At 40.6% G+C, this 563,659-nt stretch overlaps 2 protein-coding genes, 3 long non-coding RNA genes and 1 other non-coding gene across 11 annotated transcripts; 1 reads left to right on the forward strand and 5 right to left on the reverse strand.

Annotated features, from left to right (window-relative positions):
- Positions 1–16,487: 16,487 nt before the first annotated feature.
- On the reverse strand, positions 16,488–45,494 carry Otulinl (OTU deubiquitinase with linear linkage specificity like). 2 transcript variants are annotated; one of them, XM_046468304.2, is made up of 8 exons: positions 45,353–45,494; positions 27,312–27,471; positions 27,193–27,224; positions 26,467–26,660; positions 25,260–25,409; positions 20,744–20,872; positions 19,035–19,304; positions 16,488–18,273 (listed from the first exon to the last, which is right to left on the reverse strand). In XM_046468304.2, the coding sequence occupies exons 1-8, from the start codon at positions 45,414–45,416 to the stop codon at positions 18,100–18,102; spliced, it is 1,173 nt and encodes a 390-aa protein (XP_046324260.1). In that variant the 5' UTR covers positions 45,417–45,494; the 3' UTR covers positions 16,488–18,099. The 2 variants fall into 2 exon arrangements, with proteins under 2 accessions (XP_046324260.1, XP_046324261.1); XM_046468305.2 differs by having other exon boundaries at positions 26,569–26,660; positions 45,353–45,492.
- An 8,427-nt stretch (positions 45,495–53,921) lies between these two features.
- Trnaa-ugc (transfer RNA alanine (anticodon UGC)) lies at positions 53,922–53,995 on the reverse strand. The gene has a single exon. It is a non-coding gene; the product is annotated as a tRNA-Ala (tRNA).
- Positions 53,996–99,408: 45,413 nt separating this feature from the next.
- Trio (trio Rho guanine nucleotide exchange factor) lies at positions 99,409–439,394 on the reverse strand. Of its 2 annotated transcripts, XM_058570740.1 has the most exons (57): positions 439,238–439,394; positions 313,495–313,569; positions 308,046–308,160; positions 301,785–301,977; positions 298,951–299,463; positions 296,946–297,068; positions 292,590–292,781; positions 285,370–285,501; positions 275,130–275,360; positions 264,007–264,129; positions 255,505–255,696; positions 237,645–237,814; positions 236,429–236,603; positions 232,344–232,539; positions 231,433–231,599; positions 229,123–229,242; positions 227,290–227,481; positions 226,896–227,045; positions 224,741–224,855; positions 222,414–222,529; positions 218,432–218,554; positions 209,327–209,521; positions 209,115–209,230; positions 208,347–208,413; positions 207,676–207,785; positions 205,926–205,995; positions 205,245–205,334; positions 203,362–203,454; positions 200,920–201,031; positions 199,170–199,360; positions 197,152–197,253; positions 193,118–193,260; positions 192,248–192,347; positions 180,813–181,056; positions 142,644–142,936; positions 140,910–141,080; positions 138,237–138,332; positions 132,118–132,266; positions 130,914–130,980; positions 129,328–129,431; positions 127,173–127,242; positions 124,675–124,764; positions 124,022–124,114; positions 123,294–123,344; positions 123,016–123,093; positions 121,970–122,161; positions 119,548–119,725; positions 116,232–117,037; positions 111,855–112,102; positions 110,383–110,521; positions 109,505–109,532; positions 109,136–109,298; positions 108,647–108,768; positions 106,403–106,481; positions 103,985–104,185; positions 102,353–102,491; positions 99,409–101,766 (listed from the first exon to the last, which is right to left on the reverse strand). In XM_058570740.1, exons 1-57 carry the CDS (start codon positions 439,392–439,394, stop codon positions 101,218–101,220), a joined length of 9,309 nt encoding a protein of 3,102 aa, XP_058426723.1. In that variant the 3' UTR covers positions 99,409–101,217. The 2 variants fall into 2 exon arrangements, with proteins under 2 accessions (XP_058426723.1, XP_058426724.1); XM_058570741.1 differs by lacking the exons at positions 99,409–101,766; positions 102,353–102,491; positions 103,985–104,185; ... (3 more) ...; positions 109,505–109,532; positions 110,383–110,521 and having other exon boundaries at positions 111,966–112,102; positions 116,771–117,037; positions 439,238–439,356.
- Positions 270,469–275,123, reverse strand: LOC124109592 (uncharacterized). Its single transcript, XR_006857033.2, has 2 exons — positions 272,029–275,123; positions 270,469–270,920 (listed from the first exon to the last, which is right to left on the reverse strand). It is a non-coding gene; the product is annotated as an uncharacterized LOC124109592 (long non-coding RNA).
- Positions 438,445–457,388, forward strand: LOC124109591 (uncharacterized). Of its 4 annotated transcripts, XR_009224257.1 has the most exons (5): positions 438,445–438,773; positions 440,865–441,028; positions 448,066–448,166; positions 449,235–449,380; positions 457,149–457,388. It is a non-coding gene; the product is annotated as an uncharacterized LOC124109591 (long non-coding RNA). The 4 variants fall into 4 exon arrangements; XR_006857032.2 differs by lacking the exon at positions 457,149–457,388 and having other exon boundaries at positions 438,447–438,773; positions 449,235–451,330; XR_006857031.2 differs by lacking the exon at positions 449,235–449,380 and having other exon boundaries at positions 438,448–438,773.
- Positions 457,389–511,327: 53,939 nt separating this feature from the next.
- LOC131423179 (uncharacterized) lies at positions 511,328–517,102 on the reverse strand. The gene is made up of 2 exons (XR_009224259.1): positions 516,959–517,102; positions 511,328–513,402 (listed from the first exon to the last, which is right to left on the reverse strand). It is a non-coding gene; the product is annotated as an uncharacterized LOC131423179 (long non-coding RNA).
- Positions 517,103–563,659: the final 46,557 nt, after the last annotated feature.

The raw sequence follows: 563,659 nt of genomic DNA on the forward strand, positions 1-563,659 counted from the left end.
GAGAACTCTGACCAATTGATTGCTTACTTCAATGAGTCTCTTGCCATGTTTAATGGCCACTTAACAACAATAGCTGGTGTTTTGTGCCAATACCACCAACTAAAGGGCTTACACACTGTTAACAATTCTGGACACCATCTTGGGAGAATTGTTACAAAGAGTCTTCTCTTTCCCTCCACAGAATTAGAGCTTGAAAGAACGACATAAAACACAACATAAAGAGACTATATTGTCATTATTTCCTGTATCTTCAGACCTCATACATTTAGTTTTAATATTGTTACAGAAACTACATTAAAGTTCTAAGATTTAAGAATAAAATTAACCCTAATCCCATCCTGAGTCAATTGCACATTTCCATTTGTTCATGCCAGCTTCTAGTCCTGCCCATGTTCAGAACTCATTTTATTACATTCAACACTTTTTGTGAACATTTTGTCATGCATATTTTTTTCAGTATTCTTTTATTTTTCCTCCCATCCCCTCCTACAACCCATAGATAAATGATGCTATCAGTCCTATATTTATTCTTCTATAATTTGTCCATTTTAAAACTATCATGTATGCATATGTGGATGTGTCTGGGCGTATGTACAGGCATAGGTATTCAATCCTCAGCATATACAGGTTTGGTTCTAGGACCCTCCCCCAGCAGATACTGAAGTCTGTGGATGATCAAGTCCCTTTATAAAATGGCATAGTATTGGCATGTGATCCATATACATCCTCTTGTATCTCACCTCTAGATTACTTATAATACCTAATACAATATAAATGCCATATAAAGTTATTATACTATATTTGTAGAAAATAATGACATGAATAAAAGTCTGTACATATGCAGTACAAATGCAATTTTTCTAAAAATGTTTTTAACTGAAGTTGGTTAAATCCACTGATGGACTGATTACATACAGAGAGAGAGAGAGAGACAGACAGACAGACAGACAGACACATAAGTATGAAGAGTATGTTTTGTGTTTGCAGTACTGAGCATACAGCCAGGGTCTCACACATGCTGGGCAGGTGATCTGCCACTGAGCTACGTCTGCATCTCTGTATGGTGAAGTTTGAGTCACTACTTCTTAGACATAGGAAAAAAAATGAACCATACTCTATATTTCAAATCAGCTTTTCCACTCCACAATACATCAAAATTTCTCTCTAGTCATATGGATTAAATTTATTCTTTTTAATTGAAGGATTTATATTATTCACATTTAATGAAATGTTGGGATTGGATTAAATCTACCATCTTGCTATTTGTTCTCTATTCATCACTTCTCTTCTCTGTTCATTTTTCCCTTATTCCTTTCTACTGGTTTGTTAGCTATGCCTCAGCATGTTAGTTTTTAGTGGTTGTGTGAATATTTATAATATTCTTATCAAGGCCACTTTATTTATTTATTTCTTGGGGTGCCGGGATTGAACTCAGGGGTACTTGACCATTGAGCCACACCCCAGTGCTGAGAGCCACAAACAAGTCAAGATGGCGCCTGGCAGTATGCTAGGAGGAGTGGTTTAAAAAGTAACGCCATCGAGTCATTAAGATGATGTTAATTGAGTTGAGCTGTGTATAATTGTTAAGATGATGAGGATTGCTGTATCTGGATGATGTTAATTGAAACAAGCTGTGTATAATCAGTTAAGTGTATATATACCTCTACTCTCCTACAATAAAGCGGTTCCCGCTGTATCAACCTTCACAAGTTGCTTGTCGCCCCCCACCCCACCCCGGTTACTTTGCCCAGCCAGCTGGGCTGCGGCACCCCAGCCCTGTTTTATATTTTATTTAGAGACAGGGTCTCACTGAGTTGCTTAGTGCCTCACTTTTTTTGCTGAGGCTGTCTTTGAACGCTGGATCCTCCTGTCCTCAGCCTCCCAAGCTGCTGGGATCACAGGCATGCACCACTGTGCCCAGCATCAAGGTCACTTTAAATAATAATATTTGAATGTTACGTTATAACAGCATACTTCCATTTTCCTATCTCATCCTTTGACTGTCACATACTTTCTTTTTTTTATTTATTTTTAAATTTTTTTATTGGTTGTTCAAAACATTACAAAGCTCTTGACATATCATATTTCATACATTAGATTCAAGTGGGTTATGAACTCCCATTTTTACACCAAATACAGATTGCAGAATCCCATCGGTTACACATCCACATTTTTACATGATGCCATATTAGTGACTATTGTATTCTGCTACCTTTCCTATCCTCTACTATCCCCCCTCCCCTCCCCTCCCATCTTCTCTCTCTACCCCATCTACTGTAATTCATTTCTCTCCTTGTTTTTTTTTTCCCATTCCCCTCACAACCTCTTATATGTAATTTTGTATAACAATGAGGGTCTCCTTCCATTTCCATGCACACACTTTATTTCTGTACACTTTCTTTGAACTTCAAATTCATTGATATTTTTACTTTCCCTAAGTACTTTTAAAATAAAATTTTAAATAACCATAAAATACTTTTACATAATTCACAGTGGTACACACCTATAGTCCCAGGTACTTGGAGGTTGAGACAGGAAGATCTCGAGTTCGAGGCTACTGTGGGCAACAAAGCAAGACCCTATCTCTTATAAAACAAACACTTTCATATTACCTGCAGCTTATGTTTGTCTTAGAAATCTTTATTTCATCCTAAGGTGAGATTTTTAAAGGGGATTTTTGCTGGTATAGAACCCTATGTTGATAATATATTTTTTCATTTTGAAATGTGAACATGTTGTACCACTGTCTTGGGACTTTCACTGTCACTGGAAACAGCTCTGCTCTCATTCTTATTTGGTTCTGCTGTACATCATATGCCCCTTTTCACTGGCTGATTTTTAAGATTATCTCTTTATCTCTGTTTTCAGAAATTTGGTTTTGATGTTCTTCAATGTATATGTTTCTCCTACTTGGGGTTCATTAAGGCTCTTGCATCTGTGGTTCATAGTTTTGATCATATTTGAAAAATTTCAGCCATTATTTCTTAAATATTTCTGTATCTCTTGTCCACTCACATTGCCCCGCACCCCAATATTTTTCTGGGGCTCCAATTATACATATAATAAACCACTGAATATTACCTACAAGTTACTGAGGCCCCATTTATTCTTTTTCAGTGTTTCAGTTTGAAACATTTCTGTTGCTACAAGTTCACTCATCTTTTATTTTTCCATTTTTAAGATGCAGTTAATTCTATCCAGTGTATTTTTCATTTCAGATACTGTTTTTTCCTTCACTTCTAAAAGTTCTGTTTCATTCTTTGTATCTCTTCAATATCTCTACTGATTATTATTGAAGGATATGAAATAACAACCCCCAGGGAGAAAGAATGGATCCTGGGTGGAGAAGGCAAACAATGGGCTCTGGGCTCTGGACTTTCCTCCCAGTAACAATGGTTTCAAGCTTTTTTTGGTTGTTGTTGTTCTAATTAGTTATACATAACAGCAGAATGCATTTTGACTCATTGTACATAAATGGAGCACAATATTTTATTTCTCTGGTTATAAAACCAAAGGTCATATGTTTTCTCTGATAAGTGGGTTTCAAGCTTTTTGCATCTGCTTTCCAGATTTAGACTTTGAACCCTGCATAACTAGTTACCTGACTGCCCAAGTCTCTAATGATTAACACACTAAATATTCTGCCATGTTTAACTCTCATTAAAATCTATGAAAAACAGACCCCTTATAACCAGTTGCCATTTTCTCCCCTAAAAATGTGCCATTCCACCCCTGCTTCATAAAGTCTACTTGGTGATCCATTAAGGTCTGCTCCCATTTTGGTTATTTTTGCTTACAATTATACTCATATTGTTTAAAGATCCTTGAACACATTGAGCATATTTGTAAGAGTACTGCTGAAAGCTCAGTCCTTGTACCTGATGCCAATCCAATAACAAGGATACGATTTTGAGAAAAAGGAAGAAAAAAATGTATTGCTTGGCTAGCAAAGGAGCACAGGGAACTCCTGTCCCAGATGCTGTGATTTTGCCCATCAGCAGGAACAGGGAACTGTTAAAGAGGTGGTTCAAAGGCTACATTCCTCTGTTCTATGTTGGAGTTATATTTCACTTGTTAATTTGGGAGACAGTCATTTCTGAGAACTTCTGATACCAACCCAAAGTCTGTTTTACTTCACTCCTATAGTGGGTATGTACGCTCAAAGACAGATAAATCTGCCTAAAATGGGAAAGAAAGGTAACCCTATTTCCCCTGGATTAGGGAGGGGGAGAGATTAGTAGGGAATAGGGAGAAAGGAAGAGAAAGAAAATGTCTGTTTAAAAAGTAAACTGCAGAGGCAGAGCAGCAAGGGCTATATTCAAAGAATAAAGTGGACCACTGTTATAAGAGCTATTTAAAAGTTTTGTATAATAATTCTATCATCTCTGCCATTGATAGATTATTTTCTATTGACTGTTTTCTTCTCCTCTTTATATGTTACATTTTCATATTTCTTGGAATGTCTAATAATTTTTTATTGGCTGCAAAACATTGAGTTTTTGTGAGTATCTAAACTTTGCTATCCTTCCTTGAAGTGCAGCTTTGTTCTGGGACATTTATTACTGGAAAATCAGATTGGTTTGACTCTTTGCATGGTTTTGTAAGAGGGGTCCACTTTATGCTTTGAATGTAACTCTTGCTGCTCTGCCACTTATTTTTTAAAATGGACGAGTTTCTTTCTTTTCCTCTTGCTGGGTTCCTTCCTAATCTCTCCCCCTCCCTAATCACAGGGTAAACAGGATTACCTTTCTCCCCCATCCTAGGCAGAGTTATCTGTCCCTGAGTACATCCTCACCTTGGGAAGGAAGTAATCCAGACTTTGGGGATAGTACCAGAAGACCTCAGACATGACTATCTCACAAATTAACAAGTGAACATGTGGAATGTAGGTATCATTTGAATCACCTCTTTAAAAGCCCCCTATTCCTGATGATGGGCAAAATCACAGTCTTTGGGACAGGAGTTCCCTGTGTTTTTCCTTTGCTAGCAAAGCAATAAATCTTTTACTTTTTTCTCAAAACCTTGTCTTCATTATTGGATTGGCATCAGGAACAGGGACTGAGCTTTCAGCAACAGTTTCTTTCTTTTTTTTTTTTTCATGATTTCTTTTTAAACGTTTTAAGGTCAGTTCTGTAAAAGCCTATACTCTGGAATAGTTCAGATACTACCAAAATGTGACCCTTCTGGGTCTCTTGGAAGGATAACATAGAAGTTCTTTGGACAGAGATTCATAAAATCCTGTCTCCAGGTAAAGCCTGAGACCAAAATCTCAGAAAAAGGAAGTAAATAAGTATGATGAGATAATTTCAAATGGTTCCAGAGCCATTTCCTTACCATTTACTTGCTTTTCCTGAATATGAGTAACTATGGGTATAGCACCAACAGTACCTGTTCTATAAAGTACTTGCTTCTTCCTGCATAGATGTTCAGCTTAACGATGGGAGTCATCAGAATGAAGCTGTAAGTCTGGCTGCTTTTGGTCATTTCGGTAGTGTTGTTCAACATTGGGCATTGCTGATTTTTAGTTCATAGGAAATATTTCCTCTTCTCTCTAGTCATTTAAAAAACAAGGCCAGACAGAAAAACAGAATTCTACACTTGGCTTAGCTTAGTTTCATAGTTAAACTTTGAAATGTATGTAAGTTTAATGCCTCCATCACAGGTTGATCTAGAAAGGGATCTACATTAGAATATCCATTTATAATACTAAACTACCTTTTCTTTTCTTTCTTTCTTTTTTTTTCCATTTTGCAGTTTTGAGGATTGAGCTCAGAGCCTTGCCCATGCTAGGCAAGCACTCTATCACTGAGACACAGCCCAGCTCTATTTATTTCAAGACAGTGTCTCATTAAGTTGCCTAGACTGGCTTTCAACCTGAGATCCTCCTGCCTCTACTTCCAGAGTAGCCAGGATTAAAGGCTGCACCACTGTGCCCAGCTCCAAAATATCTTTTCTGATATGTACAATCAAGTCTTCCAAAAATTTCCCACTGGTTTTCCTTCAGTGTCTATAAAATCACCAATGCAATTCTAACCAACTAGCATAGCCATCAGGTTTATTTTTTTAAGGGGCTGGAAATTACCGCTCTATTCCCTGGCTCCAAGATGTGCCTTAACAAATATAATATTTCTTAGAAATAATAATAGGTTTAGGGCAGTGGGGGAAGGGCTATCTCATTAGAGGAAACATAAAACTAGCCTATGATAGAGCTGTTGGGAATTCTGTGTGTGAAATTTCAGACCATCAGATTTGGCCTTCATGCTTATGCTTAAGAATGGAGCCAATATTTCACTGCCAGTATGAACTTACTACCCATGGTACAACAAATTAAGGAAGAGAACAACAAATTAAGGAAGTTGTCACGGAACCAGGAGGAAGCCAACAATGGCAGATCCAACACTTGTAACATGAAGTTCAAGTACTGGAGCCAGAATGCTTTGCAAACAGAGCTATCCAGCTGTGGGCTAAAAGTGTGACTGAAAACGTGCCTAGATGAGGTTAAGAGGACAAAAGAGAACTGTAATCTCTTTTCCATCAAAACACTTGCAGTGAAGCACATACAGCTATTGTCTGCATTATAAAACAGTGTTAGTGTCTTTTCAGCTACTTAGATCAACAACAACCTGCCCAGGAAGTGAATTACTCTGGGCAACTGTAACATTTTTTCTTTCCATCTTCTACCTTGACTATTGAAATTACTTCACAAAAGTAATGTTTGTGCATGACAAACTACCCTAAGACTTTAGTGTCACCAGACTTGTCTTTGTTCCTCTCAAAATAATGGATAAACATCAATATCAGTGAGAATACTAATTAGATGTTTACAAATTTTAATTACATCCTGATCTGAACATCCATACTGAACTGATTCTTTTGCCATCAGCAAAGGTTATTTATATGTATCCTTGTATGAACTGGACATTATTACCCTATGTGCATATTCGATTACATGACTTGTCTAACTCTACATCACATACAAATAGAAGAATGAGAAGTTATACTCAATTTATGTATTTTGTGTCAAAATGCATTCTATTGTCGTGTATAATTAATTAGAACAAATAATTTTTTTTTGAAAAAAGAAGCCTAGTGGGTATTGCATATAATTTGAGGTGTGATTACCTCACACCCACTTTCTAGAAACTTTGAATCTGCACTGCAGGGTCCTCCTTCCCATGCACTGGCCACAAATGATTGGACACAGATGTGCACAAGGGTCAAGGATCACAGGCAAGCTGAGCCATTCATGTTCTAATCTCAGGAATCTGAACTCAGGAACTCAGATGCAGTTCCTTTCAGTGGTAGCAGTGAGGAGTAGGGATGCACGCAGAAAAACACAAGAGGAGGGGAGAGAGAGAACATGTACAAAGTGAAGCAGACCAATCTTGGGGCAGCTCATGGACTATGTGAGAGGAAACAAAGCTGGTTACCTTAGTACTTGATTTTATTATAGATTTCAGGCAATTTACAGAGACTGGCTCTAATTCCTGCCCTGGCAGCCTGTGGGAGTCTCCCTGTCCAGCTCACTTACACACTTATCTGCCTTTACAATCTAAAGTGCTTGAGCAGAACCCAAACTATGTAAGAAGCTCATATTCCTTGCATTTCTGGTAGTACTAATGTAGGCTCAGGCAATATTTCCTACTAATCATAAAACAAAGATTTAAGCTCAGGAACATTTGTCATTCACAATAAAAATACAGAACTGGATTTCATCAATTTGCTCAAAGTTCTTAGTTCAGACATTTAGCCTGGGCCTCCTCTTTAGCCACCATCTTTGAGGACTGCAAAGCCAACTAAGCAGTTTATTTTTCACTGAGTGTCAGGGATGTCAGGAAACGAAGGACAGATGTATGTATGCAGGTTAATAGAGCCTGGTGGAGAAGAATGTTTGATGTCCCCTAATGTTCAAGAACTCCCTCCTATCACACTTGCCACCAAAAGGGATTTTCCTTAGTACTGGTGATAAGCTTCTAGGGCACTCACTTTTCCTGATCTCAGATGTGTACCTTGGCTGTGTGCCACTGTCCTCTGATTTTGATAATCATCTGTATGGACTTGTGTTCCTTCCGTGGATTCAGGCTGATTCAGGCTGTCCATGACCTTGCCTTTGCTGCTGGTTTGCTACGCCAGCCTGGCTGAATACCACATTTCCAAACTCAGACCTGCATAGTGCTATGTAAAGCCCAGGAAGGGCAGCAGGCAGGTAGGCAGAACCCTTCCAAAGGCAGTGGAACACAGCATGTGTATTCTTAGGACGACTTAAGATCCCACTCATTCTTAGGCACTTGTGACTCCACTAACACACACTCGTTCATGAGCCATATTTGTTGAAGAACCTATTTCTGGGTGCATTCAATAGTACTGGTTAATTTTAACCTCACTAGGGATTCAGTGTTAGCAAAACTTGGATCGACTTCTGGTGGACAATCTCTAAGCAACATTAATTTGATGAATATGTCCGAGTATCATTAGCTTTGGGAAACTCCTCCCAGGACTACATCTAAAAATTTGCTCTTCAAGTCCTAGACTGATAAAAAGAAATTTCAGGGAAAAATAATTATTAGATTCTTTGTCTCTTTAAAGAGTAACTGAGCTTGGCTATTATTATCAACTTTCAATTCAAAATTCCTTTGGTATTTCTATGAGCACTAATCACCATGTTCTAGTCATGACGATGTGAGGTCCTTGTCCCTTCCCACAGGAGCTTAAAATCTGGTAAAGAAATAAAATGTGATGATGATTTTCCTTAGGCAGAAAATTGTGAAACCAAACAGATTCTTGCTGATTTCTTCTGAGGGACTGGAGAAGGCTATCTTCTCAAAAAAGTATCACCTTTGTAATGAGACTATCCAGAAGCCTGACCCTAGGACTTTCTGCCAAATAGACCTTTATGCAAATTGGGAGAAGATGCCCTAACTGGCACAGGACTGAACAAAAAAGTAATAACCCCAGCAAAAACAGCACTGCCCTCACACAGGTAAAAATATCAGAATCTGTTGATTATTGTCTAAAATGTATATTTCAATGGTTCTAAGGGTGGTCTGTAGACCAGTGTTATCTCATGAAGTCTTTGTTACCAGTCTGCAAGATTAAGTATAGAAATTGAGAATGTAAAGAAACTTTAAAAGCAATTCAATCTCAGTGCAACATTTTTATTATATTTATAAAGTGCCTTTAGTTTAAAAAGCACTACCTTATCACAATTTTCAAAAGAAAAAAGCCACTTTACTTCCTGTTTTAGAAAGAGAATCCTGGAGTGTTTCCTCTTCTTGTACAGTTCCATGTACCAAGTACCTTTTCAAAGTGCTTACACTTATGAACGCACAGAGGAGGGGCAAGGCAACCAAAAAATACAACTACCAATGTAAATGGTCTCACAAGCTGGTAGAAGCATTCCCATGTGAAATATAAACCAAGTGGAAAATGAATTTTATTCATTTACCATTTGCTGATTAAATATACTCCAGTGATGAGCTTTTAACCTACCCAGTATGTTTAACTATAGCTAAAGGGAGTTTGTGATAAGAGAGATGTAAATATTTGTCTTTCCTATTTGTCCATGAAGATACCAATGTTTTATAACAACATCCCCTCATCTCTGATCCTTTTTTACATAAGGGAGTCATAAATGTATCTGCTTGGAACCATGTCATACTAAAACTTCCAGAACACACAAGTAGTTTTCTTCCCCCTCCTCACAAGTCAGTTTGTACTGGATGCTTCTCCTCATCTCTTGGGGTTCTTCTAAGAAGCTCTCAGTCCAACAGAAAAACTGGCACCTGAAAGAAGTACCTGTATGTGCCCACCAGCAGACATAGCTGAGATGCCACATGTTCCTGGAGTAGTTCCCAAGTTGTTTCCCAGATTTTGCTTACGGGGATACAGTGGCAATAAAACAAGGGAACCACCAGAATCTCAGGCTGTGTCTATCCTAATAACTGTTGATATATGGCAAGGTGCCTTGGAGTGAGTCATACACTGTCCATAAAGCATTCTAGGGTCACTTACTTGTACCTCATTCCACCATCTCAAAGTCGTGGTGAGCAACATATAAGACACTATCTGATACTTCACTTATATCCACCACCTGCAATTTGATATTCTCTTTGAAGTTTCATAAGTTAGGAAGAAGAAAATAGTCCTGGTGTACAAATAAGATGTTTCGATGGGAAAAATATTTCTATACTTCAGCAATACTTCTTAGAACATGTTCCTATTTTTTTTTAAAGAGAGAGAGGGATAGGGGAGAGAGAGAGAGAGAGAGAGAGAGAGAGAGAGAGAGAGAGAGAGAGAGAGAGAATTTTTTTAATATTTATTTTTCAGTTTTCGGTGAACACAATATCTTTATTTTATTTTTATGTGATGCTGAGGATCGAATCCCGCACCCTGCGCATGCCAGGCGAGCGCATTACCACTTGAGCCACACCCCCAGCCCCATGTTCCTATTAAAAAAAAAAAAAAAAACTACTTGTGCAGAAATGGACTTTAAAGCCATCTAGAGTAAGATGAAAGCATTTAGAGCAAGCACTTTTTTATTTAAGAAAATTCTCTTTACGGAAATTCCCAGGAATCATTACAAATGAGTCAGTGACACTCACTGGTGACAGCAAAATGACTTAAAAACCTCCTAAGACCTGATGATATTAATTATAAGGATTGACAGATTGATTAGACACAGAAATTTGATTTTTTAAACAGAGAGTGGTATTTTCCACAATACCAGTTAGGAAAATAACCTTACCACTCCACATGTTGCCCACCTGTCCTGTGCTCATCCATACTGGCTCCTGAGCCTCACCATTTCCACACAGCAGCAAGTGTCTGCCAACATATTTCATGAGCTTCAAGTGCAGAGACAGTAGGTACACTCCTGGCTGCTCTAAAGAACACTTTAGTCCAGGGGTAACTGAGTATGTGTATAAGTGGTTTTCCATTCACTTATAAACTATGTGCAATTAAGCATAAATATAATCCAGATGAGCTTTCATTTTCTTGGCCTAAAGAAGTAATGACAAGAGTGAAGCAAAAGTGAATTAACCAATTATTTTGGGAAAATAACATAGAATTTGCTATACTACTTAAATTCACTTAATTTTTAAATTTTTTGTGCATCTGGCGATTGAATCCAAGGCCTCACACATGCTAGGCAACCATCATACCACCAAGCTACATCTCCAGCCTCTGAACTCACTCAATTTTGTGTCTAGCTATTTTAAAAAATTGTGATTAAAAATAGGATTTGAAGGAAAGTGAATATTATTTGTCAATTAAAGTAAAAAATTTAAAAACCAAAGTGAATGGCTATGAAGTATATATAAATATTTAATTATGATAAACAATACTCAACTGTGATAAGAAACCTATAGACAATTTTAAATCCATGAAAATAGACATTATTATATATATATATACTTTTAAACAATAACTGATTGTGTTAAACAGCATGAAATATATCTTGAAAACAGAATAATACAGCGTTAGATACTTACTTTTTTAAGATAAAACTATTGCTGATTCTGGAATTAGTCACCTACTTATTCATACATATTCAGATTTTGAGGGGTTAGTTATCAATTAAAACATATTTACCTTCACTGGGCATGGTCACACATACCTGCAATCTCAGTGACTTGGGAGGCTGAGGTAGAAGGATTACAAGTTTGAGATCAGCCTTGGGAACTAAGCAAGACCCTCAGCAACTTAATGAGACCCTGTCTCAAAACAAAAAAAAAATACTAGAGCCATATAGCTTGGTGGTTCCTCCATACGAAAAAAGAAAAAAAAATTACCTTCTTTGATGTGATATTCTCAACATTTGCAGAGTATTCAGAAAAGTTTTAGATTTTTTTTCTTCCCCAAGACCATCTTGGACAGAACTGAAGTTATTTTTCTTTGATCTTACTAAAACAGTAAGTAAGAAAAATAGCAAACATTTCCATCTAAAATTTATCTGCAGTAAAATCCAAGGGAAATTAGCCCTGATCCAGCTGCTCCTCTCTCCTGCAGGCCAGCTTTTACCATCTCAGCTGGGTTTCCCATACCTTAGAAGGCCCTGGGCTTTCACTTGACTATCTGCAGTGGAAAAGACTTTTGGTTCAATATCATGAAGACCCTCATGGTCACCCTGATGGCCCTGAATTAATAATTTCATGGGTACCTTCCAAATGATAGTGTTCCTAAGTTGGACCTGGAAGTCACCTACAGTTAACTGTTTCACTTTAGAGACAAAATAACCGTGATATTCCAGAGACATTTGGTCATCTAAACCTCCCTCACATTGGACTTCTCCACTGAGGATCTTTTGGGCTCAGAGAAAATTCTCAGATGTGATAAAAAGTATGCAAAAGTAAAAGAAATCCCAGTGTCAAGTGTAGAATTAAACTTGCCTCCTAAAGTCATCTTAAAGATGAAAAAAATGCATTGGGGAGGGTTAAATGCACTGTGGTGACAGCTGCACAGTAATGTCACTGACTATATACTTGAAGATCGTTCAAATGGTAGATGTTATGCTATGCATATTTTAACAACAAAAAATTCATTCTTGAACTAATATCCATTCTACCCATCAGTATGGCCACACAGCCAAGATTTAAGAAACTTATTCTAAAATCAGAAAAAGACAAGGGCATTATGTTTTAATTTTTTCCATAGGTTTATCACCATTTAGGTTATGAAATGCATTTAAATGTTGGCACCGCACAGATAGTTTATTGTTGGCATTTAAAAGTGGTGCCAGTGGTTGCCCAGCTAGCCCAGTCAGTAGCACATGAGACCTTCCAAAGTGGTGCTACTTTATATGCAGCTCCTCCTGGCTACTCAGTTTGTTTTACTCATTAAATTTAAAAAAAGGAAGAACAAGAACAACAACAACAAAAAACAAAGCACTCAATACCTCCACCCTGAAAGCCTTCTGCTTGAGTACCTTCCTAAAACATTGCCACTATTTAAATGTCATCCTTATTTTCACTGTGTTGAAAAGTGCTTTTTCACAATTTGGTCTTGACCCTCCATTTAAAGAAGTCTTCCAATAACAAAGGAAGAAATAGAAGAAGCCATCAAAAGACTACCAACCAAAAAAAGCCCTGGACCGGATGGGTATACAACCTTCAAAGAAGAATTAATACCAATACTTTTCAAGCTATCTCAAGAAATAGAAAAAGAAGGAGCTCTTCCAAATTCATTCTATGAGGCCAACATCACCCTGATCCAGAAACCAGACAAAGACACTTCAAAGAAAGAAAACTGCAGACCAATATCTCTAATGAACTTGGATGCAAAAATTCTCAATAAAATCCTGGCGAATCGAATACAAAAGCATATCAAAAAAATTGTGCACCATGATCAAGTAGGATTCATCCCTGGGATGCAAGGCTGGTTCAATATACGGAAATCAATAAATGCTATTCACCACACCAATAGACTTAAAGACAAGAACCATATGATCATCTCGATAGATGCAGAAAAAGCATTCGATAAAGTACAGCATCACTTTATGTTCAAAACACTAGAAAAACTAGGGATAACAGGAACTTACCTCAACATTGTAAAAGCTATATATGCTAAACCTCAGGCTAGCATCATCCTAAATGGAGAAAAATTGAAGGCATTCCCTCTAAAATCTGGAACAAGACAGGGATGCCCTCTATCACCACTTCTATTCAATTTAGTTCTTGAAATACTAGCCAGAGCAATTAGACAGACAAAAGAAATTAAAGGCATAAAAATAGGAAAAGAAGAACTTAAATTATCGCTACATGATAATATATTTAACAGACCCAAAAGGGTCTACAAAGAAACTGCTAGAGTTAACAAATGAATTCAGCAAAGTGGCAGGATATAAAATCAACACGCATAAATCAAAGGCATTCCTGTATATCAGCAACAAAACTTCTGAAATAGAAATGAGGAAAACCACTCCATTCACAATATCCTCAAAGAAAATAAGATACTTGGGAATCAACCTAACAAAAGAGGTGAAATAATTATACAATGAAAACTACAGAACCCTAAAGAGAGAGATAGAAGAAGATCTTAGAAGATGGAAAAATGTACCCTGTTCATGGATAGGCAGAACTAACATCATCAAAATGGCGATATTACCCAAAGTTCTCTACAGGTTTAATGCGATGCCAATCAAAATCCCAACGGCATTTCTTGTAGAAATAGATAAAGCAATCATGAAATTCATATGGAAAAACAAAAGACCCAGAATAGCAAAAGCAATTCTAAGCAGGAAGTGTGAATCTGGAGGTATAGCGATACCAGAGTTCAAACTGTACTACAGAGCAATAGTAACAAAAACAGTGTGGTACTGGTACCAAAACAGGCAGGTGGACCAATGGTACAGATAGAGGACACAGAAACCAATCCACAAAATTACAACTTTCTTATATTTGATAAAGGGGCTAAAAGCATGCAATGGAGGAAGGATAGCATCTTCAACAAATGGTGCTGGGAAAATTGAAAATCCATATGCAACAAAATGAAACTGAATCCCTTTCTCTTGCCATGCACAAAAGTTAACTCAAAATGGATCAAGGAGCTAGGTATCAAATCAGAGACACTGCGTCTGATAGAAGAAAAAGTTGGCTACGATCTACATACTGTGGGGTCGGGCTCCAAATTCCTTAATAGGACGCCCATAGCCCAAGAGTTAATAACAAGAATAAACAAATGGGACTTACTTAAACTAAAAAGTTTTTTATCAGCAAGAGAAACAATAAGAGAGGTAAATAGAGAGCCTACCTCCTGGGAACAAATTTTTACCCCTCACACTTCAGATAGAGCCCTAATATCCAGAATATACAAAGAACTCAAAAAATTAAACAATAAGATAACAAATAACCCAATCAACAAATGGGCCAAGGACCTGAACAGACACTTCACAGAGGAGGACATACAATCAATCAACAAGTACATGAAAAAATGCTCACCATCTCTAGCTGTCAGAGAAATGCAAATCAAAACCACCCTAAGATACCATCTCACTCCAGTAAGATTGGCAGCCATTATGAAGTCAAACAACAATAAGTGTTGGCTAGGATGTGGGGAAAAGGGTACACTTGTACATTGCTGGTGGGACTGCAAATTGGTGAGGCCAATTTGGAAAGCAGTATGGAGATTCCTGGGAAAGATGGGAATGGATCCACCATTTGACCCAGCTATTGCCCTTCTCGGACTATTCCCTGAGGATCTTAAAAGAGCGTACTATAGGGATACTGCCACATCAATGATCATAGTGGCACAATTCACAATAGCTAGACTGTGGAACCAACCTAGTTGCCCTTCAATAGATGAATGGATAAAAAAAATGTGGCATCTATACACAATGGAGTATTACGCAGCACTAAAAAATGACAAAATCATAGAATTTGCAGGGAAATGGATGGCATTAGAGCAGATTATGCTAAGCGAAGCTAGCCAATCCTTAAAAAACAAATGCCAAATGTCTTCTTTGATATAAAGAGAGCAACTAAGAACAGAACAGGGAGCAAGAGCATGAGGAAAAGATTAACATTAAACAAAGACGAGTTGGGGGAGAGAAAGGGAGAGAGAAGGGAAAGCATATGGAAATGGTAGGAGACCCTCAATGTTACACAAAATTACATATAAGAGGTTGTGAGGGGAAAGGGGGCGGGAAACAAGGGAGAAAATTGAACAACAGCAGATGAGGTAGAGAGGGAAGATGGGAGGGGAGGGGAGGGGGGATAGTAGGGGATAGGAAAGGTAGCAGAATACAACAGTCACTAATATGCCATTATGTAAAAATGTGAGTGTGTAACCGATGTGATTCTGCAATTTGTATTTGGGGTAAAAATGGGAGTTCATAACCCAATTGAGTCAAATGTATGAAAGATGATATATCATGAGCTTTGTAATGTTTTGAACAACCAATAAAAAAAAAGAAACCAAAGTAGTCATGCATACACATTATAAAACAAAAACAAACAAACAAACAAAAAAGAATTCTTGCCCCATGCCACCCTGTCCCCACAACACACAATCAGGATAAGCATACTGGGTTGATTGATGTCATACAGTTATAGGCTGCCAATCCTAGGGAAAAAGATTTTCCTTTCATTCCTGGACTGATATGGAAATGATTACACTGGTTACGGAGATCCAAAGTGAATGGTAATATGCAAAAGCCAGATAGGCACCTAACAGTTCCATTGGAGCCAAAAATTCAGAGCAGCAATTCCATAAATATTAGTCACAGCCACCTACAGCAGGTTGTCACCATGTCTACTTGTGAATAGAATAGGTGAAGTTTGTGCTTTCTTGGTCACAGTAATACAGCAAGGGGGGCATTTCTGACACTGTCAATTATATGGTTGGGGTTATGCAAAACCATGGACATGTCCAAGCCAGAAGGGGCTGTGGAAGTCAGAACTCTTGTTTTGAGTTGCTAACAAGGTAACACAAAGCCCCTTGATCTGAGTTTATTAATTTTCAACCAGAAAACAAAATGACAGGGGACACTGTTGGACATCTTAGTTTTATAGTACATACAATTGATCATCTCCATTGCAAAAGAATGTGAATATTAATTTCATATGCTTCAGCATTTAACATACCTTTTTTATTTATTCAAAAAACAATACAATCATGGGATAATGTTAGTGCCAAGCATGTTGTTAAGTAAGTCACTTATTTGTCATAAAGGAAGTTGTAATTTTGAAGTGAAATGTCATTAGCAAGATTTTTTAAATAATTTTTAATTTATTGAAATTCAAAAGATGAGCAAGGCATCTCCAAAATAAAGATTTCCAAAATGACTAAAAAAGTATTTCCAAAATAAAATAAAAATTAGTCAATCTGAGAATACTAGGCTTCTGTTGCTCCTGTAACATATTACATCATACTCAAGTGGTTTAACCATTGAAGAAATTACCTTAGAGTTCTTCGGATTTCATCTGACCTGGGACTTGCTGGGTTGAAATCAAGGTGTTGGCAGGGCTGTGCTCCTTCTGGAAGCTCTAGGAAAGAGTCTGTCCCCTGGTCTTTCCCAGCTCCCAAAGGCCCTGCATTCCTTGGCTCATATCCCCTTCCTCTTCCCAAATCAGCAATGTGCATCTCTCTGACTCCTCTTCACATTCTCCTCTGACTGACACTCTTCAGATTCCCTCTTCCACTCTTAAGGACCCTTTCAATGACACCAGGCCCACCTGGAGAATCCAGAATAATTGCCCCCTTTCAAAGTCAATGGTTAGTATCTCAGTTCCAATTACAACCTTAATTCTCTTTTGCCATAACCCAACATAATCCCAGGTTCTGGAATTATGATGAATATATCTTTGTGTCTGGGCATATTATTCAGCCTATCACAATGAGTTTCTAGTCATCACATACAAATGTAAATATAAGCTAAATATACTACAGTTTAATATTTTTTTGTGACAGTTCAGTAATTATCATTCAGTTGCCTTAATCTATAGAATTTATCATTTTTATCTAAATAAAACCAATTAAACTGGACAGATATAACAGTAACAAAAAAAGTAATACATAAAACAAATTATACAATATTACAAAGTAGTGATTATTTGTGGGTGTGTGCCAAATGTGCATATATGTATATATAAATGTTTACATTTATATATACATATACACATAATTTTAATATTAATCAAATGGTTCTAGAAAATTAATATATAACAAAGATTCCCATGAAGGTGATGCTTACAACATATGGCCATGTTTATGATGATCTTGAACCAGCCCAAGATTAGGGTCTTAATAACACAAAGGTCAGAGATGAAGAACTTCTTTCCAGGTTAGCAGTTTTTCCATACACTTTTTCTTCTTGTTTTTTTCCTGTTGTCCATGCTAAATTTCCTTGTGGCTTAAAGGCCTGACATTATGTGAAGTTGCTGAACCTCTTAAAAACAAGGTCAACCCACCAACCCACCAAATAAATCAGTGCAGCTGTTCCAGGGGAAATCACTGAAAAATGCAGGAAAATCATCCTGCACCCAGTGTACCTGTAACTCCAGAGAAAAAGGTCCTGATTCCTTCCATAGCTGAAACACTAGCTTTGGTTTCCGAGAAATACTTTAATTGTAAGTGTGACCGAGTGCCCCGCCCACAGCAGACTTAAAAGACAGGAATGTGATAGTGACGGTCATTCTCAGTCAGCAGGGAGATCTCTGGCCACTCCCTGAGAGGCTCCTCTGGATACCAGACTGCAAAATCTCTGGAGTTAAACTTGAACAGTCGGAACACTTTTATCTTTACTTCAAGGGAGTATCCAAGTATAAACATATCAATCTGGGGATGAGATTTAAAAAAAAGAGGTCACAAACACAAATTTTCAAATTCCTGCCTCCCACCATGGTGGGGGGAGTGTTTTTCTGCAACTTATAAAATAACCTATTTGTCTACAGACCCACCCATAAGCCAGTGAGTGGGCAGACTTAGGAAAAAATGTCCATTGTGCACAAGGAAGGGGACAAGCGTAGGAACATCCCTCTAGACTAGTATGAAGAAATCATAGGAAAAAGCTGTTCAGAAAAAAAGTTGAAAAAAGAAAGGAATGCTCACAATTAGAAATTACACTGTTTTCCAACCAGCTTGATCTCATTCCAAATCAATTTGTGTAAAAATGTCAGATAACTTGATTCACCTTCTAGGAAAGCAAATCCAAAGAAAACAGAAACACTTTTCCACAAGGAAAAAAATTATGGATTTAAACATTTCAATAATTTCTATTCATCTGCAATAGGTAACCAAATGCTTTCCTGAAGCAATCTCATTTTCCAACTAGACCTCTTCTCCCGTGTGTGTGGGAGAACCTGTTGCCAGTGTGAGAAGTCAGCAAGACCAGAACTGGCACTCACCAGCCAAGGGTCTGGAGACACAGGGGCAACAAGCAAACTTACTACTCATCTTTTCCTCATTTGGCGACAATAATACCCACAAACCACCTCTGTGTAGCTGGTTTATCAAAAGTGAGACCCACAGGCCTACGTGTTTTGAGTACTGCCCTATCACCCTTAACCAAACACATGTGGTTCTACTTCCCCATTTACCTGTTCTAATCCACACGTGTCACCTACAGAATTCAGGTGATTCATCATAAAGCTCAAAGGATCTGATGATGTCTCCCTGGAAAATAGGAGTCTAAAAAGACTGGGAATGATCTTGTTAGTCTTCATTTGTTCATAAACTTCAGTGACTTGATATAGCATGATGAACTTTAAAGCTTCATAAAGTTTATGTTCCAGAATGACATCAGAAAAAAGGATGTTACACATACTTCCTCTCTTGTGATAATCTTTAATTCCACTAAATTCAGTCCACTAAAAATGTAGATGCAAAGCAAAATTTAGAAAGGCAAAAGTGAATGCATGCACCATTACATAATTTTCTAAGTATTGATAAAATAAGCCAAAGATTAAGAAATGAAAGTAGAACTTTAACTTGTCACTTTATATTTTTTTGGTGCTGATTTATTTTAACTGTAAGCATGCTACAATGGACTGAATGTGTCTACTCTCCCAAATCCATACACTGAAGCCTAACCTTGTGATAATATTAGGAGGTGAGACCTTGGGATGGCAGTTAGTTCACATGGCGGGAGCCCTCACGAATGGGGTTTGTGCCCTGATAAGAGGCCAGAAAGCTAGGTAGTTCTCCTGCCATGTGAGGACATGCAAGAAGATATTTATAAAAAAGGAAGAGGGCTGTGCCCCCTGTTAGCACCCTGATCTGACTTCTACCTCCAGAACTGCAAGAAATAAATGCTTGTTATTTAACCCACCCAGTTTATGGTATTTTGTTATAGCAGCTTGAGCATGCTCGCTCGCTCGCTCTCTCTCTCTCTCTCTCACACACACACACACACACACACACAAATCTTATAATAATAAACTAGTTTACATATTTTTCAAAAAACACCACTTACTAAACAAGTCAGTTTTCTAAAACTGCTCAAGATTGCTGGATTATCCAAAAAATATTTCAGCCAAGAACAGAGCTAGCATTCCTTCACACTTACTATGCACCAGGCACAGCTCAAAGCACTCTTCTAGTATCAATTAAATCCTCACAATAACCTATAGGGCATATACTATTCATATTTCTCTTTCATACAGATAAGAAAACTGGCTCAGAAAGTCTAAGGTATTTCCTAAAATAACCTTGCTAGTAAGTGGTAGGCTAAGGATTCATTCTAATCATCCAAAACTTGTGTCATTATTAAAAGGCAGAAAGAACTCTTAGTTATAATTACTGCATCTGTACCACCCCCAAGTTTTATTAGGGTGATTTTCAGAGGGGCACTCAGAGAACCTTGTCTGGAACTTGTACCACATTATTCTAGGTAAACAGAGGTACATGGTTGGTCAGGTTTCCAGACCACAGAACTGTAAAGGGCCTGATTATTATGCAGAACATTTCTCTTGTTTATTAATTGAAAGGAGAAAGAAGAGCTGGAAAGGAAATTAATCAGTTACTAAAAGGAACATTTCTATTTGCATGTATTACTTCCCTAACATAAAGTTAGGGTATGTTAGAAAAATATGGCTACATTAAAAAAATATGGCTACATTTGGGACATATTTTATTAATATTTATTTTTTAATTATAGGTGGGAACAATGTCTTTGTTTTACTTTATGTGGTGCTGAGGATTGAACTCAGTGCCTCATGCATGCTAGGCGAGTACTGTACCTATGAGCCACAACCCCAGCCAGGGACATATGTTTTTATTCCTAGTCTTTTTCTCCCTAAATGCTCACCTGCATTTTCAATAATTCCACACATTTACGTAATTTTCCAAACACATTTGAACCTGTATACTTCTCAGGACCAAAACTATACTGCTGGATCCAATTACAACCTTGTGAAAACAGCAGTTTTTCAGGAAGCTTGAAAAGGAAGAAGATACCAACAATCATTAGTACCCCAACATTTATTATACATAATTTGAACATGTCACAGCACATGATTTTATCTCATTTAGCATCTTCAGTTTAAAAGACTGAAACAATAGTAAAGTAAAAAGCATACAGTCATCTTTTAAAAAATTTTGTAGGTTAAATGATTTTTTTAGATTATATTTTCACTTCATCACTTCACAATGGATAAAAACCTAAATATAGGATTATGTCCATAGAAACAAATTTTTTAGATAAAATACCATACTTCCTAGATGTTGGAAACTACTTTAGAAACTATTTTTAGCTGGGTGCAGTGACTCTCATCCCAGTGACTCAGAGGGCTGAGGCAGAAGGATCACAAGTTCAAGACCCTGTGTCCAAATAAAAAATAAAAAGAGCTGGGGATGTAGCTTAGTGGCAGAGAATCCCTGGGTTAAGGTCCCCAGTACTACAAAAAAAAAAAAGAAGAAGAAGAAGAAGAAAGAAGAAAGAAGGAAGAAGGAAAAAGGAAGGAAGGAAGAAGAAGGAAGGAAGAAGAAGGAAGGAAGAAGGAAGAAGAAGAAGAAGAAGAATGAAAGAAACTATTTTTAACCAAATGAAGTTAGAGTCATACATCAGGAAACAGATGAATTATATAAGGACGCATTCTGCAAACCTGGCTATCATTTAGCAGTTAAGAGATGACTTAACCAGGATTATTTCACCTCTTAGCCTCATCCTCCACTATAAATTAAAGATAACATGTCCATTTTACAAGGCTCTTGATAGGATTAAATAAGACTACAATGTATGTAAGAATCTAGCCCATCATAGCCATCCTGATTCCGCTTGTTGAACCCAGCCAGGGTCCCTGTCATATTCCTTGTCCTCAGCAATTAGCAGCAAGGCCAGTACAATACATACCCGACAAATATTTGCTAGATAAAACAGAAATTAAAAAAGAAGTTCATATAAAAGATGTTAAATAAAGAATGCACGTGTGTGTGTGTGTTTGTGTGTGTGTAAAAGAGGGAGAAAGAGAAAGAGAAGGAGAGAGATACCTAGGTATCTAGATAGGTGCCTATATAGATACCTAGACAGCTAGATCTCTACATCACATGCTTCATGTTTCTTTGCTTCTCCATCCTAGATTAGGCATACCACATTCAAAATAAAAATTCATGTTGTTCATTAAGAATGTACTGCCATACATTTCTGGTAGAAATAGATAAAGCAATCATGAAATTCATATGGAAAAACAAAAGACCCAGAATAGCAAAAGCAATTCTAAGCAGGAAGTGTGAATCGGGAGGTATAGCGATACCAGACTTCAAACTGTACTACAGAGCAATAGTAACAAAAACAGCATGGTACTGGTACCAAAACAGGCAGGTGGACCAATGGTACAGAATAGAGGACACAGAGACCAATCCACAAAATTACAACTTTCTTATATTTGATAAAGGCGCTAAAAGCATGCAATGGAGAAAGGATAGCATCTTCAACAAATGGTGCTGGGAAAACTGGAAATCCATATGCAACAAAATGAAACTGAACCCCTTTCTCTCGCCATGCACAAAAGTTAATTCAAAATGGATCAAGGCGCTAGATATCAAATCAGAGACTCTGCACCTGATAGAAGAAAAAGTTGGTTCCGACCTACACATTGTGGGGTCGGGCTCCAAATTCCTTAATAGGACGCCCATAGCCCAAGAGTTAAATACAAGAATAAACACATGGGACTTACTTAAACTAAAAAGTTTTTGCTCAGCAAGAGAAACAATAAGAGAGATAAATAGGGAACCTACATCCTGGGAACAAATTTTTACTCTTCACGCTTCAGATAGAGCCCTAATATCCAGAATTTACAAAGAACTCAAAAAATTAAACAATAAGATAACAAACAACCCTATCAACAAATGGGCCAAGGACCTGAACAGACACTTCTCAGAGGAGGACATACAATCAATCAACAAGTACATGAAAAAATGCTCACCATCTCTAGCAGTCAGAGAAATGCAAATCAAAACCACCCTAAGATACCATCTCACTCCAGTAAGATTGGCAGCCATTATGAAGTCAAGCAACAATAAGTGCTAGCGAGGATGGGGGAAAAGGGTACACTTGTACATTGCCGGTGGGACTGCAAACTGGTGCGGCCAATATGGAAAGCAGTATGGAGATTCCTAGGAAAGCTGGGAATGGAACCACCATTTGACCCAGCTATCGCCCTTCTCGGTCTATTCCCTGAGGACCTTAAAAGAGCATACTATAGGGATACTGCCACATCAATGATCATAGCAGCACAATTCACAATAGCTAGACTTTGGAATCAACCTAGATGCCCTTCAATAGATGAATGGATTAAAAAAATGTGGCATTTATACACAATGGAGTATTACGCAGCACTAAAAATGACAAAATCATGGATTTTGCAGGGAAATGGATGGCATTAGAGCAGATTATGCTAAGTGAAGCTAGCCAATCCTTAAAAAACAAATGCCAAATGTCTTCTTTGATATAAAGAGAGCAACTAAGATCAGAACAGGGAAGAAGAGCATGAGGAAAAGATTAACATTAAACAGAGACGAGTGGGGGGAGAGAAAGGGAGAGAGAAGGGAAACTATGGAAATGGAAGGAGACCCTCATTGTTACACAAAATTACATATAAGAGTTTGTGAGGGGAAAGGGGAAAAAAAAAACAAGGGAGAGAATTAAACAACAGCAGATGGGGTAGAGAGGGAAGATGAGAGGGAAGGGGAGGGGGGATAGTAGGGGATAGGAAAGGTAGCAGAATACAACAGTCACTAATATGGTATTATGTAAAAATGTGGATGTGTAACCGATGTGATTCTGCAACTTGTATTTGGGGTAAAAAAATGGGAGTTCATAACCCACTTGAATCAAATGTATGGAAGATGATATGTCATGAGCTTTGTAATGTTTTGAACAACCAATAAAAAAAAAGAAACTTAAAAAAAAAACTGTAAACAATTCAAATACCAACAGATAAATAAACACTCTGTGGAATGTCAAAAAAAAAAAAAGAATGTACTGCCATAATCCATTAAGAAAACAATAAAACAAGCCACAGAATAGGAGAAAATATCTGCAAATCACACACCTCAAAAAGTGTGTCTTCTCATAAAATATAAAGAATTCTCAAAACTCAACAATAAGAAAATAAACAACCCAAATAAAAATGACCCAAAGATTTAAATAGACAAGATGATTTTCGGAGATGATAATATGAACAGCAATTAGGGACATTAAAAGATGCCCACTATCACTACTACTCACTAGGAAATGCAAACTAAAAGTACAATGATACCAGTACATATCTATTAGAATGACTAAACCAACCAAACAAACAAAAATCTCACAATACCAAATGCTGGTGAAAATGTGGAGCAACTGGAACTCATGCAGAGCTGGTGGGAGTGAAAAATAACCAAGTCGCTTTGGAAAATAGTTTCACAATTTCTTATAAACTTAAACATATACTTACCAAACCACCTTGCAATCTAATTCCTAGATGCTTGCCCAAGGAAATATAAACTAATATTCATAAAGATCTGTATAAGAAGATTTAAAATAGCTTTAATCATTGTTGTCAAGCACTGGAAACAACCCAGATGTCTTCCAATAGGTGAATGGATAAACTGTGTAACATTCACTAAGAAGGAGCACCACTCCACAATGACAAGAGAGGAACCACAAATTTACAGAACAACATGGATGAACTACAGATGCATTTTGCTAAGGGAAAGAAGTCAGATTCAAAACACGCATACTAATGGCTCCAATCACATGACATGCTGGAAAAGACAAAATTATAAGGACAGAAAACAGATTAAGGTTGCCAGGTGCTAGAGTGGGAAAGAAAAGTGACTTCAAAGGTATACAAGAGAATCTGTGGGGTGGTGACCACACACTACATGCATTTGTTAAAACTCATTTAACTGCAGAGTAAAAAAGTGAATTTTACTAGATCACCTTACTTATGAGGGACAAATTCTCTCAAGAAAAGAAGAGGGTATTGAAAACAAATGAACAGGAGTTGGGGTTGTATCTCAGTGGTAGAGCACTTGCCTAGCACATGTGAGGCACTGGGTTCAATCTTCAGCACCACATAAAAATAAATAAATAAATAAAATGAAGGTATTGTGACCATCTACCAAAAAAAAAAAAAAAAACAGATGAACAAAATTGAGTATGACTAGCTTTCTGAGACAGTTAATTTTCAAACTGACTTAGAGGATTAGATTAAATGGCCTTTCAAATTTCCTTCAATATCATGATGCTCTGAGTACAAAGCCACGCTGAGAAGACTAGGAGCTTCTGAGTTGTGGTTACTGTCCACATAACATTCCCAGGTCCCCAGTTAAAGACATACCTTAACAATATCTTTTTCTTTCATCCAGGATGGAAAAGAGAGGCCTTGGCTAAATATCTGAAATAACACTGATCTTAGAGCATCATAGTTATCTCTCTTTACTTGTCGAACACATTTAATATGGTGTCTCCAAAAGAGCTCCTCATAAGCCTATTAGCACAGAAAGAAAAATGTTTCATTAATTACACTGGATAACAGAATGAAGAAAGTGAATTTAGCTGGCTACAGTGGGCCACACCTATAATCTCTGAGACTCAGGAGGCTGAGATGGGATGATCACAAGTTTGAAGCCAGCCACCAAAACTTAGAAAGACCCTGTCTCAAAATAAAAAATAAAGCCAGGCATAGTGGCAACACCTATAATCCCAGTAGCTCAGGAGACTAAGACAGGAGGATTTTGAGTTCAAAGCCAGCCTCAGCAACAGCAAGGAACTAAGCAACTCAGTGAGACTCTGTCTCTAAATAAAATATAAAATAGGGCTGTGGATATGACTCAGTGGTTGAGTGCCCTTGAGTTCAATCCCTGGTACCAAAAAAATAAAAATAAACAATAAAAAAGGACTGAAGATGTAGCTCAATGGTAAAGTGCCCTCTGGTTCAATATCAAGTACCAAAAAGAAAAAAGAGAAAAACAGTGAATTCAGTGGACATACTGAGAAAGTATTATTTTCAGTGAGATATTCCTCCCAGTTAAAGTGGACAGCAGAAACAATGATAAAATTCTGATTACGACTGCATGTAATTTGATTTTAAAATGACACTCATGTGTTAGGGTCTGTTCTAGATGACAAATCCTGGAAGTCTATGGCAGGTCATTTTGGGCAAATCTAATCACAAAACTACTGCATGCTTTTAAGATCATGCTAAATGTACTTTAAATGTACCCCTCCTTTTGCTTTTGCTGGTGACAAGATTGGACAGCATTGTTGGGAATATTTGCCAAGATTAATTCAATGGAAAATTCTAAAACTCCTCAAAATATTGATGTCAGGATACTTGATTCCTTCAAGAAGACCCTCTGTTGCACATGAAAATGTTTAGTAGGTGGGAAAGGAGAGACCTGAGAATGGAACAATGCTCAAGGGTTTTCTGACATTACAACCTGGTTTACCTAACTCCTTAAAGGCACAGATTTTTAGGTTAAAGACCTAATGCCAACATCTAGTATCTGTGTGGCTTCTGAATTAGAGTCACAATTGTTACTTGCATTCCACTGGTATTGGTTGATCTCTGGATTCAGTAAAGCAGAATGGAATATTTCCTGATTTTGACAGTCTATGTCTTCCATAACCTCTGTAAACAGACAAACCTTCCTCATCAGTTTGGCACGGGGTGTTTCTCCTTTCCATTCTCTTGCACAATAACTGAGTAAATCAACTTCTGCCTCCACACTGAGGTTCCCTGGACCAAATCAAAATAAAAGGCAGTTAATTTTTTTTTTTTTTTAGGGAATCCAGCTACAGGGTGTAGAAAGAGGTGCACAACAGTGGTTTAAAGTGAATATCTTAAATTTGTCCCCTCAAAAAGTGACTTTTGCTTTAACAATTATTTAATGGAATATAATACACATGTAAGAAAGCAAACAGATCTAGACTTATATCTGAAATGTCACTAGAAGCATTAGACTTTAGGTTTTCTTTAGCAAATAACTATCCTCACATTCTTTTGTCCTGAGGAGCTGAGATTCCCACACATTCCTCCCACAATGGGATCCCTGTGTTACCAAGTCCTCAAAATCATCATTCCTAAGAGATGAGTTTTTAGCTACACTCTGAGGTCTATGCTAGCATGCCAACACACAGGTCCTTAAGTGGTGACAAATTTAAATAACACATAAATATACTTCATGAAAAGGCAGTTAATTTTCCCATTCCCCTCCCTTTATGAGCCTTCTCTGCACCTTAAAAAATAAAAATCTGCATAAAATATTTACTTTTGAATTTTCTCTGGAGATATCCAATCCACCTGAAAAATAAAAGGAAATAATAATGTCAAAATTATGCTTCAGATAGTGAAATATTTTTGAAATTTAAATATGACACAATGACCTACCATTTCAGCCAGTGCTCTAAATATAAATGCAGCCTTCTGAAATAGCAGAGGGTGGCCACCAACAGTGAAACTGCCAACATCACAGAGCCCTTTGCTATTCTCCAGGCAGTATCTAGGACCTGGCTTGTAACTAGTGTCCAGGAGTGAACTTGGTCACTTTCTACAATTAAAAAAAAAAAGTACATCACAATTAAACATCAGCTTTAAGGAAAACACACACATTTACACACACAGTAATTTTGCTGCAAAGTGTCTATCCTCAATTTAAATAACTATTTTTATTTAAAAATTCAATCCAAAAATTAAAGAAACATCTAGTTCTCTCATAATCAGTGTCATATATAAGAACATATTTGTTGGGCTGTGGATGTGGCTCAAGTGGTTGCGCGCTCGCCTGGCATGTGCCGGGTGCTGGGTTTGATCCTCGGTACCACATAAAAATAAAATAAAGATGTTGTGTCCACCGAAAACTAAAAATAAATATTAAAAAATTCTCTCTCTCTCTCTCTCTCTCTTTAAAAAAAAGAACATATTCGTTGCACAAAATTAAAGAAGGAAATTGAGCATTAAGAGCATGGATTTTACAATTTCTAACTCAAAACTTGCTTAGCCATGTTACAATTTTACTTAGCCATATGACTACAGCAACCTAACCCATCCTATCCTAATTTACTTGATTATAAATGAGGGTGAAAATACTGGCCCTGCTGGGGAACAGTGAAATGAAATATTTAAGCACCAGCACAATGCTTGACAAAGACTTGGCTCTTGTTGAGTAGCTGAATTCATAAACAATTTTAGGAATTCAGTTCAGCACCAGGTGCACTGCAGTCAATCAATCCAGTTGGCCTTTTGGGATCCATGTCTGCCTAATGCTATATTTTTTAATCATTATGGGTTATAATATATGGCATCACCTTAGTAACACAAAATAGCAGGAATACAGACATCATTTCCAGAAAGTGAACCTTGTACAATAAGAGCCATGAAATGGCTCCAAATATGCTGCTTGTGACATAACACTACAATTTCTGATTTGACAAGGGGCAAAACAGGCCTAGAGACTCAAATGGTACACATGCAACATTTTGCTGTGTTCAATATTGAAGATTCCTAGTTATATTTGTGTGAGCATGTAAAATTCTGAGTGTGGATGAGAAAGAAGTCATCTGAATAAGGGCCAAACCTCCTGGGGTTTGTTGCAAAATAATTTCCTCCACAGTACACAATTTAGTAAAATTCCAGTGATCAACTATAGTGAAACACTTGTCAATATGGAATCTACAATTCTGGCATTTTTGATCATCTGGACATTTGATATACATTTGTACTCTCAATAAATAATTTACCAGCAAATGAAAAACTATATATTTCTAGTTACTTAAAATGACTTTTTCAAATAAGTACCTATTTAGAAGAGTTAATTAGCTTTTCAAATCATTGTTATATTTACTACCAGCTAGAAATTTAGTCAAACATTTTGTTTAAAAACATAAGGCTGTACTGCCTTTACATCTATAATTTAGATTTTTATTAACTGAGACAGTCTTCTAAACTTTGAAAATTCTAACACATACAAACACTTTTAGTAAATCCTTAAATCTATGGAGAACTAGAATTGTGTCTATGTAATCATAATTCTTCAACTGCAGCTGTAAATATCTCTTAAGTGGAACATTCACATAACTTATTTTCTCACTATAAAGCCAGGCACTTTTCCTGTCAATGTCACTTTCCCAGTGAATGCACAGTACTCTAGCAGAGACTGTCCTATATGGAAGTTGCGGCCTTACTGACAAATGTCTGGATTGTTTCCCACTTCTCACTTTTACAAACAATGCTGTGGCAAACATTCTTTTCAACAGTCCTTGAGGAGTTGTGTTTGCTTTTTTTAATTTTTTAATATAATTTCAAGAAGAGGAAATGCCAGGTCAAAGGGTGTGCACATTGTTGGCTTTCACAGAAGCTGCCTTCAAAAACAACTCTGCCAATTACCAGCACTCCCACCACATGTATGAAAGCACCACTCCCCCTAGGCCTCATTAGAATTTCTTATTCAGGCTGTGTTTCTGTAAACTCATGAGATTGGGATTCTCCTGTGTGTTCTCACCATTCACATTTCTTCTTCCCTAAAGGGCCTTTTTAGAGCAACTGCCATTAGCCACAGAGTAGCGCTCCTGAGTGTGTGGACATGGAGGGCTTGCAGCCATGAAGGGATTGGCTGCTGTCTCGGATATGGGCATGTACTCTCATTTGTCACAGACCATGTGACCTGCTGCATTCATTCAAGTACCACCTAACTCCTCAGGGCACATCCCCTAAACATAGGTCTCTCCTGCAGCTACCCAGGCCTCCATGGGGACCTACCATAGATGATGGCTCTCCCTGCTTGCACCCAATGCTTGCTTTCAATGTCTCTCTCTCTCTCTCTCTCTCTCTCTCTCTCTCTCTCTCTCACACACACACACACACACACACACACACATTTCCCAACCCTTCACCCTTATCCTCAAAATAAACCCTACCTACATACCCAGGAAAGAAATATGTGAGATGATCAACTTACCAGAAAACAACCCTAGAATATAAGCCTGTACTTTGGGTATACACAAAATATGTGTGTATATTTCGTATATGCACATATATACAAAAATGTATATTCTCATATTTTTTTGGTCAAATAACTCAAGTCAAGAAAGGCCAGAGAAGGTAGCCATGGGAATACTGGTATGGGTATCAGGGAACTATCTGGAGGTCGCAGGAAGGGGACTTTGCAGTCATGGGTGAGTGGGCCATGGCCATTATAATCACGAATAGGATCTGAACAAGCTGTGTGCTAATGTTACCAGGAATGGAGCTTCTAAGGAGAGGAAGAGCCATGTTTTAGCAAGAAAAAGTGTAACTTCACTAATAATTAAAATGGTTACAATTTAAACTGCTATGTGTCAGCCCTGTGCTAAGCATTTTACAGAGATTATCCAATATTCCTATGAACCATGCTGTGCATCTTACAGTAAGGAGGACTTGGAGTCTGATACAATGGTTACCAAGTTGGTCCTGCTCACAGAAGCATGAGACAAACAACTTCCTCTCCCTCCATTTTAATCTCTAAACCCAGGAATTTAGATAGTACATAACAGAGCATGGTATATAGGGAGTGTTCAATGCAGGGTAACTCTCTTTTTCTTAATTTGTTCTAATTAGTTATATATGACAGTAGAATGCATTTTGACACATCATACATAAATGGAGTATAACTTCTCATTCTTCTGGTTGTACAAAATGTAGAATTACACTCATTGTGCAATCATATATGCACACAGAGTATGTCTGATTCATTCTACTATCATTCCTACCCCCATACCCCCTTCCCTCCCTTTACTCCCTTCTACCTAATCCAAAGTACCCCAATTCCTCCCTAGCCGCCACAGGTTGACTCTTGTAACCATCACTGCATCACAATGCAGGGGGCACAGAGTACCTGCCTTTCAGAACCGCATTAGGGCTCAAAGGAGACATCAGGCAAAGTGCTTAGCTCAACATCTCTCACATTATTAAGTACCTAATAAGCACTAATTATTATTTTTACTTATTACCTGAATCACCTTTATTTTACAGGAAAGAAAAGTGTTAGGGAAAAAAAGATTGAATAATTGCCTAGAAGACTCAGCCAGTAAGTGGTGGAACTAGACTCCAAAGACAGGACAGATGCAATGTGAGAAGCTACCTGCTTTAGACTTTGCTGTACTATGAATTATGGAGCTGAGTAAATCTTCAAGTCAAGTTTGCTACAGCAAAGAGAATTAAGACTCTTTAAAAGAAAATTTTAAAGTTTTTAAAAATTCATAAAAGAGAAAGAAACATCCTACAGACATCTTGCAAAACAGTATCTTGATAACAATTCAGGTGATCTCCTGAGTGGAATCTCATTTTTCCAAATACAGCTGAGAGAGAGAGTAACATTTTGGACATCAGAAGGTTCAGACAGTCCCCTTTTCTGCTAAGGAGAATTCTGCTGTCACTAGCCCAGCTACCTAAACCCTGACCCAGGAGAAGTGCACACCCATCTGAGAGGGTCCCTGTGCTTGATGAAGTACAAAGAGAGGGAAAGTCCCACCTCTGCATGTTCAGTCATCCTAGGTAATGGAAAGAACAAAAGGGAGTGTGGGTAGAGCAAGTCTGGGCAAAGAAGAATCTCTACAAAGTGTAGGTTGCAAGAGGAGGCAGAAAAGAGAGATGTTGCCAGGAATTATAGATTGATATTATTAGTGTCTATCAAGAGACACAGAAAAATGAAATTCCTTTTTAATCCTTTTGGGCTGAACCACTTGGGTGGTAGCTGAAACACATCTACATATAAATAAGTCTAAAATATAATGAATGTGTTTCTGTTTCAGTGAAAACAGCTTAACCACATCTTATGCATCCCCTAGCCACCAGCATCAAAGCATGCCAAGACCCCAAAGCAAATAATCAGAAGAATCAATGCTTTGGTAGTTAAGGTGTGCCTGAGGAATTATACCAGGACCTCCTAAAAGCAACAGTGTGACTATCTCAAACTAAAACCCAATCTCTGATCACTCCAACTATAAGATCATTGAGTAGAACTTTAAGAAGGCACTGCTTTTTGTGGTAAAATTCTACCTGACTTTTTTCAATTTGCCACAACATAACACAGTTGAAGTGATCCAAACATTACAACAGGAAACCAGTTAAAAGAAAAAAAGAACTAAACCCTGAAAACAAAACTAAAAGATGCTGAAGAGCCAAAAAAGAAGTGATCAGCAGTTCTACCCATGGCTGTGGGCTCCCAGTGGCGTGGATGTCACAGTCTTGCTCAGGGAAACTCAGCAGCACTGGATTTTCCTCAGAAACTCCCAAGGCTGCTCCAGCCCAGGACTGCTAATTCTTTACTCTCTACTTCCTCATAGGCTGCCACAGTCTTCAACCTCATCTACTTCCCCTTCCAATCCAATTCATGGCCCAACATGCAGTACAATGGAGCTTCCTCCCTACATATGTCAACACATCAACTGCTTCCAGCCCAGTGACTTCCTCCTAAGTGGGCCAGGAAGGAGGACACCAAACCTGAGCAAGAAGGGTGGAAAAGGCAACTTCATATAGATGTTAGAGGTAGCAGAGGAAATAAAGAGACAGACATACAGTAAAATCTCCTTGTTTAAAATTTTTCAGGTAAAAACACTATATTTAATAAAAGATATTGCTATCTGCTTCAATGCCATAATATAGTTAGGAGAGGGAAAAACCCTCCTAATGTTTGAAATGGTGAGGTCAAAAGACTTTCTGTAACTTTTATATTTCAGTAATCAATTCTGTTCAATTAAGAAGGGCAGTCCTTCCACTCATTAAAGTATTAAACCAACAACTACAAGATCAATATCTATGAGGAAGACAACCACCAAGCGGAAGGTTTTTATCTTCACTGTTGTGACCAGTAAGGCATTCAACTCTAGCCTGCCATGTGACCTACTCAAGCTGTGAGCACAATCTTCAGAGATGGTGCACATCTCACTCAGGGCTCTTACAGTACAGCAGGAAACTGCTCCCTGCCTGACACAGACAGGATCTTGTTTGTATGCTTTTAATAACATATAGGTCAGAGTTGTCTTCATTTTACCGGGCACACCTTGTAGGAGTGCTAAAGACCACCCATTATTTTAAAGGTAAGTTTAATTTTCTAATTGTGTGTGGGGTTTTTAAGGCCCACCCAATGATAAAAATTCAAAAGTTGCAGGTGAGGCACGTTACTATCAAAGTGTGAGTTGTCATTCCTTCTCGGTGAAATTCAAGACCACTTTATCCAACCATGCAGGCCTCCCTGGCTGTGGAGAGACAACTGATTTTATAGAATGTGCAAAAAATTCAGTTTTAGGGGCTGGGGTTGTGGCTCAGTGGTAGAGCGCTTGCCTAGCACAAGTGAGGCACTGGATTCAATCCTCAGCACCACATAAAAATAAATAAAGGTATGTGTTCATCTACAACACAAAATATTAAAAAAAAAAAAAAAAAAAAAAAAAACCTCTTTTTCATTCTGCCATTTTCAGGTTTCAGGGCCAGAGAAATCACTTAGCCTGTATGATAAGAAGTCACCCCAATGGCCAACAACATGGTATAAAACAGAATTGAAACAAAATTAAATGAAAAAAGCACTATTCAAATGTACCTATTTATTTGTCTAGGTTCCTGCTACAGTCTTCCCACCATCTGTCCTCCAACCAGTACTTTGGTACTGTCAGCGGGGAACTCCCTTTGGGGGAGGAGTCCATTTCCTTTTCCAGAATATTTCTCTTTATTGATCAAAATCTACCTTTATTCTAGGGACACAGATTAAGTTGATGCTACATTTATGAACAAAATAGACTGGACTCTGACATGGACCTTTCTCAAGGAAAAACAGCCTCACTAAAGTGACCTCCAGGGAAATGAATGCAGTTTGACAAGCGACATAGGGGGGGACCTGACCTAGGTCAGTTTAAAGAAGGATTCCCTAGAACACGAGGCTGGGCTGAGCTCTGAGGATGGACAGGAGCCTGCAAGGCAAGGAAAGCAAAGGCAGGCTACAGCTGCCAGGCCTTGATGAGCAGGCCTGTGGGTCCCAGTCAGGATGCTGACGCTTCACTGATGAGACGTAAATACCCGTTTTTCTGTGAAAGGACAGTGTGATCGAAACTGTAAGCACAACCTGAATCATTATTGCTTGGAGTTATGAAGAACAAGTCTGATTCCTTTTCCATAGGAAAACCTCTTAGATCTTTCACAGAATGACAGGCTGCTTTGGGATGATGAAGCTGGAATTCTGTTGGATTTCCAAGGTTTGATTCCAACCAGCCCCTTGGGCAGACCTGATCCTCCCCCAATGCACCCTCTGCTCTTCGTCCACACTACAGGTGTGTTCCTCTTATTCATGTCTGTTTCCCGATGAGCCCACAAACACCTTTAAGGCAAATGTTCAATCTTTAAACTTTTTTGAACTCTATAAAAGCAAGAGTTTTATCACAGTTTTGGAGATTTATGGTTAGGAAAAAAAAAAACCTAATGTTTAAAATGGTGAGGTCAAAAGACTTTCTATAACTTTTATATTTCAGATATTAATTCTGTTCAATTAAGAAGGGCAATCCTTCCACTCAATAAAGTATTAAAACAACTGCAAGATCAATGAGGAAGAGAACCAACAAGGAGAAGGTACCAGCACTGGTTCAACAACAGTGCCTCCCCTGGAGGAAGGCAGGAGCTTGTGCAAGAGGAAGAGCTCACATTCTAGACAAGAAACCAGAGAGAATCTTAAATCATGGTGGATCTGGGCATCTGATGAGCTGTCACATGCAAGCTTTATTTTTGAAGTGAACACACTGAAGTCCAGAGAAAACAAATAGAAGTTTGAACTTGAACCCATGTTCTGACTGAAGGGCAGTGCTCTCTAACTACCAACATTGCTACTTTCCCTTGATATTCCTTTTCCAAGAATTAAAACAATTGAGAACACAACCTTGAAGATCTATAATTTCCGCTCTGCAATTTTTTATTTTCTAGGTTAGATGCTGTTTATTCAACCAATTCCCTTACATTATATGATTTGGAGATCTCTTCATTGTCCTGGTCACTTTTGTCTGAACTCATTTTTTTTCTTCAAATTTTTTTGTTTTTTGTAGCTGTAGATGGACAGAATGCCTTTATTTTATTTGTTATGTGGTGCTAAGGATCAAACTCAGTGTCTTACATGTGCTAGGTAAGCACTGTGCCACTGAGCAACCCCCTAGCCCCTCATTTCATTCTTAAAGTAAGGCCCTGGGTGGAAACAAAGGTAACCATTATCACAGTAGTAGATCAGGGGTCGGCAGGTTTTCTGTAAAGAGTCAGTCATATAGTCTCTATCCAACCATTCAACTCTGCCCTTACAGCAGGGAAGCAGCCAAGACAATACAGTGTGGAGCTACATTACACACCCCCAAACACCTTCATTAATGGAGACTGAAATCTGAATTTCCTTTATTACTGTGTCAGAAAATGGTATTCCTCTTTGGATTTTCTTCTCATCCATTTAAAAATATAAGACACATTCTTAGGTCAGAGGCCATATAAAAACAAACATCAGGCCAGATTTGGCCTATTAACTTGCTAAATCCAGTTCTAGATGACACATTCAAATTGCTGTAGTCTGGGATTAGTATTACACAGCAGCAAACCAAAAAACAAGAGGCTATCCACTCACATTATGCTTGCTGTCAACCTAAATCCCTTTGGGGCTGGGCTGGAGTCCCATCTTCTGAAGGGGAAACAGGGATCAGAGCTTTTACCCCATCGTCCTCAAGCTTCCCAGTATAAGGACTTTCCTGGAGGTCAGGTAGTGGCCTCTGCATCCCCTCCCTTTCTCATTTCACTCCTTCCTAAGGGTCAGAGACCTATGTGACTGGCAGGTCTAGAACAATATCCTGGGACTGCTCAGCTCTGTCCCTTCTCTCCTCCCTGAACCTACCTGTGAAAACAGAATGCTGGGGCCTGTTCTCTCCTTGGGAGGGAGGCCTGGCATTCCAGGGGTGAGTTCAGCTTAAGTATGCCTAGCAAGCCTGTCTGGCCACAGGACCAAGATGTGTGGATTCTCTCTCATTGAGCTGACTCATCAAAATTTGTTTAATCGCCAACTCCTGTGCCAACCTTTCCTCAGCACACGGGAAGGGAAGCAAGTGTTATCCAGATCACATGTGTAAGATCTGTGAGTCTAAAGACTCAGGTAGGGCCTGGCATCTATCCCTAGACAGGCTCACTGCTTTGACTTGCAAGGGCTTTTGTGGCATCCTCTCACACAAATCTGATCTTTAACATTAGACTTCTACGTTCTAACACAAATAATTTATGAACATGTTGACAAAAGCTACATGTCACTTTTGTCCTGGTAGTAATTTGCACATTAATTAGAATCATTAGGATGCTGTTCCTAATAGTTACTAATCCTTCTAATTGGACTGTTTTCCCTAATTCTATTTTCTACTTTATTGTGGTTTGGTATTTTTATTTTTTTAACGAATTTTTTTAGTTGTAGATGGACACAATACCTTTATTTATTTATTTTTGTGGTGCTGAGGATCAAACTCAGTGCCTCCCATGTGCAAGGCAAACACTCTACTACTGAGCTACAAATCCAGCCCCTGGCATTTTTCTTAAACATTCAATGAATGTGTCACCTCCTATCTAAAAAATCTTTCCATTGCTTTTATTTATTTTTAATTAATTTATTTTTTAATTTAATTTTTTTTTTGTTTGTTTTTTTGTGTGTGTGTGTGGTGCTGGGGATTGTCCCAGGGCCTCGTGCATGAAAGGCAAGCACTCTATCAACTGAGCTATATCCCCAGCCCTCCACAGCTTTTCTTATTTGTAGGAAAGACCCACATCCTGGCAGCCAATCAAGTGAACTAAAGGGCCGCTAGACAAGATATGAGAAGGGTAAAGAATGGTACATCATCTATCATACCATTCGAGCCAGAAGTCTCGGGAGTTAGCTCTTCTGTGACCAATACCAATGCCACTTGGTGCTACAAACCAAGCTTTACCCTGAAACCCCTCACAAAATACTCTCTGGGACCAATGGAGCAGTTGAGATCTGCCCCCACAGGAGTTCAGTGTGATGTTTCTGTTGGTACTACACATAGAAGCCTCCCTGGCCACCTCCCACGTTTATACCTCTCTGTCCTCTCATGGACCCATCTACCTCTAGGCAGACCTACAGATCTGCTTACCTAAAAAGAAACCAGTGAACATTAAAAAATAAACTCACTGGGGCTGGGGTTGTGGCTCAGTGGTAGAGCTCTTGCCTAGCATGTGTGAGGCCCTGGGTTCGATTCTCAGCACCTCATATAAATAAATAAGTAAATAAAATAAAGATTCATCAACAACTAATAAAAATATTTTTTTAAAAAACTCACTGAACATTACAGAGCACTGTTACTCAAAGTTTGTGGAGCAGCTCATCAACATCACCTCAGGACGTTTTAGAAATACAGATTCTCAGGCCCCTCTGTAGGCAAATCTGCATTCTATCAGGATCCTAGGTGATCTGCATGCACACTGATGTCTGAGAGACACTGTGATGGGACAGAGAATCCCACTGGCTTCCCCCTGAGTTTTCTGATTTATTAAAGGGCTAGGCCCAGGCATCTGTCTCTTAAGTTCCCAGGTGATTTCAATGTATTACCAGTGATGAGAAACTGTTATAGGGAAAGCAAGGGCTTCCCCTATCCCTGACCTTTTCTGTTATCTTAAATATATCATCAGATGCCAATTAATTTCCAAAGGTATCCTTAGAAGAAATCAAACCAGGTAAAGAAAAATCTATCTCACTTGTCAAGTAACCCAACTACAATGAAGTGCTACTTCTGTTTTGTGCCCATTTCCCTTTGCCCATGCGAGGGGCTACTTTTACTCATCAACAGTTTCCTCTGGCAAGGAGCTATGCCTATCTAAGATGGAACTTTCCTGAAAGTAGTTATGAAGAAAGAAACCTGATCTCTTAAGTGGCCTCCAAGGAGTGTGGCCGATTCACCCTGGTTTGCCTAGGACCCTCCCAGTTTTAGCACTGAGAGTCCCACAGCCCAGGAACATCCTCAGTACCAGATAAGCCTGGAAAGTGTCACCCATCCCCACCCCCCTTCAGTCTGATGCCTCCCTCCCTCTTGCTCCACCTTCAGTGCCCCCCAGAGCTCACTCTCACCTCCCACAAGGCTTTGTCTGTGTTATTCCCTCGGTTGGGAACATTATTCCTTCCACTCATGGTCTAGTTCACTCCTCCTCCCGCTCTCAGTGCAAATATCACTTCTCTGAACCATCGCCAAACCCCCTGGCTTGAGCAAATCCCTATTTTCCTCTTTCCTAGCACACACTGTTCTTCTTCAGCACTTGTCTCAATTTACACAATTATGTGTGTGTTTGATTAGTGACTGTCTCCCTCCATAGACAGCAATGTCTTAAGGACTGGAATTGTGTCTGGTTTCTCTCTGCTTTCTCCATGCCTAGGCACAGAGAAGACAGTTAATAAATGTTACTTGAATGAGTGGAATGAATCCATGTAGTCAGGATCCAATCCTCGTGTCTCTGTGGCAGACACCGTCAGCTTGCACCAGGGTCTGTTCTCTCCTCCTTCTATACAGAAAAAAACTCTGAATTTCAGTCAGGCACAGGGCTACTGAGAATAAAGGGTCATTCCATCCTCCTTGGATGCTACATATGGCTATGGGAGTAAATTCTGGCCAAGAAGTAGGTATGTAATTTTCAGAAGTGCTCCTCAAGAGGGGCAAATCCCTCACCTTTGCTCCTCCCTGCTAGCTGGACTGTAAGCATGATGACTGATGCTCCAGCAGCCATCCTGGACCAAAAAGTGACTATGGGCATAGAGGCTGTAGAAGAAGCCTGGGCCCCTGACACCATGGAACCTGTCCCAGCCCTGGGGACCTCTGAGCTCTGATGTGAGAAAAATAAACTTATTCTCTCATTGGAGGTTATTCTGTCATTCCACCATACCTGAGCTTCTATGTTGGTGGTCCATTCCAGTTTTTAATGTGCACGTCAGAAATAGTGAACCACCAGAGTGTTTTCTCTTCCCTTAATTACACCACATAAACACAAAGCAGGAAGTGAGAATGTGAAGTGGCCACCTAGTAGGATGGTTTCAAGGTAGTGGAATGAGGAGGGAACTCAAGGTCTAGACCTAGGGAGCTGAGTGACTCTGGACGTTAGCTTCCTCCACTATGAGAAAACATAAGGAGGCCAGGCCATTAGCCACCACCTCCTTTACTTCTCTACAGGTCTCTTTATTTTAATATGCTTCAGAGTTATGTCGGAGAATAGTCACGTTGGAGCACATGGCACAGGACTTTGAATAACTGTGAGAAAAAACTGATGTTCAAACTAAACTCAAAACATTACTTGAAGCTAGCAACCAGGAAAGATGGCCTACACACAGACAAAAGATACATAAGAGCTTGACAAATACCTGCAAATATTCTGGCCCTTAGTGGTTGAAGATGGTTCTAAAGAGCTATTAAACGTATTGGCCTGAAAACATACAAAGTGACCAGTTTCTAAAAGGAAGCAAGAGGAAAAGAAGAAAAAGAAGGTTGGGAAGATGGGAGGGAGGGTGAGGGAGAGGGCAAACTGAACCTCCATGTTACAAGCTCCAAATTTTGAATGAATGAATCAGTGAGGTATATATGGAGAAAACATTGGAACAGGAAAACATGAAGACAAGCACAGCCTATGCGAGTCCTCTATTGTGACGATGAGCTAAGAACCCCAAATTTAGTTGAACAGATATTTTAAAAACAAAATGAATGAACAGACCATGGAAAACTAATCAAGTACATTCTCTCTTCAAGTGATTTTTATCTTCAGATTTCAGAGGAATTCATATGCCCAAGTCTTATTCGTCCAGGGTACAAATCAACATTTACATTAATAAGTCTACTATGTTTCCATTTCAAGCAGACAAGTGGAGGACCAATCTACTCCTCATCTACAAACTGAATTCTAAGTTCATTCTGCAAATGCCAAGTAAAATGCCAAACAGCTAATCTTGTCACTGACATCAGTGCTTCTAGCACTTCATATCTAGATGGGGGCTGCGTATCTAGTTCAGTCTGCACTGGAACTAGCTCGTCATCTCTTCCACTTCCCCTTTCCTGTCAGCCGTCCTGCTCACATAGCACCCCATCCAAGGGGTGATTTGGATGCATTTGGTTTTCCTTTAATTTTAGACAGTTAATACCAAGTTGATGCCTTGTGACATATCAAAAAACAGCCCAGCCCCAATGTACTAGACATTATTCTAACACCCAGGGGGGTCGAGTCTCTCATTACCAAGCCAGAAGGAAGTTAGTTCACTTTTCTTCAACTTGGGAGACTAAGTGCTGTAAGGTAGACCCTATACCCTGGCTTAGAAGAAAAACACAAACTATTCAAAGCCCTCCAAAGAACTGCCACCACCAGCTCCAAACCATGTCCATGCCTGTGCTATTTGAGAACTAGTTTGCAACCACTGAGACTGTCCCCAGCCTAGAGAGGACAGGAACTTATCTCCGTCATGATGGGAACAAGAGGGTGGGATGCTTCTTTCTTTTAACAGTCAACCCTCAACTTTGAATGAGATTCTACTTCTCCCTGAATTGGGGAGGCTCTCTTGAGAAACTGACTTCCAATTACAGATTACTCCCTCTGATAGACTAACACTAGCATCTGTTAAAAACCAGTAACTGAGCAAAAGGAGACAGAACTAATGAGGTATTTTAAATTACTATGTGTATTCATCCAACAATTCCACAGACTCAGTGTCACAGTTACAAGGTTGAAGCAACAACAAAAGATATGCTATAAAATTCTGAATTTGGAGATTTATCAAGCACAGCATTTTTATGTGCTACAGTTGCTGATATTTTTATTTCCTAGGAACCAGCAACAGCACTAACAGACAATAGTTCATGGTCTCCTAGAAATGAACATAAACATTTTATCATCATCATAATTTAAACATGACACCACCTGTCCATTCTGGCTCCAATAAATGGGAAAGGTAAAAAATGGAGTATGACTAGAACAAAAAAGGTTATTGGAAAAGTGAGAACACAAACAAAAACTTCTTTGTTGAATTCTTGTGAAGAAACATTTAAATGTTCTTCCATTAAATTAATTACAAATCAAATCAATGTGCATGAGACCTCAATTCTGAAAACGGACTGTCCTACTAAGTAACAACATTCATCAAACAACACAGGAGAGAAAGGAAGGATTTGCTGGTCAAACGTACTAACTAGCGCAATGACGCCTCTAAAAGTTAAGCAGAGACTTTAGTAGTTACGTACAGGAATCACAAGAATACAGTAAGCTTTACCTGGCAATGAGAACTTTTTCATAATCTCCCTTCTCCTATACTTCAAGCCTGTGAGAGTTACCTCAAACAACAATGGTATGAAAGTGATAACCCAACTTTTATTCAGAGCATCTTAAATGTGCAGAAGTAACTTTGGGAATTATGGAGTGCTCTCAGGTGGAAACCAGAACTGTTTCAGGAGACAGAAGCAGGCAGGTGGTTGGTTAAAGATCTGTCATCAGTGGAGGCCCAGACCAGGGGTCTGAACCCTGGCCACGACTTATAAGCTGGAAACCCTGAGTTCCTTCCACAACAGTTCTGAGTGTCATGGAGTGATGGTTACAAAGATTAGATAAGATTATCAATGATCAGTGTCTCTGTGCTCAGTACCATAAAGAAAACGCAAATGCCCACTGTTACTGCAACAGGGACAAGCACTGTGTGCAAAAGGCTGGTGTTTAGAGAGGTGCTCATGCCACCTCAGGGAGCCAGAGAAAGCTTCCCTGATGAACCTAAGTCTATCTTGGGTTCTAAACCAGGTAAAAGGTCTTTTCAAGTTAAGAAATGTACCAATCAAGAACTTCTACCTAGAAAGACACATGGTACTCAAAAGATACATTTTATTTGATATTTATTCAACTCACAGAAATGTAAGACTAGACATATAAAAGTAGGACAAATGGGTAGCAAAAAAAAAAAATCAACTAGAAACCCTTTGATTTAAGCAGTCCATGTATGAGTGTGCATGTGCACATGAGTATGTTTAATTAGCATTTTTCCCTTCAAAGCACTTTTTAAAGAAGGAAGATACTCCCCTTTGGGTCACAACTAGAACAGAGGAGAATCACAGCACGTCTGTTCACTCCTCTGTGGCACACATTGACCACTGGTAACATACTCCCCCCCTCCCCCTGCCCCACATACACACACTCATTGTGCAGCTCCTTGAGAGCAAAGGCCTTCCTGGCACTTGTTCGAGGACAAGCTCCCAATTCTCTGCACACCTTTGGCAGCCCAAGTTGAAGTAGAAGTGTGTGTGCCCCACACTCCCTCCTCATGCCCAGCTGACTGCTTGGTCAATAACTTCCCATTTGCCTACTCTTCCTATGAACACAGAAGTGCTCATCAGGTAAACTCACCTGCCTGCCTAGCGACTACCTGTGATTACCCATGGGAACAGGCCAGAGACTGCTTATGGTGGGCCAGAAACATCTGCTTCATAAAGTCAGTCATCCTTGAAGGACTCTGGAATAAGGGAACCCATGATAATGAGGAACAGACCTTTTAACTGGCAGAAAAGCTTAGAAAGGAGGTAAGTAACCTTGTACAAGTTTGTGCATAACTCAGGTTTTTTTTTTTTTTTTCTTTTTTTGGAACTGGGGATTTAACCCAGGGGCACTTTTCCACTGAGTTTTACCCCAGCTGGGTTTTGGTTTTGTTTGTTTGTTTTTTGAGATAGGGTCTTGTTAAACTGCTTAGGGCAGAAGTTGCTGAGGCTAGCCTTGATCTTGCAATCCTCCTGTCTCAGCCTTCCAAGTCACTGGGATTTCAGTCATGCTCCAGCATATCTCGGTTTCTTAAAATGGGGATAACAAAGTAGCAATCACATAATACAAGGAAATGACAATAATTATAACAGCAGCAGCTAACACTAGAATGCTTACTATGGGTCAAGAACAATCAGAACAATTTCACATGAAATAAGTGAACTAAAACATAAGCACTAAAAAAATTAGCCATTATTACCTTTATTTTAAAACAATTTATCATTAGGCCCTTGTACCCAACCAAAATCTCACCTAGAACAAAAATAAAACTAACAAAAAGCAGAGCTGTTCTGAATACAGGTGGAATGGGGGAACCGGGTAGATGAGTCCTGCATTCCATCCAAGGCATTCATGTCTCTAAACCCCAACCTCTAAGGACCATCAAGGAGTCTAGTAGTTCCTTATAAAGTGTTTGAAAACATGACCACTGCCACTAAGAGGAACAGTGGTGGAAAGAACAATAGCAAGGTCTGAACCACTCAGGACAGTTAATGACCCTGAAGCAAGAAGACTGAGGATGGAGTGTGGGGTGCTCACATTCCCTCCTCAAACACACAGGTCTGCCAAGGGTGCTGAGAACAATAAGTTTATTCCAGAATCTACCACCTTCCTGACAGCTGATGGTATCTTCTCTGAGCTTTGAGGCATTGCACTAACCGACCTCTTATTTGTCTAATATTATGACAGTGCCTTCCCAGTAATATGGTACACAAATGTTAGTCCATGGTTCTTAATATCAAAACACTTTTTAACAAGAATAAGAATGACAACCAATGAACCTCTTTCTATCTCTACTTGCTCTGTGGGTTTTCTTTTGTGTTTTTGTTTTCTGTTTTGTTTTTTTTATTGTCATGTGTTATTTGGTATCACTTGCTGTTATCTTAAAAGCTAATCTATACTTCTCTCACACAAAAATGTTTAGGGGTAGATTAAAAAAAAAAGCTATCTCCATCCTAGCTCGAGCAATAGATGTTAAAACTGTTGGGTTTTTGGTTTTTTTTTTTTTTTTTTTGCCAGTGTCCCAGCAAAGAAGATAAATTATACTTCCAAGTCCTCAGAGAGCACTTAGGGAGGAAAAAAATCCCATAATCTGATCCTTGAATCACACTGCTTTAGAGAAGTTTCCCATGATCTAATCCTTCAATCACATTCTTCCTCTGCTCCACACTAACTGCAGACCCCCTGTGCTGATGCAAAGGAAAGACTCTCTTCCTAAGCTTACCGCACTGGGACACCTTAAACTTGGTGCAAAGAAAAGAAAAATTCTTGGCAATTATGTTAAGCCCAGAGTAGGCATTTTTCCACCTCCCAAACAGCTTTTTCCAGCTGTGCCCCTACCCGCACTTCCAAAGTTTCTTTCTCTGCCAAACTAAGGCAGGAGAAGGGAAGAAAATAACATAATAAAAAGTTCAAATGAATACACCCACAGGAAATATTTGGCTAATTCTATAATAACCCAAGGTGCAGAAAGGTTAAAAAATGAGTTCATTCTCCAAACTTTGGAAAGTGGGAAGTAAATCAATCACAGAATTCTAGACTGGGAGGATTATGGATCAGCTAGCTCAACACTCTCATTTTATGGATGAGGACATGAAAGTCCTCAGTGGTCGTGTGACTTCTACCCAGACACTTTTGATCAAAATGATGTCTAGACTTCATGTCCTGATTCCCAGAAAGGTGCTGTTTCCACTACAACCAACAGCTGACTGTGTGAATTAAAAGCTCCTGCTGGGACTAAACAGCAATTAATAAGGATACCAGCACCTGCCAACTTGCCATAAACGCTGCAGTACCTGAAACCCAGACTGTGAACGAGCAGGCTCCCCAAATTCACTAGTGAGCTCATACTCCTGGCACGGCCTCCAGGAAAATAAAGAAACGGGGCCCATTCAAACCGAGAAGCAGCACTGACCATCTTCCCTGGAGTTGGCAATCAAATAGAGGTCACAGCTGAGGGACGGGATGGAAGGTGCTCTCCACCTCTGGTCTTGAGAGCCGGCAGGATCCAGCTACCAAACCAGAGGGGGAGTCGCAGTCACAGGGACCAGACCTGCAGGCGCGACCTGCTGCTATACTGCATTGCTGCTCTGGTTCTTGATGATTTTTTTTAACCCGAGTTTTCTCGGTTGTTTAGCAAGTCTTGACTGCTGCGAAGGTGTGGGCCACATCCTCTGCCAGAAAGGCGCGAAACCAGGCGACTTCCCTCCCACAACAACCGAGTGCTCAGAGAGGACCCGGGCCCGGGGTCCAGGCGCCCCGGGGCTGCTCCCGTGGGGCTCGGTCCCCGCCGCTACGGGCCCCCTCCCAGCAGTGACGCTGTCTGTCTCCTTCCAGGAGCCCGCCATCCCCTCCTGGGCAGGCGACCCCACCCCTCGGCCCGAGGGGTCCGCTCCTCACTCGCACGCGAGCCGGCTCCGACGGCCGCCGCCGCCCGCGGGTGGGGTGCCCGCGACCGCACCGTGGCGCCTGCCCTCCCCGCGGGGCCGGGGCTCGCGCAGGCTCCAGGGCTGCCGGGACCTCCACCTCTAGGGCGGCGCCAGGTCGGCGGAGGCTGCCCGGACCCCGCCCGGCCCGACGGCCCCGCCCGCGCCGCGCCCCCCCGCCCCGCCAGGCCCGGCGCCCACCTGCGGCGGGGGCGCGAACCCGCGCCCGCTCCCGCACCCGCGAGGGGTTTCTCGGCGCTGCCATGCCGGCCGCGCGCTGCCGACCGTCGCGCGGCGTCGGCCCGTGGGTCCGTCAGACACGGGGCCGCCCACGGGCGCCCGGGCTCGGTCCCCGCCGCCAGCGGCGCGAGAGGCGGGGGGCGGTGACGGCCGTCTGCGCTCCCGCCCTGGTCACTGACTGACGCGCCGGGGTACCAATCAGAGGCCGAGGAGCGGGCTGGGGGCGGGGCCTCCGCGCGCCGTCGGGGTCTCAGGCCTGGGCTGCGCAGGGGCGTCTAATGCTCTGCGATGGGTCGGGAGGCTCCTTGCGGCGTCCAGGCGAGGTTCTCGAGGCTGCTCTTGGGGTAGCACTCTGGCAGTTTCACAGGAATGCATCCTATGGTCTCCCTGGCACTTTATTTCAAAAGTCCATGGAGTGGGAAGCAAGTAAACCCCGGGGTGGGGGAGGGCGGCTGATGGGGTAGAGGGACCAGGGAAAATAGCGAGTGAGTCCCTTTCCTTCGCCCGTGTATTAAAGCTTGTCAGCCGCGGCCCTCCCGAGACTGGCATCCAGATGTAGCTGCCTGCACAGGGATGTTCCACTAGATAGGCAAATCTAAGCGGAAAGAAAATAGAAAATAGTTTTCTTTATTTTCTTTCCCCTTGGGTCAGCAGACCAGGCTTAAGCTTACTTAGGACTCACAGTTTACTTTAGGAGCAGAGTAAGTAAGTTGTTGACCAAACTGGTCCCTCTTATTAAATGGTTTATGGAAAGGAAAAAAATATGGGAGTAGCAAGCAGTAAAAATAAACCATGCAACAATAAAAAGACACAAGGCTTTTTGCTCCTGATTTCCTAATCCAATGGACCCTTTTTTCAAAAGAAAAAGGAAGAAAATGAAAATTCTGATAAGCCCAACCCTTTTCTCCAAAATATGCAATTCCCAGAGACAAACAGATTTGCATGTGAAATGTCCTGGCGGGTTTCCGAAAGAAAAATTCCATAACTAAAGAAAGATGTGGAAAACAGTCTGGAAGTTTATGTGGCTTCGGTATCCTTGAGGCAACATCTAAAAGTAACTGAATCTTTTTTCTCCTTGAGTCTCAGAACAAATTATTAGAGGATCATAAATCTTAGGTAATTCCCGTAAAATCCACATTGGAGCAAAATCAGTTGACATAATGCCAGACATTTAGGACAGAAGATATCAGACCGTGTGCATAGACATGCCCTTTACATGTACTATTTCATTAGTCCTCACACTCTCCCATGAGGTAGGTACTGTCACAGAAGAGGAAACTGAGTCCCATTAAGTAATAGTGCAGTTTGAATGAGGTGTCACTTCTCAACCATCCAACCATTCTGCCACCATGATTTACAGAAGATAATAAAAATGTTCCCAAACTCTGCAGTTTGTTTACCGGGGGAAAAAAAACAAAAACAAAGTACTTTTTAATCCAAATCAGATATTTAACTTTGAGGGGTAGTTCTCTACAGCCACAAGCCATCACTTGTGTGTACAGAGCAATGTTACTTGTACCAAATAAATGACTTAAAATTGTTGAGCCTAATTAAACCAAAACAAGGTTATGAGCAGTGGCAAGGACAAATTGTCCATTCTAGAAACTAAAAATACCAGAACTAATTTCTCTTGGTATAATAAAATAAAATTTACTTAAGTCCTTTAACCACAAAACAAATGAGCCAGTTTTCCTCCCTCCCACAAGATAATATTTATGAACACTGCTGTTTGGATTTGGCCTAAAATCCCTTCAATTAATACACATTAGGTTTTGTGGTTGACTATAATGTTCATTGTTACTCCAAAAGCTGAGTTCAAGGTCTTTTAGTGTGGTACCTAAGGACTTAAACCTTGGAACCAGACTGCCCAGCTTGCCAGCACATCAGCCACATGGTCTTCCATGAGTTACTTAGCGATTTCTGTGTCCCGGTGTCCTAGTCTATGAAACGGGTCTATAAGATCATCTAATTGATGGTTTTTGTAAATGGAGATTAAGGGTTTTACATATAAAACCTTTAGAATAGTGCTTGACCTATAAACATCATATAAATATTAATTGAATAAAAGACACAATATAGATCCTGGAAGTTTTCTCCCAGTATTATTGCTAAATGTTTTGTATCTTTTCCTATGATCTTCTATAAGATCTTGTGTGTATAGAGCAATGTTACTATAAAGCAATAAATGACTTAAAATTGTTGAGCCTAATTATATACAAATGAGGTCAATATACAAATTAATATACAAATTAAAATTGTTGAGCCTATACAAATGAGGTCAAATATACAAATATATAAATGAGGTCATTTATATGCATAAAAGATAATAATTTCTGCATCTCAATCTAATACTGAGCCAACTAACTAAGTTTTCTAAATATTGTCCTTAGTTGCTCAGTAAAGTTCATCTTTTTCTGTCCAGGTTAACAATTACAGCATCTATAAATAATAAAGCTAATTGTATCTTGTTAAAAAATTACTTTGAAGAAAAAGAAAACATGAAAACATGTAAAGATTTCCTGTGGGCTTTTGGGACTGCCCTTGTATGATTCACCACATGTCTGAACAATCACGAAGCTATTGATTTTTTTAAGAGATCGGGAGCAGTTTGTGGGGTAGAACCTAGTACCCTAGTATCTGACCTAGAATCCCTAGTACCTCACTCAGAGCTTGAGTTTTTATGGTATTTTAATCATCTTTTTTTTTGCTGCTGTGACCAAAAGACCTGACAAGCACAGTTTTAGAGGAGGAAAAATTTACTGCGGCTCTGACTGTCAGAGGTCTCAGTTCATAGATGGCCAATTTGCTCTAAGCCGGAGGTGGGTGTAGTGGAGGAAACCAGCTCAGGACAACAGAAAGCACTAAAGACAAAATATGTACCCTAGAGGCATGACCCCTCATTCAGTGACCAAGCTCCTCCACCCCCACCCTATCTGCCTACAGTTAATTAACACCCAGTTAATCCATTCAGTTAGATTAACCCACTGATTAGGTTAAAGCTTTAATAACCCAATCATTTCACCTCTAAATTTTCTTGTATTGTCTCACATGTGAGCTTTTGGGGGACACCTCATATCAAACCATAACAAATAGGTAGTTAAAGACTGAGTTCAGGAAAGTCAGTAGAATGAATAAGACCTAACTTTCCTATGTTATATATGAATGCATGACCAGTGTAACTTCACATTGTGTTCAACCACAAGAAGGGGTCCTAATTAGAATAAGTTATACTCCATGTATGTATAATATGTCAAAATACATTCTACTGTCATGTATATCTAAAAAGAACAAAAAATTTTAAAGAAGATTTAAAAAAAAAAAGATTGAGTTCAGCAAAAACCTCAGTAGAAAGAGACTTATCTGAAATGTTTACACAAATCACACCAAAATATCCACCTAAGAACAACCAAAACCCAGACTTCTTTTTCTACTTCCATTCTACATTGTATCTGATGTACGCCTAGCATGGTGCTCAGAAGCCACTGATAATGACCCCAGAGAGTTCAGAATGAATGGCCAGGGCAACAGCTAAGCCTCTAATTGGTTGCATGGAGGGTTGTGATCACATCAGAAGAAAGAAAAAATCTGGTCAATAGTTCCTAGCAAGTATTTAATTAGAATTTTTGTTTTCGTAAGGTTTTCTTGACCATTTGAACTTTGAAATGGAATGTGGAATATCCAGAACCATTACAGACTTAGCAAAATAAATTTTCCATTGCTTTGTCAAACCCTTCATTTCACTCAGGGGTCATTCATTCATATCCCGGCCAGCCTCAGGCTAGGACAAGTTGACAGTGGTTATGAAAACAGTAGCCTTTGTTTGGATAATTGAAATCTTCACTCCCTTGCAGAGCATGCTGGTAGACTGATGTCCAGTTAAATGTCCTCCTCCCCCAGGAAGATTGCCAAGGGAGAAGGTGGACCACTTGCTCTAATTTGCATACAAGAATGATGCCTGGCAAGTGGAATGCAGTTATCCAGAATTCACTGAATGACCCCATGGATGAATGCGTGGTGGCAACGAGCTGGTTCCTACAGAGAATCAGTGACATTTTCTAGCCTATACTCACTTCTCACTGTCTTTATCCAAATTCATTGTCTTTGTATGTGGGAGGGGGAATATACAAACAAAGTTTACCACTTTAGCTACTTTTAAGTGTATTATTTGGTAACTATTTGTACTGTTAAGTAGGTTCACATTGTTGTGCGACTATCACCGACCATCTGTTTCCAGAACTTTGTTCTTTCCCAAATGGAAACTCCACACCCAATACAAGCTAACTTCCTATCGCTCTCTCCTTCCAGCCTCTGGCAACCACTGTTCTGTTCTGTGAGTTTGACTGTTCTAGACACCTCAGGTGAGTGAAATCATATGGTATTTGTACTTCTGTGACTGGCTTATTTCTCTTAGCATAATGTTTTCAAAGTTCATCCATGTCGTAGCACATGTCAGAATTTTCTTCCTTGTAAGGCTGAATAATATTCCATCGCACATATGTGCCACATTTTATCCATTTATTCATCTATCAATGGACATTTAGGTTGCTTTCACTCTGTGGCTATTTTGAATAATGCTTCTATGAACATAGGTGTACAAATATCTGTTTGAATCTAGGCTTTTACTTCTTTCAAGTATACACCACAAATGGGGTTGTCAGATCACATGGTAATTCTGTTAACTTTCTGAGGAACAATTATACTGTTTTCCAGAGTGGAAAAGATTCCCTCCAGCAACATCTGAGAATTTCAACTATTCCACGTCCTCTCCTACATTTATTAGTATTTGCACTGCTGGGGATTGAACCCAGGACCTCACACATATATGGAAAAATGTCTACCAATGAGATATACCCCCAGTCTATACTTATTACTTTCTGGTATTTTTTTGTGGGGGGCACTGGAGATTTAACTTAGGGGCACCTGATCACTGAATCACATCCCCAGCCCTAATTTGTATTTGATTTAGAGACAGAGTCTCACTGAGTTGCTTAGCACTTCACTTTTGTTGAGGCTGGCTTTGAACTCACAATCCTCCTGCTTCACCCTCCGGAGCTGCTGGGATTACAGGTGTATGCCACCATACCTGGCTGGTGTTTTTTTTTAATAGTCAACCTAATGTGTATAAAGTGGAATCTCATTCTAGTTTGGACTTGCATTTCTCTGATGATTAGTAGTGTTGAGCATCTTTATATCTGCTTATTAACCATTTATATAATCTTTTGGAGAAATACATATGCAGGTCTTTTGACCAGTCATTGTCTTTAAAACACTATGCCATTACTGTTGATATCTCAAAAAATCAGAATTTGAGAAAGACTTCTTTTTCTACTTCCATGCTGCATTGTATCTGATTATATGTTGCTCATTATTTACATGAAGTCCCTAAATAACTACAAAAACTTTTATACCAAAATTGGTCAGGGTCAATTTTTGTAATAGAGGACAGTGTGAAGAGGTCAATAGGTTATGCTGATGATGACTGCAGAGCTTAACTGAGCACATATGAAGTGCTAGCTCTACCTGTATTAATTCATTTAATTGTACAACCCCCCACTTTAGGTAGCTACTACTAGTATTCCCAGTAATAGGTAAAGAAGCAGAAGCACAGACAACTTAAATATCTTGCTCCAGGTCATCCAGCTAGTAAACGCCATTCTAGGATTTGAACCCAGCCTCTGGTGCCATATGGAAAGCTTTCCCTAACAAAGAAATCACTTCCCAGGAACTCAACAGTTCTCCCAAAGCCACATATGATCTTTTTCCTGGATAAGCAGTGACTTGGAGAAGCCTGGCCCACCCTGCGACATACCAGTCCAGGCCACGGGTGACATGCCCTATTCCAATATCACGGCACGCAGGTGCACACATGCCACAAGTGGTGTGAGGCCACAATCCAAGTCAACAGTTCACAAGCAAGGCTGAGAAACCCTGCCGGACGAAAGAGGAATAGGCAGGCCATGTGTGAAGCCCGTGGAGGCTGGGAAACCCAGAGAGTACTTGAGAGAGGGGCCAACAGAGCAGGCACAGAAACTGCTCAGCAGGCACTGGCAGAAACTTCCATAGCAGGAGCATCAAGCTATCCTAATAGGGCCCTAAGAAAAAGTTATTAATAATAAAGTAATAATATGTTTTGAGTATTTTTAACAATGATCATAAAATATGTTTTAGATGTGTAAAATAATTAGTCAACTAAATCATAGCACTATCCTACTAGTCATTGACACCTTAGCATCAACAAGCCTTAGTTGAGCCAAAGCAGGAAAAGTTTAAGAGCTGGCTAGAGGGGAAAAAGAAGGTCAGCTTAGAGTCCTAAAGGGAACCCAAGGTTGCGGGGGTGGTGTGTGTACAGAACTGCATGGCTTTGTGGAGCTCCAGACAAGAATAGAGTAGTTCCTTATTTTTTTTTTCATTTTTAGCAAATTAGATGATTTTGCTGTTCCCTAAATTCCTGGCCCCCATCCTACCAGCAGTTTGCTTTGACTTTGGTGTTTGCACTACCTGGGTTCTGCCTTCTTCTCCCCTCATCTGGCTGACTCCCCTGGTCCTTCCAGTCTCTGCTGTGGACCACTGCCGACGGGTTCCCAGGTCATCCCACTCTTCCCACCACACTTAGTCCCCTGCCCGGTATTGTCCAAGTCCTGATCTCTCTCCGTGCTTGACTCTGAGCTCCCCGGGGGCCAGGACAAAGATCTGTCTCCCTGGGGTCTCTTGCACAGTGTTTGGTGGCCGTCCCAGGAGCAGCACTTGCTCAGTGTGAGAATTAGACCCACATCCTCCTCGTGGCCATGCTCTGGTCTGCAGATCTGTCCCTTCCCTTCCAGCAGGCTCATGCTCACATGTCCTTGTCAACAGATTCGCCTTCAGATGGACAACACTTCCTCTTTCGTGCCTGGTCAGCTTGTGAAGGCGCCAGGGACAGTGGACCGCTTGCCACATGAACTGAATAAATGAGCAGACAGTGTTGCCAAATAATCTGATGATGCAGGAGAAGCGTTTGAAGAGCAGCAATCTCTAGAATCTTTCAGAAACTTTACTGAGCTTGAGCCAAAAGTCATATTTTTTAATATTTTGTCAAAGAGGAACAAACAAATAGCAGCCGTTGTGGCTTGTCTATCCTGCCCCACCCCTTTTTTTTAACAGTAAATCCAGAAGTGGGAAAGAAAACCAGATTGTTGTTCTCTGGCTCATTTCGTTTTGAGGATCTCTGGGGCTGACACAGTCCACTGGTAGAGTGCTTTGCTGGCCTGACATTTTGCCTCAGGGATGATATTTAAGAGACAGGAGCGGGAACATCTTGGAATCTTCTAGCTCTGTCTCCCCACCATCAGCTACTTGAATGACATGGAGATCACTTTTCCTTTATGTACCTTCAGTTCCTTAGAGGTCAATCTGTGATGCTGATGATGACTGCAGAGCTTAACTGAGCACAATAAAAAGATAGAATAGACTGGATAATTTCTCAGACCCATCTCTCCAATGATTATAACTCTGAGATAAAATATTTCCTCAGATGGCTCCGTTTAAACACTTGTGGCACGGTAAAGTGAACCAGGCAGCATGAAAACTCACTGTTCAAAAATACTTTGAACCACACAGAACTGTGCCCTGAATGTTAACGAGTCCCCCAATGGCGAGATTGTATTGTAACCTCAGGTGCAATAGTATTATGAAGTAGGGCCTCTGGGAAGTGAGCAGGCCATAAGGGATATGCTCTTGTGGCTGAAATTTGACCTTTTAAAAGAGATAGAAGGGAGTGCTCACCTACGTGAGATCCCAGCAAGAAAGCACAAGCCATGAAACAGCGTGAGGCTCCACTAAACACCAAATTCTCTGGCACCTTGATCTTGGACTTCCCAGACTCCAGAATTGTGAGCAATAAATCTATATTATTTATAATTACCCTGCCTCAGGTATTTTACTATAGCAAGCCTGAACAGGCACACTACAAAGGCTCAGTTTATGTGTTTCCCTTGGGGAATAAATGCTTTCTTTTCTCCCATTAGGATTGTTGGGTGAAGAAAAGGGGCAATGGCAACTGTGCAATGGGAAGTTCTGCAGCCTTTGGTCTCTATGAAGAAAGGAGCTGCCAGATGATGTATTGGAGGAAGTAGATTCAAGAGACGGAGAAAGGGATCTGGTACGCTGAGCTCCTGGATCCAGACATGCCTGAGGCAGTAATACCTCTATGTCGTACAGTTATATTAAGTCCCCAAAACCCACTCCCCTCTAGTTTCTTTTATCATGAAATAGATTTCTGATAGGTTTTAATGGAAATTATATTAATATATTATATATCATCTATTTTCTCTACTGTAACAAATACCTGAGGCAGAGTACTCTATAAAGAAGAGAGATTGATCAGTTCACATTTTGGAGACTGAAAGTGCAAATAGCATTGTGCTGGCTCTGGTGAGGACATTATGGCAGTTGATATCATGGAAGAAGAACATGTGAGAGTAAGCGATCACATGGCAAGACAGGAAACCAGAGTGGGAGAAGTCGGGCTCCCTCTTCTATAACTGTTTGTGTGTGTGTGGTGCTGGGGATTGAACCCAGGGCCTTGTGCATGCAAGGCAAGCACTCTACCAACTGAGCTACATCCCCAGCCATAACTAACTCTTGAGGGCACTAACCTGAATCCCACAAGAACTACATGACTCTCTCCCGAGGGAGATGCCCCTAGTGACCTAATCACAAAGACCCTTGGAAACACACTCAAGCCCTATCCAAACACTGCATTTACTGTGTGCAGACAAATTACACACAAAAGAATTTACAATAAGAGAAAGTACTGGTAGAATAAACCCCCAATATTAATAATTCATACCTACAAGTGATGGAAATAAAGGCTATTTTATTCTCTTCTGCCTACTTTTCAGTATTTTCCAAACTACCTAAAATTACTTATAATTGGCCTATTTTTAACATTTTAATACACTATCCCCTAAGAAACGGTAGTGGCTTTGCTATGTCATAGAAAATCCTGACTCCTCTGAGTAAGAGTTGGGATTTGAATCTTCTGCTGATGGATCTTGTGAAGGGTTATTGTTCAGCTCTAAATTCTACAACAGGCAGTAAACGCTTTGTGAAGGGCTAATGGTCAATATTTGAGGCTTTGCAGGCTATATGCTCTCTGTGGTCATCTCTCAATTTCACTACTGTGGCACAAATAGCTGTAAATGAATGAGCATGGCTGTGTGCCAATCAAACTTCATTTAGGGATCCTGGAATTCAAATTTTCAGTCTGTCCGACCCCACCCCAGTGGGATGGGGCACTCACGGCAGCACAGACCTCATCTGTCTTGTCCCCGGAGCCATCCAGCCCCTGGTATACTGCAATCACTCGATTAACATTCGCAGAATAAATGAACGGATACATGAGTGAGCCAACGGCAAGCGCTCTCGGGGTCTCCCTGTTGGAAGTTGCCAGGTCAGAGCGCGAGCTACCTTCTTAGACCACATGCCAGCAAAGAACTCTTGGGTACACTCATCTCCCTGCCACTCAGTGACTCAGTGCTGTACCTTATGACAGAGTGGCCCGCCAGCTGACTGCCTGTGATTTACCCCACAGAAATTGAACCCACTCACTGATGTCTTTCTTGGCACAGGAGAGGAAATGCACTACTTGCACCAGCTGGCCCAGCTCAGAGGGAAGCCTCTGCAGTGGCTAACTAGAGCTGGGCATCTTGAGATGTGTTGAGATAAAGAAGATGGGAGTGGAGCACCACAAATGTTCATGCAGCCTTCCTAGGTCCCAGTCACCAAGCTGGAGATTTATGTGTGACTATTTACCTAATTTCATTTATTATTGCAAGTAGATAAAATAATAGTAAATGTTTATGCCCCAAACACTGGTGCACCTAATTACATAAAAGACACACTACATGAATTTAAGTCTCAGATAGACCCCAGTATAACAATACTAGGCGATTTCAACACACCTGTCTCACCGATAGGTCACCCAGACAGACCCTCAGTAAAGACTTTTTGGACATGAAAAATATTATAAATCAAAATGACTTAGAAGATACCTATCGTATATTTCATCCAATAACAGATGAATACATTTTCCTCTCAGTGGCTCATGGAACTTTCTCGAAGACAGGTCATATTTTGGGCCACAAAACATCTCTTAGAAAATACAAAAAAAAATACAATTCCCTGCATTTTATCAGATCATAATGGAATGGAATTAGAGATCAACATGAAAAAACCTGACACTACTATATAAACCCATGGAGATTATTATTCACACTTTACTGATAAGGAAGAGAAAACTTGCACGATTGGGATCCTTTCAGGAATTTCATGGGTTAGATAAAACCAGATAAAAATTAATAAAACTTAATTACTAAAAGTTTAAAGCTGATAGTGATTACCAGCGGCAGATTGAGTATATTCATCACCTTTCTACCCTAAAATGATCAGAGTCATTTAAAAAGGACGCAGAAGGAGTGCTAGTAGCAAAATATTGCAACACAGTTTTGTATGAGGAAAGGTAGACGGAGAAAGGGATACTGAGCAGAGGAGAATGTTCTCCCTAAAGTGCCCCTGATGGAGAAAACCATCAAGAAAAATAACTCATAACCTTGATGGTTCTTGTCTTCCGGCACTTCTCAGTGCTTCACATGAGTCATTTCACTTAATCCTCCAGCAGCAGATAAGGTTATGATCCCCCTTTTACAGATAAAACTGAGGCATGGGATGATTAAAACATGACACTCTGAAATGAATCAGCCCAAGAACTTCAAAGAGTTCATGGAAATTACAGATGTGATCATCCAAATAAGCATTCAACAATGCCTAGCCAACCCATAGTAAAAGCTTAGTCCATGCTGGTTATTGATTTAGACATTGATCGTCTGTTTCTATTTTATCTTCCATTATTGTTTTGTGGTTGAACCTAGGTCCATGCCAGTGCATCCCTTGTATCACAAGCTCTTATTGGACAGAAGGAAGATCTGGGAGTCATGGATAATACTAGAAGCTCAAATCTAGATCGGACATTGAGGTGTAGAAAGGTCAATTTTCATGCAACTACTTAGTAGGTGCAACCAAGAACAGAACCCCAATCATGTGGTTCCCCAGTTAATGCCATTCTGTCTGTCGCTTCTTTGTTCGCTCCAGCAGTAGACATGGGGAGTGAATCCAGCCAGACCCCTTCTTTCAGAGACTACCCACCCTTCCCTGGTTCCACGTCTTCAGAAAGGGAGGGCAGTCACAGGGGTTCTCCGAGCACTCCCATCTCTCCCTGGCAGGTGTGGCCAGGGGACCACACAGAGTCAACTGGAGCCCTCCCTGGGGTTCCTGTAGAAGAGAGAAGTCACTTTTTGCTAGAGTTTCCAGTTAGTTTGGACCTTTGGCCAGAATGGCCTCAGTCATCTCACTGTATCGTGATACCCAGCAAATCCAGGCATCGCAGGAGAGATAGAAAACCTTGGTAACGCCACAGACCATGGCACAGAGACAAATGTGCCACAAGCCCAGCAAGCAGTCAATGGATTGGGACAGGAGGGACCAGGGCTGTGGAAGGGAGAGTACACAGAGAAAAATGGAATTGAGTATTTATTAATCTATTTAAGCATTTGGGAAATAGTATTTTAGGTACCTGGTAGAATTGATGGTGCACTTGGAAAAAAATTAAATATGGTACATAGAAAACCCAGCCAGGGGACAAAATGAGACGGTGAACAAACAGTTGTACTAGAGGGAAACATGCATTACATTTCACTTTTAGGCTAAACAGGGAGCAATATTGATGTGGTCACAATAAGGTTAAAAATTGTGACACACTATATAGGTAGGATGGGCAGAGATAAAATGCAGGAGGGGAAGAATAGCAGAGAGACATAGACTCTAAGATAACAGGAAGTCAAAAGATAACATCTAAAATGATAAAGAGTAGAAAGAGCGTACTATCTAGAAATATGAAAAGAAATGCCATAAGGTCTCAGTTAAGAGAGTCAAGTTTGTACAGCAGGAGGCTCAGGGGTTTTGTGGTGACAAGCTTTTTAAAAACTATCCCATTTTAAAGATCACAGCTGCTATTATTTTATAAATAAATATTTATTATGTATTATTTTCTATGCGAGGATTGATATATAAAAAGTACACAGCATACAGATATATTTTTATGTATATGTGAATTTTTAAAAGTATGTATTTTCAAAAAATATAACAGATAATCCATATGGCTTCCCAGAGAAGCCATAGATGGAAGTTGTGTCCATGATTCTAAGATTATATCAATCTTATTCCATTAAAAATAAGTCAGCAAATAAGTACAAGAACAAAAATACATATACCTCCCTGAAACACAAATCTCTTCAAATACAGTGAAATTTAATGATACAGAAGAAAAGGAAAAAGAATTTAAAACTAAAACCAACCTTTTTACAGCAAAGGGGCCTAGAAATGCAAGGAGAAGTCTTGATCACAGTGGTAACTCTGGAATCTCCAGCTGATTGGGAAGCAGCCTGTGGGCTGGCAGGAGCCAGGTTCAAGGGCAGGGCTAAGACTTCAGTACATAAAATTATAAGAAATGATAGCTTGAATGTGGAAAAATGAATCTGCACTGGAGGAAAAAAGAAGTTTCTATTTTTTAAGAAAATATTTTTATTTTTGAGTTTTCTTTCCTTGCAACCAGTAAACTTTCCTCTATGATCCTTGCCTTCCAAAATCCTGTTAGGAATGTGAGGGACATTTGTTGCCACCAGTTTGTCCCTGAAGGCCAAGCACATATCTTTTAAGTTGCATGAATCACCAAAGAGGAATGTTGTTCACCTCTCTGCCCAGAGTGAACTCCAGAAGCTGAGGGGTTAAGATATGGGGAATCTCTGGTCAGGACCACCATCAATACTCGGAGCAGCCCTTCCACCCAGGTGACCATAATGAGGGCAAGAGACTTGAATGTGATGAGCAGGATCTGCTGTGGAGTGTTGCTCATACACTAAGACCTCATGGTCACAAGTGACCGAATCCCAGGTGGAACTGTCCTACCTTAAAAAGGGAATCCATTGATTAAATGGATTGGGGTATCCAGTGGGTAACCTGGCTCCACACGTAGCTGCCAACGGTTCAGATGATGCTGTGTCTCTCAGTCCCTGTCTCTCTGTCAGTATCTCTGTCTGTATCTCTGTCTCGGCCCCAGGCTCATGTGATCCTTAGCACACATCACCTCAAAACCAGAAGATTCTCTTTCCCAGAAGCTATGGCAATCCCCAAGAATGAGTTCTGGTCCCATGTTAAACACCACACACACACACACACACACACACGCATGCACGCTTACATGCATGCACACATGCACATTTTCAGAACCAATTATCACATACGTTGTTGCATGAAGCCAGTCTGAATCATGAGCCCCAAGGACCAGAGTCACAGACCCTGTGTTAACAGCCCCAGGAGGGGGATCAACAGTTCCAGTCTGTTACCAGAAGAGGGGGGTAGGAATCGTGGGCAGACACAAACTACAGAAATCAGCAGATTCCTAAAAAGCATAACCTAAGTGTAATTACGACTTGAGCACATCACACGTGCTATTCTCCAAGTAAGGAGTCCTGACCTTACCAGGGAATCAGTGCATCCAGAGCCGGGAGCCAGCCTCTATCCTGTGTCCTAATTGTGTAGCATTTGCTAATTCTCTAGGCCACGTTCCCAGGCCGCGGCTGAGCTCTTTGCTACTGGTACTGCCCCCTGAGACCTCTCGGTTTCTCTGTCTGCCGGGTCTTTCTTCAGGGCCTCACAAACTGAACTTCTGGAACTCTCACTCTGCCCCTTCCTATGAGCTCTCACAAAGAACCAGGCAAACAGCACCATGTCAGAAACTCAGCTTTCCCTCAGAGGTTGCAGTGACCGCCCTTCTCTTTGTCCTGTGGCACTGAGGCTGCTTTATAGGCAATGAGTCTGATTTCCCCTTGATCTTCCTGGACTCATTATGGCGGAGTTCCAGGTGGCCCCAACATGACTCCTGTGCTACTGCTGCTCATGATGCCACCTGGCCATCCTCTTCTATGCTTGGACAGGTCCCTGGGGGCCATGTGTTGGAAGCCTGGTCCTCAGTGTGGGGGTGCTGAGGTGGTGGGACATTTAAGAACTAAGGCTTCCTGGGAAGAAGTTAGGTCACTGGGGCATCATCCGCTGAAGGGATTAATGCGGTTCCTCTGGGACCTCAATGAGTTCCCACGGGACCCTGGTTAGCTCCCATAAGAGTGGATTGACTCCTGAATCCTTCTCTGGCTTTGCATCTCACTATATGATCACTTTCACATTTTCCTGCCAATGTAATGCCATCCACCTTGAGGTCCTTACCAGAGGCTGGAGAGATGAGACCTTCACTGTCCAAAACTAAGAGCTGAGAAACTCTCTTCTTTATAAAATACACAGCCTCAGGTATTTTGATATAGCAACATAAAATGGACTACGATATCCCCCATTAAGAAGTGGTAAGGTGGCTGGTTTGTGGCTCAGTGGTAGAGCACTTGCCAGCATGTGTGAGGCACTGGGTTCAATTTTCAGCACTGCATATAAATAAATGAATAAAATAAAGGCTCATCAACATCTAAAAAAAATTTTTTTTTTAAAAAGTGGTATGATGGGGCTGGGGCTGTAGCTCAGTGGCAGAGGGCTTGCCTAGCACATGTGAGACACTGGGTTCGATCCTCAGCACCTTATGAAAATAAACAAATAAAATAAAGACATTCTATCCATCGACAACTATAAAAACTTTTTAAAAATAGAATTAAAAAAAGAAGTGGTATGACTATGTTGACAATATACATAGTACTGAGGAAATGATGCCATCAGACTTCTGTGACTTCCATGAAAGATGACACAGCTTCCTTCTTGTTTCCCGAACACTCACACTTGGATTGCGGAGCCACCCTGCAAGAAGCCTGACTAGCCCACAGTCACCGTGCTGGAAGGAGGCCTTCCTTAGAGGGGTCCCATGTGAGATCTCTGGTCTGCAGGTCTTAACCTTTGCGTCCCTGCAGTCCTTGCCATGCACCAGATGGGACAGTGAAGGTACCTTGCTAGGATCCGAATTTCTGGGTCTCCCCCTAAATCACATGTTGGAACCTGATCCCTCCGGTGATGGTATTAAAAGGTGGAGCCATTCAGAGGTGACTAGTCGTGGAAGGCAGAGTCCCCATGAATGGGATTAGTGCCCTTACAAAAGAGGCCACTGGGAGCCTTTTTGCCTTTCTGCCATAGGAGGACACAGCAAGAAGGCTTTACCTTTGAGGTAGAAAGTGGGACCTCACCAGACTCTGAATCTACAGCTGCCTTAGTCTTGAATTTCCCAGCTTCCAGAACTGTAGCAATAAATTTATATTGTTAACAACTTACCCAACCTAAGGCATTTTGTTGTAGCAGCATGAAGAGGCTAAGATATATCACGAGATGATGTAAGTCTCCAGCTATCAAGTTACACCTTGCCCCCCCACCACCACCTTGGAGTCTTCTAGGCTGAGGCCTCAGACATTGTGGAACAATGAACAAACAGTGACACCTCTGTTGTGCTCTTTTCAAATTCCTGGCTTACAAAATGCATGGACATAATGAAATGTTGATCATTTGAAATTATCGAGTTTGAGGCAATACCTTAGGCAGCAAGAGTAATTGTCTACACTGCCTGAAGAAACTCTCTAGGAGGCAGACCAGAGGCTCATAGCACTAGGAGCCATTGTCCCATGGTTCTGTTACATCCAGAAGGAGTTTGGTTTGCAGAGACTCACTAGACACCTTGATTGTGAACAATCTAATCTCATTTTGCACACAAAGAAACTGAGGCTGTATTAACCAAAACTAAGGTAAACAAAAAGAGTCCTTTTCTTTAAGGAGCAAGGTACTGCTTAGTGATCTAAATAAAATGCCAATCCAAGGTAGCTGGGATAGAGGCAGATGTAATTCAGCTAATGCCTTCAGCAAGGAAGGACAACTAGAAAGTTCATGAACAATCTGTATATTCTTGATCCAGTTTCATATATTAAGACTCTCTCTAGTTAAAATAAGAAGCTTCCTCACAGCAAAGGAAATAATCAAGAACATGGAGAGCCTACAGAATGGGAGAAAACCTTTACCACCTGCACCTCAGAGCATTAATCTCCAGCATAACACCAAAATAACAAATAACCCAATCAATAAATGGGCAAAGGAACTAAACAGACTCTTCACGGAAGAAGAAGTATGAGTGGTCAACAAATATATGAAAAAAATGTTTAACACCTCTAGCAGTTAGAGAAATACAAATTAAAATTATACTGAGATTCCATCTCACTCCAGTCCGACTATCAATTATCAAGAATACAAGTAACAATAATTGTTGGCGAGGATGTGGGGGAAAAGGCACACTCATACATTGCTGGTGGGACTCCAAACTGGTGCAACCACTATGGAAAGCAGTATGGAGATTCCTTAGAAAACTTGGAATAGAACCACTATTTGACCCAGTTATCCCACTTCTCAGTATACACTCAAAGGACTTAAAATCAGCATACTATAGTAACACTACAACATCAATGTTTATAGCAGCTCAATTCCTAATAGCTAGGCTATGGAACCAAACCGGGTGTCCTTCAGCAGATGAATGGGTAAAGAAAATATGTTATATATACACAATGGTATATTACTGAGCCATAAAGAAAAATGAAATCATAGCATTTGCTGGTAAATGGATGGAACTGGAGAATAACATGCTAAGTAAAATAAGCCAGTCCCCAAAAAACCAAAGGCCAGATATTCTCTCTGATATGTGGATGCTAATGCACAACAAAGGAGTGTAGAGAGAAGAAGACTCATTGCATTAGACAAAGGGGAATGGAAGGAAAGGTGGGAGAGGAGAATATAATGGACAATAGAATTAATCAGACATAACTTTCCTAGCCTTATACCTGAATATACAACCAGGGTCACTCTGCATCATATACAACCAAACTAGGACCCTAATTAGAATAAGTTATACTCCATGTATGTGTAATATTTCAAAAAGAAGAAATAAAATTAAAAATAATACTTTTTTGTTCCCCCTGCCAAAGAAAAAGAGCCCCTATAGGTAAAAAGCTATGTATGGAGCTATCTGGGCCAAAGCAATGAATTCAACCTTCACACGGGCCATTTGGTTTCCTGGAACCCAGGACATGGAATTTAATTCATTCACTGCAAGTTGACTATCTTATAAATGCATATCAGTTCACACATGGGCTGAGCAGGAAGGTTGTGGTTGATATGAGATTAGTTTCATCACTAGACCCTGGGACTCCAGGGTGAGACTCTGGGTGTGCACGCCATTTCCAGCACTAACTTGCTCTGCCACCTTAGGCAAGTCCCTCAGCCTTCCTGAGTCCCCCTGGTCTCATCCAGAAACCAGGATCCCTGAAGCACCTTTCTTGTCGGTTATTAACAGGGTTGAATGAAGAGGTGCATGAGCAGGGTCAAGTGCTTGCCTGAGACCTAGCAAGCATTCAGTGATGTGGACTACCTGACCTATGGTCACACGGGGTAATTATTTTTTATATACTCACATTCTCATATAACTAGCAACACTATCATGAGTAAGAGAGGTTGGCTTTGGATCCTGAGCCACTGGGTTCAAAGATTGCTTTAACATTTAGTAAACAGATGACCTTGACAAGTCACTTAATGTCTTTATTGCCTCCATTTCTCACTCTGCAGAAAGGGGACAACAGCAATAGCTACCCATGGGATTATTGGGAGGTAACTTCTGTAAAGCTTGGAGCCCCCACCTTGCACATAGTGATCACTCAATGAATGTCAATTATTTTTACTGTAAATAAACCCTATGTTTTATATTTTAAAGTCACTCTGCTTTCAATAGCCTGGGTATTGCTGCACTAAATCCAAAGGAATTGGCTTAAATTTAAGGTCAAAGATTTAAGGTAGCAAGTGTGTGGCACTGACTTCCTTCCATCCTACAAGTTTGAAGTCCTGAAGCTACAGAAGTCTCTTTCCAGGTACTGTCCCCAGAGTTGTCTGTGGTTTCAATGGCTTGGTTCCTTTTGGGAGCATTACCATGGACATATGTCACATGGCTTTTCATTTAATAATCGCAAAAAAAAAAAAACAACCCACTAAAACAGTTACACACAACAACTTGATACTTAAATTAGTGCCACACAACATAAAGCAAGGCTCAAAGAAATCCAGACCCTTGACCTGTTAGGGAGATGAGATCCCAGGTTGACCCCATCCTTTTCCCAAATCCCTTCTGGGCTCACACCCATGTGCTTGACTTCTTTCCCACCTTCAACATTTCTTCTTTATCGCTGCAGAAGAACCAAAGAGAACATTTAAATTAAGTCATTCCTTCCCCGACGCATCTAGAAGCCCAGGTGTTTCTCATCAGACACCTCAGTCCCAGTCTCTCCTCTCTTGGGGAGACTGGGAAGGGCTGGCAGCAGCCTCCCATGATGAACATGGGCATTCCGGAATGACCCCAAATGAAAAGGGTGCCAAACCTAAGTTTCCTGTGGTTTCTAGTCTCAGGTTGGCAGCATGAACTTCTACCTTCTGGTAAGTCTGTCCCCGCCCATTCCGGGTTCCACCTTGCAGGGTTCCCACTCTTCATCTGCACCTCTCTGCCCCAGGACACTCTTGTTCTGGCCCTGACCATCTGTGTTTGCCGGGAGGGCAGCTTAGACAAACAAGAGGCAGGTGGGGCAGGAAAGAGACCTCATTACACTTGACCAGAGAACCCACAGGCAGAGGAGGCTTCAGGCTGGTCCCTAGCAGGGCAGGAGGGCCAGGGGGAGGGGGCAGAGTCGACAGGAGTCTCACCCTGCAGGGCCAACAGGAAACCAGAGAGGAACTGTTTTTACCACAGCAGGCTCCAACTAGTTTGCTTTAAAGCAAAGTCTTATAAAACATTTCAGCAGCGACTAAAAGAGAAGAAAAAAAAAGTAATACATGGAAAAGATATTAACAATATCTTAATATATGCTGTGCTGAAAATCCTTATGGTCAAGCATGAAGATTTTTTTAAAATTTTCTTTTCTTTCTTTTTTTTTTTTAGTTATAGATAGACACACTACCTTCATTTAATTTTATTTATTTTTATGTGGTGCTGAGGGTCGAACCCAGTGTGCTAGGCAAGTGTTCTACCACTGAACTACAACCCTGGCCCAAGCATGAAGATACTTTTTCTTTCTTTACTTCCTTAAAAAAAAAAACAAAAAAACAACCACAGGGTGCTGTGAATGACGACAGAAATCCAGAGCTGGGGTGCTTGGAGCCTTGGGTGGCAATGGGGCACACTCCCAGTTCCTCCCCGCTCCCCTCCCGGTCAGCCAAGCCTTCTGTGCACAAAGGGGGACTCCAGCCTCCACGGGGGCAGGAGGAAATGGGCTCCAAACTCACTTTCCTTTGTGAGAATCTTTCCTCTAAACCTTTACAAGTGAGAGGCTTCCAAGGGAGAATGTGCATGACTGAACTAAACTTGAAAAGCACAACTTTGGATTTGGAGGGTGGGAATCCGATGTGCAGCTTGAAAAGTCAGAGGCAGCCAGGAAACTTCTGCAAATTGTGACGTTCTCAGTGCTAACGAGGCTGGAGAATCGCAAAACTTTTCCTGTGGTTGGAGCTTCCTGGAGGAGCCAGGGACCTTCTGCTCAGCCGGGCGGGGCTTGGCATCCCTGGTACAGATTGAGAAAGGGAAGGAGAGACTCCGGGCACCTCACTGGGGGACACTGGGACCCTGGCACACACCCCCTTTCCCCAAGCCAGTTTTATAGGATGTGTGAGGTGATGGATGTGCTGATTTCTCAAATATGATCATTACACACTGAATACATGTGTAGATACAGTACAGACCCAACTCCCAGGCAACCCCAGGATCACAGGGAGAAATGACCAGTGTACCTTGCACCTCATAAAAATGAATACTTATTGTGTCTCAATTAAAAATTAAAAAATGAAAGTGCAGTTGGTCCAAATGTACTCAGCAGCTGAAGGGGGAAAGGAGTCTCCAAGAGGCAAACTGAGGCTGGTGTCAGGGAAAGGAGGGAGGGGTGACCCCACCTTGGATGGATGGGGGTTCTATGGGCCCCTTGCCATCTGCCTGGCTTTCTATTCCTCCAGCTGTTCCTTTTCAGTCACCCACAGTGGACAGGGACAGTGTGAGGAGGGTGGGGTCCTACTAGGACTCCCATGATGTGCCCTCTTCCCTGTGGCCTTGGGTGCCAGCTTCATGCTCAGCACGGCTCTGAAGCATCTATGGAACCTCAGGTGGGCAGTAACTACAGACACACCTTATCAATGATGGGGTCACCTCCTGACAAACTGTTTGCAAGTTGGAAATATCATGTTGAAATGCACTGAGTACACCCAAACTCTGAACATCCTAGCAGAGCAACGCTGTCCCCTGTGGAGAATCGGTCATTATCCTGTGATTGCAGGATTGCCTGGAGTTGTGGCTGGCTGTCCAGCCTCACCAGAAAGGACTGAACCATATCATTACCTCAGGGAAACATCCAAATTCAAAATTTGAAATATGGGTTCTACTGAATGCAAATAGCTTTCACATCATCTAAAAGCTGAAAATTCCTAAATCAAACCCTTGCAAGCTGGGGACCATCTGTAGTTCATATGAGGCAGAGAAAGCAGATTTAAATGGTATGCACTTTGAAGTTACCCTCAAAGGACTAGAACTCTGTTTTTAAAGGTCTTTTAGTGGCAGTGTTTCCCAAAATCAGAATCATGCAGGCGGGGAGGGGCTCTTTCAGAAACTAAAACCAGATACCAGGACACCCTGAGCCTCTAAGGCAGTGTTGGAGTGGGACCAAGGTTTTTGTGGTTAAAGTTTTCAGGTGATTCTGAGAGGCAGAGTCTACCTACACAAAGTGTGAGCTAAGGCTTAGTTGTGGTTCTTATGCTTTGGGGGTATTTTTCAGTCATCATTAGATTAGCAGTTAGTGTGGGGAGGTAAATGTCCACCAGGTGATTAGTTCTCTTGAGCCAGCCAAAATTTCTGAGATGGCCATATAAATACTAACAAAATTTTGCATACAAACGGGGCATGTAAAAGAAAAAGACAACCCACAGGGAGCCCAGGGCTGTTTCCCTTGCAACTGCCATCCTCCCAAGGATTATAACTTACTTTTCAGTGCAATGACATGCAGTGAATGGTCCTTATAATAGGCTCCTCCCCTCCCGTGGCTGGCCAGAAGTTACAGACAAAACATGCAATAAACAAAGAGTATTTTCAAAAAAGATTCGGTTCAGCTTGGAGATGCTATTTGGAAATAACTTTGTTCCCGTAAGTAGAAAATGTTTATGTGCAGGAGATTTTAAATTAAATTTTCAGGGACTGATATTCCTTCTAAAAAAGTTTAGAAAGATGTTTGCTGAGTTAGTCATGCCAGCCAGGATGATGAGCACCATTGTTTTTGAAAAGCAGAACCTTCACAATAAAAATGAAACCAGTTGGGTGTGGTGGTGCACGCCTGTAATCCCAGCTACTTGGGAGCCTGAGGCAGGAGGATCAGAAGTTTGAGGCCAGCCTGGACAATTCAGTGAGACCTTGTCTCAAAAAGTGGGACACTGGGGTGTGGCTCAGTAGTAAAACACTTGCCTAGAATGTATGAGATCCTGGGTTCAATGATTAGTGCTTCAAAAACTGGAAAACAAAAACAAACAAAACCCTCACATTGCCAACATTGAGCCAGATGTAACTTTTCAAAAAAGTCAATATAAGTTTTATTAATTATGATTGTGGAGGAAGGAAGGCTAACAAGCTAAGACCATCTCGCCTTCCTCCCATGCAGACAGGGGAGTGTGGACTGCCCTGCTCGGGTCCATATAAGATAAGGATGGATTAGGACAGGTGAATTTCTTTTTAGCAGCAGCTTATGTTTATCTAATAAAGGTCCCTTTAATTTTCACATTACCTAGATGAGTCCTTAAATACATTTAGTAGGTACCAATATTCTAGGATACTATATTCAGTAAGAAAGAAAACCAGGCAGGCATTGTTCAGCATAAATGCATTCCAGTAGCATCGTTTCACCTCTCCACGGGCTTGCTGAAGTGGCAGCATCCTGTGAGCACTGAATTTTCAAGATGAGGTTTGGGAGATTCAGTGTCTCTTCCTCCCATTTCTGTGGATTCAGCGAGTGCCTCCTGCCCAGCACAAGACGAGCTCTCTGGAGAGGGACTTGCTGGCTTAACCTGTGCCCTTGCTCCTCAAGCACACAGGCAGCTGCCCATGGTCTGTTGCACACCTGCACCTGGCCCATGGCCCTCCCCTCTAGAACACAGGGCACCTCTGCCCCTTCCAGCCCCGCTGAATTGCTCACTTCCCAAGAGTCAGCGGCTTGGATCCAGCCTGGTTAGTATACTGTTATAATTAAATATTACATAAACCATTAGAAGATGATTACGAAGAGGAAGTCACTTCTAGGAAAATCTTAAGTAAATGCTATTGCTACAAATCAGTCAATCAATTGATGGGGCTATTAATAAGGGATGAACAAGATGATGATGAAGAATAGAGGGCAGAATCCAGCAAAGCTACAAGGATGCTGTATTCATGCTACTTGATGTATTAGAAGAGAGAATCCCAAACTGGTAAACAATGAATTTCACATGGTTACTTGATAACAGTGACTTAGAAGTCTGGTCAGCAGACTCAGGTACAAAGAAAGGGCTTGGTGTCACATAAAAAAAAACAAGCCACAATGAATGGACATTTACCTGTTGTAAGACAGCCAGGGATGGTGTTTTCTCCCCCCAATTTCCTGCTTTAACTAGCTTTGCCTGTAACAGTGACTGACCTGTGGTTCTGTCTTGGTCTGTTTGGGCTGCTTTAACAGAATGCCACAGCCTTGGTGGATCATAAACAACAGTCACTTCTCACCATTCTGGAGGCTGAAAAGTCCAAGGTGCAGCAGATTTGGGTGGCGGGGAGGCCCTGTTTCATACACGACCATTTGCACTGCACCCTCACGTGGTAAAAGGGGGGAGTTCCCCAGGGCTCTTTCATAAGGGCACTGGTCCCTTCATGAGGTTCCATCTGTCCCCCACCCCTGTACCATCACACTGGAGTCAGATTTCAACATATGGATTTTGGGGACAGAAGCATTCAGTAAATAGCAGATTCCAAGGCTCTTTTCCACCTCTGTTCTCGTCTAATCTCCAGTTTAGCTTTTCCCAGCCCTAATACCTCCCTGAAGTTAACAAATCTGGAGGTTGAATGGGAGGAAGATGGTTATAGTCACCCTTTTACAATCAGACAGAGGGACCTCGTATCCAGGTTTCTCCTCCAGTTGCATGGCTGAGACAGTTCACGCTCCAAATCTTGATCCAGCTCCTATTTCATAGGGTTCTTGTGAAAATGAAATGATGTGTTTAGCAATATCCAGTATTCAGTAAGTGCCTAATACGTGTCAGCTATTACAACAAACTGCTAATTAGAATTAATAAAATGAAGCTCACTAATTACCAATAATAATTTACCAAGTATTAATAACTGTCCATTAATAATATTGATTATTCTTTATGTTATTATGCACATAACTACATAAGCACATCAGGAACTATGAAGGACCTGAGATTTTTTGGTACTCACAGTCCAACAAGACAGCTTGCCATCTTTTCACAGATGTTGGCAGAAGACATAATACTCCTAGGTCAGAGGCAAAGGACTTCACTGCTCAGAGCACTGCAGGAATGGTGAGCTTTGTGTTCACACCAGTTCCCCTTGCCCTCCCAGTCTCCTGGAGATGGTGTGGAGGTAGAGCCTAGTGGCCGTTCTTCAGCCCAGCTCAAGAATCGGAGCTTCGGAACCCCCATTTTTATGAGGGCACTTCTGGCAAATCCATCCACGTTTTGTCCCAGGAGTTGTTATCTTTATAATCCTTGCCATAAACCAAATCTACCTGATGACACCATAGGAGACAGACACTGTATTGTCCGAGGCTGTTTACTGAACAAACCCACTTGAAAAGATTATAGGAGACAGAAATGGTCCTAATGAGAGAGGGACCACCATAGGGAAAAGGACAAGTGTACTTTCGGGCCTTGGCTCATGGCCTGACAGCAGATCCCAGGAGCCCACCTCAGCTACATCAGAGGTATATCTTAAGGCCAGGCTCTCCTGTGTACGATCTCTTGAATAACTGCAGTAACTTACCTTTAGCACAGGGCCAGGTGTTTGAGTTGAATACACCGAAAGCCAACTCACATTCCTGCCCCTAAAGTGACCCCTAGGATGAGTTCCTTCCCTTCTTTCAGGGAGCCAGCTGACATCTTCCATAGGAAATGTCTCCCTTCCTAAATGGAAGCCCCAATAAAAGCTTGCCTGCATGTTTACTTGCCGACTTAATTTTGCTTCCATTATCATATGGTCAAAATATTCCAGTTTCCCGCATCAATAAGATGCAGAGAGGCACCACGAAGCAGAGCACACAACAAGGTACAGAATGCATTTGTCACCTTTGCCTCAAGGCACTGTCCTGAGCCCATGGCTGCCGTGAAGATTGCCTCAGGGCCTATTCTGAATACATGTTTAACTTTCTCATACCAGAGCAGGGCTCTGTCACCCTTGACACAATTTCCAGTCTCCACACCCACATGGTTCAAGCGGGTGGCCAGAGATAAGAACTCAGAGGCATCTCTCTGCCTTACCAGACTGGGCTCCTTCCTTTAACCCATTCAGGAACTTTGCTCAAGAACTTAAAGAGACCTACACCCTATTCCCTCATATAGGGCTGGGTGCTTCTCCTGGATGCTCTCTCTTTGACCGACTCTTCATTCTTGGCTTGTATGACCTTGGGATGGAGGTTTGCCCTCTGGAGTCATTACCCGCTCCTTGCCTGGGATCTATAAGTTAAAAATCTCTTCCTGTTGTGATTGTGTATTGAATTTGCACCTTTTGTCTGTAGAACCAGGGGACACCACAGGCTGGGGGTTCCTGGTGGGGGAGGGAGGCATCAGGAAAACACAAGTCTGGGCTCCCTGTGACAGACAGAAGGCCAGACAGACATAAATTGGACCCGGATCAAACAAGAGCCACAGGGGTGTCCACTAGTTTAAATACGATTCCCACAGGCAAGAGTCCCTCTTGGAATGTCGGACAACTTGTCATTGGGCTGTCTGCCAGCAGAAGAAATAGCCCAAGAAAGGTGCATTGTAAACACCCACATCTATTCCCCCTTCATTTCTAATTAGTCATTAGACACTAAGCCCTGACTTAGCTGGGGGCTCTCAAAACCAGGGTCAACACAGGAAGTCACGTAATGGACCGCACAGGCCAATAACAGAACCGGGGACCCCTCCTCCTGGCGTGCTACACTCTCCACTACATGCCTCCGGCCCCCCTCTCCAGCCCCTTCCCCAGGATGGCACTCTCCATGTCCCTATAGTCATACCTCCCATGGAACCTGGTGAAACCTTCAGCAGCCCTTTAAACTCTATGCCACCTCCTTCACCAACACTGGCCTGCCACCGCGCCCCCCCCCCCAGAAGTTCTGCCCTCCCTGCACCTCCAGGTCACATTGTGCCCCTGTTGTGACTTTTCTACTGCATCAAGATCAAGGTGTCTGCAGGGCTGGTGACTCCTGAAGCCTCCCTCCTTGGCCTCCCTGTGTCCTCACCTGGCTTCCTCTGTGTATGTGCATCTCTAACGCTTCCCCCTAAATCCCAGTCTCCTTTTATCAGGACACCAGTCAGATTAGATTGAGCCAACACTAGTGGATACATTTTTAAATTAATTACCTCTTAAAGGTGCCTATATATCTCCAAATACAGCTGCATTTGTAAGTACTGGGGGTAAAGGCTTCCACATATGAATCTGGGGGTGGGGGTGGGGGTGAGGGTGCTAGCAACTCAACTATAACCTCTTCTTTCATCTTGCCAAATGTATTTCCATCTCCGCAGCAACGATATGAGCCACACAGGGATGCAACTCGTTCTCTCTTACTGTCACAGAATCTTCAGTATCTAGAACAGGGTCTGTCTGGTGCACACACAGTAGACTCTCCATGTGCTGCATCTAAAGGATCCAAGTTGAGCCTGGAGCATCTTGTAGTACCAGGCTCTCTCAATGGACATGCACTCTGGGGTAGCCCACTGTCTGTGGGACAGACACCAAATTGACTTGAAGTTCCAGTTCCCCCAGGCCTGTCTCCCCTCCTTAGGGGCATTCTTCCCCTTCTCTCCTCTCGGAGGGTTCAAGAAGCTATAGTGACTAAGGGGTCTCAGGACTGTGCCACTTCCTGTGTATCTTCACCTGTCTCCTCTGCAGAGGGGCTGATCTAACTCCATTGCTGGAGCTGCCTCCACTGGTGCCCACGTCTGCCTGGTGTGTGTGGGATGCTGATGGTCTTGATTCCTGTCTCTTCTAGTTGGGTCACCCCTGCATTCTACAGCTCCCCATCCTGCCTGTCTAGTGACCTACGGGTCGGGTCAGCCCGGTGTCCTCCATGGTGGCATGCAGAATTGCCTGAGCTGACGTATGCCCACCTTGGGGTTGGAGACACTCTGTGAGCCCTTCTGCCTGGATGCTTACTTCCACCCTCCCTGCACTCACGACCTTCCTCACTGCCATGTTAACTACAATGGGAGGTGGAGTGCTGGCCTAAGGTCTTGGCTTCCTCAACCTATCTGCAGGAACTCGTAGCTCCCTCTGGCCTATCTAGGCACTGCACTCAGCCGTGTCTAACTTGGTGGGGTCCATGTAGGGTATGGATCTCAGGATTTTTTCCTAGGCAATACTTGGAGAAGTCAGAAACAAGACTGATGTTCAGGGATGGCCTGCCCCACATCTCTGATGGACATTGTTGTTCTTACCTAACCTTATCCTGTGGGGATTTTGACTCTCTCTCCTTCTCCTTTCAGTGTGTTGGAACTTTCCACCCACCAGGTCATTCTTCTTCCCTACTTATCCTCCTGGCCTGCTCTCCATGGAGGGAAGGCCTCCAGAAGTCAAGGAGGATGAGGAGGAGACTTTCCTAGTTGGGAGGGAAAAGTGAGTGGAGTGGCTGGAGCCCTGAATTGCTTCTGTATCCTCCTCTAGCCCCAGGAAGGCTTCGTGAGCTGCCTAGGCAGGAGATCAGGCACCACCAGCCATCTTGACCTGCCCCTGTATTGGGGTAACTATGGAGTCTCTATGCTCTACACCTGGAAGGATCAGATCAGACCTGGGTCACCTGAATCTGAGCTCAAGGAGTGAATTCCAACACATACCATGTGCGCTGAACTGAGGAGCACGGAGTCATTGAATCAGATCTTCCCTTTCCAGCCAGACAGAGTAGGCTTCCCACTTGAAGAAAAGGTTCTGTTGTAGGATAAGCAGAAATGGGGCAGTGGGCACCTGAAAATAAGAGATGTCCACTATAAATGTGTATATGAAAATGTACCTGCTTCTATTTTGGGGTTCTCGGTTCAGTTATTCTCAACCAACTCATTCCGTTAATTTGTTCATGTTCTTCGTAAAAAGCCATTGAGAAATTGGTATTTTAAAAAATACCAGACCAACAGAATCAAGATTCTGGCAATATACAAAACCGGATGTTGGAGAATATTAGATTGGAAGTTTCAGCTGAGAAGCTCAGATTAATGGATATCAGAGATGGTGAACACAAGGATATCAAGAGGCAGATCTTCTAAGGAAATAGCAGAGAACTGGCTTCGTGACTCTTGGATCCACACTCAGAGTAGAAGCATTGTAGGAGTGTTAGAAGCTGAGGGAGGAATTTGAGAGGAGGATTTTCTTGGAGCCTAATTCCCACCAGGAAGAGCAACCTAACAGGGCTGGGGGTTGTGGCTCAGTGGTAGAGCACGAGCTTAGCAGGTGTGAGGCACTGGGTTCGATTCTCGGCAACGTATATAAGTAAATAAAATAAAGGTCCATCAACAACTAAAAAAAAAATGTTTTAAAAAATGATCAGCCTAAGAGTTCTATCATGGGAGGGAGGGGGAGAGGATTGCTGCTCTGGAGTTAATCTGGACAAAATTCACATGAGTGTTTGCCATGGGCCAGATGTGAGCCACGTAGGAGAAGGAGCCAATCTCAAGCAACTTTTGAAAACTAAACTTATTCATTCAAAAATGCAACAGTCATGCCACATGCAGTGGCTTCTGCCTATAATCCAAGCTACTGGGGAGGCTGAGGCAGGAGGATTGCAAGTTTGGGGCCAGCCTCAGCAACTTAGCAAGACCCTGTCTTTAAAAAAAAAAAAAAGTGTGGGGGTGTTTCCAGAGGCATGTGGGTCAGCACATGGAGTGGGAAAGACCCACCCTGATTGTGGCAGCACCATCCAATAGGGTGGGTGCCTGAGCGAAACAGAAAGTGGGGGAAGGGGAAGCTCCCCCACAGTCAGACTCCTTTTTTTTTTTTCTTTTTTGAGCAGGTTTTTTTCTCTCTGATGCCATTGCCTGCAGACACCACCCTCCAGGTTCTTCAGCCCTTGAACGTGGACTCACACCAGCGAGTCTGCAAGCAGCTTCTGGGCCTTCAGTCTCCAGTTAGAGCTACATCACTGACCCCTCTTGTCCCGAGAGCTACTGGTTTCCCAGCTCTCCAAGATGGAGACCGTCACTGTGGGCCTGCCCAGCCCTGATCATGTCGGCAATCTAGCGAGTCTATTGCTTCTGTTCCTCCAGGGAACTCTGACTAGTACCACACATGAGGTGCCCCTGGATGCTCTTTTTCGTGTGTTTTGATGCCCACATGTTTGGGCAAATTCCTAGAAATGGAAGTTTTGAGTCCTTTGATATACAGATACACAATCTTAGAAGATACTAACAATCATCCAAAACCATTATACAGGATATAATGAAGAGCAGAAGAAAAAAAATTCTTAAAATAGAGAACAGGAAAAAAAAATCATTTAGAAAAAATTAACAGAACAAGCACCCAGATCTTGTTTCCGAATACCACTCTCCAATAATAGGAACTAGGATTTCCTGGAGAAATGGCTGACTCTAGGGGCTGGGGAGGGGGAAATCCAAGTTGAGCCTGGAGCATCTTGTAGTACCAGAAAGTAAGGAAGAGTTCCCAAAGACAGAAGAACAAAGAAATGTCAAAGGACACAGGAGTCAATTAGAAAGAGCTCCTAATGACCTGAGCTGGAAAAATTTGAGCAATAAATTACGGCAGGCTCAACAGGTAATACAATAAGCAGTCACTATAATTTTAAGTATTCACATGTTAAAGTACATAGGAACAGCTGAGTGGAAAAAACCTCAGGATGTCACACTGTAAATCCACCCATAAAATATGCATATAATAAATAAGGAGAGTGGGGGATGTAGCTCAGTGGTAGAGCACTTGCTTAGCATGGAAGGAAAAAAAATACCCTAATTGTCACATTGGTGGCACAATAGTTTCCTGATTTCCATGATGTTGTGGCATTACTTTAAAATAGCATTTATGAAGATTAACTTTAAAATGCAAATAATTAATTTTTTGAGAGTATGTTTTCTTGAAGACATGTGTATCTATGCTCTCTCCCAGGTGGCATACTTTAAGTATAAATTCATTTTGTTCTTTATGACACATCCAGAAATTCCAGAGGTCTTTAGTGTCACCTCTGAAGGCTGCCATCCTTTCAGGGGTTCAGGTGGACAACGCTCTGCTTTGTGGGTGTCGTTTCACCTTGTAAATATCTTTGGGAGTGAAGAGAAACTTGTGGCAGGGATCAGGTAAGCAGCTGCAGTGAACCAGGCTCCAGAACCTGGGAAAGGGAATGTAACCTAGGATGTCACCACACCTGCCCCAGGCACGTCAGGGTGGTGCCGGCAAGGTGTGTTAGTCAGCTTTCCATGACTGTGACAAATATCTAAGGTAAACAATTTGAAGGATAAAAAGTTTATTTTGGCTCACAGTTTCTGAGATTACAGTCCCTGGTTGCTTGGCCCCTTGCTTTGGGGTCTGTGGCAGCAACAGCACATCATGGTGCAAGCCACCATGTGGTAGAGGTAACATGTTTACCTCATGGTAGCCAGGAAGCAAAAGGGAGTCAGCGGAAGGTTCTGGAACCTGTGTCCCATAGGGAAAGACTTACGTGTTGTGTTGGTGAGGCTTCTCCAGAGGGACAGAGCCAGTGAGTTGAAGTAGAACCTCACGATGGCCATGAAGAAAGGGGTCCCTTCAAGGACCAAATGTCCCCTTCAAAGGCACCCCCCCAGGGACCTAACTTCCTCCCCCCTAGGCCCCACTTCTGAAGGTTCCACCATCTCCCAATAGTACACAACTCCCAGTAGTTGGGGATCAAGGCATTAGCAAATGGGCTGCTGGGGGACATTAAGGATCCAAACCATAGTACATTGGAAGGAAAAGTTTCTTCAACAATGAGCAGTATGACCCTGTGGTTTTCTTTCTGTGACAGACCCCAAGAAATGAGTATCTTGATCCACATTAAATATTCTGTTGATATTGGTATGCGAGAGGAGACCAAACCCTGCCTGGTTATGTGGACAGGAATGCATGGGATAACATAATCTATAGACACTGGGGTTTGTCTGGCCTGAACTTCCCCTCCTCCATCATCGCTGGGTGAGTCTGGCTTTGAAATCATCAGTGCACCACCAGGGAATTCAAGCAAACATTTTAAAATCCATTGGAACAAAGGAGATTCCTAACTTCAGAACTGAGCTAGATATTCTGGGGTTCCAGGCTGCCCACAGAACCCACTAGAGCTCAATATGGGCCAGGAGTGCCCTTGCCGTGGAGGAGATGAGTAAAACGGCAGGAGGCCTATGAACCAGGAAAATCTGTCTGCTTCTCCTTCTAGAATCATGTGTTTGAGGAAGAGTGGGTTGATTTGATGGAGAATGGGGAAGGAAATGGTGAAACATTTTCTTTGTTTCCTCTACTACTCTGAAGGGAACTTGTGGCCCTTGCAAGGACTTTCATAACCAAAGCACCAAATCTTTGCAACGTCCTCCCTCACTGGAAAGCATATACATACCTGTATGCGGGGGTTTGCTGGTTATCTATGTAGGTAGGTGTATGGAACATGTACTTGCCCCACTCCACCTGGCTGCAATAAATTCCACATTCTTCCTTTTCTAAGCCATGCAACTAATTTGGTCTCTCCCTGTAACAGAAATAAGAAAATCCATCTCCGTTGTGGGAGGGCAGGCCCTCCTCCCTTCCCAAGGTCTTCTATAGAGATTTCTTCATTCTGCAAATGCTAACACAGTAGCAAGGCCAGTACTGCATGCTGTGACACTGCTACAGACTGCATGTGATGACTCACTTTGTTCTCCCAATGGGTGCGGGGCCTCCACTAGCTGGTGGAACTTGCCTGTCATGCTGGGCTACCTCCTAGCTCATGGCCCCCGATGCATGGGATTCCTCTGTGCCCTCTGGGCCAGGCATAGCCAGGACAGGTGAGAAGGTCCCCTGCCATTCTCCTGAATCCGTCACCTGGGGGATGTGAGGAGGTGCACATAGTGAGGGATGGGAGTGAAGCTTCCTGTGCATGGTCACCTTCACAGAGAAGGAGAAGAAAGGGAATCCTCTGGGGTGGGATTGGGCCAGGCTCCACCCCATCCTTCTCTTTGCCGTGAGGCTCAGCTCTGTTTGGGAGATGGGTTGGGATAGGGATGGAGTGGGGAGATTGTGGGGACAAAGGGAGACCTGGCCACCAGCCTGTGAGTGACAGCTCCCTACCAGAATATAGTAATAAAATGACCATTGGCAACAGATGTTGTACCTGCTTTTGAGAACTGAGGATGCATACAGCCTTGATGTATGAGACCCATGGAAACTGAACTATGTGAAGGAGCAGAGGTCACTAAATCAAACTGGGACAAAAAAGTCAAAATTTACAAAGAACATTATTAATATTCTAGGTCACGTTCAAATGGAAGATGATGCATAAGCATTTTAGCTTCTTAACTGAGCAATTATATAAAAGAAATAAGCCCAACAGCCTCAGCAACTTAGCGAGGTCCTAAGCAACTTAGGCCCTGTCTTCAAATAAATTAAAAGGGCTGAGGATGTGACTCAGTGGTTAAGTGACCCTGGTGTCATCTCTGGTATGAAAGAAAGGAAGGAAGGAAGGAAGGAAGGAAGGAAGGAAGGAAGGAAAGTAAGATAGTTATTTTCTTTTTTTCATTAAAAAAGTTATCCACTGGGGTAGTTACTCAAAGAAAGAACAATTTTATTTGAAAGAATAATGGAGTGTTAAATGAATTTATATATAAAATTCAAAAAGTAAATAAAGGACATATATTGAAAAGCATCCCCCCAACACACACACATCCCCAGGCACTCAGTCGCCACCCCTCCTCCCCCATGGCGTGTACCTGAGGTCTTGAATAAGTACTGTTTGTGGTCTCCCTCTTCCCTCTTTCTACAAATAGATGCTGTCTGCATCCCAATCACATCTTATTATATAACATACACATCTAGATATTTGTCTTATCATTTGTGACACATTTTCCTAGGGAAGGAGATGGGGTAACAGTCATTCAGAGGGGAAACACCCATGAGCTTCTCTGTTTTCAAAGGGCACACAGGTGAACTTACTTCGTGCTTATGAATACCTCAGGTAGGCAGCCCAGCAACTTCTTCTAGCCCTGTTATGATCCAGCTGCCAGAACAACTTGTGTTGGGATAGCACAGGTTTTTTGTAGCCAGTGACTCCGTGAACCCTGAGGGTCTGCGAGAAAGCTGAGCTTTAAAATAAAAGATCTTAAAAAGCTTAGACATTTGCTGAGTGCTAGGTGACAGATCCACCCACAGCTCCTGGGAATGCAGTGGGTCCTACCCACCTCTGTCCACCCCTGGATGGATCAAGAGTCTCTGGACTCAAAGGCAGCCTGGGAGTTGTGGCAGGACAGGAAAAGCTGAGGGGCTTCCACGTCTCTCACTCTCTTGGGAACTTCAGTGGAGACAACAGCAGGTGCCTGAGGCAGTTAGGGAACTTCAAAGATGCCTGTAGCCAAGAGGGAGCTACATCCTGAGGAAGAGAAAAACTTCCCAGGGTAGGAGTAGGGGGCTTCCAGAATTGCACTAACAGTAGGGCCACAGGGAGAAGGTCATTTTAGGGTCTTGCTGCTGAGACCCTGGCTTACCGACTCAGACCCAACCTACATTTGTAGAGTGTCCCTGGGGGATCAGGAATCCAGTCAGGTGCTGTTCTGTGTACCTGTCAATCAAGATCACAGGTCAGGGAGATGAGACATTGTCTCAATTTGCACTGAACTGAGGGTTTTCTGGGAATGTTGAAACTAGGAAAGCCCCAGTTTTAACATTCCAGGATGAATTGATCATCTTAACACAAAACTGAGACATTAATGCCCCCCCCCCCTTGTGCAGCCCTTGAACCCACCAGTATGATTCTATCAGGAACATGGATGCCCTTTTGACATCCTGGCCCCTCAATTCCTTGGCTATCTTAATTCTAATGACGTTTCTCCAAAATTCATCCATGAAATTATACCTCATTGCTAGTAGAACTTCTGGCCAAATAAGAACATAAAGCTCAAATTCTAATTAAAAAAACACACATATATATGCTGTTTGTGGTCTCCCTCTTCCCTCCTTCTACAAATATATATATAAAATCTATTCAGTTAAAAATATTTTTGATTATGCATTTAACTTTATCAAACAAACACCGCTTTGCAATTTTATTACGAAGGAATACCAAAAAGAGAGGGGGCGGAGCCTTGTGCTGGGCTTTGTTTGGGATGTGAATTCAGACCTATTGCTTCTTTCTGCCCAGGTCCTGGCTGGCTGTGCATTCCCTTAACCTGTTTCTTGAGAGTCTTGTCTCAGGGCCAAAGGCCTCTGTTTTCTTCCAAGTGGTTGCTGTGATGTATGGATTAAAAGTGGTTTCCTGTTGTAGGACATTGTTTGATGTGCTGTGTACAAGTGTTCTGCTTTGTTTATCATTCAAGACTAACAAAGCAGGGCATGTTTACTTCACTTGAAGAAACATGACTTTACAGGGACACGACAAAGGGAGAGACGCTCTCAGCCCTTCTGAGTCATCGATGCTCCCACAAGCTCTGACTTTCTTCTGTTGCTAACCCGACTTCCAAGAACCCACTACTTTATTTCAGAACATAAGTTGTAGGTTCCGGTGAAGCTTTGTGTCACTCCAGCTAACTTTCCACCCTTGCTTTGTCATTTTAAGAACTCTACACTGACTGGTGAGGAGTTTCATCTTTGCGCTGTGCTTTCGATGATGGTGACCTGACCTTCAGAGTTTTACAAAATGGATGAAGAGGGCCATTAAATGCCATGTGAAGTCGTCCATGCAGCAGGCACACATATTCTACATGCATCCCAGGGGTTAGGACGGCGCAGTGATATTTATTCTGGCTGAAATAAAGAGTGGCTGGCAGTGATAATCCAGACAGGAAATGACCTGCCCCAGGAAGGTGACTGCAGCTGGCCCAGGATTACACTTGAGTAGTGAAGGAGTAGAGAAGGGCAGGTGTGTGGGACGGTGGGGTGAGCACCTTAAGGCAAAGATAGAATTTCACAATATTTCCCCACTACAGACAATTAAAGCTCCCCAAGGAATCAAAGTGCCTCAGAAATCTGGAAAAAACATGTTTTGGAAAGGGAAAGCTGGAGCCAGAGGTCTTTCTCTCTCACCAGGCCAAGGGACATGCATAATGCTTGACCCTCTCTACTTCTTAAATTCTTAGAAAGTGTTCTATATAAACAGCCTTAGATTTGTCTGATAGCCAAACTTGGGAGCACTTTAGGATTCAATTTTTGAATAAAATTGAGAGGATTTGAACTGACTTCTGCACTAGGTCTCAGCAGATCAAACCAAAATGGAGTCATTCATGCTAAAGTTTCACATAACCGAAACTAAGTCATTGAGCTGAATTACCAAGAAGTTGGGAGAGAGAGAGAGAACCAGATCCCCAAACAGGTCAGGTTAGTGGGCCTGATAAAGTCCTCTCTGCTTTAATCCTTACAAGAAGAGTAACCTGAGTAACCTGGTACTAACTAGTCTGCTTTTTGTTACCTGTTTCTCTTTACCCGCTTTCTGCCTATACAACCAACCCCTTCTGTTCAGCTTATCAGAGCACCTTTTCTAAGTTTTAGAGCAGATGCTGCCCCCATTCCTACATTGCAAATAAAAACCAGTTCAGGCTGGGTGCAGTGACACATGCCTATAATCCCAGTGGCTCAGGAGGTGAGGCAGGAGCTTCACAAGTTTGAAGCCAGCCTCAGCAACTTAGCAAGACCCTGTCTCTAAATCAAAAAATATAAAGGGCTGGGAATGTGGCTCAGTGGTTAAGTGCCCCTCAGTTCACTCCCCAGTACAAAAAATTTTTTTTATAATTTTAAATTAATTTTTAATAATTTTGTCTTTTGATAGACACATGGAGTGAATGGGTAATCACTAATGTGGGAATGGAAATTCTTGCTTTGAGCTAGGACTCCACTTTGCTACACGTCCAGCTCAGAATCTGCCCCTTGCTATCCAGTGGCAGAGCTGGTGGTGATTACTGCCTGGTGAAAGGAGCCAAGTTGCCCCCTGGTAATAGGACATGCTAAAAACAAACAGGTGCCACCAAACCACATCCTCGCACGTGATTTGAGTTACCTCCCTGGCTGGGTGAGAAGTGTTTAGACACAGCTGTGTCAGAGCTATTCCCCACCCTTTTCCAGGTCCGAGGGGCGTGTCTGGCCATTGCCCTGAAGACTCAGTCGTCGCCCCTGACCTTGGGATGCTGCCCCCCTTGACCTTCATTGGATAGGATTACCACCCAGCCAGGGAGGTAACTCAAATCACTTGCGAGGATGGCCTCCCACAGGAGGGAAAGGATTCCAGGTCTCCAACGTGCAGACTGAACTTACAGGCTCAAGTCCCTTTCCTGTAATTGCTTTGCTTACATTCCAGGCATTGTCTTAATTGCTGGCCTGGGTAAAGGAAGACCTCAATTGAAAAGAAATGACCACCAATTTCTTTTGTAAAATAAATCAAATGCTGTCTCACTAATCCTAGAACAGATTAGTTCCCTTGAACACCATTAAAATACATGTATGAAGATGTGAATTTGGTGTCAACATACCTTATATACAAACAGAGATATGATAAATTGTGGTTATAAAGGTGTATTAAGAATTGTAATGCAAAAAAAAATAAGAGAGCTCATGTATAATGGCATAATTTGGCATGAACATACTTTATATACAGAGTTTTGAAAAATTGTGCTGTGAATGGATAATTATGATTGTAATGCATTCCACTAATGTCATGTATGTAAGAAATAAAGAAAAAAAAGTGAGGGGAGAGTTAGGTATTAAACTACATATGCCACTCACTGCAAGGAGGTGGTCTTTTCCAGTTGGAATCATAAATCTAAATTTTTTTTGTTGTTGTTTGTTTTTGTTAATAAAGGCCTGTTTTTTTCTGGCACTTCTCAAATGATGATTAACTATGAAAAATCTTTTTCAAATAGCAATTTTTAACTTTTTTTTAGTTGTAGATGGACACCATACCTTTATTTTATTCATTTATTTTTTATGTGGTGCTGAGGATCAAGCCCAGTGCCTCACATGTGCTAGACAAGCGCTCTTCTGCTGAGCTACAACCCCAGCCCAAATGCAGCAATTTTTAAAGCAAACATTCAAGAATTTCAAATTAGGCGCAGAAGTAATAAAGACAATGCAAACACAAATGTAGAATTTCTAGTTGGCATCCTCGTTAAACACAACCCACAGAGCCACTGAGGTTGCACAATCAATATACGACCGTTGGTGGAACCCACCTTGACATTTGGCAGGTAGTTTAAGAGGTTTGTTGATAGGGTTATGTTCAGATAAACCCATGGCCCATGATTTTTCCACCTCAGTAGAGCACAGCAGGTCCCAACTTTTAAGGTGGGTGATGGTCCACAAGGAAATGGGTTTATGAGTAAGATTTCCTATGCAAGCAATGGCACAGGCAGCCTACGCTCCATGAGCCAATCACACACCTGGAACTGGCTCTCAGATGGCTCTCATCTGAGATGAGATGAGGATGCCTGTGTAACCATTGAGCATGCCTGTCCTGTCCTGGCTTTTGCTGGAGTTGGGCCTGGAACAGGCTCTGGGTGTGAAGTCCAAAGGGGTGATCAACAGTGGGCAGCAGCTGGAGGCTCTGAGACTACTGGTCTCCACGCTGTTGACCTTGTCTTGAACTTGCACTGGCCTGGCCAAGGGAAGAGGGAAGAGGCAGGAAGGAATTGGGGTGGGAGAATGGGCTGGAAAGGGTTTTGCAGCGAGCCCTCAGGGGCAAAGGAAAGGACTGCTCAGTACAGAATCCAAGAAGGAAGGGTATTCTTGGGTTCCGGTCCTGGCAGCTGTTCATCTATGGGATGTTGGTCAGAGGGAAGGCTGTGACCAAGTGGGCTGGGGAGACAGCGGCTCCAGAACCCAGATGGGATGGCCCAGAACTGGGCCCAGTGAAAACTACAGGCACAGAATGTCCTGAGTGTGCACGATGCAGAGGACCTCGGCTTGAATTGCAGCCCATTTCTACCTTTGCCTGCCATAACTGGGAGCCAAAGCCCTCACATTTGCATTTTTTAAGAAAATTTCAAAAATAGACTATTTTTTAAAACAAAAGCAGTTTCAAGATTAAAGCAAAATTAGGTAGAAAGTATAGTTTCCAAGTCCCTCCCCACCTGCACAGCCTCCCCTCCCCCACCATCAATATCCTAGAGGGTTGCATCGGTTACAATCAATGAACCCACATTGACACATCATTCCCACCTCAAGTCTATGGGTTATTTTAGAATTCACTTCTGGTGGTACACATTCTATGGATTTTAGAAATGTATAATGTAAAACGTATCCACCATTATAGTATCAAACAGAATAATGTCACATTCTCTATGCTCTGCCTGTTCATCCCTTCTCCCCTAACCCCTGGTGACCACTGCTTTTTTTAATTGGCTCCATAGCTTTGCCTTTTCCAGAGTTTCATATAACATGTAGCATTTTTCAGATTGACTTTTTAAAATTTGTTCCTTTTAGTTATACATAACAGTAGACTGTATTTTGACATACTATACATACATGGAGTACAACTTACGTTCTTCTGGTGATACATCATGTGGAATTACATTGGTTGTGTATTCATATATGAACACAGGAAAGTAATGTCTGATTCATTCTACTGTCTTTCCTATTCCCATTCCTCTCCCTTCCCTTCATTCTCCTTTGTCTAATCTGAAGTACTTCTGCTCTTCCCTACCCATTCCCCCTTATTATGAGTTATCATCTGCATTAACAGAGAGAACATTTGGCTTTGGGTTTGGGGGACTGTCTTATTTCACTTAGTCTCCAGTTCCATCCATTTACTGGAAAATGCCATAATTTAATTTCTCTTTATGGCTGAGTAATATTCCATTGTGTATATATATACACCACATTTTCTTTATTCATTCATCTGTTGAAAGGCACCTAGGCTGGTTTCATAGTCTAGCTATTCTGAATTGAGCTGCTATAAATATGCCAGTGTCACTATAGTATGCTGATTTTAAGTCCTTTGGGTATACATGGAGGAGTGGGATAATTGGGTCAAATGGTGGTTGCATTCCAAGTTTTCTGAGGACTCTCCATACTGCTCTCCAGAGTGGTTGCACTAATTTGTAGTCCCACCAGCAATGTATGAGTGAACCTCTTTCCCCATATCTTCACCAACCTTTATTGTTGCTCATATTCTTGATAATTGGCATTCTTACTGGAGTTAAATGGAATCTCAGTGTAGTTTTAATTTGTATTTCTCTAACTGCTAGAGAATTTCATATATTTGTTAACCAATCATATTTCTTCTTCTGTAAAGTACCTGTTCAGTTCCTTTTCCCATTTTGTGATTGGGTTATTTCATTTTTTGGTGTTAAGTTTTTTGAGTTCTTTATATATCCTGGAGATTAATGCTCTATCTGAGGTACAGTGGCAAAGATTTTTCTCCCATTCTGTAGGCTCTCTCTTTACATTCTAGATTGTTTTCTTTGCTGTGAAGAAGCTTTTTAGTTTGATACCATCCAATTTGTTCATCAATGATTTTACTTCTTGCTCTTTAAGAGTCTTGTTAAGGAAGTCAGTTCCTAAGCTTCCATGATGTAGAGTTGGGCCTACATTTTCTTCTATTAGGTGTTCAGATTGATTTGTTTCATTTAAATTTATAAAATGCATTTAAATTCCCTCCATCTATTTTTGTGGCTTGATAGTACATTTTTTTAAATTGCTGAGTAATATTGCGTTGCTTGGATATTCTCAGTTTATCTAATCAACGTCTTGGTTCCTTGTAAGTTTTGGCAATTATGAATAAAGCTGCTATAAACATTCATGTGCAGGAGTTTGTGTGGACATAAGTTTTTATCTTCTTTGGGCAAATACTGAGGAGTGAGATTGTCGGATTCTATGGTAAACGTGCTTAGTTTGGTAAGAACCTGCCAAACTGCATTCCAAATGACTGTATCATTTTGCACTCCCGCCAGCAATGGATGTGAGTTCCTGTTGCTCCATGTCTGCATCAGCATTTGGTGGTGTCAGCATTCTGGATTTTGGCTATTCTGACAGGGGTCACCTGTGGATGTTGTCTGCTCTTTCCACTCTCCCTGGTGTCCTGTGGATGTGCCCTCCACGCCTCTTCCTGCCAGAAGCTGAAACCTCAGGGCTTTCTCTCAGAGCACCCTTGCCTGGGCTTCTGGTTGAATGGACCAATGGGAGTGCAGCAGGAGGCCAGAGGGAGGGGACCATGAAGTACATTCTCCTGGCTCCCTGCCTCCTGTGCAGGTGCCTCACACTGCCTGCTCCATCCCACAGAAGGCTCCCTCCTGGGCAAGAGGCCCTCTCCATCTGAGAGACCAGCCCTGATATCCCTGCCCACACCTTTCCATAGCCCCTTGCTAAACTCTCCACTTGTCCACTGAGTGGGCCATATGTTTCCAACAGGACGCTGATCGATACTCTACACACACACATCCGTGCCCCAAGAAGGGATCTCATTTACTATTCCCTCACTGTTGGTGCTTGGCCAGTTGGTACATTCTTCCATAGGCTCATTTAAAAAATCTCATTTCCAATTTGGGGATTCAGTTACTCACTGCCAAAATATGGGATGAAAGGCCTTTTCCCTCCATCGCTCTGGGGATTCAGTGCATGCACCTGTGTGTCAGGGACTGGCCATGCTGGACAGGGCAGCTAGTGTTGCTTTGGGGGGTGAAGAAAGCTTTTTGCTGTCCCTGAGAGGGCTGAGTCCCTACAGGACCCCCTCATGCTGTCCCCTCCTGAGAAACCCAGACCCCCAGAAGGAGTCCCTTTGTGCTTTCCCCCTTTGACCTTCTCAAGACCTGGAGCCCGCCTTCCTCGTTGGATTTCCCAGAAAATCCCTTCCCAACCAGATGTTTCAGTCCTGTCCTTGCATCCCACCTGGACAGGACTCTTAGCTGTCATCTGGCTGCCTGCCATCAGGCTCTGCACCTTGGCTTGTGGAAAGTTTGATTCATAAGGCTCACAGAAAAGGCCATGCCCCGACACGTTGAGGCTTTTCTTCTCATATCAGAGATCCCTCCCTCCTGCTCTTAGATCCCTGCTGTCCCAACTGCACTGCCTGAAGAAGGGAGCCCCACAACTCACTCAAGGTGCTCCCTAGGGTCACCTGGGCCAGGTGACCAGGTGAGGCATCCTCAGCTCTACTAATGGAAGCTATTAACATAGAACATAATCCACATGAAGGCAACTTCTTCAGCCACATTTCAAGTAGTCAAGAGCCACATATGTGGCTAGCGGTCAACGTCATGGACAGCATGTACACAGAGCACTTTGGACAGCCCTGATTGAGGTAAAACTTGGTTGGGGACCCATAGAAGCTACCAGATTACTGGGAAAAAACAAGCGCCTGCCCCTGGACCTCCTCCAAGGCTTCCTGGGTCTATTCATCAAGCAGCTCTGAATGCATCAGGGCTGTCAACAGTGCCCATACCGTGGGATCAGAGGCGTGCAGTCCTTGGCTTCTGCTTTGTTAAAATGAACTGAGAAAATTCACAAAGCTTAAATAAATACCTGGACATCTGAATGTTATTCCTTCATTTTCCTCTATTCTTTGTGGCCAAGTGCAGTAGCCTCTGTGGGAAGCAGAGCACCCAGGAAGGATTTACATGTTTTGAAATCACATGGGAGTACTTATTGTACAGGAAATGCTGGGTTAGAGATGAATGAGACAGGCAAGATGCCTGCCCTCATGAAGTTTATAGTCTAGGGGGAAAGACAGTCATGAAATAAATAAACCATACATGCACCAGTTAATGTACAGGAATGAATGCAGGAAAATAACAGGGCCTGAGAGGGTTTGAAGGAGCTGCACCTGGAAGGTCAGGGGGCATTTTCTTCAAGGACATCTCACCTGAGGTCAGAGAATCAGAAGGCAGTTGGTGTCTGGGTAGAGAGGTGCCCATGTGTGAGTACCCCAGGAGGGAAGATGGTGTCTGTTGAGGCCCAAGGAAGGACGAGTGGTCAGAGAGGAGGGAGCCAGGAGAGAATGCTGGTGGTAGGGCAGAGACACAGGCATGGCCAAGTTCTGCAGGGGCCAGTTCAGGGGCTTGGCAGGAGCTCTTGTCTGCACAGCCAAAGGAGGACCCCTGAGGTTCAGGCAGAAAAGTCCATGATCTGGTTTCCATGTTTCTATGCGGACTCTGCAACCAAGTGGATAATGGACGGAAGACATGCAGTAGGAAGTAATGGAATAGGGAATCCAGTTAGAGGCCTCTGTGGGTACCCTAGTGAAGTGGGGGTGGTGGTGAAAGGGTTGTCTTGAAGGTGAACATGGAGCTGGATAAAATACAGGGGTAGAGGAGAGGCAGGACAAACAATGGCTCTGGAGTTTCTGTCTGAGCGTCTGGGTAAGTGGTCAACTGGGCGTTAGATGAGGGTTGCATTTTGGACATCCATGGAGAGCAGGGGATGCGCTGAAGACAAAGTTAACCATTGGCATGGAGATGTACAGAGACGAGCTGAAAGTGGTCTCCCAGAAGACAGCCACGTCCTAATCTCTGGACCTGTGAATGTTACCCTTTGTGGCAAAAGTCTTTGCAGGTGTGATTGAGGGTGGGGGTACAGAGAGATCATCCTAGATTACCCAGCTGGGCACTAAACACTAACACAAGTGTTCTTACCAGAGGAAGGAGGGGGAGATTTTGCACAGAAGAATAAGCAATGTGAAGATGTAGCAGAGGCAGATTTGAAGATGTTGGCTCTAAAGACTGAACCCATGTGGCTACAAGGTATGTCAGCAGCCACCAGTAACTGGAAGAAGAATGGGACAGAGTCTTCTGTCATGCTTCTGGAGGTGTGGTGGAGAGCATGGTCTGTAGACACCTTCATTTCTGCCTGGTCACACGGACTGTGGGCCTCCAGACTGTGAGAAAATTTCTGTTTTAAATCACCAAATTTATGACAATTTGTAACAATGCAACAAAGGAAAGAGATTTACTGTGGTTACCTAGTCAGATTTGCATTTCTCTAATTTCTAGCGATGATGAACATTTTTTTTCATATTTTTTTTGACTGATTGTATATCATCTTCTGAGAAGTATCTGTTCTGGTCCTTGGCCCATTTATTGATTGGGTTCAAATCAAAACCACTGTAAGATTTCATCTCCCTCCAGTCAGAATGGCAGCTATTATGAAGACAAAGAAGAATAAGTATTGGTGAGGATGTGGGGAAAAAGGTAAACTCATACACTGCTGGTGGGACTGCAAATTGGTGCAGCCACTATGGAAAGCAGTTTGGAAATTTCTTGGAATTGGGAATGGAACCACCATTTGACCCAGCTATACCTCTCCTCAGTCTATACCCAAAGGACTTTAAAACAGCATACTACAGGGACACAGCCACATCAATGTTTGTAGCAGCACAATTCACAATAGCTAAACTGTGGAGCCAACATGGATACCTTTCAGTGGATAAATGGATTTTAAAAAAGTGGCATACATACACAATGGAATATTACTTAGCAATAAAAGAGAATAAAATCATGGCATTTGCAGGTAAATGGATGGAGTTGGAGAATATAATACTAAGTGAAGTTAGTTAATCCCCAAAAAACAAATGCCGAATATTTTCTCTGTTATAAGGAGGCTGATTCATAGTGGAGTAGGGAGAGGGAACATGTGTGCATGGATAAGGAATGGACAAACTCTAGACAGGGTAGAGGGGTGGAAGGGGAAGGGAGGGGGCATGGGGTTAGAAATGATGGTGGAATGTGATGGACATTATTATCCAAAGTACATGTATGAAGACACGAGTTGGTGTGAATATACTTTGTATACAACCAGAGATATGAAAAATTGTGCTCTGTATGTGTAATAAGAATTGTAATGCATTCCTCTGTCATATATAAATTAAAAAATTAATTTAAAAAAAGATCATGTGTAGTCAGAGAAAGTGATCACTGACTTCCTGTTTCCCAAGAATAAGAGGGTTCTCAGAGGACAGGCTGGTCCAGAGAAGTAGTGGGAAGTGAACTCAACATCTGCACAGTTAGGATCCCACTCTCAGTTTTTTTTTCCCCTAAAATTGAAATAAATAGAAGGTCAAGTTGCACTGACCTCCTCCCACTCCTGATGAGCCCACCATGATAACTCCTTGCCTGGAATAGCTCAGCACCTGGAGGTAATTTTCATGTTTAAAAAAAAAAAATGATGCTTTGCATCTTTTCTCTCTCGATGTAAGCATTTTAAAATAAATATGTAAACCAGGTCACTATCCTATCTTAACAATTCAACAGTGTAGGCAGTTCTCAAATAATCAATACAGTATGTTTCAAAAGCCTGTTTTACGTCACTTGTCCTGCTGTAGTCATTCCCATACAAGGATATTAACTGAAGACAAATGTAGTCATAAAGAACCTGACGAACTGGGTAAAGCTGAGTAAAATATTTTTAACCTTCAATGATGGTTCAGAGAGTTGTGCTTTCTACAAGCAGTAACAACAACAACAAAAATGAAGCAATTAGTTTTAAAGTCTATATTTTTCTTGGACTTCCATAAGAGCCTTTGCCTTTATCGTTCATGTTCTACCAGGCAGAGGACTGTGTGGGGGGAGAAGGAGGACACTGTTCCAGGAAAGGCAGCCATCTTGGAAACAGACCCTGGACAGGGCTGTCAACAGGGTGAGTCACAAAGTGAAAGATAAACCTCCCTGACATTTTGAATTGTAAATAAGAAATGGCCCATGGAAGAAAGAGCTATCTGAAGAAACAAATGTTCCCTCACCTCAAATTACATGAGAATTGTATCCTCCTCATCCAACTGTTTGCTGTCACCAGAGCAGCTTGAGGTGTGGACCCAGCCTGAAGCCGTAGCCTGGAGACACACCTACCTTCACATTACTTTTTCTCTGGCCTCAGAACTTCTGTTTCGCAATTCATTGCATTCTCTAACCATTATTTAAGTTCTGTCCTGGTCCTTCCCACCAGGTGCTTCTCCAGAGCACAGCCAGCCTCTGCCTGCCCTCCCACGTGCTCTGTGACAGCTCGGCAGGAGCAGCTGGGGCCTGCCCTGACCATTGGTGCCCAGTAGCCTGCCAATCCCTCACTTCCTATCTCTCATTAGCTATCTCTTCCTGCGTACTTTGGCCTTGTCATTATGGAGTAGTAGTAGATTCAACAAGAAATGGGCAGAAAAAGTACAGGACAGTAAAATGTGCAGAGAGCTTAGATTCTGACAGTCACTGGTTTTTGTAGTTCCCCCTTTTGGAAACAAAACTGTCTCAGGAGATTAATGTCATGTAACCCTAGACTAGCAAATATAAAGAGAGGCGCTGATACTAGACTTCCGCTTCTAGGAAGATGATGTAGGCACACTTTTCTTTTTTTCTCCTGCACAATGAGAGACTGTGGAAATTATATACAAAATATAAGTTAAGAAGACCCTGCAAAGTGAAGAGAAGACAGCAGACCAGCTAGGGACCTCAGGGCTGGGGAACCAAAGGGTAGGGAGTTCTCTGGGATTTCTTTTTATTTCATGTATCTTTGACTTGGAGCTGAAGGAGTCAGCAACTTGGAAATGCCAACAGAAGTGTAATTAAGGAAAAAAGAAAAAAAAAAAGCCCGAAAAATCTGCTCTCTCAAGAAGAAGGATGAGGAAAGGGGCAGAAAGGTAAGACGGAATACATTTAGATAATAACTGCTGTTCTCTAAACACCACAGGAAAACTGTGGCCCTCTCCCCACCAGCAAGGACTAGTGTAGACCCTAGATTTCTACCCTTTCCCGGATAGAACGGAGACCCCAATCCCCTGCCAAGGTGGTGTTACGGAAGGCCCAACAGAGAGTCAGGACTTTCATCCCTGCTGGGCAGTGTCTCCACCCACTTTGGCATCAGTGGAGACATGTGAGGATCTTGCTCTTTTACTCTCTCCCATCAATAACAAGTCCCCCTTCTCCTCTCCACTAGGGTGGTATCAGAGGAGGCCTAGTGCAAAGCCAGGACTTTTATCATCACCCAGAGGTAATGAGGCCTCCTTCAACTCCCATGTAACAGGGGAGGGCTAGCAAAACTCAGTCTTGCCCATGATTAATAAGGCAGCAACTCCCTCTTTCCCTTATTGAAGTGGTGTCAGGTGAAGCCAGATAAATCATAAGACCCAGAGACTCACAGATGAATTTTCAAACAAAAATCATTCGTGTTATCAACCAGAAGAATATCAACTATAATGAAGATCAACAATAGACACCAACAGGAAATTTTAGAGAAGTTAGAATTATCTGATGAGAATGTAAAAGCAGCCATGATAAAAATCCTTTAAGAAACAATTGTGTACATTTTTGAAATGAATAAACAGAAAGTTTTGGCAAACTTTCTATTTCTTTAGGTATAAAGGAAAAATGAAGTGAAATTTTAGAACTTATAAATATAACAAATGAGATAAACTCCAGGGATGGGCTTAACAGAAGAGTGGAGTGGAATAGAGGAAAGAATCAGTGTACTTTTTACAGAATAATAGAAATTATTCAATATGTACAAGAAAGAAAATATCTCAAATAGGAGGCGATGCGGAAGGAGGAAGAACGCAGTGGCGGCAGCAGTGCCACAGAGACCCTGGAACCATAACACAAAACCAAACATTTATATCACTGGAGACTTAAATGGAGAGGGGAGAGAGAGTGGGGCCGTAAAAAAACTTGAAGAAGGCCTGGGGGTGTAGCCCAGTGGTAGAGGACATAAGCAAGAAGCTCTGTTCAGTCCAATGCAAAACAAAACAAAACACCAAAATAAACAAAAAACCTTGAAGAAATAATGGCTAACTTCTCAAATTGGACAAAAGACATAAAACTACAGATACAAGTAAATCCACAATAAGACATGAGAGTCAAACTTGTGTAAACAGACAAAAACCAAACAAACAAAAATCTTGAAAATGAGAGGAAAAACACCCTAATTATAAGGTAAAAAAGAATTGAATATAGTGGATTTTTAATCAGAAACCATATAGATGATATGAAGGAAGTGGTAGGACATTTTTTGTGCTGAAAAAAAAAAGAATCATCAGCCTAGAATTTTATATCCAGCAAAATTATCTTTCAAAAATGAAGAGGATGTTCTCAGAAGAAGAAAAACTAAGGGAATTTGTTGCCTGCTGAAGTACCCTAAAAGAAAAGCTAAATTAAGTTCTTTAAATAGAAAGAAAAGAATAAAGGAAGAAATCTTAGAATATCAAGAAGGAAAAAAGAAACTGCAAAAATATGGGTAAATATAGTTTCTTTTCCTTTTCCTTTTTAATTTTTTGAATGTGTTTGATTGTTGGAATGAAAAAGTAAAAATAATTCTGTATTTTGGTTTTAATTGTAAGTAAAAGAACTACCTAAAATTATAATCAGGTGAAGGTGATGATACATATAGGTTAAATTTTTTATATTTCACTTAAATTGCTAAAATGATTAAGTATATGTAATGTAATACCTACAGCAGCCACTAACATTACACAATAAAATATATTAAAAACAGTACAGAAAAATATAAATGGAATTCTAAAAATGTTCAAGCAATCCTCAGGAAGGGATGCAAAATAGAATAATAATAATCTAAAACCCAAAACCAAACAGAAACTACAGAAATATGAAGACCAGAAAGAACAGGAAGACAAAAAAAATAAAACATCAGGCTTAAGATTCTAACTTACCAATAATTACATTAAATGTAAATGATCTAAATGTGTCAATTAAAAATATTAGACTGAATTACAAAACATGACCCAATTATTTGCTTTCTATAAGAAACACATATAATAATAAAGGTATGCTGGTAGTAAAAGGATGAAAAAAGACATGAAAATTATTGGTTTTTAAAAAAGCAAGATTGTATACATTAATATTCAATTATTAGAGCAAAGAAAATTACTAAAGACAGAATGTAATATTACATAATGATGGGGGGTGTCAATTCATCAAGAAGACATAATAATCTTGAGTGTGTGCCTCAGGTGACGGAGCTGAAAGATATGTGCAACAAACACTAAACAGAGATGTGAAGGAGAAACAGACAAACCTATAATCATAGTTGGAAGCTTCAGCATTCCTCAATAACTGATTGAAAAAGTGGATATGATATGATTAATTCCTTTCTTGAAGAGCACAAATGATCATGATTCACTGAATAAGAAACTAATAATTTGGATAACCCTATAACAATAAAGGAAACTGTTAGTATAATTCAACACACCACATGAATAATTCTTCAGGCCCACATGGTTCTGCTGGAGAGGTCTACCAAATACCTAAAGAAGGATTAACACCAGTTCTATAAAATTTCTTACAGGAAAATATAAGAGAATGTAAAATTTCTCAATTTATATTATAAAGCTAGACATACCCTCATTCCATACCAGTGATAGTACCAAGAATTTCAGGTTACTATCCGTCATGAATATAGATACAAAAACTCTTAACAACATAAAGCAAATACAATTTAGAAAGACTTATGTAACATGACCACGTGGGGTTGGTTCTGAGGGTGCAGAGTTGGTTCAACATTTGAAAAGTAACCATTATTAATAGGAAAAAGAAGAAAAATTACATTTGATACAGAAAAGTACATTTGATTTAGTTGATACAGAAAAAGCATTTGGTAACATTCAACACCCATTTGTGATAAAAAAAAATTTCAGGAAAACAGGAATAGAGAACTTCCTCAATTTGTTTAAAAGTATTTAGAGACAGGATACAAAACTGACATGCAATAATCAATAACTTCCCTATACAACTATAAAGAATCTGATAAGAAAGAAATCAGGAAATGAATCCCATTTACAATAGCCTCAAAAAAAAAAAAAAAAACAAAGGGGAAAAACAACAAAGAAACAAACATAGGAATAAATCTAACAGAGGAGGTGAAAGACCTCTACAATGAAAATTATAAAGCACTATGAAACAAAATGGAAAAAACATTTGAAGATGGAAAGTCCTTTCTTGCTCATGAATGGTCAGAATTAATATAGTGAAAATGACCAAATTGCCAAAAACAATCTACAGATCAAATGAAATCCCTGTCAAAATACCAATGATATTCTTCACCTAACCAGAAAAAATAGTCCTAAACTCACTTGAAAGAATAAAAGACTCAGAATATACAAAGTGATTCTAAGAAAAAAAAATGTCAATGTTGGAAGTATCACAATATCTAGCTTCAAATTATACCACAGAGATATAGTAACAAAAAGTGCATGATACTGGCATAAAAACAGCCACACAGACCAAAGGAACAGAATAGAAAACACAGAGACAAACCCACTCAGATGGAGTCATCTAATCCTTGACAAAGGTGCCAGAAACATTCTGGAAAAGACAGGTTTTACAAATGGTGCTGGAACACTGGTTATATATGTAGAAGAAAGAGATTAGATCCTTCTCTTTCTCCCTGCATAAAAGTCAACTTGAAATGGATCAAAGACCTAGGAATTAGGGCTGGGGTTGTGGCTCAGTGGTAGAGTGCTTGCCTAGCATGTGTGAGGCACTGGGTTTGATTCTCATCACCACATGTAAATAAATAAAATAAAGGTCCATTGACAACAAAAAGAAATATTAAAAAAAAGACCTAGGAATCAGACCAGAAACTATGCAACTCCTAGAAGAAAATGTGGGGTCCAATATATTCAGAGAATGGCTTCCTTAATAGAATTCCTAAAGCTTGGGAAATAACACCAAGATTTTATAAATGGGATGGCATCAAATTAAAGAGCTTCTTCATAGCAAAGTAAATGATGAAATACGTGAAGACAGAACCTCTAAAGAATGAGAGAACATCTTTGGTAGTTACCGTCTGACAGAGGATTAATGTTCAGAATATATAAAGAACTCAAAAAGCTTAGCACCAAATAAATCAATAAATAGGGAAAGGAACTAAAAAGACACTTTTCAAAAGAAGAAATACAAATGCCCAACAAACACATGAGAAAAATATTCAACATCTTTCATAATTAAGAAAATGCAAATTAAAACTACACTATGATTTCATCACACTCCAATTAGAATGGCAGCCATCAAGAATACAAGCAATAGTTGGGTCTGTTGGTGCAGACCTGTAATTCCAGTGACTTGGGAGACTGAGGCAGGAGAATCACAATTTCCATGTCACCCAGCTTCAGCATCTGAGTGAGATCTTGTTTGAAAGACACAATTAACAATAATAAATGCTAGAGAGAAGGTGGGGCAAAAGGAACACTTTTATACCATTGGTAGAATCATGATTAGTACAACTACTGTGGAAATCAGTTTCCTTAAAAGTCTAGAAATTAAGCCAACACATGATCCAGTGATACCACTCCTTGGTTATTTTCCTGAAGAATTAAAGTCCGCATACTACAGTGATACATGCAAACTCATTTTATAGCAGCACAATTCACAATAGCTGAACTATAGAACCATCTTAGGTGTATATTAATGGATGAATGGATAAGGAAAATGTGATATATATACACAATGGTATTTTTTTCAGCCATAAAGAAGAATAAAATCATGTCATTTACAAGAAAATGGATGGAATTTGAGAACATTATATTATGGGAAATAAGCCAAACTCAGGAAGTCAATGGCCACATTTTTTCTCTCACATGTGGAAGTTAGAAAAGAGGGAGAAAAATGGTGTAAGTGTATCTGATGAAAATAGTAAGGGAGACCCGTGGAGTAGGGGAAAGGAACCTAGGACAGAGGAGGGGAAGGAAAGGGGGAAATACTGGGGAACAACATGGATCAAATCATGTTACATGGAACAATATCATGTATGTAACAACGAATCCCACTATGACTATCACCATAATGCATCAACAAAGACATGAAAAAAAAGAAGAAAAAATAAAGCACCTATGGAAATCTAGAGTTAACATTGTACCAAATGGTGCCAGATGGAATGCCTTTCCATCAAAGATCAGGAAAAAGATGAGGAAATGCACCTTCACTACTTATATTCAATTAAGTATTGAATAAGTTCTAGTCAGTGACGTAAGGCAAGAAAAAAAACCAAAAGGCATACTGATTGAAAAGGGAGGAATAAACCTGGTCCTATTTGCAGATGGCATGATTGTTTATATAGAAAATCCCAAAGAATCTACAAAAACTCTCTGGAACAAGGAAGTTAAGCAAATATATGATAAAAGATAAGAAGCATTAAGCAATTAGTTGCATTTTTATATAGTAGCAATGACTAAATGGATACTAAAATTAAAAATACAATGCTTATAACTGCTTTAGAAAGAAATACTTAGGTATAATTCTTCCTTCTTTTTTTTTTGGTACCAGGGATATAACCCAAAGGTGCTTAACCACTGAGCTACACCCATACCCCTCCCCCCCTTTTTTTGAGACAGGGTCTCACTAAGTTGCTTAGGACCTCACAAAGTTGCTGAGGCTAACCTTGAAATTGCAATCCTCCTGCCTCAGCCTCCTTAGTTGCTGGGATTGCAGGTGTGTGTGCCACTGGACCTGGCATATTCTAACAAACATATAAAAGAGCATGTGAATGTATAAAATTCCAATGAAAGAATCCAAAGAATATCCAATTAAGTGGAAACATACTATATTCATAGACTGGAAGACCCAACATAGCCAAATGTCAATTTTCCCTAAATTGATATTAAAAAAAATCCCAAAGGTATTTTGTAGATATAGATAACACTATATTAAAACTATGGAAAGGTGAAGGAATTCAAATAGCTAAGACAATTTTGAAAAAAGAAAAGTAAAGTGGGATGGTAAGTTTACCTGTGTTCAAGACTTAATGTATATATGTAGTTATCAAAACTGTGTGGCAATGGTCAAGGGATAAATAGGTAAATGGAATAGAGAACAGAAATTGACCCCAAAATGATCCTATATAAGTAGACTCAACTGATTTTTGACATCAAAAAGGATAGCCTTTTCTTAACCAATGGTGCTGATATGAGTGGACATGCAAAACAGAACCCCAACCTAAACTTCGTATCTTTTCAAAATTAACTCAGAATGGAGGACAACAGACTTAAATGTAATATGTGAGGCTTAGAACTTTTTAGGAAAAAAAGTATTTAGGAAAAAAAAAAACCTTTATTAGGGTGAGGTAAAGAATTCTTAGACTCAACACCAAAAGCTTGATCCATAATATAAAACACTCATAAACCAAGCCCATTGAAATTAAAACCTTTTTCTCTATGAAAGACCCTGATAAGAAGACTCTACAGAGTCCATGTCTCAACAAAGAACTACTATCTAGAATGAATAAAGAACTCTCAAAACTCAACAACTAAAACCAAGAAATATAATAAGGGCAAAAGATATGAACAAACATTTCACTGAAGAGGATATATAGATAAGCAAATAAGTACACAAAAATGTTCAACATAAGCCATTTAGGGAAATGCAAATTAGAATCACAATAAGATATGTTTATTATATTTATTATTATGTGTTTATTATTATATGTTTGTCTTTGTCTGATGGGACAAATTTAAAAAATAGTAATACCAGCAAATGCTGATGAAGATGTTAAGAAATGAGTACTCACACACTGCTGGTATGTGAAATGATAGGGTATGGAAAACAGTTTGGCAGTCTCTTAAAAAATTAAATTATGTGGGCTTGGGATGTAGCTTAGTGGCAGAGTGCTTGCATAGCATGCCCAAACCCTAGGTTCAATCCCCAGCATCCCCCAAACAAAACAAAACACAAAGCAGAAAAATAAATACACAATTACAGTATGATCTGCCAATTTTCTTATCCCAGAGGAATGAACACCTTCACATTCGCACAAAAATCTGTACACAAATATTCACAGAATCTCTGATGTCCTTCAGTAGGTGATTAACTATGGTCCATCTGTACCATGAAATATTACTGACAATAAAAGGGAAAAAACCACTGATCCATGCAACCACCTGGATGAATCGCCAGAGAATCACGTTCAATACAAAGCCTATCTCAAAAGGCTACTGCAGTATGATTCCTTTTATAGAATAGCCTCAAAATGACCACACAGCATAAGGGAGCACAGGCAAGTGGTTGGCAGGGTCGAAGGGGGGTGTGGTGCAGAAGGGAGGCTGGGTGTGGCCCTAAGAGGGCAACAGGAGATAGAAATGCTGCAAATCCTGACCATTTCTAGGCTAATGTCCTGGCTATGACGCTGCATTAGTCCTTAGGAGACATCACTGAGTAAAGGGCACATTTCTTACCATTGCATGTGTACACAGTCTGCGACTCTTCTTACGTAATGTTCTAAGGCAAACTCACCTACGGCTGACAGAGATCAGAACAGTGTCTGCCTCTGGTGGAGGGGGCTTCTTCTGGGGATGTACTGGGTAATGGCAGTGCTCCCTATGCCACTGTGGGTGATGATAGAAATATTCACATAAGTAGGTATTTATGGAGCTACTTACTTAGGATGTGTGTACTTTATTTGTGTAAGGTAAATCTCATATAAATATGTGTAAATCTGGGAAGCATCCTTGTTGTTCCTTTTGATATTTCAGTCTCTAGCATCAGGTTCAGAGATGTCCGGCTGAGTGGGACCTTCCTTCCTAGTGCTCTAGTCTCCTTCAGGTTAACAGTTGTAATCAGATGGCATTCATAACTTATTCTACTGAAATCCTGGTGATTCCCACCTCCACAACCATCCCTTAGGGACAGAGAGTCCAGGGGTTTAAAATATTTATACAGGTATATAAAAATATCTTAACGTTTGAGAAAAAACAAAACAAAACATCCAGTGACCGTGATAAACCAAACATCTGAGCACCTTTGAGTTGCGTGTGCTATTCTAATCTTACAAGCAAAACTGCTTCATTCAGGGTGTCCAGCTAAAAGGAAAATACCACAAGCCCTCCAAGGCCTGAGGCTGCACTGCATAATGGACTAAAACTGACTTTGAATTCTAATTCTCTCTTGACTTGGGAGGGGGGTGCACCACAGGAAGTCAGCTTCCTGGTTAGAAACCTTGTCTTAAATGTCCCTTTACTCTGGCGTTCCCCTTGGACTTCAGCAGATGGAAACCTGTTCTTTATGATGTGCCAAATAAAAGTCACCATCCCAGAAGGAAAGCCGGAGAGAATCCTCAAGAGAAACCATATCAGTCATCAGAAAAAATAACCTGCTGTCAGAGGAGCTGTGAAATCACACTGGAGAGGACCCTGCAGAGAAAGACCCAGGGAGGCAGTGGCTGCGAATCTCTGCAGACTAGGTAGACCCTGGGTCTTCTCCACAGGGGCAGAATCTTGAACATGCTTGAACCACTAAGTGCTTCATCCTCTTGAGTATATGGCAATGTTAACTTTACTTTTTCAAGCCCAGATCCTCTCTTTGCTCCAGTTCTGTTAATTGGGATGAGTGATAGCCCTGCTAGTTGGCTGACATGATGGTGACATACCAGTGTTTTGAATTATTTCTGTGAACCCATTTGCAGGAGCCTAACCAACCAACTCCTGTTTCTGGCCATGTATAGGGGATACCCAATCCAGAATATTCTACCCTCTCCCACCTGTAAGAAGACTCTGCCTCAGTCTCTCCCTTAGCACTTTCAGATTCAACAGTGACCAATTTAAATAAAAGGCCTAACGCAAAGATCAGGCAAATATGTTTAATTTTTTAAAATAACTGATGGCAAAATAAAATATTTACATCACATCATACTGTGTAAACATGTAAGGTCTCTGTACAAAGAAATATACATGCAAAATAATGTAAAAATTTAACTGAAATAATAAAAGAAACAATACACAAATAAAAGTTATGAGGTTACGAATACACATCCAGTTTTGAATCCAATTTCTTTTAAAAAGTTTCTGTACAATTTTACAAGAAGAAACAAACAAAAACCCAACAAAAGAATAAATAAAATACATTGGAAGCTGCAAAGCTTAATTATGCCAGTATATGGCTCAAGACCCAGATGTCTGGCTGGCTTGGGAAGCAGGCTGGTCTCTTTTATAGTGTATTTCAAACAATAAAGGTAAAAAGATATCCAGAAAAATTCAAGCGTGCCCAGAATCCCAGCCTCTTTTGTTGGAAGAACCCTCCCACCAGCACTCATTCTGCCACAGTGACACGGGCATTGGGGACCAGCCTCAGGGCGGCCAGTGCTAAATTGGCTTTAATTTCTTACCAAAAGCTCAAAATCCAGCCAATTTTTGTACAGAAAGTTGAATGTCAAAAAGTCTAAAAAGTAGTAAATGTCCAGACTGATTTTAGGAAAAAAAAATACTTTGGCATTCTGAATAATAGCATAATAAATTTTAAAACATTATCCTATTATCCAGTTTTATATTCAGAGTATGAAATCACTTTTTACAGTCCTCAAAACTGACAAATTTCACGAAGAGTTAAGTCTTCTTGAATTGATGGCACAGGGCTACGACCCCCCCCCCAACCCCAAACACACACACACACACATACACACACAAAACCATAAAGCTCACTGTACGAAGTATGTGCTTTTTCTATATATTTATTACAGGTACAACAGAGGTCTTCATAAATAGTTGCATAAAATGTTAAAGCCACAACATTGCACATGATATGAAATAAAACCAAAAAACCCCCAATGAGTGCATTTACAGTATTTTCATCTGACTGTACTGCTCAACAATCTGATTGACGGCTTGGGGTGAGGATGGGAAGGGGGCAGAGGGCTGGACCTAACTTGGTGTCTTCATTTGATGAGTAGACCCTTGAACTCTCAGAGGAAAGCCCAGAGGAAGGCCCGGGGAGAAGGGAAGGTGTGGAGAGGGCAGGGAATGACAGACTGAAGGCAGAAACAGTCTTATATACAAGTAAGGCCTACATTTCATCAGAGCAAAACGATTCATTCTATTTTATGCAAAAGTTTGAGGTTGAATGCACGTTTCAGAAGCCAAGTCTGGCGTCCCGTTAGACGCATCAGACGAGGTGGCTGGAAAATCTCAGCGCCAGGTGGACGCAGAGCGCTAGCCAAGGCCATGGGAGTGGCTATCACCTGGGCGAGTCTGCCCCGGAGATGCACAGTATCTTTGTTTTTGTTCGTTAACACCAGTGGTTGAACATAGGCATTTTTTCTTTGAATAAATCTTGAAAATGTTAAATTTGCAAAATTCTATCCATGTTTGCTTAAAAAAGTCTTATTATTGTTATTATTATTTTTTTGCAGAAACCTGAATAAAATACTGTGATACAGCAACGCGATCTCTGCCTTTGCAGAGTGTAAGTGAAGGTCCTCCACCCCAGCGCAGCTCGCAGCTCAGAGTCCAAGCGCTGCTGAGCACAGCTTACTTGGAATGCAATTTCACACGATGAACATACTGGCAGCTGGTCAGTTAGGTTTGTTTTTTTCCTCTTCAAAATTCAAATTAACAGCTGATTGGCAGGTGAAAGAGAATGAGAAAGAACTTCAAGATAGGTCAAACTCTAGGCAGAAGCCTGCTCTGTAGAAAGTTTTTAATGCTACGAATAGGTCGAACATCATTCTGGTGTTTGCGCCGCTCAATGAAGGAGGTCAGTCTGGACGTGTCGAGGACGCCCGCGCCTTTGCCGTTGCCGTTGCCCACCTGTAGCCACTGCTCCTGGAGGGCCAGTGCAGCCGAGGGACGCTTGGCAGGGTCCTCCTGCAGGAGGAAGCACACGAACTCCTTGGCCTTCTGGCTAACTCCTTTAAAGTAGTCATCTGGGAAACTAAAGTCTAATCGGCAAATATTCAGGCAGGTCTCTTCGACGCTGTCATCCAGGAAGGGGGACACACCGCTAAGAAGCACATACGTGAGCACTCCAACACTCCATGTGTCTGAGGTCAGGGAGACAGGGTTCCCAAGAATGATCTCAGGAGCTGCAAACTCAGGGTTCCCCAGTAACTGGTGGATGTAGTAGGTCGTGTTGAGCTGGACGGCATCTCCAAAGTCAGCCAGTTTAATTGTTGGCTTGGCTAAACTCTGATCCACCAGAATATTCTCAGGCTAGAATACAGAATAAGACAACCGTCATTTTCAAACATACCTGATTTCAAGATTACTCTGATTGTCAGCAGGCCATGGTGAGGTAAAAGGCACCTGTGACGTCGACTGGGACACACTGCCTGTGCAGAACAGGAAGAACATTTTGGCACAGGCCCAGGCAAAGAGCAGTTCCTAACAGAGGAACTGCTGCCCCAGCTCAGCACAGACCAGCTCTCTGAATTCTTAAACAACAAGCACCCTGGATGTTCACTTTTCCTCCCAGCACTAGAGCATTACTTTTCTCTTTGTAAATTAGCAGTGAACTTGGTCCCAAGCCACCTCAGTAAAATTCACAGGAACTTCTTCAAAGTGTCATGAAAAGTTAGAAGGTTCAAATGTTTACCTGGTATTTTACTGATTGTGTCCTTCACTGAGTGTAACTCTTAGAAACAGATCAGGGATCCATGATCCTATCCCCCTCCACTCCCTACCATTTCCCACAGGTCCCCAGAGCTCTTGGCCTGGCTCTGGAGGACAGGCTCTGGTGTTCATGTGGCCAAGCTGGTTGAGGTCAGACCCACCCTTGTCCAGCCCTGGGCTTGCTAACCTTTAGGTCCAGGTGTGCTATCCTGCAGTTGTGAAGGTATCGGACGGCTTCCAGAACCTCCCCCAGGTGTGCTCTGATCTTTCCTTCAGTGAGGCTTCCCCATCGTACCACGCAGTCCAGGAGGCGACCCTGGTCAGCCCTACAGAGGTAGGAATGGTCATTGTCATGAATTTACAGACTTCCTCAGGCCAGTAAGAAATGCACCATGGACCTGCCCCCCACTGTGAATGTTTTATAAGTACCTCAGGATTGTACCTTCACTGTACAGTGTGACTAGACAAGAAGAGTGACTTTTGTGTGTATGTGTGTGTGGTGCTGGGGATTGAACCCAGGGCCTTGTGCCTGCCAGGCAAGCACTCTACCAACTGAGCTACATCCCCAGCCCTGGAGAGACTTTTGACTCACTGTGAATATGCAAATATGGAAGGAGGTATCTGGGTCTTTACAGGAACTGGGTGGTGGAGAGGGATGGTCAGGGATTCAACCCTGCGCCTGTCAATGGAAGATGATGTGGCATGCACCAGGGCAGAGCCTGGCACGCAGCAACACTCTAGATATCTGTGTTTGAAGTCAGGGGATTACCCCACCTCCCTCAGACTTAGATTCCTATCTGTAAACTGGGCCACGTGAAGGCTAGAAGAGATGTGTGGTTAACAGCCAGATTACAGGGCAACACAGCACCTACTCTGAACTCACCTTTGCTTCCCTGCACGCTGTGGTTGGAACCCAGGGCCTACGCGTGCTAGGCAAGTACTCTACCACTGAGCTACACACCAGCCCTGAACTCACTCCTAATATTGAAAAAACACAGATGTTTCTTGGAGATCAGAATGTGGCAAGGACTGGGGTCTCAGCCTGGCCCTATGGCATGGGGTGGGGTGAGTCTTGGTTGGAGGCTGTCCTGTGCATTTGCAGGTACCCCACCTCTGCTCATTAAAGCCAACAGTACCTTCTCCTGAGCTGCAAAGAACAAAAACAAAGAAAATCTCCAGATGTTTCCAATTATCTCTGGAGGGGAAACTGCCCCAGTGGGAACAGCTTCTCCAGCGTCACAATTTTGAGCATTCTTTCTTTATAAATAGGCTGAATCATTCTCTGAAACGGTACAACAGCACCAGGGAGGCTGCTCTGGCAGGGGCAGGAGTTCTCCAGGGAAAGTGTACCTGGCCCTCCCTTTTTTTACCAGCCCCCACTTGACAGGAGTCCTCAGAGACAGGACTAGCCAGCCCTGAGCTGATGCCTGAAGGAGTGGCCACAAGCTGGTCTTGGCAAGCCCACTGCACCTCACTGAGCACACCTGCCACAGGCAGGTGTCAGGTATCAGGTCAACTTCAGGCCATCAGGAGTGGCCAGAGGCCTGGCCTCTCTGTGGAGCCCTGGTGGGGTGGAGAACAGCCTAGGCCCTGGTGGTGCTGGTGTCTGCACCAGGCTCGACTGTCCCTGGACAGCTCTCTCTTTCCAGTCCACCTGGACTGGAAAGCTCCAAAGCTGCCGTCTCTGTGGTCATATTTTATAAGTTCTGTGAATTCTAAAATCCTAGTTTCTATCCTTGGAGAACAAACAAATCAACAAACGTGCTCTGAGTTGAGGCTGAGGGACTAAAGCAGGGAGGAGAATCAGGAGTGCACGCACATCTCCAAGACCAGGACGTAGCTGGTGGGGGTCTCGAAGGTGTCGAGAAGGCCAATGAGGAGCGGGTGCTGGAGGTTCTGCAGGATGCCAAGCTCATGGGTGACCTGGTCACGCTTCATCAACTTCTTGTTCACAAACTTTGTGGCCACTGCTCGTTTGGTTCCTTTCTGATCACATTTCTTAACGACGGCGAATCTGCCCCTATGAACAGACAGAGAAGATCGTCTCCAGAGTACTGTGAGGTATGTAAAAGAACAGGCAGAGGCTGCCTCCATGGCACAGTGACCCAACCCTGTGCACAGGCCTAAGGATTACTCAGTGATGTCCACGAACAGCAAGACATTGGCGAACACCTGAGCCTTCTAGCTTTTCCCAGGCCATGCTGTGGGGAGTGTTGGTGTTGGGAAGCCCAAATCCCGAGTGCGTCCAGGCCCTCCATGGCACGGCTGCCACTCCTCCCTTTGAGTGGCAGCCTCCATTTCTCATGCCTGTTCTGGCAGGCTCTGTGACTTCCTGACCACTGAATGTGGCAGAAGTGACAGCACAAGAGAGCCTTAGTCTCACCAGGCAGCTTCTATCATTGTCCACAGGTACAGCTCTGGGCATGATGTGCAGAGGCTGAGGATGAACTTCTTGATGCCTCCTGAGCATTGTACCCCTCCCACACTTGCTGAAAGGAACATCTGCAGTCCCTCGATTGGCCATACCCTGGTAGGACAGGCAAGTCATGCCAGCTCATGGTCTCTGGAGTTTTACTCAGAGATACACCTGCCCAGGCCAGGATGCACCTTAACTCTCTTAACCTTAACTCTGCACCTCAGGCCTAAGCTTGCTGCCTCGTAGCATGCGACCTGGGGCTGAGGGAGGCTAAGCATACTCAGTTCATGAGGACTATAATAAAAGTGTGGTAGGGCCAGGGCAGGTTATGGGAGCTTAGGGGTACTACTCCCTGTTTGCTACTTCTCCCCATGGGAGGTGGAGTGTCTTCTCCCCTCCCAGTCACTGGGTGGTTGTCTGGTGACTTGTTCTGCCTGCACAATATGCAGGAAGTTCAGCTGTTGGTTTCTGACATAGAGCCTTAATAGACCTTGCAGCTTCTGCCCTTCAGAATGCTTCTGCCATCAAATGAGAAGCCAGGGTGAATGTCTGTGTGGGAAGAGGCCAGCAGCTCAGATGGGGCCTCCAATCTGTGAGTGAGGCATGGGCCTGCCAGCTGGCTGAGCCCAGGAGAAGCCAACAAAATGCCTTCCCAGTCAATCCAGAGTGGTATGAGGAGTAACTCACCATTACCGTTAGGACAGCAAGTGGGGGTGTGACTTATTACACAGCAATGCATAACTGGCAGACAAACAACCAGGACACAGGAATGTAGGACAACTTCATGATTGTGGTTTGAATATGAGATGTTCCCCCAAACTTCAGGAGACAATGTAGCAATAATCAGGGGTGAAATGACTGGATTAAGAGAGCTATAACCTGATCAGCCTAACCTAGTTTGAATGGAGAAAGTGGGTGCTAACTGTAGACAGATGGGACATGGTTGGAGGAGGTGGGTCACTGGGGGAGAGCCCTGGAAAGGTTGCTCTTCCCTGTGGATTCTTCCTCTGCTTCCTGGCTACCATGAACAGAGCAGCACTCTGCCATGCCCTTCTGCCACTATGTTCTGCCTCACCTTGCGCCCAGAGCAATGGACTTGGACCACCATGGAGTAAGCCTCTGAAACCACGAGTCAAAATAAACTTTTACTCCTCTAAGTTGTCCTTGCCAGGTTTTTTGGTCACAGTGATGAAAAGCTGACTAACACTGTAGTCATGCTTCCTGACCTTCCTCTCTTATCCATGGGACACATGCTCAGATGGGGTGAGTGGTGTGTACTACCACTGGCAGAGCCAGAGCTAGAAGGAACCTGGCTGGCTATGGCATTGCTGAGTCACCATAGCCTGACTGCCTCTGACTTGTGGTTTCTACGCTGAAACTTCTCTCTTGGTTTGGTCAAAAGGATCCTGATACTCTTGTCTAATTATATTATAATTCCTTTAAATCTCCAGACACAGTTGAAACCCAAAGGACACATTCAGCCCTTCTCAACTAGAATTCTATGAGAGAATCAAGTCCTACAAGAAGCCTGTGAGTGGTTCTGCTCTGAACTCCCCCAAGGGTGGTGCCTAGTAGCACTGTTCTAGATGCATGGGCAGGAACCAAGTTCATCCCATCAGTGACGGCTTATGACATTAGGCCTTCATTTCTGTGGGAACCCTAGCTGACAACAGCTTCTTTCCCTCCCCAGTGACTAACTAATCAAATGTAACAAGAGGTTACCCCTCAAATGCAAGACACTAACTTCCACAGATGGAAATACACCTCGTTTAACTATATAAATCTACTCTCTTGGAAGAGGCTTTGGGGTTTACATTGTACCTGCCAAGCTCAGCCACTTCGCTGTAGAAGGAGTCAAAGTTGTCTTTCCAGGTCACCATGATCCCATCACTCCCTGGACCTGCAAAAAGAGTAGCATCTTCTCTGAGTGAGTTTTCAGCGGAGCTCCTTGGTAAGGAGTCTCAGACCCACATCTCTGACATGGCAGCCACATGTAGCCTCTGAGCATTTGAGATGTGGCTCATCTGAGTGAAGACAAATTGTGAGTGATCTAAGTACTGGATTAATGAGACTTAGCATGAAGAAAGAAGGCAAAATATCTCAGGCAGGAATACTTTATAAAACATTGATTTCTTATTAAAATTAGGTCCCAACTTTCTTTGGCCCAAGAATTAAGATCAAGAATCAATAAATGGGATGTTCTCAAACTAAAAAGTTTATTCTCAGCAAAAGAAACAATCTGCGAGGTGAATAGAGAGCCTATATCTTGGGAGCAAATCTTTATCCCTCACACATCAGACAGAACACTAATCTCTAGGATATATAAAGAACTCAAAAGGCTAAACACCAAAAAAACAAAATACAACAACAACAACAAAAACCCAATCAACAAATAGGCCAAAGACCTGAACAGACACTTCTCAGAAGAGAATATAAATCAATCAACAAATATATGAAAAAATGTTCATCATCTCACTCCAGTCAGATTTCATCTCACTTCAGTCAGAATGGCAACTATTATGAAGACAGACAACAATAAGTGTTGGTGAGGATGTGGGGAAAAAGATACACTCATACATTGCTGATGGGACTGCAAATTGGTGCAGCTAATATGGAAAGCAGTTTGGAGATTCCTTGGAAAGCTGGGAATGAAACCACCATTTGACCCAGCTATCCTTCTCCTCGGTCTATACCCAAAGGACTTAAAAACAGCATACTACAGGGACACACCCATATCAATGTTTGTAGCAGCACAATTCACAATAGCTAAACTGTGGAACCAACCTAGATGCCCTTCAGCAGATGAATAGATTTAAAAAAAGTGGCATATATACACAATGAAATATTACTCAGCAAAAAAAGAGAATAAAATCATGGCATTTGCAGGTAAATGAATGGCACTGGAGAAGATAGTACTAAGTGAAGTTAGCCAATCCCCAAAAAACAAATGCTGAATGTTTTCTCTGATATAAAAGGAGGCTGATTCATAGTGGGAGGGGGAGCGTGGGAGGAATGGACAAACTCTAGATAGGGCAGAGGGGTAGGAGAGGAAGGGAGGGGGCATTGGGTTAGAAATGATAGTGGAATATGATGGACATCATTATCCAAAATACATGTATGAAGACATGAGTTGGTGTGAATATACTTTGTATACAACCAGAGATATGAAAAATTGTGCTCTATATGTGTAATAAGAATTGTAATGCATTCCTCTGTCATATATAAATAAAAAATTTAATAAATAATAAAAAACCTAGATATTCTGAATAAACTTACATACTTTAGTAAAATTAATTTTACTTTTGTTTTTCTAGGAAAAATATAAAACTTTAATATATAAAATATAAATATTTTTATAAAGATATTTTAAAAATCATATAAAAATATTTTACATAAAAATATTTAACATATAAATCTTTTAATCTTCTGTTTTGCTCTCAAGGGCAGTAATGCTTTAGATAGTCCGCTCTTGATCACAGGGCCACAAAGCCTCAAAGCTCTGTCTTCCTTTCACAACATGAGGAATCATGGCTTCAGTATCTTTACTGAATGTTCACAGTTTTTATAAAGTTCGTAAATATAAATATACTGAAAACATAGACATGATTTTATTACACAAGTGCCAACTGAATATCACTTGTTAGTAATGAACCTAACATCATATATACTCAAAGGAAAGTAAGATGTTCTGTACTTTTTCTGTAAAAAGAATCTTAAATCTGTGAGTTGCAATCAAGAGACCAGCTGCCAGTGGCACAAAGAACACAGCTTTCACCATGTTCCCAGGACTTCTGCAGCGACCTGGCATTTTGGATCCTTGTTACCTGGGGTTTTCCCTCCCCTTTGCTCCTCCTTTGCCCTTTCACCTGTGCAGGGTTTCCCCTGCACTCCTGTGAGGTGCCAAGAGGATGCTCCCCTGGCACATCCCCAACAATTATCTGCTATTTGCCCCTCTCTTTTGGAAGGCTCTGAAAGTGACTTAGTCTGAATTTCAGGCTTTGACAAGTGTGGGGCACACTTGGCTTTAGACTCCTGGCAGCTGTGTCCCACAGCTCAGGTACTTACCTAGAACCCTCAGACTGGCTGAAGATGAGGCTGAACCCATGTCGTTTACAGCAATACACGTGTAGATGCCGTCATCTTCCGTGGTCACACCAATGATCTTCAGAGCGGCCTCCCCCAAGTCACTGGCACACAAAAGGACACACTGAGCATCAGAAAGTTTAGCACTCTGGGCACCAGTTCTAAATTCCTCCAGGCCACAGACAGTTATGAGATCTAGCACTTATGAGGAATTTTAAGCAGATTGTATTGCACATGTGGAATACATATTAACCAAAAACATGAGCCATTTTCAGGAAGATTACTTTGATTCCAGGGCTACATTTCCTTTTGGAAGATGAAGAGAAAAAAATGAACTGTGCCTTCATAAACAGGCTGAATGTTACAGCGTCCATGGAAATGATGTCCTTCACAGGGAAGAGGCATTTCCACTCACCATGTAGCAAGTTGTGCTCCCAGCCAGTGACCCCCCCCCCCAGAGTGGGCCGTTACCTATAGGAGATGCTGAAGTGGCCGTCGTTGTTCAAGGTGTTGTGTTCAGGGCCCTTCCAGGTGATTGAGGCCTTGGGGCGGCCACAGACACGACATCTAAGAACAACGGTCTCCCCTGTCTCACACGTGACCTCACTCAATGGGATGACGAATTCTGGGGGAACTGGAGGAGAAACAAGCTGGTCAAAGCCAGTTATCGTTGGCTCCTCCCCTATACCCTCCAAGCATCCATAACGAACTAGTAAATCCTAAGATGCTGCCCAAGCCTAGAGCACCCAGGAAACCCTCTCCAGAGTCTGTACCTGAGTGTTCTGAAATGCCCCACAGACCTATGAACTCTAAGACTAGAGGAAAAATGGCAGAACTCACCATCATAAATGTAGTTGGGATTGAGAAGCTGAAATGGAAAAGGCATAAAAGGTATTAACCAAAAACTTGAGTCATTTTCAGGAAGATTACTTTGATTCCAGGGCTACATTTCCTTTTGGAAGATGAACAGAAACATGAATTGGCTGCTTGGGTGTCAATCCACATAGACCACTGTTCACTGCTGCTAAAAGCACCCAAAACTTCTTATCACTGTTCACTGCTGCTAAAAGCACCCCAAACTTCTTATCAGACCAATTTGGGTGAGTTTTTTCTTCCTACCCACAAACATAGTCCTTAAACTCAGAGATGTCCATATCTCTCACCCTAATGGGCGGATCCAGCTGGCCCTTGAGCCTTTCCTAATGCAGAAGGGCCAGAGTTCTTCCCCAGGGTTGCTTGGGTTGCTTTCAGGAGATTCTTTCTTTTTTTCCAGGCAGAACTCCCATCGGATTCAGGCAACCTGATTACAGAGGCTTCAGACTGACTGAGGCCACCTCTGAGGGAACTTGTTAAAGCCACAGAACCTGCACCTTCTCACTTCCCCTCTGAGAACAGGGAAGACTAAGCCACAGTTTCTTTGCACTTAGTCTCTGTGCTTCACCTGAGGACTTAACTATATCCTTTGAAGCCCTTTGTGCACCTGGGGAGATGTATAGGTGCAGACCTGGTTCCTGGTATGCTGGTATGTAGGCATCCCTGTGCATACTGCTCTCCCTCACATCACACCATGCCTCCCCCCGCCAATATACTGCTCGCAGGGCAAGAGGGAGGCATGGTGTGATGTGAGGGAGAGCATTCCCAAGCAAGTACAGGCTGTGGGTCTGCAGTGTCTCTCCCTCCCTGCTCAAGGAGGGACGACACAGGGGATTCTCGCTTACCTTCACAGATACCTTGTTGCTGAGCCCTTCCCGGGATTTCCGATAACCGTTCTCTAACTTGCCCTCCCTTTTGCCGTCTTTATCTTTTTTCTCAGATTTTTTCCTTAAACGGAGTGCTGTGTGCCAAGATGTTGACTTCCTAGGGAGAGAAAGAACAGTATTGCGCCTTCCCAATGTTCAGCAAATCATACCTGAGAGCATCAGGGAGAGTCAGGATGTTCACTTCAAGTTGGTTGGAGTGACTGAAGACCCTTCAGTAACAGAGATCTCCACTGATACCCAAGAAATGAGAGGTAAAACCAATAATTTCTTAAGTTTTAAGGATTAAAATACAAAAGTGCCTGTGATGGTTAATTCTGTGTCAACCTGACCTGGCCACAGGGTGCTCAGATGTTTGGTCAAACATTCCGGGTATTTCTCACTGAGATGATAATTTTAATCAGTAAAGTGATCACTCTCCCTTAATCCTGATACGACTCCCTCTTCCAGTCATTCAAAGGCATGACCAGAATGAAAGTCTGGCTTTTCCTGGCAAGAGGGAATTCTCTAGCAGACTGCCTCAGACTTCATCTACACTGTTGGAATTTAGATTTGCTAGTCTCCAGAACTGCATGAGCCAACTCCTTATAATCTCAATCTCTCTCTCTTTTTCTCTCACTCCCCTCTCCCTCCTATTGGTTCTGTTTCTCTAAAGAACCCTAATACAGGGTCCAAGACTATATTTTGAGGAAACAGAACACAAAATGTGACTTTTATCTTTCAAGTCCACTCACTGTAATTGACATATGAAAAACTCCAAGACAGGATTCTTTAACAATGTACTAGAGTCAACTTTCTGGGCATCAAGGAGAAACAGGACAAGGGACTGTCATGGGGAGGGAGGGATGGTTTTTGCAGTGTCTGGGTGGCGAGACCCTGTCTCAAAATAAAACATAAAAAAGGCTAGGGATATGGCTTAATGATTAAGTGCCCCTGGATTCAATCCCTGGTACAAACAAACAAACAAAACATCAACAAACCATTTAATGCACAAAAATCAGTTTTAAGTTTCTTTAAATGAATTATCTTCCAGTGTGTAAAGCGGGATGGTAAAAGAATCACACAGGACTTTCCCTGTAGCCTAGCAAACAAGTATCTTCATGATGTGCCCAGCAAACTTCCTGACTGTCAGGGGTCCTTAGAAAGCCCTCTCCTGCACCCAAAATCTCCAGGGACTTATTTGTGATCTGAAAAAGCCACATATTTCTAAATACAGATTATTAAAGGAAACTGTTAGGCTACATCTAAGGGACAGAAGGACTGTCTGTCTTTGCTTCTGGTCACATGTTTTCTGAAAGGTGAGCCTGCATGCACAGATATTGGTACAGCTTTCCCTTCCAAGTCTCATCCTTCCAGAGTCTTAATGTTCCATGTGCATGGGCTCCTCTTCCCCTTGGCTGCCACGTGGGGCTGGCCTCCCCAACTACACTCACTTGAGAGTCCCGTCGGGGTTCTCCATGATGACTGCACTGGTGTGGCCCAGGACGAAGCCCGGAATCCAGCCCTCAGCTGCGGGGCACTGGTCAGTGGCGGCACGGAACACCAGAAACATGTTCTGCTGGTTGCTGGCCAGAATTTGAACGACCTCTCCTTGATAGACGTTTATCTCATCCTCCTTCACTGCCGTGTAATCGTGTGTCACCAACATGGTGGAGATGTTGCTACTGCTGCTACTTTCACTCTGTAGAGGGACAGATGAAGAAAAAAAGGTAGATAGGAACTGAGCTGAGAGCTGGCAGCATGATGTCACTGGTCAGTGCACCACAACACCAGGCCCCAGAGCAGGGCTCACCAGACAGACACGGAGACACTCCCAACTTTTCCTTTATACTCTCTGTAGCTAACCTAGCACATCTTTTCAATAAGTGAAAATCAGGGTTTCTCTGGACAGCAATTTAGAAACAATCTTTAAAACACTACTGCCATGACAACACTTCTTGGAAGCTTCATGATATTATGGTCCATCTTCTTTTTGCCCTTCCAGAAGAGGCTGAGTCCTTAAGCTGAAGCCATGTTGGGTTATTCTTCACCAAATGCAGTGACGTAACTGTTCAGTATTCAATTTAAAAGCAGCAAAGAGTGGCACTTCAGCTCACTGCCCAATAGATTAGATAAGGAAGACATCCCTAAATCTTCCAGATAAAATGTTCATTGGGAACATGTATTTCAGGATCATAGGCTGCTGTCCTGCCTAACCATTTCTGTTCTTTCCTTTCAGAAAGAAGAATGTGGAACACCTGAAAGGGAAACCAACTGCTATTCCGCTTTTAGGGACAGTTGCTCTGTTTTCTTTGTATGTCCCTTGGTGGATGGTCCCCTTATTGCTTCCTGATTCCATTACCCCCAGGGCACTGTTGCCATGAGAACCCGTGCTAAAGCATCACGGGATTACTTGCCTCTGGCGTTGCAACTCAAACTTTGGGAAGAGACCTTCAGGGATGCCTACCCTGCCCTCATCCTGCAGCCTCAGTCAGTACCCAGTGACTGACATATAGTAGGCACTTCGTAACTGTTGGGTGACTCGTTAATAAGCCAAGACTGTAAAACAAAGATCATTTCTTCAGGCTACCTACCCAGGCCCAGAAGCCAAGGGGTGCAAGCTGCTGAATAGAAACAAACAGCAGTTATCTTTTCCCAGCTTTTATTTAAAAAGTGACCTATTGTTCCAGGGTAGGAGAAACAGAGTTGAGACCACTGCCAACTCATGAGCTGCTCTTGCCCACGTCCCCTCTATCAAGTTAGGATGTGGGAAATGGCATCTAGAATCCTATCTCCATGAGCTTGTTCTCAAATGCTCCCATGATGTCCAGGGCTCCAAAGGTACCAGCCTCTGCTGGACTTTCTGGATTACATTCACTTGAGAGTTCCATCCCTGGGCGGGAGACAACCCTGACACACCTGCTCTCTCAGCCCTGTCCATGAAGCCTGTGTCAGGACACGTTGAATAGATAGATCCCTGACTGCTGTCCTGAGATGGTGGAGGGGACACTTATGAAACACATATGAGGCTCAGCCTGGGAAAGCCAACAAGCCAGTCACTGGGAATTCCAAGGACCATTATTATGCACCGAGTGCTACAGAGGATATTTAAATAGAATGAGATGGAGCTGCTGCCCATCTCTGCCAAGGAGGAGTCTGCTTGTTCCTGTCCCTCATAAATATGCACAACTTGCCGGTGACCCTTCAGCTCAGTGGGTGCCAAGCATGTCAGGCTTTGGCCTCTGCCTATTCCTTTATACAAGTCCATACTTAAAGCATGTACTTCAATATTTTGACTGAAATGGCAACACCCAATAGTTCTTTGATTACAGGGCCAAATGTGCTAGAAAATGTAAACACAAAACTTCTGTGACCATAGCTGCTTTGGGTAATACATCATACCAGGCTATAATTTGAGTATTTTGCTATCATAATCATAGCTATTATTATTTTTTGAACACAACCTATGTGTTAGGCATTTCAAATCTATCTCCCTTAATTCTCACAATCACCTTGCCAGTGGGCATGACATCAGCCCCTTAAAGTGTGTGTGGGGGTGAGTCTGCACAGGTTACCAGCCAGTGAGAGAAAGGGAGGGCTAGGAGTGACTTCCAAGTGTGTGTATCTTTAATGCTACCCAGGTGGCCAAGGCAGAAAAGCCAGACCACAGAGCCACAGGAAAGGCCAATATGGTCATGTTTTGGGTTGATTCACATTCACCCCACCTGGTCTGGCCTCAACAAAACTTTGCAGAAGGTGCCCATCTAGAGGGGGAAGAAGGATTTGGGCCCTGGACTAGGCATGGCTGTTTGGCTGTAACCACTGACAGCTCCACAGAAGTGCTCAAGGGGGAAGGAGGCCTCTGCTGATCAGCCAGGGGGTCTAGGAGCTCAAATTGGTAGAAGCTAGGCAGTAGCTCCTTTTAACTAAAATTCTGAAGAGGACATTTTCAAATCCCTGCTTTGGGCCTCTCGAGTTTTTCCTAGGCTTCCCGGCCATTTCTGTAAGGCATTTTGACTATCTAAAACACTCTTTGCAATTTCTCTTTCCTGGTTACCTACCACCACCACCACCAAAAAAAAAAAAAAAAAAAGTATGAGGCAGAAAGCAAACCCCAAACTCTGCACCAGGTGCTACCCATTGACTGTGCCTTGTCTTAGGTGAATGTCTTGGGGCGGAGCTGATTGAGACCTCTTTATCCAGATCTACTCAGGAGTGTCCAGAGATGGCCAGCACTGGCTCCTGCACTGGGACAGTAGTCTGACAGAGACTCTGAAGTTTCCTCTTGTGCTTACTGCCAAGTGTTTGGGTTAGGATGAATTCAAAAGATGTCAAGTCGCTGATTCTGTAAGGGTCACAGCTGTAAGCCATGCCAGCACATCGAGTAGACACTGAGCTGCTAGTAGGCTGTCTGCACCTTCTTTCTGACTGAAGTCTGTTCAGATGCTCACTGCCACCTGGCATTTTCAATCTAGCTGGGAGGCTTCCTAGCTCTGGGGGACAGTGAGGCTGCTGGGGCGTCCACTAGATGACCCCTGCCCAACCATTTTTGAGAGTAAAATTTGAGTGTAAATAAGTGTATCAAGACCCATATCTTAAATTATTCCTCAAGTAAATACAGTTTAGCAAATAAGTAACAAAAAGTAGTACAAAAGAATAAGATCAAATCAACCCAACTATGAGATTAATAGAAGTCCAGAGGAAAGGGCGAGACATGCGGAAGCTAGATTTTATATATATATATATACATATACACATACATACACAAAGAGAGACACAGACCCTTTTAGGGAAATGTATTTAAAAATTTATAAAGCAATCAAACATACACTCATTAGAACAGTTCTATTCACTCACGCATGCCTTCAGGAAAGTGTTATGGGCCAGGCCGTCTGCTGTGTGGGAAACACTGGAGGACAGTGAGGAAGCCACAGAATGGGGGGAAAACCCAGCACAGCCACCCTATGCTTGAGAACACAACGTGAGTGACAGCAAAATGAGCCACAACACCCCTCCGCAGAACCTCCTGCCTGCCCGCTGCGCCCTCTGCTGGACAGACACCAGGCACTCTGGCAGCCTGTGCAGGAGCAGGTCTCCAGGGGCCCAGGGGCCAGTGTCTCTTCTCCAGAGTGATACTTGGGCTGGAGAAGTATTCCCACTGGGCAGATTCCTTCCCCCCATTTTGCCATCTTAATCTGCTTTCAGTTGCTGTTGGAATTTTTCTTGAGGGAATTTTTTTTTTCATTGGATGAGCCAAAAATGCTGCAAAGATAATTTAAGGCATAAAAGAGCAAAATCAAGCGATGAGCAAAAGCTTAAAGTGTACAGATTTCATTTAAGTAGGAGGTAGAAAGCAGGAAAAAGGACTCCTTAAAAAAGTGTGCACAGAAGGCAGGGGCTAAAAAGGAAGTTCCAAGATACTCTGCTGGCTGGAAAACTAAAGAGACTGATAGGTGCTGCATTCAGAAGGTTAATAATATGCTTTCTCTTACGAAGGAGACACGAACAAAGCAAGGAGCAAGTTAGTAGAGATGAAAGCGGGTGCTGTCCACGGTCCCAGGAAGGGTTAGAAGTGTCTGCGTTCACTTGGTGCCTGTGTGCCTCCGTCCAGGCCCCTGGGGCACGGACACACACTGCACACACAGAGAAGCCACAGAGGTGTCTACTTGGGCAGTGCACAGGAGTACTGGAGAAGGTGATCACTGCCACACAGCACTGGAGAGCTGGAGTTAGTACGGAGCAGAGTGGAGAGCCACGGCGACACAGGTTTAGAAGAGCTGGCGGGACAGAGGCGGCGGGGCAGGCGGGCGCAGGCTCCCTGGTGTTCTTACCCCGTTGCTCTGGGTGGACTGCACGGACTGCTCGCTGGCTGAGGAGCACGTGCTCATGCGGTCCGTGTCCTTGCTGGGGGCTGTGTGGCGATGTGTCTGCCGCTGGAGGGAGTCGCTGTCCCCCGGGAAAGTGAAGGAGCCCGGCCGGCTTGCCGGGGAGGAGGGGATGGAGCTCCAGAAGGAGCCCCCCTTCTGTAGGGGGCTGCTGGGGGGAAAGGGCTCCTTTCCAAAAGAAGAAGGGACTGTGGTAGAGAGAGGAGAGTTCAGAGGCGAGATGGCCCCAGGTCTGGGCTTGCCCAGGGGCAGAGGGCCCAGGTTCCCCCGAGCATCCTTGGCATTTCCATCTTGATTTGCACCAGAAGTGTTCCCGGAGGTTTTCCTGGGGCTGTCCATCACCTTCATCTTGGGGATGGGTTCTGTTTCTCGCTCAGGACCTTCTGAGTCTCCGCTCAAGGGGAGCCTGCTGTGTTGGCCGAGGCTGGCCTCAAAGGCCAGGCTGCTGCTGGGAGGAGGCAGTGAGGGGCTGGGAGCAGACATACCTGACATCTTGTCTGCCTCTGCCTGGCTCGAGGCTGCAGAGGAGACCAGCACAGGGGGGTGGTGTCTGACAGGCTGTGGGATCCGGGAGGGCCTGCTTCTGCTTGAGCTGGGGCCACTGCTGCAGCTGCTGGGACCACTGCCATGGCTGCTGCCACCACCACCGGAGGCCCCGCCGCTGCTGCCCCCTCCCCCGCTGCTGCTGCCCCCGCTGCCACTGCCGCCGCCCCCGCTGTGGTTCCTCTGGTACTCGATGGGTGATGTCAAGGCTGTAACCAAGCAAGACACAGCAGAAGAGACTCAGTCAGGGCACAAGAAAAAGCAAACCACAGGGCAGAGGAAAAAGAACGTCATCCAACCAGAAGGAAGTGCTGGGCAGCCTGTAGTCACCTAGTCACCATGGCCTGCAAACATCCACACTTCCTGCAACTGCAGGCCCACACCACCAGCAGTGAAGGTGGTGCACTCTGTTCCTTGAAGAGTTAAAATGACTCTATGGAGGGAACCATGGTGGGTGGCAAGAGAAGGCAGTAGGAGAGAGAACCAGATTGTGAGACTTCAGTTTTCCAGAGGAGGCAAGTAGAGCCTCTGGGCAGTGACTACTGGCAATGGGAAGCCCAGCATGTTGTTGAGATAGAGCCGACTAGAACTCCGCAGTGGGAAAGGTTAGTGCAACTTTTTATAAAGGTCCTCTTTAAGCCAGAGAGTAGGTAGACAAAAGAAGAAACTGGCAGAGGGTGAAATAACCTCTCAATTACCCCACGTGGTGGTGACTGTATGAACCACCTCTGTTTTGCAGGTTGGACAAACTAGACAAGGGGAGTAAAGAGCTCCACTAGGCCCTTGATGGTCAGGAAGCTCTCTCTCAGCTTCAGTGATTTTGTTGTATCACAGAGTCATCTGTAGGAGAACACAGGAATCATGCCAAATAAGATATACATGAAAACCCTAACCCAAATTCTTAAGGTGTTCAAACCTTTGTGGATTATTACAGTTAGATGCAGTGTCCCCGCCTGGGACTCAATGGCAAATGTTAAGAGGCATCCTGGCACCAGAGGCCCTTCACAACTGTGCAGGCCCCAGCCTCTCAGAGGAGTAGGCAAAGAGCGAGGAGGAGGCTAACGTTTCCACAGCCCCTGCCCCATTCAGGATCTTTATTATTATCATCATCATCACCTACATTGCACGGCATCAGTAACCTTCAACATCATAGCCTAATCATGCTTGCAGTATGGGGCAGTTTATTCTATTTTAAAGATAATTACAGAAACCCGGCAATTTCCCAATCCTCTGTGATGAACTGGTGTTTAATGCAACACTTAGGAACAATGTTTAGAAGACCTGTATTCACTCACAGCCAGAGGATCCAATTCTATGGCAAATGAAAACAATTATTAGCCAGAACTGGACAGAAGAAGACTGGAGTGGATACCCAGGCAGCAGTCCCACTGGGCTAAAAGGGCCACATGACTTTAGATTCCCTGAGTGCTTCTGTTCCTGGCTTTAAAATGTCATGCAAGGTGTAGAAGTGGTTTTCTTAGGACAGAGACATTACCATACCCTCCTGGATTGGGGCACAAGTATGGAGCATGGAAGCTAAGAAAAGGACACAGAAAAGAGAATTAACAAGCATACAGATGCTGACTAAATTCTCCAAGCTTTCCACTGATCACCAAATTCAAGCCAAGAGTCACAAGGAGATGACCATGTATGAAGGGGTAACTAGCGCGTCCTGTCCATTTTTGTTTTGCAGCTCCTCTATGATCACTTGAGTCATGGAAACTGGGAAGGGTAAAACTGTGCCTTGTTTTGAATGAGGAAGGGAGGTTTGGGTGTGCAATACACTTGCCAACATCTCCAACAACCTTGGCAAGCTCCATTTTACATCTTTGTGCATCCTGCTTCCAGGGACAGGGCAGTACATATTCTGTACTAAACAGAATGGAACAGCACAGCTGTGAGGGTGCTTGATGGCTGCTCCAATCCTGACTGCCACCAACAACCGTAGGGACTCTGGGCAGACTATTAATCCACTTTGTGTCTCAATTTCCTCATATGTAAATTGGACACAATAATAGTATTTGCCACAGAAAAATGTATGTTAAGTTCAGTCATTATTTTTAACATGAATGGGAGACAGATGAGAAACATAAACATGTACACTAGGGAAAGAACATATGTGGAAGACCAACCTTTCATGTGACTGAGTCACACTCTCTGGCTGGGTGTTTTGAGGTGTCCAAGTAGCAGAAATGCAGCAGGACTTCCCCACTCTTCTTAGGTTCGAGGGACGGTGTTGTGTCTCGTGCATGGGCGTGTCTTGCTACAGCCCATGGGTGGAGCTATGCTTACCTGTTCCTTTGTAATATAACCCCTTGCCCTGTTTGGGATAGAATGTTCCATGGAAATACCTTTTGTGTGTCCCCTCATTTTATTGTGCCCTTGGGTGTGACCTACCTAGATGTCAGTCAACCTGCTGACAGCAGACATCATGAAGCTAGACTCAGCCCCCTGAAACTTGACCCCTTGCCTCATTTGAATGGCTTCTCCTCAATAAAAGGGGTCAGCACGTGCTCTCTCTTTCTCTCTTCCTGTGGACCCTTAAGGTCAGAGGAGCCGTCACAGCGACCCCAAAGAAAAAGGTATTTTCTGTCTCTTGTGTGGTTATTTCGTGAAGCCCAGTCAGCCCAGTTCACCTGGAGTGACCCCTGAGTCTCTTAGTCATGAACAAAACTCGGCAAACATACACACACACACACAGTCACAGAACACATATTACCATTTAAAAAATTGCGCTGGTTTTCTAAAATTTGGTTGATTTCATGGATCCATGTTTGCCGGACACTTGGATTTGACGAATGCAAAATGAAGGTCTCTACCACGTCACCTGTCCTTGATGTCAGAGCAAATTTACATGGATCATTTTCCACATTTTCCTCCAGGCAAAGGCAACTCACCTTTAAAAAAAATCAAAGCATTGTTCACAATAGCTAAGATGTAAGAGCAATCCAAGTACCCATCCACCAATGAACAGATAAAATGTGGTGTATGTGTGCAGTGAAGTACTATTCAGCCTTGACAGAAACAAAGGCTCACGTGCATAGCCTTCCCATGCAATGAACACAGGTTAACTCTGGAAACTTTCTGCTGACAAACTAAAGTACAAGAAGCCAGACACAAAAAGACATTTATATGAGGTCCCAGAATAGTCGACTCCATGGAGACAGAGAGTAGAATGGGGCTGCCCAGGGCTGGGGTAAGGGGACAGTGGAGATTCAGTGTCTAATGGCTACAAAGTTTCAGTTCTGTAAGAAGAAAAGAGTCCTGCAGACTGAAAGTGGTGATGGTACAACAATGTAAATACACTTTTAATATCACTGTGCTATATGCTTAAGAATGGGTAAGAAGATAAATTATATTACATGAACTTTACCCCAATACAAAAATCAAAGCACATTTATCCCCAGTGGCCAAGTGCAAAATGAATTTCATCCTTTCAAAACATAAACAACTATTTTTTGGTTGAGCTGCCATTTTTACTGCCTCAGAAACTATTGTAGGTTGAGTTCCCTTAAAACGAAATTTGAAACTTTTTGAGCACTGACATTACATCACAAATGGAAAACTACACACCTGACCTCATTTGATGTGTTACGTCAAAATGCAGGCACACTCAATATATGGCATAGCACTACCTTCAGGCTGTGTTTAAAGTGTGTGTGAAAGTAAGTGAATTTTGTATTTAGACTCAGATCCCATCCCCAAGATATTTTATTGTAATATCAAAACCAGAATATGCAAATATCCTAAAAACCAAACAAACAAACAAACAAACAAAACTCCCTAAAATCTGAAACACTTCTGGTCCCAGGCATTTCAGATAAGGGATATTCAACCTATATCATGAAGCTTTTCAATGTCTCACTCAGTTACATGGAGATCATCAGGAGATGAATGTTTTGATTAATAGCTTAAACAATTTACTAGAAATGTGGACCTTGGACTGCTAAAAAAAAAAAAAATCCCTCTGCAATGACCAGTGTTTATTCCTTACTTGCTTTCCCAGGAATAAAAGAAGATACCACTTAAAAAAATTTAAATATCAATAAAACATAGGAAAGTATATGTGCTATCATGATTAAAATACAGAAAATAATTATAGAAGAAGCAGAATACATAAAATAACAATGAGAGAATTTCTAAAGTGCTGGAGCAATTTTCTGTCTAGTGACTTGTGAAAAGAACAGATGGGAGTTCTGATGGGGGGTGGTGGGTCATCATGCACAGGGGAGATCATGCTCCCAGAACCTCAGAGGTAGAGGTCTCCAAAGGCTGGGGCTGGGGTCTTAGAGGTGGCATGAGATACAGATACAGGACTGTAATTCATCTCCTGGTGAAGGCAACCACCTCCTTCAGCTTCTTGGCCCTGAAGCCTCTGCAAGGTATTATGGGTAGAAGTCCCTAAAGCCCAAAGGCTGAACCCTGGACAGATCTGCTCCAGGTTCAGGCACATGGAGGCTATAATGTTACTGGTGTGCTGAGAGGTCTGCAGGGACCCAAGTGACTTAGTGTAGGAGATACTAACAAAGGGAAACTTATCTCCCTTCTGACCCCAGGCTGCATTGCTAAATAGAAGGGAAGGAAACTGGGGGAGATACTTGCATCTCCTAGGGCCTATTTGCTGGGACTCAGCCCTCTTCTGCTCTTCTCTGTCTCACCCTCAATTTACAGATTTCGGGCTATTTGCAATAATTTTCTTTGTCCATTTATTTGTCCTTCTCTTCCATTAGAGAGCATGCTACATGAGAGCCTGGAGGGTAGCTGACTGGTCCATCTCTGGAATTCCATGCCTAATGCTGAGTGCTCGGTACTTCCTTGCTGAATGGAGGAAAAGAATAAGACACAGAGCAGCTATTTTCTCTGGTCAAAGAGTGATACTCCAAAGCTGTGCTTCTGAATTTAAATCAAGGTTTTACATGGTCATAGAGAGGTGGCACACAAATACTACCCAGTGAATGGTTATAGTCAGACACAGGTATGTGCAATACATGAGCAGTTCCTGAATACAGAGAGTGGAAAAGGGGGTCCTAGAAGATTCTCTAGATATTTAATAAGCCAGAATATGTTGTCATAAAAATGAAAGTAAGATGGGTACATGTTTTATGTTGGCACATGAAAAAACTTCCACAGACACACATTACCTTGATACTGTTCTTAAACAGGAATCCTGGCATGGAGAAGCCCTTTTTTTTGTCTAGTGGTTCACTGAATATGACGATCTGTTCAAAGAGGAAAACTCGCCTCTCTTTGCAGCGAGGCAGAAGTCCTGCATCTTGGTCTGTGACCAAAAATGTGTCCTGCAAGAGCAGTTTACCCTGGGCGACGATTTTACCCTGAAAGAATAAAAATGGGGCAAAGGAAGGGGAAAAGAAAACATTTCATTCAAAGTTATCTAATGTTCTGTTTTCTTTAGATTTCCTCTCACAGAATAATATACTTTTCTTTTTTTCTTTCTTTTATAGTGATGAACTCTTAGCCTCAAACAGAACGATTATATAAATAAAAGTCATGCCAGCTTCTGCATAACCACTGGCCTCACTTAAAACTGAAGAGTAGGAGTGGAGTCTGAAAGTCTTTTCCAGCCTAGAACCGTTGCTCTCTCTGAGCAATCCTGAACCAGCAGCAGGAACAATCATACACATACTCAGAGTCTGTGTCTTCAGAAGCCCTCCAGGGAAGCTTGTACATGCTAAATCTGAGAACCACAGTACCCAAACTTTAAACCTAATTCTCTGGCAAAACAGGGACAAGGCAAGTAAAAAAAATCCCATCTCCTTACTCAAGAGCCAGAAAATAAGGATTCTGCTCTGAGCTTATCTTCACGATATGTAATGAGTAATATGAGTCTGGTAAGCCATAGGAAGAAAGTCTGTTAGGTTGACGAGGAAAGCAGTGACCCAAAGTCAAGCTCTCAGGGATGCTGAAGGGTAGGGGCCACCTGGGTCCTACTGCATCCCTAGCTACCACAGCATTAAATGCAGGGAAAGGAAACTCAATTCTTATGATGGTAGAGGTAGAGGGCCTAAAAAGAGGTAGAAAGAAAATATCAATCAGGTTGAGTAAAGTAGGAGAAGACAGAAGACTAATCAAAAAGGATCCACTCTCTAAACGTGGAAAGAAATAATGCAGAACAAAAGAAAGGGACAGAAGGCAGAGGAGCCCTTTCAAAGAACAACAGCTGCATTACGTCGAATCCTTGCAGCCTCCCCACGTTCATCATGTCGTTGCACCGCTTTGGGACTATGCACATGACTTCCACGGCTTTCTGTGGGTGCAGAGAAAGCAGAACACAAGTTCAAGTTCCTTGGGAAAAATCTGAGGGCTGCCCCTCCACTGCACCAAGTTCAGTTCCTCTCCCTCCCCATCCTCTGATGAGTCCCCAGGGCAGGCCAGACTCCCATGCTGGGGATACTCGGGGAAGAGTTAAGGGGAGGTCTGCATGGATACAGCCAGGACGCAAAGTACCTCTAATTCTGATGTGTCCAGACTAGCTTTTTTGGAGTACTTAAGGAAGTCCTGCAAGGAAAGTGGAGAGAAGGACATGGTAAGAGAGGCGAGGACCACAGTGTGTCATACAAGGCACTGGGCTCAGGGCTGTAGTTCTATTTTCTCATTCAATTCTCAGAAGCACAACTAAAAGGCATCCTGATGGCAAAGCCACTCCAAATCTGATGGCTCCTGCTCTACTCTAAGATGGGAGCTTGTCCCTCTTGATGTCCAGGTCCTAAGTTTCATGTGGTGCCGCCTTTAGTTGTGTTTAGTAATTTAAATCAATTCAGGGTTATCACTAAGTGGGATACCCAGGGAATAAAATAAATAAAACAGAGTGGGATACATAGGGAATAAAAATGTAACTTCATCCAAGGCTCTAAGAAGACTAAGAAACATTCAAAGTCAACAGAGCTGAAGAAAAATCATTATCCTTCCAAGGAAACAAACTTGTGTTTACTGACATTTTGATTCACAAATTGAGGTACATGAAAAACTGAGATGGCAGTGTAACGTGTCTTATTAAAGTTTTAAAAATTAACTTTGAAATATTTAAAATTAGAGGAAATGAGGCAGCTTCATATTTCTTGCAGAAACAAACCACATTCCTCACTTTCCAATCCTGGCCTTCCCCGCCCCATGGAGACTTGTTCTTTCACCAATCTTACTCCCCAGCCCAGGGCTTATTCCCTGTAGCCCCTCACCTTCAGCAACAGCTGGTACTTCATAATTCTCTGCACAGGTTTGATTAACAAATCTGTGAGCTGCAGTCTGTGGCCAAGGCGCTGCTTTAAGTCCTGTAGATTTAAATGAGAATAAACTGTCTTAAGTGTTGTTCATTAAAAAGCAATTTTTCATTCCTTGTAATTGTCAAAAGGGCTGACAACAATACTGCTGATAAAAACAGTAAGAAAAATAGCCATTTCTAAGGATTTCTGAGTTTTACACTTTGACCTTTGTGAGCAGTTTTTCAAAGAAGTTTTTTACATTTGTTAAAAGACCGTTTTCAATGGCTTTCTTTTGTTCATACAAATGTATTTGTTGTTTTTAAATTTTTAGGCAAAAGTTTTGCTCATGAATTATTCTGAATTTGTAATGAGCTTTAAGTTTATGCCAATAAAAACACTTATTTTTAAAGATGATATCCCCTGAATGGCAGGGGACATGACCATAGACTTGAATTCATACTCATTCCTCTGACGTAGAGGATAGAAATGTAGCTTCAGAATTCTTATTGCTCAGGCCAGTTTTCTGAAGACTGCTTTGTTTCCTGTGAAACCAATGATACTTAAATTTTTAGAACTCAAAATGTAACAAAAAATTCAGAAATAGTTTCTGTTCCTATCTTGGGTCTTACCTCAAAAAAGGTATCAATGTATTCTGAGACAATGTGCTCAGACTTTGGTTTATTTTGACAATAAACTATGTACATGTGCAACCTTCTCTCCTAGGAATGAAAAAGGCAAACAGATGGGTTAGAACAATAACAACTGAAAACTCAATCAGAATATAAGAACACATGCATATTTCAGCACATTCATAAAGGAAACTTCTTAAAACAAAGCTGCATGGCCGAGGCTCTCAGGAGCACATTCCACGGACACAACATCTTTGTTGTATGTGGTGCTGAGGATTGAACCTGGGCCGCATGCATGCCAGGTGAGCGCGCTACCACTTGAGCTACATCCCCAGTCCGGCTCAGGAGCACATTCCAGACTCATGACACGGGCTAGTGTTCTGTTGGTGGCTCTGAAAACAGACCTTCATGATTGTTTCCCCACACAGACCACATCCTTTACAGTATCAGTAAACACCACTGCCAGCAAAAGAACACACTTCTTAATATTAAACTAAGAATTATTCCCATCCCTCCAAGTCCTGCCAATAGTCCTGTTAAGCCTAGCTATTCCTAGCAGACAAGAAAAAGCTCCTTATTTTGGGTAATACTGGGGGTTGAACCTAAGGCTTCACACACTCTAAAGTGCTCTACCACTGAACTACATCCCTACCCATTTTTAAGAATTCCATATGGAGACAAGGTCTTGAGAAAAGTTGCCCAGACTGTCCTCCAACTTGCCATCCTCCTGCCTCAGTCTGGAGTGGCTGGGATTACAATGTGCAATGCTGCACACAGCTAGAAAATTCTCTTTAATCTCAAGTCCAAAAGACAGGAAAAAATGTGGACAGTGAGCCTCCCTTACTGCAGCGACCCTCAGAGTGTGGTGTGCAGCCCTGGCGGTCCCTGAGGCTTTCAAGATTCTTTTCAAAACAGCATTAAGATGTCCTTTGCCTTTGTCACCATGTTGACATCTGCACTGATATACAGAACCAACAGTGGCACCGTGGCAAATGTTCCTCACTGCTACAAATTTACAGCAAAAAAAATAGATAGCTTATCTTCAGAATATCCTGGATGAATAAGAAGTTACTCATTTTATTAAAACTCCACCAGAAGTATACAAGTTTTTAACATTCTTGTGACAAGACAGAAGTCTGCACAGTGCTTCTGCTTATATAACTGCTTTGAGGGAAATCACCTGAGGGGGTCGACTTGCAGGCTGAACCAACTGCCTTTTTTTTTTTTAAAAAAAATCATTTATTTATTTTATGTTTTTTAAATACACGACAGCAGTGGAATGCATTACAATTCTTATTACACGTATAGAGCACAATTTTTCACATCTTATTACATGTATAGAGCAGTGGAATGCATTACAATTCTTATTACATGTATAGAGCACAATTTTTCACGTATAAAAGTATGTTCACGCCAATTCATGCCTTTATACGTGTACTTTGAACCAACTGCTTTTTTTTATAGGCCACCAATTTTACTTGAAAGAGTGTTGGACATAAGCTACAATTCTTTAAGCTTCGATATCTAGTAGACATTTTATTGAACATGGATAAAATAAGCCTGTCATTTCAAGGTGAAAAACTGGCAGTGTGTGTGAATAACGAAAATTCCAGCTTAAAGCAAAAAATTATAATTTTGGAAACACATCTGCCACAAAAAACTTGATAATACTTAAAAGACTTCTAAAACACAGGTAGCAATGTTAAAAATGTGATTTTGGGGATAAAATGATTAACACCTGAAAGGTTTGCCCAAGTCAGTCTCCTAATGCCCGAGGCAGGATGTCACAAGACCTAGCCTAGGACAAGACCCCTGAAGTGAAAGAAAGTCCAACAGATTTAATGTAACTTCCAGGGAAAAGTTCACCAGCAGGTTTTTATATTACATGCTGCAATTAACCATTAAGAAATGATTACTAGTCATATTTTGGTGTAGTACCTAAGAAAATTACCTGCAGAGGCTATTAAGATACTCACCTGTTTCTGATTAACACCTGTGTGAGTGCGGATTCTTTTCATATACTTTAACCATAAAACATACAGCAATAGGTTGAATGCAGAAGCAGACATGAAAATCTACTTCTATTAAGCCTGACAGTAAAGATATTTGCAAAAATGCATAAATGCTTGTCATTAACTTTTTAAAAAAATATAGTGATCTTTCCTCAAATAAAACCTCAATGCTAATTCTCCTATTTTCGATATATTAGCTACTCTGCTAAGTCCTCTATGCATCTTCCCCAAATACTTGTCTACCTGCAGACATGTCAAAAGTTTCCTTCTTTAGGCCTGGCTCTGTCCCATGTCCAACCAGTACTGTTATCAGCCAAACAGCCAGCTGGGGCAGGACCAGAAAAGCAGATAGCTCACTCATCGACACTGTATAGTTTAATTTTATTCTTAACATATGCATTCTTATAAACTATGAGTGATTTCTTCTTTAATCTGTTGGCTAAATACAACATCAGACTTGAATGTAAATAATGCCTTTGAACTTACGTGTTTCACAAAGAGTGATCCTAGTTTTTCTGGATCTTCGAGGCACTTCTCTAACTCTCCTAAAAAAAAGCTGAAAACAGGGGAATATATTAAAGCCGTTTCCTTGGCTTTCTAAGTTTGGATTAAGGTTTACATTTTCAAAACAGTCTTTTCAGACACAGGCAGTTGATAAGAGCAAAATTTATACTTAAACTAACATAAACCACACAGAAAATATTTGTAGGAACATAAAGCAAGAAGAGACGCAGCTGTAAAAGACAAGGCAGAATCAGGCGCTCCTCCACTGGCAAACTTCCTTTTCTTGTCTGAACATTTCTTGTCTCACTTTCTTCAAGGACATAAACACTTAAGATTTTTGACTAAATACTGAGTGAAAAATAAATGTTTCAAAGCAATGAATTCATTTCACTTCTGAAAAATTGGTCTTCACACCTGTGAATTTTACGTTAACTCTATATTAAGTTTTAGAGGCTCAGATCGGATAACAGATATAAAATACTGACTATGTTACCTGTGTCAGCTTGCTGAAGTTTTGTCAAACACCATCAAAATCAAGTAGTAGGTTATAAATACTAGCTCTCATTAAGATTAAATTAGATATAATCAGTACAAAATACTAGTAGGATTTCTTCTTTTAATATGTATATTCACCTAAACTACCACTTGCATGTTTATATTTATACTTGGTATTTGTTAGCTACAAACCAGCATGGCAATGTGAGTTCTGTAGCACTTGCAGTTTTAATATCCTCCCAGCTCTGTAAATGCTATGGCAGGCAGTATCTCTGGAAGAAAGTTCTTTGATCATTTCAGGAACAAATGGGTTGCCTCCCCATTCCCCATCACAGTCTTAGCCTTGGGAGTAGAAGACTAAATAACAAGATTGAATATTCCTTTTAAATTGGTTTCACTGGGCTTTTGGTAAGTCTATATAGTTTATACATTAGAGTTACATACATATTGGAGTGTTATTTTTAAAGTTGTTTATGAGTAACAATTTGTTTATGAGTAACAATGAATTAGGCATTTTTTAATTACTAATTTTTTTAATTACTAATTTTTATTACTAATTTTAGTATTAAATATTACTAATATTAAATATTGCTAATATTTAATATTACTGGTAATATTAAAAAAAAGGGAACACCCATACCTGGATTCAAAGGTTTTATATTCCATTAGGAGGGACAAGAAGAGAATTCATAAAATCGTTCTTGATGTACACCACTGCAATCCCTCTTTATAACTGTACAATATTTTAGTCTAAAGGGCACAACTGTGTCTGCTTTCTGTGTACAAGAGAACACACCTGGTTGGGATGTGCAGGCCTAATGAGAACAACACCCCAGCCTCAGCTCTGGAGAGAAAGGAAGGCTCTGTCTGTGAATGCAGCTGTGGCATGTAAAGATGGGACAGCAGGAGGCCTGACCAGGTGAGTGCAGCTTGAATGTCCCACAGAATTATCAGCGGCTAGCACTAAGCAATCCCCAGATGATTAAGGATTTTTAAAATTATAAGAAAAGTGACCTGAAGGGACAGGTGTGTGATGGAAAGCTCCAGCAGGCCAAGGGACACTACGGTAGCACCAGCTGCCATGTGGCTCTCCTTCTAGTTAGGACAGATGTGTACTAGAACCAAATTTGATTTTCTTGGGCAATCATTAAACTGAGTTGGATAAATGAATGTATTCAAAAGCCTCTAAAAATAATTTGTATGTAGATAAAAGATAGCTGTACTTCTACTTATAAGAAGATGCTGTTCTAAATGCTTTTCAAGTATCAACCCAGTATGTCTTCATAAATCCCATGGGGTGGTGTAGATGAAACAGAAACAGGATGTGAATCAAATGGTTTAAGGTTGTGACTTGGCCATGGCCCCGTTGCAGGTGGCCTCTGTGAGGTGCTTCTGGCTACTCCCTGACCTAAAATTAGAGTGTGGACCAGCATGAAAAACATAAGACTCCTGCCCACACATGAATGCGACTACAAAACACCTTGGTGCATCAATACGTCCTTTGTGCCAGCTTCCTCCGTGAGGCTGCCTGGGTAATAAAATGAGATGTATCTGTGATCTCCTTCACCACTGGGCTGACCCGACAAGGTGAGCAAGTGTGGATGCTTTGCATACTGTCAAGCATGATATGTGCTCTACATACTCTCTGTGCCAGTCATAAATCTGATGGATGTTGCCAAACACAATCTTGTCTTTTCCCTTCATGTCATCAGGAACACCATCTTCTTTCATAAGTGCCATATAGCCCTGTAATGGAAGATGGCAGCATGAGATTATTTATGGAATGTTTGAACCAAGTAATGGATTATCAATTAATAGTTCCAAAGAACAAGTCAGACAATATGCATTGTCTTAATTTAAAAACAAACAAAAAACTGTACATAAAAAGTGTCCTTAACTGTTATTTGAAATATACTCTAACAGTCATTGCTGTAAAATTCTCTTCTGGAACTATTTAGCATTCATAGATCAAAATTCTTCTAAGGAACTGAAATAGTTTAAATAAAGATAAAATTATTTCATAAAACAATCTGATTGGATATTAAATATTTGATTAGAAATACATTTTCTTATTTATCTCAAAGACAAATATTTGATAACAAAGATTTTCATTTTTTGGATGATTATATACTCTGTGAAGAATTAAACAATATTCTTTTCATAAATTGATTTTTTAACCACAGTGGATAAAACATGCTATTAAACTTGCTTTAAAACTTCCATTTAACTCAAGTGGGATTCAGTCTGTACAAGAACCTCTTCAGTATTCAAGTTACTTGCCTCACAGTTAAAAACGACTGCAGAGAATTCAAGCATGTTGAATCTTTTGTTACACCATTAACTGCAAAGTGTATTAACTATAAACTGTAACTTGTACTGCAATACTGAAAGAATAAATGATACTATTATTTACTGGAAAAGCAGCTTTTTGATGAATTAAGTTTATTAATATGATTATGCCCTTAACTTACTAGTATAAAAAGCTTGGTTGTGCTATGGTTAAGTCTTCAGCACCTTCTGGCCAATGAAACTGGCAACTCTGAACATATATGGATTCTGGGTAAAACTGAATCCGTATCTGGGCCATATGAAGTTCTTCAACTACTAAAGTCATTTCTGTGATGATATCCATAAATTCAAGATTTTCATACGTAATTACAAAAATGGTTGGATGTAATTTAAAAACTTACTTAAAAAAAGAAAAAATCATACCAGCTGGGCGTGGTGGCACATGCCCATAATCCCAGCAGCTCTGGAGACTGAGGCAAGTTCAAAGCCAGCCTCAGCAAAAGTGAGGCACTAAGCAACTCAGTGAGACCCTGTCTCTAAATCAATAAAAAATAGGGCTAGGAATGTGGCTTAGTAGTCCAGTGTCCTAGAGTTCAATCCCTAGTACCTCCCACTCCCCAAACCCAAAACACCAGAAAAACACACTAAGATGTACTAAGCAAAAAAAAAAAAAAGGGCTTTTCAATTGAATATAGATTCAGTTGTATGTGTACTGGGACCAAATTTGATTTTCTTGGGCAATCATTACACTGAATATAGATTTGCTTGTAAAGATAACTGGCTAAATTTTAACTCTTGGTAAAATCTGTTGGCTCCTGTTTGTGTGAAAAATGTTTTTAAAGCTTTTGAGAAGATAAAATTATTAAACTGTCTCAAGTGATACTTCTCTGAACAGCTCTTGGGATTGATACAGGTTGCTAAATATTTGAAAGTACATACTTCAACCACGTAGCCAAGGTCTCGTACATAGTCACGCTCTGTCTCCACTAATTCTTGCAAGACGTAGCTAGAAAAATAGTGAGAAAAATGGGATTTACAATCAAAACGTTTTGTTTTCTAAATGAATTTGTCTACACTTTTGCTTTTGTCAGAATTATATGGTAATATATCAGATTTACACAACTAGGTCTTAAATTCTTAAGTGTCCTAAATCACTTATACGTTCAGGTGAGTGACCCACAAGAGCTCTGAAGGTCAAAAGACACTCAGACACATGTGCATGGGGGCAATCAGGGTAAATGCACCCTACTGGATTCTGACTGCATATATAGAACAAAAAAGAGAAGTTTAGATACAACTTTGTTTTAAAGGTACGACATTAAGGGAATCTTTCTTTAAAAGGTGGTTTTAAGCTTCAATGGACATGAGGAAAAAAAATTTAACTCAAATGTTTAAAGTCTTGGGTCTGAACACATCATTTGGCAGTATTAGTATTTGAAAATTTCAGTAAGTAGGAGCACTCAGGTGATAGAGGCCAACCACTTGATAAGTATAGCAAACAATCTCAAGTGGCCTGAAAAGATTCATGTGTTTGCTCATTGTTTACTTGTCTGTTAAATTGCTCACTGATTCATTAATTCAACTAACACACACCTGCCACCTTCCATGTGCCCTATGCCATTCAAGGCTACCAAGTAAACCAAGTCTCTGCCCTCATGCAGCCTAGTTCATCTTTTCCAAGGGCAAGTTTAAACCTCTTGTAATATTTTTCAGGACTCTTTTCACCATAAGCAGCTTTGCTGGAACTGAGAAACAGTGCCACCACATTATTCGTGAAAAATATTCAAGCTTTTGGGACTAGTTCTAATTTTATGTTGCTTTCTTCTTTCACAACTACTATACAAGAGAAGGCAGAGGAGTTTCAGGCCACGAGTGACAGAAGATGTTCTTGTCTTGCATCATTTTTTACTTATAATGTTTAATAGACAAACAAGTAGAAAACAAAAATCTGGCTTACTGCACCCCTGAGGCTCTGAGTGCTTCTCTCTCTCACACATATAACTGTACAGTACTCAACAAGAGACCCCAAAACTCCTTTTTGTTAATTTAGAGACCGATTCCAGTCTCATTTTTGAAGGTGACACCAAGACAAAGTCAGGAGGGAACTTGGAAAATAATGAGAATGAAAACATTTCTGTCTTACTGCCTTCTCTTTAAAGAGCTGGATTTCCTTTCTTCCATCTCATCAATGGGCGAGGAGGAAGAGAGAAGGGAATTGTCTGATGGGTTGAAGGAGGGGCTGCTGCTGTCTCCCTGGTCAACGAGGAGGGAGCTAGGACGATCCTCCAGTGCCTGGAAGAAATGTAGATAACCAACAACCGTTAGTGCCTACAGTCCATGACAGGCTGAAATTAGGGTAAGAAAATCTTAAATACAGAAGATGTGTTTTTGTAAAACCATAAAAATGTATATTTTTATGAAATTACACATTATTTAATATCAAATAAAGCTATACTATTAATAAAAGAATTCAATCAAAGAAGCTGGACAAGAAAGGCAAGTTAGAGTGAAAAGAATAATGAAGTTATACATTTTATTCTGTTACCAAATAATGAGAAAGTACAGACTTTCATACACCGAAGTACTATGCTTCTTCCTGGATGTATTACTTATTTCAGATTTTGCCATTTTATTTTTGGCTATATTTCTGCCAATTGAAAGCAAGCACAGGCCTTTCAGATGGGTGTGAAGAGGTCAGTTTGGCCCCTAGACGCTGCGCCCATGCACACTGTTGGTAGGCTTGGAGCAACATCAGCAATCTCCGGCTTAAACAAACTTGGCTTGTTTCTTAGGTATTCATGCAGCCTTACTCGTATTTCAATGCATACAGGCAACTCAGACAAAGTCAATGAGTAATCCTTCCTATCCCTTCTCCAAGAAGCAGTACTCAAGTCACTTCTCCAAAACACTCTCCCTGCTGCGACCTCCCTCAAAGCCCTCCCCCCTCCCCCAGAGTCCATAGTGTTACTGAGAGGCAGTAGAGACTTTAAGAGGTGTGGTCTGGTGGCAGGTCACAGATCACTGGGGGCATGCCCTTTAAAGAACTGAAGGATCCTGTCTCTTCTTACCTCCTTCTCTTTTTTTCTCACAGCCATGAGATGAACAGCATTCCTCCACGTGTTCCTGCCATAATGTGCTACTTTGTTGGAGATGGAAAAGCAATGGGGCCAACTGACCATGGACTGAAACCTCCAGAACTATGAGCCAAAATAAACTTTTCATCTTTTTTAAACTTATCTCAGGTATTTTGTTACAGTAATGGAAAGCTGCTAACATATTCCCCTATTGGTTTATAGTCACTGCTGGTGATTGTTTTCATTGTTTTATACTCTTTGCAGAACCTCACACAGAGCTTTGCAGGTGTTCAATAAATCTATGAATTGAATTCTGAAGACATCTGTCCCTGGATTAATGTGACAATGCTTACTTAGCAATTGATGGTACATGTTAATTCCATTTCTTTACCTGATTCTCAAAGCTCATAGGGATTATAGTTCTCTTAAATTTTCCAAAAAACCCAGTCAGATAGATATATTGAAATGATTTAACTAGAAAAACGTGATTAACTTATCTCCGGACAAACAGCAAAAGTCAAAGAACACAAGACTTCATTTAATAGCTGATTTTGATATCAGTAAACTAAAATTGCTAATACTTGTCTGTTTTCTTCCCTTAACAGTAACAGACTGAATCTGACTTGGTTGGTGAGCAGAGTTTTTAGGACACAAAGTCTGTACATGCAATTTTGTTAAACACATCTATAGAGCTGTAAACAACAACAACAACAACAAACACACACAACTACTACTCTTATATATGAAAAATAGAGTACTAAGTTAGTTAATAATAAAAAACAAGAGTTTGATCCAAAAATTATGTTCTTTTAAATAAACAGCTGTTGACCTTTACTGGCAGCAAACCTTGTGCTGTAAGTACCAGAGCTTGCTTCATGCTCATCAGATCAACTTGGTCTTTGACAGAAGGCCTAAGTCTGGGGACCAAAGGGAGGACCTTCTGTTCTGTGTTCTGACTAGACAGCTGAAGCTCATTAGGTTGAATTCTGTTCACGTGAATAGTGAGAAAGAAAAAAGAAAGAGAAAGGCAGAAGTTCTGAGAGAGCACAGACGTAGTCGTGGACTTCACTGGTGTCCATGGGGACCTGTCTTTATAACCTGGAACAGCTGTCAGGACTGACACAACAGGTCTCAGGGACCTGAGGAGAAAGTAGGTTTAGTTATATGTTCTTGTCACATCTGTGATGGTCACTGCTTCCGTGCCGCCCGTGTGCCTCTTACACAAATGTGTGACAAGTTACTATCAGCACAACGCTGTCTCGTATCTGCAACATGGGACTTTTTTTTTTTTTTGGTTTTTGAATGAAGTGTTTGTGGAATCCTCTTGGTTTTGTGGGTGGGCCCTTGTCAACTTTCTCTGTTTCTTATATGGAGATATGTCTGCATAGACATTCAAGCTTTTCTGAAATTAGTTTTTTTTTTTTGGTTCTGGGGATTGAACCCAGGGGCACTTAACCACCGAGCCACATCCCCAGCTCTTTTTTAAATTTTAGAGACAGGGTCCCACTGAGTTACTCAGAGCCTTGCTAAATTGCTGAGGCTGGCTTTGAACTTGTGATCCTCCTACTTTAGCCTCCTGAGCTGCTGGGATTACAGTCATACACCACTGCAGTTTTGACAAAATATTTTCTTAGGAAACTGCCCATTTCATCTAAGGTTTCATTTCAAGTTTACTTTCAAAGACTTGAATAAAGTTACATCTTTCTGATTGTTTGAATTTCCTGAGTTTATTCTTCCCTTATAACTTCTTAATTTTGTACATTTGTGCTTTCTACTTAATTTTTTTTTAAATTGTAGATGGACACACTATCTTATTTTAATTAATTAATTTTTATGTGGTGCTGAGGATCGAATCCAGGGCCTCACATGTGCGAGGCAAGCGTTATACCACTGAGCTACAACCCCAGCCCTGCTTTCTATTTTTAAAAGAAGGTTATTATATGTCTGTTTACTTAAAAACATTTTGGTTTTATATATAATTCTACTGTTTTCTGATTCATTATTTTCTGCTTTTATCTCTATGAATTCATCTGATTTCCTTTGCTTTATTGTTCATCTAACATCCTGAGTTTTAGATGTTATTTGACTTATTTTCATTCTTCTGTCTCCCTTTATATTTTGACCAGTGTAGAGAAGAAAACCACATAGTTAATTAAAATAGTCACTCTGACAACAGGCTACAGATGAACAGTTAAAGTAATTTATTTTCCCAGAAGTGCTATGAGGCAATCCTTGGTCAGCTGGCTAGTTCTTATTCTGCAATTAATTAAGTTGCATTCCAGTTGTGTCCTGAGTAGGTCTCAGGACACAAGGAACATTTTTTTTTTAGAGTGGCTTTTTTATTTTTCATATAGACCTTTCAGGTTTTAGGTTTAGGAAGGTTCATTTCTTGGACATCATATAACAGTTGAATATCGTCTCTGCAATCCAATAAATTAATATATAGCTTTTGATGGACAAATAATTCAGTGTTCAAATATAATCATGAGGTGATACAGCCTTAAATATCACCCTCACAATGACAGACATGATGGCCAAGAATCTGCAGAGTCACAGGGTGCAGGACAAGTTTGAAGGATATTAAAATGATTGGCCAGAATTTTTATTGACAATAAGTAGCTCCCATTTGGCATCAGGGGATCAGTGACTGGCAATCCTTGAAGAATTGTTTCCTTTGAACCAGAAAAGAGGGAAGAATCTAGATTTCATGACATAATAAAGAAGGGAAGGCATCCATACACACCCTGTGGAACACTGTGAAAAGCTTAGCAAACAGCACCCCCCTGTTGATGACCCCTCCCCAATTTACAGGGGAAAGATACAGGCTCAGAGAGGCTGAGGCACTTGCCTGGTGGAACCCAACTCTTAGAAGGAAACTTTGAACCCAAGTCCATCTGCCTCCAAAACCTATGCCCTCTTCACTATGCCAATAGCTTTATGCCTGTTAAGAGGGAACATAAGTGAGAAGAAACAACTTGTTTCATCTGGGTAAACAGAAAATGTTGAGTTCCTCCGAAATGAAAAAAGAGAACACAAAAGGAAGTCAAAAGGACTAATCACGGACCATCTCTCCATTTGGAGGCCCACCCAAATGAATTACAATAAAACACAGCACTGCACATGGAATTACACTTGCAGAATAATGACTAGCAGGCAGGCAAGTGCTGCCTCACAGCATTCCCTGAGAAACCTTTTCTATTATTAGATAAGAATGATTCTAATGGTTATATAATTGATGGATATAAATGGCCTTTTAAAAAATGTTAAGGATGCCTGAAGACTCACTGGATATAATTTAAGCACCCTTCATTTAGACCATTAATCAACTTGTCTCTAAAGCAAGTAGGTGGTGGTAATTCAATTTATATTGGCATGATTGTAAATTCCTCACCACTGAAGTCCAAATTCTTGAGTTATCTCCCAAGTCCTACCAATTTCCTGTCTAATTTCAAAGCTCAGTGTGTCTTTCTCACTGTGATGGCAGGGGTTTAAAATGTGTCTTATATATAATTCTCATCTGACCATGTCAAGCCAGTTTCATTAGAGGCTGTTTAGGGGTGGGAGAAGAAATGGTAATGACATATCTGGTACATAGTTAACACCCAAATGCAGGAAGTTAACTTGCTAAATTGAAGAGGTACTCTCTTTGATCTAGCAATTCTGATAATGGAAATTTAGCCTACAGATATAATCATACATGACAAGGATGTTTGTAGTGTAGTGACGAATGTGGATGTTCATAGTAGTGAAAAAATGGAGACAAACACATATTAGGAATTTAAGTAAATTATAGCTATTATATCTCTGACCCTTATAGTTGATAAGAGTTTCAAGCATTCTGAATGCCCCAGTTTCCTCACCTGTAAAATGGGATAACAGTAGTGCATGCTTATCTCATAGGGTTGTTGTGAAGATTGTACAAATTAATATGTACTTGCACTTAGAATAGTAACTGGTTTACAGTAAGCCTTCAGTGGTATTACCACCATGGCATTCATGAAATGGAATAGTATACAGTTATCAAAGGGAAGAGGGTATTTGCATGTACTCACAAGAAAAATATCTAGAGGGAAACAAGTCAAACTGCATAGTGGTCACCTCTGGAGAATGAACTTGTGAGAGAGGTTGAAGATTTTCAACTTTGGGAGGGATGGCTTTCAGAAGATGTTAAAAATCTTGACAGGGATAGTAGAATACACTGATGTAAAAAAGTTGTTATCACTGGTAGCTTTCCCATTTCATCATTAAGAAATTAAAGAAAGAGAAACTAATGAATTTGAATCAGAAGCAACATGTGCCTGGTCTAATTTCAAAGAATCAATTTAATTTGGGGTTTTTAGCAAATGAATTTAGAGGGATCAACTGAAAACACAGAGGTCACTAATAAATCCCTTAAGGAATACTGTAAATACTTTTCTCTTAGGGATTGAAACTCCCCAAAAGAATATCGGCGCCTGCCCAAGAAGGCTGTGAACAAATCTAGGGTGCCACTGACTCTGGGCGCATCTTCAGACAGGACAGAGCTGTCCACTCTTGCTACCACTGCGGTGAAGGTGTGAGCAGTGAGGGATTAGCCTTGCCCCAAAGGAGGTGTGCTGAGCTGATAAGAAGGGCTCTGCTGGGGGGCAGGGCTTGGGTCAAGGCCGACAGTCTGTGCTAACAACATGACTTTTGGTGGGGATTCTGGATCACATGGTGTCTCAGACTCTGGAAAGGCAGGAAGCTAAGGCCAGGCATTTGAGCAGTTGACCATGTGTATGTGACTGAGCCCAGTGAGAAAGCGTGAACACTTGAGGCTCAGGGGAGAAGCTGCAGCTGGCAACACTGTGCATCACCTTGCATGGCTGCTGGAGAACTCAGTTCTGCCACAGAACCTCCCAGGATGCTTGGACCCAACACTCTCCTGGACTACATGGTCACCTGTGGGCTGATTCTATTCTGTGTTCTTTCACACGTTAAACTGCATCTGTGGAAATACTGGCTTTCTAGAGTTCTGTGAGTCCTTCAAAGATACTGGTGAACATGAGGGTGGCTGTGGGAACCTCTAAACTTGCTTTCGGTCAGAAGTGAGGGTGGTCTTGGGGCACAGACATATTCTGCAGACCAGAGCAATACCTGGGTGAAGGTAAACCCATCTGCACATAGGACTGAAAGCAGCTTCCAAATCTGACTTTCCTGGAAGCCTTACCATCTTGCTCTTCACGAGTTCCTCGATTGCACTGACAAGTTCGGCTGCGCTTGGAGTTTCGGAGCTGGTGGGGCGGACTAGTAACCGAGAAGAGGCCTATAAAAGTTAAGAAAAAGAAAAGGGGGAGGGGTAGTCTCACATTAGTAACTGGACAGACGGTGAATTCCCCTGCAAGCTCCATCTCTCTATTAAAAGTAATTCCAGACAAAAAGACCACAAGTTTGTCTTTGTTTGCATTTATTTAGAGTTATCCTTTAAAATTTACAATATTCTGACATGAGACATTAAATAAAACCTGTCTGGGATACATGTGGAAAGCAGACAATGTCTGTTTTTAATCTGCAGTCATGTAACATCATAATGCTTTTCAGAAAGGTGACTGGGCATGGGAGTACCCTAACTGTAATGTCCACACTGCTGGCTGAGCTTTGGGATAAGGAGAAGGAAGTAGAATCTGGCCAATGGAGAAGTGAGAGGCTTAAGGTCTACTCAGGAATACCAACAATGGCTTTACTATGTTTAGGGACTGAGAAAAATAAAACAAAAACAAGAAAAGAGGAGCCAGGGTGCGGTGACCAGACAGGGAAGAGAGGGGGACAAGCTCACCATTTTCTGTGCCATCCATATCCCCAATGATTAGTGCAGAGTACAGGAGAGCTGAGGCCTCACAAGCTATCAGATGCCACTTATGGCTAGAATCGAGGGTGTAACGGGGTTGACAGTAAGGAAATCTGAGGGAGGGGCTACTAAGTTCGAGTCTCAGTAATTGGCAAACACGCTGTGTTTGCAGATTACTTGCACCGTTGATTAGCTGGGAACTAGAAGAGGGGCATAAGTAATATGAACCTTGCTTCATATTAAGGACAGCAGAGATGCATGCGACACATGGCTAGCTGTCCTAGCGATGCATTTCTCACGGTAGACAGATACAGATTTATACGTTTACAAGAGGCTGTTACATATGTGGATCAAAATATGCACTTTACAAAACAAATGTTGGTTTGGTCTAATGAAATTTGGAATATGGGGTGAAGAAAACAAAGAAAAAATTCAAATGGAAAGGTAAGGAAACTGAGCCAAAACAGACACAGAACACAAATCAACATAATGCTGCCGTGAAAGTTCACAAAAAGAGAAAACAGAACAAAACAAAAAATTAGTCACAAGATAATAAACTGGGAACATCACTACAGATTTCTGTAAATGAAAACTGCTACTGATAATACCCAATGAGGTAACACAGGAGCCAATAAATGATTCTAGCCAACGAGAATATAGTGCAATTGGCTCTTTACACAGAAAAAAACCACTCCCATAGTTGGTGAATAAATCAACAAAGTCTGGTCCCTCATTGTTTGGATAACCACCCAAATTCAAGAAATTTTAGTTTTCTATTTTTTAAAAAAGGTATAGTTTAGAGTGTTAAAAAGCAGCTGAGGCACTGTGAGAAAACTGTCCCACAGCCCCATTTCCAGGCTAGCCACTGAACGTGCAGGGGCTGAGGCCTCTCTCACTTCAGGCCCTCCTCCCCTTCCTCTGCTGCACAGCTCGGGGCCTATATGTAAAACTCCAGGGACCCAGCCCAGGTTCAGATCTGCAGTTCACAACTACTGCTCCAGACCCGCGGCACTCTTATTGTGCCTGGCATGGACTGTGTGCTAAAAAAGGAGGAGGGTGTAAAGTCCTTCGAGAATGGGCTGTGGAAATGTCTGCCTTGGGTTAAGACTACGTGATTGGATGCAGCCTCACAAATGCCAATCATGGGCTGTGTTAGATCCTAGGTCATCAAATACAGGATGATCCAGCAAGCAACTGTGCCAATACTGACAACAAAGGTAAGGAAGAAGAGAGGGAAAGAATAGGAGGCATAAAATGTTGACAATACATTTTTTTACTCAGAAACTGTCAAAATTAAAACCCAGCAAATTGCTAAAATTAAAACAAGGGAATGGCTTTACAGCATGATTTTCAAAACCTGATAACTGCAAGGGGCACACTGGGGTTAGCAGTCTGGAGAGGATGAGCAAGCTAGACTTATCAGGTTTTCTTTTTGACATTTTATTTTTAGGGTTCTACAACTGGGAAGGACAAAACAAGATTAAGAAAGAACTCAGGGAAAAAACGATTCACATGCCTAGTCACTAAATGTGCAGGGGGCTCCAAAGAGGAGACTCACGGCTCTCAGCTGATTCCCACTCTTTGATAACCATGCCCACACTCAACTACAATGATCCTATGAACATGATTGGCATGTTGGAAAACTAAATGGACAACCACCCAATCTTATTTTAAATAGAAACCTCTGTGAAAAAATACCTCCCAGTAGCCTATTATTCCCTTGATGCTGTAAAAAGGCAGATTGCATGGAACTTTGGATTGTTCTCTCAGAGGCTCTTATCAATACATTAAGAAATTTAAAAATTAAAGGCAGCAATTACTAAAGCATCATTAAAATGCACTGAACATATTTATATATTCATATGGGCATTAGAAACTCATATTTTGGCCTAGTGCTTATTCTACATGGATTTGCTTATCATACTCTTGGGCACCAGCAGGCTGACTGTACCTGGGAAAGTTCCAGGCTGCCTCAGCTCCTGAAATGGAACTGTGTGGAGCGGCTACTGAAAGGGCCCCTGCCCCTGGCACAGATGTCCTGGGTTGGCCCTTTACCTTGTCATCCTGCGAGTCCGGCTGAAGGAGGCTGTGCTGCTGGATAGCCATGGGTGGGGGGAGTGGCACAGCATCGGCCCCCTCCTCCCCTTCTTCTTCTCCACAGCTCTGCATGCCTGACGAAGAGGATTTAGAGAGCGTGCCGCTGCTGAGGCCCTCATTCCGGCCTCTCTGAAATCAAACCAATATTTGCTTGTTACATTCTAAACTGTGACTTCCAGTGTTCAGATGCTGGGACCTGCGTGGTGAACTGGAAGAGCACAGTGAGGACAGAAAGTGGGGTGGCAGAAATCAGGAACAGGCTCTTTCTGACTTTAATTTGTATTTCTTTGCTGCAATCTACTATTTTGTTTGCTGATTAGGATGACAGAAGAGCCACACCCATGTTATCTGAAGGGATTGCCAGCATATCTTTTTAGGCTCAAAACTCACCCCAACTCCAAGAAGCCAAATAAATAAAAAAATGAAAGTCTAAACCACAACCCTCATGTTGATTGAATTTTTTTGGCCCAGGTTTTTTCATTTTTGGTAACTTGTTAGAATAAAATTCACAGAAATAATAAGGGCATAAGAAATATAATCCAAGGTGCTTTTTAAGAATATGAATCACATTTCCTTCTATTCTTGCTTATAAAAAACATTCCATTTTAGCTCTACTATGAGGACACAGATTTATAAAACAAGATATATAAGTACATAATGACCCACCTACTCCAGTAAAAACCAGTGGCAAAAATACACCCAGGAAAAAAACAGCAGTAATGGCAGAGAACACATGTTTGCCAATCAATGAAATATACAACTCTGAGTCTATTTCTTTCTGCCTTTTCTTTTTTTTTAAGCCTGTGTGAAATTTGGGGAAGGTCAAGTTAACAACTTTGTGGGAGCCTTACTGTCATATCCAGCACTGAAGACTATCTCAGGGATTGTGAAGAAATTGTTTCTTTTTTTAAATAAATAAATATATATATATGTTTATATTTTAGTTGTAGATGGACACAATACCTTTATTTCATTTACTTATTTTTAAGTGGTGTTGAGGATTGAACCCAGGGGCTCTCACATGCTAGGCAAGTGCTCTGTCACTGAGCTACAGCCCCAGCATGAAGGAATTGTTTCTTTCCATGTAATTTAAAGGTCCCTGGACAAAACAAAAACAGTCCTGTCTGACCTACACCCTCTTACATTTGGTGACATGGGAATAATGCAGTGTTTACTACTCAGTCAGCAAAGGAAACTGACTGGATATTTTCAACTCAGGACAAGATGTAAGGTACAAATAATAACTGGACGACGCTGACACTCCACAAGCCCTTACAGATCTAAAATTAGAGCTTTCCTTACAAAAAGCTGCAAGGGTGTTTAGTGCTTAACCTCAGGGACTGCTGACATCCTCTGTAGACACTGTGGGGGGACTGAGTGAGGAGAAGGCTGAGGTCCCACAGGACCCCTGCCTAAAGGCATGGACCTTGGCGGCTGACGGCCTTGAGGGTTTGTTTCTCAGAAGCTGTGTGTGGTCTGACTATGCTTACAGGCAGTAGCTGTTCAGTCATCTTTCAAGCTGTCCCCTAGAGTCTGATGGTCCACTAAACAGAGACACTAGTAGGGATATGTGATGCTGGTGATTTCTAATTAAACCAAACAGTCTATTCACAAGACAAGCAAATACAATTTAAGAGAGACTGTAAGAAGGTTTCTAGCCTCCCACAATTTGTGGCCACTACACACACCTACCTCTTCAGCAGTCTCGTCCTGAGGAGTGGCTGCACTGTCATCTGAGTCCTTCTGCGAGCCAGCGTCTGTGCTCTTGCGGACCTCCCTGCTCTTTTTGTGCTTGTGGGCGAGCTTCTTCACGTGCCCATCAGCCTTGCCACTGCTCAGCCGCCGCACTGGACTGGTAAGCCACTTGCGCAAGGTGTTGCCTGGCCGCTTGGGACCCGGAGAGCTCTGGGCCCCGATCATGTGGGGCTGAAGGGAAGCTACAGAGGCAGGTGGACTGGCATCGTTACTGGAGACAGAGAGGGAGTCTGATGGGATGAGAGAATGAGAAGGAGTTTTACTGAACATGGCACAAATCCCCTTGGGGCTGAAGTCTGTGCCATTCAGCTCACATGCTTTTGTCCCCCTAGCTGCACAGAGCTCAGGTGGACTGCTGGGAGCTAACTACTGGCTTTACCTCCAGGGTAAACTAAGACTAGAGGGCTGAATGTTCCCACTCACATTTATCAAACTTGAGTTTTGCTAGAAATGATTTTTTGCAGGTTGCTTTGCCCCCTCTAAAAATAATACAAATCACTAATCCTGAAGATGAGTGTCATTAGTGCACAGATTTAAATGTCATTAATTGCAGGGCCTGGTGACACATGCCTGTAATCCCAGGAACTCGGGAGGTAAAGGCGGGAGGATTTCAAGTTTGAGAACAGCCTTGGCAGCTTAGTGAGACTCTGTCTCAAAATAAAGAAAATTAAAAGGTCTGGGGATGTGGCTCAGCAGTAGAGTGCTGTTGGTCTCAACAACAAGAAGAAAAATCAATTGGGTAAAATATCACATACACTGCTGGGCAGACTTTAAGAAGGATTTTCATCTATTTTCTTGATTAACAAAATCCAAGAAAAAAGATACAAAAAATTTTTTTAAAAAGTTTTTAGCTACATAATTACTAACTTACTAACTGTAAACTCATTCTGTCAAAGAAATGTAATAGTTGGTCTTACTGCCAGTGAATAAAAGTATATACATATATGATTACAGTATATCATATGATTATAGAGTTTTGCTCTGGTCAGACTGACAAGCAGCACACATCTAAATAGGCCTGTGTTGAGGTTAAATTTGGTGACTATGGCAAAGAAACAGCAGGTCAGTTTCCTAAAGAGCCAGCCCAGGGCCTCTGGCTCAGAGACAGACCACACCGGTGGGTGTCTTCACCAGCTGCCTCCACAAAAGTTATCTCATGTGTTTGGGTGAATACTGGCAAATATCAACAAAACAGCAACACATCTGAAAGTTGAATGGAGGAAGGAGAAGCCCCCTCAGCTAACCAAAACTCTATAGAAAATATATCCAAGTTAAGCTTTTCACTGGAACTAAAAAATTAAACATAGCCAACTTTGGGTTGATGAGTTTTCAAATTGAAAAAAAAAGATTTGGGTAACAGCAGACATTCAGCGAGTCCATGAAGTTAGGCATTACTTTTCAACTTGAAAACCAGGGACAGTGAACACCTTGCAGCCTCTTCCTGAGCAACAGTGATGTGGAATAAAATGCTTCACTTCAGGAAATGGAATGGTAAGCATGGCCATAGCTCACTGTGTTTGTTATTTTCCTAAATCTTTTGAAGTCTTAAAAGCATATTAAAGCTAATCTTTGAAAATATTCTTTTATACATACACCTATATTAGCCGTCTTCACCTCTGAGGTAGAGACCATTACTTGCTGTAGTTAAAAGCAAGAGAACTAATCCCTGCCAACACTGCGATTACATGTAGAGTCAAGAGCGCTTCCCACTAAGAACCCCAGACACTTGCCTAGACAGCCAATGCCTGTCTAATTGCTGTCCTGTTCTACCCTGGCCCAAGACACAGGCTGGTATAGGTTATAATCTTCCATAAACAGGTGATGCATTTGAAGCAAAATCACTCATTCTTAAAAAGCTAGATTTTTCTTCAAGGCAGATTTTGTTTCAAAACTAATCAATATCTGTTAAGAAGTAATAATATTCTCCCCTGCCTATGCACATGCACGCACACACACACACACACACACACACGATGTGTGTATTTTTCATGCATATTTAACATTTTTAATGACAGTTATTAAAACATTTCCACATTAGACCATTTTCCTTTGGTAGGGTCTGGAAAGGCAGGAGGGATAATACCATGAAGCCAAACCTTCCTCAGCACCTGCTCAGGTATTTACTTAGAACAAAGGGCAAAGGAGGCCAACACAGCCCCCAGCTCAGGGCTCTAGGTGTAGTGACAACAGGAAGGACAAAGAAAGGGGGGTTTCTGGAAAAGCCACATGCCAGAAGATACATTATTCAACGAACATTTTTTAAAGCACTGACACTGTGCTGACCTGGGGTAGATAACAGATTTCAGAACCGAGGCCTTAGCTCGGCCTTGGTTGGAGTTTCTTTAGCTAAGGACCCTGCCACATAGTGTTTTCTGGATCGTGTAATTATTAAGTGCTCTAGGCCAGTTGCAAACCCCATCAATACCAGGAGGAGGAGTCAAGGAAGGCCCCGTGGGGGAGGGGCATCTGACAAAGCTGGGCCAGAGGTACTCAGTGAGGTCAGACAGTAAGTTCTACAAGGGCAGCGTCCTCGTCTGTCCTGTTACCTGGTGTCTACCCAGGGACTCACACAATGCCTGGCACATCGTGTAGTGACAACAGGAAGGACAAAGAAAGGGGGGTTTCTGGAAAACCCACATGCCAGAAGATACGTTGTGCAGGAGTCACCAGCCTGCACAAACAGTGAGCTGGTCCATGGCTCATATCTTCAGGACAGTAACTTCTTTGACAGGTACCCTCTAAGCTGAACAACTGCACAAGACAAACTATGAAGGTGACACACAGGCAGAGGCTGGGAGACATCCTAGATGGGCTGAAACAGATGAGGAGGAATCCCCACTGTGCCTGAGATGATCTGGGGGGAGGGACAAAAAAAGACCAAGGCCCACTTTAATAAAACTAAGTCAAAGGTGGGTCTTCATGTTCAGAAGAATTCTTGCTTATCAGAAATAATGAAGAATCCACCTAACCCAGAAAATCAAGTTCACAGATTCTTTTGAGTCTAAACATGAAAATTTGGCGGGCTTGGCATGGGAGTAATACTGCACGTATTACGAACCCCAAGTAAAAAGAAGATGCCTACCAGGAATTCTGACCAGACCGCTTTGTCCACCTGGGTTTGCAGGGTTACAAAGAAGTGAGAGAGAGGTTTTGGAAGAGAGTGTGTGTTTAGGCAGGGATGCAGACGTCTCTACTCCCCAGCGGGTCCTGTGGGCCTCTGCACCATGCCGGGATCAACTGCAATCAATTAATAATGCTGTGTGGAACCCAGATGGGTTTACAAGGATCATTCTCAGGGCATTTTTGCCTTGCCTGGGAAAGTGGCTGGTTCAAAACCAGAAAGAAATTAGATACATCATTTCCCAGTGTCTCTGTTGGGCTCAGCTGCACAGGCTTGATTCTTTGCTCCTTGGGCAGCAGGTTCCTGCTTTCCTGGCTGTGGCCTAAACAGTCCATCCTATAGCCAGTGGACCAACACTGTCCAACTCATCAGTGCCACAGATGGATGCAATGGGGCGAACACCACTGGGTGAGGGGAATAAACAGCCCTCTCTTTACCAAGTCTTGCCAAAATGACACCATTTCATTTCACTGGTATGCACTGGGTTTAGAAAAATGCTGGCAGTGCTAGCAGCCATTATGATCAAAGAAATTTTGTTACTTTTCAAATTTCACTTTGAAAACTATTTTGTTACAGAAGTCTGAAAATGTAGAGAGAAAATGTCTTCACTTCTCTCTAAGATTAGCAGATATTCTCTGTAACCCTGATATATTAGTCATCATTTTGGTGATCAGTAATGGAAAAAAAAAAACCCTCCAAAATAACTGTAAATAGACAAATGACAACTGCTCTCTCTATAACAATAATGTTCAATTCTTTGTCCTTCTGGATACTGGTAAACCAATAAATTGTTTTTCTTTTCATTATAGAAATTCCTTTTGCCTAAATCAGTGGACTATAACAGCCTAAGTATCTGCTCTTCACTGGCATAAATATTAAGTTTAAAGGCTTAACAATTATTTAAACAAAAGAATCATTAATAGAATGAAAAAAGTATCTGCTATTAATTTTAGTTACTTGAAGAACAGACTTTGCCCACCAGATCAACTTCACTATTGCAAATTTTGAATTAAATCACATGCCCTAATGATATCTCTAGTGGATATAAAAGTCTCCAATGTTACTGGACACAAGATAAGCATAAATCTCACAAAAACCCTAGAGTTTTAAGTTCTCAGTCTCCTTGAAAATGTCTTAAGTTACTGATTGCACACAGTTGTCTTTCTCAGAAGAGGTTCCAATGCTGTGTGTATGGGGGCCCAAGTGTCCGCTGCCTGGTAAACACTGAGGCGTGTACTCCCTTCCTCCTATCTGCTCAAGATCCAATTGTGGACAGGCAGGTCAAGAGTGATCCTCAGGAGAAGAATCCTATGATCAGAACCTTATATTACCAGCTTGTGACACTTTTTGTCTAGCTGAGTAACTGTCAGGATGGGAGGTGGACCAAGAACAGACTCCAGGCTTGTGTGGGTGGGTGCCATGTCTGGTCCGTTTAACAGCTACATGCTCAGCTGCCAGCAGACTGCCTTGCATACCCCTGATGACAAATGGGGGGAGGGACGGACAAATGAATCAGCTACAGGCTGTTTGACTGTTTCTCTTTATCCAGCCCAAGCATACCATCTTGACAATGTCAGTCGATCACTCTGAACAATGATGTCATGAGTTAGTGGTATATCCTGATCAGTTTTGTGATGAACTATAAAAGGCACCTAATTTTAATCCAGTTCCTGAGTTTGTGAGTTATTGACTTCTCAGATGACAATCAGAGCAGACCAAGGCTACCCTCCAGGGCCTGGCGCTCACCCTTGCATGCTTTGTAATGCTCTCTCACACGGCAGAGCCCAGGCTAGGCGCACATCAACAGTACCCATCAGGGAGGCGTTGTGCAGGGGCAGAGGAGTCACCATGGGAGACTCATCCATTTGTTCATCTCCCACTCTTATTTGCTTGACTTTGGCCTTCCCATCAAGGTCAACCTCTGCAGGAGAAAGTCAACGCTCAAATTCTGCTTTCCTACCCATCATGAGCTTTCTTGTCTGCAGAGAAGGCCTTCAGCCCATGCCACACATGGTTTGAGAGTGGGCTTTTGAACCCATGGACTCAGCATCCAAAGGAGAACGAGGGCTGTCACAAAGGACCCTGTGCTCTGCAGGGGGCCTGCGTCTGAGCCAGGCTCTTGTAATGGACAGCTGTGAACCCAGCTGATGCCGTGGCACTCCTGTTTTCCCACCTCATGAGGTTGTAACTGGACTAGAGGAAACAACGGGAATGGACTGGCTTTATTATAAGTGGTAATGTGTTATTTACAAATGAGGGATGGCTGAGGTGCCCAACCTTGCTGGTGATTGTGTAGAACCTGGGAACACTGCCTGTATATAAATCAGAGTTCCCTGTCTATAGGAATCAGGTTTGTAATCACAGGCCTGGCATGGTGTCTGGGAAATACTAAAAATGGATGAATGAAACAACTTAAATTACTTCATTTCATTTTAAAGATAATTCGTCCCATATTAAGAGAACAAAGCAGACTTCAGCATAAAGAGATACTATCTGCCTAAAAAATGGTCAGGTGTGCACTGAAAAAATCATGGAGCCCCAGGAGAGCTAATTAATTAAAGTTTTTCTCTTCTGATATTCAGAGGAAAAATCCTCACATGGACAGCTTCTTTACTGAAGTCAGAGTTCATGCAAAGTCCATGCCAGATTTTCTTCTTTAAAAAAAGGAAAAAAGCTAAAGAAATGGGGAGAAGCAGAGTGCTGACCCCAAGCCCCACACAGGAAAGGATTTCGCCATGTGAACACACACAGTGCCAGAACTATTGGGAGAAGAGAAATCTCTTTCTACTCCCAGTCTGTAAGTCTGGACATCTGTGATTAATAAAAGCACTTATTTTTTTTTTTTAAATTTAAGAAAAAAAAAGAAAAAAGGACCATATCCTGCTAGTTGCAGGCTAAGGAGGATCACGTTTCATTTAACCCTTTCATTTTCACAATGGTAGATAGTCCTAAAGATGCCCCAAAATGTTCTAGAGTAATCTGTGTGGCTAAGTGCACTGTTAAGCAGTTAAAGACTCCAGCCCTTGAATTTGAAAATGTTTCACCCAAATCTGCATTTCTTTGGTTTCACTGTCTTGATAGCACACGTGCTCTAGGAGGGTAGAGACTTGTGCAGCTTTGCTCATACAGTGTATCTGGGATTGAGGCCTGACTGGTATATGCAGGAATTCTACAAGTACTTGCTAAGGGCACTTCACAGATGAACAGCAGGCAAGCCCTGGGGTTCCAGTCCCACCCTGGACCTGCTGCATACAGGTATCTTGAAAGTCAATGGCCTTCTTTTGCTTTAGTTTCTTCATGTGTACAATGATAGTGATTCCCTGGCTTAATCAGGAGGCTGGGGAGCAGGGAAGGCATGAAATAGTCTTCGGTAAACCTATAGTCTAATGCAGATATGAAATAATACTTTTTTTTTTTTCATAAAAAAGTTTTAACCAGCAAGGAAGAGTGAGACAAGGAAGAATGGTAGGAAGATCCCTAAGGAATACTAGTACCCACCAGTCCAGAGTGGAAGGCAAGAACAGCTGGGACTCAAAGGCCTGAATCTTTGTATGGCTGGTGTTAGAAGCTTCACTGGGGTCCTGTGCATCTGCTATGACAGGCATCCCTCACTCACGGGATGTCAGGCAGGAGCACACACACAGGACTGGTGCTGACAGTCGCATGGTGTCTGATGAGGCAGTGCCAGCACACAGACATATGCCTTTTGACACTGGGAGACTTTCCAGTAAACACGTGTCTCACTTTTCAAGTTCTCCTCCACACAGTTCCCCCAAATTATGTTAGTGAGTCTTCAAGTTATTCCCATCTTTGTGTCCATTTTGAGTGTTCAAATATATGTGCCAAATGAACAATGCAAATGATGTCTTGATAAAAACTCCAGCCAAGATAAGCATGACTCAGAGGCAAATTCCCAAAGCAAAGGGCTAAATTTCCAATTCTAGATGCAAGACCAAAAGAAATGTTTAGCAGTTACTGCTCTATGTGCTCAAGAAAGATAATTCATGTACACTTTGGGTCAGCTGCTTCTGGAGCCTAAAAATGATTATATCAGAGTATCTGAGAACAGGCTGGGTATAGTTTCATCAGGTGTAGCTGTTCAGCAGCAGTTTCTCAAACCTCTGTCTTACCAAGAATTCAATTAAGCAAATCCAGTTTTCATTCAGGAAGTTGTTCTTCCATACCAGGGAGGTAGTAATGTATACAGGGAAACTAGGCTGGAAATTACTTAGGAAGAGAAGAACAAATAAGTTGTTAGCTTGTGACTGAATAGAGCAAAATTTCTGAGTAAAGGGCTGTCATCTCTCTACTTTTCAAACTGGATTTTAATTCCTGTTTTTGGAATCAAGAAACTTTTTTTTTCCCCAATAAAAAAAGAATGGGCAATATAGGAATTTTTGCAGATCATGTTAAAAAGTGATATAATCGGTAAGTCAGTCTTCCAGATGCATCTTTCAGGGAGGATGTCTTGTCTTCATTTTACATAATGATTATAGCTGTCTCAGACCATGAATATTAATTTATGATTATGAGGGAAACAGTAATGAAGAAGAAACTGACTTGGTCAGTAATGCCGTTATACTTCTGGTAGTTCAGAAAATAGAAGCAAGTATTTTTATGATATTTCTCCAAAGTAAAATCTATGCTCTATTTGTGAGTAAGGATCTGAAAACTTCGATTGTCCTCTATTTTCCTGAGCCCTTACATCTCACTCCTTCTCTGTGACCACTACGAAGTCTTAATTTGTCCCCCAGCAGTGAGGGTCCATCAGGCTAGAGATGGCAGACACAGACAGACCCTGAGTGCCCAATGAGTCCCTTGCCTCTTTGTACACTCCCAGGTTCCTGGGCTTTAGTCTGGGCTGCAAGTGTCATACTGTTTTTCTGTCAGCACAGGAAATAATCTCTCAAAATGCCCAAAGCTGTGCAGAGGCACTGAGCACAAGTCTGGGGAACAGTAATAACTAAAAGTGTGGCAAGAAAAGTTTTTAAAAGCAAATTTTACATATTTCAGTTTAGATGGGAGGGGGACCTTAATGCAAAAAAAAAAAAAAAAAGTATCCACTTTCCAATGTGAAGCAAAAACAGAAAACACAGAGGAAAAAGGCAAATTCCCAAAGTTTTTTTAAAAATAATCCTTAGATTCAACCAGAGGCCCAGCACAGCATCGCCAGACTTATGCTATAATGAAGAACACATGGTCTCTGTTGCCTGAGAAAATGCACATAAATGACCAACACATTCACTGTTCCCTGGGTAGCCCCCTCTCACACAGTCAAATGGGAGGGGTCACCAGCAGCCACCCCAGGGGTGGTCCTGAATGCCAGAACCCAACATAGTCAACGGCATCAATGAAAACTAACTCAGTGGAAAACAACTGCTCTGTCTAAAAGACTAAAAGCAAGAATGCATAAGAACACAGGCAGGCACACTCATCACAGTGTGCACTCTGGTCTTACTAAACCAAGTCACATCCACATTGAACACCAGGAGTGCTAGAGATCCAAGGTGCCTGGTGTCCACCGACCCAACAATGTGCAATGGAAGGCACATGCATATGTGCTCTGCGGACTCTTACGGACCTCCAAATGTGTCCTTTCTGAAAACACTTAAAACATATAAGCACTGGAATAGTCTGCTATGGCAACAAATGCAACGCTGTAAGGGGGATGTTAACTATCAGCATTTCTAGTCAGGAGACCATTTCATTTTTCAGGTCTTTATTTTTTACCACCAAAATTTCCAATAAAGAAACATGAGGAAATTAAATAAAAATTAAGCAGATGGCATAATCCTCTGTTTGGCAAGTCATATGAACAGGATCTCACATATTGCCAAAGCCAAAATTTAAAAACACCTCAGAATCTGATGAATGCATGGATCGGAAATCCCCAGGTACCAGAGGATCTGCAGTCAGTACACAGCTTAGGACCAGGCTGTTGGCTTCCAGGGAATGATGAGCTTGAGAAGGCAGCTGCAGTGACAAGAGGCCAAAACAAACATCAGAGTCTAAGGGAAGCATCTGTGCCTCCTCCAGACTCTTGGGCTCCTATGTCCACTGGCCCCTGGCAGAGATGGAAGGCTGAAATGATGCCTTCCTCATAGGGCTGGTAAAGCATCTGTCCTGCTGCCACTCTCAGAGCTCCTTCCAAAGGTGGGACAGGGTGACCCATGGGCTCATGGTTTGCCTGGCAGATATCCAAACATTGCTCAAAATCACACTGTTCTAAGAATAACCAACTTGTAAAAAGTTTTCTTCTTTTTAAGTCCTACTTTTATATCGGCCTCATTTTTTAATGCAATCCTTTCCTACTCTGGACAAATATATATATATATATGGTGGAGGATGAACAGCAGGCCTTTGTTGCAACCAAGAATCTGAGTTATCACAAAGGGAAAAAAATCCAAGGAACTATCTTGCCAGCAATCAATGGGAAGGGGTCTGGACTCTTTCCTAACTTTTATGCAAGGACAAAAAGCAGACAATTCAAGATAGCCTTGTTGGATGAGTGAAAGAAAGATGCTCCTTTTCACCATTTTCCCCCTATAAAAATGAGACCAGAAAGAGACAAATCCTGCACACTGAAGTAATTTCTAACAACTTCTGCCAGCCCGCTCAACCTGGTCCACACTCCTCTGTGCAATCTGCATGGTCATTAGCACTGGGGCGGTGAACTGGGAGGATGAAAAGTGTCTCTGAAACAGCAGGTGAGCCCCTTTGGCCACTCGGAAAACCCAGGGGCTCTACTTCTGACACTGCAATCAGGCTGGCTTCACTGAAAGCAGAGGCCTGTGATGGCACCATGCCTGGGCTGCTCTGCCAGGGTTGGGGCAAGAGCCTTTCTGGGGAGGCTCTGCAGGCGAGGTCACTATGTGGAATGAACCCCATGTCCACCCAGGCACTGCCACACAGGCAGTGAGTGACATCCTCCAGTGCAACATCCTGCAGCACCAAGTCTGTGCTCTGAAACCAGGAATGCTTCTGAATGCTCCTCTATTTATTTGGCTTTTTCTGATGTTGAGATCTTCTGTGTTCCCAAAAAGTCAAATGGCTGTTGTTTTCAGAAATTTACTTAAGATTAATATTACTTACATAATGAAGATTTTTTTTTTTAAACTCAGTGTGTTTAACAGATTATTTAGTATTCAGTATACTGCTGACTTAGGATAATGAGGTGCTGTTATAAAATAATGGGTCCTTGATTCCCAACCTCTCTGTTTGGGAAGTTATCCCCATTGCAATGCAGTATTTATCATGAACCTGAATAGACAACCATCATTTATAAGAACAAAAAGTTAATTTCGGGGCAGGGCTGGGGGGAAGACAGGCAATCACACGGCATTCACAAATCATTCTATTCATCTGATATGTCTTTCAGAGGTCCTAACAACACTGTCAAGACCATAAATATTTCACTCATTGGCATAATAGTTCCTGATATTCAACACAAAGTGTTAGAACTGAAAGATCTAATCTAAACTGAAGGTTTACACTAGCAACTGTATTCTTCACAATGGACATTTATGCTTTCAGGTCTTTCTTGATGAAAAATGAAATCACTCAGGCTGCCTTATTAAAGAGGAAAATAACAATGTTTTGTGGGGCTATCCGTAGAGTGAAGCCAGGGACATGCAAAGACCTTCTGGTACCAAATGGTTTAAAAGAATATTGTGCAGTTAGTGGTTTAAACTATGTGATTGATTTATTTCAGGTGGTAATGGACTTCATTCATATATAAATTTATTATCATTCTTTATGAATTATGTAAGGACACACATAACCAAAACATGCTATGAGCCTTGAAAACTCATAAATGTTGTCACAGAGCCACATAACAATATACTCATTTTTATATAGCTTTAAGAAAGGAACAAAATGGCCCTGGAATGTTCTGCAACAAGCCTGCCAAGCTCTATCACTCTCCACGTTCTCCACGGGGCAGGGCAGGTTAGCTACAGTTTCAGAGTCTCTAGGGATGGAATATTAATTTAGAAAGAGTTACAGCTGTGTAGAATGAGGAACCAGACGATTATCCCAAACCACAAAGCAAATATCTAGGTACATTATATTTTAGAGTCCCTGGTTGTTTATTTCAAAAACCAAGAAACAAAAAAGCCCAAACCAATTGGGAATTCCTTTTACCATCAGATTTTAGTAATGATTTAAGAAAAGCAAAATGTTGCTCCAACTAAAGCATAATGAGCTCATGAAAAAAAACAGCATTAAAATGTCAATCACAGATTCCAAGAGGTAAAATGCCCAATATCACAATCTACTCCCAACACACAAAGTATTAAGGGCTGCAATTCTATAACTTTATCTAGTTTGATTTTAAGACATCATGCCCCCACCTCTACCCTCTGAGTTCTGAATGGCACTGGATTTTATTTTTTAAATCACCATTTTGTAGTTTCTTGAGGACTGCCCCCACTTTTACAGATTTCATATACTAAAACAACAACAAAAGCCAGAGGACAAAAAGAAGAGGGTTTGAACCCTGCTTTTGGAGTTTGTATCCCCCCTGGGGGCTGAGAGCTCTATCTGCATACCATGCCCTGTCTCAGGAAGAGGCAGCTTTCTAAGAATCACCCACACCTCCCGTCAATAAGCCATCCTGTGGAGAAGTTATCCATGCTCCCTGATATTACTCAAGCCCCTCCATAGCCAGGGAGAAGGGAAGGAGGGAGGGAGGCCTGGAGTTGTTCCAGGCAGAAACAAAGCAGACTTGGGAACAAAGCGGATGAAGAGAAGGCCTCAGCGAGAACCCCAATTAATGCTCAACCCTGTCCTTGGCTTTAATTAGTGCTCCATGTGATAAAGAGGCACTGCCAGGGACTGGGAGGCAAGCGAGCAGGAAGTAACAACAGCCTCTGCTTGGGGAAAGGGGTGGGAATGACTGGGGCGGGCACTGTACCCTGTCTTTCCTTTTAGTTGGAGAGAGACAAAGGGAAAAACATTCAATTTTTGTTTCATCATAATAAGCACAGCACATATCCTTCTTGTTATTAGAGTCTCTTATTCAACTTCACGTGCCTCTGGGCCCTTGGGCCACTTCTTACAATAATCCATTAGCTTTAAGACTTACAAGAGGAAAGGGAATTAGCCTCAGGGCTAATATACTTTATCTCAGAAGTTTTTCAATGGCTGTATCCTTAGACATAAGAATAACTAGTGTTTTTATGCTGATTGGTATGGGTCCGTTTTCCCTACAGTATAAACAATTAATTTCAAGAAGATGTAATGATTGAAACATTTTCCAACTGCCTGTCTAAAAAATTGGACAATGGATATAATTGAGATTAGTTCTTACTGTTAAATATTAAAAATATCAATAGAAGAAGGTATCATTTTACATAAAAAGATTTAGAAGAAAATGTGTTCAAACATTATCAGTGGTTGCCTATGGATGCTATTTTCCCTTCTGCTGCTCCACATCTGTGACTTTTCTAGTTGTTACACATAGCGCATACAGTTTCAGAGAAATTAGATACCTTGAGCATGATATGCTTTGTTCATGTTTGTAATATTTTATGTGAGAACTGCAAAATGTTAACTGAAGCATCTGGGCTCTGGCTGCCAGGCCCCCACCACTATTCCTGCCAGACAGGAAGAGGAAATCAGGGCTGTCTCCCTGGATTGATTCCATGGCTCATTACTCCATACTCCCCACAGACTCGGCTGTGTTTATAGACTTGCTCACTCACCCCAGAGGCCAACTTTGAGCACCTGGAGGAAATTCTTCAAAATGAAAAGCCATAAATTTGTGTTTCCCCTGAAATACAGCTGAAGAGATATACTCAGAGAAAGTACATACCAAAGAGAGACTGTAGCTCAAGAGGAGGAAGTCTGCTCCTTGTCTAGAGAGAGGACAAAACTCCAGAACTAAGTAAGGTCATTTTGTTCAACAGCTCTCAACCTTGGAAACTTTGGGATTCTAGGAAACTTTGTGGGAAGCTTTCAGTTGATTTTTAGTATAGACTGAAGAAAGTTTTAGTATTGCAAATTTCTATATTCACTCTAAAATAAGATATAACACTAAATAAACTTTCTTAGCTTTTTGGCTAGAAACATATACACATTCAGTATGTAACTCTTTTCTATAAAAGTGAGTAAACAGATATATTTAAAAAATGCAGGGAGGGCAAATGAGGAAACTGCAGTTCTGAGTGACTAAAAAGGACTTATCCAAGGTCACATGGGAGGGGGTGAGTATTGACAAAAACACTGGTGTTCCAGTTTCCACAGTATATACTATTCCCACTATGTAATATTACACATCCTATCTTAAATAAAGGGTGGGGGGAGATTTGAGACAGAATATAGTTTGCATAGTAACTTGCCAGAAACAGTCTTCATAGCTGAAACAACGTAATACCATAAGAAGTTCTTCTATGGTTTTTGTTTGTTCACAAGAAAGTAAATATCCTATGCATAGACATCATTAATTTGAACAAGGCAGTGCTATTAAGGTACCTGGATACCTTCACAGAACAGGTTCATATTATATGTTTCAGCAAAGAAATTTCATGATCTCATAATTACTCTATGTAATGTTGTGCTTTAATTTATAAAAACAGAAAATGCATTGGTGAGAATCTGTACTACCAAATCATATTACAAAAAAAAAAAAAAAAAGAACTTTAAGAGAATTCAAGAATTGTAAAGCATACAGTACACTAGTATGTGACCTGTTCACTGCTAGGGAGGGAGGGTCAGTACATTAAGTATTTCTTTAGCTGCAGTCAGAGAACCTCTTCAGTACTGGAACAGAATCTACCTGACCTAGAAAAGGGTACAGTTATCTCAGAATGAGAACCAACTCAATTGTTCCATTATCTTATTATCTTATCATTCCCATGGCTCTCCCATGGGAAACCTCCTAAAAGAAAATTTACAGGTTTTCTTGACTTTACCTTCTCTTAGCTTCTTTTTGTAACAATTGCTTAAACTCTTCTGCCTTATGGCTGTGTTGTTATTGGCAATGGCAACATCAGCAAATAAAACAGGCTTCTGTGCAGTTTGCTCCAAGCAAAACTGGTTCACTTTTGGACAGGAGAATGTCTCATAGGAAGCAGAAAAAGGTCTTTCCCTGAATCTTCCAACAGCGAAGCCTGGAATCGTTTGCAGGTGTAGGAAGCTTTGCAATCACTCTGTATGATTTGATGGGCATTACAAAATTACTCTGGGATTTATTTTTGGATACTTTCCAGAATCATTTTTCCTTTTCAAATCTGATGCATATATATCTGTCCATACCAATTTAATAGGTAGAATCAGAATGTATTAAAATATCACTCTGATAACAGTATTTGAAAATTGCCTTGGAATTACTATAGGGTTTGGAAAAGGATAGGCAGTCCCTTTCCTCAGGGTGGGATATGGGGGCAAACTATAGTTTTGTTTTCTCTCATCTATCTTTTTACTATGAAGTGATATATTTTTTTTCCCTATAGGAAATTCCAAAGGTCATCCATTTCTTTTGAAACCTGTTAGCTTAAAAATTCTGTAGTGAGAACTTGGAGAATACCATATGGAGTTTCCTAATATCAGAATATAAATGTATCTAGGGAACCAAAAAACATAATAGCACAATTATCCTCCAGTATTTTAGAAAGCATATTTAATAATATCCCCCCATAGGACTTCTGAAGGAACTATAATACTGTTAGGATTCAAAATTCCCTCTATAGATAGCATGCCATATCTTAAGATCCACCACTTCTTCAATAAATTGCTCAACTTGCCAAAGTGGTCTAAACTTTGGGAATATTTATGATACCTCAAGGGAGAATGTGCTATTGTTATTTCCATTTTGCAAACAAATGTGATGAAGTTCATCAAGAGAAGGTAATTTAGAGGAGATCCAGAGCTCATCAGTGCCTGAGTCTTTCCATCAGACTTTTGACAAAACCGATTGTTCTTTTCACTGCATATTGGTTATAATTTTCAACTAAGGAAGCGTATTCATCATCTACTTTCATCTATCCATCACAGGAGTTCCTAGTGTCTCTGATGGACCTGCCCAGTTCATAGGCCTGCAGGTAGCAAGGTCACCATCTCTCAGTATAGACCATTCTGGAACAATGTAATTAATTAACATAACTAGATAAAATACTACCATCAGTTAATTTTTTAACAATATCTTGATAGTTTTGTGAACAGAAAAACAAGAATATAATTGAAACTATATATTCATAGCAACAAATTCAATACCCACAGAGCCAATTCTTACCTCCTGAAGAGTCCACAACTTAAAAGATAATTTTGTTATTTTTCTCTGGCATTCCATGAAACCTCACATGGAGGTAAGCAGTGTCACTTCCCCTTCAGTTGCTGAACACACAATTTCTGTGACCCCTTCCACTCTGATGTGCTCCCTTCTCTGGTGGGTCTCCCCTCTGCCCTGAATAATCCCCTTTTTCTCTACTGTGGTCACAATGAGTTGGAGGAGCCCAGAAAGTCTCATCAGCTTCCCTTAGCTCTCTGTATCCTGCTGCCCGTTTCTAAAATGTACCTGTGAATAGCTGCTGGCACGAAAGTGAATGCAAATATTAAAAATGAACTAGGCCATGAGTGAAATTCTGGCAGAGACCATCTCTACTGATATGGACGTGATGGTCTGTGAGAAGCTTATTTTGTTCGTTACAAGGTCTGGGTAGAATTCAGAGGTCATTGATGGAAAGCTGGCTGTCTCCAGGCATTGTAGGGCAGAATTTTGTGGGGATCCACACTTAATTCTTCTTCCAGGTAGGTTCTTTTGTATTCTCCTGACTTTTCTTCAAAGTGAAGCTTATCTACTTCTCAAGTAACCTGTGGAGGAATCATGTATTCCTTTCCTTTCTTTAGTTGTGTAGACAAAGCCAAAAACTAGCATACATTCTCCCCTGAAATATAATGTGGTATTGTGAGAATTCCTCTCCCCTAACTTTTTATTATCTTATCATATGGCTGCAGTTCTTATGAGAAAGAACCACATAATCTAAATACCAACACCAGGACACTGCTGTTTTCGTATATAGTCTCAAACAACCCACATAAAATACAACCTGAAACAGAGATGAAACCAACTAAAGTCATACGAAGGCAATTTGTAGCACAGATTAGAGTGTTTACATGCAATTTACAAGAATAAAAGATAATCAAAAGTAGTGCCCAGATATTAAAAATGCCTTGCAAGGTCTAATGGCTGAGCAGTGCACTGTTCTCAGTTTCTAATCACATTTCTAGGGGCCCTCACAAGCCATCCCCATTCAGCCCCTTCACAAGGTAGTCAGCAGGAACATAATTCAGTGTCAGAGGATGAAACATTTCTGTTTCAAAGCACATGTCAATCACTTGAATGGTCACCTGAAAAGAAACAGGCAGAGAAATAAGAGCAGGTTGATAGCTAGAAAGCTTGTGTACCTAGGTCGAGGATCCAGTACTTGCAGGTGCCCGGTTGTCCGCCACTGCAGTAGGCTGAGCTGACAGGAGAAAGCGAGTCCAGCGTGTCCACTGGCTTAATTCCGTTTGGCATGGCGAATGAAGAACGGATTTGAGGCTAACAGTCCAGAACCCCGGCCCTACCTCTCTTTACACGGCAGCTGAGCAATTCACTCAGCAGCAAAATCAAAGAACAGTTCAACAGATAACTCAGACGCAGCTGGGGGAAACAACAGGGACAGACACACAGACAGGGACTGTGTAGCTCTGATGGTGCCAACCCACGGCCCAGATGGAGTGTGGCTCCTCTCTTCTAGCTCTGCTGGCTTCTGAGTGCTGCCTTGCAGTTGAATCTCCCACGTGGGATATCCAGCTGTAGTGAAGCACATTCTACCACACTGACTCTAATTGGAGCTCAAGGAAATTCTTGCAGTACCCTGGAAACCAGATGTCTCGCCTCTCCTGTGTGAGGCAGGGCTGCAATTTCCTTACTCCGTGAAATGCGAAGTGACAGATGCCCTCCCCATGCCTGGATTTCTGGACAGCCTCACTAACTTGGGCTTTGTGTACATCTGGAGGGAGGTCTTCTCTGAGACATACAACAAACAGTGCCTCCTGATGTGACTTGATAGAGAAAAGAAATGTAATGTGGTCTGAGAGCCAACTGGTTACATCACTGTGCTACAATGCCACTCCCTACATATTAAAAACATGTCTTCATTTCTTCTTCCAGGAAGCAGCCATAAGTGAAAATAAACATTCTTACATGAGATTTGCAGAGGCATTTTTAGTAAAGCATATCTTAAAAGCTCATTCCTGTCTTTCTTCAGCAACTGGATAGTTTCCTTAGCCTACACAAACTCTAAATCTCTGTTTTAAAGCTTCCATATGTTCTCCCTCTTGTTTCACACTGCTTGATGGTTCTGAAGGAGAATATCCACTGTGAAGATTGGAGTGTGCCTCTTCTACTGCCATGGCACATGTCTGTGTCCTTCTGCTTCTCACAGATTCACACAGAAGTGTATGCTCTCCAAACTAGACTGAGGGACCATATCTTGCTTTGGAGTCACCTGAAATATTCTCTACATTCATGTATGTTATGACATTGTGTTGTTTTAATGCTTTACTAAGAAGACTGTTGATGTTTTTACTTTCTCAGTAATCCCTACCTCCCTGCATTAATTTTCTTTTTGTAGGGGCTGGGGCTGTAGCTCACTGGCAGAGTACTTGCCTAGCATGTGTGAGGCACTGGGTTCGATCCTTCATAAACAAATGAAATAAAGGCATGCTGTCCATTTACAACAACAATTTTTTTTAATAGTTGTAGATAGACAGCATGTCTTTATTTGTTTAGTTTTTTTATGCAGTGCTAAGGATAGAACCCAGTGCCTCACACGTGCTAGGCTCTGCCACAAAGTAAATTTTTTAAATTCTAAAGGAAAAAATACCGCAAAAACAACATAGACCTCTAGTTTCTTTATGAGTTTAAGACAACTATAAAAAAATGACTTGATATGCCCACGGCACTCAAAGGAAATGGCTTCAGAAACTGTAATGCCTCTCTAACACAAAACACCACAAAATGGAATTTGGTATTTACAGGCCCACATAGGCCTCATGTTCTTCTTAAAAGACCAAAAGCAAAGCACAAGGTTGCTTCCCTATAAAATGGCCTTATGAGAGATTCAGATGGGGCATTTAAACCAGGAACAACAAATCAAAAGGCAGAAATATGCACAGAGTGCTTTCTGTGTAGGAAAAGAAAACTTTATTACCAAATAGAGGACCTCCTCTTTTGCTGGCAAAAAAAGCACCAAAAATGACAACCCACAGAACATTAATTAATTGATATTCTAAAATTTTATTTACTATAACCTTTGTTAAATACTTTACATAGTCCCTTTCCAAAAATACTGACTGCAAGCAAGGGCAATTAATTAAAAAATAGAAAAAGAGCTGTCAGGGAAATGAATCGCCATATGTGTAATACAAGTTCACTATGAAAAGGGAAGAGACTTAGCTTAAAAATGAATATAGTAATTTTGGTTAAGATACGTGGGAAGTTTCCCCAGTGACTGTTCCCTCCAAACTGAAGCTCATATCTGTCAGAAAGATGCAGCACGGCAGAAGTAAGGGTCACGGAAGCAGGGAGCTTCTCTCACCCTGTCTTCCTTCTGTTAAAGGAAGCACGGGATTGCAGAATGTTGCCCATGTAACCGGCTGTTTATACAGAGAGTGAACATAAAATATAACATGGGGTGTAAATGATCCCACCTTGAAGGGTAGCCATCTAATCCACTGGATGGAGAAATGAGGGACCAGCAGAAACGTGAAGGTTGGCAAACAAGAGGGATGGGTAAGGAACTCAAGAAAAGGAGAGTCCAACCAACTGGCAAAAGCTACCCGGAAACAAGTCTTAGACACCCAGGCTTACACATTCAGATTCATGGTACAACCTGGAGCTGTTCTAAGCGTTTTCAGACATTCAGTACAGGACTGAGAAGTGAGTACCAGAAAAGCTATGTGGAGACTGTGGCTGTGGGGGTGGGAAGGGAAAAGGGAAGGGGTGAGAACAGAGGTGGGTGACTTCAGGTGACTGGGAGCAAGTTTCAGAAGTGACAACGTGAGATGATGAGAAAGGAAACTGGAAGCTCCTGAGAAGCTTGATCAAGGGCAGGAGGGTAAAGTATCTTGTTTTTCATTTTCGAGAGACACAGATTTATTTAGGAAAGCAAATATATATTTAAGGGAGAATGCAGGCCATCTCAAAAACGAGATGTCTTTGGGGTATAAAGTAAGGAGAATGTGGGCCATCTCCAGGGGGAGAGCTGATAGGAAAGCTTTGAGTCCAATTGCTTTCTATGCTTTTAATGAGTCTATCTGCAGCACGAGAGCACTATCAAGCCAGGAATGGGGGTCAGGAAATAATGGAACAGTCTGCATGTTAAATGACCAGGACCTAGAAAAGGAATAGAATGATACCAGTTTAGGAAGGATGAATTCTGCAAAGATAGTAGATAGATATAAAAACTGACTGATTGAGGTGGTTAATGATAAACATTTTAGGCACCTGACAGGAGATAGACAATGTAGAAATCAAAAAGTGAAGTTTGTGAAGAAAAACAAGAAATTGGTTTTTTTTGGAATTTTTGATACGTTCTGACATTTTAATTTGATGGCAGGGTGTATAATTAAAAATGTCACACACAAAAAATTAAGTGTTGTCTTCAGGAATCATGGCTATTTTTCATCTACCCCAAAATAAATAATTAAAATCAATCAGGAGTTGTAGGCTGATTTGTTTTTCCCCAAATTTGCATGCTAAAGTCCTAACCTATAGCACCTCAGAAGGTGACTGTATTTTTAGTCAGGGTCTTTAAAGAAGTAATTAAGTTAAAATTAAGTCATTAGGGTGAGTTCTAATCCTATATAACTGTGTCCTTATAGAAAGAGATCAGAACAGGAGAAGATAACCACATACAAAAGCCAAGGAAAGGTCTTAAAAGAAACAAACCTTGTCCATACCTTGGTCTTGAACTTTCAGTCTCCAGAAAATAATTTTTCTGTGAGAAAATAAATTTCTATTGTTTGAATCAGCCAGTGTGTGGTACTGAGTTATGGCAGTCCTAGCTAACAGGAGAGGGGAGGTGTGTGCACATGAGCTTTTCAAAATGAAATATACAGTATAAACAGGGCCCCAGCCAAAAGCCATGATCACACTGAAGTGAGTGGGAAAGAAAAGAACTCCCCAAAGGGACTTGGAAAGGGGCATTCTGATTGTATACCATGTATCAAAGACAAAGGGATTGTAAATTTGTTTTTCATAAGAGTATGGTTAGCAATTTGGAAAGTAGTACAGTGAGAATAGGTGGAACTGAGTCTTCTAAAATGAAGTCAGAATTAGCCAAGAAAACATTCAAATAGGGAAGGAAAAGAACTTTTAGAAGAGAATTTTTGAACAAATAAATTCAAAATATTTTGAACATTTTGGACAATGAGATCAAGGTATTGTACTGCCAAAGAAAGGGGTTGCACGGGGAAAAGAGGGAGATTAGAATGAACCCTTTGTTGGGGGACTAGTTTTAGAGGTTTCAGTGTGGTGTGAAAACACACACACACACACACGAGGGAATGAGAGAGAAAGAGACAGGGAGGGAAAGTGGCAGACAGAGAGAATATCAATCTAGATGTTTGTACACTCAGGCTGCACACACACAAGTCTTCTGAGGGGGCCTAAAATCACAGCATCACCTAGCACTTGGCACATCCAGCATCCATCTTAGTTTCCAAATCCTTTCTTCAGTAAAATGAATCATGAGGGCTTCTTGAAGAAATGGAAGATTCCAGAATTGTGGTAGTACAAGGACATGACAAGCCTGGTCTTGCAGTCCAGAAAGTAAGGCTATATTCATAAAATGATAGGAACATGTCAAAAGTTCACAGAAGGCGCTCCCAATGGCCAAAGCTGGAAATAATCTGGGGTAAGGGGAGATGGTGCTAGATTATCACCCACAGAAGAAAATAAATACCCATGATTCCAACTGATATAGATAGATAGATAGATAGATAGATAGATAGATAGGTAAGGTACAGGGACAGCTTTTCCTTATAGAAGAATTCTAACTGATGAATTTAGAAGAAATGAGGAAAACAGAAAGTACTATTAGGCCAACAGTACAGTAATAACTGATGTAGGCAAGAACTACTGATAGATGCCAAAATTAATGGGGAAAAGCAGGATGAGAAACAGAGTATGTAGTTTATAAAAAGTAATTCCTCACAAGTCATTTATTAATTACAAAGAGAAAAACAGTAACTTACAGTGTGGAAATACTGCAGTCATGACAACTGAGTGATGAAAGTCAGCACACCAATAGGGGTCATACCAGGACCCTTCTGTGCCCTTGACTAGATGCACCAAAAAGGCACAGTTGCATCAATGGTGTCCTTGCCAAAGATGCAGGTAATAAACTTAATTATGAAAAAATATCAGATAAGTTCACATTGGGGTCATCCTATAACATGAAGGATGAGATGGCTTGAAAGAATCAAGATTATGAAAGATAAAAAAGACCAAGAAAGGCAAAAGACTAAGGAACTACAACAGGCTGGAGAAAATGAAATCTTATGTGGATCCTGGACTGCAAACTAAGCTAGGAAGAGGACATGAGGCAAAGCTGTGGTAAGCATGGGGCTTAGCTAGCAATAGCATGTTGCAGTTTGTGCCCTATTTTGATCATCTTGCCAGGGTCACGTGAAATGCTACTACTGAAGAAGTGAGGGACAGAGTGTATAGGAGTTCTCTACTATTTCCACAACTTTTCTATAAGTCCAAAATTATTTCAAAATAAAAAGTTGTTAAAAAACAATGTTATTTAAATGCAAATTGCGGGCTGGGGATGTGGCTCAAGCGGTAGCGCGCTCGCCTGGCATGCGTGCAGCCCAGGTTCGATCCTCAGCACCACATTCAAACAAAGATGTTGTGTCTGACGAAAACTAAAAAATAAATATTGAAAAATTCTCTCTCTTAAAAAAAATAAATGCAAATTGCTCAAGAAATTGAGTTTTTAAAAAACCGAAACAGTAGGTAAAGTCAGAAAAGGTTTTATAGAAGTAGAAACTTTTTAGTCAAATTGAGGATCCATGAATAAAGGGATTTATAGCTCATTGAAAAAAATAGGCTGAAGGAACACACTATATTTATTTTTCTACACATTCATGAGGTGAAAGTGGGGGGTAAAATTACAATAGCCAATCTCATTCTCATGAACATAAAGGTATTTTCATTTAGATTGGTCAAAAAGAAGTTCTTATGGTCATGGTTAAAGTTAATACCAAGAAGAAAAAATCACTTTTCATAAAACCCTTTTTGTGATAAGTGTTCCTCAAATCCTTAAAAAAGTTAGGACTTCAATACCCAAGTATCTATAATTAATATGCCTGAAAATATAACATCATTCATTGCTGTTGAAAAAGGTCTTAAAAGAAAAGTAGGAAATAGATCAATTTAGAAATAGTGTTTTTGTGAGGAAGACTAGAAATATACTTAAAGAAAACTACAATTAAGATCAGCCAATGGATCTGAAGCCTTTCTATTAATATAAAACACATTCTTAATTAGAAGTTAATGTAGGATAAAATGATTTCCAAAATCAAAAATTAAAGATAAGACACATATACCAACTAAATTCTGAGATTAGAACATAAGTGGCATAAATATTAGGCATTTTATTTACAATTCCTCTAAGTTCATAGTACTTTCTTGAGAGTTGAAGACCTTATTAATAGCATTGCTTTATTTTCAAGTCAGTCCTCAAGCCCCACTTATGAAAAGGAGCAACACAGTCCTACAACTGAGGGGGCTGAGGTTTTGAAATGCCACACCACTTTATTCAAGTAGCAATTTTGGACTGTTCTCCTTGCACCACCTCCGTGGCCCTCATTTTCTCCCCTGTACATTTCCGCTCTGCACAATATGCCTACAGTGCTGGCCTTAAGCACAGCTGTGGCCAATGATGGAGTCTCTCAGGTTCCACATACAAAGATACTCCTGTCCCAAGGAAGTTTTCTCTGGTTTCTTTACCCCACAGATAATATGTCCTGCTCTGGAGGGACCCAGATGATGAACCCCTGCTTCTTAGGGCTCCATTCAGCACATGAGTTCCTGCTGCTTTCGTACAGTTATCAGTCCACAAAAGCACCTTTATCGAGGCATTCAAATGCTCCATTTGGGTGCCAAAAATCTGATAGGCTCCTTTTCATGGCTTTATTTACTATCTTTTCACAAACTCCGAGTTTTTCTTTCTTCAACAAAACAAACATTCAAATACTCTTTTTCCATTTTACTTTAACTCACTTTGACATTCTCTGTTTGCATCTGCATTGTGCAATATTTGCAGAATTGTAATATGAGAGGGTAATCTCACAGATTTTGTTGTCTAAAAAAGTAAAAAAAAAAACTAGGTTCAAAAAATTAGAGCAATGTAGTCAACCCTTGACAGTCAATCTGTGCATCTGAAGTCTCAATTCTATTAAAACTTCAGAGTGAGCAATGCAATCACATATTCATGGGGGATGGGACAGGGATTAACAGGATGTTTAATTCTCCAGCTCTTTCAAGAAAGAGCTAGGGAGATCAAGCAGCTGGTTTTGATTTCAGCAAAAAGGGCAGATAAGGGCTCTGAAGCAAAACCCTTTTATTCTTGCAAAAAAGTTACAAACTGAGAAATAAAAAATGGTTTTTACTTGTGATGGGTTCTTGCATTCACGTACTCAAAACAAGCCCATAGACAGTAAACTTCTGTGACTAATTGGAGGAAAGAAGCGGCCCAAAGAGAAGAAAAAGACAGATTTCCATAAGAAAACATCTCTGGGCAATAGAAGGCATTTGGAATTATCGTATCATAATTCGAATCAGAAAGCTAAAAACGGATCCTTTTCATGGAGATGGATAGCTGAGGGACTGTGGCTCTCAGGGATGTATAAAGCTATAGGGAGGCCAACAATCTTGGAGCAGAGGGCCTCAGATACCAGCTTCTGCAATCAGCTCTTCCACAAATGACATCTGGCCTCAGGCAACTAGGTTTGTTGCCTGAGGAGAGAGGTTTTAGCTGCCTTTTTAGACCAAAGGTTCTTTCCTACTGGTTCAGAGCAAGATGCACAAGGGTAGTACCTGCTCTTTGTAAAGTTTCATTTCATATCACTTAATAAGCTTGGCTAAGTTACTAAATTTCTCTGCGCTTCCATCTTCTTATAAAGACTGAGGCATACACACTTCCACAGGGGTGAGCCTGAAGATGAAATGTAGAGAAAGCAGCACAGTGCTTGGCACACTAAGACAGATCTCAGCACATTCTACCTGTTATTACTATTCCTTTTCTAAGGCTCAAACAATCCCTTGTATGGGCTTAAAAGGTCTTTTCAAATTCTATACTAAAGTTGTGACCTTAGGACCTCAAAAGGTTACTATATTTGGAGATAAAGTCTTCAAGAAGTGATTTAAAACAAGACTCTTAGGACGCATCCAATATGACAGGTGTCCCTACAAGAAGAGAAATTTGGACTCACAGACACCAGGAATGATTACATGAGGGGACAGGAAGAGGGTGATTATTTGAAATCCAAGGCCTGGGGTCTCATAAGTAATTGACCTTTCTGACCCCTTGATCTTACACTTCTGGAATCCAGAATTATGGGAGAATAAAATTCTGTGGTTTGAGCCATCCGCTTGTGGCATTTTAGGAAACTTATATACCCTCCTCCTATCCATCTGATACCAATTTGCTCCATAATCCAGGACTGAAATGGTCTAATTATTTTTAAGCCATCTAAGAAAATAGCTTTTTATATTTTTTCCTTCCAGTATAAAGTTCTACAAGCTCATTAAATAAAAAATAAAAAAAAAAAGAGTGGGGGAAAGGATGAAGGCAAATACAGAAGTCTACATTTCTTGACAACTTAAAGTAATAAAGTATTCCAGAACTATCTTGCAATGCAGGCAAGAAATGAACCTGTTTACCGTCCTTTTAAATGTTTTAAAGGGCCCTTCAAATAATAAAACACACTCCATCCCCTGTCCTATGCTCGTCTAGAAAAGTTTTGGAAAATGATGGCCACTTGAATAGTCAGCAATGTTGAAGGACCAAGCTGCTCATAGTTTTCTAGGCACTATTGGTCAGGTCACAGTTCAGACCCTGAAGGACCTCTGAAGACTCCAAGGCAGTTCTGCCTGAATCTGAACAAACAGCAGAAGTGGAGCAAGAGAACTCAGGGGTCAGCCTTCTTGCCACTTGTACTCACTGCCAGCCCATCCTCCACATCCGTTTTGGAGCCCACTTAAATCCTTCAATAGTGTCGGTACAGAAGGAATGAAAGAGCCACAGATGGCACTGTCTTATGAATGTATTTCCTGCAGGCAATGATGTAGCTGGATGTACAAGCAACTTTGTATGGATGGAAGGCCAAACAATGGTACCACAAAAGCTGCATGCATGTATCTACGTATGTATGTATTTGTGGTGCTAAGGACTGAAACCAGGGCCAGGTGTTGGCTAGACAAATGCCCTCCCAGTTGGCCAGATCCCCAGTCTCACAAGCTATTTTTACATACATGTGGAAGAAGAGGAGGATACTTCTCACCAGTTACTTTTTGTGGAGAGTTTCCATTTTGCACCTCCTTAGACTAAATCTACAATGAAAATACAAAAATTTTTGAGAAATATTATTAAAATAAATATTTTACTACATGCTCCTGTTCTGTAGGAAAATGTTCATCAAAAGCTTGCCTCACAGGAGTCACACTCATGATTTTATACATACATAATGAATGATTTTAAATAGTGATCCATTCAGAGGGGATAATATATTTTTTCTATGTGGGGAAAATAAAGTTAGAGAACACAGGGATTCAGTACAACTCAAATGCCATGGCTCTTTTTGAATTAAAAATATATATTAAAGTAAATGTTATGTTTTGTTGTGATTTTTACTGGTCCAATTAATTTATGATTCAGATGACTTTTTATCCCAAGAGTTTTTTTTTTTCCTTTTAATCCATCAATTCTTCTTCTATAATTCCATCTCATAGCTATATCTGCACCTTAACCAAATGATACAAGTACAAAGTAGCACTGTTTTTAACAGTTAACAGACTGGAAACAGTAAGTGTCCCTGTGCAGAGCAGTACTTAATGAACTACGATCTGTGCACACAAGGAGTTTGGTATATCCATAAAGAAGAATGAGGCAAGTCCCTGTACGAATGAGTCAAATGATAAAAGTCAGGGGCAAAGAAGGGGGAGAAATGAATACATATTCACTTGTTAGTATTTGCTTAATAAAAGACTGGAAAGATAAGTTAGAAATAAAAAGGCTTATCTACACATAGCAAATGGGACTGTGGAAAGTGAACTTCTCAGATTATACCTCTTCATGTTTTCTTTTGAACCATGTGAAATACCTCAAAATAAGTTATAAGACTTAAAATTTGGTTTTTCTCCTCTTTAAGAGAAAAAATTCTGAATGTGAGTGGGGTCTCTGAAACTAAACATAAAAATTTTGTATCTATGTACAATGCTGTGGTAATAGATCCCAGAGCTCACCTCAGATTTGTTCAAGGACATGTGACTCAAGCCTTGCAGAGCCCACTGCTTCAGAATTAGCCAGAATCTCTAAAGTCCTGTTATGGTTTAGCTATGAAGTCTCCCCTAAAAGCTCACGTTTAGAGATGAAACGATTGGGTTATAAGAGATTCAACCAAATTAGTGCATGAATCCTCTGATAGGGATTAACTTGGTGGTAAATGTAAGCAGGTGGGGTGTGAACTGGAGGAGTGGGTCCCTGGGGGTGTGCCTTTGGGGTTAACATTTTGTCTTGGTAAGGGGTACTCTCTCTGTTTCTTGATCAGGCTCTTCTGCCATGATGTCTTGTTGCACCTGGACCCCAGAGGAAAGAAGCCAGCTGTCTTTGGACTAAGACCTCTCAAACTGTGAGCCTTCAAGTAACTTTTCCTCCTCTATAAATAGTGTTCTTGTCAGGTCTTCTAGTCACAGTAGCAAAAAGCTGACTAAACAGTCCTTTCCCTACTTTGGCCATTTAAGTTCAACTATCTGGACCCACAGCCAAATCTATCAAAATTCTGATTATTGGAAAGAGTAAGCTCTAGGAACACAAAATCTAGAGGAACACAGAAGCCAAGCCAAGCTGGCGCATACTTCTCAATGGGTATGTGTGGCTGCTGTTTTATCAAAAGCCCTCAGAGCCATGTCTATTAAACTCCATCAAGAACCAAGTACAAACCTTCTTGGATAGAAAGTACAATTGTTTCTCTCCACAAATTTACATCAAATTCTTTATTTCTTTTTGCAGTACTGGGGATTGAGCCTAGGGCCCTGTGCATTCTAGACAAGTTCTCTATCACTGAGCCACATCCCCAACCCTCACTTCAAATTCTTAATGAAAAACAGCACAATGAACTTGTGAACCAAGTACATCATCTCTCTATAACTTTTTCACAGCTCTGTAAATGCTAATTAGAGAGAATAAATGTAAAGGGGATCCTTTAGTTTTGTCTAACACATAGCACAGTCTGATATCTACCAATGTCAGCAATGAGCTGTTTACAGAGTTCAGCTTCCAGAGAGAGAGAACAGGCCCCTGGTCCTGCACCTGCACTGGCAGGCTCCATGGTCCCCATCCAGCTCCTCTGCCAATCCCACTGCTTTCCCTAAGTCACTCCAGGCCATTTGAAGCAAGTGTGTGAAGACACTTTCTCATTGTTTATGACTTTGTCGTATATATAATTTTGTGATGATCTAATATGGATAGTCAATACCTGTTCATGTTTTTTTCCTGTTTTAATAAATAGTTTAAAGTAAGTTGGAATGTGAAAATACCTCAAACATGAAGTATTCAACAGAATAATGGAGCCACTTGTGTGGCTCCATAATTACATGCTCCACAGAAAACGCTCCTTAATCACAGGTGTGGGGCTGATTGCTGAGTCTTGGATACACAGTGCTCAGGAGAGGGACAATGCTTTTGTTTTTAATTCCTAGTGAGATTCCATGTTTCTCAGATTTTCTTCCCACAGGGATTTACATTAGCAGCTGTTCAAACAGAATAAAATTGCTCTTCTCCAAGCTAATTTAAAAAACTGTATGTGGACCTTCCATTTTATATATATATTTTAAGAATACGTGGGCAGATATGTTTGAAATGACTGTGCTTTATTGTGCCTGGGGTGTGTGGCAGTTTGGCTTGAATCAAATGTCTAAATACAATTGAATCACAATATATTCAACTAAACTTTTAAATGTCATTATAGCCCTTTTAATACCCTACATTTTCTGAAGAATTATTAGGTCAATTAAAAGCCATAAGCAGTTTCACATCTCATTTGAAATCAGAAACTTAAGATTCACTTTTTGGGCTGACCATTTCATGATCTAGGAAAGACCACATTTGAAGTGAACAAATAAAAAGCCACGTCATCTGAAATGTGCAATATGTTTGGTGATATGCTGGAGGCCTTGGGTTGGGGAACTCCAGGTTTGGCCAGACTTTTAAAGAGGTAGAGAAACACCGTGGTCTCTGCAAAGCTGGTGCTTTTTTTGGGTGGTAGGGGAATGAGTGCTGGTGGCCCATGTGCTATCCTTGTTTAAACGGTTTTCCCAGGATATGGAAGCCTGGGAATCTGGGTGTGTGGCATGGATCTGCCTCACGTAAAAAAAAGGCTCCAAAAGGGGACATGAGCCTATTGTCCATGGCTCAGTCTGGATCTACTGTGTGTCACTTCAGACTCAATAAACCTAACTCTGAGAAGTCACTGATGCTGGACATCTCTATCCTGACGTCTGACTAGGGAAGAGCAGAGGATGAGGCCACAGGCCTGCAAGAAGGGGCGAGCCTTCTACTCCAAGGATAGGTGCTTTGCTGTCAACTGCACTGTGCTGATGAAGGGCTGATGCTGTCTGGAGAACTGATAAAGGGGTGTGGATGAGAGCAGGGCAGTCTTGGTAACTACTTGTATTCTGAGGGGAAAACAGCCTTTTGTGTATCTTCCATGCTGGGATGTAGCTGTGAGTGCAGGAGGTAAGGCCTGGGTGCAGCCTCTTGAGGTGGGACTTATCTGGTGACCTTCTAAGTTCTGTCTATCATCTGCAAACCAAAAGTCCTATCACCTGCTCTCAACTGTACAACATGGGGATGAAGGAGTATAGGAGCTAAGGGATGATCTGACATCATCCTACATCAGGGAGGGGTGGAGGGGGGTACACAAGCAAGCAGGCAGAGCTCTTACAGGGCCAGACTTTAGTCAGGGAGTTATGGGGAGGGGTCAGATGAGGAAAATGTCCCTGGAGTGGGACAACGGGGCTCAGATTTGGGCCTTAATAGCACATACCCTTAGTTTATATTCACACAGTGGTCACACTAAGTAGTTTGCCTATTAGAATGAGATGCAGGTCTGATAGCCTCCAGGAATAGGGCCTGAGGTCATTCATTCCTTTAAGAAATTATGAGTGAGTCTAAGGAGTAGTCCCTGGCATAAATAGTGTTGCTATTTCTTAACTTTATAAGTAATGGCCACAGTAAATACATCAACAAAGAGTATAATAGTTTAAAGTAAAAGCAAAAAGAACAAACACACAGAGAACTTGATAGAGTACAGACTGCTCTGCTTTGCGCCATCAATACCTCTGCTGAGACAGTGCTCCCTCCAATGACAGGGGCCTCCAATGACTCACTAGGCCTAGGTCCATTTCTTCGGTGTACTGAGGTTTCAGTGCTGTATTTAATGGGTTCTATAATCTTAGTGCTTCTCTGTAGTTCCTCCATCATATTATAAGTTTAGCACTACATATATATCTGCAGCCACCATACCTTTTAAAATCTATTCAAGTACTTTCAATGAGTTTTCCTTGTAGGTCCTCAATCGTCACTGGAGCTCCCACTTAACCAAGACAGTCCTTTTTAGGTTACCCTGATGCTAGTGTTTATGTTGAAATACTTGTTAACTAGGCAAAAATTTATTCTGTTCTCTCCTCACCTCAACAGACTCACTGGATAAATTACTTTTTCTCCTTCATATTTTGTTTTTTGGTGAGATGGCATAAGGACTCTAAGGAGGGGGCAGTGAGTGGAAAACAACCCTCTTCAGCTACCTGCTGCACAGGACAAGGGGAGAGACTGTGTGCATATGGGTCATGCATGTACATGAGTGTGTGCACACACATGTGAGATGCAAGGCCTGGTAAGACATGCTAGGAAACTGGAAAGTTATTGAAGAAATCTCAGTAAGAGTCCTATGATGGGGTTTAATGTTTTAGGTGTGCTGAGAGAGGGCAAGTGAGTGCGGGAGGTCAGGCGAACAGGATGGGCAAGAAATTCCTGGGAGAGTGCTTGTGGAGAGTCAAGAAGGCGGCCCAGAGCACAGAGAACAATGCACATTTCAGATAGTTTCAAATGAAAATCTCTTTTTTTTTTTTAAACGTGGATTAAAGAACATGCCTCATTTAATTGAAAAAAAATCATGTATCACTGCATTTACAAGTGTAATCTCTGTGTCTGCTCTCCAGTGACTGAAGCCAACATGGCCATGCCTGAGACCTGATTTAGATGTGTAGGAATTACATACAGCAAGGCAAAAACCCTGAAACTGTTTTGGGGATACATTTTACCACAGTAAAATATAGGGTGCTGAGTTATAGTTCCTGGATTTCAAGGTTCAAGTCACCAGAAGGCGAGGCTTTATTTCTCATGCTTGTATTCCTTGTTTTTCCTGTTTGCTGTAAATAAATCATTCTTTTACCTCCTTCAAAATGATATGCAGGTACTGAAGCTCATACTATCCAAAGGGGAAAAAAACTTTATGATTATAAATAGCTTTTAGAGAGGTGAAGGCTGATTTTTTAAGTAGGCATCTCCTTCCAGATATATCAAAGCACTGGCAAAAACAGCATCTGCTACCTCATTGTGGGTTGGCAATAGGTAAAAGTGGAAGTTTTGAATGTGAATTTTTATTCAAAAAAACTTTCTAAGAAATGTAAATGTAGAATGTCAGAGTTGGCAAGGGCCTTAACTCTATCCCAGCCCAGGGATGTCACCAAAGTCAGAGGTAGGATCAAAACTCAGGCCAAGAGCAAGGTGACAAGCTCAGAAAGATCCTTCGAAAGGCTTCAATCATAAATGCCATCCTTACCATAGAAAGGTCTTTTCTTAAAGCTGCATTTTCGCAAAGTGTCGGGGCTGGAGAGTGACCCAACATACCACACCGTGAAGCAGGCAAGACACAAGCAGGCAGTGTATGTACACAGGCATCCAGCAGTTTTTCAGATGCAAAAAGCCAGTGAGTACAGCATATGGACCTCCTAGGACTGATGCACATTTCATTAAAAAAACTGCAACAGGGTAAAAAAGATTCATGCTCTGCTTTACCACTCACCCTGCAAAATGTTGCTGTCACTACTTGGCCAGGTCAATGATAGCAACAATTCTATATTGCTTTCAGTTCTGACCCACCACCTCTAGGAGTGCCTCTGCCCTGCTCCTGCAATGTTTCCCTAGAGCTGGACACTCAGGGACTATTGTGCATGACAATTCTTGGCTGTGAAGCCAAAGAATCAACAACTCAGACTTGGGTGGTATAAAGCAAAGGGGTGCTCTGAATTGGCCTCATCAGAAATAGAAACATTTCTGATATTCCTGTTTACTTTTTGTGACCAAGAATAGAAAATGGATAAAAATTCCACAAGTTGAGACAATGGAAGGGAAAAATCAGTAGGAATAACTGAGATTAGATGTTGAGAGCCACAGCTGAAGGGGCCCCAGCAAACTTCCAGCTGCCAGCAAACTTCCAGCTGCCGGCTGATGATTGGCTCACAGCGGCCCCAGCAACTTCTAGCTGCCAACTGATTGGCTCCTCTGCGGTGATGCTCATTGGGCTGTTTCCCTGCCCTTTCAGACCACGGAGCTGCTCATTGGGGGACTTTTTTGGCTCTGCCCACGTGACCCAGCCAATAGGCCTCAAGAGCAGGAGGAGTGGGGGAGGTGGAGAGGCTTGTGGGAAGCCGGTGGTGGCAGTTGGGCTCTGAAGGTTTTCCTGAGGAGCTTTTTTGTTTGGCGTGTGTGGTTCTAAAAATAAAGTTCGTTTCTTTTGACAAGTGGCAATGCCATTAATAAAACAACTGGCTTATGACCAAGCGAATCGTTGGTGCAGAGATATCATTAGACCATGGAAACATGAAGATTTAAACACATATATTAAATTATGTAGAGACATTAATGAACAAGAGCAAGTAGTGGCAGCTGCAGTAAAACAGGCTTTAGATGCCAGAGACATTAATGAACAAGGGCAAATTGTGGCAGCTGCAGTAAAACAGGCTTTAGATGCCAGGCCAAGAACATGCTACAATTGTGAACAAACAGGACATTTTAAAAGGAATTGCCCCATAGGAGGAGGGTTTCACAAAACTAGGTATCAAAGGAGTAGAATACCGGGTATTTGCCCACGATGCCGTAGAGGGAGACATTGGGCTAATGAATGCCATTCTCAAACCACCATAGAGGGTACTCCATTATCAAAAAACGAACAAGGACCAGGTGTTTATCCACGATATCGTGGAGAAAGGCATTGGGCTCCGTTGCCAAAAAATGGACAGGGGGGCCCAATGCTCTGGGGCCCCAAACCACAAATATACGGAGCACTGGAGGAACCCAGCAACCCCATCAGGGTAGTGCCCAGGACACATTGTCCATCAGATCCCTCATCAGACAAACCAGAGGGAGCGCAGGGTTGGACATCTGCGCCTCCCCCAGAGCAGTACTAACTCCAGAAATGGGAGTTCAAATCATTCCCTCAGGGGTAAAAGGACCTCTTCCCAAAGGAACAGTAGGCTTATTATTGGGACGCAGCTCTTCTACTCTAAAAGGACTTATGATAAGTCCTGGGGTAATTGATCCCGATTATGAAGGTGAAATAAAAATTATAGCCAGTTCTCCAAAGGGTATATCAGTAATTTCACCAGGAGATAGAATAGCACAGTTACTAATAATACCCAGCCTACATGATAAATTTTCCAGTCGTGCTGTAGAAAGAGGTTCCAAGGGATTAGGCTCCACAGGTGTAGATTGGGCTATGCTTTCTTTAAATTTAGATTCTCGCCTCATGCTAAAACTAAATATTCAAGGACATGAATTTAATGGGCTACTGGATACAGGCGCAGACCTTAGCATCATCTCTCGTCAAGAATGGCCAAAACATTGGCCATTACAACAAGCCACTCAAACGCTTTGAGGCCTAGGAGTGGCGACTAATCCCCATAGAAGTGCAATGGTATTAGATTGGAAGGATCCTGAAAGATGTGAAGGAACTATACAGCCATATGTACTGGATCATCTTCCTGTAAATTTATGGGGACGAGATGTCATAGATCAATTAGGTTTGACATTAACAAATAACATCAACCAAAATTCACCCACTATTATGACTAGACAAGGTTTTAGGAAAGGAAAAAGATTAGAAAAACAAGAACAAGGTATAGCAGCACCAATACAAATAGATCAAGGAACAGACAGACATGGGTTGGATTTTCAGAAAGGGCCACTGAGACAATAAAAATTACTTGGAAATCAGAAAGACCAGTATGGGTTCCTCAGTGGCCCCTGACTAAAGAAAAGATACAAGCAGCCCATGACCTGGTCAAACAACAATTAGCAGAAGGACATATACAACCTTCTGTATCTCCCCATAATACTCCCATTTTTGTCATCAAAAAGAAATCTGGTAAATGGAGATTACTGCAAGATTTAAGAGCCATTAATAATGAAATGGTTATTATGGGACCTGCTCAATCGGGGATTCCTCAATTGTCTGCTTTGCCAAAAACCTGGTATGTTTTAGTTATAGATATTAAAGATTGTTTTTTTTTCAATTCCAATTCATCCTGAGGATAGTCCACGTTTTGCATTTACTATCCCTGCACTGAATCATGAAGGTCCTGATCAGAGATATGAATGGAAAGTACTCCCTCAAGGGATGGCTAACAGACCAACTATGTGTCAAATTTATGTTAACAAAGCAATCCAGCCACTTAGAAATCAAAATCCTGAACTACAAATATTTCACTATATGGATGATGTATTATTAGCACACAAAGATAAAAACACATTGCTAGAATGTTATGCCACACTTACAAACTTATTAAAAAATTATAATCTAGAGATAGCAATAGATAAAGTACAATTAAAATTTCCAATTAATTATTTAGGAGTTCTATTATCCTCAACCATGGTCCATCCACCAAAAATTCAAATACGAGTAGATCAACTCAAATCACTTAATGACTTTCAAAAGTTATTAGGAGACATAAATTGGATAAGGCCTTATCTAGGTATACCAACAGGAGAGTTGGGACCTTTATTTGATATCCTAAAAGGTCCATCAGATCCAAATTCACCTGCTGAACTTGAGACTAAGATACTGTGAGAGAGAAGGGCAGTCAGAGCGAGGCCAGAGGGACTATCAAACGCCATGACTGTTTACACAGAATGCTTGAAGAGCAACCTGCCAAAATAATCTTTCCATTTCCACCAAATGGAAAGGCTTTCTTAACGGAATAATATTCAGGATGGAGTCTACTTTCAGACACAAATACATTTTCCTAAAAAACAAACTGTGTAATTAAATTTTTTAATTTTAAGTAACCTGTGTTTTTATTCTCCACCCAAATCACCTTAAGGGATCTAGGTATGACAAAATAAAAAACACCCGGTCATCATGAATCCTGAACATTCTCACTGCCTAACAGACTTCCAGGTCTAGCCAGGCTTCAGAATCACCAGGGGAACCTGGGTACCACTCACTGTGTCTACTGGGCCTTTCTTAGGTGATATGAAAATTTATAATTATTGTAATCCTTTAAATAGCTTATTATTCACAAGCAAAGAGATATTTGACCTTAACAGGTATGGTTTTTGCAATTAAAATTTATGGAACTAAGTTGTTTGACAAGAAAGTTATGAAAAACTGACTAAGGCATGAAAGCTGAGAAAATTTTGGAACTAGAGATTGGGAATGTGTTCCTTCTTCCTTATCACAAAGTCAGAGCAGTAAGAATTAGAGACATTAATGAAACTATTTTTAGAGATTAAGAGTGATGATAAACAGATATGTAATGACCATATCTTCATGTCAGAAATATTAAGGTATACGAAATGCAAGACCATTTGCTGATCTAACACTGCCAAGGGTCTGACTCAGTCCCAAGAATAATGCAGACTGAGTTTTATGAAAGAAGGGGAAGTATTTTCCTTGCTCACTGTCATATCCTGCAAGCCCATAACAGTTCTTTCAATGAAAGGGGAATCCAAATGAGGTATCAGGTGAGCAGATGCATAAGGGCAGCAGGTGTCAACAGCTCAGCACACACCAATACACTGCCAATCACAGTGGCAGGTACAGAACAGGAAGAAGCAGAGGGGATGGGCTATGGTGGAGTGGAAACAAATCAAGGCCTCCTGCTTCCCAAGGTGGCAGAGGCCTCAGGTGAATCTCTTTGTCCTTTTTGATTTCATTCCTATATCTTTATTCCTTGTTGCCCTGACTCTTTGATGAAGGACTCTAGAATCCTAGACAGCGACACTGGCCAAGGATGTCTGATTCCTGGGCTTGAAACTGGAGAGGATTCTCTGCCACAGTGTTCGTCAAAAAGGCTGAAGGTTGATTTTCCCTCCCTTGACTTACTGTCTTGTCACTGCCCAAGTCCTAACACTGAAGAGAATAGATTATTCCATGTTTCCTTACATTATAGGGGGAAAATAAAGAAGCAAAAGGAAATGAATACCTGAGCCCTTAAATGCAGACTGTTGTTCATAACAGTCTTAAGTCCTGAAGAAACCCCTTCTTGGTAAGGATCAGGTTTGTGAGGGAAAGAAGTAATTTTTTAGGTGTTTGTTAGAACATCACCGAATGTCAGAGAAAAAAGCGACATGGCACTGCAACTTAAGAACAAGCAATAACCAACCTCCATCAGTTTTCAGGACAAAGTCAAGTATGGTAAACACTTAGTTCCTTCTCCTCAGCTAGCTTGCAATTGAGAACACCAGGAAGCAAGGAACACGCTACGGGAAAGGCACATATAAAAAGGAATCTTCAGAACAAGTCTATTTGTAACATGCTCAAGTTCACCAGGCTCCTCGGGGAGATAGATTAACTTAAGGAAAAAAGCTGTGCTTTTTTTTCCAACTCAAACTCATGGACTTAATATGTTATGCAAGTTTAGACACCCTGGCAGTAGGCTGAGAGACACAGTGTAGCACAGACCTCCATCTGAACTCAAGCGCCCTGTTGTGAAGCCCAACATGCACTACACATAGCAATTTTGCCAGAAAGGAAATCGGAACCACGACTTTTAGCCAAAATCTGAAAATTCTCTGCCTTTTTCTCCACATCCCAGGAGAAATAATAGGCTTATTCTTGTATTTTACTAAGGTGACAATAAGTTCATATTCAGCTGCAGGGAGTCCAGATCACAGCTGGCCTATCATTCATGAGGTGAGTTAGTGGGTAGTGGCATCTTATGCAGCTTCATTTAGCTCAAGGGAATGAGATTACACTCGTGGCAGCTGGAGAGTGGCCCAGACCTTGTCCTGATGGATGTGAGAAGGGCACAGAGGAAGTGAAGGGAGCCACTGGAATGTCCTAAAATTAACAGAAAACAAATATGCAAGAGTATAGTGATGCTCTCTCAGGAAGGGAAAACAAACCACAGATACCCTGAATCTGGGAGAAACGTCCATTCACCAGTACTGCAGAAAAATGATGAGGACATAGTGTGGTTCAAGTGTATGACATTATCTACTCTGTACTTTTGTAGATGTTACAGTTTCTTCAAAGGGCTGAAGTACTGGTTGCTTTCACTATAATAAAAACAGTCAATGAGCACCATCCAACAGAAATATACTACAACCTGAATATGTGAACCGAAATGTTCTAGTAGCCATGCTTTAAAAGAGTAGAAGTAGTAGATAATTTTACTAATAAATCTTATTTAACCCACTCTGAAATACATTATTTTCATGTGTAATGACTGTAAAATGACATTTTTTTTGCACAAAAATCCAGCATACTTTATACCTGCAGTGTACTTTATAGCTCAATCCAGCCACATTTCAAGGGCTTAGCAACCATATCTGTCTCACACCTGCCACAGTGGGCATTTGGAATAAAAATTCTTATACTATCAATCAGAACCTGTCATAGATCCATATAGATACACACAGAGGAGCAGTCCTGTTCCAATTACAGTACTCTAAGGGAATACTATAACATGCCAAATGCTGCTTTTGTTCATATGCCCTCGTACTCCAGATTAAAAGCATGTCCTCCAAAAGTTGCCTCTCCTGTCAGTAGTAAAGCTCTGCACGAGAGATATCTAGTGAGGTCTTGCCTCACAGGACCCAGCTCCATTCCCTCTCCATGAAGGCAGCTGGGGAATCTGGGATGTCCTGAGATAATGGACTGGTTAAGCTCTCAGGGCTGCATGTTTGATCTCCTAGAATTTAATGCAAAAAATAAATAAATTTTAAAAAATTAAAAAAATATCCATGTCGTGAAATCCTAATTAAGGAGAGGTTGAGTATGGTCTCACCTTTCTTACCTATTATTTCCATACCAAAATGTCCCAGTAGCCATGCTTTAAAAAGTAAACAAATTAAGTAATTTTAATTAGGTAGAAGCAGGTGACTTTAGCACACCTAAAGGAGAGCACTGCCTTCTTCTCTTCTTTCTTCATTTATGAATGACACTGGCCCCCAAAGAGCAGTACCACTTTCTCCTCTAAGCTGATGCCTAATCTTATTACAACACCTTGGGAAATGAGATTACTTCTAATTCCTGAGTTAACAGGTAAAATCCTCACTTCTATTCTCACTCCTGATGGTTCAGAATTACCCAGGCAGACTGATAACTATTGACGGCATGACTGACAAGGAGTACACATACGAGCAGGCAGCAAGAATGGCAGACAAAGGCTCCAGCGTCCTTTCCCTTGGCCTCCTGATTCCTACCTTTGTGATTGAAGATGCCCTCCATCTCCATGCTACTTCTGGAGTGGGCAATGCACAGAGAGCCACAGGGCACCAGGCCTTCCGCTGCGGGGGACCGGTCCGTGGTGCGCACCAGGCACCAGTCAGGCTTGTCATGTGGCCGCTCCAAAACCTCCACTGTTTGGCCGCGCCGGATGGTGAGCTCGTTACTGTTGCAGGCCGTGAAGTCGTGAATCACCACCGTCAGCTCACAGCCACCTGAGAGCTGGGGAGGGACAGAGGAAGAGGGACAGGTCAGCAGCACAAGCCACTGATCCTTCACGGGCAGGGCTGTGAACTCAGCTAGGATTTTCACCTTCCATTCTGCAACAGGTCAAAGGCATGGCCAGTTTCCAGGGGGGAGCTCTGTGGCTGCACTACCTTATGCTTTGCTTTGGAACCATGAGATAGCAATGTAAATTTCATGTTCTCACCTCTGGTCATAATTTTCGAAGGGGTTCACAGAAATGGATGTGATTTTTCATGAGCATCCAAATCTCCTTGTACCTGAGACATCTCCCTTCTCAAAAAGTACTATATACTAATTTAAAAACTTGTAGCAAGCACAAACTACTTAAGAGGTACATAGGGAATTACAGTGAAATATGATGATAAAATGGGATAAAGTTCTATTCCAGATTTTACTCTGCAGGTGAGGGAGCATCGCTTACTTTGGAGCATGCAGGCTCTTTAGGCATCAAGTAGATAGGAAAGAAGCCTCCACAAAGACGGGGAGGCTGAAAAGACAACGGGCCTGTGATTCTGGAATGTCTTGCTCAGGGTGCTCTGAGAGCTCCCTTCCCATTCCTCCATTTCCCCCCATTTTGTCCTCATATTTCAAAATAATCCCCTAAGTAGTCTTGAAGCAGTTTTTATTAGTTTGCTTTAAGTATTAAAATTAGCATACAGCACTTTTTGAAGAGGGAGACAATGTTTCAGTACAAAGAAGCTCTGAAAACACATCTGACCCTCCAAGAGTGGCTCTCCTTGGTCTGCCACTCCTGGTCCTCACCCTCAGAACCCGGAGCCATCTTCTGGCCTCTCCATGTCTGCTTGTGCTAGTCCTTCAACCTATAAGCTCCTTGGAGACAGGGCTCATACGTTCACTAATGTTTCTCCTATGCACAAATCTTGTGACTAGTTCCTTGTGCCCAGGTTCCATCTCTCCTGTGTCTCCACTGTCCCTGTGTGTCCCTGTCAGTCCAAGGATGCACCAGCCGGCAGCCCCATGCTTCTCATTCTGCTGGACAACTTGGCATGCTCTTTCCCTCCCACAGTGAAGCTAGGACAAAACTCATTATGCCCCCACTTCCATCTGTTTCTCTTCTGGTGTTGCCTCTTTAGTGATGGAATCAGCAGCAAGTCACTTAAGCTCAATGAATCTCATTTTCTATGTGCACCCCCCATGCTGCCAACAGATTCCAGCGTGGCTTTTGATTACCTACTTTCTCTGAATACCCACACCAATCACTGCATTTGGGTTTTTGCAGTGACCTCCTGAGTGGCCATCTGAACAATGCTGTCAATGACCTTTTCAAAATGTGGATCCTCATATTCAAAAACCTTAGACACAAACTCCTTGACACAGGATTCAAGTGCCCACAAGCAGGTCCTAAGCCACATGGCCAGGCTCATGTGCTCCACAACCAGAAGTGCCCATCTGTTACTTCTAAGATGGCTCCTGCATATACTTGGTCTACATTGCTCAGAGCCCCATGACCCTACTTTGTCTATCAAAGCCTCCCACCAAAGCACCCTCGGAAGTTTCTCCCATATATGCCACCCTTAGCAGTTGGTTCTGCAACAGCTTATACTTCAATTCTAAAATGAGCCATGTCTGTGTGTGCCCTCATCACCAGAAAGCAGCAATGGGTCACTCTCCCATGAACCTTCCATACCTGTCTATAAGGGCAGAGACAAAGCTAGTCTTGGTCACCACTGAGTACCCAGTACCAGTGATGGCAGGCACAAGGCTTGCACAGACCCACTATTGAATAGCTAGCAACTCCTAAAGTTTGCCTGTTACTCTGTATGTGTTTGCACACCATAACCAAATGCTTATTAAATTTTGCTCTGATGATGAAGGTAGTGCCTTTGGAAAACAGACATGATACTGCTTTTCCTCTGTAACTTCATGAGCCAACAGTGCCATGTTTCAACTTTAGAATGCCTAGACCTTTGGTCACCCAAAGGGCATTAGCAGACAGATCACAAGGGCTATGGCAAGGAATAGGACGTGTCTCTGAGGAGTGAGTGAAAGGAGCGGCTCAGCCTCATGCTGGGAATCATCCGTGTTACTACCATCCTGAGAGTCCTCTGGACAAAGTGTACACCGGAGAATAGGGAATTTGTGAATTCTTCAATGGCTCATGTTCCTGAACTGTTTCCTGGGCCACCTGTCCATGCTGAGGACCATTGGCTTCCCTGTCGTGCTCTGTGCTGTTGACTACCCTTCTGTTCTAACAGACTATTTCTTAAGAGAAGGTTTAGAGATTTACAATAAGAAAAATATATCCTTTAGACAACCACAAAGAGCAAAACAAAACAAAACTCTCCCATGATGAAGAACCATTATAGACAAAAATGAGTCATCTTTGCTAGGCCACACAGAAAATGTTCACAAATGTTTAATTTCCTCTTAAATTTTACAAATATCTCTGGGAAAACTACGCTAATTTTCACAAGTTTCTAATCAGTCAAAGATGCTAATGTTAAAAAGTCAAGGGTAGAGGCCCAGTCTGGAAAAAAATTTTCTTAGAGCCTCATATTCTAGAAATAGTTAATCCTTATAAAAAGGAGCAGTGATGCTTCCCATCCCAGAGGGAATGAGTACCTAGTACCAGTGATGTACCCAGTACCAGTGATGAACCAGCCTCCACACAGTCCACCTTGCCACAGCCCCAGGACCTTCCTTCCTAGGACATGGTGGCCCTGCCAGGGCTCCCCTATGACCATTGGCCGACTGCTCCTTTACTGAACTGGTGCTGGCAGAAGCCCTCCTGGCTTCCCTGACATTCCTCCAGCAGCCCCACTGCTGCCCCTGGGAAGGACACTACCTCATCCAGCCCTTTGCCTGTTCCTTCTCCAGAGTCTTATTAACTTTTCAGACCACTCAGAGCTGAGGATGGGTTTTGTGGGGGAAGGGTGGGAAAGGGAGAGGGGGGGCTGCCCAGGAAGGAGAATCAAGTCAGACTTTATTTCTGACACGAATTTTTTTTAGTCCCTTACAGAGTTACCAAAATGATTAGAAACATCTGTGTACTTGACACAATATAAGAAATAAAAATTGAGCCTGTTCTGACAATGAATCACACAATAAGTTAAAAAATTTTTAAAGGCTTTCCAGAATTTGTTAAGAAAATCCAGTACCAGAATATTTCAGAGTACCAAAATTATCACTTAAAAATATCTTCATCTCTCTCAGTCAACTGGCTTTATCAGTAATAACAGATAAGAATGATTTAATTAAGGGAAGTTTTAAATGGATGTTTTCCCCAGGAAAGAGCTGTTCTATATATTCTTTTCTTAATGTTCACATTTAAATATTTTAAACCTCTTGCTACAAAAAGCATCTCTTTAAGAACAGGTTTGTTAATTAAAAATTAAGAACTTCTTCTTTTTTGCTTACATATGTTTTTGGTACTGGAAATTGAACCAGGGGTGCTTAACCACTAAGACACATCCCTGGCCCTTTTTAGTTTTTATTTGGAGACAGGGTCTCACTAAGTTGCTTAGGGCCTTGATAAGTTGCTGAGGTTGGCCTCAAACTTGTGATCCTCATGCCTCAGACCTCAGATACTGGGATTATGGGCATATACTACCACGCCTGGCAACAGTACTGATTTTCAAGAGTCACATTCGTAAGTAGAAGAAGTTTAGAAAATATATTGTACATCACTAAGTATGTCATCCTTGCTCCCAGGGACATTTCTACCCCCAGTGACTGAATTTCATTACAATGCTGACCAATACCAATACCATTTCATTGAACTATTTGAAATTTCACTTTTCTTTTTCAAACATATGAAAGCTTTCATAGTATCTTTTTCCCTTTTGTATTGTTATAGACTTTGATCATGGGCTCCTGACTATAAGCATTTGGTTCAGAAATGCATTTATTCCATAGCTCACATTAACACTTGTGAAGCTCACATCAGAAGATGAACTTTAAAAAACATTTAAGATTTTCACCTTTAAAATATTAATGTGGTTACCAATGAGCATGACAATAATGATCCTGAAATTTAACCATAGGCCACAGACACCACCAATGATGTGCCTCTTCCAAAGACCACACCACTGCCCTCTGAGAGGGGTGATAGGGGAGTGCCATCAACCCAAATACATGTGTAACTTGCAAAATCAAACCAGGGCTCCTTTGCCTGAATTCTCTCCAGAACGACTACAAATGCCGTTTATGTGTTTATGTGTTTCATATGAAAGAATGAAATATTCATCTCTGATTGCAGGCTTACAAACCCTCAATAATCACTACACAAAGAGTTATATTTTCTATGCTGTCCCAAGAAAGCATGTCATAGGTGGCCTTGCCTGAGTCTGTTAATAATGTGTGCCAACATAGCGCATGGCTGGGGATTTCCCCCATGGTCATGGCCTTCTCCACACCTCATAGCACCCCCACATAAGGAGGCAGTTTTAGGTTACAAGAACATAGATTTCTCAATAGACAACAGCAAACACCTGGTTTGAATCACTGAGCCAAGATGAGTTCTCCTTCCCAAGGAGGAGGCTCTTTAAGAATGGGATGGTGGGCAACACAGCCCTCCTGCAAATGATTGTGTTTCAAGAACCAAAGTCCTAATGTGGTAAAGATAGACTGCAGGAGGACACCTGGCCAGTTTTCTGAAAGCAATTCAAAAGGAAAGGGGGAATGTGGTCTAATGAAAACCATTCTCCCCAAAAGAACAAAGTGTATCAACTTTTGAGAACAGTCAGACCCTAAAGCCCAGCTATGTTTAGTCATTCAGAAAAGAAACCTCACAAAAGAGTCTTGCAGTTTTGTAAAGGTTTCACACACACAAAAAGCAATTGTTTGGTTAAAGGGGATTAAAGAGTAGAGCTCCATTACTGGCAATGGTTAAAGAATAGGCAACCCCAGGCAACCTGAACAATCCCCCTGATAAATGCTATCTTGCCCCAGGATCCCATCCGCTTCCATTCTGACAGCAGGGCTCCTGTGCTCACACCAACGCCCAGGCTAGTTTACAGAAGGCCAAATCCAAGGAGACTCGTTCAGTCAATTCTGCTGTTTAAGAGTCTGAAAGATGACTACTGTGATAACCTTTATACACCGGCAATACACGAAGAAATCTGCAAGAACTTAGAAATGGTGAAGATGACAAATTTTATACTATGGCTCTTTTTACCACAATGAAAAACCAAAAAAAAAAAAAAGAAAAAAGAAAAAAGAAATCTATATAATCTAGATATAAAATCTTTTTTGAAACCCACAGTTTAATATACTCAACATTTTATCCATAAAAGAATTAGTGAGTGCAGTATTTAGGGATGTCACTCCCTCTGCTCTTCACTAACAGGACCACCACCGCTTTTCATTCTTTTTTTTTTCCAGTACAGGAATGGTATATGCCAGGAAAGTGCACAACCACTGAGATACACCTCCAGCCTCCACACTGATTTTCTTATGTGAAAGAAGTCTTGGAAGGGTTCCTTGAGTGGGTTACAAACATGAGTTAGAATGAAATATTAGATGTAAAAAGGCTGAATTTAAAAGAAGCAGCCAAAAAGGCCAACTTTACCATCCAAAGGCAATCAGAGCAAGGGAGAACCACAGGCCACAGGTTGAGGGGCTTGCCCAGGCAGAGGATGACCAATGTGGCATCCACCTCACGGGTATAATAACACCAAGAGCGGCTGACACCTCCCACAGAGGATTTGGGAACATTCTAATTAAAAGTTCTGCTGCCTATGAAGCAGAAAAAGAGGAGCTGGGAAGAAGTGGGCAACTGGAAACCAACAGCACCTCTAGGCTCTAGAAAATAGGAAACTTCTCTTTGGACAATTTACCCAAAGAAATCTGTTTGTTGTATTTCCTTTTATCTTTAAGGAGGGACCACCAATTTGAAGAACTGACATTAACCAGCTAATATCACCGAGCTAACTGTGGCCCTCACCAGGAGGGAAGAGCCTCAAGTCTGAATCAAGAGTTTATCATCAACTTTAATAGGATGTTTGATCATGTCATATAAAAACACTTTTACATTTTACATTTAAAAACATTTTTAGTATTTCTAATCAAACTTTACTTAACAGAAAAAGCCCTTTCTCAGAACTGAGGCTTCCTACTTAAGCCGGGGGGGATTTGTTTGTCTGATTGGGTAAAGTAATCAAAGACTACATTAATTTTGTGGTTTTACCCTAGTATTTAAAGTCATCTAAGAAATACTAAGAAAAGCCACAGTCATTTAGAAAAATAGAGAACAAAGATTAGTAAAAGAAGGAAACAAACACTACATGGACCCTATCACTGTACCTACCATAAGTAAGGCTTACATGGTGATCATCACTAAGTATTTAAATGCATGAGCCTACTCTGTGAACTTTCTGAGATTACTGCACATGCGTGGGCCACAATGCTAGGCAAATGTGTTAAGAAAGAGTCTCCTCTGCAGTATCTGTGCCCATCCAGTACATAGTTGGTGTGCTACTAATAAACAACCAAAGAGCACAGCCCAGGCACAAGAGCTCAGCGACTTCTAGCTCCTAATGAGCACAAGTAGCTTCTAAAACTACTGTGATCATGAGTGTCCACATAGAGGAAAGTGAGGCCAATGCAGACGGTAATCTGCAACAGCAGCAGCAAAGTCAATGACCCAACAGTGATGGATCACGAAGACATTTTTATCATAAAGACACAAGATAGCATGTTTGAGGCCCTGCAGGGATATTAGCTAGGTACTGTTCTAAATGCCCACTGGAAATGTCCACATTCCCAATGCTCACAACCATGAGGGCAGTAGTATTATTTTCCCCATTTATAGATGGGGAAACTGAAGCACAGAGAAATTGGGTGGCGAGGAAGCCACCAAGGCTAAAGGCCTGCTGGTGAGTGTTTCTTTGTTCTTAACCATATGCTCTTGGCATGTCACATTCTCTGTGTTACTGCTGTGTATGGTCTGAGCAGAGAATGAGCATATGAGATCTAGAGTGCTGTGTTGGAGAAGATGAAAACCACACCCTGTTTTGTAGAAAGGCTACTGAATTTAACAACTCAATTTCATCCTTAAGACAGGGGCAAACTTATATGAGGTCCCGGAAACTCAAAGCTTTGGATAGACCAAGAGATCACGCACCTTCTCTCTGAGTAAGAGAGCAGGGCCAGGCCCAGAGCACATTCTCTCCCACCAGAGGGCATTCTGTGCCTTTCTGAGCCAGGAAGGGTGGACGGAGGCAGGATGTAAGAACACAGGATATGCTCAGCAGGCCGGATGCAAGCATTTTTTGACAGATCTATTTCCTTTCTCAGGACGTGAGTTAAGCCATATTTAAAATGTTCACACTGCCCCGACTGTGATTTATATAAGGTTAACTAAATTTCTGAGGTATAGAATGTCACTTGGTAGAAAAGGTTGACTATATGTCCCCAACACAGTACTACAGCTTCATTAAGAATAACTGCAACCACTTTCTTTTTCAAATATGTGGATTCATATAATCACGTTATAAGCTTAGGTGGAATTCATGCAAATATTAGTCTCAAATTAATTTTTCCTTATTAGAAGTAAGAACTGTATTACCTTATATCCCAAAGACAGCTCATGAGTGGCCTGCTGCTTGGGCTGGCTTTTCCATGGGGCTTCATCTTGCTTTGGTGATTTTGTTTGGTTCCCATGTTTTCTGATTTCCTCATAATATAAATTTTATTTAACTAATACAAATTACAGACTAATAAAAAACGGGGGAGAGGGTTTAAAAACTGCTTTTTAAATATAACTACAAAAATATTGAGTTCTGAATTCAGCTCTAGCATGAAATAATAAGATCTAGGAAATGACAGCTGATTGAATCCACATTCTGTTTCTGGCTCTGCAAGCCTCATCTGGGCCTGGCTCCTCAATGCCCCAGGGTTGGCTCAGAACTTTCCTCCCTACCTCAGGGACATGCGCTCAGCATGGGTGAGATAAAAATCTGGAAAGCATTTGATTTTTTGGAACCTGAATTACATTTTCATAAGATCACTTTATCAGTCTAAGTTCCATGAATGTCAGCAAGAATCGGTACTAAACTTACTTCTGGAACAAAGAGATTGTATATTTTAAAAACTGATATTCTCAAAAGAGGACACATGCTTATAGAGCATGTGGCTTGTGTCCTGACCAGCCCTGGAAGCTTTGCTGACACTGCTCCCTGGAAAGGGTGTGTCTCTGGGTCCTAAACCTTTTGTGCCTCAACTGAGAATTACTAACAGCCCTGACAGATAACGGATTCCTTCAGAATTCTCCAAGAAGCTGAGCCAAAAACATCCCCCACCCAGTTTCTGAAATGAAACCAAATTTCATGATAAGGACTAACTCATAACAGACATAATAAATTAGGCAAAACAGGCAAAAGAATGTCATTAAGTAACTTCCTTTGCCAGACCGATCTGCCCGAGTAATCAGGGGCTGCTTAAATTGAAAAGTGAAGGGTGGAGAGAACCTTGAGACACAGGAACAGTTTCTGCCACTGGAGATAAGAGGGCTGCTGGTTAAGAAAATGAGTATTTTACAAGTGACTCAAGACAGAATGTAGTTCCCTGATTTTCAAGGCAATATCCCCTTGAATCATCAACCGACCCTAAAATGTTCCAGCAGAGAAACATGAAAAGAGCAATGACTAAAAGAAAGCCTTTTTTGAGGAGAGCACCTGTGAAGGCAGGTACACGGGGGAGGGAGCAAACACACTCCTTCCTTTTCATAAAGTCCCCAACTCCAAGTCTCAAAGGTGCTTATGCTAATTCAAACACAGGGCCCAGGAACTGAACACAGCCTCCCAGTTCTATTGCTGTGGGAAGATATTTCATCCCTTTATCATACTTCAGGGCCTGGGAAGGACCTGTGGTCTCATTGAGGAGCATGAAGGAAGTGTAAGCCATGTTTATGGAAAGAACATAGAATATAGTCACTTGGAGAACTGGGGAATGTGAGGGCGAGTGCTGCTGAGCAAGCATGGATCCCTGGGAAGAAGCTCGGCAGGGTGGCCCTTCAGAGATTTCAGAGCTCAGGAATGAACTTCAGAGAAAACACATTCAAGGAAGCAAATGCATACTGTGGAACTATCTTCACAGATAAAATATTTAAATGTGGTTCTTTTAAACTTTAATATCCCAGGTGGACTCCCAGGGTAAAATGGTTCATTTCTACAAACCCTTTCTGTTAGTGATTTAGTCTTCCTCTTCCAAGTTCACACAAGCCCCACCATGCTATAGCAGACTTGAAGTAGTATTAGCTTTACCATTCCTAATTCCAGAAGAGTGCCTGTTTCTATGGAAGCTTCCTTCGAATCCCAAGCTGCCACATACCTCAGGTGACTAGGGCGGCCCTGGAGTGGAAGGGAGGTGGGTACTAGCAAGTGAGTCCTCCACCTGGAAGGAGCAAGGTGTGGCTCTGGACCACTGATAAGCTGGAGACTCAAGAGTACCTTTGGGATGGAGGGGGCATTTCTTGACTCCCACAGCCACTCATCCACGAACTACCCAAAGAAACATCACCTTATTTCCTGGGTCAAATTCCAGAAGTCTTACCTAACTTTCTAAGTACAATTTTTTACATGAATCTCTTTGGCAATTTCATTGTTATGATTGCTTGATTATAAGCTTTTAAACTCTATTCTGGGGTAAATCCTAAAATAGATCCATGAGAGTATAATTTGTAAGAATGTGAACTTGGGGATGGATGGTGATTCTGAAAAACAATCTGTGAAATACCCTGAGTCGAAGTGGCCATTCCCCTTACATTCAGTAACTACTATCTGACTTTCTTCCAGGTGGTGGTCTCATGCAAACTGACTAGGTAACTCAGTCACTTGATTATTTAAAAACAGGACAAAACAAAACTCACAAAACACCAAAGTAATCAGTATTACTCTAACAAAATATTTCCAAGTTCTAACTATATTTTTCTAAACTAAATGGTCATGGGATGAGACCTTCGCAAGAAATACTATTGGGCACCAAATGCCTAAACATGTCATTTATCTGATTTCTTATTATTACTATTGGGAAGAAATGATTATCTGCTGAATGTAACTAATAGGTTCTGATCAAAATAAAATGAGATATTCTTTTTATTCTCCAGTACTGTCCTGGAAACTACAATGTCCAAGACCGTGAATTCTGCAAAATTGAGAGAAATGACCAAGATCTGGGACTTGGAGACATGCCACCTGAAGTAATCCCCCAAATGCTGGACTGGTCTCTCCAGTTGTCATTTCCCAAGGCTTTGAGGCCAAGACAGTGCCCCTTGCTATAAATGAGTAGGCTTGGGAACCCTGGAGAAGGGCAGACACCTATAGCTCATTGATCATGACTTTGTCTTAAATAACAAAGAATACTTGTACTGGAGAATGAGAAACTCAGGAATTCTGAACTGATGATTTAAATAAACCCATATTTACTGTCAAATTAAAAAATAACAATTTGGTCTAGCATTCTAGAAATATAACAGAAGACTTCATCAAGATAAATGTCCCCACCAGCTCTGACACAGGTCTCCTCTGATATTTTGTCTGTCTCATAAACCTAGGATTCCAAATTGTACTGTCAATTTATTTTGCAGGTTTTTTGGATTCTGTCAAGACAAAATCATGGGATGCTCTGGACTACTTCTGAAGAAGGCATATCTACATATATGTTTTTTGATAAAAATCATATTTGTCCTTCCAGTGATTATTACTGCTGTAAACTCTAGGGCATATTTTCTGTGTTCTGTGCACCCCAAGCTCTGAGGGGGCACCTCAGGGGCACCACAGAAGATGCCACCACCTCTGCTTCAGCAAGAGCAGCTCCACTTTTAAATACTGATGTTTTGGGTTAGATTTTATTTCAATAGGTTCTTTTGCTTAAAATAAAAAAAGCTTGAACACACGTCTAGCATTCTAGAAATATAAGACTGTGTTTGCACACAGCCTTTTATTTACTTCGAATATCTTGACACAAATATGATTAACTAAGCAAGTCTGGATGGGAAGAGCTGAGCAATTCTGAATCCTCAGGACTAAGCCTTTTCACCATAAGCCCTCAGTCTCTGTCCCTTGCTGTGGTTACCTGGTACCACTCTTGGTACACTGCAAGTGTTTGAAAATGTTGATGACAAACTGTCATATACAGACAGGCAGCAGCAGCTTTGACAGACACTATCTACTCTGGCCTCCCTATAGAAATGCTGGAGTCAGCTCACCTTATCACTATCCAATGTGTTCTGAGACGTCCGAGAGGCGATGGAAATTGTATCAGGCTGGCTGCTGCCATCCCCTTGGCTGTCCAGGTCCTCTCCATCCCTGGTGGTACAAAGAAACTTTCAGTTCCTGACTGGACTGGTGAAGATCATCTGACAGTCACTGGAGAAATAACAGATTTGCTGAAAGAAGTGCCTGTAAGTTCAAGTATATATGAGAATGATCTGGGACCAGTGTTATATTAATAATGATAACTCACTGTCTTGGGCACAAGCCTTTTGCTACTGCTGTGCTATGTGTCTAACATGTATCATTCCATTGAATGCTCAACATACTAAAACAAAAAAGTCTGTTAGGATTATATCCATTTCAGGACTGAGAAAGCAAAAATGTTCAGATGTCTGTAACTTGTCAGAGGTCACATCATGATTTATATGTGTGTACTCAGCAGGGCTCTGGGTGGGAAAGGGAGTTGGAGTGTTTGCACACAGCCTTTTATTTACTTTAGAGTAATGCAGCAGTTTCAGCACTAAGAATGTTATATGAGAATGGTATTTTAAAACACATACCTTAAAATGTTTGAAAAAAATGATTTGGGGGGAGGTATTGTGGAATAAACCCAGGGCCCCCTAACCTCTAAGACACATCCCCAACCTTTTTATATTTTATTTTGAGACAGAGTCTCACTAAGTTGCTTAGGACCTCGTTAAGTTGATGAGGCAGGCTTTGAACTTGTGATCCTCCTGACTCAGCCTCCTGAGCCGCTGGGATTTATAAGTGGGTGCCAATGTGCCCAACAGAAAAATTAGTTTTGAAAAATGGAAAGTTAATGCTGCCTTGTTCTCTCCCTATCAAATGCCCTGGGCACTTACCTCCTTCCCTTCTGTCTCGTGGCTGGCGCTGTTTTGGGGATGTGAATGGGCTCCTTCAGGGCTCCTTTCAGGTGGATGGTCCTTTCCTGTATTACTTCACGGATGTGCTTTATCCAGTCCTGCTTGTTCTCGATACTGGAAGCCTGAGTAAGGTGTCAGAATTGCTCAGAATCAAGCAGGCTCTTGTCACAACCTGCACCAACCACACCATGACTTCCCTTGAGTTTCCCATTTTTCAAAAGAACTTCTCAGCAGAAAAGAATCACATCTTATGTTTAATTTGCCACCAAATAAACGACTTAAACTGTGTATATTTCATAGCACATATATTATTCAAGATCTCTCACTATTCTAATAATCCATCATCCTCCAGTCCCTGTACCTTTCAGGCAGCCATGGAGAAATATGAAAAAACAACCACCCCAAACCAAAATAATCACTGAGGCCATTTAAGAGACATTATGTGTTGGTTAGGGGCCAGCAAACAGTTAGCAGGGAAATGACCAAACCCCACAATCCTGATGCTTCATCTGCTGGGATCCTGGGATGCTGCTGCTGGCAGGTGCCAGGCAGGTGCCTCAGGTGGAGTATCCCACTGACTCCCACAGGGACTCCACAGAGAGCCTCTATCATCCTCCTTATCAGTGAGGAATTCAAACAAGGATACCTTCAGAAATGTGCTTCAGGCCACAGTCACCAACTGCAAATAACTTCAATCCCCAATCTTTTTATATTTTATTTTGAGACAGAGTCTCACTAAGTTGCTTAGGATCTCGTTAAGTTGATGAGGCAGGCTTTGAACTTGTGATCCTCCTGACTCAGCCTCCTGAGCCGCTGGGATTTATAAGTGGGTGCCAATGTGCCCAACAGAAAAATTAGTTTTGAAAAATGGAAAGTTAATGCTGCCTTGTTCTCTCCCTATCAAATGCCCTGGGCACTCTATAATCCTCCTTATCAGTGAGGAATTCAAACAAGGATACATTCAGAAATGTGCTTCAGGCCACAGTCACCAACTGCAAATAACTTCAATCCCATTACAACTCTGGGGAAATGTTCTCTGGAAATGGCACAGGTAGATGCTCAGTAAGCATCTGCTGAACAAATGCATGTGGCATCATTTTTTCCCCTTTTTGTTTATTTGCTCTGCCTTAAAAGAGGTTTTTGTTTCTTTCTTTTCTTTTCTTTTCTACATGTTCTAAACCTTAGTAACAGTTTTCTAATTTTCTTGTGGCAAACACCCACCTCCTAGGATTTAAGTATAATTCCTTGTAAATGATTAAATGATTGTCAGTGGGATCATAGATGAGATCATGAAGGGAGAGGCACCCAACATTTCTCCCTGAGAACCTTGTTTTTGAAAACAGAAAACCAAAGCTATGTTGAGAAAGAAATTAAAATTAATAACCCTCTTTGTAATATAAAATATGTAAAGTGGAGGATATGTTTTTAAAGTCACTGAGAGTAGAAACTGGGAAATAAATGAAGAAAACAACTTTGAAAAGTACAGCTCAGGAATTTAAATGCCTGATACTAACATTTGGAGATTACAAAAAGAGAAGTATATGAAAAAGAGCATTTGGCAGAGTTTGGAAACAACTGAAAAAAAAATATTAATATGGTTTAGTATGAAAAAAATTCTTATGCAAATCAATCATTATATTTATAGGAATTGGGCTGGGATGTAGCTCAGTGGCAAAGGATCTGCCTTGCATTAGCAAAGCCCTAGGTTTGACCCCCAGTTCCAAAAAAGATTAAAAAAAAAATTACAGCAATAAATACATTGTGCCACTCTTTCAGAAATAGTAAAAGTAACTCAACTAAAATACCAAGTAAAAGGCAGCACTTGGCTGAGAAGAGAATAATTTGTTTCATACTCAGAGTAATTTCAAACTGTTTTTAAGTTGATGATTTAGAAATAAAATTCTCCTTTGCAGACTAAACAACTAAAAAAAGACCAAAGTTTTGTTTTACAACTACTAGGCCATCACCATTGCAGTCATTACCACCATTATCCTCCCCATCACTACTCCCAGCACCATCACACCTATATCTATACATTTACACTCTCACCAGCTCCACCATCTACATTAGCACCACACTGTACACCAGCACCACACCACCATCTATGTTAGCGTCACTACATCAGAATCTACACCTTCACCATTACCACCCACAGCTGTCCTACCACAATATACAGCACCAGGTATACCACTGTCTATACCTTTACTGCCATTTACACTGTCATCAATTGCTAAATGTTGTCACTAGCACTACCAACTAGCATCATCACTGACACCTTCATCACCACCAATACCATTGTTTAAACCAACATTTCTACAATCTATACTATCAGTATCAAAATCTACACCAACACTTCTATCTACACCACCATCATACCACATCCTCCACCATCACTGCCAACACCACAAAGCAATCTCTGAAATTAAAGCACACGTTACTTTCTTCAGTCCCTCCTTGAAAGCTGGAAAAAGTTAAATACTCAAAATTCCCTGGAAACTTTTCATATAGTAGAGACTGCAGTAAGTCTTATTCTTCAATTGTATCATGAGCATTTAAAATAAGTTCTAAGTGAAAACAGTCCATATCTAGCACCATTTCTTAAAAACACACTTTGGGCACTTGCCACTTCAGCTCATGTGCCTAGTTCATGCAAATCAGAAATTTTAATATCTTGAGTATACTTTAAAAATTTTACACCTTAGAAAAATTCAGTTATCTAAAATTTAGCTATCAGTGTAAAGTGTACTCTATAGAAGAACACACTGGGCTGGTAATCATATATTCACTGAAAAATAATCCATTATTAACATCTGAATAAAGACCTGAACAACATAATGGCTTCCACAGTCAGTAGTTATTAAAGGGCAGACTCAAAAAAGATCAATGGACAGATGAACAACTCAGGGTTGCCGGAAATACCAGAGAGATTTAAAAGGTATGCAAGATACACAATAACTCACATGTAAGTTCATGCACCAGTTCCCATTACACTTTGGCTCATCTCCAATATTCTACAAATCATTAGCTATGTCTTCCTCAAAACATTCTGAAGTCACTTATGGTTTTTCCAGACAGTTAAGAAAGACCATTCCATCTGTATTTCCTCAAATACAGAAGGGTGGTGTGGTGGTGATGGTGGTTGTGGCGGCGGTGTACGTAAGAGATTCTCTGCTGTTCCTAGGTTAGTAAAACTAAAGGAGAGTTCAAATCAAATATGCAAAGATATTTTCCTCTCCCCAAAGCTATAAAGCCAAAAGTACCCTTTGTAGATTTGAATTTTAAATAGTATCAAACTCCATTATTTATAACTAATCTGCTTTTCATTCTGCCCCCAAACTAGAAAGCTAAAGAGGATCCTGTAAAGACTCTTGGCCCATTAGGTTTCAACTTCCTGTCACAGACTTTTTTCCCTCTGGAAACTCCAGAGTATGCAATGAGAGTTACTGGTGTGTATCTCATTCCTCCCACACGTCAAATTCTTGCATCTCTTAAAGAATTAATTAATTAATTAATAATACTATTAATTTTTTTTGGCGGGGGTGGTCCTGGCGATACTTGGATCTAATCCCGGGATCATTTACCACTCAGCTACATCCACAACCCTCTTTATTTTTTATTTTAAGCCAGGGTCTCACCAAGTTGTTTAAGGCCTAAGTTGCTGGGGCTGGCCTTGAACTTACAATCCTCCTGTTTCAGCTTCCCGAGTTGTTGGGGTTACAGGTGTGTGGCACCATGCCCAGCAGAAACAATTATTTCTTTATAAGACTATATTAATAGGTTTTAAAGAGATTTTCCTCCATTTATTCTTTCACGAGGCTAGCAAAATTTAGCTCAAGTTATTTCATCATCAGAATTCCAAATTGCATTTATTCTACTATTCTTTCTATGGTAGTCACCAATCCCAACAGATACAATGATATGGAAACCTATCTGCTTTAACAAGAAAAGCACACAGCCACACAAAGCCACAAGAAACTCCTCACATAGCATGCCCCAGCTTTAGATGAACATACCTTAAGGACAATTTTGTTATCTGAAGTTGGCGTCCTCCCTACCCACAGTGCAAATTTGCAAGGATCCCCTTCAACATGTTCTGTGACGCCCAACTCTGAGGTCTGCATTAAAAAAAATGATATAATTAGAGGACAGTAAAATTCTGGTAGGATGTAGAACAGGGACAAAACAGTTTGGTCACTTGTGGACATGCTAGATTACAACACATAATTTCTCTGCATTAGACTTCCTTTTAGTTAAAATGAGGAAATTTTGTTTTAGGCCACAGGTGATTGGTTTCTTTTTTCACCTTCTCTGAATATTTCCACTGGAGATACCAATGCAGGTCATTAAGCAGAACATCCAGAGGAAGGAAGCCAAAAGATGTGAAAATTTTTCTATCCAGAAAATCAAGAGATGACCATTTTCAATCTTATAAACAACAAATGCATTTTTCATTATCCTAAAAGGGCTGCCACCATGAATTTTCACTATTAGTAACATATCTTCACAGAAGGCAATGATGTTTGAACAATTATTTTCCAATTTATTTATACATGGAATTCACTTTTTAGTATTCTACCAGTAATTTAAACAGCAAAGAAACAAAATCTTTCTCTGTGATATATGCAGAACATGGAACATGCAGATGAAGGTCATTATCTTTAGTCCCTCTCCCACAATCAAGCTCATCCCTAATGCATTCTCCCAGCAAAAGGAAGTGATTCATAATGGAACTACAAAGGTGGCCTCTAAGGGAATCTTAAAACTTTTAAAAGATAAATTAAGTGAAGATGTGTAAGCTTCCAAAGCAGACTAGCTAGGTCTCTAGGGGCAAATTAATGTAAGCTAGTGAAATTACTAGCCAGCAACACTGCATTTTTTTGTTTCTAGTCAGAATGTGACCTAAAATGATGTAAGGCAAGCTCTGATCCAAAAGATAATCTCAAGCAGGATGTCAGCCAAGAAACTGGTTTGCAAACCATTAGTATGAACTTGCAAACTCTAGGTTATTATTAAGATGATTTTTATACTTGGGGGTATTTATTATTTTAGGAGTTTAATACACAAATATCATAAAATGTATAATATATAAGCTATCCAAATTCCAAATATCTACTAACATTATACACACACACACATATGTGTGTGTGTTCCTTTATGGCAGATATATATCTGCCATAAAGGAACTCAAGCAAAGGTGGTGATTTCTCCTTAGTCTTATCCAACCAGACCTGACCCTCCCCTGGACTCTGCCCAGCAATTCTACGTTGTCAGACCTCTGAGAGAAGGCCCACTAAGGAAACTGGATGTGTGGGGACCTGAGGACTTCCTTGGCTAAAAAGCTATTCTGTAGACATGTACTTTCATAGAGGCTGGCTGGGTTGGCTATTGTAATGAAATGGTACCAGGTAATTTTCTCTCCTCAGAAGGACACTGACAGGTTAGATAAGAGTTGAAATGCATCACTGAGTCTGCCAACTGCTTAAGAGGCTGTCTCTGTATAGGTGGGTTGTGGAGTTTTCAAACTTATCTTTGCTTATATAAATTTTTTCTAATGATGACACCTTGCTTTATAAAGGGTCATACATTTATTTGTACATTTACTTTTTATAAATTTATATTTAAAAAGAACTTCATCATTAACAATCTATACTGAACCATCAAGTAAGGCTGCTTGAATATATAACCATGTTTATGAACAAAAAGATAATTGTCATGATATGAGAGGTTAGTTAATGAATACAAGATAAAAACAGTTTAAATTCATTTGTAAAATATTTTCTTTTTCCTCAAGCTAGATGCTATAGGACTTAGGAAGAGCAGGTTTCCTGTGTATGAAATTCCAGTATGCCCCCTAGTGGACTCAGGGGTGTCGGAGAATTTCACTGAAGATGAAAACATTATCACAATTCAGACTCATTTTTGAATAGTTTGGGAAGTTAAGCTGAAGGAAACAAATCGTAATTTTTCTCCACCCACAAAAGGTTGCAATTATGTTACCTGTACAATTATAATTCTGAATGTCTATACTTACAAATAATTTGCTTTTGTAAAGGTACTTGCTTCTCCCACTGGAATCTTTTACTTCTTTACTAAATACTAAGGACATTTCAAAAAGAAAGAGATGCCGCTCTCGACCCTTTCGAATTAAGGTTTTTGGGTCCCACACTTGGAAGGACTCTTGCAAGATGAGCTCTCCCTGAGACTCAATGTTTTCATCAAACCCTACAACAAGAAAAATGTAGGCAAATCAATTTAAAAGAAAAAGGAAAAATGATGTACAAGAAAGTAATATTGCTATTTCAACACTTATAAGATACCCATCAATTAAATCTCAGATTAGAATTTCCCATCTGACTCTCTGACTCTAGTCTCTGCACCACTGCTCTATCCTACAAAGGGCATTTCTTTATAAATACCACTTTGCATATATTTTCCTTTGTTCCAAACTACAACAATAAACCTCAGTGATTCCTCATAGCTTTCTTCTTTCAGTTCTGTCCCCTCGGGTTGGCACTCACATCACCTGAACTCTGGTTTAACTTGCTCTGCTCCTCACCCCTCATTCACAACATTTCTTCTCTACCCAGAATGGCTTCTCCATTGCTCACATTGCTTCAGTCTGTGTTTCCTCAGGCTGAACATCCTTCCCAGATACTCTGCTCCAGACCTAGTCTTGCCTTTCCTCAAGGCACTAACTAGTCCTCCCTCTTGAAGACATCCCCAGTCACCATCCTGTGTGAGCCTGGAACACTCTGCATGTGAGCCAGCCTTGCCCTGGCCAGGCACTGATGTTTGTTACTGTTCTTCTCATTGTAGAAGTGGCCACCAGAGCTTAACCAAGCAGTATCTGGGACACAAATTGCTCATTACCATCCATTTCCACTGTCGTCTTCTCCCTAGCAGAAATTCCCTCTAGAGCCACTGCAAATAGGCACTTCATTTCCCAGCCTTGTCTGCAGTTAGGAGCAGCCAGGAGTCCCCATTCTGGGCAAGTGAGAAGAGTATGTACAACTTGTAGTCTCTGCCTATCTAGGTTCCCTACCCATCCTCCATCCCCACTTTCTCCTAGATGGAATGTTAATGTAGTCCTGAAAACTTACTGTACCTAATCAAGCAGGACAATATCAAGGATGGAAAAAAATGAGCTGGAACATAGCCTAAGTCCTTGATGACATCACAAACAGCTGCCCAACAAGACCCACATTTTATGCCAGAGAAAGAAAAATGACCCTACTTGGCCTCTGAGTTTTGGGACTTTATTACATACGGTAGCACCTATGACCTAACTAATTTATTGCTCAATGATACTAATGAAATGACGCAGGCTAGCAAAAGCATATGGGGTAGGACTGTATCTTACAAATAATTTCATGTAACTGGAGCCACGCACTGCAACACAGAAACAGCTTAATGAAACAGACGCATTCATGGAAATTATAAGTGCTGTAATGATTTTTAAATGTAATTACCTAGTTTCTCTTTACCATATTACATACCAAATTCAAATGCATCAGCAGGTGTCTGGTACCCACTATATTCAGGGCTGTAGCAATGGATATAGAGATGGGGAAGCAATAGCTCTTTTAAGGTTATACAATCTCGGGGCTCAAATCATTCACCCATTACCCACCCCTGCACTGGCAGAAAGCCTGAGGTAAATGACCCAACTGCTGCTGGAGTTCAAAGTGTGGAGCAGCTGTTTTCCAGGCTCAGGACAAGGAAATCCACTTACAACCTGTATTAGCAGGTCATAAGGATGCACATGTGTTGAGTCCCATTACCTTCCAGCATGCTGAGGTGCATGGCGTCGTTGGCTCGCTTTGGCACACTAAGCATCACCTCAAGGCCATCTTTAATTTCTCCCTTTCCTTCCTCACAACACGTGAGCAGCTCCTGTAGAAGACCAATACCATGAATTCAAGAAGGCAACCATAATGCTCTGTGAACAAGATCTTAGCAGAAATGAAGCAATTTATGAGAACTGATGGTTTTCAAGATAAAAACAGAGCTTGATCAATTTGGCACATAATTTCACCTAAAATGAATTACTGCCTCATTCAATGGACAGTAGGGTTTTTCCTGCCCAAATCAGGACATGAGAGTAAACTACATACTGTCATCATTCAAAATGAAACTAATATACTGTCAATAATCTCCAAAATGTAGAAATACATAATGCATCATTGACTACTGGTTACACTTGACAGACATACCAGATTCCACTGTTATGCTGACTACATCACCCTGACATGATTCTGAACTCCTGTGCCACTGAGACAATGCCCAACCAGTCAGCCAGAACGCTGCAGCAAGAACAGGAATGTGCATAAACACCTAATGACAAATGTCTTTCCTCTGTCTGCAGAATGTTTAAGAGAACTCTAATGAATGAACTACACCTCCCTGAGAGATCTTTGTGCGTAACTACATTTCAGGGATACTCAGAGGAACATCATCATTGAATGAGTGACAACAGAACATTAGATCACATACTGGTGGGTTATTTCTTACTGGGGTATTAGTGACTACAAACCAGTCAGTAACAATAGTCTTTCACGTCCTGGTAATCCACAGAAGAGGGATAGGATATTATAGTCAATTATGGCCTCACTCTTGGTGGTTAAGAGTAACTCAATTACCTGAAAAACACCTTTATTCATGACCAGATGGTATCTTTCTATGATTCTGAGCAACTTGGCAAAAGCTACTATACAAATGAAATATACCAAGACTACTGCTTTGGCAGAAAACCTTTTCTGGGAGATTGAGGAAGCTTTTAACAGTTCCTGGAAGAACTTCTGGGCACAATGAAGTAAAGTTTACAAACTGAAGCACTAGCTTAGTGGAACCAAAGATTAAAAACAAAATCCTTAAATCTTGAGGACGCCAAGGGGTAAAGAGAAAGTAAAGAGAAAATGTGACTATCAACAAATTAGCCTCCTAACTTCTTCATGTTCATACCAACATCATCTACAGTGATGGCCATAAAATCACTTAACACAACTTGAATATTATAGTACACTCAAAAAAGGAACTGGTGATGTAGTTCAGTAGTAAAGCATTTGCTTAGCAGAAACACAAAAACAAACCAAACACAGCTATAGAAAGTTTCCCATTAGAAAAGTCCCATAATAGTATCATTTGCATAAAAGAACACAATTAGTTTTTGTTGTTTCTAAATGTTTCTTACTTAAAAAAAAAAGGTAAGAGCTTTTAGGCATTCATAATTCCATCTTCTGGATTTCTTTCATATCTAGCAAAATTACACTGTAATGTAGGAGGATCATAAAATATTGTTATGGGGGGTTAATAGGTCTCATTCTAATGCTTAATAAGATTTAACAGACAAAGAAAGAATATGGTAAATGTCACCAAAAATTAGTTGTAAGTTAAGAAAATTTATTCTTGATGATACAATACACATTTTATTATAACTCTTATTATGAATTCTAACTTTTCCTTACTTTTGTATTGTTGAAACTAATTATTATTCAATTTTTCCAAATGTGATTTTAATTATAATCATTTATAACAACAACAACAACAAAAAGCAGGGGACAACTTAACTCAAACTCCTGAGATTTGCACAAATATGTTCCACAAGATGTGTGTGATAAATGACTAACAGTAACAGAGAGGGAGCTACATGAAGTAGGGGATTCAGTGGAAAAGCTGGGTTCAAAGCCAAGACAAATTGTATGTATCAGTGATGATTCTGGGCAACTTCCTGGTCCTGCCCAGCCAGTCTCCACACCTGAAAACCAGCATTGTTGTAGGTTAGTATGTGCAAAGTAGCACAGTGCCTGGCCCACAGCCAGCATGCTGAAACTGGGAACTGAGGGTCAAGAACTAACAGCTTCTCATTCACATCTCATTTTATGTTAGACACAAAGGCTATTCAGTACAGTTCAGGTGCACAATCAAAGAATACGCTCTTATGTAACTGTTACAATGAGCAATCAGATGTCAATGAATAAAATATATCAACTTGCAAAATGTTATTTTTAAAAATTCAGGGTAACATACAAAGAAAAGATGGCAAAACACTAAATCATAATTCATGAATTTTGCAGCCTAAATATTCTTCATGCATACTTTTAAAATGCTCTTTAATAACAATTAATTAATTAATTAAGTGGTGCTAAGGATTGAACCCAGTGCCTTACACTTGCGAGGCAAGTGCTCTACCCCTAAGCAACATCCCCAGCCCTCTTTATACATACTTTCAAAAGGAGCTGATATTTTGTTATTCGCTGAACTGGTTTAATAAGGTAAGAAGAGATGGAATTGGCTAATCCATGCCGCTGCTGTATCTCCTATATTTAAAGAAACAAAACAAAATCTTATCATAGGATTATACTATTAAAACATGGTTATAACACTACATTTGTTTTCTAGATGCCTGACAAGTATTTAATCCTATTGAAATAGGATTTTCTTAAAAGTATATTCAAATATTATCAAAAACTTCTTTGCTTCTAAAATTTTACTTTGGATAGGAGGACAGAGAATTGGGTAAAAGTGAAGATCTACATTATTAGTCTATGGCAAATCTAACACCAGGATTCCCACTTCACTTTGTAATTATGTCATTTCCACGCACAAAGCTGCTGGTTGTTTAGATTCCTCACCAAATGAGGAGTCTGTCCATTTTATTTAGCACTCTATGCTGAATACCAATGACAGAGCTCAGAGGTAGAGTAGCACCTGGTGGATGTTCAGTAATTCTTACTAATAGAAGAATACCTGAAGGTCAACAGATGTCCTAGAGAATGAAGGCAGTTATCCCAGAAAGCTTCTTTAAAAAATAAAACAACTCAATGTGGAATACTGAAGGCATGCAACTTGTGAAACCTGTCAGCTGGCCAAGTATGATTTCCTTTATAATTAAAGATGTATTTTAGGATACAAAGGCTCTTAAATGGCTTTGATTCCAGACATTAAATGTACCACATACTATCATTGCTTGGGCCTTTAAATATTTCTAAGTCTGCATGTTTCTGGTTGCTGGTCTTCATCTAATGGCAAGAGCATGGAGTTGTGTGAAATATTTAAAAAAAAAAAAAAAGGTGGCATTAGGCTGGGAGCTTCCTATTACAGAGGCACTGATGGGTATTTACTGCTCCATGGGAATGACAACCCAAACAGGGTCAGGTACAGGTAGGTTTCAGCTCAAAGACAGAGGCTTTAGTTTACTCTGTTTCCCAGACTTTCATATAAAAGCAGATAATTACACTTGCCCATGTACAAGTGTGATGCCAAAAAAATAAGTATGATATCCTCACAGCCTTGTGCACCAAAGCACACATAGTATCCAAAAGTACCTTCTTGTAGATTGAAACATATGTGGCACTCGTCTGACTAGGCTCTGAAAACCCAAGCACTTTCTGTATAGTATATCATAAGACTCCATCATCCCCTTTGTACAAACAACAGCTCTGCAATCTTTTTCAAAAAACAGATGATCTGTATATACCTTTACTCAATGAGAACATAATTAATGAAACTTATAATTGATTCTAGTTGTTATGCTAAAATTTTACTGCAGAGCACTTTTGGAAATTCATATCATGTTAAGATTAAAACAGAACAAATAAATGATTAAAAGCTTTGATAATTAAAAAATTCAAGATTAAAAACAGATTTTGGTAATATTTGAACAACAGACTTTTTTTTATTCAATATCTTTATTTGTTTTTTATATGGTGCTGAGGATCAAACCCAGTGCCTCACACGTGCAAGGTGAGTGCTCTACCACTGAGCTACAGCCCCAGCCCATGAACAACAGACTTTTAAGAATTATTTTTGTTTTACAGAGGGGGAAAAAACCCCCTTACTTTAGCAGTTCATACTCTCTATACATAATATTATATGTAAAAAATTCATGGTTGCATATAAAGAATAATGTATGAATTTCTGACATATAAAAGGCTTCAAGTACTTGAGTAGGATCTTTTAAAATCAGAATAAGAGTATCCTAACATAAACAGGATCAAAAGGAAATATTATACCAGCAGTTGGTTGAAATTATGAGTAATGTTGCATTTTATGTATACTAAATATAATCTAGAATTTTTCATAGCTTCTTTAGTAATCTTTTACTTACATCAAAGTAGGACCCTGCATGTTCCAATATAAGCTGAGTAGAATCAGGCTTATTTTTGCAATAGGTGACATACATCTGAAACTTGTCTGCCTATAGAATAAAATTAGAGTATGTCATTCAAACTTCAACAAATAACAGTATGATAACCTTTTATATAGGAAAGAAGTTTTGTGGATAAAAGAAATTTAAGCTTCAAATAAAATAAACTATTAAAATAAGAGCTACATCCTGTTGATCATACACCTTTCAGAAACTTTCCCAACTCTGGCAAGTTAGGGCCAGGCACCTTTTCTCTCTCAGTCCACATTGGTTTGAGAAAACCTCCGCTGCAGGCTTACAGCCAAGGACCTATAGGATCACTGTGTGTCTGCCTCTCCTCCAGAACAGGCACTCAACTATGAATCCACAGGGTCAAGCAGAGGCCTGGCACACTAACCGTTCTCTTTCATACCATCACTATAGCCAATAAAAAATCCATTCTATAGTAATAAGTAGTTGAAGAATGTAAATCTATGAGGTAAAATCCATATGTATAGATATGAGCAGAAGATGGTGATTTTCTCTGTATTTACAGATATGAGCAGAAGATGGAGAGACTAGAAAGAAATAAACAGTATCCCTTTCAACTTTCTTCAGTGTCATCATATAACCTGAGAGGACAAGCAGATGAGGCTACTTTACCCAGGTAACAAAGCAATGTCCAACATCCTCTGGCAGTTGTTCATATTTTTCCAGCTCCTTTAGGAAGATGCTGCAAAGAATTAAAATATTAAAGTATCATGAAGGTGGTATAAAACATTTTGCTAGCAAGAAATGGAAAAACTGATGCCACCTAAATTTTTAAAATTAGTAAAATTTATAGCTCATTAATTGATTTTATTTTTTTAAATACACGACAGTGGAATGTATTACAATTCTTATTACACATATAGAGCACAATTTTTCATAGCTTTGAAATTTATAGCTCTTAACCAGAGTAAGTTATTATGACTTTTAAACACCTAATAGTTTAGTTTTTGAATACCTTTTAAAAGAAATCTTAGCCTAGAATTTAGTAGCTAAGGTCATGATGCAGGGATACAAAATGTTCAATTAGAAGAATCCTTTTAACATGTGCATACTTTCTAGTGGGGTGTGGGGAGTAGAGGTGAGCAGGCCCATCAGTTTTGGCCTAGCATCATGTTACCATTGGCTAATGGTCTTGGAAAAAGTCCACCTAAAGGAGTGTTTCTTGCAGCTTTTTTTTTTTTTTTTTTTTGGTAAATATTGAAAATAACTTCTTATGAACTTTGAGATTTTTTCTTCTAAGTCTGTGTAAAATGTCCTTGGTATTTTGATGGGTGGAAACTGAATCTGTAAATTACTCTGGGCTGTATGGACATTTTAACAATATTAATTCTCCTACTCCATGAACATAGGATACGTTTTCATTTATCTGTATCATTTTTTTATTTCTTTAATTAATGGTTTGCAGTTTTCACTATGGAGAGCTTTCAGCTATTTAGTTAAATTGACTCCTATATATTTGTGTTTTGTAGCTACTGTAAATTAGAACTCAATCCTACAGAAGCAGTAAATCCTGTTATTTATGACAACATGCAAGGACTTAAGAGGACATCCTGTTAAATGAAATGAATTAAACACTGCATAAACTCATACTAAGTGGAATCTAAAAAAAACTCATCTTATAGAAGTTGAGAGTAGAATGATGGTTACCAGAGGCTAAGGAATGCAGGTGGGAAGGAGAGATTGGTCAATAGATACAATGTTATTATTTGATAGGAAGAAGTGGTTTGGTGTTCTATGGAATGGCATGATAAATAGAATTAACAATAATGCACTACATATCTCAAAATAGTTAGATGAAAGGAATTTGAATATATTCACTACAAAGAAAGAAAAAAATTTAAGATGATAGATACGTTAAATACTGAGTTGATCTCACAATGTACATCATAAATATGTACAAATGATGCATCAGTCAAAAAATTTAAAAAAACTTAAAAATAAACGAATAAAATCATGTGCCTTCTGTGACCAATGTAAGGTGTGATTTATTTTAGTTAGACCACACTGATCCTTCCTCAGTAATAAAATATGAAACATCATCAGCCTGAACCCCCCAGGGGAGTTTTTTTCCTTTACTTCCAAGAAGTGTCTTGAGAGAAGTTAGAGTTCCTACACAAACATTTTCAGTTGTCCTAATCACATTTCTGTAGGAAATAGGAAGAATTAGAAGCTGTATCTGTATTAAAAGAGTCTCTAAAACGTTAATCTTTTTGGAGAAAAACTAATAGACTTCATTCAAATCTCAACAAAACCACTGAAAACTGCTTAGTTCAATTAAAAACTTTAATTTCTTGAGATGAAACTTCAGTAGAGTATCTAGAGTTCAGGAGTGTACCCATTCCCCAAAGACAAAGCTACTCACTTATTATGAAACTCATAGATTTCCTGCATGTTTCCAAAGATAATGAGCTCTTTGTTTACAATGCCAGGCGGAATCTCCTCCACTCCACTAGTCATTTCCCATAGGTAGGTCTAGCAGGAAGGAAACAGAGGAATTAGACAAAAATCCACACAAACTTTCAGAAACAGCTATTCATGTTTCCTATAAATAAAACTCAGAGTTAATGTGTAAATGAAACTATATCTGAAGAATAAAACCTTTCATAAGGCTTTTATAAAGTCTTTTATGAAAGTTTTTCAATTGCTATTAACATTTTGAAAAGACTTCCTATACTGCTCAGCTCTAAAACTTATTCCCAGCTTCAAATTTTGGAATTATTCTATTCCCTAAGGTACATAAAATATTCAGGATACCACTGTGTATCAGTTGCCATCATAATTAGTAGGCACATTTCTCTGAAGCTGCTGTAAAATTCTGTGCAAAGAGAATGTCAGCTAGGCCATCATGTGATAAGTGAATGAGAGGATTAATGCTGTGTCATCTCTGTAATGAGTGAAAAGCACGCCTAGAACTTCATAGAAGAGCAGAAACATGAACCAAAAAGCTGCAACTGTTCTAAGAACCACCAACAGGTAGAAATAGAACAGCAAGGTTACACTCATCTAAATAAACAAGCAAAAAAACTTACTTACATCCATACACTCCCGAAGGTCTCTTACATAAGCCTTTTCGGTTTGAATTAGCTCAGCCATTATGAACCTTAAACAGAGTTAAGACAGCGAATATTTCAGTCCACATTCAGGATGCAGGCTTACTTTACCATTTACTTTTATAAAGATCTTGAAGGATCTAAAAGTATTAAGTCCAAAGTAATAGGTTTTGGAGAAGCAATTCAAGAACAGATAGAACAAGAGTATCCAGCCACTAATTCAAAGGGAAAATAAGGATTTTTGAAAACATTTTATTGAGGTACCTACACAGGCCAGGAATTCTCAACTTGGCACTACTGACATCTGGACTCTGTGTTATAGGCTGGAGGACCCACAGAGATGCCAGCTGCACTCCTCCCTCCGTCCTCTCTGTGCAATACTAGAATCTCTCCTCACTGGCTTAATGTCTGGGGTGGGAGGGGGCTCATCAGGAATAAGAACCACTGAGAAGAGCTCCTTTTGTCCTTATTCATATATAGTACAGTCTACTAACTGGCAACTTTCAAACATCTACCTTTGTGTTATTAGTGTCCACTCATTAATGACAGGCAACATGATACTGTGTCTGAACCAGGTGACAAGGGGACTGCGGGCACTCCACAGTCTGTGTTGCAATAACTAAGCACACTTGAGCAATGAGGAGTCTCAAGAGCTGCTTGACTACAAACCACACAGAGAATCCTGCTTGTGCAAAAGACATTTCCTTCACTTTTTCAGTGAATCATGGTAGATCCTTAAAGAATGGCTTACTCTTTCCTGCGGGCAGACTTCCGTTTTTCTTCATTGAGTTCATGAGCAGCATCTCGAAGCTTCACCTCTGACCCAGGGATACTGGCTGGGATGATATCAAGCTGAAGACTTTTACTCTGTGAATGAGAGTCAATGAAGCCAGTTAATTAAATCAGCAAAGAGGACACTGGGAAGAAGACTATGAGTTGTTCTATTTGTACAAAGCCATTCACCGATTTGTTGGAATCTGAAGAAATCCCCAGAGCTTTCTCCAAAGAGGTCCTGTATTTCTCCATCCGCAGAGAGAAATCTCTGTACCTCTTATCCACTGCAGTGACACATTTTTTTATTTCTGCCGCATGGGCATGCCCTTTTTCACAAAAGCCATCAGCCAGCTGTATCAATAGCTTCACTCTCTCTTTGGTTTGCTGCAAAAAACAACACGGAAGTATTGTGAAGCAAATGAATCCAACTGCCAGAAGCCCCAAACACAGTGACAGTCTGGACCTGCCTACACTTGAGGCTCACAAGAGAAAACAGCTGGTGGCAAAAGCTTAGAGGCAAGCCCAGAGCCATCCAACCTATCTCCTGAGTGAATGGCATTTTTATGACCTCAAAGAAAGAACCCTAGACCGACAACCGTCAACAATGTCTTCATGTAGTAGATACTCAGTAAAATCTGCAGAATCAATGAATGAATGAATGAATGTTCACTCAGGATGTTCTATTTACAATTATCCTACTCTTTTTTTTGAACACTGTTCATATTTGTTACAAAGCAGCTGTGCAAAGACAATTCCTTGCTTTACACAATTATTCTCCAAATGACTTTCTGGTTTTCCTAAAAGAAGTAAATTATTCTCCAAATGACTTTCTGGTAAATGTGCACATTTACTTCTTTTCCTAAAAGAAGCAAATGTGCACTGTGGAGGTCCCCAACCCCCAGTAGGTGCATAGCACCTCCACAGTGCACATTTACTTCTTTTCTAATGCTTAGGAGATAAGAAAGAAAATTCACTATTCAGGTAATTATCTTCAAAGAGGTTATTTTAAATTTCGTTCCTAGTTGAGAACTCTCACACAAAGAAAGTTGTTTCATTTTATATGTACACAGAAAAGAATTTTGACTAAGCTATGTACAACTTTATTACTCTGCATAAAGTTAAGGAAAACCATAAAACAATAGTTGTATTGTTATAAGCAGATTTATGAAGGACTTAAACTATCCCCATTTTACAGGTGAGGAAACTGAGGTTCAGCAGTTAAAGCAATCTGTCCAGCAGGCAGTGTGTCTCAATCCTGAACCTCTACCACTTCAGCCTCCCAGACACACTCCCCACCAAGCGGAGACTCAGGAAAAGGTTCAGTTATTTCACCAGGTCTCACTGGCAACCAGAGCCCAGAGCCTTCCAGCACTGGGAGTGCTTTACTATTGGGATCAGCCCTCTGTGATGAAAGTGCTTTTGCTCGGATCTTCCCTGTTTGCTCTTTGTCCTTAGACTTTGCTTATATTTGTGGATTGCCCTTTGAAAATTTTTAAATATATTTGTATAGATGAATTTATCAATCTTTTCTTATACGAGTTTTGCGTCACGTAGACAAATTTCCCCTATATGAGGATTTTTTTTTCCTTTAAAAATTCTGTTATTTCTTCTAGTACTTTTATGCTTTCATTGCTGATACTTCAAACTTCTGGTATTTATCTTGGTATCAAGGTGAGAGATGAATCAACTTAATTTCTTTCTGGAGGGCTACCCTACACCACTAAAAAATATTCCATGTCAAAGTAAACTATTACAAGGGTTTTCATCCTTCCTCTATTTGTCAAATCTAGAGATTTTTACAAAGGTAGATTTTTACTTACAAAGTATATAAATATTACAACCAAACAACTTCTTAAGTCCTCATACACAGACAGCTTTGTTCATCACATTCTTTGGTGGTCAGAGCCTAGAAAGGGTGCATAGTCAACTGTTGCAGACACTTTGTAACCAGGCAAAGCATTTGGCATTGGGACACTGCTGATCAGGACCAAGGGACGTTGTGTAGGAAGAAGACAGCAGAGCTCTGAATGACTTCGAAAGACAGGGGGTTTCAAAGCTCACTGTGCACACAGATGGCACCGTGAACTGTGCAACATGCTCCTCTCTGGGCCTAGAGTCGTCATCACTGTTTGCAGGGAGGACAGAGATCAGCTCTCAAGTAACCCATAGGATCTGGAAGCAGGTGGTGCATACATACTGGGAGAGATTACCACATTAAGAGTCAAGAAGGAATCTAGCCAAGTCTTAGTAGGACAGTGATGAGAAAATTTCGTTTGGTCTTATAGCTTTATGCCATTAGCACCAAAAATGTTTTAGTAGTAATTACTGTCACAACTGGCCTGGGAGCCTATCCTGCCAAAGTTAAGAGCTCTCTGCAGAACAAAAGGAAATGTGGCTTCCTAGAAGACACCAAGACCATAAGCAAGAAGAGAGAAGATGCATTTCATCAAGAAAAACCAAATGACGGGCTGGGGATGTGGCTCAAGCGGTAGCGCGCTCGCCTGGCATGCGTGCGGCCCGGGTTCGATCCTCAGCACCACATACAAACAAAGATGTTGTGTCCGCCGAAAACTAAAAAATAAATATTAAAAATTCTCTCTCTCTCTCTCTCCCTCCCTCCCTCTCTCACTCTATCTTAAAAAAAAAAAAAAAAAAAAAACCAAATGACACCTCCCAGCACCAAAGCAAGGGCACTGAGATTCAGAGAAAGGCAGCAAGGAACCAATGGAAAAGCTGCTATGGAAAGACAAGCAGGAGTGTTTTTCCAAAATCTCCCAGTTCCTCCCAGCTTAACTAATTCAATATGCCCAATAAAATAAACAGTTCTATGTATGTGAGAAACAGAAAAATCAGATGTCACCTACAGTTTTAGACCTTCCTTATAAGATACAATGTTGAGAGCCACAGCCAAAGGGGCCCCAGCAAACTTCCAGCTGCCAGCAAACTTCCAGCTGCTGGCTGATGATTGGCTCACAGCAGCCCCAGCAACATCTAGCTGATTGGCTCCTCGGCCCCAGCAACATCTAGCTGATTGGCTCCTCTGCGGTGATGCTCATTGGGCTGTTTCCCTGCCCTTTCAGACCACGGAGCTGCTCATTGGGGGACTTTTTTGGCTCCGCCCACGTGACCCAGCCAATCGGCCTCAAGAGCAGGAGGATTGTGGGAGGTGGGGAGAAGCTTGTGTGGGAGAGAGAGGCTTGTGGAAAGCCGGTGGTGGCAGTTGAGGCTCTGAGGGTTTTTCCTGAGAGACTATTTTGTTTGTCGTGTGTGGTTCTAAAAATAAAGTTAGTTTCTTTTGACAAGTGGCTCCTGATTGTGCCCAGCCAGACTGCGGCATTTGGTGGCTCGCACGGGGAGCGACTGAGGGTGTTTTGCATTTACTATCCCTGCACTGAATCATGAAGGTCCTGATCAGAGATATGAATGGAAAGTACTCCCTCAAGGGATGGCTAACAGCCCAACTATGTGTCAAATTTATGTTAACAAAGTAATCCAGCCACTTAGAAATCAAAATCCTGAACTACAAATATTTCACTATATGGATGATGTATTATTAGCACACAAAGATAAAAACACATTGCTAGAATGTTATGCCACACTTACAAACTTATTAAAAAATTATAATCTAGAGATAGCAATAGATAAAGTACAATTAAATTTTCCAATTAATTATTTAGGAGTTCTATTATCCTCAACCATGGTCCGTCCACCAAAAATTCAAATACGAGTAGATCAACTCAAATCACTTAATGACTTTCAAAAGTTATTAGGAGACATAAATTGGATAAGGCCTTATTTAGGTATACCAACAGGAGAGTTGGGACCTTTATTTGATATCCTACAAGGTCCATCAGATCCAAATTCACCCCGAATGTTAACGCCTGAAGCAAGAAAGGCATTAAAAATCATTGAAACATATATGGAAAATATGCATTTGGATAGAATTGATATAAGTTTGCCTTTATTATTTATTGTACTACCAACAAAAAATATTCCTACAGGAGTATTTTGGCAAGAAGGTCCATTATTATGGATACATTTATCTTATTCTCCTAACACTATTCTTACTAGGTATCCTGAGGCTGTAGGACAATTAATACTCAAAGGAATAAAAGCAGCAAAGGGAGTGTTTGGAATTTCTCCCAATAAAATTATTACTCCATATACTATGAATCAAATTGATGAGTTAGCTAATGAGTTAAATACTTGGGCAATAATCATGTGTAAATCTAATGTTTCATTTGATAACCACTTACCATCTAATCCTTTATTGTCTTTTTGGTCATTGCATCCTGTAATTTTTCCAAAAATGACAAGAAAAACACCTATCATGAATGCTCCAAATATATTCACTGATGGGTCAAATAATGGTACAGCAGCAGTAGTTACCCCTGATCAAACTTTTACATTTTTAGTACCCAAACAATCAGCTCAAAAGGTAGAGCTTAATGCAGTTTTACAAGCTTTTGTGATGTTTAAAGATTCTGTATTTAATTTATTTTCTGATAGTCAGTATGTAGTTAATGCTATAGTATCTCTTGAAGATGCTGGTAGGATTTCCCCTTCTTCTACTGTTTTCTCTTTGCTTTCCACTATACAAAGTCTAATCTGGGACAGAAAAGATCCATTCTTTATAGGACATATCAGGGCACATACAGGATTGCCTGGAGCCCTTAGTTTGGGCAATGATTTAGCAGATAAAACTACACATGACATACATATTTTCTCTACACTAGAAGAAGCTATAAATTTTCATAAAAAGTTCCATGTCAATGCTAATACTTTACAAAAGCGTTTTAAAATAACTAAGGAACAAGCTAGACAAATAATAAAACAATGTCAAAATTGTGTGACCTTTTTACCACAAGTTAATCTTGGAGTCAATCCTAGAGGATTGATACCTAACCATATTTGGCAGATGGACGTCACACACTTGCCAGAATTTGGAAAATTAAAATATTTGCATGTTACAGTTGATACTTCTTCTGGATTTTTGATGGGCTCCCTTCATGCCGGAGAAAAAACTAAAGATGTTATAGCTCATTGCTTACAAAATTTTGCCACTGTGGGTGTTCCAAAACAGTTAAAAACAGATAATGCCCCTGGTTATACTTCTACCTCTTTTAAACAATTTTGCTCAACATTTGGCATTACTCATATAACAGGAATCCCATACAATCCACAGGGACAAGGCATAGTTGAAAGAGCTCATCAAACTATTAAAATGTACTTATTAAAGCAAAAAGAAGGAATTGGGAAGGGGTATATATTCCCCAAAGATAAACTTAAAATAACCCTTTTTACTCTAAACTTTTTAAATTTGGATTCATCAGGACTTAGTGCTGCGGAAAGGCATATGTGTCCAAAAAATGTACATAAGCCCAAGGTACTTTGGAAGGATATTCTAACAGGACAATGGAAAGGTCCTGACCCAGTAATTGTCTGGAGTCGGGGGTCTGTTTGTGTGTTTCCACAAGGAGAACAGCAGCGGATTTGGATTCCAGAGAGATTAACCAAGGTCCTGACCCAGTGATTGTCTGGAGTCGGGGGTCTGTTTATGTGTTTCCACAGGGAGAACAGCAGCCGATTTGGATTCCAGAAAGATTAACTAAAGCGATTTCTACAGACCAAAAAGAAGATGATTTGGCTCAAATCCATAACAACTGATATCCAAAACTCCAGTTTGGCTATTCTTACATCTGCAACAGAACCAGGATGCTTTTTTCAATATCTATTTTATTATTGCCCTTTGCCATATCATGAAGTTCTATTTTGTTTTTTGAGCTCATACAGACCTAGGTTAATGTTTTGCTGATCAGTTCTATTTTTTGACTATAGAGTTTTTAAACATTGCAATGGAGATTTCACCTGTAAAAAGTTATAAGGCCTTTACTATAATGTTATGTGTTGTATGTATTATATTATGTGTGCACACTTGTGTTTTGTGTTATATGTTTGAATGTACATATGTCCATATATCATATATGATGAGCGCTCATGATAAAATGGATCCAAATATTTTTTTTCACGTGATTTATATGGTTTAATTTAAATTGGGTAAACAACTGTTGAGGATTGTTTTAATATGTAAACAAAAAAGAAGGTTAACAGATCTGTTTGTTTACTTTCACCTTTCCTTTTCATTATATTTAATAATTCTCTTAAAGATAATGTAAATTGTTAAGAAAATTGTTTTCTTTTAGTGCCTTCTGTAGTGTTACATAATTTTTTCTTTAGCCATTATTGCCAGAATTCCTATCTTCATCCCAGTGCCGGTGAAGACAATGTAAATTGTTAAGAAAATTGTTTTCTTTTAGTGCCTTCTGGAATGTTACATAATTTTTTCTTTAGCCATTATTGCCAGAATTCCTATCTTCATCCCAGTGCTGGTGAAGTCAAAGATAAAACCAATCTACAGCTTCTACAATAGCCATCACTGAACTGCTTGCAGAACTTGCCTGGACACATTGTGAGCTCACCTGTATGCATTGTGAACTATCTGTTGGTGCAGCGACTTGTGGTAGTGTTGGGGTATTTTTGCTGATGATGTCACCGGTGGTACAATTTTTCAAAGGAGCCCTCAATTGGCTTAATGTCATGGCATTTTGCATCCTCCTCTACTAGTGATGGTCTAAAATTTGGGGGCCAACAGAGGTGAGGCAAAGAACCTCACCCCCCCACAGGTGCAAAGGCCTATCCACAAGTATGGCTGTATGCTGGACCGGTAGTCAGTGACGGGTATGATCCATTTGCAGTGGTACCAACCTAAGACAGGAGGCTGACGCCTAGAAGTCAGTTCATCTGATGACGGGTAAGGACCATATGTTGAATTGGACTGCCTAACAGGCACGGTCCCTAAGCCACATGCTTGTTGTTTAAACAGAGAGGGGGAGATGTTGAGAGCCACAGCCAAAGGGGCCCCAGCAAACTTCCAGCTGCCAGCAAACTTCCAGCTGCTGGCTGATGATTGGCTCACAGCAGCCCCAGCAACATCTAGCTGATTGGCTCCTCGGCCCCAGCAACATCTAGCTGATTGGCTCCTCTGCGGTGATGCTCATTGGGCTGTTTCCCTGCCCTTTCAGACCACGGAGCTGCTCATTGGGGGACTTTTTTGGCTCCGCCCACGTGACCCAGCCAATCAGCCTCAAGAGCAGGAGGATTGTGGGAGGTGGGGAGAAGCTTCTGTGGGAGAGAGAGGCTTGTGGAAAGCCGGTGGTGGCAGTTGAGGCTCTGAGGGTTTTTCCTGAGAGACTATTTTGTTTGTCGTGTGTGGTTCTAAAAATAAAGTTAGTTTCTTTTGACAAGTGGCTCCTGATTGTGCCCAGCCAGACTGCGGCAATACAAGAATAAAAAAGATGCCTATTACTGCCTAAACTTCAATAACCACACCCTGAACTCAAGGAAAAGGGACATTTAGGAATAAAGAAAAAATTCCTTTACACAGGCTCCACTGGAGAAACACCGTTGCCAGAACACAGGACATCAGAATGCATGCTCCATTGTGTTCCATGTGTGTGGCCTCCAGAGTCCTCAGTGAGCAGGCCACCTCACTGTAATGGCCTCCAGAGTGCAGTAGAAGCGCAAAGAGCAAATCCCAAATCTACCTCTGTGTGCTCCATCAGGCATTTTATTAATAATTTTATAATCCAAGCATAGTCAAAGAAGCAAATATAGATCTTATAGTACACAGAGAAACTATGATTTTTATATCTAAATACTAACAAAACCAAACAGCATATAGCCCATGTGTGGTGTATCGAGAGGAAGGAAAAGCCACACTCCTCACCTGCAGACACTGTGGGTCAGCTCTCCTGAGCTCTACGCTCTGTGCATCTCTAGGAGCAGCCTCCCATGCTTCTGCGAGTCCCACCTGCCACAATGCCCACAGCGCCCCCACCCAGTGCCAGGTCTTCTCACCACGCAGGGAGGGTGGTCTCTCTGCAGCCCTACTAGACTGTGATCTTCCAGGACAGGAATCAGGGATTCCCAGAGCCCAGTACCCTCAGGATCTGAAGGGAAATAAACTTACAGTTTGGGGAACCAGGAGCAGAGCACAGCAAAGAATAGCAGGAGGAGCCAGAAATGGTTACAGAAAGCATAAAAATGTATAAATAAACATAATACAAAGTAGCAGTTGTCACTCTACATGATTTACAAATTCCTCTTGGGTAAATTTCCAAAGTCTGGTTAGGGTCACCCAAAATAGTGGTTCATGCTACTCATAGGAATACTTCTTTTTAATCAAAATATATTGTTTGGCTTGATTATTTATATTCCATTCACAAATCTGAAATTATTGTCAGCTTGTTCCAATAACTCAAAGTCTATCATCAAAATTAAAGACAGTTCTGAAAATATTTCAAAGAATATACATTTAATAACTATGAAAAACAAAAAGAGAAATGCTACAGGTTGAGGTGGCAACTCTGAAGAGTCTCAAAACTATTCTGAGGCAGGGCTGGGATTGGAGCTCAGTGGTAGAACACTTGCCTGGTACATGGGAGGCACTGGGTTTGAGCCTCAGCACCACATAAAAAAATAGGTATTATGTCCATCTGCAACTAAAACAACAACAACAAAACAAACAGACAAATAAAAGAGGGAATTAGCTTGTGCAGACATTTGCATTGGAGAAACAACTGATCAGTGGGTGGGTTCTTAGGTTATTTTCTTAAAGATATAATTTCACTGAACCCTTTAATTCTATTTTGACTTAAAGCGACAAGGCCTCCAGTCTTATAAACCTGAAAATAACTTGCAAAAGAGACACTGATATAAACTCTGCCAACCACAAAACATAGACAACTTCTGGACAGAGGGTAAGTGATACTACTGTAACTCTTTCCACCAACTGAAGACAGGGAAAAATATCCACAGAGTACATAAAAGTCAAACTGGTACCATCAAAGAGTATTTCATGAAAATAGCCAGCACCTGGAAAATAACTGGCAAAGAATTCAAGAGAGAAAAAAGAAGGCATAACAGAAAGAATGAAGACAAAAAGGAGGAGAGAGAAGGAGGCAATCGCAGAAATGAGTGGGGCAAAAGGACATGGATGAATAAAGAGGGTGATGAGGGGACCTCTGAGAGAGGAGCATGACAAGGAGCACAGGCATCTCCTGACTGTGTGTGACGACCCTGCTGGTACCTCTGCTCCCCCATTTCACAAGGCATTTCTAAATGATGCCGTTGAGAAACACCTCATTTCCCTGATGCATCTGTTCTTGTTTACTCTGGAAAGACCCAGGCAGACTTCCAGGATCCTGCACAAAAGTCCACTCCCACTGAATTTACCTTCGCAGTTATCTGAAACTCCTCGTGTTCTTTCAGAAGCTCCTGGGTGTGTTGTATGCTGGACCCTGTTGAGGTATGTGTGGAAAGGTAGAACTCCCCGTTGTCATGAATCCATTCTAAAGCCTAGAGAGGGAAGAAATAGAAAAATGTTCATGAGCTAAAAGTCCATTAGGAAAATGCAAGTTTTTGAGCACCTCAAATACACAAAACAATGCTGGCACACATCAAGAAACCTTCCTTGCAGAGACTCATTTCTGAAATGAGTGTCTTAATTCCAAAGTTAAAAAAAAAGGGGGGGGGCATTGGAGAAAGTGTAATTCACTTATGTAGCAAGATAGTAAAATATTCCAGAGTTTCTTATAACTATGACCCTAAAGGCATACAAACAGTACAATAAAATAAATCATAGCCAAGACTCTTTTTCAAGAATATAGAGAAGGTGTAGGTAAAGGGTGGTCTGAAAGCCTCACAGTGCCAAATGTCCAGATGTTTATACACCTATATCTGTAGAATCCTACAGGGAGCTTTGATTACAAGAAGGAAAGGAAAGCAGGTGCATATTTCCTGCCGTCCATATACACCTTTTGGCTTTTCTTCCTATTCCTATGTTTGCTGTACCCACTTAATTTGCTTTTTGCAGTTCTCCTGCAGAGGGTCCCTCTACATTGTGCATAAACATGGTGACCAGGGAGATACTGGTGGGATTAACCTTTCTGGCAGTAGGACAGACACGATGACACCAGACACAAGGGGCCAGTGAGGTTCAGAGTGCAGTGGAATGAGAATTCTGTCATATACTCTCTTGTGGTTTTTTTTCTTCTATTTTTTTGTATCCAAAATGAAATCAGTAACTTAAATGTACACATCAAAAAGCCAATATTAAGGAAAAGAAGCATTTTTAAAAAGTAGAAAAGTGGGCTGGGGATGTGGCTCAAGCAGTAACGCGCTTGCCTGTCATGCGAGGGGCACTGGGTTCGATCCTCAGCACCACATAAAAAAAAATAAATAAATAAAGATGTTGTGTCCACCGAAAACTAAAAAATAAATATTAAAAAATTCTCTCTCTCTTAAAAAAAAAAGTAGAAAAGTTTCCACCTGCCCTTGGCAATCTCTGAATCATTCTCTGTAATCTGCTTGTCTTGGAACAGAAACGCTGCTGTTTCCACCAGATACATCATTGCATTTGTGGCATTTTCACAGCACAAAATGAAAAGGAAACCTGGACCTATACAGCCCTTCAGTTTCCTGACTGGGAGCTGACTTTTGTCATGTTTAAGTATGGCTGTCCCATCTCTGAAACAAGGTTAACACTGATATGAACAAGGGCCACTTTCATCAGTTTCTCCATTTATATAACAAACTTTCCCCAAGTACACACTGTAAAGCCAGAAGCCATGAGGCCCCAGGAATAAGAGCAGCCTGAACTCTATCCTGTTGCTTGGGAAGGAAGGCACAGATGGAAAGAAATTCACAAAAGATGGCTGCAATGACAAAGAGTAAGATGACCTTGTCAGAGGGGATCAGAGGAGGTGGAACCTCATTTGGGACCTGGGAGCTTAGGACAGCAAAGGGATCAGCATGTCACAGCTGTGAGCAGGGCCAACTCAGCCTGCTGTAAGACAAGATGGCAGGACAGGCTGGAAAGGAAACTGGAGTAGGTGGGGTATTGAAGGTCATAAGTAGGTGGGATTTTCTTCTGAAAGTAAATGTGTCTACTTTGTGAACAAAGGTTTGGAGTGGAGAGCCAGAAGACATGACTGAGGTTCCACTAGGATGAAGGGGTGAAGAGGGAAAGGCAGGACAGAGACATCTGGAAGACTGGCAACCCCTGAACCCAAATGAGAGAAGGTGGGAAGACAAGGGAAAGACAGGAATCAAGAGTAACACTGCTTGTCATTCCTGGCAAGATGAGCAGGGACACAGACACAAGAAACACAAGTGCAGTCTTGTTTCTGGTGAGACCAAATGGACACACGCCACGGAGGTACCTGGGATGCATACATCTGGAGAGCAGAAATGGAGACCACAGTTGGGAGATACCCCAGATAAAAAGGTGAGAAGAGAGGAAAGAGAGGCAGTCACAGGGCAAACTGAGCCCTGAGAAAGCCTGCCTTCAGAGGTGGAGATAAGAGAGGAGGATCAGGAATAGGGTTCCAGGAAACCTGAGGGAAGGCATGCCAGAGGCAGCACCAGGGAAGCCCCAGGTTACTGCACCACATTCCTCCTAGGCCGCGTGCCTCCCTCAGTGTGCTACCCTGAAAACTGCAAATAAGTGAGGGTCCTCAAGGCATGGTCTGCTATGACCAGTTGACATTTGCCTGAGTGCTGTGATTCAAGTGCAGAGCAGAACTCTAGGAGAGCCACAGTGCTGCTGGGTCACCACCTGTTAACACTAGGAACTTATCTTTCTCTGCCAAGAGAATTATCTACAATTTTGCTTTTCTATAGCTAAATGATAACTTGTTTTGCAACAAAGAGAGAAAAAAGATATGTAAGAAAAAAATAAGAAAGCTTCTCTAGTTAGAAACCAAAGCAGGCCTCCCATAATTCTGAAATATGATCAAATGATCTTTAAATAAAATGAAGAAAATGAAATATGACATAAAATATCACAGCTTGCCTCCTCACTGTTGGGATATGACTCCAACACCTGGTGATATCAGCTGAGATGAGAGAAAGCCATCAGGGTGCCAGATCCATGACCCATGGACCCCAACATATCAATCTGAGGGAACTGGGCAGTTCTGGGTACAGGTCACCCCTGTGAGACCAACACACAGAATAGGATGAAATCAGTTCCCTAAGTGGAAAATCCATGCCAAGGAAAAATTAATTTCCCTTGGGCTATGAAGACTTCCTGGAATTCTTGCTTGTGGCAGGCACATGTTTCTGTGAATAGTTTCAGGGGCATCCCAGGTCTAAGTCACAGTTGAGAATTGGGTTGTCAATGACCAGCAGCATCAGGGCCTCTGTGACTCCAAACTCATTTACATGGAGGACATGAGATGCCACACAATGAGCACTCAGCCTGGGCCTGTTCACATGCAAGTATTGGAGGAATATGCCTTCTGTCCCGTGCCTACCTCCCAAAGCAATTCTGAATAAACAGTACAAGGATTCTTATGCTACATGAAGGCCAAAGAGAAGTGACTGGAATGTTAACATATAAGATAGGGGTAAAGAAATTTTATCCTAAAACGAGCTTCCATGACTGATGATCTCAGCAGAAGCACTTTAATCCCACAGTGACTGTGAAAGGGGAGTACTCTGAATGTTAGCCTTGATGTTTCTGCCTTAACCAAAAGCATGAATCTTTTTTGACTATACTGAATTGTTACAAATTATGTCCTATTTCCTATTTAGTTTCAGCTTGACTTGTCAAAAACATAAAACCTCGTCTTAAAAATGTAAATACAGCAATATAAAAAAGAATCCTACCCATTGCATTTACGTAAGTACACAATCAAGATACCACGATGCTTTTTTTTTTTTGAAGGGGTACTAAGGATTAAACTCAGGGATGCTCTTCCACTGAGCTATACACCCAGCTCCCCGTCCCCATCCTTTTAAAATTTGAGACAGGTTCTAAGTTGTCCACACCAGTCTTGAACTTGCAATTCTCCTGCCTCAGCCTCCCGAGCCTCTAGGGTTATAGACATACACCACTATACCCAGCTTCCACAATGCTTTTTAAATAATAAACATGATGATTTTTTTTTTGCGCTTGGCTATTATAAATGTGAGGTACAGCACTAAAGGAAAGCTGAACGGCTAGCCCACTTGTTGAGGGTCAAAAATACTGAGTGACTCACTTTTACCAGGCTATGGGGTTTGATTTTATAACAAATTTAATTAAAAGGCAAGACTGTCTGGGGCATTAAAAAGTGATTTTTCAGGATGCCTGCAATGACAAAAATCTGCCTGAGGATGGAAGCATGGAGGCGGGCAGGCGGCAGTGGTGGAGGGCCAGGTGTACACTGACCTGCTTGGCACTTCGCTCAAAGACCACGTACTGCTGGCACTGGTCCAGCCGTCTCTTCCTCATGGTCCAATAATGCAGTACCCTGTTCTCCCGTTGGAAGAGTTCATTCAAGATATCTAAGCGAAAAAAAGAAAAAAGATGCACGTTGGTGCTTGAGTTCTATTAAGACCCCTATCTAATCCTCTTTTTTTTTAAGACTACCATGCAATGCCACAGCAAATCAGAGTGTCAAGGAACCAGTTTTATTGTCCAAGGTTCTCAATAAACACACCAACCAGACTCTCTATTCACTCTTTCACTGTGATTTATTATCTTATAAAAGAGAGCAGTTAGAAACTTAAAAAAATCAGTTCACAATACTCCAGCTAACTGGATTAGCAGGATATTCAATTTTTATCCTCCACTGGGACAATTCTCTGATAGCTGGAAAAGTATCAGCATTAGGTATTTTGTTCAGAACTACTAGAGCCTTCTGCAGAAGGCATTTAGTACATGGTAGAGGTCGTATATCAAAATGGTGGAACACTAGAAGAAAACAAAAGTGCTTTTGTTTGTTTGCCATTATTATTATTATTAATTTTTTTTAATGTTTATTTTTTAGTTTTTGGCAGACACTACATCTTTGTTTGTATGTGGTGCTGAGGATCGAACCCGGGCTGCACACGTGCCAGGCGAGCGCGCTAATGCTTGAGCCACATCCCCAGCCCCATTATTATTATTTTTAAACATAAACTCTTAGAAGGAGGAAGGACATGAAGTAGGGAACTAGGGAAGCAGAGAAACATGAATCTATAAATGCAAAAAATTCTTGATGCATAAAAACTAAAAATGTCATAATCAAATATTAATCACCATTAAAATATTACAAAATAATAGTTTTCCCAGGAAAAACTACTGGGAATATATAAAACACAGACCTAATTTATTTAATCAATTCAATAGGAAAAAAAGATGAACAACCCATAAAAAATGAGCAAAGCATATAAATATTGGGTTCACAATTCTTCAGGGAGCTCTGGATGAAATCTAGGGCCTTGCACATGCTAAGTACATATCTACCACTGAGTTACACTGAGCTACACCCCTAGCCCTGAAGTTTACAATTTTAAATTAAATATGCAAATACCTGTTCAACTTTACTCAAAGAAAAAGATCATTTTCCACTGTTTTCCTGGCAAATCCTGAGATTATCCAGTGTAGGAAAGGACAGAAAAAGCAGGTACTCATTATTCTATATTACTAAGGGGAAAAAACTGAGTATGACCCTCACAGAGGACAATGTAGCAACAGGCAATGACACTGAAAATGTGTATACCTTCTCACCAGGAATTATCTTTCAGGTACATGGTGCTCATGTGAATGATCACAATTATCTGCACCAAGGTGTACAAACACCAAGGAGCTGATGGGACACTGAAGCAGGGCAACAAAGTGTGAACAGGGGGCAAGTTACATCAGTTACATCAATGTTGCACCCAACATCCAAAAACAGAGAGTAGATCTCTAAATTCTGATATGGAAAGGTGAATAAGTTGGAATATTAATGGGAATATCAGGTTACAGAGAAAAACAGTTTCATTTTTGCAAAAAAAAAATAGACAGGTGAGTGAATATACATAAGTTTGTATTTCTCTATAAACAAACCTATGCACAGACATAATATACAAAAAGGTTCTGATAGTGATTACCACTGGCAAAGAAATCATATCATTTATATATACCTTTGTACGCTTTTAAAATCTTTTGCTTTATTCTAGAAAATACTTTTAAGAAAAAAATTGCCCAAGACAGAAATTATAAATCAAATAAATAGTACCTAGAATACAGTTTCATTATATTGGACATCCTTAAAAAGAGTAAGTTTCCTCAAATAAGAATAAGTTCTTCTTGCTGTGTTGCTTTGGGCCTCGCTAAGCTGCTAATGCTGGCTTTGAACTTGCAATCCTCCTGCCTCAACTTCCCGATCCGCTGTGATTACAGGTGTGTGCCACCTGCACCTGGCATATATCAATCTTCACACTTCAGCTCACATTTTCCCAGATCTTTTCCAATGTGATTACACTTAAATGTACAAACGGTTTTGTAGATTTTTTTCTACTCAAATGGTATTAAATTACATAAATATTTCACAATTTGCTTTGATTAATTATGTCTTAGGAATATAAAATTGGTAACATTTTATAGAAATATAGTCAACAGCAATAAATATGCTCAATGATGCATTTGCTGATTATATTCGTCAACTTATTCAATATACTCTCAGCCTGCAGATTTCCTTAATGATTAGTGAAAGTCCTGGATGGAGAGGTTGCTTCCTGTGCACTCACTTTTCACTTGCTGCTCTGGAGCCTTGATGTGTGTCACCATTCCTGGCATGTTCACACTGTTCCTGTGTAGGTATTTCAGGAAGACGTCTGCATTCCTCCTAGCAAGCGTGCAAGCCTAATAATGAAGAGCAACGTGTGTTAATTTGACTTACATAAATGTGTACTTGAGAAGACAGGGATGATAATATCATATGGCTCGGCTCTAATGTATGTCTAACTTTTCATTTGACCAACTTGTCATTTAAAAATGAGTGGGTTAAATCCTATTTCAATTTTTAAAAAATCTCTTTCACAGCTCTTTTTCTGAAAACCTAAGATGCTATATTAAGAGCTGTCCAATGGAGAAGTACACAGGTTAGGGGACTGAGCACAGCCACTGAACTACAGCAGGAGAGGAAGTGAAGCCACTCTCTGCTGAGCCTTGATTTTACAGCATCATAAACTTGATTGCACACTTAGAAGAAACTCTGAATTACAGGGCCCAGTTGAAGTGTACCTGGGTTTCTGTAAATCCCTCTGGAGGGAGCATACAGGCACTCTTTTACAACTCCTCAATCCAATTGTAGATGAAAGCATCCACAAACATATGTAAATAGAAGAGTATGGCCAGATTAAGCACTTGGTTTTAGTTTGCCAATTACTTGAACCATTCAGTTTTGGGATTGTTTGTTATGTGCTGTTATTGTACAAATAAATAAATGATATTATACATTTGGGTAGCAGGACAGATCATGTAAGTAATTTCATTAATGTATAATAGATCTTTGGTATCCATGAGAGTCTAGCTCAGGGACACCAAAATTCACAAATGCTTAAGTCCTTTATAACAACTGACTTAAAATTATTTTCCTTTTGTAATTTTACTTGAATATCTTTCTTAATATTTTAGCTAAGTAGTCATTTTTCTTTTCTGTCAAATGGATTCTGGAGCAAGGAAGGCAAATTGACTATAATTCAAAATATATTCACACAGTGATTGACATGTTGTAAAATTTAAATAGCAGTGACAAGCTGGGGTCAGGGTCTTTAAGGTCTTATTTGACACAGTTACAATTAACAACTGGAGAAACTATAGTTTTCCCATTCTGGCTGGCTTAAAAGAAAAGCACTGGTAGAAGCCCAAAATGAATTGCCAAATATAATTTTCAAAGAGTCAAAATTTATTTTTCCAGACTAAACAATATCTGTCAGGTAATCCCCTTCAGTTATAAAACAAAAATTATCAAATGCAATAGGAGATGGCCTTTGAGGGTCAGAATGCTGAAGCAATGAGAAAAACCTAACTTAATGAGGTGACAAGGAAAAGTAAACACCCCACCTATTTCTAACAGGTCCAACTGGTGGTAGCAAACAGAATCCCAGAATTTGTTTTTTAAGTATCTTAAGAATGCAACACAGAAGAAGCATTAGTTCTAAATATTTAAAAACATTTGACCAGTTCTAAAAATTTAACTGTTTCAAGGTACATCTGTGATTTTTGTGTGATCAAATATGACATACATAAAAATGTGACATTTGTGAAAGTCCTCGTCTAAAGCTTCTCAGAGAGAGAACATCTAGTCTGTCTGGATGTGACCACTCCTCTTGCAGGGAGAGTTCCCCGAGTGGCTGGCCCTCTAAGCGTCACGGGTTCATGCTGTTCCACCTGTGCTTTCATGTGTCTAATGAGGCACAACCTGTAGTCCTAGAGAAGCTAAGTGTCCAACAGAAGATTGCTGTAAGTATTACATTTCACCCAATCAATCAATCAATCAACTGACCAACCAATCACTTTCTCTCTGTCTCCAGACTCATTTGGAGAAAGTTTCAATTGGCATCACTGCACCTCAGAAAAGCCTCATGGAACTTTGATACAGAGCTCCAGAATTATTTAGTATTGTGACTTCCAACCAATCCTCCAATCCTTGGCCAAACAGGTTTCTAGTTATTTCCCCATGAAAACCAATAAGACATATAATATCACTGATGTGTTACTCCATTCACTATCTGCACAATCAAGAGCTGTGAGGGTGTGGGGATTTCCCTCGGAAAATGCAGGCTGTGCCTACAGAAGTATCTACAGTATCACTCTGTCAGTCAGGACGTTCTCTCTTGTTTTCAGTGGGTCCTCTGGATCCGTGTACACTTTTGGCAACTAGCAAAGCCAGCTCCATACCTTTAGGAAAGCCTCCTTTTGTTCAAGGTGCTTGCTGATCATCGGGGTGACATGGTCTGTCTCAGAATTGGGGCCCAGCTTGTCAGCTCCACCACACCAGTCTTCCTCTCTCTTGTATTCCTGCTCTAGGCTCTCTAGGACACTGCAGACCTGTGAGGGAAGAAGATTCCTGGCTCAAAGAAACCTATCTTCTCAGCTACTTTCCAACCCATTGTTCTTTGATATCCAAGGTGCAAGAAAAATTTCAATTATACAATATGCCTTTTCTCTGCTTAACTTAGAACTGAGTGGTTCAATACTAACAGACATGTTAATGATGACTGATCTATCTCATAAAGTTAACCCAAAATAAAATGTCAGCTGGAAGCCCAGAGAATGAACCTTCTCTCCTGACCTGCTCTGAAGTTTTGTAGAAGGCAACAGAGGCATTGACAAGCTTGAGGCGATCTTCCATTTTGAGCATGAGCTGCTGCCAGTGTGAGGCCACCTTCTCAGCACAGTCCCGGATCATGTCCATGTCATAGTGATTGGCCTGCAGCATGGCCTCAGCCTTCTGCTGCACCTGCAGTGCACTCTGGTGCGTTTTCTTGAGAAAAGGAAGACAAAGAAAGGCTTGTTTAGCACAAGTATCACATACTGACTAGAAGGAACTGGGACGCTCTTCATGATGGTACATAATCTGCTCCAGGTAATACTCACTAGGACTCTTCTCAAAGCATGGCGCACAGTTAAGTAAAAAGGTTTATGCTTAGCTACAACTGCATTTTTATTTAATTCATCTAATGAAGGATGAAGTACATGGGTCTCAACTGTGGGGTTTCTCAGAGAAATACCAGGAAAGACCCTGATAGCCAATATTCTAAAAAAGCTGTTGAAATATTTCAAGTTTATTATTCCTATTGGTTCTTCTTATAATAGCTGCTGGAGGCAATGAACACGTGGAGGAAATGTGGCCAGGATGAATGCTTTTCATTCTCGTTTTCAGCTTAAGCTTTGGACTCCGGTGAAAAATTTGGAAAGGACAAGCAGTTTTAAAAAGAAAACAAAAAATTAAAGAAAAGCTAAGGGCACAACAACTATATTCTTTGGAGGTCTATTCCATGTAATAAATCTAATAACCACATAGTAAATCCAGTGACAGTCTTGTTCTATGTTCTCACCAGGTCTGTAAGGGCTGAGGTCAGGGTCGCTATGTGGGAGAATTAGAATGCTGGGTGGGGAGAACTGTCAGGGCAGCATAGGGTTCTCTATGGATGCAGATAAAAGAGAAAAGAAAGTAAAATGTTGTATTTCACCCCAAATAGTGGAAACGATTCCATAAAAATTTGTATATGACAATCTCATCCTTCACCCAGTAACTTAACACTGGTAAAATAATTACCAGAAATCACTTCACACAGTAGTTTTACAGTTTTCAAAAGCTGCTTGAAGTTGGAGACACAGGAAGAAGTGTTATGTCCACTGGCACTGTGTGGTTCAAAATAAATTAATCTATGGGAGTCATTAGTGGTGACTTTGGTGGCTTTCTTCTCTTGCTGGCAATATGTATATTACAGCAGGAAATAAGTTTTCTAGCATCAAATTCTTTTTTCCCTTGACTTTGAGACCACCAATCACAACTATTACCTATGAGTCCCCACAATATAGTCCTAAGGACAATCAGTGCACTTACTGAGAGTGAAGGGGAGTGCACCCAGACTGGCCGAGGCTTTTGCTACAGCCTAGCACAAACTGACCCTTTTGTCCTTTGCTGAGATGAATAATGCTGCTTTTAAGCAGAAGCTTGAGGAGTTTTATTGTTAGCATTATTTACTGATAAGTAAGTTCATGATTTATACCAGATCTTGGTGAAACCCAAAGCTCTCTGCTTTGCTGGTCACATCGCAAGATTGTACCAGCAAGACCAGCAAGGCATTAAAAAACTCAGCCAAGACTAATTTGGGTTCCCTGGTTCCAAGGCATTCCTGATCAGAGAAAGTGCATCCTGCAAAGGACACAGAAGCTGCTTGGTGTGTGGACCCTCACTGAAAGGTCACCTGGCTGGGATTTGTAACCTCACTTCTCTGCAGCTGGTGTTCCATCTGAGGTAACCAACAGTAGATTTATAAGCATTCTCATTTCTTTACCATTTGAGCCCTGGGCGGTTCCATAGTCAGTACCATGTTAGGAGTTAGAGGCTGGTCCCATGTTGAGAAAGACTCACCACACAGACAGGGCACCTCCTCACCTCGATAGCATGCTGGAACTGCTCATGCTCTCTCTGCAGCTGCTCTGCCTCCTGCAGTGAGCTGGCTGTGATCAGCCCGGCATTTAACATAGACTCTCCATTGCGTATCCACCCCAGCACCTGAAACATGACACAGGGTTACTACAAGTGGTGGACTTTCCAGTGCATCCTGCAGACCACAGGGAGCAGATCCAAGTCTACAAAGTGGTCAAGAGGTTCTTGGCAGGGATGAAGTTCTGGTTGTTTTTAATATCCTACTGGCATAGCCCAACAGCCTTCATTGGCACCTGATCCCAAGAGCTACAACTTTATTATTTTTAATACAGAATGGTGGAGAGACAGTGTGTTGCATGAGAACAAAAGTCAGCATAGTTTGAGGAGCTGGTGCAGTGGTGCAAGTGATTTGGGAGGTGAGGGCAGGAAAATCACAAGTTCAAGGCTAGCCTCAGCAGCTTAGTGAGACCCTGTCTCAAAACGAAAATTAAAAGGGATGGGGATGTGGCTCAGTGGTAAAGCATCCCTGGGTTCATTACCCAGCATCCCACCAAAATTTAAAAAAAAAAAAAAAACAGTTTGAGGACCACATATTAGAAATCTTACGGACACAAAGAATCCCGATGATCAAAAGAAGTATTTTCATTCCCTTTCAGGTTCTTTCATTCCTAATGAACACACAAAATTGGCAAACTGCTTGATAAGGGGAAATGATTTATTTCACTAATCTATTTTCCAACTTAATGTTAGTGCTAATAAGTGGCACAACAACCGAAGTGTGATCTAGGTTGTACTACCAGGCTCAGGCTCAAACCGTGAACTTCTCAAGTTCACATACAAACAAGATAGAAAGCTAGTTCTGACAGCAGAAGCCACAGAAACTGTGGAAAATCATTCTGGATAGTTATTTGGGGCAGAGACTCCTCGTTACCTACACAATAACAATTCTGCTCTTATTTAAACAAACAAAACAAAATCCCCACAGATTTTGGGAGAACATTAAAAATAAACAAATGAACAAAACCACTTCTCACCTCCTGTCCCAGATTACTTACAGCTATGACAAAACCAAATCAATGAGACCAAAGCAGCAGCATCTGGGAGAGTTCGTAAAAATATTTTCTAGTGCAGGTGCCACCTCCTGTTATACTTCCCCATTCCTGGTGCTTGGGGTGTTGAGGTGATGGCCATTTGGCAACCATAAGGGAAAGGCCACCTATCATCAAAATCTCAGCCTAATGTATCGTATGGTCACTGAATGAACATTAGAAATCTACTCTCTGCTGGGAAAAAATATGGTGAGGGGAGGGGAGAAATGCTTTGTGATTTGTTTTGTTTTCTACAGTGCTAGGGATGAAACCAAGGGCTTATTCAGGCTTGGCAAGCACTCTATTACTGAACTACATATCCAACCCCAGGAAAATACCTTTTTAAAGGCACTCTTAATTTCTCTTACAAACAAAGGTAATTGCTAAGGCATATACTAGTTTGTTTCTTAAATAAATGTGTGTGTGTATGTGTGTGTGTGTGTGTGTGTGTGTTTGGTAAAAACAAACACTTAATAAGCGGGTCACAATACTTTGCTTCAAATACCCACACTAATAGTGGCACACAGACCAATGAGCACTTTGGAGCAGTTCCAAGGAGACAGAACATGTGCCCCAGTGTGAGTGCCACCTGTTTCTTCCCCACATTCTGCTCATGGACAGAGGCATCAGGTGTCCTCCTCCAATCAAACCAGAACACCACAGCCTCATTTCCCCTTCACTGAGCTTTTTATCAGCAGACTCCCTTTGTCCATGGGATAAAATGCAAAATCCATGAATGGGGACACCCACTGGCATTTGGTTTGAAGCAATTCCATGTGTCCTGTTTTCATTTTGTGCCACGCCACCCAGGATGTGGAATTATAGCATCCTGATAATCCAAGAAATGTCCTATCCCTACACAGACTGTGATCCTGTCCAGACTGATAACTATATTTTGAGGGAGTGGCAAATACTGTTATTTAGCTTAGGAAGCAATGTGCTCAGAGTTCCAAGCAAGAGAGAACCAATAACAAAACAATCATGTGGATGTTACCCTCAAGTGCTATAGCTGCTGGGCAGAAAAGCCATTTCTACTACAGAATAGAGAGCTGTGTGGGACAATGGCTCCAGTTTCACAATTAGATATTATATTGGTGTATTATCTTATATGTTAAGGCAGTGTGTTCTAATGAGGAGCACATTAACAGGCCAGAATTCCCAGGTTGTCTGTCTGTGTTGTCAAGGGTCCCAGGCAGCCTCATCTTGGCACAACTCATCCTTTGCTCACCTGTTTCACTTCTGCCTGTAGATGGCGCAGTTGCACGCACTGCTCCAGGTGCTTCCGGTGCTGTTCTGCAGCTAAATCCAACTCCTGCTGCTTTTCATGAAGAAACTCCAACAGGTCCTGGACTCGAGTTGCCATATCTACATCTCTATCACAAAGCAGCTCCACGCCTGTGGACATTGAAGGGAGAGCCTAGAACTCAACTAGCATTTCAACTTTCTGTTCCCGTTAGATGGCACAATCTGCTCTGTAATGACCTGCCTGCTGGAGCCAGACCGCTGTGCTGGTGGGCAGGCTGAAGAAGGGTCCAACCCAGTAGAGGGAGTCTCCCAGCATGCTGGTTATCTGAGAACATAGAGGTGATCAAACTAAACCTATTTCCTACATCGTACACAGTGGCCATGCAGCATCCTTTGCGAATGTGTGAACTTCGATTTCTGTAGTTGTCCTCAATATACACAGTTTTAAGAATTTACTTTTTGTTTGTGCAAAACAAATAATATTGTATACAGGATTGTTGCCAAGTAAGTTCCTAATATAAGAGTTACATTTTTGAGCTTATAGTGACATCTGCTGGCAAAATATAAACTAAGAAAAAAATAAAAATGTGAAAATATTTTCTTATGGTTTGCATTTCATTCACAGATAAACACATCATTTTGTAACACTAAAGTACACGCTTCTTGAAATAACACATGAGAATACTATTCAGGTTAAGTTTCCTAACCATATGGTTGAATGTGACTATAATATGTGAAATAAAAAAGCAAAGCATTTCCTTTTAAAGATCAGACTATTGATAATAGCCATATAACAGGGATACAGAATTTGCAGACACTGCATTGAAATAAATTAAATTTCCATGGTGATAAAAAGAAACCACAATTGGTATAGGATGGAATAAGTCTTCTTACCAGAGGCCTGGACTTCATTGACATACTGCAGAAGATCCTGCCCTTGGTGAATGACATCAAAAGTCAAGTTATTCATGGTCAAGGCCTTGTCTGCATGGTGCTGGAGGCGCTGTTCTGCAATTGTGAGATCTTCTGTGTCAAAGTCATTCATTTGTTGAGAAAGCTCATCATTCCAAGACTCAAGGTCTGAGATGATCTAAAAGAGAAAAGCATTTATTTAAGACTGAGACTTAAAAATATAAATATGTGCTATCACATCTCACTATATCAAAAGTAAAAGCTGTTAAATAGATAAGTTCTGTGATATATAGATGATGCCTCAATGAAGCTGTTTTTTTTTTTAAGAAAATTAAAAATAAATAAATGATCGTAAAGTCAACTGAAGGGGCTCCCACACTGGCCAATGGTGGAACAATTAGTTGTTCAAAAAGAAAATTACCACAGTTGAATTAAAAAAAAATATTAAATACACAAAATTTCATTAATGCCTAGTATAGTTTAAAGAAAAAGAGCTACAAAGCATCCCCCTAAATAATAATAATAAATGAAACATTGTTGAGGGGGTCATTTAAAAATGGAGGATCAGGACCCACTGCCTGAATTGCAGACCAGTCCAGCATCCCTGAAGAAACAAGACAAATATGACATGCTTTCTCATGGGAGACCTGTGATGTGACACCTCCGCAGTGTACTTGCACAAAACAGAACCAGAGTTTAACCAGGCCTTTGTATCTGATGTCTAAGTTTAGAGGAAATACCAGGGAAAGGAAACAATTTAACTTAAAAGAAGTCAAGCAAGGAAAAAAAAAAAGAATGTGGGACCTTGGTTCCTTTTACAACTGACCCATGGCAATCAAAAAGTCATGGAATGAAAAAAATAATAAAAAATTTACAAAATCCAGGAGGAGCACAGGAGAGTTGACTGTAGATTAAGAAACTAAGCATCAAATGCAGGAAATGATCCCTATGCCCCCTCCCTAACTGAGGCCCCTATGTAAATCTGAATATGTGCTGGGTATTAGAAGATGGTAAGAAATGACTGCTCAGTGGGCAAGATGTTTAGTGCGTCGTGGGAGGGTGTAAGAATATAACCTTATTTTTAGAGATCCTTAAGAAAGTCTTGAGAGTAAACTGATAAGCAGGCAGACTTTCTCTGAAATACTTTAGAAAAAAGAAAAGAGGGACATTTAAAACAAGGGTGGTGAAATCTTGAATTTGGAGGACAGGCATTTAGTGTTTCACTATACTATCTTCTCTACTTTTGTACAGGTTTGAAAACCTTCATAATATGATTTTTTAAAAATTAAGACTAAAAATTATAAAATCCTCCAAAGAGGAAGAACATGTTGTGAAGGAGTATAATATTGGACATTTCAGTGGAGTAACAATGCCCATGGAATTAGGAAACTGTTATCAAATTGTTAACAATTTCTATTTATCCACATGAGTATTAACCAAATTAGTTTGAAACTTTGAGAAAGCAAAAGTTTACATAAAAATCTATGTAGGAGAGAACAGAGGCAATAAAAAGGGTTCTCAAAACTCTTACAGCACAACTCTTCCTAGTTTATTCTTTTATTACTGAAACATACACACAATACATTTACATTGTATTATTACATTGTACTCTTCTACAAAATTCATAATTCAAATAATGCCAAATTAGATATAAACTATGAAAAAAGTGAGAAAAAATATTCTTAAAAAGAAAAAACAAATCACCATAACTTTAATCTTTATGTCTACTCTAGGTGGGATTTTTCTTTCTTAATGTTTGTTTTCTGACCCTGGAAGGGGAAGAAGAGACTTAGGTATGGTGGGTGAGCCAGCCTCACAATAATGTCTCAGGGAGACCACATCAGGCTCCAAAAGCACTCAAGCAATGGATAATAAACAAAGATCAATGTGCTAAGCTAGCAGCATCTAAAAATCCTCACTGAGCACAAAGAAATTGCAAGGATGCTCATGATCAAAGGATCATCAGTAAAAGGTCCTGTCCCAGTGATGAACATTATAGCTTGTTAACCGCACAGCAAAGAAAAGAAACTGTGGCAACAACAAAACTCCAGAAAGAGGAAGTCAGGTTCTGAACACCGATTCTTTACAAAATAATTTTTAAAATGCTTCTCGGAATCTGTAGTTAGTCTACGTTTCTCTCCCTAAATTTACCCATAATTTTGACCGTCTTCATAACTGTCACAGGATGCTGTGTTTCTGATTTTGTTGTTCTTTTTAGATCAACAAAGCAGATCTTATTTGGAACATGTGCAGACTTAGAAACCAATATTCTAAAGAGGATTCCACAAATTTATTGAAAGCCTTAGTGCATTGTGAGATGCAGATGCTATCCTAGCCAAAGGACAGAAGCTAGGAAAGATTTTTTTAAATTAACCAAGTAAGAGAAGACTTTCTACCACAAAAGTAACTCTGTGCTTCTGAGAGCAGTTAGAAGAGAGGGATCTTTCCAGAAGATAGAAGAAGCACCAGCCATATCTCACTGATCACAGCTTCAAATTTCAGAATCATTAAAGAACATGGGGATTCTTAGGCCACGATCTCTGAAAAGCTTTTAAACCATTTCTGACAATGGCCTGAGACTTAACTGCAGGTTAATTTCCTCAGCTCAGGAATGCACTCACCCAGGGTGCTTTATCACTGGCTTTATCTAGGGAAAATGTCATTTTGTGGCTTCAGTGTGGGGAAAATATAGGTTTATATTTCCTAATTTGGTTCAGTGAAAGTGGAAATATAATAAAAAAGCCCCTTTTTTCCTTCTTTCAGGAAGCATTAATGCAAATGAAATCAAAATCTTTTTTTCAAATATCAAAATGTCTTAGAAGAAAAAAAATTAATACTTTTGATTGATTTGTGTTTGTTAACTGAAAAAATTCAATAAGCACGTAAGTTTCAAAGGAGCTAGAGAGGAAATGAAGCTTGCTCCATCTCTGCACACGGTGCCGCCACCTCTACCCAGGGCAGGCCAGGCTGTGTGTGGGCCTGTTGGGTGATGCCAGAGTGCCGCTTCTCTGCATGGTTTCCTGTCCACCTAGAGATTGAGACGTAGTAAGCTCTTGAGCAGGCTGAGCCAACACAGTAGTTAGAGTTTAACTCCTTGTTTTTAGCTGACAACAGCAACAAGAGGAGCTGAGAAGGTGCTTCTTTAATCAAAGTGCAGGAGGCTTGGACAAGCAGTCCACATAGGCACCTGTGAGACCACGCCCCACCACATACAGAACTGCCACGTGGGCAGCCCACAGATGGGCCAGAAGCAGTCCACAGCTGGAAATTAGCTTGAGCTGAAGGCACAGGGTATTCTGGTTCCTCCGCGTGCTTCTCAGGCAGTTCAGTCTCATCCACTTAAAACAGTTACTTCTGCTTGACTGGGTTAAGCTCAAAAGAAAAGATCTGTCTCACCAAGAATTCAGAACCACCCCTCTTTTTGTTGAAGAAAGATAAAAGGAGCCTGTATCTATTTCTCTTGTTCACATATAAGGTGCAAAAGTCCATTTTCAGGTATGAATCATAGAGAATCTGAGGGTACCTCTATGAGGAAATACAAACTGAGTTTCCTACCATCTAAAATGCACAGGCTTAGGAGTACTCCTACTCTAGGAGGAGAAGATTGTTGGTGGGGATGGGGGCGGTGGGAGAGAAAGGAAGAGAAGAGTCAGAGGAGAAGAAAGTGGGGCAGAAAAGGAAGACAGAGGGTATCAACCCTAAGCTGTCAAATCAGCGGCCACATACCCGGACAAGGAGGTCTCACTGTTTTTAAGAGTGCTACCTTCTATTCCCCTCCCAACACTAGCTTGCTCTGCTTCTGCCAACTGAGCTGTGTCCCTGGCTCTTCCTTATCTGCTCCCAATACACTCTCCAACCCCAGAAGCCAGAGCTGAGCCCCTAGCCTCCCAGGGTCAAATGAGGAAGTTGTCAATGTCTCCAGGAACTTCCTTCCAGCTCTGCCCTTCTGGAGTGGAAGCTGGGGGAGTAGGACAGGACACAGGGCAGGAACCGGGACAGGGAAGAGGAGGGAAACCAGGGCTCTGGGCTCTCACAGGACAGGAAGGCAGGGGGTGGAGGACACTCACATCGATGGCATCCCTCTCAAATATGCGCAGCTGCAGGAAGAGCTCAAGCTTGATCTTGCGCTCCTGGAAGAGTTCCTCCATCTGTGACTGGGCCTCGTCCAGCTGCTGCAGCACCGTCTCGATGTGGTTGATGGAGCTGTTATGGGGGGTCTTGTTACTGGAGATGGCAGAGTCCCTGTGAGGGGATGGGAGGGAATGGGATTTTAACAACACACACAGGAATTGAATGAGAAAGTCTCACATTGTTAGACACCAGATCCAGCAACTCAAATATTCAGGGGAAAGAAAGCTGGCAGGAAGCTGGACTTTGTCTCAGAAAATGGAAGACACTGCCTCTTCTGCAAAACAACATTAGGTTCCTTCCCTGAGGACATGCTGCAGAACTTCTCTGGCATGTTCTCCAAGTCACTTTCATTAGAAGTCTCATAATCACAGAAAATTACTTTGTTAGAGTTTTATTTTTAGCCACTTCTCTCCTTAAAAAGAGAGAACAATGAAACCTGTTTAGTACAGTGACAGAGTCACATCACTTGTGAGAGTTAACCTTTAAAGCAATCAGACTGTTAGTGAGTAACTTTTGACTAACTCTCAGCAAAGAGGACATCATGGATGGTTATCCATCAACAATTTCATCCATCCTCCTCCAGGTGATACATGGGGGGTATTAAACTTAGGTAAGTAGTCCTTACAACCTAATAAAAATTATTTGCAAATTTGCTTCACAAGGAAACATAACCAACGCTGCACTGCCTCTTGCCAAGGGGAGGACTGAAGGCTGAGTGTCCCACCATGCCCAGATCTGCTTGCCTGCAGTGTGAAAGACGGATATCAGCCAATGCGGAGGCAGGTCCCTGGGGGCCCTAGGACATTATTCTAGGAGGTTCAGATTATCTATTTAGAAAGAAACGTCAGTAATTTCTAGTTAGATATTAAGAGAAAATACTAATAAAAGATAAATTCTGAGGATTACTAGTCAAGGTTGCAATGAGAAAAATTATGGAATTAAAAAACTTTACAGGGAAGAAAAGAAAGGGAGAGAAAAATGAAGAGAGAAGAGAGCCGGTGCTCCCCTTTGAATTTATAGATGGCATCTGTTCTCTACTCAGCTGGGGAGAATTACAGAATTAGAGCTAATTATTCAAAAAAATACAGGAGGAGGGAAATCCTTGGCAGGACTTGGACATCTGTGTCTGACAGGCAAGGGGTGCGGGCCCACCTCAGCTGCTGAATGAGGTCCTCCCCTTCCTTGATCACGTTGACCGTCACCTGCAGCGTGGTCTGCTGCTGCTGGCCGAAGCGCTTGATGAGCTCCTGCACGGCTTCCACGGACTCAGCATACACGTCGTCCAGCAGCTCCTTCTGCAACTCCTCCAGCCACGTCCACAGCTGGGGGCACAAGGGACACGGTGAGCAGCAGCGCGCAGACACCAGGCCACGCGCAGACACGCGAGGGGAACTGTGACAGGCTGCTCCCAGAGAGACAGGGAGGAAAGGAAGGAAGGGAGGCAGCAAGGGAGGGAGGGAGGGAGATGCATCCCAAAAGGTCCAACGCCAGCGGAACACACACGCACAGAAAAAGCAGTACGCCACCGCTGAGGGGAGAAAAATAAACAGGCAGTGAGGCGGAAGGCACTGTCACAAAAGAGCAAAAGGAAAGGGAAGGGAAGCCACTCATTCCCATTCTTCCAAGGCTCCAGCTGGAGCATGCTGGAGATCCAAAAAGATTCCCTCTGACAACAGTAACGTCTGCTGGTCACAGAGGCATTCTTTGACAACATTCTGCTAGCAGACAGGCAGTTTTATTTTTAGCAAAGGCATTATACACCGTTATTAATTATTAAGCTATGCTCAGAGATAGGTGCTTCACGTTCCTTAGGAGGAAGCAATGTGGTAACATGAACTCACCACCAGGTCTGGTGGGACTGGGATGTGACACACCCAGTCCAAGCCCCCAGGCTTGGGGTCAGAGGTTACCCTTCCCTGGGAGCCCAGGGAGTGCACACTGAAGGCACGCCCTCATTGCTAGTGCCACTAAACACACCACCAGGGACCTGGATGAGTAAAGACACTTGAGAACAAGAGCAGCCAGAATGACTGCAGGCCTGGTGGGAGAAGGGGATGGGCATGGCTACTTCCTGGAGGCCATTAGACCCTTCAGATCTCTAGGGGACCATTCCAGGAAATAAAACAGGCAATTAATTAAACTGAACAGGCTCTGGTGGCTTGGCAGTGTTGTCTCCATGAGGATACTTCCAGCTTCCTCAGGGATGCTTCACACTGTCGGCCAGCCACCTCAGCTGCAGAAAGGTCAGGTCAAAGAGATCACCCTGCCAGTGGCTGCCACCTCTGGGCTCACAGGTCAAAACTGCTCCTGCAAAACTGCAGTCACAGAGTCTTTTGTTTCCAAGCTAATCTCTTTTATAAAACAGCTCTACTGAGACATGACTGACACAGGGAAACTTCATGAATTTAAAGTGCCCATGTAGAGAATTTTGACACGTCTACACCTCTTAAAGTTGTCTCATGCCCTTTGTTATTCTCCCTCTCTGGCAATCACTTATCTGCTTTAGCCACTACAGATTAGCTTGCATTCTGTTAAAAAAAAAAAGTATAGAAATGGAATTGCACAGTATGTATTCTTTTTTTTTTCTTTGTCTTGCTTCTTTCATTCAGTTCCTCTGAAACTCATCCATACTACTGTGTGTACCAAAAGCTCATGATTTTTTAATTGTTACATAGCATTTCCTTATATGTACCTACCACAATTTACCTATTCATCTCTTTATGGACATTTGGATTATTTCCATTACAAAAAAAGGTACTAAAAACATTTGTATACAGTTTTTGTTAGAACTTATGCTTTTTTTTTTTTTTAAGAGAGAGAGAGAGAGGAGGGGGGAGGGAGGAGAGAGAGAAAGAGAGAGAGAGAGAGAAATTTTTTTAATATTTATTTTTTAGTTTTCGGTGGATACAACATCTTTATTTTATTTTTATGTGGTGCTAAGGATTGAACCCAGCGTCCCAAGCATGCCAGGTGAGCACGTTACTACTTGAGCCACATCCCCAGCTCAAGAACTTATGCTTTGCTTTCCTTTACGTAAATATCTAGGTGTAGAATGGCTGGGTCAAATGGCAGGTATTTGTTTTATTTTAAAGAAACGGACAAACATTTCCAAAATGGTGCACCGTGCTTACATTCCCACCAGCAGCGCAGAGGAGTTCTCACTCCTCTTCCTCCTCACCTGGGGTTGCTGATCTTACTTTAGCTATTCTAGATGAGTGGTATTTCTCTGTGTTTTAGAGCTACAGTTCCCTAATGACTAGTGACAGCATGTTCAGGGAAAGCTTTAAAGAGGTCTTTTATTAGGAAACACATCAGCTGAAAACCATCTAGTGATACTTTCAATTTGCATACAGAATCTGACTTCCATTTTTAATAGAGAAAAGTTTAAAACATCAATTTTGTACTATAGATATCTTCCCATTTGCTCTAACATTTTCCACAGAAAACATTTCCAGTTGCTGTAAATCATGTTGTATGCCATTATACTGCAGTACCACAGTGGTCTTAGGCACTAGATACAATACTGTGAGATTTGGAGTAAGGCAATCTAGACTTAAGGAATGCTTTGACCAAGCATAGCTCTGACCTGAGAGAACCACTCAATTTCTCTGAGACTCAGTTTGCCGGTACAAATACCACCTGGATGCCACTTCAAAGAGTCAGTAAGAGAACCAAGTAGAAAAGGTTGCAGCAGAAGCATCCTGTGTAAACAGCAGTGCTCTGGACACATGTTAATTGTCCTCATTAGAAGGATGGAGTCGAATTAACTAAATAGACAAGATTCGATTAAAAAAAAAAAACAAAAAACCCAACTTTGGGCCAATTAGTTTACTCTGAGCAATAAGTAATTTATCAAAACAAATTTGCATTATTTTATTGAAAGAGTTAAAATATTTAACCCAAAACAACCATGACAGTTTGTCTAACTAGAGGACTTTTCTACTTAAGAAGGTCCTTCCACATGCAGGGGCAGGGTGGAACAGGTGACAGGCCATACACTGAAGTTGTCTATGGGCTCCCAATGAAGAGAACCCTGGAACACATGGCCACTCACCTTTCCAAGAGGGACATTTATGAAAAAGTGGCCTTCTGCAACTGTGTTTATTCCGCTGAAAAAGGAAATGAACCACTTACTTAACTCTCGTTTTTCAAAATCTCACCTGAATGCATTTGCCTCACTGAAGCTGCTCCCAACCCTGTTACTACATACATGAACCTAGGAAAGGAAATGTCCCTGGAGCTCCCAGCTATGAATCAAGGCCACTGATGTGTTGAGCCCTCTCCCTGACAGTGGCTAATGTCCTTCGTGCACTAATGTCCCAGGAGCTGTGTGAATCTCAGGGGTCTCAGACAAGATTTGATCAAAAAAAAAAAAAAAAACAAAAAAAACTTTGGGCCAATTAGGTTACTCTGGGATCTCAGCAGCCTCTCCTCAGAATCACTGTGACTTAACTCAAGGACCCGATGTGTGGGGCAGGTAGGCAGAGTGCCTGTCTGGGTTGGAGAGCCTGCAATATTCTCTTCTCCAACAAATGCTACCAAAAATACCCTTTAGTTTATGACACATTTTAACAAGTCTCTCTTTTATACATGGGTAAAGAGAATATAAAAAGTGGCTTAGAACTGGCCTGGTACATGACGTGTGGGTATGCTTCTACATAATGTCACTGCGATAGCATCGATTAATGTTTCTGCTGTAATGATAATTAGGATAAAACTCTTCCCCTAAGAAGAATGTAGGTTCTGAAGCCAAATATATGAATTCAAATCCTGACCTTAAATAGAGAGACCTGGTAGATTAAATAAGATGATACGTATAAAGAAATAAGTAAACGCTAGCTACTATTACTTTACAAGAAAAATCTTTTCATAAGAAAAATCACAAAATTTTAAAATCTTCTTTCTCTAGACAGTTTTCAGAACATATCCAGGTTCCTATTAAATGTTCAAGATATGTCACTTAACATGGTAAATTTAACACCATCACACATTTAAATCTTTTTACTCCTAAAAATAATATAGTATGAGACAAAGGTACTAGAATAGTCTGTCAGATTCCATAGAAATTGCTTCCTCTCAAATCCAGGGGAAGTGTCATGAGTAGGTGGGGGGTCAAACCATTGTCCTTCCACCTGATCAACAACAACCAGCATCCCCCCTATGTGAGCCTGGGTGCTTCAATGTGTGTCCCTGGTGCAATGGGCTCACTCTACCTGGCCCACCAGTGAAACCAGAAAGGGCTAATGCTACAGAGGAGAACTCATCCTGGGATTGCAAAGTTAAGGAAAATGAAATTAAATGAGATAGAGGGAGCAAGGCTGTGTTTAAAACCATAATGCTGAATTCCTAAAAGTCCTTTGCCCCTTTAGAATTTTTATGTCTAGTTCCACAGGAAATATTCTCACTCAACTTGGATTTAAAACGTCTTAGAGAAAGGTCCTTCCTAATGTCAATTGAGGATGCACTGATACACATCATTATGCGGCATGATTCAAGTAAAGTCTATTTTAAGTTTTTAAAATGATACAGGATGCCTAAAATACCCCAGAATAAAGAAATCAGGAAAAGTCTCCAGGATGCCTGCAACATTCTTAACACACATTTCCTAAGGGTGAAAAAAAAATGCACTTCTGTGCAAGTTGTTAATTATAATAAAATAGATATACCTTTATCCAGTAGCAAGAAGAGAGTCGCACCCTGAGTGCATAGCAACCTGGTTTTCTACTTTGAACCATGGGTTAAAGCTGGATGCTGTGGTGCATTCCTGTAACCCTGGTTCTGCTGAGGCAACCTGGGCAATTTAGTGAGACCATGTCTTGAAATTTTAAAAAAGATGGGAGGACAAATCACAGGCTTAAGTAATGCTGCCCCCTAGAGGCTAAAAATGTAAAGAGTGCTTGATTATCTCTCCAGTGCAGACTAATGTCCAAGGAATTCACAAGCCAGGGCAGAAGTTCTGTGGAAGTGAACTTGAACTCAGACTGGAATGCACACGTGTACAGACCTGGCTCATGGACCAGGATACAAGGGGAAGGATGGGCTGGGGACAGACATGAGGTTCTATGGAGAAAACCTCTGTGACGAAGATATGGGAAGACTCCTAGCATCACACTGAGTCTGATCCAGGTACATGCCCTTCCTCGGCCTCTTCTTCACTGGTGTCTGTGGGCCTTGCAACTCTGCTTGAAAGAAATCAGAAAAAGTCTCACCTCAAGAAGAAAAGGCCCTTTCTTCACTAATTGGAGGGGAGCCCACACCATGGAGGGCTCCTAGAGGAACCTGGGCAGGGCATCTTGAGAAAGGACAAGACTTTCAGGTGATTAAGTGGATGGTGGGATTGGAGCCCTGAGACCTGGAGGTTACTGTAACCCCAGGTGTTCCCAGGTGGGTCAACAGCTGGCACATGTGAATACAGGCTTCAAGTTGTTTAGGAGTTGGGGCACAGAAGGAGGGTACAACACACCAGCTGCAGTCCTTTATCCCAAGTGTGACCCAGAGAAAATCCTTAGAGCACTCTACCTCCTCTCATCTATAAAATAGGATCATTTTATCCATTCATCCATTGAAGGGCATCTAGGTTGGTTCCACAGTCTAGCTATTGTGAATTGTGCTGCTATGAACATCGATGTAGCAGTGTCCCTGTAGCATGCTCTTTTTAGGTCTTTAGGGAATAGACCGAGAAGGGGAATAGCTGGTTCAAATGGTGGCTCCATTCCCAGCTTTCCAAGAAATCTCCATACTGCTTTCCAAATTGGCTGCACCAATCTGCAGTCCCACCAGCAATGTACAAGTGTACCCTTTTCCCCACATCCTCTCCAGCACTTGTTGTTGTTTGACTTCATAATGGCTGCCAATCTAACTGGAGTGAGATGGTATCTTAGGGTGGTTTTGATTTGCATTTCTCTGACTTCTAGAGATGGTGAGCATTTTTTCATGTACTTGTTGATTGATTGTATGTCCTCCTCTGAGAAGTGTCTGTTCAGGTCCTTGGCCCATTTGTTGATTGGGTTGTTTGTTCTCTTATTGTCTAATTTTTTGAGTTCTTTGTATACTCTGGATATTAGGGCTCTATCTGAAGTGTGAGGAGTAAAGATTTGTTCCCAGGATGTAGGCTCTCTATTTACCTCTCTTATTGTTTCTTTTGCTGAGAAAAAACTTTTTAGTTTGAGTAAGTCCCATTTGTTGATTCTAGTTATTAACTTTTGTGCTATGGGTGTCCTATGTGGCATTTATACACAATGGAGTATTACTCTGCATTAAAAAATGACAAAATCATAGAATTTACAGGGAAATGGATGGCATTAGAGCAGATTATGCTAAGTGAAGCTAGCCAATCCCTAAAAAACAAATGCCAAATGTCTTCTTTGATATAAGGAGAGTAACTAAGAACAGAGTAGGGTCGAAGAGCATGAGAAGAAGATTAACATTAAACAGGGATGAGAGGTGGGAGGGAAAGGGAGATAGAAGGGAAAATGCATGGAAATGGAAGGAGACCCTCAGAGTTATACAAAAGTACATACAAGAGGAAGTGAGGGGAAGGGGAAAAATAATATAAGGGGGACAAACGAATGTCAGTAGAGGGAGCAGAGAGAGAAGAGGGGAGGGGAGGGGAGGGGAGGGAAATGGGGATAGTAGAGGATAGGAAAGGCAGCAGAATACAACAGACACTAGTATGGCAATATGTAAATCAATGGATGTGTAACTGATGTGATTCTGCAATCTGTATATGGGGTAAAAATGGGAGCTCATAACCCACTTGAATCAAATTGTGAAATATGATATATCAAGAACTATGTAATGTTTTGAACAGCCAACAATAAAAAATTAAAAAAAAAAAATAGGATCATTTTACTGTCTACATCTTCACTAACTCGCAAAGCCAGTTTGAGAACCCAATGAGATTACCAGAGAGGTCTGAAAGTGGTTTCTCACACAAGAATTTGGTACACAGAAGCTGCTACCACTGGTGTCTGTCCCTCCCCACCACCCCCCACCCCACTCTTGTTTTTGAAAAAGACAATCACATGGGTACCAAGTGCACTGGCAAGCTGTAAAGCAGCAAAGGACACATCATAGCCATGGCTTCCCAGAGCTGCTGAAAGTTAAAAGCAGAAGTGGGCAGTTTAAATGGCAACTTGCAGGTGCAATTTCAGAGGGCAACCATTATGCACATAAAATGTGATTCTGTTTCAGGTATAAGACACAGGGATAAAAAGAGAACTGTTCCTACCACGTACAGAACATTCTTCTGTCTGAAATAATGAACTGTGCTTTAGGAGCACACGCCTACTGCCTTGAATTGCAGGAGTTTGAGGAGTGCCTTTCTATTCTTGGGTGGGATAAAAGATCCCTTAATATGCTGAAAGAAAATGTATAAAGGATGTATGGGGTAGGGATGGGAATAGAGGGCAAATCAAAGTCAACATCATGAAGTAATATCAATTCAAATGTATGTAAGAGGAGGAAACAAGGAGAAAACCAGAAGCGTGTTCTGGGCATCTATACATGTGAGAGGAGAAAGTGCACGGACAGTCTCTTTCCTCAGTCCCGGAGGGCGGATGCCCCCAGAGACACATGAGAATAAGGTGAAGCACCTGTGATATGAAAACCTTGCCCAGCCAGGCACACAAAATGCCAAGTGACTGACACAGAGTTAACAATCAGTGTGGACCAGTGGGACTTCAACTACCCAGACATGACATCAAGCCCAGTTCTACTAATGTCAAATTTGACATTAGGGATTTTTATTTTAATTTTTTAGATTTCTTTCCGTCTCACCAACAGATTAGATACACTCTCTGCGTTGGCAACTGGGAGTGTCAAGTTTGGGAAAAGTTCCTCCTCACTCTAGGTCATCTAGAGACTGACCACTGTCCCCCTGAAATAGTCTGCAGCTAGGTGAAGTGCAATTCTTCCTTGCCATGACAAGTATGCAAGTCTCTGAACACGGTGCACACTCTCACTGCTTGACTTTTCCCTGGGCTAATATTTTATTCCTTGAGGTTTGCTGCAGCAGCATGACTTACACCTCTTCTGACACCAGCTCACTCTCCTCAGAACATGCTCTGCTCTCAAAGTGGGAACTGAAGAACTGAACAAAATACCCACAACCCAAACAGGAGCCAGAGTGCAAGCTGCTACCACTGGTGTCTGTCCCCCCCCCCCACCAACCCCCCCACTCTTGTGTGAGCTTACACAACAGTAAGATGTGTAACATGTGTAAGATCATTTTCTTGTTAAACACATACAGCTGCCACCTATGCAATACCCAATTCTGTTCTGATTCAAAACAGACTCGCATATTAAGATCCATGGGTGAAACTCCTATGACAGATTTTGACTTATTCCTTCTGAAATTGGTTGAGTCCTAATTCTGAAGTCCGACATCTAGCAGATCCTTATCAACTGTACACTCCTTCCACATCAGTCCAACCACTCACAGACTTTCTGTGTGGGTCCAGAGATCTGCCAATGACATTGGACATTTCCTCCAGCCCTGCTGACACCATCTGATAACAACTCCCGCACCGACAGTTCCACATGCAAGGGTTTTAATGCAGCAACAATTATTTCTGCTATGGCACCAATTCTGTTCTCAAAACAAAATAAATAGTTCTCAACACAACACAATGAAGTTTTCAGGATGCTCAAATTCAGATAAGCAATCTCTTTAGATGTTATGCACGCATGAAGAGGGTAGGTGGTATTAGTTCAAAGATCCCACTGAGAAGTCTTTTTCCTCAGATAGAAAGTGGCATGAGGAGATAAGCCAGTCTGTCTGCTGAACTTCAAGAAGACTGGTCCATCATCTTCCATTACCACCTTTGTTAATAAGTACAGTCCACTGTGGCTTTGGGCTAGAAACTGTTTCCTTTTTCACATGCTGGGTATGAGTCACATCTCACTATCGGAAACGTTTCTGGCATCTTCCACATGGAGAGCAGAATGGAAGAGAAGGAGTGTCTTGGTCTTGGGCTGACATACTCAGCTGATTCTTTTTACAGCCATTCAACAGACTCTTGAGTCATTGTCCTAACAAACCGCCCCAGTTAGCTGTCTTGTCTACAAATTTAAGTGTTGAAAGGCCTGGCTAAAAGCCTACCCACTAACTCTACCATGTGCCCTGCATCCAAACAGAAACGTAGTGAAGAACAAAACAAAGTTAGCAAGCTATCAGGGGTTCATTCACTCCTTCCTCTACTCTCTACAACTCTGTCCAGGGTTAACTTCAACCTGAGAAAATGTATAAAATCTCCCTTCTTAAAAAAATCACAACTATGTTTGCAGCCTCTTAAGTCTCTGTACACAGTTCCATAAAGATCAGCAGACCCAGTTTGGAGACCTAATTATCCGGTTCTTTCAATACCAGGGATCTAATCTGTCTGGAAACAGAGACCTAAATTCACTTAGACCTAAATTCACTAATTAGAGACACCTGCAATTCTCCATTCAAACTTTTTCTTACAAAACCTTTGCCCATTTTGGTCTTTTGCTTCCTCTACACCATATGTGAAGAAGTCTCCTGGAGGACAGCAAGAAGCAAAGGGGTCAAGAGAGTGGGTGTTTTGATGCAGCCACTAGCACCAGTGGTCTCAGGCAGAAAGACCAACTGTTTCTTGATCTTCTCTTCTGAGTTCTGAGCTTTTTAAAAAGGAAGAGAAGGCAAACAAATTATAACAAAACCAAAAAAGGCCTTGTCACTCTCTCTAAGCCTTGCTTGACTGGAGATGTGAAGCTGTCCTGGAACTCCTGGGAAGACCCTAGTTAGTAACTGCTTGTGCTCCACCTTTCTGCCTCTCCTCTGTCCATACAAACCAAGACCATGAGGACAGTGCAGACTGCATGAATGAAAACATGCATGGAGAGTTTGCTTCCTCTTTCAATGAATCAAAGACATGTCGTGATAAGTAATAAAATATTTAATTCATGAAGCTGAGTATCAAATTAAGAAATCAAGAATATAAAAGTGTCCTTTTATTGAAATTGAACAAGACTACATATGCACACGTGGTTTCAGTTGGTCATTAGGGGACCTGTAATACTGCATTTTGCCACACTGCTTCACCTTTTATATTACCTGAAGTCCTAGATACAGCCAGCTAATTAGAGACATCTGCAACTCTCCATTCAGAGATAACCCTTCAATAAGACTATAAAAGTCGAAGTCAGTATACAGTTATATATTTTAATCTCTATTGCAACACTGAATTACAAATGAAGATAACATATCACTGACTAATTTATTCAATAATCATTGGGGTCAGTGACTACTGCATGTCAGATATATTAGAGCTTCCTGTGATTTGTTACAATAACTTCTGATTTCTCTATAGGCATAAAAATATTCTTACTTGAAAATATTGATCCAATATTACCAAATAGAAATTTCATTAATTTAAACCACACTTTAAATTAATCTATAGAAAAAAATAGTTCTACATTATTTTGACAAAAAAGCTCTTTTAAATAATATCATAACATCATTTTTCAATGGACAACACGAATATTTTATACATGTTTATTTGGGGAAAAATCATTTGCTTTGCAGGGATGAGAAGTATTTAGTAATATATGCAAAATGATTTATGACAATATGAATGGTGGACCCATGAGTAAAGATAATCTCCAGCAGCTGACTTGGCTCTGAGGGAACAAAGCTGGAGACACAGCAGACTGTGCATCCCAGGAAGGATCTCAAGTTTATCAGGTCAGAGTAAAATGAGTACTGAAGAATGGGGGAGAATTAAGCAGGGGAGATGTAGGTGCTTACTGTTGATCAAAGATCAGTGAGGCCCAGAAGACCAAATCATACCTATGAAGTTAAATTAAAATGGGGAACAGAAGTGAGAAAAAGGAACATTTGCAGTTGCCCTAAGAAAAGCAGTATGTCAAGAGTTTTATAAGAATCTGAAGCACTGCAGAGTGACTTGGCTCAGTTCACTCAGCCAGTTAAGGAGTGCTAGGATTTGGACTAGCACTAAGGTGTCCCTCCAGATCTCATGTGTTGATACAGGAATTCTAAAGGTGAAATGGTTAGATTACAAAGCGTTGTGGTTGTGATCTTATCAAGCCATCCTAGTTTGAATGGACTAACTGGGTGGTAACTACAGGCAGGTAGGGTGTGGTTGGAGGAGGTGGGTCTCTGGGGTAGTACCCTGGAAAAATGCATCTTCCCTGCAACCCCTTCCTCAGTGGCTCTGCTTCCTATCCAACATGAAGTGAGTGGTGCTCTCCCACTATACCCACCTTTCTGCTATCATGCTCTGCCTTACCTTGGGCCCAGAGCAATGGAAAGGACCACCATGGACTGAACCTCTGAAACTGTCAGCCAAGATTAAATTTTCCTCCTCTAAGTTGTTCTTTCAGATATTTTGGACTCAGCAATGCAATGTTAACATAAGGGCCTTCTGAACTTAATAAGGAATGTAGTGTTTCTAGAGAAAACAAATGACCAGATCTATTATTTTTTAATATTCCCACCTACAGAAGACCATTTAATTTCTTTTTCACAAGAATGTCAAGCCAGACACTACAGTCCACATAAGGACCCAGGATATGCCAGAAGTGGCAACTGAAGTCCAAAGTCAAAATCTAACGCTCAGTCACCTCAGGTTCTTAGTTTCCTGTTGTTCTTATTAGCATGTGGCCATTTAATTGCTCATTTGCATTCAGATAAAAAAAATCAAATGTTTAAAGAGCACACACAACTCATTTAATGTAATAGGGACCACAGCTAAAAAATTTAATGTTAAACATAAAATTATTGAGATTTGATCATATAAACTTTTCAATCTAAAATATCATATGTTGGATCTTAACCTTTCCCATTGACAAGTTTATCACATCAATTCTGCATTTCTGAGATGTTAAAAATGCTTGAGGTTGCACATAACATTTCTCATGACAGAATATAACATGGTCCACCCAGTCTGGAAAATAATGTGGCAGTTTCTTTCGACCTGACTGCACTTACCAAAGGACTCGGCAATTGTGCTCTTAAGACACTGATCTCAGAGAAATAAGAACTTACATTAATACAAAAATTTGTACATGACTGTTCATAGCTTCTCTTTTTGTATTAGTCCCAAACTGAAAACAACTCAAATACTCTTCAAGGGGTAAATGGTAAAACAAACTGATGTATCCATATTGTGAATATTACTCAGCAAAAAAGAGGAAAGAGTTATTGAAACATGCAAGAAAAGGAATGGGACTCCAGAGAATCAAGCTGAAAAAAAAGCCAACCTCAGAAAGTTACAAATTTTGGATTCCGTTTATATGTAATATTTTTAAAATAACAAAATACTAGAGCCAGAGGACAGGAGTTAATGGTGGCACAGCTCTAAGGAGGCAGCCCAAAGACATCCTCTGGTGACAGAACAATTGTTTGTGATTCTCTGTGTTGAAAGCAGTGAACTAACACAAACACACATGTACCACACAAGTTCACATGAACCTGGTGAAACAGGAATAAAAGAGCAACTGGAGAGCAGCTTCCACGTAAACACAGAGGCAGGCCTTCTTTGAGAGAGAAGGTGGGTGTGATACACAGGTTCTGCACCAGAACCAACAGTCAGGAGAACCCAGCTAAAGGCAACTAGTCTACACACAAGCATTCTGTACCTTGAGACAGTTTCTGTGTTTTTTAACCACCAAATTTCTGAGGGGCTCGTCAGCTCCACAGGAGAAGAGAAGACATCTCTGGGCCCTTTCAAAGTGGCTGCTTGAGAAAGCACTGCAAAGTTTTAGTACACTCCTGGAATATACTCAGTGAGGACCAGAGGAAAAGCAGCTCAAGAGCTCCACCTGCATGCCCAGAAGCCATCCTTGCCTGGAGTGACCCAGGGCCAGGGCAAGGGCTTGCAGCTCTCCCTGCTCTCCCCTGAGAAGCTCAGCACTGGCTCAAACAAACATAAAGAAGAAAGTTTGCATGCTCAGCTGTGAAGCATAAAAATAAAGCCAGATTAGCATGCTGCAATACAAAAAATCTCCAGGTGGTTGGGAGGCCTTTAGTTTTTGACTTCTGAATAAAATCAAAGGTTCTCTTTTCTCAGGCATTACTCAAAACAAAAACTTGTCCCAGTTCAGGGTGTAAGTTTGCAGAAGCAGAACCAAGATTTCTTTACTTAAACCAGCAAGAATTGCAGCCCAATTCAAAGGGGAATGATCTTTCCTGGGAAACCATGCTTCTGAGGCAAAAATCAATGCAAGGCCACTGAATCAATTCCAGAAGAACAAGCTGGTTGAGAGCTCAATGTTACCACTTGGTTGCCTCAAATAACCCGCAAATTGCAAAGGTAATTATCAATTAAGTCAGGAACTAATTTTGAGGATCTACTGAATGAATATGAAAGATGAAAATAGTTATGCTATTATTATATTTGAAAATAAATATCAGTCACTAAATTTAGAAACAGACCACCTATTTCACAATTTTTCATTTCTACTGTGTCTAGGTCTAGGAGACAAAAGAGGGGAACACAAAGGTAAATGAGATATGGTCCTGGTCTCAAGGAACTCAAAGTCTATTAAGAGAAACAAACAAATGTCTAAAATGTGTGATACGCACAAGAGCAGAAGCACTTCGTGCCTCTGGTCAATCATTCTGGTATCCCTCCTTGGATATTACAGTTGGCTTGAGAGATTTTGAAATGAATGAGTAAAAAGAGGAAGTGAAACAAACAGTGAAAAAAAATGCATTCCAAAGGAAAAGAGGACAGGTGACGCAGGACTAATTGTGAAAGGATTACAGTCAGAATTGATGTGAATAAAAGCTATAAGTAATACTGAAGAGCAAGAGAGAGAAGTAAGGGCAAAATGTAGGGGGATAACACCCTCCAAAAAATCCACATTTAGTCCAATCAACATTCCTTTTACTTAAAATCATAAGTCAACATTAAGGAAGAGACGGGTGGCAGAGGGGGGGAACATCAGTCTTAAAGTCTTTAGAAAGGAAGTGAAGCATGTCAGGATTCTTTTTAGAGGCAACAGGTCCTAGACTGCTTCCAAATTTGAACTTGAGAGGGAAACTGAGGCTGAAATCTCTATCAACCACCTGCTGCATCTAACATCCAAGTACAAAATATCTGCTTCCTATGTGGAAAATATGGCCATTTCTTTTCCTAGGAACAAGTGTCTTCTCTTCCGTCTGCCGGAGAAGCACAAGCAAAGTCAATATCTGCATCTAGACTGCGAACCACCAACCTTCAAGGTGGGTTTAGCTCAGAGACCACTGAGCTAAACCTGAGCAGACACTGCCTTGACCAGGAACTTTTTAGAATGAGTTGCGAAGAGATCACCTCATTGGAGAGCCAGAATCAGTACAAGAGTTGATGCCCACATTCAGGGGAGGGAGGAAGCAGCAGGGTAGGGGACTTCGGTGTCTGGGGGCTTTGACAAGTGACTCTGAAAGGCTCCATGAACTTGCCTCAAGGAAAGACAAGCTTTTACCCCCACCCTTCCTATGTAGGAAATTTTAAATTATACCATCTACTTGAGAAGAAGAACTGATTCATACAACTTCTCTCTTTTGGCAATTTCACATTCATTTGATATGTTAATATGTTTAGTGATTTTACATAAACACCTATCAACAACAATCAAGAGCAGCACAATTTCCTCCTCTTGGCCCTTGTCTCATTTTAATTTCATTTTAAACTCATTAAACTTGTTCTAAACTTCTGTGGGTTTTCAGTCAACAGCCTGTTTCAAAACACAACTACTGAAGAAACCATTATTCTTTCATAAAACCTATCAAGTATTCCTGGGACTTTTAGGGTTTTTGAACAGCACAGAGAACGGATTACTAAAGAAATTTTGGAGCTGGTCAGGAGAAGACAAATCCCTAAGAAAATGGCTGGGGCTTAGATGAAGTATGAGTATATGGAGGAGAAGAATCTGGCCGCATTCCAAGTCTGTGGGCCAGGGTTCCTGAAGCTGCACCCCTGGCTCGACTGGGCACACTGTGTCCTGCTATACATGGCACAACTGGCCCACAAAATCCTTCTTTGGCCCTAGGTCACTTTTAATGCATGCTTTCGAGAAGAAACAATCAGGGTAAACATGCCAGATTCTCTTCTTCTATGACGTCCCCTCATACAAAAAGAAAGGAAAAGCACTGAAAACTCTCCAACGGTGAAATCAAACCTCTTCACCCATAAGATAAATTTTTAAGATCTCCTTAGTCTGCAGAGTCATTCATACTAGAAGTTCCTAGAGCATTAAGCCAATGAAAACAAAAGATATTTCCACTTCTAAATAATTACCAGGCTCAGTGACAACAAAGACTCCCTGGTCTGCTGCCTGGAATGCTTTTATTATGCTGCTGATGATATAAAAACAAATGAATCCAAACTGCACCTCTGCAAGAACAGCTTCCGAAAACCTCTTTCCTCCCAAATGTCCCTCAGTGTCTGCTTTGTAAAACCACCGAGGGAGTAGACACAGTGATAAAAAATCACAAATATTACCTCATGAAAAGACTTCCTGTCCTAAAAAGAAGTTATATCCATACTTGGACTGCTAAACTGATGAAAAATATTGCAAGTACCATGTGTTACAGGTGGGAGGCCTCCTGCTTCCTGCTTCTCTATCAGCTCCCTATGAAAACTATTGCTGGGGCCTCTCCCACAACATTATGTCACCCACAGCAACAGCACCTCCCAGGGCCCTGAATGAGGAACTGGTGATTGAACACCCACCCAGAACTCTTAACCTGAGGTGGTCCAGGCTGTGCAGTGCTCCTGGCCTGTTTCTTGCCTCTGTCACTACTTAGTAAAGCACAATCTGCTTTCATACACAGATCACCTTTAGCTCTCTTCCTCCTTCTCAGGAAGGTTGTAAATATGCATAAGATAAAGACAAGTGAACATACCAACACTAGTGTGAAAGAAAGATAAGATATAATCCCAAGACACCGAGACATTGTTTGTACAGAGCTTGAGGTATAGGGAAGAGCAACTAACTGTGCCTGGGGAAGAGGAGGCAGCACATCCCAGCCTTAAAGTTTTTGAAATGTCATGAGTTCAGGGCACTGCACTGTGGGGGAGAGGCCCTGAAGAGAAGCACACAGCCCAAGACAGTCAGGAGAAGTATGGCTCAGACTGAAGACTTAGAGGCACTGGCTGTTCCCAGATACAACAAGAGTTACTGATGGCTCAAAAGCAGGGGACAACCTCATCAGATATGTGTTCCAGAAAAACAACTGACAGAGATAGGGGAGCAGGTGGTGGTTTAGCTCTAATGGAGCTGAGTCAGGAACTGGACTTAGTGATCCTGAATCCATACAAGAAACCACCCTGGAAGAAAGCTCACTTAACATTGAAGGTGGACTTAACAAGAATGCCCACTAGTGGGGAACAGCTTTTAACACCTCCCTGTGCTCATAGTCTGGATCTGCCTTCTTCTTCTTGCTGGTCTAGTGCTGTCTCCTTGGAATAAAAAGCCTCTTTGTAAACAGTTTAAAGTCTTTAAAATAGGTGTGTGTGTGTGTGTGTGTGTGTACACACAGTTTAAAGTCTTTTAATATATATATATGTGTGTGTGTGTGTGTGTATGTATATATATCTGCAGATGGACATAATACCTTTATTTTATTTATTTATTTTTACGTGGTGCTGAGGATTAAATCCAGTGCCTCATGCATGCTAGGCGAGTGCTCTACCACCAAGCTACAACCTCAGCCCTGAAGTCTTTTTTAATTAGAGCATTATTAAGAGAGAAAAAGAAGTTAGCTATGCTGGTTTTCTATTCTGATGACTGTCTCTGACTATCAAGTCCCAGCCCCTTTGCAGAAAGGACTGAGTACCAGCCACCAGCCTAGGCCAGGTAGAAGCACAAACTCTTGGGGTCTCAGCAATTGGCCAAATATACCTGCTACATGGCCTCAAAGGGTTTCAGAGGGAACAGAGCATGGTCTTTCCAGAGCCAAAATGTCCAAGTTATACATAACCTCACTGCAGATAAACTGCCCAACATCCCAAATCGGCATAGAGTTTTTTCCTTTAAGCAATTTTACTTTTCTCTGAACTTAGATACCTTTTTGAATAAGGCAAGTTGGATCCTGCCCTCTTTCAGAGGTTTTATCTTCCTAGATCCTTCCTTCTTATCCTATAATCATAAGCTTCCATGTGCTTAATCACAAATTACCCAGAAGCACCCTTTAATAAACTTCCAATTTATAAAGAGCTGTATTATAATATATTATGATACTTTGTGAAGGTACTTTGAGAAGCAGAGAATTACTTTCCTTAAGAGATAAGATTCAGCAAATTAACATCCTTAATCAATTTAAATCAATCTGAAAAATCTAATTTTTATTATAAATCCTTTTTATCTTCAAAAACTACATAATAGTTTAATTTTTTATGATCTCTACCAAGAATATTATAAATGTGTAAGGTATGATTAGTACCTACCAATTTTTCACACTCAAATATCACATTATCCCTTATCACAAGTTTATTACCAAGAGCACACTCATGACATTAGTATTTGTACCATTTGATGATGGTACTTTACATTCGATATGATGTAACATTCATTTTTATGAGCATCTCAGAGTAGTCTGACAGAAACCAGAAGGCAATTGTCGTAACTTCCGTCACATGACTGGCCAATATTCAGAAAGGAAACCCAGCAGCTCTGCACACGACATGTAGGTCCTATTTAAGCTACATGGCATGCGTGCACCACTCCCCTTTTCTCTCCAGAAAGAGATCTTTTCAGTTTTTTGTTTCCCTGCTTGCCTCTTGATCCACACCTCTTCCCCCTGCCACTCTTACCCTTGAAGACACCCCAAGCAAAGGCAGATGTGCACACACATGACAAAGAAGAAAGCACAGAGAGTTCAGCTCTTTCCCTGTCCACACTGACACCACTGGTGCTCATGGGCTACATCTCACAACTTGCCACTTTTAGTCCACTGTTTCACATTATGAACAAATACAAATTCCTTCAGAGGAGTTCAAAGACCCTGTCAGACAGATTATATTGCTATTTCCTGATGTCTTACCTCTTTCACGTGGGTGTGAAAGGACACTGACATGTCCAGGAGAATCTTTCGTTGCTCAACGCGCCGAACAAAATCTTGTATCCGGTCTTCAAGCTGATGGGCAGCCTGATAAATCTCTTCTGGGTCGCACTCCCCAGTCTGAGCCAGCTGTTCTGCTGCTTCTAGCAATTTATCTGCATTGGTGTATGTGTTCTGCACAAGAGAATACCCAGAGAAACAGGTGAAGAGAAGGAAATCAGCCAGGCCAGGAGCCATAACACATAGCAATGCAGAGTCAATTAGTGATATTTCTAGTCATTTATGTCAGTCAAACAGCTCAAATGTGAAGGGAAAGATGATTTTAGGAGTCCTATACATATCTATCAGCAGGCTTTTCCAAAACTGTTCTAAAATCTTAAGTGCTAGACCTCACTGCTAAGTCCATACACCTGAAGCAGCAGCAGGCTATCTGCTGGCTCCTGGCTCAGAAAAAGCTTCCACATTTTTGCTAAGGTAGAGCCAAGAAACAGTCCACAGCCACAAATGCCTGCTTCACTTTTTTTCTCAGCTTTAAGCAGAGTGAATTCCAATTCCCAAAGTGCAAGTTAAAGGTTAAGTTCCAAACAAATACTAAGTTGCTGTCCCTTTCCATATACTTCCATTTAATGGTAATTCAGTGCTCACCTTTTTTCTATATAAGGATACACATTCTAAAAAGGGGAGTTATAACTATTATGGCTATTCAGTAGTCAAGAGTTTCAAAGAACTGAAAAGTAAGTGTAAATACATGTATAAAATACTGAAGATAATTTTAATTCTTGACAAATCTGAGTTGTAAGTAGGAGCTCTGAGACAAGGTGGAGGGCTGCCATGCAGTACCAGAACAGAATTACGGCCTTCGGGGAGGGCCCAGAAAATCAGACTGTAGTTCCTCTAGAGAGGCAAGTTGAGTACCTTGTCCAACTCCTCAAACAAGTCCGAAAGCTGAGCATAGTAGGCATCTCATGGGAAAGGGTGGGAGGTGACCCAGAGAGTGGCCCAGGTGACCCTGTGGGGAGTCAGAGCCTGAATGGGGTGATGAGGGCACCCCTGTGGTAGGGTGGAAACAGCATGAGAAGCGAGGGCTGAGCGAGGTGAGGAGGAAGTCTGTGTTGGTCTGTTTCCTGTTGCCAATAACACACCACATCAGACTAGGTGAGTTATAAAGCAAGAAGGTTTATTTGGGCTCATGATTCTTCAGGCCCAAGGGCAAGGACCCCCATTTGGTGATGGCATTCTTGTTGCTGGAGTTCCAAGATTGCACAGGGCATCATATGGCAAGAGACCGGAAGCACATGTTTGTTACTCCTGGTCTCTCTCCCTTTCTTTATAAAGCCCCCAGAATTCAGTTATGGAGGATCCACCCTAATGACTTTAAATCCTAATCACCTCTAAACCCAGTCATTAAGTTGCCACTCTCTCATACTTCACATTTGGATTAAACTTCAACTCTTTGGTGAGATACACATCCTGCCCTGTTCCCTAAGCTGAATATACTTCTCACAGAGCAAAATATAAATTATTCAATGCCCAATAGTTACATATTGCAGTTAATTTCAACATTAGCTCAAAAGTCCAAAGTCTTATTTGAGACTCAAAGCCAACTCCTTACAGTTTTGAGACTGTAAAATCAGAAAAAGTTTGTCTACTTCCAAAGTTTTTCTATTCCGGTGGGATAAGCACAGGATGAACATTCCCATTTGAAAAGGGAGAAATTGGCAAGTAGCAAAGAGTAAACAGCCCCAAGTAACACTGAAACCCAGCAGGGAAGGTATTAAATCTCAAGGCTCCAAGTCTGGCATGTTATGCATACTGCAGTGAGGGATGGGCACCCTAGGCCTTGAGTCCCACCTTGCTGCTCTGCTGCTCAGTGCCCACATGGCTGCTCTCTATGGCTATGTTTAAGTCAACAGTTTTCCTGGGCAGGTACAACAGCCTAGGTGTCCATTATCCAATGAATGGATAAAGAGCATATATACACAAGGGAGTTTTGATCAGTCAAAAAGAACAACAAAATTATGTCATTTGCATGGAAAATCAATGGAATTGGAAAGCATCATGTTAAGCAAAATAAACCAGACTTGGAAAGTCAAGGATCACATGTTTTCTCTCATATGTGAAAGCTAAAGGAAAGGGGGGGGGGAGTCGGTTTCCACATGAAAATAGAAGTGAGACCAGTAGGGGTTAGGAGAGGGAGAAGAGGAAGGCAAGGGGAGTTACTGGGGATTGAAACTGATCCATTTATATGTGATATACATGTATGAATATGTCTCAATGAATCCTACTATTATGTATAATTAATATGCACCAATAAAAAAAGAACAAGAACTTGAAACATCTTATTGTACCCAAAAGTAAGAAAGTCTTTAAGGCCAATGTGGACAAGTCAGGATATAGAAGCCAGCCTGGAGAGGTTCCTGCCAGCCAAAGCAAGGACAACCTGAGCATCAAACAATGGTCACAGAATATGATCCACTGAGCACAATGAAGTTGCAAGTCCATACTAACATAAATAGAAAAGGAACAGGAAATAGTTATAGAATCCCAAAGTACCTCCACACAAAGTACTTACTAATTACAGAGGGCGGAAGAAGAACTTTACAGAGGAGAAGCAAGGCAGAAACTACCTTAACCCAGGATCAAAGTGAACATGGTATGCAAGAGCACAAATTCTATAATACATTACATCTTTGCGAGAGAAATTTGAATCCTGGTGGATAAGCAGTTAGGAGCCAGGTAGTCAAAGCACTCACAGAACAGTACCTCTGGAAAGATGCTATGCCAGAGACTCATTAATGACATTCAAGTCACCTTCTGGGGTCTCAAAAGCAGCTTCATCTTAGTTTTCTGGACTTTACTGGCTGTTGTAATCACAGTTTTTAAAATCTAAATAGGAACCTTGCTTAGACAATTAGTTAGAAGGCAAAAGATCACTATTAAAGAGCATCTTCCTTTCCAATAGTCACCTGCAAAAAAGTTTCACATGAAAAGCATTTTTTATTTATTTTCCCCCTCCCCCATATAGGGGACTGAATCCAGGGCATGTTACCACTGAGCTTTCTCCAGGTCTTTTTTTTTTTTTTAATTACTTTTTGTTTTGACACAGCACCTCACTAAGTTGCACAGACTGGCCTTGAACCTGCAATCCTCCTGCCTCAAGACCGTGAGTAGCTGGAACAATAGGCGTCTGCCACCACATCTGGCTAATATCTTTTTCAGAACTAGTACATGAAGATGCACTATGGCTGGGCATATCACGCGCTATGAAACAATCTGCATGAATTCAGTAAACTGGATAGGTCTACTCACAGTCACTGTACAAATTAAAGGAAAGGAACTTCAGAGTAGTCATGAGGAGGGTTTTCGGCTCTGCAGAGCTGTGTGCAAAAGAATCCCAGTGCTTCCTGAGGAGGCCACAGCAGTGGCTGAGACTGAGGCTCCTGCTGCAAAGTCTGTTGCCTGAAGAAGTTACACTGCACGACTCACTTCCACCAAGTAAACATGAGGTTCTTTCTGGGTTCCTCCTTCCCAGAACAGTAGAATTGTTCTAAATTTAGTACATTTTCAGTGAATTCAAACATAGACTTTCACTACTTCCTTTCTGAAATCTGTTTTGTTACTTCATCATGCCACACCTCACTAATTTAAAGAAGTCTGCTGAGAGAAAAAACTTTATTGACTAAATTGTTAATTCAGGGTCTCTAAGACAATTTAGAATTATTTCTACAAAGAAACCTTCAAAACATAACCCAAAGACACAATCTAAACAACCTTATACTTAAGTATAAAAAAGAAACTTCTTTCTAAAGTCTTTTTAAACTTCGTTTTACCTTTGTGAATACATTTCAGAAAATGAAATAAGACTCTTATTAAGCACTAAAGATGCCTCTGTTTCTATTTTTAAGGATAGCCCATTCTGTCCAATACATAAATCTAAAATATGAACTCTGACACCTGTCAAAAGCACTTCTATTATAATCAGATTTGAAAGAAAGCAGGTAAAGAAAAGAGGGCAGAGAAGTAAATCTGGTAAAGGCCCCTCACTCTACTACCCCTGTGCTACAGCTAGACTGAAGCCATTTTATTCTTAGGGAGGAACCAGAGAAATTTCAAACAAGCTACAAATAAAGTACAATCCTGTCTTGACATTACAGCTCTGTCTATCTGAACAGTGTCTACTACACATCCTCCTAACAAAGTCAGGGTCAATGGAGCCTCCTAGTAGTTACGTTTGCTTCCATTGAAAAGGCTATCCAAAAGCTCTTTGATAAACAGGGTGGAGAGGCTAGAGAGAGACCCCATATTGTTCTGGATCTTCCATGCCTGTTTTATGCCTTCTGTCTATGGCTAGGCTCTCCTGAGGGGCAGCTCCTCCACCTACCATACTTGATGGTGTGCATCTGAGGCCCAGCAGAGTCTTTTAAGAACTAGCCTATGGGTCAAGCATGCACTAGTGCTGGTAATACAGATTTGAGAGCTCTAAGAGTAGGGCCACATCTCTTCTGTTCCTTATAGGAGACTCAAGCCTATAAGACAACAGGAAGTGAATGCATGACAGTGGACTGCTTGGGTGGGATACTGTCACTCAAACTCAAGAGGAAGTTAACTGTGTGAGCAGCTGAGTCCCAGTTCATGGCTGCTCCGTGTCTACTCTAAGCAAAGCAAATTGCTGGATGTCTGCTGTGCCATCAAGAGACATAAAGCTGGGTGACCAGGAAGCAAAGGTAAAGCAGCAGAGCACTCTTCTGAAACCAACTAGTATTTTAAAAACACAGCAGAAAAAAATGACTTTCTTGAGAGGGAGGAAAAGAACTGGGAAAGAGAGATGGTGAATATGTTGGAGACAGAAACCATTACTGGAGGGACCAGGCCCTGCAGTGGGACCAGAGGAGGACACAGACAGAGGAAAAGCTGAAACTAAGAGACTGAAAAAATACAGGTACAGCCTCAGGTAGGACGGAGGGCCTGAGTCCATACCGGGTGGTAGACTTGCAAAGGACAGGGGCCAAAGAGAGGAAAGACTGGACACAGGCATGCATCTCCCCAGCCCTCGAAGGCCAGGCCATTCTAGTTTTGCAGGCCACATGGTCCTGCTGCCCAACAGTCCCACCTGATGATCCCATGACTGCCTCTTAACATCCTCCTCATTTTTTGCCACCAAGATAAATTCTATTAAGTTCTATGTCTTGACTTAGACATCAGGTAGCAAAACACCACAGAACGTCCTCAGAAACTAGCCAGGCCTATTCAGGAAATCTGGGTCTATGGCTACCCACTGTTCCCTCACCCACTCCTTTGTGCCTAGCAAAAGAACTGACATAAGGTGGGTGATTATTTAAAATCCAGAGGCAGGAAAAGTGGGAGCAGATAACTGCAAATGAGCAATGGGTGTTTATATCTAAGGTTTCCTCCCCTTCATGCACAGCTCAGATGGGCTGAGGAACTTTCATTTTGGGGAAGAAAGTCAGGCAACCTTGGAAATCCCAGGATACGGAGCAAGAGGTGACAAGCTCATCAGGGTGGCAGAAGGAGCAGCCAAGCACTGGCCTTTTCTTGTAGCAGATACAACATAAATGCTACTTTGACCCCTTGCCCTAGAAACCTTAATGCAAAATGTTCATTTTCTAAGAAAAAAGTTTTCTCATTCTTGTTGCCCCTGGGGACTTGTGTGGACAGCTCTGCCAAGATTAGCCACAGAAGACATTTCCCTAATGTAGAATGGAGAGCCCCACAAGACTGAAGAGAGAAAGGTCAAATGGGGTACCAGACACACCAGAGAAAATTAAGTAGACCCTGGTCCTTCATGCTGGAAAGTGTTCAGGAAAGCAAGAGGATAAGGGGAAGGGGAGCCTAGCCTATAAACATGTATAAATACACTATACCAGGCAAGAGCCTCAACTTCCAGAGCTTCATAATTTGTAGTTCTGTCTCTTAAATTCTCTGGTGTCTGAAATCTTTGTTCTATGATCCAAAGTTGACATTCATCAAACCACAGCAACTACAGCAGTATCTTATCTTATGAAAAAAATAAAAGGAAGATAAGCACACATTTTACACTTTTTTTTTTTAAGCTATAAGATGGCAAAACATTTCTCAGCAAATTAAAGTAGGGAGATCACATTAAAAACATGGATGAGGAAAATACTCCAAAGCTACAGGAAGTGTGCAGCAAGGCTGCTTTCTTACTTATTTCTCAAGATCAACAAAGCAGAGAGGTGAGGACTGTTGCTGTTACTTTATATATGAAGCCAGAAAAAGTCAGTAACTTTTTAAAGATATTGTCACAGAGGAAGCCTAAGGTGCATTTTGCTAACCAGTAATTCACACCATATGTGAGTTCTCTGACTCGAACAAAACTGAACCTTTGTCATGCCCACATACCAACACACACAGGGTTGATCCTGTCATCCTTGTCTCACAGGTTTTACGGCTCCATTATTTATAGAGTGACCCCTTCCTTTAACAGCTGAAGTCTCTCTTCATTTCTAACAATGTTTCTATGCTTTCAAGTCTATTTTGTATCACACTAATATTTCTATACCCATTTTCTTATGATCAGTATTTTCCAGGTGGACCTTTTTCTAATACCAATTATAATTTTAAACTTCCTAGGTATTTGTGTTTTAGGTGTGAAAAAAAATAAACACCATAACTTTCAAAATACATTCATTCTGAGAATCTTTGTCATTTGCTGTAATTACTGATAATTCTGAACAAATTATTATATTTTGTGACTTCTACCATGATTTTATTATTATTATTATTTTTCCTTATTTTAAACCCATTTTCCCAAGTTTTTACTTATCAGGTTTTCTGTATTTTTCCTTTAAATTTAGTCAGAAGTAATGCCTTCTCTCTATATATTTCTAGTGGCTTTAAAAAAATACCCACGTGTAAGCCTAAGTCAAGGAATCTAAGACAGATGTGACAGCTCTTTCCGTCTTCCTCAGAGCACCTTTCTGCCTTTCATGTGAAACTGGGCTGGCACTTCAGTACCATCTGGTTTTTTTTTTTTTTTGGCAGGGGTGGGAGTTGGGGAACCAGGAATTGAACCCAGGGACACTTAACCCCTGAGCCACATCCCCTGCCTTTTTATATTTTATTTTGAGACAGCGTCTCGCTAAGTTGCTTAGGTCTCACTAACTTGCTGAGGCTGGCTTTGAACTTGTAGTTCTCTGCCTCAGCTTCCTGAGTAGTTATAGTCATGCACTGGTGACCGGCTACCATATTGTTTTAACTACCTCCCAGATTCACCCTTTGCTTAAATAATCAATTCTTTAATCTACAAACATATATTAACTAATTGCCCTTCTCATTGTTGATACCAGCCATTTTTGCATAATTCCTTTGTAGTCACTTAGTTAACTCATTCAAATGAGATTTTTTTTTTTACTTTAATTTTATTTATTTATTTACTTTTATGTGACGCTGAGGATCGAACCCAGTGCCTTGCACGTAGTAGGCAAGTGCTCTACTGCTAAGCCACAACTCCAACCCCTCAAATAAAATTTTAATGAACACTTAAATAGGCCAGGCATTGTCCTGGGTGTTAATGATACAGAAATGAAATAAACAAAGCCCCTGTTCTCATGAAATTAAATGACAGTGGGTTCTTAACATTTTTCTTTCTGAATATTTTTGTTTTTCTGATAGCATTTGAGTGGCAAACTCTCACAGTTTCGATCTATATTTTATCCTCACTGTTGAATAACAACAGTTCAGCTGGGTACAGATTTCGAGGTTCAAAGTTTCTTTCCTTAGGATTCCATTCCACTGTCTTCCAGAATCTATGGTTACTGATGGAAAGTCGCTATCTTTCAAATAGTCATCCTCATAATTATCATCTTACCATTTTTTTTCTTATTTTTAAGACTCTGTAATACCACAATCATATCATAATCTTGAGTTTGGATTGGTCCTACATAGACCATTTTAAAACAACATCCCCCTACTTCCTTATAACATCCATATGTATTGTGTGATTTTTTTTTTTCCAGAGCAGAAAGCTCACTTCAGAGAAATTAAGCAACTTGTCCAAACTCACATACCCAATGCTCACACTCCATACATCCCATGCTCTGAATACACTGTACTCCTGGCTCCTGCTTCCTAAGCACACACACTTTAAAAACTAAAACAGGTCAAGATTAATGCTGGGCCCATCACTACAGAAATGCAAGAAGGACTATTATTCTCTAACCATGAATTAAAATATCAAAACTAGTCAAAAAAGGGTACAATAAATGCGACAAAACATCTGAGACATAAATTTGTTTTACAAACATCACATTTTACAAAATGATCACATGACTAAATCATGTTCCTCCCTAGGCAATGGTATCTTCAACTTTGAAACCTGAGAGTTTAACCTCAAAGAACTGCCTCAAACACTCTAGCAAAAGCTAACTCTTCTCAGATGTGGTTAAAATTATAATTCAACCAATAGATATTTAGAAAAGAAAACAGTAAAAACCATTGTTTCACCTGTGCTACTTCTTCAAAATCTTCATGACGTTTCTGCAAAGCTCTGGCCCGATGAAGAGATTTCCCCACACCTGTATGTTTGCTCAGAAATGCTTCTCCATGGTTCTCGATCCAATCCAGCACCTACAATGAAATATAGCCACATGTGCTATAAAAACAATGTCCTAACTTGTTTAATGTTTAGGGCTATCCAATGAAGACATGGTCTGTTGTCAAAACTCTGTAAGAAATAAGTAAATCAGGAAAAAAAATTAGAAGTAGTACTTGGATACTAATTTAATATACTTGATAATTATATCTTGCATCAGCTTTCCCACCAGGACTTTAATCAGCTCTTAAATTAAAAGTGTAGATCTTTCTATGTATAAATATTACATGCAATAATGATTAAATTAAATCTCACCTACTTTTATGCACAACTGAGCCACGAAGCTAACTGGATTTTGTATAAGCAAAGGGCTATCAAGCCAGAGGGGATCAGTTTAACTTAACATTTTTTAAAGGCTCAAAGCTTCACAATTCAGGCAACTCAATTTTAACTGCAGAGTTATTTTTTTCCTCTTTTTTAGAAGACTCAAAACACAAAAGTAAAATCTAAGAAAACAAAACACATGCCAGAATTCTTGCTTTGAAGGACAACTTATTCTACAAATCAAGATACTGCAAAACCTAAGCATTCTGTGAATTTAATTACTTAAGCAAAGTTCTTACTAGTTGAAATCTACTACATTAAAGAAAAAGGAAAGCAAAGCAGTGCAATCTGATATTTTAAAGTTTATATGTGGGACTAGGGAGTTCTTATACTTGAGAAATCATCCAGAACAGTGACAACATCTAATGAAACTGTACACTACATCAAATGCAAACTTTGTTTCTCTCTGATGGAGAAAGGCAAAAGTTGGTGATGTCTTTAACTAAAAACACTTAGCTAAAGATTTTAATACTAAAATACATTTGGTAATGTGCTGCTAAAGTACTGAAAGCTCACTTGTACTTTGCATGTTTGTATTATGGTATCATCTTAGTCTATTCAGGCTGCTATAACAAAATACCTTAGACTGGATAATGTATAAGCAACAGAAATTTATCTCTTGCTCTGGAGGCCACGTTCAAAATCAAAGTGCCAGCAGGTTCCATGTCTGGTTAGGGATTGTTCTTCACAGATGATGCTCTCTACACATCCTCACAAGGCAGAAGAGTCAACAAGCTCCCTCAGGCCTCTTTTCTAAGGGCACTGATCCCACCCGTGACTTATCACTTCCCAAAGGCCACAATACTGCCTCAATGAGGACTTTGCTTCAACTTATGACCTGGGGAACACAAACATTCATGCCTTAGCAAGTAGCTAAACATGCAAACTGAAACAATCTTGGGTAGAAGAATAACAGCAGAGGCAGTGGTGTGCAGCATAACCTGGAAGCAGCTCAGCCACAACCTCTGCCAATAATAAAATAAAACAGGCTTAACTAGAGGTTCACTGCTGCTAAAAGGGTCCCTTGCTCTGCTCTCCCCTGCACATAGACACAGAACCTGATTGTGTGCTCCTGGGCAAGTTCCTCATCCTCTCAGATTCTGTTGCCCTTCCCTGCTCAATGGTGAGAATCACAGGGAGTTGTGAGTACTTAATACTCCATGAAAAGCATCTTCATATGAGTGAGGCAAATACATGGCACATTTGCTGTCCCCACCCATAATCCAGAACCTCTGGCCAGTTTCCTTCTATTTTTAGGTTCCTTGATGGCACAGGATATACATGTTCCATTGCTTTTTTAGCTAGTGGATGTTGCACACCATTTTTCTTTCTTGAGATTACAAACACAGCAAGAGAATCCCTGGGTATTGTCACATTCACCACCTGACTTCCAGGCAGATCTAAAGCTGCTGAGTTGTTTATATGACAGCATAAAATAGAGGTCCCATTCCCCTCCCAATGAAATGTTTCAACAACTTCACACCTGCTGCACCTCCAAGAACGAATGCATTTAGTGGAATGTTTTGCCTCTAGGCATGAGGCCAACCCTATGCACAAGGTAAATATGAAGAATTTTAAACATGAAAAGAATTTAGAAGTACATAAGAACACCCATGCTTACACCACATAAGATCTTCATGGAAGGATACGGAGACTTTGAAAAACCATACAGTATATTCTGTATATTCTTTAATTTAAAAAAAAAAAAAACCCAATGAGTAGCAAATCTGATGATTTCCCAGATTGACAGAAGATCCTAAATCAATGTATTTGTCTAAATACCGTTTTAAAGACATGCTTGTGAAACTCTTCAATTTAAAATATAAAAAGATTAGCAAGTCAAGGAAATTTATCATTGTTGTTCAGACATCTGCCTTTCCGATACCATCCATAGCCAGTGGTTGTCATCTGTGTGCTATGACCTGAGCCCCAAGAACAAGGTTGGCAGGGGTTTTGCTACTTTCCTTCCAAATTTGAGGAAAAGAGCAAACGCTGATCCCTGCCCGTGGTTACCTGGCTCAGAGACAGAAGAGAAAAGCTAGGAGACCAACACTACCTTCTCTGTTCAGAGGAGCCAATGTGAGCTCATCTCTCTGTACTTCGGTGCCCTCTAATGGACATAAATGACAATCCCAAGGTCAAGGTCACCCCAAGATTCAATGCCAACACTTAAAATACACAGACACTTAAGTCAAATGTCAGATGTGTAGGAAATCATGCAGATTGTGACGTCTGATTTCCTATTTCTAATGAAAAGGAAATCACAGCCCTAGCTAGCTACAAGATGAAATGTGATGATGGCAAGTGTGATAATCATCATTTATTAAATAATACTTACCTTGCCCCCTGAGCACCTGCTATTGAAGCAGGCATGACCTAAGGCTATGCCAATCCTCACAGTAAGCCACAGGGAAGCACAAATGCCACTCTCACCTTACAGAGGCAATGGGATGGAGGGTCCTGGGTTATGTCAGAGAGATGCCTGTCTACAGATTTGGACCCAGGAAGCCTGACCTTATGGCACATTCTCTTAAGCTCTAGCATCAGGCACATTCTGCCTCTTCTCTGAGTTGGCACAACTGACATATAAGTGTTATGAGAAGGTAGGAAAGAAAAGAGCTCCATTTTGGTTTCAGAACAGCTTAGGCTACAGGGGATAACCTTTGGGGAGATGACACTGTGATAATGGTGAGCAAACCTAGGTGAGAGCAAACCAGCTAGCACTCACAATTTTCTATGAAACACCCAGGACTGGACAAGTACTTATCCTCCCCCTGCAAGTGGCAGGTTTGTGGCCATCTTGTATAACCTTTCTGAAACACCTTTCAGTAATAAGGCTCCCCTACCTGATATCCACCATGTTTGGAGGATTGATATTCCTAATTATTATTATTTTAAGAACTTATACACAAACACTAACCCCTCTTGAAAGATATTTTCACAAAGCCCACCTCATAACAACATGCTCTATGAAGACCAATGCAATGCATCATGTTTTTTCTTCAAAATACATAGCTGCTTATTATTTAAAATACTACTAGAGCAGTTTTTAAAAAATATTTTTTTAGTTGTAGATGGACACAATACCTTTATTTTATTTATTTACTTATTTTTACGTGGTGCTGAGGATGGAATCCAGTGCCTCACACGTACCAGGCAAGCACTCTACCACTGAGCCACAACCCAGCCCCACTAGGGCAATTTTCTGTCATCAACATGTAATGTATTATTCCCAATGATTTCATGTCAATTATTGAGTCATTATTCTGTCCTATGCTTGAGAGGATAATAGGGACACACACAATTCTTTCACAAAAAGCTGTGAAATTTTTTCCAAAAATTGTTTCCAAAATTTACTTGGCAAAAAACTTGATCTAAGGGTATTAATAACCTTTAGTGTGGGTTACTGTACATTTGGCTTTGGAGATAGTACATGCATTTCTTTATGGGGGTGGGGGTAGGTGCTGCCCAGACTCCACGAGGAGCACCACAAGTCATATACCTTGCTACCTTCTAAATTTTTAAACATCTTGAATTCCAAATCATATCTATCCCCCAGGGTTACAAATAAAATAGAACAGACTTTTATTATTGTCCTCTTTAAGCCAGAAATTAAGACTCAGGGAAGTTAGCCTGCTCAAGAAAAGAGACCCAAATGTAGGCCTTTTCAATGCCAACCGTTATTTTCCAGACTCAACCCAAATTTGCAAATAGCACACCTCTAAGATTAGAGTTCCATCTCTAGGATTGCCATTTGTAAAAAAAAAAAAAAAAAAAAGAAACGAAACAAAAAAATAAGAAATATGATATAAAACAACCAAGAGCACATTAAGCTAATCTATTTTTATTGGTAACTCTGGATCCAAAGATCATCCAGAGAAAACATACAAATACTTGTCAATCTTAATTACCATTTAAAGAGACAATACATATTGAATAAGTTATAGGATTTTCTGTCTCATTAACAAAAGCCCTTGGGCTGGGTATATAGCTCAGCTGGTAGAGTGCTTGCCCAGCATGTACAAGGCCCTGGGTTCAATCCCTAGCACCACAAAAAACAAAACAATAACAACAAAAAGAGCCCTTTTTAAGTCACATTTTATGTACATAAAAATAAAACGAAAAGCTCCCCTGATCCTATATTCAATTTCAAAACTATAGAAAGCCAATGAAAAACAAAGTAATTCTAAAATACTATAAATTTCTCCTTTTTACAAAAATCAGATTTTTTTTTTTTCCAGTTACAAAATATGGATGTCCTCCCTGACCACTCTACGCTCTGTTTAAAACCCAAATTAATAACCTGGCTTCATGTATTTTAGTTACTTCCTTGTTCAACCACTGTTGACTTGAAACCAATCTAAAAATGGATGCATTGCATTTGGAGCTTTCTTGATTACAAATCAATGATATTTTAAAGATATAACAAAGGATGACTGATGTGCAAAGCAACATTACTTCAGATTTGCTAAATATAAGTAGGTGTCCAAGAAGGAGAAGTTTCACTTAGATAATGTTAATTTTTATTAAAGACTGGTGTTTAGCATTGTTGTGAGGATATCCAATATTATGGTATTAAAGTAAAAATCATGAATGAGACTTGAAGAGTAAAAAGACTTTTGAGTTTAAATTCCTGGAACCCACATACTCATCCTATCTTAAGTGGGCAGAGAGTTTTTCTCCCCAGCTCTCTGAGCACTGTCTTGATTATTCAGAAAGCACTGTCTTGATTATTTCCTCCCTCTTCCAGCATGACCTGGGCACCAATCCTTCACTTCAAGTGAGCAGCTGCCTGGGTCCAGCAAGGTCTGCAGCAGCAGCTGTGGACAGTAGGCTGGCAGATGCAGAGGCCAGAAGTCAGCAAGGAGCTCTTCTTGTACGCTTCCTTTTCCATGAATCGGCCTCAGGGACTGAACTCCAGCACTCTTCACATTGCTGTAGCTCTTCACATTAGGGGGCAGCTGCGGTTTGCAAGCTTTGCCCCAGCCTGAAAAGGACCCCTGAAAGGTTCCTTCTTAAGTGACATGTTGATTTTACACTCTGAGTAGCTCAGAAGCTAAGTATCCTCTCAGAATGGTGAAGTAGTAAAAACACCACAGAACTTCTTGGAACTTCAGCCAAGTCCCTGACTTTTCTCAGGCTTGGTTTTATTACCTGGAAAGTGAAGGGTTCTAGTTCCAAACCCAATGGTGTGCATGACATAACTTTTAAAAATAAAATGAAGAAGACAGAACTCAACATGCCCCATGGGCTTTGAAGGACTGAGGGAGAAAGCAATGTCATTTTAGAGTTGGCACTCAGAGCTGGCAGTGACAAGGTGCTCTCCACCAAAGCTCTTCAGTTCTTGTCACAGCAGCCAAACTCTCTCCATCCATTTGCTCATTGGATTTTTGAAATCAGAATTAGTCTGTTCTACAAATACAAGCAAATGTTTTTAATGTGGAAAGATGTTTTATAAATATGATTGAGAGGACATGACAAAGCATACCAAGCCTGGTATTTACTTGGGAGAAAGAAGTTATTTTTAAAAGTACCTCGGGCAAGTTATACACCACAAGTGTGACAGAGAACCAAAATACCTACAAGAGACACCAGCAAAATTGCCAGTGTGGGAACACAGCAAGAGAGAATGTGCAATGGTTAGGCTGTCCACTGACTCTGGTGGGTGGGAGGAGAATTCTTGCTCCTCATTTAAACTCAAGAAGTGCAGTGGAGAAAGTGCAGAAATGGCTTTCACTGGCTAAAGGCCAGCGGCTAGAACCCACACTAAAGCTATGCAGCAGCTTCCCTTTACACCTGCAATCTCTTGCCTCTTAGGCAGATCCTGACTTCCTCCTACTGCTGGAATTCAGCATTAAAAACTAATTTTGCATTCAAATAACCAAAATTACTACAGATCTCACCAAGCTTCCAAAATTCCTATGCACTGAAATTATCCCTTCCTTGACAGATGCCCCTAATTCTTTTAACACAATCAAAGCTTCCATTCCTTCAGACAAATCTCTCCAAGTACTTTATTTCAACAGAAGGCCGGTTCTCCCCAACCATTCCAGACTAAAAATAGAAACTTTTGACCCAAAAGACTCTTTAATTGGCAAAACTGCCATATTTCTGAGCATCCACCATTCCAGACACTTGGGAAACCCCAGTGAATACAATGCTGCTGGCCACCCCATGGACCTGAAGCTCTGCTCTTCTAGATGCACCAGCGATCTGCATGAATGTCTGCTTGGAAACCTAATGGCTCCTGGTCTCTGGGTTAGCTTCTTCCAATTCATTCCTCACACAGTGACCAGAGCAATTTTTCTGAGGCAGGGAGGAGGGTGCCTTCTACCCTCACTGCCTATAGCAGCATGTCAGAATGTACAGCATCGATGCGCATCAAGGTGTGGGGCTGATGTGAAGCATGGAGAAGCACTGACTTGACTCCTCAACAGGCTGCCTGTGAGCAGGAAGAGGAAGGAAATGTGATGGTCAGCACCCAGGAAGAACCAACCTGTGCTCCAGATCAGGCCAATAGCCCTTCACTTCCCACCTCACCCATACATTCAGCCCTGGCACCAATGCAGTGGTATTCAGTGTGGGTTAGGCTGTGTCCTTCAATGTTGTCTCCTAAAGCTTACAGAAACAAGCCCAGTGCTTGGTAGCAGGGGCCACGTCTTATCTCTTCCTCCATGCCCTCTCTTCCAAGCACACTCTGCGCCTGAAGCCCTTAAGACAGCCCCTGTCTGCTCCTGTCCCTGCTCTCATTGTTATTCCTATTGGCCATTCCTCCAACGACTGACTGTCTTTGCAGCCTTCCAAGAGCAGCTCAGAAGCTACCTCTTCCATGAAGACTTTCCTCATATTTCCTTCCCCATGACAACTGTTCCTTGTGCCTTTACCATAGAGCTTTCATTTAACCTTTTACACTAGCTACTTGAGGTTTGGTAAGAATAGAGGCAAAATTCTTGGAAATGCCCAAATTTGTACAGATCACTAAAGTGTAGATGTGTGCCCTCCAACACATATGCAAGGTAGGTGGATAACATGGATGAAGTGGCTGTTTTTATTTATGCCTCACTGCTGATAGCAACTTGACAGACATGACTCAAACATATGCCTTGGCAGAATTAAAGCCAAATGACCAAAGATGGGAATACTACATCCAAACATGTTATGGTCTAATTTATTAGAACATTAAGTCATCCGATTTTTTTTTAAAAAAAACAGCTTTTATTAGACTATAAATTCCTTGAGAGAAGGATCTTGGAGCTGTCTGACACATTTAACTCTGTCCCTCTCAGAGCACCACACATTCAATTAAGATATTAAAAAAAAAGATGTGGACAGGAAGAATCTAGGGTGGACCATATTTGCTTGATCATTTTATAAAATTTTTCTGTTTTTGAGAAGGGGTCTTGCTATATTGTTCAGGCTGGTCTTGAATTCCTGGGCTCAAGTCATCCTCTGACCTCAGCCTCCAAAGTAGCTGAGCCTGCAGACATGCATCACTAGGCCAGGCTTCTTGATCCTGTTTTAAGAATATCAGTTAATGGTCCAACACCAACCTGCACGGAGTTGTTCCAAGAGGGAATTCCACAGGGGTGGAGCTCATATAGGTAGGGCTGCTGGGTGAAAATGGGAAGCTTTTCAAAAGAGGTCTCCCTGCCTGGGCAGCTTCTGTTGGTGAGTCTACCTGCATCAGGAAAGATGACTTTTATGGAGCCAGTCACCTCTCTGCTGTGTTGGAGTAATTCAATCCCAACTCTCCAAGAAAAGCCAGGCAAGCAGGACAGGCGAGGCAGGAAAACAAGTCTGAGAGCATCCTGCTTTGGACTACTACCATGACTATTACTACACCTGAACAAGTACATGCAGCAAAAACAAATTACATTCCCATAGTAAACTAAAGCATATGCCGAGCTAAACACCCAGCTAAGCTGGAACACAATGGTTGCCCTGTTTATTCACCAAGCATTCAGGGGGCTACTCTAACAGTAAGCACACAAGAAAGCACAGTGGGAGGTCATAAGGACACGTGGCAAGGAGGCTATGAGTCTGCTAGCACTACATCATGTACACTGGGTGAGTCTGCAGCAAGGCCTCCCACTCCTCACCCACTGGGGTCTGAGCAAGATAAGCATTATGAAACAGCAGCCTCCATTACTTCTCTACTCTCACCTCTGACTGCCAGAAACAACTCTTTCTGTACAGAGATTATGAAAAATTAACCACCACACCAAAACTAACATGTTTTAAAATAGGACTCCATACAGCATTCTCCCTTGCCTGGCCCCTGCCTACAGCCTCCCTGGAGCACTATACTATGAACACTATGAAATATGTCTTTCCAGTATTTCTCATCAAATGGCTATCTTCATCAAATTGCAATCATGCCATGCCTACTGCTCAGTACTTCTTTATTTCTCAATGATATTTACAGATACTTTTTTTTAATTCTCCAGATACTTTTGCATTACCCAAAACAATCAAAAAATATTTATGATATCTCTAACTGGCTTATTACATTTTTGCAGATTTAGATTATTTTTATCTTGACAAAAATACATTTTGCTGATATATCTTTCTAAAGCATTACCACTTTGTTCATTTATACTCAGCTTACCTCTCCTATTTACTACCTCTTATTAATTCCTTGAGCTTCAGAAATACCTTTCTGGTTTTGACATTATATTGTGTTTTGCTTTGATTAATCTTATCAGTTTTGCACTTTGTTTCACACGTCAAGCCTACAATAGCCATTTCCTGATTTCATAACAAGTCCAAACAAGTCCAGATCATTAATCAATAAAAAATATTTCCCTCAATGGTGAAATCTACTTTCTGCGGAATGCTAACAGGAACATTATGCTCTCCTCCCACTGACATCCAACCTAAGGTCCTGTTCTTGAGGGGGAAAAGCTGCCTTGAAGAACTGGTCTCATAATTATCATAATTACCTTTCCAAATAATGTTTGCAGCTTTCAAGTTCAAGCATATTAAAGTTCAGGTGCCAACTTAGATGGCCAGGCTTCTAAGCCTCTTCTAGAAGTCTTACTTTCCTGTGTCTTCCCCTACCCTACACAGTCCAGTGACTTACTCTCATGCCACTGATGCCTCAAAAGCCATGGTAAAGGTGGGTACCCACTGCTGCTTCTCCAGGTAGGAAAATGGGTTCCCTTCAGTGCATCATTCCATGGATAGTCAGGACACCAAGCCAACGCTTATGAGGCAGATGGGAAAATCCTTTAATAATTATATTTGAACTATTAACATTTTCTGGTTTATAAAAGTTTTCAAACAAATTTCAGTAAAAATAACATATGTTCTTTCTACCTTATGATTGCCATTCTCTCAATAACCCCTCCAGGACATTGGCTCCACCTCCTTCTCTCCCTGCTCTGTATTCTTTCCCTAGTAATTAGCTTCTTGGGCTAAAAACGACATTGTTAAGAAGCATAATATCAAAACAACTGTTCCTGAGGCACTTTGCATATGTAACCTTCAGAGAACTTAAAAAGCAAAATTAGAAGCAAAGCCTAGTTTGCACAAATTACAAATGACGGAGCCATAAAAAAAGTATCTTGAACTCATCAGATTCATATTAAGTGAAGAATGGTGACAAATGACAGGGAGGATCTTGTGTTCATCAGAAAGCAGCATGATTTTCCAATCCCAGTCCACTCGGCAGAAAACCCATCAACCTTCAGACAATTCCTAGGGAGATGGAGATCTGAGATCCTATGTGCCTGAACCATGCACAATGGCTTGCAAACGGCCAGGGAAAAGAGAGTGTTTCCCCTCCAGACACACCACTGCTTCAGGCCAACTTCCTAGATCACAGGTGTCCCTGCAAACCCCAGAATTCCTCATCCCCAGAGTTGGCACCTTGTTTACCCCTCTATTTCTCTACTTTAGAGTAAGGATGTGATTGCTCTCTTATTCATCACTGAAGCCATATCATAATGCATACCCACAGCTTTGTCCCTAAAACCTGCAATAAGTACACAATTAGGATGGTGACATGGACTTACTTTTATTTTTACAACAAAACAGATGTTTACCCCTTAGAAATGAACAGTCATGGGAGTCCACTTTTCATTAATGACAACTAATGAAGAACTACTGTGCATTATGAACCACACTAAACACTAAATCAGAACAAAAACCTCATTGTTCAAGTAACCAAAGAGCAGGCAAACCTAAACAAACCTTAGAATATACCAGCATAGAGGCTGGGATTGTGGCTCAGGGGTAGGGCACTCGCCTAGCATGTGTGAGGCCCTGGGTTTGATCCTCAGCACCACATAAAAATAAATAAATAAGATATACTGTGTCCAACTACAACTGAAAAAAAAAAAAAAAAAGAATACACCAGCATATACACCACCAGCATTATTCTCCAAATAAATACAAAACTGTGAATGGGCTGTTTTGGGCAGCAAAAGCCACAGATACTCTAGTGCCAGCTGCACAGTACCTCATGTGTCCACTGCATAGGAGAGAGCAGTTACGAGTAGTCTGCAGGTGCACACAATGGTAGTCAACAAAGAAGCACCTGTCCTCATGCCCACTCCTCAGCACAGATGATTCCAACGTGGCAGTGCACGCAAATAAACCAAGTCAGCAAAAGCCATTCCCCATGAGAAGGGTGTGACCTGAAACCCACCTGTTGAACGTCCTGCTGGAAAACACACAGCTGCAGCCTCTGGTGCAGCCGGACTTTGCGGTGTTGCCAGATGTTCTCAAGCTGCCGTTGATGGTGCAGCACCTCATGGATGACATCCAGGACATGGTGCACAGCCTTGGAGTAGTTGGCAGAGGCCGTTAGGGAGTCAGAGCTGCCAGGAGTCAAGGGCCTCTGGAGCTTGTCAAGAAGTGACTTTCCATCTTGGCTCACCTGCCCAAAAAGTGAACATGTGATTATTCAACACCAGTGGCTATGTCCAGGCTGGGCTGTAGATGGTGCCCTCAGGTACATACACATGCGTGCACGCACACGTGCACACACACGCACATATTCACATATAATCATACAACAGCATATTTTATATACAATCAGATAGACTTTAAAAGAATCCATCCATGATCCATTAATACCACACAATCAAATGTTGTAACACCAAGTTACATTAAGATTCATTATCATGAACATCATAATAGATTCTATTCTTAATATATAAAGATACTATTTGCCTTAAGTAATATGAATCAGCAAACCAAAGTTGCATTGCCGGGATATCTATGAATTTTAAAAGTGAGAATTTTCTCTTGAGAAATTATTATAGAACACAACAGATCATCACAAACATCACAAAAATTTTAACATTGAATCTTGAAACCTTAGTTTAAAAAATAATCAATAATCTAACAATAGGCAAAGAATATGTAATGAAATTTTCTGACAGCAATTTTGCTCGAATAGCAACTTTACTCCACAAAATAAAAAGAAAACTAAAAATGCCATTATAATTGGTTTATTAACTTCAGGTAATTTTGATTAAAATGTCTTTTTTTAAAAAAGAGATTTCAGTGTTAAATTACAGCTGTTAATTATCAAACTATAATCAAACAAAAGCATTTGAATTAATAGAAGAAATTTTAAAAGGGGAGGGTGGAGTATGGAAAGAAAAGAATTATGTGGTCTTCATATTTACGAATGATCTTAAGATTTATGAGTAATTATGCCAGAGATAGTAGAGAAAAAATGACTCCAGAAGACAACACAAAGGACATGTGGTAAAGGGAGCACCCAGGCTGTGAGACAGAGGGTGCCTAGAGCAATCCTCTCCACCAAGGTCTATCTAGGTCTCTCTTCTCTGAAACCTCCCCAGCTGGAAACCTGTGTCTCTAGTTAAAGGGGAACACACGCAGGAGTGTGGAGGGAACAGGCTCTGCTAGTGGCACAGGAGGCCTCTGGAACTGCCTAACCTGTTCCTTAACTCTTAGAGGTGTGACTGTACAGGGAAGAAAAATGTTTTGTTGTTGTGTTTTGTTTTGTATTTGCAGTACTAAGGATTGAGTCTGGGGTACTTTGCCACTGAGCTACATATCCTGACCTTTTTATTTCTTATTTTGAGACAATGTCTCACTAAGTTGCTGAGGCTGGTCTAGAAGTTGTGATCTTCCTGCTTCAGCATCCTAAGTCATTGGGATTACAGGCTTAAGTCATCAAGCCCATCATGTGTTTATTTTTCATAACGTGCATTTGAAACCTTTGTTAGAAGTGTTGATTTTACCCTATGAAGGTTTCATGATTTAAAGTAAATCTAATACATCCTTATAACAAATTTTAAGAGAAAACAAGTCCAGCTGAAGACAACAGAGTAAAAATGAACCATGTCAATCACTCAGTGACAATCAAAACAAAATATGTTAAGGCTGGGATTGTAGCTCAATGGTACAATCATTGCATGAGTGAGGCTCCAGGTTCAAGTGCCATCACCAGGACACACACAAAAAAGTGTTAAAACCAAAACTGTATCAAATTATGTTGCGTGCATATATGAATATGGCATAATGAATCCACTATTATGCATAATTATAATTATAACCAATCATAAAGAAATGGAGTGGGCGCATTTCTTAGAACTGGGAACCACTACTTCATTTCTTTATTTTTACATTGTATAGATCCTAAAAAATTTGCCTCAGAGTCATTAATAGCTGCTGAAGTTTCAGCCATCTCACCCAAATTCCTGGCACCAAGGGTAAGAGGTAAGGCAAGTACTCTAACACTGAGCTCTAACCACAGCCCTAAAAAAAATTCCTTATAAATAGCTCCTTAAAGTTTCATTACTCATAATACACATAAGTCAGGAAATGTATAATACAGCATATGATTTGGTGAGCACATGACGGAAAGACATAGATCAGAAGCAAATGCTGCCTCTCCAAAGTTCACTCACCCCTCCTTGACAGCCAAACCTCTATACTCAGAAATGGCATATTCCAGCCATAAAGCTGCATTTCCCAGCCTTGCTTATTTATAGGAGTGATCAATATAGAGAAGTAAAAAATGTTGAATGGGAATTTTGGGAACAGTTTAAGGGTCAAGTTGTAACTATGCTCATTCCGTCTTGCCCTTGCCTCCAGGAACTTGGGTAAGATGTTGGAGTTTCAGCCACTGTTGATGATTCTAAGGCAAACTTGACAGCCATTTACCTGCTAGAAGAGTCAACAGGACAGCCACACTGGCCCTGGAACAACAGTCTTCACAGACTCCATCTACACAAGTAGAAAGCAAGCTCTATCTTGACCAACTGTTTTGGGTCTTAAACCACCAATGCAAAATGTGTCAAATGGGTTTCCAGCCCTCATGAAAAGGCATCCATGTGACAACACCAATACCGTTCTGAAAACGAACAAATCCGAGCAACAATATTCCAGAAATGGCATATTCTTTCCTTGAGTGTCTTTGCATCTGTTTGGCAGCTCTCAGTAGCACATATTATGACTGGCATGATAGGAAGTCTGCTGAGTAGGTGAAGACAGAGACAGCTCACTGAGCAAGCTCTGCCCCCAGGAATCCACAGGCAGAGACCAAAGTGCTGCTGCTGGTGCCACCACTGGTACTGTCATTTATCAGAATGACAGTGGTAGCAGCAGGGTTTTGCCGGAAAGATCTTGGACAAGAGAACTATCTCACACCCAATAAGATAGCACGGAATTTCAAATGTTCATATATAACAACTCTCTAGTGAAACTTTACAGAATAATTGTTTTATTTCCATGCAGCTTTTATAAGTTTGGCAGTTTAAGAAGTATTACCTGAGCACATAAACAATATCATAGATCTTTTTAATAATTTTTGGCAAAATGTTTTTGTGAGTATAGTAATATGTGAAAATGTCAGAAATTTATAAAATGTTAATATGTATTTCTATCATATAGAAAAGAAGGTTTTAAATGGTATATAATATATACAGCCCAAAAATTCATATATATTTCAAGTATAAAACCAATAATATGAGTTTATGGTTTGTAATGTAGTTCTGAATGACTTTAACCATAGAACCAGGTAAAATCTACTTCAGTTACACACTTTGTTTAAAACTCTGTTTCTAGTTTTTAGCCCCTACAAGGGAAAGCAGCTGCCAAAAGAAAATCAGCCTCCATTATCAAATAGAAGGACTTTTCCATAATTTTTAACTGATAAAAATCAGCTCATTTTTTAGTCTGCTCTTTGTTTTTCTTGGAATATGGGGCTGGGGGACTTGACAGGCAATCAAAATTGCATTTTATAAACACTAACTAAAATTTTATAAATATATGAACTCATACGCTCTAATATCTAAATGAGTTAAGGAAAATGCAAATATTAACAAGTAAAACAGTAATTAAAGATAAGTTTAAAATTTTGCCATATCAAAGGTATGCTTGGTTCCTAATATTTAGAAGGAAGTTTAACTGTTTAAAATCTGGAACAATGACCTGGTTCCTGAATATTTATTTTTGATCAGAACTGCACATATGTGTACCTTGGATCTCTGTATGCCACCCTAAAAAGGAGTTTCACAAAACTTCACAGAGGCTTGCCTATTCTCATTTCTGGTACTTGGATCTCTACATTTCCCATTAAATCAGATTCTGAGCTAAGTCTGCAGCAGGAACATTCTTCTGTTACCCAAAGTTGAATGTTGTGCTACAAGAACTGTATCTGGACACTCCTGCTTAAGGCTGCAAAAGCAACAACCATCCAAAAGACAAATGATTTTGACCCAGAAATGTTGTCAACTAGGTCCAAATGTGGTGTCTTATAGACATCAAGTGGTAGGAAACAACAATCCAAAGGTAAAACAAAAATAGGCAAAACACACAAAACCACCTAGTCTGTCATGAGGAAATGGTGCCCTGGCAGCTTGAGCAAAGGGAAGGCCCTGGCTGCTCTGACTCTGAACGCCCACAGCCAGTGCACCATGGCCTCCCAGCACAGGTCTCTTCAGGAAGCCTGGGCGTGGGTCCACTATCCTCTCCACCTCCTGTGAAACCGTTCTCATGCCAAGGTTTTCATGGTGGAGAAAAAAATGAGAAGGCAGCAGGTGAGCACTCAGTCTATTCTGTACAACAGTGGACACTCAGACAAGAGCTGAACCTACTTCTCCAAGGACGTCAAACCTGTGTTAGGATGGCTAAATCAAGAAGCTTCTAGATCATGCCCTGACAGTGATGCTTCCCATGCTCCAAGGACACCATCTGGTAAAGAGAAGGATAAAAAGACGGTTCTTTCTCTGGGGAAAGTTCTTATAGGATGGACTTCCAAAGCTTATTTTTTTAAAGATATTCAGTTTCTGATTCAAAACCGGATCAATTTAATTATGCCTAACCTTCTCTGATACCTCTACTTGGATCATTGGAAAGAAAAACCAAAATAAGACCAAAAGAGGCAACTGCTGGTGCGGCCCCATTGGCACCAGTTGGACTTAACTACCTGTGCTCTGCATGCACATTCGTTCTGCAGACCACACTTGGGCTAGCTTTTTATCACTCCTTTTTTGGAGCCCTCAAAAGGCTTCTAGCTGAGCTCTGGGGTACAGTAGAAGTGGATGACAGCATCATGTGACTCTGGCAATGCTACGACCTTTCATGAGATTGTAAAACAGTTGTTCTATAAGTGATGTGGAGCAAGGGAGCTGAGCTTCCACTCACCTCCCAAGTGGTCTTAATAAGATTACTATCCAGGTGAATCATTCTGCTACTTGTTTTTCTCTTATGCAAATAACACTAACTATGCCATCATCCATTTACATACTGCCTTTAAAAGGCACTCAACCAGCTTCATGGGCAGCAAATCCTATGGCTGTTGAAGTACACACTAAGTCAGCATACTTGCTAAGCTGAGAAAGTGATGCAGAAACTAAACCCTGGTGTTATCCTGGCTTGCAGCAGGCCAAGGTCACTTTGCCTTTCTCCTGCTCCAGGGCTGTAGTGGGGAGGATGTGTGGACACTTACTATGCTCTCACCTTGAAATCCAAACACATGATTTTTAGGCTTATAAGGAAACATGGGCACACTGAGATCAAAGTCATTTGAATGAATTTAGTTTCCTGAAAAACTTGTAGATATGCTGGCTTGCTTAAAATATTAAAAACAACTACTTTACATGCTGTTTATAAATTACAGGTTCTCAGTCATCCATACTGCTTCACTCTTGTGATCAGCTACAGTAAGCAAGATTGGTCCCAAATCTTAGCAAGCTAAAGCAAGCAAATATTTGTGAGGTAGGCTGCTCTGTCCCTACAACACACAGAAGAGCAACATGGGACAGAGCTAATCAAACAGAAAAAAGCAGTCTTTCTTTGTCTCTTGAAAAAAAATGCTGGGAAGGTTTCCTATAGCAAACTTATGTCACCAGACACTACAGACTATAAACACAGTTTTATTTAAAAGTTGTGGGAAAAAGCAAGCGAGTAAGAAAGAAGGAGGGACACAAGGTGAGGAACCAGCTGAGCTTATGAACATGGCTGCCCCAAGACAGCTCTGCATCTAGCTGGAAGTCTAGCCCATGGCAGGGCTGAGATGGACACTTCCAAAGCAGACCCACAACTCTTGAGTAACAGGTAAAAAAATACTCCACAGGGTCAGTGGGTAGGTAGGGAAACCCACTGAGAATATTGATTTGGCATCTCCAGGGATGGAGCATGAGAAGCTGCATCTTCAACCAAGTTTGAAAATTACTGACTCAGGAAAAGAAAAAAAATCACTTAAAAAAAAAACAAAGTTGTCGTTCCCTTCCTGTCCTTCTCCCCTCCTGGCATGGAGGAAGTGAGGCAGTGAAGAGTGGCGGTACACGGCTTTCTAAGGAAGAGGGCAATATGGAGTAGGGGGTGAAGAAGCCAGACCAGAATAATTGGGAGATTGACCAAATGCTAATTGAACAGGTAAGTTAACATATTGAGAACAATGGACGTCAGGTCTTTTGCTATCTGAGAAGGGATTTATAAGCATGGAAAGAAAAGGGCTAGAAAGAACCCTGAGGTTCCTGGATTGGAAATGGAAGAACCGGTACAAACAGAACACATGTGCTTTAAGAATATAGGTAGTCACAGATAGATACAGCAGTAATTTTAGATATATGTGTATAATTGTGCATGCACATGGATGGTTGGGTGGGTGGGCAGATGCAAGGAAGTTAGAAAGAAAGGCCTGGATGGGTGAGCATATGGATAGACTGATGGATGGAGGGACAGGTGGGTGGGTGGGCACACTTCCAAACCATGTGTCCTGGCTGCTCAGAGGGCCTAGAAGCGCTGACACCTCATAAGCAAACAAGCCCTCTGGCTCTACTTTCTCAATGCCACACAATACAAGGAACCTTCTTACTGAGTGAGATGGCTGATCCCAGAGGTCGGCAGGAAAGTACAAGATGAGCCTGGAACATTTTGTTAAGCCAGAAAGTAAAGGAGTGTTCAAAGGATGAGAAAGACATATCAAAAGGACACAGAGAGGGATTCCAACTGGTCAAATCTGTACAATTTACATGTCAAAAGAGAATAATAGATAATCCACTGCACACAGTAAGACTGCATGAGGAAGAAGAATGGGGGGGTTGGGTTGTTCTTCCTTAAGATAGAAAATGATCTATAAATACAGAAGGAATGATGAAACTAAGTAACTGTCATCAGAGTGGTGATGGATACAGGCAGAAATCCTCATGGAGGCTGAGCTTTGGAGAAGAAGTCTGAAGAGTAGTGTTATAGCACTACATCTGCCTGCAAAACATTCAGCAAAGACAAAGTCTGAAAATACTTTAACTATATATTGGAGAACTTTGCAGACAACAATCCATTTAGTGGTCAAGGTTAACAGCTCCAGGGGTGGGAGGGGTTGGCATAATAGACCTGCAGCTGTGACACCTGGAAAACAGCATGAACCTGCCAAGGCACAGCCTGAGGACCCCATGAGGTGGATGGACTTGAATCAGGCTAAGAGTGAAAGCCTTGTGCCCCATAAGACCATCATAGATATAAAGGTAAGGAATGTCTGATTTAGAAAGAGACTGATGAGACACATCCACTAAAGGTAGTGCACACCACTGGACAGCATCCCAGACCAGGAAAGAGACAGAGACTCTGCTAAGACAGCTGGGGGATGAGAATGGGATCTGAGGACAGAACGGTCGTGCTAAGAGAAGGAAAGAAAGAGGGAAGGAAAGAGGGTGAAACAAATGTAGCACAATGCTAAAAATTGGGAAATCTGGGTCCAGGGAACATGAGTGTTTTCTGTGCTATTCTACCTCTTTTCTGTAGATCTGAAACTATTTCATAATTTAAATAATTTAAAAGGCAAAATAATTCATTATGTTCTAAAAATCTTTTCAGTCCATCCAGGTCAAATTATTGTCTCCTTGAATTCATACTTCTGTTACAAACTTGTTATTGAGGCTAAAAATTTAGGTTTACGACCTTAGCCTGGGAGGCTCTTTACTTTTGGTTAAATTAGTTTGAATTATCAGTATCAATTTAAAGTGAATAAAACTATACCATAGATAAATGTAAGTTCCTACATCAAGATGCTCCATTTTTATAAAATGTAGTTTTAAGAATTAAGAGATTCTGGGCTGGAGTTGTGGCTCAACAGTACAGCACTCACGTCTCACATGTGAGACCCTGGGTTCGATCCTCAGCACCACATAAAACTAAATAAACAAAGTAAATATTTTTTAAAAATTAAGAGATTCAGGGGCTGGGGATGTGGCTCAAGCGGTAGCGCACTCGTCTGGCATGCGTGAGGCCCAGGTTCGATCCTCAGCACCACATACAAACAAAGATGTTGTGTCCACCGAAAAAAACTAAAAAGTAAATATTAAAATTCTCTCTCTCTCTCTCTCTCTCTAAAAAAAAAAAAAAATTAAGAGATTCTGTACTTGTAAGAGAGCCAAGTACAGAGGCAGTGTGAAGTGGCTGTTTTGGTGGAAGGTGACATTGTTCAGGTGAAGGTGATTGAGAGGTATGCCATATTATTTTCTGGGTTGAGTCCACAGGTGAAGATTATCATCAGCTTCTGCCAGTGACCTGGTGTGTGAATGGAAACTATTCAGTCCTACCTTCATTTGTCAAGGGTATTTAGATGGCTGGCTACAAGCCTACCAGTGCAATCAAAGATGGTATACTGGGGGAAAGAACTTAATGGTTTTTAGAAATTCATGTAATCCTCATAAATCGATGTGATTAAGGAGGAATACATATGTTCAATTTTCAGTTTTATTACAGAAATGGCTATTATATATTGTATGTATGTAAAAATCATCTCTAATAAAGTAGGCAATCAAATTAGCTAAGAAACACTGCATGTAAAATTAAGAAAACTAAGAGTTGACTATTTTTTTTTACTCCTACTGGCAACATGAAATAGTGCTATATAGGGGGAACTTGCTAGGCAAAAGGGGTAACTTCAGAAACAAACAATTTAACACTAACTTTCGTGGAAGGAAGGACTGACCTCTTCTGAAGCAAATACAGTAGCACTTCCTGTGTCCATTTAATGTACCCATAGACACCAGGGGATCAAGAGACCTGGGCCCAGTGTTCAGTGAAGCACAAGAACTGCCAGTCTAAAATGCAAACAGCCAATTCTTCCTTGCAACTTTGACAAGAGTGGGTGTGGTTCAGATCAAAGAAGACTGATTTAAAACCAGCAAATGTTTATTAAACATCTTCTATACCAAACCCCCTGCTAGGTACTCTGAAACATTTTCTCATTGAGGCCTCAAAGTAATCATTCACCTTAACACAGAAAGTATAGCTGCTGCCTATTAAAGGAGAATGGAGGAAACTTTTTAGATAAAAGTAAGCATACGAAATTCTAAACATCTCTCCCACAGAAACATCTCCAGGAATATAACCATTAACGCAAGGCTGACTGGTCTGCAGGGCCAAGTGAACAAGATGCGGGCAAGGGTGAGACTGTGTAACCCAGGCTTGGGCATCATGTGTGTTAGGGTCTGTAAACAAGACAAGATGGCGCCTGGCATTTTGCCAGAGGGAGTGGTTTGTGAAGTAACGCCAGTGAGCCATTAAGTGTGGAGATTCCTTATTGGTTGACTGCTGTATCTAGTTTATGTTAATTAAGATAAGCTGTGTGTAATGTATATATACCCCTCCTGTCCTACAATAAATGGCTCCCACTCCTGCTGTACCAATCTTTACAAGTTCCTCGCCAACCCCCCCCCCCGTTAGTTTGCCCAGCCAGCTGGCCTACGGCAATGTGGCCACCAGGTGGCATAGTATATAGGTAGGAGAGTAGTAAGTGGAAACAGGAAGCCATCCTGCTCCACCTGCTGATCTCCTAACAAGCCACTTTGGGCCTCATTTGTTAACAGCAGAGACAATAATGGTACATATCTCTGAGTTATGAGCATTAAGTAAGGTATTACATAAAGTCCTGACAATACAGCATGAAATAGAAGGAGGCAGCAGAAAATAAAACACGGATACCTTAAATTAATAATGCAATGAACTCTGAAATAACAAAGAAAATGCTACACTTAGATTTCTAAAAAAACAATTGTGCTTTGCAATCCAGACTATGAAGCTGAAGTAGGCTTTCACTGTATTTTCTAAAAAGTTTCATTCAAAGTTTAAACTGAGTTAAACAAGACCGAATAGCACACAAATACATATTCTTAAGTACATATAGACAAGAAGACTGGATTTCATTTATGTAGCTGATAAAAATACAAGCACTCAAATCAACAAAAGTCAGAGGGCTATGAAAAGTCACTGGCTGCACACAACCAGCTTTACTTGTGACCTCCAAGTACAGGAATTCAAATGCCGAGTGACAAAACTGCAGTTTAACTCAACATCTTAGGTTTTTACTGGGTTACCCAAAACTTCAACTTGTCAGCTCCTAGTGCTATGAGGCAAAAATACTGTTGCCTTGCAATCTAAGACAAATTGGTCCTTACCTCAGAATAAGCAAGGGTGATGTGCTCGTAGATTCCCTGATGGTGATGGATGGCATCTTCCAGATCCTGCAGCTCAGATGGAAGGTCTACTTCACCACAGGCTTTACACCAGGAGTCCACGTTGCTCATGTACTTGGGGGTTAAAATAATAAGATCAGGGCTGGGGTTGTGGTTCAGTGATAGAGTAATTGCCTAGCATGCATGAGGCACTGGGTTCAATCCTCAGCACCATATAAAAATAAAGATATTATCTCTACCTAAAACTAAGAAGTAAATATTTCTTTAAATTAAAAAAAGATCACATCTATCAATTCATCACATATCATTTATGTTGAAAGGGGATATTTTTAAACATAGTTTGAAAAGAAGGGTAGTTGTGTAAGATCATAAGAATGTAACATGGTTAAATGTTCATCTCAAATAGCATTAATGAGAGACCTCAAATGTGATGTAATTCTTGGACTCCACTCCCAGAGGTTAGGGTCTAATGGGATAAGGGCCAGGCTCATGAACCTGTGCTTTTTTTTTTTTAGTTGTTTTTTTGGGGGGACGGAGGAGGTATTGGGGATTGAACTCAGGGGCACTTGACCACTGAGCCACATCCCCAGCCCCGTTTTGTATTTTTTATTTAGAGACAGGCTCTCACTGAGTGGCTTAGTGCCTTGCTTTTGCTGAGGCTGGCTTTGAACTCGAGATCCTCCTGTCTCAGCCTCCCGAGCCGCTGGGATTACAGGCATGCACCACCATGCCTGGCTGCGAACCTGTGTTTGGACAAAGGCTCAGATTTCTTCTGCCTAGGGTGTGGGTAGGCCTCTGGAGCAGCACTACCCTGCACTGTTAGGGACACCCTAGCCAGTTTTGCCAATCCACATCTTAATCTATGTTTCTACCTGCCCTGTACTCCCAGCTCAGCCCAACCATGGTTGCAAGAGCAGGATGTGGCTTCTCTGAGGAGCTGTTTTTCAGACTTACTTTTTCTCTTACATTAAAATACTAAAGGAAAAGACCAAGGTAGCTGAAACTACTTGACTAACATTAGCAAGAGCAAGCAGCCCATTCTTTTACCCTTTCCAAAGGAAATTAACACAGGAATAAAGAGGAGACCAATAAAGGCAGACGAAGCTGCTCAGCTGTGAACCTCAAGAAAGGTTTAGGAGGTGGCAGAACCATTCAAAATTTTCCAATTTGCATATAAACAAGAGTCTGAGCCTCCCTGAACGTCCAGGACTGCTGACAGCAGTTCCGATCTCAATTTTCCCCACTGCCACCCACATCTCCAAGACTCATCAATAGTGGATAAATCACTGCCAAATTTCCAAGGGAGATGCTATCAGAATCCATCACAGTTAAGTGTCCAAGGCAAGTGCAGAAGGCACAATTAAAGAAGCTAATTCAATTAAGCTCAGCAGACATCAACATATTTCCCTGGGTTTAACCTCTTTCACTCTGTTTCCAGCAGGTTTTTATACATAGCAGGGAATGCAGTGGATGGCTGTCTTAAAATGGGACACCTGACCATCAGATGGGGGAAAGACTCTATATATTACTCTCGTAAAATATGATGAGCATAACCTCCCAGCTAGTTACGGCATTTAAGACCTTAAAATAGACAAGTCACCCAAGTAATTATTGTTTATGAAAATCCCTGTATTAATGTTGGCTCAGAAAAATATCTGTACTTTGTTAAAACCTCTGGGCTTGACAACAATTCAAATGGCACAAAGTGTCAAGGACAGCAATTAGTTTCTGATGGCTCCAAACATCACTAAGCCAGCCAGCACCAAGGAGTGTTTTCATTACCCTCTTTTGTGGTGTCTTCCTAATTCCCTCCAGGCACTGGAAACTGCAACAAAATTACACTTCACCACCCCCATATATATTCAGATATGACTACTTACTCCTATTTCTAAGTATTTCCTGGATAGAGTGTTCTATAAATGTCATTTAGGTCAGGTTGGTTGATTCTTTAACTTTATTTCACTTCTTCTTCCATTATTGTACTTAATGCCAATTAGTAATTACTGTAAACACTTTTGAAATATGAATTGACTGAGGTTAACCATCACCATTAATAAACCATCAGGTCCAAGTCAGCAATTAATTTACTCCTGGACAATGGCCACTGCCAAGCACCCAAAACAAAGAGTTTCGACATATTCCAAGAGACAAAAATGCCTCTGATGGACCATGGTGAACACAAGTATTAGCTACAAAGCACAATACTTCACAATTTAATAACAGTTGTCAGGCTAACAGATCACTGCATCAAACTCTATTAAAATATATGCAACTCTTTTTGTTGAAGCAACTGAAATTAGTTAAGGTCTGGACACACCTGGCAAAAATTCCTTTCATAACAAAGTGCTTGAGTTATTTTTTAGGGAAAACCTTCAGAATTCATTCAAGGATGGTTTGAAATCCCTATACGCGTGGGTGCACACGTGGGTGCGAGCGCACACACATCCCCCCCCAAAAAAAAAATGAAATCAGCTTTTCAAAAATGCACATCACAGAAGAAGCCAGCTTCCCAAGCAATAACCTTGACACAGGCTCCAAATCCCCTGCACAGAACAAAACTCACACAAAAGAAACACACAACCCGTGAAGAGGTGTGAAGCCGGTCTATGCCTGCACAAAGGAACCCTACTCCCTGTTTTTGCCACCCAATTAGTAGGCAGCTTTTCCCATTACCAACTGATCAGAGAGGAAGACCTGGGTGTTGAGGTCCTGGCCTCCTTGCTGGTTGGCTGCACAATAAAGCTCCTTCTTTTTGTAAAAGATGGTTCCCTAGCACTGGATTCTATGCTTATCCAGCAGTAGGTGGAGCTGGGTGGTGGACAGCACACTCAAAGTGCAGTGTTGCATTTCCAGCATAGAAGAGAGAATAGAGGAGAGAGATCCTGATGCTGAGCAGAATGGAGACTTCTTAAAAAGTTGTTAAAACAAACAAACAAACAACTGTTGCTGAACAGATGATAAACGGAGTTTGTATTCGTCACTTTGCAAAACTGAGGCAAGAGGGTAAGGGAAGTGATTTATATACCCAGCTTTCCAAGGAGAACTTGAATAACTAGCAGATTGATTCTCCTAGGCCCTTCCCCGACTCCCTGTTAACTAGAGGGAGCTTCACCCTGAGGTGCTGGGCTCTTCTGCTTGTTTGTCTCCACCACCCACAGCTAGGGTCCTAGGTAGCCTCACTCCTACTCACTTCTTAAGCCCATCACCTCTACCTCCCAGACAGAGTCTCAGCTGAGCATAACTGATTTAGGAAAAAATGGAAAGTTCCTAGAGTATGAACTCTAAAAATATTTATTCAAAAGGGATTCCTCCTTTTTGAAGTGAGGCTGGTTGAAAGTATACATACACACACAAATTTAAACTTCAGAGTTCTTATTTCTCATCTCATTTTCTGTCTTCATTTCTAGAAAATATTACCCGCTTTTCCTTTTTGTTTCATCATTTTCACTTTCTCCCCTGGGTCCCCTTCTCTGCCCAGGAAAATCATGGGGTAGAAAAAGCATTTTCACTTGTGTATCATAAATCAGCTATGACAGCTCCAATAGAAAAACTCAGAGAAGACAACCTCAATTTGAACCAAAATAAGCCAAGAATCACTCTCAGTACCTTAAAACTGCTTTCATGGATACACTACTCATTTTGTATATATATTTTGTCCTAATTCCTTTATTCCATGATAATCTAATTTTTACCAAAAGCCAAGAATTAGTCTATGCTTTTGGTAAAAGCTTTCATGAAAGAAAGAACATATATAAAGTGAAATTCTGTTAAGACAGGACCAGTGACTTGTATTATTTGGAAATAATGAAGCATTATACTTGATATTTTCCTCAGAATTTTAACCCAGACTTATGATAAAATCATACAAATGATAACCATTGTATATTAGTCATGCTTATAATACATGTTACTTTTAAAACTTTTTCTGAAAAGCTCAAAACTTTCTGTGAAAAGTAAAATTTTATAAGAATACTAACAGAAGTACAAAAGAGTTCATTTTATGTGAGGAAATGAAAAATGTAGCCATAAAGCTCAAGGAGAGTCCCAGCTTTGGGAATATAGGCAAGCCATTCTGGCACAGAGACGGTCAGGATATAGGTGCCCTGTGAGGGCAAGCCTCTATCAGAGCAGAATGCTCTGCAGTCACACAAATGTGCCTCAGTGCTGCCTATACAGCAGCCACTAGCCACACGTGAATGCCACCTATGTGAAATAGGAATGCTCCAGTAAGGCATTCCACTTTTGTTGAACCCTATTTTCAGAAATTACTTTATTATTATCATTTTATTCCACTTGATGTGGCTTCAGTGGCCACATGTGGGGACAGGCAAGCAAACAGGAGAATGCAGTTCAGGATTACTGTGGTTAACCTGGAAAATTGAAGGTATAGTAATACCAGGTCACTTAATTCTTTTTTATAAAAAGGTAATCTTAAAAGAATTTGCTATGGAACCATCCTAACATAAAAGGACTGTTAAGTGGATATTCACACCACATGACCAGGTCAGTAAGGCTGGGGCCCCTCAACACTGTCTACTGAAAAATCACTGTGGCCATGTTTCCATATTTGTAAACTGGTATTCTGATTCCTTATCTTCACGGGAGATAAAGACATGAGAGAATGATGGAGACTCTGCAGGAAGGCATAACTAGAGAGATCCTGATGCTGAACAGAATGGTGAATTCTTAAAAAAAAAAAAAAAAAAAACCAAAACACTTTTTAAGCGCTGCTGCATAGACGATAAAAGGAGTTTGTGTCCTTACGTAACTCCTTGAAACTTCACCCTTGTCTAGTCTTAAAATTGAGATTTCTACGGTCATGAGCAAATACCAAAATAAGAACACCCATGGAGATACAGGTGCAGAAGTGCACAACTCAGCCAAAGCCTCATCTTCACAGAGAAGGCTACTTCCACCAGTAAGACCATTAACCATGGGCCACATATTTGAGCATTCTGTTTAAATTTTCTCATGAAAATTCTAGATGGGAATCAAAAAGATGGATTGAAACATAACTCATGATGTCCAAGTTTCTGGGCCTTTCCAGACTGAGCTATGAAAACAACTTAATGTGACTAGACAGCACATTATCTAAAAAAGGAACAAAGTTGACCCATTCTTCTGTTCTCCTGGGAAGAGGAAACTACTTTAGATGTAAACTTCTCCAATCTATCAGAATTCCAAGGATGGCCTTCAGTGATGCAGAAGAGACCATGTATTTTTACCTCAAAGTCAGGAAATACTTGCCAAGAATCTGTACATTTCAGTGTCTGGGCACAACTGCATCATTCATCAAGGTACAGGATACATGTTGTGCCCTATCTTCACCAGGATACTCTCCCTAAATTCATATTTGGCTTCTGTGGCTGCTTTATATGCATGGAGCCCTCAAGCACACTTGAAATTTATGCAGGAACCCATTAAGTTCTGTTCAATAATATACTCCTGTAAATTTAATTTTCTTCAACTCCCTAAGTTACAGCCAAATAAAAACACTCCAGGTTGTCAACTTTGCTGTATGTTTGAAAATTTTTAATAAAACATTAGGGAGAAAATGCCTCATGATGTCCACATTTCTAGATTCCGTTTAGGCAGGCAAGATCAGCAGGCAGTCTCTTGGGTTTACTTACAATTCTGAATCCCCTCATGTTCATGAAAGACACTTCCCTCCATCTTCCCCTTTAGGTCACTTACCGTTTTCCTAAGCAGCTTGTTCTGCCTCTTATGTATTCACATTAGCTTAACCTGCCCTTCTGGGGGCCCACTACCAACTTCACACCTCCTGGACCTGCAGGGTTGCTATATGGCTACCAAAGATGACACACTCATGGACCACAGCTCATCCTTCCCCTCACAGTGACAACAGATGATCAGGTACACAGCACTGCTCTGTATAGTAAGGGTCAGAAGTGGTCACAGGGCCATGAAGAAGGATCTGTTTCAGGCTGAGAAGGTTCCTGTTACTTTAAAAACTTGTTTCATATGTAGACCTTTGTAATGTTCTATTATAAAATTAGATAAATGCATAAGATAATAAGCAGAAAAATGAAAATCTGAAATTCTTCACTCACAGTTTTTATATGATGCTACTAAGATGTTTTTCTCTTTATATTCCACTAATTTCCTCACTTGTTTCATACTTCAAAGGTTTCTAGAGTTGAGATCACTGCTAATTAGTGTCTTGTGCAACATTCCGACTATCTTGCTTAAATCCTAGGCAAGCTGGGGCCTCTATCTTACCTTCACTGACGACTTCACTCTCCAACAGAGACTGGTTTTAGGTGAGAGAAATACTATGTCCTTCTTGAAAGCATTAGGGCAAATCCTTATGAATGCAGTACCCCCCACCACCACCAAAATTGTTCCCGAGAAAGCTACACCAGTAATTTTTTTCTTTTAAATAGGGTAACCATTTGCCTCGTTCCCGGGAGTTTTCCTAGTGGCTGAAAGTTACTGTTCTCTCTGTTTTGGAGGAAGAGGAGAAAAACAGGTGGATGGAAAAACAACAGCAGTCACTGCTTATTAATGAAGATTAAGTAGCTCTAATTGGAAAATCTGAAATCTAACACTTTTGAGCTATATAAATTTTTTGGATTTTGGGACATTTTGGATTTCAAATTTTCAGAGTAATGGGCTGGGGATGTGGCTCAAGTAGTAGCGTGCTCGCCTGGCATGCACAGGGCTCTGGGTTTGATCCTCAACACCACATAAAAATAAAATAAACATATTGTGTCCACCTAAAAAACTAAAAAATAAATATTAAAAAAAGAATTTTCAGAGTAAGAATGTTTAAATAATGTTCAATGCAAAAGCTACAAAATTGGACACTCTTAAGCATTTTGGTAAGGGGTTCTCAACCTATATTTACTATGCAGGACACTTAACACAAATGATCACATTTACGTGATAAAACTATCCCTTTCTGAACAGATACTTTTATTTCTACTTTATTACTTTTATTTCTACTTTTTTCCTACATGAAAAAACTAAAGAACAAAGAGGTTAAATAATTTGCCTAGGGTTGCACAGCAACAAGTAAGAGAGTTTGGATTTAAACTTAAGAGGGACTTCAGAGCTCACTTTCAGAGCTTACAGTCAAGTGTTGCACAAATGATCTCCAAGGATTTGCTGCACATATTGAATGACTGGAGGAAGAAATGTTCTGGCTACCACTTCATGGGCTGGGGGTTCTAGGCACTGACCTTTTCAGCCTTCTGGTGGAAAATGGAGGACATGTCCAGCAAGGTGCTACGCTCATCCAGGGCTGCCGCAAATGCCTTCCACTCCTGCTCCAGCTGATTTGCAATCTGCTTGATCTGCTGAGAGGCATAGTGGCCAGATTCCACCAAGCGATTGGCCACCGACATTATGCGGTTTATATTTACATACACGTTCTGCAAAAGAGGCAGAAGAAGTGGGCCCGTCAGGAGAAGGTTAGTAGAGGTTCCTTTCTAGAAACCCAGACAGCACTTTCTGAAACATTCTACTACAGTCCTATCTGTAACAGTAGAATCACCTGATAGATGATGTTATGTATATATATATTTGCTCTCTGGGTTTCCATAAATCCTAAGTACTGGCTCCAATTTCTATTTTTCAAACCATAGAATTATAAAACAACTAGCTAAAAAGCATAATTGTCAAGCACAAAGCAATCAAACACATAAGTGGGTGCACACAAATATACTATTCCTCATTTCTTGGCTTCAAATACCGACAAGGATCCAAATGGCAAGCAGTCGCACAGAAATGAAGCAACTAACGAGAACCCAGAAACCAGAAAACACACACACAGCAACTGAAGACTATTCACGAAAAAACAAGCTCTCCTTTCTACATCAGTCCAAGTCCATCTTTTTGGTGCCAGCAGAAAATACCGTATAAATATATCTACTTTCTCTTAGGAAAATGCACCAAGGTAGAACCATAAATAATGCTGTGTTCAGCCACATCAATGTTTATAGCAGCACAATTCACAATAGCTAAACTGTGGAACCAACCTAAATGCCCTTCAGTGGATGAATGGATAAAAAAAAAAAAGTGGCATATATACACAATGGAATATTACTCAGCAATAAAAGAGAATAAAATCATGGCATTTGCAGGTAAATGGTTAGAGTTGGAGAAGATAATGCTAAGTGAAATTAGTCAATCCCAAAAAAACAAATGCCTAATGTTTTCTCTGATATAAGGAGGCTGACTCATAGTGGGGTAGGGAGGGGGAGCATGGGAGGAATAGATGAACTCTAGATAGGACAGAGGGGTGGGAGGGACAAGGAGGGGGCAGGGGGTTAGCAATGATGGTGGAACATGATGGACATTATTATCCAAAGTACATGTATGAAGACATGAATTGGTGTGAATATACTTTGTATACAACCAGGGATATGAAAAATTGTGCTCTCTCTATCTAATATGAATTGTAATGCATACCACTGACATATAAAAAATTAATTAAAAAAGACATAAAATCAGAGAAAAAAACATGCTATTAAAAAATAAATAAAAGCATGAGTACACTAAAAAAAAAATGCTGTGTTCATATTTAAGTAAAGCTTTTTCTGCTGTGTTGAAATTCCTATTTAAGTCTACCAGTTTACTCCAAAAATAGGATGAAGGCTTTTAAAAAAGAATTTTTAAACTCTGCTTTTTTTGGAAAACACATTCTCCCCACGGCATTTCACCTTCCACCTGCAATCATCTCTGGGGTCAGTAGTGCATCCAAGGTTGGTGGCAGGTTGCGCACACCTTCAATAATCCCAAGATGTTTTTCTTCACATACTTACCATTTATGACACTGCCACCACATTGTTCCTCCCTGTGGATCTCCAGATACAGGCCTTTCGGCTCCTCCCACTTGTCCCTAATCGAATTTTCCCATTTCCTCCTGTCTCCCTTCCTAAGGCAGCTCTGAGCCACTCTCCCAGTGCCTTCCACAAAGCCCTGAAACAGCTTCCACCCGGCCCCATGGTGTCTGCAGCCCACCCTTGGAAAGCACCTAGAGAACTCACTGTCCATTGTTTCTTTGTACCTTCTTTTATTCATCCTTTCCCTCTATTTCTCACCCAAACTAGAACTTGGTAGAGTTGCCTCAGTTTGGGTTTACAGAGCCACAGGAGTCCAGCCTGAATTGCTTGAGTTGCACATACAGGTCAGAATCAGCTAGAAAAAGAAGGAATTTTGGAAGGCTGTGCCAGTCAAGGCCATGATCAGTGGGAATGGACCTCAGTTGCTTGTGTGATGGCATTAATTATCTAACTAGTTAAATAAGTTAAATGCAATGTACCCATTCTCTTAAGCATTTTATTCTTCCCTCCCTCATCTCAAAGTGACGGTGATTTAGAATTGCTAATTTCCCTTTCTCTGAATCCTTAAAGAGGAAAAGCCAATCCAAACAGTCTGTTGGGAAGAACACAAGAAGATGCCCTCAGTTAGGATCTGGAGAAGAGCAGTGTATTCAGATGGCTGTACTATGGGAACCACTCATCAAACTCATTATACTAACAGTTTACTGTATCATTTTATTTCCCATTCTGTGTACTATACCTTTTCTTTCTCTCCATCACCTATAGCACATAGAAAAGAATACAGCAGCCGACAAACTAATAGCAAGCCTGTATTCAGATGTGGCAATGTGCAAGTTCCTCCATTAAAAGTACCTATACCTAAATTCCTCTCACCATAGCTTTTCAGAAATATGTGTTGTGGGACAAGGAGCATAATTGTTGGTAACCAGATTGTCAACTGGTTGTTTGCAAAACACTGTAAGTAGCAAGAGAAAGGGCTGGAGGTTTGTAGGCCTTGTTCTGTATAGACAGATGTCATGGATATTACTAAGGACTCATGGACGTGTTTAGAATGAGGGACAGGACTATTCCAGAAACTCCCCCAGCAGTCATCACCCAGCCCAGTATACAGAGGTACTACATTCCTCCTAGTTAAAATTTAAACTTATAAAAATAATACAGGTAATATTAAAAATCTTTAAAAACCAAAAACAATAGATACTACCTATACCTTTAGGAGTTCCTCACCTTCTTTAATTGTATTTTTAATTATTACATCCTAGGTAATAATTGCCACCAAACAAGTACTACATGTTATACACTATTTTTAGTGCTTTACAAATACAAAGTGAATAGTATCTGTAGTTTACAATTAGGCAACTGAGGCTCATAAAGGTCAAGCAAACTGCCTGAGGTCCCACAGCATGCAGAAAGTCAGAAGTGAAGTTTCTGTAGCCACACCTTCTCTCCTGTCTTCCACATCATGCTTCCCATTCTCTCCATTCTTGAGTCTGTCACTGATACTGCTAGGGGGAGGGAGTATGTTTTCTGTTCATTCCTAGAATACATTATATTATTTATGATTTTTAAAGTATATGGTATAGTACTGTATGTGGATAAAATGTACCTTTTGCCACTAGTTGAAGTTTCAGAAGATTCAGAAAAAATTAATAACAATTTTGTAAGAAGAAATTTTTCTAAGAAGCTACCCCCAAAGGTAACATTTTGGCTTTCCTTATTATCTATGTCCAGGTTTGATGAATTGAACGGACACTATCTTCCCTCAAAGTGTAAAATTTTTTGATGGAGAAAGGAAGGGAGGGAGGGAGGGAGGAAGGAAGGAAGAAAGACAAAAACAGAATTGCCAAATCTTATCTTTAATTACCTAAATTACCTAAACTGTAGCACTTTTTCACCAAACTTTAACTGAATGGCATCTTCCTCTGTCTTCATATTGTTTTAATACACTATGTTATAAGGCTTAAAAGTAGTTTATTCTCACTATTCTCACAGAGAAGGCTAGAAGTTCAATCTCAAATTCCTTGTCCCTGAAGAGGAAATTTCTAGAACCCTAACTATTCATAGAAGCAAGCATATATCCTTAGAACAACATAATTTTAATTTAGTTTCACTAACCATAAAAATATGATAAAAGTGCTATTCAAAATTCAATGTTTGTTTCTTAGGATGAGATTCAACAGTGGCCCTTCTGTTCTACAGGCTTCTGGAAAGAGTCACAGCAGCAGCTCAGGGTGTCAAAGGCACCAATCTCCAAGGAACCTGAGGTTCCAGGCCAGGCTAAAGGTCAGCTCCAGCCTTCCAGCTCAACTTGGAAGAAATCCTGTTTTAGAAGAGCTGGTATGCCCAGATGATGGCAGGCTGGCCTCATGCTTAGTATGAACGGAGCCTGCAAACTGGCAGTGTCCATTTAGGAGATCAGTCTCCTTATAGAAGCTTTCCTGGAGTCTCTGCAGCTCCCGGGAAGCAGAGCACAGGAGTAGTGTCAACAGTGCTGAGCTAGTCAAGAAACAGGTTCAAGTTTCACTGGTTTGTTTGCTTGTTTTCATTTTTGTTTGTTTAAAACATAAAAAGAAGATCCTTAGACATTCTAACACAGTAAAACTCCCTATAGGTGAAGGTCAACTTCTACAGGGTCACTCTGAAGGCCCCATATCCTCTCTGCAAAGGTTCTGGTACTCACATGACAAGACACCTCCCATTTGTTAAAACGCTTTGACATGACAGGATCCACCTGTTCTGATGACAGCTTACCATACAGTTCATAGCAAAGTGATTGTGCTGCGTCTGAAGCTCCATTGCATGAGGGTGGCTGGTCCCAATCTCTGTGTAACTGTTTAGAAACAGGCCTTTGTTGTGTGTAATCCAGTCAAACATCTACCAGAAGAAAAAGACAACCTGGAATCACTGCAGAACAAGAAGTGTCTGAGGGGGCCACACCAACAAGAGTGACTTCTTTCCTCAACAACTTCTCAGGTGTCAGACTAGAAGAGTCTTTATTTCTAAGAACAAGTCAGTACTTCTGAACTTGCAGGATCTATAAGAAAACTTTAATCTAATAATGAGGAATTACAAAGCGAATAAAACGTACTCCAGCCCTCTAGGAATTACCATTAGAAAACTCCTATCTTCTGACTTGTAGGCCAGGACCCCTACCACTGTGAACCATTTGCCTCACTACTTTTCAACTAAGGACCTATAGATGGAACTAGGCACCTACAGGTCTCTGAGTGAGGTTGGTTCTGTCCAGATTACTGACAGCAATACCGATGACTAAAAGATAACATTCTTTATTATTTTTTTATATTTATTTTTTAGTTGGGCACTGTATCTTTATTTTATTTATTTATTTTTATGTGTTGCTGAGGATTGAACCCAGGGCTTCGCACGTACTAAGCAAGTACTCTACCACTGAGCCACAACCCCAGCCCAGATAACATTCTTTAATAAAAGAGTAAATAGAGATGGGGGCAAGAGCAAACAATAAGATATACTGAGAAGTTAAGACTTGGTGAAATGTTAACAATGATTATGGTTTAAGTCACAGGTTACTTGGATAAGGATATCAATTAGGATTCTCAGGAGGGAATTCTTAGGATTCTTAGGAGTTCCTTACCTGCTTTAATTATATTTTTAATTATATTGATACATCCTAGGTAATAATTTCCACTTATCGAGTATTTTTTTGTGTTTTTATTTTTAGTGTTTTTGCAAACACTAAAAGTAGCATAGTTCAGTAGTAGAGCACTTGCCTAGCATGTGCTAGGCCCTGGGCTCAATCCCCAACACAACAATAATGAAAGATTTGCAAAGAAAACATTTGAGGAAACAGAAATAACTATCAATTAGCTTTGTTACAGTGTCTTGAACCAGAATCCCAGAGATAGTAACCAGTTTTACCAGTATTTGGAAGAAAAATTTGTTCTAGTATCTTTGACAAGGCACTCCTTAAGACCAAAGTACACTAACAGGTTAAAAGTGTACCGAATAATACTGGATTTTCACCTTTAAAAAGATCCTTTTGTATCAAAGATTTCTAATACAATTTTTTGCTTCATAGAATATTTTCCTGTCCATGTGGGGGAAAAAGAATTCAATGAACTCAGATGAATCATGATAAATTCACCCATGTTCATGGCTTATAACACACTCCTGTTTGCAAGGGTCCCACTTTCACATTGCTAAGACTGCATGAGTCAATAATTGATAAGAATTCACTTTGACTAGCTGGTTTTTCTGGTGTACAATAATAAAACATGAGACTAATAAGTGATTATTACCTGTATTACCTAGAAACTTACTTTTAAGGCATTACTCACCTTTCATTTTAAAAACACATTCAAACATAGATCTGACTGGGGTTCTCTCACTGGCTTTGTACGAGAGGAAAAGCAGCTATTAGCAAAATGCACACATAGTTACAGGTTTTGATAACACAATCCAACACAATTAACACTCTTTTAACTCAAAATTCCCTTCTTGTTTATCTTACAGGAATTCTAAACCAAACCATCAGTAATTTTAACTCAAACGTTAATTTTTTTCTAAAACAGCACTGAACTGCACAATGAGTAAAATGAGAAGACAGACTGAAGAGCAGTCTCTGATAAACCTTGCTGGTGTATAACAAACACGGGAAATGTAGTCCTACCATTCCCCACCTTCTCCCCTCTGTGCACCTGACCACCTGAGCCTTGGCTGCCTAGACCCAGGAGCTTCCCTCCATGTCTGGTTTTGGCATGTAACGCCCCTTCTTTACCTTTTCAGCATCTTGTTCAAACAGCCTCAGCTGAAAGCATTGGTCCAGCTTCAACTTCCTCACATGCCACATCTGATGCAGATGCTGCCGGGTCGAGTGCAGCCTATCTAGCATGGTGGACACCTTGGGCAAGAGGTTCTGTAGGTCCGCATTACCTGACCCTGAGTTCTTTTTGGGAAAACTATCGCTGCTCTGAATTCTCTGAAGCAGCTTCTGTCCCTCCAAATCCAAGTCCTCAATGGGGGCTTTAATCACCTTCTTCTTCAGCTGAGAATGTTCCTCTATCATATTCCGAGCCCCTTCTAGGTCCTGAGGCAACTCCTTCTTAGCAAGGATGTCCTGAAGTTCCTCTAGCCGGGACAGCATGTGGGTTGCATTGCTAATGTAGTCTTCAAAAGCAACTCTGATTTCAATCCATTCTTCATGGTTGTATTCCAGGCAGCCATCGAACTCAGGAGTTAGCTGAGAAGGGTCAACTACTTTGGTAAGGCCTTCTAAAGAGACCATATTTGTCTTAAGGAAAAAAAAAAAATCACATATAAGAAGATGAACCAATTCTATATGGTTTTAATGTAATGTAATTTGCAGTGCTTAGTCACAGATTTTCAGTGTTAATCTATTCACAGAAAACATGACATACCTGGTTCTGGCTCCATAAAAACAAATGCGGATGCAAGATGCATTATTAGTACAATGAATGAAAAATCTGCTATAGTAACAGATATTAGCTGGAATACCTAGGATTACAGAATCACGTTTTTCATAAGACCTACAGCAATTAGATTCCTTTCCAAGAATAGGGAGATTAACCTACTCAGGCACATTAAGCCAGAAACAGGTTAAATTATAAGCACGCAGCAGACATTTCAAAAGTATCACTTTCATAGATGTATTATTCTACCCATTCTTTCCTCTCCATTTGTCATCTCCTTCCCAGTAGAAAACTTTAGGGGGTCCCTGCTATTTGCCTTCACACCAATGTCTTCCTTGTGGGCTTCAAAAACCCTTTTGGAATATTTATTTGTGGGCTGCTTATTAAATAATAAGTGTTAGTCCAACCAGACCACCCTCATCAGTTCTTTTTGTCCCTCCCTTACTTCCCATTAAGTAACAGATGATATGATATGAATAACTTTCTCTGAATTTGGAAACTATCCCAGGTTTAGCAAGAAAGTTGACGGAGGCTCTTCACAGAGCTAAAGTCAAAGGGAACATTCACTATAATAATCTGCTGTGATTCTGAGCAGCCCAAATGCCATATATAATCTTACATTCCATTGAAGCAAGGAATCTTAACCTCGCCCGATCAGAATGGGAAGCAGACTGATAATCAGTATTAGGCCTCAAGTACAACATGAAGTAGGGATGATTAAATGCAAAGGCCAAGGCAAAGGGAAAAAAGCATGGCCTAGGACCAAATGATAAGCAGGAAAGGACTGGTTTAATCATACCTCTGTCACCTCCAGATTCACAGAAACCTAGAACTCCATGTTGGCTCTTACAAGAAAGCAAGAGGCAGAAGGGCCAGAAAGTGGGACTCGGTTTCTGACCTAGCACTTTTGCTGCAGATGCAATCCTATTATTGCTGGACTTCAGTAACCTCCATGGAGACAACCATTCAGAGAGAGAGGCTGTGACCATGGAGAGATAACTCTGTTCAGCAGGAAAACTGGGAGAGGTACTAGAGAGAGTTCTAAATTAGACTATAAAATATTTGTGTGGATTATATTGCCAAGCCATTATTTTTACTTAGAACATTTATAATTAAATACAACACACTTTAAATTCTACATTGAAAAAATTTAAAAAAAGGAAAGAAAGAAAAGAACTAAGACCCAATAAATTGTCTTCCAAAATCACTAAGTGTACAAAGATAAAAGCTTACTTTATCTTTCACCTAAACTTGTTCAGTATAGTGTCAAATTTAAATTAAAAACAAGTACAGATTCCAAATAGCAAAATCAGTACTATGAAAAACAGATTCAAAAATCCAAGTAATACACATGAGAAAACACTTTGAAAAGTATAGCATATAGCCTAAATAACACATGGATGCATATGAAACCTAATGTTTGGGCAGGGATGTCAGAAGAAGGAAGCTATTCAACCAAAAATTATTATAATTATTAGAAAATATACCAATTTATTACAGAATAGAGCATGAACCAAATTTTAAGCTGTTCAGAATAATCATCTCATTAAACCTTGTCAGAACTGTGGTATCCTAAGGAAAGCTGGTTAACAGTGGAAAGGAAAACAAGTTAGCAGGCTGAGGTTTGCTTTCAATAACTACAAGACAGCAATCCTCTATGCCTAACTGAATTCAGGACTCTGAACAGTTTTTAGGGGAATACCTCTTTTTCATAAATGAGAGACCTATTATGTGCAGTAAGCGACAACCATTCTCTCCAACATCTATGACAGGAGGAACTCAGTCTCCTCCATACTAATCCTTCAGGAAATTTAAAGCGGGTTGTTTCTCCCCATCATTCATTCCCTCACCTCCAGGGATGAAACCGTGATGATGAATCTGCAGTCCTAAAAAGTCCCTGTGCTGCATGGCTGAGCTCAATTCAGGAAAAGGCTTCTCCTTCCAAGGGAAACCCCATGCCCTCAGCAGCCTGGCAACCCACCCCAGAGAACTGGGATGATGAAAGCAACCTTGTTACTTTATATAGTAACTAAAATTCTACCTTCGGTATATACAAAAGGCATGCAGTTCCTGTTCAATACTGGTTTTAAAGATCTGTTATCAGCTTAGAATGTGAGAATAAGTCAGCTTTTGATGAACCACATGATTGGTTTAGTGAGTTTGGCTACACAAGGGAAGTTACCTCAAATTCAAATTTAGAACTGCCAAAATTCGTCCTCTGTTTCTGCCAGAAGTTGTCTGGCTTGATTATCAGGGCGACGTGGATGCAGCAGGGGAAGGATTCCTGCAGGATCTTCAGTAGGGGCTTAATGGAGTCCCACTTGGACCCACGCATGTCCACAATCACTGTGAAGCCTCGCTTGCAGACTTCCTCACTGTGGAGAAAAAAAATCACAGGCTTAAGGCATAGGCTACAGCTCCTGCCACAAGGCCTACTCCACCTCATGGAGTACCAGATGCCACTTCCTTCATTCTGCCTGGTGCTTGGGAAGCGGCTGCACACTGATCTCAAGAACCAGAGTGCACAGCCATCTCACATGGCAGCTCAGCTTCAACTGGATCCAGGAGAGAACAGAACCAAACCACATGTGCATCGAGCAGCGGTGACGGTTCCAAACAGGGAAAACCTTTAGAATTTAAATTTTGGTTTTGTAGCCTGATTTCTCCTCAGGAGGAAAATAACAACCATCATGCTCATTTTCCTGGCCTTTGATGCATTAATTGATCATATACTTGTCTAGTAACTACTACTGGTAAAGGTCTCCGGAAAGAACAAAAGAGGTACAAACCCACGATGGCATGCAGAGACTAGGTCCAGGACAGAACTTACCCACGGCTCTGAAAACGGCACTCACCAGTGTGTCTAGCAGTGCTGAGGGCTTCTCAATGCCCCATTTTGTTCCCATTCCCCTATCCCTGGCCCTTACACTATCTCAGAGGTTCTCCAAGCATGGTCTACCCATCTCTGGGGTTCCTCTCACTCTTCTGGCAGGCCCTGTAGGGCACATCTAATTCTGTAGTAGTGCTGAGGCTTTATTTGCCTTTTACATCTGGTTGCACTGATGCAACCAGTGCATTGATGGTACAAAAGTAATGGTGGTAACAATTCTGACCCCTGGTACAAACCAATGCCATGCTAGGAGTCATCATATTCTTACTCTTCAGGTTCTTGGCAGTTAAACAAACAAAAATGCTAATTTCAGTCAGATGCAGTGCACATGCTTCTAATCCCAGCATTCAGGAGGCTGAGGCAGGAGGATCACCTGAGCCCAGAAGTTTGAAACCGGCCTGTGCAGTACAGAAAGACCCAGTCTAAAAAACAAAACAACAAACAAGTTTCTAATTTTAGTAAATCTCAACCCCTAAGTATATTCCCATATAATGCACAGCTGCAATAAAGGGTCCAGGTGTCCTGAAACAGTCAAAAAGTACCTGGTCTCATTATAACTTCCAGGATACATATGGAAGCTCTGATGCTGGCTTCCAAATGGCCCCATAGCTAAGGAGCCACCATAATCCTCACTATTACAGGTGGACTCTAACCATCTGCTCCAACTATTGATACCAGTGCCAACACTAACAAGGTAATGACTGCAAGGTCTTGGGAATATACCTAAGACCTGATGAGCACTCAATGAGATAGAGGTTTTCACCTAATGCAAATGTACTATGATGATGGGAAGACATTTGACATTTTTCTGCCTCATATAATTACCCTAAAAAAACTATTCTCAACTGAAAACTGAAAAACTGAAATGCTTTCACTAAGTAATGTTTAAAAGCTAACAACAGAAAAGCAAAAACTAAAACCGATTTCCTGCTTTCTTGCACAATCTTGTTCCCCTATCTTCCTACCTGCCCCCCTCATTTCTTATGTTTATTCAAACCATCAGAGTAACTGGCTTTCAGAGATTCACAAATGCAAAGAACTTATGACATACACATCAGTATAAGAGAGGTGTCACGTAAGCATTCCAGAAATGTCTATATGTACTCCAGGAGTAGAACCCAGCCACAGAGAATACAGTGTGTAAAGCCATGAAGAGAAAACAGATGATCCAGCAGCCTAGCTTATCCCCCGAATGGTGAGGATGTGGAGAAGTGGTGTGATTAACCTGTTTAACGCCCCCAGTGAAGATGCACCTGACAAGATCTGGCACTGGCTCAAGGGCTCCTCCTGAGATCACTATCACTTCTTCAAACAGCAGGTCCCAGCACAATCCCAGTAACATCATAGATAGGAATGTCATTTGTTTTTTAGCCTTCTTCAAAAACCTAGAGGAAACAGTCTTCTAAAGTTCCCTGAGTCACAGAAACTAAGTACTCTGGGTCTGTGTGGGCTCTAATAGGGTTTGCAATTCTGCAAGGTTCCCATCACAGAGACTCCAGGGCTCTGAGGCACTGAGGCAAGTGCTGCCCGAGCACAGGAGGAGGGTGCCTGCTGTCCGGCTGAGGCATTCAACTTCAGGTTCACATATGCAGCTACTATACACCAAAGAAGAGGAAACTGGAAAACCGTAGCAATGTGTTTGTTTTACTAGCTGCTGTTTGGCAGACTGCATTTCAAGTATCAGTCTTTACCACACCAAAATAAATTCCCTTGCAGCCTCTCTCCCAGCGTGCCTTACACAATATGCACACAAACTACAAAGCCCCTGCACTTGAAAGGGCTTGAGACGAATCCTGAGTAGCTCTAGACCTAACAGGAACAAGCCTGAGAACAATAAAACCAAAGGGTACACCAAGCATGCCCAGTCCAGTTTACAGGAGAATTAGCTAGTCTCCTTCCTCCAGCATCAAATGGCCATCACCCAGTGACTTCCCAAGTAGTGGAAACAGCACCCGACTGGGCTGGGAGGCACAGCCTTTCCATGCATTTGCTCTAGTATGGTCAAAAGTATGGTCTAGTATTGCCATCATGAGGAGAGCAGTGGCTGGTGAACATCCTCAAATCCAGCTGCTCTAGATAAGCAGTAGCCAACAGGAGGACTCTAAGCTCTACCTAAAGACAGACATTGTTTTTTAGAAAGCATGATTAACCAGTCTTCTAACAGTTTTACTTAAGAGTCCCACTTTATTTGTAAGATAAAGAAAAGCCAGATAAAACTAAGGTCCCCTCGTAAGCCAGATCTCTAAAAGTAAGAAATTTTACTTTCTTCAGTTCCAAGATGAGTAAAGTACCTTACATGTGAGTGTACTCAAACCAATCAATCAAAAATCATCACATTATTTCATTAAGGACAAGAGGGTCACAGTGGTTTATCCATATAATTATCATAAAACATTCAAACAACAAGTGCAATAATCATGTTACTTTCATCATTGTGCAGGAATCCCAATGATACCAGCAAGAACTGCTGCTGCTACTAGCTCCTCTTACACAGGTGATAAAAAAGTCCTCGGTCGGGGCTGAGGATGTGGCTCAAGGGGTAGCGCGCTCGCCTGACATGCGCGGGGCACTGGGTTTGATCCTCAGCACCACATTAAAAAATAAAATAAAATAAAGATGTTGTGTCCACTGAAAAACTAAAAAATAAATATTAAAAAATTCTATCTTAAAAAAAAAAAAAGTCCTCACTCATCAACCCTGTGGATCCACTCTGTTATCCAACTGTTATTTCAAAGGGGAGTGGAGAGGTGACCCAAGTAAAAGCACTCAAACAACTCAGAGCTACTCGGGTCACACTGACGTTCGACTGTGGGACACAGACACTGGAGAAGGTGTGCAGAAGAAATCAACCCAACCTGCTTCTAGAAAGCATGGCTAAAGGAAGGAAGAGAGCACCCAGAAGAGGAGATCACGGTACCACTACTGAAGCAATTCCTACACTGGGGCACTGGGCTGGTGTGCATGAAGAACCCTGCTCAACACACAGGGAACCCCAAGGTATATTGTACAGTATCTGTTACAGTTTCAATATTAGGTGTCCCTTAAAAGCTCATGTGTGAGACAATGCAAGAAGGTTTAGAGGTGAAATTATTGAGTTATAAGAGCCTTAACCCAATCAGTGAATCAATCCCTTGATAGAGATTAATGGAATGGTAACTGTAGGTAGGGTATGGCTGGAGGAGGTGGGTCTCTGGGGGTGTGCCTTTGGGATATATATTTTTTGAGCTGGGCTTAGTTCTCTGCTTCCTGGCTTCTGCCCAACTCTTCCACCAATGTTTTGCCTCACATCAATCCCCAAGGAATGGAGCCTGCTGTCTATGAACTTAGATCTGTGAAACTGTGAGCCCCAAATAAACTTTTCCTCCTCTAAATTTGTTCTTCTTGGCTCTTTTAGTCACAGCAGTAAAAAAGTTGACTAAAACAGTTATCACTTTTCACATGTGAAAACCAATCAAGGTAAATCAATGGTTCCAGGTCAGTCAGTCTGATTCTCAAGTCCTCCTCATTAGGGAGCCCTGCACTATCTCAGAGGAATTTACAAATGAAATGACTTCTTATTACACTATTCTATTTATGTGCATGCTCACAATTTTCCATAAAGATGATTAACCAGTCTTCTAACAGTTTTACTTATTTGTAAAATAAAGAAAAGCCAGATAAAACTAAGGTCCCTTAAGTAAAACTGTTAGAAGACTGGTTAATCATCTTTATGATCATCCATGAAGACGTTTTTTCTTTAAAGTTGGTCATCTAAATGATCCAAAATGTACTTGACTCAATTATTTGAGATCAAGGAAATAGAAAATATTTTTTTATAATTACTATCAACATAGATTTCAAAACTAGACAGCAAATTGTCAAAGGTATATATAGCATTCCGATTATGTAAATATTTTTAAAATCATCTAGATGGATGATTTAAAAATTCAACATTCACTCATTCATTCATCTATTTTGGTGCTAGGGTGGAACCCAAGGCCTTGTGCATGCTAAGCACATGTTCCACCACTGAGCTACACCCCCAGCCCCAACTTTAATTTTTGATTAACCCACTGGATAGTATCACTTTTGTTGGCAAGAGAAGTTGTCTGTTGTTTTTTTTTTCAAGATCATCCTATTTTGCTATTTCTTTTTCTATCAACAACACTGAATCTGGCACGCAAGAACTGAGTAGTAGTAGCTATAACTATATTATTATTTATAAATGACAGTGAGTAGTAAATAACTAAGAAACCCTTGCCCCAACCTATGATTTCCACTGTTAAGCAGTCCAAAGAAGTACCAGAATACGAGGAAAGAGAAACTGCTTTCCATACATGTAAGGAGGCTCTATTTATTTAGTCACTGGTGACATACAGTGGTAGTTTTCCCATGAAGGACACTTAATAGAAATGTATAAGAGTAACCCTTAACAGGTTAAATCATCAAGACTTCCAAAAGCCACTGCAAAGATCTGATACCAAAGGGCCCAGTTGTCTTCCCTGGTTGGTGTCTTTAAACAGGTTATAAGCATCACAAACCACCAACTATAGTTGATCAGTTACATTTACCTCAACTTTTAAAAACCCATTACATTGTTATTGACTACTTCACATTATTCTTTTGCTTAACACATCCCTTAAAGTTACTATCTACACCAGTTCCTCCTCTGCCAAGTCTTGTTTCACATGTTCAAATTGAGTCTCTCAAGAAGTGCCTGCTCACTCCACTGAAGACATCATCTGTGCTCTCAAGCAGCTTGCATGTTTCGTGAATAAACAAATATAAGGAGTTCCCCTTTCTTTACAGGGAAGCATGCCTCCAACTGTCACACCCAATCTCTTGGTCCAGGCATGGCTATGTTTTTTGATTCTTTTTCCCAAGAAATACCTGGAAAAACTAAATGAAGGTTTTAATGAGGGGGAAATCTCTATTCTTAGAGCAGAAGTGAAGATTCTAATCTCCTCAAGTTTAGACACAGAATAATTCCTACAATGCAATGCTCCTCACTTCAGGGCTCTCCAGAAAATATAGCATTACTTGTCCTTGGCATTCTTCAGCATCCACATGAAAAATTTCCCTATCACTAATGGAGTCTCACAGATGTAATGGGGTTCCCAAGCTGATGTAGAATATATTAGCTGATGAGGATTTTTATGCCCCCACAAACTTCATGCTACAAAGCAAGAGAATATTTGTAAAGAACAGAAGATCAGCATGAGAACAGAAATGCACAATCAAAAACATCACTAGATTTCTAACCATGCAGTTCACCGAGTCTTGGTGCTGGATGTATTACTGTTGACTATTGGATTTCTAACACAGGTGGTTGGGATCTTAAAGTCCCAGGTAAATGAGATTCCCAAATCCACTATCAACACACAATGTTCTTCAACACAAAATGCCTAACTTCTTGTCCTTGCCCCCAGAATATTTTACACAAGATGAAAATTGTTAATGAGGAGAAAGATCATTTAAGGTCATGGCTACCACCTGGCTGTTTCCTAAAAGCATAGTGCCACATCTCTTGGAACTATGGAAAGAGTGACAGGCCACAAGCCTCACAGAACTTACCTAGGAATGCAGGCTAGATATGAAATGAGTCTCCTGAGATCCTCCTGCCGTATTCTGTCATGATTGCTGCGGGCTGGAAATGTTAAAATGGGACCTCCACGCTTATCTCTACCACCTAAAAAACAAACATTGGGAACACATTTAGACTACGGAGGATGAGACGGGACTCTCTATGAGCCATTTCAAGTCCAATATTGTCATCTATTCACTCAGTCCAAATGATACCTAAGTCAACCACAGAGTGTGGAAGAATCATGCACCGCCCAAGAGTCCTCATGTCATCTGAGCTGTGTAAGGATGCTGTATCTCCTCTGAGGACTCAGAAGAACAAGTCTTAGTTTGAAGGCCAAATAGAAGATTCAGCCTTGTCTTTTCCTTCAGTGTGTTGGAAGAATGCCTTCTTTTAAGTTAATATGTGAGGAGAAAACGTTCTTGTGTGTGTGTGCTCCAGTCACCTCCGAAACGCCTCTCTCGCCTCTCCACTCCTTCCTCACCACCCCTTCCTTCCCTATACCCTCTCCTGCATTTTGAACCTTCTCTTTTTCTGCATCGCTTAAACTCGGTTCTTAAAAGTCTTAAAAGGAAAAAGAAAAGAATGCCATTCAAGGTTTATCCCAATGATGACCTTTTAAATGTGGTATCTGCTGCATCTGACCACCAACAGGCAAGCTTTGCCAATCTCTTACATAAAGTCACATGTACAAAAAGAGAAAGATGGGCATGAAAACACTTTAGAGCAGAACTAGATTAGCTCAAGGACTTGAGAAAAATTACACCATATACCAGGAGTACAAATCTCAGTGCATTTGACCTTGACAGGCAGGCAGGCAGATTTCTCATTGATAGGAACACAATCCGAACAAAGTACCACTGGGTATTTTTGGTGAAACTGTCACATTTAGTCTATTACTTCCCTCAAGGTTGTAGGTAAAGTAGAAAAGGAAAATAAATTCTTCTATAAGAGGTCCTTCATTCAGTTTTATGACTCTGATCATCTCTCTTCAGAAAATCTCAAACTTCAAGTTTCAATACAAAACTCTTAATTATTCTGTGTACCAAAAACAATTAGCAGGGATAAAATTAAAATCCAAGCAAGAAAACAACAACAAAAAACCTTCCTTTTAGTATGATCAAAATAATATACAATGCTGGGTGCAGTGGGGCATGCCTATAATCCTAGCAATTTAGGAGGCCGAGAGAGAAGGATTGCAAGTTCAAGGTCAGCCTCAGCAACTTAAGAGAGATCCTAAGATTCTGTCTGAAAACAACAACAAAACAAACAAACAAAAAATATACACACATAGCAGAAGATGCTGGTATTTTGAAAATATGTTTTACCAATATGTTCTTTCCTATTTTCTAGAATGCATACATACATTCTAAACAGTATAAAACTTAATTCTGACTGCGAATACTTAAAATGATTCTCATGTACTGTCTAGTCATGTAACCTAAAGGAAGTCTTAAAATATCTGTAACTCAGTTATTCAGACATTCAATGGGAGCAACACCAAATCACAGATATCAATAAATCCTGTCCATCATGAATGGTTTACATAAAAAAGGGATAATCAGACTCTCCCAATCAATTCCCCACAGAACCAAACACCACCAAGTATTTCACCTTCCTTCCCTGCAAAATTTAAGCCAAATCTCATCAAGCCTTAAGACCTAACTCCTAGTTTACAGGAAACTCAGGGGCAAGAGAAACATGGTGAATGAGCACACAGAGGCACAACCAACAAAATCTAGAATGATGCAAAATCTACAGTAAAACACTCAACTTCCTAACCTAACAAAGGAGGGGATAAGGCAAAAACAGCAAGAAGGATGAAGAACCTATAGATGAGAAGAGACTTATACATCTTAACCAACTGCAACATAGACTTGTTAGAAAACATGGAGAGAGACAAGCAAGGAAATTTGAATACTGATTGGCTTTTTTAGATTAAAGAATTATAATTCAATTTTAGATCAGTGAGCTTTTAAAGACTTACCTTTATACACACACACACACACACACACACACACACACACAAAATATTTATAAGCAAAATTACATGTTTGGAATTTATGTCAAACTTATCCAGAGCATGGTGTTCACACACACACGCCATACATGTGATGCTTTTTACTGTATATGCACACCTATGATAAAATTTAACTTATAAATTAGTTACTAACAATAACTCAATAAAAGAATTTAATAATAACTCAATAAAAAAGAACAGTTACAACAATAGGCTATAATAAAGGATTTGCCCACGTGGTCTAATCTCTCTGGAAAGAGTAAAGACAAATACTGGTATTTCAACCACAGCTGACTAAGGTGGGGTGGGGGGGTGCAGATGAAACCATGGGAAGTGAAACCACAGATGGGGACACGGGAGACCGTTGTGCGTATAAACCACATTCAATATAAAGTGCAGAACACTTCTTTTACTGACTCTCTGACTTATTCCACTTGTGCTACTATAACAGAAACCATACCACAAACCAAATAACTTATAAGGAACAGAAATGTATTTTCTCCTGGTTCTGGAGACTGGGAAGTCTAAGATCCGGGCGATGGCAGGTTGGGTTACCTGATAAAGACCACATCTTGCCTAGAGGAGGGTTGGGGAGGGATGCTGCATCCTCACGCAATGTGCACTTGCCCAACCTGGGCTGATGATTGAAGCCAGGCTACACACACACAAAGCAAGTGCTCTGCCACTGAGCTACGTCTGCAGCCCAGGCAGCCTTTCCTAAGACTATCATGCTACTAACTATTAAACTTTGGAGGGAACATATTCAAACCACAGAGTCAGATGTGCCATTTAACTTCATTTAATTCATCCTAAATGAAGGACATAATGTGTTGCTATCTTACTTCAGTGCGACGACATAAGACTAAGGATCCAAAATATTCCAAGTTCCAGGAATTCTAAGTGGTTTTTGAGAGATTCTGCCCTAACAAGTATGTCTTAGAATCACTTATCTTTTAGCCTGCTTTTACTAAAGCCCTTGCTATTCTACTTATATTTAATTACTAAAGACCATTTGCATGGACAGTTTTTACAAACATTCCCTAACATATTAAAAAATTAGGTTAGAGTAGAAAGTAGATTAGTAGTTGCCAGGGATGTGGCAGGGGAATGAGTGTGGGGTCCTTTGGAAGGTGATGAAAATGTTCTGGAATTAGGTGACAATGACTGCACAGCCTTGTGAATGAATACACTAAAATTTACTCAAACAAGTATTTTAAATCATACACTTTTAGAAGGTGGAGTTAAAGGTAGGCAAATTATACCTTAATGAAAAAGAAAAATGGGATCAGGTAAAAATTACTTTTGAAGATTCACTCATTCTTTAGAATTTTTCAAAAACATAATATTCCAATATAAGTAATCAACTTATTTTAAATTTTGTGATTTTCCCTCCTCTTCCTTTCCAAAGACAATCAGCTAAAGACAATCAGCAATGAATTCAGGTAATACAGCTGGATCATTCTGCTCATAATGCAGAAAACACTACAAAAGTGTGGCGGTACCTACTGACTTTGCTTTGCTCCACAGCTGGTGCAAGTCCTGCCATCTCTCATGTTTTAAAACTGTTCTGTACTAATTTGTGGTAATTGCAAAATGTCTCTCCCAAAAAAATATATGCAACTCTAATGCTGCAGAACTTAAAAGTTCCATTATAGATTTATGACAAACTCAGGAGTACTGCTGGTTTTGATTATTTGATTAGTTAAAAGATAGTTTTAGTTTTGACAATAAGAAATGGAACCTGATAATAAATTCATTATTTACTGCCTAATAAGAGAATGAACACAAACAAAGCCTACCAATCTTAACTGCCCTGCTATCTACATCTGTCCATATCTGCATGCTTAAGGAAAGAAGATAGAACAACATGGGTCTCAAAACTGAGGAGCAGGCAGAGCAGCAGGGACTCTCATCCCAGACGCTGACTCTAGTAACTAAACCGACAAACTTGTGGAATTGGTTTTCCTTCTGCCTTCCTCACTGGTGCCTCTAAGATTTGTAAGTATAGTCTTTTAGTTACACTAACTTAAAAATCTGTTAACTACATGTTGAAGTCATAAAGCCAGCATATGTTTTTATGCATGTGTCAGTAAATGACTACAAAAGAGCAAATGAAGGCTGGGGATATAATTCAGTTGGTAGAGTGCTTACCTCAAATGCACAAGGCCCTGGGTTCAATCCCCAGCAACACACACACACACACACACACACACACACACACACACACACAGAGCAAATGTATGCTACTTTTAAAACTCAATGTATTATAAACCAGGAGTTCATTTATTTATTTTATCATGTACTTCCAATAATTCAGTACCTTCTTCTTCATGAACTTCTTGTGTTCTTCTATTAACATTCCAAATGCATCATGAATTAGATTCACTTCTGCAAAATCATCAAACAGTCTTTACCAGGGGCCAAGAAATACTGCTGGACATGAAGCAAATGAGATTGGCAAAAACACCATAGGAAGCTTCATGCTAAATATATACCAGAACCACACACATTTCCAAAGGACACCCAAAACAAATAAAAACAGCCTCCAGTGTTATAAATTAAAAGCTGAAATGTGTTCAAGAAGATACATTGGATCAGAACTCTACCTGTTCGAGAAAGATAAAAATGAATCAAGGAAAGGTTTCCAGGAAGACCGCCTAGGAACACATGACAATGTACAGCTTTACTCCCTGATATAACAGAGCAGAAAAATCTTGCAAACCTTTGTTCTGTAACAAGAGAACCAGTGCCTAAAAAGTGTATACCTAAGGGCTGTTCTGTACATGTCACAGGTAAGCCCAAGGAGAGCATCAAAAAGGGGCTAAAACCTGACCTCTGTGTGCAGAGGGAAGGGTGGTTAGGTGCTCTACAGTCCCATGCCTGTCCAGTCTGTTTCCACATTCTGAAAAGACAGGGAAATGGAGGACTCAGCTGGTAGACTTTATGGTTCATGATGAGGGTTCTAGTAATTCCACGTACAGAGAGTCCCAAAGGAGGAGATCTCAGGAATAAGTAGTTTTCCTTATCTCCCAGAAGAGGAGGTAACAAAGAGCTACAGAAAACAAGATAACAGAGGCAAGACTCTGGGACACATCCACACACAGCCACAGTCCTACCACTTCGCTGAAATGATCAACTTTTAAAACTCAGTGGGTTTTCTTATTACATGGGGCAAAGCATTTGTTGAATGACAGACATATTTTGATCAACAGTGCTCCCTGACTTATGATATACCTGCTAGCTAAAGAAAATGTCTTGGGCATTAGTTTCTCAGGAAAATTCAAAAGAATAAAGAAGTTAAAAATCAACTAAAATACCAATTTGTTTATATGCTATGGCAGGTGCACTAGTTTAGAATGTCAAAATCTGATAATATGCCAGCTTAGTCAAATAAAGCAGATTAGAAAGTTAGACTTTACCTGAAAGATAAGCAACTTTTTCTTTCAGAATTGGCAAAACATCCATAGCTTTCATTTCATCATTTTTTCGAAATCCTGAAATACACAAAGAGAAAATAAAGTTACTAATAGTATCACTTAATACACATTGCATTCAATACCACCACTGTAGTTTTCTTCACACCCATTACGTTAACTTCAGAACCATCATCATATGAGAATATTTAAATTTTATGACAAGCAGGCTATGTATGATTATACCATTTTCTTCTATTTTAATGTGAAGTAATGATCTGTACACACACCCAAAGGTTAGTGTCCCAAAGGACTCTTGGCCATTTCTAGCAATAAAAATTTTGCCTCCAAAAGACAAGATTTGAAATCAGTCTAGATTATAACCACATCTTCATTTTAATCTTGTAGATTAGATATTAACAAAGAAAACATCAGCAATGCTTTGTAAAACCTGCTATCTATGGCATGTTAAACTCTCTAGGGGGAGCTCAATGTCTCCTCCTCTCAGACTTTCAGAATCTGGTTAAAAATAAGCTCTGGCCTGGCAAGAGAAAGGGGGTTATTAAATAGTCAAGGACCAGCCACCACTGCCTCTTGGCTCTCTCCTTCCAGGCTTTCTGGAGGAATGTCAATGGCTAATGTGGTAAGGTGGACTGGTACTGCTTCAGCTTCTAAGATGATCAAGGTCCCTCTTTTCACTAAAAACCAAGTCTTCCTCTACCCCTCAATATCTAAGGAGGGTATATGGAATTTTGTATAAAAGAAGCATGCAGCAGACCAAGATGAAATCATCAAAACAAAAGGAATTCTTGCAGCCCAAAAATGTCTAGCCCAGCTCACCAGAGCAAATGCCTACTTTGAAATTTAGGGTAAAAATGTAGGATATTGCGCTGGAGGTCTCTAATAGATGTAAACTTGACTCCGGGATGCTCATCAAACTAGTCGCTTTTATTGTTACTAGTAGAAAAATCCCTAGAAAAAAGACTGCTTCTCCATACCCATTTTTGTTTGTTTTTGCCAAACAGTACAAGCAAAGCATCCAAAATGTTAGGATAGTAACACAAACATTATAAGACATATACTTGGAATTAGAAAGCAATAAAAGTACTAAACTTAAGTGAATGGATGTTCCACTTCCAATGTGCTAACTGGACTAGTGCTTACAAATAATGATCCTCTCAAGGCAGTAGAGGACAAAAAGCAGGGAGATGCACTTGGAAAAGGAACACCATTGAGTATACTTGTTTATATTAGGGCTATTAGCTGTCGTGTGCTGTTCAAACAAGAACCAGGATGTACTCATATCTACACAAGCAACTGAAACAGAGGAGAAACCTTGGAAAAGGGAAAGAGGGATCCCAAATTCAAAGTATCAACTTGGCCCAAACCTCAAGCTTTCCACTGAGCCTCACATGCACGGGGTAAGCTCCAAGTGGCCCTGCTAAGGATTTGAACAGATATTTGAGTTGCTATCTAATGCAAAAGAGAGTTTGCAGTTTGGATTCAGCCAAATTAGTTGCCTGGTAAAGCAAGCAAACAAATAACAAAATCAACAGAATCCAGTCTCTACCACACATCATTCATAGGTGCAAAGAATACATAAATTAGTATTTTGTCTTCTGATTTTTAAGGAAATCTCCTTCTCACAGAATATTTACTTCTGTACACCATTTATAGAATTTAATGATGACATTGTCTATCACCACAGGCTTTGCTGTGAGCACATCTTGTTAAGGACCCTGAGATTCTGAGGGGCTGAATGGCACTACCAAGCCAGTAGTGAACAGGCTCAACACAGACCTCATGCTTCCAGATCACCAGGCCATTTTCCTTTCCAACGCACTAGTTTGTGCTGGCAATACACTAAGTTTCTAAAACAGTATATATTTATATAAGACAAATACTTGAACCCTCTTTCTGAAATTTCACCTTCAGTTTCCTTCAAAACTTTTAAATGCATGCAAACTAGTTTGAACAATTCACTGTTGGTCTTTGTAATTCATGCAAAGTTATCTACAAAGACTGATTGTGCCTAGATTCATTAATAGACACAAATGACAATGGGAAAACACAAAAGGGTGTAGTTCCAATGACATCCCTCAAAGAGGTTTATAATAACTATAAAAGAAGGCAGATTATGAAAAGTTTCATAAGCAGCACAAAGTGCTAGGGAACCTATGCAGTGAGGTAGTACATCATATAATAGATAAACTAGGAAGAATTAATCTATGGCTGTATATCCCAACCTACAGGTATGCAACAAGAGGATTCCCCTTCTACTACTCAGATAAGAGAACGAAAACACAATTCCCACAAGCTCATCACCACATGTGTCCTGGTCAGGACAAAGAACAACCCTTGGACAAATGCCACCACCAACTGCTGTCCTGGCCTCTATGCTACAGAAACAGAGCCCCACTTGTCAGTCACACAATCCCTCTCAAGAAGAATGTCCTCATCCAGGGGCTGATATACCAATTAAAGGACTAAATGACTTGAGTCATCATTCCAAAGCACTCTTGACAATTACTGCTGACTTTCTGAATCACATCTATTTATTTGCCAATGATGGAATGGGTGATAGAAGTCAGAGCTGCTATATTCCAGGCCACCCACAGGAAGAAGATTATATTGATTTTGAAAACAAGACACAAAAACCAAAACAATAAAAATCTCAACTTCCTATGCCCATTATGAGCCACAGACTCACTCCCATGTGATCTTTAGTTTCTTAGAGCTATAGTTACTTCAGCCTATCAATCCCTTGATTTCCCCTTCAAATTAAATAAGACTTGCAGTATCCCTAGGAGAGAAAAGGCATGTGAGCCAAAAGCAAATCCATGTGAAGGATACTGCACCTTTACTGTGATACACAAACATGCCCAAACACAGACTATAGTATGCGTTCAAGACAGTCTTCTGTGATATTTTTGTAAGAGGTGTCACAGAAAGTAAGATGTGAATTTTATTAAAACTGTCAATAAAGCTTCTAGAACAGAGAAGAAAATAAAGGAAAGAAATATAAAACTAGCCACACAAAGAAATTAAGTCTGTAGCTACTATGGTGGTCACCTAAAATTATTTTAACCTCATGCCCATTTTTGGAGAACACCTTCAATAAGAAAATGACAGAGGAAGCATGTATAAATACTAAAACTATTAAATACATCATGTAGCTTTCAATAAAAAGTAGGAAGAACCCAACCATGGAAGTTCCTCAGATCAAATAGGCAGGTTCTGTTCCATGCCCTGGAGAGCTATTTATGAAAAGTATGTTGCTATAAAAAAGTTTTCAAACATTAAAAATAAGTGGTTTCTTTGCTATTCTAGTGGTTCTAGATTACATGGCAGAAAAGACTCAGCTCCTCAGGCTTTCTTGACTTCTTGTATTAAAGAAATAGTGACAATTCACAATAGCCATTTTACAGAATTAACCCAGATACCCTCAATAGATGAATGAATCAGGAAAACTGTTTATATATATATATATATATATATATATATATATAAACAGTTTTCCTGATTCATTCATATATATACACACACACACACACACACACACACAATGGAGTTTTATTCAGCCATACAGAATAATGGCATTTGCCAGTAAATGGATGAAAAGTGAAATAAGCCAGATTCAGAAAAATCAAGAGTACCTGAATGTTTTCTATGTAGAAGCTAGAGCAAACTTAGTGAATAAAGGTGGTGAGGGAGAGGAATGGATATCATAAATATATAGGGAAGTCAATGGAGGAGAAAGAAAAGAAAAACAAACAAGAGAAGAAATATGGAATGAATTTAACAAAATCATATTAAATGCATATGTAAATGTACCAAAGCGAATTTCATCTTCATGTATATGTAGAAAGTACCAATCATAAATAAATAAATAAATAGGCAAGCAAGCTAAAGGAAGATCAGTAAAGGAGGGAGGATAGGGGAGGGAAGTGAGGAGAAAGGGGGAAGGGGATTGAAATCAAATTCCTTACATGAATGATTTTGTCAAAATGAACACAACTACTTTGTATAATTATAATGCTCTAATGAAAAAAAATTTATCTATCTGTGGTTTCTAAACTTACTAAATAGCAGCAAACATTTGTCGCACTTAATGACTGTTACCTGGAAGCACACATGTACTTCCCAAGGCCCCACAGGTTAAGGAACAGCAAATACCATTTTTGGAGAGATGTTTCTGAGATCTCAAACCTTATTTCTATGCCAGAGACCAGGAGTGAGCAACATTTTTACTTCTAGGTGCTACCAAGGGGGTTTGCTGATACCACTAATAGATGGAAAGGGATGCCACAAAGAAAAATTTGGTAAAATTAGAAGAGGAGGAAAAGAAAGAGCAGAAGAAAAGCAGCAACTTAAAAGCATTAGGATAATTAACCTGGAGGTAAAAGGTCAAAATCAGGGGGCATTTAGTTGAACCTATTCTTTGAGGATGATTTAAAAGTTACAAAGAGCCCAAAGTAAAGTGTGCAGAAAATCAGACTGGATTTTTTTTAACAATTCTTGTTATAATTTAAAGTACATCTCACTGTCTGAAATAAAGAAGCCAATGTGGATTTTAATGAAATGCTAGCTCCAGGGGATAGTGAGCCCAGCACAGGATGGAGTCTATACAGGTTTCTGTGTAGGCACAGAGATGTTTCCCAAGGGAATCCAAAAGAGGCGGGCAACAACTGTTTTTTTGAAGTAGGCCTATAAAGAATATGTTCAGAATGTTCCTATGAGGATGCCTGCCTCTATCTAACTTCTTTACACTAGTATTTCCTGAATACTACTGGGGAAAACCAGTTTGGGTTAAAATTCATATTGCATAGTTGTTACCTAAAAATAAATGTGTAGGTATGCTAGATGATTTTTTTTTTCTGGTTTCAACTCAATACACACACACACACACACACACACAGCCTGTCCCTAATACAATTAAATATGAATATTTAATAATACCTCAACCCCAATATTCAACCTGATGTTATTTGTCAAAACAGATCCTGATTGTTACGTCTCTTAAATTGCTGTTGGGTCAGTAGCATGTCAAACTTAAAATAAATATTAAGTTCATGCTCTGAAATATCTATTTCTTAAAATGATAAATATTATGTTGTCTATCAAACAGCTTTTGTTTTTTTTTTCCCTCTCTAAATCAACCAATTTGCCAGAAGACAAGTCTGTTTTGTTCCCTGCTATACATCAGATGCCTAGGACAGGGCCAGGGGTACTCAATAAACGTGGGACAGCTGGGTAAAAGACTGGGGGGGGGTGAATCAAGGAATGAACATCTCCAGCTTCTTGCCCCTGAGCCCCCAAGAAGCACCTCAATATTCCTTAGCACTTTCTATTTTAAATTTGTAAAATATAAGCTCTGTTGTAGTTTAGACTTCAACCACAGTGTGACTTACATTTCCAAGAAGGAAAACAAATCTCTCTGCCCTAAGAGGAAATATTCTATAAGTTATCATCAAACAACAGAAAACCTTTTAGTTGGTCTGGAATGTCAATGATCTAAAACCCACTGGTTAAATCAATTATTCATGTTTTTTATCCTGAGACCCTACAAAAAGGTGCTACATTGTTATTGTTCAAAAATATCTTTTTGAGACTGAAAACCCGAATGCTCACTTACTTAGTCACTTCTGTGGTATTAGATTTTGAACACCAAATAAATAGAAAAACAACAACAACCCCTCTCCTTGGTAATTTTTTAATTTAAAAGGAAAAAAATACCAAGGAAACAGTTTCAGAATGACCAACAGCTTTTATGCAGCATACTACCCCAACAATATTTTATACATAAGTGGCCAAAAAAAATTAAGATAAAATGAATCAAATGAGTTAAAACATAAATCAGATTTAAAAATTTAAAAACTAAAAGAGGATGGTTGTTTAAATCCCCATGTCTCCCAGCACTAATGGTAGATTCTTTTAATTTGAAATTTTATATAAACCTCAAATTAAGTGGGGTTTTTCCCCAGTAATGGTCATATCTTGACCATTCGAGCTGCTGAACTGAGCTAGTGCCTGATTGTGAAGACAGCCAATTCACACTGCAAACTGTGCTCCTCGTCCCTTTCCAGAGATCTCATCTGCCTGTCAGCTATTCCAGTTCAGTATTTACTAAATGGGAAAACCGTTCATACCAAAGACCAAAAAAACCCTATACTTATAAAAACCCAGGTTGTAGCAGTAATAAAAAATGTTAATAAATAAAGCATTATTTTGAAACACCAGTAACAAAATTACATAGTATGCCGGTAGCTTCCTATTAGTTCTGAGTCTTGGTGGTAATTACTGAAATTTACTCATTAATTAATTCAGAGGAAACTTCCACACTCACTCCTAAACACAAAGAGCAGGGTGATAAATCTCTAAACCAGAAGCAGGCACCGCCCTCGCCTGGCAAGCGCATGCGCATGTGTAGAGGGAGGTGATGTCACCTTCTCAGGCAGGCCACTTCACTGCAGAGCCTGCAGGATTGTGCTCAGAATGCAGGGAGGCGCAATGTTTGCATTAACAAGGGTTTTAGTTGTGCAAACATCCAGACTAGTGGTGCATAAGAAGGAAGCATTTTAACTAGGCTGGAGCCTCTATAAGCTTGTCTAAGCAAGAAAATAAGCAAGGTTATAAAATCAAGGTAGTTAACTGCTATTTTTACTATATATATAAATAAAATTCAATGCTTATATTTTTTATATAAATATACAATCAAAATTCACACTTTTCAAAATGTATGTGAAATAAATTAAATACTTATATAAGGAATGTAGACATGTCCACAGACTGCCACACAAAAAATATGGAGGGGTTTTATAATATAGCATTAGAATTTTTACTTAATTCTTATGCTTATAATAACCATCAGACTGGTTAATTTATCCCTTCACATAATTTTTAGAACAACAGTCAACAACATCATATGTTTAAGAAGTTTGACTCAAGGAGTTAAGGGGAATTTCAGCTAAAAATAGCTCTAGCTTTTAATGTTGTTACTCACAAAATACCAAGAACAGGCCAAAATAAGTAAAAAGACCATAACAAAAAATACATTTTTATTTATTACATATAACTTCATGTATGAAACAATCTAGAATTTTTAAGATCTAATGTTTTAACTACACTGGAAGGTAATTTAAAAGCATATTTTATAGACCAACAGAAGGGAATATTTCAATAGTCAAAAAGTAGCAGCATTATAAAAGGGGTTTTACCTTCTTCCAATCTCCTAAATCAAAAAAGAATCACTGCCCAGATGTACCTTTCATCTTCACATCCCTAGGGATGAGCACAGAGCTATGCACAGAGAAAAGTCATTCTCACAGTCACCTAGTGCCAAACCAAAGAACACAGGTGTAGGTATGTGTGTGTTGCACCTCTAAAGCCTGCCAGGGAATGCCTCTGGGGTAAGTTGTTCAAGGCTACGTTCTGGGACCTCACTCTAATGTACAAACATAAAGCTCTCACACACAGGTATGCATACATATGGTTTTGTGAAGCTGACCCACTCTAAAGACTAGCTTAGCCTAAGAAGCCTCCCAGAAAAGTTGTGTAGAATTTTAGTTTGTATCAAATGAACCAGAGTGACATAACAAACACAGCTTGATTACTTGTATTAAAAGATCTAATGTATACCAAATCAACAAGATTAATTGCTAAAGAAAACCCTGGTTAAGGTTGGGTTTGTGGCTCAATGGTATAGCACTTACCTAACATGTGTGAGGCCCTGGATTCAACAACCCTCAGCACCATTAGAAAAAGAAAACAAATCCTGTCTAATCATCGTACCAAACATTTCATATATTTTAGCAACTCTACCCTCTATCAAATAAGAAAAAAACTCAATTGTCACATACATTTTAAAATACAGAACACAATAATACTCTGGAAAAGATTTTGGAAAATAAAGCTAAATTCTACACCTTTTCCTTGATACACATAACTTTTTGATTATCACATAAGGAATAGAGGGGCAGAGAGGATTTCAACAATAGAAAGAATGAACTAGTTATTTAAAAATCTCCTCTCACTGTATAAAGAATAGCCTGAATAGGGCAGGTGGTGGGCAGCTTGTGTGTAGAGTGAAATTCAGATCCTTTGCTGAATCCAGTCAGTGTGGACTAGCAACACACAGTTCTGTGGTATAAGCATTTGATATGGAAAAATCAGGGCCAGATAGCTGAGAAGAGGGAACTGTTCATTAGATAAAGGGTTCGTACAAAGTGTAAAAGAAACATCCACCAGCAGGCAAAATGGAGAAGGGCGAGTACTCTAGGCAGAGCAATCGGACATCAGCAGAAAAATGAGAAAACAAAACACTCAGGGCAGAGAACAAAAAGAAGTGTGTTGGGGATGGGAGTGGTTATAGTGAGTCTTGGGCCTGACAGACAGCAAAATGTCCATCACTAGAACAAAGAGGTTCCAATAAAGATTTGGACAGCACTGTATGCCTATGGGCTAGCCATCTCCTCCTGAATGTCTAACCCTGGACTCACCCTCACCCCTACACCTGCTTCCCACTGTACGTCCCAGAGCAATATCCAGTCCCACAAACCATCCACCCCTTAGCCAATCCAAGAACCTGGGGTTCCTTGGGCTCACCTCCCTGTCTTATTCTCCAACCTAGATGGAATGATGAGTCCTACAGATGCCACGTCTCTCTGAACCCCATACCACTCACTAGTATCTCCCTCATGAGGGCTTCTCCTGTTATCTCCTAATCAACATTCGTGATTCCTTCTAATCCTGCCTCTCTCCCCAGAACCATGTTTCTACAACCAACATATCATCAGTTTTACTTCCCTAAAATTCTTCCATGGCTTCTTGGCGTCTTCAGATAAAGTCCACACTCTCTAATATGGCACAAAGTTCCTCGGAATGTGAGGTGAGCACACCACATGCCTGCTTCCCTCCATAGCCTCACTGGTTGGCCGTTAATAACCATCTCCCAAGAATCCTAATCATAAACTGGGCACAGTGGTAGTCACAGTGACTCAGAAGGCTGAAACAGGAGGATGGCACGTTCGAGGCCAAACACAGCAACTCAGTGAGGCCCTGAGCAATTTAGTGAGACCATGTCTCAAAAAATAAAAAGGGCTGGAGACATAGCTCAGTGGTAAAGCACCCCTGGGTTCAATCCCCAGTACCCCCCCAAAAAAGATTAATAATAATACCAATAATAGAATCCTAATAACGTGCAGGTAACATGCTCCCCACCCCCGCTGACACCAATGAACTTCTTTATGGAGTACTTCTCAATCTGTCCCAAACACCCCTTTCCCTCCCCTGCTCCAACAGAGCCACCCAGACCCTTTCCTTGCCATCCTGGAGTATTCCACTGATGAATCAGACATCCCATGCTGCACTCCCACTGCACAGTGATTATGACCATACTGGTCAGGGCCCTAAGGAGCCAAGGAGCTCCTTGAAGGAGGGACTGTGCTGTGTCCTACTGTGTGACAAGTAGAGTACCAGGGCAGAGTGAGAACTTTACACCCAGACAGTGAGACCTTAAGATGCAGGGTTCCAGCAGATGGCAGTTTGAGGTGGCAAGCTACAATCTGGAGTCCTGAGCAGAGTGCCCAGCTAGTTAGAGAGAGGTAGCCACAGCTCCAAAGCAACCAGCCAGCTCACAGACGCTATCCAGCAGCTAAAGTGACTGCATTCTTTCTCATCTGGAATATTTAGTGACCTAATAGTATATAAATTTCTGTTTACACATTCTTAATCTGTATTTCAAAGTAGAAAAGGGTTTTACTTTGAGATTTTTATAATGTAAGTGAAATGTTACTTTCTGTCCCAAACACCACCATCACCAACTTCTCTGATGGGGAGAGGAGTCTGCTTTGGAAGAAGAGAACTGGACAGCTTTCATTGCAGCACCCTAAGAAGCAGAGGGAGCCAGGGCTTCAGGAAGGGGAGGACTCATGCAAGTCTCACAGCCCTGCTTATCTCTAGGCTGCAGTGTTTTCCCTGTAAGAAGTTAAGGTCACATGGAAGTGCTTTAATCATGGGAGTCTGTAAGTAGACCAGGAAGGACGTCATCAGCACATCAAGTCAACTCAACACAATTCAAAACCAACCTTCTTTCTTTCTTTTGTACATCAGTTCACTGGTATCTCTTAAGTCCCTCAGTGCCAGAGAGCCAAGTACAACTTGGGCAGCCTACTGAATATACATATGACTGTTTCCTGTTTCATGAACTGAACACAAGTTAAGCCTCTGTGACAGCCACATATCACAAATATGAACACCCCACAACATCAGCTGAGCTTCACCCACAGCCTCTAACCTTGGTACTGACCATGAGTATCAAAGACAGGAAAAAATACTAAGCAGGTAGGCCATGCCAGAGATGTCCAGGCAGTCTATAATTTCCACTAGATAGAGACTCAGTCCCTAACACCAAACCCAGAGTTAGGTTTAAAGTCTGGTTTATAGGACTTTGGGGTAGTGGCTCAGGGGTAGAGTGCTTTCCTAGCATGTGCAAGGCCCTGGATTTGATCCTCAGCATTAAAAAAGGTGGGGAAAAATACTAAATTTTGATTTTTTCCCACTTATCTCCACATCAATGTCCTGTACCCCAGCCTTACATCCTTCTCAGTATTAAATGCTAAAACTTGGATTCTGAATTAGTATTTTCTCCTTCCAGGACAGATAAGAAGGGGTATCAGGATGGGTAGGTACAAGTTCTAGCTCCTGAGGTCACAATCCTACTCAGAGGACTTCCTTCCCAGCTTCACCAGGCTCTTCAGAGATGCTTATCAATCCCTTCTAACTAAGACATGGTGTAGATTGGTTTCCCACACCTAGAGAAATGCAAATCAAGGTTGAAAATCTTAATAAGCTATCAATTAACTTAAGTGACCAGTAGTTATATTTAATTAAAATACAGTATTTAGAATCATTAAATTTGCACATATATAGATGTATAATGTCAAAGTTTCCCGTAATGTATTCCACAAAATTAAAATACTGTAGAGCCACCAATGCTTCAAAAAACTTCAGTTAACTTATTTACCACTAACAATATCTTACAAGGTAAATGCTACAAGCACCAGAATTTTAACTTAAGAGTTGAAAAGTTACTTTCACTTTAGTATCATGGATTTAATTCTAACATGAAACTCACTAGAAATATAAATCTTCATAACATTCAAGAATTTGACAGAACTTTCTACCAATCACTGTGTAAAGCTTTGAATTGGTTTCAGTCACTTGGCATTCATAAAGGCGTATTTATACATAGTGATCTCTTGAGCCCTAGAGATCCTCCCACTAATGGCACCTTCTGATTTTAAGAAGCTGATAGTCTAAAACAAAACCCACATTAGACCAAACAGTGACCTTACCCTTGTGTACAGACAAGCAAAATCTGATGGACAAATAAATGTCTTGCAAATACACATTACTGTTTTAGAAGATGTAGATAATATTGTGATTACCAAGACAAATCCTTTTAAAAACATTATTTTTGTCACTTAAAAATTATTAATTACTGCCCCCCCAATCAGTCCTTGACATTTTGAAAGGAATGAAAACACTTAATACAGAATTAAAAGCACAAAGAAATGAATAATAATATAAAGAACATGGTCTAAGATGAAAACTGTGGTGTTTAATCATTAGAAACACACACTGCTGTTTTACATAAATCTGTTCTGAGTTACTTCAGCTAACCTACTTTGCCTTGACAAGTCTGTTCCCTTAAAGTGATCTGTGATATAGCTAAGGCTAAGAAGTCAGATGAATCCTGTCTTTTGGCTGTTTCCTGGCCAGGAAGCCAGAGACCCTTGAATAGTATAAGAAACCTAATAGAAGCAATCCATTACTATTGAGTAAAAACAACATTTAGTAGCTTCCTGTTCAAGGGGTGGGGCTGACCCATCTTTGGTTCAGCTGCCTCAAGGGCATACCAATGTAGGCAACCTGTGCCTTTAAGCATTCACCGGTTGTGAAGCTTAGTCTTCTTTTGCTCATATTCACTTGGGGGTTGGTGTCCTGTCTTATCCTGTCCTACTCTCTTCCTCAGGGAAGAAAAATTCCTGAAAATAGGCCCCTATTATTTACCTTTCTACTGAATTCCTAATAAAAAATTCAAGAAACTACAAAGAAGGTTGAGAAAAGCAATGCATCTGATAATGTAAAAAAATTAAACAAAAAGAGAAATTCATTTCTATTTTCCCCCTACTTCAGATCCCCTTCTGCATACACACAAAAAGTGAAGGGGCTTTTTAGATCCTGGGTAAAGTATATTTATTAAGTCAAATAATCTAAATATACTGATTGTAAAACAATTTTGACATAAAAATGGATTTACTGTGCACTGACTCAAGTCCCTCTTGCAATTTTTATGCTTATTCACAGAGAGATGCTATTGCACAAGGTGAAGAGACAGAAGAGTCTGAGCAGGGTAGGAAGAGTCTCTCGAAACCAATGCAAGGAAGCCTGCTTGAAGGAAATCACCGCTTGAAAAGGCGTGTGAACTTGGGAAAATGACTAGCTCAATTGTGGTGGCGTCCTCCACCACAGAAAATCAAAGACAACACAAGCTTGGAGGTGCATGCCTCCACTGCCCTTGAACCACTTACTCGGTAGGGCTGCTGACCCTGATCAGCTGGGGTGACCCTTGTCGGCTTCAACTGAAATAATAGTGTTAGGATGTGAGATGTCCTCCAAAAATTGAGGAAATGATTGGTTTATAAGAGCCAATAAGCAATCAATGAATTAATCCCTTGAAAGGGATTAACTGAGTGGTAACTGAAGGCAGTTATGGTGTGGCCAGAGAAGGTGGGTCCCTGGGAGATGTAGCCTTAGAATATAAATTTTGTATCTGGTTAGTGAAGTAAGTGTCTCTGTCTGTCTGTCTGTCTCTCTCTCTCTCTCTCTCTCTCTCTCTCTCTCTCTTTCCTGGTCATTATGTGAGAGATACTTCTGTCCACCACACTCTTCTGCCATGGTATTCTGCCTCACCTAGAGCCCCAAGGAATGGAGCCAGCTGTCTATGGATTGAGACCTCTGAAACCATGAGCCTGCAAATAAAGTTTTCCATCTCTATAGTTGTTCTGGTTGGGTCTTTTGGCCACAGCAGAAGGGGGAAAAAAAAAAAAACCTGACTAAAACACAAAGCACAACTAATCATCACAAAAGTTCTGACAGAAGCAGCTCCAATGGTGTGACTGCCTAGTTCACCATCCCACATCAGACAAAGAGAAGAGGGCTGGGATGGCTAAGGCAACTAGGCCCCTCCGGGGACCACAGGGCCTCCTGCTTGCCATAGGGGTCCAGCAATAAATACTAGTGGTGGTGGTGGGGAGGTGGTCAAACTCTCCTGCACTTTAGACTTCTGTGGCTCTGCAAAGCAGAATCCAGCTTCATAGAATGGGAAATCTGTGTTCCCTGTTCTAATCTCCTAATTGCTTGTTACTGAGAGGGCAACAAGTCAGTATCTTATGCACAGAAAGCACAAAAACCATGTTTTTCAGATTAAATTCTGTACAGTTGTGGAGTAGCGATGTCATAAGGATGCTGAAATAAGGTGTGGCACAGTTCTGCTTCTCCAGAACAGGCACAGTGCCCCACACAAAGATCTCAGTGCATCACTGGCACGGGTGGTGGCCTCCAGCAGAGATAACAGGGCTATGAGCTGCCCCCTTACCAGGGAGCTGCTTACCAGCTGCATGCACAGTGGGGAAGTGTGGAGGAGAATGCAGGAGCACAACCCATGAGGCAGAGAAAGCTCTACGTACCTTGCAGCTTCTTCCTATTACAAGTATTGAGAAGAACATTTAAAAGCAACACTGCCACAACTCAAATTAAGACTGTGTATAGAGATTACTCAGGTGTCCACCATTTGGGAGCCCCTATGCAGCTGGGTGACCAGGGACAGGAACTCAATCTCTCTAAGTTCTTGGATTGTTCATCTGCAAAATGCCTAAGAGTATCAGAACAAAGAAACAGAGCATAGAACACAAACTACCATTATTGTCATCAGTATCTGAGAAAAGAAGCTTACACTTGCTGTACAAGTGTAGTAAGTGCTTTAGGTAGGTGGACCAGAGAAATGTTGCGTTTTTAATGGTAATGACTGTATTCTGTAAGAACAGAAATCTTTACTTTAAAAAATAGGATTGAGAACATATAGTTACTGTCCAAAAGCCACACACAAAAAGAAGATAGTTGAAAAAATCAACAGTCATGGTAGGTTGACCTTAGCAATTTCCTTCTGCCAGGACTGACCATAAGTAATTTAAGAAACTATAAGGTAATTCAAAAGTCAGACCACCTTTTAAGATCTTTCAGCAGTTCAGCAGACCCCTTTATTACATTCCCTAACCCGCTCCTTTGCACTGGAGTATTCTCAGGGTCCTGCTTATCCTGATCCCCTCTGTAGCAAAGGCCCAATCAGAACACAATTGTAAATAAAAACAGGTGAGCTCAAAAATCATTGTAAGGGAACAAAATTAATTGAGGGGAGGAGACCACTATCTTTCACTAAAATTGTGGCAATAAAAAATTTTAATAACCCCAAACAGTTCCTCTTTCTGACATCACATCTCTCTCTTACAGAACTCCCTTTCTTCTCTGAGGGATGGCAGCAAGCACTACAACTGCCACTTCAGCATATGGGGTGTCTTGATTATGCTAGTAACCACCACCTCTGTGGTGGTGTGACAGCAGGGTGAACCTGTCTGGGCTTGAGAGGGCACAGGGCACCTGGCTCCCAAATGCTCCTCTTCTGCACCCACATTGCCTATGGGAAGTCTATAACCAGATAGCAGGAGGGTAGTTTCTCCCTATGAAACTGCCTGGCTCAGGCTTAAGACCCAAGGGCAGAGATACTCTCCTTCCACCTTCAGCTTCCTTCTTTAGGCTCCATTTGCAATATTTGATCAAAGAGAATAGGATCTTTCCGTCCTGCAGTGACACAGAAGCAGATGCTGAACAACCAGCTGAACACAGAGATTCTGGCCTTGGTCCACTGCCCTCAGCACCACAGCCTTGGCCTGCTCTGCTGAAGCCAGGGCTCATTTGAAAATCATTGTTTAAAGTAATGACAAACCACAGTAAGTTTTCCTTTTTCATCCCTTGCAAAAGCCAGACCAGATGGTTTTGTGGAAGCTCACAGCATGACATCAGTCAGTTCTGCACCTAGACACCGCACTACCTTCGAAACCTCAGAATGAGAAGGACAAGTGGTTGCTATAACAGTAATAATTTCTAACAGCCTCAACCTTTAAATATTCAAATATCTACTTATTGTAAAAACAAAAAGAAAAAAGCTTTCAAATCAATTTTTCTAATTTTTTAAGTTACTAAAACAAAGGCTTCAACAAATTAGACCTCAGACTTGAAAGAGAATCCCAGCCTGGCCTGAATGAAGGTGTGTATATGTATTACATGTATATGACAGAAGCCACTGCCCTGTGTAAGAGCCAGACACCGCGGATACCTCAGAGCCTCCTACAAGGCTCTTTCCACCCATACCCATTCTCTGGCTCGAGACAGAACCACTATGCTGCCTTTTAGAATAAACACTCATTGCCCCACTTTTCTTTATAAATAGTAAATCTATTACTACCTGAGACATTGCTTTATTTGCCTATTTTTGAACTTAATACAAATGTAATAATTATGGTTTAGATTTGGAATGCCCCCCCAGAGTCTCATAGATTGAAGGTCTGGTCCCCAATGAAGCAAGCAATGTTCAGAGACAGGAATTCTGGGAAGTCACTGGATTATGAGAACTCTGACCTCATCAATGAACCAATCCATTAATGGATTAATAATCTGAATAGACTACTGGGAAGTGATGAAAATTGTAGGAAGGGTGGCCTATTTAGAGGAAGTGGGTACTACTGTATCTTGTCCCTGCCTCCCCCCCCTCTTCCTAGCCACCTGCATTGGGTGTCTCCTTGAGCTGAGCAGCTTTACTCTACCATACCCTTCCACCATGATGTTTCTGCCTTGGAGACCACCAATCACAGACTAAAACTTCTGAAACCAAGAGCCAAAATAAATCTTTCCCTTTTTAAAGTTGTTATTGTCACATATTTTGGTCACTTGGATGAAAAGGCAAGTAACACAGCAACCATACTACTTGCATTCACCTGTGACTTGACTCTGGTTTGCATGGTTCATCCACACTGATACACATGCTGAGCTTTATTTGTACAATTTCACTACTGTATAGTATTCTGTTCTAGGCTATACCACAAACAGCTTGCAATCCTGTTGGTAGACATTTGAATGTCTTCCACTTTTTCTATTATAAATGATGCTGCCATAAACAGTTCTATCCATGAATGTGTGTATATGTATTACATGTATATGACAGAAGCCGCTGCCCTGTGTAAGAGCAGAACATACTGCCAAAGTGTCTCCAGGCTTAGGGATATGCCTAAGAGCAAAACTGCTAGGTCACCATTTATGTACCTTTTCAAATTCATGAATAATAACTGAACGATTTTCCCAAATGATTGCCTTCCCCATTCCCTCTTAAATTTGTATTATTTGTCAGGTGCAACCATTTGCTACCTTTTGCCCAAAATGATGAAGAAAACAAAAACAAGACAAGACAATTAGAAGACAAGAGATTAATTTGAAATCAATCATGGGTTCCACACTCTCTGAACTAGAACAGTAAACCACACTTTTGTGTTTCACTATAAAAGTTTAAGACTGAAAGAACAGGATATCCCAGATGTTTCCCTTTCTATTTGTATCACAACTGAATTCCCCTAATAGTTCTTCCTGTACAGATTCCTAAGAGTAAGTGCCAAAAAGGAACTGCTGGGAGACCTGCACACAAACTTGGTGTCCACACTCAAAACCTCCATTAGTCAGTCTGCCATTTCTCAATAACAGGAACATATCCCAGATAAATAGTGCTATAAGTTGGTATTAGGATCTCAGGGAGACTATTTAAGACACAATAACCCATCTGTGCTACTGGCATGTTTTGGAGCAGAAAGGACCAATTTAAAACCAGTCCTGTTCTCCAAGAGGGAGATCACTACAGCAATGGGTGGAGGGTCACCCTTGCTTCCATGCCCCACCCCCTTTCTGCATCCTTCCTTCTCAAGAGCCTCCCCTGGTATTTTGCTGGAATGCCCTCCCCAGACATAGCTATCCTAGACCTCCAAACAGGGAGCAGTGTTCAAAGGCTTGGGGCTCAAGATCCCTGTACACTCTTAAAAATTCTTGAGGATTGAAAGAGTTCTGTGGGTTTGGACTACTACATATTAGTCTATCCATGGAACTTCTAGATAACTTATATGGATATTTATTGTATTAGAAATTGAACTGGGAAATTTTGAAAAGGAACAATAAATCCATTACATGTTAACATAAATATTTTAATTAAAATATCTGCATTCCACCCCCGCCAAAAAAAAAAAAAAAAAACTCCTAAAACCCAATAAAGTTAAAAAAAAAAATCAGGAGGCTGGTAGTTCACACTTTCAAGATTCCCTTTAATGTCTGTCTTATTAGAACACATCTAAATTTTCACAGGTGCTTCTCTTTGATCTGCTGCGATGTTACATGTCATGTAGCCTCTGGAAGACTTCAACATACACCTTGGAAAGAATGAGAGTAGAAAAAGCCCGATAGTCCATTGTGAAAACAGCTTTAACTCAGAGTCTTTGAAAAGGTCCTGGAAGTTCCAAGAGGTCCCTGGGACTACACTTTTCGAACTGCTGCTTTAAGGCATTGGTCTTCAAACACCTGTGATCAATAATCCTATCCTAAAAAACTGTATGACATATCCTTCAATTCTAAATTATACATATTTCCATACTAGTATGTTATGTAGGTGATAACACAAACATCAAATAGATATCTGAAAATGAACCATAAATATTTTAAAGGTTTTAATACTTTCTTTCCATACCCAGGAGATAAAGGCTCATGTATGTGGTCCTTTGGCAAATGCAGAGTTCCTGTCCTCCTTTCAATCAGCTTTTTTTTTTCTTCAGCAAAATTCATATTAACTACCCATTGTATTAACGAGTCCTGGAAAGACAGTGATGTGACCAGGGTAAGTTTTATCAGAGACTAAAACCCATAGTGATAGAAAGGGTATTTCCTTGAGTAAATGAAAAGCTGATCATAATTTTAGGATCAGGCTATGTGATGAGGTCAATGGTGGTGATGTCACAGTTGTACCCAAGTCCAGGAGCCCTGAGTGCTTGCCAGTCTTGCTGGGAGTCTGGCCTGGGGTCAGTTCCCCAGGGAATACCAGCTTTCCCCCATCCATACAAGTGGCATCGGGAAGCCTGGCCAAGGTGAGAAGGCTACACAACCTCATCCCTCCGCTACCCTGGTATTATACTGTAGGAAAACAGGGGTCAGTCTGCCTCAGAGATGCTATCTTCTGGTTAAGAATAAAATAAGAACCTCTACTCCTGGATCACACACAAGGAACTCAGGTGAAGGGTAATAATTCAGATCTCAAAAAATCAGTTTTAAAGGAGATATCCAAGGAATGTTTTAGTAGCTTCTTGGTTCTCCTGCCATCTTTGTTCTTTCTCAAAGAAGTGGCATTATTTGTGCCTTGGAATAGGCACCTCATAAAGGACATAGATGAGGTCCCTCAGAGATACAGGTGAAACCGCCTGAAGAATCTCAGTTTAGTCTTCCAGAGCATTCCTGCCACTCTGGCATTCTGTGGCAGATGAGCTGGAAGGTCTGGTTCTCAGTGGATGCATTAACAACAAATCTGACCCAGAATAGCTAAAGGAATCCTTAACAAGAAGCAGGAAGCAGGTGGCATCACTATTCCAGACCTTAAATTATACTACAGAGCAATAGTAACAAAAACAGCATGGTATTGGTATCGGCACCAAAATAGACTGTTAGACCAATGGTACAGAATAGAGGACACAGAGACTAACCCAAAATAATTACAGTTATCTTATATTAGACTAAGGTGCAAAAAAAAAAAAAAAAAAAAAAAAGAGAAAAGATAGCCTCTTCAACAAATGATGCTGGGAAAACTGGAAATCCATATGCAACAAAATGAAATTAAATCCCTATCTCTCACCATGCACAAAACTCAACTCAAAGTGGATCCAGGACCTAGGAATTAAACCAGAAACCCTGCATCTAATAGAAGAAAAAATAGGCCCAAATCTCCATCTTATCGGATTAGGCCCCTACTTCCTTAATAAGACTCCTATAGCGCAAGAATTAAAATCAAGAATTAATAAATGGGATGAATTCAAACTAAAAAGATTCTTCTCAGCAAAAGAAACAACCAGTGAGGTGAATAGAGAGCATACAGAATGGGAGCAAATTTTTACCATCTGCACATCAGATAGAGCACTAATCTCTAGGGTATATAAAGAACTCAAAAAGCTAAACACCAAAAAAACAAATAACCCAATCAATCAATGGGCCAAAGAACTGAACAGATACATTTCAGAAGGTGATATATAATCAATCAACAAATGTATGAAAAAAATGTTCAACATCTCTAGCAATTAGAGAAATGCAAATAAAAACTACTCTAAGATTTTATCTCACTCCTATCAGAATGACAGCTATTAAGAACACAAACAACAATAAATGTTGGTGAGGATGTGGGGAAAAAGGTACACTCATACATTGCTGGTGGGACTGCAAAATGGTGCAGTCAATATGGAAAGCAGTATGGAGAATTCTTGGATAACTGGGAATGGAACCACCTTTTGACCCAGCTATCCTACTCCTTGGTCTATACCCAAAGGATTTAAAATCAGCATACTACAGAGACACAGCCACATCAATGTTTATAGCAGCACAATTCACAATAGCTAAACTGTGGAACCAACCTAGATGCCCTTCAGTAGATGAATGGATAAAGAAAATGTGGTACATATACACAATGGAATATTACTCAGCAATAAAAGAGAATAAAATCATGTCATTTGCAGGTAAATGGATGGAGTTGGAGAATATAATGCTCAGTGAAATTGGCCAATCCCAAAAAACCAAATGCTGAATGTTTTCTCTGATAATAAGGAGGCTGATTCATAGTGAGATTGGGAGGGGGAGCATGGGAAGATTAGATGAACTCTAGATAGGGCAAAGGGGAGAGAGGGGAAAGGACAGGGCAAGGGGTGTAAAAAGGATGGTGGAATGAGACGGACATCATTACCCTAAGTACATGTATGAAGACACGAATGGTGTGAATATACTTAGTAAGCAACCAGAGCTATGAAAAATTGTGTTCTACATGTGTAATATGAATTGTAATGCATTCTGTTGTCATATATAACAAATTAGAATAAAAAATTTTTAAAAAATATGTTTGAGCAGCCACCTTGAAAGTCATTAAGAAGGGATGAGCCTGCACCCACAAATCAATAAGGTGGCCAGACACTTAGTTAGGTGTGGCTGGAGAGTCAGTGAGAAAGAAATCAACATAGAATTACCATGAAGGAAAAGTGATTAGGTGTATTAAGAGAAGGGACGCACAAAGCAAAGCCTTTGATATGTTGAAAATGGCTCCAAAGAATCTTGCACAAAAGACGGTTAATTTTTAATGATACGAAATCTTGAACAGGACACAAAATTACCACAAATGAGTTTACAGCCAAGAAAGTGGCCTTTTCCTTTCAAAAACAAGTATAAACAAAGCCAAACTGGCTGCTTTTATCTCAATGTCTAATTTTCTAGGACCTGGTTAGGATAGAAATAGGATAGCTTGGAAAGAACCTCTTCTTACAGACTGGCTCCTTTAGAGTCATTTGGCAAGGACTCTGTTGTCACCTTTCAGATTAGCCAAATGTGGTGATGGGCTTGAGTGAGCTGTTCCCATAGAGAAAACCATATACCTGGTGAAAAGATGAGCTCAGCTGATTCCCAACCCACCAGGGCTAGAACCACATGAATGGCAATGGTAATTGCCCAAGCCCTCAGCTTCACCCTTCATCTGACAATCACCCCTTTCTCCACCAAGAAAACCAAGAGTGTAAGATTCTAACTCAACTGATTAACTTCCTGTCCGCATCAAACACTTCTAAGGCGAACTTTCCCTTTGATTACAGAAGGGAGACAGATTCTGACTTTCTCAATTACTGTCCCTGATTCCTGGCTTCTGTTGGTGCCTGCTTCATCTGTTCCTTAGTCACTCCTGAGTGGTTTCCCCCTGCAGGTAAATCCAAGGCCTTGCCAACCCACCTCCCAGGGCAGCAGTGAGAAGACACATGAAAAGTACCAAAACCTGCTCAGCAGTGGTGAAAGCTCAGGAAATGAAAACACACCTCCCTTCCTCTTACACCCAGTCTAGAACCTGCACTGTCAGAGAAATCATGACCTCTGGTGCCAAGGATGCACTTGGCCATGGAGAGAGAGACATCGACACAAGGGCTGAGGGTGAAGCCTGCAGCACACAATTTCTCCTTGCCAACTCCATGTATTCCATCTCTCCAAATTCTCCAAACAACAGGATAACTTAAGAATCTTGGGTTCAGGTGCTATGATGTTTAATTCTATAGGAATTATGCTCTGTCGCCCTACATATACAACCCTAAGTACTAAGCAAAATTAGCCTCGACACAACTTCACAGAAAGTTCCTCAGAGGTATGAGGCCAAAAGCCTGCTTTCACAGTGTTTTCAAGAAGTTGTTTTGCTAATGCAATTAAGACATTTTCACGTTGAAAATCATCAACCATGAAATCAACCTTGTGATTTCTGAATGCTTGCAGTAGAAGTACCTAATCACTGTACTAACAACCCTGAGAAAGCTACAAAGCTGTCTCAGCATCATTAAGCCTCAGTGGCCAGGGCTCCCACATCAAGGAACTCTGAACAACTGATGAGATATCATCTAGATCTATTGAGAAGGTCCCATAGCTGAAAAAATAACTGGGGCTCAATTTCAAATTCATAGTGCTAAAAAGCTGAGTTACAGATGCCAGACTCTGTACATCTTTACTAACATAATTTTATTCCTTCCAGGCTTGTTAAAAAATTATTGTTTATCCTAAGCAAAAACTTACCTCTGGGTAACTTTTATATATATCTTCCCACCCCCACCTTCTGCCTTCCATGGAAGCCCTTTTCTCATGTGGAAGAGCCCAAGAAAATCACCTATTCTGGCTGCAGTTCCCTCCTCTGTGAATCATGCACTTCAGAAGGTGGCTGGAGAATTCCATGAGAAAATGCAGGCAAAATGTTTAACCCAGAGCCAAGCAAGTCCGGCACAGCTCATGGCAGCTGTCATGTAGCTGTGACTGACCCAAATTGACAGGATAGAATCATGACAATGGAGACAAGAAAAACCAAAAGACAGCACACGTGGCAGGATTACACTATTGTTGGAAAGGATGCACTTATACAGACACCTAGCTGAACGGAGCACAGTTGTTGCCCTCCCTCTCAAGTATACAGTTCAGGAGGCTACTCCCAGAACGCATGAGAAAGCAGGGGAAGAAAGGCAAAGTCTGGGCTTCTAGCATTTCACTCTTCTAATAAATAGGCAGTGGTTGCTAATGGCAACAGAGCATCCCTTCCCCCAATATTAATTTGTGGGCACACAGAGTCTCCATAGCTTAGTACAAAAAGACACTGTGGTAATTTTTCTGGCCATAAAAGTTACTGGAGCAATTTTTCCACAATGTTCTGCTGCCCTTGTTGACACTCCTGTGGACCCAGGTGAAGGACAGGCGTTGCAAGAAGAATGCGATTTAATAACAAATGCATGGTCTCAAGGAGCCAATACAGCTCTGGCAGAACAGAGGTACCCACGTGAAGTCAGTGACAGCGTGTTGGCCACGTGGCCTACAGCTAAAGGGATTACATCATCTCCTTTGTGCAAAGCTGAACTATGGGAGGAGCTGGCTAGCTGAAGCACCACACAGAGCTGCTCTACAGACGCTGCAGTTTCTGTTGGTATAAATCGCCCTATTTCTCCTTTGTGTCAAAAATAAAACATGTCCCAAAAGATGATACAATCAAGCAACTCAGATTCGTCCAAGAAATTCACAGTCATCATTTCCCTGTACACAGCGTTCTCAACAGGACTAATTCTCAAGCACACCATTTCTTAACATGATAATTGCTAAAACTGGGAAGAGAAAAGGGGGAGAAACAGGTCTATTTAGAAACTAGGTAAGGAAATCAGCAGAATATTTCCTCTCATTTTAGATTGACTTCAGCTCTCCACTCTGTGCAAGATGACTTATGCCCAGCGTCTATGTTCTCTCCTACCATAAAAAGAAGTGCTGGGTCAGGGAGCTGAACTCAAGCATGCAGGTTTCTAAGTAAGTCCTCATGCAGGAGTGGGTGTCACTGGGTCCAGGACGCTGCTCTGCTTATTTTGAAATGACTCTAGTAAACAGGCAAGGCAGGAGTCAGAGTCAGCTCAGAATGACGTTATTACCCAGAAGCCCACTCACAAAATGTGTCCTGCAAGCAAATGCACCTGCCCTTTATATTTATTCTAAACCTCACTGCCAGCCTTGGCAACACAGTACTTGTGCCAAAGGGTGTGTCCAGAACCTGACCTCAACAAATACAAATTAAATTTATATAAAGGAATAAATAAAACTGGAACTAGATGAACACATTTTCTGTTGGTGATTCCCTACTCCAGAGCCCAGAAGGTTCATCTGTGTTTCAAGTTGAAGTACGGAAGAGGATATCTGTCTTACCCATTCCCATATTCCACTCCCTCAGCAAACTAGTCAGCCTGATGAGCAATCAGCAAGTAGGTAATCCTACCCAGCAGTTTAGGGCACCAGCCTCATAGGGACAATCCTCTCACCCCAGGACCTCAGGATGCTTCTGGAACCCTGAAGTCAACTATTCAGAAATAATCTTCAGCCTTTCCATTTCCAAGTCTGTTTCACCAACATCTCTTGAGATTACCTGAGTCTACCTCTGAGGAACAACAGAAAGAACAACTTGCAGCCAACCAAAGCTGTCCACCCAGTCTGTGAGCACCTCAGGGCAGGGACTGCATGCATCCCCCTCTGCGCTGAGCATAGTGCCTCATCTGGGTCAGGAGCTTACTGAATCTTTCTTGAGAAGATTCAGTCTGGTGAGAAAGATGGTCATCTCCAGGAAGTTAACCAGGCTTGGAATCAAAATCCAGAAATTACCACCAACCATTTCATAAACTCCTTATAGCTTCAGGGCTCTCATCCATCCAATGGGGTAAGGATTTATTAGATGACATGCTTTGAGGATTAAAGGAAAAGTCTGTAAAGCACTGAGCACAACAAATAATGTCCAACAACTATCAGGTCTGATGATTTCAAGCAGAGGAGAAAGGATGACAGAGGGACAGCAGCCCATCCCTACTTGCCAGCACTCCCGGGGCTCCCCCTCCAGGCTGACTCACAGCACCAGGCTTCCTAGGCAGGACTAGGCAGGACTTGGGGCTCCTCTGTATTCCTCACCTAAGTTCTGGATGCAAAGACACCAGTGAGGGCCCTTGTGTGTATTTAATCTACACCATCAAGTAGAATTAGCCATTAAAATGATGAATGGTTCAAATCAATTTATGTTATTTTCTTGATCTTCAACATCACTTTGAATTGGCAAGTAGATATTAAAAATACATTCAACATATTTCTCAACAGCAACTGTCTTAACAAAAGGGTTCAATACAGGATTTCAGTTACCTAATGCCCAAGGTTTGATATTTCATTTCTGATTTTAATACAAATACAAAAACATGGGAAGACTATACCATGAATGCATAATTCCTTCAAAACCTGTTTGATCATTTAACTTGGTATACTACCAATTTCTAACCCTATGATTTCCTATTACACAGTAAAGTACAAGATCCATTAGAATTTCCAAACCCATAAGCTAAAAGCAAAGCAAGGCAAAAAGTTAGTAAATAGTTCCTCCAAGCCCACAGTCTAATTTGTAAACTTTGTTGTCAAAAGTGTGCCCTCTGAGCATGGACTATAAAATCCTGAAACAAAATTAAGATATATTTTAGCTTACATAATGAAGTCTTATATTACATATGTGGATCAAACTTGTGAGTGTCCTATAAGAAATCTACCAAAAATTCAGTGGATTTTCCAAAACAAGATTCTAATGATGAAGAGTTTATTCAACATAATTTCAATTTCTGAATTTAGTATAAATCCCATACAACTTTTATGTTATACCATAATAGGGTACAGGAATTAACCATTTTTTATCTAAAGCTGTGTATTACTAACTTTGAAAGTAACTGAATTTCAAGTTATTAAATTTTCCATAATTCAGACGTTTATATCCGCATGTAAAAACAAGAGATTACAATGTGGCGTTCAAATGCTATACTGTGATGCTAACATGACATTTGTGTTCTGACCAAGAATAAGGCCCCACAGCCAAAGGAGATAGGGGAAGGGACCACACATTTTAACTTCAGATACCAGGAGCATCATGCAGGACTCAATGGGAGGCCACCCACTTGAGCACAGCTCTCATATGCCCACCTGACTCAGCAGGCTGAGGTGTGAGAAGGCGAGAGGACACCACAGACAGCGGGCTGCTGCTTCCAGCTTGGGAGGCCATATACTCCTGGAGTAGACACAGGACACAGGGAAAGGCCAGGAGAACTGCTTAATGAGGCAAGGGGCCTTGGTGGATGGAGTAGAGGCAACTACTAGGGGGTGGGGGGTGGGGGGCTCTGCAGGGAATAAGTAGAAGGTCATAAGGAATATGTACCACCATGTTAGGAATATTCCAGAGGCAGAGGAGGGTCTCTAAAGAACTCAAGTGACAGATGCGAAGACAGAAACAGAGCTAAAGCACGTGAGAATGGCAGGTCACAATAGCCTGGCCCTTTATCCTTCACTGGTCCCCAGGCCCACAGCTGGAGGAGCCAAAAGAAACAAGGTAGTAGGGTGAGTGGAGGAGAAGTGGAGAGAAGCAAGTGGAGAACAAATTACAGCTGCTGTTCCTTCCCCCAGAAATTGGAACAGAGGGAAGGGGCAGGCCTGAGCTGGGAATGGAGGATTTTGAGTAGGGTGACAGCAGGACATTTTAGATGAGACTGGTTTGGGCTCTTGACACCTAGCATAACAGTTCTAACACCCAGAAAAGAGCTAGCTGACAGCCACAGGGCCTTGCAGGAGAAGTCACCTAGAGAAAAGACAAGTGGGAAACCAGAAGCTGACTCCCAGCTATATTTTCCATGATCCAACAGCTCCATGGTTATGAAACTTTATGCACAGGTTTGCTACTTTAAAACATTAACAAAGAATAAGTTCTAGGAATACATGGACCCCTAACCCTGAATGATATGAAACCTTAAAATTCCCTCCTAATATAACACCCGGTAAATCAAGTTTCAAAGTTAAGAGAAATGAGGAATCAGAACTCTAACACAGTTAATTCTGTAATTATGTTTCCTATTTCTATTTTAAAAGGCATCTTGTTTATTTTGAACTTTCACCTCCTGGTTTATATTGTTTCAACCTTCTCAATAGATACAATGAAACAGTGTTTGTAACTGCTTATCAGATAAAACAAATGGCTTCAGGTGAAAGGGGAAATAAACTTCACAAAGGAATTAAGCATATCAAGTGGCTGGATAATGAGTGTTTTTCTCATTATATGATTAACTAAGAGCTACTTTCAAGAACAATCAAGCTATAGTCAATACATATTTTAACCTTAGGTAGTTTTTTTGTCCTGCTTCGAATAAACCCCAAAATACTGAACACTCAAAACAGACTCAATCTAGGTGTGTAATCCCATCTGATTGCCTGTATAATTTCCTTGAAATGGGAATCATCAGCAAATTGGGCTTTAGGAAAATCAAACTCCTGTAAGGCAGTGGTAACAGCAAAATCGACATCGCCAGTTATCCTGAATCTGAAGCACAAGTCAAAATGTCAAGCCCCTGTGTGCCCTTTGCCCCTCAGTTCTTCTCAGTCTCCTCTCAGCACAGGTAGAGGCTGCCTCACAATCAGTCCACTTAGGTCATAGAAAGGGTAAGAATGCAAAGTCAGTGATCCATGCACAGAAGGCTCTCCATGCGGAGGCATCTCCAATTCATCCCAGCAGAACTGTCACCAGTTTGGCCTAACATCTTCTATCATTGAGGAAGGACAAACAGCTCTTAAGAAAACATGATTTTTGTTAGCAGCTGCCTCAAAAATAATATAAGCCTGTCTTTTCTTAATTCAAATGTAGTGGAGGGGGCAAGTACTCATCTAATAAGAAACTCTGTGGTTGGAGAAAAAGACTGAACCATTTGAGAACGTACACAGATCTTATCACACACATTCAAAAAGAATGTTCTAGTTGAAATAAGAAACTTCAGTGGGGGAAAAAGGGTTCAGATTTCTGGGGTTTACTCATGAAGAAACCATGCCAACATGTTCAACAGAAGATCCAAGCTTTCACAATAATCTGATTTAAAAACCAGGGACAAATGAATGGGTACACCACAGAATGGGATGTTCATAGTCACCAATGGGGTAAAACCACCAGGAGCAAGGCCGGAGAAGCTTATCACAGCAAATGCTATCTGCTCACTGGCTCAAAAGACTAATTGGTTTTTTCAAACTCTACATCAATAACATTTCAATGTTTGCTGAAAAGTTTTAGATGCACAGGTTCCAATGGTGAAGTACTCAACTGGCGCTTCCTCCCCCTTCTTCTCACACATCCTGTTACTGCATCTGTACCTCCTCTGGCTGCCCTAACATACCCACCCTTGCTTGAGCCTCCCAGGGCCCTATGTCTCATCCCAGTGACTACAACCTCCCATTTCTCACTATCCCCTATCCAATCCACCAGGGACCTACTGTACCACACACAGATGACAAAGACCAGAGTGTGAAGTTCCTTGTTTCTTGGCCAGTGCAAAGGGTTAAGGGTGCTGCTTTTTACCATATGGGTTGCAATTCAGGAAAATGTGGTCCCACAAACCCATTAGAACTTCAGATCTATTTGAATGTTGTAATGCTTATTTTCTCTAATATTCTTAGTACCATAAATCAGTTACATTATAGGACAGAACAACTTCTAGGGCTGGCCTGAGAGCTTTATTACCATCAATGACAACTCTACACATTGTACACACAAAGAGCCAATTCAGAAAAATTTGCCATAAGATGCTTATTTTTAAGTATTCTTTACACCACTGTGAAAACCCATTACCTCTGAGAGCCTTAAAAGAAAGCATTCAATGTCTATATTCTCTGCAACTTCAGATGGGTGGGTCAGGCTTTTCTATTGTTTACCCCATTAATGGCAGACACTGCCAAACCATATATCAGAAATCCTATGCATTTTATATCAAACACTGTAAATTAAAAAGGAAAAAACAACTTCCAAATACATTCTCAAAATTGGTTGCATCAAATGAAAAATATCATACACAATACCATAAAAGTTTTAATGAAAAAACAGGTTATTTTCTTTTTTAGATATTAGGATCTACTTAAATACCTCAAACTCTGTGTTCAAGTGTTATACCAAAAGACCTCAAAATGCTTCCATGATGTTTATCTTCCTTATTTTAAATGATGCACTGAAGCATCCCCATGGTCAGGCCATGGCTAAGCAGCGCAGCCAAGACAGGCCTAGCTGCAGCTCTGAGTCACTCCTCCCTGGCAGGAGCCCTTCTGCAGGGCACGGCCCTGCATATGGCATTGTTATGATTCTAGCTGGTTTGCTGAACAGCAAATAGAATGTTCATACAAGGTCTTTGCTATTTTTCTAGAAATACCCTCCATCTGATGAACTGGGAGTCTCAAGTATACTAGATGCTTATATTAGGCATGGAAGTATTGTACTAGCATACACAGGCAAGGAAACATAATGAAAAATGTTCACAATTAAGGGAAAAACTGCCAGCACACAAAAGTCAACACAGTCTTTTAATGCACCTAGTTATTTTCATGGCATAGGTATGCTTTATAAATGTATGAGAAAATAAAATGCTGAAAAGAACTAGTTTAGCTTATATCCTGCCAAATGACTCTTGTAAGACACAATTTTTGTCACTGTATCTCTTCTTGAAATATTTTTCCAAAACTAATTTTTAAATTATTTCCAAAGACCCTCACAGTAAAAATGACCATTACAGAAGACACGTAGAAACCTTTTTTAATCAAGTGCCATAAATATAAAAAAGAACCAACCAAGGACCCTATAAAAAAAAACTTAATGGAGGCAGAGAATAATTAGCATAACATAACCTCTAATAAAAAGTAAATTTAATTTTAAAAAACACTTCATGGGCCCATGCCCATGGTCTCTTAGTTTTTGTTGTTGTTGCTCTGACAAACACACCTGACATAAACAACTCAGAGAAGTAAAGATTTATTTTAGCTCACAGCTTCAAAGGATTCAGTCTACACTGTCAGCTCCATTGCTCTGGGCCTGAGGTAAGACAGAACATCATAGCCCAAGGAAAGCTGCTCATCTTATGGCAGCTAGGAAGCTGGGGCTTTCCGGGGAGGGGGGCAGGGTCTGCGAAGGACAAGATAAACATTTCCAAGGCAGTCCCCAGTGACCTACTTCCTCCAATTAGGTCCCACCTTCCAGTAATCCATTCAAATTATTAACTCATCAATGGCTCAGTCCACTGGTGAGGTTAGAGTGCTAGTGATCCAATCAGTTCCTAAAAGCCCCACCTCTGTACATTGCTTCATTGAGGTCAAGCCTCAACACATCAGCTTTTGAGAGGCATTCCAGATCCAAGCCAAAAAAAAATATCTGAACACTGAAAAGAGAGGAAAAGTACATATGAATTTATGGGAAAAGGGAATACTAGCAGAAGCAGGGACAGACAGATACACACCCACAACACTAAAGGAAACAGAAAAGACCATAGAGAAGAAGTCGAATCAAAGAGCAATGACATGGTCAGCGCCTTCACTCTTCCCTGGCTCATTCCACACACAAAAGAGCTCTGTGAGATCTCCACCACAGGATTGTGAAAAGGAGAAAGCCTCCAGTCACTCCTCAGCCTCTGAGTGCCCTAGAGGCTCACAATGTGGCTGAGAGGGCAGGGGCTCTCCAAGCACAGCTCAACAGGGTCCCATCTGCTCTAAAAGTTCTCTGTGCTAGAACACACTAAGAAGGTACTGTGACGATGATTACACAGGGTGGGGACCCTGTTTCCCATTACTGGTTCATCCTCCAATAATGCAAAGTATGGTGAAAATCTAAGGTCTAGATGACTTTGAACAATCAAATAACAGATTAAAAGTCCCCTGTTAAAAATATAATTTGGCCAATATCACTCCCCAGCATTTCCACTCTTTTCCTAATTCCCACCTTTTGTCCCTTTACCGATCTCCCTTGGATTTTTAAGAGATTCACCCCCACCTTTGTTTTCTCTTTCCTCTCTACCTTATACATATGAGAGAAAATACAGGACCCTTAATCTTCTGAATTTGACTTATTTTGCTTAACATAATGGTCTCTAGTTCCATCCATTTTCCTGCAAATACCGTAATTTTATTTTTATTTATGGCTGACTAAAATTCCACTGTGTATGTATACCATATTTTCCTTATCCATTCATCCATTGATGGATACCTCGGCTGGTTCCACAGTTTGGCTCTTATGAATTGTACTGCTATAAACATGGATATGCATGTATCACTGTAGTAAGATGGCTTTAATTCTTCAGGATAAATACCAGAAAGTGTGCATAGCTGGGTCTTATGGTGGTTCCATGCCTAGTCTTTTGAGGAGACTCCATACTGATTTTCATAGTCATCGTACTAATTTACAGTCTCAGCAACAGTGTAAAAGTATTCCTTTTAATTTGTATCTATGTGTCTTTTTATGTGTGAAAAAAGGTTTAGCGTTCTAGACCCAAATAATGTCATTATATTATATTTTTATATTGCTTGTACGTATGAATATGTAACAACAAATTCCATCCATATGTATAGCCAGAATGCACTAATAAAAAAAAAAAAAAAAAACCAAAAACGAGGGATAAAACTACAGAGCCATGGGATGAAGGGAAATTGATGCTGACCCTGGAATCAGGAGAATGCAGTGTCTCCCTTCATATATTTGCTGGCTTCTGAGATTTGAGCAAGTCACAGCCTTTTTTTGGCCTCAGTTGTTATCAGCAAAATAAGGAGTTTCTTATACTGCCATGCAATTCTAAAATTCTCCACGTCATGATTTTAAAAATATTAATTTCTTTATTCTGTCACAGCCCTAAATAATTAATTTTTTCTCTATCTCTTGGGAAAAAAAACAACAACAAAAAGTCTCCCTATTATTACCATCTTTTCCTAAAAATACTCATTTGTTAAAGAATATGGATATAAAAACTGAAATTTCTCTGTGACTAGCAGACAACACCTCTTTTCTTTTTCTTTTTCTTTTTTTTTTTTTTTTTTTTGAGGGTTTCCAAAGGAAAAACTGTATCAACTTAAATAATTTTTTTTTTTTTAACAATAAGAACTGAGAAGGCTGGGAGTGGTGGTATGCCCAGCAGCTTGGGAGGCTGAGGCAGGAGGGTTGCAAGTTCAAAGCCAGCTTCAGCAACTTAGCAAGACCCTAAGCAACTCAGGGAGACCCTGTCTCTAAATAAATTATTTTAAAAGGCTGGGGATGTGACTCAGTGGTTATTAAGTGTCCCTGGGTTCAATCCCTGGTACCAGAATAAACAAACAGATGAATAAATTAAAAAGGTCTGGGGATGTGGCTCAATGTTTGGGCGTCACTGGGTTCAATGCCCAGTATCAAAATAAAAGAATTAACAAGGCTTCAGATTTGTGTAAGATAGGTGTTCTTTGTGTTCTGTTAATGACCTTTATTCTATGCTCAGATATGCAAGTGAAAAAGGACAATGATGTGGCACATCTTCATTATATACATATGATACAAATATTCATATGTGAGACCACATTAAAAGTAATGGAGAAAACAATTTCATTAAATGTCACCTGAAAAAAATCAACTACTGTCTGCCAGAGGTTAGGAGCATATGAGCAAGGCTTAGATTCTTAGCCTGTTATGCCACTTTGGAGCTATGTGGACTTGGATAAATTACTTAACTTTTCTACATCTTAATTTCCACATGTGTAAAACTACCTTCACCAAGTATTATGCTGTAGTGCAGAATACAGTTAATTGAGGCAGAGATTTTAGACTGGTACCTGACACCTGGTAAGCACCACAAGTAACTCCACACTGTATTATTATTACTTACAGTACCATAGGAATAATACAATTTACTTCCAACTTTACTAAAAATACTCAAACGTATTGAACTGGTATAAAAATGTTCCAAGCTTCCACTGGAATGTAATTTGTCTCATATCTATAGCATCAACAGACTGCACTGCTAATACAACTAACATATCCTAACATGTAAACCTAGAAGCAAATCCAATTATAAAGTATCTGAGAGATGAGAGAAGAAACAAAACCAAAAGTGAACAAATCTGTGTTTGAGTTGCTACTGTTCTGCCTTCTTCAAAATTGTGCCATTTAAGAAGACACAAGAAGCATACTAAAATCAGAACTTTAGAGCTCAAAAATGTTCTCTATATCCAACAATATAAAATTTAGCCTATCTTAGGAAGCTAAAAACTCTGAGGTTCTAAGAGCTTCTGGAAGTGCATAGTTTAGTCCTGCGTGGGAGCCAGCAGGTTTCATGTGCTCCTCCTCGCAGCTCCGGCTGCACCAGTAAAGCAGCCAGGCTCAGTAGCTCAGCTGCACACAGATTCTAAGCATGCTAAAGGACTACTGGAAGACTACAAAAGCTTCTGCTTACTCCAGAACTGCTACCTGGTTCCTTCAAGTCAGTATCATTTAATTCCTATTATAAGGCAAATTTAGGCTTACAGGATACACTACCTATAAACCTGAATCTATCGTACACAAGGTATATGAAAAAGGCTTGTATTTGTAGTTAATATGGGAAAAGGTATTTGGAATATAATCTTTGAATAAACCCTCAAATTATTAACAGTCTACACAAAAAAAAAACAAAGTAGGAAAAAAAGTCTAATTCTAGCACCAACAAAAACCAAAAAGAGAAACCGGCACTTTTCTTTCTTTCAACATATTGAAATGCTATTTAAAAAAAAAATAATAATAACATGACTTTAATTACTCTCTCTAGAGACCCCAAAATTACTCTTATACTCTTCTGTTTCACAATTCACAAGAAAATAATGTTAACTTCAAATGTTTACCATATTGCATTCTAAAATGGGTTTTGCCAAGAGCCTTAATGAAGAGGAAATCCCATCTCAATTATAAAGGAATGGGGGAGGAAAAAGAAAACTCCAAATTTGACATCATTTCAAATACAAACCAATTAGTAGATCTGCAGAATTCCATCAAACATTGATAACTGAGATCTTGTTTTCTATGACTTGGGATTTCCTGCCTTCAGTCAAATGCAAGTCTTTCCCTCTTTGAAAGTCTACAAGGAGGCAACTCCTCTGGAGAACACACAGGCCGCCTGCAAGTCAGACTCACCACATGGAATGGTCCCGACTCTCTACAGCTGAAAGGCTTTTAGAAACTGGCTGGCTAGTTAACAGATGCTTGGCTTGGATTTCCTCCTAAATATGTTTTTAATGCTGATAATGCTTAAATGCAACTGTTCAGGGCAAAGAAAAAGTGAGAATGAAGATCTGCTGTTATGTAAAAAAAAAGGGGGAGAAATAGCCTCAGAACAACAACTTAGCTCCAATTTTATAGTGATTTCCACAGACATAAATGCCTCAAGTCCTTCTCAATCTTTTCACCATCAAGAACCTGCCTTTTCTTCATTTATCCCACAAATGAAGCTGATGGTTTTAAAGAAGTACCCTACGTAATTGCATTTAATAGATAACTGACTCCATTTTTAGAAATCATTTATCTAGAATAAAGAAATAAGCACACAGTATTCATAAAAGCAAATAATCTTCACACTTCACTTAGTTTCTAAAGCTTTATTCCAGAAATCTACATTCCCATTAACTTTTATTATTATTTGAAAACTTATTAGTCACAAAGTAAAGAAAAAAATCTTGAAAAACAACAAAACTTAGAGCACAATTTTATTTTCAGTCAGAAACCAACGATTCAAAACTTGGACACAGAAAAGTTGGCACTAGGGCTGGGGTTGTGGCTCAGCAGTAGAGCTCACAAGGTGCTGGGTTCAATCCTCAGCACCACATAAAAATAAATAGATAGATAGATAGATAGATAGATAGATAGATAGATAGATAGATAGATAGATAGATAGATATAGATAGATAGATATAGATAGATAGATAGATAGATAAGTGTACTGTGTCCAGCTATGAGTAAAAAAAATTATATATTAAAAAAAAGAAAGGGGCACTGCAGATTAATTCAATGCAGATAATTGTTATTCTACACACTTTAAGAAAGTAGGATGGAAAACTCCAAATTTGACATCATTTCAAATACAAACCAATTAGTAGATCTAATGTGTAGATGAAGGGATAATTACCTGTGTTAGAACACTTTCATAAGCTCTGAGAAATATTGGGGAGGAGGGACTTTGTATTGCTAACCAGAATAGAAAACTGCTAAGTAACTGTTAGACTTTCTATCAAAAACAAGAATTTAAGCATAATGTGTCCAGAGTACCATTTATATATTCTGGAATTATCCCTGGCATTTTAATATTTGAATTTTTCAGTATTTTGAACTTTAATGACTATATGAAACACCCGAGGCAGTCTGCCCTATTATCTCAAGTCTAAAGACATTCCATATTTTATGTAATGTCTTACTATCCTATATGAGAAACAAGTACAACAACAAAGGCATTATTTTCAGTATCACAGGCATCACCATCACTGCAATGATACCAGTAGCTGACAACTCCCCCAAGCCTATGAAAATGGAGGCTTACAGGGGTTAATTAACATACATAGGTGAGGAAGAAAGCAGATACAAAGAGGTATGATGTGAAACCAGGTACTTCTGAGTTCTGTGTGACACTGTTCAAGACCAAGCAGAAAACATTTCAGTTGCACTCCCAAGTTGTATACAAAACTATTTTCTAATTATATAAAGACAGTCCCTTAAAAATCCTGTATTGCAAGGTTTAACTCTAAATAATGACTTCATACATTATTTTAATGGGATACAAAATGTTACACTAAATTTTTAAAAAAATGAACACAAAATTCTCTTTTAACGTAGTCCAGAATGAAATACGCAGGAACTTAGGGAAGTTCTGGCCTGATTCTCCCCTTCTCTTCTCAGTGTTCTGGGTACAGGAATCACAGGCTGCAGGAATCACAGCAGGCAGTACTAGTGAGCCCCTGCAATCTAGCAGCACCCAAAGGCTGGGAATACCCTGTCTGTAGGATGGGACAGCAGATATGTGGCTTTAAGTGTACTTACTACTACTACAACTGCCATAAGGAGGAGACACTTATTGATGACACAATTATTCTAAACTAATTAGCAAATAAATGACCAGGTTCAAATCACCAAAGAAAACTAAAGTACTTGTCTTCACCACTGAATCACCTTCTTAGCTGCTCTAAGTCCTTTCCAGCACTAGGTCAGTTCACCTCCAGCACCCTACCCTCTGAAATCAAAATCACTGTGCATTGTTCCAGCTTTTATTGCTGTCTACTATATATTCACTACTTCAAAAGACCTGAAACAAATTCTACTTTCTCATGGGCATATTTCACTTTGTATGTCTAGCTTGATCTGAACATTATAATCACTTTACAATTCATAAAACACAAAAGGGAAATGTGTCAGTACTTCCCACATGTTCAAAAGGATTATAGGGAGGATAGGGGAAATGGCTATATAACTGCTCAAGAGGTAACTTTTTAAAGGTAAATTTATCCAACAAATAATAATAATGTTAGAGGAAAGAAGATAATTCACTGAATCATGAATTCTAGTTCAAACAGTAGTGATTTCCACATTAACACCAGACAAGCAGGTTTTGGCTTGACTTGTAATCCATTTCTCTTTTCAATACCTACCTATCAAATTTTGATCAATATCACTGGCCAAATCAAAGTATCTACTTGGAGGTAGATGAAATGGCTATCTGGGCATCAGTCAAGGCATTTTAAACAGCACGAGTTCACTGACTAAACACAAGGTTTCATGTCTCATATTTAACTGTGTCCACATTCACTTCCATCTGTGACAAGACTACAACTGTTGATTTCCAACCAACAACTGCTGGTAGCAGCAGGTGTGTGTACATCGCAAGGCACAAATATCTCCAGCATGCCCCAAAACCAAGCACACAGGCACACACGCCAGGTCAGCCTGCCTTCACTAATCCTGACCCTAATGTTCAAAGGCAACAATGAATCCTGTTGTACCAAATCTACAGAAGTACCATGACACTGCTGTCCCCAATACTACCCCCCCCCCCAAATACTGGGGATTAAACTCAAGGGTGCCTTGCCACTGAGCTACATCCCAGTCCTTTAAATTTTTATTTTTAGACAGGGTCTAAGTTGCTGAGGCTGGTCTCGAATTTACAATCCTCCTGCCTTGGCCTCTCAAGTCACTGGATTTACTGGTGTGTACCACTATGCCTGGCCCCAATACTTCTTAATCACTGTACTGAAGACTGCATTAATATCAAATTGGGACCAAAAGAAAATACCTCCTGGAAGTAATTACTACTAAAGCTGACAAGCCGGTAGCTCCCACTTCTTTCTCAGTGGCTTATAAAGGTGCACCAGATTATCACACAGTGTTTTTCCTTTCTTTGTAACATCTGCCTTTAAATAAGTGAATATACATATTGGGCCTTGACAAGTAAACCACAAGCATTATTCTGCAAATTTAATCTTCAAACATTCTTATATGGAAGGTACTAACAGTGGCCTTGTTCTTAGAATTATTTTCTCTCCAGAAAAGAAAAAAGAAAATCAATAGGCAAGTGAGTGGTAAAGAAATAGTACATTGTAACTTTCAGTGCTTTAATCACAATCAATAATAATTTTTTTGCATTACAATTCTTATTACACATATAAAGCACAATTTTTCATATTTGGTTGTATATGAAGTATGCTGATACCAATTCGTGTCTTCGTTCATGTACTTTGGATAACGCCTCTTACCAACAATTAAAATTCACTACTATGTGAGAATATCAAAGTGAGAAACTTCACCAGAGAGGAGGATACAATGATTTTAATGTCCCAGATAAAATTGGGGCAAAAATGGGGAAGGTATAAAGGAAAAGATGGAAAAAGAGAAGATTAAAAATAAAGAGAAAAGAGATTCAAGGACATAAACTCAGAAGTTCCAAAAAACCACAGGCAGAGCACTGATCCCAACACTGGCTATGAGAGTAACACTCTCCACTGTCCTTACCTGCATCTACTTTGTTCCATTTTAAACTTGGAGATCTGTTGGGGCATTTGCTGTTATTACAACTATAGGGGTCAACCCCATCATCCCCAAACACACATCCTTGTTGTGCATCTTGCCTGACTTTTCAGTACCTTCCCATTCTCAATTAATTGCAAATCATGAGCTTATAACCTAACTCAATTTTATGCATAAATAGAAATCATTTGGGGCACAATTTTTATACAGTACCTTTTTCAGTAGAAGAACTATTAAGCAAATGGAAGGAATCTCTAATTTGGTTTGGAAATTTACCAAGGGGTATTCATCACTTGAGAAAATCATGCCACCGATGGCAACATGGTTCACACTGAGTCACCAGTGGGAAGCTGTCTGAATCTATGGTCTCACAGTAATGGGAATAACATGAAGGGGTGCAAATAGCTGAAAACATCATTCCATCCTAGAGAAAGAAGTGCTACCAAAGTGTGCTTGCAACCTGGCAACAAGTCCAGGACTGTGAGTACCTCTTGCACCTCTGCAACTCAGCTGACCTTTCCCCACAACAAGACTCTCTCAAGGAAGGTGGATGCTGGTAACATAGAGACTATTCTCACAGCAGTCCATCATTTCCAGTATCCCTGTTCTGGTATGCCCAAGCATTCACAAATCTAAATGAATGTTCATAGATGACATTTCTTTTTGTTTAGTCTGCTGTAAGCAGAGGAGCTGGGTCTGACAGAATCACCACTAGCATAAATAAAAGGAAGAGAAGAATCACCAGCATCTGGCCTTGAGCACTGTCTTCCTAAAAGGATGTATAGAGAGACCTATCAGAAGGGAGGTTGTATCATTTAACCAAACTGTTCCAAGGGTCAAATTACATAACCCCAAACTAAATTAAACTCCTGAATAGTCTAGAGACTGCTGATATTTACACTCTCACTTTACTCAAAAGCAGTAGGAAAAAGACATCCTCTTTTCCCAGGTCTTGAAATACTGCAGGAAGGGACTGGAAAACTAGGGCACCAGGCCACATCCATTCTGCCATACTTTGTAAATTAAGATTCCTGGAGGCAGCCCTGCCCACTCTCTTTCTCTGTCCCCTATAGCTGTTAGGCTATATGTCCGGGGCTGAGTAGCCAGAAGGAGACTGCACAGTCCACAATGCCTAAAATATTTATTATCTGGACATTTACACAAAAGCTTGCTAACTCCAGTCTAGATTAAACCAATATTGGCAAGTTTTGGTATTATCTTAAATGTTTTTAGATTTTAAGTATATAGCTATATGTCATAACCAATGATAAATTTCAGTATGATGATGTCGGGATAAGCAAAGATAGATTTGAGTTTCTTTACATACTCGTGAATTTTAGTCTTTCATCTTATGAACACATAACTAAAATTTTCTGCCTGATTTTGGTTTGTCACAGCCTACAATTAGAAAAAATTGATCTCATCAATTATGATAAATTCAAATAATCATAAAGAAAGCATTTTCCCTACCAAGTAAACTCCTACAGAGTCAAAACAGTTCTGTTAAGTACAAGTGCTGATAAAACAGATATCATCCTAAAGAACTTAATCAAAACTATATGATTTGTCCCATGCAAATTACCTGTTCAAATCCACATGCCACCTTCATAACACAATCTGGCAAACTTAAAAATTCACATTACTGTGAAGAACCAAATGAGCTACTGTGAGATTTTTTTTCCAGTCCCCACCAGCACCTGGGCCCAGGACATTAGCAATCGTATGCTGCTGCAGGTATGCTATGTGCCTTCTCTCTGACATTTCAGGGCCATTTGTCCCTGATTCACAGTATGCACTCTGAAACACCTGACATATTTTTGTCAACCACAGCCTCACATTCCTGAGAAGGCAGATCATTTTGTCCACTTCAAAAATAGTGTAAGCTCACTAACACAATTTGGAACATCAGAAACACCTAGCAGGAAATAAAGTCTCAAACTATAAAAGATTTTCTCTTTGTCACAGCTATCAAGAAAGGATCTCTGTTCCTGACATATCCCATAAAACACAGAATTAAAGCTCCGCATGCAATGTTTTAGATATTAGGTGTCCCCTCAAAAGCTCATGTGTGAGACTATGCAAGAAAACTTTGAGGTGAAATGACTGGGTTATAAGAGCCTTAATCTAATCAATACATTAATCCCCTGATAGGAATTAACTGGATGGTAACTGTAGGCAGGCAGGGTGTGGCTGGAGGAGGTAGGTCCCTGGGGGTGTGCCTTTGGAGTATATGTTCTGTCCTTGTGCTTGCGCCCCCCCTACCCCCCTTTCCTGATGTGATGTCCTGGGCCACTTTTGTCCACCACACCCGTCCACCATGTTCTGCCACACTTCAGGCCCCAAGAAATACAGTCAGCCCATCTATGGACTAAGACCTCTGAAACTGAATCTCAAAATAAACTTTTCCTCCTCTAATTGCTTTTTTCAGGTCTTTTGGTCACAGCGGGGGGAAAAACTGACTAAAACAGTGCATTAAAAGTTATAAAATCCCCCCCCCAACACTTTCTCCTATACTGGGGGTGTGGCTTCCTCCGTTAGGAAACCCTACCTAGGCGCAGCTCACTGGCCTCCTCTCCACACAGCCTCCTGCACCCTCCCTCTGAACTCTCAGACAGCTTAGACATAGATGCTCAAGGGTCTGTTCTGGAAATACTTGGCTAAATATTAATGAGCATAGTGAATTGCAAATGTAGCAAGTATGCTATTAGCAAAACTAATGTGTAATAAAACTAGATTCTAGCTTTACCCATAAGAAACTTTTCTATTGTACAGAAAATCTAACTTTATTCTTCTACCATATCCCCTACAATATCCTCTCAATTGGGACTTAAGATTAATGCTAAAGTTATTTTACCAAATTTTCATATCTAAATTAAAAAGCAATTTAAGAGAACCGCCATCAGATGACTTAAAACAAACCTTCCCAATCTGATTCCATCAGATCCAATACAACATAACTTGTTTACTTAAGTTCAGTTGAATCACTATGGGTCCTCAGAGTATCTACCACACACAGGTCTTCCTAACAAAACTGCTCAAAGGTGTTATCTTTTATTTCCTTCAGAGCTTAGAGGAACACAGTCCTAAAAACACACTCCCATAAGACTGCATTAAATACAAAACCAGAGCATGCCAGTAGTAAAATCTTCAACCCTACAATCACAAATGAGGCAGACCAACAGGCACCTAGGGTTACACTGTAACCAATCATCTATCTCCTTAGGGATTCACTTTCCCACACACAAAAGGACATCCCTGACCTTCACTGCAAATGTCAACAGTGTGTTGTTTCTCCACTCTCTCCTCATGCTGTGACTGAAGGCAAACATTCTCATCTTAACCTTCCAAGTAGTGACCTCAGAGCCAGGGCCCTTAACATTTGTGACACAGTATGAGCTGCTGGCATTCATGTACTTCCTGGAGGCTATAAAGGGTGGAATGACAAAAAATGCCTGAAATACCTCAAGGACTTAGGGGTGTGGAACAAAAAACCTGGCTAGCAAGCTGAGCTTTTAAAATAACACTGTATTTTCCTATTTCTGCACATTTTCCCCAAAGCTCTCTCATGTGCCTTAACTCTTCATACCCCAGGAGTCATGAGTTTATTTAACATCTTCTTATACTTTTCACCATCTCAAAAACACTCATGGATGCTACTGTTGTGCCCCCCCCAACACACTCACACTCCTATGCTAAGCACATGGTGATGCAGATGACAGGAAGGAGGGGTTCAGAGGGCACACTTCTCCCTCCTTCAGACTTCTGCAGTGCTGTCCAAGGTGCCTCCACTGTGAACGTCAGCATCACAGAATGTTGGGTAAACAGGCTAGTCTATGAAGGAGTCAGGTTTCACTAAATGTCAGGAACAGTGTCAAACAATGTCAATAATGTTTTAATTATTAGAGATTCTATGTTTTATATTCCATGTCTTAACGCTTCTTAACACTAATTTGTAATTAAAAAAAAATACTGTGCAAAAGAAAACTACTTCCATAGGCCCTTAAATGAGTTACCATTAGCCTCAAAAATAATGTTCAGATTCCTGGTTTACTAACTTGAGGCTCCATAAATAAAATTATCCTGCTTGTTCTCCAGGTCTCCTGAATGAGTCTTACCTATACAGAAAGCTGTACAAAGCTGGTACTGCCCTAATTTTCAATCTCCACAAGGTCTTCCTAAAATACAACTGAGCCAGCAAGGCTGGAAAGACTGGGATTTTTATAGAAAAGAAAGGACTAGAAGTTTCCTTCTCCTAAACTTAGCGACATTGGCTGTAGGAGACATCATCATCATCATCATCATCAAATAACCTGAGCAACTGCAAGGTCTGGTACTTCCCATGCTGATCACATGAAAACCTGCCCACTAGGAGGAGCCTGTCTCCAGTCTGCAGGCCTCTGCCCAAAGCCCACCTCCTCATTACTCCTGTGTGCGCCCCTGGCCTTAACCAGCTGCCTCCCCACAGTCATTTACTGTTCCTTTAATGTCACTCCCCCTCACTCTGTCAAATGCACTGTGCTGAGTGACAGAGTAAACAACCATAAGGCAGCAGTGACTTTATTTCCCTTCTTCCTTTTTGCCTTCCCTTTCTTCTTTCCTCCCTTCCTCCCTTGAGTTCAACCAACATGCAGCCAGCATTGGGATAAGCACTATTATGGCGCCCTGACATCCATCCCCACTGTCATATGTCCTATGTATAATTCTCTTTGGAGAGTGATTATCCTGGATGAGCCTTAGCCTCATGAAGTAAGACCTTTAAGAGGGTGAGGTGTCAGACTGATGGACCTGCTGACCTTAAAAAAGCAACTGCCCTGCCAGCATGGTGGCACAGCTTGGGAGGCTGAGGCAGAAGAATTGCAAGTTCAAAGCCAGCCTCAGCAACAGGGAGGTGCTAAGCAACTCAGTGAGACCCTGTCTCTAAATAAAATACAATAGGGCTGGGGATGTAGCTCAGTGGTTGAGCGCCCTGAGTTCAATCCCTGATATCAAACAAACAAACAAAAAACCCTGCCCTACTAGAATACTGTCTTCACAAAGACCTGAGAGTGACCCCTACCACTAGTCAGCAAGAACGCTATAGATTCTGCTAACAACCTGAATGAATCTGAGGGCTCCATGCTTCAAATGAGAACACTGTTCAGCTGAGCCTTATTTCAGCTGAACATAGTTGAACAGAAGGTTCAACTATGCAGTGTCCAATCACCTGCCCTATAGAAACTGTAAGGTAAGAAACAAGTATTGTGTATGTAAGATGCTAAGTTTGTGGTAATTTCTTAGGCAGCAATAGAATACTAAGCACCTAAATCAATTTTTTCTTCTTTTGAGGGGTAGGGAGTGCTAGGAACTGAAGCCAGGTCTTGCATATGTTAAGCACATGCTTTACCTACCATTGAGCTACATTTCCAGTCCAGAATCAGTTCCACAAACTTAATTCCATCTGCTTTTTTTTTTTTTCTGCGAAGTGTACCAAATCTTCCCTTTCCTATCTGTACCACACACCTCGCCCTCAGCCATAAAAAAAAGCCAATTAACATTTTTGATCAGGGTATTAGAGCTAACAACTTCGTACTGATTTCTCTATAGTTCAACTAAAACTTCAGGAAACACAATGTCTTAGGTAGCCTGTGGGTTCCTATCATAAGAAGCCACGTCATCTCCATCAGGCCATCAACAGTAATAAAAGCTGCTCAGGAGTTCTGTGCCTGATGCCAGGACACACTGCAACCCTTTCCATTCCCAGGAATGAGGAAACTGAGGCTGAAAGAGTTCAAGCAGTTAAAACTTAAAACTAAGAGACTTCAATTTTTACACATGCTATTAAAAAATACTTATTACACATCTAACATAATGTCACATATCTTTACCTATGTACATGTTCAACATTCTGGTATCCTACCTTTTTCTTTCATTTAAAAATTGGTGGTACATTCCATTTCTCAGTTCTTTGACTAAGAGTTTTTTCTTACTGCTCCAGGAGTAACCTGAAGTCCTAGAATTGCTTATAACTCTCTAACAAAACTTACACATTTGCTCCATCTTAAGAGTTATAAAAAGGACAAATGAAATTTCTCTTTAAAACAAACTATATATATATATAGTTTGTTTTAAAGAGAAATTTATATATATATATATATATATATATATATATATAGAGAGAGAGAGAGAGAGAGAGAGAGAGAGAGAGAGAGAGAGAGCGCGCGCGCGCGAAGGAGAGAGTGTTATCCTGAAATGCTGCAGATTTTTGGCTTCACAGCCATTCTGAAAACAAAATAAATATTTCTTCTTTTATTAAAAAATAAAAAATGGACAAATACTTAAACATTAAACAAAATTAAATATGTAAATTCTCAAAATAATGACAGGACTTAGAGGCATATCAAAGAAATATGGCTGCAACTATGTTGATACTATGCATGTTAAGTTTATCACTTGGGGATCCACATCAAGAGCTTGGGAATATTAAAAACTAAAAACTTGTAAAATATATTAAGAGGACACATATCTCTATAATCGAACTTAGATTTAAAACTAAAATCAGAAGGGAATTTGAACATAAAACCTCACACATTTAAAAAGAGAAGGAAGCACCTGTGCCAGTGAGATGATAAACTTCAAATTAAAAATAAAGTGCCTCTTTAAGGCTACAAAACACACACCTGTACCACAGAGCTTCCAGGGTTTCCTCTTGTTAGCACAAATCCCACCGCATGTGACTTCAGACCTATACACCATCAGAAGGGGGAGCCTCATTTTGAAAACAAAATCATTCTCCCTTTCTTTACATAGTAAGATTAACCTGGGGCTGTGTACAGTGGCCTAGGCTACTTGCTCCACCCACTGTTGTTCCAGGCCTTCCCCAGATGAACAGGAGACAGTAGCCTTCTAATGTAAAGCAAGGAGGAGCTCTGCAGACTGACCCTAAGTATGTCCCCCACAAAATCTGAACAGCAGGGTACCAGCATATGATTATTTCCATCATTCTTCTGGAGGAGCTCAAAAGATCTGCACACATTATGTTTAGCCATTCCACAACTCTGTGAAGGTAGGACACAGGGAATACTACTTTTTTAAAGGAATGATGGGATTATATCAGGCCACCTGTCCTCTTAATTTTCAAATCTCTATGTACATTCACATAAAGTACAGGTCTCAATGACAGCCCCAAAAGTGGCAGTAAAGCTTCGTGCCAAGGATGCTCTCTAAAACTATTGTTTTAGCAATCTGATTCCCCTCCCCCAAACATACACATACAATTAGGGAGACTCTTCAATCAGGAGAATGTCTTTCACATCCAGCCATCCGACTCTCTCCAAGGAAGAAAGGTGAGAGGAAGGGAAGCCTTATACTGGCCAGGCCTGAGTTCAGGTCCTTCTCTAAACACCTCTGATCTTATGGAGGTCATCAAATCTAATCAACTATAGTGTCTGTATTTGTACAATGGGGCAAGAACGAGAGTAATGAATCACCTCACAGATTACAAGGTGTTACAAGGTCTAAAATTTAACATGCAAAATGCTTGTACAAAGCAAGCCAGTTTTTCTTAAAAGGTAATCTCACGAATACCTGCCTCAGAATCATAAAGAACTTCATTATTTAAAATTAAAGTTCTTTGGGGCTGGGGATGTGGCTCAAGCGGTAACGCGCTCGCCTGGCATGCACAGGGCGCTGGGTTCGATCCTCAGCACCACATAAAAAAATAAAAAATAAAATAAAGATGTTGTGTCCACCAAAAAACTGAAAAATAAATATTAAAAATTCTCTCTCTCTCTTTAAAAAAAAAAAATAAAAAATAAAATTAAAGTTCTAGACTCTGCCCAAAGACACTGGAAAAGAGGGTCTGGAGCAGAAAACCAGAAGAGGGTAGGTTAGGCTTCCCAGCACCTCCTTCCCTCAGTTCAGCTCAGAGCGGATGGTTTACTGGCTGGGGCCCAGCTAAGGGTTCCAAGTGTCACAAGAGGCTGTGATGAGAAGGACTCAGAGAAACATCTTTCTTACCAGCTTTCAACCTTTCTTGACTTTGACTCACAGTGTGAAACACCTTTTGCAATGCATCCCAATATGCACGAACACATGCACACCATATATACCCACTTCACAGACTCACAAAGTAACTCTTTTTAGTCAGCTTTTTCATTGCTATGACCAAAAGACCCAACAAGAACAATGTGAGGAGGAAAAGTTTATTTGGGGATTACAGTTTCAGACGTCTTAGTCCATAGATGGCAGGCAACACTATGCTAAAGCAGACGCCACTGTTCTGGGCCTGAGGTAAAACAGAAGAATGTGGAGGAGGAAAGCAGCTCAGAATATGACAATCAGGAAGCAGACAGAAAAACTGCCCATAGACAAAATATAAACCCCAAAAGCATGCCCCCAGCCACCCACCTCCTCCAGCCATACCCCACCGGTCTCCAGTTACTATTCACTTAATACCCATGAGGGGATTAATGCACTGATTAGGTTAAAGTGCTCATAACCCAATCATTTCACCTCTAAACTTTCTTGCATTGTTTCACATACAAGCTTTTGGGGGACACTTCGTATATAAGCCATAGCACTCCTGGAATGTGCAGCAAACTCTGATACTCTTCTAATCCATCTCATTTAAAAAAAAATGCTGATCATAACTTACTGCTTAAAAAATATGAGTTTATTTTATCTCCTCCAGCTAAATTTCTTCAAGGTCCTCATGTAGACACTCTGGTGTATACAGAGTCCTGAGCCCTATCCCAAGAGTCTCAGTCAGCATTCTGCACATGCACTGTAATTGGTGACCCTACATCACAGCAGGAAAAGACCTGGCCCATGTGACACAAGGGGACTCTCATAAGGCCATATGCCCAAGGAGGCAGTTCACCTGCACACAGGACAGGTGTTAAGGACACTTCACTGAAACTGGGAATCTGTAAGCTAAGAGGGTTTCCTAGGACCTGAAAGAAGCCTGAAACAGCTTCAATCTTTTACTGAACATTGAAACAAGATGGTTTGAGACAGCATTTCCATGGTAATTTGTGAGACAGTCCAAATCTTGTTCCAGCACCAAAATGGGGCACTAGCCTCCACCCCTGACTTCTGGATAAGCCTTATGAACAAGAGCATGGAAGAAAGAAACTATAGGAAAAGAAAACAAATATTTCTCATATCCCCCACCCCATCTACACAAAGCCCTTGGCCCTAAACTTGGAAAGTAAAATCCTAGTGGTATTTTCCATTTAACACTCACCAATGTCACATCTCAAAATTGGCCTCATCCTATTTCTTTTTTTAAAAAATATTTTTTGTAGTTGCAGATGGATACAATACCTTTATTTTATTTATTTATCTTTACATGGTGCTGAGGATTGAACCCAGGGCCTCACATATGCTAGGCAAGCATTCTACTACTGAGGCACAACCCTAGCTCCTGGCCTCATCCTATTTCTACAAACTCTGAGCTACCTGATTTCACCTCAGAGCAAGCGTCTTCACCTCTGAACACATCAGAAATTGCAATTCCTCATGTTAAACCTTGCGAGTTAAAGTAGAAGGTACAAAGCAACAGCTTCTATGGGCAGAGCTAATATCCAACCAGTGTCAGGCCACTTCCAAAGACCCAGGAGAATGCCATGCTGCTGCTGGCACTGCTAAGCCAGCAAGGATCCCACTGAAGCAGACCCAATACTCCTTATAGAATTTTATTGATCCTAGAAAGTTCACTGACCTTTGGAAATTACATTCTGTCATGTTTTACCAGCAGTGGGTATTCCACCTAATGCAGAATAGAATGGGGGAGCAGACAGTGGCTGTGGAATCCATGTGAGACCCAAGTAGAGTAACCTTGCTGTGCCTAGCCTGAACTATGCAGGACTCAGTGTTGGCAGGGGTAGGCACCAGGCCAGCTGCAGCGTGTACCCCTGACATCAATACCTAGGCAGAACTGTGCCAAAAGCCCACCACCCACTCTCTCACTTCCTACCCTTTCAGCCTTGACTGAGATTTTCTTTTTCCTTACACACTGTTCTTGTTTACTTATTTATTCATTATTTTGATACCAACTGTATGGTTCAAAGAGTCAGTCAGCTCAGTCCTTGAATGATGTTAGAAAAGTTAAGAATTTTTTTCAAACAAAATGATGCCAGATCATTAGAACACTATTTCTTCTGTGGTCTTCATTCAGCCTTCTATGGGAGTCTTGATCGTTTCATAATAAAATTATAAATATCACCTTAACAATCATTAGACACTTACTCTGTGCAGGGCACCACCCTAAGCTCCTATGCGACAGCTTCAGCAAATCATTCCATTGCCTGCCTGGTGGCTCAATCCTACCTGAGGCACCAAGAAGCCATAACTTTTTTCTGTCCAACAACAAATTTGTCTTTACTTATCTACTCTCCTAAGAAGAAAAGAGTCAAGTGCCCTTTGTTGAAGTATGTCTTCTGTTCCATTTAATGGCTTGTTGAAGCTGACAGCTGAGTGTGCTAAGGTGAAGGCATACACCCTTTATTCACTTTTTAAAAGTTACACTAAACCAAGCATTTCTTATGAATGTAAATGAAATTCTTCCCCCCCTTACACACAAAACCCTGATTACATAAAAACTTACTGGGGTTGGGATTGGGGCTCAGCAGTAGAGCACTCACCTAGCACATGCGAGGCACTGGGTTCAATCCTCAGCACCACATAAAAATAAATAAATAAAAAGTATTGTGTCTAACTACAACTAAAAAAAAAAAAATCTAAAAAAATAAGTCAGCTTACTTAAAAACACCTAGATCACTTTAATAAATATAGCAGTCTTCTTTCCAAAATTACTGAATGTTTTTAAACTTCTACTTTATTCTTCAAATGTTGCCCCACATCTAGACTGTTAGCTTTAGTCACATAAGGACAGACGTATTTTCACGCTGACTTCAACAACACAGTAATGACTGTGTGTCAGGATGTGGACGCCCATACATGCAGCCCTCCCAATGCTGTGGCAGTGGTATAGCAGGGATTCTGGGCTCAATGACAGTTGCCAAGGGCTCTCATGAGTACTGCCCACACTTCTGGAATGGTGCCCACATTTAAACAGCTGCTCCTGGCTTACCACTGACATTTTTCGTTAATTTAGTCAAGAGCGCCCTTGTCATCTTTAAGACAATAATCCTGTAAATCAGAAACCTAATTTTAACAACTATGTATGTCTGTGACTGACGAAACTGCATTTGTGGTTGGCTACCTGGAGAAAGCATGGAACCCTAGATTCCAACCTTCTACATACTTTATACTGGGGAAGGGAGAGGTGGGCAAGAGAAAAGGTCATGTGAACACTGCTCACCCCTCCTGAGGATGAAAGGTTCCATGACCAAGGGTAACAGTGGTATCCAAACAGGATTATAGAACACAGGAATAAATTCTCCAGCAGTTGTATTACAGAATAGTTAGGATGTCAGAGAGTGGCCCTTGCATGGCCTGGGTAACAATCAATCACACCCTTCACAGCAGCTAGTAGCACACCATGGGCTCTGGTTTTGGTGGTGTTTTTGGTTGTTTGTTGCTTTTTTTTATTTTAACTCCTGGCTCTAGGTATTCTTAATAGCAAATATCCTTAAATAAAAAATGGGAGGAAAGAAATATGTAAAATTTACCAAAACAGGTACATCAGCAGAAAACCTGTATCTCTAAACCTTTTGGAGCCCTGATATACAATGCTGGAGGAGCAATTCACAACCTAGTCCTCTTCCCCCACATCTGGAACACTCAGCCTGGACAGAGCACCTCCTCTTCCCAGGGTCTAACTGCTACTATATTCTCAGGCCATGCTGTTGATTCAGATGCTGGCACCCTCTTCTAGCAAGGGTCTCAGGCTGGCTTCCTGACACACAGGTTATTATAAGGATTTGACTAAGCAAGAAGAGAAAAGGAAAAAAAAACAAACAAATATACTGATCAAGTTCAGGATGAGAAAAGACTCTGTGAGGTAGTTTTTCCCAAATCACTAAATTGTGTTAAAAGATAAACATGCCTTTACAATGCTGCTCCCATACTAGCACATGCCAAGTGAATTACACAACAATAATATGACACATAGGGTCTTTAAAATGAACAGGCATGACTCAAATCCACCGTACAGATGTTTACACTACACACTGGAATAAAATACCTTGGTATCAGTAATGAGAGAATATTCTACCAAAGTTACTTTTAAGAAAGAATCCTCAGATGACCATTTAGTTTTTTCTAAGTGGTTGGGTACTCAAAACCAACAATTTTTTAAAAAGTGAAGGAAATGCAAAAAAGAAATAATAACCATTCTTGCTTTAAACAGCACTTCTTTTTTCAGATAAGTTTATAACTAAATGGGCGGGTGAAATTAACAGTGATTTAACAAGCATGAATCCTATGGCTAGCTCTGGACAGAGGCAACTTTAGTGGCACCATACCCATTTGAAAACTCTGTAAGAGAGAACAGTCTGAATTAGCTTCAGAGTCAAACCAAATTGTCGGTCTAGGTACTATGGGAAGGCTCAAAGAATTCTAACCAACTATGGAAGAAACAAGAGACCTTTTGTGCAGGCTTGCTACAATCATGAGATGAAGAAAGTCCTGAATACAATCCAAAAGCCAACTACTATTAAGCTTTTGCTGTGTGCCAAGCTTTGCATAGATTATATTACTGTAACTGTACTTTTGCACTAGAAAGCAAATAACATTAGTACTCCTAATTTACAGATGAGAAAAGTAAAGCATGGGATTTCTCTGCTTCTTGAATGTCATGTTGTAAACTGCTTCAATCTGCCATGGCCTTCTGCCACTATGTTCTACCACACCTCAGGCCCAGAGGTATGAAGATGGTTGATCATGGACTGAACTTCTGAAACCATGAGCCAAAATATACTTTTTCTCTTCTATGTTGTTCTAGTCAGGCATTTTAGTCACAGTGACACAAAGCTGGCTGAAGCAAAAATTGGTACCAAGAAGTGGTACTATTACCGTGAATACGTAGTTTAGAAGTCTTCGGATCTGGTTTGCAGAAATTTTGAAAAGTTTAGAGATGCAAGCCAGAAAAACTTTAGAATATTGTAAGTGGAGACTAATGGGTGATTCTGGTGGGAGTTCAAAAGACCAGAATGTGATAAAACTATGCACAGTTAAAATCGGGCTTATGAGGTTTAAGAGGAGAATGAGTACTCCACTGAAATTGGACTAGAGATCATTCACATTACATTCTGTCCAAGAAGGTATCTACATTTTGCCTATGTCCTGAGACTTTTTTATGAGGGTGAATTAGAAGAGGAAATTTGAGCACTGTATTAAGGAAGTTACATGTATATTATTGGCTGCTTTTAGCCAAGTTTACTGTGATAATTGGGAGCCGAAAATAGAGCAAAAGGATTGGAAAAACTAGCAATTTGGCCAGAAAAGTACAAGTCAAACTGGGGAGAAAGGGTTTTTTTTAAAGAGATTTTAGCCACTAAAGAGAACCTACATACTTTATCCAGAAACAACATAGGAAAGATGGCTTGAAGACATCTCAGTAATTAGCAAGACCACACTCATCTCAGGCTCAAGATATAAAACTAAAAAAAAAAAAGAAAAGAAAGAAAAAAAATCCTTTCAGAAGAGGCCATGGGGGCACTGTATTTGGAAAGGGGAGCTACCCAGTTACTCAGAAGCTGCTGCAGCCATGGTCCTAGGAAGCTTGGCTACTGCTCAGAATGGTGGCATATCTTGACGTCAACCACGCAGTGCTGGTTCTGTAGGAATGCAGGATACTGGAGTTGGGACAGGGAGGCTTCCACCAAATTTCTAAAGAAAAGCCTGGGCAAAAGTTTATCAGGGTCAGAGTCCCTGCAGGTTACTCTTGAGAGAAAAATGTGTGAAGAAGTAAGAAGGAAGCTGAAGCTGTAGTACAGACCTCCAAGATTTGGAGATACCAGTTAACATGGAGCATCTACTGAAGAAAGCTACAATCAGAGACAAGCCAAGAGAAAGGGCACATGGTCTGCAACCAGCAATGCCATTGGGGTGGAGCTATACAAACCTTTTGGAGAGAATATCATGATGTCATGGGCCCCAGATGCTGAATGTGGAGCTATAAGGCCAGCTAAGTATCAGTCTTGCTTTGGTTCCACCCCTTTTTTCTATGCTCCTATTTCTCCTTTGTGGAATGGAAATGTTTATTCTGTGCCATTATATATTGCTTTTTTTTCCCCCTTTTTCTTTGGGTAGGGAGGGGTACCAGGAATTGAACTCAGAGGCACTCAATCACTAAGCCACATTCCCAGCCTTTCTTTGTATTTTATTTAGAGACAGGTCTCATTGAGTTGCTTAGTACCTTGCCATTGCGGAGGTTGGCTTTGAACTCATGATTCTCCTACCTCAGCCTCCCGAGCCACCATGTCTGGCTTGTACCTTGTTTTTAATCTGTATACTTACAGCTAAGAGTCTGCCTTGAGACTCAGATGAGATTTTGAACTTGGAACTTTTGGGAAATGTTGGAACTGTTAGGACTGTAGGGACTCTTAGAGATGGCCTCAATATATTCTGCACTGAGATGGGTATGAGCTTTTGGGAGTCCAGGGGAAGAAAGTTATGGTTTAGATATGAGGTGTCCCCCAAAAGAACATGTGTGAGGTGAATTTTCAGAGGTGAAATAGATTATGAGAGGTATAACCTAATCACTGGATTGATCCACTGATATGGATTAATTGGGTTGTAACTGTAAGCAGGTATGTTGTGTCTAGCAGAGGTAGGTAACTGTGAGTGTGCCTTTGGGGGTTTATATTTTGTCCTTGGTGAGTGGAGTCTGCTTCCTGGATGTCATAACTGAACAGCTTCCTTTGCCACAGTTTCTACCATGATGTTCTGCCTTGCAATGGGCCTAGAGCTATGGAGTCAGCTGACCATGGACTGATCCTCTAAATCCATGAACGTTTCCTCCTCTGTATTGTTCTTGCCAGGACTTTTGGTCACAGCAACATAAAGCTGACTAAAATAGAAAGTATGATCTTGATGCCCAAGATCAAAAAGCCATTGAATAGAGGGGATGGGATTCAAACTGACTCAAGAACACAAGTTCATATTCATGGAAGAATAAATCAATGACAAGTCTCAAAACTAGCTTTTATTCTCAAAACACTACTGTCTATTTAGAAAGAAGACTAGTAATTTTATTCCTCAGTGTTATGGCTTGGATATGGAGTGTCCCTCAAACACCCCTGTGTTAATGCAGGAATATTCAGATATAAAATGATTGGATTATGATTAGCTATAATTTAGCCAGTCTATTCTAGTTTGAATGAACTAACTGGGTGGCAACTGTAGGCAGATAGGGTATGGCTGAAAGAGATGATCACTGGGTGAATGCTCTAGAAGGGTTCATCTTTCCTCCCACCCCTTTCCTTTCTACCATCTAGCTCTGCTTCCACCATGAGCTGAGTAATTTTCCTCTACTATGCCCTTCCATCATGATGCTCTGCCTCACCTTGGGCCCAGAGCAATGGAGTCAGCCAACCATGGACTGACCCTCTTAAACCATGAGCCAAAATAAACTTCCTCCTCTAAGTTCTTCTTGTCAGGTATTCTGGTCACAGTGACAAAAATTAGAGTGCCACACTTCACTTCTAACACACTCTGGCACAGCAGAACTTAATGCATGCCATCAGTGAAATTGCAAATAAAATTTGTATACACATAATCACACAATTCATGGCATCATCAGATCTTGAAGCTAAAGAGGTTGTAGGGAATCCTTTAGTATAAAATAAAGTTCAGAGAAGTTGAATAACGTACTTAAAGTCACATACAAAAACCCACATCTAAATAAAGAAAATCAAACACAGAAATGCAAGTTTCTATCAATAGCATATTCACCAGTACAATATAAAGTCAAACAGTATAATTACACTTCCAATTCATAGTCAACATTTATCAATACACACCAAGAAATCTTAATAATGTGCATTAGTGAACACAAATAACAAACTTTCTACAGAATAATGTTCATAAAGGAAATCTGGTAGAAACAATTGCTATAATTCAACATTCTCTTAATTAGCAGTATAAAAAAGATGCATGCTTTCCACTTAGATTTCTTATAGTTTTTAAGGTTAAAACAATTATAAAGAAGATCTGGAATTATAAAATTAAAAGTCAGTAAGACAAACTCCAATTCACCTCCTTTAAAGTAGAAATGCAGAAAACCTAACATGTTTATCTAAATTAATCTCTCTATTCTAAACTGGGCAGTCTAAATTCTTTTTAATTTACATATGGTAAAAACCAAATACATAAAAATTTAATTTCCTTCCAAAATAAATTTCTGGTCATTTTACTTTCTTTCTCCAAGTTGAGTTTTTCAAGGTACTATACTTAACATATTAATTTTTAAAAAATATAAAAGGAAGTAAAAATCCCTATGTCTGCTGATTTGAAGTCAGTGAATGAGTCCAAATGATTTAAGATATGATGTGCTTCATTGCCAAGTTGTTTCCTTCACCTTGGTTGGAAACAAATATAACATATCCTTTGTCTATACACGTACATTGACTACTGTCACAGACAAATTGATGAAGTCATATCAAAGTGAAATATAACACTCAGTTTAATCCATCCAATCCATCCATTAAAAAATAATTAGATGAAATAAAGTGACAATGGAATTGATTTCTGGTTTGTATTATTAAAGGTTTTTATCCTTTCTCTGTTTTCTCAAACTTTCTGGTGAGCTAGGGTAGATGTAAATTTCCAATATTTTTTCCCCTAACATTTGCAAAAATATTATGTTGGTCGATTAATTTGTATTTCCAAGCTGAGATTACCTTGTGACCTTTCAGAAGACAGGAGGTATGGAAATACCCAGTTAGATGGCAATAGTGGAGTCAGAGACTCTTAGCTTGGATGAACAGGCTGTTTCACAGGCACGGGACCTTCATAGATCATGGATGACCCAGGGGAGTGATGTGTCTATGATCTTTCAAGGAAGCAGAGGACAACTAACACCAAGAAGCCATTTTCAGCTCACAAAATGGCCAGTCTTAGGTTTCTACTATGTATAATTTAAAGAATAAGGAACATCACCAATTCACAGTAGACGCACTCTGACAATTAAAACCCAAGTAGTGCTGGAGGGCTCATGGCTGAACTGACTAGACAGAGCTCCCCTTCTCAATGTGATCACCACTAATTTAGACAGGTAATTTAAAAAAAATTTTTTTAGTTGTTGATAGACCTTTATTTCTTTATACATGGTGCTAGGAACCGAACCCAGTGCCTCACACATGCCAGGCAAGTGTGCTACCGCTAAGCCAGTCCCAGCCCCTAGACAGGTAATTTTTAACTAACTGAGTTAAAACATGGAGTAACTGGAAAGACACACACTAAATATTGTTCTTTCCTCCTCCTGCCTGATACAGGTTTAAGGATAAATTCACTTTAATAGTCTTGTCCTGGCCTGTCAGTTTTGATTGGGGTCTGTTCTTACAGCATAAATCCTTGGATGGAAGTTCCTCACCATTTTACCTGCATAAATGCTAATATGCCAATTCTTACATTAGTCCTTAAAGTGGAGCTAGAAATAGACACTCTGAGAAATCTAAAGGCAAGAGTGCTCACGGATATTTACAAAATCTTCCCTGATTCTTTCTAATGGTCTCTACTATGCTTAACTTGACAGCTTATTTTAAGTGTATTGCCTTTATCAAGTCTTCCCAAATTATTCAATTTAGCTTTTACAGAAATATTTTTATCTTAAAACACTTAAGACAATATTTATTGAAATTATACATTGATAGTAAAAGTACAGAGCATAAATGTGTTTTAAACAAACACAGCTAACAGTGTGTAAGCATGATGCTTGACTGTAAGAACAAAGCATCTGGGCATACAGAGTAGTTGTTCTCTTCTGCAACCAGCAACAGTTAATCATGAAGTTAACATTTATTTTTTAAAAGGAGAGGAGAGATGGGGGAAAGGAACAGTACGAAAAGAGGAAGGATGGGAGGGAAAGAAAAAAATTTACTTTCTTTACCCTTTACTCTATCAAAAGAAATCACTCTGCCCTAATAAATACAAAATAGACTTGTTTTGCTCTCATCCATCTCAGTGTCTGTTAGACCATCTACACAAAGCACACAAACTTCTAGTAGATAATGTCCCACTGCTCTGAATTCTCAACTCATCAGCATCATACAACAGCAAACAAACTTTTCTCAAGCCACATGCAAGAAATCCTAAATGGTATACTAGGCTGAAAGTCTAAATATGGTCATGTACTAACTGTACACCGTTTCCTTCATTCAAACATGAAGAATACAAGTTTTTCTTATTTTTTATTACTAGAAAATAAATGAACTAGTAAAGTACTGTACAAATGTCACGAGAAACATTTTCCCAAAAGTTGCTCCAAATTATATTTAAACACATTAAATATAAATTAAAAGATAAAGCAATAAGGAACAAACCCAATTTTCCTGACAGCAATCAAGAAACTTGATGTACCCTGGTCAGGATACAGACAATGTCACTTGCTTTGGTCTTCCAATCCCGATCTTCTGGGCAAAAACAAAATAAAACAAACTCCTAAAGTTAGCTTTCTTTCTTTTTTCTTCAATAATGCTAACAATTCTTACTTACTAACCACTCCAGCTCTTCCTCTGGCACTCCTGTTATTTTAATTGGCCCTGGCTAGCATTTATTCTGTGGACAGGTTTTGTAAAACATCCTGCATGCCTGAGACACTCAAGGTTGAATAAAAGTAGCACACGCACATGTCTGAGCTAGTGGGTGCACCTGGAGAGGAATGGAAAACATCATGGCCAAGATCTTTCCTGCATAGTGCCCAGCCAACATGATTCATCTCCAGGGACTCTGCAGACCTTGGTCACAAGCTCTCAAAAAAGCAGTATGTTTCCTTTCAAGGTGAAGGTAGGAGTAGGCCAAATTGAGGGATAACATCAATAATGTGTTTTGCTAATTTTTTATATTTAAGTGATATTTATTACTGGTACATTAAAATAAGTATATTTTAGCAAACAAAACATCATTTAAAATAAGCAATTGAATTTTGAATTTCTGTTTTTTCAAATACTTAAAATTTCAATATTCTACTTTGGGATCATTCTTTTATCCAGAAAAGACACTTGTTCTTCCTATGTATGTAATTGATTTCTGTGCATTCCATGTTCAAATATTGAATTACATCAGAGAGAATATATTTGAAGAAATGAAGGTTGTATCTAATTAGAGGCAAAGTTTTTTTTTTCCCTAGTCAGGATTAAAGAATATTCTAATAATATCAAGCTGATTCCTACAGAATAATACTATATTAATAATAATCTTTTTGACAGTAAAGGAAAGAAGATACAAAGTGGTTCTACATGTTTCCTGACAATTCTATTTTTATTTCCAGGAATTATGTACTAGTCTTCTTTGTACCCCACACACAGAGACACATACATTCTCTACCTATCATTCAACAAGTGATTTACTGACTGAAAGTCATTTAATTAAAAAAGAGGCATCTCAGGATAAAGCTGGTACAACTCTAACCCTCTTAAAATTTGGTCCACGGAGGCACTGGGAGATTCACCAGAGGCTTGGGGTGGTGCAGAGAATGGCTGGAGCTCTTGAAGCTAAGCAGGAATCCAAGATAGCTAAGCTGGGTGTGACCTCAGCAGGATCCACAGGCTCAGGTACCAGTCAATACACTTGGGTGAGCCAGAATCTATCCCGGTCCTCAAAAGCCTGCCTACTGGTCCCTAAAGGAACAGACGCTAGGTTCACATTGCCTAATTCTACTTTTTCTGAGTACACTACATAGCATAAATAATACATTGTAACTTTTACCTACTATATTTCTCTTTATATTTTTTACTTCATTGAGAATTTTTTTCTTCATAGTACTGATTTGATCAGAGAACTAAAAATACTTCCATATTCCATGTCTTAGGAACAAACTCTTAACACCTGTATGCAGAAATGTCTAATTTCTAAAGAACAGAACCTAAATTCTCATACACAAAGGAATGTAATCGGATTTGTACCAGAAAGTTTTATATATATGTGTGTGTGTGTGTGTGTGTGTGTGTTTATATATACGCGCGCGTGTGTGTGTGTGAACATACACACACACACACACACACACACACATATTTTTTTCCCATTGGTAAATGCTTGTTCTAATATTTTATACTTTCAGGCATCCATGACAACATAGTTCATTGTTTCATATTTTAATTGCTGCTTAAGAATATTCTATTACAGATAAATTCATAGTAGAGGCAAATTTATGGCAATGACTGCTTTAGTACATTTAAAGTTAGTAACAGCAGATCATTTCAGAAGATGGGCTTTTATGTCAGGTATGTTTATAAACAGGCTGAAGTATTCATTTTTCCTCCTAAGCATTTTGCAGGCCCAAAGTCTTACATGTTAATAGCTGAACTTTTTATATCAAATATTTGAGATGATGGCTTTTTGTGCGATTTTTTCCCCTTTTGAGAAAATTATTTTGTCAGTTGTTAAAATGTATCTCATTGGCCCAACTACAACGTATAGTTCTCATTGGAAACTTAGAAAAAGATACAGAGTCAAAAGATCAAAAAATAACACTAATGTGACCTTCTTTTACAGGGAATCCTCAAAAACTCTGCCTTCTTCTTTAGTAGGTGGCCAAGGGTAAAAGTGAACAATCCCCCAAATACCAAGGGAACAGATCTAAGTTTTGACGTACAGCAGGTATATGGGGAAGAAGTGGGGAAGATGGGAAGATAAAGGAGAGAAGGCGGGGAGGGATCACAGGAGGGAAAGAGTGAGGATGGAAGGAGGTTGATGATAGAACAAGATAAGAACAGATTTTCTTTTTTCTTTCTTTTGTGTGTGTGTGTGTGGGGGGGTACTATTGGTACCCAAATCAATACTTTCTTTTCTTTTTTTAGTACCAGGAATGGAATCCAGAGGCACCAGTTCTTTTATGTTTTATTTTGAGACAGGCTCTCACTAAATTGTATAGGGCCTTGCTAAATTACTGAAGCTGGCCTAAAATTTCGAACCTCCTGCTTCAGCCTCCGGAGTCACTGGGATTATAGCATTGCACCACTACACCTGATGCAGATGGACTTCTTGTATACAGATCATTCTTTGACATCCACCTCATTTTTGCTGAATTCAAGTTTTGATTTTAATTGAATTAAGAACTACTGCACAATAAATAAGGCTAAACAAAGTTAGTTGAATCTTTAAATATACATCACTATAACTGATTATATCTATGATTTATATTATATTTATATTAAATTAGTTCCTTTTTCTTTCATGGTTTTCCCCTCCAAGTTTTATTTTATTTGGTACTGGGGATTGAACTCAGGGGCACTCAACCACTAAGCCACACCCCCAGCCCTATTTCATATTTTATTTAGAGACAGGGTCTCACTGAGTTGCTTAGCGCCTCGCTTTTACTGAGGCTGGCTTTGAACTCGCAATCCTACTTCCTCAGCCTCTTGCGCCACTGGAACTATAGGTATGCATCCACCACATCAAGCTTCCCCAAGTTATAATGAAACAAGAAGACACTGTTTCAAAAAGCTTGAGAGAGATTTAGAAAAACATATATGAGATTGGTTCGGTGGTGTCTGTAATCCTAGCAAATCAGAAGGCTGAGACAGGAAGATCCAAGTTCAAGGCCAGCCCCAGCAGCTTAGTGAGACCTTATCTCAAAAAAAAAAAAAAGTGAAAAAGGGCCGGTGATGTAGTTAAGTGGGTTCAATCCCCTGTACCATCCACTTCCCCCCAAACGCCAAATATTGCAAAAATTACCTCCCAGCTATCTCTGCAGATCTAAAAAGGTGAGACCCCTGAGTAGGCTTCTGACAAATTTTTGTGTGAGTGAAAGGACACCTGAACAGCAGGGTTAGGGGCGACCAGACAGCTGGCTGCAACCTGGGATGGGGCCGGTATGAAGAAAGCAGGCCACATTTAGGTTGGCTGGGTTCACTCAACAATTACCTTGGTGGCCTCAGGCAAGTCACAACCTCTCTAGACTCAGTTTCTACATCTCCCAATGAGGAAGTTAAACAAAACACTGTTCTCAGAAGTGATCTAGAGTTTCCTTTTTAAATTTTTTTTTTTAGATATACACGACAGTAGAAGGTATTTTGACATATTATACATACATGGAATATAACTTATTCTAATTAGGATCCCATTCTTATGGTTGTACATGATGTGAAGTTACACTGGTTGTGTATTCATATATAAGCATAGGAAATTGATGTTTGATTCATTCTATTCTTTGAGTTTCTTAAAGGTTTCTTTTTGCTATTTCAAGCTTCTGACCTTCCTCCCCCTTCATGTAACTTCTTCCTTTGAAACTCCCCCAAGGGGTCCTCCTACTCCTCCAGTCTCACTTGGTGCCCCCTCCATCCTGCCACCCCTGCCTTGCCTCCCCATAGCACCCCACCTAGCTGCGGCCATCTGTCCACTGGATGGCCTCTTTAACCAATCAGGGACTCTCACAGCACTAGAGCCCACCCAATCTGTGACATGTGCCAGGTGCTGGGCCCACACATAGGGTGTTGTGTGTAGGAGCTCAGAGAGAAGTCAGACCCTGGGCATCCCTCTGAGGACTACTGCAACACTCCTTCCTCCTTCTATTCCTCACTGCAGATGCACTTCAAAATTTTTCTCACACTAAGACCTGAGACTGTGAATTCTGTTAAATCTTATTTCTTAGAGTATGTGTCAAAGCATTTTTAAAGAAATAGTAAAAAGTCTAGCCATATGTGGTGCTGCATGCATGTAATCCCAGCAACTCTGAAGGCGGAGGAAGGAGGTCCATAAGTTCAAAGCCAGCCTCAGCAACTTAGCAAGGCCCTAAGCAACTTAGCAAAACTCTTTCAAAGTAAAATATATTTTTTAAAAGCGCTGGTGATGTGGTTCAGTGCCCCTGAATTCAATCTTCAGTATGTGAGAGAGAGAGAGAGAGAGAGAGAGAGAGAGAGAGAGAGAGAGAGAGAGTTTGCTACACAATTCCTCAAACCAGAGTTCTTTTAGACAATGGAGTTCACTAAAACATGGGTGCTCAGGAGAATATGTGCAAGGGTTTATCTGAAAAGGTGTTGGCTGCAGCTTCATTCACCCAAGCAATATATAAGAACCAACCTAACCAAGGTTGGTTAGGGACCAACAGCTGGCCAAGGACCAGCTACTGGTTTGACCTATCTTGGTACATGCAATGGAATGTAAGCAATCACCTTAAAACAGTGACAGAATGGAAACAATCATTTTAAAGTAACAGCATCACACTGAAGTATTTACAGAAGTAACACTGTGATGACTGGAACTGGCCCTAAGTCTTGCAGGGAGTGGGAAACAGATGAAACTGATAGGCCCCGAGATGATAGCTGGTGAAGCACAGGGAAGACGACACAGAGGGACATCAGCAATTCTTATTTTGATGTAGTTCTAAAATGTTCCAACATAAATTTTAAGAAATTATGGCAAATATTGTTTCTGACATAAAAGATGTGCATGGTATGCTCTTTACAACGGTCATGAAGCATAAACTGAGGTAAGATTTACGTGCTATAAAGTTTACTTGCTTCAGCAGATACGGAGCTGTGGTCAGAACACAGGAAAGTGGCCACCTAGCCTACAAGTTTCTAGCTCTGAGAACTGGAAGTCATTTAACACTGGGCCTTAGTTTCCTTTTACAAAAAATGGGAATGTCATATACCTCTTAGAATATGATGAAACAGCAAGCAGTAAGTGGTTTTGTAAACTGCAATTCATCAAATAAATTTTGATTAAACTATTTTTAAAAAATTCATCCATGTTAAGTGGACTGTTGAGTTTTAGTAAATTTATAGTTGTACAACTAGCATCACAATCCAGATTTACAACACTTGTGTTAAAAGAAAATGTTTAGGCAAATTAAACTTAACATAGTTTAATTAAGCAAAGAACAATTTTCAAGTCACCAGTAGAGGTTCCATTTATGAATCAAAACCAAAATGAGGTGCAGAAACAGCTTGATTGGTTGCAGCTAAGTATTTGCCTGCTTTGAACATGACCTGACCAGCTAGCTACCTGCTAAAGCGTGGCTGCTGTGACTGGCTGAGACTCAGCTGTGTTACCAAGTCTAGTTAGTCTAAGGCACTAAGTCAGGTTGCAGCCCAATATATAAAGACTAAAAATATGCAGGCATCCTTGGGCCAAACTTTTTAACACTGATCACTCCAAAATGTTCCCTGGTGCCTCTTTGCAATCAATTCCCTCTTCCACCTCTAGCCCAAGGTAACCAATGATCTTTTTTGTCTCTCTAGTTTTGTATTCTCTAGAGATTTAATATAAATGGAATTACATGATACCTAATACTTTGGTCTGGCTTCTTTCCTTTAGCCTAATGTTGAGGTTCATCCAGATTGGCATGTGTCAGAAGTTTGTTCCTTATAGCTGAACAGGATTTAATTGCATGGATATAATATACCACATTTGTTTATCTGTTCCATTTGATGGACATTTAGATTCATTTTTGGCTATGAGGGCAATGCTGCTATTTGTATGAAAGTCTTTGTGTGGTCATGTTTTCACTTTTCTTGCAGCATTTATCTTGGAGTAGAATTGCTGGTTCAGATGCTAACTGTGTTTTCCAAATTTACTATACAATTTTATATTCTCACCAACAATTTATGAGGGCTCTAGTTCCTCTACATCCTCAAAAACACTTGGCACTATTAAGTCTTTTTATTATATCTATTCATGAGTTAGGGAGTGGTATATCATCATGATGTAAATTCACATTTTTCTAGTGACTAATGAATTGAACATCTCCTGATGTTAATTTGTCTTCTATATATCTTCTCTGTTGAGTGTCTAGTCAAAACTCAGGCTCATTTTTTAATTTAGCTATTTGTTTTCTTATTCTTCCATTAAGTTCCATAGTTTTATATTTATATTTATGGTTCATTTCTATAATATGTTCCTGGATGGAGGGAGAAAAAAAACAGTGGTAAAACTTTTGAAATGACATAAAATATGTAAAATGATTATATATGGATATATGTAATGTATGCACGCAAATATAAACAGAAAAATCCAAATGGACATACACCAAAACAACAGACAGATACTTCTATTCTCCAGAGTTATTGTGGGGCAGGAACCAGGTATAACATAAAACACTCCATACTGAAGTCGGCATCTCACACAGTGAATATATACATAATCATGTGCAGGTCATCAAAGATGTCAGTAAAATGGAATGACAAATGTCAGTAGCAGCCAAATAACCATCAGTTTCTGCACATGCCAGAAGAGAAGGGAGAGCAGGATATTAAAGAATGGAGCTGTGACACCTCAGAGTCTCATGGGAAGAGAAAGAGTTGAGTTAAACTTCTGAGGATAAGAAACATCTGGAGACTCTGGCTGCAGGCTGAGTTCACAGAATACAAAGTCCTCAAGATCAGAGCAAGAATCGGGATGAATTAAGCAATATGTTTAGTTAAAAAGGAAGAAAAAGCAGCAGCTTCTTTTCCAAAACAGTACATTTTAAAAGGAAAAACTGATATATTCTAGACTACTGTTAACCATTATATGTTGTGTTTCCAATGACACAGTGGCCAGATAATAAAAATTACCCAGAGATAATAAGTTGCCATGAAGCAAGGTATGGAGCTTTTCAGTACTTAAATTTGATCATAACTTCAGCTGGAAGATTCCTATTTTTGCCAACATATTTTATCCCTTTATCCTTGGTCAATGACCCTCAGATAAAGACAGACCTTCATCCTGAACTATGGGTAGTAAATGACATTTTTCATTATGAGGTTCCTTCACTGGTAGGAGCTACTGTGTATTGGGTAAGTACTTCTGAATAAAACAGTAAGCTGCTTCATTATGTTGATGAATTTTTAATTATTGTTTCTCTGGATCACCTGTTCAATTTTCAAAAGAATCTTTAACCCACAAAAGAAACAGCCAAGGAAGCCTTGCTAGAACACACTCAGTCAACTCCCTCCAGAGTGGAGCTGAGGCCAGGGCACACACTTCCTGCAGCTGCAGTTAACACAACGAGGTTCTTTGGATTTTTCTGGCAATAACTGATGAATTAGGACAATAAAATCCTGCACCCTCCTTAATCCCTGAGTACTTCACTTTGCACCACAAATAATGGCATCTATTTCTACTGCAGGCATGATGAAATCCAGAAAGCAGGAAAAAGATTGGAAGTGAAGAACTGAACAAGGGATGACACCATGCCCCCTAGATTTCTAACAAGTCTGAAGAATACCCCTCAAAAATATCATTACTGAAACCCATGCAGTGCAGAGCAGGAATACTGAAACAGGGCATAGAATCATGAGAACAATGACTGAGTATTATGAGTAGGCAAAGGAGGTGAAGTACTTTGGCTAGGTCATGGTCACACCTCTAAACCAATACACCCTCAGGTTAACTTTCCATGTATATTCTCTCCATTATCTTACCTTTGTGTCCAAAAATCTGAATGTCATTTTAATGGAAAAGAGGGGTCAGGACTTCACAGAACAATACACCCCAGTCTTGTTTCAGGTAACCTCTTTCTTTACTAGAAATAAACACTTTTATCACTTATTCCTCTAAATCTCCATTTGGTCAGTTATTTTTTCATTATACTGAAGCACACCTCCCCATACCATGTGCAGCCCTACAATGACCATCAAAGGCCATCTACTTGCAGTAACCCAGCATGCCAGGATCTTGCTTATCACTAAGTTGCCATTAATCACAAAGACCAAGACAACCTGGAGAAGGGGAGCAAGGTCACATTCCTGCTCTGTGCCTGCTGATGAAGAAGAAAAGTGCCCCCCTTCTCCTGCATTGCCCACAAGGCTAGTAGCACAGAATGTCACTTCCCATGAGCCCTCTACTCCTCTCCCATATTACCTGTGGCGAAAAGACAGGATGGTGCCTTCAAAATCAATATTTTTAAAAGAGAAATATGGTAGCAGCACAACTGCAGATGACACTTATTTGGCTTCAAACACGACGGACAATTTCAAACGAACATCAATCACCCAACAAATAAAACCTGTGAGTAGCTTTTAAAAGTCTACAACTATTGACAGGCTGTAGGACTCTTATCAAGGTCTACAAACACGCAAGACATGCATAGAGGTCCCAAGAAGAGAGTGCAATTCTCCCTACATGTGTTGCTCTTATTTAAAAGCACCCGACATTTTTCTGAGATGCAATACAACAATAGCAAAACAATAAAAAGGAAAACCTACCCGTTTTAGTACAGGATCAATGAATTTGCTTTCCCTTAAATTTTACACACCATTCCTGCTTGTGATTCTCGAATAAGCCACAATCACAACCTCCCCAATTTCTGGCCCACTGAGAAAAGCACTAGGCTTTGGACAGCTGTAGAACCAACCTGGGCAGGTGACTGCACGGAGGAGCAGAGGCTCCTCCTGCAGAACACAGGGACGTGCCTCTACCAAAGCAAAGTCCACAGGGTTCAATTCAAATGTTGAGGATACTGAACATCATCCTGGACAGTTAACAACAACAACAACAACAACAACAAAAATTTAAAGATTGTTTAGTATAATTTATTACTTTTTATTCTAAGAATATGAAAAGTTTTATAAAACTTACAGATGAACATAAAAATCTTTGTCTTATTATGTTTATGCCATTAATAAGTACAAAACCAGAATTATCTGACAAGAAAAGAGTTCTGTAAAAGAATCACCTTCCCATCTGACTATCTAATCATGAAGAATACTGTGAGAATTAAAATGAGCCACGAGCAGTGGCACACACCTGTAATCCCAGTGGCTCAGGAGACTGAGGCAGGAGAATTGCAGTTCAAAGCCAGTCTCAGCAACTTGAGGAGGCCCTAAGCAACTAAGCCCCTGTCTCTAAATAAAAATATGAAAAAGGGCTGGGGATGTGGCTCACTGGGATGTTAAGTGCCCTTGGGTTCAATCCCAAGTACAAAAAAAAAAAAAAAATGCCTGCAAGGCTTTTGTAGTCTGTGTGTGTATATGTGTTGGGTGGGGGTGGGGGGTGATCAAGAAACAAGAAATAGAGCCACTTATCCTTTTTTTTCTATTATTTTTCATAAAGATATCAAAATGAATACGCTATTTCGGTTACCTTTAAAGCAACCTATCTTAGGATGCTATATAGCCTTATTCAATATGCACTACAGGGACTGGTTCCAGGGCAAAGCCATCTGGAATCTCTCTTCAAATTGCCTATAATAGCCTATGGCATATTCTCTGAAAAAAAATCCTTCATTCAGTAAACCGTTATTTTTTGAAAACATCATAGAATTGGAAAAATAAGTAAATTATTCAGTGCCAGGAATAGGTAAATAGAATAGTGAAACTTGGTTACTCCATTTTAAAGTTAGATTGACCAAATTATAGTTAAACTGTGTGTATGTCTGAATATGTAAAAAAATGTTAAAAATCCACTTTTCTGTATAATCTACCAATTTATAAAACGTTTGGAATGTACTTGCTGTTTCAGGTATCTAATCACCACATAACAAACCACCCCAAACCCTAGTGGCTCAAAACAAAGACAACTTATAATTTCTCTCATTGTATTGTGGTTGCCTGAGTGGTTCCTAAAAACTATAAATAAAGTCATAAAATAAAATTATAAGTGAGTAGAATGGAGATATTAGTAATCACAAGAGGAACTAACATACTTAAAATTACTTCAGCTTGTGCATAGTACAGGTCCTTAGAACTGCCTAGCAATGTTGGGCTGGTAACACCACTTCCACAGAGCAGTAGCAGGACTTCTGTTCCCAACATGTTTCCTGAAACTGCTAAAGCAAAGCAAATGTGACTGCCATTTAGGTTCACCTGTCTCTCTTGGCTCAGATTTCAATTGCTTCTGTGGTTTTAGTTTTCATCTAAATGTAGGCCTTGTGATTTGCAATATATATCTTAAGAAAAATGAGTAATTTATTTGAGTTAATAAATTAGCACAATTAATTCAAAGTGGGTCTGACTAAATGAGGCATATCTAAAACAAATAAACAAAAAACTCTCCCCTTATCTAAAGAAAGGATTGTCTTAAACCAAAGATCCTCCTAGCTACCAGGGAAAGTTCTGTTATCAGAGTAGCCACATTTAATCCTAAATATTGAGAACCAATCCTTCAAATATTCTTTAAAAATACAGAATGTAACCTGGGAAAAGTATCACACTTAAAATGCACTGTATTTATCTGTAATCAATTCAGTCTGAGAAGTCCTATTTAAAAGTATGTTTCAGTTTCAAAAATAAACTAATATGGCTTAAGTATAATTTTAATTACTGCTATACATTTGTTATAAGGTAAATAAAACAAGAAGCAAAATCTTTTTAAATTACTCTAAAAAATAAACAAGATTAGGGGCTGAGGGTGTAGCTCAGTGGTAGCGTACTTGTCTAGCATGATTTCCAGCACCATTAAAAAAAAAAAATTATAAGATCAGAATGAGTTTTCCTTTTAGTACACAGAAGAATTTTGGAAATACTGATTTTCTAAAAACATCATTTAAACATGGAAATGGAATTTTTAGCTAACTTTGAAAACAGCCAAACCTCAGACATTTAACAAAACAGAAGAAAAATTTACCCATTAAATGACTGATGGGTTCATACCAATTGAAAATATTACCTAACGTTGACTAACCACACCAAAGAGAGGAAGAGCACACTTACTGGGTGAGTAGTTTAGTCTGTACTATGAACCAAAACACCAGTATTTCTCACTGAAGACCCTCTCCTGATGGCAATGAGGGGAGAGGCTGGGACAGTAGGACAGTCTTACTGAGCAACACAACATGCCAAGCCTCCAGTGTACCACAACTGGCACCCAGAAGACACTGTGAGCATAAATGGTTCTCTCACCCTCCTGCAGAGCAGAAGCCCTATCTAGGGCCAGGGCACCTCCCAGCTCTCATCAGCAGAGAACTGAACCCAGACCACCCTAGCCAACATGAGCCCAAATCACAACTATTCAACTTGGGTGTGGGCATGCCACTGTCACCCCAATGCCAGCTGTTATTCTGTCCTTCAAGTCTAGACCTAGCCCCAACCCCTCCTCCACAAATCCATGTTGGTATAGGTGCAACATTCTGTTCTGCTGAAGAGACCAAGGTCCAGAACAGAGAATGGTCAGTCCCAAGGTAAGAAGCATCTCAAGAAGCAACAGAAATCAGGCTCTGTTCAAGGGCAGTCAAGTTCTCACAGCAAACGTAACATCACTCTACCCATCTTCTACTTTGGGATAAAGGGGAGGAACAGGAAGAAGGAATGGGGTACAGAAATGGGAAGTAGTTAAGAGGATATAAGATGCCATAGGCCCAACAAGCTTCTCTGGTATCTCATGAAGCCCAGTCAGCAGAATGACATTGGGAGTGGAAATGCTCCTTAATTACAACAGTTACTTCTTAGTAGAAGAAGATGGGACTTGTTTTACTCTTTGAAGACAGAACATCCTTGTAATTTTCCAAGAATTAATAAGCTTAAATCATTCAACAAAGAATAATATTTTCTCAAGAGCAAGATAAGACAGCTTTGTGCCTTCTAAAAGAGAGACACAATTCAAAAGAATATTTAGCAATTCTTTCTTAATCCAAAAATCTAATGGTACTAAATTTTTTTCAAAGCAAGTCAAATTCTATTAATATAAATTCCTCTCAACTGCCTTTAGTGAAATATGAATAAAAATATGAATACTTAACACTTTGAATTATACCTTTCAGGATGTGCTTTTCAAGATAAGGTTTTTCAATTGTTTTTAATAAAGTGTAAGAATGTACCTTTTGGAAATGGATGAGCTTGCTACTATTCACAAGGAGTTAAGTCTGATTGGAACAATAAATTTTAAAGAACCGATTCTTGTTTGAGCCACTATTTCCCAAGATTCTGTGCCATTTAGCCCCTCTATGATCAGTGGTATGCCAGAGAGGCTCAGGTTACAGGTACAACTGTAAGTGGCCCTTGGAGTTCAGGCCACTAGAGTCAATACTGGGCCTGACTGAGCCACATAAAGGGGCCCAAGGTTTACATAGCCCCACCAGAACCTAATGAAAAGGGCCTCACATGTAGGGTGTAGCCTTGGGACAAGACTCACCAGAGCAATGCAGATGACACATCAACTTCCTACAATGCCCCAAATTCCCACTGTTACAATTCCATATTAAGTTTTTGTGTTTGCTTCCATAAAAATCTCAGTGAAATGCAATAATGTTAAATGAGAGAGTTCACGAATTAAATGAAAAGGTTGGTCAGACAACCTGAAATCTCTTCTTCAATCTCTAAAATTCCAATTCTATACTTAGCACAATTAAGTGCTAGGCAGAGAGCAGAGCCTAAAGGAACATTAGATCGAACAAAGATGCTTCAATACGGAGAGGGAAATGGGCATGACATTGTGCTAGGTGAAAAAAAATCACTTTACAAAACAAGACATACAGTAATATCCAATGTTTAGGAAATATGTGCTACATAAAAAACATTTAGGGGAATAAAAACTCAAAGTATATGTTTCAAAATTAAAGGAATGAAATGACTTTATTTTCTTCTGGTTTTCTGTTTGCTTTTGTTTTTGCTTTTGCTTTTGCAGTGCTATCATCAGGCCATGGGCCTTGCACATGCTGGGCATTCACTCTACCACTGAATCATATCCCTTAGCCCCTCTTCTTTGGTTTTTTAAACAACAATACATATTGTTGGAAGACAATTCTCCATGGGTCTCTTATGAATCTGTACATCATTGAAGCAGAGGCTCTGACTTTGTTCCAGACTATTATTACAAAGAAATTTTTACAGTGAGTAGACTTAGAAATAGAGATAGAATCTTTCTCCAGAGCAAAGGGCAGGTTTGCTTAAAACTTTTGGAATACGGAGACAGTGTCTCTCTTCAGAACAAAAACCACGCAGGCATACAGTCAGTCCAGAATAAATGAGTCAGGTACCTTAAGTTCAGGGCTCCCTTTTTTTTGAATACAACGCCATGAGTGTATAAGGTATCAACTGGCCTTCTACATGTTGCCCTGTAGGAATCAGGGCTTGCAGAGCTGGTGAAAAAAATGCTGATACCATGACTACTGTTACGTAGTAAACATGAGCAGTAAAATCCTCTGCCCCTGACAGAGGAGGCTTGTTTTTGTTTGTTGTTTTTTTTTTTGTTTGTTTCTTTTTTGGGGGGAGGGGGGTTGTCAGCAAACTAAAGCAGACTAACTACCTAGCATTCATGTTTAAAAAAAAAGTTAAAAATATTCATAGTTCTTGACAAATGCCATCTGAGACGCTTATAACTGACTAGAGACAGATTCTACTGCATGAGCCAAAGCCCAACTAATAAAGACACAAATGCAAAGAATCAGACCTCTAAATGTTCTTTTAAACAAGGAGAGGGAAAGAGAGGGGAGAGGAGAGGAAAAGGAAAAAGAAAAAGGAAGGGGAAGGAAAGAAGGAAGAGAAGAAGGGTCAAGATGAAGAGGACCCCAACTCTAAGGACAGCCTGGACTAGGTGAAGGGCATTCTGATGTGTCCTGTACTTCAGTTGCAAGCAAGGTGTTATGCCTAGAGCTAAGGACAGAGACAGGGTGAGATGAAGAGGAGGTAGCTGGATGCACTCTTTATGTGATTATCATCCCACCAGAGACAATGGACCAGTACCAGGTGCTTTGAGGAGGAAAGAGAGGAGATGCAAGCAAATTTGAGGATCAGGGAGGCTTCCCTGACATTCCATAAATGTCACTTAGTGACATACAAGTAGACTTTTCCTCTGGACAGGCATTACTTCATTGCAATGGAAGTTTATAACTTTTTTGTCAGTGCAAATTTGCCAGATTTCCATTCCTTCAATCCAACTGTTTTCACAATTAGAATAATAGTGAAATCACACAATGAAGATCAGGCAGTAGACTCTAACAGCATTTTACAACTATGGTCTACAAGAAATGAATTCAGAGTCACCTGAAATTGTTAATCATCAACCATGGCCAAATGAATTTCGATAACTTTTGGAAATCAAGCTTTGCAATATTATTCAATGAATGGCACATGCACATCAAAGCTTTAATTTTTTTAAGGCTTCATGTAAAACCTCAAAATTAGAAAGCAGTTAGCAAACAAAAAAGTAGTATTAGAGGTATTCTCAGAACTCTGGACTCAGAGCCAAAACATCAGCTCAATTTATTCTTTGTGACTTTGGGAGAGACACCAAACTTCACAGACTTTACACTCCTCATCTGCCATCCTCAAGGGTTAAAACGTAAGTTATTGTGACTTCCTACCTTCTAAAGGCAGAACAATTATATCAAGTCACTGGATTCAAATTTAGTACCAGTGCTCCATTTCACACATAAGGTATCCTGGAAAGCATGAACGCTCCCAACGGAAAAGCATAAAAATAAAAAATGACTTCAGTTAGACTTAGAGGTGCAAGATTTCCAATCACAACAAATCTTTGCCATATTTTTAGAAAGCTTATTAGCTATAATATACATGCTAGATAGCCAATTTTTTATACCTTTATTTTGTTTAGTTTTTTTGTTTTTTTTTTAATGTGATGCTGGGACTTGAACCCAGTGTCTCACAAATGCTAGGCAAGCACTCTACCACTCAGCCACAACCCCAGCCCCTAGATGGCCAATTTTTATCTCAGAAAAAAAATGACCACTAGTCCCCAAACCCAATGGCAACCATCCCAAACATTTAAATAATACTCATTAACTTGGGAATTTTTAAAATCTTATATAGATGCAAATACGCAGATAAGTTTTGATAAAATTTAGCAAACAATCCCATCCACTCCCCAACTAAAATAGAAAAGATAAAAAGTAAGGGAGTGCTTAGAAATAGGCAGGAAGTACTTAATACAAGTTGAAATTTGGCAAGATTGGAACAATTTGATTAAATAATTTATTTTAAATGAATAATGATTATAATACACTAATCAATAGAATAAAATAGGAATAAGGATATATGAGTCTATTCTGAATAAGTCAGTCAGCAGAGAAAGCTCTTTCTTACAACAGAATTCAAATTATTAAAAGTAGAATAAGTAGAATAAGAAATTTAAAAATTACCATTTGGCAAACATCACAGTAGTAATTGCTACAGTCAAGAATCATTAATGGGTGAAAGTGTAAGAAATAAGACATTTCTACATTTCCAAAGAAAATCCACATGATACTTACTACTTACTGAGTTATTAATTTTGCGATGGAGTTGACAAACATCATCTTAACTACATGACCAAAGTTAATGTCATCAGTCAAAGGTACAGATATTTCAAGACTAAGTTTCCTCATAAAATGAAGCACATATCACTTATATATCTTCTTTTTTTTTTAAGAGAGAGAGAGAGAATTTTAATATTTATTTTTTTAGTTATCGGCAGACACAACATCTTTGTTTTTGTATGTGGTGCTGAGGATCGAACCCGGGCCGCACGCATGCCAGGCGAGCGCGCTACCACTTGAGCCACATCCCCAGCCCAATATATACATCATTCTTACCTAAAACATGTGATCTGAATCTAATCACAAGGAAATACCACACAGGCTTGTTTTCTTCAAAACTATCATCGTCTAGACAGATATTAAAAAAAAAACCAAAAAAAAAAAAACCTGAGTAACTCTTCCAGATTAAAGGAGACTTTATAAATGGATATACAACTAAATGCAACACGTGATTCTGGAATGGATCCTGCACCAAATATGGAACCTTACTGGAACAGTCAAAATTTTTGTAAGGCTTGTAAATTCTAATGTATTATAGAATCAATATGATGTTCCTAGTTTGGGTAATTTTTCTGTGGCATATAGAAGAATAGTCTTGGTTTTAGGAAATACATTGAAGCATTTAAATGTAAACGTGACATTGTCTACCTAATCATAAATATTTCATAAAAAAGGTTTATGTAACCTAAATGATATATATAAAAACACACAATAAGCGGGCATGAAAGATATTAAAAAACTATGATAAAAATAAAAATATTTGGGAAATTCAAATGAAAGGTATATAAAAACTTTTGATAAAATTTTTGCTACATTTGTAAACCTGAAATTGCCTCAAGTTTATATATATATACATATACATACTTATATATAAAAATAAATACAGATATAAAACATAAACACTGAGCATGTGTATTATAGAGGTTAAATAGATGTCCAAAATATTTAGGATCAGAGTGTGTCAGATTTTAAATTCTTTCAGATTTTAGAATATCTACATATACCTGATATCTTGGGGTTAGGCCCACATCTAAAAACAAAATTCATTTATGTTTCATATACACATAGCCTGAAGATAATTATACAATATTTTTAGTGCATCGGCAGTTTGACTGTGAACTTCCACATGAGGTCAGATATGGAATTATCTACTTGTGGCACCAAGTCAGCACTCACAAAGATTTTAGATTTTGAAGCATTTTGGATCTTTGGATTAGAGATGCTCAACCTCTGCAATATTCCGTTATTGAATAAACCATAAGTTATTTAGGATTGCCAACTTCGCCTATTTCCATGCCTTAAGTATTCAGGCATATACATGCCTATGCATACAAGTTTACTTCAGCAAAATTCCTACAATAAACATCTCTCCTTTGAAACACAGATTACACTCAAATTTTAAAAACTAAGTTGCTAGCTATACATCTAGAGATATCAAACAACCTGATTGATGTGATTTCCCTGGTTTTGACAATTTTCCTGTGGTATATAGGCACATAATACATGCCTTATTTACTTACATTTAAAGACTTTAAGAGAAAAAGAGAGTAGAAATACAAAAGAAAAACAAACTATCCTGCTTGCTTACACATATTTAGACCTCAAGCTAACAGAAACAATATGAATCAGATTAACACGCCAAGAAGTGAACAGACAATTCAAAATTTTAAGGAACTTTGATAGGTAGAAAGATATCCAGTAATGAAAATGCTACTTGCTGGTTCTGACAACACAGAAGTACTCAACTTCTGAGTTGACAAAAGCTAGGCTTATGTCCTTAAACCTAGAAGGCTGCTGAGCCTGGGGTGGACAGGCCAGAAGAACCACTCATGGAATAACCTTTCTTGCTGAGAATACTAAGCATAGGGATGATAAGACTAGCTAGTCAGTCTAACAGAGATGAAGATAAAAATGTGGGCATAGAGTCTACAGGCACTTTATAATAAAACACACAGTACATAGTCATTATTATTTTCAGAAATATCAGCACCCTCAGCATTATCACCATCAAGTGTAAAATTTGTGGAAGCTATAAAAATGCTCACAAGGTGTTGTTCACCAGTTTCACAGAAAATAATCACATAAACACATGTGAAAATAATAAAAAAGAAAGAAAGCCCTTGGTCCAATGAGACAAACCAATAGCTGAAAATGAAAGTACACCCCCCCCAAAAAAAAAAAAAAACAGAAAAGTTACAACATTTGCCAATCACATGACTGCCTACAACTGGTCACAAAGCATTTTTGTGGATGACATATACTGACTTTCATCTTATTTTTGATCATGAGAATTAGATGTGAGGTAATGATTCCATTATTCGAAAACAGCATCTGCAACATGAAGAACTATCCAGCTTCTGAATACATACCACCACTTTTATAAGAGGACACAGGTTAATTTTTATTTTAAGGGTATACATAAAAAGAGAATTAGTCAATTTTTGATCAGTGAGAAAGAAAGAAAATGTAAATGCCACTAATCCTCAAATAAGCAATCAAATTTAGTAATGTACTTTATCTGTATGTGTGCTCTTGTGTAAATTTTTCCTAAAACAGAAAATGAGGCAAATAATAATACTATTTTATGATTTGCTTATTTACTTCTGTATAGTCAAGACCCCTCTATGTTATGATACTACTACAGTATTTCTCTAGTACACATCATTTGAAGACTAAACAAAAATATTTTAATCAAAAATATGTATCACACAATCAACACTAATTCAAAATTGTTCCTAATAAAAGCTACATGGAAACACAATTTTTTAGAAAAAAGTATTCCAAATCGGCATTCTTGTAATTACAGCAATTACTGACAGATTTTCGAATTACCTGCCAGCAGGGTCTCCATTTCATCCCAGCCACCAGCAGAAAGCTTTCTAAAATATCAGAGTTCTCCAAATCTCATAAGCTGTTGAGAAAAGACCAATGCCATATATATATGGCATATTTCCTTAATGATAATCAAACTTTTATCTTCAGAATAAACTATACCTTGCAAAGTAATAATTTCTATTTGCAAATCATCATAAAAATAAATTGATACCACATTAAAGATTTAAGAACTTTTTGATTTTAAGGGAAATCCAAACTCAGCTCTGAGCATGGGTAACATTTTCAACAGACTTTTAGTTTAATCAGGTTAACAGCAACCCAGAAAGAGTTGGTGCACTAGTGTGATCCTTTCATTGAGCCGAACTTTCTCTTTTCTGTTTTTGAACTAATAGTATTCAAAGAATTCTAGTTAGGGTACAATTATGTTCTTTTTATCAATCACTTCATAGACAGTTCTGATCAACACTTGTTATACCAGCACAGTGATTATCAGCACTCCCTTTCATTCTTAATGGTACTCTGGCTTGTACAACAAATTATTTAACCTACTTTAGGCTCCCAAGAAGTTGTTGAGGGCACTACTTTTATATTTGATAAATATACAGTAGTCCACCCTAATCCAAAGGAGATATGGTCCAAGAACCCCAGTGGAATCTGAAGCCTCAAATAATATCAAACCTTACATACAAGTACCGTGATACCTTGAGAATCAATATGATAACCAAGATGGCTGCAAAGTGATGAACAGGGAGGTAGCATATACAGCATGAACACACTGGGAAAAAAGGATGGTCCAAATCCCAGCCAAGACAAAGCAGGATGGCAAGAGATTTCATCACATACTCAGAACTGCATATAACCTAGAACTTATGAACTGATTATTTCTGGAATTTTCTAATTAATATTTTCAGACCATGACTGACCTTAGGAAGAAACTACAAATTGTAAACCAGATAATCCCCAATAAGGGGAGACTAACGTATATCATTCAATAAATAAAATCATTCTTTATTGTTGTCATCATTGCTATTAATATCACTAATGCTAAATATGTTCCTCTTTGTTACAAGACAACCATATTATCCCCTTAAGATCAGATTGTCACTCTGAATTCCTTTCACTTTTTTCACATCTTTGATATGCCAGAATCCCATAAAATGTTTGTGGGAGCCATAATAGAGTAGGCAATAAATGAGCTATTTAGGGTTGTTATTGAGTATAAAAAGACTATTCAACCAAATCAGGATTTCAGAATGAAGGACCAGACCATTAGGTTCAGGAAGATGTACTAAGAGCCATGAGAATTTTCTACAAATAATTCTCTTTTCCAGTCTACAACTTTCCAGACTATGGCCTACTTCCCAAAGTCCTGATTACCATCTACTTTATCATCATAAGAAGCTTCCCTACTCATTTCACCCACGATTTAATCCTTTCTCTAAGAAAATATTCTAAATTATATCTATATGTTAATGATGAAAATAGAGAGTTTGCTGTGCCTATTCTAAAAACAGAGGTAAAGAATGTTAAATGCAAACTACAAGGCCAGCAAGTTATTTGTGAGCAATTACACTAAATTCTTATTCATTCCTAGAAAAATAATTGTTTATGAATGTAGAAAAATACACACAAGCACACACATAACCAACTAAGTCAAAACGGCCTTTTTGATAACAGTATTAGAACTTTAATATAACAGTCCTGACCCACTAAGTGGGACCCAGACCCAACTGTACAATGGGTGGGACTGTTGGTCAGCAAACTCAAAGGAGATCACCCCTTGTCACTTTCACTAAGGGCTGCAAAAATAAAAAGAGATTGGTGGATTACTGCAGAAGCTATGTTATTTTTCTGCCACAGCCCCCTTGCCAGGATAACAGAGTAGTTAATTAAGTATGTATGTATCAATCTGAGGGGAAGGGCATTGTTACCTAACATGAGAGAAATCCTAGAAGCACATAGGTGGTTATAAATCGATTAAATGACTAAGCAACAGTGTTGTTATCTGGCTTTCTTTTAAAAACCACAGGTGTCAAATGAAGGGATATGTATGTAAATCTGTCCTGGTATGCCTCAGAGTAGATTAGGCCAGCCATTCACTTCTTTTTGAGGAAAAAGTTTTTAAAATTAAATGAGTTTTTCTAAGATAGGGGAACCAAGTATTTGCAAAGTATTAAAAGTCCTACAACTCACTGCCTAAGTTCTGAGGGTATCTTCAAATGAAAAAACAAAGAATAAACAAAAGACACATTAAAGCAATATTTACAAGAAATTTCATTTGCCCAAATTATTTAAACAGAAACCGAATAAAAACGAACCCCAGACAATAAAAAGATGGGAATGGCCCCGAGTATGCCACTTCCAGAGAGCCAAGTCTACCTTCTCCTGATCTGACGCAATTCTCACAGAACAGAACTAGCCTAAACGTACACATTCTGTAAATGATCTCCAGTGATCATTTAACAAAGATTTACACCAAAACCAATTAAATATTAGTGTAATTGGATGACTTTTGTGGATGATGTTTTCTTTTCTTTTTCAGAATGTCTGGATTTGGCATTACCTCTGTGGATCCCCAGGTCTCCTGCTGGAAGGTGGTTTTTGCTGGTAGTTGATGGTCTGCTCCAGTCAGACCTGGTTGTTGGCTGGTACCCCAGGAGGGTAACAGTTAGTGATGCCTAGTGAAGATTAAAGATTTCAAACAGATTTTTCCCACTTCTATTCAAAACTAGTAGGCTGAAAACTAGTGTGTTTCTCCAGCACATAGCACCATGTGCAGCAAATGTACTTAACAGGTAGGTAGTCATGGGATGAAGGAATAACTTAGTGCAGTGTTGACCCTAGTCTGCCTTTGAAAGTAAGAAAAAGAAGCCCAGGCCTAGGTCTTCCTGTTCGGTTTACTCCTCCCCCAGTCTTCTGGCTGGCAGGTGCAGGAAGGCTCTGGTTTCCTGCAGCAGGGAGATAGATGAGTGACAGGGCCAGGGATTCCTGGAAGAGCCACAAGTAGGTGGGTGGTGGGCACCAGCCTGGCCCAGGCCTGGTAGGGGAAAGGGTCTTCCCGTGTTCCATTTTGGTCATTTGGGTGCAGATGGCCTTGGGAAGAGGGTGCCCCTTTTTCTGGCACATGCTTTCTCCTCTCCACAAACTTAGGCTTCCCTAAAATTCTAAATTTAGCTGCTCCTTAGGAGCCTCTCAGGCCTGAGTTTGAGGTCCAATGTCAGCTTTCTAGTTTTGTGATCTTGGAAAAAGTCATCCCATGGAGCCTCAGTGTTTGCATCTATAAATTGAGAATAATATCCCCCTAGCTTGCTAGACTGTGTGCAGATATTGAGATCATTCAGGTCAAGGACTCAGTGGAGGGACAGGGGAGCTCAGTGAAGGCCTTCACCTTCTTCTCTGTAAAGAGCAACAAGTGCCAACGGCGCGAAATTACCCCAATATTCTGGATGGTTTGTTCTTCCCTCCCATCCTCTCGACTGACTCCTCCTTTGTATCCAGCTGGAAGTAAGTTAAAACCAACACCCAGGGCAATCTCAGAGGGAGAGGGAGATCTGTGAACAGCAGCCATCAAGGCAGACGTGTGGCCAGGGTCCTGGTAAGGTTGGCATGAGTGGATTCACTGGTGGCAAGTCAGGCTTCCTGCATTCAAATTTTAGTGCTGCTTTTTTTTTTTTTTTTTAATCAACTCCTGGACACCTTGTCTAAGGTCTTTGAATCTCAGTTTTCCCTTCTAAAATTGGGGGGGGGGGTGTGTCTCCCACTCTCAAGACTGTAAATATCATATATATATATATTTTTTTCTGTCGCTACATCACAGGTGTAACTTCTAAGAACTTGATCAATGGAATAAAAAAAAACTCTATTAAAAAAAAAAACTAGTAGGCTGTTTTAGATCAAACTTGTAACTTTCTCCATCGTCAATTCATTACATGCCATATAAATCAGCTCTGTTGACTACAGGGGGCTAACTTTCTGAGTTTATAGACAAGGGATATTCTGAAGACGTCCAGAACAGCAGCTTCTCACTCTCCGCAATCCCAAATGACCCACAGACCTCTTCATTGCTTATGCTGACAGAAACACAAAATACATTTCTGAGAGCATGAAAACAAGCTACACTCATAAACGAATTTAAGTTATTCGGTGTGTTGGTCATGTGTACAACCCAAGATGAGAATTATCCAACACATTCTCCCAAGCCACATGCTATCTAGAGGAACTGCTATTTTTGTGTTTTCAGAATTAACTCTTCTTCCCACCCATTCCAATGTTTCTTAGGAGATGAAAGTTTCAAAATCCTGTAGTTTCGCCAGTGATTTTATTTGAAACTTAATGATAAATACAGCCTCAATGTCATTAGATGCTTCATCAAACCATAACTCTACTGTATTCAAAAGTAGACAAATGTTAACAAGTAAATGGCAGTCATGGCCAATCTCCTTCCCAAAATCAGGCTTAATGAAGAGTAATTTCACATGTAGACATATTTTTATAATACTACCCTAATATACTTAAATAACTTAAATAGTAAAAATAGGATGAAGTGTAATTCAAAACTAATGCAATTCCATAACCAAACTGGTAACTTGCAGTTTGGTTTTTAAAAGAAAACCATAGCCAAATTTGTAACATCTGTAGTAAAACTCCAAGACCAACATTAAAGAATTATTCATGGAAAAACATTTTTACTACAAAAATATTTTCATTACATTTTAGCTCAACTGCTAAAAATTTACTTAATGTGCACTTCAGCATATGAGCATATAAAATGTATTCACTACATAGTATTTTGATTTGAACTATATCACCAGATTCTCCTCATCCAAAAGTTTCCAGACTAGGAAGCATAAAGTACATCTTGACAAAGGATGTGGCCCACAGGACAGACCTGGAAACTAGTGAGGAATTATGACAAGAAAGCTGAAAAGTATCTGTGGGTGAAGGAAGAAAACCAAATAACCAAAAATGACCACTGGTGGGCCATTTCTTTCCTTTCCTTTACAATCCTTATTTGGAGGTTATCAGCAATGGTGGGGGCGGGGGGGGGGGGAATGAAAATAAGGAGGAAAAAACCTCAGAATTAGAAACACTTTTTATAACATTATACTATGTATAAGGCATGAAAAATAAACAAGTGGACCTGATTTTATAAGCTATATGAAAAATAAATTATTAATTTATACTCGTGTCTATTGTATTATTTAATTAACAATTACAGCTAAGTGGTTCAATGTGGGAAACCAACCTCAGATGTTAACTCCCCTGCTGGGCGATGTGGCGTCAGGCACCCATGCTGCTAGACTGCCCCGCTCTTCTACGGTTAGAGTGACTGTGTCTTCATGCCCAGCCGTGTCTTCCTACAGCCCCATGGGTGAAGCTATGCTCACCTGTTCCTTTATAATATTACCCCTTGCCCTGTTTAGGACAGAATCTTCCATGGAAGTGTCTTGTGTGTGTCCCCTTCTCTTACTGTGCCCTTGGGTGTGGCCTACCCAGATGTCAGTCAACTTGCTGACAGTGCACATTATGAAGATAGACTCAGCCCCCTGAAACCTGACCCCTTGCCTCATTTGAATAGCTTCTCCTCAATAAAAGGGGTCAGCCTGTGTGTGCGTGCTCGCTCTCTCTCTCTCTCTCTCTCTCTCTCTCTCTCTCTCTCTCTCTCTCTCTTCCTTTGGATCCTTAAGGCCAGAGGAGCTGTCACAACTACCCCAAAGAAAAAGGTATTTGTGTCTCTTGTGTGGTTATTTTGCGCAGCCAGTTAGCCCAATTTTCCTGGAGTGACCCCTGAGCCTTTTAGTTGCGAACAGAAACCCAGCAGTTCAACAGTTATAGCAATAACCAGGAACTAGGTCTAAACCGCCCCACCCTGTACCTTAGGCTACTGAACCAACCAACTAGGTACCCCAGTTTCTCCATCTGTAAGATATACTTATTTAGATAACTAATACAGACAACAAAAACAGTATAGTCAGCACTCAGGGATAGTGAGCTAGCTAGCATCATGAGTATTCTAAGATCTCTTAGATCACAAAAGATTTACTCCAGAACTCCAACAAGTACACAATTTGGACTTCCACCAAAAAAATATTTTTCAACATTTTTATTTTGGGTAGATGGAATAGAACTAGTATCTTATAAAACTTATATTCACAAATCATAAAGTCCAGCTCATCCTGATGATATTCCAGTCTCAGCTGACAAGAAGAAAAATGAGGTTATGATGAAGAAAGAAGCAAAGGCAGATCAGGGTTCCTATCAGGGAATCTCACAGAGCAGCATCTGCTCCCAGCTCAACAGCACTGTTGAGCAGCACAACAAATAAACACTTCAACAACAAAACACATATATCACTATAAGAAAGGCAGAAGTCTTTCTTTTATTATCTTAATGATCTCTCACCCATATATCTCATTTTGTCGTTGTTTTATAAGCAAATACATCACTTTAATAATCAAGAAACCACATAAAATTTAATATCCAAATAACAATAGCCCCTTAAAGCACTCCATATTCCACAAACATTCATTATCACTTAATTGAGAGTTCAATGATGAATCTACTTAAAATTCAAATGTCAAATTCCATTATTAATGTTCTCATAAATTAAATTAAAGAACTCTAATAAAGTAAGGAAGATAACTTATTTAGAATGCACTGAATTGATCTGACTGCTAGGCATACTCCTTGGTAAAATTATTTTCAAAAACAGATTCAGAGATATAAGAGTCAATAAGAGGCTACATAACATATTAAGGACTGCAGGAATAAAAACAAAATCAAAGAAAGTCCATGACACGGATGTTTACAATTTCATAGTAATGAAGAGGAAATGGCAATTCTCTTTGTACCTGAGAATTCCAACCACCAACAAAACAAAACAAACAACAACAAAATGCACCTGGTAACTTTTGCTTTTTAAAAATCCTTATTGTCCCTATTATACTGCTAGCTAGGCATTAGATCTACAGTCCTTATTGAAACTACATGCTACATTTCTAAATGGGGCCACAGCAGGATAGGAAGCAGATAATACGTTTGCTACGGTTTAAATGTGAGGTGTCCCCCAAAAGCTTGTGTTGATGCAGGAATATTCAGAGGTAAAGGGATTAGATTGTAAGAGCTGTCACCTATGCAGTAACTGTTGACAGGTAGGATGTGGCTGGAAGAGGAGGATGTTTCCTGGATGGGTGCATTTTCCCTGTGGTTGGCCCCTTCCCCTCAGTTTCCTGTCTGTCTCTGAGCCCCCACTCCCTCTTTCTCTGCTTCCTGACCCCACCAAGAGCTGAACAGATTTCCTCCTCTGGGCCTTGCTGCTGATGTGCTGCCTCACTTTGGGCACAGAGCAATGGAGTCACCATCTAAGGACTGAGGCCTCTGAAACCATGAGCTCCAAAAAACTTTCCCTCCTGTAAGTTGTTCTTGTCAGGTGTTTTGGTCACAGCAACAAAAAGCTAACTAAATCAACATTCTGCTACCTATCCACTTAATTATGGCACTACAATTAGACATATAAGATAGACCAAAACTGTCATTCCATAAACTATTACCAAGTTCCTGTTCATCGCTTTGGGCTGCTCAGGTCAAGTAACTTTTTCCTCTCACAACTTCCCCATAAGTACATATCTTGGTACTTGTGTTTGGTATAATGTGCCCAAATATAACTAAACATTAATATCAAACTTCAAATAAACATGGGGTTATCCTCCATGAAAACAGGGTATGGCAAGCCATGAGGCATCAAGTCCAAGCATCTCAATCAGTAGAAACTGGATACTGATGCTTGAATAAGAGAACTTCTCATTCAGAAGTAAATGCAAGCAAACCTAAGTGGCTCTGTCCAGGTGGAGCTAAGTCTGCCAGCCCAAGAGGGCCACTCAAAAAAGGCATCAACCAGACCCTTGGGGCACCAAGGATACAAGCCTTCCAGGATAATTTCAAATAAGTCCAAATTTAGACTGTGCTCTGGAACAAAGTGAAAAAAGATCTTGAAGCATGTTTTTAGAGTTCTTTAATATCCACTGGATGACTCACAGTTATGTATCACAGAGTCCAGGTACTTTTATTTCTAAAAAAGGAATATGTTTGAGTGTTAGGGTGTTGGGCCTAGAGCCTAAAGGCCTGATGACTAGGCAAGAAAAACAAGGGAGAAGCTGGTATGTCCAGCTCAGGCCAACTGGTTTTAAGGACCAAGGCTCAACTTGAAATTTGGTCATACTTGACTCAAGGTTGCAATTTATTTTCCAATAGAGTCTTAACGAATTTAGTCAACATTTAAATGCTACTCAGTGGTGCTAATTGGGTCCACCTCTTAAAAGCCTATTTTATAAGTCACTCAAAACACCCTGGCACCAAGTAGCCTAGAAAAATATTTTGAAACTTTACTAAAGAGCAACTAGAAATCAGTCTTCTCAGCAATTGTGAGGTGTTCAAAACAGAACAGTCTTCTCCAACTGAAAAGTGAAAAATATTCACACTCCTCAGCCCCTATTCAACATCTACCTCCCCTAAGGATCTGTTTACTAGGCAAGGTCTTAGTCACCAAGCAAGCAACAACTGTTTAACTTTACATGAGAGAACCCAGCACAAGACAAAACTGAATGCTGTAGTTAGATTTCCTACCCATGGTCACTGCAGACTAAGGACTCCTAAGCTAGGCAGCCTCTCTGCAGGAATGCAGGGGGCGGGTTTGCATGGGGACAGGTGTGTACAGGGACAGGTGCACACAGTGGCAGGTGTTCAGGGGACTCTTCGAGGCCAGGCTGTGGTGGCCAACCTGGGAATGAACCCCACAGACCTGTTGTAACTGCCATGTTAAATAAGTTTATGCTGGCTGTGTCAGAACTGGCCAGCCACAAGCAGAAAGTACACCTCACTGATGACCAGGCAGGCCAAGTGCAGTCAATGTCTCCCATATTTACATTCCAGTCAATGCCAAGAGTCTTCAGATTTAATCTGAGTGAATAAAGCAGGACCAACTTCACCTACAATACTCCAACACTGATAACTATTTTGGCTTCAACTGTAACACTTATTATTGGCCTTTATAAAAGACAGGAAAGAAGGGAAGGAAGAATTGAGCCCTAATTTTAGGGAGGTGGGGTAAAAAGACACAGATATTCAGAACTCAGTCACTGAAAACGACTAAAATGTCTTTGAGATATGGTAGGCTACTTAAATTTTAGTGAAATCCAACCACTGCAACCCACCTCGTCCCCATAATTTGCCCATGCCTTTTGTGCCTCATCAGGACCTGCTCATCTACCTGAGAATCATTTTGAAAGCTAGGGTTTTTTTAATTGCTCAATTTTTCTCTTAAGCACTTCAGCAAATCTTTTTTTTTTTTTTAATTTCCTTGCCTCTAATTGAAAGACACACCAAAGAATTAACAATAGCTTTTTACTGGAGGAGGAGAGATATTAACATCCCCCTACACTCAAAAAGCAACAACAACACACACACACACACACACACACACAAAAAAAAAAACTCTCCACTGAAAGATGCACAAGAATTAGCAGCTTATAGCATCCAGAGTTGCTGGGCACTTCAGATTCTCACAAACACACAATGGAATGGTAAAAGCCCCTGTAAATTTCCAGTATAAGTTTTATAGTCCTCAGAATTCAGAGAAAGGTCCTACTGACAGGATTCACATAATTCTAACTCCGGGAACCCAAGGTTTAAAAATCCTTTGGTCAAAAAGTATATAGAATGTGACTAAAACCATGGTGAGTTTACTATAAATACTTATTAAAGGTAAGATCAGATCATTAATGGCTTCAAGTAAATGATCTTTTTCCCTTCTAAATATCTTTATTTCCATTTGTTACTTAGCAATACTTACATCAACAGAATAAAATCTAACACATTTACGATTTCTCAACGCGCCTGGCAGTCATACACAACGTACAGAAAAGTCAGGGTCTGACAGTCAACAAAAATGTAGAAGATCTTCAATTAGAAACTTTATTAAAAGAAAATGTTGATCAACCAAAGGCTACAGGGTAAGCTTGCTAAAACAAATTATAGTGTGTTACTACCCAATCCCAATCCTGCTTACAGCCAACACTGTCCATAGTACCTGGGGCTGAGGGCTGGGATGGAGCACATGGGAGATGTTGGCACTGGACACCGCAGCTGGCACAGGCACTGCACTGAATATATCACTAAAGATAGATGCTCAAAGGATAAGTCCAATTTGGGGTTAGGACTCCCAACAGACAGAGTGGCTAGTGCAGGACTACAAACATACAGAGGAGCATGGGAACCACCAGGAAAATATAGCACTGCATGAAAGGCACCCTGGAAAGTGATTGCCCCCTAATCCCACTGACCTAGCCTAGAGCTATCTCCTGCAACAAGAACTTCCCACAAATGGTATATAATGAAAAGAAGCATAAATGAACACGTGGTTTTCGATGAGAACATTTAACCAAGGCTAAGATGCATGCTTTCCTCTAAAACTATATGTGCTGATCCTATTAGGATAAAAACAATTAGCAAGAGAAATAAGACTACTCCACAGCAACACAGACTTGAATTATAAGAGCGCTAATAAAAATCAAATTCAAATATGCTCCAGCATACACTGAAGCCTTATAATTTTCTCAAAAAAACAAACAAATGAACAAAAAAACACCCATTCAAAGCTTCAACAACATTGTTAAGTGCCTTTAACAGATTAGAGGACAATGAAAGGCACTTTGTAGAATTGAAGCTCTGTGTTCGGAAGACTGGGAAAAGGCCACAGAACAGGGGAGCCCGAAAGACTCAGGACACTCATTTCAAATGGCATCAGTCAACTTTTTGGAGGGAGGGCACACAAAAAAAGCACAGTATTCTCTCAAAATGTAACTGCTACTGCTAAGGTGAGTTGCAAAATGTTTTTAACAGCAACATTTCAAAACCCACCTAGAAGGGGATAGGGTTGTAGCTCAGCGATAGAGCACTTGCCTAGCATGTGTGACGCACTGGGTTCAATCCTCAGCACCACATAAAAATCAATAAAAGTATTGTATCCATGTAAAACTAAAAAAATTAATCAAAAATCCACATGGAATAAATTCTGCAAACCATCCAATTACTAACAGTCTAAATTTTCAATAGATGTGGAAACAGACTATCTGAACATGCAGGATTCCCTGGGACTCCTCCTCACCTTGCTTAGGACCCCTGAGGTCAAAGCCCATCAGTCTTCCCTCGCAGACACCTATGCAGAAGCAGCTTATAATTTCAATAAGAGAGCTGCAATAGGAACTAATTTATTTTTAAAAAATATTTTTAAGTTGCATATGGACACAATTCCTTTATTTATTTTTATTTGGTGCTGAGTATAGAACCCAGAACCCCATGTGTGCTAGGTAAGCCACAACTCCAGCCCCTGTAACTATGTATTTTTAAAGTCTAGAATCCATCTTTCTCTTAGAAGCCATGTCCTCCCTGAATAGCTTTTAAAAAAACATTTCTTCACTTAAAAAAATAATAATAGGGGCTGGGGTTGTGGCTCAGCAGTAGAGCGCTTGCCTCGCACGTGCGAGACCCTGGGTTCAATCCTCAGCACTATATAAAAATAAACAAGTGAAATAAAGGTGTTGTGTCCAACTACAACTAAAAAATAAAATAATAAATAAAATAATAAAATAAATGCTTGTTGCCAGGCACAGTGGTGCATGCCTGTAATCCCAGTGGCTCGGGAGCCTGAGATAGGAGGATTGCAAGTTCAAAACCAGACTCAGGAACGTAACTAGGCCCTAAACAACTCACTGAGACCTTGTCTTTAAATAAAACACACAAAAAGGGCTGGGGATGCAGCTCAGTAGTTAAGTGTCCCTGGGTTCAATACCAGATATAAATAAATAAATAAATAAATATTTGCGAGAAAATAAACTCAAAGTAAAACAGTGACTGTTAGTATCTGGCATTGTCCTTCCACACCCCAGAACACCACCAACCCACCAGAGATCCTGAGTGGTGCAGGCAGGAATAACTGGCAGTGAGGGGAAATGGCACGAGAGTTTGGTCCAGCCCAGGTTTGAAGCAAAGCACATTATGGAGAGGGGAAATGAGACTCTTTATGATGAAGTAGCAGTTTTGAAACTGTTCTCTTTCTCTCTCTTCTCTCCCTCCTCCCCTTATTATTTAGAGTTTCTGCACGAGATTTGGAGGTAGAAGGGAAGAGTTTTGGTTTTTGTTTTGAGGTCCACAAAAGAAATATTGAATAAGTAATAATTTATTTAAAAACTTAAGGGAAGCTTTATTGGGAAAGTTCTTTTTAATAAATTGATATGTTTTAAACAGCCTTTAAAAAAAAACAAATCTCCAAGGACAAATTTTTTCAAAATTCATATTTATTGGGTACCTGCTCTTCAAGAAAGGAGATAGAAAATCCTGTTTAAGTTACAATCTGGTTGATGATGAGAGCAGACAAGTCTTGAAAAGTACCTATTCCCATTACAAGGTACTGCAGAACTGCAAGAGTTCAAAGACTTAACTGGTGTGAATTAAGGAAGGTTTCATTAAGCAATTAGCTCCCATAAAAGTCCAGACCCCCCCCCAAAAAAAAATACAGAAAAAGCAGGAATAAACCTGGGCTTGATAAGAGGTTAGTCTCCAGAGAAGAAGGAACAGCAGACTGTCCTAGCTCAGAGGAAAAGTGCCACAAAGGACAAATGCCTTGTGGCCAGGGGCTGAGAGGAAGGGGCACAAACCACAGCATGTATTATCTCTGCTCCAGAACCAGGTGAGTGCTGAAGCAGAGGTTCTCAGCAGCATTTGGTCCCACTTTCCTTATTAATAAATCCTCTAGAAAATCATAGAAGGATTAAACAAATCATCAGAACTCCAAATTCATACCTGGGGAGTATGTCAGGAGAAATTAAGTGAATTTTTAAATGATAATGAACATTTCAAGAGGCAATGTACTAGAAAGAAAATAAAATATAAAAAACCATAAGATTTAATCAAAGTATAACAAGTATAACACCATCCTTTTAAATTAATAGCATTTTCTCAGAGACAACACTTCTACTTGTAAATTTTTTATATTTTAATCCTCAACAAAATTAAGACATAAGCATTTATACTATCATTTAATCATGCTTCTATTATTACAAGGGAGGTTTCTCCTATATCTACAGGCAAGTAAGGAGAAACAACATTGTATTTGATAAATCAATAATTCCTAAAACTGTCATTCCACCCACACTACAACAATAATTTCTATCAATTGTAAGTTTGTTTCAAGGTTGAAACATCTCTATCAAATAATCCAAAGGAACAAAAAAATAATAATAATAATAATCCAAAGGCTGATTTTAAGATCCAGTGCTGGGACTGGGGATATAGCTCCATCAGTAGAGCACTTGCCTGGTTTGTGCAAACCCCAGAGTTCAATCCCTAGCACCACATGTGAAAAAAGAAAAAAAAAAAAAAGATTCAGGAACACAAGGAGCTGTCTCAGGATGGTGCAGCAGAAACAAAAGCAGGTGTATTCACTGAGGCTGGCAGATGGCAAATACCAGGTACCCTTTATAGAAGAGCCCCCTCTAAGATAACAAGATAGAGAAGTCCCTCAGGCCACACAGCTCAGAGGAATCATTACTGTATGAAATGGACAAAAAATAGAGTCCAAAGATTTGAGCAGGGAGAACTGAAAGTGGTAACATGAATTTCAATGATATGTAGTCATGTTTATGCTCAAAATATCAGTTTTTCACATGCAGTTCAAAGCAATGGGGAAAGAGATAAAGAAGAAAAAGAGAGCTAGGCATCCTAGGAAGTCCTCTGGATCCTGGAACCACCTTAGTATGAAGTATGGAAGCCACCAGAGAAGAGTAAAGTGGGGATCGAAGGAGCCTACAGGGATGGGATCACTCTCTTCAACTATTTCAAAGCTCAACAGAAAAAGCTTTTGCAATTCTGGACACTACCTAACTGCCCAAACTGGAATAAATGGAAAATGTTTTAGATTTCAAACTGTAAAGATTGCTGAAGTAGAGGGATAAGGACAGAAGAGATTAAAAATAAGGAACAAGGTGATTAAAAATAAAAGCTTTTCTTATATTTTGGAATTTCTGAATTGCCTCTTTGGCTTGTGGCAGTCATTCTTCACATTGAGTCTAATTAATACTTGTGACCATTGCCTCAGAAAATGTCCACGTACACATACTTTTGAATATAATTTGATGGGTGATAAAGATATATAAATCATTGACAGTCTCAAATTATGAATCTCTGGTCTAGGGAAACAAGGACAAAGTCACCCCAACTCAGTGGTGTGCTGGTAGGGCTGAAGAAACTACAACAAACTGCAAAACTGACCCAACCATTATTTCTACCCACCATTTCTGTTGTCACAAGCCAGAAGGAACCTCCCAAGTACTCTTTTCATGAAAAGTAAGCTCCTGAATTCCAGTTGTCAACCCTTCTAACTGTCTGACCACCATAAGCCCTAGAAATTAAGGAAATGGCTGGAAGAGAAAAACCATATTATTTCTTAAAAACAAAGCCACAGTTGGTTAACTTTCCCTAAGAGGCTGTGTGTTGGTCGGGTTTTCATTGCTGTAACCAAAATACCCAACAAGAACAATTTAGAGGAAAAAAAGTTTATTTGGCTCATGATTTCAGGGGATCAACCTACTCCATTGCTTTCGGCCCAAGGTGAAGCAGAATATCATGATAGAAGGGCATGGTAGAGGAAAATCACTCAGCTCAGGTGGGCAGGAAGCAGAGAGAGGTGGGGGAAAGGGGTAGGAGGGAAGATGAACCCTTCCAGGGCATCCCTTCAGTGATCCACCTCTTCTAGTTATACCCCAACTGCCCACAGTTACCACCCAGTTAGTCCATTCAAATTAGGATGGACTGACTAGGTTATTGCTCTTATAATCCAATCATTTCATCTCTGAATATTCCTGTATTTAACACAGGAATCAGCTACAATCACAAAAAATTACAAATAGTGCAAAATTCATGAACCAAAATAAAATATACTTCAAGCAAAATCAAACACCTCTAATCTACATCAAGAATGGTAGGGTTGGGTTGTAGCTCAGTAATAGAGTGCTTGCCTAGCATGTGTGAGGCACTGGTTCAATCCTCAATACCACATAAAAACAAATAAGTAAAATAAAGGTATTGTGTCCATCTACAGCTAAAAATAAAATTTAAATAAATTTAAAAAATAACTGGTCAATCCCAATACAGGATTTCAGCTTCAGTGTTCTTCATCTTTATCATGGAGTTAGACTTAAGACTGCTTAGTGAGACTCTTGAGTGCATGCTCAGGTTGAATCTCCCTCATGGTAAACACACACTTGAAAACAGAGGACATGGTCATCAGTGACCAACAAACAGTGCTGGATGTGTGGCTCTGCCCATGACCTCTCCTTGGTGCCCACTTTCTTCTGGAAATCACACACCATCCACTTTCCTATCAGGTGAATGCTCAGCTTCAGGGCCAGGTGCAGACACTCTGAATAGTGTGGATTGCCCACGCCAGGTCCTTGGCCACTGTTTTTCCATCACCAGCCTTGACCCACTGCTCTCTTCCTACCTAGTTTGCCCAACCCTCAGAATCTTCTCCTCTCTGTGCCACTGAGTCCAGGCTGAAACCTGCATTTATAACCTCTGTTATAAGTATATATAGATACCTTGATCAGACCTCTCTACCCACAACCCACGTTTGAGAGCTTAGCTGAAAGAAAGAATGAAACTTAAGAAAGGCAATGCAATTCCAAAGAATAACACGACACAATTCAGCACTAGGTCTAGAATCCAACACGTCTACACTTACTGGCTTTGTGACCCTAAGCAAACAAAGTGGATTAATGTCTCAGAGCCTTCCTTTCCTCATCTATAAAATGGAGAGAATGAGCAATGTTCTCCCATCATAGGAGATCCTGCACAGGAAAGGCTCAGAAGAGGACCCCACAAGGATGGAAACCATGGATGCTGAACTCCTCCTTTCCTTTTGTTTGGAAGCTGGGACAGGGTTACTGTCAGTGGTAGAGTAAATGCATAGCATGCACACAGCTGTGTATACAGTCCACAGATGTGTACACACACACACATACACACACACACGCAAGGTGTAATGTTAGTTTTATGTCCTATGAAGAAGTAACAGGACAAATGAAGCTAACGGAATTTTTAAAAAATGCACCATAATATTCCATTGTTAGTTTTTAATAATCCATATAATGGGAGCTGGGATTGTAGCTCAGTGGTAGAGTGCTTGCCTAGCATGTGTGAGGCACTAGATTCAATCCTCAGCGCCAAATAAATAAATAATTGTATCCATCTACAACTAAAAATAAAAAAAATAATAATGCATATAATGGAACTAAGGAAATCTGAAAAGTCATATGCACAGACACCATTCTTCTTGCCTGTTCTTTGTATCACAACTTTTTTCTGAGAATTTCACTGGACAAGATTAAATATTGTAGCATAGGTTAAAAAAATTAGACAACTCAAATAATAAATTCCAAGAAAAAATTAAAACTATCTACCTGTATTCTCATATTCAAAGATCATACCATTCTAACACACACACTACCTTTGTGGAGTTTTTTTTTTAAAGCCAAAAAGTGAGATTCTTACAAAAGAGCAATTTAGGAGATATATATATATATATATATATATATATAAAATATCAAACTTTATTTGGGTAAGAATATTGACAATTCTCATTAAACATCACAATATCCTTAGCAGAGTTAGAAGGGGGTGGGGGGGAAGCATGGTAAAATCAGTTATCCTCTTTTGCCTAATTCCCTTCATAATAATCTTTTTAATCCAATGAGAATAAGGAAGCTCTAGGCGGTATGCAGTGATCGGTTTGGAAATTCAGGCCAGAGAGACTGAAAATACCAGCATGTAACCAACTTTTTATCTAGGTTATTTCAAGATGTGCCAGAAAACTAGGAATGTAATGTATAGATTTTTGCCACATCTACTTTGTAGTTAATTATTAATGTACCCAGAATACCTCTGAAAAATCAAGTGAATTTAAATAGGTATAAAATATGTATAAATTCCAGATTAAGAGAAAAAGATATGTTTCAACACTATTTATTAGCATATTTAAATGCTTAAATTTGAAGAATTCTGAAAGAAAAAGATGTTTTTAGATAGTTTTAAATCTGCAATAATCTAGTACGAAAGGACAATTGAGAACAAATACAGAATAATTCCTCTAACATATAGTAAAAAAGTTATCAGGGGCTGGGGTTGTGGCTCAATGGTAGAGCGCTTGCCTAGCATGTGCAATGCACTGGGTTCGATGCTCAACACCACATATAAATAAATAAACGAGTGAATGAATGAATAAATAAATTAATTAATTAAAGATCCATCAACAACTAAAAATATATTTTTTAAAAAAAGAAGAAGAAATAAAGAAAGAAGTTGCCAGGGTTTCATTCAGGGGATCTAACTGCTGGCAGGGTTTTCTCTCCATTCTGGAACACTAGACCCAGGAGGGGGATAGGAGAATGCTGACAGACTGTCCTGGGCAGAGGGAGCTGTGACTCACTCCTAAGGGAAGGCAGTGAGAGAGCCTTTTTCACCAGGGCCTTCTGTGCTTCTGTGGGGTTGGGGTAGACAAAGACCCCCTTCTGAGCTCTTATAAAGAAGGTTAGGCTGCAAGCCAGGTCAGCAATGCTGACAAATCCTGATTCACAGCTCAAGTCACACTTAGCTCACACATAAAATGAGTGATTCAGCCACTCCAGGGGCTAAGAGGAGGGGGTCTCTTTGAAAGTACTGGAGGCCTGTTTTCAAACAGAACACTGGTGACAGGAGCTTCTGACTCAGCATCATCTCTCTGACCACTTTTGGCAACTATCCATGTCTGTATGTGTCCAGGATTGAATCGACATCATTTCCTCTGCATAATGAGATTGTAAGAACTTGGTCAGGAAGAGTCACCATCCACTCACCTGTCAAGCAAGAGCTTGACAGGAGAGTCCCAGTTCACACAGAATAAGTATCAGCAACACCCCAATTCACTCTCAAAAGCATCTCAGTGGACAAAAACATCTTACAGTCAGCCTATCACTAAGGAATGCAGCTACAGAAGCATCGACAATGCATGGCAACACGCATTACCTTGAACACCAAGCAGGACAGGCTCTCTAACCACACCACACCAGGGTTCTCAATATATGGCTGGTATGCAAGGTAAACAACCCTAGCCTCAAAAGCTGAATCTTGACAAACTTTGGCTAATCAGAGAACTTGAACATTATTTTAACTTCCCTTATAAGTACTAGCCCTGCAGCACTGAAAAGGATCACCTATAAATGAACTGTTTTGATCTCAGCCCTTGCTGTGTGGTCTTAGCACCACATGTACCACTCACATGGTTCTGTTTGGCTTATCTAAAGCAGTAAGAGCCAAATGGAACCTCTGCCCTAAGAGGTATTTTGGGAGAATAATTAATGGTTAAAAATAGTAGAAAAATGAAGAATTACACCATAAACTACAAGAAAGATCGGGCACCAACAGTCATCTATAACACCAAATCGTAAAGAATAAATTAAAATAACCAAAAAGGAAAAAGCAAACAGAGCCAACCCACATTATAACCACTGCTTTGTTTTTTTGTTGAAATCTGTAATCACAGCCCTGTAGAAATTCCAGAGAAGTCTTACATTTGCATAAAGATACACAGCAGCCTTTCTTTCATGGAGCCAACACACTCAGCAATCAACAGGAGGAAAATGCCTAAGCACCTAGCCCAGTGAGTGATGAGAAAAAGAAGAGCCCTGGGCAGGAGACAGGAGAGTTCTTCCTCTCCATGGAGCCCTGGTTCTGGAAGCCAGCCCAGAGTGGAAGGCTAGTTAGTCCAGCAGTATTTTCTCTCCTTCCTCTCTCTCCCCACCTCCTCCCTTTGTTAGACACCAGGAATTATCATGAAATGCATACAAATGCCAGAACACAGCACTAGGAAGACCTCTGGGTCTGAAAATTCCCACAATGAAAAGGAAATTTCCATTGTATCTGCTTATATTCCAGTTATTGTCAAAAACATAAACTTGTGAAATATAAGTCACTAAAATCAAAACTTAAATGTGTGATTTATTTATAAAAAATTTTCCCCCCAGTATTTAACATAAATATTAATTTGTTTTCAACTCTCAGGTGCATTCCAGAACAAAGTCTTTCCTGTCCGCCTGCATTTCCCTGCAGGCTCACTCCTGTCAGCTTTGAGTGCCACAGACTCACACTTCAGGCACATGCCTGCCAGAGACCTGTGTGTGGCACTGTGACCCGGCACACACAAAACCTCCGTATAGGGGCAGTCTGTGCTTACCCAAAATATTCTTATAAAAAACAAATTTAGTGGTCAGGTGATTTAGTTCTAAAGTGAGCATATCTTAATAATCAACCTTATAAATGTGTATGTAAACTATTCAATAGCCACAAATACAGAACCAAATTTTCAAATGACTATGCTTTGAAGAATAAATGTTTTGCCTCTCTCTACTTATTAGATAGTAAGCACAAAGACAAAGCAAAAAAGTTACTTTTGCAAGGTTCATTGTTTCTGAATTTTAAGTCCTGTTTTAAAAGGAATTGACATAGACTATCTATCTTTTCTTTCTCCACCCCCCCACCCACCCCCCCGCCCCAGTACTGGGAATTGAACCCACAAACTCAGCACACTAAGCACATACTCTACCAATGTGCTAAATCTCCATTCTAGACAATACAAACAGTCTAGAATATATTGTTAAAGGAGAAACATGCTAGATATTTGTTTTCCCAAAAAGTATTAATCTTCATTCTTCACAAATCAGTACTTCTGATGCAAAGGACACACTTTCACTATGACATACATATATATATATATATATATATATATATATATATATATATATTTTTTTTTTTTTTTTTTGTAAGCTTTCACAGTTAGGTCTCCTCAACCCAGCACATAGTAGTTAGGGATCCTGAGTATTTCCATAATTAATGCATTTCACTGAGGTCATAAATAATAGATCTACAATATACTATACCCAAAAAAGGCTAATGTTATTATATGAAGGAGTGTTTCTAATTTGTAATTTTCAATGCGATAAAGCTAATTTTATTTAAAATACCTAGGTAGATTTAAGTGGACTTTTAACTGAGTTGCATCACTCTCATCCTTCAGAAACACAGGTTTAAAAAACATCACATTTCTACATCTTGAGGTTATACTCCAAGACCTAGTTTTATCTGGCATATCTCTAAATGGAATACTACAGTAATCTAGAATCCTCAGCTCCAAAGAATGTGCAATTTATGCAAAGAACAACAAAAAAATGGAATCCATTACTAGATATTAAATAATAAAAGGAATTAGGAATTGTAGAAAGGGATAAAGGAGTTCTAAGTAAAGAGTGGAGAAAAGTGGCAGGAAGTCAGAAAACTCCTTCTAGAAAACATCTGAATCCTCACAACCATAAAAAGAAAATGATGCTCTCAATCTCAATTAGCAATTCATTAGTAGTTGTATATTTCTAACTATTGGCAGTCTGGTGAAATTTATGAACCTCTTCTCAGAATACTGTTTTTAAGTTCATAAAGTGGAGAAACTTAAACAGAAAACCAATCCCATCTTAAAAAGTAATCAAAAGATTTTAAAGTAAAACATGTTTTCTTTTTTTAATATTTATTGTTTAGTTGTAGTTGGACACAATATCTTTATTTATTTTATTTTTATGTGGTGCTGAGGATCGAACCCAGGGCCTCGCACATGCTAGGCGAGTGCTCTACTGCTGAGCCTCAGCCCCAAAACATGTTTTCTTTACTACATATTAAGTAAAAAGATTTAGTGGTCAGCCTAGTTACTATTATAATTTTGATGTGGTGATGAATTTTAATGATATTTTGAAAGCTATGCAATAACTAATGTTATTGTGCTATCCATTGGTGACAAGTCAGAGACATAACTAGAACTAATATAATATATTCACAATTAAAAGAAATACTGTATTTTGGGCTAGGGATGTGGCTCAAGCGGTAGCGCGCTTGCCTGGCATGTGTGCGGCCCGGGTTCGATCCTCAGCACCACAGACAAAGAAAGATGTTGTGTCCGCCGAAAACTAAAAAAAAAAAAAAAAAAAATATATATATATATATATATATATATATATAAATATAAAGAAAGAAAATACAGCAAGAAATTTAAAAAAAAGAAATACTGTATTTTGTTAAAGATACATGAAAACAAAGATGCAAATTAATTTCTTTCCTGTTGAAATTTGTGTTCGGACTCCAGACAAAAGTCTCTACTATAGACACTGTTATTCATTTGGCTTTTCTGATCTACCTTTGGGGGAAATGTGACTTAACAACAACAACAAAAAGTCCACAAAGAAGAATTTCTTAACTGGAGACCATAAATTCTGCTGCAGAATCTTCTCTCAAAGTTCAGACCAGCAGCCCTGTGTTTGTTCTATATGCCCCTGCCCACAGCTGATCAGAATGGAATATCAGAAAAATGAAATTTTTCAGAGTTGCCAGTCCATCTATTCTCACTATGAAAGTGAGCTAAAATTGGGTAAGAGGCAGGCAGGCAGGGAGGCACAAAATGAACTCCTAAGGAGAAACAAAAGAGCAGCTATTTTAGGGCTTTCCAGTCTCCCTTCCACCCCAGCAGCTCTTCTTGGAGCAAGGCAAAGTTACTTCACCTCCCTTCCTGGGGTTAGTTGAGAGGCCCCTATACACTTGTAATAAAATCTCTTTTTTGCTCCAGCAACCAAAAGAGCCTTAACTACATCAGACATCCAAAGCATAGCACAAACTGCTCATGTGTCCGTCTACTCATCTTGGGAAGTATTAACCACGCCCCAGAGGGTTATATCAACATGGATGGATGGCAATTAAATCTAATTTTTCTGTAAATCAGCAGCACTATAAAGCAGACCTTTCTAAAAGGTACATGAAGAATCCATACTTTGGTGATGCTGAAAAGTCAGCAAACATATTCCTTTGTGTTACTTTCCTAAAACAGCCTTGCATAAGCTTACATGTAGCCTTTGGTGTTCACTGCTAGTTATTCTGGCATTAAACTGTATTTTAAGAGCACAATCAAAATGTACAAACAGCAAATGTCTCTATATTTAATCTGACCAGCACTGGAGGACAAGAGTCACAGAGACAGACATTTCTAATTTACATATGGAAAACAAAACTAAACCTCTGCACTTTTATGTCAGTATTAGTGCTTTTAATTAGTAATAGGCAAACATAGAAAACTAAAATGATGACATCATTGTAAGTAGGCAGCATTGGTCTTGTATTCCAGTCATAAATGTGGAGCTTACAATTCTGTTCTTACTGAAATAAAGGCACTCCAAATACTTATGTTTTTTTTTTTTTTTTTGGCGGGGGGTGAAGGGAGTACTGGGGACTGAACTCAGGGGCACTTGACCACTGTGACACATCCCCAACCCTCTTTTGTATTTTATTTAGAAACAGGGTCTCATTGAGTTGCTTAGCACCTTTTGCTGAGGCTGGCTTTGAACTCGAGATCCTCCTGCCTCAGCCTCCCAAGCAGCTGGGATTACAGATGTGTACCACTCACTGCACCTGGCACCTTACCTATTTCTAATTGATTCTCCTAGTGTCCTTGTGATAGTGTGTATTTCTTCTTTAAATGAAGATAACTTTGATTAGCGGTTCAGAGCCGGTTAAGAACATAACACATGCAAATATCTGAGATCACACCATTCAGTGATTTAAACTATGGACTACCTAAAGGCTGCAGGGAAAGAAAGGAAGAAGTATCTTTAAAAAAAAAAAAAAAAAAAAGGTTTTGCTGCCTACAAAGGTTTGAAAGCCAATGCATAGGCCAGTGGGTGGACTGCACTATTCCTCCCTACAACCTACACTACAGGCCAGTGTGACCTCCACTCCACCACAGATCCCTAATGCAAAGGCTGCCCCTCCAAAGTCCATGCTGGCATTATCGGCACCTGCCTCAATGCAGCACTATGTGGATATGATATCACTGCTCCTTTTATTGTTACCTCATGTGTTTCTGCTTGGTTAGAGTTGTGAAGTTCGGGCTTAATCGAATGCTGTTAGCATGCTTCACTCCATCAATATAGAGCTGCAGTAGAAAGGGCTTCATTCTGCATGCCAGGTCCATACTGGGGAGAGAACATTACCCAAAAGACAAGAGCCATTGTTTCTAAGACAACAGGATCCTGTAATTCTCTAAGATACTGTTTAGTGACTCTGGAGCTTGATTTAGTTTAAATCAAGATGCTAGATTTGACTGTGCATTTCTACCTCTGAGTTTGTCTCATTTCCTACTTCTCACAGGTAAATGCTGCTTGGCTATTCATTTATGGTGCTAGTCTTAAAGCCTCAAATCAACCCTCAAGACAAGTGAAAACAAAAATATGCACAATCTTTTTCTGACCAACCTTTGCTTTAAGCAAAAGGAATTCACAGCTTGGTAATGGTGCTATGGTTATCTGAGTCCTGATGAACACCAGGGACACAGAACAGACTGGGACCAAGTAAAGAACCAGAGGATCTAAGGACAGGGCTCGCTGTGCTCACTGCACCATTCTTTCAACTTTCCAGTGGATGTTGTTTTGTTTGGTTTTGTCTTGTTTCAAAATATAAGAAGAAAAGGACTGTTAAACCTTGCTAGTAAGAAAATCTTTTCTCACTTTTGCAAAACAAAAATGCAGTATGTATAATCATGTTTGTGAAACCCTATAATATGGCCACGTAAGCATTCAGCAAAGGCCACTCTCAGTGCACACATTTAATTATGACCAACCATTTGTTTTCCCTCCCTTCTCTTTCTCCCTACTCTCTTTCTTACTTTCTAATCTTAAAACCAGAAAAGATTAAGACCAAAAAAATAACCAGGAACAGCAACCAAGTAGTCCTTAGAAACAATCTACTTAAGACACACTATCACTTAATGGTCTACTAAAAAATTATTCTGAAGCAAATTACCCATATCTCTGTGAAGACTTCTACCCGCGTCTCTACCAAGTGAAAAGATGGCCTGCTACTGGCCAAAAATTGCGTTTGTCCTTTATTATTCCAAATCATTTTAGAATTGGCTAACATTAAGAAGGACCCTCAGTTTACATCTACATTCAAATGTCACCAAGTTTAGCAAGACAACATTATCTAAAATGGTGCAATTTTATAGTCTTTCAAACACTGAAAAATTTAGGTTTGCGTGACTGTCGTTTTGGTCAAAAGTAGAGATTACTTACACAGTGACCAATAAGAGACTTAACCAATAGGTTTTTCTTATAATGAACTGTTTTTGGAAAGCTATTATGAAATAATATTTTGGTTTTCTTACAAAAGTATAATAATTTTTTGTATATACAGTTTTGCTGAATATCAATCAGTTCTTTGTGGTCATGCACACAGAAGTAGTAACAAACAATGTTTTATTTACTTACTCTCTTGAGAAAGTTAGGCTTGGTTGAATCTTTTAAACATTCTTAATTATCACAAATACTCTAGGATTCTTAGAATTTCCAATCCTCCCCATAAAATATCTCCATGACCTTTGATTTTACACAAGGCTGGATTCAACTTAAGAACTGAAATGCTGAAACAGGAGCAAGTTTTAACAACTCTTCATTATTTAAAATTGCTAATATTGCATCTCCATCGATTTCATCTATGCTGAAACTGCATATTGTTATAGAGAGGTCCTTACATTTTTAGTATTTTTAATGCAAATGGTTGAATAAAACGGTAAAATGTGTTTCTACATATACATGGAAGCGGTCAAGAACCTCAAATCAACTTTAAGAGAAATTTTACTTCTAGTGACTACTTAGAACATGAATGCTCAAAAAGTGTTTAATGTATAACGAACAGCAAAGATTGTTTTAAATAACAAGTAAACTAAAGGGTTCAGTGATTGGCTAAAGATTACTAAAGCAAGGAATAGCGAAAACTAAAACTTTTTAACCATAGTACATACAAATTACTGTACTTTCTCCACTTTCTTTTTTAGTTAAAAAAAGAAAAAAGCTGAATATTTTCTACATTAAAAAGCTATCACAAAGAACTTCTCTATTATTCTTTTATTCTACTATTATCTTATTCTATTATTATTATTATTATTTTATTATTCTATTATTATTATTCTATTATTCTTTGGAAAGAAACTTTCCAAAACATATTACAATAGAAATGCTGATTTAGATAAAATTCAAAAAAACTCACCCCAGTAATATAGTTAGTTCATAAGTCATTTCCATAAGTGCCTAAAAAGTGACCTGATTTCCAATCCCCCATGTTCTCCTTCTCCCTCTCCCCAACTATATTGTTTCCATTAAATCACCTGGAGCTGTGCTTTTCTAAACAACTTTCTCCTTCTGCCTATGAACTGTCATTTGCTTTGAATAATAAGTCCTTTCTAAAATGCTTTGTCTGGTTACCAAATCACTCTACAGCTGCTCACAACACAACTGTATGATCCAAGTCCTATTAATTTACATACATTTTCAAGCTAATCCTAAAATGCCATTAAGTACTTAACACTTTTAATTTTCCAAAGATAGATTTGAATATACTGGTGGTGAGCCTTTCTTTAAGAACTCATGGTGAATCAGATATAAGAAGTCACAATTAAAAGACTTAGAAAATGTTATTAACACTATAGCACAAAGTAAGGACAAACAAGTCACACTGCATTTCATCGCCATGTGTTTTATGAGAAGAATTCAAGCACACCAGTAGAATAAAACAAAGAACACTAAAGACTTGATAATTGCCCATAGAGAAACAAGCAGTGTGAAACAGGGCAAGCTATTTTCTGGGACTCAGGAGTGAAGTCAGAAAGTAACCCAAATTTTCCATTTTTGAAATCAGATCATTAATTTCAGTCACTATTAATAAAACCTGTAATCAGTGGGAGGCACTCAGACATACTCTATCCATACCCATGAGAAATTATATCACCCAACAAAATCAAAGAAATGGAAGTATGGGGAACACTTTCTTGAAAATACAACTTTTGTACTGTTAAGAACTGTGTATAAAAGTAAAAATGTGAAATCTTCCATCTAAAAAGAGAAAAGAAAGAAAAAAGGAAGTCTTACTTAAGCACATTAAGAACACAACAAGGGTGACAAACACAAGCAAATCTCGACATCTTAAATTTCCCTTTAATTCTTTCCAACACAAACAGCAAGAAACCTAAACTATGAATTCACCTCATATAACCCAATTAAAAAGCAACAAACACAGGCTGCAGTTGTGGCTTAGTGTTGAAGCACTTGCCTAGCATGTGTGAGGACTGAGTTCGATCCTTAGCACCACAAAAAATAAAAGAATAAAATAATGGTACTGTGTCCATCTACAACTAAAAACATGAAGAAGAAGAAGGAGAAGGAGAAGGAGAAGAAGAAACAACAACAAGGAAGAAGGAAGAAGAAGAAGAAACAATAACCAGTACTAATCAAAAAACTAATCTTCTAAGTTTCTAAGTAGTCGCTCAGAGGACACTGGCTACAAAGGACACCTAGTGACTACCAAAGTTGGCCATCAGATGTAGGTGGGCAAATAGGCAAGACCTGCCTACTTACTCCATGGCTCCTGTTCCACTCTGTGGACAAAGAACATGGCCTGCTCCAGAATGGGACCATCAGACAGAATTGGGTTTTTTGATGACACTTCCAACAATACATTGCATTTCAACACAAGTTGGAAAAAAACAGGCTGAAACAAAGAACAATAAGATGAATAAAATGGATATAAAATAGCATGAATTTAAATGCTAAAACTGCAAATGACAGCAAACCATGGCACTCACCAACAAGTTAAAGCAGCCCCCAAAAAGCCAAACAAGTTGAATACTAGCTAAAAATGCAGAATTCCAAGTCAGAAGGAACTGGAAGAAGACATGCACATACAAGCACTTCTAGCACTAGAAAACAGAACCCAAAGCAATAGAAAAGCAAAATATCCTAATATATGAAAATAATAAAGTGGTTATCAACTCTTCTGAAAATAAACTACAAGGAAAAATGAAGAGTTTTATACCAGGCTATATATATATGTTCATTCTGTTGCCAAACATTCAGATTTACTGGGAATCTTCTATTTTAAAAATATTATGAATAATGTATTTGTAGGAATTCTCTATTTAGGTCATCTATATGGGTATTCCCTATTTGAGGGAATTCCCTATTTTGGGGGAAGATGGGGCATGGTTACTGGGAAGTGAACACAGGAACACTTTACCACTGAGCTACATCCTCAGCCCTTTTTATTTTGAGACCGAGTCTCCCTAAATTGCTTAGGGCCAAGTCACTGGGACTATAGGCATGCACCACCATACCCATCTTATTCTGAGGGACTTTAAGAGGAAACTTTTCTTAAAGTGTATTTCTTGTTATGAACAACACATAAAATTCAATTACAAAGCCAGGCATAGTGGTGCACATCTATAATTCTAGCTAATCAGTAGTATGTGGCAGGAGGATCTCAGGGTCGAGGTCCTAAGAAACTCAGCAAGACCTGTTCTCAAATAAGAAATAAAAAGGACTGGGATACAGCTCAGTGGTACAGCACCCCTGGATTCAATGCCCAGTGTGTGTGTTGGGGTGGGGTGGGGGGGCTATCAGCCATGAATTGAGCATGTGACACCTGCACTTCTCATGCATCAGGCCCATGCAATCAGTGAGAAAGCATTTCACTAACGATGTGCTTGATTGTGAGGCTGTGGATGTTTACCCAGTGAATGCAACCAGTTTCCACAGCCTTTCAGTTTTCTTTTTAGTTTTACAAATAGAAGAAAACATCCTACAAATTTTTCCAAGGATCAGGCCAGAAATGATTCCCCTTCTTTAAGGAACTACTTTGAAATCACACCTTTGTTTCTTCCCTTACAGATTCACTATGGCTTTGAATATCTTTTCAGTACCACACTGTTTATTATTAGTTGGTTCTGAATATAAATAAAAAGCAAAATCATCAATAAGAACTTACAGAAGAGATTTAAGTTTCTCTTCATTAAATAATAAATAAATATCTGATAGTAAAGCAACAGTACTTGGTTTCACTGGTTGAGGAAAAAAAACTAAGTTACCTTCCTTGGAGCAAATGCTGCTAGAAACAGCTCTTTCCTGTGTCAGTTCAGAATGAGTCCACTTCTAGGGAAGCTCCTTCCAGGCCCACACCTGGCCTTCTCATTCAACCTATCCCCAGGCCTTACACATATCTGACTCCCAAGAGGTCTCCCTCAATAATATCTGTGGAAGTTCTAGTTCATCCAAGGCAGGTCACAGAAATCAACATTTTCTAGTGCCAATATTCTGGCAAGCCCTATCAACAGGGTTAAGATTTAGACATTGGTCATCTTTCCTAAACTACTTTTGTTTAAACAGAATGTTTCTGAAATCTAGTGGAAACAATGTGACCTATTTTGAAAATCTGGGTTGTCCTCCTATTGATGTGTATCATTTTAAAAGGCCCTGTGCCTGCTCTGAGACTGACATACATAAAGCCTCAAGAGGGGTGAGGGAGTGGGGGCAAGTCCCAGGAAACAAGTGAGGAACAGAAAAGGGGAGAGACTTGTTAAAATAAAACATTCAGCAGCAATTGGATACTAAATCTTAAAGGAAAAATTACAACGTTATTGCTTCATCCTTCAGTGTGACTGATTAAATCCAATAATCAATCAGCAAATATTGATTAGCCTATGCTGCACTTGGCCAATCTAGAGACAGGGGAATTACCCAGAGACCCATTTCCAAGGAGGAGTCATGGAGCTTGAGGTCTCAGGTAAAAGGTGAACACAGCAAAACAAGAAGAGGGGACAGTTTTTTCTATCAAATTTTCCTTCTCCATTGCTGTCTATACCCATATTTCATGTGCAAACCCCATCTGCAAGACTGTGCTATCTCCCTTCCTTTCCCTCTCCTCCCTCTCAAATTTCTATTGGAGAAGACATTGTCTGGGCCTCTAGCCCAAGTCTGCTGACTCCATAGTTAGCACCAAACATCAGCCTCTTGAGATAAAAAGGCCATTGGAACTAGGGGATGCAGTATTCCCTTGCTTATTTATTTAGCAGACATTTAAGAAGCACCAACTGTGTGCTGTGCACTGGGGCACAAACAAATTTAGTTTCAATGAAAATAAAATATTAAGAATTATATGTGCTAGGGTATCTGTAATCAACTTTTGAGGAATAATGTTTTTAGGAAAATTACCCTACCAAGAAAAGAATGATCAAGTTTATTTACTAAGCCAACTTTACTAAGGTCATTACAAATGCAAATATTAAATTAGATAAAACTGATTAAGGGGGGTAGGGTTGAGCAGAAAGAGAATCAGAGTCAGGAGACCTTACCAGGCAAAGAGGCAAATGAGCAGAGACAGGAAGGGCAGGTGGAGACTGTTCAGATTCAAGGCTTTAGGGCAGAAGAGAGAATAGAGAGCCTCTGAAGGCACTGCTTTCCTTCCAGCTAAAGACTTTACTTAGGGACCAATGAGGAATCTGGCAGATTCTATAGGGAGCATCCCCCAAATTGCTGCCCCAGAAATCCAACTCCTATCTCTCTGACTGCCTTTAGCAAAATTGGGCAATGGCCCTTAGTATAACTGTCAGTCTAAAATGGTCAAAGAACAAAAGATAAAAGAAATGCAGAAAAAAAGGAACAAACAAGAAAACGATGGGTTACAAAGTAGAGTCCACTTAGGGAAGAAAGACATTCATTAATTCAGCAAGACTGCATTCAGTGAATATGCCCCCAGAAGCTACCAACCCAACCATTCCATTCTCATTGCCTTCACAGACTCTGGAGGCTAAAAACCCAGACACACAGGTCTAAGGACGATACCAATAGTAAGAGCACAGCTCTCTAGGAGGGTATCTGTGACAGCTATTTCTGGCATTCAGGAGCCTTTTGGAAAAGCTTACTTATGAGCAGATGAGGATGCCTGGAAAGGCTGGGGCAATGAGACTGACCTCTGGTGAGTCACTCTCCTCAACAGAGGAAAGTCCCTTTGAGCCCTAAAAAGATGGGTGGTCAACAGGAAGGAGAAAAGTAAGATGTACCTCCTGGGAAGCTTAAAGGAGCAGCATGAGGTGGGAGAGACTGCTTTAATTCATCTATTTTCTTTTGAGTGTGCCCTTCCCTTACAGAGATGGCTGCCACCACAACCACTGTGCATTACAGACCAACTGGAAATAGCCATTCTGCTGTGGTGTGTGTGCTCCAGATCCATGGTTCCCAGGGGCCTTTATGCATTTTGGTATTTGAAATAACTCAATAGGCAATATGACACCAACACTTCAGGTCATGGGACCTGTATGTGAAGAGTTGAATTTAACTTAAGCACAGGCACTTCAATGAGGAAAATTCCCCTGCAGGGCTAACTGACAAACAAGGGAATAGGGGGGGGGGGGGGCACATCAACACCATTGGGATAATACCCTGAGCAAAAGTAACACTTATCCAATTGGTGAGAGGTCACTGTTTAAATCTCAGGAACAAGATCCTAGGCCTGGGTGAAACAGAGCCTTCCTACCCTTAATACACATCAGATTCCACAGCAGACACTACTGTCAATCTCTCCTCACTACTGATATATGTTTTACAAAACCAAACAGCCTCTCCTCAAGTCATATAGCTCAATCATCAGGCATTTTTCATTCTAATTCATTCAAGCTGGTGTGGCAGGACAGTTACCAGGAGGTTGAGCTAACCTTGCTGTATGGTGTGACATGCTCATCAAAGAAACTGACTTGTTTCCACATTTTTCTCTCTTGCTCCTGTAATGCTTGAACCCTTCTGTTAAGACTGTCTTTCAGATGCTTTTTGATATAATCACCAAGCCCTTTTGAAACAATTTATTTGACAATGACACAGAAGTATCAAAGGACTTAACTTAATTAAGTTAACCTGAATGAATCATCCTAACAAGAAATTACTACTTACAACAGAATCAGGCTTGTAACTGGCCTGTGTCCCACTGCTAAGTGGCATCAGAACCCCCATCAGTGCAACAAGCACAGCATACTTAGGTAGGCAGAGAAGGAATCAGAGTAGTAGCCACCACTGGGAATGTCTGGACTCAGTTTAAAATGCACTCAGAGACTGTCTGGAGACTAGAAACCTTACTTGTTAATTTATTTTACAAATAACTATTCATATATATAACATGAGAAATAAAACTCATATAAAAATATATGTTGGGAGAGCTTGTTAAGATTCTTGAATATTTACAGCATGTGAGAATGAACAATTATGTGTGTCACTGCAAGTACCTTAAAAAGAAGGTAAGTTTTATTGCATTTTTTAGTTACACCAATAGGACTGTCATCTCCTTAGTCTGAAGAATTTTAGGCACACATCCACTTTGGTCAGCCTCACAATATAAACAATAAGCAATACGGGGGTATGTATCTGCCAGAACTCTAGTCAAGTTGGAGCGCCTTGCAAGAGACAGTCACTGTTCTTCATGAGGGATAAAATCTTTAAGAAATGCACATCAGTCCCAGGTTAGAAGAGGAAAAAAAAATTTTTTTCAAACAGGTCTCCTTATAGAAAATACCCTTTATTTGGCTAATCACATATAAAAAACACTTTGGAAGTGAATATGTGGCCTGAATCTACAATAATGATATAATAATTCTTCACTAGAAATTTCTATAAAGTCAGGAGATACAAATTATTTCTGACTGGTGCTATCAAAATAAGAAAGGAGAGGAGGGGCTGGGGATGTGGCTCAAGCGGTAGCGCGCTCACCTGGCATGCGCAGGGCACTGGGTTCAATCCTCAGCACCACATAAAATAAAATAAAGATCTTGTGTCCACTGAAAACTAAAAATAAATATTAAAAAAAAAAAGAAAGGAGAGGAATGGGGTGTAACTCAATGTAGAATGTATGTCTAATATATGCACAGCTCTGGGTTCAATCCCAAGTCCTGCAATAATAACGATGATAATTATTTTTAAAAAGTATAAAATCTGTCAACAGGATTGGGGGGCAAACTGCATGTGGGTTCTAAGAGCAAAATTAAAGAGGTCACTCCTAAAAGGTCTTAAATACCACCTGTATCTTACACCACCACCATATAGTGCTGCTCTGTGGCATATTTACTACCTAGTTTAGATCTTAGCTAATCTGAACTCTGTCATTTTTACAGGTAAAAGGTCAAAGAATCAATATATTCAGTGTTTTTTAGTATCTGTAAAGAACATGGTCTAGGCAAGTGTTAAATTGGAAGGCATCTGTTCTGATAATTTACAATGCGATTTCCCTAATCTCCTTCAACACTACAAAACATCTCTATGGCAACACAATGACTTCAAATTCTGCCTTCAGTCTGCTCACTGAGCAGAGAGCTTTATGAGCCAGGCCTGCTCCTTCACAAAGCATGTCCCCATCCTAAATGACCTGTATTCACTCTATCTGTCCCACGTGTATAAATGAAAAGATTCTATAAATTGCCCTTAAGACACCTTAGGCGGGTTATGGTCCCAGCTATGGCTTTGTCACTGAAAGGTTCAAGTGTTGAAGGCTCAGTCCTCCATGTAGTGATATTGGGAGGTAGTGGACCTTTAAAAGGTGGGGCCTAGTAGAAGGTCCTCAGGTCACTGGGGTCACTGCCCTCAGAAGGGATTAATGCAGTTTTCATGGGGCCCTGAGTTAAGCCTTGTGAGAGCAAGTTACTATGAGAGTAAGTGTGATCCCTGAATTACAATCTGCCTTTCTGTGTGGCGATGTGATCTCTCTTTCCAGTGTGCTCTCATTATGATGCCACTGCCATGTAATGGGGAAAGGTAACCTCACTAGAACTAACACTATATAGTTTGAACTTTCAGCCTCCAAAACTATGAGCTAAATCAACTTCTTTTCTTGATAAGTACTTAGCCTCATATATTTTGTTATAGTAGTAACAGCAAACAGACTAATACAATCCCATAACCTAAAACTAACACATACGCTTTAGCATAATTTGATGGTTCCTAAACCTAACTATGCATCTGAATTATCAATAGGGTGTTTTTCAAAATACAGATTCCAGGACCCTATTCTAAAACTACTATATCAGAATTTCTAGAGAATCTATATTTAAAACAAAAAAAAAAAACAAAAAAAAACTTTCCAGATGATATTCTAACAGTCTGAATTAAGAAACCACAGGTGTAAATCAACTAATTTACACATACTAATGTGCACATACTAATTGCTAATTGTGCTTCTTTGGGGGGCCAGCACTAGTGTTAGAGGCCACATCAGCTGACACAAGTAAAGAAACAATTACAATCCAAAGGAACCAGAATCCAGCTCTACACAAGGTGCCACACCAATACCAACAGGCCCCAGGAGGAGGGATGGATAGACAATATAGTTTCCCAAACATAAGGATGTTTGAGGTGTGTCAGGAAGGAAAACCATGAAGAGAAGGGACCAGCAAACCCCAAAACCCACAACTGCAAGGTCATGGGACACAGAAAAGAGCAATGTGATAGGGCAAGAAGTCCATGTCTCCCATGGGCCTGACCTGGCCCTGCTAAGGTGAGTAAGCTGATCTGGGCCAGATACAGTGGTGCACACCTGTAATCCCAGCGGAGGCTGAGGTAGGAGGATTACAAGTTCAAAGCCAGCCTCAGCAACTTAGTGAGACCCTATCTCAAAACTTAAAAAAATAAGGTAAGCAGGGGGCCTCTGGGGAAATGGCTCAGTGGTTAAGTGCCCCTGGGTTCAATCCCTTGGACAAAAAAAAAAAAAAAAAGCATGTTTGGGACTCACATGTGACTTGGTTACAAAGCACCATCCTAGACCATACAAATAGAAAGAAAGTTTGGTGGCAGAAAAGGATGAAGACCTTAAGGAAAAAACTGAGAGTGATTCTGCCCTAGTCTCATTGATATTCTCACCTGTATCACAGGATAAGTACTGTGTGCATTGATGACTAATACATGATGTCTTTTTAAGAGCATCTCAAATTTCATTTTCACCTTGAGGGCAATTTCAATTATGTAGACTTAAGCTAGTTGATCATTTCTTTTAATTTTAATTTCTATATTATTCCCCAGCACATTTTTAAAATAGGCCAAAAGAGAGAATGTGCCTAATCATCTTGCCTCTTTAGACTAAACTCCCACTGGACAGAATATTATTTTTGTCTTCTCCAGCTGGATGGCACCTGCATACTGACGCTGCTCGGGGATAAACAGCTCGTTCATTATAGTGTCATGTATATTAAATAATGCCCATAATGTCCTTTGAAGATGAAAACCACTTCAAGTGCTAACTAATTCTAAGCTGGGCATTTGGACCTGAGAGACAAAGATGACAGACCAAACATCATAAGAAGGTCACTTACCCAGCAGGAGGCTCAGGCTCTGAGCTAAGAGGCTCTAGTCCTTCAAACTAAAAATCCCTTTCACTCTACCCAGATGACAAACTGCAACCTGCTTTATGTGTCTTTAAGAAAGTTTCAAAATGTTACAAGAACAAAAGTTTTGGGTGGTTCGTTTCTGTCAGGGACAATGCCCAAAAGTAAATTCAAAGCTACACAAATTTGTCTTCCTTGAGAGATGTCTCATTTTAAGTTGTGCCAAAATACGGTAGATGAAATGTCAGCTCAATTCTAAAACAGGCACAATGAAAATCCTTCCAATAGAGTGCATATGATTTTATGCAAATTAATATATTTTCTGTTTTGGAATCATATTCTATACCTTAGCTGTCATGCTAGTGAGCAGAGGTGACTCCAATATCCAAGAACACAAAACTTGCACTAGTAGGAATAGCTATAATGTTCCATGCTAAAATTATTTTCAATAGGAAACAGCAGAAAGCTGCATCTTACCTTCAACTCCCCAAAATGTTTGTAGGAAAACTAAAGTATCCTCACTTTCAACTCTCTCAGATGTGCCCTTCACTAACCCAAAATACACCATCAGGTCTGAGACAATCTGTAGGAACCTAAATATCTTTCTGACTGAGACTTTGTAAAAAGTTAATTCAAGTTGGTCTACAAAAGCCCAAATATGCCACCACATATAGCAACTGAATATCAAATCTTCTCCATAATCCCCTCCTTCAAATGAGTGACTTTATATTTTTTTAAATTTTTTTTATTTTTTTGTTCTCTGACACCAACAAAAAGGTAGAAAACTCCCTAAATGGAGTCAAATACCTCAGTGTGAGGCACATGTCAGAGAATACGATGGATGGAAAGTCCAATGTGAGGAAGTAACTACTGAGCTTAAGCTGACCCTAGTCAGAGAATATGAAACCATCATCAGGTAAAGTCCTGCGTATACTCAGGAATCTTGCATACCTTGAGTAGAAGACCTTTGTGCATTTAGTGACCTTGAGTATGTCCCCAAATAGCTACCTGATCTGAAGCAAGTGAAAAAAAAAAAAAAAAACTCTCTGTTGGGGGAGGTATTGGAGACCGATTACATTTTTTCTGTATCTATGCATATACCACAATGATACCCATTATTCTGTATAATATGCACCTATTAAAACAAACAAACAAACAACAACTCTGAGCTCTATTTCCTTCAGTATAAAACTAAATGCCACGACCATCTTGCAGGGAGCCAAGAAAATTAAGTAGCTGATACCTAGTAGTAGCTCAATAACTAAAGCTATTTAAGAATCTGAAATGAGTTCCAAATTTAGCAATGCCCTCTTTTTCTTTTTGGTATGTAATTTACATACTATAAATTTCACCATTTAAGAGTACAATTCAATGGTCTTTAGTATATTCACACTGTTGTGAAGCCATCATCGTTGCCTAATTTCAGGACATCTCCATCATCTCCAAATTCGTAATCATTCTTCCCCAATTCATGACAGCTCCAAATTTGCTCTCCAAATTTTCTAAATATCAAAAGTCTTTCCCTTTTAAAATATTAATAGCAAATTTGATTCTCCTTTCTTGTAAAAATGTCTAGTCATAAGAAAGCCTGCTAGAAATACAAGGCCAAATTTTCAAGAACACAATCTAATGATTATGAGGACATTTATGGAAAGTATAGAACACAATCTATAAAAATTGAACCTATCTCCAAAAATCAGGGGCCCATGTTCAATGTCATCGGTTAATGTTAAAAACAAAACACACAGAACAGCAAATACTTTACTTGTAACATAAGATCTTACCCACTCTTCCTTAATTTCTGGAACCAAATGCACACACGTGCACATGCACATATACACACACCCCTCAGAAATCCCATACCAAAGCAGAAACATCATTGCATTAAATGGTTTCTAGGAAGAAATACAATGGAGGGCAAAAAGCAACACTCTTTCAAGTCATGACTCATGACTTCAACACATTAACTCAGCCTCTTCCCCTCCTTATAGAATGAACTGGATTCCTGAGAAAAGATGGGCTCAACCGGACACCATCAGTCTCTCACCTACAGATACCTTCTTATCCAGTCCTGATAGCTCAACAATTTCCTTTTTGTTTCTTCTCTTTGGCAATTAGTACGCTGTCATGAAAACTATAAACTTCTTCCAACAACAGGTATCATTTTTATAAATTACCTTTTAGGAATTAACATCCCTTTCTTTCCAGACTATTTATTTTTTTATTTTGTGCTTCAACATCACCAGAAAGTAAGCTGTTGATGGAGTCTGGCAGCTCTTCTCTTAACATGCCTCTGGGGAGATGCTGAGCATTACTTCATCTATTTTGTTTGGATGACTAACTTACAAGGCCCTGAGCTAAACAGAAGCTGACCACTAACTGCTGATTTGAACAGTTTGAACCTCAAGATGGAAGTTCATGATTGCCTTGGGATAGGCTAGCATTCTGAAATTACTTTCCATGTATTCTATGATGGAGTAAAAAAGATATTGAAGGTAAGGGGAGCCATATTTATCACTGTCAGAGAGGAAGTACAAACATGGAAAGAGACTAAAATTCACCCTGTGGAGCAGGACTGAAATTGGAAGCATGAGAATAAACAAAGGGTTTTTATTAAAGACAGATAGGTATGGAAAGAGATCTCAGTCTGTGTGCATCTATATAATTGTGTAGAAGCATGTGCATATATATGCTTGTGTATATGTATACCTCATTCCTAGCTCTTTCACTGAAAGGGTTCTAGATGCAATGCACCTCTGTAGCAATGACCCCTCTCTGCAAAATGAGCCAGGGGTCTCTGAAGAAATGCTTTATCTCAGGGTTGGGCAAGGGAAATATAAGACATCCCTGAACTGCTTACTCTGTCAGAAAGTTTTAATGTGCTAAAAAAAATAAAATAAAAAATTATGAAGCTATGTTACAAAAGATAAAGAAGCCAGGCTGAAGGGATTCACACTGGTCAATTTCAGACAATTTGGACAACAAACTAAATAACGATAGCAAAGGATTTAATTCATTGCTTAAAACGGAAATTTATGAGGGCATACTTACATAAATAAGTTGAGCAGAAGGAAAACCCATTAAATATAGAAAAAGTGGTGAAGTCAGAAAACAGTCACCATTGGCAACCATCACAGCAGTAAGTGATCTATCTGGTCAAGGATCACTAACAGATGCTACAACTATGAAATAAGGAAGAAAAGAGGATTTCACACAGTCTCAGATTAGCTCTCCACAAAATGCTAACTAATGACAAAAGTACAAATACAGTAGAGAGGCCTGTTGGTCACCACCTGAACCAAGTGATAAAAGTAATCATCACCACAGTGGGACAGCTGGTATTGTGCATCCTGATGTGATACTCTGGCAATGACATGACACTTCTGCCAAATATGCATGGCCTAAATCTAGGCCTAAGGAGTCATGCCTCCTTCACCCAGAGATGGCATTCAAAATAACCTGTCTGTAATCTCCAAAAATGCCAAGACAAGGGAAACAAACTGAGGAAATATTCTAAATTAAAGGAAACCAAAGAGAAATGACAACCAAATGCAATGTGTGGTCCTGATCCCATACTATCATTTTTTTTTAATTGCTAAAAAGGGCAATTCTGGGATAATCAGTAAAATTTCAGTAGACTAAGATGACTATATTGAATTAAAATTAATTTCCTGATCTTGATCAATATGTAAGAACATGTCCTTGCTCTTAGAAATGCATAACAAACCATTTTGTAACTTACTTTCAAATGGTTCAGAAACAAAAAGTAAATTATGTACCTATAACCATAGCAAAAGTCTCTCTCTCTCTCTCTCTCTCTCTCTCTCTCTCTCTCTCTCTCTCTCTCACACACACACACACACACACACACACACACAGAGAGAGAGATAAAGCAACCATGATAAAATAGTAACAATGCTCTTGCTTCTTTGAATGTGTTCTGGTTTCTCAAAATAAAGTTCCCTCCCCTTCCAAAAACATTAAAAAACGTCAAATGTAATCAGCAATGAAGACATAAACCAACTCAACAGCCAACAATTATACAGTGAAGTCACAATTAAACTAAGCTGATATGAATCTGAACTTCGCACCAGCTCTGTTAGTTTAAAATAAAAGATATACTACAATATTGGGTCAAAAGCAACCCACAATTTCACACTAAACAACACTCCAATTCTATTCTCTAAATTTTAAAAATTTTCAAAAACTAAGACTTAAACCCAAGTTAAAAAAAAAACTGGAACTTTTAGAAACTCCTAGAGCAAACAAAGAGGAAATGAAACAAATTTTTAGAGTGCAATATACCTTCTGATTTATATGTGGTCTATCTTCTATTAAAACTCTAAGGTAAATGTGAGTTATACATGGAAAGACTCATGTAAAAACAGAACATTAGTTCCAGTCTAAACATGATGCTAAGAAACAAAGGCTTAAGATCCCAAAAAACTCATGCTATCTACTGATTATGAGGGAGACTACAGGAGGTGTGACTGGTGAAAATGCATCCCACAAACAGAAAACTTAAAACAGGTGCCTAAGAGTTGTCTCACTAAAAAGAGGACAGAGGGAAACAACCCTCCTCCCCACCATTACAATGTAATATCATCCACTTGCCTCACTTTGATGAATAACAGCAAAATAATGAGTGACTGCAACAAAATAACTATATATAGAGACGCCAGGAATTACCACACCCACTTCACTAAACTGTCCTGGAAAAGCAGCTTGGCAGCCTCCTGTCCTTACTGTCCTCCCGTTTCTTTCCTAAGTTGGAAAGAAAGTCCTGGTAAACTTCATAATGTGTCACACAGCAATGGGCTAAGAAATGTCCCTCCCCAGCCCTTCCCATACTCCAATCCCCAACGCCAATAGCCAATGCTCGGATTTCCCACCCAACGCTTGGACTCATTCCAGATAGCCAAGGAAACAGAGGAACAACACTTCAACCAAGGTTCCAACCCCGACAGAGACAGGTACGGGACAGTAAAACTTAACATGGCCAACACACCTCACTTGAAAAGCTGGGACTACTAGGATTACTTATGTAAAAGTAACATAAGTTTTAATTAGGTAAGAAGAAGAAAGTCACAGAAACTAAAGTACAGGGCCCAAACAAACATGAGAAAAATATTGGCTATATCCTTGAATCTTTCAATCAATTTTTATTTGGTATGAGACTAGAAAATTATAGCTGTGGCTCTCAACACACAAGGATATACATTGCTGAATTTATTCAACTTTAAGATTTTTAAGTGACAATACAGGGTTCTGTGGGAAGCTGTATAGAGTGAGGGTCATCCCTTACCTGGACTACTTCATCTAGGAGAAAAAGGACACGAGAGAGCTTTGTGTTAGGAGCCCTGTGTCTAATCCCAGCTGTGGCCTTTAGAAGAAGAACAATCTAGGGCAGGTCATTTACCCTCAGCAGAAGCTGACAAGACTCATCCATAACACAGAAATAGCATCCACCTGCTTGCTGAAGGGGGTGGGGGGTGTGAGTCCACAAAAGAAGTATATAAAAATTCCCTACACAATACCTGGTAAATCATTGGCACTTAAATGGTGATCAGCTGTGGCAGTGGTAGAGATTTTTTTAAAAAAGAAAGATTTTACCAGATTTTCTTGAAGGACAAGATTGACAGTAATCATTTTTGAAGAACAGGAAATAAACACAGTATTTTAAATGTCATCCTATGATAGTGCAAGCACATTGTTTCTTTCTGAATGTCCCTATTTTAAGGTGACACAAAAGGTGTCACCTCATCTCTGATGACTGGTCCTGGCCTCTCACTCTGCTCCCTGGCTGCTAAAGGGTAGCAAGGGTAGCAAGATTATGCATGGAGAGGGACATCCCACCATAGGACTGCACTTGCCAAAAAAAAAAAATAGGCCATGGGCCACAGATCCACATTGCAGGTTACCACAGGTAATCTATTAGAGATTCCAACTCAACCCTGCACAGGGTTCAAAGTCTAAGATTTCCAGCTCTCTTGAGAGGACAGGTCCGATTTCCCAAACAAGATAAACTCAACTGCAAACTCAGCAACCAAAAAGTATAAATATTCTAACAAACCAAGACATAAAAGAAATATCTAACAATGAATCCTGCAAATTTTGCAATTAAACACTGGGGAAGAAATATTTAAATATACCAGCTAACAAAATGCTGGCAGTAAGCAACTACAGTGAAGCCTCTCCTGTGAGAAGCTGCTCTCCTGTGGGTGACCTATCAGGATGCATTGACCTGAAATGGCAAGGCAAGAAAATGAATGGCCTGGAAACAATCAAATTAGCACCAGTTCTCTAGGCTCCTGGTCTACAATCCATTAGGACAAGTGCAACAAAATTTAGATGGAGGTGAAATGACTCTAAAATGAAAGTGTGAAATATGTCCTGTCCATGCAAGCTTTCTACTAGTTAAGGGTCTTTGCATGTTAGCTATCATCACGATGGTATTGAAAAAGTATAGTGAACACAGGAAAGAATTTCCCATAATCATAAATTTAAATTTTGTAAAAAGGCACCTACAAACAAAACTTACTTAGCATTAGATTAATGAGAAATTTACTCCAGATTTTTGAATATCAAAATATAAGGCAACTTAAACTTTACATGTGGTCTATCTTTATATGTGGTCTATCTTCCATTAAAACTATTCTGTGGTTCTCTCCTATTATTCTGTGGTCTCCTATTAATCTTCTATTAAAACTTCTATTATGTTGAGACACTACTGAGTGAGACTAGCTAAATAGAAATATTTTATCTTATAACATTCTGATTAAAGCACTGTTTCCCAATATTTGTGAGGTAGCATCAGAATAAACAAGAGAAATTATACTTTGGGCCCTTATCATTTAAAAGTTAAATTAGTAAGTTATACAAAAATAAAGTTTTGTGTTAGTCCTTCAGACTGTAACACACCTATCACGAAGAACAAAATGATATAAAAAAATGCAAGTTAAAAAACCTAAAACTTTCAAAATCCAAATTACCCAAGAGTGCACTCTCACAAGTGCAGAGTAGTTCTTCAATCACAGCAGCAATAAAGGTAGCAAGAACCACTGGGGTCATGAGGATGATGATGAATCAGTGGGAGAAGAGGCAGTGGAAGAAAATGAACAAACAATGGAAATCAACTACACACACACACACACACACACACACACACACTACTTTGACCAACATCTTAAAGACATTCATATGCATGATTTTCGAATTATAATTAAAGCATTTTGCCATAAAGCATCCATGGCATTTGCAGGGAACTTTATATATACCAGAAAAATGAATTCTTTTAAAATAGATTTCAAATATCAGTCTCTGCTACATTCATTCCTTTTTGCATTGAAGCCCCTACTTCACTGAGTTCCAAAGTGGGGTATTTTATGATTTTTCAAGGTATATACAGACTAATACCCCCCCACACACACCAAGAAAAACCAAGCACACAATCCCTATTTAAAAATAGTGGCAGGCCATATTTTTAAATGTGAATTATGCTTTTTGCAAGTTCAAGATTAATTTTTCATTTTTATGGTTTAAAGTCTTAAAAAGGAGAACAGGCACTTTGTATATCCATTCACTAATATGAACACTGTGAAATAGGTGCCTACAAAGTCAACTACATACCAGAAGGCCCAAGAACAGAGGGCAATGATCTCACACACATTACTAATGAAGGAACAACCCTCCCCCAAAATAAAATACATTCCTAGAAAGTCCTTCTTTAGGATAGCATCTTCAACAAATGGTGCTGGGAAAACTGGAAATCCATATGCAACAAAATGAAACTGAATCCCTTTCTCTCGCCATGCACAAAAGTTAATTCAAAATGGATCAAGGAGCTTGATATCAAATCAGAGACACGCCGTCTGATAGAAGAAAAAGTTGGCCCCGATCTACATACTGTGGGGTCGGGCTCCAAATTCCTCAATAGGACACCCATAGCACAAAAGTTAATAACTAGAATCAACAATGGGACTTACTCAAACTAAAAAGTTTTTTCTCAGCAAAAGATACAATAAGAGAGGTAAATAGAGAGCCTACATCCTGGGAACAAATCTTTACTCCTCACACTTCAGATAGAGCCCTAATATCCAGAGTATACAAAGAACTCCAAAAATTAGACAATAAGAGAACAAACAACCCAATCAACAAATGGGCCAAGGACCTGAACAGACACTTCTCAGAGGAGGACATACAATCAATCAACAAGTACATGAAAAAATGCTCACCATCTCTAGCAGTCAGAGAAATGCAAATCAAAACCACCCTAAGATACCATCTCACTCCAGTTAGATTGGCAGCCATTATGAAGTCAAACAACAACAAGTGCTGGCGAGGATGTGGGGAAAAGAGTACACTTGTACATTGCTGGTGGGACTGCAAATTGGTGCAGCCAATTTGGAAAGCAGTATGGAGATTTCTTGGAAAGCTGGGAATGGAGCCACCATTTGACCCAGCTATTCCCCTTCTCGGTCTATTCCCTAAAGACCTAAAAAGAGCATGCTACAGGGACACTGCTACATCGATGTTCATAGCAGCACAATTCACAATAGCTAGACTGTGGAACCAACCTAGATGCCCTTCAATGGATGAATGGATAAAAAAAATGTGGCATTTATACACAATGGAGTATTACTCTGCATTAAAAAATGACAAAATCATAGAATTTACAGGGAAATGGATGGCATTAGAGCAGATTATGCTAAGTGAAGCTAGCCAATCCCTAAAAAACAAATGCCAAATGTCTTCTTTGATATAAGGAGAGTAACTAAGAACAGAGTAGGGTCGAAGAGCATGAGAAGAAGATTAACATTAAACAGGGATGAGAGGTGGGAGGGAAAGGGAGAGAGAAGGGAAAATGCATGGAAATGGAAGGAGACCCTCAGAGTTTTGAAAAGTACATACAAGAGGAAGTGAGGGGAAGGGGAAAAATAATATAAGGGGGACAAACGAATGTCAGTAGAGGGAGCAGAGAGAGAAGAGGGGAGGGGAGGGGAGGGGAGGGGGGATAGTAGAGGATAGGAAAGGCAGCAGAATACAACAGACACTAGTATGGCAATATGTAAATCAATGGATGTGTAACTGATATGATTCTGCAATCTGTATATGGGGTAAAAATGGGAGCTCATAACCCACTTGAATCAAATTGTGAAATATGATATATCAAGAACTATGTAATGTTTTGAACAGCCAACAATAAAAAATTAAAAAAAAAAAAAAAAGAAAGTCCTTCTTTAATGCTAGGAATACTCAGGTACATACTGTATATGTTACTTGTGTTACTTGTTTTTTCTATATGAACAGCAGCAAAAATCATCAGTGAAAGAATCCTTCAGACTTTAAAGCAGCAGAAATGATGACTGTCCCTATCTAAAGATCATTCATTTGTGCTATAAGTAGTGGATTTGCCTTACAAGCCAGATGGATTCTCAAGGTGACACTCTCATGGAATCCCAGGAAAGTTATCTTTATTTCCCCATACCCATCTTTAAAATTTCTCTAGGTTACTTCCGCAGTCATAGAAACCTTACTCCTACATATGGCAATGTGAGAAATAACTTTCAAATCAATAGAAAGATCTTTCCAAAATATTCAAATTTTTAAATATTTATTTTTTAGTTGTAGTTGGACATAATACCTTTATTTTATTTATTTATATGTGGTGCTGAGGATCGAAACCAGGGCCTCATACAGGCTAGGCGAGCACTCTACAGCTGAGCCATAACCCCAGCCCCAATAATTCAATTTTGTTAAAGTTTACTTAGAGAAATTACTAATATTGGCTTTGGGGCTTGTTGTTGTTGTTGTTTTGTTTTGGTATCTCACTTTTTCTATTTACATTTCTTTGATTGCTAGTAAAGCTGAATATTTGTTGGCCATTTGACCTGTGAATTGTATATCTATAATCCTTTTGCTTCTTATTTAATTAAGCCTTTTATTAATTATGTGTGTGTGTGTGTGTGTGTGTATATATATATATATATATATATATATATATTTCTTAAATTTGTAAAAAACATTTTTCTCTCAGCTGTTGGCCTTTTTTTAATGTTATATTTTAAAATAATAGTTAAACTGGCTATATGTATGTGTGTGTGTGTACGCGCGCGCGCGCGAGCACGTGTGCACAATATAACTCCATCATCCCCAGCAGCCCCTCCCATTGCACCTCTGCAACCACTCTCCCACCCCAACTCCTGGCAATCAACCACCAATCTGTTCTGTTACTACAGCTCTTTTTGTGAATGTCATATATAAATGGAACATACTTTTGAGACTCTTTCTCTCACTCAGCATTTACTGAACTGATGCATTACAGCTCATCTATTCACAGCTATATTGTTTTACTTTTAACAACCAACAGCAAAGAATCCCTAGCCCTTCCCAGCAGCCTCTTTCCTGGAACTGAGGAAAAAGGAGGGTCATACAGCTGCTAGGACAAATCGCCACCACTTATGAAAACCCCTTCTGAATAGACACCATATACAATTCATCCCTACAGGGATACAGGCTGCTAAGAAAATAAGCCTGATGTATTGTCATGGACACTGTTAACCTAGAATACTCTAGACCTGGAATCTAGGGTTTATGTTGACTATATTTTCAGGAGAGCTTTCAACATCTGTGTAACTGCTAAAATGTACATAGTTATGACAAAACCCAAACAGGATGATGCTTCCAAAATATCACACTTGCTCTATAGATGACTCTGCAATTCTCCCTAGCAGGCAAGAGTATGCATGTGACTAATTAAAACAGTTATTTAAAATTCAAGTACATTTATCACCAAAAGAGGTCTGACATCTTCACCTGCTGCTGGACTAAATATTCTACTCACTACGAAGTCTCATGAAGGAAAAGCCTCAAAGCCAACTTCTTTCTGCAGCTCCACTCCCTCCACCTCCTGTGTGAAGTCATTCAGGCTTTCTTTCCTGTAATGTACAATCTTTCCCTCAGGGGAGGTGGCTCATAATTCAGGTTTCAAGGGGCTTCTTTACATGGTGAGGCAACAGAAAAAAAAGAGATTAAGGTAACAACAAAGGAAGCAAACTGTTTCCATTATTGAATGAGAAGTGAAAATGAGTATGCATATACTTGCTAACCATTAAATGTGAGATTTTCCAAAAACAGGAATGCCTGCATATAAAGATTAATAACAAAAAAGCTGAGAGACCACACTGGAGATGGTCAGGGATCTAGTCAGGGATTTCTGTTTCATCTTAATAAACGGAGCAAAGAGGGAGTGAAGTGGGGGTTTGGCAGGGGCGAGGCATCTGTTGTGAGAAGCCAAGGCTTGCTCTAGGGGTAAAGAGGTCTAAGACCAGAGGCCTACCTCAAGGCAGGAACAGGAAAGGGAAGGAGCAACAGAGGAAAACCTCCCAGGGCCTTTTCCCATTCCCTTGTGTTGCTTTTCCCTCAGTTCAGAGGCAGGGACACAGGCATTTCCAAATGGCTCCAGAACAAACAAAGCAGCCAGAATTCCTAAGTGGAAGCTCAATGAGCACAAGTCCCCCATTCAAGTTCATTCCTTTCCTACAGCTCAGAAGATAATCAGTTCCTCAGAAGAATCTAGAAATGCAAAAGAGACTCTGGCTGCACCATCCAAACCCACTCAACCCTGCTCCCACTGTGGGTCCATCCTGTCCTCTGCTGTCCTCTGCTTTCCTCAGCTTAAAGGGGTTGAGAAGGGATAACAGACAGCATCCTATCCACAAGGCAAATCACTCAGTCACCCCTGTCAGTTCAGCCAAGTATACTGGAGTGAGGGGAGAGGCAAGAATGAAAGAAGGGACCTCAGAGCACACTATGCTTTCTACCAGAATTCAGTGGGATTCTCATTCAAATCCCTTTCTTCACTTTCCTTTGAGTAGCTGACTTCCTGCCAGTGGCACTATTAAAAATTTGTCAAGACAATGCACATAAGGAAATAAAAACCAATTCATTAGAGATTGAGGAAGAATGAAGGAAGTAAATTTGCTTTTTACAGTAAAACATAGCTTATCCCTATCAGCCTAGGTTAGTACGCAGAAAGTGTGGCTATTAAGAATTTGACTTTTCACTGGGATTCTGCCAAAGACATTACATAAAATTTTACTTTCTCAGTAGAAGTCAAGTAATTAAACAAAATAAATATTAAATCTAGTTGGTTGAGATCACGACAGCTTCCAACACACCTCTCACTTTCAGTTAGGAACAAATTCCAAATGTATCATAAAAATTAAACGTTATCCCAACTACATATTTTTAACATACATTTAAAGAATATATTGAAACCACATTTCACTGTGAACATTGCCATTGGCTTCATTTAAGTCTTTGTTAATTATTGAAATGGTTAAAATGGCTTTATTTAAATCTTCACTTGATCTTGGATGGTTAAATTACAAATGAATAAAATACAACATTCCACATCAATAAGCCAGTTTACAAGGTTTCAATGAAAAGCTTCTTTCAATGATTATTTTACTGCTCTTCTTTGATTTCTGGAAAGTAACTTATAGCCTGATTATTTTTAGAAATCTTGCTTTCCTCTAAAACTGAACCTGACTGTGCCATCTAAAAAGGAGAAGCCAATATTCACTATCAAACAACATTTTTTTAGCTCACCTTTTTATTGAGATACCAAGAACCTATTTCATAATATAATAATTACTCTAGTGCTTATTAGAGTAATTATTGTATTATGACCAAAACTTCCAGGCCTCTAATATTAACAGTCACATAGCAAGTTTGAAGGCTAGCCACTTAAATGGTGCTAAGAGTATAAATATGAAGAAAAGCTTCCCTAATACTCCATAAGGAAACCATCATATCAAAACATGGAAAGGTGTGCTGCTCTCTCAAAAAGTCACAGACTTGATTCTCTTCATGTGTTCTTTGAAAAGTAAGGGTCTCTAGCTAGAAGCTGGAGAATAAAATTTAATAAGAAAGAAACTCAGCACAATGGCTTCAGAATAACCACAAACTTTCATTCTCCACACATTTATTTAAGGCCCATCTAAAGCATGCCAGGCAGGTTAAAAATAATGCATTTATGTAAGCACCCCTGCACACATACTCTTGCAAGGTTAAACAGGGAACTCTGAAAGAGTGATTTATTGCCACAAGAACAAGGCCCCAAAATAGATTAGCAATAAAAGTGATTGGTCCCAGTGGGGTTGAGAACTAATGTAAGCAACGTCCTGGCCATGCGAAGCATCCGGGAAAGAGCACCAGAATCAAGGGCCAGAATCCAGGGTGAGCTTCCTGGCCCTAACCCCTCCTCTACCAAATTCCACTCACACAACCTCCTTAAGAATGTGATTCCTCAACTGTAAACTACGAGGGGAGGAGGGGCAGGGGGGACGACTAGCTCATTTCTATAACATCATTTTGTTTGTTTGCTTTTTTTAATTTTACTTTTTGCTTTTGCTTTGAAATCTGCTTTATCTTATTCAGTGCTGAGCTCTGTACAAAGGAGAAATAAATATGAAGTTCAAATCCACTAACACTTGCAGAAAATCTTTGGCTGCCCTTTCCCACACAATCACTCATCTTTCAACTTCCAACCCACTTTAACACTAACTGGCCTGCCCGCTATGTTCCAGTTCTATAAATGAGTGGTCTGGATTGTCAAAATGAATACCAAGTTTCTAGACCAGAGAATAAAATGACAGCATAAGGGCTCAGACCTTGAGTGAGGTGGATGCAGGTGACTGAGAGCAGAAGGGAAGGTCAACCACTGCTTTGAAACCCAAAGAAAAATGGAGAACAATCCTAATTAGAATAAGTTATACTCTATATAATGTATATGTCAAAATACACTCTGTCAGGTATATCTAAAAAGAACAAATAAATTTGAAAAATAAAATAAATAAGGAGAAAAATGTATAAGTGCTGGGGCTCAAAGGGAACCACAAAGTTCAGAGAAAGGGAAAAAAACAAAAAAGAAAAAAAAAAACCCAGTCATCCCCCTGAAAGACACTTTAGAGCAGGCATCATCTCCCCAGCACCCAATTCCAAATTTTGGCAAGTGGCAGCAACTCTGCTTGAACACTTCTTCTAATGGAGAAATCACACAGCAGCTCTATTTTTGAACTGCTCTAGTTATTTAAAAGTTCTATTACACTAAAGTCTCTCTCCTTCTGTCAACCAAACATGGGTACTAGTTTTCAATCTGTGGCATTAAATATAAATTTAATGCAGGAGGAGCAAAAACAAGGAAAGAAAAGACAGCAGAGCAAACAGAGTTTTCTGGCTGAGAAAGGAAAGACAACTGACAGAAAAGCCCTCAACTACAGCACTTTGTCAATCTCAAGAACTGGGCTCAAAAACACTCTGGAAAAGAGGTTCACACCCTCATCTTTCCTCTCCATCAATAAAAACCTATTTTCTGTTTCTGTATCTTAGGAAAGAAAGCTAGATTGTACAGATAGACCTGGCTGCTTCCTATCTTCAGCAACCACATTCAATCAAAAACTACCCAGGAGGCCCCTGTCTCCCAGATGAGGTCTCCACCCAGGGCCCTCCTGCTTGTTCTGTCCTGACAGTTCAAACTCCATGCCTACATATTCAACCTATCAGCCCTTCTCTACCCTCTGCTAGACATCCCAAGCCTAGACCTTATAGCCAAGATCTAGAGCAGGGATTCAAAGCTGCCCAAAACAGAGAAAAGCTTTTTTGTTGTTGTTGTTGTTTGTTTTGTTTTGGAGGGGGCAGGAACTCAGCAGTACTTGACCACTAAGCCACATCCCCAGACCTATTTTGTATTTTATTTAGAGACAGAGGCTCATAAGCTGCTTAGTGTTTCAACATTGTTGAAGCTGGCTTTGAACTTGAGATCCTCCTGCCTCAGCCTCCCAAGCCACTGGGATTACAGGCATGTGCCACCGCACCACCGTGCTCAGCAGGGAAAAGCTCTTTTTTAAAGATTCCAGATTACCTCTGGAATGGGACACTGGTACCAATGCCTGCTAAAAATCTGTCCTGGCTCCTGACAGTAAGTCAAACTACTGAAAGGGAAGTTTGTCAAGTCATTTTAAGTCATTCTGGAGGGTGAAAGAAAGAAGCAAGCCAATGAACAACATTATATGGTTCTGCTCCAAATTCAACTGGAACAGGAAGGAGCCTAGGCAGTCGGGGCAACACAACCAAGAGTAAAGGATATCGTGGAAAGAGCTACACTGAAAGGGTACAAGCTTTTGGGAAGTCCAATTCAACTCACTGTCTTCTGGGGCTCTTCAAGCAAAAGAAGAGATTCCTAAGGTATGCATAATAAAGACATACGACAGTTTGGTCTCACAAGCACCAAAAATTCCATCTCCAGGGCAAAGAGACTTTCTAACAGAAAGGAGCTGAATTCTGCAGAATCTATTATTTTGTGACAGGTGGTATAGAAAGAAGACAGGCTAGACTTTAGCTTCAGGGCATGAAGGGAACACGTCATAGCTCTGCTATTAAGAGGTAAGACAGGGCTGCTCTACCAAGCTAGTCACACACGAAAGGGGGGATGGGGACAAAAGGAAAAGGGGATGGGAAAAGAGTTCCACTTGAAGGAGCTAATGTTTTCATAAACCTTTGCTTTCTGCAGGGACCTCACAGGAGTGGGAGCACTGGAGAGTATATTAACCCCAAGCCGACACTACAGTAGGAGTGTGTCATTGCCAGTCACGACCAATCCGTTAAAATGAATCAAAAATAATCCCGCCTGGCAAAGAACAAGAAAAGGAGAGGAAGACAGTACTAAATCACGTATCTACCGGCACTACTAACTTCTGCCTCTGACCAAGGCCTCCGGCTGCAATTGCTCCTAGTGACCGGAATTGTCCAACTGATCTCACCGAATCTTGGGAAGCTGGTTTTGAAAGAGGCCACCTAGAAACTGAGCCACCGGTCTCGCGCGCCTGCCCCAGCGCAGACTGCTCCTCAGGCGGGTCCGCTACCCACCGGTCCTGCACCCGGTCGCCACCAGCACCCGGCACCAGCCCTCTGCCCGCCCGTCCCTCCGGGGCCCCGACCTGGTCCGCCCTCCTGGGCTCTCCAGCGCAGAGCCTGCATCCTCCCGCGCCTGGCCCGATGGGGATGGCGCTCCGGGCTGCGGGCCACTAGGCGGCCGCCGCCGACGCCTCCACGCGCGAGGACTGGGCGCAGGGAAGCCGGACGCTGGGACGCTGGCCGGTTATCTGGTCCCGGGTGGGAGGAGGGACCGCCACCGGGGTCCCGCGGACGCCCCGTCACGCCCCCTACGCCGCACACCCGGGCCCCTCCCGCTGGCGGGTCGCAATGCTCGCTTTCGCCGCGGCCACCCCCTCTTCGCCGGGGCGGACACTGAGCCACCTGGCACAGCCTCCACCGCCACACTACCCACGCAGTACCCCGCGAGCTCCGGCCCTACGCCGCCCTCCAGGGCCACCACGTTCCCTCCTGGGCCGTCCTCAGAGACAATGGCTCACCCCGTCGCCCTTCTGCTCGACCACAGGGTACTCCGCTTTCCCTGGGCAGCGGATGTCATAGCTGCCCGTTTCACAGAAGTGTAGACCGAGGCCGAGGAGCTCAAAAGCGAGACACCATGCGGAGAAACCCGGCTGCTAATAGGGTCGAGGAGGGTCCAGGTAAAAATGGGCCAGGGCGGCAGCGAGAAGAGCTCGCTTTCCCCGGCACCGGAGTGGCCCCAGTCCGGTCCACTCCGCCAGAGGGACAGGGGCCTCCGCCCACGCCGTCCCTGCCGCCGCCTCTTAGGCCCTCTCGCGAAAAAGACAAAGAACCTGCGCCCCAACCCTCGGATCCCTGGCCGCTGGGGACCAGAGGCCGGGGGATTTTTACCCTGAAACCAGGGGCGGGAGCAGGAAAGGCGAGTCAGCGGCGCCCGGGCCGAGCCGCCGCGCGCGGGGCGGCGAGGCGCGGGCAGCGTGACACCGCCGTGGGTCGGGGATCCCGGGACGAGGGTGCAGCGGCCCGGGCGGGAGCGCGAGGGGCCGGACCCGCGAGAGGGCGAGTGAGCACCCGGAGCGCCGGGGTCGGCCGAGCGCGCGGGGCAGCGCCGCCGCCGGGGCCGTCCGGCCACAGCTGCACTCACCGGATCGGAAGAAGGCCGCGATGTCGGCCAGGTCCTTGGCTGCCTCTTCGGCCCCCTCGCCAGCGCCGCCCCCGCACCCTGAGCCCGCTGCGCTGGCCGCCGCGGCAGGGCCGGAGGACGCGGCGGGGGCGGCAGCGCCGCCGCTGCTGCCGCTCATGGCTGCGGCGGCGCCCGCGGCCGCGCCCGCCTCGGGCCCCGCGCCCCTAGCGCCGCGCGCCGCCCGCTCCGCGCCGGGCCTGACGGCGCCGAGCACCCAGCTGCCCGCGCCCGGCGCGCGGACGCAGAGCCCTGGGGCGGCGGGCGGCGGCGGCTTGGCCCGAGGAGCGCGCCCACATAGACGAGGACTCCACCCGGGAGCCGAGAGGCGACCGCTGGGCGGAGGCGGGGAGCCACGGCCTCGGCGGCGCCGGCCGGAACGCGGGCAGCTACGCGCGCCGCGCCGGACACGCAGTCGCGAGGGCGGAGGCCCGTGGCCCGCGGGAGCTCCGGGATCACGGGCGCCGGCGGCAGCCGCGAGCCTCCATCTTGGTTTCAAATGGGGAAGGAAGGAGGGGGAGGGGGAAATCACGGCTGAGGGAACCCGGGTGAAAGGAAAGGGGAGAGCAGCGAAAGGAAAGGAAGGAAAAAAAGAGGGGCTTCGGGAATTTCCGGTGAGTCTCGTCAGGGACCCGAGCGTCGGCTCGGCAGGTGGGCGGGGCCTAGCGAGAGGGGCGGGGCCGCGCCGGGCTCCGGGACGCTCAGAGGGCCGGTTGGCGGCTGCGGGAGGGTTCGGTTTGCGAGGTCTCCGCCTGGCAGCTCTATACCTCAGGAAGAGGGTAGAACGCTCTGCCTACCCAGCTGACGTTCCCAGGCCGGGCATTGCGCCCCCTGCCAGGGCTCTCGCTCCGGCGCCGCGAGCACCATCTTCCAGAACTAGAGAGAGCCCTTTCATTCTTAGGTCGTCGGCGGGCCCGGTGACTCCAGCACTGGGCTGGTGTGTCCCTCGCTGGCGCAGCGCGGGCACTGGCACGTAGGTGGAGCTCCAGTAGTTGTTGGATGAGCCAAGAGGTCGTGAAAACAGGTTATCTGCCCCAGTCCCGGAGGCCACAGTGTCCTCAAACTGAGACTCCTAATCTAGGACTCCCCATCTCCGGAGCGTCCTCCGGCTTGACCTCAGACTCCCAGATCCACTGCGCTCAGTCTCCCAAAACGAGCGGGGAAGACAATGGGAGACCAGAGGAAATGCACCTTTTGGGAAGAGCCAGGCATCGTTTGCTGGTTTTGTGGCTACAAGCAGAGTTAAGTGGTTGGTGTCAAAAGTTAAGCAATCAAATGCTGGGGAAACCAACACGGAAACTACAACTTTCAACTATATACTACACATATATACTGGAAATGGACACTTAAATAAATGAATAGTGGATGATGGCCACCAGGTCTCTTACCTGTTACCAGCAGAAGGAGGCTAGAGTGGTCCATGTGCTCTTGGGTCAGAGCTGAAGTCATCAGTGTGAACTCTTATTTGGCTTAGTAGAGCTACAGAGATATATATAGTAGATATATATATAGAGAGAGAGAGATTAGATAGATATAAATATGTGTTTACACAGGGTAGTAACACAATGCATGTATCTCCTTGCTCTATCAGCTAAGTGGGCCTGCAGAGGACAACCAACACAGCTAGCACCCAGATCTTCTTTTTAGTACCATTCTTCAACAAAAGGAACCAGTCCTCCTTGGGGAAATAGCTGATTCTAATCCTGGGACGGGAAATATTTAACAAGAACCTGGAGCATCCTGCTGTGTCAGAAGGTAAGGAAGTTCTCTCCCACACCCACCTAAAAAGTTGGGTTTTGTTTTGTTTTGTTTTAATTAACAAGAATGTTGGGGGTATGTCAAAGCAACACAACATCCAATTGAAAGAGCTCCCAATGGCCAAAGCCAGAAAATTTGAACAAGAAAATAAATAACACACTATTTGAATATAGCCAAGAGTATAAAATAAATATCTGCTGATATAAATAAATGATTAAGTAAATAAATAGGGGAAAACAGGCAAATCTCCTATGCAGAAGAATTAAAAATAATTTATGTCTGTATTGTGCCCTGAATGAGATGGAATAAAACTCCCTGTTCCTTGACTGTGGGCTGCATACAGGAACTTCCTTCCAAAGAATACAAAATGAGAGCTGGGACTGTGACTGAATGGTAGCACACTTGCCTGGCATGCATGAGGCACTGGGTCTAATTTTCAGCACCACATATAAATAAATTAAATAAATAAAGGTCAACAACTAAAAAGAAATAATAATTTTAAAAAAGAATACAAAATGAAAAGGAGGGGAGAAAAGTACGTTTACAATAGAGAAACATGACCAACACTTTCTTGGATAGATAATTAAGGTGAACATCAGAAGCAATGAGTCTTGTTGATAGCATGGATTCTTGATATGATGTGATGAAAATGGCATTTTATCTCTGTGTCCTTCTTCCCAAAAGCCCATAACACCTAATAGTGAGAAAAACATCAAAGGAATCCCAATTGAAGGACAGCCTACAAATTACTTGACCAACACAATCCCAGCCTATCAAGGTCATCAAAAATAAGCAAAGTCAGGGCTGGGGATGTGGCTCAAGTGGTAGCGCGCTTGCCTGGCATGTGCAGGGCGCTGGGTTCAATCCTCAACACCACATAAAAATAAAATAAAGATACTGTATCCACCTAAAACTAAAAAATAAATATTAAAAAAAATTAAATACTTGAGAAATGCCCAGGTAAGTGTAGAAAGCAAATCTAAAAAAAAAAAAAACAACAAACAAACAAAGTCAGAGAAACTGTCACAATCATGAGTATCCTAACAAAATATAAGAACTAAATACTTTGTAGTATTCTTGATGAGATCCTGGAACCAAAAACCACGTTATATAAAAGCTTGAGAAAATCAGAAAATTGGAATACCATATGGACTTTGGTAAATAACAATGAACCAATATTGCTTCTTTAATTGTGAGAAATGTACCCTCCTAATAAAAGATGATAATAATAGGGAAAGCCAAGTATAGGGCATATGGGAACTCTCTTCACAACTTTTTTAGTAAACATCAATCTATTTAAGAGAAAATTTTGTTTTTAAAGTTTTATTGTTTCATTTTTTAATTTTTGTTTATGTATTTTTGGGGGTTTGAACCTAGGGGCGCTAGCCACTGAGCAACAGCCCCACCCCTTTTTGTTTTTTATTTTAAAGCAGGGTTTCATGAAGTTGTTAGGGCTAAGTAGCTAAGCTTGTGATCCTCCTGCCTCAGCCTCCCAAGCATTAGAAGTTTGAATTTTTTTTTTTTTTCTGGATGGTCAATATTTAAAAAAAAAAAAAAAAGCAATAGACCCAAATTTCACCAACTGTCAACTCAGGTTTGTTGACAATGTTTCTTTTTCTTATTTTTTTTTCCCCTATTGGTTAATTTCTGTCTCCAGCTAGCATTCCCCTTGAGAGGAAGAACGGCTTAATCCTAGTTCAGGGAAAACCCAAACTTTTGTGCTTTTCTTTGTTTTTTGAGTGCTTTCCCCCTGCTGCTTACCCCCACCCACCCCAAGGCTTATAGCTGAGCTTTCAGCTTTAAGTTTTCAAAGTGGGAACAGAAAGGTTGTACCTGGTTGTTGGTCATCCTAAATTCATGCTGGCATGCCTTCCCCTCCAACTCCACAGCCTTCCTGAATTGCGGACATTGCTAAGGCCATGCCTCAGCGGTTGCTCCTCATCCAACCGTGGGAACTCTGAGGTCTGCTGGCAGTCAGTGCCCCTCCTGAGCTACTCCCAGCCACCCTGGAAAATACTCAGCTGCTCACAGGCATGCTCAGACCCCAGCATGCCCAGACCTAGAAACAAAGAACAAGATCTCTGCTCTCAGATCCCTCAAGCCTAGCTGGGGACAGCCTTTCTCAGAGTCATGTTGGGGTTTAATGCTCTCCATCTCTACCACCAACCCAAATTTGAAAAATGAAAAAAAATATAGATAGTTAGAGATATGTGAATGGCAGGAGGGGAACCTCACTCCAGCTTCACAATGCTTTCTTCCATTTCTACTGTTTTCAGCATAACCTTTGTGCTCTTTAAGAGAAAACTTTTAATGTTCAACAATCTTTTGCTGAGTGCAGTGGCACATGCCTATAATTTCAGCTACTCAAGAGGCTGAGGCAGGAGGATTGCAAATTCAGAGCCAGCTTGGGCAGCTTAATCAACTTTTCCTCAAAATAAAATATAAGAAAGAGCTGGGATATATCTCATTAGTATAGCATTTGCCTAGCATGCACAAGGCCCTGGGTTCCATCCCCAATAATACAGTCTTTTCCCTCCACTTATTCTCTCTGCCATAGGCTACAAAAATATCTCTTAAAACTTAGAAGCCATGTGCCAACCTATTTCTCTTTGCATCCCTTCCATAATAACCCCGTTTTTTGGATTGTGAATACAGAACCCCCTCACTGCCACCAAAATAAAATGGTTGAGAAAGGTCAAGAATTTGAAAAAATAAAAATTGCTTGGAGGAGAGGGACAGATTGGATAGCAAGCTACCATAGAAAGATTGGCAATACCCTGCTGGTGGTACCTGGGAAGTGGCAAGTAAAAAAGCCTAGCCCATGTTGGAGGAGGGTGAGTGTGAGGGTAAGGGGTGTTGAAAGTGAGCCTGAAGGAGAAAGTGACTGACTGTGTGTAATAACCACTGAGGGTGTTGGGGATCAGGGTGGGTAGGGATAGTTGGTGTATATTTGGGCAAAAACAGGGCTTTAGTCTTAGGACTAGATTCTGGCCAATTCTTCTATCTCAGGTAGTCAGCCCCAAAAAGACTTGTGTGCAAGTGTGGGACACACATGTAGACTCACCCAGATTGCAATAAGAGAAAAAGGCTGCACACAGGGTTTTTTTCCTTCTTCCATCTAAGCATGTGCAAGAGATCTAAACAGGGTTTCATGACAGCTGCTGTTGATCCTACCCAACCTTCAAAATTCAGCTCAAATTTCATCCCCTTTCATGAAGCTCCTACATAACTCAAATTGATCTTTCCTATCTCTGGATTCTGCAGCAGCATTTTAGCATTTAATCATATACTGTATTATATTATTCACATCTTTCATGTTTAATGTCTTGGCTACAAGATGCAGAGATCCTTTGCCATCATTACACAGGTACTCATGTGCCTAGAGCCCAAAGGCATGAACTGAAATGTGGAACGACAGCTAACTCAGACACTTCAGCGTGTACATCAGTATACTTTCTTTCCTTCTTATCAAACCTATGCCCAACTTAAAAAAAAAAAAAAAAAACTCCATTTTTTTACCTTAAAAAGTGACTAACCCCCAATACTTTAAAATGCAACTTTATTTGAAAACAGAGTCATTGCAAGATGTAATTATTTAAGACTACAGTCATACTGCAGTAATTCAATGTGACTAGAGTCCTTGTAAGAAGATGGCCGTGTGAAGAGAGAGACATGCAGGAAGAATGTAATGTGAAGATGGAGGATTGGGACAATATATCTACAAGCCAAAGGATACCAAAATTGCTAGAAGACCACCAGAAGCAAGGGAGAAGTAAAGAAGGATTCGCCTACAGTTTTCAGAGGAAGCATGGCTCTACCTACACTTGATTTCAGACTTCTAGCCTCCAGAACACTGAAGCAATAAATTTCTATTACTTTAAGCTGCCCAGTTTATTATACTTACAGTTATAGCAACCTTGCTATAACTAATCCATGAGCTAACATATTTAACTAGTCCTCCAATTTTTCTAATGAAACTCATTCTAAGGAAAGATTACATGTTGACCTTATGAATATTGTTTGGGTGAGTTAGGTAAAGAAAAACATTCCAGAGGAATGTGGAGAATTATAACATGAGTGGTTGTAAGAATAAATAGATGTGAGAACATCCTCTGAAAATGTCCAGGAGATTCTGGCCAGAATTTAAAACTTGTTTTAGTCTGTTTTCTGTTACTATAACAAAATACCTGAGTCTAAATATAAAGAAAAGAAGTTTATTTAGCTCACAGTGTTGGAAGCAAAAATTCCACCTTGTTGTGTCATATCATGGTGGATGAAATCTTGGCAGGAACACCTTTGAGGAGAGATCCCATGGTGAGATAGTAGCCAGGGAGGGAACAGTGTTACTCTTTTATGACAACCTCTTTTGGAGAGTTAACCATGATCCCATGAGAACTTCCAAATGCAGTGCCTCCAAATGACCTAACCACCTTTCACTAGTTCCCCCTTCTTAAAGGCTACACACTACTTCTCAACATTGTCACACTGCAGATCAAGCTTCCAACACAAGAACTTTTGGGGGACATGCTTAAATCATATCCAACCATAGTGGAATCCTAGCTCTAAATTTGAGCTCAAGAACACAAAGATTCCTGAATTTTCTAGACTTGTCAATTTATCAAAGAGATGAGTATAAAAAGTGAGTAGACATGGGCCCCGGAGCTCAGTTTTTATGCCATACATTGTGTAATCCTGGGGGGAGGTATGACTCAAGAGTGCCCTGGAACTCCCCAGCTGATTCTGAGCCAAATTAAGGGACACATGGATGAAGAGGAGCCCACCCTCAAAGACCAGAGCATTTTATTCCACAAGGTAATGCTAAGTCTACTGACAAATGAGTCCAAATTAACCTGGATTCTTGGATTTTATTGATTTGGGGTGACCACTAAACTAGAAAGATCCAAGTCAGAGCCCTACATTCTAAATGCCTATTCACAGACACAGGGCCCCAAGAACTACTGCCTGGGCTTCAGGGATGATTGATTGGCAAAGAGTCCTTGGAGGCCCCTTACATCAGTGTTTTTTCCAGGCATTGAAATATCTCTGAATATCCATATTAAGCAGAGAAGACTGGTGGGAAATGGAAGAGACAGTAGGTGGGATGACCTTGGAAAGAAACAGGAGGTGGCTGGTCAACGTGGTGCATGCATGTAATCCCAGGGGCTTGAGAGGCTGATCCAGGAGGGTCATGAGTTCAAAGCCAGCCGCGGCAACCCCAAGCAACTCAGCAAGCCCCTGTCTCTAAATAAAGTATAAAATATAAAAAAGGATGTGGCTCAGTGGTTAAGCGCCTCTGGGTTCAATTTCCTGGTACAAACAAAACAATAACAACAAAAATGGGGTAGAATTTGGAAGCATCTGAGGTATATGGGAGGAAAGTTGTGTGTGTGTGTGTGTGTGTGTACAAATTCTGCCATACTTTTGCCTGTCTGCATTTGAGGTTGGAGTTGATGAAGATCCTGATGTAGTATCAGGAAAATTCAGCAATATGGGAGGGGGATAATACAGATAAATTTGACTTAGAAATGAGCTCAAATTTGGAAGTTGCAAAATTTTATTATTTCTAGTATATAAATTAGACAAGAGTGGGAGAAATGACAGTATCTGTATTTACTACCTTAGCTTCAAATTGATCAATGTTCCAGACTCATTTTTTTTTTTTTTAAGAACTGGTGACTTTCTGGTCCCTCCCCCAAATTTAAAGAATTCCAAATTGACCCCCTCTCTGGCTCAAAATATGCAAGATCTAAAATTTACCTGGTGAGGGCTGGGAATATAGCTCAGTTGGCAAAGTGCTTGCCTTGCATGCACAAGGCCCTGGGTTCAATCCCCAGCACCACAAAACAAAACAAAACAAAACAAAACAAATGGCTTCCTCCTGGGCTGGGGATGTGGCTCAAGCACGCATGCTTCGGCCCAGGTTCGATCCTCAGCACCACAAACAAAGATGATGTGTCCGCCGAGAACTAAAAAATAAATATTAAAAATAAATAAATAAATTAAATAAATAAAATTTACCTGGTGAGATTCCTTCCTTTGGATCCTGGAAATTTTGTGGTCCTCACTTTAAAGGATAAAGACTCCTGGGAGTGCTAACACCTTAAAGCTTTATCACTGATTACCTTATAGAGAAGATTAGGGGATTAGCCAAGCATTAGTAATGCAGGATAAAAGAAGGAAAAGAGCAATGGAAGGGGAAGGCACACTCATTAAAAGCCTCTACCATGCTCTCTCAAGGAGCTGGTCTTGCTGTTTGTTTCCAGTGCAGAATTTGAGAAAAGTCTACCCTGGTTCATTTGCAGGAGTGATAAGGATTTTTGTATTTTACTCACTGAATCTTCAGGTCTTTGATAACAAACAAGAAACCATGAAAAAACTCCATGTCCAGTTTTGAGCTACTCTAGAAGTCTTAATTTATTCATGTAGTAAACATATATTGAGCCCCTACTATGTGGCAGACACTCTTTAAGGACTATGATCACAAGAGTGAACAAAATAGAACAGTAATCTTACTTCACACAGCTTACTTTCTAGAGAGGGTGAGGTGTGTCAGCCAATACAAGCAAAATGCATCCTGGCCAAATGAAAATAGGTTCAACATAATAGAATAAGACAGAAAAGGGGAAGAGAAGTCTGGGGAATAGGACTATGAGCAACGTGACACTGGAGCAAGATTAGAAAGAGGAGGCTAGCAGGGAGGAGACTGGAGGGAGTGAACAGTGTCTGCAAGGTCCCAAGGCAAGAGCAGGAAGGGCCAGTAGTTGGGTGTTGGGGAATATAGGAGATGTGTTTGGTGAGGTACAGGAACCCCAGTACTTTAAACCACCTAGATGCTTTCTAAGGACTCTGCCTTTTATTTAGAATGAGAGGGGGGATGTGGATCATTTGTGTGGAAAGATTCTAAGTGTTTTTAGGTTGAAAGTAGATTATGCAGACTCCTCAGAATGTTAGGAAATGAAGCCAAAGCTTGTTAAAAGCTTTGCAAATGATTGCAGTGGGGTTTTAACTAGAAACTAACTGCTGTCATCTCCCAGAGTGAAGAATCCATCAGATGCCCGTGGACTTAGGACCACTGCAGTCACTAATGGGACCTCATGGCAGAGACAGCTGGAAGAGCAAAGCCACGCACCTGGAGGTAATAGGAAAGGAGACCCATGAGAATGGGGCCCAACATTGTGGACCATCTCCAGAGTTGACCCCATGTGTCCAACCATAGCCCATAGGACTCCTTCCCTCCCAAGCCAAAGAGCTTGCCTACAGGCCTCTCTCCTCCTTCTACCAACCTGCCAGGTCTCAGGGACCTAAAGAGGCGAGAGAATATAGGCACGACAGGAGAATCATTTCTTAGAAAGCACCTGGGACCTTTGTTTACTTTTTGCTTATCAGGGCAAAATCATGAACTACACAAAGCAATAAGGAAACATCATCAGAGGGTTGATTTCTCTTCAAAACCATTGTTGTTGGCTATCTTCTTCTGGAGACATCAGATAGATGTTCTCATGGAGGAAAAGAAGCCTAGTAAAAATTGCTTTTCAGTCCCTGATCCTGGGCAAGTGAAATTGAGAAAACAATCTTGCCTGCCTTTGAGGAAGGCACTTGTAAGAGTTGTTAGTTATTTCATGGAACCCCCATCTGCCCCTCCTCCATCTCTACCTCCCTTCCTGGAGAGTAAGAACATCAAAAGGCAAGCCAGACTGAACCATTCTTATTTGAATTAGAAACATGGAGTAAGGAGCAAGGAATGGGCACCTGGGCAGCAGGTGGATGGGCCAGAGCAGAAAGGAGCAAGTGGTGACCTGCTCACTGTCATTGTCTGCACTGTGCACTGGTTGCTTTTACAACCAACTCCCTTTTCCTGAGATCACCTCGGTGGTCTCTAGCTCAAAGCACCTCAGAAAATCATAGGGTTAGTTCTAAGCAACAGACTCTTTCTGAGCAGATAACCATGGCTTAGGAGCAGAGTTGGGGAGGACAGAGAGCCCCTCTCCACATTCTGGGACAGAATATCTCACAGTAAGATAGCTAAGGAGCTATAATCTGTTTTCTCAAAGGAAGTCCCCGTGGGCCCACTGCAGGTAGGGAGACCACAGACTGATAGCATTTTAAAGGATACAGTGAGGCTGAAGAAGACCAAGCATTTCAATGACCCTTAGCCCTAACCTCTTGTTGATTTGCCAGATTTAACCCTCCCCATTCTCTACAGCTAGAGTTGGAGTCTGGAAAATGCAACGGAGATATCTGGATATGTGTGCAGGGATTAGTACCTACCCCTGCACTAGGTATCATGACCTCTCCATACCCTTCTCTTGAAGATCTCACTGGCTGCCCCTCTTTCTCTGGAGAAGCAAGGTAACCCCAACCATCCTGAGGCAATGTGGTGCTATGTTGAGAATGCCTCTTTAGTCAGCATGGGGCAACAGAAAAATCAGGTCAGGGAGGAGATGTGACCTAGGGCTCTGTCCTTGGACTCTGCTCCCTGCTGGACTCTGAGGAGCATTCCTAAGGGGCCATGCTAAAGAGCACAGTGCTCATAGGGGTCATGGAGCAAGCGATGGCGCATCCAGATGATGACTATCTCACTGTCCTAGCTGGAACCCAAGGACATGTACAGAGGCTTGGTCCTTCCTTTGTAATTCCAAAATCCAAAAGTTCTGGAAAACAAGTGTTTTTTGCAGCTCACTGGGGGTAAAAAATGACTTGACATCACATAAGATCATATATTTTAATCCCATCTAGGTCCAATCATTGTATTTTTGCAGCAGAAATATTGAAGAGTGTGATTGTGGGATGCTACTGAGAATATTAAACATTTTAGAGGATACAAATTATGCTACCTTTCCATATCTGAGAAAACTTGTAATTTAAATGAACTTCAGAAAGTTCAGAATTCTGAACTCCATCTGACTCCTCAGGTTTTTTGTTGTTGTTCTTGTTGTTTTGGGTTTTTTGTTTTTGTTTTTTTTTTTTGTTTTCCTTTAGGTGTTGAGGATTGAACCAAGGCATGCTCTACCACTGAGTCACATCCCAGTCATTTTTATTTTTAATTTTGAGACAGGATATCACTAAGTTGCATGGGGCCTTGCTAAGTTGCTGAGGCTGGCCTTGAACTTGTGATTCTCCTGCCCCAGCTTCCTGAGTCACTGGGATTACAGATGTATACTACCATACCCAACTGTCTGCTAAAGTTTTGGATAGGGAATTGTGAACATAAAGACTGGATACAAAAAAACCAATAAGCTCATGAAAAGATGTGCGATCACATTAACCACCAGGAAAATGCAAACAAGATGACAATGAGAAACTGCTTTATACTAACTATAATGGCTACAATAAAAAGACAGACAATGACAAGGATATAGAGAAACAGGAACCCTCATTCATTTCTGGTGGGAATGCAAAACAGTGCAGCTTTAAAGAACAGTTTGGAAGTTACCGTATGAACTAGCTACTTTACTCCTAGGTATACATCCAAGGAAAACAAAAATATGTCCCCACAAAAATGTACAAACAAATGTTCTTAGCAGTGTTGTTCACAACAGCCAAAAAGTAGAAACAACCCAAATGTTCATCAACGGATGAATGGATAAAGAAAATGCTTTCTATCTATACAATGGAATATTACTCAATCATGAAAAGCAACAGAGCACTGATATGTTCTATAACATGAATACGCCACGAAAACATTAAGCTAAGTGAAAAAAAGCCAGACACAAAGGACAAATACTGAGTGATTCCATTTATATGAAATGTCCAGAATAGGTAAATTCATGGAGACAGAAAGTAGATTAGTGATTGCCAAGGGCTGAAAAGGAAGGAAAGGAAAATAACTCTAAATGTGTATACGGCTTCTTTGTGAGAAGATGGGAATGTTCTAAAATTAGATTGTGGACGGCATTTCTTGTAGAAATGGATAAAGCAATCATGAAATTCATATGGAAAAATAAAAGACCCAGAATAGCAAAAGCAATTCTAAGCAGGAAGTGCGAATCAGGCGGTATAGTGATACCAGACTTAAAACTATATTACAGAGCAATAGTAACAAAAACAGCATGGTACTGGTACCAAAACAGGAGGGTGGACCAATGGTACAGAATAGAGGACACAGAGACTAATCCACAAAGCTACAAATATCTTATATTTGATAAAGGAGCTAAAAGCATGCAATGGAGGGAGGATAGCATCTTCAACAAATGGTGCTGGGAAAACTGGAAATCCATATGCAACAAAATGAAACTGAATCCCCTCCTCTCGCCATGCACAAAAGTTAACTCAAAGTGGATCAAGGAGCTAGATATCAAATCAGAGACTCTGCGTCTGATAGAAGAAAAAGTTGGCTCCGATCTACATATTGTAGGGTCGGGCTCCAAATTCCTTAATAGGACACCCATAGCACAAAAGTTGATAACAAAAATCAACAAATGGGACTTACTTAAACTGAAAAGTTTTCTCTCAGCAAGAGAAACAATAAAAGAGGTAAATAGGGAGCCTACATCATGGGAACAAATTTTTACTCCTCACACTTCAGATAGAGCCCTAATATCCAGAGTATACAAAGAACTCAAAAAATTAAACAATAAGAAAACAAATAACCCAATCAACAAATGGGCCAAGGACCTGAACAGACACTTCTCAGAGGAGGACATACAATCAATCAACAAGTACATGAAAAAATGCTCACCATCTCTAGCTGTCAGAGAAATGCAAATCAAAACCACCCTAAGATACCATCTCACTCCAGTAAGATTGGCAGCCATTATGAAGTCAAACAACAACAAGTGCTGGAGAGGATGTGGGGGAAAGGGTACTCTTGTACATTGCTGGTGGGACTGCAAACTGGTGCGGCCAATCTGGAAAGCAGTATGGAGATTCCTGGGAAAGCTGGGAATGGAACCACCATTTGACCCAGCTATTGCCCTTCTTGGACTTTTCCCTGAAGACCTTAAAAGAGCGTACTACAGGGATACTGCTACATCGATGTTCATAGCAGCACAATTCACAATTGCTAGACTGTGGAACCAACCCAGATGCCCTTCAATAGATGAATGGATAAAAAAAAATGTGGCATTTATACACCATGGAGTATTACGCAGCACTAAAAAATGACAAAATCATAGAATTTGCAGGGAAATGGATGGCACTAGAGCAAATTATGCTTAGTGAAGCTAGCCAATCCCTAAAAAACAAATACCAAATGTCTTCTTTGATATAATGAGAGCAACTAAGAACAGAGCAGGGAGGAAGAGCAGGAAGAAAAGATTAATATTAAACAGATACATGAGGTGGGATGGAAAGGAAGAGAAAAGGGAAATTGCATGGTAATGAAGGGAGACCCTCATTGTTATACAAAATTACATATAAGAGGTTGTGAGGGGAATGGGAAAATAAACAAGGAGAGATATGAATTACAGTGGATGGGGTAGAGAGAGAAGATGGGAGGGGAGGGAGGGGGGATGGTAGAGGATAGGAAAGGTAGCAGAATACAACAGTTACTAATAGGGCATTATGTAAAAATGTGGATGTGTAACCCATGTGATTCTGCAATCTGTATTTGGGGTAAAATTGGGAGTTCATAACCAACTTGAATCTAATGCATGAAATATGATATGTCAAGAGCTTTATAATGTTTTGAACAACCAATAAAAAAAAAAAAAAGATTAAAAAAAAATTATTTTAGGGCCGGGGATGTGGCTCAAGCGGTAGCGCGCTTGCCTGGCATGCGTGCGGCCCGGGGTTCGATCCTCAGCACCACATACAAACAAAGATGTTGTGTCTGCCAATAACTAAAAATAAATATCAAAAAAAAATTCTCTCTCTTAAAAATAAATAAATAAAATAAAAATTGTTTTTAAAAAAAAATAAAAAATAAAATTAGATTGTGGTGAGGGTTGTACGACCTTGAGATTATCCTAAAATCATTAAATGGTACACTTCATATGGGTGAGTTGTATGTTATGTGGTTATATCTCAATAGAGCTGTTTAAGCATAAATAAAAATCCAATCTAGCTGAGAATGGCTGTAGCTAATTCAATACAAGGCAATAGAATGTCAGGGTATCTCAGGAAATTCTCAGACCCTAATGTAAATGCTAAAACGGCCAAACTGGGGGCTGCAGTTTTGGCTCAGCAGTAGAGCGCTAGCCTAGCATGTGTGGGGCCCTGGGCTCAGTCCTCAGCACCACATAAAAATAAATAAGTAAAATAAAGGTATTGACAACTACAACTAAAAAATAAATATATTTTTTAAAAAGGTCAGACTGTTCAGAAGCAGGCTACTGTAGTAAGACAGGCCCTCATACAAGATTCCTCCCGGTAGGCAAAATGTACCACCAACCATGAGCTTCAGGAATCTGACTTGAACCTCACTGTCCTTAACTGCAGGCCTCCTGGGGCCAGTTGGGAATCTCTCATGGCAGGTGCTGTCCTTGAATGATTACAACACATGGTACTTCCCCTCAAGTAGCCAGGGCATAGGGATGCCTTACCTACTTTCCTAAAGGAGAGGCATGTGGCACTTGTTTTACGTAGGGCATGTGGCTGGGGGTGACATTCACTCTTCAGTCAAGTGCCCAAGAAGTTGCAAAAGGACAGGAGACAAAACAAGAGAAGAGTGGGAATTCCTAGTGATTGTGGAGTATGAGGCTAATAAATGGCTCTTAAAATAGTTCTTGACCCAATTTCTGGGTACAGTGGCTTAGTCATGACAACCCGTAGCTAACAAGGAGGAAGGTAGGAGGATGAGTACCAGCCTCTTTCTCCTCCCTGCCTTGCGTCTCTGCTGGTCCCTTCTGATGACTGCATCAAACCAGAGACCAGAAAGCATCCAGACCCATGGATGAGTCCCCATGGGTCAGCCCCCTGAGGACCAGCAGGGTAAAGGAAGGCAGGGATGAATCTGCTGGACCAAAGGAGTTCATATGGTGTAATTATGAAATGCTCCAGAATTTGGAAGTCACAAATCAGCCAACGGACCTTCAAGTACTCTGAGCATTACAGTGCAAGGAACACTAAGTGAGCAGACCCGGTTAGAAAAATAAGACCCAGTCACTTGGCAAGACAATTATGATTTCAAAACAGAGTATATGTTCAAATACATAGAAGACACAATAAAGGCCAAAGGAGTTCATAGAAAGGAGAAACCTCTTTTGCAGTGGAGTGACAAGGGAAGAGTTCCTAGATCAGAATTTTTATTTGCTTCTAGTCAAAGGCCAAGACTCACAGTACAAACAATAAGTGCAATGTGATCTTTAAAATGAACTATGGAGACAAAACTACCCACATGGAATAAAGGGAAACTAGACTTCTGAGCATAGACATCAGTAGATATTTAGGCAGAGCTGCATAAAGAAGGCATCTAATCAATCTGTTGCTGTCATTTGACCGATGCACCTCTAAAACGCCTTCCCTATGCAAGGGAGTGAAGAGCTTTGATTTCCTTGAGGAGCAGCATAACAGAATCAAGAGCAAGACTTTGGTGATCAAGGGCCTAGATTTGAGATATTCTGCTATTTCCATAGATGTGTGAACTGGGAAAGAAACTTCATCTCTTTGTGTCTCAGTTTCCTCACCTGTAAAATAGAGATTAAGAATAGAGCATACCTGATAGTGCTGTTATAAAGATTTAAAACACACAAAAAGCACTTTCAATTGCTGTTCTTTTGAGGTGATCATTTTTTGGTGGGGGGGGCAGAGTACCAGGGATTAAACTCAGGGGTACTCAAGCACTGATCCACATCCCCAGCCCAATTTTGTATTTTATTTAAAGACAGGGTCTCACTGAGTTGCTTAGTGCCTTACTTTTTCTGAGGCTGGCTTTGAACTTGTGATCCTCCAGTCTCAGCCTCCTGTGTTGCTGGGATTACAGGTGTGTGCCACTGCCCCTGGTTTAGGTGCTCATTATCGACTATTACTACTACTACTGGTAGTAGTACTACTACTACTACTGCTACTAGTACTATTCTTGAATTTATCCTAGCAAATTTATCCTAGCAAACTTATCCTAGCAAACTCAAATTTATCCTAGCAAACTTCTGCTGTAGTTCCAAACACAGAGCTGAATCTAAGATCTTATACAGTTGACAGGTACCACTGTTATGTCTTTTCTTGTTCAGTACTGAGCATTGCTGGGAAAGAGATTATTTATAGGAAGTTCAGATTATCTAGTTTTGCGATCAGGTTTAATTCGCTTTTTCTACCTTGTAATATAAAAGTGCAAGCTAAATTTGAGACTAGAGCCTATTTGAATATGATCTGGAAGATCTCAGCTATGTTTCCTAAAGTCTACTTTATAGAACAAATCCCATGGGAAGTTAATAAGTGTTATTGTTCGAAAGTTCCATGCTGAACTAAGTTTGAATAACTCAAGGTTAATACAAAGTTAATAAATTCTTTTAGACAGATGTATGCTTTGCATCTCAAGAGGGAAAGACATACTATGGCATCTTCTGAATTTATTGGACGGTTGGTTTAAACCTTTCTTCTCCTTGAGCTGTTGAGACACAGGGAGGGACTTGGAGAACATTGGACCATAAAACTGGAAAAGAGGTTAAAACAAAAACCTAGTTAATTACCTTTGAAAACCCTGTTATGGGATGGTGTCATGGAGGTGACGTGATTTGATCTAGATCTTGAAGGGCAGATGGGAAGGACAACGTAAAGAGCAGACTAGGCAAAAGAGTGGCGTGATAAAGGCACACATGGGAGGAAGTGGTGACTTCAGGGCCTGTGCCACATAATCCTGGAAAACAACCAGAGGCAGCACTGTGGCAACCCTTGACTGCCAGGTCAAGGACATCAAAAATCCGACAGGTGGGGCTGGTGTTGTGGCTCAGTGGTAGAGCACTTGCCTAGCATGTGTGAGGCACTGGTTTTGATTCTCAGCACCACATATAAATAAATAAAGGTCCATCAACAATTAAAAAGAATTAAAAACAAAACAAAACTCCAACAGGTGACAGGCAGCCGCGGCTCATGATGTGAGCAGCAAAGTAATATAATGAAAATTGCTGAATTGGGGAAAATTAACCTAAGCAATATGTACAATGTGAACCAAAGGAAGGGAACAGAAACGGGACAAAATTAAGCATCTGTTTCCGTGTTCCAGATCAGAGCTTCCAGTGGGTGCACCCAGACTGGGTTATAAGTATGTCAATTTTTGGATGCTTGTGCCCACCTCTGCGGCCTTCTAGGGCCTGGGTGGAGCCGAGCCATTTTCCTCCAGCCCTGTAACCCCATTACACAAAGTGAATGATGTTATTTTTTTGTGTGCCATGACACTAACAAGGTTGTGGAGCACTAATCTAGTTATAAAGATCTGACTAGGCCAGTGACATTAGCAATGCAAAGAAAGGATGGCTGGCAGGTGCCCAGATACTCACACTTGAATCTTCCTGCAGAGGAGAAAGCAGGCATCTATATTGTCCTCCAATGGCTGGAAGTATGGTTTTCAAACCCAGAAACACCAGGAGGAAAAATAGTGGTGACAACCAGAAACTTGCAACATCTCACAAAGAGGAACCCCAAAGAATGTGGATTGAGTTAACTATCATGGTTCAAGAAGAGCTTCTAACACTTGCTGTTGATCTAGGGTTCTGTGAGCAGGTCAAGGGTGCCTGGATAACATGTCTCCTTCCCTGTAAGCAAACATCCTCTCAGGTTGCAACATCCTTCACTGGCTAGCGGCAACCTGTGTTTTTCAAGGTGGTAAGAGATGTCACTTCTACCTTCCTTCAATTTTGCTCCAAGATGCAAAGACCCTTCCCTGAGTCAAAACTCAGGTAGACACCTCCCACCTATAGAGGGAAGCTCTGGTTGTGTTCTTTCAGCAAGTCTCTCCTCTGCTCAGCTCTTCATAGCTGTGGAGATGCAAGGAAAGAACAAAAGTCTTGTTACCTGAAATGTATCACTGTGATTTTTTTTCTAAGGTGGTGGGCTAGTATTTGAAGCCATTTAAAAGCCATATTCTTTCTGTCTCTCACTCCTTGCATGGCAGTCACCACATTGGTGACATCTTCTTGGGTGCCTGTGGTCTTGCCTTCCTTACTCTTCCACATTCTATGAAGGTATCTAATTGGCATCCCCTTCTGTTTTTGTTTGTTTGTTTGTTTTGTTTTCCCACTAGGCAAAATGAAGAAGCCAGTGCTAAGGTGAAGGTGAGACTGTATTGAACTACAGAGGAGCAGAAGGTCACATGGCTGGATTTCCTTAATGTGTAAGTCTAGAAACCACCACAGACAGAGCATTTTCAGATGATATTACCCTGGAATCCTTTAATGAAAATTTCATGTTATGTATACTGCCTTTATTGGGATTCATCTGCATTTGAAGATACTGGCCTTATGTTATTTATTTTAATAAATAAAACCCGTGTGTTCACTGTTTTAGATTTTGGTAGTATGAAAGTTTGTCTCTGCTGACAGATGGTCGTGCTTCCTTTCCTAAGTTAATGCGAACTGTAACTCACGGTGTTTCTTTTTATACCTTGGAAGTCAAGATGCTCAGAAATGAAGTTTTGTGCTTATTTGCACCAGTTTTACAAAAAATTCCTCTTTGTTATACGGCTTTTATTCTTTTATCTTTATTTTTAAGAGTTTTTTCCTTCCCTATTTATTTAAGTTTCCTTGAGTTATTTTCCGAAGAAGCTTGGGGATAGATAGAAACATAAATGGATGAATGGATGGGTATGAGGGTGTAAAAGATATGTGGACAGATAGATAGACATGCACACCCACACCAATTGGACTCACATGTGAGTGAGAGAAAGCCAGACTCCAGGTGAGTTTCCTTCCTTTCTGATCTTCCTTTCAGGATCATTTCTATAGTATGTTAACTGACTTCCTTTGTACCATGAACCTACCTTGTCTTTCATTGATCCAGTGCTTTCCATTTCTATCAATATTATGAAAGGCTGTGTAGCATAGTAACTAAGTATGGCTCTAGGATCGGAGTCAGGTTAAGATTCCAACCTAGCTACTGTATCTGTATAAACAGAAGAAGCTCGGCTTCCATTTCCTTATTTGTAAAACAAGGATCCCAGGCATGGCGGTGCAGGCCTGTGATCCCAGAGACTCTGGAAGCTGAGGGCAGGAAAATGGCAAGTTCTAGGCCAACCTCCTCAAGATCCTGTCTCAAAATAAAAAATAAAAAGGGCTGGGGATGTAGCTCAGTGACAGAACACCCCGTGCCACAACAACAGCATTTCCTATATCACACAGTTGTTCTGAAGTTCAGTTAGACAAGGTGTGTAAATAGCTGAATGTGGTCCACCCAGCACACAGCAAAGTTTCCATGAAATTGGTCTTTATTATTACTCCATGAACACGACCCTCCCTTCATTTTCTCTGATGTTTCCCTAAGTACTCATCATCAATGTTTAGACCGTTGTGGTAGCCTTCTAATTTGTCTTAGAATTAAGAACCCTCTAGCTGAAAGGCATTACAAAGTCAACACCCTTATTCTACAGGAATTACCTAAAGATCCTTTGGCAGGGGGCAGATCTGAGGATAGAACCCAGAGCCTCTCGCTTGGTGCACTCTACCTGTGGCTACATACCCAGCCCCTAGAGGTCCTTGACACGAGAAATGTCATGCTCATCCCGAGGTAGCATATGATTTGGTTTCAGCTCAGTGGGGGCTTACCCTTGTCCAGGTATAACTTGTGAACCATTGATCACCTTAAGTTTTTATGAACCACCTGAGAAGGAAACTCAAGCTGTGCCCACTGCCCAGGTGTTTCTGACAATCTGTGGGGTGGCCTGTGAGGAGAGCTTGCCTGAGGGACCAGAACTTCTCCACAGCGGAGAGAGTTCCAAGTTCGATGAGATTTGAAGAGACTGAGCTCCAGTCCAACCCCCTGCATGCAAGTCTAGATCTGAAGGAGGCTGGGCATGGTGCGGCAAACTCCTGCAATCCCAGTGACTTGGGAGGTAGAGGCAGGAGGATCTCAAGTTTGAGGCCAGCCTTAGCAACTTAGTGAGACCCTGTCTCAAAATCTAAAATACAACACTCCTATGGTTTTCCTGACAGGCCTGTGTTGCACCACCCAGACCTCCTGGGAGCACCATCAGCAGATAGCCTTCAGCTGTCGTGCTCTTGAGGCATTGCCTCATTCTGCCCAAGGTCATGGCCACTCTCATGTGCAGCTCATGCACAGACCTATATGGGAAGATGAAGGCCTGGTCACCTCAGTCAAACTCAGGAAGGCCCTAACAGGCTATTTCAACTACCTGAGGTTGACAGAGCCTGTCATTGGGCCTGCCTTGCAGCTGACAAATATTCGTTGGTCTTTCATGTTACTGAAAGATGAACAGATGGACCAGGCTGTTCACTTACATGGGAAAGTTCATTCTCTCTGAAACCAGAAGACACAAAGATAGGAATGAAAAACTGCTAGTATTGCAATAGCCATCATGGGACACTTAAATTAGGTAAAATTAACTCTGCTCTAAACAATGTCCTCATGAAATAATAGAAACTTGTCCTCCTATCCTGTAGCAAGCTGGTTTCCGAGTGAGGAAAGTCTCAACTGCAAGTACTACACTCTAGCATGTATCTATGATTGGTCTAGGACCACCTAACACGGATTTTATTTAAATGCAGAAACTGACCTTGGTGAACTATTTTTTCAGCGTATCTGTAGTAATAATTATACTCAGAATATCATGATATAATGAAATAATAGATATCAGCTGTTTTAATTAGTTTTTTTTTCTGCAGTGACTAAGGATCTGATCAGAAAAGTTTTAGAGGAGGAAAAGTTTATTTGAGGTCTCATGATTTCAGAGGTCTCAATCCATAGACAGCGGGATACATTCCTGAGGGTTCAAGGTAAGGCAGAACGTCGTGGCAGAAGAGTGTGGTGGAAGGAACCAGCTCACATCATGATCAGGAAGGAGAGAGAGAGGGAGAGGGAGAGAGAGAGAGAGAGAGAGAGAGAGAGACTCCACTCACCAGATACAAAATAAATAGCCAAAGGCATGCCCCCAGTGACCCACCTCCTCCAGCCACACCCTGCCCACTTTCAGTTACCACTCAGTGAATCCCACCAGGTGATTAATTCACTTATTGGGTTAAGGCTTTCATAACTCAATCATTTCTCCTTCTTGCGTTGTCCCATACATGAGCTTTTGGGGGACACCTTACATCCAAACCAAAACATTGGCATATTAAGGATGATATTGATCTGCATTCAGGTATTTTTTAAAAGTAACATGTTTTCACTAAATCAAGGACAATTGGGAATGACAACCCAAAAGTAGAAAATGAATAAGCTGAGGGCCGAGAGGGAACAACGCAACTGGAGCAGGTCCCTTTCTTTACAACTCATCATTAAAGATGTAGCCTGAGAATTTCTTGTCTGAATATGACATAAGTTTTATTATCACCAAAAGAAAAAATGCATGGTAGAAATGCAGGACTACCAAGAAAAAATAATTAGAATTGATGGGATATACTAGAGGCCATTTAGCTCTTGCTGATTACTCACTGGGCAATCTTGCTGCAGACATGGAACACTTTTCCTCGTAGGCATGAAACACAAGCCACTGATCTGGGCACATCCATTTGGGGTCACTGTTTCTCCTAAACCTTCTCTGAATATGGTTGAGTGTTCTCCTGCTGGTTGGAAAGAGCCTAACCAATGAAGGGACGTCTTTCCCCAAACCCTTCCTTGGAAGATCGATTCTTCCTGATGGATTTGAAGGACCTCAGAGTCTTGGCTCCAAGTGGGCTGACATTAAGACTACTGTTTATAGGGATGTTATTTGAATATTCTCTGTCCTACACTTTTCTTTACACAGAAAAAAGCATTTTGTAGCTACATGCATGCACTTTGCTAACTTTAAGATCTGAGAAAGTCTTAAATAGGGTATTAATTTCTGCCATTCAGTCCATATGAAGGCAAGGCTGATGTTCAAAAATGACGACATGGCACCCCCAGGGAGCTGCATTTCCCAGAAGCTATGTCCTGAGGATCACTTGGGCCCTGGGCATGCCTCAGTGCTATTGCTTGGGCCTTTGCTGGCTAGGGGGATATGCAGAGATGAACCTGAGGCCATCAGTGTGCACTAGCAGGTGCTCCTAGGCGGCAAGTGCCAAGTTTGGCCCCTCAAGATCTTGCCCTTGGGCTGGGGATGTGGCTCAGCGGTAGCGCGCTCGCCTGGCATGCGTGCGGCCCGGGTTCGATCCTCAGCACCACATACAAAGATGTTGTGTCCGCCAAGAACTAAAAAATAAATATTAAAAAAAAAATTCTCTCTCTCTCTCTCTCTCTCTCTCTCCCCCCCCCCACTCTCTCTTTAAAAAAAAAAAAAAAAAGATCTTGCCCTTGTCTTTCATTGCTATGAGGGTGGGGTGGGTAGGAGGAGGAGAAGCAGCACTGGAAGGATTTGGGGCAGCAGCCCATCATCATTTTAACAGCAGATATAACTTCACCAGAGCATGTGTTCTGAACAGCAGTCATATATCAATGCCACTTCTGAGGTGCTCAGGCTAAGCATCATTCATGGTTAGCAGTTTACTACATTCTGGATACCCAGCTCCACCCACTGCCATGGCCACTGGGAAGCCTACCCCAGTGTGCCTTCCTCCCCATAAGGTGGGCTCCAGCTTCCAGATTAGATTTTCTTATCACAGGGCTCTTTTGGGTGTTTCTTTGGCTATTTCTTAGAGGAGGTGTTAAGATACATCAGTCCTCGAATTCTACCATGGTAGGATAGCAAAGTGTATGTTCCTGTTTGGTTTAACCTGGTCTCCTTGGGTTCTTTTTAGGGGGTGTTTTTTCAGGAACTGCTCCCTCCCCCAACCCAAGTCAAAATAAAAAGCATCTGGCTGAACCCATCAAGTGTGAGATCATTTCCAGTTTTAATCCTGGAGAGCCTAACTGGACCCTCCTGCGGGCCAGCACCCAGGCATGACCCTTTGCCCTAGTGGCCCCCTTCTAGGCCTTACGATTTGTCACGAGAAGGCTTCTGACGAGTTGCAGAAGCTGTTAAGGGGAAGCTGCAGACAGCAGCTCCGAGATTGTTTTTCTTTACTGTTGCTCCTATGATGCCCACTTCTCTCCACTGAATGCTTGTTCTCGTCAAAAAATGGTGCTGTATGCATTGATGTCAGATATCTGCCGAAGAAAATGATAAGGTGTGTGAAAGCATGTACCCACTTTGAACCGCTGGTATACTTTTATAACTGGTTCCCCTTTCCTAAGGCTTACAGGAGAGAAGATCAAAGAAGACTCGGTTCCTGCACCAGCCTGCCTGATAGCGCGTGCAGGAGCTGTCGGGCAGTTTTCACTACAATGACCACAGTTTCCAGGGAGTTCTAGTCTGGCAAGTACAGGACGTGCAGCAAATGTCAAGCTGCGCAGGCAGAAGCCACAAGAGAGCTAATGGCCCGTTGTCTGGGCTGCCGCATGGTCTCCTGGAGGCCAGGCCCTCTCGAGAGGGACTCCTGGCTCTTGGACCCCTCAGCTGCTCTGTCAGTGGCTGGCAGCGATTCTTGGGGACACAGGCACTTCTGTGTCCCTTCCCTCCCTCTAACTCTGCCACAGGCCAAGAGACTGACCCTGGACTCAGCAACAACTTTCAGTTTAGGCCTTTGGAAACTCAACAGTAGTTAGCTGTGGCTTTCAGAGGGACACAGGGGCAGCCCCTTTCACAGCAGGCTTCCTTCCTGTGAGCTTTCCCGGCTGGCTTTGTCTTGGGTGGTGTCTAACAGATGTGTCTGGCCTTGGAGAATCTTTGGAAGAACTGATGACACTGAGACCTGGGGGCCCTTCCGGGAAAACCGTAGGGAGGGCCCTTTGGGGTCAGCTGAGTAGCACTGGCAAATCACAGGACATCACATTTCTCCAAGTCCTGTTCCCCTGAGCACTCTGTGGGAGATTTGGGAGATCCTTGGTGGTGCTGTGGGACAGAGATAAATATCAATTCTGAGAATCTTCTTTTAGGGAGGTTTCCTGGTAAACCTTAAACATGTGAAATATGAAATTGCCTGGTAACATTATTAGTTTTCTTGAGGCCACATGACAAACCTGAGGTACCCAGATCAGAATTATTCTTCAGGGAGTTCTCTGGCAGTGAACTCATTTTAGTGATGATTTTGCTCTACACACACAATTAGAACTTTCCTTTTGGAATTGTGTTTTACCACTTGGTCAGTTCAATAATTAATAGTGAAAAGATTGCAAACAACTCAAAGGGCTGCTTGTAAGGAATGATATTAGCCAGGTATGGTGAAGCATGCCTGTAGTCTCAGCTACTTGGGAGGCTGACGCAGGGGGATTACAAGTTTGAGGCCAGCCTCAGCAATTTAGCAAGATTCTCAGTACCTTAGAGAGACCCTGTCTCAAAAAAAAAAAAAAAAAAAAAAACGGGTTGGGGTGCAGGGATGTAGCTCACTGATAGAGTGCCCCTGAGTTCAATTCCTGGAAACCCACACACATTCTCTCTCTCTCTCTCTCTCTCTCTCTCACACACACACACACACACACAAGCAAAAGAGAGACTGTAGAACTATGCTTATGGTAAAATATAAAGTAAAACAGGAATCATGATATACATGAAGGATTTCAAATTTTTTTTTAAATGCCAAAAAAAAAAAAAAGACAGGAAGAATGTATTTGCAGATATTAACAGTAGTTGTAGTGAACCTGTGGAATTATAGGTGAATAATTTCCTTTTTTCTAGTTTCCAAGTTTTTGACAGTATGATTATATACTTATATAACTTAAAAAAGGTAAAATTTTAAAGAAGTCCTATGAAAATGATTGCCTGGGGAAGATTAGTTTAACAAGCTTAGAAGAAAATCAATATTATTAGTTTGTAATTCCAACTTTGAGTAAAAAAAATGCTATTATGGAAATTAATTTTATCTTTTCTAACATTTAGCTATTTTTGGAAATCAGGTCTGTTTTGAAAAGTGGTAAAAATTGGCACCAACGCAGATTTTCAGGAGAGCACAGATTTTTGCCTATTTTGTTCGGTGATATATTCCTAGCATCATGCTCAGCACCTAGTGTTAGGGTAGCTGGAGCAAATATTCACGAGAGGCACATCTCTGAGTCAAGCAAAGGTTTATTGACAGAGAATATCTGCCAGGCTGTCCTTCTGCAAGGCACAGAGCCTGCTGGAAAAACTTCTTGACTATATAGTCTTACACAATGGAGTAGTTAAAAAATAACCCATCTGGTCCTGTGATTGATACTTGGTGTCTTTGTTGTGGTTCAGTAGTTAGGACTCTTTGGGGCAGGCTTAAGGAGAAGGTCATGCCTGGGTGGGCTTTTCAAAATGGAGTTACTTTGGCCTAAGGACCTAACACCTAGGACTCAGTCAATATTTGCTGAATGGATGAACAGGCTGTAGATGGTAAAGGGGCCAGAAAATAGAACAGCAAATTGAGGCTGTGGAGGGAAAAGGCCAATCAGAGAAGAGAATTCCCAAAATGTTTTGCAGAGGAGGACCGTGACCCCTCGGCAGAGCAGGCCAGCTCCAGTTTGATTTCCTCTTTAATCCTGCTCTGCACTCCCCAGCTCTTTTAGGCTTTATTTTAGAGGACTGCTCGTGGACCCCTGATTTGCCTGTCTAGGAAGACTGCAGGCAGTGCCTGGAATTCTCAGTTCAGCTGATTTCCTGAGTTTCCTTGATGGGGTGGGCTGAAGCTGCCCTTCCTGGGAATCATCCCAAATCACACCCTTCTTGTCTTGGGTTCTGCTTTTGAAAACATGACTTGTCAAAAGACAAAATTACAGTGATCTAGTTTAAAGACCTTAATTGGCTTTATTTGTTATTGCAGAATCAGTCAACACTTCACTTCACAGGGTAGGTATTCCAGGGAGCTGAGCAGGGAGCTTGGGCTAATAGACAAAGCAGGGTTTAAGAAAGCAGCAAAGGAACAAAAAGGGGCAGGTCGTTTCAAAGCGACTTTCCTTATAAGGCAGGAACAGGACGCCAGAACAATAGGAAAATAACTGCTGCCATCAGCCTATTTTATTTGTTTATTTATTTATTTATTTTTGGTAAGGATTTAAGCAATGGGGAAGTTTGTTATCATGTCAGTTGAAACTGAGCTCTTTGGAAAACTTGGCTGTTCTCTCTTTTAATCCCGACTTCTCAGAAGTTTGGATAAATGACTTAGCTTGGGTTTGGCCATGTCAACTTTAGTGTGAGTGACTTCATTTTGATTTTTACTTTGGTCTGTTGGGCCTAGGGCAGGAGCTGGTGTAGAACAATGATCTATAATTTTTTGATAGGGCCAAGACAATGATAATTTAAAAACAACCAGAACATCTAGCATTTGTGACTGCTTACTGTGCATCAGGCAGGGTGGTAATGTGCTCATGACTAGCTCATTAATTGCTGTCAGTGACCTCTGGCATAGCGGCTATCAATGTCCCGATTTTCACTTGAGGAAATGGAGGCGCAGTGTTATGGTTTAGATATGAGGTGTCTCCCAAAAAGCTCACATGTGAGACAATGCAAGAAGGTTCAGAGGAGAAATGATTGAGTTACTTAACCCAATCAGTGAATTAAGCACCTGATGAGATTAACTGAGTGGTAACTGAAGGCAGGTGAGTGTGGCTGGAGAGGGTGAGGCATTAGGGGCGTGGCTTTGGGTCTATATTTTGTATCTGGCAAGAGGAGTCTCTCTCTTTGCTTTCTCATCATTCATGCGAGCTTCTTCCCTCTGCCACACACTCCCCATGGTGTTCACCCTCAACTCAAGCCCCTGGGGAATGGAGCCAGCTGTCTATGGACTGAGACCTCTGAAACCATGAGCCTTCAAATCAACATTTCCTCCTTTACAATTGTGCTTGTTGGGTCTTTTAGTCATAGCAGCAAAAAAAAAAAAAAAAAAAAAAAAACTGACTAAAACACACAGGGTGGCTAAATAACTTGTATTTGTACATCTTAATACTTGGTCCCACCTAATATTAGATGTTTCTGACTGCCTTCCTTGGCAATAGTCAATTTTATGTGTCAACTTGACTAGGTCTTAAGGGATACTGCAAAGCTCATAGGACACTATTTCTGGGTATGTCTGTGAGGGTGTTTCTGGGAAAAAGCAACATTGGAGTTAGACTGATAAAAAAGTATCCCTCCCAACATCACTCAAGCTGTTAGGACCCAAGTTGGGGAAGGAGGAGGAAGGAGGCAGAGAAAGGGCAATTAATTTACATTTTTCCTATTTTATTAATTTACTTTTTTTCTATTTTCCACTCTTCTGGAGTTGAGACATCCATATCCTCCCATCCTTGGGTCCTGGAGCTCTGGGTTCTTGGGCCTTCCAACTCAGGACAAATTACATCACTGGCCTTCCTGGTTTTCCACTAGTGTGTAGCAGACAGTGGGCCTTCTCTTCAATTTTCAATCATATGAACCAATTTCCATGGTAAGTTCCCTCTGAAATATTTATCCTTGTCCTGTGGTTCTGTTCCTTTGGAGAATCCTGACTGACACATCTGTGAAGAGTCCTGCTAGGATTCTTCTTGCCATCCTTTTTTCCTGGGGTGAAAGACTGGCCAAGCCAGTCAGGGGAACAGATGAGGAACCCATGAAAAGCACGGGTGAATGGCTCAGGTTCAGTGTGAGTGAAGCAAAGGCAGAATCAGGAAGGGTCAGTAAGGATGTCTCACATGTGTGCAGGGATCAGAAGAAGCCATATTTTAGAGGCATCTCAAGGTCTGGCTGCCGAGACTATGTGGAATAAAAAGAAGACAGAAAAACTTGGATCCCCCTGTAGAAGCTATGTTCAGGTCTTTGTGGTCAGCTCTGGTTAGCTCCAAGGTACAACTCTTTTGGTCTTCAAGATACCAAAATTGGAGTAGGTGTGTGATATGGTGTCGCGAGGGGGCAAAATTGCGACATATGCAGTTGAGGGGAGAAATAATGAATGTCCATGCACTTCTGATCCTTTCAATGCTTTATTCTTCAAATTACTCAATACGATTTCACTCTATAGGTTCTTAATCAAGAAAACGACAACCCTTAATGTTAGGCACTGCAATAGACATAATCAATTCACAGCAAACAATTCTAGATTAATTAATTCACAGCAAACAATTCTAGATTAATTCTAAGCCCTGCAAAACACACTTAATCATGACAGGCTAATATCAGACATTCCCTCTGCATGCTAAGTTCAAAAGTCTTAAGCCTTAGGCTTCATGTCCAGCAGTTGCACACTCACTTAGACCGAGGTGACCAGGTCCCGAACCAAGGCAGGCTTTTCTTGGCGTGGAGTAAACGACCAGTTGAGGAGAGGGTGTTAGGGAAAAGTTATGGGTCTCACCAAGGTCCAGGCGGTAGAGTTGAGAGCAGTAAGGATCACGCAGAGGCTCAGGGAACCATAACAAGGGATGGGATGTCAGATCCTCATCAGGCTCTCCAGCTGCATCCTTGTTTTGGCTGGCTGAATCCTTGTTCATCAGCTCTATTATTTATTCTAAATTTTGGGGCTTTGACCCCCCTTTCAATCCTTACAGCTACCACCAGATTTCTCCATGACATCATTTACCCTGGGGTCAAAAACATCTGGTCTGGTGGTCTCCACCCTGATCTTTGCCTTTCCCTCTTATCAGGTGAGGACAGCCTGCCAGGGGCTTCACTCTGTTTATCAGGGTGAAGGGAAGTAACTTGTTTGAGACCCTATGGAGGGCTCTGTGGGTGTGCCTGGTGAAACTGCAGGTTTCATACTGGAATTTTTAAAATGGAGTTGCTTAGCTCAGGCCTAAGGCCATCCTCACACATGGGCTGCCTATTTCTTTGGTATGATACCTTTACTTTTAGAGATGGGAGGGTTTAGCCCAGATTCAGTTATGTTCAAAGGTTCCTTTGGTTCAGCACACGGACCATTCCCAGTCAATAATTGTTGAATAATGAGTGGGCAAATGGATGAAGGCAAAGGAAGAATGTTCCTGGACGGTGAATAAGGTCTTTGGAGGCGTAGGCCATTAGAGAAAATGATGATATAATGACAGTGACATTCCTGGAGCTTAATCCAATTCAACACCTGCTGAGTGGGAGGTGCAGGCCCAGTGGGGTAGGGAGAAGCAATCCACCTTGGGGAACTGTACAAGCCCCAGCAGGGCTGTGACTCCAAGTAAGCAAGGTGAGGGTCTATGGGGAGGCAGCAGGAGTGACAGAGGGTCACAGAAGTGTATCTGAATTTGCCAGTTAACGTTCCAGTCAATGGCAACGTGGGAGTAGAATCTGGGCTGGGAGGGGGAGATGTGAGCACTGAGAAAGGAGAACACACAGGGCCGGAGGTCAAAGGGGAGAATCGGGTGTGGTTGCAACATGGAGGAGGAGTCTGCACTCATGCAGAAGGAAAGAGAGGACATTGTGAACTGGAAAAAATTGTGTTACTGTGATGGATTTGAACTGATATACTTATATATTCTTGCCTGGTCCCCTTTGAGAGGCTGGAATCTGGCCACAGATACACAAGACTATCATAAATATAAACAATAGTGGCAGCTTCACCTATGCCCACCATTTGGCATGGGGACCATTGGCTAGAACTCCCGGGAGTTCTCTTATCCTTGAGCTAAAATACCTGTTTGAATTCAAATAACTGTGGAAAGGTGTAGAAGGAAATGAACTAAGAACGGTTGAGGCCTGAAATGTAACCTTGGCAACAGTTAAAAAAATAAATTGAACAATATTCTGTGCCCAATTAAACACGTAATAACAGTGTGAATGGAAATTTATCAGCAGCTGTGTAGTTTAGCTGTGGGTTAATGGTGAAGCTGAGGCTGCTGATCATATTTTCCAAAGATGGCTGCAACACCTCCCATGCCACTGCTGCTCAGCAATGTGATTTTCCTACTCCCCCAATGGGAGGGCGGGCTTATTTTCCTTCACATCCTGGAATGGGGTGGGCCACAGGGTTGCTTTGATCAATAGGATGCTGTAGAAATCACCTTGAGGCAGGTCTGAGCCAGACCCTCCACTGGCTGGCAGCTTCACCTTCCTGCCCCTTTAAATACTTGCTTGTGGGATGTGCCTGGACACCCAGACACTGTGTGTGAGCAGCCCAGGGCCCAGGCAGAGGCCCACCTAGGTCCATAGCTCCAGCAGGGGCATCCTCATAGAACACAAAGCCCAGGAGCCCTGGGATGACTATAGGCTGATGACAACAGGCTGCAACCTTCCCGGGAGACTTTGAGCAAGAACCAGTTGGAGATCCCAGCCAATCCTCAGAACCCTGAGCGATGACATTAAGCTGTTTAAGCTGTTAAGCTTCTTTGGTGGCTTGCTACTCCACAGGAAAGACCTGGAACACTAAGATCACAGGGCGGATCTTGGGCCAGGGATAGTTGAATGCGCAGGATCACGGTTTTGAGGGGGATGAAGCAGTGGAATGTGAGCGGTCAGGGGGTACTGGCCTCACCTCTGGCGAGACACTCCAGGTAAACATAGATGGTATGGGGTTGGTGAGGCCTCCAGTCTGGATTCTGGCTGTCACCAGAGCCTAGTTTTTTCAGTTGGTGGTTATGATGATTAAATGAGGTAGTGTAAGTGAAAGTGCTTTATAAGCCTCCCTGGGAAGGTTTTGCTAATGATTTCCTGCTGTGGCTGATGTTAATGATTTGTTAGGATCCGGAGGTGGCATCTCCCATGCAGCTTTCTTGTGAGTGTTTCCCCTGGGTTGGTCTTCGCAGTGACCCCAAAAGCAATTCTTCAAGCATAATCCTAGACCCTGGAGTACTGCAATGTTTTGCATATTCCTTGCAAGCATTCCTGTGCTTTTTCCTTCTTTCAACAATCACTTGAGTGTGCCAGTCACAAGCCGAGGAGTGTGCTAGGCCTGGGCATGCAGCAGTGAACACAGCACAAGTGCCCTCCCTCAGGAGCTTTCTGTCTAGAGCTCCTCATCCTCCGTTTATCGCACAGCATGGCTGGTTTAAAGCTGCTGGGGACAATAAGGTGGTTAACTGTATACCTTTGGGGCATAGTGATGGGGAGGGGTCCAATAGACCTCATTTCAATCTGACTCCACCACATAGCAACCAGAAGACTCTGGGCAAGTCACTTAAACATTCCCTGCCTCAGTTTTTCTATCTGCACAAGAAGCTTAACAATAATAACACCAACTTCAGAGGCTTGTTATGAGGACCAAATGAATTAGTATATGTAAAACGCTTGGAGAGAAGTGTTTGGCCCAGAGGAAGCAATGACACAACGAATGTTATTGGTGATTATCTGTTTGGGATGGGAAATAATCTCCCTAGCTCTTGCCTTGCTTTATGACATGCTCTTGGCTCCATTCAGAGTGGAGACTTTTTCTTTCCTTTTCCTTCCTCCCTCTCTTCTTCCCTCCTGCCCCCTCCCTCCCTCCCTCCTTCCTTCCTCCTCAATTTTGCTGTGGAAAGAGGCATGATGGATGGTTCATGACACTCACGTATCTGCCAGAGTGGCTCGTAGGTTTCACGTCTGAGGCCTGTGGTCTGAGCCCCCAGTGAGATTATAAAACCACAGATTATATTAGAGATCATGTGGCTAACATTTGAATCTAAAGGGACACTTTTATCTTTCCCTGATGATGTAGCCCCAAGAGGCTCAAAGGTAAGCAGAAATTCAATTCTAAGACAGTGGGATGAGCTAGGAGCACAGAGTCCAAGGACCCTATTTCCCACGTCATCTAAGCACGAGCTGTCTATGGGCCACAGTGTGCTTGGTGTCCTTCAGAGTTAATGTGGAGGCCTTATGGGACCTGTCCTAGGAAATCAAGGAGGGCAGCACTTAACTTGCTTCCTCAAGAAACAAGGACAATTCTATTTTTCCCCACTGGGGATTGAACCCAGGGATGCTCTACCACTAAGCTACATCCCCAGCCCTTTTTATTTTTTATTTTGAGACAGGGTCTCACTAAGTTACTTGGAGACTTGCTAAACTGCTGAGGCTGGCCTTGAACTTAGGTCAAGCAAGAATAACTGGGATTATAGGCTTCAAAGGCAGTTTGAAAAAAAAAGTAGGGTCACTTAAACCTTAAAGGCCATTGAATCGGCTGTGTAAGTGAATAAATAATAAAAACCAATGAAAAGACCTTCTATTATGTGAAAGAAATCCAAGGTAGGCAATTAGAATGTATATGGGCATGCCATCAACCTGGTCATCAGGTAGGCTGCTACCTGTCGTCTTTCTTCTACCACCCTCAGGGTGTAGCTTCCTTGCTCAAGATCTACCTCAAGACACAAAATGGCAATGAAGTTCCAGCTATCATGTCCACATTCTATTGGAAAAAAGGAGACCTGGATGGAACAAGAAAACAGCCCCCTTTGTAGCTGAGTTGGTCCCTTTTTAGAAACTTTTCCAGGGACTCTATCTAAGTTCCACTTGTATCTCATTGTCCACTTTGGAGTTTAGGAATTGTGGTCCTGAGATGTAGAGCTCCTCTGTAAAGGAGGAGGCCAAGCCCTCTGTGATGAGGGTGAAGGCTTCAAGGGGCTGCAGTGAAGCTCTGTGCCCTCTGGCACTTTGTCCTCAACACTCCTTTGAAGTCAAATCCCATCAGATATAATATAAAATATCTGAAGTACCTAATTAGCCTGACACTTCAAGTCTTGAAAGTAGGGAATCTTTTTCTGATTTCAAATGAAAAAATCATAAATATTTAAACAGTCTTTGTCTGCTGCTCCCTGCTTTCTGATTCCCTCCCACCCATCCTCCTACCTCATTGTAAACCTGAATTCCTGGAATAACATTACTCTTGCTAGGTACACCAGGGAAGATAATTTAGCTTCTGTATCTTTCTCTGTATCTTCTGGTGGATGGCTTCACACTCCACCCCTGGAATTTTCGGTGAGGCTTTATGAGGGTTCTTTATATGAATGTCATGTCAGGAATTGAGAAAAGTTAGTGTTGCCTCTGAAGGAGCACGGGACTTAAAAGAGTTCTGATCCTGATTAAATCAATCATTTAACTTATTTATCACTCAATTAGAATGTATATAAACTTATGCCCAAGAAGGCTTTTAAAACTAATTTGTAAAAATTAGGCACAATTACAAATCGAGATATTAAGGCCCCAAACCAAACTTGCCTGTTAGTTTTTTTTTATCTTTCTTTTCTGTGACTTATAAAAAGGAAGTCACAATATGATACTCCTTTAGAATAATACTGTGTTGAAATGTAATGAAGGTTTACTGAGGACTTAGAGATCCACCATGAAAAGTGTCCTGAGCTTGGGTGTCATCATGGTTAAGCACTGTCGTTTCAACGGAGCTTTTGACATTTACATCCTACTTCTGATGTAAAATGTGACCTGTCCACATACACTTTAGGTCCAAGGGATGAGTAACTGCCTCATATGATAATATGCTCCGGCTGCCTCCCATAACCCCCAAATAATTACAAAATGAATAGAGCGTGTGCTGACTCGTGCAATCTTCACCGGGGCTGGCTTCTGCTTTCTTCCTCTCCTCTCACAAGGGCTTTTTAAAAAGGTGCCCATGAGCTGCCATAAGAAGGTGAAAGTCAGGCTCTCTTCCTAAGAGGCTTTATTCAAGATGACTCAGGGTTTGTGTTGCCTTCTCAGTGCATCCCTAAAGGACAAGGACACAAAAGTGACCCTGATGGTAGGTATATCCTCTCTTTCTGTCTCTGAAGGAGCAGTCAATGGTGTTGGTCAATGAAGAGCCTCCAGGACAAATCTACTCCCGAGTGCCAGGTTCCAGTCCCTGCTTGGTCCCTAACTGGCTGTGGTCTCTTCCTTTTGTCTTCTAGATCTTAGTCTCCATCCGTGAGCTGGAATGGTCTCTTCCAGCTTCATTAATGTGTAGATGTATGAAACACTGCTTTATTCATTCCTGGTTGTGATCTACCACCAGTGTGAGCACAGGATGAGCTACTTTTTTCCCCCCAGTGGAGTGACAGTTGCTCTGTTTCCTGATGATTGTTGATTTTTGGGGTGTGTTCAGTATGAACCAATGATTAACCTCTGAGTCAAGCTGAGTCCCATGGTATCTTAAGCCTAGTATATAAAAAATAACTGCCACATGGTAAACCGTTACAAAACATATTTTTAAAACCTAACTGGAAGAAAGAAGTGGGTGGAGATAGGAAAAAAGCGAGCAGTACACATTTTTTATTTTTTATTTATCTCTCATTATGAAAGGCAAGGTATTCAACTTTCCATTATTGGTTCTTAATTCAACAAAAACAGATTGAAACTCAATGTGGGAGTACATTTTATTGATTTTTTTTTTTTTTTTAATGAGGACTCAAAAGGAGTGCAGTCCTTCAAGACTGAAAATGATCAAGTGGTTTTGTCGTTGTTATTTGGGCCTAAGTGACTATGCTTTAGTTATACAGTGTATATACAGTGTTCAATCCCGTTGGTTAGTAGAGATGACTCACAGCTTATGGATGATTAGAGGAAGGGGATAGTTGAACTATTGTTTATTTCTCTAATCTACCGAAGGTTTCTGTACACATGTGGCTTTAAAATCTCAAGGGCTACAGAAAAGCCTCAGATTTAGTGGGAGATTATGGGCATGCCTCCCCCTACTGGACACAATCTACCACTGCTAATACGCATGTGGTCCAGGCTGACAAAGGTGGATAGTGAAAGGGCCCCTGGACATGGAAACCTTGAGGTTTTAACTATTGTTCAAGAGGTAAGGAGAATAAAGATAGGTGTGTGTGTGTGTGTGTGTGTGTTCTTCTAGACAGGAACAACACTGTAGTCAAGCACAGACAGCTGCAAATAGACTAATTTAACTGGAGAAGAGGTATTATGTATGAAAAACCACAGGGATGAACCTGGAAAGCAAGATTAGAGCTAACTGTGGAAGATTTTGAATGACAACCTACAAAATGGGGAGCCAATGAAGATACCTGCAAACGGAGGAATTCACTTATTTATTTATATACTCAGCAACGTTTGCTGGGCACTTCCCATATGCCAGTCATTTCCTCAGTACTGTGAAGAAGGCAAAGATAAATACCATTTGCATACTGTCCTGAAGCAGCATAGAGACTGGTGACTGAAATTAGATAAGTGTATAGGTAATGATAGCACAAAGGAGAAAGTGGTGTATGATGTGAAGTAAAAACTGGGAAGCCAGAGGGACTGCTCCCCAAAGAGGACTAGGGCAAAGTATGTAGAAGATAGTGAGGATGAAGGAATGATTGATCTTGTCAATAAGAATGTACTGAAATTCGGAGCTAGAAAAGCCAGTTAGAGGTCACCAATTCATATCTTACATTGAATATGTTCAATTTTACAATATAACTTCTTAGATTACTTATTTGTCTGGAATAATGTGTGCAATGTGTGTGGATAAAACAACTTGAGATCTATTAATACAATGGAATCCTATTTGGTTATTAAGGGAACCAACTATATTCATGCAGCAATAAGGATGCATCTTCCATATGTTATTCTGAACAAGAGCCACTGGAGTCCATAGAGGGAAGACTGTATGATTCTATTTATATGCTGAAATTCTGCAATGAGCAAAAGTAACATATATTGATAGAAATCAGACCAATGGCTGAGTGGGGTATGGTGGTGAGATGTTTACTGCACATAGGAAACTTTCTGGCAATATTCTAGATCTTAAATGGGGTGCTGGTTGCATGGATAAATATATTTATCCAGTTCCACTTAAAATTTGTAAATTTCATTCTGTGTAAATTATCCCACAATAAAATTTACTTAAAAACCAGGAATGATAAAGCATAAGAAGATTATACAGTGTTCAATCCCTAGCACTGCAAAAACAATAATAACATAACAAAACAAAACAAAAAGAAAAAAAAAGAGAGAAAACTAATACAGTCAGCAAGATACTTAATTTGCAACTGGTCATTTCTAAATTGTGCCAATTAATGATTAAAATATTGGTTTATTTTAACAAAGTAAAACAATAATAAACAAAAGTAAATAAACCCACTTTTTTTTAATTCAAAGTGAAACAAAAACCAACCAAACAAACAAACAAAAACACACACACAGTAGACAAAGTGAAACAAACAAACAAACAAAAAACACAGTAGATAAAGTGAGTCACTCTCACATCCTTCCTGAAGTGGATGAATGAAGAGAAGGAGGTAAAGGAAATAGCTAAAGAATGAAATAGTGATTGGAGAATTTTCCAGAGCTGATGAAAGATACAAATCTACTAATACAGAAAGCACAACTGCACTAACTCAGGTAAGTAAGAATGCTTATTTCCACTTATAGATTTAATCTACCAGAGAAAAATAAGGAATTCTAGGGATTTTAGTGGAAATTAAGAAAAAAAAATGAGTAACAAACCCAGAGGAATGGAGACCACTGAGTGTGAGATGTACAAAGACTGATCAACTATTTCACTGGGGGTGTGGCTATGGGGTATATATTTAGTATCTGGAGAGTGGAGTCTCTCTCTCTGCTTTCTGATCATCATGTGAGCTGCTTCCCTCTGCCACATTCTTCCTCCATGATGTCCTGCCTCACCTTGAGCCCTGAGGAATGTAGCCTGCGGTCTATGGGTTGAGACCTCTGAAACCGGGAGCCCTTAAATAAACTTTTTCTCCTCTAAAATTGTTCTGGTCAGGTCCTGTAGTCACAGCAGCAAAAATCTGAGTAAAACACAAGGATTGCAACTGTGCACCACCATCACACTGGGCATAAAAAATTACTATAGATGTGGATACAGTAGGAGATTTTTTTCCTCCCAATCTGTGCAGGAAACACAGAAGGCAAGATCTCTATAAAGTAGGAAAATGTTACAGAATTTAAACTGAGATTTTAAAAACCACAAGTAGATTTGAAGCTGCATAAAAATCAAATAGGAATCTTTCCTTGGGTTAGTGGCAGTGGAAATAAAATGTCTTGGACATCTGATTTTATTAGTCTATAACAATTTACACAACTGTCTGCTCAAACCATGCATTAGTACATTTTCCTCTCATATATTCAGGCTTAAGGAATAATTTTTTTTCCCATAAGTAGAAAAGAAGGCTCAGAGAAAAAAATGGGAGGAGAGGAGGGAGGAATGGGGGGGGGAGGGAGAGAGAGAGAGAGAGAGAGAGAGAGAGAGACCAACTGTATTTTTGATTTTTTTTCCAATAAAGTCAGGACAACACATCTTCCTTTACCCCTGCCTTTGCATCCTTGTTCTTACTTATTCCTGCCACTGGCAGGCAGCCCAGAGACCACAGGTTTGGTTATTAAGCAAATTCCTTACTGCTGACTCCAAGAAGGGATTTTGGTTATGTCTAATCCAAGAGAAATGTGGTAATTTCTATTCATCCATTTAAAAGCTCTGCTGAGGTTAGAGTGTCCGTCAAGGTCATTCAGCATTCTACAAGGGAATCAATTGCCTCCTTTTCTCTAAAACAATTAGAGTTTCAGGGCAGAATCTGCCTTTGAACTGATCAAACATTCCATAAAGGTGAATGGAGTTAATTTCTCTCCCCTGAAAGTTGTGCTTGTTTCCAGACACACAATGTGTACCAAGAGGAATCTCTAGATCCTGTGTGAATATGCCCCCAGACCCTCCACACCACCAGATTTGGAGTCCATTTTATTTACTTTCTATCCAAGAATTTCACTTTCATTTCTTATAAGTAGTTGGTGGCATTGTGAAAATTTTATATAATTATCACTTTGGTGGCAAAGAAAAAGTGAATAAAAAGTAGGTTTTCCTCTTAAGGATGAATCTTTAAGGAAGTGTGAACTTTGATTAGCATTGTAAAACCATCCGTGAATTTACTGGGACTTTGGACCCAACTTTTGGGAAGCATCTTTTGCATCTTTTTAACTGCTTTTCATCTTTCTAGTGTTTGGGTTGTCCTGTGTCCACTTGTATTAGCAAGTGAAACCAACTATCTTTTTATTTTTTATTTTTTGCATTAAGTGAATGTTTTTTAACTATATTTTTGAGTTTTTTTCTCATTTGTTTCTTTAGAGATTACCCTGTACATTCTTAACTTACTAGAGACTTCTTCAGTTTAATACTAACTTCATTCCAGTAGATCTAGAACTATAACTCCCATTTAAATATGCATGTATAAGTTAAATCCTAATAATATACTGTTATAATCACTACTTCATATAATTTTACGTTTTCTAAGATGCATCCCCTGAGGACTGAACCCAGGGTTGCTTAACCACCCAGCCCCACATCCCTGCCCCCATCCCTTTTTGGGGGGGCGGGTACCAGGGACTGAACTCAGGGGCACTCGCCCACCGAGCCACATCCCCAACCCTATTTTGTATTTTATTTAGAGACAGATCTCACTGAGTTGCTTAGTGCCTCGCTGTTGCTGAAGCTGGCTTTGAATTCGTGATCCTCCTGCCTCAGCTTCCTGAGCCTCTGGGATTACAGGTGAGTGCCACCAAGCCCAGCTTCATTCATTCAAGTTATTATCTGGTGTCATTTCCCTATTTGGATATGACTTTGCTCCCTTATCTTCCCTGTATTGTCACTGTCAACTGTGTTGCATTTCTTTATGTCACAAGCCCAACAATATGATTATTTATGTATTACATTATATAATTGTTTTTTAAAACCCATTAAGAAGAAATATGAATGTATATTATCTTCTATTATTGTTCCATAATTATTTTACCCATTCTGAGTATATGTGTGTGTGTGTGTGTGTGAGTGTGTGTGTGTGTGTGTGTATGTGTGTAGCAGAGGAATTCATGTTATCACCAAGGGCTACTTTCTTTCAGTCTGCAAAACTTCCTTCAGTATTTCTGCTAACAATGGATTCTTTCAGTTCTCATTTATCTGGAAATTTCTTATTTTGCCTTTATTTTTTTGTGAGATAGTTTTGCTGGATGCTACATACTTGGTGGGCAGCTTTTTGTTAGCACTTTGAATATATCATCCCACTATTTTCTGAATTATTTCTGATAAGAAGTCAGGGGTTAATCTCATTCGGGCTCCCTTGTATGCGACAGGTTACTTTCAATATTTTTCACTTTGTCTTTTAACATTTACACTATAACGTCTAGGTACAAATTTCTTTGAGTTAATCCCACTTGGAGTTTGTGTTGAGTTTTGTAGATGTGTCTGAGCTGGACATAGGGAGCAAATTGTGTTGTAAATACCATAGATTCTTGCTGTTCTTATCAAGGTTTAGTAGGTACATTGTATTCAGTGCTCTTCATTTCCTTAGTGCATGTCCTTAGGAGGAGTTCTTCCAGTTATTTATTTGTTTACTTAGTCATTGATTCATTAGTACTGTGTTTTGAACTCAGGGATGCTGCACCACTGATATATATTCCCAGCCCTTTTTATTTTTTTATTTTGACACAGGGTCTTGCTAAGTTGCCAAGGTTGGACTTGAACTTGCAATTATCCGGGCTCAGCCTAATTTCCTGCATTTTTAAATGATTTTCTTGTTATTTTAAAAATAATTTTAACCAACTATGGTTGTAGTACTGGCAAGTGGGTACACAGAGCTTACATGGCTATTCTGGAAAAGAATTGCTCGGCTGTCTTTTGCTCTAAAACTGGAACACCAAACAGCAACAATAGCAGGTAAACCTGCCTTGGTGGCATTAATTCAATCACTAGAGAAGATCTGAGTTTGTGCTGGGTGTGGTAGGACACATCTGTAATCCTAGGATGACAGGAAAATCCCAGGAGTCAGGAAATTCACGCAGGAGGATCACAAGGAAGAGGTTGGCCTTGGCAACTTAATGAGACCCTGCCTCAAAGTAAAACTTTAAAAAGGGTTGGGGTGTAGAGTACTCAAGGGAGAGTACTCTTGGGTTAAATCTCCAGTACTCCACCTAAAAAAGATTTGTGGTTGCCTCAATTTTTCATTTATTCAGGACAAATCATGGTGCTTAAAATAATTATATATATTAAGAATTATATAACATTGAGACAAGTGTAAATGTCACAGATTTATAAAGAGATTCCATTATAACAGTAACAATTGTGGAAATTTTCACACGCTTCCTGTTTTCTCTTAAGATAAACAACTTACAGAAGAAAAAATGGTAATTTTTTTCACCGTTATTGTGTGTGCTTTTCGAGTACAATTTATTTTTATTCACTCCTAAAATAATTTATCAAATTCTTTTAAATGATGAATGCTAAAACATTGTTCGAATTTTCATAAAGAATTAGAGAAAACCTATTCAAGTCTGGCTTATGGTTTTTAGTGTGAGCCCAGGCTAATAAAGCAATAAAATATTAACATAGCTGAAAGCAGAACTATTTGGCTTCATCTTTCGTATGAAAGTGCCGCATTTCACGGCATAATCATCACCATCGCTTTAACATATAATCACGAGAATTCCAAGCATACTAATCTTACACCAAAGACAATTTAACAATAAATGATTTCTGAGAAATATGGGCACAATTTTTTTTTAAAGAAGCTTCACATCATGGTCGCACCCTACTGTTATGAAAAAAAAATTGGAACAAAATCTGAGATGATTATGCAGTGAAATATGGGTGAGTTTCTGATCTTTGAAGCTTTTCAGTGAGAAGAAAGGAACTTAGAATTTTGTGTGTTCTCTAGTATGGGCCCCACTGGACACTTGTCTGTGGTCTTGGACAGGTGATCTGCCTGTGCATCTTTGCTTCCTCGTGGCTGGCCAACCCTCCAACCCACTTTGCATGCAAAACATTGTTTCTCTTATTGAGCAAGACACTGCTTTCTTTTATAATTAACTGAATATTAGCACTTTCTTCCTAAAAAATTTCTGTCATCTTTATTTTACTCTGTAAAGAGTCATTGATATAATTCTATGAGAACTCACAAATGAGCCCATGTAAAAGAAAATGTATCAAGTAGCAGGCTTTCGGTCGCAATAAGCAGAATATCTAAGAGGGTGTATTACTCAGTCTTGTTTTATGAGAAGTGTGGAAGCAGGTTACTCCAGAGGGGACTCATGCAGCCGGTCTGGGTCACTCCTTGGTTCTCACAGTTATCATATGATTGATGGACCCCATTGTTGCTTCCTCACAAAACGAAGTCCAAAAGCAGGGAATGGAGGAGAGGGGTCTTTCTTCTTAATCCAGGATTATCTCACTAAGACTCTTAGCAGAAGACTCAATGGCCAGGCCTGGGTTCCCTGCTGCCCCTAAACCAACCTCTGTCAAAGGTAAATGAGGGTGCTGCCTGAGCTTGAAGCTAGGTTACTCTAAACTCATCACCTGGGTCAGGTGCATTGTGGCCTCTCAATGGCCTCTGGGCAAAGTTGGTATTCCACTCCCAGAAACAAGAGGAGAATGGTGGTCTGAGGGAGTAGAGCTCATAGAGGCTACCAAAATAACTTAATTGGAATTTGAAAATTAAGTTCTAAATAAATTGTTTTATTTTTTACTAGTAGATTCTACATTAAAGTATATTTTTTAAAAAAGGATTCATTGAGCTACACTTCATACACCACAAATCTACCCATTTAAAGTGTATAGTGGGTTTTAGTATATTTAAAGACATCACTAGAACCTAATTTTAGAATATCTTCATCATCCTAAAAAGAAACCCAACATATAGCAAGAGTAATTTCCCCCACTCCTACTTCCTACTCCATCTCAGCCCCAGGCAACCACTAATCCACCTTCCCTTTGGACTTCTTGATACTGGAAAATTCATAAAAATAGTCATGTAATTTGTGGTCATTTTTGACAGGCTTCTTTCACTTGATAAAATATTTTCAAGTTCCCTTTGTATTGTAGTATGTATCACTACTTTATTCTTTTTTTGTTGTTGAATAATATTCATTAAAACCCCCCACAGTTCACATCTATTTATCAGTAGGTAGGTATTTAGGTGATTTCCACTTTCTATTATGAATAATTCTGGTTTTGGGACTATTATGAACAATTTTGGACTATTTGACTATTGTAAATAATTCTGCTATTGTCCTTGGTGTGCAGGTTTTTGTGTGAACATGTTGTCAATTCTGTTGGTCATACACCTGGGAAGAAAATGACTGAGTCATATGATAGATCCAGGTTCAGTATTTTCAGGAATTGAACTGTTCAGTTTCAGTTGAACTGTTTGCCAAAGTAACAGCACCATTCTACATTCCCAGCAGAAAAGAAGGAGGGTTCCAATTTTCCCACATATCACACTCAGGTGTTATTCTTTTTTATATTAGTGTGAACTAATATTTCATGTGGTTTGGATTTACATTTCCCTTATAACTAAGGACACTATTTGCATATCTTCTTTGGTGAAATGTCAATTCAAGACCTTTGCCCATTTTCATTTTATATGTCTTTATGTTGTTAATTTCCAAGGGTTCTTTTTATATTCTAGATATGAGTCCCTTGTCACGTCTATGGCTTTCAAATATGTTTTTTCCCTCTGTACATTGTAGTTTCACTCTCTTGATAGTGTCCATTGAACCCAAAGGTTTTACATTTTGTATAGTCCAATGTATTCGTTTTTTTTTTCCTTTTTAAAAAAATTTTATTTGTTTATTTTTATGTTGTGCTGAGGATCAAACCCAGCACCTCTCTTCACGTACTAGGTGAGTGCTCTATCATTGAGCCACAATCCCAGCCTCCAATGTATTAGTTTTTTTTTTTCCTTTCATTGCTTGAGCTTTTGGTTTATATCCAAGAAATCATCACCCACTTCAAGATTTACTTCTATCTTTTCTTTAGGAGTTCTAGCCTTTACATTTAGGTTGGAACTAATTTGAGTGTATGGTGTGAGGAAGGGCTCAATTTCATTTTTATTTTTTGCATGTGAATATCCAGTTTCCCAGAAGTATCTGTTGACTCTTCTTTTCCCATTTACTTGCCCTGTTCTTTTTCATCATTGTTTAACTATTCTGGGTCTCTTGCACTTCTATGTGATTTTAGGATAAGTTTGAGTATTTCTATAAAAAGAAAGATCCAGCTGCATTTTCACAGGGATTACATTGAATCTGTTGATTATTTTGGGCAGTATTCCTATTTGTTGTGATGCTAGATATTTTTTTTTCTTTTTATCAGATTGAAAAATTCCTTACTCTTCATAGTTTCTTTTCCCAAATACTATTTAAATACCCTTTGTAAAATAAAGAAGCATATAGAGTCAGTTTCCATTTTCCCTTTCCCACTCCTTCCCCCTTTTTTCAACCAGTTTTTCATTTATTCAGAGAATATGTTTATTGATACCATATTCAACCATAAAATAATTTTAAGAAATTACTCAAGAAATGAATTGTCTAGCATTTTCTTCCTTCAACCTCCACAGACACAGAATTTCTCTCCCTACTCCCCTCCTTTCTCTGTACATGAGTTACAAATAATTCATACTTAGTGTAGAGCTAAATTAGCATCACTGGCTGTGGGGATTGCACTTCAGATCTTCTGTAATTGATATATTCTAGATATTTTCTGGCGAGGGAACTTCAGGCATTGGTAAGAATCCCTTAGGTTGCCACCAATTTTGGTTAAACAAAAAGAATTGATATTTGATATGAAATCACCTTTATAGCAAAATGGTAACATGGAAGCCCCTTTGATATTATGTATCTAGCCCCCTCAATCCCGTATTCAGTTTCCTATAGGCTTATGTCAACTTTTATTCTTCCCAGTTCTGGGGATCGAACCCAGAACATGCTTGCCGAGCACATACCTAGCACATCCTAGGCACACTTTCCTAGCACATGCTAGGGAAGTGCTCCAACACTGATCTACCTCCCCAGCTGTGTCAGCTGGGTTTTGAAACCAACAATTTGAACTTTGAGTTTAGGAGATATTCTGCTTGGTACCTAAATAACAAGTGTCATGAATGAGGTTGGCATAAGAGCTCTTATGTACCAGACAGGTGTTTTATTTATTTGGGTCTAAACTTCTTTCAGAAAGGAGTTACTTAAATTAAGTGATAAGGAAATTAAGACACTGGGAAAGTGAGGAAAGGAAAGACAAGCTGCATCAGAACTCTATGGATATGTGAACCCCCTGTCTGAATTGCTGGAAGGTTTGCCCTCTCCTGGAAGTAGATGCTGCTATTCTTGCTGATCAGGGAATGTCGAAGGTGATGAGTTCCCCTCTTTAGTAGGCTCAGATGAGATAAAGCTGTTTGAATGTCACTTGTATAGTAGCTATGGCTGCTCTCCCAAGTCCTATGCACAGTGCCCACCCCAAAGGCACAAGGAACAAAACTGTGAAGAAGTAGTAGATCTATAATGCAATCCTTGAACTTTGTGCTTCCTTTCCTGCCCCAGGCACCTAGTAATCTCTTAGGGCACAGATAGAGTGTCTTAGTCCATTTGTACTCCTGTGGTAGAATATCACAGATTGGGTAACTTATAACCAGAAATTTATTAACTCACAGCCTGGAGCCTGGGAAGTCTATGGTCAAAAAACTAACAGTTTGGTGTCTGGCAAGGTCATTCTCTTCTTCCAACATGGTACCTTGTGTGCTCCTAGATCCTCACATGGCAGAAGACAGAAGGGCAAGAGAGGCAAGAGGGGGGCAAAGTCATCCTTGTATAATGACATTAATTCCACCCTGAGGGTGAAGCTCTCATGGCCTAATCATCTTTTAAAGTTCCCACTTCTTAATACTATAAAAAATAGCAATTATATTCAACATAGGTTTTGGAGGGGACAGACATTCAAACCATAGCACAGGGATAAAGGACTTCAAAGTCACTGCCAGCTAGAGCCACCAAGTGCAAGGATATTTTAGTAGGGAAAGCTCTGAAGTCACATTTTTCAGCTGTATGTTTTGGAGGCACCAAATCATTTTGTTTAAGTGAATGAGCTGTAGAGTCAGACTGTTCAGTTCAATTCCTGGCTCTGCCATCTAAGCCTGCTGCCTGGCATAGATTAAGTGCTCAGAAAACAACACCTGTTCTTAGAAGGGAGGATAGGGCACTCTTGCCTCTTCAAATAGTAAGTGCAATGTCTCACCACTTCCCAAGCCTAATTAAAAAAGTGACAAGAACCCTTAAAGTGTCAAGGATAGCTCCTTAACTTATCCATATCAACAGTATAAGACAAATGTAATGTGCCATATTTATTGGAGTGCTAAAGTATCTACAAACTCATATTTCATGTATATTCACTTTTGGGTAAATGTGGTTTAGCATAACCAGAATATTATTATGAAGGTCTGTTTTCTGTACCAGTTCATATTTTCTTATTAATCAATCATATCATACTAGATTATTCCCACTAAGAAGATTAATTCATGATTCCACATTACTTGCAGTTAAAAGTCTGAATTCCAGATGGCAAAATGGATTCTTCCTCGTAGATGTGTTTTTATAACTTCTTTGATGTCAAAAGACTTTGAAAATAATTGATGTAACATTAGTTCCACTGGCTTGTTTTTGATGAATTTTTTCGTGGTACTGTTGACACCATTGCAGGATAGTTTGTGTATTGTCTAAGTTTTTATGAGACACTCATTGGGCTTCACAGGGCAGACTGCAGATGCACACTCAATGCCTGGCCACCTCTGATATGATTTATATCTCATTTAGGGTCTCAACCTTAAAAATAGTGTTTCATTGCAATGGTTGTAAAATCAAGTACTGAATCTCTTTCTTTTTTTTTTTAAATTTCAAGTTGTAGATGAACAAAGTACCTTTCTTTAAATTTATTTTTATGTAATGTTGAGTATCAAACCCAGTGCCTCACACATGCTAGGCAAGCGCTCTGTCATTGAGCTACAGTCCCAGTCCCTGACTTCTGTTCTTATAAAAATAAAAACGATGTTGCATTTCCCTAAGCAACAACTGGAGGCCATATAACAGAATCAGAACTTTGTCATTAAGTAAAAATTGTGACTGTTATTTTTTGTTTGTTTTATCTGATATGCTTTTCACACATGCTGCTAAGATAAATTTAGAATGTGCAGTAATGGAATATCCTCCTTCTTTGGAATTTCCCCAGCCTCTGATCAATTGCTTTGTTTGAATCTTTTAAGCAGGGGGTCCCTTTTATCCAGTTAAGATAGCAAGAGAACATCAATTTTTCATGATAGCATAAAAGGAGACTACCTTATTAAAGTAAATTATATCTGTTTAGTACTTACTGAAGCTGCATTATTGTGAAATTAAGTCAAATATCGGCCTTATTAACTTTTTTGTAAATCAGTGGGAGAGCTTATCCATTCTGTTCTTCTAGAAGGAGTGTTTGCTTTCTCACCCTTTATTCCACACTCCTTTTGCCTTTTCTCTTTAATGAGAATATGAAACAAGCAAAAAAAAAAAAAAAAAAGAATATTTCCAGCCTTGTAGACAGCATCACTGGAGCTATTTTAAACTTTCTTTCTGTAAATGATCTATTTCTCATACAGGAGGAAAAAAAACTCAGTCTTTAGAAAATAAGACTGTATTTTAGAGAGTTCTCCATTATGCATATTTATTAGATCTTTTTTTGGTGTGTGTATGTATGTGTGGTACTGCAGTCTGAACCCAGGGGCACTTTACCACTGAGTGACATCTCTGCCCATTTTTTATTTTATGTTGAGATACCATCTAAGTTGTTGAGGCTAGCCTTGAACTTGTGATCCTCTTGCCTCAGCCTCTCAAGTCAGAGATTACGGGCGTGCTCTATTGTGTCCAGCTTTGTTATATATTTTAAAGGAGGCAAAACTCCAAATTTTTCTAGTCTAAAATTTCTCACACCATGCATACATGATGATATGATTGACTGGACATTGTAATTTTTTTCTTTTTTAACTTCCTTTCTCTTCTTCATTCCCCTTCCTATTGCATCTCTCCTTCTTTTGTTTTGTCTAATCTTCTCATTTAAAAGGGTGTTGAGAGTACAGTCCCAAAAGAATTAACAGTGGCCATTTCTTTTATCATTTTTCTAACTTTGCTTGCCTCAAAAGAGACCTGTTGAATGAATAGTTATGATCCAGATGCCTAGATGCTTTTTTGTCATAGGATTTGTCTGCAGGTAAATGTCACTTAAAAAAAAAAAAACCATACTTAGCTCAAAAAAAGTTCTTTGTTATTATGTTAGTAATTGTTTTCAGTATTTTAGCAAAAAATAAAGATATTTTTACTAATTGGGAAAAATTAACAAACTTATCTTTAAATTTGAATTAGAAACTTGTATTGGATCTAAAATTTGAAAAACACTTTATATTTTTTTTCATCTTGAGTCCAGAGTATCAAAATATCCAATTAAATCTATTACCTTGTGTCTCAGGCACAGATGAATAAAAACTGTTGCTGGTGCTAGGTGCTGTGGCGCATGCCTCTTAGGGGCTCATGAAGCTGAGGCAGGAGGATTGCAAGTTCAAAGCCCGCTTCAGCAATTTAGCAAGGCCCTAAGCAACTTAGTGAGACCCTGTCTCAAAATAAAAAATAAAAAGGGCTAGGAGCCTGGTGTGGTGGTGCATGCTGTAATCCCAGTGGCTCTGGAGGCTGAGGCAGGAGGATCACAAATTCAAAGCCAGCCTCAGCAAAAGTGAGGCACTAAGCAACTCAGTAAGACCCTATCTCTAACTAAAATACAAAATAGGGCTGGGGATGTGGCTCAGTGGTTTAGGGTCCCTGGGTTTAATCCCTGATACAAACAAAACAATAAGTGTTGCTGGAAAATTCATCCCAATTTTTGAAGAATTGATTTTTTTTTCCATTTGACATGAGAGATTAGTGGTTATTCAAGCAATGCCTTCACTTCATACCACTCAAAATCCATGGGTATTGAATATTGCTAATGACTACTGAAGTTGAAAAATGGTAGCACCATTTGACTATGGCTGGTAAACAGAAAGGTTAATTAAATAATTAAAGATGCCATGATTACTAATTACTAAAAAATGAAAACAAAATATTTGCATTTTATGCTATGATCATATTTGTTTTATGATTCAGAAAATTATGTAAGAAGATTTCAGGGTCATTTGCCATCATGAATAACAAGGTCATATATATTTGGAAGTGCTCTCTGGTATAGGAGTGGTGGGAAGCACCCAACAGCCTAGTTGGACTTCCTGGATCCAATTCTTATTATCTGTGTGATTTCAGACATGTTAGTTGTATCAGTTATCTGTTATCACTATAATGCTGTTTAACAAAGAACCCCAAAACATTGGCTCAGTGTTGGCTAGCCTGAGCTGGGTTCAAGTCTCCTTGGCTCTAGGCTGTGAGCTAGGTCCAGCCCTGCTGATATGTCCCTCATCCTCCTTGGACAGCAACATGTTTTTCTCATAGTGATGGCAAAGTACAAAAGGGGCAAATGCAACCCAGAAGACATTTTAAACTTCTACTCATGCTCTGTTCCACTAACACCCCCTTTCCAGATTTATCTTATGGCCCTAGCATAGCAAATATGGGAGGATGGAAGAATACTTCTGTCATGGAGAGCAGATATGGGGGCAAATATTGATTCATCAGTCATCTAACTTCTTATTCAGTTTTTCTAAACTTCCATTTTTTTAATCAGCAAAATTGGGACCATAGCTTTTTCCTCCTTGTAGTGAAAATTCAATGGGATAACGTGATATAAAGTCCATCAGGCAGAGGTGATATGTGGTCACATATTCTGAGATGGTAGCCATCTTCTTCATCAAAAGGAACATTGTAGACTGATAGAACAACACTACAGGAGGGAAGGTTAAGGGGTTGTTTAATAATTTCAAATGTAGAGAAGAGTTGCACAGATAGTTCAAGATCTTTTATATACATGTTGCTCAGATGCACCAGTTATTAATGTTTTGCTGCATGTGCTTTTCCTGAACCTTTTGAGAGTTAGTTGCAGATATTGTGCCTCTTTACCTGTAAGTGCCTCAGGGTATATTTCTAACAACCTCAGGGAGTATTTCTAATATACCTCAGAGGATATTAAATAGCTGCAGAACAAATATCAAATTCAGGAAATTTAACATTGAGATGATACTATATATATTCCCTTTCAGTTCTTACCAGTTGTTCCAATAATATTATGGCGATTCCCATCTGCATCTCCCCCCTTTCCCTCCAATCTTGAGCTCATCCTGAAAGTCTGCATTGTTTTTAACTGCCATGGTATTTTACTCACCTTTAATCTTTAGCCTTCCTTTACCCTTCACGGTGTCAACTTGAGAAGACTATAGGCTGGTAATTTAGACTATCCCTCATTGGGGTTTTGTTGGGCATTTCCCCAGGATCACATTCAAGCTATGTGTTTTGGGGAAGACACTGCACGGACAACCTTGGTTCTTCCCAGGGTGTCCCATCAAGAGGCACATTATGTCCGTTTGTCTCATTGTTTTGATAACAACTTTGATCCTTGACTAGGGTGGCATCTGTGGGGGTTTCTCTGCTATAAAGCACCATTTTCTCCTTTTTGTAATGTATAAATAATCTATTGAAAAATATGCCGAGACTGTGTAAATATCCCATTGTTTTCACGCACTCGCCCGAGTCATGATAATTCGTGCTTGAATCAGTTACAGTTGGCCCTCATGTTCATGGTTCCACATACTCAGATTCAATCAACTGCAGATGGAAAATATTAAAAAGAAAATTGCTTCTGTACAGAACATGTAAAGGCTTCTTTCCTTGTCATTATTCCTTAAATAACATAGTATAATAACTACTTACATAATATTTACATGCTGTTAGGTATTATAAGTAATCTGAGGCTGATTTAAAGTACACAGGTGGATGCATGGGGGTTATGTGCAAATACTATGCTCCTTTATGGACTTGAGCATCTGAGGATAGGTACCCACGGGTCCTGGAACCCCTTGGAAAGCAAGTGACCACTGGATTATTTTAATATAATAATAGGGGATTTATTGCTTTTTACATTGATAGCATTCTACTATGAGAAAATATTTTCATTTATGAAATGAATATGGACTTTTTGTGTGTACTTGCGGTGCTGGGGATTGACCTGTGTGCTTGGCAGGTGCTTTACCTCTGAGCTACCACTGAGTCTAAGTATGGACTTTTGAATCTTATTCAGGGGATTACAGGATAGGACACATTATTTGTATTACATGCTGATGCTCAAATAGTCCCTTGTTTGGCCAGTGAGGAGTCTGTGTAAGCTGGCTCCTAGGTCCTTTTGATCACATTTGTACTTTCCTTACTTTTAGGCAGAGGGGTTGTTCTAGCTCATGGTGTGCTTTCTTGCTCCAGTCCTGCAATCAGCCTTTTCTCCAAGAAGCCCAAGTTTAGTATGTTCTTTTAACTTTGGGATGAATCATATTAATTGAGATGAAAATGTGGCCCATAAGCCCAGTAACTCAAGTTTAATAACATTATCTTGAGCACTCCAAGGAACTATACACTGAAACATGGTTTACTGATTCTTATGTAAGAATTCCAAGTTGATGATATTATGAAATATCATATACACCACATAAAATAACCATACCTTGGGAAATTGGCTAGCATACAAAAAATCTTATTATTTGTTGATTGACCGCATCAAGTCATTTCAACAATAACCATTATAAAGATGTGACTTGAAAATTCTACATTAAATAAAACAGGTACATCCTATCATTCATATGTGTGATATTGTATGTATGATATAATGTTTATCCTTGAAGTTGTTTCCCCCACAAGGAGGAAAACTAAAAAAAATGGTAAGACATAAAAGTCATCAATTTCTGTTTGTCTTTATCTTTGTACATTAAAAAAGATTCCAAATCCTCTGTCAATGATCTTAAAAAAGAACATAATCAAAGACAGTGAAAGATCTGGGCATTCTCTTGACTGTTGTAGAAGGATGTCATCCATCTGAATGTAATATGCAAACCTCAGTGAGTATGTAAACAAAATAACTCAAATTCAGCATTAGTCAGGATCAAAATAGGTATGCCTAATCTCTCTTTTTATTATATTAATATTAGATATGATATATTGTGTGATATGGTATATAATATAAATATGATATATAATTATAATGTATAATATTTTAATATGTAAATTAATTATACAGAATGATGGGTTTCATATATGCATATATGGTAGATTCACACATGCATATAACATACTTTGGTTACATTCACTAGATGTGCCTGATCTTTTATTTTTTTTTTTTTTATTTTTATTTTTTTTTTAACATTTTTTAAGAGAGAGAGAGAGACAGAGAGAGAGAATTTAATTTATTTTTTAGTTTTCGGCAGACACAACATCTTTGTTTGTATGTGGTGCTGAGGATCGAACCCGGGCCGCACGCATGCCAGGCGAGCACGCTACCGCTTGAGCCACATCCCCAGCCCCAATGCCTGATCTTTTAAACCTTCCTAAGAACACAGCAGCCATCTCATTATGCAATCTGTATAGGAAGTGGATTATTCATTTATGGGTTAACTTTTTCTAACTCCTTCTGCTTGCCCTGTCTTTTAGAGTAGCATTCTGTTTACATTTCCATGGGTATGCAACACAGTGCCCCTCTTCATATCACATCCCCTAGGGGTGCTGGCTTCTTTAGCAAGAGGCTGTTTCCTTGGGTTCCTACAAGAACCAGAACACTTCTGGTGGCAGTCTGTTCCCTCTTTGGTGACTCCAGAACTCCCCAAACAGTAGAAGTGATTGGATGGAGCCAGAAGCAGCAGAGAATTGCCGCTGATTGGTAACCCACCAGTATTTTTCCACCAGTGGACTTGAATTGGCAACCTTGGTCTGGGACAAGAGAGAGGCAGTAAGAGACAGTTGGAATCCCCATGACCTCTTTGCATGTCCATAAAAGTCCCCCCAATACTACCTTTACTCCAAATCTGAATGAGACACTTTAATCCATAACCTTGTTTCTGCAATTTATTGTAGTACAATCCATCTAATTCACATTATTGTTATTTCTATGCTTATCCTACCTCCCTGCTTTCTGAATTTTTATGTAAGCACCTTGAGATCAGGGAGGTCTCCAGCTGATATTTATACAAGTTTTCTAGTCATTGCATGAAGAATGTGCTTGATCAATATTTGTTGAGCTGAATTTGATTCTCTCCTTTATCCCCAATATCCAGTTGTGCAATGTGTTCATCTGCAGTTTTTTGAAAATTTCTTTTTAAGCTGGCAACCCACCAGCTCAGACCTTCATCACTCATGACAAATGACATTGCTTTAAGAATGGCGATTAGGCGCTGGAGTTTATCTTCACCAGGGAGTCCATTCCCCTGGAGAGACAGGGTTTCTTGGGGTGCAGCTCCGGGGCACTACCCATTAGCAATTGTCTGTTCTTAGGGAGCAGAAAGATTCCACCGTTTTTTCCAAGTATTACCTTTCTGAATTGAATGTCTCTTTTATGGTTCTAAAATACAGCATATTTATTTATAACTGATTAATTTTGTGAAGACTTTAAACCTCAAACTGTAAGTGATTAATACATGATTAATCATTCAAATGAATGATTAAAGTAGGCATTGGAGCTTTTCTTTGAAAGAAATAATAGCTGAGTATAAACTAGAAATCTGAACCCTTTGTTCTCTTATCATCTGGTCCTTTGACTGTGGTGGGCTCTGGTACCGGGTTCCAGAGACCCAGCATCCTGCTTGGGATTCCCTCTCTGCTGTGCTTTCTGACTGTGCTGGTGGTGCCAGCTCCTCGACCTCTCTCTGCTTTCATTTCCTCACCTTCAAAATGGGCATTGTCACAGTTCATCCACCCCCATGACACCATTGTGAGGCTTTGATTGGTAACTGTGTTTTAAAAGCTCTCCATAGAGCTTGGCAAGTGGTCAGCACCAACGACTGACCTATGGTGAGGTCCCAGTTGTGCTGTGAGCAGCCACACCACGGCTGCAACCTGGTCAACTGGGCTTTTGGAGGCCATTTTGGTTCTTCTCATACTAAAAAGAGTGCTTCTGATGTAGAGGTCGGGAGAGGACTAAATTAGCCCACTGGGGCTTGGAAATATTTCTGGGCTGAGGTTATAGGTTTATGGGATGAAGTTCCCTCCCCTTGGGTCTGTGTTCCCAGCTGCAAGGCAGATCTGGCCATTGGTGGGCAAGCTGGCTTCCCAAGGCACACAGAAGCGAGGTGAGCCAGGCTGAACCGATATTAGGATCAGGGGACTCGTGAGGAAGGCAGCCATGGCGAGGACAATAAGGAGGACAATTTGGACTGAGGCACCAAATGGCAGGCTTTTAGTAGGAATGGAAAGATGCTGTTGATGAGATTGGGAGTCTGAGCTTGTAAAGATTTACTCACAGGCTTAAGTGTACATTAGGCAGATGCCGGGGTGTTACTCTACAAGGGCAGCGAGTCTCAGGGATGCTGTAAAAGCTCTTTTAAGGGGCCTCTGTCATCGACTCATCGATTCTGTAGGCTCCTTTCAGAGAGCCTTATAACATCTTGCCCTGAGCTTTCCAAACATGGGCTCACCCGGCTGTCTCTACAGGTCCTGGGCAGCCATGTGCAAACTTAAATACAAGGATCACAAAAGGAACTATGGCACACGTGTGTCAGGGGCTGCTGTGGGCCTGGAGCCAGGTCCTTTGGATTTCTCCAGTGTGTTTTTCTTGGAGCTGAGATGCTTTGCAATCTGTGGTCTGCCTAAGGACACCATAGAATATTGGGGGCCCAGATATTTGAAGAAACCTAAAAGCAGGTTTTGATGTTTAGGAGAGAGGAAAAGGCAATTTTGCTATGATTCAGTAGCCTAAGTTATTTTTAGTCATTTATTATATTTTCATTTCCATTTTTATATTTGTTTGCTTCTCTGTGATGCTTTATTTCAGTCACTTGGCTTTTGTGACCTAGACTCAACATTTCCAATACTTTACAAGTAATTAAAATCAAATATTGTCTCTTTTCTGTAAGGAAAAAAAAGATACATGTATTTTTCACTGAGCAAATGGCTACCACGTTTACCTTGTCACAGTCTGCATTTCCAAACACCTATTTCCTTCACCTTGTGTCACAGGAGGAAAATGAACACTTGGCATTCTACAATGGATTTGTGGAAAGGTTTCTAATTCCACAATGCTGAATTGTTAAAATGCCCTGGTGTATGAATGATCTCATGTCACTAATGCAAAATGAAAATCCCTGCAAGTAATTGCTTTTCCTAATTCTGTTTGATTTTCTGAGAGCGGATACCATTATTCAAAGCACATATGAAATCATGCACCTGGGCATTTAAATTTGGGATTGAGTTTCCTACAGGCCTGAGCTTCAAAAAAAGCTTCAGGAATTAGCATTTCCCCAGCAGCAGATTTAATAACCCTGGAGAAGCCTCTGTGAACCCTTCTGTCCATCATAGAGCTTGGTTGTTTTAGTGTCATACAAGGGAATTAAATTTGATTATGGAGATTTCTAGTCTATTGACAGGGTGTTTGAAAATCGTAATAGATTTAAAAAGTACTAAGATGAGGTGATTTGTAAAAGTCTTTTGTTAGCTTTTTCTTCTTATTTATGCTATTTGTCTGGCCCTGCAAATAAGAAGTCACCTGCCCCCAACCCCACCCCAAATGTCTTAGCAGATGGCTGTGGGAAATAGAAATTACAATCATGTGAAATCTAGGAAGGCGAGTTCCTTCCTACCATTCCTGTCTCTCCCTTGTACATCATTCATTCTTCATTTGAGTCTCATTGTTGCTTTCTGTGTGAGGTGCAGTACTCGTGGCCTGCTATGGCTCTTCTCAGAACTGAGAGGATACGTTGAGCATCTTTCTCTGGTATTTACTTTTCTTCTCATTCTAGGATCGCTTGTCCACATGCCTGTGTGTTTGTAGGAGCCGCATCCTGGCAGGGAATATAGGATTTGCAGTGTGCCGGGGTGGACAAAAGGAGGCAAGAGGGGACAGGGCTTGGTCTATGACATTCTGCCATCTAGCTGTGGTCCCTCATGGGACAGGCTGCGATTCATTCAGGCACTCTGACCCAGTCCTCAGCTACTAAGGGGCATAATCAGAGGAGCACTTGGATTTTCCAGAATGATTGCCTCAGTCACTTGCTTTGAATTGCTATGGAACATTCTAGCTATATGCCTTTCATGTACTCTGTACCTACCACCCATCCATACACTCAGTAAGTGTTCCTTGAGTACTACCACGTGCCACACATGTGTAGATACCACAGTGGGAAGGAAATCAATAGACAGGATCCTCATCCTCCCACTACAGCATCTCCAAGCCAGAGGGTGGAAGACGGTAAATAAAGAAGAGCACAGATAGGCACTGCACACTGTGGAAGGGCTCTCTGAGAAGACATGAATTGGTGGCAATATACTTTGTATACAGCCAGAGGTATGAAAAATTGAGCTCTATGTATGTCATAAGAATTGTATTCCATTCCGCTGTCATGTATTTAAAAAACAAAAACAAAAACCGCACTGAGTGAGTGTGGCAGGGGCACCCGTTTTGGAGTGGTAGATCAGAGACAGTCCCTCTGGAAGTGCCATTCATGTTGAGGCCTGAAGAAAGAGAGGACATTGGCTAGGCCAAGAGTTGGGCAAGAGAAGGTTCCCCTGAGTCATGCCGAATGAAGACTGGTGATAGTGAAGGGAGCTGGTGCTGCTGAGGCTCCTGCTCCTTCCCTCCCCTACACACTCCCAACTCCAGAGCACAAGGTGGTTTATAGCAAACAGCTGTAACTTTCCACCAGAGGGTTTCTCTGACATATTCCTTCTGAGCAATGCAGATGTGGACAGTGTTCCAAAGGGGATGTCCCAATGGGTAGCCTGTAGGCAATGGTGATGACAGGTGGAGACCGAAAGCCCCAGCTTCCTCACCCCTCAGGTGGGCTAACTTGTCCTACTCCATCTCCTGCAGGGCTGAGCTCAGTATGCATAAAGCCCTCTGCAGCACTCCAAACTTCAGTGGTTGTCTCCAGGAAAAGCTCTTGTGTTGTGATTGAGTGGGGCGCTGAACCATTCTATTCATGGAATCTTTCCTTGAAAGAATGATTGGCAGATAATCAAACAATGATTATTCAGACTTGGATACCTGCTAGACATTTTCTCAAAAACGAACAAAGCCTGTCTCTTCAAGAAATAAAACAGACATTCATTTGTTGCCAATAATAAAATTTGAATTTCCAAATGAAACCTAGAATTTTGGAAAACGTTTATCTGTTGTGGTTAGTTTGATAGTTTCTTATTACGTAAAGACTTCTAAGGAGATGGGTGGTGATATTAACAAATGTGATTTTAAAATATTGAATAAGTGTACTATGACAGCATTTGGAAGATCTGCCTGACTCAGTGAACCAACATTTTCCAAATGACTAATGCTCGATAGTATAGAATATACACTACCAAGCATTCAGAGAATAAAAGAATCCAGTGGATTTTAGTGTAATTGAGCCTGAAAAGATTACTGATATGTTTTCAGATTCCACATTGCAACTAGCCTTTAAGAAATGACACTATGCTGAGTTTTGGTGTAGCATCAAAAAAGAATATCCATAATTACCTGCAGTGCCTGTTAAATACCGTTTCCTTTTCCAAATGCATATCTGCAATGTCAGAAATTCTTCAGATTTATCAACATAACTTAATCACAACAGATTGAACACAGATCTAAGAATCCAGTTGTATTCTATTAAGTCAGATACTGAAGAGATTTGCAAGAAGGTGAAATGATGCCATCCTTTTCACCAAAAACGGTTTTGAAAAACTGTTTTCAGAAATGTTACTTTTTATTAATAATGTTATTTTGCTACTTTATTAATGTAGTGGCTTTATTAGCACTTAAACAAAATTAAATTTAAATTATCCAATTGTTATCTTAAAATAAATTCATTCTCAAAAATAAAATGTTTTCAGTTTAAATTTCTAATAAGGTAAATGTTGATAAATATAGCTCATAAACAAAAACTCTTTGAGATTGTCCTTATCTTTTATGAGTGTTAAACAGTTCTTTTTCTTTTGGTGCTAGGGATTAAACCCAGGGCCCCATACTTGCTAAGCACGCACTCCCCCACTGGGCCTATGCAAATAAGTTCAGAGTTTGAGAACTGCTCATAGAAAACCTTGAAGACTGCAGGGTTTGAGGTATTCTCAGCAGTGCAGTGAGGAGCCACCAAAGAGCTGTAGGCAGGTGAGTTCCAAGTCAAGGCAGATCTTAAAAATCATTAACCTTGCATGTGTGTTTGGGTGTGTGATTAAAATACGTCCACAACTTATGCGACTGTGAAAGGTGAAAGGGCCCTAATGGGGCATTTCCAATCTGTTCCAACAATCTCTGCTGGAAAGAAACACCTACCCGCCTATTCTCTCCAGTAGATGCACACGGAGGTCGAGCTCCTTGATAAGTGAGGTTTCCTTTCTTGCTCTTTAATTAACTGTGTTCAAGGCATCTGAGGCAGAACAAAAGCATTCGGTTAGTCACGAGCCACTTAACAAGTACCCACAAGGTCCACTGAGCTGATGGAGGGCACTTGAAAAAGATTGAAGTCTTACCCTTGGAAAGTGCAGAGTCTAAGAGGGGAGGGCCAGATCTGCTTTCTACAGGTGAGTGGTTACCATCCTATCTCTTCTCAGTTGCCTTTGGCCTTATGATGCTGTGTTTTTGCATATTTCTTCTGACCTTACTGGCTCTAGAGGGTGGAATCCAGTTGAGCCAAAGGGGAGTGAGAGGGAATATTTGAATAGGAGAGGTGGGAGGAAAAAGAGAAGAAAAAGAGCCAGGCATTCTGGCTGAAATGTCATTTTCGATGTGTTAAGAGTACATTGTTCAAATTCCCAGAGTTGCCCATCTGCTCCGACTCTAGGGGTTTCTCGTGAGTTTAGAAAACAGTGCTTAATAGGCTGAGCCAGGGAAGAGAGCATTTGTCTTGCCAAACAGAGGTCAACCCGTTTCAGTTCCTCCAGGCAGGAATGAGAAAATAGAGTATTGTTGCACTCTGGGCAATGTCACATGAAGTGAATGCTAACTGTCTGTATTACAGCATGACTAGGTGACAAAGAATGTGCATGCCAGTGTGAAACCACCACACACAGAGCTGAGCTCTCAACACAAACAGAACCCACAGGCCTTTCAGCACAACCTCGCACTGCCCGTGGCCGGGAGAGCTTTGTACCTGGAAGAGACTCTCAGCCTCGTCTCCCTTCAGGGAGCCCAGGAGCTTGTCCCGAAGGAATCGATCCCTTTCAGCATTGTGCCTCAAAAACACTTTCACCAATAACAATGGAATATTTCTGAATGTGGGGAGAAATGGAAGCTAATTTGGGTACATGCTCCCTAGGAAGGGACATGGAAATAAGGCATGAACGCTGGGGGCACCCTCTTCCTGGAGAGCTGCTTAGCTTGTAGAGCATGGGTGTCCTGGAGGAAGATTCTTCCAGGAGCACAGACCTCAAAACTCATGTTGGTGGGAAGTCGCTCCCTCCACTAGGACCCGGTGTGGACTTGGCCAGCCCAGAGCTTTCTTCTTTCTTCCAGGAATGGAGCTGAACTTTTGGCACTATCTTGAAGAACTGGCATCAAAGTAGAAACATGAAGCCATCAGAGTATTTTTCCAAAACTCATTTTTTTTCTGATCTCCTTGCTAAAGGGGGGAAATCCCAGGCATTTCTGGTTTGAGCTTGTGTCTCCATCTTTGCCTTCCTCATTATGAAGAAAGTCTGTGTTAGTGTCAATCATCTTTATGATAGAGCCCATTTCATCCAGCTGGTTTTGTTTTTGTGATTCCAACTCTGTAAATGTCCTCAGTAGTATTTCTTCCTTTCTCTTCTCACTAATGTTTCCCTGCTAACGGTCCTCAACCTCTATTCTCTGTAGAATTTCTACAGCATCTTAACTGATCTCATCTTCTGGGCTGCTCCTGACTAGTCAATCCATCTTCCCTGCTGTGACTGCTCCCTTTCTTCTGCTAACTCCTGCCGCCCTGCCATGCTTTGTGGCTTCCTGTTGCCTGAAGAATTAAGGCTGGACTCCTGAATGTGGTGGTCACAGAGAACACTGTGGATGCTCATGGAATATCCATGTGCTTTTCTACACTTTCCCTTTTCCCTTGTAATTAGGTTGAAACTAGGTGCCAGGTTTTGGTCAAGTGGGGATTGGGCAAGAACAATTGAAGCTACTTCTGGTCCCTGCCCTTAGAAACACCCTGGGTACCCCTCAGCTCTCTCCTGTCCTGCCATGTGACCTCGTACACTATGGGAACATTATGGGTTGAATTGTGTCCTCAGAAAGCTATGTTGAAATCCTAACCCCTCCTACCTGTGAATGTGACCTTTGTTGGATATAGGGTCTTTGCCAATGCAATCAAGTTAAGGTGAGGTCATTAGGGTGGGCTTATCTAATAAACAATTTCCTTATAAAAAGGAAATCTGGGGGCTGGGATTGTGGCTCAGCCGTAAAGCGCTCGCCTAGCACCGCCGAGACCCGGGTTCAATCCTCAGCACCACATAAAAATAAAGGCATTGTGTTGTGTCCATCAACACCTAAAAGAATAAATAAAAGAGTTTAAAAAAAAATAAAGGAAATCTGGACACAGACAGAGGGAAAAAAAGCCATGTGGGTATGGGACAGAGATTGAGTGAGGCTGTCACAGGCCAAGGAACATCTGGGGCTACTAGAAGATAGACAAGGCCAGGAAGGAGCCTTCTCCAGAAACTGTGGAAGGAGCAGGCTGCCTACTGTGCCAGGTTTTCTGTGAGATGAAACCTTTGCTTTGTGTTAAATCACAGGGATTTAAGGATGTAGTCGTTACTGCAGCAATCCTAGCTTATTCTGATGAATACAGTATTAAGAATATTCATAAGTAGGCTCAACCTGCCTTCCCAGCATCCTCTCTTGGCTGTCTTATTCTCCAGGCATATAGTTTATTGCCTCTGAAATTGTTGTGGGTTGATCTTTCTGTCTAGAGTGTTCTTTCTTTTCTTTTCCTCCTTTTAAAATCAGGGAAGAACATATCCTGCCAAAGTTCAGCTCAAATACTACTCTTAAAAAGCCTTTGCCAATGTCCTTTGTTTTTGTAGCATTTCACCTGTGCTTCTACCGATCCTACCACATTAGGGTTTCTAATGGGTACACGCCTTGTTGAAAAGGGTGCACACAGAGGCCAAAGAGAATACCTTCATGTGTATATATCTCTAGTTCTTAGCATAATGGTTTTTAAAAGTTTTTAAAAATTTGTTTAAATAAGTTATACATGACAGTAGAATGCATTTATGAACTTTGATATATCATATATAGATGGGATATAATTTCTTATTTTTCTGAGTGTCCCTGTTGCAGAATCATATTGGTTATGTAGTCACATAATGTTTAATCATAGTAAAGGCATTTTTGAAACTAATTTTGAGAGGAACTCATGCTAGCTTCAGTCTGGAAAGGTCAAGGGGACTCTCTGGTTGAAGTCCATGTGCCATCAGTGTTGCAAACATCTTGGTCTCCTTGGGGATGGAGGTTTAGGACAGTGGTCAGTGCTCACCATGGTGGTGCCATGGTCTGCTACAGGTAGGACTGGTGGATCCCTGAGTCAGTCTACACTTACCTGGGTTCACCAAGGAACCGGAAGGCCTGACGCCTGTGCCCGGTGTACACAGTTGTGCATGTGTATATATGAGTGTGCACGTGTGTGAGAGGAGTTTTGATGGGGGCCCTAAGGGAGTCCGTGGGCCACTGGACTGTCAGTGCCTTTTCTAAGGTACCAGTCAGTCAACTGGCTAAGAGTTCAGATTGAGTCCCTTATTTCTTTTGAGGAGTTTAAAACATTCAGGAAAGTACAGATAAAAATTGTAAATAAGTTTACCTACCATCTACTCCAAACCAAAAAGTTTAACATTGCTGATTTTGCTTTGTATTTCTTAAAAATAGAAGGTAGCTCATTATGTCAAGGCTTCTGTTTATCCCTTTCACAGTCCCCTGTCCTATCTGTCCCCACTCATAGTTTCCTCTTTCCTAAACCTACCTTCTTCTTTTTTTTAAAAAAATATTTTCTTAGTTGGCTTTATTTATTTATTTATTTATGTATATGTGGTGATGAGAATTGAACCCAGTGCCTAACACATGCTAGGCAAGTGTTCTACCACTGAGCCACAACCCCAGCCACACTCCCCCACCCCCGAAACCTACCTTCTTTTTTTTTTTAATTCTGATTTGTTATATATGACAGCAGAATGCATCACAGTCCATATTACACCATATAGAGCACAATTTTTCATACCTCTGGTTGTGTACAAAGTATACTCATACCATTTATGTCTTCACACATGTACTTAGGGTAATGATGTCCATCGCATTCCACCATCTTTCCTACCCTCATTACCCCTCACTTCCCCTCCCACCCCTTTGCCCTATCTATTCCTCCCTTGCTCCCCTCCAACCCCACTATGAATTAGCCTCCCTATATCAGTGAAAACATCCGGCATTTGGAAACCTCCCTTCTTATAGTTTGTCTTTTTTATACTTCACACCTAGGACCCACACGTAAATATGCAATTTTACTTTATGTTAACAATTAAATAATTGGATTAATACCATGTGAATCTTCCTAAGATTTAGTTTAAAAGAAATCACCAAAAACCTCAATAATGTTACCCAGGCGATCCCTGACTTATCTATCATGTTCAACTTGAAATTTCTCATCTTTATGATGCTATAAAAGCAATACACATTCAGTAGAGATAGTACTTCCTGAGATGAAACACAGGATCACTCTACCACTGATCCACATCCCCAGCCATTTTTTTTTTTTTTTGAAAGAGGTTTTCACTAAACTGCTCAGGCTGGCCCTGAACTTGTGATCTCAGGTTCCTGAGTCTCTGTGATTCCAGGGGTACACCACCTTGCCTGGCCCAAACTTAAAGTTTTGAATTTGGATCTTTTCCTGGACTCGCAATATGTGCTTTGAACCTCTCTGGAGATACCGGGCAGCTTCTGTCAGCTGTGATATGGGGTTGGGGGCGGAGACTGTTCGAACTCTACAGTGTGCAGGTTGCCTAAGGTGATCTTTAGGTTAGGTGTGTTTAGTGCATTTTCCACAGACGTTGCTTTTAACTTGGAAGAGGACATATCCCCATGGTAGGGATAGCCTCTCCACACTGATATGCCTAAATTCAGTCCAAACCTTGCATTTGCTGTAACGTATTGGATTTTCGAATGTGTCACTGTGTGTTCACCCCTTTTCCTAGTGATGGGTACTTTAGGGTGTTTCTCTCTCACCATCATGGCTGCTGTGCTTATCCCAACAAGCCTTCTCCTGCCTCGATACCCAAGAGTCCTCCAAGGCCTGTCCCTGAATGCTGCCTTTCTGGGTGAAAGAGCACACACGTTTTCCATGGGGCTGGACAGACTCTCCCCTTCTCCAGCTGCTGATCTCACAGCTCTTGCCAGAGAGAGTTGCCACATCCAGGGTTACATTCCCTTCCTGGCAGCCTTTATCCCATGATGGGAGGAAAAAAGGGTACCAAGGCCTGGCCCTCTTGTTTCAGTAATAAGCTGTGACCTGAGTCACTTCCTTATGCTAATTACTTACCCCAGGACCTGCTCAGCCCCTCTCCCTAGCCTGTCTCTCTTCTCTGTCTTTCCCACCTGCTCTTTTTCTGTTTCTCCCTCATTTTCCCCCCACTTTCCTCATCTTCTCATTCCTGCTGTGTTTTCTCTCCTCCACTCCTTCATTTTTTTCCTATCCTTTATTCCTTCCAATACCTGGCCTCAGTTTGGGTGCTCATGAGCTTCAGGATACCCATAACCCTGTTCTTGCTGCCTCTACCTTGACCCAGAAGGGCCAAATGCCATCAGTAACTGAGGATGTGTGACCTCCTTCTCCCACTAGATTAACCTTGCTGAGCACAGGAGAAACTAGTCTCTAAAGACTGCATGCATTTTTCAAATTCTTCTTGGTTCTCTAATAGCTGCAATGAAAGGAAGTGCCCTGGAGCAGGAAGGGGCAGGGCTGGTCCTCCGAGGGCCAGGACGTGAGTCATGTTCCCCTCCACCTTTGCTCTCCAGTGACTTTCCAGTGGGGACTCTGCCTTCTCCACCTCCTGGGTTGGTCCTCGCTGGTCTGAAGCTTACTGTGTTCCCTGGTGTTCCAGGAGTCCCACTTCCTCTTGCTGATTCCTACATCCACTGGAGCCTCCTGGCTACTGTCAATTGATTCTTCATACTCCATCCCCATATCAGAGAGCCCGGAGGATGATCCAGTGTCCAGTTTGCTTCTCTAACCTTTGCCCCCCCCACCCCCCCAGGAATCAGCAGCTCCTGTGCCCCAGCCCTGAGGCAATGAGAAGCATAGGAAACACCTCAGCTCCAAAGGGTCTGCCCCAGCCTGCCCAGCGTTATTCTCCACACATTGTAAACTTTGTCATGTTTATAAATTCTCTTGTAAAATGAAACACCTCGTGGGAAGTTTCACCCTAAGCAACATTGCTGTGGCTTTCCTATCTGTGATTGTTATAAGGAGGAGTACCCGTTAACGACACTCTCAACCACAATTCTGCTCTTGTGGAAAAGTTCCATCCACTTTACAACAATATTTGTATGGTTTCCAGAAAAACATTGTTGGGAGAGGGTAAGATGATTATTTTTTTTTCCAAAATAATCCTTACTTTTCTTAATGACCTTAAATGGATCCATTATCCCTCAATTAAGATCCCTTCCTAATCTTGGGTGTTTTGGGGTAGACTGCATTATCAATTCTTTTTATCCAAATGCTGGTTTCTCTGAGTTAGCTTTGTGGAAAGGTGTGTAAGTTGGTGGTATTCTGGGTCTAAGGACAATCACAATGAGAGGCTACACAAGGTCTGATTGGAGAGGCAGCCGGAGTCTCTCCTAATCCACGGTGCCCTACTGACCCTCAAGCATCTCTGTGGTATCACAGGTTTCACCCACCAGCCCAGCTTCTCCGTGAGAATGTGAAGGGTTTTGACATCCTCTAGCTCCATGCCTCCATTTGTTTTGACAGTGGGGCCATCTGAAGTTGTCTGACGTTGGTGTTTTGACTATGCTCACACAGATGAAGTGCAGAGTCTAGACCCCCCAAGCCCCCCACTGGTAAACAGGGTTCTGTCCACCCTGGATCCTCTTGGTTTACCTGACAATGGCCATGATCACCAAGCAAATGCCATCAGGGATGAGTAAGACTTAAAACTTTCGCCTGATGTTAATGTGTAGAAGGAAAATAGGACTACTCTTGGGGAAGAGTTATTGGATCTAGAACAGCATCATCCAATAGAAAAATAATGCAAGGAAACTCATGTGGAATTTAAAATCTTCTAATGGTGTAGTCCATTTTCTATGACTATAATGAAATACCTGGGCTGTGTACTTTATAAAGAAAAGAGGTCTATTTGGGCTCACAATTCTGGAGGTCCAAGGTTGAGGGGTTGCATCTGGTACTGACCTTCTTGCTAGCAGTTGGTCCTAAGGTGGCACAGAGCCTTGCAGGGCAAGAGACACAGAACTCAGGAATATCCTAGGGCTGGTGTTGTGGTTCAGTGATAGAGCGCTTGCCTAGCACATGCGAGGTCCTGGGTTTGATCCTCAGCCCCACATAAAAAAATAAAAAAAAAAATAAAGGTATTGTGTCCAACTACAACTAAAAAATAAATACTAAAAAAAAAAAAAAAAAAAGAATGTATCCTGGTCTCTCTCTTCCTTGTAAAGCCACCAGGATTCAATCATGGAGCTTCCACCCTGATGGCCTTACCTAATCCTAACTACCTCCTAAAATCCCTGCCTTGAAACACCAGAGTTAATTGTTTTTCACACTCTTAACACCTCAAAACAGGAATTAAACTCAAACTGAAGTTTTGGAATTGACAAACTACATTTATTTTTTATTTTATTTCTTTTAGTCATACATGACAGCAGAATGTATTTTGACATATAATACATACATGGAATGTACATACATCAATCATATTGTCTGTTCTATTCTGCTGCCCTTCCTATCCCCCCTACTCCTCCCCTCCTCTCCCATCCTTTCTCTCTATCCAATCTCATGTGACACACTTTTTTTTTTCCTTTTTCTCATTACAACATCATACATGTATTCTGTATAACAATGAGGTTCTCCTTCCATCTTCCGTGCAACTCCCCTTCTCCCTCTTTTTCCCCTCCCACCTCTCTTCCCTATTTAGTGGTAGTCTTCTTCTCATGCTCTTCCTCTCTATCCCATTTTGAGTCACCCCCCTTATATCAGAGAAGACATTTGGCATTTGTTTTTCACTTAGCATAATGTGCTCTAATGCCATCCATTTGCCTGCAAATGCCATGATCTTGTTATTTTTTAGTGCTGAGTAATATTCCATTGTGTATAAATGCCACATTTTTTTAATCCATTCATCTATTGAAGGGCATCTAGGTTGGTTCCACATTCTAGCTATTGTGAATTGTGCTGCTATAAATATTGATGTGGCTGAGTCCCTGTAGTATGCTCTTTTTAGGTCTTTTGGGTATAGTCCAAGAAGGGGAATAGCTGGTTATTATATATAAATGGTGGTTCCATTCCCAGCTTTCCAAGGAATCTCCATACTGCTTTCCAAATTGGCTGCACCAATTTGCAGTTCCACCAGCAATGTACAAGTGTACCCTTTTCCCCACATCCTCGCCAGCACTTATTGTTGTTTGATTTCATAATGGCTGCCATTCTTATTGGAGTGAGATGGTATCTTAGAGTAGTTTTAATTTGCATTTCTCTGATTGCTAGAGATGGTGAGCATTTTTTCATGTATTTGTTGATTGATTGTATATCCTCTTCTGAGAAGTTTCTGTTCAAGTCCTTGGCCCATTTGTTGATTGGGTTATTTGCTTTTTTGTTGTTTAACTTTTTGAGTTCTTTGTATACTCTAGAGATTAGAGCTCTATCTGACGTTTGAGGGGTAAAAATTTGTTCCCAGGATGTAGGCTCCCTATTCACCTCACATATTATTTCTCTTTCTGAGAAAAAACTTTTTAGTTTGAATTCGTCCCATTTGTTGATTCTTGGTTTTAACTCTTGTGCTACAGGTGTCTTTATTAAGAAATTTGGGGCCTGCCCCCACGTGATGAAGATTAGGGCCAACTTTATCTTCTATTAGATGCAGAGTCTCTGGTCTGATTCCTAGCTCCTTGATCCATTTTGAGTTGACTTTTGTGCATGATGAGAGAAAGGGATTCAATTTCACTTTGTTGCATATGGATTTCCAGTTCTCCCAACACCATTTGTTGAAGATGCTATCCTTTCTCCATTGCATGGTTTTAGCACCTTTGTCTAACATAAGGTAGTTGTAATTTTGTGGATTTGTCTCTGTGTCCTCTATTCTATACCATTGGTCTACCCATCTGTTTTGATGCCAGTACCATGCTGTTTTTGTTACTATTGCTCTATAGTATAGTTTAAAATCTGGAATCGCGATACCACCAATTTCACTCTTCCTGCTTAGAATTACTTTAGCTATTCTGGGTCTCTTATTTTTCCAGATGAATTTCATGATTGCTTTTTCTATTTTTGCAAGGAATGTCATTGGGATTTTGATGGGAATTGCATTGAATCTGTAAAGTGCTTTTGGTAATATGGCCATCTTAATAATATTAATTCTACCAATCCATGAGCAAGGTAAATCCTTCCATCTTCTAAGGTCTTCTTCTATTTCTTTCTTCAGGGTTCTGTAGTTTTCATTGTATAGCTCTTTCACCTCTTTTGTTAAGTTGATTCCCAGGTATTTTATTTTTTTTGAGGATATTGTGAATGGAGTAGTTGTCCTCATTTCCATTTCAGAGAATTTGTCACTACAAACTACATTTAAAATATAAAGAGCAGTTACATTAAAAAAGTAAAATAATTTTAATAATACATTTAAATTCAAATTACACATTAATTAACTATATTTTTAGGATGGAGTATTGCTATGTTGCCCAGGCTGGTCCTGAATTCCTGGGCTCAAGTGATCCTCCCACCTCATTTTCTCAAATAGCTGGGATTACAGGCTTGTGTCACTACACGCATCTTATACTAATTTTAACAAATATATTTTATTTAATTGGACACAACCAAAATGTAACTATGTAACTTAAATATAAAACTATTATTATTATTAGTGCTGAAGATTGAACTTAGGGTCTCATACATGTTAAGTGCATGCTCTACCACTGAGCTACACCCCCAGCCTCAATATAAACTTTATGAATAGGTTCTTACCTTCCTTTTTCCATTATAAGCCTTTGGAACCTGGAATGTATTGTACACACTAGCACATATCAGGTGCTCAACAGTCACAGGTGGTTATTGGCTATCATCCTGCACAGGGTGGTTCTATAGCGCTCTGTCCTGAATCATTCTATCTCGTGTCCGATCCTGGCATAAGTGTGTTCGAGGTTCAGGGTCATCACTCTGATACTTCATGACCTATAAATAAGGGGGTGTCACAATGGGCAAAATGTGTGACTTATGCAGTCCATGGGGAGAAATAAAGAATGTCCACTTGATTCTGCCCCTTTCTATGCTTTATTCACTCAAAACTCAATACAATTTCACTCTATAGGTTCTTTTTTTTTAATATTTATTTTTTAGGTGTCGATGGACACAACACAATGCCTTTATTTTTATGTGGTGCTGAGGATCGAACCCGGGCCCCATCCTTGCTAAGGGAGCACTCTACCGCTGAGCCACAACCCCAGCCCCACTCTATAGGTTCTTAATCAGAAAATGGCAATCCTTAATGCTAGATCCTGCAATAGACATAATCAATCCACAGAAAACAATTCTAGGTTAATTCTAAACCCTGCAAACACAGTTAATCATGACAGGCTCATGACAGACATTCCCTCTGCAGGCTAAGCTCAGGTGTCAGATCAGGTCTCAACCTTAGGCTCTAAGTCCAGCAGATGCCCACTCACTCAGACCGAGGTGATCAGGACAGGAACCAAGGCAGGCTTCTCCTGGGGTGGCGCTGACGGCTGGCTGAGGAGGCGGTCAGAGGGAGAAGTCCTTTTCTCACCAGGGTCAAGAGGCTGCTGTAGAGTTTGAGAATGGTGAGAACAACGCAGAGCACCAGGCAGAGGAGAAGAGTTGGGATGTCAGTCCAGGTCCTCATCAGGCTCTCAGTGTGAGGGCATCGGTGTTGGCTGGCTGAGTATCTCTTCATTTGCTCCTTCTTTATACTACGTTTTGGGGCTTCTGACGGTCCCTTCAATCCCTATCAGCTGCTACTGGATTTTTCAGTGACGTCATTGTCCTGAGATTAAAGCATCTGGTCTGGTGGTCCCCACCCTGATTTTCTTGCTTCTTTCAGGGTGAGGGCAACATGCCAGAGTGGGGAGAAGTGACTTTTTGGTGCCTGACAGCCATACTGGAAGGCTCGTAGGTGCCTGGTGAGGCTGCAGGCTTCAAACTGGAGTTTTAAAATGAAGTTCCTTGGGCTAAGGCCTAAGGTCATCCTGAATAGGGGTCATATACTTTATTACGGCAAAATGGTGCCTCAGCTCCAAGGCACAGGAGTGAAAGAAAGAGGGTCCTCTTAATAATCGTGTGGACAACAGTCATGCACCAGCCCTGGACCAGCAGACCAGGACAAGGATTCATTTCGATTATAAAGAGAATCCAGCAGAGGAGTGTTGTGCTGTGGCCCCAGAGGCCGCTGTTGCTGTGGGAGTCACTGGGTGGTCCTGGATGGCCTGTGAGCATCAACCTGGAGAAATGGAAGATACCAGAATAAAAGCATTGAGGAAGCATCAAGGAGCACCTGGGCAGAGCGCCAGCAATTTAATTCAGGATGAAGGAGGCTCTGATCAGCTTTGCAAGTGCAAAAGAGAGATTAGCTTAAACTGCAAAACGTGCCATTTATGTTAGATCCGAGAAGAGTTCCCTGTGCTGAGAGGGCATTTCAGAGACTCCCGTGCCAGGGCCTTCTGGGGCCTTCAAAGCAGCAGGAACTCAGTTCATCCTGGGCCAAGAACTACCAGCTACAAGGAAGCCAGATAAACGAGCAGCTGCCTGAGCCCCTTCCAGCTCTGGATTCCAAGATAAGATAAAGCTATGGGTTGTAAGAAATATTCCAAAGATGACCAAATAGTTCTAGTCAGGTAAGAAATGGTTCCAAACACCTATGATGTTAAAGCACAGACTTTGAGGAAAATAAAGGGGAAAAATTCCTGAAGAACAACCCAACACACGCTTAACAACTACTGGTGACGAGGAAAGAAACAATCCTCATGTTTTGTTTACCTAGAGTTTAGAAGAATAATTGCAAGAAAAATCTTTCCCAGCAGCATTCCTCATAAAACTTGTTAAAAAAATTTAAAAAAAGCAACTTTTTTCCCCTTGAGTACATATCTGAAGGAGATAAGGCTATTCATGCATTACTTTAAACCAAATGTCTTCAGCTATAATTAATTTTTATTTTGAAATATTTTCAAAACAAGCATCTTTATGATGCATCATATTTGAGATATTCATTTCCCTGGATTTTCCCTTTAACATTGGCTAAGGTTTTTGTTTTATATTTTTACAACCAAAAATAGCATTTTGAATATTCAGCTGATATTAATAAAACCAAGCAGGGTTAGATCTTTTCAGCCAGTTAACAGCAGCTGGTGAGTGGAAGGCGCTCTGGGCTGTCCTGAGAGTGGGTCTCCTGTACCCATGCTGGTCACACTAACAACAAGAGCAAGTTGCTGAATTTCTTGGAGTCCCAGGTACGGCACAACATCAGGGGCCTTTCTGCTGCGAGTGACAGAAATGGAACAGGGACATCTGCTGTGTCACCCAGAAGAAAGCTGGTGACATGATAGCCCAGGGAAGATGATTCAGAGTTACCGAGGGCCAGCTTTTCTCTTTGCTCTGCCATCTCATTCATGGTCATTCTCAGGCTGGCACGAGAAGACGGAGGTATCATGTCCAGGTGTGATAACATCCAGAGGAGGAGAAGAAGTCCCCTCTACAACTTTTCTAGGGTTGCCTTTGGATATTGTTCCTCCATATCTCATCAGCCTGACTGGGGCCTGTGCCCTTCCTAATTTAATCTCTGGCCTAAGGAATGTGTTACTATCCTGAGTTCAGACAAACCCTCTGGCAAGGTTTAGATGATGGATAGTTGACAATGTTCACCCAATGAGGACATTTTAAAAAAAAAATATATATATATATTTAGTTGTAGATGGACACAATACCCCCATTTTGTTTATTTTTTATTTTTATGTGGTGCCGACTATCGAACCCAGCGCCTCGAATGTGTGAGGCAAGTGTTCCACTGCTGAGCCACCATCCCAGCCCCCAAAGAGGATATCTTATAGTGCTTTGGAAGAGCACCACTGGCGGACACTTCGTAAACAAGAACACCATCTAAACATGCAAATTGTCGTAGTTATTTAAATATTCACAACGTTTTTATTTAAATATTGTTCAATTGAAAATGCCACAATGATAAAAGAGAGAACTCATAGAATGTCTAAAGCTTGTCCTTCAGAAGAGTATGTGGTTCTAGATTTTCCTTCCCTGAAAATCTTTCAGCACCATGCTTTGGTGAAGGCAGAGGACATCAACAGAGGACTCTGTAGCACCTAACACCCATCATGAGGAAAGAGAGGGACACCACACCTTATGCTCCAGTGTGGCACATCATGAGGTTCAGATAAAAATGTACTATTCTTACAATAACCAGATCAGAGCCAGGTGGCTAGTAAGACCTAGAAAAGATGTGATCTCCTCTAGTAGTCAAAGAGGAATACAAATCACAGCATCTCCACTTGTATGAAAGTCATAACTTCTCTGAGCCTCTGAGTTTCCTGATCTGTACCATGAGACAAATAATATTTATCTCAAACATCTCACACGTTGAGGGGATTTCATGAAATATCCCTGAAAAGTATTAATGATAATGTTTATCAGAAAAGCAAATGTTCAATAAATGGTACCCATGGAGGACATATAGTAGGTTATTTTCAAAAATTATCATTTTATAATGATGATAAGATATACCAGAAAATGTCAAGTCTCAATAAATTCAATAAATTCAAGTCAACAGATACTTAACAGCATCTCCTGAGAATATCTTCAGTTTGTAGGAGTGGAGTAGTGGCAGGAAAGGAGGGAGGCAAAGACTGTCTAAGAGTCAGTCCGTGGGGCCAATCACAAGATACCTAAGCATCATGCTATGAACAGGTCAAAGAGCCACGAGTGTGGATGCATGTGTTTCTGCACAAGATTTATTTTTGTATTCAGGATGGGTATCTTTGACTTTTGTTTTTAAGTTGGCTTTGTAGAGATGTGATTTACATTCAGTAAAATGCACCCAGTTTAGGAATACACTGTGATGAGTTTTGACAGTGTATACAATGTGTGATCAACACTACCACCTAGAAAGTTCCCTAGTCACAGGCAATCATTGTTCATCTCTCAGTCACTCTGAATTAATTCAGCCTTATGGTTTCCAAACTTTGTCAAGGCCCCCTAACATGCACAGCAAATTCACAGAACACCATGGATGTTTCAAGTTTTGGGGGGTACATGGCAATATGTGTTCAGTGCTGTGGGAGCCACTATTACAAAATTGTTTGGACCTAATGACTCAATAAATGCAACTGTTAGGTATTTCTTTTGGCTGAGAAGCACTATGAAAAAATTACTGAGACACTAATAATAGCATTTTCAAGGCTTATCCACGCTGTAGTACATATTACTATATCTTTTTTTTTTTTTTTTTTTTTTGCTGAGAAGTATTTTAGAATAGGGATGTAAGAAAATTTCTCTGTGGAAAGCTGCTACAAGCATACAAATTTTGAGTACATACGCTTTCACTTTTCTTGGGTAGATATCTCGATGCAGAATTCCTGGGTCATAGGTTAAGTATATGTTTAACTTTTTTAATAAACTGCCAAACTGTTTCCCAAAGCACAATTTTACACCCTCAGTTCCTCTACTTCTTTGCCAGCATGGTATCGCCAGTCTCTTTAATTTTAGCCATTCTGGTGGGTGTATGGTGCTATCTCAATACGATTTTTAAATTTGCATTTTCCTGATGACTAATGATGTTGAGAATCTTTTCATGTGCCTGTTGGCCATTTGCATATCTCTTTTAGTGAAGTTTGTTGAAATCTTTTGTCCATTTAAAAATATTGAATGGTTTATCTTCCTACAAATGAGTTGTAAACATTTTTATATGTCTTAATACATGTTTATGCACAGAAATTGTGTGTGTGCATGTGTGTGTGTGTGTGTACTTTTCTTGGTCAATGGTTTGTTTTTTCATTGCCTTTAATGGTGTCTTTCAAAGAACAAAAGCTTTCCATTTGGATGAGGTCCATCTTATTAACATGTTGGTTGGTGGTTTTTTTTTTTTTTTTTTTGGTATCCTAAGAATTTTTGTCAATCAAGGTTGCAAAGATTTTCTCCTATTTTTTCTAGATACTTGTAGTTTTAGCTTCTACCCTTAGGTGTGTGGCCCATTTTGAGTGTTTTTTTTTTGTGTGTGTGTGTGTGTGTGCGCGCACATGGCTTAGAGGTATGAGATTCATCTTTCTTTATGATATCCACTTGGTGAAGCAGCACTCAATAAAAAATTTATCCTGTTCATGCCGACTCCCTTTGCCACCTCTTGATGTGTGCAGCGTGGCTCTATTTCTTTCTTTCTTTTTTCTTTTTTTTTTTTTTTTTGTGGTGCTGGGACTTGAACCCAGGGCCTTGTGCACACAAGGCAAGCACTCTACCAACTGGAGCCCAATGTGGCTCTCTTTCTGGATTCTACTTTTCCATTCATATTGTGGCTACCCTTTGTCAATACCACACGGTGTTGATTACTGTAGCTTTATAATAAGTTTTGAAATCCAGGCACTATACATCTTCCAATTTTGTTCTTCCTTTCCAAAATTGTTTTGGCTAAATTATAAACTCTTGGCATTTTAATATAAACTGTAGAATCAATATGACATTTCTACAGACGAGCCTGATGGAATTTGAGAAACTCTTTCTTAAGCAGGGATGAGGCTGCCAGGTCGACCCCTCTGAAGACAGAAAATTTTGGTGGTGATTTAAACAGTGAATGAAAAAAATAAAGAAAAAAGGAAAGAAATCCCCCAAACTACTTTTCCAATTGCATTCTTAAATGTTTCAACATCTGTGGAAATGCAAAGCCCCTGAGAGGGCTAATACATTAAAGTTATAACCCTTTAGCAAGAAAGAATCTAGCTACTTTTCTATCCAGTGAATGTATTGAGATTGTAATGAAATAAGGACGTGATAAGGGGAAGAAATATACAAAACAAGGAAATTGGGGAGTGCTATGATTTGCCCCCCAAGGTTCATGCATTGGTATGTTTGGCCCTAGTTTGGAGTGTAGAGGCCATGTGGAAATATTAATGGTAAGAACCTAGTGGGAAGTCCTTCCGTCACTGGGGGCAAGCCCTCAGAAGGGCCCCTGAGTTAGTGAAAACCCCTGAGTTAGTTCTCTTGAGAGTGTTTTGTAAAATAAACAAGTCTGGTCTCCACGTAATCCTGGCCTCCCATCTGGCCATGTTATCTCTCCCTCTTGCATGTGTTCCCACCATGGTGCCATTTACCAGTAGGCCCTCACTAGAGGCCAAACCAGTGGGGCTGTCTAAGCTTGGGCTTCTAGCCTCCAAAACAATGAGCTAAATAAACCTCTTTTCTTTACAAAGTAGACTGACTCCAGTGTTTTATTACAGCAGTGAAACAGTGACTAATACAAGGAGTGCCAAGATAAGAATTTTCTACTCTAATTTTGTTTTGAAGGCCACAATTCAGAACTTATCTTCTCACAGGACACATGCCCAAAGTTCATTAAGCAGAAATGATGGAGCACAAACTTGTGACCTTGGTATGACTTTCAGGAAGTTAGGGTGACGTGGTGTTTGACGGAGACAAATAGTGAGATGTCCATGATGTTAGAGTACAAATAGAGTTAAAAGAATTAATGATTAACCAAAGATGAGCAGAATTGAAAGGATGACAATAAAGTTGGAAGATGGTATTTGTGACATAGGAAAAAAACAGCTTTTAGAGCCCAAATGTCCTAGATTCATGCCCTGTTTCCCCACTTTCTTATTGTGCAATATTAGAGCAAGTAGACCATAACATAAATTTTGCAGTTTGCCTGGAGGATTAAACAAGATCTTTCCAGCTACTTCCTGGATATCACGGGCACTGCACATTCAACAGGCCCAAAAGTGAAATCCCATTTCCCTCCTGAACAGGCTATTTTCCTTCTTGGTGACCCACTTAATACCTGACCCTAATCTTAATCCCCTCACTACTGAAGCAGGTCTGTACCTTTTGAAACAGCTCAGAATCTTTAGGATACGTTTTCCAAATTTGATATTTTCCCCCAACATAGAAACAAATATGCAAAACAAAACCAACTACACCCAGCCTCCTCTGCTGCCAGCATGCAGACAGGTGACGTAGAACCCACCAGTCAGATGCCAAGTGGAGCAGGGTGAAGGAAGACGCAAGATGGGGAGGGGTCATTTCCATTTTACTGGAATCGGTACGCACAGACACAACACTGTTCTGGAATCTTCTTCCCATCTTCACCAGGGATTTGTTTCTGGAAACAGACCTGAGGCTGATCCATTGTCTTCCCAAGATTCTTGTAGGGCCTGGTGTGGTGGCGCACCCCTGTAATCCCAGTGGCTTGGGAGGCTGAGGCAGGAGGACCGCAAGTTCAAAGCTAGCCTCTGCAAAAAAGCAAGGTGCTGAGCAACTCAGTGAGACCCTGTCTCTAAATAAAATAAAAATGGGGTTGGGGATGTAGCTCAGTGGTTGAGTGCCCCTGAATTCAATTCCTGGTACTCCCCCCCCCCAAAAAAAAGATTCTTGTAGGTACTTAATATAATACTACATCATAATTCTCTATTCTTTAAATTATCTTCAGTAGATTCTGTTGTCCAGTTCATAACCCAGATCCAAATCCTGGAAGCAATACATAGTAAGTTCCCAAGCCAGGAACCCCAAGGCCAATCCCTGACTCCTTTCTCTCTTTCTCACCACTGTGACCCATCGGTCACCAAGTCTTGCTGATGCATCTTATGATTCTATTTTCTCCCTTTCTACTGTCCTATCTAGTCACACCACCATCATCACTCATCTTGATTTTGGCAAAACTTATAATGCGTCAAAGAAAATATGGGATAGCCATACAATGGTGTATTATCCGGTCAAATGGAATAAAGCTCAGATTACAACATGGAGGAACCTGTAAAACCCACTGAGTGAAAGAGGCCAGACCCATGGGCCATATAGTATGTGATCCCCTCTATATGACGTAACCAGAATAGGCCCATCCATGGAGACAGAGAACAGGTTCATGATAGCTAGGGACTAGGGTGGGGAGGGAGGGCCAGTGGGGCTTCTTTTGGGGAAGTGGACATGTCCTGGAATCAGTGAGTGCCGATGGCCACACAACATGACCCATGTGATAATGACACCGAATCATCCACTTTAGAACGCCAAATTCCATGCTGTGCGTAATTTACCAGAATAGAAAAATCAGCGACAAATGTGGACCATGACCAGGGAATGATTTTGCTGAAATATCCCTATCTTGGTCCTCCCCCAACCCTCTCTTACTGCTGCTCGTCTTAAGCTCTCTTTTCTTCTTTTTCTCCTCTTTAGAAGAGATACTTGGCTGTCTCCCAGGTTACACCTGGGGTTGAGTCTAAAGGGCTGGGAGACCCCACCCCACTTCCAGCTTCCTGGGCCCGAGGCACCTTTGCAGCCTGTCTAATTTCTCCTCTGGCCTGGTGGGATGTGCTGAGCTCTCAGAGAGAAGCAGGCTTTCTGCTGACACCTGAGGCTTTCTCCCTAAACCACATGGCTGGCCCTCAAGTGCCCTGCGAACCTCTTAGCTGGCCTGTCCCCTCGAGGCAATGGGAAAAGGAGGACAGAAGTTCTCTGGGCCACTTTCTGACTCTGCATCAGTCTCCACAACAATGTTTTCCAACCTGGTGAGTTTCCTTGGCAACCAAGTTAATAGTCACTCACTGCTTTCAACTCCCTGACTTCCTATTAATGCTTGTTCCGTTTTGAATAGTTTGTCTTTACTTGAAAAGAAACTGCAGAAGCTGCACTTTTGTTGTTGCTATTTTTTTTTTAACTTAGGTTTCTGCCAGGCTTTTTAAAGGGCCCATACAGATTTCTCCCATGAATGTTTGAAAACACAGTTAAGAGCAACCACAAATTGTACCTACTAAGCCCCAGGCACTGTTCCCAATGCTTTACATGTAACCATTTATTTAATCTCCGTGACAAGCCATAGGCAGTACCATTCTTAGACCATAGTGTAGAGTCATTTCTTCAGATCTTAGGGAGTACTTGCATTTTAACAGAATGCCAATGGCACTTGTCTGGGTGTGAGAACCAAAAGATGTTGCCATCTGGGCTCAGTGGTGCATGCCTGTGATCCCAGCGGCTTGGGAGGCTGAGACAGGAGGATCTCGAGTTCAAAGCCAGCCTCAGCAAACGTGAGGCACTAAGCAACTCAGTGAGACCCTGTCTCTAAATAAAATACAAAATAGGGCTGGGGATGTGACTCAGTGGCTGAGTGTCAACCCCAGTACTAAAAGAAAGGTTGCCAGATGAACCTGAATGTCTCCTGGGTGGCAAAGCCACCCACCGTTGATCAGATGATCTGAGGCCTCTTCCCTCTCAGATATTGGTTTATGAGTCTCTTCTATGCCGTCAACATAAAGAGCTGGGTTATATAACATCACCTCATTTGCATGTGGAGGGACCCGAATTTAGAGTCATCACTCAGAGATGCAGAAGGCTAATCGGATTCCTGCAATTTGCCACAAGGGTCTTTTCCTCTTAGTGGAAACAATTTCCATAAGGATCATGCTCCATTTCCACTCAGAAAAACAGCCTCACCCCTCAAGGCAATTCTGTGTTTTTCTGGTTAAAAATGAAGCCTCTTTTGAGTCAATTTCCTATCAGGCCTTTTCTATCTATCTTCATGATATCGTCCCTGGTAAGTAGTCCCTGAGCAACCCTCCTGTTTGGAACTCCCTGGAGGGGCAAGTTCAGTGGTGAGCACCCGGCTCCTTTCTCTGAGAGGAGATGGTCATCCCGGCATCCACCACCTGTGGGATCCCTTATGTTTACAGCTCTGCCTTTCCCGGCCAGGACAAACTCCGGCCTTCTGCGATCGATGGCAGTTCTCTCCTCTCCTCCAGCTCATCATCTCCAACAGCTCCTTCCTCTTTCTCTGGAGTCCTGGGTTTTTCTTCACTTGTTCTTTCCCATCAGTACAAAAACTTTCCTTGAACTCGGCTAGAGCTCCCACCCCATTTCTCTCATTTTCACAGTATAACTCCCTTTTTGTTTTTCTGTCTTCAATCTCTCTCCTCCATTCTCTTTTATTGGGCAAAAGACACATAACACAAAATCCATCATTTGAAGTGCACAACTCAGGAGCATCACGTGCATTCAGTGTCGTGCCACCACCAGCTCTACCTACTTCCAAAACCTTTTCACCCCTCCAAATGGAAGCCATGAACTCATTACGAAGCTACTTGTTGTTCTCCAGCTCTGCAGTTCCCCAGACCTTGGTAACCACTAATCTGCTTTTGGTTTCTCTAGGTTGACTTATTTTGGATGCTTCCTGTATATGCAGTCAGACACTATGTGCACCCTTCTGGCTGGTTTCTTTCACTCACTATAGACTTTTCAAGGTTCATTTGTGTGGTCGCATGTGTCTGTACTTCACTATTCCACTATGTAGACACACTGTTTTGTTTGTCCATTCATTTGTTGGTGGACGCTTGAGTTGTTTCCTCTCATTCTTTTAAAATCACCTTTAATCAGACTCTTGTTTCCATCATCCTACTAAAGCTGCTATTGTCAAGATCACCAGTGACTACTGCATTGCTAACTCTCAGAGTTGAGTCTCAGTGGTCACTTGACTTGTCTTGCCAACGGTGCCCCTCTTGCCTGGTCACTGTCTCTTCTGGAAACCCTTCTCCCCAGGGCTCGGAGCTCACACATTGTCTAGGTTTTCACTCTTGCTTCCCCATCACCTCTGCTGTTTTTGTCCCTTTTACTCTGGGAATATGGTCCTTGGATCTCTTTCCTATCTACTCTCTCCTTAAGTGATGTCAGCTAGTTCCTGGGATTTAAGTATCATTTATATATTGACAATGGCCTTGTTTCTATTTCTGCTTTAACATCTTTTCTGCATTCCCACTCTGTGTCTTCCTGCCTGCTTAGCGTCTCTCCTCGGATGCTGAACCTCACCTGTTCAAACGGAGACTTGGATCTCTGATGACTGCAACTCCAAAAAAATCCTTGGTCGCTGAGATTGGGAGTCTTGGAATAGGCCTTGCGTTTTCACTTTCTCTTCAACCCCGTGTGTGCTCTTCGGCGGGTGAACCCTGCTCAGGCCTTTGTGCTTGCTGTTCCCTTGGTCTACAGTGCACTTCCCTGATTTCTGCTCTGAGCACTTCCTCATCTGCAGGTCTTTAGTCACATGCCACCTCTCAGAAGCCCATATGAATTCGAGACTCCCCCACCTCCCCAGTTCCTGATCTCTCTTCCTGGATTAACTTTTCTCCTTAGTACTTACCATCATTTATACACTATATGGAGCATTTTAGTTACTTCTAAGTAGATTTTGTTTTGTAGCTGACGCCTTGTGCCAGATGCATTCCCAGTTCCTACAATGGAGACCAGCATAAGGTACTCACCTATTATTTGCGGAATGAATGCCTTCATTTCTTAAAAAAGCTGGTAAAATTTGTATTTAATAAATTTAAAAAAATAAAATAATAATACTAGATATCAAACGTTTTAAGGTACAGTGGTTAGCCAGGTGTGGTGGTGCACACCTGTAGTCCCAGTGGCTTGGGAGGCTGAGACAGGAGGATTGTGTGTTCAAAGCCAACCTCAGCAATGGCGAGCTTGATGTGGCTCAGTGACTGAGTGCCCGTGAGTTCAAACCTTGGCATGCCCCTGCCCCCCCAAAAGAGATATAGCGGTTAACCAAGAGCATCTTTAAAATACACATCAGCAGCTGCCAGCTGTGTGGCTGCTCCTGCCTCAGCCTGTAGACAGTTTTGTCTCTCCCCAGTGGAGCTTTCAGGACCAGCTCTGAGCAACTGCTCCCCTCTGCTGAGGCCTCAGGTTCCAGGTTTAGTTAACACTCTCTCCCTGCCCACTCTGTACAGAGGGCCCTTCCCTTCAGCCACCTTTTAAACAAAAGTAAAATGAAACTTAATGAGACATAATTTACAAAAAATGCCATGTACAAGAAATGTTTAGTTTGATGAATGTTAATAAATGTATTCACTCCTATAATCATCACCCTCATGAAGATAATCATCCATTCTATCATCCAAAGCTACCCCCTGTCCCTATGAAGGTAGCTGTCCCTGACAAGTAAACCAATAACCTTATTTCTACCATTCTGTTTTAGGGCTCCCTTTTATAGAGACAAATTCATAAATGAAATCATACAGTATGTCTTCCTTAGGGTATGGATGATTTTACTCAGTATAATGTTTTGGAGATTCATCCATATGATTGAGCACATTAGAAACTTGTTACCTTTTATTATGTTCTATTGCATAAATATACCTCTACTGGTTTATTCATTTATCTACCAAAGGACAGCTGTTTCTATTTTTGGCTATTCTGAATAAGTCACTATGAACATTCATGTCCAAATGATTGTGTGGATATATAGATATATGTTTTTCTTTGTCTTAAGTAAATATCTGGGAGACTATTTGCTGAGTCATTTTATAAACATACGTTTGTTTAACTTCTTAAGATTTTTCAAAGTGATTAACTTCTTAATCACCTTTCAAAGTGATTGTGACATTTTCTACTTCTATCAGGGAATGTCCGAGTCCCAGTTGCTAATACTGGGTATTATTAATCTTTAACAATTTTAGCGATGCTAGTGAGTATGTCGGAGTAGCTTACTGTGGACTTAATCTGCATTTTCCTGATGACTAAGGATAGTTAGCATATTTTCATGTGCTCATCACCAGTTGTATATATTCTTTGGTGATATATCTATTCAACTCTTTTGCCCATTTTCTGTTTGAATTGATTTCCTCTTACTAGTCACTTGTAAGATTTATTTGATTTTTTAATATATTTGTCAGGTGTATGTACTGTGTGTGTTTTTTGTTAGTGTTTAGTATTTTCATTTTTGTAACAGTATTTTTCAAAGAGTGGATGTTTTAAATTCTAATAAAGTCTGGATGATCAATTTTTTTCTTTTGTGGGTAGTGATTTCTATTATTTGTCTGAGATGCAGATGAGGCTCTTTCCTTCCTTCCCTTTCTTCTTTCATGCGTGTCAGACCTGCATCATGGTCTAAAGTTCATAGTCTAAAGTTTCTCCCTGAATATTCCTGCTGTCTTCTCCTTCATGAGTTGTAGTTTCTATAATACATCTCTTGTGCGTCAAATCTGTTTTTGGTATCTTTTTTTTTTTTTAATATTTATTTTTTAGTTTTCGGCAGACACAACATCTTTGTATGTGGTGCTGAGGATCGAACCCTGGCCGCACACATGCCAGGCAAGCGCGCTACCGCTTGAGCCACATCCCCAGCCCCTGGTATCTGTTTTTTGGAGATCCCAAATAATACAGTTTCCTACTTGCTCTAAGTTTCTTGGATGTTCATATAAATTTTATAATAATCACATCAATTTTTCATTTCAGGGGCTGGGGATGTGGCTCAAGTGGTAGCGTGCTTGCCTGGCATGCGTGGGGTGCTGGGTTCAATCCTCAGCACCACATACAAATAAAATAAAGATGTTGTGTCCACCGAAAACTGAAAAAATTAAAAAAATTCTCCCTCCCCCCCTCTCTTTCTCTCCTCTATCTTTAAAAAAAGTTGCATTTCATCATAAATTTTATAATAATCATACCAATTTAGAACCTCCCACGGAAGGCTTTGGGATTTTTAAAATTTAAACTATGGATCAACTTGGGTAGTATGGACATCTTAACAATGTTGAATCTTTCAATCCACAAACATGATGAAATTCTTGATTTATTTAGATCTTTAATGTATTTCAGCAAGGTTCTGTAGTCTTCACCATTGAATTAGCATCTTTTGTGAATTTCTCTAAGCACTTCATGTTTTGTGATACTATGATCTTTTTTAAAGGAGTGATCAGCAAAATGGAAACAGGAGGATTGTGCCTGAGCTCAGTGGTAAAGAGAAGATTTTTGTTTTGTTTTGTTTTTAAGGTGTCAGGGGAGAAGTAGGGAGTTAAGGAGAGAGGAGAGATTGGATCAAGACATTTTACCAGGAAGCAGAGAGAGATTGGAGAGTGCTAAGAAATGGGAATAAAGCTAATGACTCATTCCTGAAGCAGCACATTATACCTTAAAACCAAATGACCCCTGGATATTTTGCACGGGACATACAAAAATGGTTTATCAGAATACTGAAAAGATTATAAAAGATATATATATATATATATATATATATTCTTATTGCATTCACTTCCTCAGATTTGTCCATTGGCAGGTGGTCAGGATGGGTTCCTGTCACTCAGGCCACTCACCTCCCAGGGCCTTAATTCCTGTGACTTGATTACACTTACCTCCTTTCCCGCTTTCCCCTGTTTAGGTGCCTTTCTCCAGGTTCAGTAGGGTCTTTAATCTCTTCCCTAAACTCTGGGCTAATGTTTGTAAATATTATGTTTCCAAGGAAACTTCTTTTGGAATTAAAAGCAAGGTTATTTCTCTATAAGAGATCTGTTTCTTTCCAATCAGAGGTGTTTTGCTCACAGGCAACCCTGCCTGCTGTGTCTGAAGGCATTTGTACAAGGCTTTTCACTTTATGGTTTTATGCTCTGTGCATTCTTCTTCTCTGAAGTTAAAGGAGATACTGATCTGGGCAGAGAGAATAGCAGAGCAGTGAGAACACTTCTGGAGAAAGAAGTACCACTTGTTACATCAGCTGCTTTCTTGGTTTTTGAATTCCTGTGCCTATGCAAGAAGGGCAGAAATGAAATCTGGAGGACAAACCCATAATTAAAAGCTTTTAGAGAAACTCTTAATAGCCTTTCCCAACTCCAAGATAATAAATTTTCTTGTCATCTCTGTGAGCCAATGGGAAGATATTTTTTTTTTTTTGTACTAGCCCAAGGGTTTCAGTTCCATTTCTCCACTGGGACAGACCTATTTTAGTCACCTTTTCCCTGCTGTGACTGAAGACCCAACAAGCACAACTAGAGGAGGAAAAGTTTATTTGGGAGCTCACAGTTTCAGAGGTCTCAGTCCATAGACGACCAGCTCCATTCCTCAGGGCTTGAGGTGAGGCTGAACATCATGGTGGAAGAGTGTGGCAGAGGAAAGTGGATCAAGACATTTTACCAAGAAGCAGAGAGAGATTAAGCTCAGAGCACCAAATATATACCCCAAAGGATTGCCTCCAATGACCCACCTCCTCCAGCCACACCTCACCTGTCTATAGTTGCCACTGAGTTGATCCCTATCAGGGGATTAATTCACGGATTGGGTCAAGGTTCTCACAACCCAATTATCTCACCTCTAAACCTTTCTGCATCATCTCACATATGAGCTTTTAGGGAACACCACATATCTAAACCATTACAATACCCATGACTTTCTCTTCTGTCCACGTGTGGCCATTTACAATTACATTCTTTGGTTACCAAAACTTGCCATCTCTCCCACTACCACACAGCAACTCCAACATCAATTTATGTTTACCATGCCAATTTTTAATTCCTTTTTTTTTTGGTGGGGGTGTTTTGGTAGCTACTCATTACTTCTTTTTTTAAAAAATATTTATTTATTTATGTATCTTTAGTTTTAGGTGGATACCTTAGTGTGTTTTTTTATGTGGTGCTGAGGATCGAACCCAGTGCCTCATGCATGCTAGGAGAGCACTCTACCACTGAGCCACCATCCCAGCCCCTCATTACTTCTTAGAAACGTGACTGTGGGTTAAAAATTACTTATCATATTTAATCCAGATTTTCTTAATTCTTGTCAGTGAGAGAATATTTAGATTATTTTATTTACCATAATGCCAGAAAAGAAAGCCTGTCCCTGTCTCTGTATCTAGGTCCCAATGTCGACCAAAGGCCCTCCTTGTTTTGATAATGCACCTGCACCATTTTTCAACTTGAATTTTAAGTTATTAATATTATTTTTCATATTTTATTGGTGCATTATAATTGTACCTAGTGGTAGGATTCATTGTTACATATTCAGACATGCACACAATATAGCAATATAATTTGGCCAACATCATTCTCCAGTGTTTCTTTTTTTTTCTCCTTCCACCCTCTTCCTGGTCCCTTTCCTTCACTCTACTGATTTCCCTTTCATTTTTATGAAAATCTAACTTGATGGGGCTGGGGCTGGGGCTCAGAGACAGAACGCTCACCTACCATGCGTGAGGCACTGGGTTCGATCTTCAGCACCACATAAAATAAAATAAATTTTATTAAAAAAAAATAAAAAAAAAAAGAAAATCTAACTTGAATTTTTGTCCCTCTCTCAGAGATGGCTCTGTATCCACCTATTATCTAATAGTAAAAAGTACTTCATCAGCCTATTTCCATCCATAAGAACTCAAACTTTAAGTGTAAGGCCTTATCAATGAGAGCGTGGTAAACTGAATCAGTGCCCAAGACGCCCACCAAATCTGTGAAGTCCCTGGAGCCTCTGTGTTCCCTACATGGTGAAGGTGCTGCATAGAGGTAGTTGAGAGCCTTGAGATGGGGAGGTCTTCCTGGGTGATGGGGTGAGGGTGATGTGGTCACAAGGTTCACAGGACAAGCGGGGCCTGAGGAGTCATGGTGGAAGAGATGGCCATGTGGTGACAAAAGCTGGAGGGATGTGCTTGAAAGGGACCATGGGGCAAGGAAACACGTTGGCTCTGGAAGCTGGAAGAGGCAAGGAAACAGATTCTTGTTCAGATGCTCCAGAAAGAGCACAGACTTGTCAACACCTTGATTTTAGTCCAGGGAAACTTATTTTGGACTGTGTGGACACCACGATGTGTTTGTGTCATTTTAAGCCACTGTATTGTGGTGATTTGTTATAGCAGCAGCAAGAAACCAGTACACAGGATCAACTAGGTGAGGGTCTAGATCCTTGTTCCTTCTCGTCAACACTATCCAACAGTGTAATGGAGGTGACCAGATCTGAAGACTGGCCAGCTGCGCCTGCTGTCCCATGTCTGGGATGCCTGCAGGTCCAGGACACTGATGTATGCTTTGTCCCTTGCTTAAAATGGGTTTGTTGCCAATTTATTAGTCTCAGACTCTAGGAAATAAAGTCTGACAAAAAGCTGAGCCAGGAGGAATGTCAAGTGATGTCTCTGACTGCAGGACTTTCCTTAGGGCAGTCTCTGGTGGTGATGGAGTGTGGTGATCTCATCCAGCGTAGCCAGAGACAGACAGGTAGGGCAGGTGGAGAGGAGAATTCTGCACCCAGTGTACATGTGCTGTTTGGAATGTCCCTCCCACAACCCTTGTGCGAATTCAGTTACCACTGGAGCAGTATTGAAATGACGTTTACAAGGGAAGCAATGGTGTGATTGTGGGAGTGGGTCCCTATAAAAGGACAAGGTTGACCTCTCCTCCCTCTCTCTCACCTGCCCTCTCTCGCCCTCTCACCTTCCATCATAGGATGATGTTGCACGAAGATCTCATCAGATGCCAGAAACCTCATCTTAGTCTTTCTAGCACCTAGAACTGTGAGGAAATAAATTTATCTTTTTTTTTTTTTTTAAATTACCCAGTCTCAAGTATTTTGTCAGCAGTACAAAGTAGACTAAGACACAAGCCCTACCCTGGCTTTTATTGTGATGAATCACACATAACATAAAATTTACCACGTTATCCATTTCGTGCCCACAGTTCCGTGGCAGGAAGTGCACTCACATTGCTGCCCTGCCATCACCACCCTCCATCTCCAGAACTGCTGGTTTTCCCAACTGAAACTCTGATCCCTTAAACACTTATCCCTATTATCCCTTTGCCCAGACCCCTGGCAACCCTCACCCCACCTTCTCTCTCTGTAAATTCGACTGCTCTAGGTATCTCATGTAAGGGGAATCATACAATATTGTGTGTGTGTGTGTGTGTGTGTGTGACAGAGAGAAAGAGAGAGAGAGAGAGAGAGAGAGAGAGAGAGAGAGAGACTGGCTTATTTCACTCAGCACAAAGGTCATCCATGCTGTAGCATGTGTTTGACTTTCATTTTTAAGGATCAATAATATTCCATTGTACGTATATGCCACATTGTATGGATATGCCATGTGACCATCCATTCATCTGATGGTCACGTGGGTTGTTTCTGCCTTTGGCTATTCTGAATGATGCTGTGTGATGAAGATGGTATACACATATCAGTTATGGTTCCAGGGCCTGTCTTAATGCAGTGCCTCTATTAGTTGGGGAGCAGGCTCTGAAAGGCATAGCATGGGCCCAACAGAGTCACTTTTGGGTTGGGTGTTACGGAAATCAGATTTTTTTTTAAGTAAAAAGATTCTGTTTACATATGGAATACTGTATAATACCCATAGCTTCATTATAAACAGACAATAGCCCCACATTAGTTTCCAATTGGGCTTTGCCACCAAATGTATTTGCTGCACATTTCTTTCTAATTATTGAGAAATATTTAGATTTTAGAATTGTGGATAAGAGATTGTGGACATATAGTCAGAGGTTATCAGTTTGTGGATAAAGAAAAAATAAAAATCTCCACTTTTAATCCATTATGCAGTGCCCCCTCTATGGTGTATCTTTGCAAGTATTTCCATATAATTAATTGATCAATTCAAGGAAGAAGAGGGATTATCAGTGTGACTGCACATAGTTCTCAAGCCAGCTGGGGTCACTTTCTTTTTAAAATTTTTTTTTTAGTTGTGGACATAATATCGTTATTTATTTGTTTTTATGTGGTTCATACTGAGGATCAAACCCAGTGTCTCACACGTGAGAGACAGGCGCTCTACCACTGAGCTGCAGCCTCAGCCATAGGGAGGTGATAGGAAAGAGATGAAAGAGACCATGTCACCTACTTGGAAATTAAGATTCAAAGTTGAGGACAGAAAGTGGCTCGGGAGGCTGAGGCAGGAGGATTGCAAGTTCAAACCCAGCCCCAGCAAAAGCGAGGTGCTAAGCAATTCAGTGAGACCCTGCCTCTAAATCAAATACAAAATAGGGCTGGGGATGTGGTTCAGTGGTCAAGTGCTAGTACCCATCCCCCCAAAAAGTTGAGGCCAGATGTGCTTAAGAAAGTCAAGCAGAATTTAACTTACAGTCTTTAGACTAGATGGATGATGATCCATGAGAAATACCGTTGTTTTGGATTTAACTACCTAATTAGGATGGATCACCATTTTTGAGTCCTTACTCTGTGTGAAGCATTGTATTCTGCATTTAGGGTACATTCCTTATTTATAATCCTTTTAACACTCTAGTGTATATTTCACTGACCTCCAAGATAGGCGCTACAATTTGTAGGACCCAGTGAAGAATGGAAATGTAGGACCTCTTATTAAAAAATTATTAAGAATTTCAAGGTGGCCATGGGTGAGCATTCAACACAGCGTGAGGTCCTTCTACCTGGCAGGTGACAGGCCTGTGCAACAGCAGGGGTGGAACACCATGAATCGGGGTGTTACGGTCCCCATTTTTCACATGAGGATACTGAGGCATGGCGGGACAGAGTGCATGCTGAAGTCTGGACGGTCAGGCAGATTAACCCTCGAATCTCCAGGCCGCTCAGGTTGGAGGCTCAGTGCGTACTGTGGGACAACAGTAAAGACAATTCTGCAGGCATTAAGAAGTACCTAGGACTTTGCATGTATTGTAGGAGCACAAAAGAGAGTGAACTAAAATCTGTCCAATGTACGCACAAAATAGTTCAAGCCAGTGACTCACTACAAACACCGGAGCCCCTCATCCTGACTCTACCGCAGGCTTGTGGGATCTTTTTTTAAATTCCTCTGGGAGCACAACGTCAGCTAACTTGTGAAGGTTTCTCATTAAACAACTATTTTGCCTAATTGGGATTAATCAAACTAAATGCTAATTAGTATCTTCCAAAGGGTAAAAAATAGATCTCTAATCATCCTCCATCTTGCTGAGCACAGAGAACACTGGGAGCTGGGTTTTTAGCACCGAGGACGGATCCATGTTTGACATGTTTCATGCAGTGCCTCACGTGTCAGCTGCATGGCAGTAGCTGACTGATTGGCTCGAATGTGGTGGACGTCCAGAGGCTGCTGTCACGAGCAACTCCTTTCTTAGTGGCTATACTTGTGCTTGTGCAATAATGACACGATTCTGTGGCTAGAGCTATGCCAGTAAAATTCAGGTGACAGCTGGAGACAGTGAGATGGAATGAGAGTGGCCAACCGTGTGATGAATTCTTGCCCTCAGCACATGTCATGACTGGTTGACTCTGGCAGATGACTAAGACTTCTTTGTTCTCTCCTGTAGGGTTCCAGTGAGATAGAATGACCACAACTGCTGACACTCCAGCTGACATCTCATCTGAAACTCCTGGCTTTACTGGTCAAAAATGAAAATGCTTCTTTGCCTCCTAAAGCCATGGATCTCCTGGGACACTAATCAGGATCACTTAGGATGCTTTGAAGAAGGTGTCCTAAACAATGGCATGGAGCCTGTTGTCTCCCTCCAACAAGAATGGAAGGAGCCAGGTAAGAATTTAGCATCTAGGGGAAGTCACCAAGAATCCTCAGCTCTTTGTTTCCACTCCACCATCCCCTGTAGCGGTGGGAGGGGTCTCCTTTCATGAGCACCTTTTTTTTTTTATCGCCTGAATGAAATCAAGGTTCTGTTAGTACACAATAAAGAAGAAATGGCTGTTGGGAAGGCCATCAACTGTCTATTCTCCTGACAGTGGAGAAACCATTTGAGGGTTTATAGGGCAGACAGAGTGCCCTCCTCCTACAGTTTAACTCTGGTGGCAACATGGAAAAGAGCAGAGAGGGAGGAAACTAGGGCAGCTGGCCGACAGCGAGATGAGCTGAGGACCCACGGTAAATGGCAAATAGTGTGAGATCACCACTGCACGAGGTTCATGCCCTGATGCCACATGGAGTCAACTAGTGGAGAGGCAGTGTGACAGAAAAGAAAGAGCTTTAATAGCAACAAGCCATCGTGTGGGAAGATGGCAGGCTCTCACCTTTCTTTTCTATTTTTTAGATACTTTTTAGTTGTACTTTAGGACACAATGCCTTAATTAATTTATTTATTTTTAGGTGGTGCTAAGGAATGAACCCAGGGCCTTGCACATGCTAGGTGAGCACTCTACTGCTGAGCCACAACCCCAGCCCTGGCTCTCACCTTTCAAGAAACATCTTAACCCACCTATATAATTTTTTCCAGGAAAGGGATGTGGATCGCACACATGCGAGCACCTCAGTTGTTCACTGTTTCAAAAGGTAGCTGTCCTAGCCTGGGGGCTATGTCGTCTAGCTCCTTCACATAGGTTGGAGAGGGTTACTGTCCAGTGGCTCTAAAGAAGACGAGTGATCAAAGCCTCTGGTTTGATTAGAGTGGTTGGCGACTTTTTCTTTTCTTTTTTTTTTTTTGGTGGTTGGTATTTCTGGCAAGCATCCTTCCAGGTGTGCTTGGGACTAGGGAGGGTTTGGACAGTCAGAGTCTTAGGCGTTTGTAGCTAACTTTGGTGTGCAGTTAATCTATGAGCTAGCGCAGGCAGAAGCCAAGAAAAACTGCTGCGTGTTGGGTCTCGTTGGGGGGCCTTATTTTCACTTTCAAGATGTTCACCACAACTGGGAAAATCCCACCATTTTAAGAGACTGCATTTCTTTAATTCTCAAATTTTAGTGTTCTCAGCAATCAGAATCCCAGAGATTCTGATTCAGAAGGTCTGGGATTAGACCCAAGAGTATGCATCTTTAATTCACATCCCCTGGTGATTCTGAAGTAGGTGGTTGGCCCATATGTTCAGTATCACTCCCTCAGTGAGTTAAAAACCTGGGCCAGGACTGCAGCAAATGCAGCAGCAACCCAGGAAGGATGGGCAGTAGACACAACCCTCCCTAAGGTTCCTGGTTTAGCCTCTAACTGGTGCAGAACCTGTCCAGGTGCAGAGCAGGCTCCATGCCCCTGAGCTGACATGTGAGCTACCTCCACCTGCCCCCTAGTCAAGCTGGACCATTCCGGCCCTGCTGCTTCTGTGTCGCGCTGGTCTTTGTCCCTGGGTCCACCTGATGTTCTATCTGTACCTGCCTTCCAGGTTCTGGATTGATATTGTGGTGCCTTCCCACTGAACCAATTATTGGCTGTTTCAGCTCAAGCCAAACATCATCCTGTGCACATGCTGCCTCCGTCCTTAATCCTGTTAGCATTCATTGAGAACTCAGGTGCCAGGCATTGTTCTAGGCCATGGGGATCCAACAGAGAAACACAGTATTCTTATGATACTCACCAAATGAGTCACATAGTAAATATATAGTTACATGGTACCATGGGTTGAATTGTGTCCCCACCCCCCCATAGTCCAAGTCCTAACCCTTGCTTGTGAGTGTCATCTTATTTGGAAATAGTCTTTTCAGATGTAATTAAGGGTCTCCAGATGAGACCATCCCAGTTAAGGGTGGGCTCCTAAATCCAATGTCTGAGAGAAAGGCAGGAGAAATTAGAGAAAGAGGTGGAAGAAGGTTGTGTAAAGAGAGGGGCAGAAGTTGGAGAGATGTTGCTGGAAGTTGAGGAACATCTGATCCATTGAAGGCTGGAAGAGGCAAGGAAGGACCCTCCCATAGAGCCTTTGGAGGGAGGATTGCACTGTTGATACCTTAATCTTGGACTTCTAGCCTTCAGAACAGTGAGAAAATACATTTTTGTTGTCTAAGCCACTTGATTTGTGATAATTTATTACAACAAGAAATTAGTGTGCGTATGAAAGTAGAAAGTAGGGAGGACTGGGAAGGAGGGTGGGGAGGGTTTGAGGTGGATGGAGATGGCACCGGAGGCAGCGAGATTCCCTGATCCCCTGGTCGGCCTCCGGACCTCTTCATATCCACTCATCCCTGTGGTGTTCTCAGACTTTGATTTATCATCTGGCCTCACACTCATCTGAAAATGGCATCTCAGCAGGCGAGTCTTTGTACTCTCTGGAGAAATGAAGTGGCTTCCTTGTGGCTAAGAGCAGGGTCAAGGGGAGGCCATGGGTGACTGGCCACATAGAGAGCAAAGGCACCTTCCTCAGTTGCCCCATCGTGGGGAATACAGTAGCTCTGCCAGGTCTCCCAGTGTCTCAAGAGAAGCCAGAAATCTGGTATGAGGTCTCCAACTTGTTTTTTTAAATTTTATTTTATTTTTTACATTTTAAAAAAGTTTAGGTGAAATTAACATAGCATAAAATTAATCATTTTAAAGTGAACAGCTCACTGGCCTAATCGTAGTGAATCGAGTACCTTCACCATGCTGTGCAATTATCACCACCACGTAGTTCACAAAACATTTTCAGGCCCCAGAGAAGTAGATACTTCTGATTCCCTCCGGCTTGTAGACCTGGTAACCACCAATCTGCATCTGTTTCTATGGATTTATTTTTTCTGGATTTGTCATATAAGTGAAATAATACAATCAAACATTTTTACCTATGTAACAAATGGAGAAAGATTCTTCAAAGATGATAGGTTTCCTCAAGAATGGATATTGCTATGGGAATACAGATCTATAGGTAGTTAGCTACATGCATACTGAAGGAGGTTGAGGTGAGAAGGAATTTTTAAAAAATATTTTTTAGCTGTAGATGGACACACACCTTCATTTATTTATCTTTTATGTGGTGCTGAGGATTGAACCCAGGGCCTCACACGTGCTAGGCAAGCGCTCTACCACTGAGCCACAACCCCATCCCGCGAGAAGGAATTTTTAAAGGCAAATGAGGATGATTTCATAAGTTATTAAGACAATAACCCTTGAGTACAAGGATCAATAACCAGGGCGTCATCTGTTCAAGGTAGGACCGGCCGGTGTTGAGTGGATGTCCTTGTCAAAGTACTTTCTGTGAGGTTGCAGTGGCCTCTGTGTAAGGCTGTGGTCCTGGCAGTGTCTTTGGTGATGGTTTTTGTTCTTGGGCACATGTGCAAGAGGTCCCCTCCTTTTTTAGCCTCTCAGTTGTATTTTATTTATTTATTTATTTATTTTAGAGTTTGACACAAGTGACTCCATTTTGATTCTCACAACTTTCAACCACCACCAACAAAAGGCAGCATGTGGACCAAATAAATGGGCCCTCGGACTTTCAGTTTCTAACCTCAGCTTGGCCATGGACAGAATGGCCACTCACATCAAAGAGATGGGGTTCATTGGTTGACTGTCTCTGGCCTTTAGGCTGCCAGGGATGGCAGGCTGGGGAGGTCTGCCTGGGGTGAGTGGCTTTGCTGACTGGGCTGCGAGGCCAGTCTTCTTCCTCAGAGGCAAGGGGGCTGTGTCCTCTGGTGCTGGAAAGGCAGCTTCCCTGTAAGTCAGAGGCCTGGAGGGCTGCAAAAGGCTGCTTGTCTTCTCCATGGTCAGCCTCACATGATCCTTGGTGAGACAGCCCCAGAGCATCCAAACAGGAAGGAAGCACTCTAATCGCACAGCCACAGGGGCCAAGGCTTCAAGACCTTTCTTTCTCTACCTGGAATTCTGCTCCCAAGGGTGACATGCCTGTAGGCCTGCTGCCTCCCTCCAGGGAGGTGAGCTCACACTCTTCCTGTGAATTTAAAGAGAGGAAAGACTTTAGATATTGGTGGTGGAGGGCTGTGTTCGTTCTCTACAAGAGTCATTCATTTTTTTAGTGAATGGTTATTGAGCACCTTGTGTACCTGGTGGGATAAAGATATATTACCTGTCAGTCACAGGTTTATTAGTAGAGGGTGACAGACAAAAAAAGAACAAAATCCCTGTCATCAAGTGTCAGTGATAACAAACAATAGGGACAAAGGTAGGAAATAGATGGATTTTACCAGATAAAGGGGGAAAAGGTCACACACAATTTCAGTTCCTTCCTCCCAGGCCACTACATATGGTCCAGTTCTCTGCACAAAGGCAGGGATGGGGGTGGGGAGGTGTTGGAAGTGGGGGAGAGAAGGAGTGAGTGGGGACTGAACCCATTTGCTCCTCATGAGCCCTGCACACTGGCTCGGAGCAGCTGCTGTCCCCAGAGAAAGGCTTTTAATTCTTTCGTCCTGAAGGGCCACCTTTTTCTAATTTTCACAAAAGCGCTGTATGAGCCAGCCGCGGGGCTTTGCATATTTCTGTCCTTTAGTGTGTACTTTGGGGTCCAATTTTGCTGGGGCTTTGTTGTTGTTTTTGGAATGCAGGTGTACATAGGAATGGAATTTATTATTGTTGTAAATGATCCCTTTTTGACTGGCTTATTAAAAATAGGATCACCTCTCTTCTGGCTGGAGAGATCTCTGTGTGGTTCTGCCCGAAGGCAGGGGAAGGATACAGTGACTCATTTAGGTTCATTTCCAACATTTAATTCAATGAATTAGATTTTCTTTAGAGCCTGTGAGTCATTCTCCCTGCCCAGTGACTTGCATGACAGACTGGTGAGATAACCCTGTTGGGAGAGCCAACTGCTAGGTTTTGTGAAGGATTGCACAGGAATGTCGATTTTTAAAGACCTGGGGAAACCCAGAACCAGGGATAACATACTCATTTGTGAACTGTTCCCCAAACAAGGAAAAACATCTTCTAGCAGTCATGTGTTTTCACCTTCTCACATTTCACTTTTGTTTAAGAAAGGAGTCTGACGTCACCAGCATGGTTTGCCTTGTCAGAAATACTGCGGGTGCCTTTGCAAACAGCTGCAGCCTTTGTGCTCCTGCTAATTGCGCAGTTTGGGTAACTATTTTGTCCACTGAGGTTAGAGGAATCTGTTCCCTCTCCCTTCTGAGCCACTCTGCATTCCTGGCCTGAACTGTAAGATGGGACTTCAGAAAATGTCATTTTCCTCTTAGGATCCTCAGAAGGTGAATTTGAATGATGTGAACCTCGAGAGAAATGAACTTGTGTATCCGGGTGCTATTAAATGTGTGGAATGACAGTGGAGAAAACAGATGTTATCTCATTTCCTTTTCAAGTTGAACTGAATAGTGAAAAAGCTGTTGTGTGTCAAAAATGGAAATGGTAAAATTATCCACAGAATGTGCTCTCGGTTTTGCCTGCGTCCTTACAGATATTTCCTTTCTGTCAGGGTTTATAACTTGCAAAGGGAAAATTATTTTATGGGTGACATTTTAGCCACTGATAGATTATTTGTTTGAAATACAAAGCTGGTCTAATCATTTGTACGTGGGAATCGCCATAGGAAAGAGCAGAGCTTGTTTTGTTAATTATAATTGTTTATCAGCCTGGCCCTTGGCTATTTATTTGCTCAGCACCAAGAGAAGGAAGCCTTAAAACAAACTTGTGGCATATTATGGTTATCTATTGCTGGGTACTAGACTGCCTCAAGAATTTCTGTCTTAAAACGGCAGCCATTTTTATACCTCATGGTTTTGTGGGTAAGGAATCTGGGCTGGGCTCAGCTGCTCAATTATTCTGTTCCATGTGGTGTTGACTGAGGTCACTCAGTGCTATTCTGCCAGCAGATGGGCTGGCCTGGAGGGTCCAAGACAGCTTCAATCAAAAGTCTAGCACCTCAGTAGGATGGCTGGAAGGCCAGGCTCAGCTGTGACTTGAGTTAGTGCCAATAAAAACTACTTGGTGGTTCAGGATCTGAGATTGGGAGAAAGGGGTTGTAGGAGAGAGAGGGAGAAAAGAGAGAGAGAGGGAGAGAAAGAGAAAGAAATATCTCTAAGAGACCAAAGTACAAATTTCAGGCTTCCATAACCTGTCTTTGGATTTCCACTTCCTTCCCTAGATCCTTCAGCCCCAGCACCTCCCACTTTCCTGACAGAACACGCACCATTAGGCATAAACTAAGTCAAGTGGAAAAACACATCAGTTCTTGAGCCAAAAGACCTGTGCTCAAAAGTCATCATTTGCCTTCCCTGAGACCTTGAGCAGGCAGCTCAACCCCTCTGACGCTTGGCTGCTTTGTCTGCAAAGGGGATAATAAAATTAAGACCACTAGGGTATGATCCAAGGAGGTGCGTGTGAAAAATGCTTCATAGAAATGTTAATCAGTGTAATTTCCAGTGCAGTTGGCTTTGAGCTCCACTCCATCCTGACCATCTTCATGCTGGCTCTCTTCCTGACACTGCTATTTATTAGAACAGGTCACTAAAACTACCTGAGAATTATAATTACTTACAGAGCGGTGAAGAGATGATTAAATAAGATGATGCCTGTAAAATCCTTTGTAGCTATCAAGTGCATTATAATGAGGGATAACAAATCAACACTATCAGAATCACAATCAGCTTGTAATTGCTTTGTATTCTACATTATCAGAAGGGATCACCCACTTTTACGCCTGTTGCTGATTTTTACAGTACTCTTGGTGGTGGAGATACTACAGGATGAGGAAGAGAGGAAAGAACTTTTTCAAGAATGGGAACCAACAACAGACATCGATAATAATTTATGTAATCTAAGCCTATGTGCCTAATTCACTATTACAATGAAATGAAACTCAACTAAGTTGCTCTGACACATTTAATGATATACATAATCCTCACTTGTAGGGCATGGTAATTAGGCAAAAAAGTAAGATTTCACATAAATAACTGCAATTAGTATAATTTAGGTGCCATGAAAGCACATTTTTAATCTATTTTTTGTTATTCTATGTTTTGTTATTTTTTGCTAGTATCCATAATTAGCAGCAGTGTTAACCATCACATATGGGTTGCCATTGTTAGCAACAATGATAGCCCATACTGTTTAGTTCTATTCATTCACTTATTTGTCAGATATTTATTGGGCGCTCTGTATACCAGCACAGTGCTATGTATGATAGATATGGCTGGCAAGGGAGACACACAAAGCAAAGGGTTTATTTCAATACAGTGTTGATTCTTTGGCAGTAGGACACTTCGAGCAGTGCAAAAACACAAAAAGGGGCATATAATTGAGTTTTGAGGTTTCAGTGAGAACTTCCTGGAGTTGAGCCTTAAAATACAAGTACAGTTGGCCCTCTGAATCTGTGGGTTCTGCATCTTTGAATTCCATCAACTACAGATCTAAAACATTTGAGACAAAATTATGTCTGTATGGTATATATATATATATATATATATATATATATTATTCCATAAGCAATCCATTATAGCAATCGTTTATGCAGCATTTACAGTTTACTAGGTATTATAAGTCATCTAAAGATGATTTGAAGTACACAGGGGATGTACCCAGGTTCTGTCCAAATAGTTCATCATTTTATATAAAGGACTTAGGCATCCACAAATTTTGGTATCGCTCAGGGGTCCTAGAACAAGTCCCCTGTAGATGCTGAGGGAGGACTACAAAGTTTAACCAGAACAAGGTGTTTGGTGACTGGGGACGCGGAGATGATGTGGGACATGGCTAGGAGGCGTCAGGTGGTAGGATCTGAGACCACACTAAGAAGTAGATGTAGAGATGGAAGGGGAGAGTCCTGCAGGGTGAAGGAAGAGAAACCAATCTAGGAACTGAGAAAGGAAGGCCAGAGAGGTGGAGGGAAAATTACAGGCATGTGGAGGTTTGGAATTTGGAGAAACTATTTTGAGATGATGAATATAGTCGACAGATTCTAAAAATTACACAGAGGTCAAATAGGAAAAGTGCGGAAAAGAATCCTTGGGGATTTAGCAACAAGGAGGTTGTTGGCAAAGACTTTTTTTTTTTTTTTTTTCTCAGCCAAAGGGCAGAAGTCAAGCTGGACATGGTGGTGCACGCTTGTAGTCCCAGTGACTCGGGAGGCTGGGGCAGGAGGACCACTGAGCCCATGATTTTGAGATCAGCCTGGCAACAGAGTGAGACAATCGTCACGAACAAGCCAACAATAAAAGGCAGAGGTCAGATTGGGCTAAGAATGAGTGATGGACGTGGAAGTAGAGTCAGCAGTGGTGGATATGAAAACACAAACTGGAGGGACAGAGGCCAGCAGCAGGGCTGGGTCACATGGCATTGAGAGAGAAGGCAAGGAGATCTGGCAGGGGTCCCCGAATTGAGACTCTGAGTATTTGGGGATGGTGTGCTCCAGTTTACGCAAGTAGAAGAGAGTTTACTTCTCGGGATCTTCCTGAACGAGCTGGAATTCCGGGGGCTCCAGGGCTGGTTGCTGAAGTCTAACTCTGACTTCTTTTTCCGTAAGCACCAGTGCTCCCTCTCCCACCTCACCTGTCCTAACCAGTGCTCTTGGTTTAGGCATCCTTTCTGTCCCCTCAAGCTCTGGCTGTAAGTGACTCTCACTTGTCATTTCCTCCCAGCCCCGGGAACATGTCCCTCCCTCATAGCACCCATGTGACAGCCCCCGTGACTTCCTCTGGTCCCCCACGCTCTTGGCACTTGGGTCTTGACTCATTTCTCCTGAAGGGCCACACTGTTATCCTCAGAGCCTCTATCTCTGCTCACAACTATATATTTATTTGCAGGATTAATGTGTGGGTTTCTTTCCCTGACTAGGCTGTAAACCATATGAGGCAGGCGCTGTGTTTCCTATTCACTATGGAATCCCCAGTGCGCAGCATGGTAGGTAGTGTTTACAAATTATTTGATAAATGAGTGGTTACTTTGGATGCTTCCCTCTCCACCCCAACATTTTATTGTGAAAGATTTCTAAGCAGACAGCGTTTCCCTTGAAAGCCCACATTCTACCACCTCCTTGGCACCCCTAACATTTCCCCATTGTTGCTTCATTGTTGTCTGTCCCTCTGCGCATCCCTCCATCCTTACATCAAGTCATCTCATTTTCTTGATTTAGTCACTCTTTTTGATGTTTTCCTCTGGGTAGATATGTCAGTCTCTCAGTTTCCAAATTCTTTACTCCTGAAGGGAGACCTTGGCAAACCAGGGAAAGGCTACAGACCTACTGGTTGGCTCCCTGGTGGCTGTCTGTGTAGGTTTTTGAACAGTGATTAGGGAAAATAAAGAGAAATGACATGGACTTTGGTTTTGAACTTGCTGGGTTTCAGGTGCATATTGATGGGCACTGTCCATCAGTGAGTTGGGAATGCTAATCTGAGGCTCTAAAGCAGAGTTAAGGGATGGATGGATAGATACATATTACTGGAATACAGTGACAGCTTCAGTGTATCTTTAAAGGAGGGGGATTGGGGTAGCAATCTGACTGGAAGTAGGACAAAGGGACTTTTTATAGCTATTTACATAAGATGAAGAAAATGTCAATCACTTGTATTTGTGATGGGAGTGGGGAGCTGCTGTTGGCTGTCCACGCCCCTGAACCACTGTCATATCATCTTAGTTTTAGAGGTGGAATAAATACTTAATAGTTGAAGTGACTATAATTTGTTACCAAACACAGACACTTTTGGGAATGCAAGAGGACAACAGGTGTAGACTAGAACTATCCTGGGGGTACTGTTCTAGAAGGTCAGCAGATCCATAGAGGAAGCACAGAGGGATGGGGGATGGTGGCCTGGCACAGGACAGCTGCTATACTTTAGGGTAGTGGAAATGATGATGCTGGTGAAGGAGATGATGTGGCAAAGAAAGAGAAGAGAAAAATGTCCCCTGGGTCAACAGAAGGGAGTTTAAGAAGGCGATAATGTATGTGGCTCAGCCTGTGGTGGCCCATGGATTTGCTCTTTAGGAGATCATCCAAGAGTGTCCTATCTTCAATTATGAAGGTGGGGTGCAGGCAACAGTGGCAATGAGAGGAATGAGGCAGGAGCATGAGGCTGCACTACAGACCCCACTGGAAGCAGTTTGGTGGTCTATTGTTGAAAGTGAGAAGGAGGACACAGATTTCAGGGCAGGAGTGCAGCAGAACTATGTTCTGGGCAAATATTCGTAGGTGCTCATGGGTAATAGAATTTGGTAACAGCTATAGAACATTCCCTTTTGAATGTTTACTTCAAAGATTCACCAATAATAGTTACCTGTTAGTGATATTAATACACATTGGTAATGATAACACATTAACGAATATATATATATATATATATATATATATATATATATATATATATGTATATATATAATGGAGTACTCATTGATATTAATTCTCAGTAAAATTAATAGTGAGCACTTTATATTGTGCCAGGCACTGTCTGAACCTCTTTACCCTGATAATGAAATACTTCTAAGTACCCTATAAGATAGGTACTCTTATCAGTCCATCTTATTGATGATGAAACTGAGGCTTATTGTATACTTGTGGCTGCCCAGCTGGTGGGGATGGTGCCAGAATTTGAATCTATTCATCTTACCAGGGATGAAGGGCTGATCCTTGGTGACATTCAGGACCTTTCCCGTGGGTGACCCACGTCAGAGCAGAAGGAAGGGGTTTTGAGCTGAAGGAAGGGGTGGTGATGCGCATCATGTCACCTGAAGGTCACATTCTTTGTGGGGAGAGGGGAGAGGTGGGGAGCTGAGAGAAGTGATGAAGGTTTGTAGCAGCTGCAGAGAGGACTGCAAAGGAAATCATGTAGTGATTAGGAAAATGATAGTTAAGAAGCATTCAGAACCCAGCTGTGAGATGGGAAATATGAATTTGTAGTGGAACCACTCAGCTCAGTTAAAATTTTTTTGCTATCAGCACTTAGGCAGTTACAAAGCAGAAATCTGTTATCTTGACCCCAACTCTTCTCTCTGCCTATGTTTTGGGGGTGTTAGGTCCTCAGGCCCATGGTCTCCTTGCCCTTCCTCTGATAAGGAACACCACCCAGCTCTCTGCTTCTATCTCAAACACTTGGGACCAAAGAGAAGAAATCTGAGCTGCAGGTTATGAATTTCTTACTTAGGACCTCATCACTTGGGGAGCCTGGGTCATCTGTGGTGGCTTTGGAGAATCAAGAACAAAAATTGGCCTTAGGGGGAAATAGAGGGTGGAAGGAAGGAGAAGGAGGAGGCTCATACAGTCCCCCAGCTGTCTATCTACCCCAGGTACGAGGGCCCAGGTGCAGCTACCACCTAGGGTTCATCTCTCTGCTCTGTTCTTTCCAGGGACAGATAAAGGAGATCCCAATCACCAATTTGGAGGCAGGTTGAGCTAAATCATACTTCCCGCCTCAAGTAGAGGAATATTACTGGCTTAGCTTGCTTGGGGTAGAGTGTAGGACCTAGAAGGACAGAAGGAACTCTATGGCCAGGGGCCCAGTAGGACAATCGAAAATGCCCTCACAGAAAAATAGAAGCTATTGTAGGGACAGTAAGAAATGGGAGTAGATTCTTTTGGGTCCCTGTTCTTTTATACATGCTGTTAATCATGTCCTAGAGGATAAACAAAGTTTGAGCAGAGGATGAGAAGTTTCTGCAAATAACAGTCTCTGCAACGAGAAACAACAGCTGAGGACTCATCAGACTGAGGCCAGAGCCCGTGGGATGCAGGAACATGGGGTAAAGACCCAGGCTGAATCAGGGCAATGAAAAATCTGCCTGGACCAGAACAGAAAAACACTGTCTACCCCGCACAGTGTTCCCAGTGGAGAAGGCAGAGATGACTAACTCGGAGATCATTTCTTCCTACTCTAAATCATTATTGTTGGAGGTGTGTAATCATGCTTAAATCAACTGTATGCAAACTGTGTTTATTTTACATCCCATGGTGTAGATTCAGTAATTCTTACAAAATCCATAGGTGTCATTAAGAGTGGTTTTTTGAGATGGATGACCCCCTTCTATCGGACTCCAGGTTTTAAATTACAAAGTATGCCAAGCAAAGAAGCTCATTGCCTTTAGATAACACTGTTCTTATGAGGCTTATTTCTATGGGGAGTGAAGTTTATCACATTAGTATTTACATTGCGCCTAATTTCGCTTTAAGTGACACGAAATGGTTCCTTCTCTTTTTCTTTTTCTTTTTTTTTTTTTTTACATAATGCCCTATTAGTAACTGTTTTATTCTGCTACCTTTCCTATCCTCTACTATCCCCCCTCCCCTCCCCTCCCATCTCCGCTCTCTACCCCATTCCACCATGCAACCAGCGCACTGGTTTCATTAAAGAGGTTCTTGGCATAAAAGTTAGCTAGCAGAGATCGAAATAAAACACAAAGACTCAGTTACCTTTTTCTATGACCAGGTCCGAGACGGCTCCCCTCTCTGGTTCCCACCTTGACCCACCCGGTAGGGCAGCAAGGATTACTCAGGGCTAGCAGGAGAGAGAGAGAGGGAGCACGCCAGGGAGTAGCCTTTTATTGGGGAACAAGAAATTCAGGGGAGAATTCCATCCAATGAAGGTTGAGGGGGGGCCGCACTCCAAGGTCAGGGTCAGTGATTGGCCCCTGGGGTCAGTGGTCAGTCACACCCCCACACGGACAGGCTCTCGCATCAGGAGAGGGCCGGGAAAGCTCAGACACAGTTAGCCAGAGCACCTCAGACCCAAACCGGGAGTTGCCCAGTCACGTGTGAGAATGGCTTCCCACACCCCATCTGTTGTAATTTAATTCTTTCTCTTGTTTTTTTTCCCCCTTCCCCCTCAAATTCTCTTATATGTAATTTTGTATATCAATGAGGGTCTCCTTCCATTTCCATGCAATTTCCCTTTTCTCTCCCTTTCCCTCCCACCTCATGTCTCTGTTTAAAGTTGATCTTTTCCTCCTGCTCTTCCTCCCTGCTCTGTTCTTAGTTGTTCTCATTATATCAAAGAAGACATTTGGCATTTGTTTTTTAGGGATTGGCTAGCTTCACTTAGCATAATCTGCTCTAATGCCATCCATTTCCCTGCAAATTCCATGATTTTGTCATTTTTTAGTGCTGCGTAATACTCCATGGTGTATAAATGCCACAGTTTTTTTATCCATTCATCTATTGAAGGGCATCTGGGTTGGTTCCACAGTCTAGCTATTGTGAATTGTGCTGCTATGAACATCGTTGTGGCAGTATCCCTGTAGTACGCTCTTTTACGGTCTTCAGGGAATAGTCCGAGAAGGGCAATAGCTGGGTCAAATGGTGGTTCCATTCCCAGCTTTCCCAGGAATCTCCATATTGCTTTCCAAATTGGCCGCACCAATTTGCAGTCCCACCAGCAATGTACAAGAGTACCTTTTTCCCCACAACCTCTCCAGCACTTGTTGTTGCTTGCCTTCATAATGGCTGCTAATCTTACTGGAGTGAGATGGTATCTTAGGGTGGTTTTGATTTGCATTTCTCTGACTGCTAGAGATGGTGAGCATTTTTTCATGTACTTGTTGATTGATTGTATGTCATCCTCTGAGAAGTGTCTGTTCAAGTCTTTGGCCCATTTGTTGATTGGGTTATTTGTTATCTTATTGTTTAATTTTTTGAGTTCTTTGTATACTCTGGATATTAGGGCTCTATCTGAAGTGTGAGGAGTAAAGATTTGTTCCCAGGATGTAGGCTTCCTATTTACCTCTCTTATTGTTTCTTTTGCTGAGAAAAAACTTTTTAGTTTGAGTAAGTCCCATTTGTTGATTCTAGTTATTAACTCTTGTGCTATGGGTGTCCTATTAAGGAATTTGGAGCCCGATCCCACAATATGTAGATCGGGGCCAACTTTTTCTTCTATCAGGCGCAGAGTCTCTAATTTGATATCAAGCTCTTTGATCCATTTTGAATTAACTTTTGTGCATGGCGAGAGAAAGGGATTCAGTTTCATTTTTTTGCATATGGATTTCCAGTTTTCCCAGCACCATTTGTTGAAGATGCTATCCTTCCTCCATTGCATGCTTTTAGCCCCTTTATCAAATATAAGATAGTTGTAGTTTTGTGGATTGGTCTCTGTGTCCTCTATTCTGTACCATTGGTCCACCCGCCTGTTTTGGTACCAGTACCATGCTGTTTTTGTTACTATTGCTCTGTAGTACAGTTTGAAGTCTGGTATCGCTATACCGCCTGATTCACACTTCCTGCTTAGAATTGTTTTTGCTATTCTGGGTCTTTTGTTTTTCCATATGAATTTCATGATTGCTTTCTCTATTTCTACAAGAAATGCTGTTGGGATTTTGATTGGCATCGCATTAAACCTTTAGAGAACTTTGGGTAATATCGCCATTTTGATGATGTTAGTTCTTCCTATCCATGAACAGGGTATATTTTTCCATCTTCTAAGGTCTTCTTCTATTTCTCTCTTTAGGGTTCTGTAGTTTTCATTGTATAAATCTTTCACCTCTTTTGTTAGGTTGATTCCCAAGTATTTTATTATTTTTTTGAGGATATTGTGAATGGGGTGGTTTTCCTCATTTCCAGTTCAGAAGATTTGTCACTGATATACAGGAATGCCTTTGATTTATGCGTGTTGATTTTATATCCTGCCACTTTGCTAAATTTACTTATTAGCTCTAGTAGTTTCTTTGTAGACCCTTTTGGGTCTGTTAGATATATTATCATATTATCCGCATATAGTGATAATTTAAGTTCTTCTTTTCCTATTTTTATGCCTTTAATTTCTTTTGTCTGTCTAATTGCTCTGGCTAGTATTTCGAGGACTAAATTGAATAGAAGTGGTGAGAGAGGGCATCCCTGTCTTGTTCCAGATTTTAGAGGGAATGCCTTCAGTTTTTCTCCATTCAGAATAATGCTAGCCTGAGGCTTAGCATATATAGCTTTTACAATGTTGAGGTAAGTTCCTGTTATCCCTAGTTTCTCTAGTGTTTTGAACATAAAGGGATGCTGAACTTTGTCGAATGCTTTTTCTGCATCTATCGAGATGATCATGTGGTTCTTATGGTTAAGTCTATTGATGTGGTGAATAACATTTATTGATTTCCGTGTATTGAACCAGCCTTGCATCCTGGGGATGAATCCTACTTGATCATGGTGCACAATTTTTTTGATATGCTTTTGTATTCGATTCGCCAGGATTTTATTGAGGATTTTTGCATCTAAGTTCATTAGAGATATTGGTCTGTTGTTTTCTTTCTTTGAAGTGTCTTTGTCTGGTTTTGGGATCAGGGTGATGTTGGCCTCATAGAATGAATTTGGAAGAGCTCCTTCTTTTTCTATTTCTTGAAATAACTTGAAAAGTATTGGTATTAATTCTTCTTTGAAGGTTTTGTAAAACTCTGCTGTATATCCATCCGGTCCAGGGCTTTTCTTGGTTGGTAGTCTTTTGATGGCTTCTTCAATTTCCTCCTTTGTTATTGGTCTGTTTAAATTGTGTGTATCTTCCTGACTCAATCTGGGCAAATCATATGACTTTAGAAGTTTATCGATATCTTCGCTATCTTCTATTTTATTGGAATATAGGGTTTCAAAATAATTTCTAATTATCTTCTGTGTTTCTGTAGTGTCCGTTGTGATATTGCCTTTTTCATCCTGTATGTTAGTAATTTGAGCTCTCTCTCTTCTTCTCTTCGTTAGCATGGCTAAGGGTCTGTCGATCTTATTTATTTTTTCAAAGAACCAACTTTTTTTTTATCAGTTTTTTCAATGGTTTTTTTTTTTTTTTTGGTTTCAATTTCATTGATTTCCGCTCTGATTTTAATTATTTCTTGCCTTTTACTACATTTGCTGTTGTTTTGCTCTTCCTTTTCTAGGGTTTTGAGATGAAGTGTGAGTTCATTTATTTGTTGGTTTTTCCTTTTTTTAAGGAATGAACTCCAGGAAATGAATTTCCCTCTTAAAACTGCTTTCATTGCATCCCATAGATTCCGATATGTTGTGTCTGTATTTTCATTCATCTCCAAGAATTTTTTGATTTCCTCCTTTATGTCTTCTGTAACCCATTGATCATTCAGTAACATATTGTTCATTTTCCAGGTGATGCAGAATTTTTCCTTCCTTCTTTTGTCATTGATTTCCAGTTTCATTCCATTATGATCAGATAAGTTGCATGGTATTATCTCCACACCTTTATATTTACTAATAGTTGTCCTATGGCATAATATATGGTCTATCTTTGAGAAGGATCCATGTGCTGCTGAGAAGAACGTGTATCCACTTGACGATGGTTGATATATTTTATTAATGTCGGTTAAATCTAGGTTATTGATTGTGTTATTGAGTTCTATAGTTTCTTTATTCAGCTTTTGTCTGGAGGATTTGTCCAATGGAGAGAGTGGTGTGTTGAAGTCACCCATAATTATTGTGTTGTAGTCTATTTGACTCTTGAACTTGAAGAGAGTTTGTTTTATGAACGTTGCTGCACCATTGTTTGGTGGATATATATTGATAATTGTTATGTCTTGTTGGTGGATGTTTCCTTTTAACAGTATATAGTGTCCTTCTTTATCCCTTTGGATTAACTTAGGTTTGAAGTTGATTTTATTCAGTATGAGTATGGCCACTCCTGCTTGCTTCCGAGGACCATGTGAGTGGTATGATTTTTCCCAACCTTTCACCTTCAGTCTGTGTATGTCTTTTTCTATCATATGAGTCTCCTGAAGGCAGCATATTGTTGGATTTGTTTTTTTAATCCAGGTTATTAGCCTATGTCTCTTAATTGGTGAATTTAAGCCATTAACGTTTAAGGTTACTATTGAAATATGGTTAGTACTACCCGTCATGCTTGTTTATTTATTTATTTTAATATGGCTAGTTTTCCCTTTTTGGTTATTTTTTTCCCTTCCCTTTACTGAGTTACCTTCCACTGTTGGTTTTGGGTGCTGTTTTTCAATTCCTCTTCTTGTAATGTTTTGCTCAAGATGCCTTGCAGTGCTGGTTTTCTGGCTGCGAATTCTTTGAACTTTTGTTTATCATGAACTATTTTAATTTCATTGTCGAATCTGAAGCTTAATTTTGCTGGATACAGTATTCTTTTTTGGAATCCATTATTTTTCAGCGTTTGAAATACATTGTTCCAGGATCTTCTCGATTTCAAAGTCTGTGATGAAAAATCAGTCGTTAACCTTGTTGGTTTACCCCTGAGTGTAATCTGCCTCCTTTCTCTCGTAGCTTTTAATATTCTCTCCTTTGTCTGTATGTTGGCTATCTTCATAATTATATGTCTTGGCGTTGGTCTATTACGGTTTTGGATGTTTGGGGTCCTGTAGGCTTCCAGGATTTGGCAATCCATTCCATCTTTCATATCTGGGAAGTTTTCTAGGATTATTTCATTTAATAGGTTGTCCATTCCTTCGGTTTGAACCTCTATACCTTCTTCTATCCCAATGACTCTCAAGTTTGGTTTTTTTTTGACATCCCATATCTCTTGGATAGATTGCTCGTGAGATTTAAGCATCCTTTCTGTGTTGAGTATATCCTTTTCAAGTTGATAAACTTTGTCTTCATTATCTGATGTTCTGACTTCTACTTGATCTAGTCTATTTGTAATATTCTCCTTAGAGTTTTTAATTTGGTTTATGGTTTCCTGCATTTCTAGAATTACTGTTTGGTTTTTTTTTTTTTAAATCTCTATCTCCTGGTAAAGCTCATTCTTTGCAGTTTGAATTTGTTTGTTTAATTCGTTTTCAAAATATACTTTCATTGCTTGGACTTGCTGTCTCATGTCTTCTCTAATATTCCATTCCATCTGAGTTAGGTATGCCTTGAGTTCTTTCCCTGTCCATGTTTCTGATGCTTCTAAGTCCTCCTATAGATTTAAGTTGTCCTGCATTGTTTGTAATCCTTTTTTCCCTTGTTTTTTCATGTTGTTCACGTTACTTTGCAGCTCTGTTTGACTGCTGTGTAACTGCTTTCTCCTATAAATTTGTTTTGGTTTTGTATATCTCTGTTGTCTCTCCTTTGTGGTGGGAGATTATGCCTAGAAATGTTGGGCTTTATTGTACTTTAAAGCTGATTCATTCAATTCATAAAAGGCTTCCGGGTTCTGTTTGTTTTGGTTTTTATAGTTCCACTATCTCTCCTTTGTGTTAGGAGACAATGTTTAGAGATGTTGGATTTTATTGTGATTTAAGGTAAATTCATTAGTTTCATTAAAGGCCTTCAGATTTTGATGGCATATAGAGAATTGAGGTTTGGACTTAGGATTTTATGTTAAGGTTGGGCGATTTGATGCTATGGAGGTTAGTATATGTTAGCTTGTTTGGGGGGTTACTCAAATGCAGGTGGATATTAACAAGATAATAGACAGGAGTACTTGGGGGTAGTTAAGGGCTTAGGCGGACTATAGACCTATTCGTAGTATTCATCTATTTGCATTTAGTAAGTTATATGTAGTCTGGGTGTTCATGCTTAAGAGGAAAGATGGGGAAAAGGTAAGGATGCAAACCAAGAAAGAGAGAGGGAGAGAAGAAAGAAAGAGAAAAGAATAGAAAAGAAAAGAAATGATAAAATAATAATAATAATAATAATAAATGTAGTAAAATAAAAATTACAATTGAAGAGAAAAAAATTACAATTGAAGAAGAAAAAAAATAATTAACATACAAAAAAATTTAAAATTAAAAAAATTAAAGAATTAAAAAAATTGAGAAAAGAGAAAAAAAAAAAGGGCACTGTTAGGCTTCTATTTTCGTCGCTTCCCGTAGGTGGTGCTGTGCCTTCCGGGCCAAGATTTTGCCCTCTGGCTGTAGGATACAGTCCATGTGAGGCCAATCCCTCCTCCCCCCCATGGTGTCTCTCAAAAACCTGTTAGCTTAGGTTTATTCCTGGCCTCTCGTCCCCTGGCTTCTCCTGCTAGTCTGGCCTTCCCTAGTGTGATGCCTCTCGGCAGTTCAACCTGTACTCTGGGCCTGTAGTTTGCTGGGTGTGGAGGGTGGCTCTTGGGAATCGGCACCCTATTGTTTTGATTTTTTCTGCTTGCCCCTCCCCCAGAGCTGGCAAGACAGTTTTCGTTTTCACCACCGATGGGAGGGGGAGTTGGAGGTCAGGTGTCTTTACCCTTTCGCCACGTCTCTATGCAGGCTCGTTCTGATAATCCCTCCCCCGGAAAGCCTGGGAGAGATTTTATGCGAATTCCCCGCTGTATGGGAGATGGGCTGAGTAACACACACCTGTTTTATTGTTGCAATCTGTCGGAAACTGGCGTTGGTGACGTCAGCTCTCCAAGATGGTGGCCGCTGGCTTCCTTGGTGGACTTTCCGTTGTGGGGGATAGAACTGGACCGCTTCCTTCCTCCGTCTCAAACCCCAAACTCAGCCCGGAGCTCAGTGAGGGCACAGCCGGCAGGACTCCACAGAATCCGTAGCGCCGTTTCTCTCTGCTTGCTGGTCGCTTCTCTGCGGTGCCCCACCTTCTGTAGCCGCAGGGCAGGCGGTGGTGGGCGGCGGATCAGTCAGCCTGGATCTCCGGTCGCACAGTTGGCTCGTGTTTGAGACTCAGTAACCGGTCCTCGGTGATGGAAATCCTTCCTCTAGGTTTCGGTGCACCCCAGTTTTGCTGGAAATTCCTAACAAGATAGCTTTTTGTCGTTCTAACTAGTTATTCACCTGCGCAGTGACGCGGTACACGGGGTGTGATGCACTCTATTCGCGGCCATCTTTCCCTAACCCCCCCTTCTCTTTTTCTTTTACAACTTTATTTGTGTTTATATTTCACATACCATAAGATCCACTCGTGTAAAGTGTTCAGTTCAGCAATGTCGAGTATATTCATGGAATTCTGCAGCCATCACTGCAATCTAATTATAGAATTTTTAAAAGAAAGATTTTAAATCATATTCTAGTTAAAAATACCTTTATTTTAATTATTTATTTTTTATGTAGTGCTGAGGATTGAACCCAATGCCTCACACATGCTAAGCAAGTGAGCTACCACTGAGCTCTAACTCCAGTCCCTATAGAATATTTCTAACATCCCCCCACCCCCCCCCCCTTAGGAGTTCTCCATACTCAGAATAGAATAGACCTAGGCAATTGTTAATCTAGTATCTCTCTCTATGGCTTTGTCTATTCTAGACATCCACATAAATTGAGTGTATAATATGTGGTCATTTGTGTGGCTAGCTTCTTTAGCTCAGCATCATACAATTGATTCTTGGACAATGTGGGGTTTAGGAGTGCTGAATCCTTCATAGTTGAAAATCTGTATATAACCTAAAATCATTTAAGATCTTTATTAACAGGTGCTTACAGTTTGTTAACTTTTTAAAAAATCAAATTGGAAACTTTTATGATAAATTAAAAAAGTAAAAAAAAATCTCAACATGACCAGAAGCAATTTAAAAATCTTTAAAGATGTACTGAAAAAAAAAAAAAAAAAACAGGTTTTAAAAAATACTTTTCTTACAACCCCAAAGAGATGTCTTTTAGTAAAAATAATAGCAACCCCTGCTGTATAGACAGGGCCACTAGTTCTAGTTGTCTGGTCAATGGACCAAAAGCAAGCATGTCAGTCCTCAGTTCCCATCGTTGGTGCGTCTGCTTGCTGGAATTTTGTTTCATATCCCCTTGATGAATGCCTAGGTGAGGACTTACTCAGCCCCACCCTGCTCAGCTTTGGGAGTTAAGACAAATTCTTAGTTGGTGGACAGGCTGCTTTTGTCTCTTTGACATCTTGTAATGTAGAGTTTTCTGGTCATCTGCATCAGCACTTGAAGGTGCAGTGGGACCAACTTTGAGGGACTGCTGACCTTGGTCTCATCTCGTGTCTCCTGATGCTCTTTGTGGCCATCCTCTCTGGGTTTGTCTCTGGCAAGCAAGGCCCCCATGGAATTGTGCTGTTCCCCCCCCGTGCACATTCTGTCTCACTGGACTACCTTGTTCTCCTGCATCCTGGTTGTCTGACCTGGTGTCACTTGGCCCTGCACAGGAGGGTTGAAATGCTGTCATCCACATCCATGGGATCTTAGCATATAGTGAGATGGAGACCTTTGCTGCTCAAAGGGCACCATCACCTGGCCTCACCTTTAGACGCTCTCCATCCTTCCTTTCTGTCTCTCTTGATCTTCTGATAATTCTGCTGGTCATTGTGTGGAGGACCCCCATTCCCTGGAGAGCATTTGCAATGGTTACAGTCAGCTGCATGTTTGCTGTCTTGATCCAAACTCTACCAGGGCCTGTGACATTTCCTGATCCTTGTCCTTTTCCCCCTCCACAGCATCAAACCCCATGACCTTGCCATCTCCTACTTTGCAAAGGGGTTGTTTTTCTTGGTGACAGTCTGGTGGATGAATACGTCTTCCTTGGTGTCTTTCCTGTTGATGTCTGTTTCTTACATTGAACTTACTGTTCCCCAAGCCTTTCATCCTTGCTCCCTGTCCACTGTCTGGTAGGGCTTGCTATTGGATGACTACCAGGGTGGATGGAGCAGGGGTTGCTGCTGGGTCTTGTCCCCTCTGCATCTGGCTGTGGTAATGGTAATTTGTCCAGATGTAGGTGGTCAGCTGCTCAGGCCTCTCTGGGGTCCAGTCTTTGCTCCTCTTACTCATCTAGCTTTGGATTCTCCCAAAACTTAACTAATGATAGCCTGCTATTGACCAGAAGCCTAACTGATAACACAAATAGTCCACTTACACATATCTTGTATGTTGTATGTGTTATAGGCTGCATGGTTCATTCCAAGAATTTTTTTCTAATTATTAAAAATCTCTAAACAAAAATATTTGCATGCAAGTGGATCTGCACAGTTCAAACCTGTGTTGTTCAAGAGCCAACCAGATTTTCATGGTTTTTTATTTATCATTTTCAAGGATACATCCGTGGTGTTGCATGTATCAGTATTTCATTCCTTTTTATTACCAAACAATATTCCATTGTGTGGATTGAGCATTTTTGGTTTATCCATTAATAAGTTGGATTTATGCATGGTATTTCCACACAATGAAACATTACTCAGTAATTGAGGTTATTTCCACATTTCACTGCTATGTATAATGCTGCTTTGAACATGTATAAAAGTTTTTTTGTGTGTGTGTAAACTTTAACTTCTCTTGGGTCTGTACTTAAGAATAGAATAGCTGAGTAAGGATATGACAACTCTGTTTAGTGTTTTGAGGAATTGCCCTATTGCCTACCAAAGTGGAGGCATCAATCTTCAATTCCCAGCACCAATGAATGAGGATTTTAGCTTGTCCGCCCTTATCAACCATTGCTGCCTCTTCTCTTTCAGCCATCCCAATGGGTGTGCAGTGTTATTTCACTGTAGTTCTGATTTGCATTTCACTAATGACTGAGGCTATTGAACATCTTTTCATGTATCCCTTTGTGATATTATGATATTTTTAAAATTTTTTTGGGCCATAGTTACTGTCTTATAACACCTTCCTCATGGGAAGCCATATAAACTCTAATCTTCCCTTGCCTTTAGTTGGCCATAAACAAATTCTGACCTACCTTGTTTGATAATAGGTCACAAGACTCTCCTCATTCCAGAGGAGTCCTGCTCCATACCCTGCAGGAAGGAATGCTGCTGAGAGAGGACCAGAAGAATCCGAATAGACAGGCTTTTCTGGGTTTCTCCACCGAGGCTATTAGCCTAGTGCCTGTGCAATGGAGTCTCCATAAAAACCAAAAGGGACTGAGTTCTGGGAGCTTGTGGATGGCTGAACACGTGGAGGTTCCTGGAGAGTGGCACACCCAGAGAGAGCACAGAGCTTCGTGCCCCTTCTCTTATTCCTCACCCTATGCATTTCTTTATTGGCATCCTTTGCAATAAACTGGTAAATGTAAGTAGTCCTCCAAGGTCTGTGAGCCACTCAAATTAATCAAACTTAGACAGCTGTGGGAATGCTGAGTTACAGCTGGCTGATCAGAAGCACAGACAAAAACAACCTGGGGCTTGCAGCTGGTATCTGATATCAGTGCTGGGGGGCAGTCTTGGGGAAATGAGTCCCCAACCTATGGGATCTGACACTATCTCCAGGTAGATAGGGCCAGAATGAATTGGATTAGAGGACACCCAGCTGGGGTCCACTGTGGAACTAATTGCATGCTGCCTAGGGGGAGCAAATGCACACTTTTAACGTCGCCAAAGTCTTTCGTGCTGCTTGTTATGGTGTGCAATAGAGAAGAAAAGTGAGGCAGTGATCTATGTTGGACGTGAGTAGGGGGAGAAACAGTTTGAATTGGTTTCGCTTTGGGTATCTTCAGACCCCCCATCTGTCTTCATCTCCTCCTACATGTACTTCGGGAGAGATGTCAATGTACATAGCATGGGGACAAAATACTGTGTCTTCCATGATTTTATAATCTTGGTAGTGAGATAGGAAAGTTGTCAAATGAAGTCAGAGGCAATAATAGAATTAGGAGCTCAGAAACGGGGGTGAGCACAGGACTGAGGGGTTGTAGGTATGATGAGATGGTGGCCCGGGAAGTAGGGAGTTCCTGAAAAGACAGAGCATGGAACTGTTCCCCTTGTTTTGCTTGAAAAGCAGAACTTTAGATGACTGGAAACCAAACCCATATTTGTGGGTCACGGGAAAAGCTCCAAAATGGGATGTCACTCCATTATGAACTTAAAATAGCAGAAGAAGCATGTTCCATGATCTTAGAGACTAGAAAGCTTGATTCCTTTAATTATATGTTTATTTATTTATTTTTAAAATATTTATTCTTTAGCTTTAGGTGGACACAATATCTTTATTTTTTATTTTTATGTGGTGCTGAGGATTGAACCCAGTGCCTCACGCATGCCAGGTAAGCGTGCTACCACTTAAGCCATATCCCCAGCCTCTTATATGTTTATTAATTCATACCATAATCAGTTGATGCCATATGATTTAAGGTCACTTTAGGAAGATGTTGAGTTAGTAAAAATCAGATCTATAGGTTCAGTTATATACACTGTCCACTCCCATCCCTTTAAACTGACACAACCCCTACTATGTGTCCATGCATCTTAACTTGTGGTAACATAGGCATGTTCATAACTAACCTCTATTTGCAGATATGCTTCTCTTGTCACTTTTTCTTGATTTCCGATCTTGCATATACATATTTATATTATTTAAAAGTTGAACTGTGTTGTATTTATTGGGCGGGTCTTTAAAGAGTAGGTACCAGTTGGATATGGTGGCTCATGCCTGTAATCCCAGTGACTCAGGGGGCTAAAGCAAGAGGATTGAAAGCCTGGGAAATTAGTGAGAGCTTGTCTCAGGAAAAAAAAAAAAGACTGGGGATAAAGCTCTGTGGTAAAAAGCCCCTAGATTTCATCTCCAGTTCCAAATAGTAATAATAGTCATAATAATAATAATAATAATAATAATAATAATAATAATAATAATATTAGGGGTCATATTTATCAGACTCACTTTGTATCCCATTGCTGATTGAACTATGCTGAACTGCACTAAGTTGAAAATGCTGAGCTATGTCAAAGAGGAGGCAGGAACACATAGATGTTATTCTGTTCAGAAGCTAAGATAAAAAAAAGTCTTCTTTTGAATGGAAATTCTTAGGAACTTTAAACAGAAGGAAGAATTTCCACAGTAGACCTCTGATTCATATTCAGAGGCATGTGCACATGGGCTCATGAGTACACACATACACACACACACATACACACACACACAGAGGCCCATGTGTAGATCCAAGGTCCTCCTGTGTAGGTATTTAAGAGTCCAACTGGTGAAGGGCCTGTGCTTGCAAGGCATGATCTGAACCCCACCAGGGCTGGGGCTGTGCAGGATGAGATAAGGCACACAGTGGAGAGGAGAGAAAGCTGAGACTGAAGGCTCTTGGTCTGGGACTCTTGTTCTCCTTTTAGTGACTTCAATATCTGGAAAACTTACAGGTGGGCTGCATCCACAGGTGGGGAGTGTAATAGGCTAGACATAGAGAGGAGGTGGGATGTTCAGAAAGGACAAATGTTCATAGCACAATCCAACAACTGCAAGCAGCTGGCTATGGCTTTAATATTTGGCTATTTACCATATTACCAGACATAGATGTGGAAAGGTCTTGAAAAGATCCCCTAGCATGAATGGGGAGATGCTACTGAATTTCTCATATTCTGTACTCTCAAGCTCTTCCATAAACAGGGAGGAAAGAAGAGGAGTATCTCACAAAGTGGATTGATATAAGTTGAACTGTTATGCCATCTGCCTTTAGCTTCTCATGGCAGAATAACCAAAGCAACAATACAGTGAATGCTAGTCTGAGTGGTATTTGCTTCGTAATTGGGTTCAGCCTTCCTATATGATCTTCCATCCAGTATAGTTCTTGCACTTGATCAACTGTCTGCATTTTTCAGAATTCTAAATCACATCTTGTTAAAATATGCACACCCAAAGCAGCTTAAACATTAACCTTTTCTTACATCTCCTATTATGGCACAGCTCTATGTAAACAAATAATGTCATAGGACATTAAGAACCTAATACCTTATAATGTATTATATTATAGAAACTTCTGCCCATAAAATTTGGAAAATAGGTATTGCTACATTTTAAGACACATGTCATTTGATGTTAATTAAATTGCTACATTTTAAGACATATGTCATTAGATATTAATTAAATTAATTAAATCAATAATGAATGCAGAATCATGTTTCTTAGAAACTCTTTAAATATCCATTTATTGAAAGCTACTTTTGAGAATAAAGCAATCACTCTTCTCTAGAGCGCATTTTTATAATGAATCTAAGACGGAGGATCCTTTGTTCAACTTGGACTAGGCCTATAGCTTTCCCAGGAGTTTCACTTTCACTTATAATTCTTCATGTAGTAAAATAGACTCATCCACATACACAATGATTTAGAGGAAAATAAATGAACACGTTGGAAAAGTGAAAAACCAAGGTGTGCTTGCCTGCTGGCAATGGATTTCCCCAGGTGTTGACTTACCTTCCTTGATGGTTATTTTGAGAAATTTAAGAGGGGGCTCTCTTTACCTGTGATACCAAAGAATAAGAATGGAATAATTTGAAGATGTAAACCAGAAGGTTTCTTTGGCCACCCTTCTTGAGATAATACCAAGGAAAGACATGGTTGGGATGAAACTGGGGGAGCTGACTGTTCGGCATGGGGTGGGCCGGACCCGTTTCTCCTTCTGGCTGCTGAAATGGAGTGCAGGCTCCTGATGACGACTCCTAGGAGGATAGACAGGTCTTGGCTGCTTGAGTTTAACTTTGAACATCAGGTAGGGGTTACCTGGCCTGGCCAGCTGTGAGCGCGCTCCACCCTCACTCCTGTGGGACTGCTGGGGAGAGAGGCAAGAGCCATTCAGGTGAGGAAAACAGAGAGATTTCCGTACAGAAGCACGCATCTGCATTTCTCACTATGCAGATGGGTGAACTTCAGCTCGTTAAGAAAAGAGGTACAGTGTTTATTACTTTTAAATGTACAAAGCAATTAGGCCCAGGATAGCAAAGAATTGCCTAGCAGGAGCCTTCAGGGAGTGGGATTTGATGAATACGTAAGAATGCTTTCCAATTAACTTATCAATGATTTATGAATACATCGTTCTCTGGAGTGCTTACAAATATTTGAAAAAATGTAATTACTTACAGAAGGATTCAACAGGCTAAATTTTTCCCCTTCAAATAAATTTTGTATACACCATTCATTTACTTAGCAAATCCCTTCTTTACAAATAAGAAAAAGACACACTTGAGCCCAGCTCTTGATTGCATTATCACAAATGTCTAGTTCTGTGGAGTCTGACTTATGGGACACTGTACATCTAGAGTCTTGAGGTGCTCTATCTCTATGTTTACTTAAACAGTGGACTTGTAGGGCCACCTCAGAAGGAAAGGGGTTTCCAGTGTCTTGTTGCATTTTCTCATCCTGGGGAGTTCAACCCAAGCAAACGAGTAATGGTTGCCCCCATAGTAATCATGGCAAGTGGTATGAGATTTATTTAAGTTTTAAAAATGACATGAAGTAAAATATTATTTTTTATTTAAGTAGCCCTCTTTTTGGTAGTGTGGCTTGGACCCACGGGTATTTTATCACTGAGCCACATGCCCAGCCCTCCTCATTTTTTATTTTAAGGCAGAGTATATCACTAAGTTGCTTAGGGCCTTGCCAAGGTGCTGAGGCTGATTTTGAACCTGCAATCCTCCTGCCTCAGCCTTCTGAGTCACTGGGATTGCTGGTGTGCTCCACCGTGCCAAGCTCATTTAAGTCTTTATGTACTGCTTAAGTCTCTCTCTTGACATCTATCCTTATATCTATCCTTATAATTAAGTTACTTAAAACCAATTCTTTTTTTATCCTGTAGTGACTTGGGAGGGTGAGGCAGGAGGATCACAAGTTCAGCAACTTAGTGAGACCTTATCTCAAAATTCAAAAAAAAAAAAAAAAAAGGACTGAGGATGTAGCTCAGTGGTAAAGCACACCTGGGTTCAATTCCTAGTACCCCCTCCCCCAGTTTTTTTTTTTTCTATCCAGAGTGGCCTTTATTCTCTTAACTAAAGAATCCTGGAGATAAAGAAGGAGGTGGCTGATTGGCTTTCTATCTGGAGCTGATGGATCCAATAAGGAAATGGTCTGAGAGAAATTTGAAGCTTTGAAGCTTTAGTGTCTGTGGTGATAAAGGAGAAGTCATACATTCCCTGAGCTAAAATATTCTTTACTTGCTCATGAAATTCAGTGGAGTTTACAAATTCTCTTTCTTGAGAGTAAAAGGCTTTAAGGAGTATAGACTCCAAATAGGAAGCATCCGTGTTCTCACAACCCTGGAAATAGAGATTTCTCAGTTCACACAAAGAAGGGGAACTAAGGATGACAAACAAGTATTAAGGAGACTAAGCAAATGTTAAGTGGCAAGTAGGCTTTACTTGTTAGGATCTGACCAAAAGCCCCCTCTGTTAGGTCTTCCTTGGGTCCCTGGCACGTGGTGGCCTCAAGTTTGGTGTCACTCATGAAACATTATATATGCCTCCTCTAAATGTGGAATATTGGGCTTCCTTTGTTATCTATATATCATTTTTCCTTTAGCCAGGGGGATCCTTAAGGGCAGGGATCATGTCTCATCCATCTCTTTCCCCTTGTAGAGTGTCTGGCACTGCTTGGCTGAAGGACGAAGGGATGAATGAATGGAGAAATAAATGAAAAATCATAACATGAGATGGAGGTTTGAAAGAATGGGGAGAAAGTTCCTCCCTCCTTGAAGCAGTCCCTTTTGGCTTGCAGTAGACACCTGCTATGGACTGAACTGTGTCTTCTTCCCCAGATTCATTTGTTAAAGCTGTACCCCCCAGTGTGACTGTATTTGGAGACATGGCTTGTAAGGAGCAGTGAAGGGTAAATGAGGTCACAAGGGCAGGGCCCTCATCCCCAGGACTAGGAGTGGTGGTTATGTAAGAAGAGGGAGAGGGAGAGGGAGAGGGAGAGGGAGAGGGAGAGGGAGAGGTCTCTTTCTACATGCACACACTGAGGAAAGGCCATGTGAAGACACAGCCAGGAGGCAGTCACCTGTAAGCCAGAAAACGTCCTCACCAGACATCAACTGTGCCAGCTTCCTGATTTGGGCTTCCAGTCTCCAGGACTATGAGAAAGGCCACTTAAGTTCCCTGTCTACAGTATTTTTTTCTGTCAGCCTGAGTGGACCAAGACAACTCCTTATTGGGTTTCTGCCTCTCCCATGTCCTTCCTTCTCTGGTGGCTTCTTCTCCAGAAGGGATGGGTCTCTCAGTCTTACTGGCTTTGAGTCAAGCTGACTGCACCACGGGAAAGCGCCGCCCAAGGTTCTCTCTCTGGTAATTGGGGTTAGGACATCTTGTCAGTCCCTCTCTTCTGGTGCTTGGCCTAAGGCTTTGTAAGTTGGGCATCACAGGGCCACGCCCTTCTGCTGTGTGTGTGGGTGAGTGGGGGTCTGCAGAGAGCTATGTACAGGGAAGCAGGGGCTCAAAGCAGGTGCTCCTGTCCCACCTCCAGCTTCTGCTTCCTGCCCTTCTGTGAAACGTCCTGGATCCTCCCTGTAGCGCATCCTCTTTCCTTGAGCCAGCTGGAGAGGGTTTCTGTTTCTTTTCATCAAAGCAGCTTGACAAAGATGAGGCATTTTGAATTCATTTTCCCTTACTGGCTTAAGTGTTCAGAAAGGAGAATACAGACTCTCAAGCATATAGAGCATGTGACAAAGTCTCCTCTTTTTTGGCAGGAGAAAAAATTTAAAGTGCCCAATTCTAGCAATTCTCTGGCATATATTCTCCCTGGTATTCCTCTCCTAGTATAATCCTGTGATAGAGTATAGTTTTTTGGTTATTTCTGTCAGTTGGTGGTAGATGGTACACATATTTTCCAATTTCAAGATGGCAACTGAGAAAGAAAACTGTCCCAAATAAGGTCTGGTACAGAAAGTTTTTGCAGATATAATTTAAAACTCCTTTTGGGAAGATATTGGCATTCCTGAGCAGTTTTCTGGTAGTTGAAGGATGTCAAGAAATCCTTCTGGAAAGTTTGTGCCTCACCATCTACTGAACTGACCATCTACCTTTGGGAAGTCTAATGTCACCAGGTGTATTTTACGCTGTATCATAACAAAGTACAGTTAAAAATTAAAAGCCAAAGTTCTCATATAAATAGAAAACAGCATGTTTCAAAGATTTTTAACTTATTAATGAGATTCAGCTTGTTTAAGAAATGCAGGAATTTCCAAAGTATTTATCATCAGTCAAAGAATGTAAAGTTAGATATCAAACTGGTTAACGTTCTTCATGACAGTAAAATATTTGTGAAGCTCTTTTGTCCCAGACAGAACTCATTTTCATTTTTACTGGACAGAAATCTGTAAGTTAACAACTGTTACTTCACAGTCTCTGCTGTAACCAATAGTAAATATTATTCCAAACAAATGTGCATTCCCCTGGAGGTGGGTAGTTCTCCTGCTGTACAGGAAGACTGAAAAAAATCACACAAGATTTCTCATTTACAAGTTTTGGAAAAATTTTCTTTAACAGTCAATTCTTCTTTTTCTATAAATACCTTTAACATAAGGAAATCTTTGAATTGGCTGCCTCTTGTGGAAAATTTGAAATAAAACTTTGACACATGCTTTTCTCAATTTGGCTGAGAAGTCACTTTAACATTTAAATGTTAAAAATTATTAGTAAGGTCATCTAAGTACTAGAAAGCAGCTGTTAATTGGATGGGTTATTCCATTTGTTTTTGATAATCTGAGGCTACATCTTCAAGGTCCAAACTTGTAAAGATAATTTATATTGTAAAGAACTTGTGCATTTATACCATTTTTTACCACTAACTTTTTTCCAACCATTTAAGTAATGAATTGGTTATTTTCAGATATAGGTGGAAAATATTATTTTGCTAAATGGTAGATCCATTTTATGAAGCTTTATTGTTTTTATTAGAGCATCACACCTTGGCAAAAAATGTAATTTTATTATATATATTTCATGCCAGCACTTAATACCAATTGTAATTGCATTTTTCAAATGGCTTGTTAAATTTTACTATTAGATATTGAAGTCTGAACACTGTTTTTGCTGGCAATACATTTTCTATATTTAGATAGAAATAATTTTGGTAAACTATGATTTATAAACACATAAAGCACAGTGGAAAAGTCTTTTGGGTTGGTTTTCTTACTTATAGGTACCTTTTTAGTTTCATCCTTCTGTGGCAATCTAATTTTTTCTTGGATGAATGAAATCATTCATCCTGTGTGATAAATTTTCTCCATCATTTTGTTTTTGGTGGAAAGTTTAAGTTTTAATTATAAAAATATTTTTATCAGTAAAATTTTGCAAATCATGGCACCTCAAAACCTATCTTTCTTATGTTCATTTTGGATGAGCTGGTTGTGAGAAGGAGTAATTCATAAAACAAGACTTAGGAACAAAGCTGAGGTTTCCCGGGGGAAGAAGTGATTTTGTGGTGAACGGCAGCGTCAGCTTCTGTCCAACTTCCCAGCTTGCTCTGAACTTGCCACTTCCTTGAAATAGGTCTCTCTCTCTCTCTCTCTCTCTCTCTCTCTCTCTCTCTATATATATATATATATATATATATATATATATATATATATAATGTGTACGGTTTTCATATGTGCATGTGTTTATATACAACTCCTCTGGTAGACCCCTGCCTAAAAGGACTATTAGTACACTTTTGCAACAGGTAAACAAGATTAGGAACTAGCAAACCAGCCCCTCTCCCCAACAAGGAAAAATCCCTTAGAAGAACTTAACTTTTAAAATTTAAAAACCTCTAAATCTGAGGTTCGCTGCTTCCATAATTCCTTCCATTCATTAGTATTCCCAAACTGTACACATATAGCAGTCTTCTGTTTGTGTTGTTAAACTGGCTTTAAAGATAGGGTAGCATCAAATGTATGTCTGCCTCAAGCAGGATTCTTAATTGCAAACAACTGAATGGACCATCTCTGATTGAAGGGCGTGTGCATATACGTACACACACACACACACACACACACACACAGTATTAAAGGAATAAAGCTACTGGGACGCTCAGAAGAATGGAGAAAGTTGGATAGTGGGGTGCCACAGTCTGGCTGGGCACAAATGCCGCAGTCTGGCTGGGCACACAATCACGAGCCACCACACAGCTTGTAGATTCAAACAGCAACTCTTTATTCCCGAACTCACACCAGCCGTCTACAATCACGTTCTGGGGAAATCCACGTTTTCTGTCCAAATCCACCTCCACTGGGCTTCTATCTCCAAAATATATTGTCTGAATCCTAACAGGACCTTTCCATTGTCCTGTTAGAATATCTTTCCAAAGTACTTTAGGCTTATGTACATTTTTTGGATACATATGCCTTTCCGCAGCACTTAAGTCCTGATGAATCTAAATTTTAAAAAGTTTAGGGTAAAAAGGGTTATTTTAAGTTTATCTTTGGGGGATATATACCCCTTTCCAATTCCCTCTTTTTGCTTTAATAAGTATGTCTGTATCTAATAGTTGTCTTAGCTTTTTGCATTTTCTATCTGTGTAATGCCTTTACTTGACATTTTCAACCATTTTCTATCTTATTTTTATCTTCTAGTTTTTTTTTCCTAAGGTTTTTATATTTACCCTTAGTTGCTTATTTTTCTCCTAGTTTTTTTTTTCTTCCTATTTTGTGGGTTTAAAATTCTTGTCTTCCTACATTTTTTTTATCTTCCTACATCTTTTCTATCTTTTTCTTTTTAACTTTCTATTCTTCTGTCTTTAAAGTTTTTCACTTCAAATTTTTAATCTTTTTTATCTAAATATCTTTTATCCTATTATCTTCCCATTTTTTAAGTAATGCCTTTAAGATTAACTAGGCTTCGAATGATGCAATAAAGCAATCTTTTTTCCGCCATGAAGGTATCTCGACCACCTTCAATTTAACCTTTTAAAGCCTTCCAATTATCATCTATACTGTACTTTTAAATGTACTTTTTCACCACCTACAGCTTCACTCTTTTAAACGAGGCTTAGATTTTGTTTAAATCGCTTCAATGTTAGTTTACATGGCTGCCCTTCAACCAAAGGCTTTTTTTTTTTTTTAAACTCCATTGAGAAACTGTCTCAATCTGCCATGTACAAATACCTTTTTTTTATTTCTTCTTTTCTCAAGCTTTTAAAGTAAGTCTAGTTTCCTCAAAATTTTTTAAATGGCATTTTACAACTTTTTACTTTACCACACAGAGATTATCTCATCTAAAAACATTTCTTTTTCCTTTAACCTTTTATATTAAAATATATTCCCACATCTTGAATCTTTTTATATCTCTTTTTTAACTGTTAACCCTTTTTATAAATTTACATTCTGAAACAACTCTTATAAAATTTCTGATTTAGACAAATTACTCCACTTTAAGAAGATGAAAGGGGCTGGGGATGTGGCTCAAGTGGTAGCGCGCTCGCCTGGCATGCGTGCGGCCCGGGTTCGATCCTCAGCACCACATACAAACAAAGATGTTGTGTCCACCGAGAAATAAATAAATAAATATTTAAAAAAAAAAAAGAAGATGAAAGACTTTCATGTTTTTTATGATACTATAATACTATAATTGAAACCCAACTGAAACTTCTTATACTCTTTGTATATAAATTACACATGATAGAATCTTAACTCTTAGTAACCTTGTTTTAGCAAAGACACAGACCAAAGCAATATTAAACCTTTTTTCCATTCACCAATTTATGAAAACACACATGCTTAAATATATTACCTTATGTAACTTAATAAGTAAAGAGTGGTTGATGTTTCAACATTTTAGCTTTGTAAATTAATCAGAACTTTGTAGAAACCAAGATCTTAGACAAGTGTAGCAAACAGAACTAGCCATCTCTTTCTTGTTGAAGAAAAATCCTTCTACAGGATACCATGGTGGTCCCATTGATATACTTAATAACTCGTCTTTAAAAAGCCATGGGCTACATTTTTGTATTGTATCAACATATGCCCTAATTGTTCTTGGTCTCACTGGGGTGCCTCCTTCCTCTAACAATTTCTTTTGCTCGGAGGAGAATAACTTCAAACCTTGAGTCAACCATTTTCCCCAGTTTGCCTGAGAAAGTTCTAGGAACAGGCAACTTGAAATAAAAACAAAATAAATCAAAACAATAACACATTGTTTTTTGAAATGTTCACCCATTCTTTCTCTCTTCCTCAAGGGTGAGAAATTTCACTTACCTCTAAGCTTCAGAAGTTCCCCGTAGGAGCCGCCAAAAGCCACAGTCTGGCTGGGCACAAATGCCGCAGTCTGGCTGGGCACACAATCACGAGCCACCACACAGCTTGTAGATTCAAACAGCAACTCTTTATTCCCGAACTCACACCAGCCGTCTACAATCACGTTCTGGGGAAATCCATGTTTTCTGTCCAAATCCACCTCCACTGGGCTTCTATCTCCAAAATATATTGTCTGAATCCCGTGAGAACTCAAGGGGAACTCAGGCAGCAGGATATGCCCTATTCCCAGCAGGAATAATCTTAAACCTTAAACCTGGAACCTAAACTGGGAACGCCCTAAACACGATTATCTTAAAACCGGGAACACCCTAATCTGCCTTGGTCCTTGAGCAAGGTCACGTACATTCAATGTCACTGCAACATGGGGTACGCTGGCAAGGAAATTGTCATACCTACTTGGCTAATGGCTCCCAGCAGTGGGGTTTGGAAAATAGCCAGGAGGACACCTGCAGCTAGGAGCACAGCCAGACATCCTGCCACAAAAATGATCTTTTGAGGTCATTTCTACCATCCTGGCTGCTCCTGGACACACAGATTGGCAGGTTTCTGTTGCCACAACTACCCTAGGAAACTAAACATCACTGTTATACTGCCACTCCTGCCAGGATATATTGTCTACTATCCACGTTGTGGGGTCATCTGCTTCTGACTCAGGTCCAAGGTGGGTACATTTGGTTGAGTCTGAGTGATGTGATGAGGCCCTAGGTGTAAAGGTTCCTGGGAAGGTACTGGATACTTGCAGTTTCTATAAGGGATGGAAGGTTCCTCTTGGCAGGAAACTCTCCAAATATAAGAAGGGGTAGTCAGCCAAAGAAGACAAAGGCCCTCTCTAGTGCCTTGGCATCTCTCCTCTATGGAAGTCAGCATGGGAGCAGCAGTTTAGGTGTGAGGAAGTACAGTCAGGAGTTCTTGGCTATAAGCAGCAGGGAAGCAGAGCTGGGAGAGACCAAGAGGACCAAGCTGAGCAGCCAAGTGCTGGATGGAGCTGAGTATGATGCCCATGGGCCTTGAGGACTACAATGACCAGAAGAAAGAGGACATCTGCACGGAGTGAGTGCTGTGCAGTCAGTCCACAGAGCCTAAGGGAGCATCTCTGAATCAGAGAAGAGGAACTACATCTGCAGCCCTGCTCACTACTGCCTGACAAAAGCAACCCAAGGATGGCTCACCATGGACATTTGTTCCTCTTCCAGCAGCGCTGACACCCGCTTCCGCCCAGGGGCTTTGCTCAGCTCATCTTACACACTTCCACACTCTGTCCACTCTGAGCCCTCTTGTCACCTAACTCCAAAAGAGGGAGGGTATTCTGGTGGTGGCAGTCAGGGCATGGAAGAGATGCCACTTACCCAGCATTTGTACTTGGGTGGATTTGAACAGAACCAATGTGAGACTTTATTCACTGATTAGATGACTTCCTTCTTTGAGGTTGTGAAAGAGATGAAATTTATCTCTAACTGTGCAACCTACAACTCTTATTTATATTTGTAAAATAAAATCAACCTACAAAATATCTAAGAATAGTTGACAGTTCTATGTTACTTAGTTTCGGGTAACAGGAAACACAATGGACAATACTTTAGACAAACAGGGGACTGATTTCCCCTGAGACAGGCAATTGTTATTCTTGGTTCAGAGATTCAAAGATATCAAGGCTATCATTTCTGTAATTCAAATGATTGTGCTCTTATGGTCAGATATGGTTGACCACAAAGGTTCTAGGTATTATGACCACATTTCAGGTGGAAGAAGGTGTGAAAGGGATAGCTGGATCTCTTTCATTTGGAAAGCAAGAGTATTCCCTGGAGCCCAAGACTGCAATTATGGTTCACCAGCCAGAACATGTCACATGACCACCGTAGCTGCAAGAGGGGACTGGGAACTTATTCTTTCTGGTAGATATGACTGTAGTGATGGACAAGAAAAAAGAATTTCATGGAACACCAGGGAACTGACAGAGTGTGCAAAGCCTTTCCAGCTGACAGTCAGACCTTGAGAAGGAAATGGGTGACTGTGAAGTATTGCAATGTACTAAAAGAGCACCGAGAGGTTTGCTTTCTAGACCCATTTCAGTCAACAAATAGCTATGTGGCTTCCAGTGAGTCAGACTTTATTTTCTCTTCCATAAAATGCTAATCTTTTCTATAAAATTAAATCATCATCTAGATTGTCAATTCTCGGACCTGAAATTTTACATTCCTATGTAATTAGTCTTGGTGCCTATGATGCTTTGTGAACAGATGAGGCAGAAATCACCCTGTGTGCATTCTGTTAGTCTTCCTAGATTAAAGAGGGACTTTTTTTGAGCACCTTTTGAGTCTTGGGCAATAGAGGCATCAAGTATGAATTTATTTTAGTGAGGACTTTAGATTGAGGTTTACTTTAAAATCTTTTAGGGAAAGACGTGTGTGTGTGTGTGTGTGCGCACACATACACACAGTACTAGGAGTTGAACCCAGGGCCTCATAAATGCTAGGCAAGTACTCTATCATGACTCTATCTATGTCCCCAGCTCTTTATTTATTTATTTTTTTAAAAATTTTGAGACAGGGTCTTGCTAAATTGCCCAGGCTGGACTCAAACTTGCCATCCTCCTGCCTCAGCCTCCTAGTAGCTGGGATAACAAGTGTGTGCCACTGTGCTCTGTTGGAAATGATTTCCTTGAAGCAGGTTATTGAGAGTCCTCAATGGTGGTGAAGTTTCCAGTGAGATCCAGGACAGGCAAGGCCTAAGTCCTCAAGCGTCTTCCCCACCAGTCTGCTATCTCCCTCAGGCTCAGATCACTGAGTAGACTCCATTTCCTGAAAGGCAAGCTTAAGAGGAAAGCTGAGGGAAGTGCAAGAGAGCTTTTGGCCAAGGTACCTGTTTCATTCTGCCCCCAAATTTCTTGCAGTAGGAATTAATCTACAATATTATTTGGGAAGGCAAAAGAGGATCCTATAGAGGTAGTGTCCATGGGAGAGGGGCATTAAGTATTCATGATGGACTGGCATAGCTGGGCAAGGTCTGGGATCCAGATTATACCTCTGCTATAGCTTGAGGTCCTCAATGACATACACTTCTCTGCCAGCAAAAGACTTACCAGAAAGGGAATATCGAGGACAAAAATGTCTAGTTCACAGTTTTGCCTAAGGCGGTACAGATTAGGGAACTATAGGTTGTATTAGCCGAGCTGTAGCCCTCCACTCCTTCTGAAGTCAGCCAGGCCTGTGCAGTGTACCAGCACCCTGGAAGGTGGCTTTCCCCCTGCCTACAGATGTTAGGCAGGAGCCAAATTGCCAGGGTTCACAGATCATTCTATTCTTCTGTTTATGTAGCTGTGGGCAAGCTACTTCATCTTTCTCTGTGTCTCTTCTGTAATAGGGGCAATAATGATCATGGCCAAGTTTAGAAGGTGTTTTAAGATAAAACGAGTAAAAAAAAAGATAAAACGAGTTAATGCACAAAAATCACCTAGAAAAATGTGAGCTTTCATTCTTCCTTCTCAGATCTA

This window comes from Marmota monax, unplaced genomic scaffold (genome assembly GCF_021218885.2).
Source record: "Marmota monax isolate L192 unplaced genomic scaffold, Marmota_monax_Labrador192_F-V1.1 WCK01_AAM20220418_F8-fsc00120, whole genome shotgun sequence".
In the NCBI taxonomy this organism is placed as follows: Eukaryota; Metazoa; Chordata; class Mammalia; order Rodentia; family Sciuridae; genus Marmota; species Marmota monax.

Excerpts from the sequence above, each read along its gene's own strand:
- Trio (XM_058570740.1), bottom strand. The coding sequence starts at position 439,394 with ATGAGCGGCAGCAGCGGCGGCGCTGCCGCCCCCGCCGCGTCCTCCGGC. Across the intron at positions 224,856-226,895 it reads AAAAGGAGGCTTTCCTAAAG|GCTTGCACGCTTGCTAGGAG; the intron begins GTATGGAGCTGG and ends CTTCATTATTAG. Across the intron at positions 127,243-129,327 it reads ATTTATGACTGGCACAGAGA|CTTTTTTTTAGGAGAGTTAG; the intron begins GTATGTAGAGCA and ends CCCTGTTTTCAG.
- Otulinl (XM_046468304.2), bottom strand. The coding sequence starts at position 45,416 with ATGGCAGCGCCGAGAAACCCCTCGCGGGTGCGGGAGCGGGCGCGGGTT. Across the intron at positions 27,225-27,311 it reads TTAGAGCACTGGCTGAAATG|GTGGATTGGATATCTCCAGA; the intron begins GTAGGTCATTGT and ends TTTATTTTTCAG. Across the intron at positions 20,873-25,259 it reads AAGAAAAAGATATTGTTAAG|CTTCCTGAAAAACTGCTGTT; the intron begins GTATGTCTTTAA and ends TTCCTTTTCAAG.